The sequence below is a fragment of the Ranitomeya variabilis genome, chromosome 6 (assembly GCF_051348905.1).
Source record: "Ranitomeya variabilis isolate aRanVar5 chromosome 6, aRanVar5.hap1, whole genome shotgun sequence".
Taxonomy (NCBI): domain Eukaryota; kingdom Metazoa; phylum Chordata; class Amphibia; order Anura; family Dendrobatidae; genus Ranitomeya; species Ranitomeya variabilis.
Window position 1 is genome coordinate 169,555,906 of NC_135237.1, and position 576,716 is coordinate 170,132,621.

A 576,716-nucleotide genomic window follows, 5' to 3' on the forward strand; every position below is an offset into this window, starting at 1 on the left:
GACTGGACCAGTAGAGTTATTTCGGAGGTTCACTCTTCCGCGTTGGCAGGTCATCCTGGAATTTTTGGCACCAGGGATCTGGTGTCTAGGTCCTTCTGGTGGCCTTCCTTGTCTCGAGATGTACGTATTTTTGTGCAGTCTTGTGATGTTTGTGCTCGGGCTAAGCCCTGCTGTTCCCGGGCCAGCGGGTTGTTGTTGCCCTTGCCTATTCCTAAGAGGCCTTGGACGCACATCTCTATGGACTTTATTTCTGACCTTCCTGTTTCTCGTAGGATGTCCGTCATCTGGGTGGTGTGTGACCGTTTTTCCAAGATGGTTCACTTGGTACCTTTGCCCAAATTGCCCTCCTCCTCTGAGCTGGTCCCTCTATTTTTTCAGAATGTTGTGCGTTTGCATGGTATTCCTGAGAATATAGTTTCTGACAGGGGTACTCAGTTTGTGTCTAGATTTTGGCGGGCGTTCTGTGCCAGGATGGGCATCGACTTGTCGTTTTCGTCTGCATTCCATCCTCAGACTAATGGCCAGACTGAGCGTACTAATCAGACCTTGGAGACTTACTTGAGGTGTTTTGTGTCCGCTGATCAGGACGATTGGCTTGATTTTTTGCCATTGGCAGAGTTTGCCCTTAACAATCGGGCCAGTTCTGCCACTTTGGTTTCTCCATTTTTTTGTAATTCAGGGTTTCACCCTCGCTTTTCGTCCGGTCAATTGGAGTCTTCGGATTGTCCTGGAGTAGATGCTGTGGTTGATAGAATGCATCAGATTTGGGGACAGGTTGTGGACAATCTGAAGTTGTCCCAGGAGAAGACTCAACAGTTCACTAATCGTCATCGGCGTGTCGGTCCTCGTCTTTGTGTTGGGGACCTGGTTTGGTTGTCTTCTCGATTTGTTCCTATGAAGGTCTCGTCTCCTAAGTTTAAGCCTCGGTTTATCGGCCCTTATAGGATTCTGGAGGTTCTCAATCCTGTGTCCTTTCGTTTGGACCTCCCAGCATCTTTTACTATTCATAATGTTTTTCATCGGTCATTATTGCGGAGGTATGAGGTGCCGGTTGTTCCGTCTGCTGATCCTCCTGCTCCTGTGCTGGTTGAGGGTGAGTTGGAGTATGTGGTAGAAAAGATCTTGGACTCCCGTGTTTCCAGACGGAAACTTCAGTATCTGGTTAAGTGGAAAGGCTATGGTCAGGAGGATAATTCTTGGGTGACAGCATCTGATGTTCATGCTCCTGATTTGGTTCGTGCATTCCATAGTGCTCATCCAGATCGCCCTGGTGGTTCTGGTGAGGGTTCGGTGCCCCCTCCTTAAGGGGGGGGTACTGTTGTGAATTCTGTTTGTGGGCTCCCCCGGTGGTGTTTTATGGTATTGCCACTTATTTGCCTTCTTCTATCCTTGATCACCTGTTGACACCCATTAGGGGAGTTTCCTATTTAAGGCTGCTTGGCTGCTGGTCCGATGCCGGCCAACAATGTATCAGTAGCATTCTGTTGCATTCTCCTGCCTCAAGTTCCAGTTCAGCTAAGTTGAATTTTGTTCCTAGTTAATGTTATTTTTTGTCCAGCTATCTGCAATGTGACTCTCTGCAGCTGGAAGCTCTCGTGGACTGAAATTGCCACTCCAGTGGCATGAGTTGTCACTGGAGTTTTAAAGTAATTTCAGGATGGTGTTTTTGAGTAGTGTTTTGAAGTTGACCGTGAAGTAACTCTTTCCTGTATTTCTGCTATCTAGTAAGCGGACCTCACTGTGCTAAATCTGCTGTTCATCCTACGTATGTCTTTTCCTCTTGACTCACCGTCAATATTTGTGGGGGCCTGCTATCTCCTTTTGGGGTTCATCTCTGGAGGTAAGGCAGGTCTGTATATTCCTCTGATAGGGGTAGTTAGATCTCCGGCTGGCGCGTGGTGTCTAGGGCATCGTAGGAAACACTCCCCGGCTACTTCCAGTGTTGTGTCAGGTTCAGGTCACGGTCACTTTAGTTTCCATCACCCGAGAGCTAGTCCGTTTGTTATTTTTGATTTCCCTGCCATTGGGAAAATCATAACAGCTTTCATGTTGTTTACGCCAAATTCTGACCCTACCATCCGAATGTCGCAGCAGAAATCGAGACTCATCAGACCAAGCAACGTTTTTCCAATCTTCTACTGTCCAATTTCGATGAGCTTGTACAAATTGTAGCCTCAGTTTCCTGTTCTTAGCTGAAAGGAGTGGTACCCGGTGTGGTCTTCTGCTGCTGTAGCCCATCTGCCTCAAAGTTCGACGCACTGTGCGTTCAGAGATGCTCTTAGGCCTACCTTGGTTGTAACGGGTGGCGATTTGAGTCACTGTTGCCTTTCTATCAGCTCGAACCAGTCTGCCCATTCTCCTCTGACCTCTGGCATCAACAAGGCATTTCCGCCCACAGAACTGCCGCTCACTGGATTTTTTTTCTTTTTCGGACCATTCTCTGTAAACCCTAGAGATGGTTGTGCGTGAAAATCCCAGTAGATCAGCAGTTTCTGAAATACTCAGACCAGCCCTTCTGGCACCAACAACCATGCCACGTTCAAAGGCACTCAAATCACCTTTCTTCCCCATACTGATGCTCGGTTTGAACTGCAGGAGATTGTCTTGACCATGTCTACATGCCTAAATGCACTGAGTTGCCGCCATGTGATTGGCTGATTAGAAATTAAGTGTTAACAAGAAGTTGGACAGGTGTACCTAATAAAGTGGCCAGTGAGTGTATATTGTGCTGTGTATAGCTCAAGCGATTGGACGATCGCAGCTTTAAGTCCTCTAAGAGGACTATTCAATACAGTAAAAAGTGATTTAAAAAAAGTTTTAAAAAATATGTAAGATAAAACAATAAAAAATACACGTTTGGTTTTGTAAAAGTCTGATCTATCAAAATATAAAATAAATTAATCCAATCCGTAAAAGGCATAACGAGAAAAAAAAATAAAATGCCAGATTTATGTTTTTTGGACCGCCACAACCTTGCAATAAAATGCAATAAGTGGCAATCAAAACATTGTATCTACCCCAAAATGGTATCGCTAAAATGTCAGCTCAAGGCTCAAAAAATAAGCCCTTTCCCAGCCCCAGATTCTGAAAAATGAAAATGTGTCAGAAAATGGCGACATAAGCAATCTTTTTGTTTTTACAATTTGCCAAGTTCTGTTTTCATGACTTAAAAAAACCTTATACATGTTTTGAATCTGCATGCTCATACAGACATGGGGAATCACATTGCCAGGTCAGTATTGCTATATAGTGAACATGGTAAATAAAAAAAAAAACTATTGTGAAATTGCACTTTTGTTTGCAATTTCAAGGCACTTGGATTTGTCCCCCTTTTACAGTGCATCACATGATAAAATGTATGGTGTCAAAAGTACAACTCATCGCACAAACAACAAGGCTTCATATGGCTATGAGGATGGAAAAAAAAAAAAAAGTTATAGCTTTTGGAATAAGAGGAGGAACAAACAAAAGTGCAAAAAACTGAAAATTGCAAGGTCATGAAGGGGCTCTAAGCACAAATCCCAGTTTGTAACCCTGTAAAACAGTCCTACACCATAATACAATTAGACTAAGGCCACGTTCACACGTTCAGTATTTGGTCAGTATTTTACATCAGTATATATAAACCAAAACCAGGAGTGGGTGAAAAATGAAAAAGTGGTGCACGAGTTTCTATTATACACTGTGTGCAGAATTATTAGGCAAGTTGAATTTTGATCACATGATACTTTTTATACATGTTGTCCTACTCAAGCTGTTCAGGCTTGAGAGCCAACTACCAATTAAGTAAATCAGGTGATGTGCATCTCTGTAATGAGGAGGGGTGTTGTCTAATGACATCAAAACCCTATATAAGGTGTGCTTAATTATTAGGCAACTTCCTTTCCTTTGGCAAAATGGGTCAGAAGTGAGATTTGACGGGCTCTGAAAAGTCAAAAATTGTGAGATGTCTTGCAGAGGGATGCAGCAGTCCTGAAATTGCCAAACTTTTGAAGCGTGATCACCGAACAATCAAGCGTTTCATGGCAAATAGCCAACAGGGTCGCAAGAAGCGTGTTGGGCAAAAAACGTGCAAAATAACTGCCCATGAATTGAGGAAAATCAAGCGTGAAGCTGCCAAGATGCCATATGCCACCAGTTTTGTCATATTTCAGAGCTGAAACGTTACTGAAGTAACAAAAAGCACAAGGTGTGCGATACTCAGGGACATGGCCAAGGTAAGAAAGGCTGAAAAACGACCACATTTGAACAAGAAACATAAGATAAAACGTCAAGACTGGGCCAAGAAATATCTTAAGACTGATTTTTCAAAGGTTTTATGGATTGATGAAATGAGAGTGACTCTTGATGGGTGAGATGGATGGGCCAGAGGCTGGATCAGTAAAGGGCAGAGAGCTCCACTTCGACTCAGACGCCAGCAAGGTGGAGGTGGGGTACTGGTATGGGCTGGTATCATCAAAGATGAACTTGTGGGACCTTTTCGGGTTGAGGATGGAGTGAAGCTCAACTCCCAGACCTACTGCCAGTTTCTGGAAGACAACTTCTTCATGCAGAGGTACAGATTGGTATTGTTCAAGAAAAACATGATTTTCATGCAGGACAATGCTCCATCACATGCCTCCAACTACTCCACAGCGTGGCTGGCCAGTAAAGGTCTCAAAGAAGAAAAAATAATGACATGGCCCCCTTGTTCACCTGATCTGAACCCCATAGAGAACCTGTGGTCCCTCATAAAATGTGAGATCTACAGGGAGGGAAAACAGTACACCTCTCGGAACAGTGTCTGGGAGGCTGTGGTGGCTGCTGCACGCAATGTTGATCGTAAACAGATCAAGCCACTGACAGAATCTATGGATGGTAGGCTGTTGAGTGTCATCATAAAGAAAGGTGGCTATATTGGTCACTCATTTTTTGGGTTGTGTTTTTGCATGTCAGAAATATTTCTACATTTTGTGCAGTTATATTGGTTTACCTGGTGAAAATAAGCAAGTGAGATGGGAATATATTTGTTTTTTATTAAGTTGCCTAATAATTCTGCACAGTAATAGTTACCTGCACAAACAGATATCCTCCTAAGATAGCCAAATCTAAAAAAAAGCCACTCCAACTTCTAAAAATATTAAGCTTTGATATTTTTTAGTCTTTTGGGTTGATTGAGAACATAGTTGTTGATCAATAATAAAAATAATCCTCTAAAATACAACTTGCCTAATAATTCTGCACACAGTGTATATCTCCTGATTATTTCACTCCTGATTAAATATTTCTTTAATAATATTAAACACCTCGGAGCTTGTTTAGGGGTTTGAATTGTTAAAATGCTTTAAGTTTCAGCTTTGCAACCATACTCTCCCCGGAACCCAAAGGCGTTTCCTGGACGCTGCTCGGCGGGTCATGGGAATAACGCTGCCAGATCGCCAGTTGGCATCATTTATGATCCGAACTACAAACTTCTGATCTTCTTTGAATCTCCGACTTTCATTCTGGACTAAAATGTCTGTGGTGTACCGTTCTAATACTATATTACTGTCCACGTCTCATTTGCATGATTGTCTATGGTTTCTTCTATCCCTATCAATGAAAGTAGAGTAGAGGATGAAAGATGCACTAATTGTTCCAGCCTGATCCTCATTTATGTATCTGTCACTACCTTCTATTAGTTTTCATGAAGATGTAATCCAATTCTGAGTAATATGATCGGTGCTCTTTTTTAGAGCCATACAAAGCACTTGTTAAAATATTTTAAAGAGTAACTAAACTTTTTTAAAACTAGTATACAAGTAAAGACAAAAAAGTATCTTTTTATAGGACACATGCAGCTTTCTTTACTTTTCATCCACTTCTTTTCCACCCCCATCCAACGAACTGAGAACGGATGACTCTCTTTGAATATGGGTTAAACTTTGTCTGCAGAAGTTAGTACAGGAATAGATCAGGATACATGGTACAGCCCGTCAGAGGCGTAGCTAGGGTTTCAGCTTAGGGGGATCGAAAAATCTGAGTGGGCCCCTAACCAGGTAATCCTGACTACTAGGGTTGAGCGAAACGGATCGAACAATTTCAAAAGTCGCCAACTTTTGGCAAAGTCGGGTTTTGTGAAATCCGACCCGATCCCAGCGTGGGATCGGCCACGCGGTCGGCGACCTTCGCGCCAAAGTCGCGTTTCGTATGACGCTTTCAGCGCCTTTTCTCAGCCAATGAAGTTGGACGCAGAGTGTGGGCAGCGTGATGACATAGGTCTCGGTCCCCACCATCTTAGAGAAGGGCATGGCAGTGATTGGCTTGCTTTCTGCGGCGTCACAGGGGCTATAAAGGGGCGTGCACGCCGACCGCCATCTTACTGCTGCCGATCTGAGCATAGGGAGAGGTTGCTGCCGCTTCGTCAGAAGAAGGGATATAGTTAGGGAGGGTACATTAACCCCCAAACCGCTTGTGCTGTAGCGATTTCCACTGTCCAACACCACCTTTTCTTTGCAGGGACAGTGGAGGCTAGATTTTTCTTCATCAGCTCTGTAGCTTATTGGGCTGCCCTAGAAGGCTCCCTGATAGCTGCGTTGCTGTGTGTACGCCGCTGTGCAAACCAACTGCTTTTTTCAAAGCACAAATCCTGCTGCTCCTTCCTTTCTGCACAGCTATCTTGTTTGTTTGTCCACACTTTTTGTGTGCAGCAGTCCCTTTTATTGCTGCCTGCCATACTTTTCTGAGATTATTGTTGGGAGATAGTAATTGTAGTAAAAATTTTTTATTTTTTTTATATATATATCTTCAAGCCACATTCTGCCCCTGAAACTGTGTAGTGTAAAACAGTGGGCCTGTATTTTTCTGCACTGTCCCACACCTAAAAAGGGAGATTAATATTGCCAATCAGTGCATCTGCGCCAGTCCTGTGTGTGGTATCTCTATCAGTCATTTTGTGCCACAGAAACTATACTGTCATACATTGGGCCTGATGTATTCACTTGTCTCCCATATAAAAAAAATACAAATAAAGGGAGAATAATATTGCCAAATCTGTGCATCTGTGCCAGTCGTGTCTGTGGTTTCTCTGTCAGTCATTTTGTGCCACAGAAACTATACTGTGATATAGTGGGCCTGATTTAATCACTAGTCTCCCATATAAAAAAAAAATAATAAAGGGAGATTAATATTGGCAAATCTGTGCATCTGTGCCACTCCTGTCTGTGGTATCTCTGTCAGTCAGTCATTTTCAGCCACAGAAACTATACTGTAATACAGTGGGCCTGATTTATTCACTAGTCTCCCATATAAAAAAAAGGGAGAATAATATTGCCAAATCTGTGCATCTGTGCCAGTCGTGTCTGTGGTTTCTCTGTCAGTCATTTTGTGCCACAGAAACTATACTGTCATACAGTGGGCCTGATTTATTGACTAGTCTCCCATATAAAAAAAGGGGAGATTAATATTGCCAAATCTGTGCATCTGCGCCAGTCCTGTCTGTGGTATCTGTGTCAGTCATTTTGTGCCACAGAAACTATACTGTCATACATTGGGCCTGATTTATTCACTTGTCTCCCATATAAAAAAATAGAATTATTCTTACCGTTAATTCGGTTTCTAGGAACCTTCCACGACGGCATATGGAGGTTGTCTCTTTGCCCTAATGGGGAACAGGAAACACAGAGGTTAAAAGGACCTCCCACCTCCCACTTGCCAGTGACTTACAACTGAGACCATTGCACTGGTTTACCTTTAAAATCCCAGAACTAATCCAGGAATATATATCGGGTGGGAAATTAGTGCCGTCGTGGAAGGTTCCTAGAAACCGAATTAACGGTAAGAATAATTCTATTTTCTCTAGTCACCTTCCACGACGGCATATGGAGGAATACCAACTAATTTTGGCACTAGGGAGGGACAACGGCCTGGAGTACTTTGCGGCCGAAGGCTAAGTCCTTGTTGGACAATACATCTAGTCTGTAATGTTTAGAGAAGGTATGGAGTGAAGACCACGTTGCTGCCCTGCAAATCTGCTCCGGAGATGCGCCTGCTCTTTCTGCCCAGGAAACCGAAGTGGATCTTGTTGAATGGGCTTTGATACCTACTGGAGGTAACTTGTTTTGAGCGAGATAGGCTTCCGTAATAGCCTTCTTGATCCATGTAGCGATGGTACTTTTGGCTACTTTTTTCCCTTTGTTTTGTCCTGAGAGATGGACAAACAGGTTATGATCAATTCGGAATGTACTGGTGTGGTCCAAGTATTGTAAAAGAATACGTCGAACATCCAAGGTGTTGAATCTTCTTTCTTCCGAGTTTGTTGGATTGTGGCAAAAGGTTGGTAGAAAAATCTCTTGAGAACGGTGGAAGTCAGAGATAACCTTCGGAAGAAAGGACGGATCAAGACGAAGCACAATTGAATCATCTCTTACCAGGAGATAAGGTTCTCGTGTAGACAAGGCCTGTAATTCACCAATCCTTCTGGCTGAAGTAATGGCAACCAAGAACACGGCTTTATAGGCTAGGTTTTGTGGAGAACAAGATGATAGTGGTTCAAAGGGTGGACCTGTCAGACCCTGCAGAACTATATTGAGATCCCATGGGGGAACTATGACCTGTTTTCTAGGATTCATTCTAGTAGCCGATGTCATGAACCTTTTAATCCAGCGATGACTCGCTAAATCTTGATCAAAGACCGAGCTAAGTGCAGAGACCTGGACCTTGAGGGTACTGGGTCTGAGACCTATTTCCAAGCCTTTTTGCAAAAAGTCCAATATGATGGGTATATTAGGCTTGAGGGGGTCTGGAAGGTTAGGCAGACAGAATGAAGAAAACTTTTTCCAGATCTTGTTGTAGATGGCGTTGGTCACCGGTTTTCTCGATTTTTGTAGGGTAGCTATGACAGGAATTGATAGCCCTTTAGCTCTTAAAACCTGGGTTTCAGCAACCACGCCGCCAAGCTTCACTTCTGAGGGTCTGGGTGGAGAATGGGACCCTGAGAAAGAAGATCGTGTTTTATCGGCAACATTACTGGTCCATCCACTTGTAGTTGGGTAATTAGGTTGAACCAACTCCTTTTGGGCCACAATGGAGCTATCAGGATAGTTGGAGTCCTTTCTAGGCGTATCTTCCGTAGAACCTTGGCAAGGATGGGGATTGGCGGAAAAGCATAAGCTAGATGAAACGGCCAATCTTGGGTTAAGGCATCCAACCCCCTGGGATTGCCTCTCGGGTTCAGGGAAAAAAAGGTTTCGACCTTTGCGTTCTGGTGAGAGGCAAAGAGGTCGACGTCTGGATGACCCCATCTGTGAACTAGCATGCTGAATGTTTGAGGATCCAGGCTCCATTCGCCAGGATGGATTTCCTGGCGGCTTAGGTAGTCTGCCTGAATATTTGTAGTTCCCTTGAGGTGGATTGCCATCAGGGATAGTAATTGCTTTTCGGCCCAAGAAAAGATTCGAGCGGAGATTTTTATTAGACTGAGGGTTCTTGTACTGCCCTGGTGCCTGATATGGGCCACCGTGGTCATGTTGTCCGAGTATATCTGTACATGATGACCCGAAATCTGATGCCTTGCCGCTAGTAGAGTCTCTTCCACGGCCTTGAGCTCCCTGAAATTTGATGATTTCTCGGAAATCGATTGGCTCCACTGGCCCTGATAGGGGACATGGTTCACTATGGCTCCCCAGCCTCTCTTGCTGGCATCTGTTTTGATGGTGGTTAGAGGAGACTGAATCCAGCATACTCCTTTCAGAAGGTTCCTGGGCTTCATCCACCATGTTAAAGAGGCTTTCACTCTGCCCGGAGTGTGGATCCTCTTGGCAAGAGTGCCAGGTCGACCATCCCAATTGTGTAGAATGTGGGCTTGCAGAGTCCTTGAGTGAGCTTGAGCCCAAGCCACCGACTGTATGCAGGCTGTCATGGAACCCAACAGCGACATTCCCTCTCGCAGAGTAGGGGGATCTCATTTCTTTGAACTTCCTGATTTTTGTTAGTAGGGGAAGCCTGTGATCGTCCGGGAGGAAGGACATTTGTCTTGCCGAGTCCAGCATTACTCCCAGAAATCTCCTGGTTTTTGCGGGTTGAAGCTGAGATTTTTGTAGGTTCGGAATCCAACCTAGGGATCTCAGAATGTCTAGGGTGGTAGAGACATGTGCTATCAGGGTTATCTCGGTGGAAGCAACTATCAGAAGATCGTCCAGATAGGGCACTATACAGACACCTTGCTTTCGGATAAATGACACTACTTCGGCCATCACCTTGGAGAACACCCTCGGTGCTGATGAAATGCCGAAGGGAAGGACTCCAAACTGATAGTGCTCCACCCGATGATTCCCCTGTATCGCAAACCTGAGATATTTTCTGTGTCTCGGGTGAATAGGGATGTGGAAATACGCATCCTTGAGATCGATGGTAGCCATAAAAGAGTGATGTTCTATCAGAGGAATCGCAGATCTTACGGACTCCATCTTGAACTTGCGATATTTCACGTGCTGGTTCAGACCCTTTAAGTTTATAATAATCCGGACGTCTCCTGAAGGTTTGGGAACCAGGAAGAGTCGGGAGTAGTGTCCCTTTCCCCACTCTGATTGTGGGACTGGGGAAATTACATTTGATCTGATAAGGTCTTTGAGACCTAAGGACAATAGACTGCGATCCCTTGATGATGGAAGGGAAGTGACTTTTAGACCCTGAGGTGGGGGAGAAATTAACTCTATTAACAGGCCGTCTCTGATGACATTGAGAACCCAGTGGGAGCTGGTAATATCCTCCCACTGAACCACATATTTCGAGAGTCTTCCCCCCACCGGGTCGGAGTCATTGTTTGTCCTGCTGGGATTGTTGCTGCTGCTGCTGTTGCGGGACAAAGATATTCTTTCCCCTACCCTTTGCATAGCTCCACCTGCCGGTTTTTCCTTTGCCTCTTGCTTGAGAGGACTGAGGTTGTGGGCCACGAAAAAAACGTTTCCTAGGCTGTTTTTGCTCAGGGAGCGCCTTCTTTTTGTCGGTGGCTTTATCGAGAATATCGTCTAGGGCAGGACCAAAGACGTAGTCTCCTTTGAAGGGTATGGTGCAGAGCTTAGACTTAGAGGTGATATCCCCACTCCAGAGCTTAAGCCAGAGGGCTCTTCTGGCAGAGTTGGAAAGTACGAGGGATCTGGCGGCGACTCTTACAGATTCCAGAGAAGCGTCCGCCAAATACCCTGTAGCTTTATGCAAAATGGGTAGGGAATCCAATATCTCGCCTCTTGAGGTACCTTGAGATATGTGATTCTCTAATTTTTCAAGCCAGCAGGAGAGAGCTCTTGCCACACAGGTGGAGGCGACGTTAGCCTTAAGGACAGCTGCAGAAGTTTCCCATGATTTTCTGAGGAGACTTTCGATCTTCCTATCCATGGGATCCTTCAATTGAGAAGAATCCTCAAAGGGGAGTGCAGTTCTCTTGGCGACTCTAGCCACTTGCACATCGACCTTGGGAATATCTAATTTAAGGTCATCCTCAAGCAGAAATCTGTGCTTCATTTCTGAAGGGGTACTGAGACGCTTCTCAGGTAGTTCCCATTCCTGATTAATCATACTGATGATATTGGCATGAACTGGGAAGCCCACTCTCTTCTCCGATGAAAGACCACCGAACATCTGATCCTGTATGGACTGCGGTACAGGTTCCTCTTCTAGTCCCATGGTATTACGGACAGCAGAGACTAGATCCTCAATATAGTCTGAGGAAAAGAGGTATTTCCTGACCTCAGCTTTAGGAGATACTGGATCCTCCCAGCCAACAGATGAGGCATGAGAGAGGTCCGAATCAGAGTCAGATTCCACAACCTGAATTTTCCTCTTTTTAGCCGGGGAATGAGGTTGTGGCTGCGGAGATGGAGGTGGGGGTGGAGGTGTAAAGGCTGCCAGAGAAGATTGTACCTCCTGTTTTACTAATGAGCGAATCTCATCCAATAGTGATGGCTGCTCAGCTCTTATTATCTTGTCTGTACATGACTGACAGAGTTTCTTGTCCCAGTTAGGAGGACATTTAGAGGAACAGATAGGGCACTTCTTTCTATAGGCACCTTTAGGGGCAGGTTTTTCTCCCTGAAATATATAAAGGGAGAGAGGGGTGAGGACTTCTAACCCCTGCTACACTCCTCCCGGATCCCATCCCTGCGAACACTTACAGAGGCAGGGGTGGCGCTGGGCTCCGCAGATACGGGGCATGAAGAACCTTCCATACTGAAGGAGATAGCCTTACCTCAGTGGTGGTTCAGCAGGCTTTTATGGACGCCGTCCAAGCACCTGCTCCAGCGATTAATCCCCCTCCCCCTCCGAAATCCAGGTGAGGGAGCTGTGCGGTCCGACACGCCGGCCGGCGAAACCCGGAAGTACCGGCTTCTCAATGCATGAAGAAACCGGAAGTGACGCGCGAGAGCCGCTGACGTCACTTCCGGAACGCCGAGCCGACCATGGAGGAGGAGGACGCCGGGCAGCTCCAGGAGGAGCCCGGTCAGGGAACCCCGGCCTGCTTTGCCCTCGTGGGGGCGCGGGAAGGCCGGGAGGGGGTCCCGAGGACCTGCAAGCAGGACGACGGGAGCAGCATGAGGAGGAGGCCAGAGGCGACCATCTGCTGCCCGGCTAAACAGGCAGCGCCTGCAAGGTACCGTAGCCACCGGCCACTACAGCACATGAGGAAACCTCTCCCTGTCCCATGGGGAACAGGAAAGACACTGGCAAGTGGGAGGTGGGAGGTCCTTTTAACCTCTGTGTTTCCTGTTCCCCATTAGGGCAAAGAGACAACCTCCATATGCCGTCGTGGAAGGTGACTAGAGAAAATAAAAATAAAGGGAGAATAATATTGCCAAATCTGTGCATCTGTGCCTGTCGTGTCTGTGGTTTCTCTGTCAGTCATTTTGTGCCACAGAAACCATACTGTGATCTAGTGGGCCTGATTTAATCACTAGTCTCCCATATAAAAAAAAAATAATAAAGGGAGATTAATATTGGCAAATCTGTGCATCTGTGCCACTCCTGTCTGTGGTATCTCTGTCAGTCATTTTTAGCCACAGAAACTATACTGTAATACAGTGGGCCTGATTTATTCACTAGTCTACCATATAAAAAAAAGGGAGAATAATATTGCCAAATCTGTGCATCTGTGCCAGTCATGTCCGTGTTTTCTCTGTCAGTCATTTTGTGCCACAGAAACTATACTGTCATACTGTGGGCCTGATTTATTGACTAGTCTCCCATATAAAAAAGGGGAGATTAATATTGCCAAATCTGTGCATCTGCGCCAGTCCTGTCTGTGGTATCTGTGTCAGTCATTTTCAGCCACAGAAACTATACTGTCATACATTGGGCCTGATTTATTGACTAGTCTCCCATATAAAAAAAAAGGGGAGATTAATATTGCCAAATCTGTGCATCTGCGCCAGTCCTGTCTGTGGTATCTCTGTCAGTCATTTTTAGCCACAGAAACTATACTGTCATACAGTGGGCCTGATTTAGCACTCACCCACACATGAAAAGGTACATTTCTATTCACAACAAGTTAACATACACCTTCTACCTTGTTTTTCTGTACCATATAACGGTTGTTAGTTTGGTTACATTTTCCCAAAAATGAGGAAGGCTGGTGGAAGAGGTCGTGGCCGTGGGCGATCATTGCCATCCGGTAATGCTGATGGTGGTGGTGATGGTGCTGGTGGAGCATCGGGTGGTAGAGGGAAAATAAAAATAGCACCTAAGTCTCAAGTTGTTGAGCCAGCGTCATCGTCCGGCTACACAAGGCCTCGAACGGTACCTTTTCTGGGAGTTGGAAAACCGCTGTTAAAGCCAGAGCAGCAGGAAAAAGTTTTGGCTTTCCTTGCTGACTCTGCCTCTAGCTCTTTCGCCTCCTCTTCGGATAGTTCAAAATTGAAAAGTAGCCAGTCGTCGGTGGATGCTCCCGGTCAGGAACAAGTTGATTTCTTGTGTCCTTCCCTCAAAACAACAGTGAAGGATGCGTCAGGTGACACAACAGTTTACTCCATGGAGCTCTTTACACATACCGTGCCTGGGTTAGAAAGGAAAATAGTTAACAGCCCACTAGAAGATGATTCGGACACGGAGTGCACTGATGCACAGCCACAGCTAGATTGTCATGCTGTTCCATCGACTCACATCACTACATTGCCCTCCCAGTGTACTGAGCCAGAAACTGACCCTGATGAGACGATGATGCCCATTCCCGAACGTTATAGCACCTTACACGGTGACACAGAGATAGCTGAACATGAGATTGAAGAGGTGATAGATGACCCAGTTGTTGACCCAGATTGGCAGCCATTGGGGGAAGAGGGTGCCGCTGGCAGTAGCTCAAAAGCGGAGGAGGAGGATCGGCAGCAGCCATCTACATCACATTTGCATTCATCTGGCAGGCCCGTCTCTGGCCAAAAAAGTTTGGCAAAACCAAAACCATTTTTCTGACAGCGTGGCAATCCGGTTAAAGTAGCACAGTGTGCAATGCCTGAAAAGGTATTCAATAGTAGGAAGAGTGCAGTATGGCAATTTTTTAACCAAGATCTGAATGATCAGTGCAAAGTGATCTGTAAGAAATGCTCAAGGACATTTAGCAGAGGTCAGAATGTCAAAAGTTTAAATACAACTTGCATGCGTCGACATTTAACCACCATGCACTTGCAAGCCTGGAGTAGCTACCAAACGTCCCATAACGTTGTTGCACCTGCTCACAATTAAGCTAGTCAGCAACGCTACATTCCTTCCCTCACTGTAAGCCCACCGGTTAGAACAACAACATCAGCAAATGTGTCGCTAGGGAAAAGCAGTCAGGGAATCACAAGTTTATTGGTAGGAAACACAGCATGTAGGCCTACATCGAGAATACCATCACCACCCCTCTCTCAATCCGCCATGTCCACCACCACCGCAAGTCCCACCATATGCACCTCGTCAGTCCAGCTCACCCTCCAAGAGACTCTCATTAGGAAAAGAAAGTACTCACCCTCTCATCCACGTACACAGGGTTTGAACGCCCACATTGCTAGACTTATATCGATAGAGATGATGCCCTACCGCTTGGTTGAAAGCGAAGCTTTCAAAGCCTTGATGGCCTACGCAGTACCACGCTATGAGCTACCCAGTCGACACTTCTTTGCGAGAAAAGCCATCCCAACCCTCCACCAGCATGTCAAAGACCGCATTCTCCATGCACTGAGGTAATCAGTCAGTAGAAAGGTGCACCTCACAACTGATGCATGGACCAGTAGGCATGGTCAGGGACGTTACGTGTCCATCACGGCACACTGGGTTAATGTGGTGGATGCAGGGTCCACAGGGGACAGCCATAGTGGGACAGTTCTGCCTAGCCCACGGTCTAGGAAACAGTTGGCAGTAGGCGTTCGACACCCCTCCTCCTCCTCCTCCTCCAGAAGCAAAACCTCGACCAGTCGCCCTACCACTCCATCCGCAGCTGCCAGTGTTGCACACGAGGTGTCCCATTATGGAACAGCTAGTGGTAAGCGTCAGCAGACTGTGTTGGAAATGAAGTGTTTGGGTGACAACAGACACACCGCGGAAGTTCTGTCTGAGTTCTTGCAGCAAGAAACTCAGTCATGGCTGGGCAGTATACATCTTGAGGCACGCAAGGTAGTCAGTGATAACGGAAGGAATTTTATAGCTGCCATAGCCCTTTCAGAACTGAAACACATATCTTGCCTGGCTCACACCTTGAACCTGGTGGTGCAGTGCTTCCTGAAAAGTTATCTGGGGTTACCAGACCTGCTCCTGAAGGTGCGAAGACTTTGCTCGCACATCCGCCGGTCGCCCGTTCACTCCAGCCATATGCAGAACCATCAGCGATCGTTGAAGCTTCCCCAGCACAGCCTAATAATTGACGTTGCAACAAGGTGGAACTCTACACTGCACATGCTTCAGAGGCTGTGCGAACAGAGGCGTGCTGTCATGTATTTGTGGGAGGATACACATACACGGGCAGGCAGTTGGATGGCAGACATGGAGTTGTCTGCTGTGCAGTGGTCGAAGCTCCAAGACCTCTGTCAAGTCCTTCAGTCTTTTGAGGAATGCACACGGCTGGTCAGTGCGGACGACGCCATCATAAGCATGAGCATTCCACTAATGCGTTTGCTGATGCAAAGTTTGACGCACATTAAGGAGCAGGTGTCTGCAGCCGAGGAGGAGGGAAGCCTTGATGACAGTCAGCCATTGTCTGCTCAGGGAAGTCTCGGGGATGAGGTTGCGGACGAAGAGGAGGAGGAGGAAGATGGGGATGATTATTTATGGGAGGAAGCTTCTCAGGGGGGAATAGAAAGTGTTGGTGGTGCAAGGTCAGGTACAGGTTTTTTGCGGGAGACAAGTGATGGGGATTTGCCAGAAAGTGCTCCTCAACCCAGCACAAGCATTGATTTGACACCTGGAACATTGGCCCACATGGCTGATTATGCCTTGCGTATCCTAAAAAGGGACCCCCGCATTATCAAAATGATGACCGATGACGATTACTGGTTGGCCTGCCTCCTGGATCCACGCTATAAAGGGAAATTGCAAAATATCATGCCACATGAGAACCTTGAGCAAATATTGGCTACCAAACAAGCAACTCTTGTAGACAGTTTGGTTCAGGCATTCCCAGCACATGGTGGCGGTGATGGTTCACACACGAGCTGCAGGGGGCAACATGCAAGAGGTGTTAGAGGGGCACAAATCAGAAGTGGCATTGGACAGATGGGTTTTATGACCAGGTTGTGGAGTGATTTCGCAATGACCGCAGACACGACAGGTACTGCAGCATCAATTCAAAGTGACAGGAGACAACATTTGTCCAGTATGGTTTCCAACTATTTTTGCTCCCTCACACGTCATTCCCATTTGATTACTGGGCATCCAAAATAGACACCTGGCCTGAATTGGCAGAATATGCATTACAGGAGCTCGCTTGCCCAGCTGCTAGTGTGCTATCAGAAAGAATCTTCAGTGCTGCAGGTTCAATACTGACAGAAAAAAGGACTCGTCTGGCTACCCAAAATGTTGATGATCTAACCTTCATTAAAATGAACCAATCATGGATTTCTAATTATTTTGCCCCACCTTCCCCTGCTGACACCTAGCTTTCCTGTAAAAAATATCTTGCTTTTGGACTTGTCTTAATGACTGCTCCAATTTCTCCATTTGCAGCTGCTGTATGTCCAGCATGGGCCATTTTTACACCTCTCTAAATGGGCTAACCCCCCCACGGGGCCGTGGGCACCACTTGGCGCAAGCACCCGTGCGAGTGCCGTTTGGCTGAACAGGTGGGTGTGCCCACTTTTGGGCGACGGCACTGGCACAGGGTCCCTCATAGTACAATGAAGTGTCTCTGGAGGTGGTGGTGCACACCCAACGTCAGACACACCGTCGTAACATAAGGGGCCCTGGGCCAGTACCGCCGCCCACGAGAGAGTGTTCCCCCTCAGCTCAAACAGTGCTCTACCACTTGCAAAATTACCTCTCACTGCTCCACCACTGTTTAGTCTGTGCTGTTAAATCCTTCAATGGCACTGCCAATACCAATTTCTTGACATGATTGATGCTAGTTAAAATATTCAGGGGCCCTGTCCTACATTTACACCAGTTAATACTTTGCGCCAACTACCACTGTCTGCAAGTCAGCAGAAGAGCCCACCCCTGTACCTAGGTATGCCACCAGTTTGTTTGTTAAATTTTTTTTTGCCAGACATTAACCTCACTTTATTATTTTGGCCTACTAACTGTGTCAGACACTCCTTACAGTTGTCCTCCACTGAACAAAGCTAGGCCGCCTGCGTACTCCTGTAACCGATTTTTAACTGCATTTTGCCTATTCCTTTTTTGGCCCTACTAACTGTGTCTGCCCCTCGGTGCAATCGTCCTCCGCTGACCACACCAATGCTGGCTGTGTACCCCTGTAGCCTAATTTAAACTGCATAGAGGCTGCTTTTTTATTTTAGGCCTAGGAAGTCTGTCTGCGGTCCCTCCTTGCAATTGTCCTCCGCTGACCACACCAATGCTTAGATTTTAATATCCTACATAGTTTGATGTCGTCAGCAAAGACTGGCACTTTACTCTCAATCCCATCCACAAGGTCATTAATAAAAAGGTTAAAAACAAAATCGGTCCTAGCATAGATCCCTGCGATACCGCACTGCTGACTATAATCCCATTTAGAGAACGAACCATTTGTGACATCTCTTTGTTTCCTTACTCATCTGCATATAGTTTCCCCCAGTCCTTGCTTCTGTAGCTTCAGTATAAAGCTGTTATGTAGAACAGTTTCAAAGGCCTTTGCAAAGTCCAGATAAATCACATCAGCGACATTACCAACATCCAGATTTGCACTCACCTCCTCATAGAAACCCAACATGTTAGCTAGGCACAACTTATTCTTCACAAATCCATGCTGGATATTATTATCTACAATATACTGTAATTCTGCAGGTCATCTCTTGTAATGCCCTCAAAAATTTTGCATACTACTAATGTCAGGCTTACCGGACAGTAGTTGCCTGGATCCACCTTCTTACATTTCTTACGGTATATCAGTACCACGTGAGCCATCCTCCAATCCTGTGGCACAACCCCTGTTACAAGAGAGTTTAAGAATATGAGATACAGTGGTCTGTCAATTATTGAGCTCAATTCCCTCAGTACCCGTCCATGAATGCCATCTGAGCCAGGGGATTTGTCAATGTTTACAAACACCCTACGCAAGAAAACTGTCACCATTCCCATGTTATTTAGGTGTATCCATATAAATGGCCCACACAAAAAAGTTTGCCTCATCACTGAACATAATGTTCTGTGTAAACTGAGGGTCCTGTTCCAATTTTTGTTTTGCCCATTCTGCAAATTCAGCATGCCGATTTGGGTCATCCTCGTTGAGATGCTGGAAGAGGACCCTCAGTTTACACAGAACATTATGTTCAGTGATGAGGCAAACTTTTTTGTGTGGGCCATTTATATGGATACACCTAAATAACATGGGTAAGGTGTCTTGCATTGAAATCTGGTGCAATGACTCGGGTACTGCGTTCACCAGACATCAACACAATTTCTATCAGCTCCTCACATGTTAACCTCTGCGACATGTCAATGGCTGTAAACAAAGAGAAACTTGTAAATAACTCATGAAAGATTAAATAAACCCAAGCACACCATTGTTTTTCTTGTGAAATTCTCAATAAGTTTGATGTGTCACATGACCCTCTTCCCATTGGAAAAAATAAAGTTGTATCCAAAATAGCTAACTTCAAAATGGCTGCCATGGTCACCACCTATCTTGAAAAGTTTTCCCCCTCCCATATATTAATGTGCCACAAACAGGAAGTTGATATCACCAACCATTCCCATTGTATTTAGGTGTATCCATATATATTTTGGCTCCATTACTCCTCACTCTCCTGCACTATCCCCAAACCCTAGCACCCTCTAACCAAGTAATAATCTCTCCTTCCCTCCTGCCTCCCCACCTGACCTCCTCCTCTGACTTGTTCCTCAACCTCAGATCTCTCCTAATAAAAAACAAAACAAGCCGCTCACTCTCCTCCCACCTGCTTTGTCTCTCTCAGCTTCTCACTGCTGACGACATATCTCACAATCCTGGACCACCACTTCTCATACCTCCCATTATTACCCCCTTCTATCGCTCCCATCATAAACACCCAAAATCTTGCCCACCTCAAATCCGTGCCCTTCACGCCCACCACCCTGCTCCCTCTCTCTGGATCACTCTGGAATGCCTGCTCCGTCTGCAATAAACTCCACGTGATTCACAACCTCTTTACCTCTCGTAATCTCTCTTTCCTGGGCCTCACAGAAACATAGCTGACACCCTCTGACACAGCCTCCCCTGCAGCGCTATGTTACGGTGGCCTCCACTTCACCCACACTCCTCACCCTGGCAACAGACATAGTAAATATAAGAATACTGACTGAACAACCATATAGTCTGAACTGGTGCATAACCAAAAAAGTCATATAGCAAATAGATCAATGGCTGCACTCAAAATTTACTGTGCTAAGGCAAGGAAATGTGTAATACATGAAATGTGAATAGCATAATGGCTTGTGAAATTTATGAAAAAATACATGAGATTCTTAACACAAGATTTGGCCAAAAGTTGTGAGCCCATCCACCAAACGTCAAGGTAATCTCAAAACGGATGGGTACCTGAGCTGACTGCCTAGTGTGAACACTTACCTATGGCTAATAACATGGTAAAGCCTGCTTTTATAGGAAGTTCAGAACCAACTGTGTTTGGATGTAATTAAAATCACAGCATGGTGAAGGGCGGGGTGTTCAAGTCAGAAAAAATAGTACATAGTAAATATAAGAATACTGACTGAACAACCATATAGTCTGAACTGGTGCATAACCAAAAAAGTCATATAGCAAAATTTTGAGTGCAGCCATTGATCTATTTTTTTCATAAATTTCACAAGCCATTATACTATTCACATTTCATGTATTACACATTTCCTTGCCTTAGCACAGTAAATTTTTAGTGCAGCCATTGATCTATTTGCTATATGACTTTTTTGGTTACGCACCAGTTCAGACTATATGGTTGTTCAGTCAGTATTCTTATATTTACTATGTACTATTTTTTCTGACTTGAACGCCCCGCCCTTCACTATGCTGTGATTTCAATTACCTCCAAACACAGTTGGTTCTGAGCTTCCTATAAAAGCAGGCTTTACCATGTTATTAGCCATAGGTAAGTGTTCACACTAGGCAGTCAGCTCAGGTACCCATCCGTTTTGAGATTACCTTGACGTTTGGTGGATGGGCTCACAACTTTTGGCCAAATCTTGTGCTAAGAATCTCATGTGTTTTTTCATAAATTTCACAAGCCATTATGCTATTCACATTTCATGTATTACACATTTCCTTGCCTTAGCACAGTAAATTTTGAGTGCAGCCATTCATCTATTTGCTATATGACTTTTTTGGTTATGCACCAGTTCAGACTATATGGTTGTTCAGTCAGTATTCTTATATTTACTATGTACTATTTTTTCTGACTTGAACGCCCCGCCCTTCACCATGCTGTGATTTTAATTACATCCAAACACAGTTGGTTCTGAGCTTCCTATAAAAGCAGGCTTTACCATGTTATTAGCCATAGGTAAGTGTTCACACTAGGCAGACAGCTCAGGTACCCATCCGTTTTGAGATTACCTTGACGTTTGGTGGATGGGCTCACAACTTTTGGCCAAATCTTGTGCTAAGAATCTCATGTGTTTTTTCATAAATTTCACAAGCCATTATGCTATTCACATTTCATGTATTACACATTTCCTTGCCTTAGCACAGTAAATTTTGAGTGCAGCCATTGATCTATTTGCTGGCAACAGACATGGTGGAGGAGTGGGCCTTCTCCTTTCTTCCAACTGTACCTTTAACCCAATTCCACCTCTACCCTCCCTTATCCTCCCCTCTTTTGAAGTCCACTCTGTCCGCATCTACTCTCCCTCCAGCCTCCAAATGGCCATCATATACCGACATCCGGGCCCGACCAGTGCCTTTATTGACCAATTCTCCACCTGGCTTCTTCACTTTCTCTCTGCTGACAGTCCCGCCATCATCATGAGTGACTTCAACATCCCCATTGACACCCACCAGTCAACAGCCTACAAACTCCTGTCCCTTACTTCATCTTTTGGACTTAATCAGTGGTCCTCCTCAGCAACCCACACAGATGGACACACATTAGACCTGGTCTTCACCCGTTTCTGCTTCCTATCTAACTTCACGACCTCCCCTCTCCCTCTATCTGACCACCATCTACTCACTTTCTCATCACTGTCCTCCACACCTGTCACCCATGTCCAAGAACATGCGCATCCCCACAGAAACCTCACACATCTAGACCCTCGCACACTCTGACTCTATTCAGCCACTGTCCTCCATAGCTTTACTACACGACACAGACACTGCCACTAGTTTCTACAATGCCACTCTGGCATCGGCCATCGAATCGGTTGCCCCTGACATGCATAGCAGAGTGCGACGAATCAATAGACAACCCTGCACAATAACATCACTAAAAAGCTTTGGCAAGCATCCAGAATTGCAGAAGGCATTGAAAGAAAACACATTTGCATTCTGCTAAACAGGCCTACTTTACATCCCTTGTATATTCCCTATCCCACAACCCCAAACAGTTGTTCAACACCTTTAACTCCATCCTCTGCCCACCACTGCCCCCTCCAACTCCCCTAATTTCTGCCGAGGACTTTGCCACGCACTTAAAAAATAAGATAGACCAAACAAGGCAAGTCTTTGTTGTCCGACCACCAGAACCCCTTTGTATGCCAGACCAATGCCCTAACCCCATAACTTCTTTCTCCAAAATCAATGAAGGACAGCTTGCTCATCTTCTCTCCAAATGACACCTCATCACTTGTGCACTTGACCCCATCCCATCCCACCTCATCCCCAACCTTACCACTACACTTAACCCATCCCTAACCCATCTCTTCAATCTATCACTAACTTCTGGTACCCTCCCCTCTGCTTTCAAACATGCCACGATCACACCTATCCTCAAAAAGCCATCCCTTGACCCGAGCACTATGCCCAGCTATCACCCCATATATTTGCTCCCATTTGCTTCCAAACTCCTTGAGCAGCACGTCCACGCTGAACTTTTCTCTCACCTTGCATCTAACTCTCTCTTCGACAACCTACAATCTGGCTTCCGTCCCCACCATTCCACTGAGACTGCCCTGACCAAACTTACGAACGATTTACTTACAGCCAAAGCTAACAGACAATTCTCTATACTCCTCCTTCGAGACCTGTCCTCTGCCTTCGACACAGTAGACCACTGCCTCCTACTATAGATCCTCTCTTCCTTTGGTGTCAAAGACCTTGCCGTATCCTGGATCTCCTCATACCTTACCAACCGCACATTTAGCATTTCCTACTCCCATACTACCTTTTCATCTCACCCCCTCTCTGTTGGTGTCCCTCAAGGCTCTGTTCTAGGACCTCTTCTCTATCTATACCCTTGGCCTGGGACAACTCATAGCGGCCTATGGCTTCCAGTACAATCTCTATGCTGATGACTCTCAGATCTATCTCTCTGGCCCAGATGTCACCTCTCTGCTCTCCAGAATCCAAGAGTATCTATCAGCCATATCCTCCTTCTTCTCCTCTCTCTTCCTCAAACTCAATGCAGACAAATCTGAACTAATTATCTTTCCTCCATCTTGCACACCTTCCCTACCTGATCTATCTTTCACAATAAATGAATTCACACTTTCTCCTGTCCTGGTAATCTGCTGCCTTGGAGTAACCCTTGACTCTGCCCAGTCCTTTAAACTGCACATCCAAGCTTTCGCCACTGCTGTCACCTCCAGCTCAAAAATATTTCCAGAATCCGTCCTTTCCTCAACCCTCACTCTACCAAAATGCTTGTGAATGCCCTTACCATCTCCCACCTCGACTGCTGCAACTTCCTTCTCTGTGGTCTACCTTATAACACTCTAAACACCTCTCCAGTCTGTTCTTAACTCTGCTGCCCAACTAATTAATCTCTCTCCTCGCTACACTCCTGCTTCCCCTCTTTGCAAATCCCTTCACTTGCTCCCAACTTCCCAGCGTATTCAGTTTAAACTACTAACACTGACCTACAAAGCCATCCATAACCTTTCTCCACCGTATATTTCTGAACTAATCTCTCAATATCTTCCCTCACGTAATCTCCGGTCCTTCCAAGACCTCCTTCTCTCCTCCACACTTATTTGCTCCTCACCCAATTGTCTCCAAGACTTCTCCTGAATATCCCCCATTTGGATCTTTCAAACGGAACCTGAAAACCCATCTCTTCCAAGAAGCTTACAACCTGTAATGACCAGATGCCCTCCTGTTGCTTCAACGCTCTCCGGCGCAGGCGTACTCCTCTGTCCTGTTGAGGGCAGAGCAAAGTACTGCCGTGCGCAGGTTCCAGGAAAGGTCAGAGAGGCCCAGTGTCTGCGTGCTGCAGTACTTTACTCTGCCCTCAACAGATGCCGGGGAGCGATGAAGAAGGGCGTCGTCGCAAGAAGATGGGAGGCGCTGGACCTCTGGACCTGCGACACCCATCGGACCGGACGGCACAGGACCGCCCCACCGGGTGAGTTTAATATAACTTATTTTTCCTCACTTGCAGGTTGGACCGGGGACTTATCTACACCATTATAAAATGCTGTAGATAAGCCCTGAAAGGCAGTGGCAGCATCTTATAATGGCAAAATCTGCTGACAGGTTCCCTTTAATTAGAAGGAAATATATTTCTATTGTTTTGTGCTGTAAATGTGGAATGTGTCCTGTACTGAGGTTTGCTCTATAGTCTGAAAAAATATGGTAATTCTCTTCTGGAAAAAAGTCCAGCACCAATGAGTAGACCACTGTTATTTAATACAAACCGTGGTCATGTTATCTTAATCCTATGGTTAAAGGGAACCTATCAGCAGGATGGTGCACAGTAACCTACACACAGTGGCAGGTCGGTGCCATTATACTGATTAAAATGATACCTTGGTTGATAAAATCCGTCTTGTGGTTGTTTTTTAATCTTTATTTTCAGTTTTGAGCTAGGCTGGTTTCCCACTTGCGCTGCGCAGAGCTGAGGAGGGCTGGGTAGTTCCTCCGTTAAGCCCCGCCCACTGCCGCACCTCTTCCATTCAGCTCCGCCCATGTCGGCATGTGTCCTGCATACCTATCTTTAACCCATTATCTACCAATGTCCTTTTTTTGGGACGCCTAATCTTTTGCTTCTAGCAACTAAGATTTTATAATTTTTATAATTAGGTCCAATTTTTTGTGTTGTGTTTGTAAAATGAATGTTTTCAAAATAGGAAATCATGTAATTGTCATTTTTAATTGAATATTGGGACGCCCTTTTCTGAAAAATCCGTAAAATGAAAATTTCTAATTTGACAAGTAATGGGTTAACATTGGGTACGAAGGCCACGCGAATGTATGCGGAAGCCTCTGCATGCGTCGTTTTGATGCTGCGCCAACCGCAACAAAATGCAAAATGTTGCGTTTGGCACAGTTCGGGGCAGCATCAAAATGACGCATGCGGAGGCATACGCATACATTCGCATGGCCTGCATACCCAATAGTAAAGATAGGTACATAGGATGCATGCTGACGTAGGCGGAGCTGATTGGAAGAGGTGCGACAGTGGGCGGGGCTTAATGGAGGATCTATGCAGTCCACTGCAGCTCTGCCCAACGCAAGTGGGAAACCAGCCTTAATGATATGCTCGTTCTCTGGGCAGCCTGTGGGGGGGTCGTCATGTGGCGCTCTGCTTAGGTATTCATAATGAAGACTGCTGACAGGTCACTAATTTTTTTATTTCTGCTCATGTGACAGAACAGAACACCAGAATCAAGGGAAGAACATGTAAACAAAATCTAATATTGTTTTTGTTTTAATATTTAACCCCTTAAGATCCGAGCCAATTTATACGTTAATAACTGAGCCAATTTTTTAAAATGTGAACAGTGTCACTTTATGAGGTAAAAACTCTGGAACGCTAATTTGGAGACTGTCTTCTCATGAAATATTGTACCTCATGATAATGGTAAATAAATTTTGATATGAGTTGTGTTTACTTGTGAAAATATCAGAAATTTAGTGAACTATGTCACAATTTTCAAATTTTTCCCACAAAATTGTGCTTTTAGCCCCAATTTTTATTTTAATGAGGATAACAGGGGAGAATGAAACTCAAAATTTGTTGTTCAAATTCTCCTGAGCGCGCCAATACCCCATATGTGGTCGAACACTACTTTTGAGGCACAGGGCAAAGCTCAGAAGGGAAGACGCACTATTGGAGTTCAGATTTTGCTAGATTGGTTTGTGGGTGCCCTATCACATTAGCAGAATTCCTGAGGTGCTAGAACAGCAGAAACCCCCCATAAGTGACATCATTTTACAAACTACACCTCTCAATGAATTCATCTAAGGTTGCAGTGAGCATGTTGACACCACATGTGCCTCATGGAAATTAATACCATTGGGCTGTGAAGAAAGAATAATTACATTTTACCACTAAAATGTAATTTTAGTTCAAAAGTTTTAACTTTTATTAGGGCTAATGGAAAAAATGGACTTCACAGTTTGCTGTGAAATTTCTTCTGATTTGGCCAATACCATTCTTGTAATTGGGAACTACTTTTGGAGGCACAGTGCGAAGCTCAGAAGGGAAGGAGCGTCATATTATAGTGCAAATTTTACTGTTATGGTTTGTGGGTGACGTGACCCACTGAGGTGCCAGAACAGCAGAACCTCCATAAGTGACCCCATTTTACAGAGTACACCTCTCAATTAATTAATTTAATGATGCATGATCATATTGACACAGAATTTTATACTATTAGGCAGTGAAGAAAAAATAATTACATAAATCTGCGCTGAACCTTACTGTGATCTTTGGGAGGCAGAATGAACAAATCAGTAGTAAGTCAGAAATGGGTTTTATTTATTTTTTTGTTGTATAACTTGTAGACAATTTTTTTTACAAAAACTAGTTTTTTCATTAATTAAATATCTGATAATTGGGCCAAAAAAAATAAAAAATAAATATATATATATAGTATCTCCTAACTCATTAGAAGGATCATCTTTATTCTCATTTGCACAAGGAAAGACTAGAAGCAATGGGATGAAACTGAATGGGAGGAGACACAGATTAGATATTAGAATAAACTTTCCGACAGTTAGGGTGATCAATGAGTGGAACAGACTGCCACGAGAGGTGGTGAGTTCTACTTCCATGGAAGTTTTCAAACAGAGGCTGGACAGACATCTGTCTGGGATGATTTAGCGAATCCTGCTTTGAGCAGGGGCTTGGATCAGATGACCCAGGATGTTCCTTCCAACTCTACCATTCTATGAATACTAAATTTCCCTATCAAAAAATTGGAGAACTCTGTTTTTTTAAAATATTGATACAATAATCTTTATTACATATAATAACAATTAACCCCTTAATGACCAGGTTATTACGAGTTCACAGTCACCAAACATGTTTAGGTTCTTTTTTATTTAAGTGGTGAAACAAAAATCCAAAATGTGCTTTAAAAAAATGGCGACATTTTCTGAGACCTGTAGCATCTCCATTTTTTGTCATCTGGAGCTGGGTGAGGGCTTATTTTTTTGTGCCGAGCTGATGTTTTTAGTAATACATTTTGGTGTAGATGTGATGCTTTTATCGCTCCTTATTGCATTTTATTGCAATGTAAAGGTGACCAAGAAAACAAAATTCTGGCGTTTTAAATGTTTTTCGCATTACGTCGTTTACCGATCGGGTCAATTTTTTTTTATATTGATAGATCGGGTGATTCTGAAGGTGGCGATACCAAATATGTGTATTTATATATATATATATTTGTAAAAAACCTTTTTGTTTAGTCTCCATGGACTAGAAGCTGCAGTACTTTGATTGCCTCTGCTACACACAGGCCATGATCAGATCGCCAGTATGTAGCAGAAATGCTCACTTGCTATGAGCTTTGTCCACGGGGCGGCGTTCATAGCAATCTGGCAATGACAACCATAAAGGTCTGCTGGAGAACTCTGATTGTCTCAATTTAAAAAAAATATTCAGCAGGAATCTTGCCTTCTCCTAGGTGGTGGGTAAGTGAAGTAAAAGCAATAGTAATAGTTATACTCATACAGCAATATATAGACACATCTAGTAGACCGCTATTAAAGTGCTACCATTTAATAGTGCAGCATTCATGCCTGTGGTCCTTTTTGCAATGAAATAAAAAATGTTTTCTATTTTATTTGCATATTAAAACAAATTATGTGTTTGCATTTCCTGTAGAAACCCTCCATTGGCCTAAAAAGGAACTGTCTCGAAAATCTGTTCTGAATGTGGAAAAAGTATGCAATCTAGAGAATTCAAAAAACACCCAAGGGCGGTCTATGAGTGTCCTGCGAGACACATTTACCACTGGAACCAGCAGTTACAACGTTCTGCTTCAGAGCAAAGAGGGAAAGAAGCAACAACCTCAAAAAGAATCATTTGGGGCACAAAGCAAAAAACGAAGGAAAGGAGGTAAACTTTCCAGTACATTACGCAGCAAAGAGCACCAGAAAACCCGCACTTCCTCCCAGAACAACTCTTGGATGTACGTCAGACGGAACATGTCAAGTTTTAACTCTAAAGGAAGAGCGACCCCTGCTAAGTATCCACAAAGCATCTCTGTGGCGGGAAACAGCATAGGATTCTCACTTAGGCCTAAAATCAAGACCAGGAGAAGACATTACTTTTCCAGCCCAACAAGTGGAAAGGAGCCTGAGATCTCAAAGCCAAAGGAAGACGTCTCTGGGAAGAAAATCTGTATTTTAAATGCAATAAAGCCATTAAATATTGAAAAAGAGAAAAATAAGTTTTTTAAGTCTGCATTTATAAACAATCCTCAGTTTGAATATGCCAATCCTGCACTGCCAAACGTCTTAGTGAAGCACAGCCATGCCTCCGACAAGTTTCTTAAACAGGTATTAAAACTCTTCAATGGTTTTTTTTAAACTTTTTTACTTGTTTTTGTTTTTATTTTTTTCTCCGCTTCTTTCCAGAGCCATAACTTTGTTATTTTTCTGTCAATATGGCCATGTGGGTGCTTGTTGTTTGCGTGACAACACCAATTATTTTACCATATAATGTACTGGAAAATAGAAAAAATCCAAGTGCTGTGAAATTGCAAAAAAAGTGCAATTCCACAATAGTTTTTTTATTTTTTTACCATGTTCACTAAATGCTAAAACTGACCTGCCATTATAAATCTCCAGGTCATTAAGAGTTTGCAGATACCAAACATGTCTAGGTTCTTTTTTATTTAAGTGTTGAAAAAAAATCCATGATTTGTTAAAACAAAAACCCATAGAGTCTCAATTTTTCGAGATCTGGGGCTGGGTGAGGGTTTATTTTTTGCGTGCCAAGTTGATGTTTTTATTAATACTATTTTGAGGTAGCCACTGATTCTGGTCTTTTGAATTTTTTTTTCTTTACACTGTTTACCGATCGCATTAATTCTTTTTATATTTTGATAGATCGGGTGTTTTATTGTTTTATTTTCAATGGGGCAAAAGGGGGGAGATGTGAACTTTTGTGTATTTTAATTTTTTTTATATTTTTAGAAACATTTATTTTCTACCTTTTACTTGCTTCAATAGTCTCCTTAGGAGACTTCAAGCTGCAATCTTCTGACAGTTTGTGCTACACATAGCAGGGCTTCAGCAGAAATGCTCATCTGCCTTCTCCTATCTCAGTAAAGGGAAAGTTTTCACTGAATACAGATTTTACCTCAGAATTGGGAATTTTGATAATGACCGATCAATTCTGACTGAGAAAGAAGCAAATCTCTATATATTACAAAGTTGCCTTATTTCAAGTGTACTATTAAATTATGAAATAAAAAATCAAAACTGTTACTTTTTAAAGACGATTTGTAATCAAGAACATATCCTTAAATGTTCACATTTATGATTTACGAAATTTCTATTTCCCAAAAGTATTCCTCATGAAAGAACTTTGTAAAGAAGTCTGCATTGATCCCTGGAAACATACAGCTCTGGCAAAAAGAGACCACTGCAAGTTTTCAGTTTGTCTGATTTTTCTCTTTATAGGTATATTTTTGAGTAAAATGTAAATTGTTCTTTTATTCTAAAAACTTCTGACAACATGTCTCCAAAGTTCCAAGCAATAAATTTTGTATTTATTTTCTGAACATGAAAACTGGTCAAAATAACAAAAAAATGCATTGCCTGCAGACCTCAAATAATGCAAAAAAAAAAAACAAGTTAATAATCAATAAGAAACAACAATACTAATGTTTTAACTCAGGAAAAGTTCAGAAATTAATACTTTATGGAATAAACCATGATTTTTAATCACAGCTTTCGTGCGTCTTGGCATGCTTTCCACCAGTCTTTCACACTACTTTTGGGTGACCTTATGCCACTCCTGGTACAAAAATTTAAGCAGTTCTTTGATGGCTTGTGACTACCCATCTTCCTCTTGATTACATTCCAGAGGTTTTCAATGGGGTTCAGGTCTGGAGATTGGGCTGGCCACGACAGGGATTTGATGTGGTGGTCCTTCATCCACACCTTGATTGACCTAGCTGTGTGGCATGGCGCATTGTCCTGCTGGAAAAACCAGTCCTCAGAGTTGGGGAACATTGCCTGAGCAGAAGGAATCAACTGCTTTTCCAGGATAACCTTGTATGCGGCTTGATTCATATGTCCTTCGCAAAGAACAACCTGCCCAGTTCCAGCCTTGCTGACGCATCCCCAGATCATCACCGATCTTCCACCAAATTTCACAGAGGGTGCAAGACACGGTGGCTTGTACGCCTCTCCAGGTCTCCGTCTAACCATTAGACGACCAGGTGTTGATCTGGGGATGCTTTTTATACGTTTTATACGTCAGCAATGAATACAATTTACAAGACTAAAGACAGTTTCCTATGGTAATAATTACAGTGTATCAGTAAAAAAATCTATAAACTCAAACAGGGGAGTCTCATCAGAAATAAGAAAATGACTAGTGCCTGTTTTTGATCATGTGGAAAGTTGATCTATGTAAAAAAAAAAATGAAACGTCATCTAAACAGTCCTGTTGAGTAACATTGGACTGAGTGCTCAGTTTTTTATAAGGACAATCAGTCTGAAAATACAGTTGTGTAAGCATAACCTTAAAGAGAGCAGCTGAGTATGGAGTCTTACAGGCTGTCTGTAGATGCGTTTCTGGCTATGTATTTGTCCGTAGTGATGTTGGGAGGCTTGTTAAATGGTTCCTTTTGTTTTTAAAGAGAGCTAATTGATATACCATTCAACAAATAACTGGTGTAGTAACAGTAATACATACAGGACTATTGCTTTTCCATGGATTGGGTGGTAGCTAAACACTCAGAAGGATTGTGCATGGTTAATTTAAGGCCAAAAAAAAAAATAAGTTCCTTTGCCCTTCCTTTGTTGTCTTTTGTAGGCTGTTAATATCATGCAGAAAGCACTTGAGAAATATGGCAACTATGAAAAATTTGAGCAGGCCACTGGAGGATGTCTTCTTCCAAAGAGTCGAATATGGCATCAAGTTAGAAAATACATGGAAAAAGAAGGATGCCTGGGTGAGGTGAGTGATTATCACACTTATTCATTCCAGAACAATTTGTTTCCTCAACATCTAGTGCACTCACTTTTATAAGTAGCTCTGTTGCAAGACACATGTAAAGTTGGAGAAGATGGCGTAACACCCCACTGAAGATCCCTGTTGCTTTATTGTGTGCAAATTATATTTTATTGCATGTTATATCCTCCTAAGGTTGCAGTTACTGTTAGTTGGGGGTGACAGGGTTAAAAGTAGGGCCAGACCATAGTTGGGGACTAGAGTGTGAGTTCCTGGTTTTAAGAGGCAGTTGAAAGTTCAGAGAGAGCTGGAGAGTAAATAGAATGCTCTAGGAGAGTTCTATCATCACTCGGGGTGTATGTGTAGAAGTAACAGACTGGCAAGGGAGCAAGTCATTCAGCAAACCAGTGGTGCCAGTTTTACTCAAAGCAGGCAAGATTGGCACCTAAGCAGGAAGATTTTAAGAAAGTCTCTGTGTTAGCCAGATCTTAAGATCAGCAGTGAAAGAATACGAGGTCAGGATGGGGCACGTCTGTAAGTTGGTAGCTAATGAGAGCTCCCTTACACCTTTCACAAGAGTCCAGCTAGGGTACAGTGGACACAGCGTAACACATCAACCTGTGTGTCCCTGTATGGGGAAGATGGAGGCCCTCAGCGTAACTTGTAATGCATCTGTAACGTCTCCCACAAGTAATGTGCATTACCACGAAGATTGCGCCTCTGTATTGTGCAGAAGAGAAAGTCAAGCCCTTGTATATATGTTTTAACTTCATTAAACAAAAAGTTATTTTTGAAAACCTAATTTAAACAATACTTAAGGGCGCTGCATGCAAAGTCTCCCAGATAAACCTACTGCAGCAAATACCTGGACTCAACTACCAAAAATTGTCCAATAATAAACCCAAAAGAGGGTCTCAATCAACAGTATATATATATGTATTTGCGCTAAAGGTTCATGTAGCTCTTAACATGAAAAAGATTAACCCAGAAGTTACCACAAAATTATAATATCAGTCCTCATACATATCATTACCTTCCTAAAGATCAATCCTGCAGTCCTTATAGAATGCTGCAATCCATCCACAGGTCCTTGTAGGTGGCTGAATCCAGATGTCCAAAAGTATATATTCCCGTGAGAGATAATTTTATATCCGCGGTGATTCTGAAACTAGGGAGAAGGGGTATCAACCTGTCCCGGCCGGTGACAGGTACCCCTTTGTCCTTTGTCCTATGAGTAATTCCCGGCGCTTTCCTGGTGGCACACGCTTCCGCATACAATTGCCAGCGAGGTGCAGTGAAGCTGCAGGACCTCGCGTGACGTCACAAACACGTGATACCTCACGTGATCGGCTTGCAAGGCTGTACAGAGCGCACCTTGGACCACAATTCATCCAACGCGTTTCGGGGTCATCAGACTCCTTCCTCAGGGATGGTCCGGTGCGCGATAGAAGGTGCTTATATATCGTTACTAATAGAAGCGCTGTGCTCACTAATTAAAGGCAAAAAGTTCAATCTCACTCAAGAGAGGAAAGCAGATGGATATTCGAACTGAACACGCTAATCCTGAATGGTCTTAATAGTGAGATTGAACTTTTTGGATGAACGCGTTGGATGAATTGTGGTCCAAGGTGCGCTCTGTACAGCCTTGCAAGCCGATCACGTGAGGTATCACGTGTTTGTGACGTCACGCGAGGTCCTGCAGCTTCACTGCACCTCGCCGGCAATTGTATGCGGAAGCGTGTGCCACCAGGAAAGCGCCGAGAATTACTCATAGGACAAAGGGGTACCTGTCACCGGCCAGGACAGGTTGATACCCCTTCTCCCTAGTTTCAGAATCACCGCGGATATAAAATTATTTCTCACGGGAATATATACTTTTGGACATCTGGATTCAGCCACCTACAAGGACCTGTGGATGGATTGCAGCATTCTATGAGGACTGCAGGATTGATCTTTAGGAAGGTAATGATATGTATGAGGACTGATATTATAATTTTGTGGTAACTTCTGGGTTAATCTTTTTCATGTTAAGAGCTACATGAACCTTTAGCGCAAATACATATATATATATATTATTTTTGAAAACCTGTTTGTTTTCTTCATTGTGAAGTTAAAGGGGTAAGGTGCCGCACAAATGGTGCCAGAACTAAACCTGAAGGTGTCTGCAACAGAAACACAACCGCATGCACACACCCAGGGACCCCTCTGGAAGATGTTTTGGGGCGCGGAAACAGATGTCAGCCGAATTTCCCCTTACATATTCACCTTGGAGTGAGTTTTGATGGATCACTGTATTTTTGCATCTCCTGGAACAATAGCTTTACTTCTCAGTGAGCAGGCGTCCCTTGCATGAATATCCCATCTCTAAACTCATCTACCTTTTTATGCAAACAATCACCTGCTCCATAAAAGCAACACATGTTCCATTTTTATCCAAGTAAAGTATGTCTGACAATAATTGTAATTTTGAGGTAGTGAAAACACGGCACTCATACAAAATAGGATGGGAGGTGCTCAAGTAGGGCGTCCAGCCCGAAACAGTCCAAAAATAGAAAAGAACTTGGCACTCAAATGGTATTGTGGCTTGAAAAGACTTTTCAAGCCACATACCATTTGAGTGCCAAGTTCTTTTTTATTTTTGAAAAATTGTAATTTTGCTATTACAAGTCCCTAAAATGACCATATTGATCTATATGTTTCAGATTGTTGTGCACCTTACAGATGATTTGCTTTCTCGGGCTTCTATGACTGTCGTAAATGGTCGACCAACACTGACTATCAACATGTCCACTGCAAGAGAGCAATGGCTGGAGGGGATGCTTAAACATGAAATAGGTAAAAGATTTCCTAGGTTTATATTATATATTAGCACATCATAAATCAGTGTGTAATATAACAACTTACAACACTTTGACCATTGCCTTCATTTTGAGCAGGTAAAATATCCATGGAATCTGTGTTCTTTCACGTATTTGTTTACTTTGGGTTGTCTAGTTCCCTACCATAATTAAAAAATGTACAAATTTTTAAATAAAAAGTGAACAAATAGAAAACATAGATCCCAATTTGGTATAACTAAAAGGGGGTATCTGGGACTTTAAAAAATGCTTGTAGTTGCTAACAGAGGCAGCTAGTGGCATTGGTTATCGACTGCTCCTGCCAGAGATTTAGCTGCTCCCTGTCAACAAAGCAGCAGTTTCTCTTCCTGTTAACAGGGCGGGACTACGTGCATCATGCTAAGTGACAGCCGGCTTCCCCAGTTAGGCAGTGGAGAGCCGTCTGTTAAACAGCATTGCATCAGTAGTCCCACCCTGTCAACAGGAAGAGAAACTGCTGCTCTGTTGTTAGGGTTTAGCTGAAACTCTGGCAGGAGTGGTTGATGGCCAGCACTGGGTACAACATATATATACATAGATACACATTTGAAACTAGAAGTTTACAAACACTATATAAAAAGACATCTGCATGTTTTTCTCAATATCAGACATGAAATCAGAATAAACCTTTCCCGTTTTAGGTCAATTAGGATTACCATAATTATTAATATTTGCCTAAGGCCAGAATAATGAGAGAGAGAATGTTTTAACCCCCTTAACGCTTTTTAACGGCGCTGAGACATAAGTGTATAGCGCCCCTCAGTGTCGGAATTTCTCCGGGTTTCGGCTACCGGGGGTAGCTGAGAACCCAGAGAACATGATTCGGGTCAGATTTTACCAACCCCAGTGTTGCGACGCCGTTATTAACGGAATAACGGCAACAGCAAAAAAAGTCTGAATTCCCATTTAATTTCTCTCTTTTTTGATGTAATCGCCCCCGGTACCTCCAGTGTCCCTGAATCCTCCTGCATTCCCCGATCCTGTCCCCGGCTGCCAGCATCTTCTTCCGGGAAGACATTGGCAGGTGCATGCGCAATGCGCCCACCGAGATCTGCCAAACGGCACCCAGAAACAATAGGAAATTTTTCCTATTGGTTCATTTTGATCACTGTGATAGACCCTAACAAAGTGATCAAAATAAAAAACAAATAGTAAATCAAACCCCACTTTATCACCCCCTTAGCTAGGTAAAAATAAGACAATAAGAAATGTATTTATTTCCATTTTTCCATTAGAGTTAGAGTTGGGCTAAATTTAGGGTTGGTCTAAAGTTAGGGTTGGGCTAAAGGTAGAGTTAAGGTTGGGCTAGGGTTAGGGTTGGGGCTAGGTTTAGGATTGGGCTAAAGTTAGGGTCGGGCTAGGGTTAGGGTTGGGCTAAAGTTAGGGTTGTGGTTATGTTTGAGATTATGATTAGGGCTTGGATTAGGTTTATGGATGTGTTAGGGCTAGGTTTGCGGTTAGTATTATGGATAGGGTTGGGATTTGGGGTGTGTTGGGGTTAGGGTTGTGGTTAGAGTTATGGATAGGGCTGGGATTAGGGTTAGGGGTGTGTTGAGGTTAGGGTTGGAGCTAGAATTGGGGGGTTCCACTCTTTAGGTACATCAGGGGGTCTCCAAACATGGTTCCACTATTGATTCCATCCAATTTTGCGTTCAAAAATTCAAATGGTGCTCCCTCCCTTCTGAGCCCTGCCATGTGCCCAAACAGTGGCTTTCCCCCATACAGAGTATTGGCGTACTCAGGTGAAATTGCACAACAAATTTTGTGGTCCAAAAGTTAATTTTTTTGTGAAAAAAAGTAAAATGTTCATCTTTCCTTCCACATTGCTTTAGCTATCGTGAAGCACCTGAAGGGTTAATAAACTTCTTGAATGTGGTTTTGCACACCTTGAAGGGTGCAGTTCATAGAATGGTGGTACTATATTACCCCGCAAAGTAAATTTTGTTGGAAAAATGAGAAATCGTTGGTCAACTTTTAACCCTTATAACTTCCTAACAAAAAAAAATTATGTTTCCAAAATTGTGCTGATGTAAAGTTGACATGTGGAAAATGTTATTAACTATTTTGTGTGACACCACTCTCTGATTTAATTGCAAAATATTCAACATTTTTGCCAAATTTCCATTTTTTTTTCATAAATAAACGCAAGCTATATCGAATAAATTTTACCACTAACCTGAAGTACAATATGTCACGAAAAAACAGTCTCAGAATCACCGGGATCCATTGAAGCATTCCCGAATTATGACCTCACAAAGTGACAGTGGTCAGAATTGTAAAAATTGGCCTGGTCAGGAAGGTGAAAACAGGTTTCAGGGTGAAGGGGTTAAAAGTTATATGGAGATCTATTAAAAGTGGATAAAAATTGGAGACATCCTTTTTACTTCAGTTTGCCATCTGTGTTTCACCTGGCTTTAACTGATACATTGTCAAAAATCAATGTATTAATGAGGTTTTATGAAATACGGATGTAAAAATAGAGACAGATGTATGAATTGAGCCTTAGGGTCCATTTCACAGACCAAACGACGGAAACATATGGTCACGGATTGGTAAACTTTTACCAATCGGCGGTTGTTTAATAGCCTGTGTACACAGACAGACCAACGTAAATGATGCACACTAAGCAATCTGTACTAGATTACACACACACTGCCACTGTGTCATTGTTTCCGGCTGTGTGAGTCCTGTTTACACAGGACAATGCACTGCCAAGAGCGATGATCTTTAACTTGAGCAAAAGATATTTTCACCCCATAAACGAATGTTTTGCTTGTTCTTTGGGTGATCGGCAGCCTGTTAACAACACTTGTTTATTATCTTGCCATGTAAACAACACTCGTTCACAGTTCTTTCAGTGTAGTAGAACTACCCCTTCTCAATCTGAATGTTTTTCCCCATAAGAATAAAGACACTTATACTCGCCTCCCCTGCCAGCGTTGTTCCAGCACATATAAGTGATCAAGAGGAAGTGAGAGGCCAGCCGCTGCTCACACTCCCTCTTGATTACTTAAACATGTGAAGCAGGGACAATGACGCCAGTACTGATTGGGTTCAGGGCTCATGAGATGCAATAAGCTCACGTGAGCCATGGAAATGCAGGTTCCGACACCGCTGGAATGGTAGCGGCAGGGGAGGCGAGTATGACAGTTTTTATTTTAACATAGCCATTAAGATTGATAATGGGTTGTCCTAGTAATGGACAGACACAAGGACAACTTGACTGATACAGCACAGGCCTGATAAAGCCCACATACAAGTGATATAGTCGTTGCCTTGTTTTATATAAACCATGTTTTGGATCAAAATAAAAATATGGTTTGATGGTGAGTGCCGCTGTTTTTTTCTTGCATATTTGAAAATTGAACAATCATACTTGAAGCTTATCTGGAAAATATAAATTTTTTTGCAGTGTGTAGTTTTATCCTCATTAGTGGACCAGAAGATACAGTACACCATCATAGAAAGTCTCTAGTCTAATGTTTCAGCTGAATATAAAGGGGCCGATTAATTAAGACTGACATTGTGCCCACCAGTCTCAGTGAAATGGCTCGAAGTGCAATGCGCCAAATTCATTAAGAGGCGCATAATAAATGAGGCGCATCTGTTAAATGGCATTTGCTACTGCCAGAAATGTAGACCAATAAGGAGTAAAGGGCTGTAACTTTTTATGAACTTGAAGGACATGCATCTCCATGCTCAATCCATGTCCCACCCATGCTATATTGATATAGCACGCCAATCCTAGCATGGAAATGCCAAATGTCACAGTAATTTTGCACAACTTAAGAATTGCTCAAAAATATTGTGACATATTAAGTTTTATGCCAGAATTCTGACACACAACTTAGTGAATTGGGACCAAAGTGTTACAAATATTCGGTAAAAGTAATTTAGAAAAACTGTTAAGATGTTGGGTGTTAGTTTCGTTCTCATTACTGGCACATACCTCAGTGATAACAGCACGCACATGCAGTTTGTGTGTTTGGAATTTTTTGTTATGCCAATCATTTAATAAAAACCGTACATTGTCTAAATGCAGGAACTCATTATTTTCGTGGAATGAACAATAATCAACAACCCTGGAATACCAGCACTGGACGAAAAAAATATGGACTTAAACCAATCAATCCGACAGAAGAAGGTCTTGCAAGCATTCACAGTGTCTTGTTTCGCAAAGACCCCTTTTTGTGGAGAGCTGCCCTCCTATACTATACGGTTTACCAAGCCAGCCATATGTCCTTCAGCGAACTGTTCCAAGATGTTGGCCGGTTTGTTAAGGACCCAAACACAAGATGGGACTACTGTGTGCGAGCAAAGAGGGGATGTACCGATACATCCCAGCCAGGTAATTACAAAGTCTACATTTCACACATACAAGTAGTAGTTCAGAAAGAGGGTCCTTCATCACTGAAAGATTTGACACTGCTAATAATAACGTTAACACTCACAAATGAGACAGATGTAATAACTTCTTGAAACAAATAAATACAAATGAATGGCCGTCCATCTCTGGGCGCTAAATAAACCATTAAAATGAGCTGCTGGTTAATTTGTTGCTTTTTTTGTGCAAAATTGTAGATATTAGACGCTAAATCAGATTTTTTGTTTAAATTATTCATGCATTTTCATATTTACTCACGTCGTGCTCTAGATATGGTGCGTTTTCAGGCACCTTGTATCGTTTTTCTCTCATAGATCTACATCTGTTAATGTGTCCTGCGTTTTCTTATAGCATTTCTTATATAACAACTACGCTGTGTTAGGGTTGGCGGAATGCACCGAATATATTTATTAGATGGGATAGGTGCGTTCGCAACCCGGGATCCACCATACAGGAAAGAACCCGCTGCTAAGTAAGGCGGCGAAGCAAAATAGAATAAACGAACTCTGTTACTTCACAGAGCCCGTAGTAAAGAGAACGCTGTGCCCTGTTTAGCTCACAGGGGACACAGCTACTGTGTAGAGCCGACAGTGGTCATGCAGTCCAACCAACATGCAGCTCCTCTCCGGTGGAGCCGGAGTTCTATCGGCTATTAGCTAGCCCTGAATTCACACATAAACTCCTCGCCGGAGGTGCCAGCATTCTAGGGGCTTATTTCAGCCAGGTCCCTGATCACACACACGACCACACTGGCGCTGAGCTCGTACATATTTGACACTAGCGCATGGCCGTGCGGTTATGAGAACCTTATATAGCTGCAGCACCTACAGGACCTTCCAAGAAGGACCAATGGAAGTTGCTGCAGTACCTGAGCATGTGACCCTTGATCTCCACTGAGAGATCTTACCCTGGGCATGCTCAGTGTGTGCAAAGCAGGACTTAGTCCCAGAAAAGCCTGCTCGCCGCAGATCAGTGCAGGGTACAATAGCTGAGCCTGGAGAGGCAGCAGTAACCCTTTGCACAATATCAGATTCAGTGAGACGCTGGGACCGACGTCTCCGCTGAGCAGGCTCCACTGCGGCCGATGCAGAATGGGAGACCGCAGCAGACACGGCTCGAGATTCCCCCTGTGCAGCAGTGGGAACTTGACTCCTAGCATAGGGCCCCCCCCTCCTTGAGCCTCGCTACGCTCAAAAGCTGCAATGAGCAGCAGAGCCCGAATGTGCTCCACAGGTTCCCAGGTTCTATCTTCTGGACCGTGGCCCTTCCAGTCCACCAGATAAAATTTCTTGCCACGTACCACCTTGCACCCCACAATAGCATTCACCTCAAACTCATCCGAGGATGAACCCAATGTCCCGGCAGATGACTCAGAAAACCGGGACAAATGAACGGGCTTTAAGAGGGAAACGTGAAAAGTGTCGGTGATACCAAGGCGAGGAGGAATAGCCAAACGGTAGACCACAGGGTTGACCTGTTCCAGAACCTTGAAAGGGCCACTGTAGCGAGGCGCAAACTTAGTGGACTCAACTCGCAGCCTGATGTTACGGGCGGAGAGCCACACTAAGTCACCAGGAGCAAAGGTCGGAGCGGGGTGCCGGTGTGTATCAGCAGAAACCCTCATTCTCTCCTTGGAGGCCCGGATGGCATCCTGTGTGCGGTCCCAGATGTCACGTGTTTCCACCGCCCAGTCTGCCACCCTAGAATCGGTGGATGACACGGGCATGGGCACAGGGACACGCGGATGCTGGCCGTAATTAAGGAGAAAAGGAGTCTGCCCAGTGGAATTGGCTACGGCGTTGTTCAAGGCAAATTCCGCCCAAGGTAGCAAAGATGCCCAATCATCCTGCCTAGCAGAGACAAGATGTCGCAAGTATGTCACCAGAGTCTGGTTGGTACTCTCTACCAACCCATTCGTCTCGGGATGCTATTGTAATAATTATAGGGGATAATTCAGGAGACTCTTTGCGTGGAACAAGACAACAGGACACAGTTTTATAAGTGGTAAAGTTTATATTATCACACGGTGATTCAAACAGGTGCAGAGAGAAACTCAAGTCCACAACACTTGGTGCAAATAATAAACGCAGCTTAGCAGTCAATAGGAAACTTCAGAGGTAGATGCAAACAAACAGAAAGTCTATGAAGCACAGTTATTCTTGAGGAAACTTGACACGAATAGATCCTTGACTTAGTCCAGAAAACAGATAGATATGCTATAAGGCAGTTCAAATCATATCTTAGCTCAACCAGGGAGGCCTGGTTAATAGTCTTTAGGTTTTGCAGAGCAGCAAACAGCTTACATGTCCAACAAATGCAGATGGAAGTAACACGAGCAGCAGATGAAGGAGGATTACTGAACACTGGTGTATGCAGCAGGAACTCAGAGCAGAGTGGCAGGATCTCCAACACGGGTTCGCAGGAGCAGGTGCAAGGCCAGGGAGTAATCAGGAGCTGGATGCAAAGCAGCCATGTTGGAAAAGGGCAGTAATGCACAAAAGGTAAAAAATGTTCAGAGTCCTGACAGGTATGCAGAGGAAAGATACAACTCTATGCTGAGTAAACGGCAGAGCTCTCTCCAAAACCGAGACGCGAACTGGGGACCCAGGTCGCTGACAATTTTATCAGGCATTCCATGTAATCGGAAAATGTGCTTTATGAATAACGCCGCCAAGGCCCGTGCAGAAGGTAACCGTGGAAGCGGCACCAAGTGCACCATCTTAGAGAAATGATCGGTGACAACCCAGATAACGGTGCAGCTACGCGACTTGGGTAAGCCCACCACAAAGTCCATCCTGACCATTTCCCAAGGCCTGTCTGCCACCGGTAGGGGGTAAAGCAACCCAGCAGGCCGTTGCCGAGGAGACCGATTCTGGGCGCAGGAAACGCACGCCCGAATATAGTGCCCAACATCACGGGCCATATGCGGCCACCAGTACGTTCTCGCCAAAAGCTCGGATGTCCTTTTGGTCCCAAAATGCCCACCCACTCTGGACGAGTGAGCCCAAGAGAGAACCTCCGGACGCAAATTCGCTGGCACGAAAGTCTTGCCCGGGGGCACAGACTCTAGCGAAACCGGAGCTACAGTTCTCAGGCTCTCAGAAGGGACAATAAGCCGAGGCTCCTCCTCCTCCTCCTCAGATGACACTAGAGCGGGAGAGCGCGTCGGCGCGAATGTTCTTCTCCCCAGAGAGAAATTGAAGAGTAAAATGAAACCGGGAGAAAAACAGGCACCATCTAGCCTGGCGAGAATTCAGCCGCTGGGCCGTCTGTAGATATACCAAGTTTTTGTGGTCAGTGAAAACCTGGAAGGGAAAGCGAGCTCCCTCCAAGAGATGTCTCCACTCTGAGAAAGCCAACTTCATGGCTAGCAACTCCCTGTCCCCGATGGAATAATTCCTCTCCGCCGGTGTTAAGGTCTTGGAGAAGAAGAAGCATGGATGCTTCCGACCTTGAGCATCCTTTTGGAAAAGGACTGCTCCAGCACCAACGGATGAGGAATCCACTTCCATGATAAATGGCTTATCTACATCGGGGTGATACTACAGACTGTCCATGAGGTCCTTGGTATCCTGATCCTGGTTCAGCAGGAAATTCTCATGGACAACATCTGCCTATCTTCAGGAGCTTATCCAGACATTGTAGGGAAAGTATACAAACACGTGGGGTTACACACACAACCTAGTCACATTGTGGAATGCTGTGATAAAATTCATGCACATTGGCTCTCACTGCTATTTAAATGTATTACTTTGCATTTTGGGGTAATATGGAATCCATCCCATAATTGGTTGATTTTTGGTTTCCAAAGACTGCCGATAGCTCATTTTGTTCAATGAATACCCCAACATATATCACTTACAATTTATAACTTAAATCCATTCATTGAGATCTGATGTGTGATTTAAGTGTCCCCTTAATTTTTTGGAGAAATGCATATGATTTTTAGAGGAATCTTCAGATCACTTGATTGATGAATCACATGACTTGTAATAGTAATAAAGCAGATTCCAAAGCACAATAAATTAAAAAAATACACCAAAGTCTGATGAAAAAACATGCATCTTTTAAGTAAAAAAAAAGGCTGCCAAAAAGTGTGTGAGGGTAGCCTAAGTCACCTCAGGAAGTCCGGTTGGTAATGTTAAACTGGGTAAGCACTAGATTTCTTTACTTTTCACATCAAGGCAGAAATTTAATTGAAGTTATTTCTGTCTGTTCCAAACATAAGATGATTAACCAATTCATTTCAAATTACGGTTTTACTACAGCAAAAAAAAAAGTAAGAAAAAGATAGCTTGACTTCAGTGCCAATAACTAGAGATGATCGAACATGCTGGGATAAGGTGTTATCCAAGCATGCTTATGTGCAAACCGATGTTCGAGTCCCCGAGGAGGCATGTGTTGCAGCTGTAGAACATGTAGCCGCGGGGACTCGAACATATTATGAGTACGCCAAAGTCACTCAGTTAGCACTCGGATAACACCTTATTTGAGCACGTTCGCTAATCACTACCAATAACCATATGCTTCCAATGAAGTGGTTTATTTGCAAGCGATTTCTTGGCTAATATAGAAAAATTGGCTCAATTTGTATAGTTTTCTGTTATCGTGTTGGTATATTACCTAGAAAATGATTGGACTGTTATTTTATTTTCACACATACAGTATATTCATTTATTCTGTAGTTATTGAGAACAGTATTAAGTTGTGAATACTCACAGTGCTTTTTCTCCTAATTCCCAGGTTGCTTCAATAAAGACCAGGTATATCTTGATGGAATTCTACGAATTCTTAGGCATAGAGAGACCATAGATTTTCACCTTCTCACAGCTATGGGAAAGGTACATTTTTATATGCACTAAACTTACTGTTAAGGTGTATCTGACAAGCTTTGTTGAATATTTCAAACAGAAATCAGCGCAACCCAAAACTTATAACTCAGCACGTACCTCAGATCAGAATGGAAAAAAGAATCAATCTTCCAATTTTGATAACATGAACAAAAACTAAAAAAAATCTAGCTAAAAAATATTTTGTAAAAATGCCATTTTTTTCAGATATAGGTAATATGAAACATGTAGGAGCCTAAAATGAAGGTAATTAACACCATATCATGTAGAAAGCTTAATTTATTGGCGTACTGACTTTTTTCACATCTTCAATTCTTTGTAAGGTTTCCTATGAAGATATAGAGCGCTTCAAAGACCTTGCTGTTCTTCAAAATGCAAGAGTTCCTCAGTTCCTCCAAGACAGAGGTCGATACATGGAATATCTGGAGAAAATCATGCAGGTGAATGATCTAACAGATGAAGAGCTGAGAATGCTGATTGGTTAAATCAACAATCTGGGATCAGGCAGAAAGCAGGACACAGTGCAATATCTATATTTTGCCAGAACTTTAATAAAATGCACAACGAAAATGCTGAGCTTGACATTTCATTTTATTGCTTTACGGTTTTTGTAATCTTTGTATTAAAGAGTTTTATTTGTGACTTGACATAAATGCCTTAAAGCAAAGTTACGTCTTACAGTAAAATAAATATATATTATTTGCATTGTAGTAATGTATCATTGTGTTAAGTATTGCTAAGTTAAAGTCTACCTTACTTATGGTGGTAACTATTTAGCAAATATAAAGTTAGTATAATGCGCCGTGTCTTACAGTGCATCAGCTAATGACAGTCTGCTTTTTATGAAAAATCATTGTTGTAAATTATCCGATAACGTGTGATACCCTGCATGGGGACTACAAGAGACTTTACTTCTCCCAACTGCCCTGGTCTATGTTTGGATTGCTTCAGGCTGTAATGCAAATTACCACTATTTTTAGTCCAAGCACTACAGACATATAAGATATATATCGAAAATTGAATAATAGGAATATGCTTCCAATATTTGGGGGTACATATAGAAAATATGGGCAATTCCTTCTCAACTCCATAAACAAATGTCAATGTTGATGTCCAGAATGGCATCTTATGAACCTTATATTTTTAGACAACCAATTGTGGTTTCAACTGTAAATTTATGAGAACACAGTGCAATATAGCCAAAATATTGGGGATAGTAACATTTGGGTTTATTCATACATAAAATATTATTAAAGACCAGGCTCTTTACTGCTCTGAGACAGGGACAATTACTTTTCAAATGTAAAAATATTGGAAATATTTTTTAGCAAGCTCCACCATCTGTTTAAATTCTAAGGAAGTTGAAGACAAAGTCAACACCTTGAACTCTTTCATCTTCTTCAAACTCTTCCAAATATTTTTTTGCAGTGGAGAAGGGAATATTATCCTGATGACAGTGGCCACAGCCATTAAAGGTGTTTACCAAGAAGATGATAAAATGGCACTGTGACAAATTTCTAGCTGCAGGCTGTCCTAGTCACGTGTCAGGATGGGTTGCAGTCTGAAGAAACGCAGCTCCTGAGACCTGTCTCTCAAATGACAGAGGAGCTGTATCGTAAGCACTACAGTTGAGAGACTTACTTTTTTAGGATCGAGTCGGTTTTCGCGAAACCCGACTGTCAAAAGTCGGGTCAGGTGAAATCGGCCGATTATTTCGAAAAATCGGGGATCCAACTGAAACACGAAACCCAATGCAAGTCAATGGGGAAGCAAAGTCGGCAGTGAGTGGAGGACAGGAAAACACCTACAGTGCCCATTTTAATGCCAAAAACATCAATTCTTGTTACTTAAGCTTGTCAATCTTAATTTACCTTATAATAATAGTAGGCATTGAAAATTGGGGGTCATTTGGCTAAAGTTGTGGGGGGGGTAGGGCTGGCTCGTTTTTTGTGGGCCCAGGAAACGCGGACTACGTCACGGCGGTGGAGCAGGGAGAGGTAAGTATTTCAACTTTGCAAGTGCTGTGATCCTGAGCAAGCAGGGGGGCACACTGATTCGCATTGGCACTGGCACAGGGCCCCTCAAAGTACGGCGGTGTGTTTGATGGCGGGGGCGCCTCTAACCGGCAGAGACACTTTTGCGTACTATGAGGGGCCCTGTGCCAGTGACGTCGCCAACGAGTATGCCCCACCTGATGAAGGAACCTGCACTTTCATCTGCACCTTCCTCTTTGTTCCCGTGTAAGGTGGTATAGAATGCGGGAAAGGGAACCAGACTTTCAGCAGGGTAAGAAACTGGCTGTGTAGAGTGCAAGGGGAATGTAGAGGTCTGGGTCAATGTACCAGCAGACTCATCTAGCAGTGGCTGGGCAATGGGCAGGATGAGGAGGAAACACAGATATAGGCCCAAAGAATAAAGTAGGCTAAATGCAGTTCAAAATTGGTAACAGGACTAACCAGGCAGCATTGCTTTGTTCAGTGGAGGACAAACGTAATGAGAGGCTGACTGTTGTGAACTCTGTTCTCGAGCTCCCTCCTGTGGTCAGGAATGGTATTTCTGTGAGTTCTGTCCGTGGGTTCCCTCTGGTGGCTGAAAGTGGAGCTGCTGGTCTGGAGGTGGCTTCCTCAGCTGCATCGTTTAAGACTGGGCTGGTTCCTCTATTTAACTCTGCTCAGATCGTTACCTGATGCCAGTTGTCAATGTATCTGTACTGGTTCAGATCTCACTTGGATCTCCTGATGACCTGTCTACTTCAGCAGAAGCTAAGTCCCTGTTAAGCTCATTTGTTGTTCATTTGTGTGCTGAATATATTTCTGAGTACCTGCTAAGTTTTGTCCAGCTGGCTATCATGATATTGTCTCGCTAGCTGGAAGCTCTGGGTTGCAGAGTGGCACCTACCGCGCCGTGAGTCGGTGCGGGGGGTTTCTTGCTCACTCTGCGTGGCTTTTTGTAGTTTTTTGTGCTGACCGCAAAGATCCCTTTATCTATCTTCTGTCTATTTAGTAAGTCGGGCCTCCTTTGCTGAAACCTGTCTCATTCCTGTGTTTGTGCCTTCCTCTTAACTCACAGTCAATATATGTGGGGGGCTGCTCTTTTCCTTTGGGGAATTTCTCTGAGGCAAGGTGAGGCTATATTTCTCTTTAGGTGTAGTTACCTCTCAGGCTGTGTAGAGTCGTCTAGGCAGAGTCAGGTACGATCCACGGCTAATTCTAGTGTGTGTGATAATAGATTAGGGCTGCGGTCAGCAGAGCTCCCACTTCCCAGAGCTCGCTCTATTTTGCAGTTTTGACTATCAGGTCATTCCCGGTGCTCCTAACCACCAGGTCCAGCCATAACAGTACAACTGGCCCAAAAGTGTTAATGCATCTCAATAGAGGGATAAGAGAAGTTCTGAGACCATTTTTTTTTCTCTGCAGTGTGTTTAGTCTTTTTTTTCCCCTAAACCTCTGCGTGGTTCAGGACTCAGGTGTAGATATGGACATTCAAGGTCTGTCCTCTTGTGTGGATAATCTCACTGTAAGGGTACAAGGCATTCAGGATTATATAGTTCAGAATCCTATGTTAGAGCCTAGAATCCCAATTCCTGATTTGTTTTCTGGGGATAGATCTAAGTTCCTGAATTTCAAGAATAATTGTAAACTATTTCTTGCCCTGAAACCTCGCTCCTCTGGTGACCCTAGTCAGCAAGTAAAAATCATTATTTCCTTGTTGCGTGGTGACCCTCAAGACTGGGCATTCTCTCTTGCGCCAGGAGATCCTGCATTGCTTAACGTAGATGTGTTTTTTCTGGCGCTTGGATTGCTCTATGATGAACCAAATTCTGTGGATCAGGAAGAGAAAATCTTGCTGGCTCTATGTCAGGGTCAGGATGATGCTGAAATGTATTGTCAGAAGTTTAGAAAGTGGTCTGTGCTTACTCAATGGAATGAGTGTGCTCTGGCAGCGATTTTCAGAAAGGGTCTTTCTGAGGGCCTTAAGGATGTTATGGTGGGGTTCCCCACGCCTGCTGGTCTGAATGAATCAATGTCCTTGGCTATTCAGATCGATCGGCGTTTGCGGGAGCGGAAAGTTGTGCACCATGTGGCGGTGTCCTCTGAGCAGAGGCCTGAGCCTATGCAATGTGATAGGACTTTGACCAGAACTGAACGGCAAGAGTACAGACATCTGAATGGGATGTGTTTTTACTGTGGTGACTCCACTCATGCTATCTCTGATTGTCCTAAGCGCACTAAGCGGTCCGCTAGGTCTGTCACCATTGGTACTATACAGCCTAAATTTATTTTGTCCGTTACTTTCATTTGCTCTTTGTCATCCTACTCTGTTATGGCGTTTGTGGATTCAGGCGCAGCCCTGAATTTGATGGACTTAGAGTATGCCAGGCGCTGTGGTTTTTTCTTGGAGCCCTTGCAGCATCCTATTCCATTAAGGGGAATTGATGCTACGCCTTTGGCCAAGAATAAGCCTCAGTACTGGACCCAGTTGACCATGTGCATGGCTCCTGCACATCGGGAAGATATTCGCTTTTTGGTGTTGCATAATTTGCATGATGTGGTCGTGTTGGGTTTGCCATGGCTACAGGTCCATAATCCAGTATTGGACTGGAAATCTATGTCTGTGTCCAGTTGGGGTTGTCAAGGGGCCCATGGTGATGTTCCAGCATTGTCAATTTCTTCTTCCACTCCTTCTGAAGTACCTGAGTTTTTGTTGGATTACCAGGATGTATTTGATGAGCCCAAGCCCAGTGCCCTGCCTCCTCATAGGGATTGTGATTGTGCAATTAATTTGATTCCTGGTAGTAAGTTTCCTAAAGGCCGACTTTTCAATTTATCTGTGCCAGAACACGCCGCTATGCGGAGCTATATAAAGGAGTCCTTGGAGAAAGGGCATATTCGCCCGTCGTCGTCACCGTTGGGAGCAGGGTTCTTTTTTGTGGCCAAGAAGGATGGTTCTCTGAGACCTTGTATAGATTACCGCCTTCTTAATAAAATCACGGTCAAATTTCAGTACCCTTTGCCTCTATTGTCTGATTTGTTTGCTCGGATTAAGGGGGCTAGTTGGTTTACCAAGATAGATCTTCGAGGAGCGTATAATCTTGTGCGTATTAAGCGGGGCGATGAATGGAAAACCGCATTTAATACGCCCGAGGGCCATTTTGAGTATCTGGTGATGCCATTCGGGCTTTCTAATGCGCCATCTGTATTCCAGTCCTTTATGCATGACATCTTCCGAAAGTATCTGGCTAGATTCATGATAGTATATTTGGATGATATTTTGGTCTTTTCGGATGATTGGGAGTCTCATGTGAAGCAGGTCAGAATGGTGTTCCAAGTCCTTCGTGCTAATTCCTTGTTTGTGAAGGGGTCTAAGTGTCTCTTCGGAGTTCAGAAGGTTTCCTTTTTCGGCTTCATTTTTTCCCCTTCTACTATCGAGATGGATCCAGTTAAAGTCCAGGCCATTTATGATTGGACTCAGCCTACATCTGTAAAGAGCCTTCAGAAATTCCTGGGCTTTGTGAATTTTTACCGTCGCTTTATTGCTAATTTTTCTAGTGTTGTCAAACCACTGACTGATATGACCAAGAAAGGTGCGGATGTGGTGAATTGGTCCCTCTGCGGCCGTTGAGGCGTTTCAGGAGCTGAAACGTCGTTTTTCTTCGGCTCCTGTGTTGTGTCAGCCAGATGTTTCGCTCCCTTTTCAGGACGAGGTTGATGCTTCTGAGATTGGAGCAGGGGCTGTTTTGTCTCAGAGAAGTTCTGATGGCTCTGTGATGAAGCCATGTGCTTTCTTTTCTAGAAAGTTTTCGCCTGCTGAGCGTAATTATGATGTTGGCAATCGGGAGTTGTTGGCCATGAAGTGGGCATTCGAGGAGTGGCGACATTGGCTTGAGGGCACCAAGCATCGCGTGGTGGTCTTGACGGATCACAAGAATTTGACTTATCTCGAGTCTGCCAAGCGGTTGAACCCTAGACAGGCTCGATGGTCACTGTTTTTCTCCCGTTTCGATTTCGTGATTTCATACCTTCCGGGTTCTAAGAATGTGAAGGCTGATGCCCTTTCAAGGAGTTTTGTGCCTGATTCTCCGGGAGTTTCTGAGCCGGCTGGTATTCTCAAAGAGGGGGTGATTTTGTCTGCCATCTCCCCTGATTTGCGGCGGGTTCTGCAGGAGTTTCAGGCGGATAGACCTGACCGCTGTCCTGCAGAGAGACTGTTTGTCCCTGATAGATGGACTAGTAGGGTTATCTCGGAGGTTCATTGTTCGGTGTTGGCTGGTCATCCTGGAATTTTTGGTACCAGAGATTTGGTGGCTAGGTCCTTTTGGTGGCCTTCCTTGTCCCGGGATGTGCCTGCTTTTGTGCAGTCCTGTGGGACTTGTGCTCGGGCGAAGCCCTGCTGTTCTTGTGCCAGTGGGTTACTTTTACCCTTGACGATCCCGAAGAGGCCCTGGACGCATGTTTCCATGGATTTTATTTCAGATCTCCCTGTCTCTCGAAGGATGTCGGTCATCTGGGTGGTTTGTGATCGCTTCTCTAAGATGGTCCATTTGGTACCCTTGCCTAAGTTGCCTTCATCCTCTGATTTGGTTCCGTTGTTTTTCCAGCATGTGGTTCGTTTGCATGGCATTCTGGAGAACATTGTGTCGGACAGAGGTTCCCAGTTTGTTTCGAGGTTTTGGCGGTCCTTTTGTGCTAAGATGGGCACTGATTTGTCTTTTTCTTCTGCTTTCCATCCTCAGACAAATGGCCAAACTGAGCGAACCAATCAGACTTTGGAGACCTATGTGAGATGCTTTGTTTCTGCTGATCAGGATGATTGGGTGACCTTCTTGCCATTGGCTGAGTTCGCCCTTAATAATCGGGCCAGTTCGGCTACTTTGGTTTCACCTTTTTATTGTAATTCTGGTTTCCATCCTCGTTTCTCTTCAGGGCAGGTTGAGCCTTCGGACTGTCCTGGTGTGGATTCTGTGGTGGACAGGTTGCAGCAAATTTGGACTCATGTAGTGGACAATTTGACATTGTCACAGGAGAAGGCTCAACGTTTCGCTAACCGCCGTCGCCGTGTTGGTCCTCGACTTCGTGTTGGGGATCTGGTTTGGCTGTCATCTCGTTATGTTCCTATGAAGGTTTCTTCTCCTAAGTTTAAGCCTCGTTTTATTGGGCCTTATAAGATTTCTGAAATCCTCAATCCTGTGTCATTTCGTTTGGACCTTCCAGCTTCTTTTGCCATCCATAATGTGTTCCATAGGTCGTTGTTGCAGAGATATGTGGCGCCTATGGTTCCTTCCGTTGACCCTCCTGCTCCAGTGTTGGTCGAGGGAGAATTGGAGTATGTGGTGGAGAAGATTTTAGATTCTCGTATCTCGAGACGGAAACTTCAGTATCTGGTCAAATGGAAGGGCTATGGTCAGGAAGATAATTCCTGGGTTCTTGCCTCCGATGTCCATGCTGCCGATTTGGTTCGTGCCTTTCATTTGGCTCGTCCTAATCGTCCTGAGGGTTCTGGTGAGGGTTCGGTGACCCCTCCTCAAGGGGGGGTACTGTTGTGAACTCTGTTCTCGAGCTCCCTCCTGTGGTCAGGAATGGTATTTCTGTGAGTTCTGTCCGTGGGTTCCCTCTGGTGGCTGAAAGTGGAGCTGCTGGTCTGGAGGTGGCTTCCTCAGCTGCATCGTTTAAGACTGGGCTGGTTCCTCTATTTAACTCTGCTCAGATCGTTACCTGATGCCAGTTGTCAATGTATCTGTACTGGTTCAGATCTCACTTGGATCTCCTGATGACCTGTCTACTTCAGCAGAAGCTAAGTCCCTGTTAAGCTCATTTGTTGTTCATTTGTGTGCTGAATATATTTCTGAGTACCTGCTAAGTTTTGTCCAGCTGGCTATCATGATATTGTCTCGCTAGCTGGAAGCTCTGGGTTGCAGAGTGGCACCTACCGCGCCGTGAGTCGGCGCGGGGGGTTTCTTGCTCACTCTGCGTGGCTTTTTGTAGTTTTTATCTTTCTTCTGTCTATTTAGTAAGTCGGGCCTCCTTTGCTGAAACCTGTCTCATTCCTGTGTTTGTGCCTTCCTCTTAACTCACAGTCAATATATGTGGGGGGGCTGTTCTTTTCCTTTGGGGAATTTCTCTGAGGCAAGGTGAGGCTATATTTCTCTTTAGGTGTAGTTACCCCTCAGGCTGTGTAAAGTCGTCTAGGCAGAGTCAGGTACGATCCACGGCTAATTCTAGTGTGTGTGATAATAGATTAGGGCTGCGGTCAGCAGAGCTCCCACTTCCCAGAGCTCGCTCTATTTTGCAGTTTTGACTATCAGGTCATTCCCGGTGCTCCTAACCACCAGGTCCAGCCATAACAGCTGACACAGTCAGTAGGCCCAAATAATAAAGTGGGCCAAATGAAGTTCAAAATTGGTAACAGGAGTTAACAGGCGGCACTGCTTTGTTCAGTGGAAGAGAAAAGCAAGGAGCGGCAGACACCGTTAGTAGGGCCCAACCAAGCAAGTAGGCCAAATGCAGTTTAATATCTGATCTAGGCCGAAAGCCTGAAGATTGAAGCTCAGCTTTGTTCAGTGGAGAACACCAAGGAGCGGCAGACAACGTTAGTAGGGCCCAACCAAACTAGTAGGCCAAATGCAGTTTAAAATTTCCTATAGGCCGAAAACCTGAAGATTGAAGCTCAGCTTTGTTCAGTGGAGGAGAACACCAAGGAGCGGCAGACAACGTTAGTAGGGCCCAACCAAACTAGTAGGCCAAATGCAGTTTAAAATTTCCTATAGGCCGAAAACCTGAAGATTGAAGCTCAGCTTTGTTCAGTGGAGGAGAAAAGCAAGGTGCGACAGACACCGTTAGTAGGGCCCAACCAAACAAGTAGGCCAAATGCAGTTTAAAATTTCCTATAGGCCGAAAGCCTGAAGATTGAAGCTCAGCTTTGTTCAGTGGAGGACAGCTGTATTGAGTGGCGCAGACAGACACAGGTAGTAGGCCTAAAATAGAAAAGTAGGCTCAATGCAGTTTAAAATAGGTTACAGGGGTACACAGGCATTGGTTTGGTCAGTGGAGGACGATTGCAAGGAGTGGCATAGACTTACTAGGCCTAAAATAAAAAAGTAGGCTCTATGCAGTTTAAAATGGGTTACAGGGGTACACAGGCAGCATTGGTTTGGTCAGCGGAGGACGATTGCGAGGAGTGGTGCAGACTTACTAGGCCTAAAATAAAAAAGTAGGCTCAATGCAGTTCTAAACTGGTAACAGGAGTAAACTGGCGGCACTGCTTTGTTCAGTGGAGGACAACTGGAAGAAGTGGCTGACACAGTAAGGTAAGCCAAAATAGTAAAGTGGGCTAAATGTCTGCAAAAAAAATGTTCCTAAATAAACAGGTGGCAAAGCTAGGTACAGGGGTGGGTTCCTCTGCTGAGTAGCAGACTGGTAGTTTGCGCACAGTATTCACAGGTCTAAATGGAGGGCAGGGCCCCTGTATATTTTTACTATCATCTATCATTTCAACAAATTTGTATTGGCAGTGCCATTGAAGGATTTAACAGCACAGACTAAACAGTGGTGGAGCAGTGAGAGGTAAGTTTTGCAAGTGGTAGTGCACTGTTTGAGCTGGGGGGGGGGACACTCGTGGGCGGCGGTACTGGCCTAGGGCCCCTCATATTACGACGGTGTGTCTGACGTTGGGTGTGCACCACCACCGCCAGAGACACTTCATTGTACTATGAGGGACCCTGTGCCAGTGCTGTCGCCAAAAGTGGGCACACCCACCTGCCCAGGCAAACGGCACTCGCACAGGTGCTTGCGCCAAGTCGTGACCACGGCCCCGTGGGGGGAGTCAGCCCATTTAGGGAGGTGTAAAAATGGCCTATGGCAGACATTCAGCAGCTGCAAATGGAGGAATTGGAGCAGTCAGGTAGAGGAGTCCAAAAGCAAGACCTTTTTACAGGAAAGCTACGTGTAAGCAGGGGAAGGTGGGGCAAAATAATTAGAAATCCATGATTGGTTCATTTTAATGAAGGTTAGATCATCAACATTTTGGGTAGCCAGACGAGTCCTTTTCTCGGTCAGTATTGAACCAGCAGCACTGAAGATTCTTTCTGATAGCACACTAGCAGCTGGGCAAGCGAGCTCCTGTAATGCATATTCTGCCAATTCAGGCCAGGTGTCTATTTTAGATGCCCAGTAATCAAAGGGGAATGATGTGTGAGGGAGAACATCGATAAGGGAGGAAAAATAGTTCGTAACCATACTGGACAAATGTCTCCTGTCACTTTGAATTGATGCAGCAGTACCTGTCGTGTCTGCGGTCATTGCGAAATCACTCCACAACCTGGTCATAAAACCCCTCTGTCCAACGCCACTTCTGATTTGTGCACCTCTAACACCTCTGCCATGTTGCCCCCTGCAGCTCGTGTGAGAACCATCACCGCCGCTGTGTGCTGGGAATGCCTGAACCAAACGGTCTACAAGAGTTGCTTGCTTGGTAGCCAATATTTGTTCACGGTTCTCATGTGGCATGATATTTTGCAATTTCCCTTTATAGTGTGGATCCAGGAGGCAGGCCAACCAGTAATCGTCATCGGTCATCATTTTGACAATGCGGGGGTCCCTTTTTAGGATACGCAAGGCATAATCAGCCATGTGGGCCAATGTTCCAGGTGTCAAATCACTGCTTGTGCTGGGTTGAGGAGCACTTTCTGGCAAATCAACATCATTTGTCTCCCGCAAAAACCTTGTACCTGACCTTGCAACGCCACCAGTTTCTAATGCCCCCTGAGAAGCTTCCTCCTCCCATAAATATTCATCCCCATCATCCTCCTCCTCCTCCTCCTCTTCGTCCGCCACCTCGTCCAGGAGAGTTCCCTGAGCAGACAATGGCGGACTGTCATCAAGGCTTCCCTCATCCTCGGCTGCAGACGCCTGCTCCTTAATGTGCGTCAAACTTTGCATCAGCAGACGCATTAGTGGCATGCTCATGCTTATGATGGCGTCGTCTGCACTTACCAGTAGTGTGCATTCCTCAAAACACTGAAGGACTTGACAGAGGTCTTGTAGCTTCAACCACTGCACACCTGACAACTCCATGTCTGCCATCCAACTGCCTGCCCGTGTATGTGTATCCTCCCACAAATACATTACAGCACGCCTCTGTTCGCACAGCCTCTGAAGCATGTGCAGTGTGGAGTTCCACCTTGTTGCAACGTCGATTATTAGGCGGTGCTGGGGAATCTTCAACAATCGCTGATGGTTCTGCATACGGCTGGAGTGTACGGGCGACCGGCGGATGTGCGAGCAAAGTCTTCGCACCTTCAGGAGCAGGGCTGGTAACCCCGGATAACTTTTCAGGAAGCACTGCACCACCAGGTTCAAGGTATGTGTTTCAGTTCTGAAAGGGCTATGGCAGCCATAAAATTCCTTCCGTTATCACTGACTACCTTGCCTGCCTCAAGATGTACACTGCCCAGCCATGACTGAGTTTCTTGCTGCAAGAACTCGAGCAGAACTTCCGCGGTGTGTCTGTTGTCGCCCAAACACTTCATTTCCAACACAGCCTGCTGACGCTTACCACTAGCTGTTCCAGAATAGGACACCACATGTGCAACACTGTCAGCTGCGGATGGAGTGGTCGTGCGACTGCGCTCTGTGGACGAGCTTTCGCTTCTGCTGGAGGAGGAGGGGTGCGAACGCCTACAGCCAACTGTTTCCTAGACCGTGGGCTAGGCAGAACTGTCCCACTATGGCTGTCCCCTGTGGACCCTGCTTCCACTACATTAACCCAGTGTGCCGTGATGGACACGTAACGTCCTAATGTCCCTGACCATGCCTACTGGTCCATGAATCTGTTGTGAGGTGCACCTTTCTACTGACTGATTGCCTGAGTGCATGGACAATGCGGTCTTTGACATGCTGAAGGGCTGGGATGGCTTTTCTCGCAAAGAAGTGTCGACTGGGTAGGTCATAGCGTGGTACTGCGTAGGCCATCAGGGCTTTGAAAGCTTCGCTTTCAACCAACCGGTAGGGCAACATCTCTAACGAGATTAGTCTAGCAATGTGGGCGTTCAAACCCTGTGTATGCGCATGAGAGGATGAGTACTTCCTTTTCCTAACGAGAGTCTCTTGTAGGGTGAGCTGGACTGGAGAGTTGCATATGGTGGAACTAGCGGGGGTGGTGGTGGACATGGCAGATTGAGAGGGTTGGTGAGGGTATTCTTGCTGTTGGCCTACATACAGTGTTTCCTACCAACAACCTGGTGATTCCCTGACTGCTTTGGCCTTGCGACGATACCTCTACATTTGCTGCAAGTGGTGTCCTAAACGGTGGGCTTACAGTGAGGGAAGCAATGTAGCGTTGCTGACTAGCTTCATTCTGAGCGGGTGCACCTACGTTACGGGACATTTGGTAGTTAGTCCAGGCTTGCAAGTGCACGCTGGTTAAATGTCTACGCATGCACGTTGTACTTAAATTTTTGGCATTCTGCCCTCTGCTAAAGGTCATTGAGCATTTCTTACAGATAACTTTGCACTGATCATTCAGATCTTGGTTAAAAAATTGCCAGACTGCACTCTTCCTACTATCGAATACCTTTTCAGGCATTGCACGCTGTGCTACTTTCACCGGATGGCCACGCTGTCCTAAAACGGTTTTTGGTTTTGACACACGGTTTTGGCCAGATACAGGCCTGCCAGATGAAAGCTGTTGCGATGTTGATGCCTGCTGCGGCTCATACTCCTCCGCTTCAGAGCTACTGCCAGCGGCACCCTGTTCCCCCAATGGCTGCCAATCGGGGTCAACAACTGGGTCATCTATCACCTCCTGTTCAATGTCCTGTGCACCTTCCTCTGTGTCACCGTGTAAGGTGCTATAGCGTTCGGGAAGGGGCACCATAGTCTCATCAGGGTCAGATTCTGGCTCAGTACACTGCGAGGGCAATGTTGTGATCTGAGTCAATGGAACAGCATAATAATCTAGCTGTGGCTGTGCATCTGTGCACTCCATGTCCGATTCATCTTGTAATGGCCTGTTAACAATTTCCCTTTCTAACCCAGGCACGGTATGTGTAAAGAGCTCCATGGAGTAACCTGTTGTGTCCCTGACGCATCCTTCACTTTTGTTCTGGGTGAAGGACACAAGGAAGCGACTTGTTCCTGACCAGGAGCATCCACTGACGACTCGCTTCTTTTAAATTTTGAACTTTCCGAAGAGGAGGCGAAAGAGCTAGAGGCTGAGTCAGCAAGGAAAGCCAAAACTTTTTCCTGCTGCTCCGGCTTTAAAAGCGGTTTTCTTACTCCCAGAAAAGGGAGCGTTCGAGGCCTTGTGTAGCCAGACGATGACGCTGGCTCAACAACTCGAGCCTTAGGTGCTATTTTGCTTTTCCCACTTTTTATGCATGGGACACTGCTGCAAAATTCAGGCCCACTGTATTACACTACACGGTATAAGTGGCAGAAAGTGGCTGGCAGATATACGCCAAACAGAACTGACGCAGATGCACTTGGTGGCAATATAAATCTCCCTTTTTATGTGTGGGACACTGCTGCAAAATTCAGGCCCACTGTATTACACTACACGGTATAAGTGGCAGAAAGTGGCTGGCAGATATACGACTAACAGAACAGAAGCAGATGCACTTAGTGGCAATATAAATGTCCCTTTTTATGTGTGGGACACTGCAGCAAGAAAAAAAAAACTGGCCCACTGTATTACACTACACAGTATAAGTGGCAGAAAGTGGCTGGCAGATATACGCCAAACAGAACTGACACAGATGCACTTGGTGGCAATATAAATCTCCCTTTTTATGTGTGGGACACTGCTGCAAAATTCAGGCCCACTGTATTACACTACACGGTATAAGTGGCAGAAAGTGGCTGGCAGATATACGACTAACAGAACAGAAGCAGATGCACTTAGTGGCAATATAAATGTCCCTTTTTATGTGTGGGACACTGCAGCAAAAAAACCCAAAAAAACTGGCCCACTGTATTACACTACACAGTATAAGTGGCAGAAAGTGGCTGGCAGATATACGCCAAACAGAACTGACGCAGATGCACTTGGTGGCAATATAAATCTCCCTTTTTATGTGTGGGACACTGCTGCAAAATTCAGGCCCACTGTATTACACTACACGGTATAAGTGGCAGAAAGTGGCTGGCAGATATACAACTAACAGAACGGAAGCAGATGCACTTAGTGGCAATATAAATGTCCCTTTTTATGTGTGGGACACTGCAGCAAAAAAACCCCAAAAAACTGGCCCACTGTATTACACTACACAGTATAAGTGGCAGAAAGTGGCTGGCAGATATACGCCAAACAGAACTGACGCAGATGCACTTGGTGGCAATATAAATCTCCCTTTTTATGTGTGGGACACTGCTGCAAAATTCAGGCCCACCGTATTACACTACACAGTATAAGTGGCAGAAAGTGGCTGGAAATATATATATATATATATATATATATGGGACTGTACTACAATAACAACCTCCCTACAATGATCTCAGGACAAGTATGACAGCCAGCAATAAAAAGGACTGCTGCACACAAAAGTGTGGACAAATAAACAATAGAACTGTGCAGAAAGGAGCAACAGGACTTTTGCTTTTAAAAAAAGCAGTTGGTTTGGGGGCGTGGCCTGGATCCTGCACATGTAGGAAGCAGATCCTGAGTGCTCCTGAGGAAAGTCCTCAAAATCAACTCCAATCTGGCTCATCTCGTGCCATCTACGGAAAAAACTCCTTGTATCCTGTCAGGCTACTTATGAGGCATCATCTGGGCCTCTCATTTTGAAATTTTATCCATTTTTGACAGTTTTCTACCACCGGGACAGTCAGGTCCTCCTTGGGCCCACTGCAAGGTCTTCACAGGCCTGCACAGGCAGCAACAATACATCTGGCCCTGAAAAAGGCAGAATCTGCGACTGGGATTCCAGTCAGAAGGAACCTACAACTCTGAAGAGCAGCGCACAGCCTTCCCTGGAAAAGCCTGCTGTTAAAAGGAGCCACCGGAGAATTCACAGGGCCGTCGGTTTAAGGCCCCAAGGGACTTATTGTCCATCCCCTTACCCTCACCAACGCTGAACTACTGCCACAAGGGAGGGACAGGATCCTTTCATTGGGGGTAAGCCTACAAACAAACAAACATCAGGACCCCCTCCGGGAACGACCTGCGCCCTCCAGAAGACCGACCGACTGAGCCTGTGGGGACCCCTGCTCAGGTACCAGCGCGGCCGGCGGATGTAGCGACACAGCGGTAACCTGGCGGCGAGCAACGCTCCTCACCGCTCTCAAAAGGAGCGACAGAAGGCCCCCCTCCACCGTTCTCCCGTGTCGCCGTCATCCGGGGGATCCCCGGCCGGAGGCTCCACCGGAAGTTAAGGCGGCGGTGAAAAGAATTCGCCCGGCGGGCCGCAGATCAAAGCGCGCCAGCATGCTGGATCTTTATACCGCGACGCTGCAGCCCTGCTCTCCGTAAGGAGAGTGAAGATCTCTCACAGCGCACCGGCACACTCAAGGTCCCACAGGACACCAGCCGGACAGCGGAGCCAGCAAACATAAGTGAGCGGTAGTGTATAACCGCCGCGCGGCGGCCATATAAACAAAACGCGCCAGCACCATTTGCGCGCCACTGCAGAGCCACAGCAGCGCCGCTGCAACACCACAGAAACTCCTTTCTCCCCCCCACTCTCCCTGATAGCAGCAGGAGGGGAACCCCGCTGGTCACATCCAAAACTGATACCTGGGAGACACAATCTCCGGTGACCCTTCTGTGACAAGCTCCACATAGGGGCCCAGTACTGTGCTCTACTGTTTTTGCATACAGGGCACGCTCCTGGCAGCGTCGTATATGGTGTTCCTCTTATTCCCCCACTCTGCTCACTTTGGTAAACTGCCTTAATTCCTACTGCAGGGATTCGGGGATATAAATAAAGCCCCCTCTGGTTAAGAGGTAGCAGCTGCAACAAAACATATCCCATTGGGGAATTGAAACCAACACTTCTCAAGGGTTAACGCATGTATTATTGTAAATGATATTTACTGTCTGGGGTCTCTAAAGCCACGCAGTATTATAACTATTATATATTCTCTTACATCTATATTTCTCTAAGCCCATCTCCAGCTGGGGATCGGGGACCAAAGCACGCATTTGGGTAACTCTGCATTCCAGTTCCCTGTTTTGGGGCTCTGGGACCACCTAGGTGGTTAATTCTCATAGCTCACAGAGTCTTTCAAACACTGTGGTATTCTCCGATTCGCTTGCATATATACCTGTATACCAAATCTTCCTCCCATAATGACCACCCAAAAGAAGTAAAACAATAACCTTCAATCATCATTACCTCAAAGGTCTAACAAATCCAGTTTTACTAAGTATAACCCAGAGAAGGATAAGGTTAACAAACTAAGCCCATTGGGCCTGGGTCTGAGATCCCCCCGAGATAGAGAAGGAATGGATAATCCCCCCAAATATGTCTCCTCTAACCCACCCAAAAAAAGCCTGGAGTTTGAGGACCTCCCTGATACATCCCGTCTCTCTGAAAATATGGATCTATCCATTTCAAATAAGAGAAAAGGTCCAGGTACATGGGGGAACAAATTCCTTACTTCCCCAGACACGTCAGATGCAGAGTATGACGATGCTTTGACTAACCTAGGCCCATCCAGATCCCGCACTAAAACTGATAAACCCTCTCCTTCCTCTGATAAAAACAGGCCCTCAGAACCATTTGAGCAAATGCAAAAAAGCATGAAATCCTTCCTACACAACTTATCATCCAAGTTAAAAGATGACATAAAAGAAACCATTAACTCCAATTTTGAAAAACATACAACGTTGTTTCAAAATGCCATTGATAAGATAAACAACAAAATAGAAAAGCAGGAGGTCAGATTGACTAAAGTTGAAAGCTCCACAAAAAACTTATCCGCCTCAACGCATTAACCTAATTATCCCTGTGTGGCCTATTAATAAAAAACAACAACATAATCACGTTCCTCCATCATGTTCTCATACACTTTATGCAGTTAATAGCCTCTGTGTCTGTACTGTTACATACTTAGGCAGTTAACTGGTTCATGCAGCTTTACATGAACACCCGAGCCTTACACTATGGCTGGTCCAAATAACTAAAGCAATTGTTACCATCCACCTCTTGTGTCTCCCCTTTTCCTCATAGTTTGTAAGCTTGCGAGCAGCAGGGCCCTCATTCCTCCTGGTATCTGTTTTGAACTGTGATTTCTGTTATGCTGTAATGTCTGTTGTCTGTATAAGTCCCCTCTATAAGTTGTAAAGCGCTGCGGAATATGTTGGCGCTATATAAATAAAATTATTATTATTATTATTATTATGACATCAACTGTGAACTAAAAAGGCTTAAACTCAAAATGGCGGATATCGAGGACCGCAATAGGAGGAATAACCTCAAAATCAGAGGCATTCCCGAAAGTGTCACTAACAATAAACTGATGGACTACGCTAAATCACTATTCAAAAAAGCGGTTCCCTCCCCTAGTGACCTAGACCTCACAATCGACAGAATACACCGATTACCTAAGCCTTCCAACATCCCCCCAGATTCCCCAAGGGATACTATCCTCCGTATCCATTTCTTCCACGTGAAGGAATTGATTCTGAGTTATATGAAAGAAAATAAAAAATTCCCAGACCCCTACTCAAATATTAAATTGTTCGCAGATCTCTCTAAAGAAACAATTGAGGTGAGGATGGATTTTAAACTGATCACCTCCGCCCTCAGAGATCGAGAAATCCCATCCAAATGGGGATTCCCCCTAAAACTAATAATTCTTTATAGAGGCAAAACCGTCCCCATTCTTACCAAGGAGGAGGGCCAGGAATTCATTGCCTCCCTGCGTGACTCCCCCGGCCAAGGCCGCCCCCCCCCTCTTCGTCCAGCCAGGGAAAGACCTGATTAATATAATCTCTATGCAAGGTCTTAAGGTACCTTCACACGAAACGATATCGCTAGCGATCCGTGACGTTGCAGCGTCCTGGCTAGCGATATCGTTTCGTTTGACACGCAGCAGCGATCAGGATCCTGCTGTGATGTCGCTGGTCGCTGAATAAAGTCCAGAACTTTATTTGGTCGTCCGATCGCCGTGTATCGTTGCGTTTGAAAGCAAAAGCAACGATACCAGCGATATTTTACACTGGTAACCAGGGTAAACATCGGGTTGCTAAGCGCAGGGCCGCGCTTAGTAACCCGATGTTTACCCTGGTTACCAGCGTAAAAGTAAAAAAAACAAACAGTACATACTCACCTGCGCGTCTCCCAGCGTCTGCTTCCTGACACTTACTGAGCACCGGCCCTAAAGTGAAAGTGAAAGCACAGCGGTGACGTCACCGCTCTGCTGTTAGGGCCGGAGCTCAGTCAGTGTCAGGAAGCAGACGCTGGGGGACGCGCAGGTGAGCATGTACTGTTTGTTTTTTTTACTTTTACGCTGGTAACCAGGGTAAACATCAGGTTACTAAGCGCGGCCCTGCGCTTAGCAACCCGGTGTTTACCCTGGTTACCCGGGGACCTCGGCATCGTTGGTCGCTGGAGAGCGGTCTGTGTGACAGCTCTCCAGCGATCAAACAGCGACGCTGCAGCGATCGGCATCGTTGTCGCTATCGCTGCAGCGTCGCTTCGTGTGAAGGTACCTTTAGTTCTAAGTGTTTAGGCCCTATGCCTTAATATATTAATACTGCATTAATGACTTTAAGAAATGTTATGTATAACTGAATTTGTCTCCATGTTCGAGCCTTTCAGGATTTTCGTTTATCCACTGGAGGATTTCAAGTCCGGAGCTCTCCTCACGAACTTTCCCCCTCAGAAAGAAAGAGAGAGAGAGAGCCTTCCTATAAGGCCACTACCAAGGATTTTAACGTTGGTAGTATTCATTGTTTTGTTGTAAAAACATTTTTGTGTTATATTGTTACACCGAATCTTCTGTGTTCGGTCATCTGTTTAACTAACTGCATTAGTAGTACCTTGACTATAAACCAAGGAAAAACTAGTTTCTTCCTTCTTCTTCATTCCTAGCTACACTCTGCCTAACTCAAATATTTAGCTGAGATCCGTGACCCTTTCTGTTGTTTCCTCCTCCGGTTGACCGTGAATATGAGTCTTAAATGCGTGACCTACAACGTTAGAGGGCTGAATAGCCCTCAAAAAAGGTTCACCATAAAAAAGGAGCTAAAAAAATTACACTTGGAGGTGGTATACCTCCAAGAGACCAAGTTCAAAAACAATGACCACCCCAGTTTTGCCATAAATAATTTCCCACATGTCTTTGAGTCCTCAAACCCTAGGAAAAAAGCAGGAGTTTTGACCATGATTGGAAGTGGGGTCTCATTTGAATTCTTAGAAGAGACCAAAGACCCAGAGGGCCACTACCACATACTATCTTGTAAAGTAAATAACCAGGTATTTACCATTGTGAATGTATATGCCCCAAACAAAAATCACCTAAGGTTCATGGGCAGACTAGCCAAAAAAATTTCACTGATCAAAAAGGGGGTCCTGCTCATTATGGGTGATTTTAATATAGTCCCAGATGGGCACATGGACTCATCTGAAAAAAATAGACATAGGGCCGCTACCCTAAATAAATGGCTGTCTGACAACGAAATATTTGATGTTTTCAGGTGCCTCAACTCAAGCTCAATCGAATACACTCATTTCTCCGATGTCCACCAGACGGCCTCGAGAATAGATCTAATCTTAACTGACGTCTTCTCTATTTCCAGGTTCAACACGGCAACTATACTCCCCAGGACGGTCTCGGACCACTCCCCAGTTACATGTGAGCTTGTTTTTGTTGCAGGGACCAGGAGCCAGTTTCTGTGGAAATGCAAATCCTCAATTTTGTCCAACCCAGTCCATCAAAACAAAATCAAATCTGACATCAAAAATTTCTTTATAGAAAATAACCTTGACAACGTTAACCCCTTCACTTTATGGAATGCTCATAAAGCAGTCCTTAGGGGGATTTTAATGCAGATATCCTCCAGAGATAAAAAATCAAACGTAGCCAAAATCAAGGATATCCAGAATTTGATAAAAATCAAAGAAGACTCCCAACTAAAAAAATCTCCCCCCTCTCCCAAAATTCAATCAGAACTCATAGAATTAAGACAAAAACTAAGAGCGGAGATTCTTTCCCATTTTGAATCCGCAATCAAATCTTCTAGATTCAAAAATTACGCTTTCCTCAATAAACCGGTGAGTTTCATGATGAACAGGTTAAAAAGAAAGAGAATCAGTAACAGGATCGATAAGATTCTATCCTCAGGAAATAATTACCTCTCACACCCACAAAAAATAGTGGAGGAATTTGGCAAATTCTATTCTACTCTATACAATATTAAACAAAATAAAACATCGGAGATACCGATTAAGGAAAATTCTGAGGCCTTCTTTGCCTGTCTCAAACTCCCAAAACTAACACAAGAAGACATTGTAACTCTCACGGCCCCTTTTTCACAGGAAGAGATTCTAAGCACTATCAAAAATCTGAAACTAAATAAAGCCCCAGGCCCCGACGGTTTCACTAACGACTATTTTAAAACCTTTGGCGAATTGCTTTCACCCCACCTTTCACGTATATTTAACAAGGCATTTGAAGAAGGTACATTCCCCAAAGAAATGTTAGAGGCCACAATTGTTGTAATTCCCAAGCCAAAGGGGGACCTAAGTCATATAGCAAATTATAGGCCCATCTCCCTGATTAATACCGACATTAAGGTATATTCAAAAATCCTTGCAAATAGACTCAATAACATCCTCCCCAGGATAATTAATCGGGACCAGATAAGGTTTGTTAAGTCTAGGCAGGCCACCGACGGTACCAGAAAACTCATCAATATATTAAAAAAAATCAACTCGGGGAGAATCCCATCGGTAATAGTGTCACTCGACGCAGAAAAGGCTTTCGACCGCCTTAACTGGGGGTATCTTAAGTTGGTTCTGGAAAATTTTGGTTTCAATCCTCGGTGTCTGTCTGGAATACTTGCCTTATATTCAAGCCCATCTGCAAAGATATACGCCAACAACCACTTGACTTCCACATTTAACATCTCAAATGGCACGAGACAAGGGTGCCCCCTTTCTCCCCTCCTATTTGCTCTGGCCATGGAGCCTTTGGCTCAACTGATTAGGGAAGATACCAAAATATCAGGCATCGAATTTTCAAACACTACGTGCAAAGTAGGTCTGTTCGCAGACAATATCATCCTCTCCCTATCAAACCCAACAAGATCCATCATTAGACTAAACGAAATCCTTGATTCATTCTCTAAAGTATCCTACTTTAAGGTCAATGGGAAAAAATCCCAAATAATGTCGTTTTACCTAAACAAATCTCAAATCAATGAAATAAAAAAACTCTCACTATGGGAATGGGCAGATAACAGCTTTTCCTACCTGGGGATAATAATCACCAGGAGGCTGGACTCACTGGTTCCTGTCAACCTGGAAGCAATTAACGGCAAACTAGCACTGGAATTCAATATCCACAGTGGAAAGGAGCTGTCCTGGTGGGGTAGAGTCCTTGTTGTCAAAACATTTATACTCCCCAAAACAGCCTACATTCTAAGATCACTTCCCATCTCGGTTCTTCCAAGTCAACTTAATTCATTACAACAGAGTATCAACCGTTTCATTTGGGGAGATAAAAGGGCAAGAGTTCCTACCAGAATCCTTCTCAAAAATAAATCTAGAGGTGGCATTGGTATTCCAAACATTACCGCATACTATAATGCCAACCTCATTAAACAATCTGTCCACTGGTGGTCGGGGGGGGGGGGAAACTACCCATTTGGGTGGACCTGGAAACATCATTAAACTCCAACAAACCACCAAAAAAATCATTCTCGATAAGCTCATGAACACGAAAAAATATCCCTCTATAACTCACCCTATTCTCTCTTCAACATGTCTAGCCTGGAACAAACTCTCAAAACCTAAAAGAGGCTCACAAAGAATTCTCTCCTTAGCCAATATTTCAATAGAACTCATAGCCTCGTTATTTAACCAAATCAATTAACTCTCTGTGGGCTGACTCGGGAATCAAGTTCCTTAAAGATATTCATGATGGGAGAAATTTTGTGCCCTTCTCATTAAAAACCAAATTCAAAATCCCTTCCCAATCTTTTACGGAATTCCAAATTATCAAAGACTTCACTCTCTCCTTTCTAGAGAAGAAACCATACTTCTCCGTTGCAGCAATAAATCTACTTTCCAACATAGGGTATCCTATTTTTTGGAGCCACAAATATATTTATGATTGCCTTAACAACGACACTGACATGACAAAAACTCCATTTATGATTAGATGGGAAAAAGATTTCCACACCAGCTTTCAGATAGAGGATTGGGAGGAGGCGATTTCCAGTACGTATGGAGCAACAATCTCCATGTCCCTAAAAGAATCCTTCTTCAAAATCATGTCCAGATGGTACCTCTCGCCGGACAGAGTTCACCACATCGATGCACAACAATCCCCAAACTGCTGGAGGAAGTGCGGTCACAAGGGTCATTTGCTCCATGTGTTTTGGAGTTGCCCTAGTATCACCTCCCTATGGGAAAAAATAGAGGATTTGGTCTCTAGGATCATTGGAAAAGAACTCAAACTCTCTCCCCAACTAGCCCTTCTTTCACTAGAGATCACCAAAATCCAAACCAATCTCAGACCGATAGTCATTCATCTTTTCCTCACTACTAAAAATCTGATAGCTTCCAAGTGGAAGTCAGAGGAAGTTCCGTCTTTACAAGACATTATTGACTCCCTCATGCTCCACAAGACTTACGAGGCCAAGTTTGCAAATGTTGACGGCAATCTGAGGAGATACGATATGAAACGGTCGCGCTGGAATGAGCTCTTCCCTTAAAATTCAGGCCCCACTCTAAAATTTACCACTTTCTTGTCTATCATGTTAAGGTACTACGAATATATATTCCTTTTAATGTATAGTTTTGTGTTCTGCGTCATATTGTTTTATGACAGTACTAGTTGTTTATTTAGCGACCTTCCTTAAAGCATTACTTAGGCTATTGTCATAGATCACTACGTTATGTTGCTTAATTTAACCTATTATGCTACACTACTCGACTACTTGATTGATTGCCTGTCTCCCCTATTGCTAAAGGGGTTTATTTTTCCCTACCCTCATATCCCACCCTTCCTTTCCATCCCTTCCTAGCTTATCCTTCCTTGTTAAAAGTTAAAATTCCCAATAAAAATTATTTGAAAAAAAAAAAAGCAGTTGGTTTGCACAGCGGCATACAAACAGCAATGCAGCTATCAGGGAGCCTTATAAGCTACAGAGCTGATGCACAGAAATCTAGCCTCCATTGTCCCTGCAAAGAAAAGGTGGTGTTGGACAGTGGAAATCGCTACAGCACAAGCGGTTTGGGGGTTAAAATTTCCTCCCTAACAATATCCCTGCTTCTGACGAAGCTGCAGCAACCTCTCCCTATGCTCAGATCGTCAGAAGTAAGATGGCGGTCGGCGTGCATGCCCCTTTATAGCCCCTGTGACGCCGCAGAAAGCAAGCCAATCACTGTCATGCCCTTCTCTAAGATGGTGGGGACCGAGACCTATGTCATCACGCTGCCCACACTCTGTGTCCACCTTCATTGGCTGAGAAATGGCGCTGAAAGCGTCATACGAAACGCGACTTTGGCGCGAAGATCACCGACAGCATGGCCGATCCCACGCTGGGATCGGGCCGGGTTTCACGAAACCCGACTTTGCCGAAAGTCGGCGATTTTTGAAAATGTCCGATCCGTTTCGCTCAACCCTAGTAAGCACACATACCAGAGCAGCCAAAGCAGTGTATGATAGGAGAAGAAATAAATCTCACTGAATGACTAAGCACGGAGAGCAGAAGTTGGAGAACAAATCCTTCATGCTCAATCAGCAAAATGTATTTCTTCTTATTTCAAAGCCCCACTACCTTCAGCTCATGGAGGTATGTGTGCTTACGATAGTGCTCTTTTGTCAGTTGAGAGACAGGTCTAGAGCTGTGTTTCTTTGGACTGCAACCCTTCGTGACACGTGACTAAGATGGGCAGCAGTTTATATTACATCATGCAGGCTCACATTCTTCGAGAACCCATTTAAGTTGCTGGGGTGTTTTTGGTGTGAAACAATGTTTAAGTACAGATGCTTCTAACAAAATTAGAATATCATTGTCACGCCTTAAGCGGCGATAAAGGGGCAGGACGGCGTACTGGGACCCGCACCTGACCCTGCCACAATAATGGGGCCCTGGCTTTCCCTTATCTCAGGGGTACCTATGATGGTTAGGAGGCCTGAGCCGCCAGCGTATCGCTGTCTCCTGAGTTGACCCTATCAGGGGCCCCCTCTCCCCCCAAAGGAGGTGGACTGCACCAGTGTAAGTATAACAAACCACAGGGTACACAGACAAGGTAACTAAAATTCTCAAACTCACCAAATGCTCACACAACCATAGAGGAAACACAGAGAAGGGAAAAGAAGGAATAAACTAGGACGGAAAACAGGTTTTACATGCAACCAAAACAGCAGACACCAATCTCTGTAAATAAACCTCCAACTCCAACAATATGCTCCAACCTCCAAGCCAGGCAGTAGAACTGATCACTGACAATAGTTGAAGTCAGGACTGGGTCTATATAGAGGATCAGATTACAAGATTCACTTCAGCTGAGAGACCCAGCTCTCAGCAACACAGCAATAAGGTTAACTCCTGCACTGCTGGCACAAAGCAGCCAGGTCAGAATACAGGTGAAGAGCTTCTGTTCACTGTGTGCGAACGAGGCCCAGAGCGCTGCGGTTCTCTGGAACCTCTCTGTCGCGGAAGCCCCGTGACAATCATCAAAAAGTTAATTTATTTCAGTTCTTCAATACAAAAAGTGAAACTCATATATTACGGTATATAGAGTCATTACAAACAGAGTGATCTATTTCAAGTATTTATTCCTGTTAATGTTGATCATTATGGCTTACAGCCAATGAAAACCCCAAAGCCATTATCTCAGTAAATTAGAATAATAAACAAAAAACACCTGCAAAGGCTTCCTAAGTGTTTAAAAAGGTCCCTTAGTCTGTTTCAGTAGGCTTCACAATCATGGGGAAGACTGCTGATTTGACAGATGTCCAGAAGGCAGTCACTGACACACTCCACAAGAAGGGTAAGACACAAAAGGTCATTGCTAAAGAAGCTGGCTGTTCACAGAGTGCTGTATCCAAGCATATTAATAGAAAGTTGAGTGGAAGGAAAAAGTGTGGTAGAAAAAGGTGCACAAGCAACCAGGATAACCGCAGGCCTAAAAGGATTGTTAAGAAAAGGCCATTCAAAAATTTGGAGGAGATTCCCAAGGAGTGGACTGCTGCTGGAGTCATTGCTTCAAGAGCCACCACACACAGACGTATCCAGGACATGAGCTACAAGTGTCACATTCCTTGTGTCAAGTCTCTCATGACCAATAGACAACGCCAGAAGAGTCTTACCTGGGCCAAGGAGACAAAGAACTGGACTGTTGCTCAGTGGTCCAAGGTGTTGTTTTCAGATGAAAGTAAATTTTGCATTTCATTCGGAAATCAAGGTGACAGTCTGGAGGAAGAGGGGAGAGGCACACAATCCAAGCTGCTTGAGGTCTAGTGTGAAGTTTCCACAATCAGTGATGGTTTGGGGAGCCATGTCATCTGCTGGTGTAGGTCCACTGTGTTTTAGCAAGACCAAAGTCAGTGCAGCCATCTACCAGGAAATTTTAGAGCACTTCATGCTTCCCTCTGCGGACAAGCTTTTTTGAGATGGAAATGTCATTCTTTAGCAGGACTTGGCACCTGTCCACACTGCCAAAAGTACCAATACCTGGTTTAAAACAACAGTATCACTGTGCTTGATAGGCCAGCAAACTCGCCTGACCTTAACCCCATAGAAAATCTATGGAGTATTGTCAAGAGGAAGATGAGAGACACCAGACCCAACAATGCAGACGAGCCAAAAGCTGCTATCAAAGCAACCTGGGCTTCCATAACACCTCAGCAGTGCCACAGGCTGATCGCCTCCATGCCACACTGCATTCATGCAGTAATTGATGCAAAAGGGGTCCCGACCAAGTAATGCGTGCATTTACTGAAAATACATTTCAGTAGGCCAACATTTCAGATTTTAAAAAAAATTTTCAAGCTGGTGTTATAAAGTATTCTAATTTACTGAGATAACGACTTTTGGGTTTTCATTGGCTGTAAGCCAAAATCATCAACATTAACAGAAATAAACATGTGAAATAGATCACTCTGTTTGTAAATGACTCTATATGAGTTTCACTTTTTGTATTGAAGAACTGAAATAAATCAACTTTTGATGATATTCTAATTTTGTGAGAAGCAACTGTAGGTACCATACCTAAAATTTATAACCACAAAAATGAAGGGCCTCAAGCTTTCCCAGCAGAACAATGTCCTGAGCATCATACTGCTTCGACTTAGGGTACTGTCACACAGTGGCACTTTTGTCACTACGACGGTACGATCCGTGACGTTCCAGCGATATCCATACGATGTCGCTGTGTCTGACACGCAGCAGCGATCAGGGACCCTGCTGAGAATCGTACGTCGTAGCAGATCGTTTGGAACTTTCTTTCGTCGCTGGATCTCCCGCTGTCATCGTTGGATCGGTGTGTGTGACACCGATCCAACGATGCATTCGCTTGTAACCAGGGTAAACATCGGGTTACTAAGCGCAGGGCCGCGCTTAGTAACCCGATGTTTACCCTGGTTACCATCGTAAAAGTAAAAACAAACAAACCGTACATACTCACATTCCGGTGTCCGTCAGGTCCCTTGCAGTCTGTATCCCGCACTGACTGACTGCCGGCCGGAAAGTAAGAGAAGAGCACAGCGGTGACGTCACCGCTGTGATCTGCTTTCACTTTACGGCGGCACTCAGTCAGAGCGGGAAGCAGACGGCAAGGGACCTGACGGACACCGGAATGTGAGTATGTACTGTTTGTTTTTTTTTACTTTTACGATGGTATCCAGGGTAAACATCGGGTTACTAAGCGCGGCCCTGCGCTTAGTAACCCGATGTTTACCCTGGTTACCCGGGGCCTTCGGCATCGTTGGTCGCTGGAGAGCGGTCTGTGTGACAGCTCTCCAGCGACCACACAACGACTTTCCAACGATCACGGCCAGGTCGTATCGCTGGTCGTGATCGTTGGAAAGTTGCAGAGTGTGACAGTACCCTAACTTGCTTTTTCCCGTAGTGAATCTTATGCCAGAAAAAACGCACAAGACATGACATTTTGGAAATGATCTGAGGAACTAAGTCTACGTTCACATTAGCGTTCAGCGCCGCAGCGTCGCCGCATGCGTCATGCGCCCCTATATTTAACATGGGGGCGCATGGACATGCGTTGTGCTGCGTTTTGCGACGCATGGCCGCAAGCGTTGGGCGCAGAGAACGCAACAAGTTGCATTTTTTTTGCGTCCAACTTTCGGCAAAAAAGGACGCATGCGTCGCAAAACGCAGCGTTTTAGCGTGCGTTTTGTTGCGTTTTTGTTTGCGTTGTGCGTTGCGTCGCCGACGCAGCGGCGCACAACGCAAATGTGAACGTAGCCTAATCTAGCACTCACAAGTTGGATCTTGTTGAAGTTGCTCAATTCTTTACAGTTGCCTATTTTTCATGTTTCCAACACATTAACTTAAGACTTCACTATTTTATGATTACTGGATGCATTTTTCTCTGTACACATCTGTGTTAGTGGGTCAAGGGTGTAAAAAGATCCAGACAATGTGAACAAAGCCTAAACCAGTTTGTTGTTTTTGTTCCTTTTAATCAACTAGTGCTAATATTGTAGTGCTTCCTATAGATAACAAAAAGCTGAGCAGCTTTGCAGTAGGCCACAATTTGTGCTGAAGCCAGTAATACTTGTTGTACAGGTTATGCTGCAGTCATAAAAATAAATCAGTAGCTAAAGGAGAACGCAGCAAGGTTTTTCTAGCTTGCAGCATAAGCACACTTAAGGTACCTTCACACTGAACAACTTAACAACGATAACGATAGCGATCCGTGACGTTGCAGCGTCCTGGATAGCGATATCGTTGTGTTTGACACGCAGCAGAGATCAGGATCCTGCTGTGACATCGTTGGTCGGAGCTAGAAGGCCAGCACCTTATTTCGTCGCTGGATCACCCGCTGACATCGCTGGATCAGTGTGTGTGACACCGATCCAACGATGTGTTCACTTGTAACCAGGGTAAATATCGGGTTACTAAGCGCAGGGCCGCGCTTAGTAACCCGATATTTACCCTGGTTACCATTGTAAAAGTAAAAAAAAAACCACTACATACTCACCTTCTGATGTCTGTCACTTCCCCCGCCGGGGGACGCGACAGACACCAGAATGTAAGTATGTAGTGTTTGTTTTTTTTTACATTTACACTGGTAACCAGGGTAAACATCGGGTTACTAAGCGTGGCCCTGCGCTTAGTAACCCGATGTTTACTCTGGTTACCTGGGGACTTCGGCATCGTTGGTCACTGGAGAGCTGTCTGTGTGACAGCTCTCCAGCGACCACACAGCGATGAAACAGCGACGCTGCAGCGATCGGCATCGTTGTCTATATCACTGCAGCGTCGCTTAATGTGACGGTACCTTTATTTGTTAGCAATGAAACAGGCAAAGCTTTAGGGGTTGTCCCACAATCAAAACTAATCACCTATTCTTGGGCCCCTACCTGACCATGAGAACTGGCGTCTTGTGTCATTCATATACATGGATCTGGACAGCACTACACCATTTCAAATTTGTGGGACTGATGAAGACAATCGTGCAGCAACATGGTATGAACTATAGATTGAATATTATTTAGAAATCAAATTAACAAAAAAATAAAAAAAGTGTGCATGGCCTTTATAACTGGGCATTTATTTTAACCCATTCAGGTTTAGTGTATTTTGGAGCTACAGGACCAAATGCAGTTTCGCCTTTTTACAGCTATAACGTTATTTGTTGGAATGTCAGTGTCAGTCTTGCTAACTTTTTCGTAAAGATTATTTATACAGTTTTTTTTTTTTCAATTTTTAGGCATAACATGGATTTGTCATCAGATTTCACAATACAGATTATACGTTATTAAATAGATTTGTTAAAACTGATAAGGATGTTTAGTCTCTACCCACCTGTTCTGATTGACAGTTCCTCAGTGTTTCTCCTCCCTGTTGATCACACACTGCTCAGGACAAGATGCAGCTGTCAGTCAGGCTGGGTGGGCAGAGACTGAATTCACTAGCTATTTCGTCATATAGTTGGACTAAAATTATCATATTAATATCAAGACAATGCAGTTATTTTGATCTGGATTTTCAAAGTAAATCTAATTGTCCTATCAGGTCTAATTCATCTATTTAATAATAAATACATATTATTGTTAAATCGGGTGACAGATTAACTTTTCAAAGTTACAAAGCTAGTAACCACTTTCTTACATTTTAAAACATTTTCCTAATAGTCATATAGTGCTACCTAAAATCTATATAATTGTCTAAGGGGTAATTCCGTCTGTCTGTCTGTCCCGGATATTCATTGGTCGCGGCCTCTGTCTGTCATGAAAATCCAAGTCGCTGATTGGTCGTGGAAAAACGCCCACGAACATTGCCACAACCAATCAGCGACGGCCATAGTCTGGCAGCGAAATGGCCACTGCTTTACTGCCCTGCAGTCAGCGCTGAGCGCTCACGTAGGGTTAATGCCAGCGTTAACGGACCGTGGTGTAACGCACTCCGTTAACGCAGCTATTAACCCTGTGTGACCAACTTTTTACTATTGATGCTGAGCATGCATGCCAAGACGCATGAAAGCTGTGATTAAAAATCATGGTTATTCCACAAAATATTGATTTCTGAACTCTTCCTGAGTTAAAACATTAGTATTGTTGTTTCTAAATGATTATGAACTTGTTTTCTTTGCATTATTTGAGGTCTGAAAGCACTGTTTTTTTATTTGGACCATTTCTCCTTTTCAGAAAAAAAAACAACTAAATTTATTGCTTGGAAATTCGGAAACATGTCAGAAGTTTATAGACTAAAAGAACACTTTACATTTTACTCAAAAATATACCTATAGAGAAAACTCGCACAAACAGAGCATTTTGCAGTGATCTCTTAATTTTTGCCAGAGCTGTATGTATAGAGCTCATATGTATAATGGCACTTATGGTAATATTAGTATTGTGCTTTTTAGTTAATGATCAGTATTGCAGTATTTGGTCACCATGTGGTGGTAATATGTAGTCTGGTTATGGTGTGGCTGTATTTGTCCCTTGTATGTGGTATTATTCGGTCACTTTGTTGTCCTAATACAGTGAAAAGGAAAAGGGTAACAATGCTTTGAACTTTTGACTGTCAGGTTCCATATCTCACCATTCACTACTGCTTTGATCGTGAGACTACCATCACTTTATAGACAATCATCTTGGCTATCTCATACATAAATTTGACTTGCAACTATTTAGCATATGATTCGTTATGCAGATTCTTGTCATGTCACTGCACTGTTACTGTTTTGCTCCTGGTGGTGGAAAAATATTTTTCTTCCTGAATACTACAAACACAATCTGTTCTCTCATTCTCTAATAGCTTAGTGTGTTATTAGGTTGATTCCCAAGTGAAAAGTGATTGGTTTAAATTGAGGAGTAGCCATGAAGAAGATTTCCCAAGAAAAGAGAAACAGCATTATCCAGCTCATCGATATAGGTCTCTTGACCAAGAAAACTGCCAAACTGCATCATGTGATTACCATGACAGTTGGAAGAATATGAAATAAAGTTCGTCCATTCAAAATATCAAAGTCAACAAATCAGTTCATCATAAGGTCTATCAGTTCTGGTGCGACAAACACGGCAGTGGAGGTGGATCATATGCTTCCTAATAGTGAGATCACAGACATCGATGCAAGCACCATGCCACGCACATTACACAAGTGTGGAATAGTGGCCTGAAAAAAGGTGAAGAAGCCTCAACTTCAATATTGTCAGAAAAAGCGTTGATTCGAGTTTGCAAACAAGTACGAAAAGTGAACATTTAAAGATTTGAAACGGGTGATTTGAAGTGATGACACGAAAGTCAATAGACTAGTCTATGATAACTGCAAATGCGTCTGAAAGAAACAAGGGAAAAAGGGTGTAATGTGCTGCTGCAGTACAGTATAGTGCAACCTCCACCAGGGAAGGCTGGTGAGGGAAGAGAGGTTACACACACAGCATAGCAACACTGAGCAGCAGCACAGGTGTCAAAGGTAACGAAAAAGTAGTCAGACAAGCCGAATTAAAAACTGTCAGGAGTCAAAGTACCAAAGGAAAAAGAAAAGCATGTAGTCAGGGACAAGCAAGAAGTCAGAGCCTACTGGGAACGTGGTAACCAAAACGTGAGACATAAGACGAGACATAAGACGAAGTGAGACATAAGATAAGCCAGAGTCGAAGAAAGTCGGGGAGCGTGGTATCAGAGATGGAAAAAAAGGGGCGGAGGCCAGAGATTCGGTCGAGTCATACACAAGTACAGGCAGTCAGAGGCATAAGGATCACTAAGGTAAACAGGTCAGCGGCTCTAGCCAGGAAGCATGAACTATAGCTGACACTGGCCCCCAGGCTGCAGAGGACTGAAATAACCCAGCCAGCTTCAAAAGGAGGCAGAGGGGATTAACTCCCCCATGACCAGTCCAGAGAGAAGACAGCTGAAAACAAACTCAGGACTGGATCATGACAGTGGGGCTAACAGATTGAGAGATTCAAGGAACTGTCAAGTTCAGTAGAGGAAAACTGTTGATATTGGGCTGTTTCACAACCAAAGGCATTGAGTACTTGACCAGGATGATGGTTAGGCCTCTTTCACATGAACTCTCTTCGACAACCTACAATCTGGCTTCTGACCCCACCTTTCCACTGAGACTGCCCTGACCAAACTTACTAACGACTTACTTACAGCCAAAGCTAACAGACAATTCTCTATACTCCTCCTTCGAGACCTGTCCTCTGCCTTCGACACAGTTGACCACTGCCTCCTACTACAGATCCACTTTTCCTTTGGTGTCAAAGATCTTGCCCTATCCGGGATCTCATCATACCTCACCAACTGCACATTTAACGTTTCCTACTCCCATACTACCTTTTCATCTCACTCCCTCTCTGCTGGTGTCCCTCAAGGCTGTCGTAGGACCCCTTCTCTTCTCAATCTATACCCTTGGCCTGGGACCACTCATAAAGTCCTATGGCTTCCAGTACCATCTATATGCTGATGACACTCATATCTACCTCTCTGGCCCAGATGTCACCTCTTTGCTCTCCAGAATCCCAGAGTGTCTATCAGCCATATCCTCCTTCTTCTCCTCTCGCCTCCTCAAACTCAATGTGGACAAAACCGAACTAATTATCTTTCCTCCATCTCGCACACCTTCCCTACCTGATCTATCCATCACAATAAATGAATTCACACTTTCCCCCGTCCCAGTAATCCGAACCCTTGACTCTGCCCTGTCCTTTAAACTGCACATCCAAGCTCTCGCCACCTCCTGTCGCCTCCAGCTCAAAAATATTTTCAGAATCCGTCCTTTCCTCAACCCTCACTCTACCAAAATGCTTGTGCATGCCCTTATCATCTCCCACCTTGACTTCTGCAACATCCTCCTTTGTGGCCTACCTTCTAACACTCTCGCACCCCTCCAGTCCATCCTTAACTCTGCTGCCCGACTAATTAATCTCTCTCCTCGCTACCACTGCTGCTTCCCCTCTTTGCAAATCCCTTCACTGGCTCCCAATTTCCAAGCGTATCCAGTTTAAACTACTAACACTGACCTACAAAGCCATCCATAACCTTTCTCCTCCATATATTTCTGAACTTAGCTCTAAATATTTTCCCTCACGTAATCTCCGGTCCTCCCAAGACCTCCTTCTCTCCTTCACGCTTATTCGCTTCTCACCCAATTGCCTCCAAGACATCTCCCGAATATCCCCCATCATCTGGAATTCTGTGCCCCAAAATGTCCGGTTATCCACCCCATTTGGATCCTTCAAACGGAACCTGAAAACCCACCTCTTCAAAGAAGCTTACAATCTGCAATGACCACACGACCTCCTCAATACCACTGGAGCTACTGCAACCCCCGACCTACTGTCTCCTTCCCCACAATCCTGTACGATGTAAGCCCGCAAGGGCAGGGTCCTCTTCCCTCTGTAATTGTTAATTTTTTTTACTGTAAGTGATATTTGCATTTTGATGTAACCCCATCTAGTGTACAGCACCATGGAATTACTGGTGCGATATAAATAATAATAATAACAATAATGAACACATTTCTCATCCATATATCATCTGTTATTAAAATAGGAATGCATTAGTAATTTGTTATTCGATCAGCGTTTGCATCATTATCTGCAATTATTACTATTAATTTCAGATTTGCGTTTGCACAACAAAAAGAAAATTGCAATGAATAAAAACACAGATGTAAAAAGTGACCAAATACAGCAGTACTGATGCATTCCAACTAATTATCGTATTGTGTGTCACATAATACGCTGGAGTGAAAGAGATCCTATAAAAGTGATCATTTTTTACATTAATTCCATTAGTCTGTTTCTCCAAAAGGCAAATGAAATGTCCAAATGGAAGTGTGAACGCATCTTAACGGCAATCTCATAAAATTTGCATTTCACTGTCCAAGAATAAACTGCTACTTATGGACTGGGCAGAGGTCTCCTGACCTGAACTCAACAGTATCATATTTGACTACTGACTATGAGGACATTGAGTTCAGGTCGGGAGGCCCCTGACCAACCCATTGTGGTCTGTACTTGAACTGTGAAGCATGGCTATGTGAAACCATCTTAATTCTCACTATGCAAGTGTCAGATTCTCCACCCATAACCCAATAAATTAAAACCAATGCACCAAACGGCACAACTAATTTGAAGAAATGTCTCTTCTATAACCCAACCATACATTTTCACGCCCTACCATCAGTTGCTCATTGGTCTCTTAGCTGAGTTCTAGTAGTCAGCCATGAAAAATGATGTTCTTCTGTTTAAAATCTATACAGTATAATACACAGCATCTACATGGCTTATGGGCAATAGAATATAAAATCCCGCAGTTCTGCATTTTCCCCACTTTGCTTGTAATAGCAAATCTGAGCACGGCAAGCTGAGTCACAGGACGTGAAGCTGGAATGATTGTAGTGTGGAATTTGCAACCGTTGAAAAGTAAAACAATGTTAGCATTGAGAGGAATAGTGAAAAAGGGGCTGAAAGGAAAAAGACACATCATTAAGGAATTTAGCACTTTTTTGACCCAACACCATCAAAAATAGGGAAAGGAGTGTTCATTCCTGTGATCCAGCCGAATGAAAAGTCTAAAAGCAGATGCACAACAATTGCCAACGCTGTAATTAGCTGCAGAGTACAACTAATTCATTCATTTATTAATTAATAAATCCCGGAAGAACAGATCAGACACACAGAAGTGCTATTCTAATATTCCCATTATTATTATACAGTCTTCGAGAGAGGTCACAGCTTCTAAACAGTACTCCAATAGTACAGGCTTGGCAGTCACTAGATGCAGAAAGCTGGGAGGCGTCCAGCCTCAGAGCCAAACATACATGGCTGTGATCATAGTCAGTGCCCGATGCATGCTGCCCATGGATAAGGCAGCACGAATCAGCTGTCAGGTTCTCATTAACTCCCTCGACAATCAGCTGTCCTGGACCCCATACACATTGGAGAGTCAGCTGAAACTATCAAAATTGGTGGGTTCAGCTAACATTACCCTAATATGTTTGAGGGACTTTAGCACTAACCCCCCAAAAAGGTTAAAGATAGAAAAGCCCTTTAATTAAATGTATTGTGAGATTCAGAATAAGACAAATGATGTGGATTGTGGGAAGTAGCCCAAATATCTCCAACCCTTTAGAAGATTCTATATATAAAGCGCATATGTTAAACTCTGGCCCACAGGGTGAGTATATTTGGCCCGCGACACCAGGTGGGTCAGCTGAGTATATTTAGCCTGAAACTCCGGGCACTATGTGTGGCCATTATATTTTATGGAGCACAATATGGGACCATTATACTGTATGGAGCACTATGTGGGATCATTATAGTATGGATCACTATGTGGGGTCATTATACTGTATAGAGCATGATGTGGGGCCATTATGCTGTATCAAGCACTATGTGTGGCAATTATACTGTATGGAGAACTGTCTGTGGCCATTATACCGTATGGAGCACTATATGTGGCCATTATACTGTATGAAGCACTATATGTGGCCATTATACTGTATGGAACACTATGTGGCCATTACACTGTATGAAGCACTATATGTGGCCATTACACTGTATGAAACACTATGCGGGCCATCATGGAGCACTATATATGGCCATTATACTGTATGGAATATTATGTGGAGCCATTATACTGTATGGAGCACTATGTGTGGCCATTATACTGTATGGAGCACAATATGAGGCCATTATACTGTACGAAGCACTATGTAGGATTATACTGTATGGAGCACTATGTGGGGTCATTGTACTGTATAGAGCACGATGTGCGGCCATTATACTGTATGGAGCACTATGTGTGGCAATTATACTGTATGGAGCACTAGATGATGCCATTATACTGTATGGAGCACTATATGTGGCCATTAAACTGTATGAAGCACTATATGTGGCCATTATGCTGTATGGAACACTATGTGGGGAGATTATACTGTATGGAGCACTATGTGGAGCCACTATACTGTATGGAAGGAAATGCAGTTCACCATAATACTGCTTGGAGCACTATGTGGGACCCATTATACTGTATGGAGGGCTATGTGGGGATTATAGTTGGAGAATCATACTGTGATAGGGTCACCATTCTTTGTCTGATTGAGGAGAGGGGGGTACAGTAGGGTCATCACACCGTGTGTGTGGCTCGGTACCATGAATTCACTACTGGGAAATTCACAATGGGGGTATCACTGTGTGTTTGGGGGCACTATTGTTTGCATCAGACTTTATCTATATTAAAGGTTTTTCATATCCTTTATTATTAAATATTTAAAATAGGCCATATGCTTTTACTGCTCTTACATATTACTTAGTACAATATTTTATTCTAAGATCTATTAATTAAAATGCACTTTGTTTGTGGGACAACTCCTTTAAGTTTGTTTTCATATGAAAAAGCTCATTGTTAGATTTGATAAGGAAAAAACTTCCTGAATTGTAGACATTTTTTAAATAAATATCAAGGTTGGCTAATGACTTTGTCCAAGCTTTTAATTTTGGCCCTCTGAGTATTTGCGTTTGATATCTCTGGGGTGAATGCCAACAGAAGGATCCCACCATGTACCAGAATGACAAGGCACACTTTTAGATGCTAACAATGTGGCTGTTCTGAGAGCTATTGTGATTAGACGGTGACCTGAAATCTTATCTTTTAGCTGGAAACATAGAAATCTAAAATCACAAGACGGTCAGTTTGTCAGCAGCACTAGATTACAGAGAGGTAACCGTGTATTACTAGTCGTATGATGTTATACAATGGAACAAGAACCAAGCGGTCTATAGAGAACTGGGCAGGGCTGCTATTCCCGGGTGTATCCTCGGGAGTGCTTGGTCTGGGACCACTGCAGACAATAGCAGGATGCGGTTGTCGTTCAGCTGATTAGTGGCTCTGCCCTCTAGTTCCTCCCTGAAGCGTATGTAAGAATCTGAGGAATACACAGGTGATCACCCTGCAGTGTGTACAATCATTTATAGCCGCGTGTCCCACACTCCCAACAGATCATGTAGTCAGCATTCCCTTAGTATTGTACAGGTGATAGAACATGGGCCAATATCTGATGCCTTAATAATAATTCCAACACTCGTGCAATACTGAGACCCAGAGAACATGGTGTGTTGGGGCTGTGAGGACTGGAGTTTGGGAAAACGGATTCTTAGAGATTCCTCATAAGCAGAGACCACAGCATATGTAGTAAAAAAAAAACGGGTGGGTTGAGCCTAAGGGGAAAAACAGCCATTTAATGTGGAAGGGCCGCGTTCATGTGAAAGCGGATGAGACTCCCAGCACTAGTTTGGTGCAAGCACCATCACCACAGCAGACCTAATGTATGGGCAGAAATCAATGACAGGCACATGTGGCTCAGTGGTTAGCACTGCAGTGCTGGGGTCCTGGGTTCAAATCCCACCCTGGACAACATCTGCAAGGAGTTTGTATGTTCTCCCCGTGTTTGAGTGGGTTTCCTCTGGGTTCTCCAGTTTCCTCCCACATTCCAAAGACATACTGATAGGGATTTAAATTGGGAGCCCCATCGGGGACAGCGATGATGATGATGTATGTAAAGCGCTGTGGAAGTAATGGCGCTAGATCAGCAAAGCAGAAGAAAGCTGAAGTGTAGCCGCAATTTATGCTGAAGATCTTGGCGCATCATAGTCCACAGCTACAGACATCATCACTGTGTCCACAGCTACAGACATCATCACTGTGTCCACAGCTACAGACATCATCACTGTGTCCACAGCTACAGACATCATCACTGTGTCCACAGCTACAGACATCATCAGTGTGTCCACAGCTACAGACATCATCACTGTGTCCACAGCTACAGACATCATCACTGTGTCCACAGCTACAGACATCATCACTGTGTCCACAGCTACAGACATCATCACGGTGTCCACAGCTACAGACATCATCACTGTGTCCACAGCTACAGACATCATCACAGTGTCCACAGCTACAGACATCATCACTGTGTCCACAGCTACAGACATCATCACTGTGTCCACAGCTACAGCCATCATCACTGTGTCCACAGCTACAGACATCATCACTAGTGTGTCCACAGCTACAGACATCATCACTAGTGTCCACAGCTACAGACATCATCACTAGTGTGTCCACAGCTAGACATCATCACTAGTGTGTCCACAGCTACAGACATCATCACTAGTGTGTCCACAGCTACAGACATCATCACTAGTGTGTCCACAGCTACAGACATCATCACTAGTGTGTCCACAGCTACAGACATCATCACTAGTGTGTCCACAGCTACAGACATCACTAGTGTGTCCACAGCTACAGACATCATCACTAGTGTGTCCACAGCTACAGACATCATCACTAGTGTGTCCACAGCTACAGACATCATCACTAGTGTGTCCACAGCTACAGACATCACTAGTGTGTCCACAGCTACAGACATCATCACTAGTGTGTCCACAGCTACAGACATCACTAGTGTGTCCACAGCTACAGACATCATCACTAGTGTGTCCACAGCTACAGACATCATCACTAGTGTCCACAGCTACAGACATCATCACTAGTGTGTCCACAGCTAGACATCATCACTAGTGTGTCCACAGCTACAGACATCATCACTAGTGTGTCCACAGCTACAGACATCATCACTAGTGTGTCCACAGCTACAGACATCATCACTAGTGTGTCCACAGCTACAGACATCATCACTAGTGTGTCCACAGCTACAGACATCACTAGTGTGTCCACAGCTACAGACATCATCACTAGTGTGTCCACAGCTACAGACATCATCACTAGTGTGTCCACAGCTACAGACATCATCACTAGTGTGTCCACAGCTACAGACATCACTAGTGTGTCCACAGCTACAGACATCATCACTAGTGTGTCCACAGCTACAGACATCACTAGTGTGTCCACAGCTACAGATATCATCACTGTGTCCACAGCTACAGACATCATCACTGTGCCCACAGCTACAGACATCATCACTGTGTCCACAGCTACAGACATCATCACTGTGTCCACAGCTACAGACATCATCACTGTGTCCACAGCTACAGACATCATCACGGTGTCCACAGCTACAGACATCATCAGTGTCCACAGCTACAGACATCATCACTGTGTCCACAGCTACAGACATCATCACTGTGCCCAAATCCACACCGGCATAGCTGACAGCCGGGCTGAGATCTGGGGTCGGCATGAGACCCCCGGATTGTGAGGATCACTTTCTTGCCCTCATCTGCAGATGTAGATTATTTAGATCTACCACAGAAGTCAGTACAATAACGCCTCAGACAGAAGTGTGCGCATCCTGCACAGAGAGTCCATGGGGGTGACATGCCGCGTGCGGCGTGCGCCCCCCTCAGCAGTGCATGTATACAGGGCAGGCGGGCGGTCCTGGGCGTCTACACCCGCCTGCTCCGCGCCCGCCTCGCTCCCTATCTACTCTTCCCCACAGCCGTTCACACATTTCCCATAATCCCCCGCAGTGTGAGCTCCACACGCAACTGCGCTCCAGCCTCCCGCCCAGCGCACCACGTGACTGCAGCACTGCAAGCGGAAGTCACAGCAACATTCCTAACCAATCGGAACTCCCCTAACCTAACCCATGTCACGTGACCGTCAGGGGCGGCGCGGCGGGCGAAATTCGAAATTTTGAACCGTTTGCGTAAACTGCTAGCGAGTGAGAGAAGCGAGTGACACAGACACCGGCGCTGCCCCGTCCGCACACTCCCGCCTCAGACATGGACCCGTTCACTGAGGTGAGTAGTACGAGCGCGCTGTGCTGCCGCGTCCTGTGTGTACAAGGCTCTCATGTATTAGCGGGCTGTACGCTCCCTCATTGCCGCAGAGCCCTGGTCATTACTGCGGTCACATGCGGTATTTCCGGGCCTAGCCGATTGTTGTCTTTACTGCGCTCTGTTATTTCTCAGAATGCTGGTCTTTGTTCTGCTGTCACACTACAAGTCTCAGCATTCCCTGGCAGCCATAGGCTGTAGCTCGTTGTGTGCTCACCATTCACTATACTGTGAGACTGGAGGGCGGCAGGTCTCATAGTCCTCTCCGGTGATAGCCTGAGCCTTACCTGCAGGTTGTCGCCTCTGCCACTTGTTATTGACCGTCTGCAGCGGTGACGCCAGACTACTGCACACATGAGCGCTGCAAGCAGTCACTAGGTCCTGGAGTGATGTAGTGGAGAGCACTGACCCTGCTGTGCACAGGTCCTCTGCGGACACCATGTAGTCCTGTACTAAAAGGCTTTTCTGTTTTTTTGAAAACAAGCTTTTCCCCAGCTGTGTGTTGTTAAAGGGACCTGTCGCCAGCAAATATATAAAAACTTTTTTTTTTCCTTTTGGCTTGCTTCAACAGTCTCCATGGGAGACTAGAAGTTGCCATAACCCGATCGGCTCTGCTACATACAGGCGATGATCAGATCTCCTGTATGTAGCAGATTTGCTGACTTGCTATGAGCACTGACCACTGGGCAGCGCTCATAGCTATCCGGCTATGACAACCACAGCAACAACAGTCTCCTGCTGACCTCGGGTTGTCATACCAACCCATCGGCGACCTACGGTCATGTGACACAGGCGCCGATGGGAGGAGGTAATGATGCGCTTTCTGCGCGTGCATGTTAAAGGCCACGGTTAATTCACGATTCCACCTCCGCCCGTTCCGGGCACATGACAGCTGATCAGATCAGCTGTCATGTGCCGAAAAAGGTGCAAGCTCATCGCCAGAGCCCGCACCAAACCGGGGGAGGCGTCCAATGATAGACTCTGCCCGTCGTTGGACATTAAGGGGTTAACCTGCAGATATGAACCTGCCCGGCGCCTGCACTTAGCCTAGTGCTGCAGGGAGAAAATAAACTTTATTTCTCCTGGCAGCGTTTGGTGTCAGTCATGAGGGTGGCGCCAGTCCAGTTACCACTTTGAGAATAGAGAGCAGCAACTGTAACCGGACCCTATCCCGGACTGACAATGGCTCTGCATTGGGGCTGTCAGTCAGGGTCAGCGTGCGGCTGCATTCTCAGAGCGGTGACTAAGCAGGCGCAGCCCCCGTGACTGACACCCAGGGCTGTGGAGTCGGTAAGCCAGACCTCCGACTCCACAGCCCTGCTGACACCGAATGCTGCCAGGGGGAATAAAGATAATTTTCTGCCTACAGCGTTCGGCTACGTGCAGGCACCGAGCAGGTTAATAACGTTTTTGTTGGTGACTGGTTCCTTTTATTAAAAAACAACTGCTTTAGTCACCCCATTCCTAGCCTCCAGTTCAGCATTTTGTCTTCACTGCTCCCAATGTCGGGTACTGTCGGTGGTCTGATGTCACGCTGCCGGAAATCAGCTCTGCGCCTCTCAGCGGCTCATGCTGTTAACTTGGGCTGAGCTCAGTTATTGATGTTAGTGTTGGAGACAATAACAGACACTGGAAGTAGCCGCTAAGACTCGGAGGTAGAGAGGGTGAGCAAAGCCATGTTTTTTTGTTTTTTTTTAAGCAGCACTCCAATCAAAGTTTTTATCTTAATATGTTGCAATCATCATATTATATAGCACTGTGTACTTACAATTGCTCATTTTGCTTTTCTCTGCTCTATGTAGAAACTCTCTTGTCCCTGCATTTATCATTCCTCTCCAACTCCTGACCCAGCTGCTCTCCTCCACCCCTAACCAGGGACTTTTGCAGTTACTTATGTCTCATGGGCAAGGATATTTGACTTTCTGTTCAGCTAGTCAGGTTTTAATCACTTGATGTCATAGAGCTAATGGAAAAGAGAAGAATTATCTGGGTCGAAGGGCAAAATGAGCAATTGTAAGTACACAGTGCTATATAATATGATTGCAGTGTATTAAGACAATAAAAGCTTTGATGAGTACTTGTTTAAAGGGAACCTGTCACCTGAATTTGGCGGGACCAGTTTTGGGTCATATGGGCGGGGTTTTCGGGTGTTTGATTCACCCTTTCCTTACCAGCTGGCTGCATGTGCATGCTGGCCGCAATATTGGATTGAAGTTCATTCTCTGGAGTACACGCCTGCGCAAGGCAATATTGCCTTGCGCAGGCGTGTACTCCAGAGGACAGAGAATGAACTTCAATCCAATATTGCGGCCAGCATGCACATGCAGCCAGCTGGTAAGGAAAGGGTGAATCAAACACCCGAAAACCCCGCCCATATGACCCAAATCCGGTCCCGCCAAATTCAGGTGACAGGTTCCCTTTAAATAAACCATCAGGGGACAGGTTTTCCGAAACTAGTAAACCTATTTAACTATTTCCAAACTACCCATAGATTATAAACATCCGGGCGGACCTTCATAAGGCTATGTGCACACGTTCAGGATTTCTTGCAGAAAATTCCTGAGAAAAACCTGAAATTTTCTGCAAGAAATCTGCATGCGTTTTTACCGCGTTTTTGGTGCGGTTTTTTTCGGACATTTTCCAATGCATTTTGTAGTGGGAAATCCGCAAAAAAAACGCAAAATTAATGAACATGCTGCATTTTTTACCGCGATGCCTTTTTTTTCGCAGAAAAAAAACGCATCATGTCCGCAAAAATTGCAGAATTCATTCTAAATGATGGGATGCATATTGTATGCTGTTTTTTGCGGTTTTATAGCTTTTTTTATCCCGAAAAAAACGCGAAAAATCAGCAACGTGTGCACACAGCCTAATACTCTGCACTGCCATTCTGAAACGTCCTAGCATAATGGAGCAGGGAACAGTCTATGGGACACAGCCAACTCCCCATTTATAAGGCCTCATTCACATGTGCATGTTACATCTGTAAAGGTGGAACTTGATGGAAGTAAAGTCTTGTTTCAAACTATGTAACGTGCTCATTATAATTTACATTCACATGTCCATTTTTCTTTTCAGCAGTAGGGATGAAAATTACTAATGCAAGTCTATGGCTTCATGAAAAAAAACGAGCACAGGGATGCACTTCTGAGCCGGCTGTCAGAAAAAGTCCCACTAAAATATAACATTTATTTGAATCAAATATTAAAATAGTCAAAAAGTAGACAAAGAAAAGATGATCAAATATAATAATAATACTAAAATTTAACTGTGGCGTACTCTCTCACCCTATTGATGCCCTAAGAATTGTCCCTTCCTGTCTGCGGAGGGTGGAACCCCAGTTTGGACACAATCTGTCATCCTCGCTCCCCATCAGCTGGCCCTAATGTTCACTGTTGTAATATTTTTAAAATTTGATTCAGATAAATGTTATATTTTAGCGGTATTTTTTCTGATGAGCTGTATTTTTTTACCCCGTCACTTGGTAATCTGAGCCAGCTGTTGGTCAGTGCCAGGACGTGGTTACAGCCACTGCTGACTTTGTCCTAAGTGCTGACTGAAGTCAGGAGGAATAAAGTTAATTTGTTCCTGGCAGTGGGGCTTTCAGTGCGTCACCCATATGGCTTTAGAACATTGCTAACCTACAGATTCACCTGATATCTGCAGGTTAGTAGAGTTGTGTTTTTTTTGTTTTTTTTTACATGGCAGGTTCCCTTTAAAGGAACTCTGAGCACAGAATGACTGTTCAAACCAAGTACAGGCGCTCGGTGCACCTTTACACCTGCTTGTTTTACCTCTATCTCCACCCCCCTCTTTGACAGCTCTGGCTATAGAGTCAGAGAAGGGCACAGATGCAAGGCCATGCATTTGCGTACCTTCTGTACTTGGTTTGAACAGTTATTCGGTGCTGACAGTCCATTTAACTCTTCCGACCCCAGAGCACCGGTCACTACTGAACATGTAATGAGCAGGGAATGTTTAGCTTGCAAAAAGGAAGGTTAAGAGGAGACTTAGAGGAGATGTAATAGCTGTCTACAAATATCTGAAGGGCTGTCACAGTGTAGAGGGATCATCCTTATTCTCATTTGTACATGGAAACACGAGAAGCAATGAAATGAAACTGAAAGGGAGAAGATACAGATTAGATATTAGAAAAAACTTTTTGACAATGAGGGTGATCACTGAGTGGAATAGGCTGCGACAATAGGTGGTGAGTTCTCCTTCAATGGACGTCTTCAAACAGAGACTGGACAGACATCTGTCTGAGATGTTTTGTGAATCCAGCATTGAGCAGGGGGTTGGACACGATGACCCTGGAGGTCCTTCCAACGCTAACTTTATGATTCTATGTACATAAAGTGCAGCACAGGTTCATCTCAACTGCTGAGATCTTTAGATGAGGAACAGAACAAACATTTATAGGACATTTCATAACTTTCCCAAATTATGAAAACACAGGACGTCTTGCATTGTACTACTGTACCCAATGTATTATATATTTTCGGAGTCGGTCCATTTTATACCAACTTCTACTCCACCAAAATGGACACAGAATTCACAACTCCGACTCCACTGCCCTGCGGATAACACATCTGAGCATGCTCACTCATCACTATTGGTCATCTTTCAGCTTTCTTTCATAAGCTATCAAAATAAGTGGGTATTCAATGAGTATTACACTGCCATGCTGCAGCGCTGGCTCTCCGCTACTGCCTGGTATCTGCTGTTTGTATGCAGCACTGATGTGAAATTGACCGCAGCGGCTCAGCCCATGTAGATGGCAAGAGACGCTAACTGGCTGCGGTGCTGTTGACGCAACATCAGTGCTGCAGACGGTAACTGACACCGAGAGCAGCAGGGGCAAGCGGGTGCTGGACCCGGGGAGGGTAAGTAATAGTTTGTTTTATGTGGCAGCCTATAAGAGTTTTCTGAAAGGGGACAACCCCCTTTTAATAGAGATATACTTTTCCTTTTTATTTTATCCCTTAATTTAGTTTTGAATATAATTGTAAACACCCTCAATTTTTTTATTGAACAAATTAAAGGATTGTCCAAATACTAATAAGCATATTAGTGGGCCAATAATACGGTACAATAAGAAAGTGACCTAGCGGGCCCTCGCTGTTCTGCCACTGGCGTCCTCTGCCTGTCTCTTGGCAGCTTATGGATAGGGGAGATTTCAGGTGACCAATGCAGTCAGCCAATGACCAAAAAAAGCTGGTTTTGTAAAAATGATAAAATGCTGTCTATAGATGGCTCCAGTGTTCTCTATATAGCCTACAAGTTTGTGGTTGATATCCAGTAGACATGATAACCCAGTTAGTCAGTGCCAATAGTCAATAAAGAAGGGTATAAATAGAAACCCAAAAGTTAGTTGCCAGCATTACATTTGTTGGTGTATTGGTCACCTGTCTGCTCACATATGACCGCACATGCTGTAAATATCACACATTTCTGGAAATCAATGGGTATATAACGTGACAATCAGCTTCTCCCCAGCCTAGAATAGCTGATAACTGGGGAATAATAGTTTTAATCAGTGAAGCAAATGGAAGGAAGATGAGGTTTAGTTTGTTTAATACCTGAATTGACATTACCAGTTATCATTTGTATCTGTGTGGCATATAGTGATATGCTCACTATCTTATAGAGATGCTCCGTATTGTCGTGTGTATTGACAGGCATATATCAGAGTAGTGCAGCCCCTTAATAATAATCTTTGTTTTTATATAGCGCTAACATTCCGCAGCGCTTTACAGTTTGCACACATTATCATCGTTGTCCCCGCCGGGGCTCACAATCTTCCCCTTGTGCGCTTGTTAGAGATATCTTGAGACAGGCAGTATATTAATGTGTCGGCCCCCTGTGCTGTAGTAAAGTGCTTTCTGCCAGTAACCTTTTTTTCTATGTCAGATTTTTACATGAGATATGTGATTGTTTAATGGTCAGGCACGTTCCTCTTACATTTTTGCCTTTAGGTTTATGTTGCATGACTGATGCTTCTTTTTAAAATCTGTCCAAGACATCTGGTGACGCCGTGTAACGTTCTCTCATCTGTTTTTTCCATAATTGGAAGGAGGTATTTTTCGCTGCAGAAAACATGTGGTCGCTTATGGGCAAGGTTCCAGCAAATACTTATGGAAAAATGCTCAGTACAACGGCTTCACTTTAGCAAGCTGCAGCATGAGGGCGTGATGGAATCAGCCAAAAGTTGTCGGCTAGGACAATTGAAATGTAGATAGCACTGCATTAATGTCACTATTGGCCTGTTCAAATGAAAATGGGTGCGGCGGCTCCTGACATTTTTCTGCAATGACTAAACTTTTTTTTTTTAAATTACTTGGGATGGTTCTGAATTCTTGATCTAAGCAGAGCATTGTAATGCAGACTGTTGATCTTGACAGCTTGTTGCAAATTATGAGTTCATGCAGGTTTACAGAGAATACAGAGCTGCCGCTGCAACTGCGCACCCCCAACCCTGACTGACAGCAGTGTAAAGCCAGTATCAGTCAGGTCCGGAGGTGCGTGGTTACAGGGGCAGCTCTGTATACTCATAGCGGTGAGTGAACTAGCACCGCACCTGTGACTGATTACTGAATGCTGGCGGGGAGAATAAATAATTTTTTCCCTGCTGCACTTGGCTGCGTGCAGGCCCTGGGCAGCATCATAACACTGTTATCCTGCAGGTTAAGCACATATCTACACGTTAACAGCATTATTTCTGGTGACAGGTTCCCTTTAATGTAAGAAGATGGACATACTGCCCACAATCACCTTTGAAGACACGAGTACTGTTATGATTTATAATGTGAATTGTGATGTGTTATTAGTGATGGTGTTGTGTTTTGCTCGGCAGTTGGTAGAGTGAGAGTTAATTGGGACTAGCCTAGAGTGGGAAGTGTGCAATTGCAGGGACAGAGACAGTTTCCTGTCCGGAAGTTGGATAGGACCCTGTGTGTGCCAGGAGCAGACCTACAGTCTGACTAGTCAGCAGAGCCGCATGACGTGAGTGTCCCTGACGTGAGTGAAGACCGACACAGTGGATAGTGAGATGCGAAGTAAAGGAAGGAAAAGTGACCAAAAGACAGTGATGCATTGGAGACGGGTCCTGGGACAGGATGCCTAGCAGTACAGCCCTGAATTTTTAACTCGGGAGAGGTGACAGGCCAATACAGAACAGAGACCGTGAGATGAAGAGTGCCCCGGCAGGAGTTCCAAGGCGTCAGCTACTTGAGAAGCTAAAGTACCAGCCATACTGGCAAACTAGTTCCCTTAAAGGGGTTGTCTACTAATAGGACAACCCCTTCTTTAAACTAAATGTTTGGCCCAGATAAAATAACAACACATACTCTCCTCCTGTGCCGGTGATGTTCTCGTGGTGTCGGCATTTGTGCTCCCTGGGGCTGTGATGCGGTGTTGTGACACCTGCGCCCAGTCAGTGCTGGCGTAACTGTCTCCACCTTCGTATGAAGAGCACATCAAAAGGAAGTCAGGGCCGCAACTCATCCCGCACTTCCTCTTCATGTTCAGTTTGTCCAAAGGCTGGGACAGTGAAGCCAGCGCTGATTAAGCGCCAGGCATCATGTGTCATTCCACCTCATCACAGCCCTTGGACTGCGACTACGGACACTGTTGGAACAGAGCCTGCACGGGAGGCGAGTATAGGCTTTTTTATTATTTTATCAGGGCTGAAAACTTAGTTTAAAAACGGGTTGTCCTAGTAGTGGACAACCCCTTTAAGGGGAAGAGGACTCTCACTAACTAGACTGTAGTAGTGTGCTGGGTTGTGGTGAAAACCGAGAAACGTGAGGCAGAAAGAAGTAAGCTTGGAAGAAGTAGAGAGACTGTGTGAAGATGTTCTGTATGGTATAGGAAATATTTATGAAGTTATGCACCTGCTACCTATTGTACATAGTTCCCTCCAAGTTACTGTTAAAGGGGTTGTTCACTATTAGGACAACCCCTTCTTAAACTAAAAGTAACAAGAAAAAATGGAGTTCTATACGAAATATTGAATAAAAACCAATATTTTATTACAACATAGTAAAAAGACAATATTACAAAAAATGTAAAGAAAAAAGGGGAGACCCTAGTACAAGAACATCCACGTCACAGACACATAAATTTGTATATCACCATGGTATAAGTGTCTAAAAGAGTATTTGTATTAGCACACAATGGTAGAACATAATTCTAGTTCTCATATGGACCAGTGTCCTCCATGCAAAATACGCAGGAACACCATTTGTAATGCATATTAAATAAACAGTTTCTTACCCATGGTAAAATAAAGTGACCAGTGCCTGGGACTCTGGAGACCCCCAGAGTCCCAGGGGGTCTCCAGAGTCCCAGGCACTGGTCACTTTATTTTACCATGGGTAAGAAACTGTTTATTTAATATGCATTACAAATGGTGTTCCTGCGTATTTTGCATGGAGGACACTGGTCCATATGAGAACTAGAATTATGTTCTACCATTGTGTGCTAATACAAATACTCTTTTAGACACTTATACCATGGTGATATACAAATTTATGTGTCTGTGACGTGGATGTTCTTGTACTAGGGTCTCCCCTTTTTTCTTTACATTTTTTGTAATATTGTCTTTTTACTATGTTGTAATAAAATATTGGTTTTTATTCAATATTTCGTATAGAACTCCATTTTTTCTTGTTACTTATGAATATCCGGAGTATACGGTACTGTCCTTATATACACATGGGTAGACCTCGACAGCTTTCTACAACTACACACGGTGTGTGTGTGGGATCCATGTTATTTCTGTAGGTGTTTTTTCCCTTCTTAAACTAAATATTCGGCTCCAATAAAATAAACAAACCTATACTCTCCTCCCATGGTGGCACTGTTCCAGTGCTGTCTACACTCACGATGTGTGATGCGGCGCAATGACACGTGATGCCCGGCACCCAATCAGCGCTGACTTCACTGTCCCCGCCTTCATACGAACTGAACATGAAGCGTAAGTCCAGGCTGCAGCTAATCTCGGATTTCCTGCCTCTTGTCGAAATGACCATGAGGAGGGACAGTGACTTCAGTGCTGATTGGGCGCCGGGCATCACTGCCCCAGGACCGTGAGTGCCCCTGGGACAGAGCTGGCATGGTTGGTGATTATAGGTTTATTTACTTTATTGGGGCTGAACTTTTAGTTTCAGAAGGAGTTGTCCTAGTAGTGGACAAGCAATTTAAGTAAAATACTGTTCTTCAGTGGTGATCTCCATTTAAACATCTGATCCTGGCCAGATAAAGTCACCAGCATCATGTGACCTGCCAGGGCATAGTCTGTGCTCTCAGCCAGGACCTCCATGTCGCTCTCTAAGCTCTGCCGTATACAACAATATTGTAACCCTGTCTACCTGTGAGGGCATGTGCCCACAATCCGCAATAGCAGCGGTTTGGTCACAGCTCACCTGTGCTGGGTCCAAACCGCTGCGTTCTAGGTTAAAAGCACAGTGAACAGGATTTATAGAACTCTCATGGCCATTTTGCTTCTATTCTACGGTGTATAAACTCCCCTGCGGTGCGGGTTACGAGCCGCAGCATGTCAATTATCTGCAGTGGAGACACTAGTCTCTGCTGCGTCGTCTCACCCATAGCCATTCATTACATGCATTAAATCCGCATAGTTCAATGAACACATGCAGATTTACCTGAGAGATTAGAACGCAGCATTTTGGATGCAGCGAAAATGTTGTGTCCAAAACGCTGCTATTTCCTGATCGTGGACACATAGCCTTATATTGAAGCTGAGAGGAACCTGCAGATGTCGGGTATAATCACACACAGCTCTGCAGGGAGATCAGGAGAGCAGAGAGCGGCCATTACACATCACACTGGTAACCATTACACTTCACACTGTTATCTCCTCCTTCATGTAAAATAAGCAGTAAGGCTGGTTTCATACTAGCGTTCAGCAGGGCTGCAGATGGCAGCCTTCTGCCTACGTCTGCATGCGTCCTGTGTACCCTATCTTTAACATTGGGTACGCAGGCCATGCGGATGTGGATGCCTCCGCATGCGTCATTTTGATGCTGCGCCAACCGCAACAAAATGCAACATGTTACGGTTGATGCAGTTCAGTGCAGCGTCAAAATGACACATCCGGAGGCATCCACATCCGCACGGCCTGCGTACCCAATGTTAAGGATGGGGTATGCAGGACGCATGCAGGCGTAGGAAGAGGTGCGGCAGTGGGCGGGGCTTAACGGAAGAATGCTGCCATCCGCAGCCCTGCCGAACGCTAGTGTGAAACTAGCCTAAGGCAGTGTCTGTTTTAAAGGCAGTCTGCACAGAATAACTGTTCCTACCAAGCCCGGGCACTTGAGGCATCACAGCGGGACACATTTTTAAGTGCACCTTCCTACTTGCTTGTTTTCCTTCTATCTCCACCCCCCTATTTGATAGCTCTAACTTTAAAGAGGCAGAGCTAGACAGAAAATAAGTAGATGAAACGATGCATGTTTGGCTACTCCCAAGTACAGGATTACCGTACTTTATACCTTTGAACGGTAATTTTGTCCCTTTTTAAACGATTGTGCATTGCTAATTAAGTTTTTATCCTTTTATTTAGAACATCATTTCCTGATTTTTTATTTTTTTTATATAATTCCTGGAAAACTTTCATTTAAAAGAAAAGCCAAGCATCAAGAAAGAGGAAAATATATTACAATCCTCTACTCTAGGTAGTGACTTATCCTCACTTGACAGCCTCTTTAGGATGTTGAATCAATGTTTATAGGTCAGCTTGCTATTTTTTTTTTCTTTTCTTCATTCATAGTAATATTCTTATTATGTTTCTTATGTATCAATAGAAATTGCTTGAAAGGACGAGAGCCCGAAGAGAGAATCTGCAGAAGAAAATGGCAGACAGACCAACAGCTGGTGCCCGGCCAGTGGCTCTATCCAAAAGACCAAGAGAGCCCCTTACTGAGACAAATCATCAGCCTCCTACAGCGGCTGAAGAAGGTAAAAAAAATGCTATTATTTGTTGAAAAATGTTAGACGCTGCTTAAAATATTTTATATGCCCAAAGTGGGATTTATCAAGACTAAACCTTTAGTCTGTATACTGAGGTGCGCCTAATTTATATAAAAAAAAAAACAAAAAAAAAACTGTACACCTCGTAATAAGTTTGGCCCTTGTTTTGGGCATTGATATATTCCCCGCACACTGTTGGTAATGGTTCAGATTCCTCTAACAGCTTTAAAGCAATGGTTTTTTATGAATCATTTACACAGTTTGAAAATTTAAAAATGTGTCTTCAAAAAATTATCTACTGACACCTTGACATATGATGTACTGGTAATTGTTTGGTCCCCATGTACAGAGCAGGCTCAGGAGCTGAACCCACATCATATCTGTCAGATGTTGGCTGTGATAATTAACCCCTTCCTGACATGCGCCGTACTAGTACTGCTTTGCGTTCCCGCAAACCGCAGTACTAGTACGGCGCTGCTATTTGAGAATGGCTGCTGTTTCTGACAGCAGACCAGCCTGGCACGTCACCACGTAAAATAGCAATCACCACCCTGTACGCCATCTTTACCTCAGATTTGGCGTGCAGAGCGGTGGTCTTAGCCCCTTAGTCACCTGAGCAAAGGATTCCATTGGTGGCCAATGCGATTGTCCCTGCGATCTCCTGTGCTGATCTCCTGCGATCTGTGCTGTGTGCTGTGATCTGCCTGCTGTGTGACTCCTGTGATCACAGCAGCAGAAGCAGCACCTCCCCCACCCCTTTCCCATCCCTGTTCCCGTACCTCCCTCTCCCCTTTCCCATCCCTGTTCCAGTACCTCCCTCTCCTCCCTCCAATTGATTTTTTGCGCACTTTTTCAGCGCTTTTTTTCCTGTGCGCGTCGTCCCGCGCAGAGCATTCGTGCTCTTCCTGTGTCCGCAGCGCTTTGATCAGTGTCGCTGCTGATCAGCGACTGCACCACGGGAATTTTTCTTTTTTAGCTAGTTAGTGTAGCGGACTTCGCAATCTAAGCGACGTCCAAGTTTTTTTTAGAAGAAAATAATAGTAGTTAGTACAGCATAGTTTTAGACATAGCAAGGTAGCGTAGCCGGTGTCACATCGTTAGTGACGACCGATCTTCTTTTAGAGAAGAAAAAAAAATTGTACAGCGTAGTTTTAGTGGTAGCGTGTTAGTACAGCCGGCGTCACAGCGTTAGTGATGACCGATCTTGTTTCAGAAAAAAAAAAAGTACAAAGTAGTTTTATAGGTAGGGAGGTAGCTTTTTTTTTCTCTTGCATAAAAAGTGCATTAGGGGAGCGTACGTCAAATTATTGGTGACGTCCGGTTTTCTTTTGTAAAAAAGAATTTGTGTCGGATAAATTTATAGGGAGGGCATTAGTGTAGTGAATGTCTTGAGTTGTGTTTTTTTTTTTTTTTTTTTTTTATACAAACGTTTTTTTAAATCTGATTTTTCTTTACATTTTGCTTCTACATTTTACCTCTCTATTTCTTTTTTTCTCTGTTTTGTTATAATAAAGAGTACCCTATACACAAGCCCCACACATTACACATGTGAAAAAGCACCACTTACATACACAACCCCCAGGGTTTGGGGAAAAAAAATGGCCCATTCGTCAACAAGGCGCTATTTACCATAGGAGGCTTACGGCATCCTTGCGTCCGACACTGATTCAGCCAGTGAGGAAGATCCCACATTCCTCTATTCCTTATGCTCCTCGTCTGGTGAGGAAGGACCCCCAACAAGGCGCCCTAGGACCCATGCAGCTCCTGCAGCATTCGATCCCGTATGGATTGCACCCCCCGAAAATTTTCAGCCCGTCATTCCGGATTTCAGCAGCAGCTCAGGAATCCATTTTGACACCACTGGCCTCACTGAAATTGACTTCTTCAAATTCATTTTCAGTGAGGAAATAATAAATCTTATGGTGGCCCAGACGAACCTGTATGCCCAGCAATTTTTCACCCAAAATCCCACGTCATCATACGCCAGATGGACCCCTGTAAATGCAGCAGAGGTGATGACATTTTGGGGAATTGTGCTGCTTATGGGCATAATAAAAAAAAAAAAAAAAAAAAAGAGATTCGTCCGTACTGGAGTACTGATATTCTCTACAGTACACCAGTATTCCACATGGCCATGAAAAGGACACGATTTGAAGGGATCCAAAGATTTTTGCATTATAGTGATAATGCGCAGTGTCCTCCCCGAGACGATCCTAACTTTGATCGTCTATATAAAATTCGGCCAGTGGTTGACCACTTCAGCAGAAAATTTGCTGAGGCGTACATACCCCAGAGGGACATCGCTATTGATGAATCTCTCGTTCATTTCAAAGGGAGGCTAAAATTCCAACAATACCTGCCCACTAAGAGGTCCAGGTACGGAATAAAGCTGTACAAACTGTGCGAGAGTACCTCAGGGTACACCCACAGATTTAGGGTCTACGAGGGGAAGGACACCCAAATTAACCCCCTGAATGCAACCCCATCCTGGGGGTGAGTGGGAAAATTGTGTGGGAATTGCTGCACCCACAGCTGGATAAGGGTTATCACCTCTACATTGATAACTTTTACCCCAGCATCCACTCTTCAAGGCCCTCTCTGCCAGAGGTACAGCTGTATGTGGCACCGTGCAAAAAAATCAGCGAGGCCTCCCTAAGCCGCTAATTGGGCAAATCCTGAGAAAAGGGGAAAGCAGAGCCCAATGCAGCGACAACATGCTGGTGGTCAAGTATAAGGACAAAAGGGATGTCCTTATCCTGACCACCATACACTGTGACAACAGCACCCTTGTCACTGTTCGTGGGACCACAACACAAGTCTGAAAGCCAGATTGTATCTTGGATTACAATCGGTACATGGGGGGTGTGGATCTTTCAGATCAGGTCCTCCAAACATACAGTGCCATGCGAAAAGCCAAAGTATGGTATAAAAAAATTGGCCGTGCACATTGTACAGATGGCACTGTACAATGCTTTTGTGCTGTCCCGATCTGCAGGCAATACGGGGACCTTCCTTCAGTTTCAGGAGGAAGCCATCAAGGCCCTAATGTTTGGCACTCGGGGAGGTGAGGGCCTCAGTACTTCTGAATCTGACAGTGCCCGTATTGTCCCAGGTCAACGTTTCCCAGGACAGGTTCCCCAAGCAGCGACAACTTACCATTGTGAAACCTGCCCTGAGAAACCTGGCCTTTGCATTAAGGATTGTTTCAAAGCGTACCACATGTCTACAAATTAATAAAATTAGTTTACCCTTTTGACACAACACATCTATAATCTGATGTACCGAGCACATCTTGCACATACTACCACATTATGAATTCATACACCAAAAGCATTATAGTTATTGCTATAAAACTATGCCTTTAGATAAATTCCTTCAGCGGTGTAGTTTCCAAAATGGGGTTAATTGTGGAGGATTTCCACTGTTAACACACATCAGGGGCTCTGCAAATGCAACATGACGCCCGCAGACCATTCCATCAAAGTCTGCAATCCAAAACGGCACTCCCTCCATTCTGAGCCCTGCCGTGCACACAAACAGTGTTTTTCCCCAACATATGGGGTTTTGGCGTATTCAGGAGAAAAATGTGCAACAACTTCAGTGGTTTATTTTCTCCCGTTACCTTTGTGAAAATAAAAAAAATTGGGGCTAAAAGATCATTTTTGTGGAAAAAATGTGATTTTTTTTTTTTTTTTTTTTTCACGGTTCTACGTTATAAACTTCTGTGAAGCACCTGGGGGTTCAAAGTGCTCACCACACAACTACATAAGTTCATTAAAGGGTTTTGTTTCCAAAATGGGGTCACTTGTGGGGGTTTTCCAATGTTTAGGCGCATCAGGGGCTCTTCAAATGCAACATGGCGTCCACTCTCAATTCCAGCCAATTTTACGTTCAAAAAGTCAAAATGCGCTCCTTCCCTTCCGAGCCCTGCTGTGCGCCCAAACAGTGGTTTTCCCTTCCCCCATGACGGCACACCTGAGAGAGAGGGGATCCGCCCAGTCAGGACAGGAAACCCTACTGAAAATAAAAGGGTGGTACCTCTCTGTCGCTTCAGTTGGGTTTCCTGTCCTGACAGGGACCCTTGTGCTGAACACGGCGGTGATTCCACTTACCCAGGTCCCGTCCCGGCGTGGAAGAACAGGCAGCGCCTGTGCGTCGGAGTTCGGGTCCTGGATGCGCCGTCCGCAGGTCCTCCGAGTCGCTGCGTCCGAGCGGGCGTTTGCGCAGCATGGTTGGAGGACCGGGTTCCTTCCATGGCTGCCACGCCGCCCTCCCCTCTCTGCCGGCATCCAGGTGCGGCGGCCGCCGCTTCCGGGTCGCTCGTCTGACGTCACGCGCAAGGCACGCTGGAAATGGGCGTGCCCGTGTGACGTCAGGGGCGGGCGCCGGATCCAAGATGGCGGCGCCCATGAAGAAACGCCGGCCGGTGGAAGGGGACTCCGGCGGCATGGCAGAGAAGGGGAGGGGCCACTATTGGGCACCGGAGGAGGAGGGGAGTGCAGTGGTCCCCCCATAAAAGGGTGCTGGACCACAGAAGACGCGCTCATGTCCAAAACTTCACCATGGAAGTGGGACAACAAGAGCAGCAGCAGCAGCCGCCTTCACAGCAGGAGCGCTCACCAGATGCCTTGCCGAGCCACCAGCATACCAGGAGCCAGCCGCTCAAGTGGTAGGAACAGCGGTCGTTCTGTCCGGCAAGATTCGTCGGCGTCCAGGAGGAACGCTTCACGTGCATCTGTCCAGCCTCCAAAATCGGTACCCTTGATTGTCGTTGGTGGTGAGTGATCTACGTGAATGTAACCCTTATGGTAACAGGGTCCATTTTTTTCTGTTTTGATCACTAGGGGTCCAGGAAAGCTAGCGGTAAAACAAAGAACCGAGAATGTGCCCTTTGTAAAGACCCGCTTGCAGTTCAGTGGCAGAAGGATCTCTGTGCTAACTGCATTAGTAAAACTATACAAGAAGAGACCCCTAATTTCGCCACTAGCCTTAAAGCCATAATACAGGCTGAAATAAAAGACTCCTTGAAATTGGCCCTTAACGAACCGAGAAGGAGAAGCCGTAAGGCGTCTAGAGAGTCAGATGCCTCTCAGAGACATGGGAGTCATAAAACATCCCGATCTCCCTCTACCTCCTCGGCCTCTGTCCAGTCTTCAGATTCCTCCTCGGACAGTGATTCAGGAGGTCGTCCATGTTTTCCAACTGAGGACGTAGACAAATTAGTTAAAGCAGTTAGATCTGCAATGGGTCTTAAAGAGGAGAAGACACCTAGGTCACTAGAAGATGTCATGTTTGGTGGCTTAGAAGAAAGGAGGAAACGCACGTTTCCGGTTAATGCGAAAATAAAAGCATTAATTGAGAAAGAGTGGAAAAAACCTGAAAAAATGGGTTCTTTGCCCTCTTCATCCAAAAGGAGATATCCCTTTGAGGATAAAGACTCTGAACCCTGGGAAAAGATCCCAAAAATTGACGGAGCAGTAGCCAAATGTTTAAAAAGATCATCCCTTCCATTAGAAGACTCGGGTGTTCTTAAAGACCCGCTTGATAAAAAAGCAGATGGTTTTCTGAGACATATCTGGGAAGCCTCAGCGGGGGGCCTGAAGCTAGCAATTGCTTTAACATGTACGGCCCGTGCTCTAATGGTCTGGCTACAGCAGATAGAGGATCAGCTAAAGGACAAAGTACCCAGAACCGACATCCTTGCAAATATATCTTTAGTGCAAGGAGCAGCAGCCTTTTTAGCAGACTCTTCTGCGGATTCCGCAAGACTAACGGCCAGAGCAGCGGGCTTGTCTAATGCGGCAAGAAGAGCCCTTTGGCTCAAATGTTCTCCGGGGGATTTGCCATCTAAACACAAGCTGTGCTCCATTCCATGTGACGGCCAACTTCTCTTTGGGAAAAAACTTGAAGAGATCCTGGAATATGCAGGAGATAAAAAAGTTTTTCCCAATATCCCTAAAGATTCCAAAAAAAACCTTTTTTTCGGAGGAGAAGATATAATAGAGGTCGCCCCCCAGGGGAGAGAAAAAACTGGGACTTTAAGGATAAGAGAGGATCGGGCTATATGTTTAAAGGGCCCTCTACATCGGCAAAAAAATCCCCCCCCAATGACATTACGCCAGAAGTGGGAGGAAGACTCTCCCTCTTCTTTCCGGCCTGGGTAAATATCTCCCCCAATACCTGGGTCATAAATATTATCAAAGACGGCCTAAAAATAAAATTCATCTGTCCACCCAGACGAAACTTTATAATAACTCCCCGAAGAAAGTCCCAGCAGGAACGATCTGCCCTAGAAACCGAGGTCTTGGGACTTATCCACAAAATGGTTCTTCAGGAGGTCCCGGTTCAGGAGGAAGGAGACGGGTTTTACTCCCCCCCTTTTCTTAATCCAAAAACCGGATGGTTCTTGGAGAACTATTATAAATCTAAGGAAGCTCAACCAATCTATAGAGAACTACTCTTTCAAGATGGAGTCTATAAACACGACCATAAAACTTTTCTTCCAACACTGCTTCATGGCAGTAATAGACTTGAAAGATGCATATTACCATATACCAATACATCAGGAATATCAGAAATACTTGAGAGTAGCTCTCTATATTCAGAATCAGGTAAAGCATTATTAATACACAGCCCTTCCGTTCGGCCTGTCTACAGCCCCCAGGGTTTTCACCAAAGTAATGGTGGAAGTAATGTCATACCTCCGGTCCCGGGATGTAGTCATTGTCCCATACCTGGACGACTTCCTTTTAATAGGGAGGTCAGAGTCCCACTGCACTCATCAAGTATCAGTGGTAACATCAACTCTAATGGAGCTGGGTTGGTTAATAAATATCCCCAAGTCAAGACTGCTGCCAGTAAAATTACAGTCCTTCCTGGGGTTAATACTGGACTCCGAACGTCAGCTCTGCCTCCTTCCAGAAAACAAAGTAGACAAGATAATAAACCTGGCCAGTACAGCAATACGTCAGCCAACAATGACTCTGAGAAAAGCGATGTCCCTACTAGGCAACATCGTGTATTCCGGCGGTAGGATGGGCACAATTCCACCTAAGACAGCTACAGTGGGAAGTTCTCTCAGCTCAAAGACTGTTAAGAGGGCATTTAGAAGGAAATCTATGTCTCTCCCTGGGCGTAAGGGATTCCCTAGTTTGGTGGACGGTGAAAGACCACCTGACAATGGGGGTCCGGTGGCAAAATTCGGTCAAAGACATCATCACGACCGCCGCAAGCGGTACAGGTTGGGGGGCTCACCTGAGGTCTCTCTGTACAAGGAACCTGGTCCATACGAGAAAAAAACTATGGGTCAAACGAAAAAGAGCTATGGGCAGTGGACAAATACCTAAGACATTTTCTTCCTTTTACTCCGGGGTCGCCATACTCGAATCCTGACGGACAATCGAGCAGTGGTGGCGTATGTCAATCATCAGGGGGGAGGAAAGATTGGTGTGCACTAGGGTTAAGGTAGGGCGAGGTGCTGGTGTAGAGGACTGGAGTGTCCCAAACACTAAGATTAAATTTAATACACCGCGCACACTAAGGGTATCATATGAAAAAAATTTGAATTTATTGAAGTGCTTTTTAGATTTACTATTCAACAGTGCAAAATTGCGACCAGAAGTCAAACTGACAACGTTTCGACTCTTCCCGAGTCTTTGTCAAGTGGTCGCTTAGCAAGGTGAATAGTGGTGTAGCACGAAAAAGTATCCTTGTAGCATATAGAAAATCTTGCATAATATTTAATTTATAATAGATGGATAGCCCTGCTTAGTGGTACTGTAGATACAATCTGTCAAAGCCGGTAAGGGTACTATATGGTATAGTAGTGGCCCAGAATAAATTGCGACAGTCCTTTTGTGCCACAGGATGGAACCTTGCGCTGCTGTTAATGTGGGACTATTGTAGGATTTCTCTGGCAATACAGGTAAATAGGTAGCATTAGCTACAATGAGGCTACAGATGGAAGACCTCTTATACTGCACCTAGTAAGAGACTCCACCTGAGAGTACTCTGGCCGTAGCAGGGACAGGATTGTCCAGTTAGCAAGGGGGCTGGAGGTAGGGGGCCTCTGGTGGCGCTTGTGGTATCAGCGGCGCTCCTGCGCCTGCTCACACAGCAAGGCGCAGGAGCGCCGCTGATACCACAAGCGCCACCAGAGGCCCCCTACCTCCAGCCCCCTTGCTAACTGGACAATCCTGTCCCTGCTACGGCCAGAGTACTCTCAGGTGGAGTCTCTTACTAGGTGCAGTATAAGAGGTCTTCCATCTGTAGCCTCATTGTAGCTAATGCTACCTATTTACCTGTATTGCCAGAGAAATCCTACAATAGTCCCACATTAACAGCAGCGCAAGGTTCCATCCTGTGGCACAATAGGACTATCGCAATTTATTCTGGGCCACTACTATACCATATAGTACCCTTACCGGCTTTGACAGATTGTATCTACAGTACCACTAAGCAGGGCTATCCATCTATTATAAATTAAATATTATGCAAGATTTTCTATATGCTACAAGGATACTTTTTCGTGCTACACCACTATTCACCTTGCTAAGCGACCACTTGACAAAGACTCGGGAAGAGTCGAAACGTTGTCAGTTTGACTTCTGGTCGCAATTTTGCACTGTTGAATAGTAAATCTAAAAAGCACTTCAATAAATTCAAATTTTTTTCATATGATACCCTTAGAGTGTGCGGTGTATTAAATTTAATCATCAGGGGGGGACGAGATCCAAAGGCCTCATGAATGCATCAAATCTACTCTTTCAACTAGCAGAACAACACCTGTCATCTGTCGGCGTTGCACATCAAAGGCATAGAAAACACTCAAGCGGACTTCCTGAGTCGCAGAGGCTTAAGGCAGGGGGAATGGTCCTTAAACCCCCAGATATTTCAACAAATAGTCCAAGCCTGGGGCACACCAGAAATAGACTTGTTTGCCAACTCTCACAACAGAAAAGTCAAAGTTCTGCTCCTTGAATCCAAGAGAACATCCCTTCACAGTAGATGCCCTACTGATACCCTGGAAGTTCTCTCTGGCCTACGCATTCCCCCCGATAGTAATGATTCCAGCTGTGATCCGGAAGATCAGAGAGGATCAGGCAAAAATCATCTTCATAGCTCCATTTTGGCCAAGGAGACCATGGTTCTCCCTTCTAAGGCAGATGTCGGTAACAGACCCATGGATTCTGCCAGAGGTTCCGGACCTGCTAACCCAGGGCCCAGTGACCCACTCTCAGGTGAAGGGCTTCCATCTCGCAGCCTGGAATTTGAGTGGGCGTTACGAAGTCGCCAAGGATTCTCACCAGGGTTAATCTCCACCCTGTTGAAAAGCAGAAAACCCATAACCTCTAGGATCTATGGTAGGACATGGAAAAAATTTCTTAACTTCCTGGGTGAACCATTGGGGGAGGTGGCTCCAGTAAGTCCTATCCTAGAAATTCTGCAAGCAGGATTACATCTTGGGTTAGCAACCAGCACCCTTAAAGTTCAGGTTTCAGCCTTGGGGGCCCTATATAACTGTAATCTTGCCTCAAATAGATGGGTTTCACGATTCATAAAATCTTGTAGTAGATCTCGGCCGGTCGTTATCCCAAAAATCCCTCCTTGGGATCTAAATTTAGTCTTAAAAGCCCTAACTAAACAGCCTTTTGAGCCCTTGCAGGAGTTATTACCTTAGTTACTTACCCTTAAAACAGTTTTACTAGTAGCCTTAACATCGGCACGTAGGGTAAGTGATTTACAGGCCCTGTCAATATGCCCTCCTTATACTCAGGTTTTTGATGACAGGATTGTTCTAAGACCAGACCCGGCTTATCTCCCCAAGGTGGTTCAAAAGTTCCATAGGAGTCAAGAGATTACTTTACCATCATTCTGTAGTAATCCTAAAAATCCAGGGGAACAAAAGTTCCACATGTTAGATGTGAGAAGATCTATGTTACAATACATATCTATGACTAGTCAGTGGAGGAAAGACCAAATCCTATTCGTAGCCTTTCAGGGTAGCAAAAGAGGGTGTGGGGTAGCTAAAAGTACTATTGCTAGATGGATTAGGGAGGCCATTAGTTTATCCTACTCTGCGGGTGGCACTCCGGTTCCTGAAGGCATCAAGGCTCACTCCACCAGAGCCGTGGCTACCTCCTGGGCAGAAAAGGCTGAGGTATCAATTGATCAAATTTGCAAGGCCGCTACCTGGTCCTCACCCTCAACTTTTTTCAAGCACTACCGGCTAGATCTTTCTTCCTCTGCTGACCTAACCTTTGGTAGAAGGGTGCTACAAGCGGTGGTCCCTCCCTAAGGTTTCATTCTACAAAAGTCTCTCAGGTGTGCCGTCATGGGGGAAGAGAAAACACCAAGGTTACTTCCTGGTAGCCGTTTTTTCCGGAACCCATGACGGCACCCGTATATTCCCCCCCTTTATCACCCTTTCAGTGTGCACTATTGTTTTGGGTGTGTAGTTAATATAATGTGGTGTTGGATTGCCATGTGTACTAAGCAGGGGGTCCTCTCATGCTCTGAAAACCAACTGAAGCGACAGAGAGGTACCGCCCTTTTATTTTCAGTAGGGTTTCTTGTCCTGACTGGGCGGATCCCCTCTCTCAGGTGTGCCGTCATGGGTTCCGGAAAAAACGGCTACCCGTAAGTAACCTTGGTGTTTTCCCCCACATATGGGGTATCGGCGTATTCAGGAGAAATTGCTCACCAACTTTAGTGGATCATTTTCTCCTTTTACCCTTGCGAAAATAAACAAATTGTTGCCAAATGATCATTTTTGTGACTAAAAAGTTAAATGTTCTTTTTTCCTTCCACATTACTTCAGCTCCTGTGAAGCACCCGAAGGGTTAATAAACTTCTTGAAAAATATTTAGAATTGAGTCCTCAGTGGTTGATACCTTTTAATGGCTAACAGAAAAGATGGTAACAAATTGCAAGCTTTCGAGACTACACAGTTCTCTTCATCAGGCAAAGACTAAAAGAAATTCTGAAGAATCACATTTATGCACAACATAGCACACAAAAAATAGGAAAAAAACATGGATAAGATAGGTGACATGAATTACCATGAGTGATAAACAGTTATGTCCATAAATATTGGGCCAGTTCTTAGATAAGGAATGTTTTATTGTCCTCTGATTGGGGTTGGTTCTGTTGTGATGACCCCACATGGTCTGAGGGGCAAGTTCCTTAGTTGATGTAAAAAGACATAAATCCATGCGACACATTCATTCCTGCAGTGAGACTGTCAAAGGTCGTCATCAGTTTATATTCCCAGACTCTTCTGTCTCTCTTAGATTTGAAGCTACCTTTTAACACAAGTAATTTCATGTTCATAATGTTATGATTTGGGAGACAAAAATTTATTGCCACAGGTAGATCCATTCTTTTTTCTGTTGTGTGGCGGTGAGAATTCATTCTTGTTCTAAGCTTTTGCCCTGTCTCCCCCACATACAGACCCCCAGTTGGACATTTAGTACAAATAATTAAGTACACCACATTAGAAGTGTCGCAGCTGAAAGTACCTGGTATCTTGTAGTCCTGATGTGAATTGGGTATCTTTATCTTGTCCGTGGTCATTATAAATGGACAGGTTTTACATTTTTTCTGGTTGGAAAGAAAAGGTTCCTGCAGCTGTTGGAGAGGACAGGGATCTCTTGACAATGATGCTTCTTAGATTTGGGGGCTGCCTAAAACACAGTAGTGGGGGTCTGGAAAAATGGATTGTAAGTGGGCATCTTTTTGTAATAAAGGTTATAATTTCCGTGCAGCTCCCCTTAGCACCTCCAGATTTGGATTGTAGGTAACTACTAGAGGTACCCGGTTATTTTCTTCTTTAGCTTTGTAATGTAGCAGGTGATTCCTTGATATTCTGGTGGCTCTTGTAATCTGGTTTTCAATTGTTCTTGGATGGTAGCCCTGATTCAAAAAGGTCTTTCTGAGGCGACCAAGGTGTTCATCCCTATCCATGGGGTTGGAACATATACGATTGTATCTGATGGCTTGGCTGTAGACAATGGAGTTTTTTGTGTTTTGGATGTAAACTGTCCCATTTAAGGTATGTTGGACGGTCAATTGGCTTCTGATACAGGGATGTCTCTATTTTATTGTTCTGCAGCTTTATGATGGTGTCCAAAAAGTTAATTTCAGTACAGGAGTAGTTGAGTGTCAAGTTGATGGTTGGATGAAATTGATTTAACTGTTCATGGAACGTCTTTTGCTGTGGCTCAGACTCCGTCCAGATGATTAAAATGTCATCAATGTAGCGGTAGTATGCCAGAGGCTTGAGGAAAATAAACTTTTTTAATGTGGTTTTGAGTACCTTGAGGGGTGCAATTTTTGGAATGGTGTCTCTTTTGGGTATTTTCTGTTATATAGACCCCTCAAAGTGACTTCAAGTGTGAGGTGGTCCCTAAAAAAAATAAAAAATGGTTTCCTAAATTTTATTGAAAAAATGAAAAATCGCAGGTCAGCTTTTAACCCTTATAACTTCCTGACCAAAAAATATTTTGGTTCAAAAATTGTGCTGATGTATAGTACACATGTGGCAAATGTTATTTATGAACTAATTTTTGTGACATATCTCTCTGATTTAAGGGCATAAAAATTCAAAGTTCAAAAATTGCTAAATTTTAAAAATTTTCACCAAATTTCCATTTTTTTCACAAATAACCATAAGTAATATCGAATAAATTTTACCACTATTATAAAGTACAATATGTCACGAGAAAACAATCTCTCAAAATCACTAGGATCCGTTGAAGCGCTTCAGAGTTATGACCTCATAAAGTGACAGTGGTCAGAATTGAAAAAAATGGCCTGGTCAGAAAGTTGAAAACAGGCTTTGGGGTGAAGGGGTTAATAAGGAAATTAAAAAAGCATATTTAGTACTAAACCTCCTGTGAAAGTCCAATCTATCAAAGTATAAAATTAACCCATATGGTAAACGCCATAAAGAGAAAAAATAAAGTGCTAGAATTCCATGTATTTATAATCTTGTATGAAAAAGTTTTTGCGTTTGTCGTTATTTTCTGAGACCGATAGCATCTCCATTACTCGGGATCTAGAGCTGTGTGAGGGCTTATTTTTTTGTGCTCTGAGCTGATTTATTTATTTATTTTAATATATATTTTTAAACTTTTTTTCTTTCACTTTTTACTGTATTTAATAGTCCCCTTAGGAGACTTGAAGCTGCGGTTGTCCGTGCTATACATAGCAGGGCTTCAGAGATTGACAGCGGGATTTAACTGGTTAACCGTTGCGGGTGGAGCATCGATCCACCCATGACTGTTAAAGACTTCCCGACCGCCCACTGTAGATAATTTCGGCGCTTGCAGGGCTTTGTGCAGCGCCTAGGTTTATCGGTGGTCTCGCAGCTCTTAGGACCCCCAGGGTCCTTCAAGCGTTGCACTCCGGTGCAGAGCGGTAGTTCTGACAAGTGACATCAAGGCCTGATTGGATCAGGTCCCAATGATGTTAACCCTTTGCTATCTTCCAGATGCCGCGATCGCGGCATTTACAAGATAGTGAGCGAGAGAACACTGCTTCACTCACCTCTCCGACATCCCCCGTGGTGAGATGTGATCAAATCACTGTGGAGCTGAGCCTTGTCATGGCAGACGGAAGTCGTCACATAATGACCTCCAGGTCTGCCAGCTATGGCGGTCTGTTAAGGTACCGTCACACTAAGCGACGCTGCAGCGATACAGACAACGATGCCGATCGCTGCAGCGTCGCTGTTTGGTCGCTGGAGAGCTGTCACACAGACCGCTCTCCAGCGACCAACGATGCCGAGGTCCCTGGGTAACCAGGGTAAACATCGGGTTGCTAAGCGCAGGGCCGCGCTTAGTAACCCGATGTTTACCCTGGTTACCAGTGTAAAATGTAAAAAAAACAAACACATACTCATCTTCGCGTCCCCCGCCATCCGCCTCCTGCACTGACTGAGCGCCGGCCCTAACAGCAGAGCGGTGACATCACCGCTGTGCTGTGCTTTCACTAACGGCCGGCTCTCACAGTCAGTGCAGGAAGCGGACAGCGAGGGACGTGTGACAGACATCAGAGGGTGAGTATGTACTGTTTGTTTTTTTACATTTTACACTGGTAACCAGGGTAAACATCGGGTTACTAAGCGCGGCCCTGCGCTTAGTAACCCGATATTTACCCTGGTTACCATTGTAAAACATCGCTGGTATCGTTGCTTTTGCTGTCAAACACAACGATATACGGCGATCTGACGACCAAATAAAGTTCTGAACTTTAATCAACGACCAGCGATATCACAGCAGGATCCTGATCGCTGCTGCGTGTCAAACACAACGATATCGCTATCCAGGACGCTGCAACGTCACGGATTGCTAGCGATATCGTTTAGTGTGACGGTACCTTTAGACTCAGGCTACAATGCACGAGACCAGTGATTAGAAAAACAGAAATTGGAGCCACATAAAAGGACTAGGTAAAGTGGGAAAAAAAGTGAAAAAATGTTTTAAAACTATAAAAAAAAAAAAATCACAAAATATATTAAACCAATAAATATGTATATTTATGTAAAAACAAAAAGTACACATTTGGCATTTCTGCATCCGGAATGACCCGACCTATAAAACTGTCCCACTAGTTAACTCCTTTTGTGCATGCCGTAAAAAAAAATTATTAAATAATGAAGCAAAAAACTTTCATCATGCCACTGAACACAAAAAGTGGAATAAAACTCGATCAAAAAGTCAAATTGAAATAAAAATGGTACCGATAAAAACATCATCTTGTCCAGTAAGAAATACAAGCCGCCATACATGTAAAAAATAAAAAAAAAAGTTAGAGCTCTCAGAATAAAGTGATGCAAAAACAATTATTTTTTTCTATAAAAGTTTTAATTTGTGTAACAGTGGCAAAACAAGAAAAATATAAATTTGGTATCGCTGTAATCATACTGACCTGAAGAATAAAGCTGCCTTATCAATTTTATCACACGCGGAACTGTAATAATATTATTAATAATAAAAAAGAAAACGCAAAAAAAACTCCTGAATTGCTGGTGGTTTTGTTTACTCTGCATCCCAAAAATCTGAATACAAAGCGATCAAAAAATGTCACGTGCCCAAAAATGTTACCAATAAAAATGTCAACTTGTCCTGCAAAAAACAAGCAGCCACATAACTGTCAGCTATAATTTTTTCATATTTCTGCTATCTAAACATGGCAATGTTTTTTTGTAAAAAAAAAAAAAAAAAAAGTCTTTTAGTGCGTGACAGCAGCCAAACATAAAAACCTGATATAAGTCTGGTATCGCTGTAATCGCATCGGAGAATAAAGTCGTCTAATCACTTATACTGCACGAGGAATGGCGTAAACAATAAATACAACCAATTCTTCACCTGCTGTTGATTTGTTCATTCTGCCTCACAAATATCACAGTAATGCTCGTCTCGCATGTATCCTGCTCTCTGTGCTGAGCCCTTACACCGGGGTTTCCATGTAAATCTCTGAAATACGTGATTCAGACAGAACCCCTGGCGGAAGATTGAGGCACTGTGGATGCCGTCTGACCTGTGATCCGGCGGTTTTACGTCTTTTTAGGTGAGTATATAAAAGTGCGGTTCGCCACAGTTTTGTGCACCTCTGAAAAGGACAACTCTGAACACGGGTCAGTCGGAGTCCAGAGTAACTCTGCTGCCTCATAATAGTGAATGGGTCCCCCTGGGGTTTCATCTGATTCGCGTCACTCAGAGATTTCAATGGAAACCCCAAAGTAAGTGCTCAGTGCATAGCGCAGGATAAATGTGATCCATAATGTTATGTAAAATGTTCCCATAAAAGCTTCCACTCAATCCACCAAAAAAGCCCCCACTCAGATCTGGCAATGGAAATATAGGGGCTTCCATGTTAGTTGTAGTACAAAGGCTCCCCCCCACCAAAAAAAAAAAAAAAGAAATCCAAAGATTTCTGCATTCCCAAATCGCCCCGCCTTCCTTCTAAGCCCCACGCCCCACAGTATGCCTAAACCACATGTTTGGCATTTCTGTAGCGATAAGAGCCCTCCTAATTTACAGGTGCACGTCTCCAGAAGCATGAGCTGGGCATAATGTGCTGGTCACTACAATGGCAGTTTGCAATTTTCACTCAGCAACATCTACTGCTGCTTCTTTCTTGAAAACACTTATGGAGTCAAAATCATCATTACACCTGTAGATAAATTTGCAGAGGGGTGTAATTTCCAAAATGGGGTCATTTGAGAGTGAATTCTGCTCTTCTGGCACTTGGGGGCTCTGTATATAGAATTTGCAAACTAGTTTACATTAATTTGTTCTCCCAAAAGTCAAATGGCTCTCCGTCTCGCTGTGTGTCTAAGGAGTGTTGTACAGCCACATATGGGGCATTGCTGAGTTCAGCAGAAATCCTGTGACACATTTTTGCACCATTTCAACCCATTTCCCAGTGTGAAAATGTAAAATATGGGACTAAACAAAACATTTTTTGTGGTAAAAATGTAATTATTTTTTCTTCACTGCCCAATGGTATAAAATTCTGTGACAAACCCGTGGTGTCAATATGATCACTGCACCCCTAGATGAATTCATTGAGAGGTGTTGATTGTAAAATGGGGTCACATATAGGGGATTCCTGCTGTTCTGAAACCCTAGGGGCTCTGGCAATGGGTCATAGCACCCTCAAACCAGTGCAGCAAAATCTGCACTGTAATATGGCGCTCCTTCCCTTTTGAGCTTTGCACTGTGCCTGAAAAGTGGTTGTCGACCACTTATGGGATATTGATGTATTCAGGAGGAATTGCATAACAAATTGTACTGTTCGTTTTCTCCTATTATCCCTTTTGAAAATTGCAAACTTGTGGTCAAAACAACATTTTAATGGGAAAAAAATAGTATTATTTAATTTACTCAGCCCAATGTTATAAAAGTTTGTGAGAGGTGTATTTTACAAAATGGCATCATTTGTGGGGGTTTCTGCTATTTTGGTATGTCAGGAACTCTGCAAATGTGACATGATATCCGCAACCTATTCCAGACAAAATAGCACTGATTCCTTTCTGAGCTAAGCTAAAAACATTTTTGTGGGAAAAATGATTTTATTTTCATGGATCAACATTTTAAAGTTCAGTGAAGCCCCTGAGGGTTCAAGGTGCTCACCACACATTTAGATAAATTCTTTGAGGGGTCTAGATTCAAAAATGGGGTCATTTGTTGGAGTTTCCACTGTTTAGGCCTCAGGGGCTCTGCAAACGCAACATGGCGTCTGGTATTGATTCCAGCCAATTTTGTATTACAAAAGTCAAATGGCACTCCTTCTCTCCCGAATTTCGCCATGCACCTAAACAGTAGTTTTCCTCCACATATGTGGTATTTGGGTACTAGGGAGAAATTGCACAACACATTTTGGGGTCCATTTTTTTTTCTTGCTACCCTTGTGAAAAAAAAATTGAGGCTTAAATAGCATTTGTGTGGGAAAGTTAAATGTGAATTTTTTTTTCCTTCCACATTCTATTAATTCCTGTGAAGCACCTGAAGGGTTAAGAAGTCATTTCAAATGTGATGTAGTCCCTAAAGAAAAAAATGGGTTTGTTAACTTTATGGAAAAATGTGAGATTGCTGATCAACTTTTAACCCTTCTAACTTTGTAACAAAAAAAATTATGGTATGTTTCAAAAATTGTGCTGATGTAATGTAGACATGTGGTAAATGTTATTTATTAACTACTAGATGGTGGCCCGATTCTAACGCATTGGGTTTACTAGAATATGCATGTCCACGTAGTATATTGCGCCCAGCCACGGAGAATATTGCGCCCAGCCACGGAGAATATTGCGCCCAGCCACGGAGAATATTGCGCCCAGCCACGGAGTATATTGCGCCCAGCCACGGAGTATATTGCGCCCAGCGGCATAACGCGGTCCGTTAACGCTGCCATTAACCCTGTGTGAGCGCTGACTGGAGGGGATTATGGAGCGGGCACTGACTGTGGATAGGAAGGAGCGGCCATTTTGGCACCGGACTGTGCCCGTCGCTGATTGGTCGCAGCAAAACAGCCGCGACCAATCAGTGAGTTGGATTTCCGTGACAGACAGAGGCCACGACCAATGAATATCCGTGACAGACAGACAGACGGAAGTACCCCTTAGATAATTATATATTAGATTTTGTGTGACAAAATTGAATTTAAGGGCATAAAAAAATAAAGTTTGAAAACTTTAATAAAGTTATCACTCCTAGAATACTTTTGACACCATTGGGCAGAAAAGTATTCACATCAAAGTTTGAAAACTGAAATTTTCGCCAAATTTCTGATACTTTTCAGAAGTAAGCGCAAGTTAAAGGAAGCAAATTTTACCACTATCAACATGTCACAAAAAAAAAATATTCTCGGAGTCAGTGGGATCAGTGGCAGTGGTCAAAAATGAAAAAAATTGGCCTGGTCACGAAGGTGAAAATGAACTATAGCGCAAAAGGGTTAAAGGGCCACTGTCACCCCCCTCCAGCCGTTATAAACTAAAAGAGCCACCTTGTGCATCAGTAATGCTGCATTCTAACAAGGTGTCTCTTTTAGTTTTTGGTTCAAGTATTCCCAAAATAAAGCGTTTTGAAACGTATCCAAAATACCTGTCTTTAGCCAGGGAGGCGGGTCCTCACTCCCCAGCTTGAACCGCTACTCTGCCGTCACTCAAATCTTCAGGGGCTTTCGGTGCCGCCCCCATCGCGCTGTTTTCGCTTCAAAACCGGCGCCTGCGCTGTGTTTAAGCTCTGGCCGTCTGACGTCCCAGCCAGGCTTGCAGACTGCGCCTGTGCGGGCATTGCGGCCACCCACTTTTGGATTCCCAGCCCCGCAGTGTGTTTATGCATTATGCACAGTGCGGGGCTAGGATTCCTGGGCATGCGCACTGCGTGTGTCAGCCTGTCACCCAGGTCCCCCGCCTTACAGCGTCTGTATACTGTGTTCAGCTGATCGTGCCTCATACAGTATACAGTACGGTGTACAGTATACAGACGCTGTAAGGCGGGGGACCTGGGGGAGCGTCTGACACACGCAGTGCGCATGCCCAGGAATCCTAGCCCCGCACTGTGCATAATGCATAACACACTGTGGGGCTGGGATTCCCAAAGTGGGTGGCCGCAATGCCCGCACAGGCGCAGTCTGCAAGCCTGGCTGGGACGTCAGACGGACAGAGCTTAAACACAGCGCAGGCGCCGGTTTTGAAGCGAAAACAGCGCGATGGGGGCGGCACCGAAAGCCCCTGAAGATTTGAGTGACGGCAGAGTAGCGGTTCAAGCTGGGGAGTGAGGACCCGCCTCCCTGGCTAAAGACAGGTATTTTGGATAAGTTTCAAAACGCTTTATTTTGGGAATACTTGAACCAAAAACTAAAAGAGCCACCTTGTTAGAATGCAGCATTACTGCTGCACAAGGTGGCTCTTTTAGTTTATAACGGCTGGAGGGGGGTGACAGTGGCCCTTTAAAGGCATAAAACAGCTGATTAAATTAGCTGTCATGTGGGGGGAAAATGCAGGCTCAGCTCCGAAGCCCACATCAGTCAGGTACACTACATAGCGTAAATATACGTCACATGTTGTGAAGGGGTTAAAGTGAATCTGTCCTATTGAAAATATGTGCATGTTTTCTGTGACTTATTTTCGTGCTACTGTTTTTAAGCTCTGAGTTTGCTATAATTAAAACAACTGTGTTGCTGTAAATTACAGGTTGCAATGTGACACTATAGGAAATTACATTCAATGTTGCAATATTGTCAACTATTTATACGTCGTGAACACATTTCGCATTGTATCCTTAGGCCAGAGTCACACTAGCGTATAGCATCTGATGTGAGATGCTAATGACCCTTGGCTCCTGCTCTGCTGCAAGCTGGAGCCGTGGGTCCGTGCTCTGTGCGCCGATCCTCTCGCATGACAGCATCGGAGCACAGTTGTGGAGGAGGCAAAGTAATTTCTCCATCTCCTCTGCTGTTGGTGTATATCACACTGCACTCTGGTGATATCTGAGTGCAGTAAGATGTCTCACTTGCACCCATAGAAGACTTTTATGGGTTTGAGTGAGCCTAGTCTCGCTGCCAATCGCAGCATGCCGTCATTGTTTTCTCATGCCGAATCGGCATGAAAAAATAATCGCAGTTCTGAGCTGCACCATAGTGTTTTATCGCATAGCACTTGGCCATGTTATACGGTAGTGTCTCAAACCTTAGCTTTAAAACTTGAATTTTATTTGTTGAATTCCCTGGTGATTGTAATGCATGAGTCCAATGGGCGGTCCTAGTCACTGACCGTTTTCCTGTATGACTATTCATGGAAAGATGGCTGCTAATCACTGGTAGGACCGCCTACTGGACACGAATGGAAACATGGATTGTAACTAACCCTTTAACACAGTGATGTATGTGGTACATTATCATTATTGCTGTGGAGAGTACTGAGGAGGAAGAGGAGCTGATCTCCCTCCACACCTGGTAGATGGTAGAGCGAACGTGTGTTGTGCCATACATCCTTTTCAGGCACATACGCCTACTGGAGGAAGACGCCCAGATGGCCAAAAATCATGCACATCAGAGCGTATGTTTGCTCAGTGGGAAAGCACCCTAACAGGAGCGGCTTGCTCTGATCGCTACTGTTAACCATTTAAATGCTGCTGTAAATCTGACACAAGGGTGGGAGGCGGGCCGACATTACCTATTAAATATTGGGGTCAGTCAAGCATGTTCATTTAAAGTACTACCCGTGAAAAGACTCAAAGCTAGATGCAAGGGAAATAAACTGCACATTCTAATGATTACAAGGTATTTCTCTGTCCCCAGTGACGGCACCACGGAGAGAGGGGGATCCGCCCATCAAGGACAGAAAACCTACAGATAAAAAAGGCGGTACCTCTCTCCCACATCAGTTGGTTTCCTGTACTTGATAAAGAACCTGCAGTCGTTGCAAAATAACATACCTAGATCATCGTGGGATACCGGGGCCAGTCAAACCGATCCAGGTGTAGCGCCCCCACTGCCGCAGGGCCGAGGGGTACCCGGTACCGGGCCTCTGAGTCTCTGCTCTGGGGTTGTCACGGTGGCTAGACCCGGTCCGTGACCCTGCTGAGGGGCGTACAAATAATAGGGTGTGGATGATGGTGGTGGTGCGGTGCAGTAAATAACGAGGACACCAGGTTGCAGTCTCTTTACCGAAGGCTTCAGGTGTCCAATCCAGGGCACTGTTAACCGGGCTGTCTGAGACCGGCCGGTCCGAAGGCACATCAGGAGTCCCCTTTAACAGGTGGGAATCAGCGTCTACCTTCTAGCGCCTGTGTGTTGTAGTCCTTCCCTGCTGAGCACCCCGGGATAGTCCTCACAACTTATTCTGTCTGTCTCTGATCTTCGTTCTCTCCGTCCCCCAGATGATATGGCTGGGACGCACCCGTATGACGGGGTAGGCCTGGAGTTCTTCCGGGACTCTAGAGTCGCCCCTCTCCCACAGCTGCCTCCGTTGTCTGCTTAGGTGTTTCTGTGAGACAGCCAACCTATAATTGGCTGCCCTGCCGTGGTTTGAAGTAATACTTAAAGTCTCTTACTTTCTCGGCGTTCCGGCCACCGACTGTTTGCGCCTCAGAAGGATGTTGCCTCGGTCTTACAGCACAACTCCTTCTGGTCCTATTGCCTCTTTGCTGTATTCCTGCTTTTCTCACTCAGCACAATAAACCTCGCTTCTTGTCCTTTCTTAGGAATCTGTCAGGATCCCATCCCTGACAGGTCCTCTCTCTAGCTCTTCCCAGCTACTTCTCCCTGTCTTCCTGTCCAACCCCCAGTTTTACCAGAGTGTGAGGAGTGGCCTACTAGATAGAACCACTCCCCCTGGTGGCCGGAGTGTGAAGTGTAATGTGAGTGTTACCTGATCAGGTGAACTCCTTTAGTGCAATCAGACGTAACATCACTCCCCTTAGCGGCAGAGCGACGTTACTGCAACGACCAGGACTCTGGGGCGCTGCACAGGCAGCGGGGGTTCCCTGCCTCTGCTTGCGTAGCAACCTGAGGCGCCACCGCTGGGGTCAGTGAGCCTCTAGGGTGCGTGGGGAAAAGCAGCAGAGAAGAGGATCGTGCAAGCTGCCTCTCCCGGAAATTTCCATGGCCTGGCGGGCCGCATGGCAAAACACGCCGCCTTTGGGGTCCCTCCAAAATGTGGGGGGGGAGGCAGTAACAAAGCCGCAGCCTGCCTCCCCCGGAATGAAGTCTTGCCGGCTCTGGGATTCCTGGGGGTTCCGGGAACCAGGACGCCCATGTGGAGAAGCGCAGCCCTTTGATGGGGCGTCGCCACCGCAAAGCATGGCTGGGTATCCAGTAATTGTGCATGCGGGGGCATGACCGGGTAACCGGTCAGCACGCATGCGCAGGGGCATTACTGGGTAATCTAGTCTCAGCGGCTATTTATGGGGGACGGTGCACTGGCTTGGCGCTTCTGATAGAGCTTGGTCAGTGTTCCCCACAGACCATGAGTGACCTGGAGCAACCAGAGTTGAAGGCTTCACAGACCAGATCACCACCTCAGCAGCAGCAGAAACGGCGGCCACAGGTGAAAGGGAAACAGGCTTCCCACCACCAGCAACTTGACATCACCGGAAGCGGGCGCTCAGGATTCCAACACAGCAAAGGTTCCAGTATGGCGTCCAGCATGAAGGAGAATCCTTCCATGGATGCAGTTCATCCCCAACCGGTACCCTTATTTTCTGCCAGGTGGTGAGTGATCTTCGTGAAAGTTCGCTTGTTAACAGGGCCCCTATTGTTCTTTTTTTTTTTTTTTGAGGAAGAGTTCAGGGAAATCTAACCCAGGATCTGTGCGCTCTGTAGGGAAGATTTGCCCGATACGTGGGAAAAGAGACTCTGCAGCTCCTGTATACAACAGACGGTCGGTGAATGGATTCCCGGATTCGTAACAGAGCTTAGATCATTAATTAAATCTCAAGTGGAGGACACCTTTAGGTCCCTTCAGGAGGGGATAAAGCGAAGGAAGACCAGGCATAGGCCCCCTGAACCCAAGTCTAGTAGTGCGGGTAGTGAAGTAGTGTTCAGACACCTCTAATTCATCGTCATCTTCCTCTGGGGGTCGCAGCTGCTTTCCGTTAGAGGAGACAGATAGCCTTGTCAAGGCGGTTAGGAACACTATGGGGTTAGCTGATCCTTGCCCCCAAAAAACAGTTCAAGATATTTTGTTCGGGGGCCTGGAACCGAAGAAAAGAGCCTTCCCGCTTAATGGAAAAATCCAGGCCTTGTCCCTCTTTCTCTCAACCTGGGAGAAGATAACCAACAGTTCCTGGATACTGGACTTGATAAAATCAGGCCTAAAGCTCAATTTCCACACCCCCCTCAACCATCCTTTCTAATAACGCCTCAGAGATCCTCAGAGGAGGAAAAACTGGCTTTAGAAAAAGAGATTATAGGACTGTTGGGGAAGAGAGTTCTTCAGGAGGTTCCTCTCCAAGAAAGAGAAGGATTTTACTCCCTTTTTTCCTCAGGAGGAAACCAGGACGGTTCCTTCAGGACAACTATAAATTAAATTTAAAGAGACTGAACAAATACCTAAGAGTGCAGTTATTCAAAATGAGACAATAAAGACGTCAGTAAAAATGCTGTTCCCACTCTGTTTTATGACTGTGCTAGACCTAAAGGACTTATATTATCACGTCCCCATTCACACAAACTATCAAAACTTCATCAGAGTGGCAGTCCCAGTCAGGGGGGAGTAATAAAGCATTATCAATTTGCATCTCTTCCTTTTGGACTGGTCATAGCACCTCAAGTATTCACCAAACTAGTGGCAGAGGTAATGGCTCATTTAAGAGAGCAGGACACCCTAATCGTTCCATATCTAGACGACCTCCTGATAATTGCAGCTCCCCCCAACATTGCAAAACCCAGTTGGAGAAGGTGATGTGTTCCTTAACCAACTTAGGCTGGTTTTTGAATCTACCAAAGTCCAAATTAGTACCAAGCCAGGTACAGGAATATCTGGGCGTCATACTAGATTCGATCAATCAGGAGTGTCGTCTACCCTTAGAAGAAAGTCCATGGATGGTTGGATTGGTATCTCAAGTGAGGGTTCCCCCCTACTCCCCTATATCTTTGCGGTAGGCAATGTCCCTCCTGGGGTCCATGACGACGTGCATCCCGGCCGTTCAGTGTACTCAGATACACACCAGGGAATTGCAATGGGAGGTTTTGTAAGCGGAAATTTCTCTATCCTCAAAAACAGCACTCTCGCTGGAATGGTGAATAATTTGACCCGGTGTGTCCCGTGTGTGGTTCCAGTCTCCAAAGTTGTAACTATGGACGCAAGCCCCAGGGGTTGGGGGGCTCATCTGGGCAACCTCATAGCACAGGGGGTCTGGACAGAAGACCTAAGAACAGCATCTTCCAATATGAAATAACTACTGGCGGTGCACTTCTAGAATTCCTGAGCACCCTTCACTCACATCCTGTCAGGGTATTTTCAGACAACCAAGTCATGGTAGCATACTTAAATCACCAGGGGGGTACCCGATCCCAGTCTCTCATGGAAGTAATGAGATCCATCTTTCAACTAGCCGAGGACAACCTGGGGTCACTGAGGGCTCTTCACATAAAGGGGGTGGACAATTACAGAGCAAATTTCCTGAGTCTGTCTTGTCTGAGACCGGGGGAGTGGGAATTAAGCCAGGCAGTGTTCCATCAGATCACAGAAAGATGGGGGGCACAGGACATATATCTGTTTGCAAATAATCTGAACCAGAAGGTAAATACCTTCTGCTCCATAACTCCCTAGGAGAACCCTGTCATGCTGGATGCATTCCTGATTCCATGGAACTATCGATTAGCATACGCCTTTTCCCCCAATCACACTAATCCCGGCAGTTCTGAGAAAACTACAGGAAGACAGATCGTGTAGTCTTAATAGCACCCTTCTGGCCAAAGAGGATTTGGTTTTCATGGGGGGGGGGAGGATGTCCATCTCCGACCATTGGGTACTCCCGGATCTACCAGAACTCCTCTACCAGGGACCAGTAGCACACCCACATGTATCAAGTTTACATATGACAGCCTTGAATTTCAAAGGGGGCTATTAAGGGATAAAGGGTTTTCACCAAGCCTAGTCCCAACCTTACTACAAAGCAGGAAACTGATAACCACCAAACAGTACTGTAAAATCTGGAAAAAATTCCTCTCAGCGTCAGGCTCTAAAGTAGATGAGGGTGTTCCACTTAGAGCCATATTAGAATTCCTGCAGAAGGGGTTGGAACAAGGCCTGGCTACAAGTACCCTAAAGGTTCAGGTCGCTGCCTTAGGGGCTCTGTTCAATTATGGTTTAGCCGGGAATCAATGGATTTCCATATTCATTAAAGCAGCAGAAAGGCCTAGACCTCTTCCCTTCCGGAGTACTCCACAGTGGGATTTAAATTTAGTCCTTACGGCCCCAACTAAGCCTTCCTTCGAACCCCTGGCAGAAGCTCCCTTGAGAATCCTGTCCCTCAAAACATCTCTGCTTGCAGGGTCAGTGTCATCCAGGCATTGTCCCCTTTCACACAGATCTTGGATGATGGGGTAGTTCTCAAAATGGACCCAGCCTACCTTCCAAAAAGTAGCTTCTCATTTCCACAGATCACAAGAGATTTCCCTTCCGTCCTTTTGCCCCAACCCCAAAAATAAGGAACAAAAAATCTTACACATGTTAGATGTCTGAAGATGCCTGATCCGTTACCTAGAGGCCACTAGAGAGTGTAGGAAGGATAGATCTTTGTATGTTTTCAGGGTTCTTGGAAGGGGAAAAGAGCTTCTAAAAGCACATTAGCAAAATGGAGCAGAGACGCCATCAACCTGTCCTATACTTCACTTGGGGTGTCCGCTCCAGAGAAAAGAAGAGCTCATTCAACGAGGGCAGTAGCAGCCTCCTTGGCGGAAAGAGCCAGTGCTTCGATTGATCAGATATGTAGAGCTGCTAGTTGGTCTTCCCTCTACATTTTTTAACCACTACCGGCTGGACCTGGCGTCTTCTTCAGACCTTACCTTTGGGAAAAGGGTTTTGGAAGCGGTAGATTTACAGTCTTTGCAATTCTCTCCGTGGTGCAGTCATGGGGGACAGAGAAAAATGTACTTACTTACCGATAACGGTAGGTTATGGGTGTGCACACTTAGTTTAAATTACGCTATTACTTAAGAAATAGTCACGTGGTAGAAGAAATACCGTTATCGGTAAGTAACTTTTTTTTTTTTTTTTTTAACTTTAAATACAATCAAGATAATCTAGACAGAATGGACCATTTAATTTAAAAAGACTTAATATCACAAAAAAACTAAATAGCCATTCACCATCCCCATAAGCTGCATATAAATATGTATCAGCCAGTATAACCAAATAAAAAATTAATGTTAACATATTAATTAGGATAACCAATAATCAAACAAAGATGTGAAGCATAGATAATTTGTCCAAATAACTTGAATGATAAGGTACAAAAATGACTAAATTTGATGGGGGGGACACAAAAAGCAAATATGGCATCTAAAAATGAAAGGTGGTTCCTCTAATGAGGCCACAGATGGTTGTAGGGTACTGTTCTCCCTCCCTGGCTTTCTGGGACATTTTTTTTTGTCCTTTTTGACTTTCAGATGCCTCTTGTACTTTCTGTATTTTCAAACATCATATGTGGTGGTTTATTCACCATTTTATTACGGTACCTCCTAAATCACTTGGGTGACAGCTTTTGTTTGATTATTGGTTACTCTAATTCTGTATTAACACCATTTTCAGTTTTGTTATGTTGACTGATATTTATGTGGATTATGTACATTCCCAGTCAGCGTTTTGTTCACATGACAGGTTTTCTGTAAGCTGTCAACCTGCAGATATGGGGTTAATCTGCATGTTAATAGTGTTGCAGAGGGGCAGGAGCTGGGACCCCATTGGCAGTGAAGTGATTATTGCTGCTAACATCACCTATTTACAAGGTCTCATTGTTATGCTGCTATGACGTGTCTAGGAACCTGGGGATCTTATTTATTTAGCATTTGTGGTGACAGATCAATATTTAATTAAGATTAGCAATGTCACTTTATTGTCCTATACCCCTGGCTATTAAATTAATGTATGATCCCTTTCATAGGTTTTTCCCAGGCTCTCATTATGTCTCCCTAATATATGTTCCGTCATTTTTTTTTAGATACAGTGAAAGAAATAATTATTTGATCCCTTGCTGATTTTGTAAGTTTGCCCACTGTCAAAGACATGAACAGTCTATAATAAAAAGGGTAGGTAATGTAATTTTCTGGATTTTATGTTTGATATTCTCTCAATATTAAAATGAACATGCACTTAAAATTATAGACTTTTCATGTCTTTATCAGTGGGCAAACTTACAAAATCAGCAAGGGATCAAATACTTATTTCCCCACTGTATATTTTTATGTTGCATAAATCTTTTCTGAGCCTGGAATTCTTTACTGTATCCTGGGTTGTGGTTATGTCTGGTGAGGTGTTCTGCCTTTACTTAGGATTTTTGGACTATGATTCTATATATTTAGAAAGGAATAGGGAATACAGACTTGGGAGTGTTCCTCTAAATGCTGACTTGGGCAGGGCAGACAGGTTGTAGCTACATCACATGGGATACACAGACTGCTGTACACTTCAGAGGTCAGCAGATCGTCACTGATCTATCACTGCTTGCTATTAGATATGAGAAAAAGCCTTGTGATGAAACTCAGTCTCTGCAAAGCTGGGGGCATCACGGGAAATGTAGTCCTCATTACGGAAAGCAGGTCAGAGGTAGGAAATAACTTTGCTGACACCAAAGAAATGGTACATCAACTAAAACTGGTATACAGAAAGCATAAATAAAAGCAACATTTTTCTTCATTGATGGCCTATACTGTGCAAAATGGGAATAACACATTAAAGTGCTGATTCTTGTTTCTTTCTGAAGTGTTTATAATAAAGAAAATGTTTTTCTCTTGTCAGCTAAACCAAGCTCCAAGCCATCACCGTCGAAAAGACGCTGTTCTGATAATGTTGATATACAAAAATCAGAGGTAGAAAACAAAGAGCCTGAAATCCCAGAGAAATTGAGTCCTCCAGAGAATCCCTCACTGGCACAAGCAAGATCTGCGCCTCTGTCTCCTCCAAGTTCTGCTCTTCTGAAGATAGAAGAGCCAAGCATTGACCCTGCGGACCATGACAATGTGTCTTCTGTGAAATCCCGTATGCAAAAGTTGGCACAGCAGAGGCGACATTGGGATTTTAATGGTAAATCACAGAAATCATTTAAAGAATTGTTTAATTCATGAGATGAGTCACAAATGAGGAAATCTTCATGCTTATATTTTGCTCTACAGGTAGTCCTCCAGAATCACCAAACCTCAATCCAGTAAAAGAAAGTATCCCGTCCCCTCCAAAGCCACAGACTCATGCTGCCAATCTGGACACTCCTTCAACCCGACGAGGTCGTTTTGCCAACCTTGCTGCAACAATTGGTTCCTGGGAAGATGATCTAAGTCATGTCAGTGTTAAAGCAAACAATACACAAGAAAAGCCTGGTACTGCTTGTTTATCAAAAGTGTCCACTGCCAGTGTAGCATCTGCCAGCATCAGTAGTGGCAGTGTGAGGCAGGAAGCTGGGTCTGTGAATAAAGCCTCAGTCTCCAGCACCGGGGTACGTAGTGCACTGTTACTGTTTGATTACTAATAACGAATTACATAAATGTACTTGTTTGTATTATGTCTATTGCTATTCTAGCACAGAGTATGAGATTTATAATGCAAACCTTTACTAATTTTAATTGTAATATTTTAATTCACTTTATTATTCAGTTGTATTATTCCTTGATTTATAGGAGAATAAACTTGGTGAGGCAAAATCCACAAGCTCCACTGCATTTTACACAAACAAGACAGAAAAATCCAAGTCATTGGAGGATAAACCAGCGAGCATTGCTCCTTCCAAGCTGACGGAGAAATATTTACCCCCTGCTCAGAACGGAAAAACATTGTCTACCAAAATATCTACCCCACAGAAAAGTGAGAGACCGGCCTCAAAGGTATTTTCAATTCAGCAGACAGTCCAGAAAGAAGAGATCAGTAGAGCAACATCTGCACCACCAAAAGATAAGATTGCTACACCAGGTACGCATCGGAAATGGAATGGAAAAGTCTGCTTACATGAATAATATAGGATGACATATTTTTGCATGAGTGACAGCATGAGCAACTTTATGGCAACTGGGCACCCACATTCTTTAAAGGGAATCTGTCACCCCCAAAATCGCAGGTGAGGTAAGCCCACCAGCATCATGGGCTTATCTACAGCATTCTGTAATGCTATAGATAAGCCCCTGATGTATCCTAAAAGATGAGAAAAAGACGTTAGATTATACTCACCCAGCGGTGGTCCCGCTGCTGGTCCGGGTCCGGCGCCTCCCATCTTCATCAGATGACGTCCTCTTCTGGTCTTCACGCTGCGGCTCCTGCGCAGGCGTACTTTGTCTGTCCTGTTGAGGGCAGAGCAAAGTACTGCAGTGCACAGGCGCCGGGAAAGGTCAGAGAGGCCCAGCACTTTCCCTCCGGAACTACAGTGATTCTCCTCCACTATTTTAATTGATAGACTATAATAACATCCCTGCTAGAGGGCATGTGACCGCTACAACAAATCACTGGGCTCCGTGATCTTGTGCGTGCGTTGTACATTGGCATGACTATTTAGCCTAGTGATTGCCTGAAGCTGTCACACACATTCTAGGTCTGACCACATCCCTGCAGCCTGTCAGCAAGCACTGAGGATGAGTTGAAGGGGTAGTCTGGTCTTTTACTAAAAGTCAGCAGTTATTTTGTGCTTGCAGACTTCTGAAACCTCACAAAGAAGGAAAGGTATCCAGCAGCAGATCCATCGGTGAAAAACTATTTAAAAACAAAAAGCGTTTCAATCCGACTGGTTCTTAATCATAGTTCAGAGTGTGAGGAACACTCTGAACTATGGTTAAGAACCAGTCGGTTTGAAACGTGTAAGGCCATGAGTTTCCCGGGTTACTTGCTTTTTTGTAAATTAATGGTTTTATGCCATAATTTTAACCATGTTATATATTAAAGATTTTTGTTTTTAAATAATTTTCACCAATGGATCTGCTGCTGGGTACCTTTCCTTTGATATTGCTTGTTTGCTGCTAAAACAAACTTTTTTCTGTGCACAGGCATTTGGATTCTACTGCGGTGAGCTAGATTTTTTTTTCCACTAAGTTTTTTGTTTTTCTGAAACCTCACAGTATGTGCACGTCACGCTTTCAGGATTCTTTTGTGTCAGCGGCGAGTGCGGGTGTTAACTTGACCGCACGCATGCACTATGCATATTTCCAGCTGCATTCCAACTAGACATGAAAGACGATCCCGACTCGAGATCTCCCTGACGCAATCTTCCAAATCCTGCAGTTGCTGTTGACCCACAACTTTTCATGAGTTAAATAACCAGAGACTGTACTGGCACCGTCCCTGGCAGTTGCTGCAGGGGCTCGCCTGTCAGTTAAGCTGTGCTCTCATGGTGATCACGTGAACACAGCTCTTGTGCCAAACATGTAAGGCAACTGCTTGGAAGATAGGACTTCAGAGTTTGTCCAATGTTGAATTGGTTAAACGGAACCTGACATCTGATTTTCCTTATAAAGGATGTCTACCACCCTGTTGTACAGCTTTTTTAATCTATTTCTAAGAAGCTCTGTATAATACTGTGGCAGTGCAGCATGCTAAAATATATACCTACCTACATGGGAGCAAAAAGAGAGGAAAAAATCCAAAAAGATAACTTTATGTCTTTATATAAAATTGCTTTATTAAAGTGCAAATATCAGGAGGCAATGGTGACAACATAGTCACCCAAATAATGACTTAAAAACAAGTAACAAATGAAGACACCCGGAGAGGGCAGCTGCTGACCCAAAGCAAATAGATGTTTAGTATCACCGTGTACATTTAAGGGTCAATTATTACCAACAGGGTTAAATGACCAATGGCTCAAAGGCCCATATACAAAATAACCCACAGCCATAGAATAATATCACAATATAACGTATCGGTTAGTGTAACATTAATATGAACATAGAACAAGGCTTTAATAGGGCACAAAGGTAACAGATAAGTACATCACCCTGGAGGTCTTGTGTCAGGCAGCTGTAGAGTCCCGGTGTCCGCCCCGACGAGCGTTTCGGAACCCTTCGTCAGGGGGCGCATAGTCACCGGTAAAACATGTGCTGTATAAGTAGGCCAGATACCGGAAGTAAACATCAGCCATGACCCGGAAACGGCCGTACATATCCTAGCGACCGCTAATACGGCTAAGGGAAATGCCGTCCTCCAGGTCATGTGGGCCGGTACACGTGGGGCCCCACGTGACCCGCCCACAATAAACACTAGATCGGCATTCACCAGCCACATAGCAGGCGGGCGCATGCGCAACATACCTACCAGGTGGCAGCTGTGATCATACAGCTCACAGTCGCCTGATGCTGGCAGAATCAGAGATGACTTTGGACTCAATGCTTGATTATAAAAAGGAAGCTACAACCATAACCAAGTTGGCTTGCTTGTGTGTTTTGTTTTTTGACTTTTTTTTTTTCATTAAAAAAACAACAACCTGCAACTCTCCTAAAAGAATGTATTTGTTAATCTTCCTGCCTAAAGTGAGTTCTGTTGCTTGCATTATACCACCAGTTTAATATGTTAAATTACCACCGTGCTAAACTAAACCCACATGCTCATCATCTGTCGCTTAGAACATAACAAGTAGTTCCCACTGTGTTACAGGTGGGCCTGGAATTAAATCATTCCTGGAGCGTTTTGGAGAGAAGTGTCAAGAACGTAGTCCTGCACCGACAAATCTTGCCCTAAAGTCTGTAGTGTTGACGCCGAATACAAGGAGTATCCAAGAAAGGCTGCTGAAGCAAAATGATGTCTCCAGTACTGCTAGCCTAACACAGCAGCAGAAGCAGGTGTTTATCTTCTACCACAATCGTTTGTCACAGATGCCATTGTGTTTGCTACAAACTTGTACTTTTACTAGCTTGACACTTTATTATTATTTTGTGCTGTTATTTCAAAAGGAACGTGAGCGAGAACTTGCAGCTCTTCGTAGCAGGTTTGATAAAGGCAGAGTGTGGAATGCAGACAAGGAAGATACGACTAAAACAAAACCGCAGGAGCCGCAACTGGTAATTTCTTATGTCATAATTTACCAACACATGTTTATCATGGAGAAATGATGGAGACAAGTAAACGGTGACACTTTTTTGTGCTATTTAAATGAAATGAGACAACTTTGCAGTACCAAACTCAATCACCTGTACACTATACAATTATAATAATTAGGCAATTTTTATTATTTAAATTATTGACCAGTTACAGGGCTGTCAGTCAAACAAAAAGTTTAATAAACCTGAACATTTAAGAACGTAAAAGTGAGCTTTTGTCTCTTAGAATATCTGTGTGCATAATTATTAGGAAACATTTTTTGTGTGCAAAATTATTATGCAACTAAATAAAAAATGTTTTCCCATTTCAAGAAATGTTTTTTTGGTAGTGAGAATAATAACCAAACTACCCAAAATTTACAAAGATACATTTCAAGAAATATTTTGGTGACCACTATAGCCACCCTAGATTTCAATAAGCCTTCGACCATGGAGTCTGTCAGTTTCTTAATCTGTTGACGAACACTTTTTTGGATAGCGCCTACCACCGCCTCCCAGACAGTGCTTAGTGAGGTGTACAGTTTTTCTTCGCTGCAAATCTCCTGTGAAGAAGGCCCACAAGTTCTCAGTAGGGTTTAGGTAAGGGGCTTTTCATCTGTAAGCGATGGAGCATTATTCTGCATAAAAATCATGGGATTCTTAAAAGATGTATACAAATTTTTCTGTACCTCTGCTGGAAGAAAATGTGTTGTAAAAGCTGGCAACAGATTTGGGAATTGATTTTCAGTTTATCTTGAACCTGAAAAGGTCCATGTTGCTCTTCTTTAAAGACGCTCTCCTGCCATCAAAGTGTTTATCCTCTTAATATATTGCAATCATCACATTATATAGCACTGTGTACCTACAATTGCTCATTTTACCATTCTACCCAGTTATTTCTTGTATTTTCCATTAGTTTATGACATCACTTGATTAAAAACGGACTAGCTTGAATCCTTCTAATTTTTATGTAGAAACAGTCTATTTTTCCTGCACCAGTCACTGCAAAAGTCCCTGGCAGGGGGAGGAGGGAATAGCTGGGTCTGGAGGTGAACAGAGGAATGATTTATGTGGGTAGAAGAGACTTCATGTTTCTACACTGAGCAGAGAAAATAGAAGAATTAGCTGGGTAGAAGGGCAAAATGAGCAATTGTATGTAGACAGTGCTATATAATATGATTGCAATATATTAAAGGGAAGGTGCCACCAGTTTTTTTGTAGTTTGTTTTTTTGTGAAATTAAGCTTAAAATAGTAAATAAAATGTATTAATGCAATGTTTGCACTGTTTGCAAACATTTATATATGAAAAATATTATATATTTTCTTACAAATATATATATTGACCACTAGGGGGAGCATTTTCCGTTTTAGACCTCAAGCAGCTATAGTAAGACTTACCAGCTTTACTGTTAGCTGGAAAATTGGGGCAGTAACTGCTGACATCACCATTTCCCTCCCCTTTTGGGTGGTCTAATATCCCTGGGGCAGAATGAAGAGCAGCATCACAGGGCAGAGCCATTTTCTGTGTGACTGCCCTGTGATCTGCTATCACCAGCAGTTACTGCATCAGAAACACAGCTACAGAGTTTTTACAAAAGAGCAGAACACAGTGGGCTCAGCAGCATGGTGGACTGGAGGAAAAGTGAAGACATGTGGTGTGTATGGAGCAGCATTATCTGAGCAGAGCTGTCTGACTCATCCCTCAGTAAGATAAGAAGGAGCTCCAGGTCTGCAGTGAATGGCCAGGCAATGTGGAGGGAGGGGAGAGATACATTGGTATGTATGGCTGAGAAAGACTGATGAGTGAGACACATATTGAGCATTCTATGCTATATTGTGTGCATGCTATGTCTCCTGTTTTGCGACTAACACTCTTGCCATCCCCCCTTCCCCCACCTTAATCCCTGTCCTGTCAGCTCTCCTGCTCTCTCACCAGGTGTCAGCTCCCTCTCTGCAGGCTGTGAATGCAGCTTACCAGAGATCTCCGGGACTGTGTGTGAGTGGGGAGGCGGAGACAGAGCAGGAGAAGCACACAGGGCAGCATGTTAGGAGCAGAGGATGTCTGCCCAGGACGTGCTTCTCTCCTGTGATAGAGTAAGTGGAGCTCAGCAGATAGCACTGGGCTATAATAAAATGGAGGCCAGTCACACCTACAGCAGTGAATTGTGCAGCCCACAGAGGCGTGCCCAGCTCACTGCTAATGTTGCTGCAATGTTATAGATGGGGTCAGCGCCGGTTTATTATCTCCTATGTCCATTGGGTGCCGTAAAATGACACTGTTAGTGTCGTGAACTGCTGTGAAACCAAGATGTCAGCCCCCAGTGCCTTCTTTAAACTCATATAACACACGAAATCTGTTTCACATGCATTTAAAACTTGGTTATAGCAGCATGTTATGCTAAATTAAAGTGATTTATTAATGATCTACAAACGCGGTACCTTCCCTTTAAGATCATAAACCCTTTGGGAGGAGTGCTTCTTTAATAATACCGGCCCATAACAGTACCTCACCTCCACCTTGCTGGGAACGGAGTTGAAGTGGAGATACAGCCATGGGTCCTTCCATCTGGTCTGACAAGTCACTCTCATCTCATCAGTCCATAAAACCTTTGACTAATCTGTCTTCAAATACTGCTTGGCCCAATCTTACTTTTCACCTTCTGTGTCTTGTTCAGTGGTCGTCAGGTATCATGTTTGATTCTTCTCAAATCTGTGGAAGTTAATGTGCATCTTTTTTTTTTTTTTCCCTCAACTTGTTTTTTGTTGGCCTGTTGACTATTTGCAACCAAACTTTTGATAGTTCTGTGATCGCAACCCAAAATCTTAGTAATTTCAAAGAGTGCTCCATCCTTCTGTGAGAATTTTTAATATGTTTTTGACCTTTCAGATTAAGTTAAATCTTTTTTTGCCTGCGGATACCAAGCTGACTTATAATTCTGCACATCTTGATAAAGGGTATTGTTGTAGCCTTAGGCCTCACCCTCCCTCACTACACAAATGCACATCAATTTATTTCTAAAATCTGTTAATAAATAATATGGGGAAAATACTCACTTGCCTAAGAATTGTGCACACGGTGTATTGGCAAGTCTATGCTGGTGTGAGGCTTTAGACGGATCAAATATTGAAGATGCCAACAAAATTCAAGCTAGGAAAATCCCTTCATTTCCTTTTTCGAATAGGATGCGCATAGGTTGGGAATACTGAGGAAGCAGGTTATGCATTTGTTGCTAATGAAAACCCAAACTACTGAACTCTTACTATACACGAGTGACTTGTGTTCCTTCAGTGTTATCTTTATATAAAGATCAATGTGTTTTGTTACCAAATTGGAAATATTGGAACGTTTCTTAATTTATTACTTTTGTATCTCTTTATACATTGTATATAGAAATCCGAAAATATTGTTTTCGTTTATACCATCTTTATTGTTGGAAATGCAGGTTCATCCTTTAACCTCTAACAAACCACCCAAGCCAGATGTCATTTCCCATCTTGTAGTTGAAAGGTTCCCCGTTACACCAGAGAAAAGTGATACAGGTAATAATGCACGACTGGGTGGTTGACTTGTAAGGCCGACTATCTCCAGCAGAAGGAATATAAATACAACCCCTTTTTTTGCTTTGCTATTGCTATACCGTTCATTTATTCTTTGAACTGTGCTCAATTTTCGTCAGGACTTGGGTAGCTCCACTGTTCTCTAATTAATAAAGTAAGATGAAACAGCTATTGACCACATCCCCACTCAGAAGTGTAGATTTACATCCTAAAATTCAGTACTCCATGCAGGGAGGCTTAAATTTACGATGTTGGTATCAATGTCTGACTGTGCGGCATAGCCTTCTGCTGTGGTTGCTTCCCTGACTTAGCAAATAATTGACCTCTCCAAGTAATATTTCTGAGCCCATTTCTTTAGACCTGTGTGTTGTTTCATTCCTCCATTATTGCGACTAGAAACATTTGAACGCCTTGACAAGGAGGTGGTACCATTTGGTTCGTCAGAGGTGTGTCCCACACAGTCTGGTATTGGCAGCACCGATTCACCCGGGAGCACATTGATAACATGTTGGTTATACCTGTTCTCAATTTTTCATAACTTTCTGAGAGGAAAAATAGGGACAGAACAATAGAAAGCGCCAAGAGGAGGTGCTCCATAATGATTACATAATGAAACCGCCAAGCTGGTGTTATGAAGTATTCTAATTTACTGAGATAATGACTTTTGGGTTGTGATTGGCTGTAAGCTGTAATCCTCAACATTAACAGAAATATACACTTGAAATAGATCACTCTGTTTGTAATGACTCTATATAATATAGGAGTTTCACTTTTTGTATTGAAGAACTGAAGTAACTTTTTGTTGATCTAATTTCGTGAGAAGCACCTGTGTGTGTATATATAAATAATTATTTGCCTAAAACACAAAGGAAATGTGTCATCTTTAACTTTAGGCCTTTTAGACATCATTTTATCCTTCAGCTTGATTAACTGTTCACAATAAGGGTAAGTTCACACAGGACTTTTTTGCTGCGTTTTTTTGCTGCGTTTTTTTAATGCTAATTTTCAGCTGCTTATAGATGCGTTTTTTGGTGCTTTTTGGGGTAAGTTCACACAGGACTTTTTTGCTGCGTATTTTTGCTGCGTTTTTTTATGCTAATTTTCAGCTGCTTGTTTTTTCATGTGTTTTTTGGGGGGGAAAACTTTTTTGGGAAACATTAATGCTCATCCTCCCATACCAAGACATGGCTATCACCTCACTACCAGAAACTCCCTCACAATAGATCACAATCAGGACACCTCACAATGGCTCTTCACACCTCACTACCAGAAACTCCCTCACAATACATCACAATCAGGACACCTCACAATGGCTCACAATAGCTCTTCACACCTCACTACCAGAAACTCCCTCACAATAGGTCACAATCAGGACACCTCACAATGGCTCACAATGGCTCTTCACACCTCACTACCAGAAACTCCCTCACAATAGGTCACAATCCAGACACCTCACAATGGCTCTCCACACCTCACTACCAGAAACTCCCTCACAATAGATCACAATCAGGACACCTCACAATGGCTCTTCACACCTCACTACCAGAAACTCCCTCACAATAGGTCACAATCAGGACACCTCACAATGGCTCTCCACACCTCACTACCAGAAACTCCCTCACAATAGATCACAATCAGGACACCTCACAATGGCTCTTCACACCTCACTACCAGAAACTCCCTCACAATAGGTCACAATCAGGACACCTCACAATGGCTCTCCACACCTCACTACCAGAAACTCCCTCACAATAGGTCACAATCAGGACACCTCACAATGGCTCACTGTCACTATGGACACCTCACTAACCACACCCCTAAGCTCTTGACTGTGAGATCACTTCCTGCTGGCCATGATTTTTTCTGCACAAAAAACGCAGCCAATAATGCTACATGTGTTTTTGCTGCGTTTATGCAGCGTTTTTTCCATCACCCATTCAAGTCAATGGGTGAAAAACGCTGCAAAAACGCAGCAAAAACGCTGAAAGAAGTGACATGCCCTATGTCCAAAAAACGCAGCAAAGCGGAAAATACTGATCAAACAAAAACCCAAAGTGTGTGCATGAGATTTCTGAAATCTCATAGGCTTTGCTGGTACTGTAAAAAGCATCTAAAAATTAGCATAAAAAAGCGCAGCAAAAATACGCAGCAAAAAAGTCCTGTGTGAACTTACCCTAACAGTAATTTTGACCAGGGGTGCCCAAACTTTTGCATGCAATTTCAGTGGATTACAGCACTACTCTCAGTCCTAAACAATATTCATGTTCAACTACTTCATTCAAAAAAGGGAAACTGTACCCCCCATTCTCATGATTGCGGAGGATCCATGTGGTGTGCATAGGTGGTAATTTGTAATTCAGGAAGAGTGAAGTAAAACTTGTCCATTGATTGTGTTTTAATTTATTGTAAAATCCCTTAGGTGCAGTGCAATATAAAATGGCTGATCGTCTTCACAGCCCTGGGAAAACCATACAACAATCCTCTGTATCTATAGAGAAGTCTAAACCACACGTGGATGCCAAAGTTGGTGGAAAGAAAGGTTAGTTTTCCTAACTTAATGCTTTGTTAGCACCGTATGAAAGAATAGCAGTAGTATAGCACAGATTATGATTCTACCAACATTTATCAATGAAGTATGTACTGCCCAGTAATTCAACTCCTCTCATGCCATCCATCTTGACGTATAAAGTCCTTTTTTGTGTAGAGGGGGTGCCGTAAGCTATTGTTGGACTTAGGCTAGGTTCTAATTAGGTTCTGTGCGCAGTGCATCATCTGCATGCGCAAACGCATGCTTACGCCTCCGCATCATCTTACGCATGACACACAAAAAAAGCTGCGTGTGCATGCATTTAAATGCGTTTTGGCATACGTTTGCGGTTTTTATGCACATGGTGGAGGTGATGACATTATTTCCTGGACATGCGTAGACTGAATTACGCATGTGTATCGAACGCATGCGTACACATGTTTTTGTGTACCAATGCGTTCCCATAGACAGTAATGCGTCTTTTTGACAAAATCATGCGCATGATTGCACAATATTTGACGCCTCAAAAAAATGTAACATGTTGCGTTCACCAGACACCGCTGCACACCGCGAAGCGATGCATGCGTGCGCATCCACATGCAAACGCATGTTCCTGCGTACACAATGTTAAAGATATGGACGCATGCAGGATCATACGCTGTGCACAGAAGCGCTAATGTGAACCTGGCCTTAAATACAGAGATTATTAAGAAGGTATCTTCTAGCTTTTTCAGCCATCTTCCCACAAAACTTATGCTAAGTGGGAGCCATTAAACTGGACCACCTGTTATATCATTTAGCCCCTGTAGATATGCAAGCCATTACACCAGTGTGAATAGAGCATATTTTGCACAAATACACATTTCCTGCAAGTGACACAACATAGAAAATAAACCACTAATAGTTTTCAGCATTGCTAAGTGATGTGCTGAGAAAATGCAAAATGACAGAAATGGCCCAATACATTTTCAACACTAGAAATATTTCCTTACCTATAAACCTTAATCTTAGGGAGATTCTTGAATAGTAACATGATTGTTGAAATCCTTTAAAATCTTGCTAGAGAAAAGCTACATTTAAGATTAGATTAGTTTGTAGTGTAGTGACCGGTGAAGCTACTATAGATGATGGCGCTTGTGTTATAGAAGTGTATAAAGCCTGTGCATGGAGATGACTATAGCTAGGAGCTATACCATTCCATAGTGACGGCAAGATCAATCTTCATCTTTTAATTTGGTTGCTTAGATTATTTGTTTTCTCTTCCTAACAGTTGAAGTGACGAATGAAGTTGAAATGAGTGTAGATGGAGATATTGATGAGCTAAACAGTTCAGAAGTGATCACCAGCATATTTAGTGATGCTTTGGAAGATGTGAATGATGAAACCTTTGAAGAAAGTTCATCAAAACAAATGGAAAAAGCCTGTGATGATGGGGAAAGTGATGGAGAAAGAGATGACGGGGAAGATGCTTTTAACATTTCTTCTATGTCTTTGCTCGCTCCTTTAGCAGAGACAGTTGGCGTTGGAAGTCCAGAAGTATGTCTAAGTAGCATTTAACTATTCCTCCTGATGTTTTACTAATGAACTGTCTGCAATTCACCAACTTTGTTTATTATATAGGCCTTACTCTCAAAATCCAGCATGGCAGCAGACAGTAGTAAAATCTGTGACAGCCCAAAATCGGTGACTTTCCAAACTTCAGCCAGTGAGGACGCTGCAGAATTCCAGGAGAGTGTTCTGGGTGAAGAGGATAACCCAAATCTTCTATATAGGTACTTCTTTATATATACACTGTGTGTATGTAATATACATGTGTTTATATATTAAAGGAAAAAAGAACATTTAATGCCCTGTGCAAAATGCAAATATCTGGCCTGTCTAACTATTGTTTCCATTCAGCATTGACGCATACAGATCACAAAGATTCAAGGAGTCTGATCGTCCTCCAGTAGTGCAAAAAATTGTCCGTAAAGAAGATGTGTCTTCTCGCGTCGAGGACAAGAGGAATGCATCTCCACGGCCTCTTAACATCAAGCAAAAAATGAAGGTATTGTTACTGGCGTTTTAATTTCCTTTTCTGGCTAGTAATCCGTGAAAAAACATGATGAACTTCATTCTTTATGAATTCTGGAAAAGGCGGAGGCCTGATACAAGAGCATTTCATGTGAGCACGGTATATGCAGCAGCCTTGTCGTTGTTAGTTTTGCAATAAGATTCCACAAAAAAGAAAAAAAAAATGCTTTTGTTTTCACCAAATTATAAAAATGCCCAAGTTCACATTCCAAAAGTGCACCCATCACTTGTTTAGTCTGCATGGGTGTTGGTGTTCTGGGTGGCTTATTTCTTGTTACCAGTCTAGGTGACGGTATTGTGCTGGCATAGAAACATATATTGGGGATGGCCAGAATAGACCACACCCAACGCACGTTTCGCTAAGGAATGCTTCATCCATCCACCCCTGGATGAAGCTTTCCTTAGCGAAACGTGCGTTGGGTGTGGTTGGGTCCCTGGCTGGTGGCACCTACTAGGTAAATATGTCCCTCCTGGTATTTGCTAATGGATGTATGTTATGCTTTCCGATATATTGACTGATGCCTTTTACATACTTTTATACTATATAGTATACCACTTGGTACTACATCACATTTGTGAATATTTATTAACTGTTACTATTGTAGGATTCGCACTTTTGCACTTTTTTGTCAGTCACCATATCGGTAGCTATACTCTGGTTGAATGCTATTACTATCTGCCTTAATATCATATTGGGAGGTGGTTGTTCTATGTTAGCCACTTAGTTTCCAGCCATCCCTGCCAGCTGTGTCTGTTCTCTGTGGTGTCTCATTTTTTATGTATTTGGTTTTACCTGTTCCTTAAATAAAGTTGATATTATAATTATTAGTGCCGTTTAGCATTTTCTTTTGGTGTGTATAATTACTACTGCTTGGCTTAATTAAATCTGCTATTTATAGGTGTTTTTTCCTCAAGAATACTTGTAAGATGTTGGTCTTGATGTGAACAGGTACCCCCTTGGGATGTTCCTAATTATATTATACAATTTTGGGGATTTTTTTTTTTAAACAAAATAGAGAGTTTGTGCTACATAATTTTGGACACGCAGATGAACTTCTCCACTTGTATTATTAAATGTAGATGCTGAGTAATGAGATCAGCCTGCAGCAAACTGTGATTCATCAGGCCAGCCAGGCTCTGAATTGCTGCATAGATGAAGAACATGGAAAAGGATCCCAAACTGAAGCAGAAGCTGAGCGTTTACTGCTGGTATCAAGTAAGTAGTGATTCCCCAAAATGCCATGAATTCATCTATCAATATCCTTCAGGGGGCCACTGTACGCTGAGTGCAGCGCCTTTTTATCATGGCTGCAGCGATTGGTAGTGAAGCTGGAATATCCAGCCAATCACTGCCTTCCTTTCACAGTCAGCACTTGCTCAGTTGTCTGATAGTCGCTATGTGTAATTAATTACCAACTTTCCATATAGCTATGGTTCCAACATACAACATTTGTGTTCAATATCGATCCAATCAATATTGTATGTTGAGGGACCTCTCTTTTCATTATTGTAAACAAGCATTTTGCAATTTTGTTTTGGGGTTTCTATAAATGTATAGAAAAAATGCATAGTGACATGTATGTACGAAAAATGTATCCTCTAAACACTTTTTTATTGTTAAAATGTATCCCTAAATGAAAGCACAATGTAGAGAATACACCAATATAGCTAAGAGAACTGGTTGGAAGTTTGTGTACTAGGCTATCCCTACATGAATTCCTGACCTAACAGTGGCTTTAAGGGAGTTATCTTTTCATATAAACAGTGATTGAAGTCTAATTTTTTTTACACATGTAAGCTAGAGCGGCATGTGTATATATAGCTGGGGCCCAAAATAATAATTAGTGTAAATCATTAACTGTAGGAAGGGTTAACTGGGGATAAGGCAGGAACAGTTTCCTAGTTAGTTCAGAGGGACTAGGGAGCCTGCACACCTCGGGTGGGCTTTGAGCCCGAGCTTTCAAGCTGCCCCAAAATGTTTAAGCGAAGGACACAGCCATCGGTTCGGTGGACAGACGTGCAGCTGAACCAGCACAGGGTACACCAGTGGTGAAGCAGAAGTAGCAGAGGGTCCACAGCAGTACGAGTACGTAGGTCAATCAACATGTGGCAGATCATCGCATGGGCTGACGCCCTCAGATCCGGGGTGACACTGACAAGGAACTCTCAAGCGCAGTGAGTCTGGACAGGGAGGACGCTACGTTACCACAAGAGACGGTACGACCCGGACACGTACTGAAGGATCAAGGGAACAGGGTAGGGAAAGTGGAAAATGGGAGTCGTAAGGAACCCTATGCAAATGCTGTGTCTGTTAAGGATGCGCTGTGCAAAGAAGGAAGTAAAGTTTTACTTTTCAAGTTGCAACTGAACTGTGTCTGTACGCCAACGACCTGAGGGGACCTTGGCCAATAGAGAAAAGACCCTGACAGTGCAAAGGATAGAGAGGCAAGTACATTGACCATGGGACATAATCTGCATGTGACGGGAGACCAGGGCAAGCAAGACTTGCTAATCTCAGCCACGACTATGGCCCTGGCTCTCCCTCACATATATCTCAGAAAAGCTGCTACATGGTTTGAAGAATAGGAGATGTTGAAGCTAGTTCTGAGGGTCAGATGGGCTTCCAGTTGGTAATCTTTCTGGTTGTCTCTTCCCAGCCTGGGGTGGTTGGATTCCATTAAACATTAGATGGCATGTGTCACAAAGGCAGACCACCTAATGTTTTTAGTTTTATTGTGTATAGTAGGTGTCTCTTAAATTTTGAATCTGTGCTGCCATCTGTCGGTCCTATAGAAAATGAATCGAGAGACAGTGGTTCTCTGACCTGCCCATGCCATACTATTCAAGCCTGCCCTTAGAAAGGAGAAACAGAGATCAGAACCGCTATTTGCTCCCTGCCAGACATTTATCTCATAGGACAGATTATAGATGTCTTTCTCCGAAAAAAATTCTTAATTACTATATTCCCCCACGTAAAATGAAAACTGTGTGTGTACCTTCCGGAGCTGCCATTGTTCAAAAGACATCAGCTCCGGAGCTTGTAAGTCCTTTAGGTCGCATGAGCCCTGCAGCTAATCAGTGGCTACTAATGCCTGCTTCACCCTCACTTCCTTCAGATGTCACTGACATCCACAAGTTGTGAGAGCAGTAGTACTTCTAACTTCTTCTTCTTTATTTCAGTTTCATCCAAAAGGAAAGAGTGAAGCAGTTCATTAGCAACCACTTATCGGCTGCAGGGTTGACTTGACAGAACATAATGCAAGCTGCAGGAGACTCTGCACTGGAGGGGAGTAAAAGCTCTCTTCGGCTTTCCAAAAAAAAAAAATTGCCAAAGTGAATCATGACTGTTTTGAGGCTTTTGAAACACTGCCACAAATGGAAACTTAGGCCCCTTTCACACATCAGGCACAATCTGGCGAATTAAAAAAAAAAAAAACGGATCCGGTGCTAAAGTGGAGGCGTGATGCTTTAACCCCTTTCCGACGTCAGGCGTAAGGCTATGTGCACACGTTGCGGTTTTTACTGCGGAACCGCAGCGATTTTGATGCTGCGGGTCCGCAGCAATTTCCATTGCATTTACAGTTACATGTAAACCTATGGAAACCGCAATCCTCTGTGCACATGCTGCGGGAAAAACCGCGCAGAAACGCAGCGGTTTACATTCCGCAGCATGTCACTAATTTTGTGCAGAATCGCGGCGATTCTGCACACGTAGGAACGCATTGATCTGCTTACTTCCCGCATGGGGCTGTGCCCACGATGCGGGAAGTAAGCGGATAATGTGCAGATGGTACCTGGGGTGGAGGAGAGGAGACTCTCCTCCAGGCCCTGGGAACCATATTTGTGTAAAAAAAAAAAAAAAAGAATTAAAATAAAAAATGATATACTCACCTCTCAGCGCTGCACGCGGCCGTCCGTTCGCAGGGTTGCTGTGCGAGCAGGACCTGCGATGACGTCGCGGTCACATGACCGTGACGTCACGAAGGTCCTTCTCGCACAGCATCTTTGGAACCGGACCGCCGCGTGCAGCGCCGAGGAGATCGGGACGTCAGAGGGTGAGTATATAACCATTTTTTTAATTATTTTTAACATTACTATTGATGCTGCATATGCAGCATCAATAGTATAGGAGCAAACCAGCAGCGGAAACCGCAAGACAAACCGCGATAAATCTGCAGGGATAACCGCAGCGGTTTTGCCCTGCAGATTTATCAAATCCGCTGCGGGAGAACCCGCAGAGGACCCTCCCTACGTGTGCACATAGCCTAGTAGTACACCGATGTCCCTCCCTTTGATGTGCCATCAGGCCGGAAATCCGCCCACCGGTGCCCCCCGTCACATGATCATGGGTCACCGGTTCGTTGGCATGACAACCAGAGATCTCCTGGAGACCTCTGTTTGTCACTGCCTGCCTGCTGAGAGCGCCACCCGGTGGTCTGTGTTCATAGCAAGTGAGTAATTCTGCTATATAGAGGCGATCTGATCATTGCGTCTATGTAGCAGAGCTGATCGAGTTGTGGCAGCTTCTAGTCTCCCATGGAGACTATTGAAGCATGCCAAACGTAAAGAAAAAAAAAGTTTATAAAAAAAGAAAAATAAAGGTTCAAATCACTCTCCTTTTGCCCCATTCAAAATAAAACAACAAAAAAATACACGTTTGTTATCACCCGATCTATCAATTAGAAAAGGATTAACCTCTTCGCTAAACGGCGTAGCGAGAAAAAAACTCAATGTCAGAAATACTTTTTTTTTGGTCGCCACAACATTGCATTAAAATGCAATAACGGGTGATCAAAAGATTGTATCTGCACCAATATGGTATAATTAAAAATGTCAGCTCGGCGTGCAAAAAATAAGCCCTTACCCAACCCCAGATCACAAAAAATAGAAACGCTACCGATATCGGAAAATTGCGCAATTGTTGTTTTTTTTTTTTTTGTTTTTTTTTTACAAGGCTTGGAATTTTTTTTTCACCACTTGGGTAAAGAACCTAGACATGTTTGGTGTCTATGAACGCATAATGACCTGAAGGATCATAATGGCAGATCAGTTTTAGCAGTTAGGCTATGTGCACACGTTCAGGATTTTTCACGTTTTTTTCAGCGGTTTTCCACTGCAAAAAGCTTAAAAAACACATTAAGCATCACATAATTTTTAATGCATTCTGCAGTTTTTGTGCACATGCTGCATTTTTTTTTTCCGCCCAAAAAAAAAACGCAGCATGTTCATTAATTTTGCAGATTTTTCGCGGTTTTGCCGCTGTATTATTGCATTGGGAAGCTCTGCGGAAAAAAAAGCGAAAAAATCCTCAAAAAAAAGACGCAAGTGGATTTCCTGCGCAGGGAGTCTGATTTTGCTTAGGAAAATTCTACAGACATTCCTGAACGTGTGCACATTGGCTTTTTACTAGGTTCACTAAGGCTAACAAAACACAAGTGTGGATTGCACTTTTTTTGCAGTTTCACCGCAATTGGAACTTTTTTTCCCATTTTCTAGTACACGACATGGTAAAACCAATGGTGTCGTTCAAAAGTACAACTCGTCCCGCAAAAAACAAGTCCTAACATATTGACTGATTGAATAATAAAAAAGTTATGGCTCTGGGAGGAAGGGGAGCAAAACCGAAAATGCCTCCTGTCATGAAGGGGTTAAGCCATGTTCCCATTTAGTGTAAACTGCAAGTTTTTTTTTCTCCTGTGTAGAATATCTGCATTTAGGCTATGTGCACACGTCCGTAAATGCCGCGGAAATTTCCGTGGCAATTCTGCAACTCCTGCCGCAGGAAAAACGCATGCAGAATTGGCTGCTAGCGTTTTAATTAGCTTGCAGAATTCTAGTGTTTTCCAAGCGATCTGTAGCATCGCTTGGAAAACTGATTGACACGTTGGTCACACTTGTCAAACAGTGTTTGACAAGCGGGACCAACTTTTTACTCTTGATGCTGCCTATGCAGCATCAATAGTAAAAAGATAGAACGTTAAAAAGTAATAAAAAATCGTGATATTCTCACCTTCCAGCGTCCTCGGCAACCTTCCCGCTCCTTGTGATGCTCCCGTTCCCAATAATGCCTAGCGGCAATGACCCCCAGATGACGTAGCGGTCTCAGTAAGCGGATCAAAGCATTCCTATGTGTGCGGAATCCACGCGACTCCGCACAAAGAATGAACATGCTGCGTTTTTTTCCGGAATGCGATTCCTCCGTGGAAAAAAACGCCAACATGTGCACAAAAATGCAGAATGCATTCTAATAATAGGATGCTTAATGTATGTTTTTTTCCGCAGTTTTATCTCGTTTTTATAGCGGGGAAAAAAACGCAAAAATTCCTCACCGTGTTCACATAGCCTAAAGGTACCTTCACACTAAGCGACTTTGCAGCGAGAACGACGACGATCCATGACGTTGCAGCGTCCTGGATAGCGATCTCGTTGTGTTTGACACGCAGCAGCGATCTGGATCCCGCTGTGATATCGCTGGTCGGAGCTAGAAGTCCAGAACTTTATTTTGTCGCTGATCACCCGCTGTCATCGCTGGATCGGCGTGTGTGACGCCGAGCCAGCAATGTGTTCACTTGTAACCAGGGTAAATATCGGGTTACTAAGCGCAGGGCCGCGCTTAGTAACCCGATATTTACCCTGGTTACCATTGTAAAAGATAATAATAATAATAGTAATAATTTTTATTTATATAGCGCCAACATATTCCGCAGCGCTTTACAACTTATAGAGGGGACTTGTACAGACAATAGACATTACAGCATAACAGAAATCACAGTTCAAAATAGATACCAGGAGGAATGAGGGCCCTGCTCGCAAGCTTACAAACTATGAGGAAAAGGGGAGACACGAGAGGTGGATGGTAACAATTGCTTTAGTTATTTGGACCAGCCATAGTGTAAGGCTCGGGTGTTCATGTAAATCTGCATGAACCAGTTAACTGCCTAAGTATGTAGCAGTACAGACACAGTGTGCTATTAACTGCATAAAGTGTATGAGAACACGATGCAAGGAACCTGATTTTCTCCTACGTATCATTGGGGGACACAGGACGAATGGGTGTTATGCTGCTGCCACCAGGAGGACACTAAGTTAAACACACACAAAAGATTAACTCCTCCCCTGCAGTATACACCCACAGGCTGGACAATCCAGAGCCAGTTCTTACTTAGTGTCTCAGGAGGCACTTGGGTCCTCAGGACCCCACCAATTTTTGTTTTTAACGGAAGGGAGCGACAGGCAAATTTTCAGCTCTGATCTCTCCCGCACCAACAACGGGCAAGTACATGGAGCGTCCCTCCTGTATCCTTTCCCGCGACGATGGATGCCAGCCCTGGCTCACTTTCCAGTGTGGCGACGGTTCGCTAGCGTTCCGATCTCCCTCCCTCCCTGTCAGGCGACCACGGGGACTAATCATCCACCTAAGTTTCCTGGAGCCAGGGCACAGCCGGACAGAATGCCATGGCGTCCGTGCAGCCGCCCACTGCATCACCACTGAACATAGCGGATGTTGCACGGCGGCAGAAGCTCTCCACCCTCTCCCTACTAAGGTGAAGGTGGATGGAGCATCGGCCCCATCGCACAAGGTAAGTGCGGGGGCCGACCAGCTGACAGGGGACCGCCCGTTCAGGGATCCATTATCCTCTTTCTAATGCGGCGCTGCAGCCGCGGGGCACGGGCAATCCGGCGCTCTGTTAGGACGGTGACACAGTTTACCGTCCCTGGTCCGGATTCCAACACGGACAATCAGACTCCCTCCCTCATACAGCAGGATGGTGGTGGCAATGGCAGCGTTCCGACGCGCATAGCAGGGAATCCACCGCCCGCCCACGACACGCCCCCCTCCCTCTCTCTCTCTCTCTCTCTCTGGGCGCTTCTCGTTCCCGAGAAGCGCTCTTCTCACATCTCGGCGGCCATCTTGGACCAGGAAGTGCGCTGGCGGCTCTGCAGCACCACAGCGCACAGGACTTCAGGATCTCCCTGCCAAGCACCGCAGAACTTGGTGAGACGCACTCAGTAGGATTGTCTCTTCCCCTGCCAGTACGCTCACTTTATGGCAAAGATGTCACAGTCTAGGCAAAAACGGACTGGAAAGACCCACTCTGTTATTTTTGCTGTGTGCACCTCCTGCAAGGTATCTCTGCCCCGAGGTCACACTACCCCGCTGTGCTCCGCCTGCGAAATGTCTGCGGCACAGGATACTCCGGCCTCTGACCCGGAATGTAGTGAGCCTAGTACCCCCGCATGGGCGTCCTCCCTTGCTCGATCTGTGGCATCCTTGGAAAGGACGATACAGTCCCTCCGTGACCCGTCCCTTACCCAGGGCGCTTCCACGGATGATGTAACGCGGCCTAAAAACCCCTCTCGGCCTAGAGGCCGTACCGTTTCCAGAAGCCCTCTCTCATCTAGAAAGAAGTCCAGGGTAATATCTCCGGTCCGTGATCAGCCCTCCGGCTCAGAGAGCGAAGTCTCTCGTCACTCATCCCCAGCTCATAGCAGGGAATCCTTTCTGGACGACGCATCCAGCGTGTCCTGTTCCCTAGAGTATCGTCACGACCAAGAGACCCTAGATTCTCTCATAGACTCGGTAAGTCAGACGCTACAGTTAGAGGAGGAAACCCCGTCCAAGGCGGTTCATCCCGTGTCATTCGGGCGAACCACAAAGGCTCATAGATTTTTTCCTACGCATCCTCAATTTAAGGACATTGTCGATCTCCACAGGGTCCGTCCGGATAAACGCTTCTCAGGTCAGAAGGCTATGCAATTGAAGTATCCGTTTGCTCAGGACCTTGCTAAGGAGTGGTCTCAGTCACCCTCCGTGGACCCGCCAGTGTCGCGGCTAGCCACCAAGGCGGTTCTATCCTCCTCCGAGGGCGCGTCCATCAAGCATCCCACTGATAGACAAATTGACCAGATGGCTCGCTCGGCTTTTGAAGCTTCCTCGGCTTCTCTCTTCCCTTCTTTTGCCGCCACATGGGTTGCAAAAACCATGACCCATTGGGCCGAGTCTTTAGCCTCTACAGCTCTACACGCCGACTTACCCCCCGAGGTTTCACACCTGGCCACTCAGATTGCCAGAGCGGGGGACTTTGTAGTTTCCGCATCCTTAGACGCGGCCAATTGTGCCTCACAGGCAGCGGCCAATGCTGTCACGATCCGCAGATCCCTTTGGCTCAGGGACTGGAAAGCGGACTCAGGATCCAAAAAATCTCTCACGTCCCTTCCATACCAGGGCGAACGCCTTTTTGGGGACAAACTAGATAAAATTATCGCAGACTCCACAGGGGGAAAGAGCAAATTCCTTCCCCAGCAACGGACCTTTCGCCCCTTTCGCAACCAACAGGGCCGAGGCCGTTATTTCCGTTTCGGCTCCAATTGGTCCAATTCTCCCTCCGCGCCACCCGGCGCCGGGAGAGGTCAGCGCAAGGACAGAACCTCCCAGCCATCTTACAAACCTTCTCCCTCTTGGAGAGGCAGACCCAGACAACAGGGGTCCAGGGGGCCCAGACCTAACAGGTCTCCACCTCAATGACTCTTGGCAGACGCCAAAGGACACCGACAGAGTTGGCGGCCGCCTACTCTTCTTTCGGGACGCGTGGCTCTCGGTAGTTCCCGACCGATGGGTCCGCGAACTGGTATCCTTCGGTTACAAGATAGAGTTTGTCTCTCTTCCCCCATCTCGTTTCTTCCAGTCCCCTCCTCCCAGAGCAAGGGTCCGTCAGTATTTTCAGGCCATAAGATCGCTATGGGAAGACGGGGTCATCATCCCGGTACCTCAGAACGAGAGGTACCAAGGTTTCTATTCCAATCTTTTCATTGTACCAAAGAAGGACGGCTCAGTACGTCCAATATTGGACCTCAAGCTCCTCAACAAGTACGTCCGTGTACGTCAATTCCGTATGGAGTCCCTCCGCTCGGTAATTGCCTCTCTGGAAGAGGGCGAGTTCCTTGCATCTCTAGATGTTCAAGACGCTTACTTGCACATTCCCATCCTACCGTCTCATCAGCACTTCCTCCGCTTCGCGGTCCAGGGGCACCATTTTCAGTTTGTCGCCCTACCTTTCGGGCTGGCCACTGCTCCTCGGGTGTTCACCAAGGTCATGGCAGCTGCCGTGGCCATTCTACATGCTCGAGGCATAGTGGTGTTGCCCTACTTGGACGACATCCTCATAAAAGGCCCCTCTTTCCGGTCCTGTTCAGAAGCGGTAGACGTCACTATAAATACCTTTTTGCGCCTGGGCTGGAAAATCAATTTCAAAAAATCTTCCCCAGTCCCGGCCCAAACCATATCCTACCTGGGAATGATCTTAGACTCCTCTCAGGGTCTAGTACTTTTGCCTCCGGAAAAGGTATCCACTCTTCAGAGAGAAGTCCGGAAGCTTACTCAACCTCGCTCTCACTCCCTACGCTTCTCCATGAGGGTACTCGGCAGGATGGTGGCGGCAATGGAGGCAGTGCCCTTTGCGGTTTTTCACCTCCGTCCCTTACAACACGCCATTCTGGCAGTATGGGACAGGAATCCCGCCTCGCCCGACCGCCGTCTCCTTCTCTCTCGCCCAATCAGACAGTCCCTCAGGTGGTGGACCAAGAGGTCCTCCCTGACTCGGGGGAAGTCTTTCCTTCCGGTGCACTGGCTGGTTGTCACAACGGACGCCAGTCTCTTCGGCTGGGGTGCAGTGTTCCAGCGCCACTCGACTCAGGGTCGCTGGTCTCCGCAGGAGTCCCAGCTGCCCATCAATATCCTAGAGATTCGGGCAATCAGACTGGCTCTCCATCATTTTCAGCCGTTCCTCTCCGGCCGTGCGGTCAGAGTCCAGTCCAACAACGCCACTGCGGTAGCCTACATCAACCGCCAAGGGGGCACTCGCAGCAAGGCGGCCATGATCGAGGTGACGCTAATTCTCCGCTGGGCCGAGACACATCATTCCATACTCTCAGCAGTTTTTATCCCAGGCGTGGAAAACTGGGAAGCGGACTTTCTCAGTCGCCACAGCCTCGATCCCGGAGAGTGGTCTCTCCATCCCGCAATCTTTCACCAGATATGCTCTCGATGGGGGACCCCGGACGTGGACCTAATGGCATCTCGCCTCAATTGCCAGGTTCCCGTCTTCATGGCCAGGTCTCACGACCCCTCAACCTTCGGAGCCGACGCTCTCGTCCTCTCATGGCAGGGTTTCAGACTCCCATACATCTTTCCCCCAATTCCTCTTCTGACAAAGGTGATCAGGAAGATCAAGGCAGAACGGATCCCAGTACTTCTCATCGCTCCGGACTGGCCGCGCAGGACATGGTATGCCGAGATGGTTCAACTGGTCTCAGACGTACCTTGGAGGCTGCCGAGTCGCGCAGACCTCCTGTCTCAAGGGCCCATTTACCACCCGAACTCAGAGGCCCTGTGTTTAACGGTGTGGCCGTTGAGTCCTGGGTACTGAGGCAGAAGGGGTTGCCCCAGACGGTGATATCTACCATGCTCCGCGCACGCAAGCCTTCTTCTATGCGCATCTACCACCGCGCCTGGAAGGTATACTTCGCCTGGTGCAGGAAGCGGGGACGTTTCCCCCTCCGTTTTTCTATCCCTCACATTTTGGAATTCCTCCAATCAGGCGTAGACTTGGGTCTTGCTCTCAGCTCTCTTAAGGGCCAAATTTCTGCTCTCTCGGTTCTTTTTCAGAGAAAGATTGCAAACAGATTGCAGGTCAGGACCTTCATCCAGGGTGTTTCTCATATGGCTCCGCCTTACAAGATGCCCTTGGAACCATGGGACCTGAACCTAGTTCTCTGTGCTCTTCAAGAGCCCCCCTTTGAGCCCTTGCATGAAGTGTCTTTGCTGTTCTTGTCTTGGAAGATTGCCTTCCTCGTGGCTGTCACGTCTATTAGACGTGTCTCTGAGCTGGCAGCTCTGTCGTGCCGACCTCCTTTCCTCGTGTTCCACCAGGACAAGGTGGTTCTGCGGACATGTCCGACTTTTCTTCCGAAGGTCGTTTCCTCCTTCCATCTTAATGAGGAGATTGTCCTTCCCTCACTGTGCCCTGCTCCTTCCCACCGCACGGAAAGGGCGCTCCACACTCTGGACTTAGTGAGGGGTCTTAGACGTTACGTCTCCAGAACTGCGTCTCTCCGTAGGTCAGACGCCTTGTTCGTTCTTCCGATGGGGCCACGGAAGGGACTACCTGCTTCCAAGGCCTCCATTGCCAAGTGGATTCGTTCCGCCATCCAAGAGTCCTACCGTGTCAAGGGTCACGCCGCACCTCCGGGGATCAAGGCTCATTCTACCCGGTCAGTCGGCGCGTCCTGGGCCATCCGGCACCAGGCATCGGCAGCGCAGGTCTGCAAGGCTGCTACATGGTCCAGCCTGCATACATTCACGAAGCACTACCATGTGCACTCTCAGGCCTCGGCAGACGCGTCCGTCGGTAGGCGAATCCTACAAGCGGCAGTGTCTCATCTGTAGCTCGTAGGCACGCACAGCATTTATAACTTCTTGTTGCCCACCCAGGGACTGCTTTGGGACGTCCCATTCGTCCTGTGTCCCCCAATGATACGTAGGAGAAAAGGAGATTTTTGTGTACTCACCGTAAAATCTTTTTCTCCGAGTCATCATTGGGGGACACAGCACCCTCCCTGTTAGCCTAGTTGGCTCAATTGTTCTTTTCAGTCTGTGTTTTGACTATGACATGTTTTCTGTTTGTTAACTGGCTTACTCCTACTGCTTTGTTACCGAACTGGCTCTGGATTGTCCAGCCTGTGGGTGTATACTGCAGGGGAGGAGTTAATCTTTTGTGTGTGTTTAACTTAGTGTCCTCCTGGTGGCAGCAGCATAACACCCATTCGTCCTGTGTCCCCCAATGATGACTCTGAGAAAAAGATTTTACGGTGAGTACACAAAAATCTCCTTATGTGTTTTGTTGTTTTTTTCTATTTTTAATAGGCCACACAGGGATAGTTAGGTTAATGCGTTGAGGCGGTAGGCCAGTCTGAACAACTGCGTTTTTAGGGCACGCTTAAAACTGTGGGGATTGGGGATTAATCGTATTAACCTAGGTAGTGCATTCCAAAGAATCGGCGCAGCACGTGTAAAGTCTTGGAGACGGGAGTGGGAGGTTCTGATTATTGAGGATGCTAACCTGAGGTCATTAGCGGAGCGGAGGGCACGGGTAGGGTGGTAGACTGAGACCAAAGAGGAGATGTAGGGTGGTGCTGAGCCATGGAGTGCTTTGTGGATGAGGGTAGTAGTTTTGTACTGGATTCTGGAGTGGATGGGTAGCCAGTGTAATGACTGGCACAAGGTAGAGGCATCGGTGTAATGGTTGGTGAGGAATATGATCCTGGCAGCAGCATTCAGGACAGATTGGAGCGGGGAGAGTTTGGTAAGAGGGAGGCCGATTAGTAGAGAGTTACAATAGTCCAGACGGGAATGAATAAGAGAAACAGTAAGAGTTTTGTTAAACAGAGTTTTGTTAAAAACAAAACAGTACATACTCACATTCTGATGTCTGTCACGTCCCACGGTGTCCACAGGGTTACGCGCTGCTGCCGAGAGCTTCCTGCACTGACTGTGTCAGTGCCGGCCGTAAAGCAGAGCTCAGCGGTGACGTCACCGCTGTGCTCTGCTTTACTGCCGGCGCTGACACATTCAGTGCAGGAAGCTCTCGGCAGCAGCGCGTAACCCTGTGGACACCGTGGGACGTGACAGACATCAGAATGTGAGTATGTACTGTTTTTTGTTTTTTTTTTTTTTACTTTTACAATGGTAACCAGGGTAAATATCGGGTTACTAAGCGCGGCCCTGCACTTAGTAACCCGATGTTTACCCTGGTTACCCGGGTGCTGCAGGGGGACTTCGGCATCGTTGAAGACCGTTTCAACGATGCCGAAGTCGTTCCCCTGATCGTTGGTCGCTGGAGAGAGCTGTCTGTGTGACAGCTCCCCAGCGACCACACAACGACTTACCAACGATCACGGCCAGGTCGTATCGCTGGTCGTGATCGTTGGTAAATCGTTTAGTGTGAAGGTACCTTTAAAGTGAATCTCAACAGGTTTTTGCTCCGTAATCTGAAGACATCAGGAGATAGAGGCTAAAACCCAGAATTCAGGGATGTGTCACTTGTCAAAGTGCCTGACGTTGTTTACTAACTGTGAAGGATTTATCGCTAACAGATTAACATTGCTGGACTAGTCTGATAACTAAGCAACTCGTGGTCTATGGACTTTGCACTGTATATGCAGAGTTTGCTCTGGGTATCATTAGCTTCCTCAGCTCTGCTTCTTTCTAAATCTAAAAGCTCTGATTGTGTGAGAACGGCTGCACCCAGTAATATACCGTATGTACTCGAGTATAAGCCGAGATTTTCAGCACACTTTTTTGGGCTGAAAGTAACCCTCTCGGCTTATACTCGAGTCATACCCAGGGGTCGGGAGGGGGAGTGGAGCTGTGTAATAATACTCACCTGCTCCTGGCGCGGTTCCTGCACGTCTTTTCCCCGGCGCCGGCTGCTTGTTCCTGTAGTGAGCGGTCACATGGTACCGCTCATTACAGTAATGAATATGGACCCCACTCCCATAGGGGTGGAGCCGCATATTCATTACTGTAATGAGCGGTAACATGTGACCGCTCACTACAGCAAGAAGCTGCCGGGGAACAGACGTGCAGCGACGGCGCCAGGAGCAGGTGAGTATAACGCAGTGCGCGATATTCACCTGCCCCCGTTCCACCGTCGGCGCCGCTGTGTGCCGCCCTCTGCCTGAACGTCGGTGCAGAGGACAGGGACAGGACAGGGACGACACAGCGGCGGGCGGTGGAACCGCGGAGCAGGTGAATATAGCAAGTGCCGGGGGCCTGAGAGGTGAGTATGTGATTTTTTTTATTTTTTTTTAAATCACGGCATATGGGGCAAATGTCTTATGGGGCGATGTGCAGCGTTATATGGGGGCAAATATCTGTATGGAGCATCTTATGGGGCCATGTGCAGCATTACATGGGGCAAATAATCTGTATGGAGCCATGTGCAGCGTTATATGGGACAAATATTTGTATGGAGCATCTTATGGGGCCATGTGCAGCATTATATGGGACAAATATCTGTATGGGGCCATGTGCAGCATTTTATGGGGCAAATGTCTGTATGGAGCATCTTATGGGGCCATGTGCAGCATTATATGGGGCAAATGTCTGTATGGAGCATCCTATGGGGTCATCATCAACATTTGTGCAGCATTATATGGGGCATATTTTAATATGGAGCATTTTATGGAGCCCATCATAAACTGTATGGAGCATTATATGGGGCGTAGTTTGTATGGAGCATCTTATGGGGCCCATCATGAACTGTATGGGGCTCCTGATTCAATATGGATATTAAAAAACACTTAAACTACTGATGTCTCAATTAATTTTACTTTTATTGGTATGTATTTTTATTTTTGAAATTTACCAGTAGCTGCTGCATTTTCCACCCTAGGCTTATACTCGAGTCATTAAGTTTTCCCAGTTTTTTTGTGGCAAAATTAGGGGGGTCGGCTTATACTCGGGTCAGCTTATACTCGGGTCGGCTTATAGTCGAGTATATACGGTAAGTGATACATCGTTGGATTCAACTTCTCTTTGCCTACATCATGCTGCTATCAGAGGAGGTAGCAAAAGCTTGCCGACAGATACATTCCCATTTACAGCTCAAGCAAAGTGTGATTTGATGAGAACTCATGGTCACTGTATGTTTAGACGCTGTGGAACAGGTTTTTTTTTTTTTTTTTGAGTATGTTTTTTCCCCTAAAGCCTTCAGTAGGGAGCCTGTAAAAATGCAATGGAAAAAATGCTTTAAATTTGCATAAAAATGGGAAAAGCTGGAAAAAAAAATTACAACAAATATGTAATCATTATTATTGCACAACTCTAAGGACTGGGGGAAAAATGCTGTTGCATCTGGTAACATGGCCTTGGAGCAAGAACATTAGTGTATGCAGAGGAGATGCAGCTCCTGAACATGTGCTTCTAGGCTTCAATACCCTGATGCATTTGTCTAGGTTACAAATCAAGTACAGCTCTTTCACATTTATTTTTATTTCTTGTCTCGTACAATGTTGAAGTATTTAATAACTAGTCCATTTTATTTTGTGCATTGTGTTATAGTTGCAGAAATGGTTTGTGTATTGCATTATTTTTTTTACATAAAGCACAAAAAAAGTTCCATTGAATGTGCCTGTGACTCTTATGTATGTTATCAAATTGGTTCTTTCTTTTTTTTTTTTTTTTCCATACTGTATAGCTGAAAAAAGAGCCGCAATGCTTGCGGAGATAAATAAACTGAAGAGCGAAGGACCTCAGAAGAAACCCAATTCCCATGGCAATTCTAACACTCCATCCAGAGGCTTTATATCGATTTCTGAAATATTCCTGCCTCTTAAAGCAGATTTTGTCTGCAGCACCTCTCAAAGACCAGGCAAGTACCGTATACATATACTCTTCTGTTTTTGCATCTGCAAGACAAAAAAAAAAAAAGTCTTCTGTTTTATTGTTGCCTTGTAGTCTTGAATAGCCAAGACTGATCCAGAAAATTAAATCAGAATAGGACATACACTGAGGTTTTTTTTTTTGGTTTGTCTCATGGATGAGTTTAAAAAAAAAAAAAAAAAAAAAAAGGCTGACTAGATCTTTTAACTGGTATGTGTGATAAAAGGGACCAATCAGACATTTTTTTTTGTCCGTATTTCAAAACTGACCATCCACAGAGAGGAAAAACTATCTTGTGAGTAAGCCCTTACATTTGTCTGTGTATGAAAAGTGACTTTATTTTCAATAATTAAAAAAGAAATATAGTATCTGATTGTGGGTTGTTAACTATTATTTGCCAGTAGATGGCAGTGTTGGATGCTGCAATAAACAGTGTAACTACTGAGAAAATAGCTGTCTTTCAGAAAACACAATTCTTATGCTTTTGTGTCTTATTTATTGCTAAAAGCAAGTCATTGTTCACTTTTTGGAGAAGATGACAATATAATGTAATTTTTTTTTACGTACAGATTAATTTCCTGATGGTTAATGCGCAGTTTACCATCTAATGTTTAAAATGTGACAGATTCATCACAGGTGTAGCTCCCAGTCCTGCTGAGGACCCTGTGTACTAATTCATGTAGGCACCAGTAGGTGTGCAGCTTGCAGTGAGAGCAGGCGTGCCTGCATATGTGTGTACAGAATAATGTGCGGAGGTGCCTGGGTGACAACTGTCCGCCCTTCAAATGCCCGTAACTTCCTGTCTGCTCCACTGCAGCTCCTCCCTCTAACGACAAACTATTCTTTTAACCCTTCAAATGCTGCACACTAATGGGAAAGGTACATTCATAAGCTTTTGTGTTCCTTAAACGAACCTGTGAACAGGTTTGGCCGATACGGCCACCGCCTTTCAGGGCTTATCTACAACATTCTATAATGCTGTATATAAGATCCGACCTGCAAGAGAAAAAGAAGTTTTATTTTACTCTCCTGCAGGGAGATCCGGTCCGATGGGTGTCGCAGGTCCAGGTCCGGCGCCTCCCATCTTCTTGCGATGCTGCCCTCCTGTTGCTTCATCTCTCCCCGGCATCGCGCTCCTGCGCAGGTGTACTTATCTGCCCTGTTGAGGAACAGAGTAAAGTCCTGCAGTGTGCAGGTGCCGGGAAAGGTCAGAGAGGCCCAGCGCCTGCGCACTGCAGTACTTTGCTCTGCCCTCAAGGCAGAGAAGTATGCCTGTGCAGGAGCGCCGATGCCAGGGAGCCATGAAGCAAGCAGGAGAGCAGCGATCATAAGAAGATGGGAGGCGCCAGACCTGCTGCACCCATCGTACCGGACCACCCTGCAGGTGAGTGTAATAAAACGTATTTTTCTTCTCTTGCAGGTCGGATCAGGGGGCTTATCTATAGCATATAGAATATATAGAATACTGTAGATAAGCCCTGAAAGGTGATGGCCGTATCTCATATCGGCCAAGCCTGGTGACAGGTTCCATTTAAAACCCCAGTATTCTAAAAGACCAGTCTCAAAATTGGGGAAATAGCAAAGAATCTGGCACTAAACATCCTACTCAGCCCCAGTGTCCTGCTACTTATGGATGTGTTTTTTCACCAGAAAATTGTGATGTTGGATGCAACACCAAAACACAAAAGCAAAACTTTACCAAAAAGAATCAGAATGGGGGCACTCCCCATCCCTTGAAAGATCCTTTGTTTCACAAAGGTTAAAACCTAGATGCTGAAGAGTTTTTTTTATTTTTTTGGGATACATGGACGACAGCCGTTACCCATTCCAGGAAACTTTATAGTGCAGGAAGGCACAAAACGGCAGTCGTCCACCATATGTCCAAGAAACTCTCCTGCATCTATATTTTTACCTTTGGGAAATAAAGGATCCGGTATGCATGGCCTCCTCATCCCGATCCTGGTATGCACGGCTCCTCATCCCGATCCTGGTATGCGGCTCCTCATCCCAATCCTGGTATGCATGGCAGTAGAATTTCTAAACATTTGATATGTTTTAAAGAACTGAAAATGCTCATTTGTGGAATTTGCAGCATTAGGAGGTCACATTCACTGAACAAAAATGCTATTTAACACCTCACCACACCATGAGTTTATCTCCTTTTATGCCCATAGCAGCCAATGACTCAGAGGTATTCTTTGCAGCATGAGATGGGGCATTGTCAGCATGAAGATGATTTTGCTCCTGAAGGCACGTTTCTGCTTTTTATACCATGGAAGAAAGTTGTCAGTCAGAAGCTATATACTTTGCAGAGGTCATTTTCACACCTTCAGAAACCTTAAAGGACTCTACCAGCTGTTTCCCCATGATTCCTGCCCAAAACATGACTCCTCCACCTCCTTGCTGACGTCACAGCCTTGTTGGGACATGGTGGCAATCCACCAACCATCCACTACTCCATCCATTTGGGCCATCCAGGGTTCCTCGACACTCATCAGTAAACTAGACTGTTTGAAAATTAGTCTTCATGTATGTCTGGGCCCACTGCAACCGTTTCTGCTTGTGAACATTGTTTAGGGGTGGCCAAATAGTAGGTTTATGCACCACAGCAAGCCTTTGAAGGATCCTACACCTTGAGGTTCGAGGGACTCCAGAGGCACCAGCAGCTTCAAATAACTGTTTGCTGCTTTGTAATGGTATTTTGGCAGCTGCTCTCTTAATCCAATGAATTTGTCTGGCAGAAACCTTCCTCATTATGCCTTTATCTGCATGAACTCTGTCTGTGCTCTGTTTCAGTCACAAATCTCTTCACAGTATGATGATCACTCTCTTACGTTTTCGTGAAATATCTAATATTTTCATACCTTGTCCAAGGCATTGCACTATTTAACGCTTTTCAGCAGCAGAGAGATCCTTTTTATTTCCCATATTGCTTGAAACCTGTGGCCTGCATAATAATGTGGAACATCATTTCTAAGTAGTTTTCCTTTAATTAGAATCACCTGGAAAACTAATTATCACATGTGTTTAAGAATGATTTCAGTGATCCATTGAGCCCTGAGACATAATAGCATCCACGAGTTTATTTGAAAAACAAAACAATTAAATCTTTATGATACTTAAATCCAATTTGCATATTAATTTGGAACAAGGTGTATGTATGTATGTGTGTATATGTATATATAATTTGTGCTCAAACGTTTACATACTACGGCAGAATTTTGGCTTTCTTGGCCTTTTTTCAGGGAATATGAATGATAACACCAAAACCTTTTCTCTGCTCATGGTTATTGGTTGTGTGAAGCCATTTATTGTCAAACTACTGTGTTTTCTCTGTTTAACCCCTTCCCGACCCATGACGCCTATGTGGCGTCATGGAATGATCGCGTCCCTGCAGATCGGGTGAAAGGGTTAACTCCTATTTTACCCGATCTGCAGGGAGAGGGGGAGTTGTACTTCAGCCCAGGGGGGGTGGCTTTGCCCCCACGTGGCTACGATCGCTCTGATTGGCTGATGAAAGTGCAACAGCCAACCAGAGCAATTTGCAATATTTCACCTATGAAAATGGTGAAATATTGCAATCCAGCCATGGCCGATGCTGCAATAGCATCTGCCATGGCTGGAAATCATGTTCTGCCCCCCCCCCCCCCCCGATCTCCTCCCCAGTCCTCCGTTCTGTCCGGTACCCCCCCCTGTCCGCTCCCCCGTGCTCCTGTCCGCTCCCCCGTGCTCCTGTCCGCTCCCCCGTGCTCCTGTCCGCTCCCCCGTGCTCCTGTCCGCTCCCCCGTGCTCCTGTCCGGGGTTACAGTTGTGGTTAGGGTTGGGATTAGGGTTGGGATTAGGGTTAGGATTAGGGTTGGAATTAGGGTTACGGGTGTGTTGGGGTTAGGGTTGTGGTTAGGGGTGTGTTGGGGTTAGGGTTGTGATTAGGGTTATGGCTACAGTTGGGATTAGGATTAGGGGTGTGTTGGGGTTAGTGTTGAAGTTAGAATTCAGGGGTTTCCACTGTTTAGGCACATCAGGGGTCTCCAAACGCAACATGGCGCCACCATTGATTCCAGCCAATCTTGCATTCAAAAAGTCAAATGGTGCTCCCTCCCTTCTAAGCCCCGACGTGCGCCCAAACAGTGGTGTACCCCCACATTTGAGGTACCAGCGTACTCAGGACAAACTGGGCAACAACTGTTGGGGTCCAATTTCTCCTGTTACCCTTGCAAAAATAAAAAAGTACTTGCTAAAACATAATTTTTGAGGAAAGAACAATTATTTTTTATTTTCACGGCTCTGCGTTATTAACTTCTGTGAAGCACTTGGGGGTTGAAAGTGCTCACCACACATCTAGATAAGTTCCTTTGGGGGTCTAGTTTCCAAAATGGGGTCACTTGTGGGGTGTTTCTACTATTTAGGCACATCAGGGGCTCTGCAAATGCAACGTGATGCCCGCAGATCATTCCATCAAAGTCTGCATTTCAAATGTCACTACTTCCCTTCCGAGCCCTGACGTGCGCCCAAACAGTGGTTTTCCCCCACATATGGGGTACCAGCACACTCACAACAAACTGGGCAACAAATATTGGGGCCCAATTTCTCCTGTTACCCTTGTTAAAATCAAAAATTGCTTGCTAAAACATCTTTTTTGAGGAAAGAAAAATGATTTTTTATTTTCACGGCTCTGCGTTGTAAACTTCTGTGAAGCACTTGGGGGTTGAACGTGCTCATCACACATCTAAATAAGTTCCTTGGGGGGTCTAGTTTCCAAAATGGGGTCACTTGTGGGGTGTTTCTACTGCTTAGGCACATCAGGGGCTTTGCAAATGCAATGTGACGCCCGCAGACCATTCCATCAAAGTCTGCATTTCAAATGTCACTACTTCCCTTCCGAGCCCTGGCGTGTGCCCAAACAGTGGTTTACCCCCACATATGGGGTATCAGCGTACTCAGGACAAACTGGACAACAACTTTTGGGGTCAAATTTCTCCTGTTACCCTTGCAAAAATAAAAAATTCTGGGCTAAAAAAATATTTTTGAGGAAAGGAAACACATTTATTATTTTCACGGCTCTGCGTTATAAACTTCTGTGAAGCACTTGGGGGTTCAAAGTGCTCACCACACATCTAGATAAGTTCCCTTGGGGGTCTAGTTTCCAAAATGGAGTCACTTGTGGGGAGTTCCTACTGTTTAGGCACATCAGGGGCTCTGCAAACGCAACCTGACGCCCGCAGAGCATTCCATCAAAGTCTGCATTTCAAAACGTCACTACTTCCCTTCCAAACCCCGACGTGTGCCAAAACAGTGGTTTACCCCCACATATGGGGTATCAGCGAACTCAGGACAAACTGGACAACATTTGGGGTCCAATTTCTCCTATTACCCTTGGGAAAATAAAAAATTCTGGGCTAAAAAATCATTTTTGAGAAAAGAAAAATTATTTTTTATTTTCATGGCTCTGCGTTATAAACTTCTGTGAAGCACTTGGGGGTTCAAAGTGCTCACCACACATCTAGATTAGTTCCTTGGGAGGTCTAGTTTCCAAAATGGGGTCACTTGTGCGGGAGCTCCAATGTTCAGGCACACAGGGGCTCTCCAAACGCGACATGGTGTCCGCTAATGATTGGAGCTAATTTTCCATTCAAAAAGCCAAATGGCGTGCCTTCCCTTCCGAGCCCTGCGGTGCGCCCAAACAGTGGTTTACCCCCACATATGGGGTATCATCGTACTCAGGACAAACTGGACAACAACATTTGGGGTCCAATTTCTCCTATTACCCTTGGGAAAATAAAAAATTCTGGGCTAAAAATCATTTTTGAGGAAAGAAGAATTATTTTTTTATTTTGACGGCTCTGCGTTATAAACTTCTGTGAAGCACCTGGGGGTTATAAGTGCTCACTATGCATCTAGATAAGTTCCTTGGGGGGTCTAGTTTCCAAAATGGGGTCACTTGTAGGGGAGCTCCAATGTTTAGGCACACAGGAGCTCTCCAAACGCGACATGGTGTCCGCTAACGATTGGAGCTAATTTTCCATTCAAAAAGTCAAATGGCACGCCTCCCCTTCCGAGCCTTGCCGTGCACCCAAACAGTGGTTTACCCCCACATATGAGGTATCGGCGTACTCAGGAGAAATTGCCCAACAAATTTTAGGATCCATTTTATCCTGTTGCCCATGTGAAAATGAAAGAATTGAGGCTAAAAGAAATTTTGTGTGAAAAAAAAAGTACTTTTTCATTTTTGCGGATCAATTTGTGAAGCACCTGAGGGTTTAAAGTGCTCACTATGCCTCTAGATAAGTTCCTTGGGGGGTCTAGTTTCCAAAATGGGGTCACTTGTGAAGGCGCTCCAATGTTTAGGCACACGGGGGCTCTCCAAACGCGACATGGTGTCCGCTAAAGAGTGGAGCCAATTTTTCATTGAAAAAGTCAAATGGCGCTCCTTCCCTTCCGAGCCCTGCCGTGCGCCCAAACAGTGGTTTACCCCCACATATGAGGTATCAGCGTACTCAGGACAAATTGGACAACAACGTCCGTGGTCCAGTTTCTCCTTTTACCCTTGGGAAAATAAAAAATTGTTGCTAAAAGTTCATTTTTGTGACTAAAAAGTTAAATGTTCATTTTTTCCTTCCATGTTGCTTCTGCTGCTGTGAAACACCTGAAGGGTTAATAAACTTCTTGAATGTGGTTTTGAGCACCTTGAGGGGTGCAGTTTTTAGAATGGTGTCACTTTTGGGTATTTTCAGCCATATAGAACCCTCAAACTGACTTCAAATGTGAGGTGGTCCCTAAAAAAAATGGTTTTGTAAATTTTGTTGTAAAAATGAGAAATCACTGGTCAAATTTTAACCCTTATAACTTCCTAGCAAAAAAAAAAATTTGTTTCCAATATTGTGCTGATGTAAAGTAGACATGTGGGAAATGTTATTTATTAACTATTTTGTGTCACATAACTCTCTGGTTTAACAGAATAAAAATTCAAAATGTGAAAATTGCGTAATTTTCAAAATTTTTGCCAAATTTCCGTTTTTTTCACAAATAAACTCAGAAATTATCGACCTAAATTTACCACTAACATGAAGCCCAATATGTCTCGAAAAAACAATCTCAGAATCGCTAGGATCCATTGAAGCGTTCCTGAGTTATTACCTCATAAAGGGACACTGGTCAGAATTGCAAAAAACGGCAAGGTCATGAAGGGGCTAAAGGGAATCTGTCACCACTTTTTTGGGATATCAGGTAAAAATATTCAATTCAGTGTCCCGTATGCATTATACCAGTACTTTTGATACCCCTTGACTCCCCACCTATGACCCATAAATACCGTTTTTATTCCTCCCGCGGTGTAAGTAAATATCCTTGGTTCGATGGGCTGGGATTATTGTCCAGCTCTCCCCCCTCCTGCCTTGCTGTACGCATTCATTTCGGGGAATTTCTGCATTCGCGTATAGTTTTGGCGCGTGCGCAGTATCCTTTGCCAATGATTTTTGGCTTTGCCCACAATTGGGCAAAGGATACTGTGCATGCGCTAGAGGCCATTTGAATTCACACGCACCAAAACTATACGCGATCTGTGATATTCACAGAAAAGAAGGCGTAGCGCAAGCCGAGAAGGGGTGGAGACGGACAATAAGCCCCACCCATCGAACTGGACCAAGGATATTTACTTACACCGCGGGAGGAATAAAAACGGTATTTATGGATCATAGGTGGGGAGTCAATGGGCATCAAAAGTTCTGGTATAATGCAAAGGGGACACTGAATTGAATTATATTTTGACCTAATACCGTATATACTCGAGTATAAGCCAAGAATTTCAGCCCATTTTTTTTAGGCTGAAATTGCCCCTCTCGGCTTATATTGAACATCAGGGGACGGGGAAGACACAGCGGCGGCCGTCGGTGGAACGCGGACCGGTGAATATAGCAAGTGCCGGGGGCCTGAGAGGTGACTGTATTTTTTTTTTTTTTTTTTTATCGCAGCAACAGCATATGGGGCAAATGTCTGTTTGGAGCATCTTATGGGGGCAAATATCTGTATGGGGCAAATATCTGTATGGGGCCATGTGCAGCATTATATGTTACTTAGTAACATAGTTATTAAGGTTGAAGGAAGACTTTAAGTCCATCTAGTTCAACCCATAGCCTAACCTAACATGCCCTAACATGTTGATCCAGAGGAAGGCAAAAAAAAACCATGTGGCAAAGAGTAAGCTCCACATTGGGGAAAAAATTCCTTCCCGACTCCACATACGGCAATCAGACTAGTTCCCTGGTTCAACGCCCTATCAAGGAATCTAGTGTATATACCCTGTAACATTATACTTTTCCAGAAAGGTATCCAGTCCCCTCTTAAATTTAAGTAACGAATCACTCATTACAACATCATTCGGCAGAGAGTTCCATAGTCTGACTGCTCTTACAGTAAAGAACCCGTGTCTATTGTTATGCTTAAACCTTTTTTCCTCCAGACGTAGAGGATGCCGCCTTGTCCCTGTCTCAGGTCTTTGATTAAAAAGATCATCAGAAAGGTCTTTGTACTGTCCCCGCATATATTTATACATTAAAATAAGATCACCCTTAGTCTTCGTTTTTCCAAACTAAACAGCCCCAAGTGTAATAACCTATCTTGGTATTGCAGACCCCCCAGTCCTGTAATAACCTTGGTCGCTCTTCTCTGCACCCGCTCCAGTTCAGCTATGTCTTTCTTATACACCGGAGACCAGAACTGTACACAGTATTCTAAGTGTGGTCGAACTAGTGACTTGTATAGAGGTAAAATTATGTTCTCCTCATGAGCATCTATGCCTCTTTTACTGCATCCCATTATTTTATTTGCCTTTGTAGCAGCTGCCTGACACTGGCCACTGAATATGAGTTTGTCGTCCACCCATACACCCAGGTCTTTTTCATTGACGGTTTTGCCCAGAGTTTTAGAATTAAGCCCATAGTTATACATCTTATTACTTCTACCCAAGTGCATGGCCTTACATTTATCCCCATTAAAGCTCATTTGCCATTTATCAGCCCAAGCTTCTAGTTTACATAAATCATCCTGTAATATAAAATTGTCCTCCCCTGTATTGATTACCCTGCAGAGTTTAGTGTCATCTGCAAATATTGAAATTCTACTCTGAATGCCCCCTACAAGGTCATTAATAAATATGTTAAAAAGAAGAGGGCCCAATACTGACCCCTGTGGTACCCCACTGCTAACCACGACCCAGTCCGAGTGTGCTCCATTAATAACCACCCTTTGTTTCCTATCCTTGAGCCAGCTCTCAACCCACTTGCACATATTTTCCCCTATCCCCATTATTCTCATTTTATGTATCAGCCTTTTATGTGGCACCGTATCAAAAGCTTTTGAAAAGTCCATATACACTACATCTACTGGGTTCCCTTGGTCCAGTCCGGAACTTACCTCTTCATAGAAGCTGGTCAAATTAGTCTGACATGAACGGTCCCTAGTAAACCCGTGCTGATACTGGGTCATGAGGTTATTCCTCTTCAGATACTCCAGTATAGCATCCCTTAGAATGCCCTCCAGGATTTTACCCACAGTAGAGGTTAAGCTTACTGGCCTATAATTTACAAGTTCAGTTTTTGTCCCCTTTTTGAATATTGGCACCACATTTGCTATACCCCAGTCCTGTGGTACAGACCCTGTTATTATGGAGTCTTTAAAGATTAAAAATAATGGTCTATCAATGACTGTACTTAATTCCTGCAGTACTCGGTGGGGGTATCCCATCCGGGCCCGGAGATTTTGCAATTTTAGTGATTTTTAGATGCCGCCGTACTTCCTGCTGGGTTAAGCAGGTGACACTTAATGGGGAATTTTTGTTATCACTGATTATATTGTCTGCCATGGGATTTTCTTGTGTAAATACTGATGAAAAAAAAGTCATTTAGCATATTGGCTTTTTCCTCATCCTCATCCACCATTTCACCCAGACTATTTTTAAGGGGGCCAACACTATCATTTTTTAGTTTCTTACTATTTATGTAGTTAAAGAATATTTTGGGATTATTTTTACTCTCTCTGGCAATGAGTCTCTCTGTCTCAATCTTCGCTGCCTTGATTTGCTTTTTACAGAGTTTATTTAATTTTTTGTATTTATTTAATTCCTCATCACTACCTACTTCCTTAAATTCTCTAAATGCTTTCTTTTTGTCCCTTATTGCACCCCTTACAGCTCTATTTAGCCATATTGGTTTCCTCCTATTTCTAGTATGTTTATTCCCATACGGTATATACTGTGCACAGGTCCTATCCAGGATGCTAATAAACGTCTCCCATTTTCTTTGTGTATTTTTATGTCTCAGGATATTGTCCCAGTTAATTGCACCAAGATCCTCTCTCATCCGTTGGAAATTTGCCCTCCTGAAGTTTATTAAAGGATACATGGGGCAAATATCTGTATGGAGCATCTTATGGGGCCTTGTGCAGCATTATTTGGGGCAAATATCTCTATGGAGCATCTTATGGGGCCACAATCAGCATTTGTGGAGCATTATACGGAGCAAATGTGTCTATGGAGCATCTTATGGGGCCCATCATAATCTTTATTGAGCATTATATGGGGCGTATTTTGTATGGAGCATCTTATGGACCCATCATGAACTGTATGGAGCATTATATGGGGCTCCTGATTCAATATGGATATTAAAAAAACACTTAACCTACTGATGTCTCAATTAATTTTACTTTTATTAGTATCTATTTTTATTTTTGAAATTTACCGGTAGCTGCTGCATTTTCCACCCTTGGCTTATACTCGAGTCATTAAGTTTTCCCATTTTTTTGTGGCAAAATTAGGAGGGTCGGCTTATACTCTGGTCGGCTTATACTCTAGTATATACGGTATCCCAGAAAAGTGGTGACAGATTCCCTTTAAATCATAATGATGACCCTGATCAAAAGTTCACATACCCTGGTGATTTTGGTGTGATAACACGCACAGAAGTTGACACAGATGGGTTTGAATGGCTACTAAAGGTAACATTCCCACCTGTGACAAATGCCAGGAAAATTGTTTCGGGATGCGAAGAAAAACCCCACAAATAACATCACCTGAAATACAGGACTCTCTGAAAACCAGCGGTGTGGCTGTTTCAAGATCCAGAATAAGTAGGCACTTGAAGAAAAATGGGTCTCTATTTTTCTCTCTCTGTTTCTCTCTCTCTCTCTCTCTCTCTCTCTTCAATGGCAGGACTAAGTACATGTTAGCATTGTCAAAGCATATGGTAAAAATAGGGGGATAGGAGGTGGGGTAGGGAGGCATATAGAGGTCCAGGATATATCAGGCTCCTTTTAGAGGATAGAGGACATGTCTATGGTGGGGTATAGGAGTCCATGGCATATCAGTCTCTCTCTTTCTCTCTTCTCTTTCTCTCTCTCTTTGTCTATTTCTCTTTTTCTCTCTCTCATAAAAACAACAATATTTAACTGCATTTATAATGCCAATTTCCGCAAATTACTTTCATACTCCTTTTAGGCTGAGTGATGTGATGGGTTATATAAGGATTTAGGGAATGCAGAGAGGACCCTGAATAATGTGATATTTTTAGCTGCAATGTTACAAAACTGGTGACAGGTTCCGTTTATATTGCTCAGCTAATGTCATTGCCCACCTTTTATTGATAAAATGCATGGGATCTGTGGGATCTGCCATAAAGAGACTGATGCATTCTGCTTACCTGACTTGTCAGTTTTAGTAAATTCTGGTATTCATGGTATAAATAAAGCTGGTTCTCCGACATCTTTCCTTAGACGTCTGCCGTTTCCTGTCCTTTCACAGTGAGGGGAACATCTAACTGTAAATGTATTCATACACTACAGAAGGCACAATGAGTTCTAAGAAAAGATTCTCCGGCATTGTATGGCGAATGTATAGATTTACTGAAGCTGAAATGTCTGATCATTGGGGCCTTTTAAGATGTTTGCCATAAATTTATAGCAATACCTACTTGAAACTGTATTCTAATCTAATCAGTTGCCCTTTCGTAACTTTCTTCAGACTAAATTAAGCTGTACATTTTTTCTTTTCTCAGAGTCTGCAAACTATTACTTCTTCATAATTCTCAGATCTGGTGCAGAAAACATGGTGGCTACCCCACTTACAAGTATTTCCAGTTCAATGAAAGGAGACGCTTTGTCCTTTCCAACTATATTTACTCTGTAAGTAATCATTATTTTTCTGCAAATAAGTTCCTGGATTTCCGAAGACCTTTTGTGTAAATGAAATCCTCATGTCCAGAATGTCAGAATTGTACCGTCTATTGGGATAAGTCTTTGGTTTATACCTCCAGTAGAGTTACTGATTGTAAATAATTTATTTTTTCAGTGAAGATGTGTCCAACGACTTTGAGGTCTGCATAGATGTCTACAGCTTGGTAAGTTAGTAGTTTAGAGCGTATGTTTGTAGTGACTGCATGCTGTATATGTAATAATTTTACATTGCATATTTTAGGCTCAACAAAAAGAATTTCCCACATCTGATAAGAGGAAAAAGGCTGTGAAGTCAAAGGTAACTAATTAGGTTTTCTACACCATGCATTTTACATCAGATCATTTATAAAATATAAATTGATATCAGCTTCTTGCAGATTTTGCAGATCTGCAATGCTGCTGACATGTCTTTAATGGGGTTGTCCATTACTGGGACACCCCCTTCTCAATCACTGTTTCCACCCAGTACTAACCTCCAGTGCTGCCGCTGTTTAAGTGATGTTGGCACTGGTTCTCTTGGGCATCGCGTGACATTGTCACACGATCCCTGCTGCCAGTCAGCGCTGGGTTCACTCTCTGAATTACATATGTTCGGAGGTAATGATTTTCCTTGGAGACCCAGTGCAGACAATGATCACGTATTGGGGGTTCAGGTATTGTGTTCTCAGGACAGCTTTGTTCAATTAGACCAACTTCAGCAACTGCACAGTTGTCTGGTAGCTTGCTACAATGTAATTCAGATTAAAGGTTGTATAGCTCAGAGCTCTGCATAGACAGGGTACAATTGGATCCACTTCTCGGCATCTAACAAAGTAGTTGTCCCTACATGTAAACGGGAGGGTGATCTTGCACTGACAGCAAATATCTTAAAAATGTGAAAGGGGTTCTTCCAGACTTTTATATTGATGGCCTAGCCTTAAGGTACCTTCACACTCAGCAACTTTACAACGAGAACGACAACGATCCGTGACGTTGCAGCGTCCTGGATAGCGATCTCGTTGTGTTTGACACGCAGCAGCAATCTGGATCCTGCTGTGATATCGCTGGTCGGAGCTAGAAGTCCAGAACTTTATTTGGTCGTCAGTCGGCGTGTATCGTCATGTTTGACAGCAAAAGCAACGATGTCAGCAATGTTTTACATGGAGCTAACGACCTGTGGGAACGATAAGTGAGTCACCGTTACGTCACAAGATCGCTCCTGCATCGTTGTGGAGCTGCTGTGTTTGACGTCTCTACAGCGACCTAAACAGCGACGCTCCAGCTATCTGCTCGTTGTCTATATCGCTGCAGCATCGCTGAGTGTGACGGTACTTTTAGGGTAGGTGATCAATATCTGATTAGTGCAGGTACATTAAAGAAGGTAATTAGCCGTTTGTTTTTTTTTGTTGTGAACTTTAACCTTTTGGTATTGAATGCTGCTTTTTTTGCCCAGGCTCTTCACAGAACACTGCGTCTTTCTGCTTCTGTAATACAAAAGCTTATGTGTTTGGTATGATTTTCCCTGGCTCCGACGCCTGCTTTTAGTGTGACAGTACTCTATATTGCACAGGGCAGACAGTGTGTTAAGTAAAATTTAGACCATCAGTGAGGAGATTGTAAGTGGCATAATTTTTATCCTGGACTTTTTCTCTATTCTTTTTGTCAAATCATTGGTGTCCTATTAGCCTTTTTTTGTACTTTCTCCCAGACAATAACTGCTGACTGGACAAGGAATAACAATTGTTCCTTTGTTCTATTACTAGGGTAGAATAAGTAATGGTTTCTGGTTCTTGGTTGCCTTGTATGTATTTAAATCGATGGTGTATCCTTAAAGACCATATGATCTATGAGGATCTGACTCCTGGGAAATCCAATGATCTGTATTGTTTATTGCACCACATACAAAGTAAAAAAATATACAGAAAAGGACATATGTGACCAAGCTGCCCAATGTATGGTACACTGAGGACCATGTCATAAAAATGCTACTGTATACAAAGATTCTAATAAATTCAAATATATATACACACGCTAGAACTGGGGCATGTATGGAGTACCGAACACATGTATTTTCCACGTTGAAAGGGCATGTTATGGTGTATTTCTGAGGTGTGGTTATATCCAATATTACTGAATATAAATGTACAATGAGGCCTTTTGATTGGAGAATTAGTCACTGCACGCTTCGGGGTAAAGCCAACTACTCAATGGTATAAAGTGAGCACCCTCTTTATTTTGTTAGAATCTCACAACCTTCTTTTTTGATCTCAGGTTTTTGTTCACATTTAAAAAATTCTGTATGTATTTGTCATTTGTTATTTTAGGCAATTACTCCAAAGAGACTTTTGACTTCAATTACCGTAAGTAAAACATTTTTATGTATAGAGGAGAAGTATCTTAAAACCCCAAATAGTTTGCCTTAAATTTGAGGTTTTTTTATCTATGCCTGTTATTCCTTTAATGGGAATCTGTCCCAAGTTTTTGCTCTTGAATCTGAGAGCTGCATTATGTAGAGACACAGACCCTGATTCCAACAATATTTCACTTACTGGACTGTTGGGTGCAGTTTTGATAGATCCCTGCTTACTCTGCTGTAGATGTAGCAGTGGTCAGAATGCTGAGCTGGGTAAGCTGTGTATAAGCTGCCAATCATTGCTGGGGGCTGGGATACATAGATTAGCTGGTCTGGATTGCATAGCCTTCTGGTGATCATCTCTAAATTGGTGCTGTTGACAAATGCAACTTATCCTGTAAACATATCATACAGCTACATCGAAGAAAGAAAAAAAACTACAAAAAGTAATTACTGTATATACTCGTGTATAAGCCGAGATTTTCAGCACATTTGTTTGTGTGCTGAAAACGCCCTCCCTCGACTTATACACGAGTCATTGTCCCAGGGGGTTGGCGGGGGAGCGGCAGGAGCTGGCAGCTGTCACATCATATTCACACACTCCTCATGCGATCGCTGCAAGTCCTCCCTGCATCACTCTGTTGTTCCGGCGAGGCAGCTTCTTCCTGTGTTTAGCGATCACATGGTACCGCTCATTAAAGTAATGAATATGGACGCATCTCCACTCCCATAGGCGTGGAGCGCATATTCCTTACTTTATTGAGCGGTATCACTGACTGCTGAACACAGGAAGAAGCTGCCAGTCCCGGGACAACAGAGAGATGTAGGGACATGCAGCAACAGCGTGAGCAGGGCGAGGACGACAGGAGGTAGCGAGTGGAGCCATGCATACAACGGGGGGAGGACGGAGGAGCCATGCATACAACGGGGGGAGGACGGAGGAGCCATGCACACAACGGGGGGAGGACGGAGGAGCCATGCACACAACGGGGGGAGGACGGAGGAGCCATGCACACAACGGGGGGAGGACGGAGGAGCCATGCATACAACGGGGGGAGGACGGAGGAGCCATGCACACAACGGGGGGAGGACGGAGGAGCCATGCATACAACGGGGGGAGGACGGAGGAGCCATGCACACAACGGGGGGAGGACGGAGGAGCCATGCACACAACGGGGGGAGGACGGAGGAGCCATGCATACAACGGGGGGAGGACGGAGGAGCCATGCATACAACGGGGGGAGGACGGAGGAGCCATGCATACAACGGGGGGAGGACGGAGGAGCCATGCACACAACGGGGGGAGGACGGAGGAGCCATGCACACAACGGGGGGAGGACGGAGGAGCCATGCACACAACGGGGGGAGGACGGAGGAGCCATGCACACAACAGGGGGAGGACGGAGGAGCCATGCATACAACAGGGGGGAGGACAGAGGAGCCATGCACACAGCAGGGGGAGCCACACATACCAGGACATGGATGAGGGAACAATGTATACCCAGCTTATACTCGAGTCAATAAGCTTACTCAGTTTTCTGTGGCAAAGCTAGGTGCCTCGACTTATATTCGGGTCGGCTAATACGCGAGTATATACGGTATGTCTCCTGGAACGTGGCAATGAAAAACCATAAAATGCTGTGTGGGCATTAAGGCCAGATTAGTCCTGGTCCTTTTAAAGGATGTCTCCACCTTTCTTTGGGTCATTTTTTTTTTCTTTTAAATGCATGCAACTGGGCCTAAAATCATTTTTGCATTTGGCGTTTATTGCTGGCTGCAGAATGGGTAACATGGGTTGGCCACATTATTTTTAACAGATGTGTTGGGGAGATGATTTTGTGGCACTTACTATTATATCGGTATTACAGGTTCTCCTGCTCTTTACTTTCTTATTGCGGCTTTGATCACAGACTGCACAGCTCTCCGGGCAGAGTGCAGATGAAAGCCGCCTGATTAGTACATCATTGCACTGCGCAGGCACAGGATTTCTGTGGTGCTATAAAGCACAGCTTCTTGAGATGCAAGTCAAGCTGTCTGTCCATGTAGCCTGCAAAACCACATAACAATAGAAACAATAAACTATTACCAACACATTTTAGCGATCCATCTGAAAACTACAGCAGCTCACATGACCACACTGTTTTTTTGAAGAGACGTATGTAGTCTCGAAAGCTTGCAATTTGTTACCATCTTTTCAGTTAGCCATTAAAAGGTATCAACCACTGAAGACTCTCAATTCTAAACATTTTTCTATCTACTGGCTAACACGGTACCAAGATGTATTTCTTTCCTGTATCACACTGTTTTTGACACTTGTGGATGTTCTTTCTCTGGAAGGTTCCCTTGAAGAAGAAGAAGAAGAAGAAAAAAAAAAAAAAAGTTTAGTTCATTATCGTACTAAATGCCACCGAAAGAAGAGAAATGATTAGCATGTTGTTATTTTCAGTTTGTTTGGCATTTCCTACTGTTTAGGAAAACATGTATTAATTGTGTAATGCTTATTCTCATTATATACGTAAGGGTGGATTATTTCCAAAGCTAATTTTTTTTTTTTTTTTTTTGTAGAAGAGCAACATTCATACACCGGGTAAGCTAGTTTCAGAAAATCTTCTGTGGATACCATTTAATTATAAACAATATACTATTGCTTGGCAAATTAATAACTACCAACTTTCTCTTCACAGCCTTGGCTAGCCCAGGAGGCCCAAATGCTGTCCGCACCAGTAACTTTGTTCTTGTTGGGACTCATAAGCTTTCTTTAGCTTCTGTAGGAAGCAACAAGTTTCTTTTAGACAAGGTAAATCCAAATGTAGTATAAATGACTAGAATTTCTGGCTGCAGCTTACTATAGTTAATGGGAATCTGTATTCAGGCAGTTTTCTGAAGTGTTCTATATACCTGCTGTAATGTTGGAAGGTGTATTCACTGTACCCGTGTACTACACCTATATAGAATTGAGCACATTGTCAACAATAGTTCTTTATTATTATTATTTTGGACTAATCATTTTAAAGCTATTTCTAAGTGTTTTTAATTATGTGCTTCTTTTACTTTACATTCTTATAAAGCTTTTTTTTTTTTTTTTTTTTTTTAAATACTCGTTGTTTTTTTTACTCCAGCCTTTATTGGGAGGCCTATAGAGAAATATAAAAAAACACCTTCACCACACTGCATTGAAAAAGATATGAGGAACCCAAAAGATTGAAAATGCTTCAACAAAATCAGATTGTAGTGTATTCCTTGTTGCAAAAATTGGCCACCCTTTTGGTTTTTGACAATGAACATATAACACTTGAGCAAACCGAGAAGATTTAGAAATTCTCTCCACAGCCACAATTTTATATGTACCCTGCACAATACTGCTGGCCACTATTGGAAGCAATCACTTAGTAACACCTATCTGTACATTAAGGCTATGTACCCATGTTGCAGAATAGAAGCAGATTTTTCCTCATCAAAACCGCACACCATTGCCAATGAAGACGCATGCGGATTTTGATGCGTTTTTCTAAGCGTTTTTGAGCACAAATAAAGTTGTGACCAAAAAAAAGGCTCCTGTTTACAAAACCGCAGCAAATGCGCTTGAAATCCGCAAACCTTTTTAATATTTGCGTATTTCAAGCGTTCCAATACAAGTCTATGGCAATGGAATCGCGGCGATTCCGCAAAATAATGAACATGCTGCGTATTTTACCGCGATGCGATTCTGCTGCGGAAAAATACGCAGCATGGTCACAGCAATTGCGGAATGCAATTAAAATAATGGGATGCGTTTTGTTAGCGTTTTTAAGCGTTTCCACAGTGGAAAAACACGGCGGAAACGCTTAAATGCAATGTGGGCACACAGCCTAATAGTTTAGCTGTGCTCCACCAATCCATTTCTGAACAGTCTCTGTAGAAACGCTAAGCCAGCAATGAATGCTGGGAAGTTTGAGCGGCAGAGGCCTCAGAATTCTAAATGATGAGGTTACAATGCAACATCTAACTTTGCATGGAAGATTCATAATCTAATAAACAGATAACATTATGTACAATATACTAAATGTAATCTAGTATTAGCATATTCAGTTAAAACTAAACTAAAATAGTTTGTCTAGTTTACAAAAATTAATCATACAATTAGCCATGCTTTTGGGACTTAATAGGTGCACAAAGAGGGCAGCTGTGGGCCGAATAAAAACCACAGCGTTTTCACCTTTTGGGCAACCTATTGATTGTGAGAGTGCTAATGGAGTAACCGAGGAAGCTTTTCTTACGTCCAAGTGCTGTAAAGCTTTGGCATGTGTGGAGTTAAACGACTGTCAGCACAGAATGACTGTTCAAACGAAGTACATGTGCTTGGTGCTTCACAGTGGGGCCAACCATTTATATACAACTTTCCACCTGCTTGTATTCCCTCAACATTGATTGCAGATGATGCACAATAGCTTATATTTCTAAAGTTTTGAAAAAATTTGTATTTTAGGCTTGTATGACCTCACATTTTCGATCATATCTTGGGCTAGAATTTGATAGAGATGAGGCACCATTTTGTTCAGAATTGTACAGGCTTTAATTTGATATCAAGAAACAGTTTTGTGACAAATTTTGAGGAGTCAAATTCTACACTTTGATGTGTGATTTCTGAAATTGTGTTAAAAATTTAGACAAAATGTATGTTACTTGTGTTCTTGGGTTACATTTGTCCGGGATTCAAGTTGCAATTTCCGTAGGATCATATTTCGAAGTGTAATTTTCTAATTGCAATCTCATCCTAATCATATATGTTTAAAACTAAATTAAAAGAATCAATATTTTAACACCTTTTTAAATATACATGTAACACTTTTATTAGGTCACTAGACATGTCCTTTTTCAAGTTTTTAAAAACAAACGTACAATAGTTAAATCATCAAGCAATAAAATAAAACTATATGAGCTAGTCTTGAACAATTAATAGTAAGTCTTTACACTGAGATCTTATCATCAATTTGTCCCTTCTACTGGGTGACATGTAATCTTGTCCACCATCTCTTTCTAACAATGGCCGTTTCATAGGTCTCTTTTTCCACTTGGCAAGAACCAGCTTCTTGTGGACATGAGTTTTCTTAGGGTACTGTCACACTAAACGATTTACCAACAATCACGACCAGCGATATGACCTGGCCGTGATCGTTGGTAAGTCGTTGTGTGGTCGCTGGGGAGCTGTCACACAGACAGCTCTCCAGCGACCAACGATGCCGACGTCCCCAGGTAACCAGGGTAAACATTGGGTTACTAAGCGCAGGGCCGCGCTTAGTAACCCGATGTTTACCGTGGTTACCAGCGTAAAAGTAAAAAAAAAAAAAACAGTACATACTCACATTCCGGTGTCTGTCCCCCGGCGCTGTGCTTCTCTCCACTGTGTCTGTGCCAGCCGGAAAGCACAGCGGTGACGTCACCGCTGTGCTCGCTTTCCGGCCGGCCGGCCGGCGCTCACAGTGCAGAGAAGCAGAACGCCGGGGGACAGACACCGGAATGTGAGTATGTACTGTTTGGTTTTTTTTACTTTTACTCTGGTAACCACGGTAAACATCGGGTTACTAAGCGCGGCCCTGCGCTTAGTAACCCGATGTTTACCCTGGTTACAAGCGAACGCATCGCTGGATCGCTGTCACACACAACGATCCAGCGATGACAGCGGGAGATCCAGCGACGAAATAAAGTTCCAAACGATCTGCTACGACGTACGATTCTCAGCAGGATCCCTGATCGCTGCTGCGTGTCAGACACAGCGACATCGTATGGATATCGCTGGAACGTCACGGATCGTACCGTCGTAGCGATCAAAGTGCCAATGTGTGACAGTACCCTAACTTTCACCTTCATAGACAGTCTTTCTTTGCAGGTATAATTCGTCTCACTTCTTCACTATTGTAAAAATCTTTCACTGTATCCACTATAGATTTAACTAATGATTTGCCTGGTTTAAGATCAGGACAAGTAATGAAATGCTGTTCATATAATTTATTTTTAAAAAATTATGATCCCTATGAGTTCCCAATTTGAATTTTGGACAGATATGGCTACCAGAGCCCGCACCAAACAGTGGGAGTCCAACATCGGCGTACTAATACTCCCGATGTCGGAAAGGGGTTAATCAATAGATCTTGCAATAATAATTTCCACAATTGGATATGTTATCTGGTCTGACCTTACAGGAACATGTTCTGATCATACCACAGCTCCGGGTTAGTGGGGGCCACGAGAGTATGCAGACAGTACAGATACGATCCCGTGGTGTAATGTCTGTATACTCTTTTGTGTTCCACCTGCCCAGGAGCTGTGGTATGATCGGACCATGTTCCTGTACGGTCAGACACAGACATTACACAGTATAATTGTTGCCTCAGCCTGGGTACAAATATTTGTAGCACTGGTCGGAGAACCCATGGTTGTTGGAGATTTTGAAGTAGATTTTGGTTCTTGTTTGGCATACTATACCTACATCAAGTTTACCTCCTGGAATCTATTCTTACAGTCTTTTATACTATAATAGCTTTTTTTTTTCTTTCTCATGTAGGTTCCGTTTTTGTCTCCTTTAGAAGGTCACATTTGTCTAAGACTTAAATGCCAAGTAAATTCTTTTGTGGAAGAAAAGGGCTTCTTGGTGAGTGTTCTCCGCACCACAGCGTTACACATGTGAAGTGCATCGCAATATTCTTATAATTCATATGAAGTAGTAATTAATATTTTTATGAAAATTATTTAAGTTTTAATACATGCAGATTGGTGATTACATTGTAGATTGGTGAGGGTTTAACCATTGGGACCACTTTGCAAAAGTTAGGAGACCTCTACTTCAACTTTTAATCAGTGAGACGTACATGATTGTGTTTAGATACTAGCCAGTATTTAACACAAATCTGCTCAGTACCATTTCACTTGTAGCCATGTTCCAATACGCCATGCTCTGATATTTACAGAAATTACATTCTGCACAGAGAGATAATGCATTTTAATATTGAAATTGGGGTAAAGTTCTTATTTGCTTACCATTAGCCAAAACAAATACCAGCAGCTTGTTACAGGTTTCATATGGCACCTAATCTTTTATAATGAAAGTAACCGATCTTCCATGTTATTCAGAAAGCTCCAACAGAAATCTGTTGCATTAGTAGTGTTCATTGTTAATAAAGAGCAAATCTATTCTACGAATGATTTAGGGTTACTGATAGAAAACACATGGTCCTGCCTCAGAGAGGACTGCCTGCTATTATTATTCTTTATCACACATAGGATTTAACCCCTTAACGACCGCCGATACGCCTTTTAACGGCGGCCGCTAAGGGTACTTAAAGGTAAGGTACCGCGTTTGTAGATCATTAATAAATCACTGTAATGTAGCATAACATGCTGCTATAACCAAGTTTTAAATGCATGTGAAACAGATTTCGTGTGTTATATGTGTTTAAGGAAGGAACTGGGGGCTGACATCTTGGTTTTGCAGCAGTAGCAGGGCACTAACAGTGTCATTTTACAGCACCCCATGGACAAAGGAGATAATAGACCCCAAAGAACATGATCGGGGTCGGTTTGCACCGACCCCTGCTTTGCGATCGCCGGTAATTAACAGTTTACCGGCGACCGCAAAAAAAAAAAAAAGCGATCAGTTATTTCTCTGTCCTCTGATGTGACCGCACATCAGAGGACAGAGAAATAGGGGGATTCGGGGACCCTAACATACTCACCCGGTGTCCCTGGGTCCTCCTGTGTCTCCTCTTGCCGGCCGGCTTCTTCGTCGGGAAAGAAAATGGCGGGCGCATGCGCAGTGCGCCCGCCATCTGCTGCCATCTGCCGGCCGGCAGGAGAAGACGAGTTGGGGCTAAAATTAGGGTTAGGGTTAGAGTTAGGGTTAGGGTTAGAGTTAGGGTTAGAGTTAGGGTTAGAGTTAGGGTTAGGGTTGGGGCTAAATTTAGGGTTAGGGTTAGGCTACTTTCACACTAGCGTTTTTTGGCTTCCGTCGCAATGCGTCGTTGGAGAAAAAACGCATCCTGCAAAAGTGCTTGCAGGATGCGTTTTTTCTCCATTGGCTTGCATTAGCGACGGATTGCCACATGTCGCATCCGTCGTGCGACGGATGCGTCGTGCTTTGGCGGACCGTCGACACAAAAAAAAATACATGTAACTTTTTTGTGCGACGTGTCCGCCATTTTCGACCGCGCATGCGTGGCCGGAACTCCGCCCCCGCCTCCCCGCACCTCACAATGGGGCAGCGGATGCGTTGAAAAAACAGCATCCGCTGCACCCGTTGTGCGGCGCTTACAACGCTAGCGTCGGTACGTCGGCCCGACACACTGCGATGGGCCGAGTACGACGCTAGTGTGAAAGTAGCCTTAGGCTTCTTTCACACTTGCGTCGGTACGGGGCGGTCGCAATGCGTCGGCCCGACGTACCGACGCACGTTGTGAAAATTGTGCACAACGTGGGCAGCGGATGCAGTTTTTCAACGCATCCGCTGCCCAGTCTATGTCCTGGGGAGGAGGGGGCAGAGTTACGGCCACGCATGCGCGGAAATGGCGGATGCGACGTACAAAAAAAAGTTACATTGAACTTTTTTTGTGACGACGGGGGCTAAAGTTATGGTTAGGGTTGGGGCTAAAGTTAGGGTTAGAGTTGGGATTAGGGTTTGGATTAGGGTTAGGGTTGGGATTAGGTTTAGGGGTGTGTTGGATTTAGGGTTTTGATTAGGGTTATGGTTAGGGTTGAGATTAGGGCTGTTTTGGGGTTAGGGTTGTGATTATCGTTAGGGTTGTGATTAGGATTATGGATCGGGTTGAGATTAGGGTTAGGGGTGTGTTGGAGTTAGGGTTGGAGTTATAATTTGGGGGTTTCCACTGTTTAGGTACATCGGGGGGTCTCCAAACACGACAGCCAATTTTGCGCTAAAAAAGTCAAATGGTACTCCCTCCCTTCTGAGCTCTGCCGTGCGCCCAAACAGTGGTTTACCCCCACATATGGGGCATCAGCGTACTCGGGATAAATTGGACAACAACTTTTGGGGTCCAATTTCTCCTGTTACCCTTGTGAAAATAAAAACTTGGGGGCTAAAAATCTTTTTTGTTGGAAAAAAAAATATTTTTTTATTTTCACTACTCTGCATTATAAACTTCTGTGAAGCACTTGAGCTTTCAAAGTTCTCACCACATATCTAGATAAGTTCCTTAGGGGGTCTAGTTTCCAAAATTTGGTCACTTGTGGGGGTTTCTACTGTTTAGGTACATCAGGGGCTCTGCAAACGCAACATAACACCCACAGACAATTCTATCAAAGTCTGAATTCCAAAATGGCGCTCCTTCTCTTCCGAGCTCTGCCGTGTGCCAAAACAGTGGTTTACCCCCACATATGGGGTACCAGAATACTCAGGACAAATTGGAGAACAAATATTGGCATCCAATTTCTCTTGTTACCTTTGTGAAAATAAAAATTTGGAGGCTAAAAAAATCTTTTTTGTGGGAAAAAAAATATTTTTTATTTTCACTACTCTGCATTATAAACTTCTGTGAAGCACTTGGGCATTGAAAGTTCTCACCACATATCTAGATAAGTTCCTTGGGGGGTCTATTTTCCAAAATGGGGTCACTTGTTGGGGGTTTCTACTGTTTAGGTACATTAGGGGTCTGCAAACGCAACATAACGCCCGCAGACAATTCTATCAAAGTCTGCATTCCAAAATGGCGCTCCTTCCCTTCCGAGCTCTGCCGTGCGCCCAAACAGTGGTTTACCCCCACATATGGGGTACCAGCATACTCAGGACAAATTGGACAACAACTTTTGGGGTCCAATTTCTCTTGTTACCCTTGTGAAAATAAAAACTTGGGGGCTAAAAAATCTTTATTGTTAAAAAATATATATTTTTTATTTTCACGACTCTGCATTATAAACTTCTGTGATGCACTTGGGCATTCAAAGTTCTCACTACACATCTAGATAAGTTCCATGGGGGGTCTAGTTTCCAAAATGGGGTCACTTTTGGGGGGGTTTCTACTGTTTAGGCACATCAGGGGCTCTCCAAACGCGACATGGCGTCTGATCTCAATTCCAGTCAATTTTGCATTGAAAAGTCAAATGGCGCTCCTTTGCTTCCGAGCTCAGCCATGCGCCCAAACAGTGGTTTACCCCCACATATGGGGTGTCGGCGTACTCAAGACAAATTGTACAACAACTTCTGGGGTCCATTTTCTCCTGTTACCCTTGGTAAAATAAAAATTTGGAGGCAAAAAGATCATTTTTGTAGAAAAAATGCGATTTTTTTATTTTTTATTTTCACGGCTCTACGTTATAAACTTCTGTGAAGCACCTGGGGGTTTAAAGTGCTCACCACACATCTAGATAAGTTCCTTAAGGGGTCTAGTTTCCAAAATGGTGTCATATGTGGGGGGTCTCCACTGTTTAGGCACATCAGCGGCTCTCCAAACGTGACATGGCGTCCGATCTCAATTCCAGCCAATTCTACATTGAAAAAGTAAAACGACACTCCTACTCTTCCAAGCTCTGCGGTGCGCCCAAACTGTAGTTTACCCCCATATATGGGGTATCGACGTACTCAGGAGAAATTGCACAACAACTTTTGTGGTCTAATTTCTCCTGTTACCCTTGTGAAAATAAAAATTTGGGGGCAAAAAGATCATTTTTGTAGAAAAAATTAGATTTTTTTATTTTCACGGCTCTACGTTATAAACTTCTGTGAAGCACTTTGGGGGTTCAAAGTGCTCACCACACATCTAGATAAGTTCCTTAAGGGGTCTAGTTTCGAAATTGGTATCACTTGTGGGGGGTTTCCACTGTTTAGGCACATCAGGGACTCTCCAAACGTGACATGGCATCCGATCTCAATTCCAGCCAATTCTGCATTGAAAAAGTCAAACGGTGCTCCTTCACTTCCAAGCTCTGCGGTGCGCCCAAACAGTGGTTTACCTCCACATATGGGGTATCGACGTACTCAGGAGAAATTGCACAACAACTTTTGTGGTCTAATTTCTCCTGTTACCCTTGTGAAAATAAGAATTTGTGGGCGAAAAAATCATTTTTGTGAAAACAAATGCGATTTTTTTATTTTCACGGCTCTACGTTATAAACTTCTGTGAAGCACTTGGGGGTTCAAAGTGCTCACCACACATCTAGATAAGTTCCTTGGGGGGTCTAGTTTCCAAAATGGTGTCACTTGTGGGGGGTTTCCACTGTTTAGGCACATTAGGGGCTCTCCAAACGCGACATGGCGTCCGATCTCAATTCCAGCCAATTCTGCATTGAAACAGTCAAACGGTGCTCCTTCACTTCCAAGCTCTGCGGTGCGCCCAAACAGTGGTTTACCTCCACATATGGGGTATCGGCGTACTCAGGAAAAATTGCACAACAAAATTTGTGGTTAAATTTCTGTTTTTACACTTGTGAAAATTTAAAAAAAAATGGTTCTGAAGTAAAATGTTTGCAAAAAAAAGTTAAATGTTCATTTTTTTCTTCCACATTGTTTTAGTTCCTGTGAAGTACGTAAAGGGTTAATAAACTTCTTGAATGTGGTTTTGAGCAGCTTGAGGGGTGCAGTTTTTAGAATGGTGTCACACTTGGTTATTTTCTATCATATAGACCCCTCAAAATCACTTCAAAGGTGATGTGGTCCCTAAAAAAAACATGGTGTTGTAAAAATGAGAAATTGCTGGTCAACTTTTAACCCTTATAACTCCCTAACAAAAAAAAAATTGTTTCCAAAATTGTGCTGATGTAAAGTAGACATGTGAGAAATGTTATTTATTAACTATTTTTTGTGACATATCTCTCTGATTTAAGGGCATAAAAATACAAAGTTTGAAAATTGCAAAATTTTAAAAATTTTCGCCATATTTCCATTTTTTTCATAAATAATTGCAAGTAATATCGAAGAAATGTTACCACTAACTTGAAGTACAACATGTCACGAAAAAACAATCTCAGAATCAGCGGGATCCGATAAAGCGTTCCAGAGTTATAACCTCTTAAAGTGACAGTGGTCAGAATTGTAAAAATTGGCTCGGTCATTAAGTACCAAATTGGCTCTGTCACTAAGGGGTTAAAAAGATCCACATACTGTCTGTGTATTTGGGAAAGGAAAGTAGTACTTTGCTATCATGAAAACAAGAGTGACTTTCATAAAGGAAACCTAGTAGGCTGGATATAATGATAATTTTTCCTTTTTTCTAGACTATGTTTGAAGATGTAAGTGGCTTTGGGGCTTGGCATCGCCGCTGGTGTGTACTGTCTGGTTACTGCATTTCATACTGGACATACCCAGATGATGAAAAAAGAAAGGTTGGTTTTTGCAATATCACTTCTTTTCTGTGTGTCCATGTAGCATCGGGTGTGTATCTCAGCTGCCAGATTCCCACCTTGGCTTTTCCATTTTTGTCAATATCTATGTGGGCAGAAACCAACAAGCAAATGCTGTCTAGCACCCCAATATGTACATTATTGGTGTGTCCGTGCCCCCACAATGGGGCCATTCCCATGAGACTAGGTGAAATATCAAAGAAATAAAATATGGGAAAGGAAAAGTAACCCTTTAGCTAAAGTTCCTGCTCTAAAACCACATCTCTTGAGTTTAATGTACGTACATACCTGATGAAAAAAAATTAGGCTGTATGATGATGTTTTTATTTCATGATTCGCTTAAGACTCATTTCTTTAGTATTATGGTAATAAAACATCTAAGTTTAAGGACGGTTATCCAACTGAAAAAAATATATAATGGAAAGTAGCCATATATACTCGAGTACAAGCCGACCAGAGTATAAGCTGAGACCCCTAATTTTGCCACAAAAAACTGGGAAATCTTAATGACTCGAGTATAAGCCTAGGGTGGGAAATGCAGCAGCTGCTGGTAAATTTCAAAATTAAAAATAGATATCAATAAAAGTAAAATTAATTGAGACATCAGTAGGTTAAATGTTTTTGAATATCCATATTGAATCAGGAGCCCCATATAATGCTCCATTCAGTTAATGATGGGCCCCATAAGATGCTCCATACAAAATACGCCCCATATAATGCTCCATACAAAATACACCCCATGTAATGCTCCATAAAGTTTATGATGGGCCCCATAAGATGCTCCATACAAAAATATGCCCAATATAATGCTGCATAAAGGTTGATTATGGCCCCATAAGATGCTCGATAGAAACATTTGCCCCATACAGTGCTGCATAACGTTTGATTATGGCCCCATAAGGTGCTCCATAAAAACATTTGCCCCATATGCTGCTGCTGCGATTTACAAAAACAAAACTCACCTCTTGTCCTGAGCAGGTGGGGACACCGGCACTTGCGATATTCACCTGTGCCCGTTCCACCGCCGCTCCGTCTTCCGGCTCTCTGCAGTGACTGTTCAGGCAGAGGGTGGCGTGCACACTAAACACGTCATCGCGATCTCTGACCTGAACGTCACAGCCAGAGGACGCAGAAGACGGAACGGCGCGCAGCGGTGGAACGGGGACAGGTGAATATCGCAATGCTCACCCTCTCCCGTCATACTCGCCCTCCTGGCGTGGTATGCACATCCCTGCTTCTCTGATGCAATGGTTTCTCCGGCGCCGGCAGCTTGTTCCTATGTTCAGTGGTCACTGGTACCGCTCATTAAAGTAATGAATATGCGCTCCACGCCTATGGGAGTGAAGTTGCATCCATATTTATTGCTTTAATGAGTGGTACCATGTGACCGCAGAACACAGGAAGAGCTGCCGGAGACCATTGGAGAAGCAGGGACCGTGCCTGGAGCAGGTGAGTATGATGTGACAGAGAGACGGACTGGGGGAGAGGGGAGACAGACCGGTGGGGGTGACTAGAGTATAAGCCGAGAGGGGCACTTTCAGCCTAAAAAATAAATGGGCTGAAAATCTCGGCTTATAGTCGAGTATATACGGTAAGTATTTGATGCACTGACGATTTTGCAAGTTTTCCCACCTACAAAGAAAGGGGAGTTCTGAAATTTTTATCTTAGGTACACTTCAACTGTGAGAGACAGAATCTAGAAATAAATACCAGAAAATCACACATGACCTGATCTGCTTCATCCAATAGGAATTCAGGTTTATACAGTTTGGAGTTGGAAAATCTGCAGAAAAATGATGTTCTGGTTAAAATAATTGTTTAGTAATTGTGCACACAGTGTACACTGGTTCTTATGTTCATTTTATGCTTTCATTGCTTCATAGAATCCTATTGGAAGAATAAATCTCGCAAACTGTACAAGCAAAAAAATCGAGCCAGCTAATCGCGAGTTCTGCGCAAGGCCCAATACGTTTGAACTAATAACAGTCCGTCCGCAAAGAGAAGGCGACCGAGAAACGCTGGTCAGCCAATGCAGAGACACGCTCTGTGTCACAAAGTAAGTGCCCCCATTCCTCCCATACCTGGTAGTGGATATATGCATCACTTAGTGGAAGCTGTGTTCTCAAGATGGCTAATGTGCCTCCTCCCTGCAGCATGATGAGGGATCATAATTGGCCTTCCCCTATACATACATGGTCATTTTGGGGTGAGCTTGTTCTTTTTCTCAACTATCAATGTTTATTACTGAAATGTTTTCATTGTATTTTGGTCTTTGAGAACTAACCAGTGTAAACCCAATTGAGTCTAGGTATTCATAGTGCTATATGCCTACATAGGGGTTTTTACAGCTTTTTTTTCTTCAGGCAGTAAAGTAACTGCTTTTTTATGTTTTTGCTCCCTTTTTTACGAGTTTTTATTTTTTTTGGTGCAGATTGTGAGTCATTTATTTATAGTAAGTTTAGTAAAGTTTTCATAAAAATGCATGGTTGCGTTTGTTGCATGTGTTTTCACTTTCTCATTGTTTTCTATAGTGAAAAAAAATGCTAAAAGAATTGACATGATGCAGTTTCAAAAAACGCATCAATTTTCCAATTCCGTTAGAGAGAAAAAAAGCAATCGTGTGCAAGAGATTTCTTAAATTCCATAGCTTGTGCTGGTATTCTAAAAAGCAGCTTTTAATTTACATTAAAAAACACAGCAGCAAAATTGCTGAAAAAAACTGTAAACCTAGCCTAATAGTCTACTTTCTCTATAGCATGTGCTATCTATTTGGTAGGCAATATATTTACCTTCTATTTGAGTTTTTGTGACATGTGGTTAAACTGTTGAGATGGTCGAAGTTGTCATCTGGTGCCTGATGAAAAAAAAACAACCAACATACGTGTTGTGGCCACTTATTCCTAAGGGGTTAAAGATAACTTATGTACATGGCAATTCTTTAAAGAGAACCTGTCTGCAGGCAATTGGAATCTAATATAAAGACATTGCTGTAATGTGGATTAAATGTATACTGTTTGTGCAGAAATCTGCTTTGTAGTCCCATTATAATCGCCATTTAAAGTGATATATTAATTAATTTCAAATGCATAGGGTCTTCTTTCCCTGCCCCTCCATCTGCCTCCGCTTTCTGAATGATGGGTCACTGCTTTTTCAGTTACCTGCCTCTTCTGAAATCTCCTTATTGCCATGGGAACTCAATCTGTATAAGTGCCCCCCATGCAATGACTCCCCTCCATCCAAGGCAATGTCAGCATGTTATTTCACATAGAGGAGGCAGGTCACTGAGAAAGCAGTCACCTGTCATATGAAAAACTGGAGAGTCAGGGAATACGCATATGGTGGAAAAAACCCAGTGAACAGTCCAGCCTCGGTGCACTTTAACCTACGGTAATTAGAAAATGTCAAATGGTGAGTAAAGAACAGCGTGGATTTCAACAAAGCTGTCACATTATGGGTCATCACATCCATGTCTCTACAAATTCATGCCGAGTTGTCGTTAATATTTATTTCTGCCACGGATCACTCTACAAGTGAAGTGTGCTCGTGTAATAGAATTTGCCTACTGCTTGGACAAACAACCAGTGAAGGCCAGTTTCAAATGGAAGTCATGCAATCACATTTTAGCAATTTGTATTGCACCTGCTGATTGCATCTAGTGGAGCAGTGGTTATTTACTTGTTTGGGCTTTGCCATTCATACCACGCTTTGTATATACTGCTGCATGGGGTCTATTGAAACTTTAGCTTATGATTAGTGTTGAGCGATACTTTCCGATATCGGAAAGTATCGGTATCGGAAAGTATCGGCCGATACCGTCACAGTATCGGAATCCAATCCGATACCGATACCCGATCCCAATGCAAGTCAATGGGACGAAAATATCGGAATTAAAATAAACCCTTTCTTTCCTTGTAGGTTAATTCTACATGAAGGAAAACAACTAAGAATAATGTAGGATGTTTTGGGGGAGGTGGCGGAGACATTAAAGGCACAGGGGTTTATCCCAATCAAATAGAATAGCAGTATTTTTAATTTTTTTATGACGTTCGGCGTTAGAAAGAATTTGACTATGTTAATTTTTTATTTATTTTGTCAGATATTGATGTTTCACTACTTCCACGCCCTTCACCCTATTTTTTACTTCTCCCACACTTTCTTCTTCATTATCCTCATCATCAGCTTCTGTGACATCAACTTCTTCACCTTATTCATCTTCTTCTTTTCTACGTATATATATATATTTTTTTTTTACATTGTTCATATTCTTTTTATTTAACTATTATCTTTTTTATATTCAACTTCTTCATCATATTCTTATTTGTGACAGGCATTCCCGTAGTTGTTATCTATAAAAGTTTGAAGATTACACCTTCCGTTCTGCCTGTCACAAAACAGTTACATTTGTCCGCGTTCAGTTTGGCCTGCAGCATCAGGCTTTATCCAGGGGCACCACGAGGAGGAACGGACTCACCCCCATACACTGCTTAGTCTTCTTCTGCTTATAATTTAGATAATATCTTTTGCTCTGATATTTAGTCTTATGCTTAATGTTCTTCTGCTCTTTGTTCTGCAGCCTCTTGTTCTTCTGCTTCTCGGTCTTCCAGGTTGTCGTCGTCATCTCCAGGGTCGTCGTCATCGGGGTCGTCGTCATCGGGGTCGTCGTCATCGGGGTCGTCTTCAGGGTCATCGTCTCCAGGGTCGTCGTCATCTCGGTGGTTGTCGTCTGGTGTCGTCATCATCTTAGGGGTGGTCTTCCGGGTCATCGTCTTTCGGGTCTTGAACTTGGAAATGTAGCAGAAGGTACAAGAAGGCTGAGAAAATGCCGAGAAACAGCTGATGGAACTGGAACTCGGATGGCTACCCGAAGGTCCAAGAGCCAATGGAACTACCGAGGACCAGCTGACGTTACTGGAACCCGGTTACTAAGCAGGAGGTACCCGTGCCTGAAAGCACTACCAAGGACCACCTGACGTTGGTGGAACTCGGATACCCAGAGGGAGGCACCTAAGCCAAAGGCTCTGCCCGGAACCAGCTGACGGTACTGGAACCAGGATGGGGAGCAGAAGGTACAAGAGCAAAAGACACTGCCGAGAACCAGCTGACGGTACTGGAACCCGGATGGGTAGCCGAAGGTCCAAGAGCCAATGGAACTACCGAGGACCAGCTGACGTTACTGGAACCCGGTTACTAAGCAGGAGGTACCCGTGCCTGAAAGCACTACCAAGGACCACCTGACGTTGGTGGAACTCGGATACCCAGAGGGAGGCACCTAAGCCAAAGGCTCTGCCCGGAACCAGCTGACGGTACTGGAACCAGGATGGGGAGCAGAAGGTACAAGAGCAAAAGACACTGCCGAGAACCAGCTGACGGTACTGGAACCCGGATGGGGACCTATTCAAGCTTGTCTTCCTAGGGCCCCAACTGGCGGTGTGTTAGAGCCCAGGGACAGCAGGAGGAGGAGCAGGGGGAGGGGAGTGTAGGCCGAAGCCTGCACAGGCGGCAGCTTTGGGTGTGTTGTGTCTGCGTGGCTTTTGCAGGACACGTTGCCGGCTACACAGCAGGGGAACAGCTGGCGGTGTTGGACCCCACTGACACATTGGCGAGGTGTTTGGCTCTGTGCAGCCAGCACTTCCGGACAGCAACTAGCGTTGTTGGAGCCCGGGCTCTGCAGGTGGAGCAGAGTGTAGGCCGAAGCCTAATTGAACCGATTTCAAAAGTCACCTTTAACCCCCCCTCAGGGGTTACAAAGTAGAAGAGCCACAGCTTATGCAGCAGCAGTGCTGCGCAAGTCAAAGGTTGCTCTTGTAATTTTTCTCCTTGCACACGCTGAATGGAACACGTATAACATTTAGCCCTTTATACAGTCAAACTGTGTAATGGAGGCGAGAGTTCCCTTTGTAATGAGACGCAGCACAGGTGTCAAGAATCCCACCTTGGTGCTGGGTGCAGCCTCCCGAGCGTTGTTATTTGCTGTACAGGAGTCTGCGCTGTCGTGTTATCCCCTGGCCTAGCGCCGTTAGCGCTGCCCATCTTCTGGCATCATGTAATGTCGGCCGGTGCGGTTCGCGATGCCCATGAATCCCAGCCCCGCAGTGTCTTAACATTGTTAAAACACTGCGGGGCTGGGATTCAGGGCCTGGCGCAGCACATATGTTCGCCTCTCACACTCTGGTCCTTACACCCGCTTCAGACTGTGCGGCGTCATCTGATCCCTTATCGCATGCCACGGCCATGAAGCCGCACAGTCCGAAGAAGGCGGAAGGAGAGGAGGGACAGGCGAACTGATGCACTGATCCTGCCCATGAATCACACCCTCGCAGTCCCAATAAATAAGACACCGAGGGGTGTTGTGTGGGTCAGGGCGGCCGCAGAGGCGCAGCCAGCCAAACAATGATGCCAGAAGACGGGCAGCGCTACCAAGGGGGTTGCAGCGTGTCATTACAAAGGAAAGTCACACCACCGGGACGGTTAAATGGTCACACAGAGGACACATTTCAGACGTGTTTTCAGTTCCACATGTGCGAGGAGAATACGTTTCTGAGCCACCTTGCACACATGCAGCATTACCGCTGTACAAGGTGGCTGGATAACGTAAAAACGCCTGGGGGAGGGGGGACAGGTTCCCTTCAATTTCAGTTCTTGTGTCTGCGTGGCTTTTGCAGGACACGTTGCCGGCTGCACAGCAGGGGAACAGCTGGCGGTGCTGGACCCCACTGACACATTGGCTGGTGTTTTTCTCTGTGCAGCTAGCACATCTGGGCCCCAACTGGCGGTGTGTTAGAGCCCAGGGACAGCAGGAGGAGGAGCAGGGGGAGGGGAGTGTAGGCCGAAGCCTGCACAGGCGGCAGCTTTGGGTGTGTTGTGTCTGCGTGGCTTTTGCAGGACACGTTGCCGGCTACACAGCAGGGGAACAGCTGGCGGTGCTGGACCCCACTGACACATTGGCGAGGTGTTTGGCTCTGTGCAGCCAGCACTTCCGGACAGCAACTAGCGTTGTTGGAGCCCGGGCTCTGCAGGTGGAGCAGAGTGTAGGCCGAAGCCTAATTGAACCGATTTCAAAAGTCACCTTTAACCCCCCCTCAGGGGTTACAAAGTAGAAGAGCCACAGCTTATGCAGCAGCAGTGCTGCGCAAGTCAAAGGTTGCTCTTGTAATTTTTCTCCTTGCACACGCTGAATGGAACACGTATAACATTTAGCCCTTTATACAGTCAAACTGTGTAATGGAGGCGAGAGTTCCCTTTGTAATGAGATGCAGCACAGGTGTCAAGAATCCCACCTTGGTGCTGGGTGCAGCCTCCCGAGCGTTGTTATTTGCTGTACAGGAGTCTGCGCTGTCGTGTTATCCCCTGGCCTAGCGCCGTTAGCGCTGCCCATCTTCTGGCATCATGTAATGTCGGCCGGTGCGGTTCGCGATGCCCATGAATCCCAGCCCCGCAGTGTCTTAACATTGTTAAAACACTGCGGGGCTGGGATTCAGGGCCTGGCGCAGCACATATGTTCGCCTCTCACACTCGGGTCCTTACACCCGCTTCAGACTGTGCGGCGTCATCTGATCCCTTATCGCATGCCACGGCCATGAAGCCGCACAGTCCGAAGAAGGCGGAAGGAGAGGAGGGACAGGCGAACTGATGCACTGATCCTGCCCATGAATCACACCCTCGCAGTCCCAATAAATAAGACACCGAGGGGCGTTGTGTGGGTCAGGGCGGCCGCAGAGGCGCAGCCAGCCAAACAATGATGCCAGAAGACGGGCAGCGCTACCAAGGGGGTTGCAGCGTGTCATTACAAAGGAAAGTCACACCACCGGGACGGTTAAATGGTCACACAGAGGACACATTTCAGACGTGTTTTCAGTTCCACATGTGCGAGGAGAATACGTTTCTGAGCCACCTTGCACACATGCAGCATTACCGCTGTACAAGGTGGCTGGATAACGTAAAAACGCCTGGGGGAGGGGGGACAGGTTCCCTTCAATTTCAGTTCTTGTGTCTGCGTGGCTTTTGCAGGACACGTTGCCGGCTGCACAGCAGGGGAACAGCTGGCGGTGCTGGACCCCACTGACACATTGGCTGGTGTTTTTCTCTGTGCAGCTAGCACATCTGGGCCCCAACTGGCGGTGTGTTAGAGCCCAGGGACAGCAGGAGGAGGAGCAGGAGGAGGAGGAGCAGGGGGAGGGGAGTGTAGGCCGAAGCCTGCACAGGCGGCAGCTTTGGGTGTGTTGTGTCTGCGTGGCTTTTGCAGGACACGTTGCCGGCTACACAGCAGGGGAACAGCTGGCGGTGCTGGACCCCACTGACACATTGGCGAGGTGTTTGGCTCTGTGCAGCCAGCACTTCCGGACAGCAACTAGCGTTGTTGGAGCCCGGGCTCTGCAGGTGGAGCAGAGTGTAGGCCGAAGCCTAATTGAACCGATTTCAAAAGTCACCTTTAACCCCCCCTCAGGGGTTACAAAGTAGAAGAGCCACAGCTTATGCAGCAGCAGTGCTGCGCAAGTCAAAGGTTGCTCTTGTAATTTTTCTCCTTGCACACGCTGAATGGAACACGTATAACATTTAGCCCTTTATACAGTCAAACTGTGTAATGGAGGCGAGAGTTCCCTTTGTAATGAGACGCAGCACAGGTGTCAAGAATCCCACCTTGGTGCTGGGTGCAGCCTCCCGAGCGTTGTTATTTGCTGTACAGGAGTCTGCGCTGTCGTGTTATCCCCTGGCCTAGCGCCGTTAGCGCTGCCCATCTTCTGGCATCATGTAATGTCGGCCGGTGCGGTTCGCGATGACCATGAATCCCAGCCCCGCAGTGTCTTAACATTGTTAAAACACTGCGGGGCTGGGATTCAGGGCCTGGCGCAGCACATATGTTCGCCTCTCACACTCGGGTCCTTACACCCGCTTCAGACTGTGCGGCGTCATCTGATCCCTTATCGCATGCCACGGCCATGAAGCCGCACAGTCCGAAGAAGGCGGAAGGAGAGGAGGGACAGGCGAACTGATGCACTGATCCTGCCCATCAATCACACCCTCGCAGTCCCATTAAATAAGACAACGAGGGCTGTTGTGTGGGTCAGGGCGGCCGCAGAGGCGCAGCCAGCCAAACAATGATGCCAGAAGACGGGCAGCGTTACCAAGGAGCTTGTTGCGTGTGTCAATACAAAGTCAAATCACACCTGAGGGACGTTTTAATGGTCACAGAGGACACATTTTAGACGTGTTCACTTCAACATGGGCAAGGAGAATAAGTTTCTGAGCCACCTTGAACACATGCAGCATTACTGCTGTTCAAGGTAGCTGTAAAACATAGAAACACCTGGGGGAGGGGGGACAGGTTCCCTTCAATTTCAGTTCTTGTGTCTGCGTGGCGGTCGCAGGACACGTTGCCGGCTACACAGCAGGGGAACAGCTGGCGGTGCTGAACCCCACTGACACATTGGCTGGTGTTTTTCTCTGTGCAGCTAGCACATCTGGGCAAAAACTGGCGGTGTTAGAGCCCAGGGTCAGCAGGAGGAGCAGGGGGAGCGGAGTGTAGGCCGAAGCCTGCACTCGAGCAAGTTGAAAGGAAACCTTTAAACCCCCCCCCCCCCCCAGGCGTTTGTAGCTGAAAGAGCCATTGTGTACAGCACTAATGCTGGAAAAGGTAAACTTAGCTCTTTTAATTATGGTCCTTGTACATGCGGAACCTAACATTTATGAAATGTGTCTCCTCACAGCGTTAAACCGTCCGGTAGGTGGAACTTTGCTTTGTCGTGTGACGCAGCACAGCCATCATTTTTACCCCCTTGGCGCCGTGCGCCGCCTCCTCAGCGTTGTTTGAATCTGTCCCGGAGCCTGCGCTGTTAGGTTAGCCCTTGGCCATGCACACATGTTGCGCTGCCCGTCTTCTGACCTCATTTGGTGTCAGGCTGGCTGCGCCTGTGCGGGTGCGCTGGCCGAGATCCCGCCTCGCAGTGTCGTCTAATGTAATCCCACCGCGGGCCTGTGATCCGTGCCCGTGCGCAGTGCATATCCTCTCCTCTCACTCCCCTCCCTACGGCTTTTTCAGACTGTGCGGTGTCACGGCCGTGGCATGCTATTAGGGACCAGCTGACATCGCACAGTCTGAAGAAGCCGTAGGGAGGGGAGTGAGAGGAGAGGATATGCACTGCGCACGGGCACGGATCACAGGCCCGCGGTGGGATTACATTAGACGACACTGCGAGGCGGGATCTCGGCCAGCGCACCCGCACAGGCGCAGCCAGCCTGACACCAAATGAGGTCAGAAGACGGGCAGCGCAACATGTGTGCATGGCCAAGGGCTAACCTAACAGCGCAGGCTCCGGGACAGATTCAAACAACGCTGAGGAGGGGGCGCACGGCGCCAAGGGGGTAAAAATGATGGCTGTGCTGCGTCACACGACAAAGGAAAGTTCCACCTACCGGACGGTTTAACGCTGTGTGGGGACACATTTCATAAGTGTTTGGTTCAGCATGTGCAAGGAGCATCACGAAAAGAGGCACTTTTTCCCTTTGCATCATTACTGCTGCACAAGGTGGCTCCTTCAGTAACAAACGCCTGGGGGGGGGGGGGTCAGGTTCCCTTACATTTAACTTGTTGTGCCTGCGTGGCGGTCGCAGTACACGTTGCCGTATACACAGCAGGGGAACAGCTGGCGGTGCTGAACCCCACTAACACATTGGCGAGGTGTTTGGCTCTGTGCGTACAGCACTTCTGGACGGCAACTAGCGGTGTTGGAGCCCAGGGACAGGTGGAGGAGGAGGAGGTTGGAGGAGGTTGGAGGGATTGCCACACACACAGCAGGGGAACAGCTGACGTTACTGAACCCCAATAACAGAGGAGGGACTGTTGACTGTGCGTACAGCACTTCTGGACGGCAACTGGCGGTGTTGGAGCCCAGGGACAGGTGGAGGAGGAGGAGGTTGGAGGAGGTTGGAGGAGGTAGGAGTGATTGCCACACACACAGCAGGGGAACAGCTGACGTTACTGAACCCCAATAACAGAGGAGGGACTGTTGACTGTGCGTACAGCACTTCTGGACGGCAACTGGCGGTGTTGGAGCCCAGGGACAGGTGGAGGAGGAGGAGGTTGGAGGAGGTAGGAGGGATTGCCACACACACAGCAGGGGAACAGCTGACGTTACTGAACCCCAATAACAGAGGAGGGACTGTTGACTGTGCGTACAGCACTTCTGGACGGCAACTGGCGGTGTTGGAGCCCAGGGACAGGTGGAGGAGGTTGGAGGAGGTAGGAGGGATTGCCACACACACAGCAGGGGAACAGCTGACGTTACTGAACCCCAATAACAGAGGAGGGACTGTTGACTGTGCGTACAGCACTTCTGGACGGCAACTGGCGGTGTTGGAGCCCAGGGACAGGTGGAGGAGGAGGAGGTTGGAGGAGGTTGGAGGGATTGCCACACACACAGCAGGGGAACAGCTGACGTTACTGAACCCCAATAACAGAGGAGGGACTGTTGACTGTGCGTACAGCACTTCTGGACGGCAACTGGCGGTGTTGGAGCCCAGGGACAGGTGGAGGAGGAGGAGGTTGGAGGAGGTTGGAGGAGGTAGGAGGGATTGCCACACACACAGCAGGGGAACAGCTGACGTTACTGAACCCCAATAACAGAGGAGGGACTGTTGACTGTGCGTACAGCACTTCTGGACGGCAACTGGCGGTGTTGGAGCCCAGGGACAGGTGGAGGAGGAGGAGGTTGGAGGAGGTAGGAGGGATTGCCACACACACAGCAGGGGAACAGCTGACGTTACTGAACCCCAATAACAGAGGAGGGACTGTTGACTGTGCGTACAGCACTTCTGGACGGCAACTGGCGGTGTTGGAGCCCAGGGACAGGTGGAGGAGGAGGAGGTTGGAGGAGGTAGGAGGGATTGCCACACACACAGCAGGGGAACAGCTGACGTTACTGAACCCCAATAACAGAGGAGGGACTGTTGACTGTGCGTACAGCACTTCTGGACGGCAACTGGCGGTATTGGAGCCCAGGGACAGGTGGAGGAGGAGGAGGTAGGAGGGATTGCCACACACACAGCAGGGGAACAGCTGACGTTACTGAACCCCAATAACAGAGGAGGGACTGTTGACTGTGCGTACAGCACTTCTGGACGGCAACTGGCGGTGTTGGAGCCCAGGGACAGGTGGAGGAGGAGGAGGTTGGAGGAGGTAGGAGGGATTGCCACACACACAGCAGGGGAACAGCTGACGTTACTGAACCCCAATAACAGAGGAGCGACTGTTGACTGTGCGTACAGCACTTCTGGACGGCAACTAGCGGTGTTGGAGCCCAGGGGCAGGTGGAAAAGCAGAGGAACACAATGTAGGCCGAAGCCTGAGAAAGTCGAAAGGGAACCTTTAACCCCCCCCCCCCAAGGCGTTTGTAGCTGAAAGAGCCAGCTTGTGCAGCACAAAAGATGCAAAAGGAAAAGGTGGCTCTTTTCATCATGCTCCTTGCAAACACAGAACTAAACACTTTTAAAATGTGTCCCCTGAAGCCGTGAAACCGTCCCGGAGGTGGGACTTTCCTTCGTAATATGACGCAGCACAGCCATCATTACTACCCCCCCGCCGCCGTGCCCCGGCTCCTCAGCGTTGTTTGATTCCGTCCCGGAGCCTGCGCTGTTATGTTATCCCGTGGCCAGGCACACTTAGCGCTGCCCATCTTCTGACATCATTTGGTGTCAGGCTGGCTGCGCCTGTGCGGCCGCGCTGGCCGAGAGCCCGCCTCGCAGTGTCTTCTGATGTAATCCCACTGGGGGCCTGGGATCCATGGCCATGCGCAGTGCATATCCTCGCCTCTCACTCCCCTCCCTACGGCTTCTTTTTCAGACTGTGCGGTGTCACGGCCGTGGCATGCTATTAGGGACCAGCTGACACCGAACAGTCTGAAGAAGCCATAGGGAGATGAGTGAGAGGTGGAGGTTCAGATATGCACTGCGCATGTCCATAGATCCCAGGCCCCCAGTGGGATTAAATCAGAAGACACTGCGAGGCGGGCTCTCGGCCAGCGTGGCCGCACAGGCGCAGCCAGCCTGACACCAAATGATGCCAGAAGACGGGCAGCGCTAAGTGTGCCTGGCCACGGGATAACATAACAGCGCAGGCTCCGGGACGGAATCAAACAACGCTGAGGAGCCGGGGCGCGGCGCCGGGGGGGTAGGAATGACGGCTGTGCTGCGTCATATTACGAAGGAAAGTCCCACCTCCGGGACGGTTTTACGGTATCAGTGGACACATTTTATAAGTGTTAAGTTCTGCGTGTGCAAGGAGCAAAACCAAAATAGCTACCTTTTTCCTTGTGCAGCATTACTGCTGCACAAGGTGGCTCTTTCAGTAACAAACGCCTTGGGGGGGGGGGGGGGGGACAGATTCCCTTACATTTCAGTTGTTGTGTCAGCGTGGCGGTCGCATGACACATTGCCGGCTACACAGCTGGGGATCAGCTGACGTTACTGAAACCCAATAACACTGGGTCGTATGTTTTGACTGTGCAGACGGCACATCTGAGCCTCAACTGGCGGTGTTGGAGCCCAGGAATTTAAGTTCAGGTGGTAGAAAGATGAACACAACAGGAGACCTGGATAACGTATACAGTGACCTAATTATTTAATCAGGAGGAGGAGTGGCAAATTCCTGCGAAATCCAGGCCTTGTTCATTTTCAGGAAAGTAAGCCGGTCAACGTTATCGGAGGATAGTCGCATGCGACGGTCAGTTAGTACACCACCTGCAGCACTAAAGACACGTTCCGATAATACACTGGCCGCAGGGCAAGACAGCACCTCCAATGCATACTGGCTTAGCTCTGGCCATGTATCCAGCTTTGAGACCCAAAACTTGAAAGGGGAAGAGCCGTCTGGGAGTACAGCAAGAGGGCAAGACATGTAGTCTGTCACCATCTGACGGAACCGTTGCCTCCTGCTGACTGGAGCCGTCTGTGATGGTGTAGACTTTTGTGGCGGGCACAGAAAACTGTGCCACAGTTCGGCCATACTGGTCTTGCCTTGGGCAGAGGCACTGCTTCTGCTCCCTCTTTGTGCAGAGCCTCCACCACTGCCTGGACGCACTGAGCTGCTTTGGAATGCACTAGCAGCACTTCTCTCAGTTGGAATGGAGAAGATGATGGAACTGACCAGTGTGTCTTGGTACTCCCGCATTTTTCGCTCCCGGTTCAACGGTGTGATGAGGCTTTCTACGTTGTCCCGGTAGCGAGGATCGAGGAGGGTGAACACCCAATAATCAGACATGTTGAGAATGTGGTCGATGCGGCGGTCGTTTCTCAGGCACTGCAGCATGTAATCCACCATGTGCTGCAGACTGCCAACTGCCCAAGAAACGCTGTCCCCAGCTGGAGGCGTGATCTCTGCCCGCTCGTCATCACCCCACCCTCGCTGTACACACTGAGTACTGGACAATTCGGGAACTCCCTCCTCTGGACGGATGTCTTCCTCCTCCATTGACTCCTCCTCATCCTCCTCACAAACTGTCCCCTGCCTACGCGTTTGTGAGGAACCACGTGGCGCTGACTGTCCAGAAGATGATGGAAGTGGTGAATCCTCATCCTCCACCTCTTCCACAACATCATCCCTTAGCGCTTGCAGTGATTTTTCAAGCAGGCAGATAAGGGGGACAGTCATGCTGACTAGTGCATCATCTGCACTCGCCATCCGCGTGGAATAATCAAAGGGACGCAAAACCTGGCAGACATCCTTCATAGTGGCCCACTCTGTGGTTGTGAAGTCTGTACGGCGCTGACTGCGACTTTTTTGCGCCTGATACAGCTGGTACTCCATTACAGCTTGCTGCTGCTCACACAACCGCTCCAACATATATAACGTGGAATTCCACCTGGTAGGTAGGTCACATATGATGCGATGTTCCGGCAGGCGGTGTCGGCGCTGCAGAGCCGCAATGCGCGCTTTTGCCGTGCTGGAATGCCGCAAGTGAGCACACTCTAGGCGGACCTTGTGCAGCAGTGCATCAAGATCCGGATAGTCCCTCAAAAAACTCTGCACGACCAAATTGAGCACATGTGCCAGACATGGGATGTGAGTGAGGTTGCCGAGGCCCAGGGCTGCCACCAGATTTCGGCCATTATCACACACTACCATGCCTGGCTGGAGATTCGCTGGCTCAAACCACACATCGCTCTCCTGCTTGATGGCATTCCAGAGCTCCTGCGCTGTGTGGCTACGATTCCCCAAAAAAATTAATTTCAAGACGGCCTGTTGACGTTTGGCCACGGCTGTGCTCATGTCGGTCGTAACAGGTACACGTTCATCACGGGTCCATGTGGAGGTGGACTGTGACGGCTCCTGCAGCGATGATTCTGAGGAACTGGTGTAAGAGGAGGAGTCAATGCGTACAGAATGGATTCCTGCAATCCTTGGAGTGGGCAGGACACGTCCTGCGCCACTCGCACGGTCTGTACCCGGCTCAACGACATTAACCCAATGGGCAGTGAGGGAAAGGTATCGCCCCTGTCCATGTTGACTGGTCCACGCATCGGTGGTGAGGTGGACCTTGCTACTGACGGCGTTCAGTAGCGCGTGTTTTATGTGTCCCTCCACATGCTTGTGCAGGGCAGGGACGGCTTGCCTGCTGAAGTAAAAGCGGCTGGGCACACTGTACTGTGGGACTGCCAATGACATCAAGTCACGGAAGCTGTCAGTCTCCACCAGCCTGAATGACAGCATTTCCAGTGACAGAAGTTTGGCAATGCCTGCAGTCAGAGCCTGTGCTCGTGGGTGGTTTGACGAGAAAGGCCGCCTTTTCTCCCATGCCTGTACTACCGATGGCTGTAGACTGGGCTGGGAGTGTGTGGTTGACTGGGAAAGTGGTGCTGCGGGTGGAATGACAGCGGGTCTCTGGACAACAGGGCCAGAGGTTCTTCCACGGCGATCCTGGGAGGAAGCCGAACCAGCTGCGTGTGAGCTAGAGGAAGAGGCAACACGAGCTGAAGAGGTGGTAGCTGCCGCTGTTGGTTGGCCTAGCTCTTCAGTGTGTTTGTCTAACTCCGCCGGGTGCCTGTTGCGCACATGTTTCCACATGTTGGAGGTATTGAGGTTGGCGACTTTTTGACCTCTTTTGATTTTTTGATGACACACCTTGCATCTGACATAGCAAATGTCATCTGCAACTGTGTCAAAAAAGGACCAGGCACTGCAAGTCTTGGGAGCCCCCCTTTTGACTTTTGGAAGAGACATGCTCCTTACGGGTGCCAAAGCGGAGGCTGCAGGATCCGCAGTCTTCCCCCTCCCTCTCCCTCTTTGGGCCGTACGGGGAATCTCTTCCTCAGAGCTGCTCCCACCACCTTCCTGTCCCTGACGCCAAGATGGGTCAAGGACCTCATCATCTACACTACCCTCTGCCCCCAACTGCTCCTCCTGGGTAGTCTCAGCAGCAGAGCACGCACCAGTAAGTGGCACCTGAGTGTCATCATCAGCTGATGCGGCCTGCGAGGTGGTGACCGGAGCCACTGGCCCACCCGCCTCTTCAGAGGAAGACAGAAAAAGCTGTTGGGCATCACTGCACCCTGCCTCTTCTTCCATTTCTCCAATGCTGCTTGGCTGGCCCCCTGTTTCCAAGCCAAGAGATGATTCAGAGAACAGAAGTAGAGACTGCTCCTGTCCTGGGATCTCTGTCTGCCTGGGCAATTTTGCAGGTGGTGAAGAGACAGATGGCTGCTCTCCAGTGCTCTGTGTCTGAGAGGATGTGGCACTAATGGAAGTTGATGCATTAGCTGCCATCCATCCCACAACGGCTTCAATTTGGTCTTCACGCAGCAGCGGTGTACGGCGCTCGGCGACAAAGCTGCGCATGAACGACTGTTCCCTTGTGAAAGTGGGTGCTGATGACTCACCGGTGCCCGCAGCAGGCACAGAATCCCCACGTCCCCTCCCTGCTCCACGCCCACGCCCACGTGCCTTACTCACTGCCTTCTTCATCTTGGTTGACTGATAAAGATAAGCAGAAAAGTACTAACGGCTTTGTGTGCTTATTCCTGAGCAACTCCTCCTAACAGGTATAAGACACACTAATTTTCTAAAGTGTGGACTAGACTTGAATATGAGCTAATGTGGCCTACACAAATGTAAAGTGGTGTAACTGGTGTGTTTGGTGAACTTTATTATTTATTTATTTTTTTTGGGCTGAACTGACAACGGATAGAGCTGCAATCACACGGAGACCGTGCAGACAGCCGTAAACGGCGCTGCAAGGCCCAAAAACCCTCCTCTACTTTATCCTATGTAGTGTTTTTCCACAAATTAGCTGGAGACGGGTGGAAAGACACTAATAGGATTTTTTAAAATAAATTAGCAGCAGACTACACTACTTTGAAAAAAAAGAAAATTGATTTGGCGGTATGACGCAGTGAAAAACCCTGAGCTGCAGACAACCAGGCTACGGCTGCTCACAGACTACAGGGCGAGCTGCAGTCACACGGAGACCGTGCAGACAGCCGTAAACGGCGCTGCAAGGCCCAAAAACCCTCCTCTACTTTATCCTATGTAGTGTTTTTCCACAAATTAGCTGGAGACGGGTGGAAAGACACTAATAGGATTTTTTAAAATAAATTAGCAGCAGACTACACTACTTTGAAAAAAAAGAAAATTGATTTGGCGGTATGACGCAGTGAAAAACCCTGAGCTGGAGACAACCAGGCTATAGCTGCTCACAGATTACAGGGCGAGCTGTAGTCACACGGAGACCGTGCAGACAGCCGTAAACGGCGCTGCAAGGCCCAAAAACCCTCCTCTACTTTATCCTATGTAGTGTTTTTCCACAAATTAGCTGGAGACGGGTGGAAAGACACTAATAGGAATTTTTGGAAAAAATGTGCAGCAGCCTGCACTACTTCAAAAAAAAAAAGAAAAAAGGACAGTATGAGGCAATGAACCACCCTCCCTGAACTGAATACAACCAGCTATGGATGGCCTATGTGGCTGCACTCAGACTAGAGAGTGGGCTGCACTCACACACACACACACAGAGAGACCTTGCAGATCGCTGTGAAAACAGCGCTACAAGGCAAAAGGAAGGTGAATAGTAGGTGAACACAGCGGTTGCTAAATTAGCCTTTGGAAAGCACAAAGAAGCAAATCGCTATCTCTAAACTGTCCCTCAGTCAGCAAACAGCGTCCTGTCACTAACTGAATTCACAGCAGAGTGATCGCAAAATGGCGCCAGCGACTTTTAAACTGCATCATGACATCATTTCAGCAGCCAATCACAGCCTTGCCAGTAGTTTCATGCCCTCCATGCTAAACAGGATGTGCCCACACTTGGAATCTTTCTCATTGGCTGAATTTCTGAATTTTGAATCATTGAACTTCCGATTCCGGTATCCGATACGCGCCAAGTATCGGAATCCCGGTATCGGAATTCCGATACCGCTAGTATCGGCCGATACCCGATACTTGCGGTATCGGAATGCTCAACACTACTTATGATGCAACAAGCTTTGCCAGGGCATATGCAAACGTGAATATATAAAAATGAAGTCGGAACAGATGTAGGTGTCTGCTGTAGTTAATTTATGTCTTTTCTCTCTCTGCAGAAGCTGGCTATCTGCTGACACAAAGGATGAACGGAATTTTTGGATGCAAAAATTAAACCAAGTCCTTTTGGATCTGCGCATGTGGCAGCCAGATGCTTGTTATAGGCCAGCTGTCAAGGTCTAAGAATGGATGTTTGCTGACCATGCCATACATTGTACAGCATAGTCCTGTCCCTGTGTTCTACTTTACTGCAGGCGTACAATACATAGATGTATGGATGACGTCAGTAGTTGCACATTTCCTTCAAACTCAGAGGTTTTATTTATATTTTAATCAATAGTCTAATTCTGTTTGTACCACTTATTGGTAGGAAAGTCGAGAGCAGAATGTGGTTAAACAATGTGAGCCAACAAAGCTTATGTTCTTACATTTTGTTTTTAGTCTTTTATTGGGTTTGTCACAGGAATGTGCCTTTTGGGAGCGCTTTAACTTTCTGCTATATTATGTGCAATATAAAACCCAGTGTTGGAACCTTGATGAGCACAGTTTTTAATATAAATATTTGCTTTCAATATTGTGAAACGTCTGCCTCTTTATAAAAGTGGGTCACACCACACGGAGCTGTTCTATTTCACCCTTTTGAACTCTCGCTGTGGTCAGTGATTTCACTTTATATTTCTTCAGATGGAAACATGTCTTAGGTTTTTTGTGTTTTTTTTTTTATATATAGAAAACATGGTACATATGTCCATAAGTCGTCTATCTAATCATAACCAAGCTGATTTTTTTGTGTGTGTTTTTGCTAATCCATTGTATACATTTTTGTCACCAATAGAGCTTGTGCTCATCCAGCCAAACTTGATCACAATTGGTAAATTGTATGCCAGGGAGCAAGAGGAACAAATAAGATCCATGGTGTTTTACTGTGGTGGTTTAATAAAGCTGCTATAATGCCAGCTCATGTACAGAACTAGTTACTACTTTGTACTTCTATAGGGTAATATGTGTTGAGGAAAACATTGTTTGATTAGATAATAATTAATATACTGGGATCAGTTCCATATTGTAGTCGTAAAGGGACAATATTGAAATCTAGTAGAAATGTGACCTTCCGGAGACTTCATGACGAGCAGTAATAGAAAATACAGTTTCACACATCCTTCAGCTAATTAGCTCCAACACTAGGAGTCATGCGGAGTTTGGTAAGGTTGGGTTTCCGGGGGCTGCTAACCACCAATATCAACACTGTTCGTGAATTAGAAGCGAGGTTTACCATAAACAAGAACTGTTGCTTTTATTAGATTCATATGATCAGGAGCCAAGAGGCTGTATGTGATCAAAAGTTTACAATTTTAGCTTTACATTAAAAACGTATTGAACCTCTAAGTTTTCTGTCACTTTCTTGGTGAGTGATGGGTATTCATATTTTGATCACTATTTTGTGTTTGTGTACTATTGAAATTTTGCGGTCTTGCTAGATTCATACCATTTATAGAATCCTGCTTTGTATTCACACACAGATGAACACTAACTGCTTTGTCTCATTCCCTTTACCCACATACACATTTCAATGTATTGTCTCTTTGTGCTGATCTGTCTCACTTTATTGTGTGTGCCTTTTATCTTAAAATGTAAAAAGATGTATGTGGAGTCTGTCATTGCAAAATAAAATTTGTATATAAGTATTAAACAAGTTTACGTGTATTACTCTTTTGTTAACATCAGGGCTGTGGAGTTGGTAAGCCAAACCTCCGACTCCTCAATTTCCATGGCACTGACTACGACTCCGACTCCCTCATCCTTGGCTCATGTTTAAGTTTGTGACAAATTTACTGTAGTAAAATGGTAACATCAGGCTTTTCATCATTATGATACAATAATCAAGCCATTTAGATAGAACATAAAATATACACTGCTCAAAAAATAAGGGAACACTCAAATAACACATCCTAGATCTGAATAAATGAAATATTCTCATTGAATACTTTGTATTATTTATTTCCGTACAAAGTTGAATGTGCTGACAACAAAAGCACACAAAAATCATCAATGGAAATCAAAATTAATATCCCATGGAGGTCTGAATTTGGAATTATACTCAAAATCAAAGTGGAAAATCAAAGTACATGATGAATAGATAAATGTGTGCACAACTAATAAGGGTGCCAGAGTAGGCTCCCACACCGTTCGCATATAACAAGAAACTCTGCACTCACTTAAGTGATCAAACGATAATTTAATGTCCACAGTCGCAGTAAACAAAACGTTTCGGTCTTACATCAGACCTTCTTCAGTTACTACAAATGGATTACAAAATTAGAAAACAAATAAACAAAATAAAGTATGTACAATAAGAATATGCAAAAGCATGGTCAAATGGAAGAACAATCGGAAGTATGACAAATGCAGATAACATAGTAGCTCAGACCAGAAACATGATCACAGGCACAGGAAAAATAGGGACCATTGAAGTGAGGCCAGAGAATGGTGGAGAAAAAAACTGGAACTAGGACATACCCGATTAAAGTGTGTCTATTACGTCAGGTGGACCAATAGATTCAGTTAAAGATAGCTACATCTATAATAGAAAACAATATAATTCTAATGAGGGCGTATGGAAGCGCATTGTAATATAATGTCTGTTAGCAAATACCAAATGACTTTCCGTCATGGGGGGAAAAAAAGGAGTGGAGATGGTAGAGCCTGGAAGAAGACGTATATGATTAAAAATCAGGCCATCGGTCAAAAACAAGAACACTGATATAAAAATTGGAGGCGTGAAGCGGACTAGTGACTACCCTGTACGCATATAGGATCAAGTGCGTCGTGTCTTAGTGGCGTGTGCGGACGCGGTGTCCACCGCTGGTCCTGTGAGTGAGCGCTAGTCAGGTGGATACATGAATGATAGGTCGTACTCCCTATTAAGATCTTTAGGGAATAGTGTTAAGTGTGTGTATCCAAAAAGCCTCCCGTCGTTTTAGCTGTTTAATACGGTTCCCATCCCTCCTGGTTGTGGTACTTGTTCCAGAATCTGGAACTTTAAGTTGGGCTATTTTATGCCCGAGGTGATGAAGTGGTGGGGAATGGGGAGTAGCATGTTCTTACACCGAATTTTACTTTTGTGCTTGGAGATACGATCCTTAACAGATCGTCTAGTTTCCTCCACATACAGTAGTCCACAAGGACACTTGATAATATATACGACAAAGGAGGTGTCACAGGTGAAGAAACCCCAAAATTTTATGTTTTCAGTATAAGAATGGTAGATATGCTCACCTTTCTGTACGTTACTGCACTGTGTGCAGTTCAGGCATGGAAATGTGCCAATTTTTGGGCATTGTAAAAAACGTTGTCTTTTAATAGATTTATCGGGTCCAATGTCTGCCCTGATAAAAGTATCTCTGAGGATAGGCCCTCCTAAAACACGGTAAAAAAGGTTTGGTAAACTCGGGGATATCGGGGTGTGCCTAGTGGAGAAGTGGCCAATGTTTATGGATGGTTTTATGGAGTATATACGCGAATGGGTGATATGAATGAACAAAAGCAATTCTATCCGTTTTTGTGTGAACAGAAGTAGATTTTGATGATTTAGACTTGTTGAGAATGGACTGGGGGTAGCCTCTCTCTAAATTTAGAATTCATTTCCTCAAATCGGACCCCACGGATATTGTCATCTGAAACAATGCAATTAACATGCTGAAATTGTGATTTGGGAATAGAGGATTTTCTCTTCGCCACGACAGCACCCACATGAGAGAGGGGATCCGCCCCTAGGAACAGGAAATCCTACGGAGAGATAAAAGGGGCGGTCCCCCTCACTCCCACTGTTGATTTCCTGTTCCTACGGGAATCCACGGAGAGAAGAGGATGCCGCTTGCGCAGTTTACCTTGAGGACGGCAAGGGCTCCAGAGCTGGAAGCAGCGTCGGGGGTCCTAATTCAGCTTCCCCCCTCTGCTGGCAGACGCCGTGAGGCCCAGGACGGAGGGGACGTCTGGCTCACAGGAATCCATCCTGGATGGTCTGCGGGAGCAAGCGCTCGGGTAAGAGTGTCGCCGCACCGTCTTCAGTGGGTGCACAGGCAGCGCGGGGCTCCAGTATATTTTCCCCCGGAACCGGGTTCAACAGGAAGAAGATTGCAGCCCCCATGGTTAAAGGATGCCGGCGCTGATACTCCGGCGTCCAAATATGGAATCTCCACAGCATCCTGCGATGTCTTCATTAGAAGTCACCGCAATTACACCAGGCAGCCGTACCAGCAGCGGACGCTCCAGACAGAGTGGCTCTTCCAGGAAAAGCACCAAGGGGAAAAGATCGGACCGATCTATTCCTCAGCCTGTGCCTCCGTCTCCTCCTCGTCAGCTGGTACCTTAGCAAACAGCTTCACTGGGGTGAGTGTGTATCTACCCTATTAAGCTGATTATTGTCCCCTCTTCTGTACACCCTAGGTAAAAAACTGAAAAATCGAAACACAAACTGCGTTATGTTCTCAGCCCCTCCCGGATAGTTACAAAATGAGACAGTGTAATTTGTGCATTGATTCCACTTTACGGGAAGAGGCCTCAGTAAGATCTGAGGACATTAGGAAAATGATTAGGGATGAATTACGAGTCCTACGTAGTTCGGAGAGTATTCCTCATACTAAAGATAGGAGTAAATACAATTCCCCTAAATCTGACCAGTCTTCTGATATGGACAATAGAGATTCAGACGTTTCCCAAGAATACATTTCCTCAGGGGGAACAAGATACATGCTTTCCCACAGATGGCATTGACAACCATGTGAAATCTGTATGTAACACCATGGGCATCGAAGATACGAAGGACCCCAAGACGCCACAAGACATAATGTTTGCTGGCCTATCAGAAAGGAAAAGACCCTCTTTTCCAGTAATAGGAGCAATTAAAAATTTTGTCAAAAAAGAATGGGAAAGCCAGGGGCAAAGGGGATTACCACCATCATCAAAAAGGCGTTAACCCTTTAATAATGAAGAATTTTCCACATGGTCAAAAGCCCCAAAAGTAGATGCAGCGGTAGCATCCACGTCCAAAAAAGCCTTGCTACCTGTAGAGGATTCAGGTTCATTTCAAGACCCACTGGACCGTAAGGCTGACTCTCTCTTAAAAAGAGCATGGGAATCATGTACAGGAGCTTTTAGACCGGCTATATCAGCTACATGCACTGCCAGGTCCATGTTAGTCTGGTTAAACGACCTGGAGGAGGGGCTAAAAAGCGGTCTCTAGAGATAAATTAATCTCCTATACCCTTGATCAGAGGTGCTACAGCCTTTTTGGCGGATTCATCTGCTGACTCCATACGGTTGGCAGCCAAATCAGCAGGCCTGACGAATGCAGCACGTCGGGCTCTTTGTCTTAAGGGCTGGAAAGGAGATCCCCAAACAAAGTCTAAATTATGTGGCCTTCCGTGTCAGGGTGAGTACCTGTTTGGTACTAAACTAGACGAAATCCTAACCAAAGCGGGTGAAAGGAAAAAGGGGTTCCCTAATAGTTATATTTCATCCTATAGGAGAGCATTCCGGAAGCCCATATTTAATAAGAGGAAGGATTTCAAAAACCAGGATCGCTGGGCCAATAGAGACACCAAACAGGTGCATTTTTTGGGAAGCGCCCTTTTAAAACTGAAGACAAACCCCGTTAGAGCAGATCTACCTGTGGGAGGTAGATTGTCTTTTTTTCTCGAGTCAATGGCGAGCAATAACCTCCAACATTTGGGCAAATAGTCTCATAACTTCTGGCCTAAAATTAAAATTTGCCCGAGTCCCTCCGGACTCATTTTTATTGACTTCCTTAAAGTCTCAATCACAACAGGAGGCTTTAGAGCGGGAAATAATAAATCTTCTATCCAAAGGAGTATTGGTGGAAGTTCCATTTCATCAGGAGGAAAGGGGATTCTATTCCCCTTTGTTTTTTATTCCAAAACCGGATGGATGATTCAGACCCATTATAAACCTTAAGAAGTTAAACATCTTTTTAGAAAATCAAACCTTCAAAATGAAGTCTATCCGATCCACCATAAAACTTCTGTTTCCCCATTGTCTTATGGCGGTACTTGACCTAAAAGATGCGTATTACCATCTACCAATCTTTGTCGAACATCAACAATATCTCCGTGTGGCGATTATGATGGAAGGGCGAATACGGCATTTTCAGTATACAGCAATGCCCTTTGGGCTGTCAATAGCCCCAAGAGTCTTCACAAAACTAATGTCAGAAGTAATGTCATATTTAAGATTAAAAGACACCCTCATAGTACCGTACTTAGATGACCTGTTAGTAGTGGGAAATTCTCCTTCACAATGTCAACAACGTTTGTTTAATATGATTTCATCCCTGCAAGAATTGGGGTGGTTGATAAATTGGGAAAAATCTAGATTGTATCCAACAACTCGCCAAACATTTTTAGGTCTTATATTAGACTCCGTAAGCCAGAGATGTTTTCTTCCAGAATCTAAACAATTAACAATTAGGAATAAAGTACAGTCAGTGATTAATAACCCTCTAATTTCCCTAAGAGAAGGCATGTCCCTTCTTGGTTCCCTTACGTCATGCATTCCGGCTGTCCCATGGGCTCAGTTTCATTCTAGGCGTTTACAGTATACAATTTTACACGAGGAAGAAAGATTACAGGGTCATTTAGGGGGTTAAATTTCCCTTTCAGCAGAAGTAATCCAATCCCTGACCTGGTGGCTAGAACCAAATCACTTGGTTAGTGGGGTCCCCTGGGTAGTAAAACCCTCAAACACAATATTTACCGATGCTAGTCCTAGTGTTTGAGGAGCACATTTAGGAAATCGGATAGTCCAAGGTCTATGGTCTGTTTCAGAGTCAGACGACTCATCTAATAAGAGAGCTAAAAGCTATCTATCGTGCCTTATGTAAATTTCTTCCGCAGCTACACGGAACACATACCAGAATTTTGTCAGACAACATGACATCAGTGGCATATATAAATCATCAAGGAGGAACAAGATCAGGAACTCTCATGTCTATAGCAGACGACATCCTAACTATAGCCGAGGAACATCTTCTGTCCCTATCGGCACTGCATGTCAGAGGAGTGGACAATTCAAAAGCAGACTTCCTCAGCCGTCATACCCTCCACCAAGGGGAGTGGGTTCTCAATCATCATATATTAATAATAATAATAATAATTTGTATATTATATAGCGCCAACATATTCCGCAGCGCTTTACAACTTATAGAGGGGACTTGTACAGACAATAGACATTACAGCATAACAGAAATCACAGTTCAAAACAGATACCAGGAGGAATGAGGGCCCTGCTCGCAAGCTTACAAACTATGAGGAAAAGGGGGGACACGAGAGGTGGATGGTAACAATTGCTTTAATTATTTGGACCAGCCATAGTGTAAGGCTCGGGTGTTCATGTAAAGCTGCATGAACCAGTTAACTGCCTAAGTATGAGGCAGTACAGACACAGTGCTATTAACTGCATAAAGTGTATGAGAACATGATGCGAGGAACCTGATTGTTTTGTTTTTTTGTTTTTTTTTAATGGGCCACACAGGGATGGTTAGGTTAATGCATTGAGGCGGTAGGCCAGTCTGGACAAATGAGTTTTTAGGGCACGCTTAAAACTGTGGGGATTGGGGATTAATCGTATTAACCTAGGTAATGCATTCCAAAGAATCGGCGCAGCACGTGTAAAGTCTTGGAGACGGGAGTGGGAGATTCTGATTATTGAGGATGCTAACCTGAGGTCATTAGCGGAGCGGAGGGCACGGGTAGGGTGGTAGACTGAGACCGGAGAGGAGATGTAGGGTGGTGCTGAGCCATGGAGTGCTTTGTGGATGAGGGTAGTAGTTTTGCACTGGATTCTGGAGTGGATGGGTAGCCAATGTAATGACTGGCACATGGTAGAGGCATCGGTGTAACGTTTGGTGAGGAATATGATTCTGGCAGCAGCATTCAGGACAGATTGGAGAGGGGAGAGTTTGGTAAGAGGGAGGCCGATTAGTAGAGAGTTACAATAGTCCAGACGAGAATGAATAAGTGAAACAGTAAGTGTTTTTGCAGAGTCGAAAGTAAGAAAAGGGCGAATTCTAGAAATGTTTTTGAGATGCAGATAAGAGCGAGCCAGTGATCGGATGTGGGGGGTGAATGAAAGCTCGGAATCAAGGATGAGCCCAAGGCAGCGGGCATGTTGCTTTGGAGTAATGGTGGAACCGCACACGGAGATGGCAATGTCAGGCAAAGGTAGGTTAGTAGAGGGAGAGAACACGAGGAGTTCAGTTATTATTATATATTCACAATGATAACCAAGAAATGGGGTATACCCGAAATAGATCTCTTCTCTACAAGAAACAGACAAGTAAAAAGATTCGCTTCACTATGCCTAACCAACAATCCCAATATCCTCAATTCCCTCCAAGTTCCATGGACATTCCAAAAAGCTTATGCCTTCCCTCCATTGATTCTTCTTCCAACCGTGATCAGGAAGATAAGGCAGGACAAAGCGAATGTGATTCTAATTGCTCTCTTTTGGCCAAAGAGACCATGGTTTTCCTGGCTCAATGCCATGTCAATCTCAGATCCATGGATTCTTCTAGAGGTCCAGGATCTTCTCCTCCATGGCCCCTTCAACCACCTTAATGTGAAGGGCCTACGGTTGACAGCGTGGAATTTGAGAGGCAGCTGCTAAGACTAAGAGGCTTTTCCAAGAAAGTGATTGATACTCTTCTACTAAGTAGAAAAAAATCCACCACATCTATATATGTAAGAGTGTGGAAAAAATTTCTAAGCCTCTACCCATCAGCCTTATCAAACGAAATTCCTATCTCTATTATTTTAGAATTTCTCCAGAGAGGGCGTGATTTAGGCCTGTCAGTTAGTACTTTAAAAGTACAGGTTTTTGCCCTAGGTGCCTTGTATAGTCATAACAATGCGGGTGACAAGTGGGTAGCCAGATTTATCTCAGCCTGCCAGAGGTCAGAATCAGTTCAAATCCCCCACTTACCTCCTTGGGACGTTAATTTAGTCCTCAAAGCTTTGACAGGTCACCCATTTGAGCCACTACACTCAGCTCACATTAAACACGTCTCCCTTAAGACTGCTCTTTTTGTCGCTTTAGTATCGGCGAGAAGGGTAAGTGACATACAGGCATTATCAATAGATCCTCCTTTTCTGTCAGTATTTCCAGATAGAATTGTCCTGAAAACAGACCCTTCCTACTTACCTAAAGTATGCACTAAATTTCATAGATCTCAAGAAATTCTTCTTCCTTCCTTCTATGATAACCCTACAAATCAGGAAGAAGAAAGGTACCATACATTAGATGTGAGAAGGGCTGTAATAACTTATCTAGATAGAACTAGCGCCTGGTGGAAGAGCAGGGCTCTCTTTGTTTCCTTCCAGGGTTATAAAAAAGGATCTGGAATAACAAAAGGCACATTATCCCGGTGGACTCGGGAGGCAATATGCCTGGCCTATTCGTCTAAAGGGGAGAATCCACCTGAGACCGTTAAAGCACATTCCACCCGGGCGATAGCATCATCCTGGGCTGAACGAGCGGAGGTGCCAATAGAACTAATATGTAAGGCCGCAACCTGGTCTTCTCTTACTACCTTCTATAATCACTATTGATTGGATCTATCTACCTCATCTGACTTGTCTTTCGGTAGATCAGTTCTTAACACGGTGATCCCTCCCAAATGGCTATCTCTGATAGTGTCTCATGTGGGTGCTGTCGTGGCGAAGAGAAAACACCGGATTACTTACCGGTAATACTCTTTTATAGAGCCATGACAGCACCCCTTCACTTCCCTCCCTAATAAGTTATATTTGATATAATCACTGTTAAGGGTGTATGGTTCTTATAGTTAGTCACATTTAAGTTAACTAATGATAAATAACGTTACTGAATTGCCTACTAAAACTGGTGAGCGGTTCCTCGCAATCTCTGTAACCCAACTGTGGGAGCGAGGGGGACCGCCCCTTTTATCTCTCCGTAGGGTTTCCTGTTCCTAGGGGCGGATCCCCTCTCTCATGTGGGTGCTGTCGTGGCTCTATAAAAGAGTATTACCGGTAAGTAATCCGGTGTTTCATGGGAATTGGGTGAAAACTATCAAAATGTAGTGGACTATTACGATCTGTAACCTTTGTATATAGGTCTGTGGATAGTGTCCCATATGAGTTTTTGATGACCATGGTGTCTAAAAAGTTTATTCTGGAATTATCATGAGAGGTAGTAAAGCTCAGTCCCGGCCATGATTGATTTAAGAGATTGTGGAAAGCAGATAAGGACTCAAACGAGCCCCCCCCCCCCCCCCCTCATATGCAGAATACATAATCAATGTAACGTTTCCATACTATGACGTTATTGAGAAAAAGAGGACAGGTATAAATTATGGATTTTTTTAAATCTGCCATGTAGCAATTAGCATAGGGGGCGCTACTTTTGAGCCCATTGCTGTGCCACGGGTCTGAAGAAAGAAATCACCCTGAAACATTTCTGCCCCTCCTATAAATATAAGACTTGATCTTGATATGGACCTTCAACGGTTTTTTCATACACTCAGATTGAAGGTACATTTTTCTAAACCATCTGAGAATCCATCCCTCAGTACAGAACCACCACCTGATATCAATCCTTTATCAGCCATGAGTCTTGGTTTAAGACCTAAAAACCTTTACAGACCACCACATGGTTCTCATGCTCTGGAAACCTTCAAAAGCATTATACAAAATTCTAAGACCTTAGGTCTGATATGGACAAGGATACATTTTTTTTATCCCCTAATCTCTCAGCAGTAGACCATCAGGCATTGAAATCGTTACAAGATGATGATAAACTTATCAAACCGGCGGATAAAGGGGGAGCAATAGTTGTAATGGATCACTCTTATTATATCTTTTAAGCACGTAGGCAACTTAATGATAACACCATCTACCGAAAGCTACATCATGATCCCACCAATAATGTTAGAACACTCATTGCTGATATTTTGGGTACGGTAAATACAAGGGTCAGGGTATCCTTAATAAAAAGACTTTTGAGTTTCTCACTGAACACAATCCAGTAACCCCAATCTTTTATACCCTGACCAAAATTCATAAAAATTTACAACATCCACCGGGGAGGCCCTTATTGGCCTCATTAGAGTCCATTTTATCGCCTATTTCTGTTTATCTTGAGAAGATTCTTACTCTTATCAAGAAGACCAAATCGTTCCTTCTCTATATCGGAGATTTACAGGTAATCAACACTATTGGCCAAATTTCCAAGGATTGCCTATTGGTCACTTTAGACGTTAAAGACCTATACACCTCGATTCCTCATGAACATGGCACATTATCAGTCAAGCGACTGTTGGAGTCCTCTGGCATGGACACCAAACAGGTCGATATGTGTGTGGAGCTCCTCTCATTAGTACTCACCAAAAATTATTTTCTGTTTCAAGATGATTTCTTCTTTCAGACCCGTGGCACAGCAATGGGCTCAAGCGTAGCGCCCCCCCCCCCCCCCCCCCCCCGGCTACATGGAAGATTTTGAAGAATCCATTATTTATACATGTCCTTTTTTTCTCAACGTGTGTAAATGTTATATTGATGATGTGTTCTGCATCTGGGGGGGCTCGTTTGAGTCCTTATCTGTTTTCCACAATCTCTTAAATCATTCATGGCCGGTACTGAGCTTTACTATCTCATGATAAATCCATAATAAACTTTTTAGACACCATGGTCATCAAAAACTCAGATGGGACACTATCCACAGACCTACAGTACAGACCAAAAGTTTGGACACATCTTCTCATTTAAAGATTTTTCTGTATTTTCATGACTATGAAAATTTTACATTCACACTGAAGGCATCACAACTATGAATTAACACATGTGGAATTATATACTTAGCAAAAAAGTGTGAAACAACTGAAATTATGTCTTATATTCTAGGTTCTTCAAAGTAGCCACCTTTTGCTTTGATGACTGCTTTGCACACTCTTGGCATTCTCTTGATGAGCTTCTAGAGGTAGTCACCGGGAATGTTTTTCACTTCACAGGTGTGCCCTGTCAGGTTTAATAAGTGGGATTTCTTGCCTTATAAATGGCGTTGGGACCATCAGTTGTGTTGTGCAGAAGTCTGGTGGATACACAGCTGATAGTCCTACTGAATAGACTGTTAGAATTTGTATTATGGCAAGAAAAAAGCAGCTAAGTAAAGAAAAATGAGTGGCCATCATTACTTTATGAAATGCAGGTCAGTCAGTCCGAAAACTTTGAAAGTGTCCCCAAGTGCAGTGGCAAAAACCATCAAGAGCTACAACGAAACTGGCTCACATGAGGACCGCCCCAGGAAAGGAAGAGCGTCACCTCTGCTCCAGAGAATAAGTTTTTCCGAGTTACCAGCCTCAGAAACCGCAGGTTAACAGCAGCTCAGATTAGAGACCAGGTCAATGCCACACAGAGTTCTAGCAGCAGAAACATCTCTACAACAACTGTTAAGAGGAGACTTTGTGCAGCAGGCCTTCATGGTAAAATAGCTGCTAGGAAACCACTGCTAAGGACAGGCAACAAGCAGAAGAGACTTTTTTGGGCTAAAGAACACAAGGAATGGACATTAGACCAGTGGAAATCTGTGCTTTGTTCTGATGAGTCCAAATTTGAGGTCTTTGGTTCCAACCACCATGTCTTTGTGCGAAGCAGAAAAGGTGAACGGATGGACTCTACATGCCTGGTTCCCACCGTGAAGCATGGAGGAGGAGGAGGTGTGATGGTGTGGGGGTGCTTTGCTGGTGACACTGTTGGGGATTTATTCAAAATTGAAGGCATACTGAACCAGCATGGCTACCACAGCATCTTGCAGCGGCATACTATTCCATCCGGTTTGCGTTTAGTTGGACCATCATTTATTTTTCAACAGGACAATGACCCCAAACACACCATCAGGCTGTGTAAGGGCTATTTGACCAAGAAGGACAGTAATGGGGTGCTACACCAGATGACCTGGCCTTCACAGTCACCAGACCTGAACCCAATCGAGATGATTTGGGGTGAGTGTGCAGTGTGTTATGCATTATGCACAGTGAGGGGCTGGGATTCACAAGCTGGGTGGCCGCACAGGCGCAGTCTGCGAGACTGCATCTGAGGTCAGACGGGCAGCGTTCACTGCGCCTTCCCCAGGCAGAACAAAACAGCGCAGGCGCCGGATTTCATTTGAAAACAGCGCGGAGGGGGCGGCGCCCGGCGCCGAAGAAGCCTTGAGTGATGGCAGTGTGGTGTGTGCAGCAGGGGGGTTAAGACCTGCCTCCAGGGCTAAAGACAGGTATTTTTGCGAAATTATAAAACGCACCAATAACTAAAAGAGCCACCTTGTCAGAATGCAGCATTACTGCTGCACAAGGTGGCTCTTTTAGTTTATAACGGCTGGAGGGGGTGACAGAGTCCCTTTAACTGTTCCCTTTATTTTTTTGAGTAGTGTATTTATTGGAACACAACTTTAGAACAAAAAAAGTTTGCATATTTACAATTTATTATACACTATGCAGTAAGTGGGAAAAAACTGTTTTCAATAAAAGTGTACTGAATTTGTGCAGTCTATGAATTTGTTCTGAGAAATAGTATTGCCTCCAACATATCCTCCTTCATAGATGAGCTCAATTCTGACCTAATTATTAGGCTAGAGAACAACCTTTCTACACTAACTTGTGTTGGTGGCAAAGCAGTAACCACATGGGCAACATCTCTAACAATTTCAGGGTATAAAGGAATTGCCTCGTGCATAGTCAGTTTTGATGAATGATTGAACTCTTCTACTTCTATGAGAGCAAGTGAAAATTTTTGCTGAAATATGGTCAATCTGTTTTCAATGGGAGTGAAATCTTTTTCCCTGCGGCAACGCTTTCCCTACTCCATGTCCAAATACTTTTCTAAATCAATCTCCTCATTTAATGAGGATGAAGAAACGGCAGCAGTAGCACTGGCAGGACTCGAGTCTTCTTGCTCTTGGCCGTCCTGTAGCCCACTCATGCTAACTGCTACCTCAATCAGAGCTTCTTTTCCTTTAGTAAGCTGTTGATCATCCAGCAATATATGATGACTTGAGTCCACATAAACAGCTGCCAGAAGAATTTTATTCTCTAATAGCAGTGTCTCAGTTTCATTGAAGCAGCAGTGCCTTCTGTGATTAAACCTCCTCTTTGGGACAGGCAAAACAACAAGTTCTTCCACTCCTTTATAAAAATGCCAGTAGTTAAATCCTCAGCTTGTAACTTTTTACTCACTGTAAATGGGTGATGAAGTAATTTCATAAATTCAGCCACTTGTGTCAATTGACTTTCATATAGTGTTACCTGAGGGCTGGCCATATCTACAAGTAAGGGTTTCAGCTCAAGCAATCGCTCAATCATTAAATAGATGCTGCCCCACCGAGTGGCTTGATCCACAATTGCCCCTTTTCCAGCACGTCTCTTCAAGATGGAATCAATTTTAGGGGTTCTGGCAGCAATAGCCAATTTCCTCACTTAGCTAGTCAGAGTTCCAGCATGTCTCTCTTTCAGACTATCTCTTATTGCCAGCTGCAGCGTGTGCACAACACAGCGCATGTGATGAATAGGAAAGAGGTGTGAAGCAACTTCAACAAAATCATCTAATTGTAAAGAATCATTTTGCTGTTTTTCAGTAGTAATATCTGTTTGTTCCTCCGTTATGGAAACAGGACTGTGGCCTTCCATCTCCAACATACGGAATGTAAAATGTTCTTCTAGCTGCTGTTTACCTTCATTGTTCTCATTCATCAGTTTAATTGTACTTATCATGTTTGAAGCATTATCAATTACAATAGCAAGAACCTGTTCTTTTTTTTAGTTCATAATCTTGCAGAACTTTTTCCACTATGGTCTGGAGAAACTGGCTGCTGTGCTGAGATTTAGTATCTTTTACTGCCAGCATCTCAGTAACAATTTTTTTTGTCACAAACCAATCGAACGTTTATAGCAAAATAGTTCACTCTGTGACGTGTGCAGGCATCCATTTTAAGAAACACAAAGCATCTCTTGAGTCTTTTTAAGGTCTTCCTTTTGGTTAAGAGCTTCTTCAATCACCTATTTTCTAATACTTTCTCTTTCCAGAGAAACACCAAGTTTGTTGGCCATTTCACCATTAACAGCTGTAAAAGTTGGTTGTGCAAATAATGGTACACTGTCTTTCACAAGAAGCTGGATGAGCTGTCTTTTAAACACATGTCATTGTTACAGTAACTTTGTCACTTACAAAATATCTTGTAACTGATGTTTGAGACTCTTTCCTCCTCCTTTGCCTGGCGGGAAGTGCTGGTCTCTGGTTTCTTGGTGCTGCTGTGATCTTTTTCAATCATAGCTTTGTAAATTTCTGGGTGGCAGCGTTCTAAATGTCTTTTTAGATTGGAAGCTCTTGAAGGAGCATTTTTACCACTGCCTGAGTATGCACTGATTTTGGCATCACAGCATTTGTTTTCATCTGGGTCACTTATACACTGACACACAAAATGTTTTTTTATCTTGAGTCACTGTGAAATGCTCAAATACAGCTGACTTCATAAAATGCTTCTTAGACATTTTGTAATTATGTAAATTCGCTTTCAAAATAATTTAGTCCTGTAAAAAAGGTATCATATTTTCTGGTGTATAAGACGACTGGGCGTATAAGATGACCCCCAACTTTTCCATATAAAATATGGAGTTTGGGATATACTCACCGTATAAGACAGGGGTCATCTTATACACCCAGTCATCTTATACGGCGTGTGCGGTGCGGATGGTTCCCAGGGTCTGGAGGAGAGGAGACTCTCCTTCAGGCCCTGGGATCCATATTCATGTAAAAGAAAAAAAAATGCTTTATACTTACCCTCCGATGGCTCCCGGCTCTCAGCGGCGCAAGTGGCGGCCTCCGTTCCTAAGGATGCATTGAGCCAAGGACCTTCGATGATGTCGCAGTCATGCGACCGGTCACACGACCGCGACGTCATCGAAGGTCCTTCGCTCAATGCATCCTTAGGAGCAGAGGCCATCGGAGGCTAAGTATATCCCATATTTTTTATTTTTATTCTTTTTTTTTTTTACATGAATATGGATCCCAGGGCATGAAGGAGAGTCTCCTCTCCTTCAGACCCTGGTAACCATACAGAACCGCTCCCTGCACACGCCATACCCAGCGTATAAGGCGACCCCCGACTTTTGAGATGATTTTCAGGGGTTAAAAAGTCGTCTTATACGCCGGAAAATACGGTATATTGTAATTCTTGCAAGAATAGGGAATCATGCACTGTATAACTTAGTATAGAAATAAAACAATCTTTGCATAACTCAATAGGACAGATAAGTATGAAGTTTGTAAAATATGTTGTTAGATAGCTTTACTCTGAACTTTCAATGTCAGGATTGTCTCAAGGTACAGCTCACTAAATTCTTCACATATTTCTTCAGTCTATGAAGAGGGGAGGAGGGAGGGAGCATGTTTGTGCTGAATCATATTCTAGAACACACACACACAAAAATATATGTCCTCCTCAATCTTGTTACTGTATTTCCGAATTTGAGATGTTAGAAAACAGTTTTTCCCCTTATATTCTATGTATTGTGTATATAAGTCATCAGAGCAGCTAGTTTCTCCAAACATGAGCTAAGAGGAAAAACAAACTAAAACCTCAAGCATACAGAGACAAAATATACTGGACTATTGATTTATGCACAGTTTATTGAAAGTTTAGATATGCTTTAACCTCTTTACCCCCAAGGGTGGTTTGCAAGTTAATGACCGGGCCAATTTTTACAATTCTGACCACTGTCCCTTTATGAGGTTATAACTCTGGAACGCTTCAACGGATCCTGGTGATTCTGACAGTTTTCTCGTGACATATTGTACTTCATGATAGTGGTAAAATTTCTTTGATATTACCTGCATTTATTTGTGAAAAAAATGGAAATTTAGCGAAAATTTTGAAAATTTCGCAATTTTCCAACTTTTTTTTTTTGTTAGGGAGTTATAAGGGTTAAAAGTTGACCAGCAATTTCTCATTTTTACAACCACATTTTTTTTTAGGGACCACATCTCATTTTGAGGGGTCTATATGATAGTAAATAACCAAGTGTGACACCATTCTAAAAACTGCACCCCTCAAGGTGCTCAAAACCACATTCAAGAAGTTTATTAACCCTTCAGGTGTTTCACAGGAATTTTTGGAATGTTTAAATAAAAATGAACATTTAACTTTTTTTCACAAAAAATTTACTTCAGCTCCAATTTGTTTTATTTTACCAAGGGTAACAGGAGAAAATGAACCCCAAAAGTTGTACAATTTGTCCTGAGTACGCCGATACCCCATATGTGGGGGTAAACCACTGTTTGGGCACATGGCAGAGCTCGGAAGCGAAGGAGCGCCATTTGACTTTTCAATGCAAAATTGACTGGAATTGAGATGAGACGCCATGTTGCGTTTGGAGAGCCCCTGATGTGCCTAAACATTGAAACCCCCCACAAGTGACACCATATTGGAAAGTAGACCCCCTAAGGAACTTATCTAGATGTGTGGTGAGCACTTTGACCAATTAAGTGATTCACAGGAGTTTATAATGCAGAGCTGTAAAAATAAAAAAATCATATTTTTTCACAAAAATGATCTTTTCGCCCCCAATGTTTTATTTTCTCAAGGGTAAGAGAAGAAATTGGACTCCAAAAGTTGTTGTACAATTTGTCCTGAGTACGCTGATACCCATATGTGGGGGTAAACCACTGTTTGTGCGCATGGGAGAGCTCGGAAGGGAAGGCGTGCCGTTTGACTTTTCAATGCAAAATTGACAGGAATTGAGATGGGACGCCATGTTGCGTTTGGAGAGCCACTGATGTGCCTAAACATTGAAACCCCCCACAAGTGACCCCATTTTGGAAAGTAGACCCCCCTAAGGAACTCATCTAGATGTGTTGTGAGAGCTTTGAACCCCCAAGTGTTTCACTACAGATCATAACGCAGATCTGTGAAAATACAAATTCTTTTTTTTCCACAAAAATTATTTGTTAGCCCCCAGTTTTGTATTTTTTCAAGGGTTACCCAACAGTTGAAATTAGACCCCAAAAGTTGTTGTCCAATTTGTCCTGAGTACGCTGATACCCCATATGTGGGGGGAAACCACCGTTTGAGCGCATGGCAGAGCTCGGAGGGGAAGGAGCGTCATTTGGAATGCAGACTTAGATGGATTGGTCTGCAGGCGTCACATTGCGTTTGCAGAGCCCCTAATGTACCTAAACAATAGAAACCCCCCACAAGTGACCCCATATTGGAAACTAGACCCCCCAAGGAACTTATCTAGATGTGTTGTGGGAACTTTGAACCCCCAAGTGTTTCACTACAGTTTATAACGCAAAGCCGTGAAAATAAAAAATCTTTTTTTTCACTAAAATTATTTTTTAGCCCCCAGTTTTGTATTTTCCCAAGGGTAACAGGAGAAATTGGACCCCAAAAGTTGTTGTCCAATGTGTCCTGAGTACGCTGATACCCCATATGTTGGGGTAAACCCCTGTTTGGGCGCACGGGAGAGCTCGGAAGGGAAGGAGCAATGTTTAAACTTTTTCAACGCAGAATTGGCTGGAATTGAGATCGGACACCATGTTGCGTTTGGAGAGCCCCTGATGTGCCTAAACAGTGGAAACCCCCCAATTATAACTGAAACCCTAATCCAAACACATCCCTTACCCTAATCCCAATGGTAACCCTAACCACACCCCTAACCCTGACACACCCCTAACTCTAATCCCAACCCTATTCCCAACCGTAAATGTAATCCTAACCCTAACTGTAGCCCCAACCCTAGCCCTAACCCTAGCCCTAACCCTAATGGGAAAATGGAACTAAATACATTTTTTTAATTTTTTAATTTTTCGCTAACTAAGGGGGTGATGAAGGGGGGTTTGATTTACTTTTATAGCGTTTTTTTTAACGGATTTTTATGATTGTCAGCCGTCACACACTGAAAGATGCTTTTTATTGCAAAAAATATTTTTTGCGTTACCACATTTTGAGAGCTATGATTTTTCCATATTTTGGTCCACAGAGTCATATGAGGTCTTGTTTTTTGCGGGACGAGTTGATATTTTTATTGATAACATTTTCGGGCACGTGACATTTTTTGATCGCTTTTTATTCCGATTTTTGTGAGGCAGAATGACCAAAAACCAGCTATTCATGAATTTCTTTTGGGGGAGGCGTTTATACCATTCCGCATTTGGTAAAATGGATAAAGCAGTTTTATTCTTCGGGTCAGTACGATTACAGCGATACCTCATTTATATCATTTTTTATGTTTTGGCGCTTTTATACGATAAAAACTATTTTATAGAAAAAATAATTATTTTTGCATTGCTTTATTCTGAGGACTATTACTTTTTTATTTTTTCTTTGATGACGCTGTCTGGCAGCTCGTTTTTTGTGGGACAAGATGGCGTTTTCAGCGGTACCATGGTTATTTATATCCGTCTTTTTGATCGCGTGTTATTCCACTTTTTGTTTGGTGGTATGATAATAAAGCGTTGATTTTTGCCTCGTTTTTTTTTTTTACAGTGTTCACTGAAGGGGATAACTAGTGGGACAGTTTTATAGGTTGGGTCGCTACGGACGCGGCGATACTAAATATGTGTACTTTTATTGTTTTTTTTTTATTTAGATAAAGGAATGTATTTATAGGAACAATATATATTTTTTTTTTTATTTTTTTTTTTTTACACATGTGAATATTTTTTTTTACACTATAACATTGCCCCAGGGGGGCATCATGTTATAGTGTAAGACCGCTGATCTGACACTTTGCTGTGCACTGTGTCAGATCGGCGATCTGACGTGCACAGCTCCAGGCTTCCCGGCGCCTGCTCTGAGCAGGCGCTGTGAAGCCACCTCCCTGCAGGACCCGGATGCCGCGGCCATTTTGGATCCAGGCCTGCTGCAGGGAGGAGGAGGTAAGAGACCCTCGGAGCAACGCGATCACATCGCGTTGCTCCAGGGGTCTCAGGGAATCACGCAGGGAGCCCCCTCCCTGCGTGATGCTTCCCTATACCGCCGGAACACTGCGATCATGTTTGATCGCAGTGTGTCGGGGGTTAATGTGCCGGGGGCGGTCCGTGACCGCTCCTGGCACATAGTGCCGGATGTCAGCTGCGATAGTCAGCTGACACCCGGCCGCGATCGGCTGTTCTCCCCCCGTGAGCGCGGCCGATTGCTATGACGTACTATCCCGTCGAGGGTCAGATAGGCCCAGGTCACCTCGACGGGATAGTATGTCTAAGGTCAGAGAGGGGTTAAGAAATACTTGTCTTAATCCGGCTTTCCTGTTCACTCCAGAAGTTATGAGATGAATGCAAATATTCCTTCCATATGTGTTTGTTATTTTTTCCCCTTATCTGTAGAGGAGGAGCTTTACTACTTATGAACATAAACTGCAACACAGATTCATCTCAGCTAAAAATCTAGACCTTTGATCAGGAATAGGATAGACATTTATTGGACATTTCATAACTTTCCCAAATTCTTATCAAAAAAATATTCCCCACAAACTGCATTGAACTACTGTACCCAATTTATTATATATTTTAGAAGTCTGAGTCGGTCCATTTTATACTGACTGACTCCACCAAAATGGGCTCCGACTCCGACTCAACAGGCCTGGTTAACATTTAATGATGAAAAATGTTATATATGAACTACAAATGAGAACAAATGATAAAGCAGTGTATGTTCTGTATTATAAAATTTACCATTTGTGTAGTCGTGGGAAATACACATGACTATCAGAACTATGTTATCCGTGAAATCAGAATATCAGCTTGCTGAGGAGTAGGAGACGTTAATGAGGCAGACACAGACCCACTACTTCTGCAAGTTTGACAACTACTGTTTTACAAGCTTTTCTCACAAGCTCAATCAATGTTGATATTCTTTATTGGGGCATATGGCTGTCATACCAAGAGACATCCCCCGTTCTCCATTAAACTGAAGACTAACAAACCATGGCTCTCATGCACTTTAGCTGTCCAAGTGTAATACTTAGTTGACTGACCACCATGTTATACTACATGTGTCCTCAGTGGAGAGGCAATTAACAAGCTTGGAGTCAGTTCTGCTGGGCTCGTATAGTAGGGAAAGGTAAAGACTTCACTTTCCAAAATGTAAGCGAACAGGAAAAGCTCTGCAGGTAGCCAAAAAGAGCTCAGGGATTGCAAAACTGCCACAGAAAACCTACTGTCTAACAGTGGGCCTGATTTCTTCACAATTCTCCCAGAAAAAAAAAAAGTAAAAGTGGGAGATTAAGATTGGCAAATCTGTATTAGTGCCAGTCCTGTGTGTGGCATCTTTTTTTTTTTTCTGCCACAGAAAACCTACTGTATACCAGTGGGCCTGATTTCTTCACAATTCTCCCAGAAAAAAAAAAGTAAAAGTGGGAGATTAAGATTGGCAAATCTGCATTAGTGCCAGTCCTGTGTGTGGCATCTTTTTTTTTTTTTCTGCCACAGAAAACCTACTGTATACCAGTGGGCCTGATTTCTTCACAATTCTCCCAGAAAAAAAAAAGTAAAAGTGGGAGATTAAGATTGGCAAATCTGCATTAGTGCCAGTCCTGTGTGTGGCATCTTTTTTTTTTTTTTTCTGCCACAGAAAACCTACTGTATACCAGTGGGCCTGATTTCTTCACAATTCTCCTAGAAAAAAAAAAGTAAAAGTGGGAGATTAAGATTGGCAAATCTGCATTAGTGCCAGTCCTGTGTGTGGCATCTTTTTTTGTATTTTCTGCCACAGAAAACCTACTGTATAACAGTGGGCCTGATTTCTTCACAATTCTCCCAGAAAAAAAAAGTAAAAGTGGGAGATTAAGATTGGCAAATCTGCATTAGTGCCAGTCCTGTGTGTGGCATCTTTTTTTTTTTTTCTGCCACAGAAAACCTACTGTATAACAGTGGGCCTGATTTCTTCAAAATTCTCCCAGAAAAAAAAATAAAAGTGGGAGATTAAGATTGGCAAATCTGCATTAGTGCCAGTCCTGTGTGTGGCATCTTTTTTTTTTTTCTGCCTCAGAAAACCTACTGTATACCAGTGGGCCTGATTTCTTCACAATTCTCCCAGAAAAAAAAAAGTAAAAGTGGGAGATTAAGATTGGCAAATCTGCATTAGTGCCAGTCCTGTGTGTGGCATCTTTTTTTGTATTTTCTGCCACAGAAAACCTACTGTATAACAGTGGGCCTGATTTCTTCACAATTCTCCCAGAAAAAAAAAGTAAAAGTGGGAGATTAAGATTGGCAAATCTGCATTAGTGCCAGTCCTGTGTTTGGCATCTGTCTTTGTTTTTCTGCCACAGAAAACCTACTGTATAACAGTGGGCCAGATTAAATCACTTGTCTCACATATCCCCCCAAAAAATTAAAATAAAGGGAGAATAATCCTGCCAAACCTGTGCATCTGTGCGAGTGCTGTCTGTGGTATCTGTCAGTCATTTTGTGCCACAGGAACTAGACCGTGATATAGTGGGCCTGATTCAATCCCTTGTCTCCCATATCAAAAAAAAGAGGGACATTTCTATTGCCAGTGTTTTTATCTGCGTCACTCCTGTTAGTGCCATATCTGCCAGCCTCTTTCTGCCAATCAAACAGTGTAGTGTAATACAGTGGGCCTGATTTTTCACTGCATTCTCCCACACATAAAGAGGGACATTTCTATTGCAAGTGTTTTTATCTGCGTCACTCCTGTTAGTGCCATATCTGCCAGCCTCTTTCTGCCAATCAAACAGTGTAGTGTAATACAGTGGGCCTGATTTTTCACTGCATTCTCCCACACAAAAAAAGGGACATTTCTATTGCCAGTGTGTGCATCTGCATCAGTCCTGTCAGTGTCATATCTGCCAGCCTCTTTCTGACAATCAAACTGTCTAGTGTAATACAGTGGGCCTGATTTTTCCCTGCATTACATTCACAACAAGTTCACGCACACCTTGTACCTGGTTTTACAGGACCACATAATGGATGTTAGTTTGGTAACATTTTTCCAAGAATGAGGAAGTCTGGTGGAAGAGGTCGTGGCCGTGGGCGTTCATTGCCAGCTGGTAATGATGGTAGTGGTGGTGGTTGTGGAGCATCAGGTGGTTGTGGGAAAAGCAATATAGCCCCTAAGTCTCGAGTTGTTGAGCCAGCGTCATCGTCTGGCTACACAAGACCTCGAAGGCTCCCTTTTCTGGGAGTAGGAAAACCGCTTTTGAAGCCGGAGCAGCAGGAACAAGTATTGGCTTTCATTGCTGACTCTGCCTCTAGCTCTTTCACCTCCTCCTCGCAAAGTCCCAAATGTCAGAGCAGTGCATCGTCAGTGGATGCTCCCGGTCAGGAACAAGTCGCTTCCTTGTGTCCTTCACCCAGAACAACAGTGAAGGATGCGTCAGGCGACACAACAGGTTACTCCATGGAGCTCTTTACACATACCGTGCCTGGGTTAGAAAGGGAAATTAACAGGCCATGCCCATTACAAGATGAATCGGACATGGAGTGCACAGATGCACAGCCACAGCCAGATTATTATGCTGTTCCTTTGACTCAGATCAGAACATTGCCCTCGCAGTGTACTGATCCAGAATCTGACCCCGATGAGACTATGGAGCCCCGTCACGAACGCTATAGCACCGGCTTACACGGTGACCCAGAGGAAGGTGCACAGGACATAGAAGAGGAGGTCATAGATGACCCAGTTATTGACCCCGATTGGCAGCCATTGGGGGAACAGGGTGCAGGCAGCAGTAGCTCTGAAGCGGAGGAGGAGGAGCCGCAGCAGGCATCAACATCGCAACAGGTTCCATCTGGCAGGCCCGTATCTGGCCAAAAACGTGTTGCAAAACCAAAACCAGTGTGCAATGCCTGAAAAGGTATCCAATAGTAGGAAGAGTGCAGTCTGGCATTTTTTTAACCAAGATCCCAATGATCAGTGCAAAGTCATCTGTAAGAAATGCTCAAGGACCTTCAGCAGAGGTCAGAATGTTAAAAATCTAAATACAAGTTGCATGCGTAGACATTTAACCACCATGCACTTGCAAGCCTGGACAAACTACCAAACGTCCCTTAACGTTGTAGCACCCTCTCACAATGAAGCTAGTCAGCAACGCGACATCCCTTCCCTCACTGTAAGCCAACCGTTTACCACACCACCTGCAGGTAATGTGGCGGTTTCGTTGCAAGGCCAAAGCAGTCATGGAATCACCAGGTTCGTGGTAGCAAAAACTGTATGTAGGGCAACAGCAAGAATACCATCACAAACCCTCTCTGTCACCCATGTCCACCGGCACCCCCGCTAGTTCCACCCTATGCAGCTCTCCAGTCCAGCTCACCCTACATGAGACTCTCGTTAGGAAAAGGAAATACTCATCCTCGCATCCGTGTACACAGGGTTTGAATGCCCACATTGCTAGACTAATCTCGTTAGAGATGATGCCCTACCGGTTAGTTGAAAGCGAAGCTTTCAAAGCCCTGATGGACTACGCTGTACCACGCTACGAGCTACCCAGTCAACACTTTTTTTCCAGAAAAGCCATCCCAGCCCTCCACCAGCATGTAAAAGACCGCATTGTCCATGTGCTCAGGCAATCTGTCAGTAGAAAGGTGCACCTGACAACAGATGCATGGACCAGTAGGCATGGCCAGGGGCGTTACGTCTCCATCACGGCACACTGGGTTAATGTGGTGGATGCAGGGTCCAGAGGGGACAGTAATATTGGGACAGTTCTGCCTAGCCCACAGTCTAGGAAACAGTTGGCTGTAGGCGTTCGTCACCCCTCCTCCTCCTCATCCTCCAGCAGAAGCGAGAGCTCGTCCACAGACCGCAGTCGCACGACCACTCCATCCGCAGTTGCCACTGTAGCACACGAGGTGTCCAATTATGGAACAGCTAGTGGCAAGCGTCAGCAGGCTGTATTGGCAATGAAGTGTTTGGGCGACAACAGACACACAGCGGAAGTTCTGTCCAAGTTCTTGCAGCAAGAAACTCAGTCATGGCTGGGCACTGTACATCTTGAGGCAGGCAAGGTAGTGAGTGATAACGGAAGGAATTTCATGGCTGCCATAGCCCTTTCACAACTGAAACACATTCCTTGCCTGGCTCACACCTTAAACCTGGTGGTGCAGTGCTTCCTGAAAAGTTATCCGGGGTTACCCGACCTGCTGCTGAAAGTGCGCAGACTTTGCTCTCACATCCGCCGTTCGCCCGTACACTCCAGCCGTATGCAGAACCATCAGCGGTCTTTGAACCTTCCCCAGCATCGCCTAATCATCGACGTTGCAACAAGGTGGAACTCCACACTGCACATGCTTCATAGACTGTGCGAACAGAGGCGTGCTGTTATGTATTTGTGGGAGGATACACATACACGGGCAGGCAGTTGGATGGCAGACATGGAGTTGTCAGCTGTGCAGTGGTCGAAGCTCCAAGACCTGTGTCAAGTCCTTCAGTGTTTTGAGGAATGCACACGGCTGGTTAGTGCAGACTAAGCCGTAATAAGCATGAGCATCCCCCTAATGCATCTGCTGATGCAAAGTTTGACGCACATAAAGGAACAGGCGTCTGCAGCCGAGGACGAGGGAAGCCTTGATGACAGTCAGCCATTGTCTGCTCAGGGAAGTCTACAGGACGAGGTGGCGGGCGAAGAGGAGGAGGATGATGGGGATGAGTATTTTTGGGATGAAGAAGCTTCTCAGAGGGAAATAGAAACTGCTGGCGGTGCAAGGCCGGGTTCAGGGTTTTTGAGGGAGACAAGTGACGTTGATTTGCCAGAAAGTGCTCCTCAACCCAGCATATGCACTGAGATGACAACTGGAACATTGGCCCACATGGCGGATTATGCCTTGCGTATCCTCAAAAGGGACCCACGCATTATAAAAATGATGACCGATGACGATTACTGGTTGGCCTGCCTCCTTGATCCTCGCTATAAAGGCAAATTGTAAAAAAATCATGCCACATGAGAACCTCGAACAGATATTGGCAACCAAACAAGCTACTCTTGTAGACCGTTTGATTCAGGCATTCCCAGCACACAGCGCCGGTGATGGTTCTCACATGAGATGCAGGGGGCAACAGGGCAGAGGTGTTAGAGGTGCACAAATCAGAAGTGGCGTAGGACAGAGGGGTTTTCTGACCAGGTTTTGGAGTGATTTCGCAATGACCGCAGACACGACAGGTACAGCAGCATCCATTCAAAGTGACAGGAGACAACATTTGTCCATTATGGTTACTAACTATTTTTCCTCCATTACCGATGTTCTCCCTCAACCGTCATTCCCCTTTGATTACTGGGCATCCAAAATAGACACCTGGCCTGAATTGGCAGAATATGCATTACAGGAGCTCGCTTGCCCAGCTGCTAGTGTGCTATCAGAAAGAGTATTCAGTGCTGCTGGTTCAATCCTGACCGAAAAAAGGACTCATCTGGCTACCCAAAATGTTGATGATCTATCCTTCATTAAAATGAACCACTCATGGATTTCAAATTATTTTGCCCCACCTTTCCCGGCTGACACCTAGCTTTCATGTAAAAAGGTCTTGCTTTGGGACTGGTGTTACTGACTGTTCCAATCTCTTAATTTGCAGCTGCTGTTTGTCCAGCATACGACATGTTTACACCTCCCTAAATGGCCTAACTCCCCCCACGGGGCCGTGGTCTCGCCACTTGTCGCAAGCACCCGTCAGAGTGCCGTTTGTCTGAAGAGGTGGGTGTGCCCACTTTTGGTCTACGGCACTGGCACTGGGTCCCTCATAGTACAATGACATGTCTCTAGCGGTGGTGGCGCGCACCCAACGTCAGACACAGTTGTAACATGAGGGGCCCTGGGCTTGTACCGCCGGCCAGGAGAGAGTGTCCCCCAGTAAGGTCAAACAGTGCTCTACCACTGGCAAAATTATCTGTCGCTGCTCCACCACTGTTTAGTCTATGCGCTGAAATCCTTCAATGCCTGGCACAGACAATAACAATTTGTTGACATGTATGATGCTAGTTAAAATAGTCAGGGGCCCTGTCCTACATTTACACCAGTAAATACTTTGAGCCCAATTACAATGTCTGAAAGTCAGCATAGAAGCACACCCCTGTACCTAAGTATGCCACCCTTTTTTTTTTTTTGTTTTGTTTTTGTTTTTTTTGGGATACATTAACATCAATTTAGGTTTTGGGACTCGGAGTACTTACTGTGTCAGACACTCCTTCCATTTGTCCCCCGCTGACCACACCAATGCTGCCTGTGTACCCCTGCCACCTAATGGAAGCTGCATAGAGCCTATTTTATTATTTTAGGCCTAGGAAGTCTGTCTGCGGTCCCTCCTTCCAATTGTCCTCCACTGACCACACCAATGCTGCCTGTGTACCCCTGCCACCTAATGGAAGCTGCATAGAGCCTATTTTATTATTTTAGGCCTAGGAAGTCTGTCTGCGGTCCCTCCTTCCAATTGTCCTCCGCTGACCACACCAATGCTGGATGTGTACCCCTGCCACCTAATGGAAGCTGCATAGAGCCTATTTTATTATTTTAGGCCTAGGAAGTCTGTCTGCGGTCCCTCCTTCCAATTGTCCTCCACTGACCACACCAATGCTGCCTGTGTACCCCTGCCACCTAATGGAAGCTGCATAGAGCCTATTTTATTATTTTAGGCCTAGGAAGTCTGTCTGCGGTCCCTCCTTCAAATTGTCCTCCACTGACCACACCAATGCTGCCTGTGTACCCCTGCCACCTAATGGAAGCTGCATGGAGCCTATTTTATTATTTTAGGCCTAGGACGTCTGTCTGCGGTCCCTCCTTCCAACTGTCCTCCACTGACCACACCAATGCTGCCTGTGTACCCCTGCCACCTAATGGAAGCTGCATAGAGCCTATTTTATTATTTTAGGCCTAGGAAGTCTGTCTGCGGTCCCTCCTTCAAATTGTCCTCCACTGACCACACCAATGCTGCCTGTGTACCCCTGTAACTAATTTAAAAATGCATAGAGCCAACTTTTTTAGTTAACACATACTACCTTTGTCTGTCTGCGGCGCCACTCAATCACGCTGTCCTCCACTGAAAAAGCTGAACTTCAACCTTCAGGCTCTAATTAAGTAGTTGTTTATATAAGACAGCAGTTGCTCTACTACTTTGGTTGGGGCCTAGTAACGGTGTCTGTCGCTCCTTGGTGTTCTCCTCCAGGTTTCCTTGTCTGAGGTTCAACCTTCAGGCTCTCATTAGGTATTTTTGAATGTCACTCTGCAGTTGCCCTACTACTTTGGTTGGGGCCTAGTAATGGTGTCTGCCGCTCCTTGGTGTTCTCCTCCACTGAACAAAGCAGTGCCGCCTGTTTACTCCTGTTACCAATTTTGAACTTCATTTGGCCCACTTTATTACTTGGGCCTACTAACTGTGTCAGCCTCTCATTACAGTTGTCCTCCACTGAACAAAGCAATGCCGCCTGGTTAGTCCTGTTACCAATTTTGAACTGCATTTAGCCTACTTTATTATTTGGCCCTATATCTGTGTTTCCTCCTCATCCTGCCCATTGCCCAGCCACTGCTAGATGAGTCTGCTGGTACATTGACCCAGACCACTACATTCCCCTTGCACTCTACACAGCCAGAATCTGACCCTGCTGAAAGTAAGGTTCCCCTTCCCGCATGCTATACCACCTTACACAGGGACAAAGAGGAAGGTGCAGATGAAAGTGCAGGTTCCTTCATCAGGTGGGGGGGGCATACTCGTTGGCGACGCAACTGGCACAGGGCCCCTCAGAGTACGCAAAAGTGTCGCTGCCGGTGGGAGGCGCCCCAGCCGTGCAAACACACCGCTGTACTTTGAGGGGCCCTGTGCCAGTGCCAATGCCAACTAGTGGGCCCCCCCTGCTTGCTCAGGATCTCAGCACTTGCAAACTTGACATACTTACCTCTCACTGCTCCACCGCCGTGACATAGTCCACGTTTCCTGGGCCCACTAAAAACTTGAACCAGCCCTACCCCCCACAACTTTAGCCAAATGACCCCCAATTTCCAATGCCTATCTATTATTATAAAGTAAATTAAGATTTACAAGCTTCAGTAACAAGAATGGATGTTTTTGCCATTAAAATGGGCACTGTAGGTGTTTTCCTGGCCTCCACTCACTGCCGACTATGCTTCCCCATTGACTTGCATTAGTTTTCATGTTTCGGTCGATCCCCGACTTTTCGCGATAATCGGCCGACTTCACTCGACTCGACTTTTGACAAAGTCGGGTTTCGCAAAACCCGACTCGACCCCAAAAAAGTAAAAGTCGCTCAACCCTAGTGACAGGTACTCTTTTAGACCCCATAAAAATGAGATTAAAGTAATCTCTCTGGAATTGGCTGACCATTTATTGTGTATGGAGACTTAGGTATTTTTTTCCCCATTATGGAAAATATCCAATGATTAATCACTTACTGTTGGCAGGCTAATATTCTGTTATACATATCCCATGTTCTGCAAAACTTGACAGATTTGTTAAGGAAACGGGGTTTTAAAAAAAATAATTTAAAGACTTATATTTACTGGTGATGGCTATTTTTTTCATCTATTGTATTTCAATTAAAGTCCTAAATGACCTATGATGATGATTTGCATTATTATACATTTTTATAGCGCCATTTATTCCATGGCGCTTTACATGTGAAAAAGGGGCAAATATAGACAAATACATTAAACATGAGCAAAAAACAAGGCACACAGGTACATATGGAGGGAGGACCCTGCCCGCGAGGGCTCACAGTCTGCAGGGGATGGGTGAGGACATACTAGGAGAGGTTAGAGCTTGTTGTGCGGCTGTTCAGTAGGTTGAGGATCACTGCAGGCTGTAGGCTTGTTGGAAGAGGTGAGTCTTCAGGTTCTTTTTGAAGGTTTCTATGGTAGGCGAGAGTCTGATGTGTTTGGGGTAGAGAGTTCCAGAGTATGGGGGAAGCACGGGAGAAGTCTTGGATGTGGTTATGAGAAGAAGAGATGAGCGGGGAGTAGAGAAGGAGATCTTGAGAGGATCAGAGGTTGCATGTAGGTAAGTACCGGGAAACCATGTCACAGATGTATGGAGGAGACAGGTTGTGGATGGCTTTGTATGTCATTGTAATGGTTTTGGACTGGAGTCTCTGGGCGATAGGAAGCCAGTGAAGGGCTTGGCAGAGAGCAGAGGCTGGGGAATAGCAGGGAGACAGGTAGATTAGTTGGGCAGCAGAGTGTAGGATGGATTAGAGTGGTGCCACAGTGCTAGAGGGGAGGCCAGAGAGTAGGAGGTTGCATTATCACCTACATTTTCATCATGATTTCAAACCGTCATCGCTGTGATTGGACAGTGGCTGTAGATAGAGTTGAGCGACTTTTACTTTTTTAGGATCAAGTCGGGTTTCGCGAAACCCGACTTTCTCAAAAGTCGGGTCGGGTGAAATCGGCCGATTATTGCGAAAAGTCGGGGGCCAACCGAAACACGAAACCCAATGCAAGTCAATGGGGAATCAAAGTCGGCAGTAAGTGGAGGACAGGAAAACACCTACAGTGCCCATTTTAATGCCAAAAACATCAATTCTTCTTACTTAAGCTTGTCAATCTTAATTTACCTTATAATAATAGTTAAGCACTGAAAATTGGGGGTCATTTGGCTAAAGTTGTGGAGGGGTAGGGCTGGCACTAGTTTTTCGTAGGCCCAGGAAACCCGGACTACGTCACGGTGGTGGAGCAGGGAGAGGTAAGTATTTAAACTTTGCAAGTGCTGTGATCCTGAGCAAGCAGGGGGGGCCCACTCATTCGCATTGGCACTGGCACAGGGCCCATCTAAGTACGGCGGTGTGTTTGACGGCGGGGGTGCCTCCCAACGGCAGAGACACTTTTGCATACTATGAGGGGCCCTGTGCCAGTGACGTCGCCAACGAGTATGCCCCCCCACCTGATGAAGGAACCTGCACTTTCATCTGCACCTTCCTCTTTGTCCCCATGTAAGGTGGAATAGTATGCGGGAAGGGGAACCTGACTTTCAGCAGGGTCAGATTCTGGCTGTGTAGTGCAAGGGGAATGTAGTGGTCTGGGTCAATGTACCAGCAGACTCATCTAGCAGTGGCTGGGCAATGGGCAGGATGACGAGGAAACACAGATATATGCCCAAATAATAAAGTAGGCTAAATGCAGTTCAAAACTGGGAACAGGACTAAACAGGCGGCATAGCTTTGTTCAGCGGAGGACAACTGTAATGAGAGGCTGACAATTAGTAGGCCCAATAAAGTAAGTAGGCTAAATGCTGTTCAAAACTGGTAACAGGAGTACACAGGCGGCATAGCTTTGTTCAGCGGAGGACAATTGTAAGTAGTGGCGCAGACAGACACACGTAGTAGGCCTAAAATAAAAAAGTAGTCTCAATGCAGTTCAAATTTGGTAACAGGAGTACACAGGCGGCATAGCTTTGTTCAGCGGAGGACGATTGTAAGGAGTGGTGCAGACAGACACAGGCAGTAGGCCTAAAATAAAAATGTAGGCTCAATGCAGTTCACAATTGGTTACAGGAGTACACAGGCGGCATAGCTTTGTTCAGCAGAGGACAATTGTAAGGAGTGGCGCAGACAGACACAGGTAGTAGGCCTTAAATAAAAAAGTAGGCTCAATTCAGTTCAAATTTGGTTACTGGAGTACACAGACGGCATAGCTTTGTTCAGCGGAGGACAATTGTAAGGAGTGGCGCAGACAGACACAGGTAGTAGGTCTAAAATAAAAAAGGCTCAATGCACTTCAAAATTGGTTACAGGACTAAACAGGCGGCATTGCTTTGTTCAGTGGAGGAAAACTGTAATGAGTGGCAGACACAGTTAGTAGGCCCAAACAAGTAGGCCAAATGCTGTTTAATATTCGAAACAGGAGTAAAGTGGCGGCTCAGCTATGTTCAGTGGAGGAGAAAAGCAAGGAGCGGCAGACACCGTTAGTAGGCCCAAACAAACAAGTAGGCCAAATGCAGTTTAATATTCGAAACAGGAGTAAAGTGGCGGCTCAACTTTGTTCAGTGGAGGAGAACAACAAGCAGCGGCAGACACCGTTAGTAGGCCCAACCAAACAAGTAGGCCAAATGTAGTTTAATATTCGAAACAGGAGTAAAGTGGCGGCTCAGCTTTGTTCTGTGGAGGAGAAAAGCAAGGAGCGGCAGACACCATTAGTAGGCCCAACCAAACAAGTAGGCCAAATGCAGTTTAATATTCGAAACAGGAGTAAAGTGGCGGCTCAGCTTTGTTCAGTGGAGGAGAAAAGCAAGGAGCGGCAGACACCATTAGTAGGCCCAACCAAACAAGTAGGCCAAATGCAGTTTAATATTCGAAACAGGAGTAAACTGGCGGCTCAGCTTTGTTCAGTGGAGGAGAACAACAAGCAGCCGCAGACACCGTTAGTAGGCCCAAATAATAAAGACAGTGGTAATAGGCGCAAAGTATTAAATGGAGGCCAGGGCCCCTGTGTATTTTAACTTTCATCTATCATTTCAACAAATTTGTATTGGCAGTGCCATTGAAGGATTTAACAGCACAAACTACACAGTTGTGGAGCAGGGAGAGGTAAGTATTGCAAGTGGTAGAGCACTGTTCGAGCTGGGGGGAACACTCTCTTGTGGGCTGCGGTACTGGCACAGGGCCCCTCATATTACGACGGTGTGTCTGACGGTTGTGCACCACCACCGTCAGAGACACTTCTTTGTACTATGAGGGACCCTGTGCCAGTGCCATCGCCCAAGAGTGGGCACACCCACCTGTCCAGGAAAACGGCACTCGCACGGCTGCTTGCGCCAAGTGGTGACCACGGCCCTGTGGGGGGAGTCAGCCCATTTAGGGAGGTATATAAATGGCCTATGGTGGACATTCAGCAGCTGCAAATGGAGGAATTGGAGCAGTCAGTAAGAGGAGGCCAAAAGCAAGAAATTGTTCAGGCAAGTTACGTGTCAGCAGGGGAAGGTGGGGCAAAATAATTTGAAATCCATGATTGGTTCATTTTAATGAAGGTTAGATCATCGACATTTTGGGTAGCCAGACGAGTCCTTTTTTCGGTCAGTATTGAACCAGCAGCACTGAAGACTCTTTCTGATAGCACACTAGCAGCAGGGCAAGCGAGCTCCTGTAATGCATATTCAGCCAATTCAGGCCAGGTGTCTATTTTATATGCCCAGTAATCAAAGGGGAATGACCTGTGAAGGAGAACATCGATAAGGGAGGAAAAATAGTTCGTAACCATACTGGACAAATGCAGTCTCCTGTCGCTTTGAATTGATGCAGCAGTACCTGTCGTGTCTGCGGTCATTGCGAAATCACTCCACAACCTGGTCATAAAACCCCTCTGTCCAACGCCACTTCTGATTTGTGCACCTCTAACGCCTCTGCCATGTTGCCCCCTACAGCTTGTGTGAGAACCATCACCGCCGCTGTGTGCTGGGAATGCCTGAACCAAACGGTCTACAAGAGTTGCTTGTTTGGTTGCCAATATCTGTTCGAGGTTCTCATGTGGCATGATATTTTGCAATTTGCCTTTATAGCGAGGATCAAGGAGGCAGGCCAACCAGTAATCGTCATCGGTCATCATTTTTATAATGCGTGGGTCCCTTTTTAGGATACGCAAGGCATTCTCAGCCATGTGGGCCAACGTTCCAGGTGTCAATTCACTGCTTGTGCTGGGTTGAGGAGCACTGTCTTGCAAATCAACACCACTTGTCTCCCGCAAAAACCCTGTACCTGACCTTGCAACGCCACCAGTTTCTATTGCCCCCTGAGAAGCATCCTCCTCCCATAAATATTCATCCCCATCATCCTCCTCCTCTTTGTCCACCACCTCCTCCAGGAGAGTTCCCTGAGCAGACAACGGCTGACTGTCATCAAGGCTTCCCTCCTCCTCGGCTGCAGACGCCTGCTCCTTAATGTGCGTCAAACTTTGCATCAGCAGACGCATAAGTGGGATGCTCATGCTTATGATGGCGTCGTCTGCACTTACCAGCCTTGTGCATTCCTCAAAACACTGAAGGACTTGACAGAGGTCTTGTAGCTTCGACCACTGCACAGCTGACAACTTCATGTCTGCCATCCAACTACCTGCCCGTGTATGTGTATCCTCCCACAAATAAATTACAGCACGCCTCTGTTCGCAAAGCCTCTGAAGCATGTGCAGTGTGGAGATCCACCTTGTTGCAACGTCGATTATTAGGCGGTGCTGGGGAAGATTCAGCGATCGCTGATGGTTCAGCATACGGCTGCAGTGTACGGGTGACCGGCAGATGTGCGAGCAAAGTCTTCGCACCTTCAGGAGCAGGGCTGGTAACCCCGGATAATTTTTCAGGAAGCACTGTACCACCAGGTTCAAAGTGTGAGCCAGGCAAGGTATGTGTTTCAGTTGTGAAAGGGCTATGGCAGCCATAAAATTCCTTCCGTTATCACTGACTACCTTGCCTGCCTCAAGATGTACACTGCCCAGCCATGACTGAGTTTCTTGCTGCAAGTACTCGGCCAGAACTTACGCGGTGTGTCTGTTGTCGCCCAAACACTTCATTTCCAACACAGCCTGCTGACGCTCACCAGTAGCTGTTCCATAATGGGACACCTCGTGTGCAACACTGGCAGCTGCGGATGGAGTGGTCATACGACTGCGCTCTCTGGACGAGCTTTCACTTCTGGTGGAGGAGGAGGAGGAGGAGGGGTGGCGAACGCCTACAGCCAACTGTTTCCTAGACCGTGGGCTAGGCAGAACTATCCCACTATGGCTGTCCCCTGTGGACCCTGCATCCACCACATTAACCCAGTGTACCGTGATGGACACGTAACATCCCTGGCTATGCCTGCTGCTCCATGCATCTGTTGTGATGTGCACCTTTCTACTGACTGATCGCCTCAGTGCTTGGACAATGCGGTCTTTGACATGCTGGTGGAGGGCTGGGATGGCTTTTCTCACAAAGAAGTGTCGACTGGGTAGGTCATAGCGTGGTACTGCGTAGGCCATCAGGGCTTTGAAAGCTTCGCTTTCAACCAACCGGTAGGGCATCATCTCTAACGAGATTAGTCTAGCAATGTGGGCGTTCAAACCCTGTGTATGTGGATGAGAGGATGAGTAGTTTCTTTTCCTAACGAGAGTCTCTTGTAGGGTGAGCTGGACTGGAGAGGTGCATATGGTGGAACTAGCGGTGGTGGTGGTGGTGGACATGGCGGATTGTGAGAGGGTTGGTGATGCTATTCTTGATGTTGACCTACATACAGTGTTTCCTACCAAAAACCTTGCGATTCCCTGACTGCTTTGGCCTTGCGACGATACCTCCACATTTGCTGCTGGTGGTGTTCTAACTGGTGGGCTTACAGTGAGGGAAGCAATGTAGCGTTGCTGACTACCTTTATTCTGAGCAGGTGCACCAACGGTACGGGACCTTTGGTAGATATTCCAGGCTTGCAAGTGCATGCTGGTTAAATGTCTATGCATGCATGTTGTATTTAAATTTAGGGGATTCTTCCCTCTGCTAAAGGTCTTTGAGCATTTCTTACAGATAACTTTGCACTGATCATTCGGATCTTGGTTAAAAAATTGCCATACTCCACTCTTCCTACTATGCAATACCTTTTCAGGCATTGCACGCTCTGCTACTTTCACCGGATGGCCACACTGTCCTAAAATGGTTTTTTGGGTTGACAAACGTTTTTGGCCTGAGACGGGCCTGCCAGATGAAAGCTGTTGTGATGTTGATTGTTGCTGCGGATCATCCTCCTCCACTTCTGAGCTACTGTCAGTGGCACCCTCTTCCCCCAATGGCTGCCAATCTGCGTCAACAACTGGGTCATCAATCACCTTCTCTTCAATGTCATGTGCACCTTTCTCTGTGTCACCGTGTAAGGTTCTATAGCATTCGGGACGGGGCACCATTGTCTCATCAGGGTCAGTTTCTGGCTCAGTACACTGCGAGGGCAATGTAGTGATCTGAGTCAATGGAACAGCATAATAATCTAGCTGTGGCTGTGCATCAGTGCACTCCATGTCCGATTCATCTTGTAATGGGCTGTTAACAATTTCCCTTTCTAACCCAGGCACGGTATGTGTACAGAGCTCCATGGAATAACCTGTTGTGTCGCCTGACGCATCCTTCACTGTTGGTTTGGGTGAAGAACACAAGGAAGCGACTTGTTCCTGACCGGGAACTGACGACTCACTGCTTTTAAATTTGGAACTTTCTGAAGAGGAGGCAAAAGAGCTAGAGGCCAAAACTTTTTCCTGCTGCTCCGGCTTTAAAAGCTGTTTTCCTACTCCCAGATAAGGGAGCCTTCGAGGCCTTGTGTAGCCAGACGATGACACTGGCTTAACACCTCCAGCCTTAGCTGCTATTTTGCTTTTCCCACTACCACCAGATGCTCCACCACCACCACCACTACCATCAGTATCAGCTGGCAACGACCGCCCACGGCCTCTTCCACCAGACTTCCTCATTTTTGGGAAAATCTAACCAAAATAACAACCGTTATATGGTACTGTAAAACAAGGTAGAAGGTGTATATAAACTTGTTGAGAATTTAATTCTCCCTTTTTTTGGGGGGGAGACTGCACCACAACTCAGGCCCAGTGTATAACACAACACAATGTAAGTGGCAACAAGTGGCTGGCTGATACACCACAAACTAAGAGGACTGAGGTATATCCACTTTGTGAGAATTTCAATCTCACTTTTTTTTTGGGACACAGAACCCAAACTCAGGCCCAGTGTATTTTACAACGCAATGTGAGTGGCAGCAAGTGGCTGGCTGATACACCACAAACTGAAGACTGAGATATATCCACTTTGTGAGAATTTCAATCTCACTTTTTTTGGGGGGAGACAGCACCTCAACTCGCCCAGTGTATAAAACAACGCAATGTAAGTGGCAGCAAGTGGCTGGAAGATATCTCAAAAATCCAAGGACTGTAGTACAATTTCAATCTCCCTACAATGATCTCATTACAAGTATGGCAGCAATAAAAAGGACTGCTGCACACAAAAGTGTGGACAAATAAACAAGATAACTGCAGAAAGGAGCAACAGGATTTTTGCTTTTAAAAAAGCAGTTGGTTTGTACAGCAGCGGTGCAAACAGCAATGCAGCTATCAGGGAGCCTTATAAGGCAGCCTAATAAGCTACAGAGCTGATGCACAAAGATATAGCCTCCACTGTCCCTGCAAAACAAAGGTGGTGTTGGACAGTGGAAATCGCTACAGCACAAGCGGTTTTGGGGTTAATCTTCCCTCCCTAACTATATCCCTGCTTCTGACGAAGCTGCAGCAACCTCTCCCTATGCTGAGATCGGCAGAAGTAAGATGGTGGTCGGCGTGCACGCCCCTTTATAGCCCCTGTGACGCCGCAGAAAGCAAGCCAATCACTGTCATGCCCTTCTCTAAGATGGTGGGGCCCGAGACCTACAGTATGTCATCACGCTGCCCACACTCTGCGTCCTCCTTCATTGGCTGAAAAATGGCGCTGAAAGCGTCATACGAAACGCGACTTTGGCGCGAAGATCGCTGATCTCATGGCCGATCCCACAGTGGGTTTCGACTTTGCCGAAAGTCGGCGATTTTTGAATTTGTCAGATCCGTTTCGCTCAACCCTAGCTGTAGATAACATCGGCTGAAGTCCTTGTCCGTTTCGCTCAACCCTAGCTGTAGATAACATCGGCTGGAGTCCTTGTCCTCCTGCAGAATACATTTGTAGCTAATCATGCGCCTCACTGATAGTATTGCATCATTGAGGACCGCTGATGGAGTAGTTGGCCAAAGAAACATGATACAGCAGATGAATTTATGTGCTTCCCATTTAAATGAACCCCTTCCCGACATTTGAAGTATATATACGTCATGGAAGGGAAGGACTTCCAAACCAATAAAGTATATATACTGTACGTCATGCTATTTTATGCGATCATTGTGACTAATCACACAGTGATCGCAAGGTGCCTGCTGATCCTGACAGCAGGGCACTGGGACTCATAGCCACGGGAGGTGGGACCGCTCCCCCCTCCCGCAACTTAGATCGCTGTGCTTGGCTGTTCAAATCTGAACAGCCAGTCACCAGTATTTTTATATATATTTTTTTCTTCTAAATAAAAAAAAGTTTACAACACACACCTGAATAAAATTTGGTACACACACATCGCATGCGTGAAAAAATGTCCCGCTCGTCCCAATCATGATATTCAGCAAAGGAGGCATACCCCTTCCTTGCTTCTGATACTGATAGCGAGGGAGAGGATCCCAACTTCCTTTATTTCTCCAACAATGACTTCTCTTCCTCAAGTGAAACCAAACCGCCACCCAGACACCCCAGGACAGAAAATGAACCTGTGCCCCAGTTACTGACCCCCATATGGACCTCACCTCCCAAACATTATGAGCCACAGATTCCTGATTTTGTGGAGCAATCAGGAATCCAATTTGACACCACAGGCTTCACAGAAATTCACTTTTTCAAAGTCTTTTTTTTCCTCTGAGGATATTGTAAATCTTTTGGTGTCCCAGACAAATTTGTACTTGCAACAATTTTTATCCCAAAATCCCACTTGATCATTTGCCAACTGGACCCCTGTAGATGCAGTAGAAATGACGTTTTGGGGCCTTGTTCTTCACATGGGCATAGTGAAGAAGCCAGAGATTTGGCAATATTGGAGTGTTGACATTTTGTGTAACACCACTGTTCCACATGGCATGCCCCAGACATGCTTTGAGGCCATCCACAAGTTTTTGCATTACAGTAATAAAGCACAATGTTCTCCCTGAGATGACCCCAACTTTGAACGGCTTTTCAAAGTTTGGCCGGTCATTGATCACCTCAGCAACAAGTTTGCTGAGGTGTATGGTCCCCAAAGGGACATCTCCGTAGATGAGTTCCTAATACATTTCAAGGGGAGGCTCAAATTCTGGCAATACCTGCCCAATAAGAAGGCGAGGTACAGAGTTAAGCCCAACAAACTGTGTGAGAGAACCTCAATTTACACCCCCAGGTTTAGGGTTTAAGAACACCTGGATTCAATCACCTGAATGCCCTCTGTCCTGGGAGTGAGAAAATTGTGTGGGATTTGGTGCACTCACTGCTGGATCGAGGTAATCACCTCTATGTAGATAACTTTTATATCAGCAACCCACTCTTCAAGTCCCTCTCCATGCGAACTACTGCAGCATGCGGTACTATCAGAGTCTCCCTAGGATGCTGATTGGGCAGCTGTTCAGAAAGGGTGAGAGCGGAGCCCAATGTAGCGATAACATGCTAGTGGTCAAGTGCAAGGACAAGAGGGATGTCCTTTTCTTGACCACCATACATGATGATAGCAGCTCCCCTACCACTGAACGAGGTTCCTCTACACAGGTCAGAAATCTCGACTGGGGTACAGCAAGAACATGGGGGGATTTGATCTCTCTGATCAAGCTGTACAGTGCCATCAGAAAAGCAAATGTGTGGTACAACAGGCTGACTGTGCACATCGTACAGATAGCAATGTAGAACTCTTTCATGCAATCGCAATGTGCAGGTCAGACCCGGGACATTCCTTCAGTTCCAGGAGGTAGTAATCAATGCCATAATATTTGGCAGTCAGGAAAGAGCGGGCCACAGTACTTACGGAACTGAAGGTACCCGTGTTGTATCAGGGCAACAGTTCCTCAGGCTGCCGTCACACTAGCAGTATTTGGTCAGTATTTTACATCAGTATTTGTAAGCCAAAACCAAGAGTGGGTGATAAATGCAGAAGTGGTGCATATATTTCTATTATACTTTTCCTCTAATTGTTCCACTCCTGGTTTTGGCTTACAAATACTGATGTAAAATACTGACCAAATACTTCTAGTGTGACGGCAGCCTCATACTGCAAAGAGAGGTTGGTTGCAAAAAATGTGCAAAGCGTGTTACAGAAGGGGGATACGAAAGGACCCCATTTATCAGTGTGACAAACCTGAAAGACTGTTTTAGAGTCTACCACTCATCCATGGACTAATAAATTTATTTCTGACTTGCACAACTCACATATGCCAACCTGATGCACTTTGCACTACTTGCGTATGCCAACTTGATGCACTCTACACTATTCACGTATGCCACCACTTAAAAAAATTCACATGGTAGGTAAACACTAGATCCAACATACAATTCCAATATAGGATCACTAGTGGGGGGGTTCTACTGTTTAGGCACATCAGGGCTTTCCAAACGCAACATGATGTCTGCAGACAATTTCATCAAATTCTGCGTTCCAAACATCACTCCTTCCTTTCTGAGCCCTGCCGTGTGTCCAAACAGTAGTTGTTTTTTTTTCACATAAGGGGTATCGGCATACTCAGGAGAAATTGCACAGCAAATGTTGGGGTCCATTTCTCCTGTTACCCTTGTTAAACTAAACTAAAAAAAATGGGGCTAAAAACCATCTTTGTGGAAAAAATGTTTTTTTTTTTCACGGCTCAGCTTTATAAATTTCTGTGAAGTACCTGGTGGTCCAAGGTGCTCACCACTCATTTGCATAAATTCCTTGGGGGGGGGCAGTTTAAGAAATAGGGTCACTTGGGGTTTCCAATGTTTAGGCACATATGGGGCTCTCCAAACACATAATGGCATCCGCTCTTGATTCCCTACCAATTTTGCGTTCAAAAAGTTAAATGGGTGGTCCTACCCTTCCGAGCCCTGCCATGCGCCCAAATAGTAGTTTTACCTCACATATGGGGCATCAGTGTACAACAATATTTGGGGTCCATTTTCTCCTGTTATCCTTGTGAGAAAAAAAAAAGGAGTCTAAAGTTAAAAAATTTTGTGAAAAAAAAAGTTTAATGTTAATTTCTTCCTTCCACATTGCTTCATTTTCTGTGAAGCACCTGAAAAGTTAATGAACTTCTTTAATGTGGTTTTGAGCACCTTGAGGGTGCAGTTTTTAGAATGGTGTCACTTTTGGGTATTTTCTGTCTTATAGACCCCACAAAGTCTCTTTAAATGTGATGTGGTTCTTATTAAAAGAAGAAAAAATGGTTTTGTAAATTTTGTTGGAAAAATGAGAGATTATTCATCAACTTTTAACCCTTCTAGTTTCCTAACAAAAAAATGTTTCAGATGTAAGTTGTGGGAAATCTTAGTTAATAAATATTTTGTGCGACATAACTCTGATTTAAGGGCATAAAAAATAATTTTTTAAATTGCAAAATCTTTGCCAAATTTCCTATTTTATGACCATTAAAAGCAAGTCATATCGAACAAATTTTACCACTATTGTGAAGTACAATATGTCACGAGAAAACAGTCTCAAAATCACTAGGATCCGTTGAAGTGTTCCAGAGTTATTACCTCATAAAGTGACAGACTAGGAAGCAAACAAAAGCGCAATAGGGTTTTATCCGAGAAAATAAAGAATATATAAATAAGGTTATGCTAACCTGGAATAATTGTGTCTCACAAATACCTATTCTGCAGCACAACAATTTTTAGCGTGAAAGGAGTTCTGAAAGTGCTCTGATCTCAAAATCTTTTGTCTATCTGGGATTACATGAAGAGATGGAAGGATTTGCATAATCAATCATAACAAAAGATATATCAAGGGTTACAAACCAATATCATATGAAATCCCTATACAAAAATACTTTATTGATTAACCCCTTTACCCCCAAGGGAGGTTTGCACGTTAATGAACCGGCCAATTTTTACAATTCTGACCACTGTTCCTTTAAGAGGTTATAACTCTGGAACGTTTCAACGGATCTTGATGATTCTGACACTGTTTTCTCAAGACATATTGTACTTCATGATAGTTGTAAAATTTCTTTGATATTACCTGCGTTTATTTGTGAACAAAACGTAAATTTGGCGAAAATTTAGAAAATTTCGCAATTTTCCAAATTTGAATTTTTATGCCCTTAAATCGCAGAGATATATTACACAAAATACTTAATAAGTAACATTTCAAACATGTCTACTTTACATCACCACAATTTTGGAAACAATTTTTTTTTTTTTTGTTATGGAGTTACAAGGGTTAAAAGTTGACCAGCAATTTCTCATTTTTACAACACCATTTTTTTTTAGGGACCACATCACATTTGAAGTCACTTTGAGGAGTCTATATGATAGAAAATACCCAAGTGTAACACCATTCTAAAAACTGCACCCCTCAAGGTGCTCAAAACCACATTCAAGAAGTTTATTAACCCTTCAGGTGTTTCACAGGAATTTTTGGAATGTTTAACAAAAAAATGAACATTTAACTTTTCTTCAGAAAAAATTTACTTCAGGTCCAATTTGTTTTATTTTGCCAAGGGTAAAAGGAGAAAATGGACCTCAAATGTTATGCAATTTGTCCTGCGTACGCTGATACCCCATATGTGGGGGTAAACCACTGCTTGGGCGCATGACAGAGCTCGGAAGGGAAGGAGCGCCATTTGACTTTTCAATGCAAAATTGACTAGAATTGAGATAGGACGCCATGTCGCGTTTGGAGAGCCCCTGATGTGCCTAAACATTGAAACCCCCCACAAGTGACACCATTTTGGAAAGTAGACCCCCAAAGGAACTTAGCTAGATGTGTGGTGAGCACTTTGACCCACCAAGTGCTTCACAGAAGTTTATAATGTAGAGCCGTAAAAATAAAAAATCATATTTTTTCACAAAAATGATCTTTTTGCCCCCAATTGTTTACTTTCCCAAGGGTAACAGAAGAAATTGGACCCCAAAAGTTGTGCAATTTGTCCTGAGTATGCTGATACCCCATATGTGGGGGTAAACCACTGTTTGGGCACATGGCAGAGCTCGGAAGGGAAGGAGGACTGTTTGACTTTTCAATGCAAAATTGGCTGGAATTGAGATCGGATGCCATGTCGCGTTTAGAGAGCCCCTGATGTGCCTAAACAGTGGAAACCCCCCAATTCTAACTGAAACCCTAATCCAAACACACCTCTAACCCTAATCCCAACCCTAACCATAACCCTAACCACATCCCTAACCCAAACACGCCCCTAACCCTAATTCCAACCATACCCCTAACCCCAACACACCCCTAACCCTAATCCCAACCCTAACCATACTCCTAACTCCAACACACCTCTAACCCTTATCCCAACCATAACCCTAACCACACCCCTAACCCCGACACACCACTAACCCTAATCCCAACTGTAAATGTAATCCAAACCCTATCCCTAACTTTAGCCCCATCCCTAACTTTAGCCCCAACCATAAAACTAACTTTAGCCCTCAACCCTAACCCTAACTTTAGCCCCAACCCTAACCCTAACCCTAGCCCCAATCCTATCCCCAACCCTAACTTTAGCCCCAACCCTAACTCTAACTTTAGCTCCAACCCTAACCCTGATGGGAAAATGGAGGAAATAATTACATTTTTTTGTTTTATTATTTTTCTCTAACTAAGGGGTGAATGAAGCGGGGTTTGATTTACTATTTATAGCGGGGTTTATAGCGTTTTTTTATGATTGGCAGCTGTCACACTAAAAGACGGTTTTTATTGCAAAAAATTGTTTTTGTGTCTCCACATTTTGAGAGCTATAATTTTTCCATATTTTGGTTCACAGAGTCATGTGAGGTCTTGTTTTTTGCGGAACGAGTTGATGTTTTTATTGGTAACATTTTCGGGCACGTGACATTTTTTGATCACTTTTTATTCCGATTTTTGTGAGGCAGAATGACCAAAAACCAGCAATTCATTAAATTCTTCTGGGGGGGCGGCATTTATACCGTTCCACGTTTGGTAAAATTGATAAGGCAGTTTTATTTTTCGGGTCAGTACGATTACAGCGATACCTCATTTATATTTTTTTATGTTTTTTCGCTTTTATACGATAAAAACTATTTTATATAAAAAATAATTATTTTTGCATCGCTTTATTCTGAGGACTATACCTTTTGTATTTTTTTGCTGATGACGCTGTCTGGCAGCTCGTTTTTTGTGGGACAAGATGATGTTTTCAGCGGTACCATTTTTTTAATATCCCTCCTTTTCATTGCGTGTTATTCCATATTTTGATCAGCGGTGTTGTTTTTTGCCTTTATTTTTTTTTTACGGTGTTCACTGAAAGGGTTAACTAGTGGGACAGTTTTTTTTATTATTTAAAGAAATGTATTTATTGGAACAATATACAGGTATATATTTTTTTCTTTATTTAGGATTATTATTTTCTTTTTTTTTTACACATGTAAATATTTTTTTTAAACTTTTTTATTTTGTCCCAGTGGGGACATGACTATATAGTGTCAGATCTCTGATCTGACACTGCAGTGCACTGTGTCAGATCAGCGATCTGACAGGCACTGCAGGGAGGCTTGCTTGCGCCTGCACTGAGCAGGCGCTTGCAAGCCACCTATTATACAACCAAAAAGCTACTTGAAATAATTAAAGGAGAATCATATAAAATTTTAAATATTTTATTTAACACCAATAGAGCAATACACAAGTGGCTTGCAAGCCACCTCCCTGCAGGACCCAGAAGGAGCCCCATGGCCATTTTGGATCCCAGGCCTGTAGGGAGGAGGATGGAGGAGACGCTTGGAGCAACGCCATCACATTGCGTTGTTCCGAGGGTCTCAAGGAAGCATGCAGGGAGCCGCCTCCCTGCGCGATGCTACCCTATGCCGCCGGAACACTGCGATCATGTTTGATCCCAGTGTTCCGGGGGTTAATGTGCCAGGAGCGGTCCGTCAGCTGTGCCGGATGTCAGCTGCGATTGTCTGCTGACACCCGGCCCAGATCGGCCGCGCTCCCCCGTGACCGCAGCTGATCGGTGATGACGTACTATCCCGTCAGTGATCATACGGGCCCATACCACCTCAACGAGATAGTACGTCATATGTCAGAAAGGGGTTAAAAGGACCATAATAGGGTCCACACCAAAAAGTGATCAAATACCAAACAGAAAAGTGCTCAAAAAAGTCCAATACTTGTTGGGGTGATCTATGAGTCCCTAAGTGTGTTGCTTATGCTGCGGAGGTTGGCACCCTAGGGGAAAGCGTATTGGCGCCCACGTTCCACGATGACTGACCCTAGGGGCCCTATTGTACCCTGCAGCCACTAGGGAATCCCTCTAACCAGATTCTGGAGGGACCCCTAACAATAGACATAGACAGAACTATGCTAAGGAGACTCCAGACTCCCAACTCTTAAAAACAAAACTGAACACATACCTGTAGGGCAGACAGTGGTATCAGGGTGAATAATCCGTATATAATCTGATGAACAAGCCTTTTCCAGACCAACCTATTGGTGTTGGTGGGGATCAAATCCACCACACCAATATACCATATGATACATTATCCCCCGCAATGGTTTATTCGTGTCTCTTAATATTTAACAGTTCATAGTCTGGCATAGTATTTCGATAGCCTCATATGTACACAGGGGGAGAGCATTCAATCCACTTCCCTCCTGTGTGCCAGCCCCTCACATGTGGTGTTTTGAATGCGGGCTGCTTTCCAGGAACACGCATAGAGGCTGTAGACAACTGCATGTCCTGGGTAAAAGCCGCCATCCAGCCCGAGACGTCTGGCAGCATGGAGGAGCTTGTGAAGCATCACATCCAGGTACAGAAGCAACACCAGCTCGCCAGTCAAAAGGAGAAATTGCTGTAACAGGAGACGAATAAGCTTTTAGCACATCAGCTTCATCAGCAGCAGGAGGCGCTAACACGGCAAATGGAGCACCTCGCAGCAGTGGTTCATGTGAGGCCGGCAGTCGCCTCTCCATCCCCAGGTGATGACTACTATGTCTGGAAAACAATAAGACGAGTCATGCAGAAAATGACCCTGGTGGATAATGTGGAAGCCTTTTTGACTGTTTTCGAGAGGGTGGCTGAACAGGAGAAACTTCCGCCAAAGCAGTGGACGTAGGTGTTGGCACAATATCTGTCGGGGGAACCTCAAAAGGCATATTATGACTTACCTTTCCACAATGCCAAAGAACAAGCCAAATTAAAAACTGAAATCCTGGCATGCCTGGGTGTAACAATGTCTGTGAGAGCTCAGCGAGTCCACCGCTGGACGTATGCTGGCGACAAACCCCCTCAATCACAAATGTTCGATTTGTTGCACCTGGTCCAAAAGTGGCTTCAGCCAGAGACTTCTGCTCCTGCCCAGATGGTCGAGCGTGTGGTGATGGACAGGTTCATCCACTTCCTTCCCAGGCAAATACAGACTTGGGTTGCCCAGGGTGACCATCGGAATGCGGACAACCTGGTTGGCGTGGTTAAGATATACCAGGTTATTGAGAAATCCCTCAGGAAACCAGAAGTCACTACATCCCCGTACTGGGATACCCAAAGGGGGGCGGGCTCACCATGGTGGGTGGCTAGACTCACAAATGGGGAGCATCCCAGTGCTGCTGAGTGGTCCCCTAAGGCTCTTATGAAGGATGTGGTCTGTTGGCAGTGTCACAATCCTGGACACGTAGCCGCCTGATGTCATATGTCCCCAGAACCATGGACTGCAGCCTAGGCAGGCGCTCCTCCTATTATACCTATCCGGCCTGCAGGGTGGACTGTCAACCCAGCAAGGGCCACAGTCGTGTACTGTGTCGGTCAATAGGGTAATGGTTCTTGGACTTTTGGACTCTGGTAGTCTGGTAACCCTAATCAGTGCTACGCTGCCCCACCAGTTAATCCCTAACAAGTTTGGGGGCGTCTGCAGGCTAATGACCTGGTGGAGCTCTTCAATAAGGCCTTGAAGGCCATGCTCAAGAGGGTCTTTGAGAAAGACAGTCGAGACTGGGACTATCTGCTTCCATTTCTGCTATTTTTCTATCAGAGAAGTCCCTCAAGCCTCCACTGGCTTCTCACCATTCGAGCGCCTGTACGGTCGACATCTGCGAGGGCTCCTGAACATCGCAAGGAAACCTGGGAAGCCAAGGTCATATCGCACTGTAGTGTCAGTGAGCATGTCGCCCAGTTGCAGGAGAGGATTGCGCACGTGATGCCTATCGTAAAGAAGCATCTTCTCCAGGTACAGGAGGCACAGGCGAGGGTATACAACCAATCAGCGAAGCTAAGCAATTCTAGCCCAGGGACCGCATGCTAGTGCTTATCCCCATGGTGGAAAGCAAGTTCTTGGCCAAGTGGCAAGGCCCATACGAGGTCATGTAAAAACTCGGTAACGTGAATTACAATGTACGCCAGCCGATCGCAGGAAGCCACACCAGGTGTACCATGGGAACTTGCTCAAACCATCATGAGAAATTGCTGGAAGCTCCTTGCCTGGGGGCCTGTCCTGAAGCCAAGGTAGAGGAGATCACTATTGCTGAGACACTAACGCTGGCCCAGAAGCATCAGTGTCGAGAACTGCTTCAGCAGAACCGTGATCTGTTCTCGGAGTTGCCAGGGCCTACAAAGGTCATTGAACACGAAGTGTCAACAGAGTCGCATGTAAGGGTGAACCTCAAGCCTTATAGAATCCCCAAAGCACACTGGGAGATAATCTCAAAGGAGGCAAAGAGAATGCTGGACTTCGGGGTGATAGAGGGGTCAAAAAGTGGATGATTGAGTCCCATCGCCCTTGTGCCAAAGCCTGTTGGCAAGTAGCGGTTTTGTAATGACTACCACAGGCTCAATAAGATGTCCAGTTTTTATGCGTATCCAATGCCCCGCTTGGACTAACTCACTGAGAAACTGAGGTCCGCAAGGTACATCACAAGCCTCAACCTAACGAAGGGGTACTGGCAGATCCCCATGTCCCAGAGCACCAAGGAGAAGACAGCCTTCTCGATGTCAGATGGGTGTTTTCAGTACACCAGAATGCCCTTAGGACTGCAGGGGGCCCCAGCCACTTTCCACAGGATGATGGATCGAATCTTGGCTCCACATAAGAAATATGCTGCAGCCTACTTGGATGACATTGTCATCTTCCGCCCTGACTGGAGTACTCATCTGCCAAAGTGTAGTGTGAACATAAACATGGATATTTTGAGTCCATATTGAAACATACAGAATGCATTCAGACCATGACAGAGCAGCAATGCTGGTCATACATTTACAGACAGACAATAGTCACACAATCTTGAGAACAGTTTACTTATTGTCTGAAAGCTTTTACCTCACAAATAGTTCTATGTTTCTCTATGTTTGTTATTTGTTATTGTAAAACATGGAGGTTTATTTAACCTCTGTCTGTTGTGGACTTATCTAATTGAGAGCTTTTCATTTGTGTGGGTTTATTGCCCATCGTCTGATGTTTGCCTGGTATCTCTGATTCATCTTATCCAGAAAGCTGGCCACTAGAGGTCGATGCTGGAATCAGAGTTACACATAGTGTAAATCACTACATAAGGCCAGAGAAACAACACTAAAACAGAAGCAGAAAGTTGGGTACCTGTACTTATATGTGTACAGTGTTGTCATACCTGCATAAGTGGGGATGCCAGTGCAGTGTTGTGAATTTCCCAGGGGTTCTCTGTCTTGGTGTTGCTTCTCTGATATTCCAGACAGATGATGTTTAAAAGCTCCTTGGTGATGAAGTGAGTATATGTGCTTAATCTTTATATGTACTTAATCATTATATGTATTTAATCTTTTTATGTACTTAACCTTTGTATGTTAAAATATACAAAAGTGTACGCAATCACACTATTCCTTTAATTTTCTTTGAAAGAAAATTGAGTTATATCGCAAGTAGTAGCCTTCTTTAAAGCCGTATCCAAACCTTAGTGTTAAAAACTTGGCAATACACAAAGGTACTGGCAATCCTCGATGCATTGAGGAAAGCTGGATTCACCATAAGTCAAAGAAGTGTGCCATAGGAAAGGAAGAAGGCCAGTTACTTAGGCTACATAGTCGGGAGAGGCGAAATCAAGCCTCAGTTAAATAAAATAGAGGCAATTTAGAAGTGGCCAGAAATGCTCTCCCAGAAGCAAGTGAGGGTGTTTCTTGGGATTGTAGGGTATTACCGGCGATTTATCCCAAATTTCGCCGTAATTGCTGCACTGTTAATGGATCTCCTTATGGGCACCAAGTCGATGATGGTGAAATGGACTCCTGACACAGAGATGGCATTTCAAGAAATTAAGCAGGGTCCGTGCAAGCATCCGGTTCTGGTCGCACCAGACTTTAGCAAATAGTTTGTGGTCCAGACTGATGCTTCAGCAGTCGGGTTAGGAACCATACTGTCTCAGGAAATAAATGGAGAAGAGCATCCCATCCTGCATCTGAGCCGGAAACTGTCTTCTTGCGAGAAGAACTACGCAATTGTTAAGATTGGAGTGCTTAGCCATAAAGTGGGCCATGGACACACTGAAGTATTACCTTCTAGGCCATAGGTTAAAGCTAGTGTTGAACCATGCTCCTCTGAGATGGTTAAAAGAGAAGAATGGTAAGAACACCCGGGTGACTAGGTGGTTCTTAGCCCTTCAAAACTTCAGTTTCCATGTAGAGCATAGGCCAGGGAAGTTACATGGTAACATGAATGCTCTCTCCCGAATTCCCTCTATAGTGTCTGAAGGTGCCAAAACTCCCGGCTTTGGGTAGAGGTGGGGAATATGTGACAGGGTCACTGGCACAGTGTATGAGGGGAGATATGTGTCACTGCTCATATTGGCATCAGTGATGTGAAACCAGGATATTTTTCATCCGGCACACTACTTGTCGAGAGGGTTAATTTAAATTTGTATACATGGGCTGGTTTTATGTGGGCACTCATGGAGTGAGTGGGAAGGTGCTCACCATATCTCCACCTGCAGAGCTGACTTTGGCATGTGCATTGACAGGACCTGTGATGATGTCACAGTCAGGTGATCATATGGTCTGACTTAAAAAGCTGGCCTTGAGAGTCAGTGGGGGTTGTGTCTTGGGAGAGGAGGAACTCCCACAGGGCTCTAGGAGGAGCTAAAGATGTTGTGTGCTACCTGAGGTTGAATCCTGCAGGGAAAGGACTCTTTTGGACTGTATCTCTGTTTTTTTTTACCATTACGAAAGAAAGGCTCTGCTTATGTAGCGGAACCCTGCTAAGGTTTTATGCTGTCCATAATAAAACCAGCAGGTGATCTATTACCAAAACCTTTCCTATGTTTACTTTGTGAAGCAGCTGAGTGTGTCAACCCCTCACAATGTATGTATGTATATATATATGTGTATATATATATATATATATATATATATATATATATATATATATATATACACTACCGTTCAAAAATTTGGGGTCACTTAGAAATTTCCTTATTTTTGAAAGAAAAACAATTTTTTTCCAATGAAGCTAACATTAAATGATTCAGAAATACACTCTATACATTGTTAATGTGGTAAGTGACTATTCTAACTGCAAATGTCTGGTTTGTAATGCAATATCTTCATAGGTGTATAGAGGTCCATTTCCAACAACCATCACCCCAGTGTTCTTATGGTACTTTGTGCTTGCTAACTGTGTAAGAAGGCTAATGGATGGTTAGAATACCCTTGAAAACCCTTGTGCAAGTATGTTAGCACAGCTGAAAACAGTTTGGCTAATGAGAGAACCTATAAACCTGACCTTCCTTTGAGCTAGTTGAGAATCTGGAGCATTACATTTGTTGGTTCCATTAAACTCTCAAAATGGCCAGAAAATAAGAACTTTCATGTGAAACTCGACAGTCTATTCTTGTTCTTAGAAATGAAGGCTATTCCATGCGAGAAATTGCCAAGAAACTGAAGATTTCCTACAACGGTGTGAACTACTCCCTTCAGAGGAGAGCACAAACAGGCTCTAACCAGAGTAGAAAGAGAAGTGGGAGGCCCCGCTGGACAACTGAGCAACAAGACAAGTACATTAGAGTCTTGTTGTTTGAGAAATCGACGCCTCACAGGACATCAACTGGCTGCTTCATTAAATAGTACATGCAAAACGCCAGTGTCAACGTCTATAGTGAAGAGGCGACTCCGGGTGGCAAAGAAAATGCCATATCTGAGACTGGCTAATAAAAGGAAAAGATTAATATGGGCAAAAGAACACAGACTTTGGACAGAGGAAGATTGGAAAAAAAGTGTTATGGACAGACAAATCCAAGTTTGAGGTGTTTGGATCACACAGAAGAACATTTGTGAGACGCAGAATAACTGAAAAGATGCTGGAAGAGTGTCTGACAACATCTGTCAAGCATGGTGGAGGTAATGTGAAGGTCTGGGGTTGCTTTGGTGCTGGTAAAGTGGGAGATTTGTACAAGGTAAAAGGGATATTGAATAAGGAAGGCTATCAATCCATTTTGCAACGCCATGCCATACCCTGTGGACAGCACTTGATTGGAGCCAATTTCATCCTACAACAGGACAATGACCCAAAGCACACCTCCAAATTATGCAAGATCTATTTAGGGAAGAATCAGGCAGCTGGTATTCTATCTGTAGTGGAGTGGCCAGCGCAGTCACCAGATCTCAACCCCATTGAGCTGTTGTGGGAGCAGCTTGACCGTATGGTACGCAAAAAGTGCCCATCAAGCCAAACCAACTTGTGGGAGGGGTTTCTGGAAGCATGGGGTGAAATTTCTCCAGATTACCTCAGCAAAGCAAATTAACTGCTAGGATGCCAAAGGTCTGCAATGCTGCAATGCTGGAAAACACAAAATTGTCTGGGTGACCCTAAACGTTTGAATGTTAGGGTGTATATATATATATATATATATATATATATATATATATATATATATATATATATATACACACATATATACACTGCTGAAAAAAATAAAGGGAACACTAAAGTCCCACATTCTAGATGTCACTGAATGAAATATTCCAGTTGTAAATCTTTATTTCTTACATAGTGGAATGTGTTGAGAACAATAAAACCTCAAAATTATCAACGTAAATCACAACTAATATCCTACGGAGGTCTGGAGTTGGAATGATGTTCAAAATCAAAGTGGAAAATGAAGTTACAGGCTGATCCAACTTCAGTGAAAATGCCTCAAGACAAGGTAATGATGCTCAGTAGTGTGTGTGGCCTCCACATGCCTGTATGACCTCACTACAATGCCTGGGCGTGCTCCTGATGAGGCAGCAGATGGTCTCCTGAGGGATCTCCTCCCAGACCTGGACTAAAGCATCCTCCAACTCCTGCACAGTCTGTGGTGCAATGTGACGTTGGTGGATAGTGCGAGACATGATGTCTCAGATGTGTTCAATCGGATTCAGGTCTGGGGAATGGGTGGGCCATTCCATAGCTTCAATGCCTTCATCTTGCAGGAACTGCTGACACACTCCAGCCACATGAGGTCTGGCATTGTCCTGTATTAGGAGGAATCCAGGGTCAACTGCACCTGCATATGGTCTCACAAGGGGTCTGAGGATCTCATCTCGGTACCTAATGGCAGTCAGGCTACCTCTGGGGAGCACATGGAGGGCTGTGCGGCCCTCCAAAGAAATGCCACCCCACACTATTACTGACCCATTGCCAAACCGGTCATGCTAAAGGATGTTGAGGCAGCAGATCACTCTCCACAGCGTCTCCAGACTCTGTCACGTCTGTCACATGTGCTCAGTGTGAACCTGCTTTCATTTGTGAAGAGCACAGGGTGTCAGTGGCGAATTTGCCAATCCTGGTGTTCTGTGGCAAATGCCAAGTGTCCTGCACGGTGTTGGGCTGTGAGCACAACCCCCATCTGTGGACGTCGGGCACTCAGACCATCCTCATGGAGTCGGTTTCTAACCGTTTGTGCGGACACATGCAGATTTGTGGCCTGCTGGAGGTCATTTTGCACAGCTCTGGCAGTGCTCCTCCTTGCACAAAGGCTGAGGTAGTGGTCCTGCTGCTGGGTTGTTGCCCTCCTACGGCCCTCTCCACATCTCCTGGTGTACTGGCCTGTCACCTGGTAGCACCCCCAGCCTCTGGACACTACGCTGACAGACACCGCAAACCTTCTTGCCACAGCTCATATTGATGTGCCATCCTGGATGAGCTGCACTACTTGAGCCACTTGTGTGGGTTGTAGAGTCCGTCTCATGCTACCACGAGTGTGAAAGCCTAACCAGCACTCAAAAGTGACCAAAACATAAGCCAGAAAGCATTGGTACTGAGAGGTGCTACTGGTTTGTGGTCCCCCACCTGCAAACCACTCCTTTATTGAATGTGTCTTGATAATTGCCAATAATTTCCAACTGTTGTCTATTCCATTTGCACAACAGCATGTGAAATTGATTGTCAAACAGTGTTGCTTCCTAAGTGGACAGTTTGATTTCACAGAAGTTTGATTTGCTTGGAGTTATATACTGTTGTTTAAGTGTTCACTTTATTTTTTGAGCAGTGTATATACACATAAATACGACATCATTGGTTTTAGCATGTCTGGTACTCGAAAATGGGGAAAAAATTCCAAGTGCGGTGAAATTGCAAACAAAGTGCAATCCCAAACTTGTTTTTTGTTTGGCTTTTTTGCTAGATTCACTAAATGCTAAAACTGACCTGCCATTATGATTCTCCAGGTCATTATGAGTTCATAGACACCAAACATGTCTAGGTTCTTTTTTATCTAAGTGGTGAAAAAAATTCCAAAGTTTGCCAAAAAAAAAAAAAATTGTGCAATTTTCCGATACCCGTAGTGTCTCCATTTTTCTTTATCTGGGGTTGGGTGAGGGCTTATATTTTGTGCACTGAGCTAACGTTTTGAATGATGTCACTTTTGTGCAGATACGTTCTTTTAATCGCCCGTAATTGCATTTTAATGCAATGTCGCCTCGACCAAAAAAAGTAATTCTGGCATTTTGATTTTTTTCTCGCTATGACGCTTAGCGATCAGGTTAAACCTTTTTCTTATTGCTAGATCGGGCAATTCTTAACGCGGCGATACCAAATATGTTTATGTTTGATTTTATTTTTATTGTTTTATTTTGAATAAGGTGAAAGGGGGGTAATTTGAACTTTTATTTTTTTCATATTTTGAAACACTTTTTTTACAACTCGATTGTCTCTGCTACATAGAGGTGATGCTCAGATCACCTCTATGTAGTAGAATTACAGCATTGCTATGAGCGCCGACCACAGGGTAGCACTCACAGCAATCTGACATCAACAACCATAGAGGTCTCAAGGAGACCTCTGGTTGTCATGCCGATGCGCCGCTGACCCCCGATCACGTGACGGGGTCAGCGGTGCCCATATTTCCGGCCTGATGGCCAGAAGCACTTGTTAAATGCCGCTGTCAGAGTTTGACAGCGGCATTTAACTAGTTAATCACGATCTGCCCACGCCTATTGCGGGCACATGTCAGCTGTTGAAAACAGCTGACATGTCGCAGCTTTGAGCTGGGCTCACCGCCGGAGCCCACCTCAAAGTGGGGCTTCTGACGTCGGACGTACTATCCCGTCCAACGTCAGAAAGGGGTTAAATATGAGTGTCTGAGCAAAGGGTCTGAATACTTATGACCATGTGATATTTCAGTTTTTCTTTTTTATTAAATTTGCAAAAATGTCTACATTTCTGTTTTTTTCAGTCAAGATGGGGTGCAGAGTGTACACTAATGTGAAAAAAATGAACTTTTTTGAATTTACCAAATGACTGCAATGAAACAAAGAGTGAAAAATTTAAATGGGTCTCTGAATACTTTCCGTACCCACTGTATATATAGGTAGTAGTCATATGCGGTACATACTTTTGTTATCTATGGAATTTCCTTCTTATATAGGTTTTCTGTTTTCTTCTCCTTTGAAAGATAAACTTGTCATTCTAGCCTAGAATCTTTCATCTTTGGAACAAACTGAGGTTTGCCACATAGTTGACTGCATTTGCCTCCATATTTTAAACCAAAAGCCCTTCATTACAGTGCAGTTTATTTTTACACTTAAAAACTAGTGCAATAAAGTTTGAGATGTGTTTCTTAGAACATACAAAAAAAGATTAATAAAAGTGACAGTGGAAAAAATGCAAATTGTAACTTTTCAAACGTGTGTTGCGTGAGCTGTATAAAAAATTGAATCAAAATACTCACTACCTCACTAGATAAGTGAGAGTAAAATTATATAAAAAAAGTCATTTATGAGGGTTTTCTGTTCTTCTTGAACCTCATCTGCTCTGCACATTTGACAATTTACTTCAAATAGAGCCAAAATTGTGCTCCAATATTCAAGTAATGATCCTTTATTTCCGAGCCCCGCCATTTGTTCAAAAATAACTTTTTGTCTACATTTTGGGTATCTCCATGCTCTGAAAGAAGTGGGTAACAAATTGTGTAGTCCACTTTTTTGTGTTGCCTCATGTAAAGTGAAAAATTTTGGGGTTAAAGCAACATTTTCGTTAAAAAAATTGAAATTGTTCATTATGATGACGTAAAACTCTGTGTGGTACTTGTTGGTTCAAAATTGTCACTATACCCCTGGATAAAATCCTTGAGGGGTGTAGTTTCCAAAATGAGGTTGCTTGTGTGGGTTTCTACTGTTTAAGCAGCTTAGAGGCCGTGCAAATGCGACATTGAGCCTGCAATCTATTTCAGAGAAATTTGTGTTGCAAAATTCAAATAGTGCTCCTTACATTTGGAGACATGACGTTTGCCCGAACAGAGGTTTATATTCACATGTATGGTATCATCGCGCTCAGAAGAAAGTGGGTAACAAATTATGGGGTTCATTGTCCCTTTGTAACAGTGAAAAATTTGGGGCTAAAGCAACATTTTAGAGAAATTATTTTAATTCCACTTTGCATTAATTCCTGTGCATCACCTAAAGGGTTAACACTAGTGATGAGTAGATATGGGAGAACCTGTGGATGTTCGGGTCCTGCAGGTTCAGCCAAATATATATATATATACATATATAAAAAAAATTTGGTTGGGTACCGGAACAGTACCCAAACTCGAACCTGAACATCCGTTGTTTCCACTATGTCATCTGCGTGACAGCACTGGAAACACAGACTCTGATCGGTGGTAAGATGTTACATAGATTGCAGTGTGTGAGCCAACAGGTCTGACCGATGGTAAAAAGGTTACTTCCAATCACAGGCCTCGGCTGATGAGACTAAAAGACAAAAAATAATAAAACACCATATTCCCCACCTGTCCAATGATAATCCATTAATCCATTGAACATATGTAAGACGCTGTAAAGAGAGAAAAAAAATCAAAACACCAGAATTGCATTTTTTCAGTCACCACACCTCCCTAAAACAATTCAATAAAAGCAGATCAAAGTGTCATATGTATCAGTAAAACTGTCAGCTCATGACTCAAAAAACAAGCCCTTACAAGCTCAATCATAAAAATAATAAACTCGCCACGGGTCAGAAAATGGTGACAACAAATAAGATTTATTTATTTTTTTTGCAAACTTGTACATTTTTTTACCACTTAAATAAAAAACAATCTATGCAAGTTTGGTATTGTGGTAATTGTACTTATCTGGAAAATCATGTTGTCATATAATTTCTACAATGGGTACCATAAATATAAAACTCAAAAAACTGTGGTGAAATTGCATTGTCACCATTTCATCCCATTTAACATTTAAACCTGTTTTTAAATACATTTTATGTTAAAATAAATGGTGTAATGAAAAACTACAACTTTGCCCACAAAAAACGAGCACACATGTAGCTAGGTCAATGGAATAATAAGAAAAGCTATGGCCCTTAGGAAGAAGGGGAGGATAAAATAAAAGTGCAAAAACTAAAAATTGGCAGGAGAGGCAAGGGGTTGAGATATCTCAGGGCACAAAGGAGTTTACATCAAAATGGTGTAAAATACTCCAAAAATTGAGTGCACACCATCTATTACAAATTCATGAAGCTGAATACTAATAATTTCCATAATGTAAAACTTTCTTAGTTTTATGAATCTGGTGTGTGATTAGGACCAGATTAGAAAATCATGTCTGCTTTCAGACTCATATTGACCACTCTTTGCCATCAGTGAGCGCCAGCTGTGTATACAGCTGACATCCATTTACTATGGCCAGGCTAGGATGTAACGCAAATCTCTACCACTTTCCCACTTACATTCTGCGGTCAACATGGTTGTGGCAACTAATCTGTGTTCCCTCTATTGCCTCACTGGCACCACCTTGACACATTGTCAGGATGCAATTTACAAACCCGTATATTCATCAGGAATAAGGAGCATCGCAAAAAAAATATCAAAAACAACCACTGTTAGAGTGAAGAATCATTATGCTACCATTATGCGTTTGCTTTAGCTGCTATTTTTGCTTTATCATTTTGAGACACAAAGTATTTTTTTACAATGTTCTCAGGGCATCGCAATAAATCTGTATTGTCAGTAATTGGAAACACATAATCCTATTATCAGTGTCCGCCTTGATCTCCAAATCTTTTTAAAATTTCTTGGTTGAAAGGATTCTGTTTTCCAAAAATCTCTGGCTGTTTTTGTAATGTCTCCTCCCATATTAGATCTGCTCCAACAGCTGATGCAATCTAGAACAAAATGGAGAAGATAGAATATTATAGGGTAGGCATACGTATCACATTCATACTATAAAATTTGGGTTGCTGAATCCACACTGAAATTCTGCACATATTCAGTCTTGGCCGAAATTGTTGCCACCCTTGAAATTGTTACAGAAAATGAAGTATTTCTACCAGAGAATTATTGCAATTACACATATTTTGTTATACATGTGTTTATTTCCTTTTGTGTGTATTGGAACAACACAAAAAAACAAAGAAAAAAATACAAATTGGACATAATTTCACACACAACCACAAACATGGGCCAGACAAAATTGTTGGCACACTCAACTTAATATTTTGTTGTACACACTTTGAAATAAATATTTGCAATCAATCACTTCCTATAACTATCAACAAGCTTCTTAGACCTCTGAACTGGAATTTTGGACCACTCTTTTCTCTTGCAAACTGCTACTGGTCTCTCATACTTGAAGAGTGCCTTCTCCCAACAGGAATTTTAATATGTCTCCACAGGTGTTTAATGGAATTTAGATCGGACTAATTGCTGGCCACTTCAAAACTCTCCAGTGCTTTGTTTCCATCCATTTCTGGGTGCTTCTTGAAGTATGTTTGGGGTCATTTTCCTCCTGGAAGACCCATGACCTCAGACACAGACCCAGCTTACTGACACTAAGCACTACATTGTGACCCCAAATCCTTTGGTAATCTTCAGATGCATGATGCTTTGCACACAGTCAAGGCACCCAGTGCTATAAGCAGCAGAACAACCCCCAAACATCTTTGAACCTTCATCATACTTGGCTGCAGGTACTGTGCTCTTTTCTTTGTAGGCCTCATTCTGCTTTCGGCAAACAGTAGAATGATGTGCTTTATCAAAAAGCTCTCTCTTGGTCTCGTCTTTCCACAAGACACTTTCCCAGAAGGATTTTGGCTTACTCACGTACATATTGGCAAACTGCAGTCTAGCTTTTTTATGTCTCTGTGTCACCAGTGGGGTCCTCCTGGGTCTCGTGCCATAGCGTTTCATTTCATTCAAATGTCGACGGATCATTCAGTCAGACACTGATGCACCCTGAGCCTGCAGGACAGCTTCAATTTCATTGTAACTTGATTGGGCTCCTTATCCACCATGCAGTCTATTCTGCATGACAACCTTTCATCAATTTTCTCCTGCCATCCACGTCCATAAGGATTAGCTACAGGGCCATGGGTTATAAACTTCTTGATTGTGTTGCACACCATGGACTGGTTCTCAAATCTTCAGACAGTTCTCTTTCTGTTCTCGATGCATAGTGTGGCATACACAAACACACAATGCAAACTCAACTTCTCCCCTTTTTATCTGGTTTCAGGTGTGATTTTCATATTGCCCACACCTTTTACTGGCCACAGGTGAGTTTGAGCGAGTATCACATGTTTGAAGCAAAGCTGTTTACCCATAATTTTGGAGATGTGCCAACAACTTTGTTGAGCCCATTTCTGGGGTTTTAGGTGAAATTATGTCCAATTTACCTTTTCTCTTCTGTTTTTTTTATATGTATTGTTACAATTAAACAAAAAGGACATAAACGTATAGCAAAACATTTGTTATTGCAATAATTTTCTGGGAGAAATACTTCATTTCCTGGAACAATTTCAAGGGTGCCAACACTTTCGGCTATGGCTATAGTACTTTTTTTTTGGTCACCTGAGAATCTGTAGATCAAATTCTGTTATATAATTTCTTGAGTTCACCGAAGGAGACTATCATTATACCAAATAACTGCATATCCATTTTTTAACTGTCTATAAAAGCTGCAGTTATTACAAACGTGATACATACAGTTGGTCACCCCTGGCCAAAATTACAGTGCTTGTGAACAGTTAAGTCAAAAATGAAATGACCTCTAAAAAATCCAAAGTTAAAGATGAAACATTTCCTTTGTATTTTAGACAAAAAAAATGTTCTAATCTTTTACATTTTAAAAATTACAAAGAGTAAAATGGGCTGATGCAAACGTTTGGGCACCATGCATAGTTAGTACCCTAGTAGCACTGCATTTTGAAAGTGACAGCTTTTAAACGCTTTTTGTAGACAGCCAAGATTCTTTCAATTCTTGCTGGTGGATTTTCATCCATTCAACCTTGGAAAATTCTTCCAGTTCTGTGAGATTCCTGGGTAGGCACTGCTATTTTTAGGTCTAGCCACAGATTTTCAATGATGCTCAGATCAAGGGACTGTGAAGGCCATTGTTAAACCTTCAGCTTGCGCCTTTTGAGGTAGTCTATTGTGGATTTTGAAGTGTGTTTAGGATCATTATCAATTTGTAGAAGCTATCCTCTTCTTAACTTCAGCTTTTTTACTGATGGCATTAGGTTAGTAAGAAGAATTTGTTGAAATTTCATTGAATCCATTCTTCGTTCTACCTGGAAATGTTCCCCATGCCATTGGCTACACACAACATCAAAGCATGATTGATCCACCCCCATGATTAATAGTTGGTGAGATGTTCTTTTCCTGATATTCTTCCATTTTCTCGCCAAACATACCTTTAATCATTATGGCCAATGAGTTTTATTTTAACCTTAACAGTCTGCAGGAATTGTTTCCAAAATGCACCAGGATTGTTTAGATGTTCTTTTGCATACTTCTGATGCTGAATTTTATGGTGAGGTCGTAGGAAAGGTTTTCTTCTGATGACTCTTCCATGAAGGCCATATTTATGCAGGTGTATCTGAAGAACAATGTAACAACTCCAGAGTCTTCTATGTCTTTCTGAATGTTTTTTGCAGTCAGGTGGGAGTTCGGATTTGCCTCTCTAGCTTTCCTATATAAGCAGCTTTCACTGAAATTTTGCTTGGTCTTTCAGATTCTTATCTTGACCTCCACTGTTCCTGTTATTTGCCATTTCCTAATTTCATTTTGAATTGATGAAAGGGCAACTTGAAAACGCTTTGCTATCTTCTTTATAGCCTTCTCCTGCTTTGTGAGCCTTCATCATTTTCATTTTCAGAGTGCGAGGCAGCTGCTTAGAAGTACCCTTGGCTGCTAGTTTTTTGGCGCAAGGTTAGAGGAGGCTAACAAACAGGCAATCCCTGCATGTGTTGCCATTGTCGAAAAACCGCGAGACATGCAGCTGCGGCAACTTGAACATAGTATTCGAGCATGCCAAAAGATACTCTATTAGCACACGAGCGTGCTCGGATAACACCTTATCTAAGCAAGCTCGCTCATCACTAGTTATATGGCCATTTTAAAAAAATTCAAAACAAGACAGTTGAGAATCTTCCCAGGGGTCAAAGTCTCAACAAATTCAACCCAAGGTCAGACCATGCAATACTCCGCTTTTTTGCAATTAATATAAGGGCTAAAACTAAAACACTAAGGACCTATGTTAGCATGTTAAAAGTTCAAGTTTATAACAGTACAATAATAAAAAGACTGAAGCTTTTTCTTTTTAAAAAGAACACAGCAGCAAAGCTAAAGTTTGCAAAAAAAAGTTGCATTTGAACAAACAAAGATTTCGGGAACAATGTCCTATGGGAAAAAAAAAGTGGAGATGTTTGGCAACAATGTTCTGCAACATGTTTGGCAAAAACCAAAGACAGCATATTAGCATAAATACCTCATACCAACTCTCAAGCATGTTGGTGGATGTGGTGATTTTGGCTTGTTTTGTAGCCACAAGACCTGAACAATTTGTAGTCATTGAGTTGACCATGATTTACTCTTTATAGCAAAGTGTTCTAAAGCCAAATGCGAGACCACCTATTCAAAAGCTAAAGTTTGGCCAAAACTGGGTCTTGTAACAGGACAATGAGCCCAAGCACACCAGCATGGCTGAAAAAGAAAAGGTGTTGAAAAGTCTACACTACAATGATTTTAAGAGACGTATAAAAGAGTAATTAATCCAGAATTATGTCAGAGACAGTCATACAGAAAATGATTACCCTACTTCAAATTATTGTGCTTAACCGCTTTTTGACCTATGACATATAGGTACTTCATACGTCACCTCCCTCTCTTTGGTGTGAGCACTGGCGCTGAGCCCGCATCTTTTCAGGTTTTCAGGCACATGTCAGCTGATCTGATCAGCTGTCATGTGCCCCTAACTGCTGTGACTGGAATAGCAATCCACCTGCAGCTGTTAACATGTTAAATGCCACTGTAAATCTCTGACAAAGGCAGTTAACATGGCCGCATTGGAAACACCACGCAAACCCCGCCCTGTCACATGATCGTGGGTTGCCATGGGTTGGCATGACAAGCAGAGGTCTGCAGGAAATCCCCATGCTTGTTGTGAAGAAACCAGATTGTATCTTAATTTCCCAGACAATTTTGCAAACCAAAAGAACTGGCTTTTTATCTGTATATTGGCTTGTGAATTTAAGTGTTTATGTCTGGTGGGTCAAGAAGACAGACTTACCAACTGATATACTATCTAACATACTGTGTAAGGGTACTGTCACACTCTGCAACTTTCCAACGATCACGACCAGCGATACGACCTGGCCGTGAACGTTGGAAAGTCGTTGTGTGGTCGCTGGAGAGCTGTCACACAGACCGCTCTCCAGCGACCAACGATGCCGAAGGCCCCTGGTAACCAGGGTAAACATCGGGTTACTAAGCGCAGGGCCGCGCTTAGTAACCCGATGTTTACCCTGGTTACCATCGTAAAAGTAAAAAAAAAAAAACAGTACATACTCACATTCCGGTGTCCGTCAGGTCCCTTGCAGTCTGCTTCCCGCTCTGACTGAGTGCCGCCGTAAAGTGAAAGCAGATCACAGCGGTGACGTCACCGCTGTGCTCTGCTCTTACATTCCGGCCGGCAGTCAGTCAGAGCGGGAAGCAGACGGCTAGGGACCTGACGGACACCGGAATGTGAGTATGTATGGTTTGTTTTTTTTTACTTTTACGATGGTAACCAGGGTAAACATCGGGTTACTAAGCGCGGCCCTGCACTTAGTAACCCATCGTTGGATCGGTGTCACACACACCGATCCAACGATGACAGCGGGAGATCCAGCAACGAAAGAAAGTTCCAAACGATCTGCTACGACGTACGATTCTCAGCAGGGTCCCTGATCGCTGCTGCGTGTCAGACACAGCGATATCGTATGGATATCACTGGAATGTCACGGATCGTACCGTCGTAGCGACAAAAGTGCCACTGTGAGACAGTACCCTAAGTCTGTAATAGTGACTGTACATAGAGTGTGTTAAGCTTTGTTTATTGATGTGTGCTGATATGCTAATAGTGCTACCTTGATCCCATCACCATTGTTTACCTTATCTTGAAGTTGGACTGAAGGACCCTGGGTAATTCTAAAAATGGCTTACATGCCTTGGGTATAAAAAGACTCAGAGATCACATCCTGGGAGATTGAAGTAACACAGAGCTATCAGCCAGACATTCTGCAAACCACCCGACAAGAGAAAGGACTGCAGCCAATTCATCATGGCACCATCACGAGGGACACTGATCTATGATTCTATAGGAAACAACCCAGGGGTTTTCAGCTCTGCTTGGAAGGACACAGATCTGATCCAGTGACCATCTCTGAACCATGGATATGTTTGGAGAAAGCCAGGTTTGGGACCCGCTGGACACCTGGTTCCATGGAGATGGTCAGATAAACCAGGTGGTGACTCTCGTGTCAACTGGCTTTGGACCTTGTATGGACTCTATGGGCAGTTCTTGGTCATCTCCCTATGCTTGTCGTTACCCCTTCTCTGTGCGTGCATCCACAGATGGAGTAGCGACCCTGGGAGCTCTGACATAACATCTACCATTATCTCGGTGAGTCAGCGGAAGGGTGAGGCCCTGTAATGTGCACCATCTTGGGGTAATTGGTGGGCTTGTTCTGTTTGCTATTGTGTGTTGTGGTTCAATAAAGTATTGCCACACTGTTTTACCTTAACCCTGTGTTGTCTGTGTAGTGTATTGCCCACTGGGAGATAGAGCGGGTGTTCAATGGTATGAGCCGTGGTCCATGCAGTCTTGCTAAAGACAGCCGGGCCAGCAGACGAGAGCACCCACTGACCCCGTTTCTCCACACTTGTCATTGCCGATCTGCTATGAGCGCTGCCCAGTGGCTGGCGTTCATAGTGGATGAGCATTCAAGTCTCCTAAGGAAACCATTGAACAAGTGAAAAGTAATTAAAAAATGTAAACAAATACAAAAGTTCAAATCACCTCACTTTTTCCCCTTTCAAAAATAAACAATAAAAAAGCAAAAATACACATATTTGGTATTGCTGCATTCAGAAACACCTGATCAACCAAAATCTAAAAAGAATTAATCCGATTGGTAAATAAGAGGAAAAATGAAAACGCCATAATTACGTTTTTTTGGTTGCGGCAATATTACAGTAAAATGCAATGACAGGCGATCAAAACATTGTATCTACCAAAACAAAAGCTATCAATAAAAGCATCAGCTTAGCTTGCAAAAAATAAGCCTTCACCTGACCCCAGATCCCAAAAAATGGAGATGCTACAGGTCTTGGAAAATGTTGCCATTTTTTTTTTTTACAAACTTTGGATTTTTTGAGAATCATAATGGCAGGTCAGTTTTAGCATTTAGTGAACATGGTAAGAAACACTTAAAAAACAATTGTAGAATTACTCTTTTTCAGGGCACTATATGGTTAAATAAAAAATGTTGTTCAAAAGTACAACTCGTCCCGCAAAAAACAAGCCCTCACATGGCCATATTGTCGGAAAAGTAAAGTTATGACTCCAGGAAAAAGTGGAGCAAAAAACAAAAGAAGAAAATTCCAAGTTAGTGAAGGGGTTGTTTTTTATGTATCTATTGAGTCACGGAAAATACTCAAATCTTCACACACTGCTTCTGCATTTTGGCTTAGCATTTGGTAAGTGATGACAGTGTAATTTGTCTTGTTGTTTATCTGAGGTTGTATTTACCTAGTTTTAATAATTTCTAAGGACTGAATTTTTTTTAAATCATTTTGTTCTGATACGCAAAAACATAGAATTCAAAGAGGGTGTACTTAGTTATTATGACTGTATATCTGTGAGATAACCTATAACAAGTACTGATTGTAATGACAATAAGAGGAATTCTGTTAGATGCAACAGTCCTTTATTTGGTGGGGGGAGGGAGTGAGGGGGCTCCAATGCAGATTGTGGGCATGGTATGGATTTTTTATACTGGGTGGGTGGGATTTAAAGGAACACTACACCTAGAATTTAATGATTAACTTAAGAAGGGAATGTAGTTGACCACAGTTTTAGTCTGCAGAATTTAATGGATGATCCTAAAACATGCTGTCTTATAGAAATCCTGCTGAAAACATATCTCTTGCTGATCAGTCTCATTTTCAGCTCATGGGTGACTGAAGTTCCACTACCACACTACCACAGACACAGCACATCAGGGAGGTTTCTGCTATAGCCAGTTATTTTCCAATCACACACAGGACAGTGAGCAAGAGGAAAAGCGGGCCATGACTGAGATCATAATACACAGAGGGAAAAAGAAAATCCAGGGCCAAAGAAGAGGAGATTAAAGGGAATCTGAAAGTTGGCTCAACCCTCCTAGGTCTTCTATATTGGCAAGCAGGCCATAGAAAGTCAAATAAAATGATACCTTGATATCCGCAATCCGATATCTTATTCCAGAAAGAAACCTTTTTTCTTATTATGAAAATGAACTGTTAAGATCTATGAGCCGGACACAGATCTCCATAAGAATCAGCCTCCAGACCTTATTTCAAATGAAAGTGGGAATTACCAGTGTGATGTGTGATGACTGACAATCTGTTCTCCTGATCTCACTGCACAATTGTGTGCGACTCCATAGAGTAGAGAAGACATGAATGTGATTAAATACACGTCTTTAGCTTTTGCGCAGATGTGTTTGTAATGAGACAAAGTTCAGCTCTGCTGTACTGTTATTTAAAGTCACACACAACTTTCTAGTGAGATCAATAGAACAGACTGTTAGTCATTACATGTCTCACACTGGTAATGCACCTTCTCATTTAAAATAAGCTTCGGAGGCAGATTTTCATGGAGATCTGTTTTCAGCCCAAACATATTAGCAGCTCAATTAAATATTAAAAAATATCTGGATTTCTCTGGAATAAGACATCGGATTGCAGATATCAAGGTATGATTTTATTCACCATTCTATATCCTGCGTGCCCATATTGGAGGGTTCATCTTAGGCTGGTGTCCCACTTGCAACTGCAATGCGAGAAACTCTCACAAGTCTCCCACCTCAATACCTGGCACTGCCGCCCGCACTCGGGACTAGAGTGTGCTGCTGGATGTATTGCTATGCGGCTGAACGCTCCGGTCCGAACCGCCGGTGACAGTGCCAGGTTTTGAGGCGAGAGACTCGCATTGCAGTTGCAAGTGGGACACCGGCCTTACTGACAGATTCCATGGAAAGACAACAAGACAGCTGATATATGCTTAAATCAAAAACTGTGATCCATGTCACAGTATTGTGTCACTAGGAAATTTTCAATTAGGCCGTGTCCCTATGCTCCCATCAATATCAAAGATGCAGAGAAGCCAGATGTTAACACAAATGAATATCCATCAAAAATATTCTTTATTATACCATAGTAAACAAATTAAACACAATAATTAAAAACAAATGCCTCTTGTGTGATGAACGCTTTCTGATACACACCCTGTTATATAATAATTATTATGCAAGATTGCACTGGTGCATACGAGTATAGACCAATAAATTTGTAATGTACACAAAACCCTTTGCAATAAAGAAAGTTGTAATACTTTAATAACAATCCCAAGGGGTATATTAGTATCAGGGCATAGCCTACGAAAAATGTATGTTGTCACAAGGTAAATTTAATTACAAGTTTCATGGACATATTTATATAGAGACATACCCTAGGTCAGCCTCTGCTGTTATGAGGGGGACACCCCCAGAGGAAGTGTGGACAAAACGCACATTGGGGCTGAAGGACGCAGGACAGACCTTTATTTATCACTATAAGTTGTACAGCACGGACAGGTGTGTCTGTACCTACCCTTGTTTCATGTGGAGTTGCACTGCACTTGCATTACTACACCAGACAGGCATACATCATTTGGGGCTCCTTGCTTCTAGTTTCATCACAATTTTCTTGATTATCCTTCTCATTTAAGTTACATTCAGATAGATTTTGGTTTTACTATATGTAGCCCCTTATGCACTGGCACTTTTGAATGTCCTATGGCTGTTTTTTTTTTACAGAAGATGATTTAATTATTTTTGTTGTGCATTTTCTTTGTTTTAGAGTTCCTTTTAGAATCTTTGTGTCCTACTGTAGAAAGAGTTGAGGGGAGAGGCTCCTTCTGCAGCCAGTGTCTGTTAGCTAGATGGAGGATGGTAATGGGGAGCAAAAAAATGCTTGAACTCTTTGGATATATACAGAAGATTTATTTCATGCAAGGATATATGCACGCGTTGAGTATTTGCAGCAATTTTTTCTGCATCAAAAACCAGAGTTTTAGCAGAAAAAACGCTGCATAAAATACATACTTTTTAAACACATTTTTAGGCCGGGGTCACACTAGAGAGGAATACAGACGTATGAGAGGCGCAAAAAAACCGCATTGTACACGGACCAATGTTTCTCTATGGGGCAGCTGCTATCTGGGGTATATTTCTCGGCCGTATTTTACGGGCTGAGAAAATCGCAGTATGCTGTTACTGTCAGTGAATTCCTCCAAACATATGCCAATGAAAGTCTATGGGGGCGAGAAAAATACGGATTACACACGGACCATGCATGTGACTTGCAAGAAATACGCACCGGTGTTCTATAGCAAAGCCGGCAATTCAGTGCGGTGTACAGTAGAATCACACAGACAGGTTAGAATAGAATAGATAAAATAATTATCTACACATAGTATAGCTATATATATATATATATATATATATATATATATATATATATATATATATACACTCACTGGCCACTTTATTAGGTACACCTGTCCAACTTCTTGTTAACACTTAATTTCTAATCAGCCAATCACATGGCGGCAACTCAGTGCATTTAGGCATGTAGACATGGTCAAGACAATCTCCTGCAGTTCAAACCGAGCATCAGTATGGGGAAGAAAGGTGATTTGAGTGCCTTTGAACGTGGCATGGTTGTTGGTGCCAGAAGGGCTGGTCTGAGTATTTCAGAAACTGCTGATCTACTGGGATTTTCACGCACAACCATCTCTAGGGTTTACAGAGAATGGTCCGAAAAAGAAAAAAAATCCAGTGAGCGGCAGTTCTGTGGGCGGAAATGCCTTGTTGATGCCAGAGGTCAGAGGAGAATGGGCAGACTGGTTCGAGCTGATAGAAAGGCAACAGTGACTCAAATCACCCGTTACAAAGCCACCCGTTACAACCAAGGTAGGCCTAAGAGCATCTCTGAACGCACAGGGCGTCGAACTTTGAGGCAGATGGGCTACAGCAGCAGAAGACCACACCGGGTACCACTCCTTTCAGCTAAGAACAGGAAACTGAGGCTACAATTTGTACAAGCTCATCGAAATTGGACAGTAGAAGATTGGAAAAACGTTGCTTGGTCTGATGAGTCTCGATTTCTGCTGCGACATTCGGATGGTAGGGTCAGAATTTGGCGTAAACAACATGAAAGCATGGATCCATCCTGCCTTGTATGGAGCATCTTTGGGATGTGCAGCCGACAAATCTGCGGCAACTGTGTGATGCCATCATGTCAATATGGACCAAAATCTCTGAGGAATGCTTCCAGCACCTTGTTGAATCTATGCCACGAAGAATTGAGGCAGTTCTGAAGGCAAAAGGGGGTCCAACCCGTTACTAGCATGGTGTACCTAATAAAGTGGCCGGTGAGTGTATATAGATATATATATTTACATTTAATACAGAGCTAGATAGCAGAAAAGCCGGTAATTCATTTGCCGGCTTTTGCTGTCTCCTTTTCAAACCCGACAGGATATGAGACATGGTTTACATACAGTAAACCATTTCATATCCTTTATATTTTTACATATTCCTCACGACTAATGTTAGTAGTGTCTGTGTGCAAAATTTGGGAGCTCTATGTGTTAAAATAAAGGGTTAAATCACGGAAAAAACTGGCATGGGCTCCCACGCAATTTTTTCCGCCAGAGTGGTAAAGCCAGTGACTGAGGGCAGATGTTAATAGCCTAGAGAGGGACCATGGTTATTGCGCCCCCCCCCCCCCCCCCGCTTCCCGGCTAAAAATATCTGCCTCCAGCTACCCCAGAAAAGGCACATCTGTAAGATGCGCCTATTCTGGCACTTAGCCTCTCTCTTCCCAATCCCGTGTAGTGGTGGGATATGGAGTAATAAAGGGTTAAATAAGGAGCAGTGGGATAAGGAGATAGCAAAAGCCGGCAATTGAATTACCGTTTTTTCTGCTATCTAGCTCTGAATTAGCTCTGTGTCTCACTGACATATATATATATATATATATATATATATATATATATATATATATATACTGTATATACTGTATATATATATATATATATATATATATATATACTGTATATATGTTTTCATGAATATTTGATCCCATGGATCCATTCTATGTCCATTTTGCAAGCCGGCGAGAAAATCTCACCATATGGATGCCATACGGATGACACACGGATAATTTTTTGAGAAAAAAATCGCATCCTTGGAACTTTTCTGCGTATTACACCTGTAAAAAACGGACTGTATTTCCCTACGCTAGGTGTGACGCCAGCCTTATATGTATTTTTTCTCATGCATTCAAATGGGCTAAAAACGCTGAAAGAACTGATATGCTGTTGATTTGAGAAAGCGCTTTGACGGTTCAAATCTGCAAGGAAAAAAATAAACAGCATGTGCATGAGAAATCTCATTCATTTTGCTAGTAATGTAAAGCGCTGTGTTTTTTACTATTGAAAAATGGGCAGAAAAAAGTGACAAAAAAGCAGCGTGTAAACAAGCCCTTATTCTCTCAGGTTGAAATTTAGCATTTCTCTAAATGAAATGACGCATAATATCTGCCATCACAGCTGTTCCATGGCTTCTACACATATAGTTATATGAAAAAGTTTGGGCACCGCTATTAATCTTAAGCTTCATGCTTTATAAAAATTGTTTTTTTTGCATCAGCTATTTCAGTTTCATATATCTAATAACTGTTGGACACAGTAATGTTTCTGCCTTGAAATGAGGTTTATTGTACTAACAGAAAATGTGCAATCTGCATTCAAACAAAATTTGACAGGTGCATAAGTATGGGCACCCTTATCATTTTCTTGTTTTAAATACTCCTACCTACTTTTTACTGACTTACTAAAGCACTTTTTTTGGTTTTGTAACCTCATTGAGCTTTGAGCTTCATAGCCAGGTGTATGCAATCATGAGAAAAGCTACTTAAAGTGGCCACTTGCAAGTTGTTCTCCTGTTTGAATCTCCTCTGAAGAGTGACCTCATGGGCTCCTCAAAACAACTGTCAAATGATCTGAAAACAAAGATTATTCAACATAGTTGTTCAGGGGAAGGATACAAAAAGCTGTCTCAGAGATTTAACCTGTCAATTTCCACTGTGAGGAACATAGTAAGGAAATGGAAGAACACAGGTACAGTTCTTGTTAAGACCTGAAGTGGCAGGCCAAGAAAAACATCAGAAAGGCAGAGAAGAAGAATGGTGAGATCAGTCAAGGACAATCCTCAGACCACCTCCAGAGAGCTCCAGCATCAACTTGCTTCAGATGGTGTCACTGTGCATCGGTCAACTATACAACGCACTTTGCACAAGGAGAAGCTGTATGGGAGAGTGATGCAAAAGCAGCCGTTTCTGCAAGCACGCCACAAACAGTCGGCTGAGGTATGCAAAAGCACATTTGGAGAAGCCAATTTCTTTTTGGAAGAAGGTACTGTGGACTGATGAAACCAAGATTGAGTTGTTTGGTCATACAAAAAGGCGTTATGCATGGCGGCAAAAAAACACAGCATTCCAATAAAAACACTTGCTACCCACAGTAAAATTTGGTGGAGGTTCCATCATGCTTTGGGGCTGTGTGGCCAATGCCAGCACCGGGAATCTTGTTAAAGTTAAGGAACGCATGGATTCCTCTCAGTATCAGCAGATTCTTGACAATAATGTTCATGAATCAGTGACAAAGTTGAAGTTAGGCAGGGGATGGATCTTTCAGCAAGACAATGATCCAAAACACCGCTCCAAATCTACTCAGGCATTCATGCAGAGGAACAATTACACTGTTCTGGAATGGCCATCCCAGTCCCCAGACCTGAATATCATTGAACATCTGTGGGATCATTTGAAGAGGGCTGTCCATGCTCGGCGACCATCAAACTTAACTGAACAGGAATTGTTTTGTAAAGAGGAATGGTCAAAAATACCTTCATCCAGGATCCAGGAACTCATTAAAAGCTACAGGAAGCGACTAGAGGCTGTTATTTTTGCAAAAGGAGGATCTACTAAATATTAATGTCACTTTTCTGGTGAGGTGCCCATACTTATGCACCTGTCAAATTTTGTTTAAATGCAGATTGCACATTTTCTGTTAGTACAATAAACCTCATTTCAAGGCAGAAACATTACTGTGTCCAACAGTTATTAGATATATGAAACTGAAATAGCTGTTGCAAAAAAAACAATTTTTATAAAACATTAAGCTTAAGATTAATAGGGGTGCCCAAACTTTTTCATATAACTGTACTTGTGATGAATTGGAAATGTGTCAAATATACTCTATAAGTTAAAGGGGTGATCCGATGATTATCATTTTCTTTCTAAAATGAGCACTTTTGTAATTGGATTTATTATAAAATAGCATGCATTTATTTCTCCCTATTCTCCTAATCCCTAAATTTACTTCACTCCCTGTGATGTTTTGTTTGAGAGGCTGCACTCTTCAGCGTCTATCATCCCACCTGGAACAGGTGGTCATCATGGAGCAGCGCTGCAGTCACTTACGACAGCTTATTTTAATGCCGCCCTCTGAAAATGTCCTGGATCCATGGCGCTGATAGCTGTGTCAGAGGTTAGCGAAGGGCCGGCACTCTGCTTCTGTCCTCACCACTGCAGCTTTAAACTGTGAAACAAGACGTCATCAAGGGGTAGAGATTGAAAAAAGGTGAGTGACAAGAGTGCCACCCCACAGGTTCTGTCACCGTCCTCAAAGAAATGGTTATCAAGGGGTGATGTTGGTGTCACTTACACTGCTTCTATCAGCATCCCCTGATGATGATTTGTTTGGGGGTGGTGATAGAAGCTGTGGGAGAGGTGAACAAAGTGCCGATACTCTGCTTCTGTCCTCAACGCCGCAGCTTTTAACTGTGAAACAAGACCTCATCAAGGGGCAGAGATTGAAAAAAGGTGAGTGACAGAAGTGCCACCCCACAGCTTCTATCCCCACCCTGAAAGAAATCGTTATCAGGGGGCAATGCTGGTGTCACTCACCCTGCTTTTATCAGCATCCCTTGATGATGATTTGTTTGAGGGTGGTGAGAGAAGCTATGGGTTGGCACAAATGTCACTCACCCTGCTTCTGTCTCCTCTCCCTCAAAACGTATTGTTTTACAGTTAGAGGCTGCAGCGATGGGGACAGAAGCAGTGTGCCAGCACTGCACTCACCTCTCCCACAGCTTCTATTAACACCATGGATTCAGGACATCTTCAGAGGACGATGATGAAAAAGCTATAGTAAGTGACTGCTGAGCCGCCCCTGATGACGTCCTGTTCCGGGAGGGGTGATAGATGCTGCGGAGAACTAAGTGCAGCCTCAACCTCCTGATTACACCTCGTTTGTGACTCCTCATAAACAAAATGTCACAAGAAGTGATGTAAAAATAAATACCTTTAAGTTTTAGTTGTATTGGGAGAGGTATAGGGTATATTATAATAAAGCTATTACAAAAGCGGTTAGGGTGTAAAATAGATATTTAGAAAGGACATTTTAGGTATTTCACCACCCTTTTAAGAAGGGGAATTTTTTAGTTTCACATTTTATTGTTGTTTTAGTGTTTTTTTAATACAATGTATTGCACTTACACGTTAACAACTCTTTGAAATGATTAACATTTACCATTTTATTGAGCTATAGATTGGAACTGAAATTGCAGCAAATAGCTACCATTTCACAGAAAATGATGTTAGAAAGAACAAGTGGTCTATGAAAAATATTGAAATAGCAGAAGTTACTCAATCAATAGAAGCACTAATTAGAAATATGAATGAGAAATTACAGGCTAAACAGATATCGACTAGACTGTTACTGAAAGTAAACAACACTAACATTTCTCTGATGCATAAATACGTACACCCGAGAATAACATTATTTCTTGTCGAAGAATAAGTGGATATTTGATTATGTTATAACCATTCTGGTGCAGTTTAAAAATTATTACAATCAAACTTTATATTCCCTTGCATAATAAGAAACATGACAGCTTTCTACCAGAAAAGAGCATCACTACTGTCCATTTACTGTGTCGGTTATTGCCTTCACCCAAAATACCAAAGTCATGCCATAGCCAAACAAATCATTCTTTCGGGAAGACAGTAACTAGTGTTTTATAGTTTTTTCCTTTCTTATTACCTACAGAGCATCTCAGACCTCTGTAATGCCATGACTACACATTCATTTTTTAATCAGACATGTATTTATGTATAATCCCATAATTTCCACTACCTGATTAGGATGAAATCCATCTACTGGTTCCAACAGATCCCACGGGTTTCCTCCCAACTGTTCCCATTTTGCACTCACTGATGAAAAAAATAATTGTTACAGGGTGTTAAGATATTACAAAAATGAAGGAAAGAAACAGGTTTACAATTTCTTAAAAAAAGTTCTTAGGCAAAGCTTTTATTCCTTATGCTATCAGAAAAACTGATGACTCCTTCATTGCGTTAATTGGCAGGATCTTGGAGGGAAAACCAGTCTTATAAAATTATTATTAATATTATTATTACTATTTATATAGCACCATTGATTCCATGGTGCTGTACATGAGAAGGGGTTAAGGCCCCGTCACACATAGCGAGATCGCTAGCGAGATCGCTAGCGAGATCGCTGCTGAGTCACAAGTTTTGTGACGCAACAGCGACCTCAGTAGCGATCTCGCTATGTGTGACACGTACCAGCGACCCGGCCCCTGCTGCGAGATCGCTGGTCGTGTCGGAATGGCCTGGACCTTTTTTTGGTCATTGAGGTCCCGCTGACATCGCTGAATCGGTGTGTGTGACACCAATCCAGCGATGTCTTCACTGGTAACCAGGGTAAACATCGGGTTACTAAGCGCAGGGCCGCGCTTAGTAACCCGATGTTTACCCTGGTTACCAGCGTAAATGTAAAAAAAAAAAAAAACAGTACATACTCACCATCTGATGTCCGTCAGGTCCCTTGCCGTCTGCTTCCCACACTGACTGAGCGCCGCAAAGTGAAAGTGAAAGTACAGCACAGCGGTGTAGTCACCTGCTCTGCTCTGCTCTCACTGTACGGCGGCACTCAGTCAGAGCAGGAAGCAGACGGCAAGGGACCTGACGGACATCAGATGGTGAGTATGTACTGTTTGTTTTTTTTGGTAACCAGGGTAAACATCGGGTTACTAAGCGCGGCCCTGCGCTTAGTAACCCGATGTTTACCCTGGTTACCCGGGTGCTGCAGGGGGACTTCGGCATCATTGAAGACAGTTTCAACGATGCCGAAGTCGTTCCCCTGATCGTTGGTCGCTGGAGAGAGCTGTCTGTGTGACAGCTCCCCAGCGACCACACAGCGACTTACCAACGATCACGGCCAGGTCGTATCGCTGGTCGTGATCGTTGGTAAATCGCTATGTGTGACGGGGCCTTTACATACAAGTTACAGATATCACTTACAGTAAACAAACTAACAATGACAGACTGATACAGAGGGGAGAGGACCCTACCCTTGCGGGCTTACATTCTACATCAAATAATGGCCTATCCTAAGGATAGGTCATGTATGGCAAATTTACAGGGGAAACCCATTTAAAGAAGATCTCCATGCAAATTACACAATGTCAGCATACAAAGCTGCAGGGCAAAGCATAATGAGAGAACAAGAACCTAAAGACTCCACTACACAATAACTTGAAGTATAAAGTGTATGGAGACCTCCCTGTCCTGTGATGTAGAGGGACGGATCAGGTGTGTTGCATTACAATTACCTTTTCTTTTCTCAGGGAGATAATAATAATAATAATAATTTTTATTTATATAGTGCCAACATATTCCGCAGCATTTTACAATTAAGCGGGGACATGTACAGACAATAAATTCAATACAAGTTAAGACAATTTAAACAGTGACATTAGGAGTGAGGTCCCTGCTCGCAAGCTTACAATCTACAAGGAAATGGGGGGGACACAATAGGTGAAAAGTGCTTATTATTTCAGGTCTGGCAATTATAATAAATAGGGATTTTCATATAAAGCTGCATGATCCGGTCATCAGCCCGTGAGTTTAAGTGCAATAGTCAAGTATCAAGTGTAGTTATCGTGTGCATGGAGGGTATGGAGACAGATGAATAGTAGGGTGCAGATTCAGAATAATATTTGGAAGGAGGGAACAGGGCAAAGTTAGTTTACTGAGTAGTTGATGTGGTAGGCTTGTTTGAAGAGATGGGTTTTCAAGGCATGCTTGAATAGGTTGGGGATAGGTATCAGCCTGATTGTCTGGGGAAGTGCAATCCAGAGAGCTGGCGCAGCACAAGAGAAGTCTTGGAGACTGAGGTGCGAGGTTCGGATTATGGGGGATGTTAGTCTTAGGTCATTTGTAGAACGGAGGGCACGTGTAGGGCGATAGACAGAGATGAGAGAGGAGATATAAGGCAGTGCAGAACTGTGGAGAGCTTTGTGGGTGAGAGAGATGAGTTATACTGGACCATGTAGCGAATGGGTAGCCAGTGTAATGACTGGCACAAGAAGCAGCTGGTGAAGCAGCTGGACAAAAATATGAGCCTGGCTGCCGCATTCAAGGTGGATTGGAGAGGAGAAAGTTTGGTAAGAGGGAGACCTATCAGGAGAGAGTTGCAGTAGTCCAGACGAGAATGAATAAGAGCGACAGTAAGAGTCTTAGCAGTTTCAAAGGTGAGAAAAGGTTGGATTCTGGAGATGTTTTTAAGATGCAGGTGACAACAGTGAGTGAGTGATCGGATATAGGGAGTAAAGGAAAGTTCGGTGTCGAATATGACCCGAAGACAGCGGGCATGCTGCTTGGGAGTTATGGTTGAACTCTCCAGGGTTATTTCGATGTTAGGTAGAGTGAGGTTAGTAGAGGGGAGTAGCACAAGAAGTTCAGTTTTGGAGAGGTTTAGTTTCAGATAGAGTGAGGACATGATGTTAGAGACAGCAGACAGACAATCCTTGGTACTTTGAATTAGGGAAGGGGTGATGTCAGGGGAAGAAGTGTATAATTGGGTTTCATCAGCATAGACATAGAGGAGGGAGCCTAGGACTGAGCCCTGCGGAACTCCGATAGTAAGGGGACGAGGAGAGGAAGAGGAGCCGGCAAAAGCCACAGTGAAGGAGCAGTAGGAGGAGAACCAGGAGAGGACTGTGTCCTTGAGGCCTATAGAGTGGAGCATAGTGAGGAAGAGCTGGTGATCCACAGTGTCAAATGCGGCAGAGAGATCCGGGAGAATCAGCAGGGAGCAATGACCTTTGGATTTAGCTGTTATTAGATCATTAGAGACTTTAATGAGGGCAGTTTCAGTGGAGTGTAAAGAGTGGAAACCAGATTGTAAGGGGTCGAGAAGAGAGTTATCCGAGAGATAACGGATAAGACGGGAGTGGACCAGGCATTCGAGGAGTTTAGTGACGAAGGAAAGGTTAGAGACAGGTCTGTAGTTAGCAGTGCAGTTCTGGTCCAGGGATGGCTTTTTAAGTAAAGGGGTTATGATGGCATGTTTAAATGAGGAGGGAAAGATACCTGAAGAAAGAGAGAGGTTAAATATTTTAGTCAGGTGTGCGGTGACCACTGGTGAGAGAGACTGCAGGAGATGTGAAGGAATGGGGTCAATGTTGCAGGTTGTAGGCTGAGAAGAAGCAAGGAAACTTCTTCTTCTGAAACAGGCTCAAAGATGTCTAGTGAGCTTGAGGTGCGGCAGGGAAGGGGATCCAGGCACTGAGGAGATTGGGCTGAGATATCCTGAAGGATGTGGTTGATTTTTTCTAGGAAATAAGTGGCCAGATCCTCACCACTGAGGTTGGTGATGGAAGTCTGTACTTTAGGTTTCAGGAGGGAGTTTAAGGTTTCAAAAAGTCATTTTGGGTTGTTGGATAGTGAGGTGATGAGGGTGGTGAAGTATGATTGTTTGGCCAGATGAAGGGCAGAGTTATAGGTTTTGAGCATGAACTTATAGTGGATGAAGTCTTCTGCTAAGAGAGATTTTCTCCACTGCCGCTCTGCACATCTTGAACAGCACTGAAGAAAGCGTGTTTGCATTGTGTGCCAGGGCTGCCATTGTCTGTGTCGGGTCTTTCTGCATGTAGAAGGTGCTGCTTCATCTAGGGCATTCTTCAGTATATTATTGAAGTGTGACAGTGCTAAGTTTGGACAGGAGAGGGAGGAGATGGAGGCTAAAGAAGTTTGGAGATTGTCCATAAGCTGCTGGATATTAATGGGATGTGTATTCCGATAAGTGTGGCAAGTGGGGATGTCCCGGATGAGGAGACAATTCTTGACAGAGAAGGAAAGAAGATTGTGGTCCGAAAGCGGGAGAGGAGAGTTAGTAAAGTCGTGCAGCGAGGCAGGACAGGAGAAAACCAGGTCCAGAGTATTCCCGTCCTCATGCGCAAGAGAATTAGTAAACTGTGAAAGGCCGAATTAAGAAGTTAGAAAAAGAAGATGAGAGGAAGATTGGGAGAGGGGATCATTGATGGGGATGTTAAAGTCTCCCATGATGAGGGTGGGGATGTCCCAGGATAGAAAGAGAGTAAGCCAGGTGGTAAAGTGGTCTAGAAACTGGTGGGAGGAGCCTGGAGGACGATAAACAACCACCACTCGCAAGGAGAAGGGCTTAAAGAGTCTGACGGTGTGGTCTTCAAAGGAAGGAAATGTAAGTGAGGGAACTGGGGGGATGACCTGGAAAGCACATTGTGATGAAAGTATCAAACCAACACCTACACCCTGTCTGTTCTCAGGTCTGGCGGTATGTGAAAATTTCAACCCACCAAATGAGAGAGCGGCAATGGCGGTGGTGTCTAAGTGCTGGATCCAGGTTTCTTAATAGCCAGAAGGTTAAGGGAATTAGATAGAAAAAAATCGTGAATGTAAGTTAGTTTGTTACACACAGACCGCGCATTCCAGAGAGCACATTGGAAAGCAATAGGAGAAGGCATACACTGAATGTTAATAAGATTAGCAGGGTTTCTATATGCAGCTGGAGGAGAGTAATGTATGCTGGTGAAGGGAGGCCCAGGGTTGGGGGAGATGTCGCCTGCAACTTGTAAAAGGAGAAAAAACAGAAAGAGCAGGTGGTGGGATGATTTGTATGAACGTTTTGAGTGCTGCATGGAGGTATTGGATGGTGTGGAGTGGGTAAGAAATGTCAGCAGAGCTTCAGAGTTATACATGGGAGAGGGGAGAAGGGATGGGTGGGTATGGAGAAAGTGCACAGAATGTGTTAAAGGGCGGGCGAGTTGTGAGAAAGCAGAAGTAAAAGCAAATAAGCAGCAGATTGATATGATCAATGCATAATGTAGTAGGACTGACCAAGCAGCATGTTTGTACAAAAACGTATGCACCTTCCCTGTCTCCTGCCCTGTCCAACTGCCATTGTCTAACTGCCAAGCTCTTTATCCTGTTGCACTTAATATCTGTTGCATGCGTGACCCCGCACGCGTGCTATCCCAGCCAGAGCTAAATATATATGAAATGAAATGTCTGCTAGCATCAGGCACCAAATGGCCACAATCAGTAATTAATCAATTAGCACAAACCCAGAGCAGGCATTACTATGCAGGGTAAACAACCAATGCTGAACAAGGCCATAAAACAGTGGAAAAAAAACAAAATAGCTTTAAACACTTTAAAGCAGAAACTAAAAAGAGAGAAAAAAAAACCCACCACAGGAGTGATGGGTTAAATACCATGAAAAAATCTTGCTAGTTATGATTCAGTTCACACTTGTCAGTCAGCACACAAACGGATGATGGGTTAAATACCTGTGTGATACGCTGAGTTATCTAGCAGTGCCTTGTGCAAGATATGTTAATATGCTGATTGCTGAAGTATTAACATTTTCCTTCACTGGAACTAAAAGGTCTAGGTCAACCCCTGAAAAAGCCCATAGCATTATCCCTCCTCTGCCAAACTGTACAGTTGGCACATAATGCTGTCAGCAGGTAATGTTCTCCTATTATTCACCAAACCCAGACTCATCCATCAGATAGCCAGAGACATCACTCCACAGAACACAGATCCGCTGCATGAGAGTCCCGTGGCATTGTGCTTTACACCACCCTATTTGCTATTGGCATTGTGCTTGGTCATGTACAAACCACAGTGATTCTAATTAATCGGGCACGTCTGATATCCAGCCTGAGCTGTTGACAGAAATGTATGGCAGCTAGGGGCTCTTGCACATTTTTGGAGTAAGGGTATGTGTCCACTTTCAGGATGGCATGCGGTTTGGACGGAGCGGCAAACTTGCTCCGCCCCAAAGCTCCGCCCCCTTCTGGAGACGCGATGATGCCAGATGTGTTCATTGCACACATCCGGCATCATCGCACCCCACACATAGGGCCCTGTGATTTACCTTGCGACGGCGCAGCATCGCCGCAAGGTACACGGACATGCTGCGATCTAAAAAGACGCGCCGCATGTCCGTTATCGCAGGGCCGCCGGGTGCGTGTTACCACGCATAGTGGAGACCGGATTTGATAAAATCCCCTCCACTATGCTGTAACATCTGGACGCTGCGGATTTAACGCTGCGGCTCCATGCAGCATTCAATCCGCTGCTATTCTGGATGTAAAACGGCACATGGACACATACCCTTAGTCTCACTACATTAGTAGCGGTCTAGCGGAACTTATGTTGAATTTAATCGGCGGACTCATAAGCACCCTGTCCCGCCCATTTGACACCCATATTGGCATAGCTGATCAGGACTGTCATATACACGCCAAAAGTCTCAATATTTTTGCACAACTGCCTCATTACACAAAAATATTGATACATATTAAGGTGCTTACAATAGATTTCTGCTGCAATGAAATGAAACATCCCCATAGATTTATATGGTCAAATTTGATCCTTGATGTGGATTAAAAGATGAAGATCTTTCTGTGTTTTTTTTTCCCTGTCTGAAAAAACACAGGACATGTGAACAACTCCATAGATTCTAATGGGTACATGTTCTAGCCGCGAAAAAGTGATGTCTAAAAAGACCTTAACAGTTCTGTACATAAAATTTGTAATAGTCGGAGCCTTCAGAGATTACTTTCTAGCTTATTTCTAATGAACAGATACTACTACACTATGCACAAGCGGTGGAATGGGTTGCAGGAAATAAGATCTATTTCTAAAGAGATTGATGTAAGTCATTATTTTGATTAAAGATATTTATGCGTATAAACCCAGCAAGCATAAATTACTGTAAATGATTGTAAAACAATGCTTATAGCACTTCAAAGTGATATAAGAGGACAAGAATACATTCCGGCTCTGTGAAACATTTATATTCCGGTTCTGTATCATTAAGTCAGACTGGATGCAGACACTTATAGACAACTGGTGAGGATGTAGAATGAGGAAAAGCATTAACAGCTAAACTTTATTCTCCTGCATATAAGCACATCATATAACCATGGTGTTTAATGCAAACGTTGAAGCATTATGTGTAATAATACACAAGCTCTTTTGTACAAGTTATGCCTCCTGGCAAAGGGACACAGTGTGGGTGGAATGAAATATTATTGCACCCATCTGAAATATTTCTACACCAGTGAACTGGAACGTTATATTCTACAAACAGGAGATGGTAATAGATCTCTTGTACCCCTGAGTAAAAGGGAATCTGTCAGAAGGTTTTTGCTATGTAATCTGAGGGCAGAATGATGTAGAGGGAGAGTCCCTGATTCCAATGATGTATCACTTACTGGGATGTGCATTGTTGTTTCAATGAAATCAGTGATTTATCAACAGGAGATTATCACTTTGGACTAGTCGTCTTGTGCCATTTAGCCTACCGCCCCATTACTAATTAGCAGCTTTCTGCCTATGCACAGCGTATTGTGAGTCAGTGAGGGGAATCATATGTGAGGATCAATATGTATCCCCCAGAATGTGCATAGAAGCATATTTAACCCACTGGAGTGCATTGCAGTCACAGATATATGTTGTTGCCCTACTTGATGTTCGCCATTCGAGAGGTACCACAGACTTCCACGGGATTTTCACCTTTTGAGCTACTGTATGCTAGGGGTCTGTTGGATGTAGTCATAGAGACGTGGGAGCAGGAACCTATGCCACCTAAAAGCGTAATAGAACACGTGGCCAATATGCAGGACCGGATCGCAGCGGTCATGCCTATCGCAAAGGAGCATTTGGGGGATGCTCAGGCAGTGCAGGGCCAAGTATATAACAAAAAGGCTCCTTTAAAGCAGGAGATCGGATTTTTGTTTTGGTGACCACTACCGAAAGCAAGCTTATGGCCAAGTGGCAAGGGCCATATGAAGTTCGGGAAAAAGTGGGGGAAGTAAACTACTGAGTTTACCAGCCCAGGAAAAGAAAACCCGAACAATTGTATCACGTCAATCTGTTGGAAGCATGGACGGACCAGGAGTGTATGCTTATGGATGCGACTCCAGAAGTGTCATCTGGGGACCCTCCGATAGCAGCCCGGAGAGAGGCCGAGAGATAGGTAAAAATAGGTGACACTCTCTCGAAACAGCAGCATTAGTACAAGAGGCTATGGATGTATTCTCGGAACTCCCCGGTCGTACCTCTGTCATCCAGCATGACATTGTCACCGAGCCTCACGCAAGGGTACAAATGAAAACATACCATGTGCCCGAGGCCCGGAGACAAGCCATCGCAAGTGAGGAAAAACAAATGCTCCAGCTGGGAGTAATTGAGGAGTCCCAGAGTGAGTAGGCTAGTCCCATAATACTGATCCCGAAGCCGGACAGATCATTACAGTTCTGTAATGAGTTCCGTTATTTGAACGAGGTGTCAATATTCGATCTTTATCCAATGCCCCGGGTGGACGAGTTGATCAAGCGACTGGGTCAGGCCCAGTACTTTACCACGCTCGACTGGACCAAGGGATATTGGCAGGTGCCTCTTACGGAGTTGGCAAAAGAAATGATCGCCCTCATAACACTGGAAAGTCTGTACCACTATGTCATCTTACCCTTTGGACTATATGGGGCACCAGCCACGTTCCAGAGGCTGATGGGCATAGTGCTAGAACCCCATCTGACATATGCATCAGCGTACTTGGATGATATCATCATCTTTAGTATTGACTGGCATACCCTCTTGTCCCGTGTAAAAGTGGCAGTAGATTCTCTCAGAGAAGCGGGCTTGACAGCGAATCCCAAGAAATTGCGATAGTGCTTGAGGAAGCCTGGTACTTAGGGTACATGATTGGCCGTGGGGTTATCAAACTCCAAATAAATAAAATCGAGGCCATTCAGAACTGGTCCCTACCTGTTACCACCAAACAGGTGAGAGCGTTTCTTGGAATCTCCGGGTGTTACCGAAGGTTTATACCTAATTTCTCTGGGAGAACAACACCCCTAGCCGATCTAAAGGGAAAGAAATTGGCCATGGTCCGGTGGAACCCTCAAGCAGGAGAAGCATGCCAGTCTATGAGCTGGTGCTGTGCGGACAGCTCATCCTCACCAGCCCCAACTTCAAGAGAAAGTTCATAGTGCAGACGGATGCCTCTAATGTGGGCCTAGGAGCGGTCCTGTCAAAGGATTTGAAAGGAGAGGAACATCCGGTCACCTACCTAAGTAGGAAACTCACCCCGGCCGAGAAAAATTATAGCGTAGTGGAGAAGGAGTGCCTCGTGTTGTGAACTCCGTTTTCAGGCTCCCTCTTGTGGTCACAGATGGTATTGTGTGACTTTGGTTTTTTGGCTCCCCCTGGTGGTTTGGTTTATTATCCTGCGGGTCTGCTGGATCAGCTGCCTCGTTATTCACCAGGGAGGCTCCTATTTAGCTCTGCTTCACTTCCACTTGTTGCCGGCTGTCAATGTATTCAGTGCTATTCTGATTACTCCTGATTATCTTGTTTTCTGCCTCTTCAGGATAAGCTAAGTTCTGTTTGAATATCTTTTGCTCATCTGCCTGCAATATGATTTCTGTGTATGATGAGTCTAGTCCAGCTTGCTAATATGTGATTTCTTTTTGCTGGTAAGCTCTGGGGTACGGAGTTGCTTCCCCCGCACCGTTAGTTGGTGCGGGGGCTCGAGCAATCTCTGCGTGGATATTTTGAATAGGATTTTTAGGTAACGTTCCACGGCTGCCTATAGTTGTTTGCGGATAGGATCAGGTTGCGGTCAATCTAGTTACCACTTCCCCAGAGCTAGTAGTCTGTTCAGTTACTTAGCTAGTCCGACCTGCGATCCTTGCCACTAGGATCATAACAGCCTCGCCATTAAGTGGGCCTTGGAGTCGCTATGCTATTATTTGCTCGGTCGACTGTTTCGCTTGGTGACAGATCATTCACCCTTGGTCTGGATGAGAAATGCCAAGGAGAGGAATGGGTCACCAGATGGTTTCTCTTTCTGCAAAATTACAATTTCACCATAGAACATCATGCATGGAAGGCACAAGGGAATGCGGGTGCCCTGTCCCGGGCACCCTGTATTGTGACTAGTGTTCAACCCCACACGTTTGAACAGAGGGGAAGGGGGGATATGTGAGGCAGTGAGGGGGATCATATGCGAGGATTGATATGTATCCCCCAGAATGTGCATAGAAGCATATTAAACCCACTGAAGTGCATTGCAGTCACAGATATAGCTGTGGCTGCAGTACAAATTAAAAGTAAGTGTGGACCTGGTAAAGTTATTTGGCCAAGGCAATGTTTAGGAAAACCCGTTAAACGAACTACAGGATGGTAGTGGGGCAGTTCGCTTCCTCCAGACCGGGTCTTACAAGTGGCCCATGGCCACAGATTCCATTTAAACCCTGCAGCAAAGGTTTGGGTGTGTCAGTCTTGGTTTGCAAACTTGCAGAGCAGGTGGCCCTGCAAAGCTTAGCCTGTGTGAGGTAACACGGAGCCAAGCAGAGCCAAAAGGCCTGGCACCCCTCAAGAGTAGCATGGTGGTGCAGTCACCCACGGCAACCGGTCTTGGATACAGACAGTCTTGATGCCCCAGTTGCGATCCGGAGAATTCTGTGTGTTGTTTCTTTTGTGAGTTTTTGGACATTAAAAGACATTTGCTTTGAACTTTCCTGTGGTCCCAGCCTATCTGTCATACTGCACCAACCCCGCTGCACTACAGTGCACATAAAACTGCCAATCAGCGGTGGGGGCAGGGTAATACAGAGCTCCTCATTCAGAGAACTGCTCAATCTACAGCAGAGAAGACAGTGATTTTATCAAAATGACACCATGCAAACCAGTATGTGACACATCGCTGGAATTAGGATCTCTGCCCCTACATCATGCTGTTCTCAGATTACATAGGAGAAATCTGGTAATAGATTCCCGTTAATACCTGAGCAGTTTAGAAAAACCCAAATATCTGAAATATAGTATAGTTTCAAGGCTAGGTTCACATTGCGATAACAGCAGCCCGTTCAACACATGCGTTAACGGGCTGTTGTTAACGCAAGTGCCGATTTGTCATCGTGCTAGCGCAGATAGAGCTAGCAGATGCTCTATCAGCGCTAGTAGTGACGGACCCGTAAATGCTGCAGCCCGCGTCCCAGGGTCTGTCACTCAATGAAGGCACATCGTTACGGCACATCGTTACATCGGCACGGCGATGCGTTCGCCATAGGACTTAATGGCGGCATTAACGGACTGCGTTACACCGCGTTATGCCACGGTGTAACGTAGTCTGTCTAACGGATGCCAAAGACGCAATGTGAACCCAGCCTTACTTGTTATGGTAGTAGAGATTACTAGTGGTGGAGGGGATGCTTTAAAAACATGGTTTGCTATTTAGCTTGATCTAGGTCCACATTGGTTGTTCTCTCGAATGCCAGGTTGAAGTGCTCAGAATAGGTGCACTAGGGACAATGGCAAATAAAGCCACAGAGATTGCACTAAGTGTGCGATACTGATGATATGAGTATAGGTGTTCTTCAACATACACCATTTGTCTGACTGTGATTTTCTGCTGCAAGAGATTAGGAATATCCCAGTTTACACCTAGAAACTCTGATAAGATTACTTTTAGCTGGGAGGTTGATGAAGTGATATCTAGTCTCAACAACCCTCTGTGAGCTAAATACCTCAGCTGGGAAAGAAATCTCTCCCCTGTCTTTATCGTTTGCCCCTCTCCACTACAGCAATGATCGCACAGAACTTGTAGGCGTTTTGCCCCTTGCTCAAGCTTCCCCCTGGAACAAGGCTTCTTATCTTGATGGAGCACATTCTTATTTTACTCATGAATTAGTAATAGTATTGGTCAGTTCAGTCAATTAATATTACATTCCGCACAATTTACCTTTTTGATAAAGGTTTTCATAGTAGCTAAGTTGAAAGTTACTGAACTTTTCAGTGGTTGTTATATCCTGGAGAACTCGGGATAGCTGTTCAGCTCTCTAGAACACAAAGTAAAAGAACATCCTCCTTTATGTAGTCAGTACTAAAATAATGAAAGTTACATGGTTTTAAATTATAAACACTATAATACAGATCAGGTAGAAATCTCTGAAAATTTGATTGTTGATGCAGAAACAATGGGCAAATTCCCAAATATGTAGCCATGTGATGTCTTGGTATAAAACAACAGAGGCGGAAATCCTCCCACAAAGACCTTTATTTTAATCCTATTTTTCACATATGGAGGAAATACAGCTTTGTAATAGGACATTTGCCCTAAATCTAATTGAAGGGAAGCAAATTTTTACAACTTGCCTATCTGTAGTTGCAAGTGTCGCTTACATGAGTATCACTCCAGTTTCACTGTTTTGCCTTGTACTTTTTGGTCTTTGGCTTGTGTGTTGTTTTCGTGCAAGAAAATATAATCCATGCTAACTCTGATCTATGGGTGTTATCATCAAACAGGCACCCAATTACTACTCTATGATGTCATATTATTGACTATTTTGTACGATATTTTGTGAGGTCAGATAAAAGTTGGTGGGGGCCCAGATCACCTGACACTATCTCCGCCACACAGCAGAGGTGGTCTCACTCCACTGAAGTCAGAATTATGGAGATCTGTTGTGACACATGCAGATTATGTAGTGTATTTTTGTCATTGATTTCACTACATATATGCATTGTTAAATCATTAGTGAGAATCCATGACATAAATCAACATGCTGAAGATGTAAAATCAGCACATCAGGACAGTTTCTGGATTTTTTTCAACTCATTAATGTTACTGATATTGTAATATATTGCAAATTTTCAGCATCCACATAGAAAATCTGAGGTTTATCCGCCCTCTGTGGACATACCCTTAGAAAGCCACATACACTGACGAGGAAAGGGTAGTAATGTTTTGAACTTTTGACTTTCAGGCTCCAAATCTCACCATCCGCTACTGCTTTGAATGCGAGACTACCATCACTTTATAGACAATTAGCTATCTCATACATAAATTTGACTTGCAACTATTTGGCATATGATTAGTTATGCAGATTCTTGTCATGTCACTGCATTGTTACTGTTTTGCTCTTAAAAATCTAGATTTACATTTTTATCATTTTGTAAGTATTTTGTAAATCTACCTTTGGGTTTCCACACTGCCTGAATCCTTCTGGGCATGTTCTCAATCAGATTCAAGAGTGTGTCGACCGAAATCTGAACCCAGGTGTTTTCTGCACATTCCAAAAGTTGGTGCATACTGGTCGATTCACTTGGGTATGTATACAGTTTTTTCTTCACCTCTATCCACAAATGTTCGATTGGGTTGAGGTCTGGAGACTGTGGGCCCAATCCAGCACCTCTACTTCATTGTCATTGAACCATTTCTTCACCAATCTTGATGTATGCTTCCGGTCGTTGTCCTGCTGGACCAAGATTTCATCCTTTTCATACCAATAGTACTCGAGTGTACGAAGTAACTCATCTTGTAGGATACTCACATGTAGCTCAGCATTGAGACCACCATTGATCCTGGCAAAATATTTAATGCCTTTGGCAGTGAAACAACCCCATATAATCAGGCTTGCTCCACCGAATTTCATAATTCCTTCAATTTCTCAGTCCGTTAGCCCTTTTTCCCTTGTTTCTTCAAGACTTGCACCCAACAGAGCCTAGTTTATTGACTTTTGTCTCATAGTTCCAAATTACCCATTTCCAACCTTTTACTGTCCACTTTTCATACTTTTGGCAAACTGGAGCTGATTCTTCTTATAACGATATTGAAGTCAAAGTGTCTTCCCCTTTTTTGAGCCACTATTCCAGCCTTGTGTAATGTGCGTTGCACGGTGCTTGCAGATCTGTGATCTCACTATTATGAAGAATACCAGCCACCTCCACTGCTGGATTTTTTCAATCCAGAATTGATACACCTTGTGATGTGCCGATTCTGATAAATTGCCTGGACGTAGACCTCTTGACTTTTGAATGTGTGGACTCCATTTAATATTCTTCCAACTGTCATGGCGCTCACATTATGCAGTTTGGTATTTTCTTGTCAGAGAGACTGCTATCATTGAGCTGGATGATGCTGTTTCTCTTTTCTTGGGAAATCTTCTTCATGGCTTCTCCTTGATTTGAACCAGTGACCTTTCGCTTGAGAATCAACCTAGTAACACAGTTAGAACAGGTTGCATTTTGTAGTATACAGAAAGAAAAATATTTTTCCACCACCAGGAGCAAAACAATGCAGCGAATAGATTCAAGTCGAATTTATGTATGAGATAGATGATTGTCTATAAAATGATGGTAGTTTCACGTTTGAAGCAGTAGTGGATGGTGACATATGGATTCTAAAAGTCAAAAGTTCAAAACATTGTTACCCTTTGGTTCGTCAGTGTACATACCTGAACACCTCTTTACTGCTTCTTGAGTAAATAATAATTGCACGTGAAAGGGATGGTCTTGGAGTATAAATGGTCAGGCCGCAGAGCACATGCAACTTCTCTATAATCTGTCTTTTAACTTGTACCTGAATTTTTGTGTTCGCTGATGGTTTCTGTACGGAACTGCAGCAGCAAACTTGACCAGTAGTGTTGAGCATTCCGATACCGCAAGTATCGGGTATCGGCCGATACTTGCTGGTATCGGAATTCCGATACCGAGATCCGATACTTTTGTGGTATTGGGAATCGGTATCGGGATTAATATCAATGTGTAAAATAAAGAATTAAAATAAAAAATAGGGATATACTCACCTCTCCGGCGGCTCCTGGACTTTACCGCCGTAACCGGGAGCCGTTGTACCTAAGAATGCGCGCTTGAAGGGCCTTAGATGAGGTCACTGCGCTCTGATTGGTCCGTAGCGGTCGCGTGACCGCTACGCGACCAATCACAAAGCAGTGACGTCACCTAAGGTCTTTCAAGCGCTTGAAATACCTTAGAAGACGTCACTGCTTTGTGATTGGTCGCGTAGCGGTCACGCGATCGCTACGCGACCAATCAGAAGCTGCGGACGTCTTCTAAGGTATTTCAAGCGCTTGAAAGACCTTAGGTGATGTCACTGCTTTGTGATTGGTCACGTAGCGGTCACGCGACCGCTACGGACCAATCAGAGCGCAGTGACCTCATCTAAGGCCCTTCAAGCGCACATTCTTAGGTACAACGGCTCCCGGTTACAAGTCCAGGCTGCATCGGAGGGTGAGTATATCCCTATTTTTTATTTTAATTCTTTCTTTTACACATTGATATGGATCCCAGGGCCTGAAGGAGAGTTTCCTCTCCTTCAGACCCTGGGAACCATACAGGATACCGTCCAATACTTGGTGTCCCATTGACTTGTATTGGTATCGGGTATCGGTATCGGATTAGATCCGATACTTTGCCGGTATCGGCCGATACTTTCCGATACCGATACTTTCAAGTATCGGACGGTATCGCTCAACACTATTGACCAGACAACTTCAACAGGATCAGGTCAAATTAGAAAAGTGCTACCTTTAAAATTTGTATCCTTTTAATATATTGCAATCATCATATTATATAGCACTGTGAAATTCCAATTGCTCATTTTGCCTTTCTACCGAGTCAATTCTTCTCTTTTCCATTAAGTCTATTACATCATGTAATTAAAAACTAACTAGTTGAATGCTTCTAAGCTCTATGTAGAAACAGGAGATCAATTTTTTTCTGCCACAGTCCCAAATCATTGCAACAATTCCTGGCAGGGGGGAGGAAGGAACAGCTAGGTCAGGAGATGAAGAGGGACAAGATTTTTGCAGGGAAAAGAGACTTCCTGTTTCTACATAGACCAGAGAAAAGCAATTGTAAGTACACAGTGCTATATAATATGAGGATTGCAATATATTAGGAGGATAAAAACATGGATGGGAGTGATTTTAAGGTGGTATGCGCAAGATGGTCATTCTACCTAACTCCACTCCCCCCATGCAAATGCATGGTTATCTTGACTTAGTACGCATATTTTCTGATTGGTGGGTAGGCTGTTGCAAGACACATGTGCAAGCCGCTTTTTACCAATAAAGGGATCGGCCAGATGTGACAAGATAACTTTTAGATTGCTGGGGATCTGAGCACAGGTACCTACATCGATCCTCAATATGGGGCATTACAGTGCCTTGCGAAAGTATTCGGCTCCCTGGAACTTTTCAACCTTTTCCCACATATCATGCTTCAAACATAAAGATACCAAATATAAATTTTTGGTGATGAATCAACAACAAGTGGACGACCACAATTGTGAAGTTGAACAAAATTTATTGGTTATTTTAAATTTTTGTGGAAATTCAAAAACTGAAAAGTGGGGCGTGCAATATTATTCGGCCCCTTTACTTACAGTGCAGCAAACTCACTCCAGAAGTTCATTGTGGATCTCTGAATGATCCAATGTTGTCCTAAATGCCTGATGATGATAAATATAATCCACCTGTGTGTAATCAAGTCTCCATATAAATGCACCTGCTCTGTGATAGTCTCTGGGTTCTGTTTGAAGCACAGAGAGCATCATGAAGACCAAGGAACATAACAGGCAGGTCCGTGATACTGTTGTGGAGAAGTTTAAAGCTGGATTTGGATACAAACTTTAAACATCCCAAGGAGCACTGTGCAAGTGATCATATTGAAATGGAAGGAGTATCATACCACTGCAAATCTACCAAGACCCGGCTGTCCCTCTAAACTTTCATCTCAAAAAAGGAGAAGACTGATCAGAGATGCAGCCAAGAGGCCCATGATCACTCTGGATGAACTGCAGAGTTCTACAGCTGAGGTGGGATAGTCTGTCCATAGGACAACAATCAATCGTACACTGCACAATTCTCGCCTTTATGGAAAGTGTGGCAAGAAGAAAGCCATTTCTCAAAGATATCCATAAAAAGTGTCACTTAAAGTTTGCAACAAGCCACTTGGGAGACACACCAAACATGTGGAAGAAGGTGCTCTGGTCAGATGAAACCAAAATCAAACTTTTTGTCAACAATGCCAAACAATATGTTTGGTGTAAAGGCAACACAGCTCATCGCCACGGTCAAACATGGTGGTGGCAACATCATGGTTTGGGCCTGCTTTTCTTCAGCATGGACAGGAAAGATGGTTAAAATTGATGGGAAGATGGATGGAGCCAAATACAGGATCATTCTTGAAGAAAACCTGTTGGAGTCTGCAAAAGACCTGAGACTGGGACGGAGATTTGTCTTCCAACAAGACAATGATACCAAACATAAAGCAAAATCTACAATGGAATGGTTCAGAAATAAACGTATCCAGGTGTTAGAATGGCCAAGTCAAAGTCCAGACCTCAGTCCAATCGAGAATTTGTGGAAAGAGAAGAAAACTGCTGTTCAAAAACGATCTCCATCAAACCTCACTGAGCTTGAACTGTTTGCCAAGGAAGAATGGGCAAGAATTTCAGTCTCTTGATGTACAAAACTGATAGAGACATACTCCAAGCGACTTGCAGCTGTAATCGCAGCAAAAGGTGGGGCAAGAAAGTATTACGTTAAAGGGGCCAAATAATATTGCACGCCCCACTTTTCAGTTTTTGATTTTTCACAAAAATTTAAAATAACCAATAAATTTTGTTCAACTTCACAATTGTGTTACACTTGTTGTTGGTCTTCACAAAAAATTTACATTTGGTATCTTTATGTTTGAAGCATATGTGGGAAAAGGTTGAAAACTTCCAGGGAGCCGAATACGTTCGCAAGGCACTGTATGTCATTAAAGGGGTTGTACATTCAGAGCAGGGGCACACATAGAAATCATGGGGCCCCATAGAAGATATGCTATTTGCCCCCCTTCAAATAAAAAAAACAACTAATATTTGGCGGGGTCACAGAAGAGCATATCTCACAACTTTGCAGCCCTTACTAAGTAATTTTTCTCCTATTGAAGTCCCTTAGTGTTCCCAAACACTTAATATCCCTTCATGGCCTCCATAAAGTATGATGCCAATAAAAGTGCTCTCCCTCAAACAAAGTGTCACCCCCACAGTGAATTCCTCACTGTACTCTTCAAGCGCACAGTATAATGATCCTACAGTACCCTCCATCCCCTGCAAAGTATAATGCTCCCACATTGTCTCTAGCACAGTAGGATGGCCCAGACACAGTCCTTCCACACCGTACGAGGCTCACCCACAGTCTTCCACACAATAGGATGGCCCCATACAGCCTTCTACACAGTATTATGAACCCCACACAACCTGCCACAATGTATAATGGCCTCCAAATAATATAATGGCCCATATACGCTTCCAAATAGCCCTTTAAATAGTATTATGGCCCCCACATCGCTCTCCAAATTGTATTATGGCCCTCACATAGCCCTCCAAATAGTATAATGGCCCCTGCATTGACCTCCAAATAGTATAAGGCCCCCACACATCCCTCCAAAAAGTACAATGACCCCCACAATGTACTCACTGATTAAAATAAATTCTCACCTCTTCTCCCTCTGGTTCCCTCCATCGTTTCATTCTCTGCAGTGTGTGGTCTGAAGCCATGCAAAACTCGGCAAAGCAGGCATGATGTAGAGATGTCATCAAGACCACTGGACTGAGAATTCAGATGAACAGGGAGAATGATGGAGGAGTGGCTGACTGCTTCTGCTTCCATCATTGCTTTCAACTGTTTCGGCATTCAGGACACTGACACAGTTGAAAGTATGATGCCCTGCGGAGGGGGGGGGGGGGGCATATCTGCCGCGTGGTCTGCTGCTTTTAGTGATATAGAGGATAGTCAAAGGATAGGTCATCAATATTAAATCAGAGTCCAACACTCGTCCCCTCACCATTCAGCTGTTATTTTCTCTGGTGGCGCCTGGCTATAAATACATGGAACAGAGCTACAAAGCGCAACTAGATTCAATGTATAGCAGCCATTATCAATATTCTCTGACTAGACACCCCCTTTTGAATACCAAAAATAAATAAAAGACTAATTTGCATACTCTGACTCAAGTAGTGTATAATGGTCAAAACCATGAGTCTATTTATTTTATCACAACCAGAAATAAATGCTATACTTTGTATAAAGCATGAATCCTACCTCCGTGGTTAGGTTTCGAAGAGTTTCATTCTTGTTCATCCAACCTTCACATGGATTAGTCTATAATTAGAGCAAATAATATAAAATTCAGTGTAAAGAATGAAATTATTCTCTAAATGCACTCAGGTGAGAAGGGAAGAAAAATAAATCAATGAGACATGAAAAATAGATGCAGTGGATGTCAATGCAGTTCATTTTCATGGAGTGAAAGACGCAAAGACTGTCATAAATTAGGAGCCATCGCAGATTTTCAAACACAATGAACCTTTCTACAGAGTGATCCCAAATCGATCTAACAAGGAAAAATCAGCTTCTGTTATAACTGCAGTACGAAAAGTGCTATAAAGAGTTCTATATTGGAAAAGTTTAAGAATGCATTTTCATAAGGATTTTATCATTTTGTCGGGGACAGCAATGACAATGTGTTCAAACTGTAAAGCGCTGCAGAATATGTTAGCGCTATATAAAAATGAAGATTATTATTATATTATTATTATTATGTGACTTGCTTTGTACCTTAACACAGCTCAGGAACCCATAGAATTGTTCATATGTGATATCTTTATTTAATTGACCTGTTAAAGATAAAACACAAGTTTAAGCTGATATTTCACTGCATTCATGCTGTACACACAAAATCTATCTTTCCAAGACAATGGATATTCCCAAGGTGCCACATGCGAGACCATGACTATTGTGGAGGGCTGAATCAAAAAGACAAACTTAATTCACTAATAATGTTATTGTTTTTTGTTCATTTTTATCGCTTAAGTATGTTGACTCGCTGCTACTGCTAACACATGTTTCGGTGAGATCAGGAGTTATATATCTAGCTTGACTCCATTTAGGTTATTCTACTTCTATCTTCTTTCTTTCTAACATGGAATCTGTGTATGTTTTCAGATAAGGCTTCCATTTTTTACAGTCACACTTCCATTTTTTACAATCAGGGTACCGTCACACATTGAAATTTTCATCGCTGCGACGGCACGATCCGTGACGTCGCAGCGATCGTATGATCATCGCTCCAGCGTCGTAGACTGCGGTCACACGTTGCAATCACAGCGCTGGAGCGATGCCGAAGTCCCCGGGTAACCAGGGTAAACATCGGGTAACTAAGCGCAGGGCCGCGCTTAGTAACCCGATGTTTACCCTGGTTACAAGCGTAAACATAAAAAAACAAACCGTACATACTCACCCGTCGGTGTCCTTCAGGTCCCTTGCCGTCTGCTTCCTGCTCTGAGTGCAGCCGTACAGTGAGAGCAGAGCGCAGCACCGCTGTGATCTGCTCTCACTTTCCGGCCGGCACTCAGAGCAGGAAGCAGACGGCAAGGGACCTGAAGGACACCGACGGGTGAGTATGTACGGTTTGTTTTTTTACGTTTACGCTTGTAACCAGGGTAAACATCGGGTTACTAAGCGCGGCCCTGCGCTTAGTTACCCGATGTTTACCCTGGTTACAAGCGAAGACATCGCTGGATCGCTGTCACACACAACGATCCAGCGATGTCAGCGGGTGATCAAGCGACGAAAGAAAGTTCCAAACGATCTGCTACGACGTACGATTCTCAGCAGGATCCCTGATCGCTGCTGCGTGTCACACACTGCGATATCGTAACGATATCGCTAGAACGTCACGAATCGTAACGTCGTAGCGATGGAAATTTCAATGTGTGACGGTACCCTCAGTCACAATTAGTAAAAATGTTGAAATGATGGATCCTGTGCAGATTGTAAAAAACTGATGCACTGGATCCGGTTTTTGTTACGGGTCAGTTGAGGCAGTTGTTGCTAGAATTAAGGCTATGTGCACACGTTGCGTATGCGTCTTCGCTGCATTTTTTCGCTGTGAAAACGCATGCACAACACAACCCATGTTAAAAATAATTAAAAAAAATTAAAAAATCGTGATATTCTCACCTTCCGGGGTCCCCCGCAGCGTTCCCGCTGGTCACGATGCTCCCGGCAGCTCCCGCTCCCAGTGATGCCTTGCGAGACAATGACCTGTGGTGACGTAGGGGTCTCTTGAGACCGCTACGTCATCGGGTTATTGTCGCAAGACATCACTGGGAACGGGAGCTGCTAGGAGCATCGTGACCAACGGGAACGCTGCGGGGTACGCCAGAAGGTGAGAATATCATGATTTTTTATTTTTTTAATTGTTTTTAACATTATATCTTTTTACTATTGATGCTGCATAGGCAGCATCAATAGTAAAAAGAGAGAGAGAGAGAGAGAATTTCCCTGACTGGAAAATCTTCCAGACATGCTCTGCTTCAAAAGACGGCATCCGTCGCTGGATTCCGTCTTTTAACTGCGTCCATAGGCTTCCATTATAGCCATCAACGGATAGTGCAGGATCCATCACTGGGCGATTTTCCAACGTACACAAAAAACATTTCTATTTGCGTTGTCTTTGCCCGACAGAGAGAGATTTTATGACGGATCCAGCGCACGACGGATGAAACCGAAGGCCATCTATCACAATCTGTCGCTAATACAAGTCTATGAGAAAAAAACGGATCCAGCAGAAACATTTGTTGGATCCGTTTTTTTCACAAAACGACGGATTTTGACGGAAACAAAAAGACGGAAGTGTGAAGAAGGCCTAAGGAGTCTCAGGAATTTCTTTGTCTACCTGAACTTAGAGATAACATAGGAAAGAAAGAAGTAAAGGTACCTTCACACGAAGCGACGCTGCAGCGATAGCGACAACGATGTCGATCGCTGCAGCGTCGCTGTTTGGTCGCTGGAGAGCTGTCACACAGACCGCTCTCCAGCGATCAACGATGCCGAGGTCCCCTGGTAACCAGGGTAAACATCGGGTAACTAAGCGCAGGGCCGCGCTTAGTAACCCGATGTTTACCCTGGTTACCAGCGTAAAATGTAAAAAAAACAAACAGCACATACTTACATTCACGTCCCCCTGCGTCCACTTCCTGACTGACTGAGCGCCGTACAGTGAGAGCAGAGCGGTGACGTCACCGCTGTGCTGCTTTCACTTTCACTTTGCGGTGCTGAGTCAGAGGAGGAAGCAGACTGCAGGGGACGCAATGTGAGTATGTGCTGTTTGTTTTTTTTACATTTTACGCTAGTAACCAGGGTAAACATCGGGTTACTAAGCGCGGCCCCGCGCTTAGTTACCCGATGTTTACCCTGGTTACCAGTGTAAAACATCGCTGGTATCGTTGCTTTTGGTGTCAAACACAACGATACACAGCGATCGGACGACCAAATAAAGTTCTGGACTTTATTCAGCGACCAGCGACATCACAGCAGGATCCTGATCGCTGCTGCGTGTCAAACTAAACGATATCGCTAGCGAGGACGCTGCAACGTCACGGATCGCTAGCGATATCGTTATAATGTCGTTTCGTGTGAAGGTACCTTAAGGTACCGTCACACTAAACGATATCGCTAGCGATCCGTGACGTTGCAGCGTCCTCGCTAGCGATATCGTTTAGTTTGACACGCAGCAGCGATCAGGATCCTGCTGTGATGTCACTGGTCGCTGAATAAAGTCCAGAACTTTATTTGGTCGTCCGATCGCTGTGTATCGTTGTGTTTGACACCAAAAGCAACGATACCAGCGATGTTTTACACTGGTAACCAGGGTAAACATCGGGTTACTAAGCGCAGGGCCGCGCTTAGTAACCCGATGTTTACCCTGGTTACCAGCGTAAAAGTAAAAAAAACAAACAGTACATACTCACCTGCGCGTCTCCCAGCGTCTGCTTCCTGACACTGACTGAGCTCCGGCCCTGAAGTGAAAGTGAAAGCACAGCGGTGACGTCACCGCTGTGCTGTTAGGGCCGGAGCTCAGTCAGTGTCAGGAAGCAGAGGCTGGGGGACGCGCAGGTGAGCATGTACTGTTTGTTTTTTTACTTTTACGCTGGTAACCAGGGTAAACATCGGGTTACTAAGCACGGCCCTGCGCTTAGCAACCCGATGTTTACCCTGGTTACCCAGGGACCTCGGCATCGTTGGTCGCTGGAGAGCGGTCTGTGTGACAGCTCTCCAGCGATCAAACAGCGACGCTGCAGCGATCAGCATCGTTGTCGCTATCGCTGCAGCGTCGCTAAATGTGACGGTACCTTTAGAGCCACACTTGGGGTGTATAGATGATATTATCTTTAGCCAATTAGATGTATTTATGCTAATGTCAGCGCATATGTAGAGATAAGCTGAGACAATTCTATTGCTACAATGTATGTCCAGTGAAAACCTACAGTATATAAACGTTGACCAATGATGTAATAGAGTTCTGCTTAGATACATAAGTGTATGTCTGCATGACTCTCTCCTGTACGTACTTGGATTTTACTGTTTAATTTGACACAACGTCTCAGAACGTCCCACATTATGTGGTGACGACATTACGATAGGGCTTACTGTAACATGTATTTTTATCAGTAGCAGCTAATCAAAACCATATAATTTACTGCTTTTCATAAAGCTTATAAATCATTCTGCTCCTGTTATTCAGCCCCTTTTCCTTGATCAACAGCTCCCAACACAATATGATGCACCCAGAGTCATACCACAGTTTGATGTCCCACACAATCCATGAAACATTATGTCTCCAAAAAGCCCCCTCATGCAGTATGATGTCCTAACAAAGCCCGCCGCACAGTATGACATCCACACAAGCCCCTAACAAAGTATGTTGTCCCCCCAAAGCACCCCTACACAATATCACCCCTATCAGACACACAGGTTTAGTGGTGGAAGCTGATGGATCCGTGTTCCATCAATGTATTCACCAGTATCTGAATCCTGAAGATACACATATCTGTGGAACGTCACTGCTTCCAGCTCTTTGGCTGTCTTGGTCTGTGAGTTGGACAGGAACAGCCAAGGGGACGAATGTGGCCCATAGCCTACACTTTGCCCAGGGCCAACATGGACATCCCACAGTCACATAGCAAAATTCATAATAGGTCTCATCTCACCACAGGCTTCATGGTCTACCTTCATGGCAGGTATGTCATTGATCTCTTCAGAGTAGGCATATGAAAAAGAGCACATGGAGTAAAGATTACCTAATGGATGGTATCTATCATGTAAGGTGTTCCAGAGGAATCGTCCGTCTGCTAGTGAAACTAAAATCACATGACTTCCTTTAGGTAAATTCATATCCAGATACTTGAGTTCCTTCAAGACATTAGTCCTCATTTCCTTAGGGGTGGTCATGCTTTTCAGTGTATCTACAGAACTAGAGAACAAATGAAAGAGAGAATTTTCCTTTTGTTACTGAAAAAAATGATATCCTCTTATTGTGCTCTCTCTAAAGCAGTGTAAAAATTAACATTTTAAAATGTGCATTTTTGAAACTATGTTTGCCGTTCCAATGTATCCAAAATTGAAATCATAAGCAACTTTGCACTATATAGGAAAAGTTCAGCAAACTATGCTTTATTATACAGTAACATTTTTTTTACTTATGTATGCCACCTAAATAGGGTCCAAAAAGACAATGTTTTGGCATTGGTCTTTATATCTCTGGAAGATTTCAGCATACCTCCTAGCACACAGCTTAAGACTGCATTCACACATCGGTCATGTGCTGTTTATATTTTCTCGGCCAGCACACTGACCCTCAGAGTTTCGTTACATCTATATGTACAATCTGTGAGATTCAGAGTATGTCTTATTCTCATCTTTCTTCCAGATTAGACTTGCCAATTAATGTTTATAGAGATCTATTAAACTTGGATGAAAAACGGAAGACATACTGTACTTTTTACTACAGTGTTTCATCGGTTTTTTTCACTGATCTATTGCTAAGAGTTAACAGATTAATGAAAAGTTCAGAGATTCTTTACCTGCTTCAGTTTTTAAAAGCGAATAAGGAAAAATGATCCATTTCTTATGGATGTAAAAATAGACAAGGATATGTGAATGTAGCCTAGTTGTACATATCATGGAATGAAAAGAGGCTTATCTGTTTCAATATGTAAGGTTATTAGTAGTTGACTGTGCTTTGTATATTACACTGTCAGAGTACAGTTTACTTCCATTAGATAAAAAGATTTGTTCACTTTATGAGATTTACTGTAACAATTTCTGTGCAGTATTATTTATGAAGATCAATTAAGGATTGTAAAATGTAAGAATGCAAAGTTATATCTTATTGCTTTAAAATTTTTCAAGATGAACTGGTCTCACAATGAAAGAGTGGCTGCAGAACGGAATAATACAATTTTTGTTTTAATTTCGCCTTTGCATTGTGGAGAAATTTTCAGTTACTGTTGTGTCCATTCTAGTAAGGACAGTGTGGCTCGTATTATGCATTGAAGTTTAGTACTATAGTGTTTGGTTTGCTGTGTTATAACACCATCTAGTGGTGGTAAATTTATAATCTGGGCCTTAGTCACAATTAGAGTGTTGCATTGTGGGATTGCACCAAGGTATCATGGGAGAGGGAAACTCCATTTTTTCTCTGTGTACCTCCCGGGACACACGTATTTATCTGCTGTGTTGGAACTACCTCACTTTGTTGCCATCCTGGTAAAGTTTATCTGGTAAGATTGTTATCCCTGTTCTTGCAATGTAGTGTTGTACAGAATGCGATTAACTGTATAGCAGCCAGTACATAAGAAATGTGATTATCAGAGACTTATTGTATGTAGTTATATACACAAGTTGCATCATACTGTATACTTTCTTTGTTAGTTGTAAAGTGTCAGCTGTGCTATTATTTGGCCCAATACTTATTTGTGTCATTTGTATTCTTAGGGTATGTGCACACGTTGCGTCCTGGTGTGCGGATTTTTCCGCACTGATTTTGATAAATCCGCAGGGCAAAAACACTGCGTTTTTCCTGCAGATTTATCGCGGTTTTACCACGGATTTACTGTGGTTTTTGTGCGGATTCTGCTGCGGTTTTACACCTGCGGTTTTTTAATATGGAGCAGGTGTCAAACCGCTGCGGATTCCGCACAAAGAATTGACATGCTGCAGAAAAAAACCCGCAGCGATTCCGCGCATTTTTTTCCGCAGCATGTGCACAGCGGTTTTTGTTTTCCATAGGTTAACATTGTACTGTACACCGCAGCAAAAACCGCAATGTGTGCACATACCCTTATAGTTTTACCGCGTGCATTCACGCACATGTTTACCAATAAACAAGTTAGACTACAGAGAACAGTCTGCTTATTTGGAAGACAGAAGTGGTTTATGCTATATGTTGGATCACACACCGTATCAACATGTATGAAGACAGAACAGTTACATTATTTGATACTTAACCCCTTCACCCCCAAGGGTGGTTTGCACGTTAATGACCAGGCCAATTTTTACAATTCTGACCACTGTCCCTTTATGAGGTTATAACTCTGGAACGCTTCAACGGATCTTGGCGATTCTGACATTGTTTTCTCGTGACATATTGTACTTCATGATAGTGGTAAAATTTCTTCGATATAACTTGCGTTTATTTGTTAAAAAAAGGGATATTTGGCGAAAATTTTGAAAATTTCGCAATTTTCCAACTTTGAATTTTTATGCCCTTAAATCACAGACATATGTCACGCAAAATACTTAATAAGTAACATTTCCCACATGTAGTAGACATGTGGGAAATGTTACTTATTAAGTATTTTGCGTGACATCAGCACAATTTTGGAACCAAACGTTTTTTTTGTTATTGAGTTATAAGGGTTAAAAATTGACCAGCAATTTCTCATTTTTACAACACCATTTTTTTTCAGGGACCACATCTCATTTGAAGTCATTTTGAGGGGTCTATATGACAGAAAATACCCAAGTGTGACACCATTCTAAAAACTGCACCCCTCAAGGTGCTCAAAACCACATTCAAGAAATTTATTAACCCTTCAGGTGTTTCACAGGAATTTTTGGAATGTTTGAAAAAAAGTTAAATGTTCATTTTTATTTACACAAAATTTATTTCAGCTCCAATTTGTTTTATTTTACCAAGGGTAACAGGAGAAAATGGACCCCAAAAGTTGTACAATTTGTCCTGAGTACGCTAATACCCCATATGTGGGGGTAAACCACTGTTTGGGCGCATGGCAGAGCTCGGAAGGAAAGGAGCGCCAATTGACAATGCAAAATTGACTGGAATTGACATGGGACGCCATGTTGCGTTTGGAGAGCCCCTGATGTGCCTAAACATTGAAACCCCCCACAACTGACACCATTTTGGAAAGTAGACCCCCTAAGGAACTTATCTAGATGTGTGGTGAGCACTTTGACCCAACAAGTGCTTCACAGAAGTTTATAATGCAGAGCTGTAAAAATAACAAATCATATTTTTTCACAAAAATGATCTTTTCGCCCCCATTTTTTTATTTTCCCAAGGGTAAGAGAAGAAATTAGACCACAAAAGTGGTTGTGCAATTTGTCCTGAGTACAACGATACCCCATATGTGGGTGTAAACCATTGTTTGGGCGCAGGGCAGAGCTCGGAAGGGAAGGAGCGCCATTTGACTTTTCAATGCAAAATTGCCTGGAATTGAGATGGGACGCCATGTTGCGTTTGGAGAGCCCCTGATGGGCCGAAACATTAAAACCCCCCACAAGTGACACCATTTTGGAAAGTAGACCCCCTAAGGAACTTATCTAGATGTGTTTTGAGAGCTTTGAACCCCCAAGTGTTTCACTACAGTTTATAACGCAGAGCCGTGAAAATAAAAATTCCTCTTTTTTTTCACAGAAATGATTTTTTAGCCCCCAGCTTTGTATTTTTACAAGGGTAACATAATAAATTGGACCCCAAAAGTTGTTGTCGTCCAATTTGTTCTGAGTACGCTGATACCCCATATGTGGGGGGGAAGCACTGTTTGGGCGCATGACAGAGCTCGGAAGGGAAGGAGCGCCATTTGGAATGCAGACTTAAATGGATTGGTCTGCAGGCGTCACGTTGCATTTGCAGAGCCCCTGATGTACCCAAACAGTAGAAACCCCCACAAGTGACCCCAAATTGGAAACTAGACCTCCCAAGGAACTTATCTAGATGTGTTGTGAAAACATTGAACCCCCAAGTGTTTCACTACAGTTTACAACGCAGAGCCGTGAAAATAAAAAATCCTTTTTTTCCCACAAAACTTATTTTTTAGCCCCCAGTTTTGTATTTTCCCAAGGGTAACAGGAGAAATTGGACCCCAAAATATGTTTTCCAATTTGTCCTGAGTACGCTGATACCCCATATGTTGGGGTAAACACCTGTTTGGGCACACGGGAGAGCTCTGAAGGGAAGGAGCACTGTTTTACTTTTTCAACGCAGAATTGTCTGGAATTGAGATCGGATGCCATGTCCCGTTTGGAGAGCCCCTGATGTGCCTAAACAGTGGAACCCCCCCAATTATAACTGAAACCCTAATCCAAACACACCCCTTACCCTAATCCAAATGGTAACCCTAACTACACCCCTAACCCTGACACACCCCTAACCCTAATCCCAACCCTATTCCCAACCGTAAATGTAATCCAAACCCTAACCCTAACTTTAGCCCCAACCCTAACTGTAGCCTTAACCCTAGCCCTAACCCTAGCCCTAACCCTAGCAATAACCCTATCCCTAACCCTAGCCCTAACCCTAGCAATAACCCTATCCCTAACCCTAGCCCTAACCCTAGCCCTAACCCTAGCAATAACCCTAACCCTAGCCCTAGCCCTAACCCTAGCAATAACCCTAGCCCTAACCCTAGCCCTAACCCTAGCAATAACCCTAGCCCTAACCCTAGCCCTAACCCTAACCCTAGCAATAACCCTAGCCCTAACCCTAGCCCTAACCCTAACCCTAGCCCTAACCCTAATGGGAAAATGGAAATAAATACATTTTTTTTATTTTTTTATTTTTCCCTAACTAAGGGGGTGATGAAGGGGGGTTTGATTTACTTTTATAGCGGGTTATTTAGCGGATTTTTATGATTGGCAGCCGTCACACACTGAAAGACGCTTTTTATTGCAAAAAATATTTTTTGCGTTACCACATTTTGAAAGCTATAATTTTTCCATATTTGAGTCCACAGAGTCATGTGAGGTCTTGTTTTTTGCGGGACAAGTTTACGTTTTTATTGGTAACATTTTCGGGCACATGACATTTTTTGATCGCTTTTTATTCCGATTTTTGTGAGGCAGAATGATCAAAAACCAGCTATTCATGAATTTCTTTTGGGGGAGGCGTTTATACCGTTCCGCGTTTGGTAAAATTGATGAAGCAGTTTTATTCGTCGGGTCAGTACGATTACAGCGATACCTCATTTATATCATTTTTTTATGTTTTGGCGCTTTTATACGATAAAAGCTATTTTATAGAAAAAATAATTATTTTGGTATCGCTTTATTCTCAGGACTATAACTTTTTTATTTTTTTGCTGATGATGCTGTGTGGTGGCTCGTTTTTTGCGGGACAAGATGAAGTTTTCAGCGGTACCATGTTTATTTATATCTGTCTTTTTGATCGCGTGTTATTCCACTTTTTGTTCGGCGGTATGGTAATAAAGCGTTGTTTTTTGCCTCGTTTTTTTTTTCTCACGGTGTTTACTGAAGGGGTTAACTAGTGGGACAGTTTTATAGGTTGGGTCGTTACGGATGCGGCGATACTAAATATGTGTACTTTTATTGGTTTTTTTTTTAAATTTAGATAAAGAAATGTATTTATGGGAATAATATTTTTTTTTTCTTTATTTAGGAATTTATTTTTTATTTATTTTTTTACACATGTGGAAAAAATTTTTTTTTAACTTTTTTACTTTGTCCCAGGGGGGGGACATTACAGATCGGTGATCTGACAGTGTGCACAGCACTCTGTCAGATCGGCGATCTGCTATGCAGGGCTGCAGGCTTACCAGCGCCTGCTCTGAGCAGGCACTCGGTAAGCCACCTCCCTCCCTGCAGGACCCGGATGCCGCGGCCATCTTGGATCCGGGACCTGCGGCGAGGAGGGAGGTAGGAGACCCTCGGAGCAACGCGATCACATCGCATTGCTGCGGGGGTCTCAGGGAAGCCCGCAGGGAGCCCCCTCCCTGCGCGATGCTTCCCTATACCGCCGGTACACCGCGATCATGTTTGATCGCGGTGTGCCGGGGGTTAATGTGCCGGGGGCGGTCCGTGACCGCTCCTGGCACATAGTGCCGGATGTCAGCTGCGATATGCAGCTGACACCCGGCCGCGATCGGCCGCGCTCCCCCCGTGAGCGCGGCCGATCGCTTATGACGTACTATCCCGTCGGTGGTCATACGGGCCCACCCCACCTCGACGGGATAGTACGTCAGATGTCAGAAAGGGGTTAATGACTTAACTTTTGTTCACTACTTTTTGTCTGTACTTCTTCACCTTGTATGAATTGATCAATCATAAGCAGGCGGCAACACAGCAGAAAAAGAAAACGCCCCACCTTAGCTCAGGTTTTTCAGTGTGTGAGATGTAATGATTCAGCTCTGATTTCCTGATCTAATTTTATACACTATTAAAAAGTCAAACATACTGACCCCTCACAGGGTCAAGAAGTGTTATCAACACAATTTTTAGTAGAAAACATATACACATTTATTTATTTCAATACAAATAACACAACATTAAAAACAGATGGTGCCTCATACCAAGCAAAAAAACAGAAGGCAAGGCATATAAGTAGAACTCTAATGACAACAGGTTTAGTGACCCAGATAAATTTTCAAAAAATTATTATTGTAGAGGTATATGCTAAAAAATTATTTTCCATAATAACTGACACGATGCAAATTTCTTATTGAAGATTAGGCAATAACATTATTAAAAAAGCCTTTGTTAGATATATATGTCTAGGAGGAAGGAAAAAATTCCGGACAGACAATATCACCATAGCATGTCTTAAGGGCAAGAAATAAACCATATGAGAGACCTCCATTAATCAATCAAGCCACCATAATTGTCCTTTAGCCTCACATGAATAATAAACTGCAAAAATAACCAGAGCAGAACCAATCTCCGCAGTGTTTCATAAGAATATAATTAACCCATAACACTTGTTATGCACTGTGAGCGCCGGCCAGCCGGAAAGCGAGCACAGCGGTGACGTCACCGCTGTGCTTTCCGGCTGGCACAGACACAGTGGAGAGAAGCAGAACGCCGGGGGACAGACACCGGAATGTGAGTATGTACTGTTTGTTTTTTTTTACTTTTACGCTGGTAACCACGGTAAACATCGAGTTACTAAGCGCGGCCCTGCGCTTAGTAACCCGATGTTTACCCTGGTTACCCGGGGCCTTCGGCATCGTTGGTCGCTGGAGAGCTGACTGTGTGACAGCTCCCCAGCGACCACACAATGACTTACCAACGATCACGGCCAGGTCATATCGCTGGTCGTGATCGTTGGTAAATCGTTATGTGAGACGGTACCCTTACTGTGTGTGTGTAAACAACTTACTTTTGTTTCAGATGCTAGGGTCATCTGAAGGCAATTGTCTATGCTGTGAAGATAGGAGATGTGCAGCATCTGAAACAATGGATACTGGAAGCCTGTGCTAGCATTTCTTTTGTGGTGTTGCTATCAGTGTGTCAAGAGTGGGAGAAGAGGGTTGCATTTACAATCCAACACAATGGGCAGCACTTTGAACACATTTTATAAGTGGTCATAAACTTGTAAACTACTCATTAAAGAATAAAGTTACATTAAAATCAAGCATGCCATTGTTTTTCTTCTGAAATTCTCAATAAGTTTGATGTGTCACATAACCCTCTTCCCATTGGAAAAAATAAAGTTTATCCAAAATGGCCGACTTCAAAATGGTCACCACTCATCTTGAAAAGTTTTCCCCCTCCAATATACTAATGTGCCACAAACAGGAAGTTGATATCATCAACCATTCCCATTTTATTTAGGTGTATCCATATAAAGGGCCCACCCTGTAGTATATACCCTCAGTGAAATCTGCCCGATAACACCCAATTGAACTTAACATCTCCACAAGTGGGCCATTTTCTGTTTTTTTGCACTTTCGTATCTTTCCTTCCCTTTTTCCCAGAGCTATAATGTTGTTATTTTTCTGTTCTTCAGGAAAAATATGTGTCACTAGTACTCTTAATGGCGTCAGTGATATGAAACCCAAAGTAATTTCCCACCAGCACATTAAGTGTTGTGAGGATTTAGTTAAATTGCGTAATTAGATGGTTTTTATGTAGACATCCATATAGTGGGTGGGAGGGTGTCCACCTTATCTCCACCTGCAGGGCCGGCACCGAGGTGTGCTGACAGGACCTGTGTGATGTCAAAGTCATGTATTCAGTCACATGGGGGAAGAGTCACATGGTCTGGAGCTTAAATGGCTTAGCTCAAGAGGCAGTCTTTGTTCAGCATGACTGGAGAGAGGACTCTCCAGTGCTTTGTGTCCTGAGGAGGAAAGACTGAACCTGTTTTGCTCTGTTGCTCCAGAGCAGGCTGGAACCCGCAAATGTATGGACTCTGTTACAGTGTTTTGTTTTCGTTGTTGTTTTCCTGTTTTTGCTGTGTTTACTTTCCCCTTCTTGTTGGTTTATGCTGCAATATAATAAACCAACTGAAGATTTAAAGAGACAGTGTTCCAGTTTTCTACTTCCGTGTACTGCCAAGTGAGTTGAACTACCACAACATAGACATATGAGGGCTTGTTTTGTGAGATACAAGATGTACTTTTGAATGACAGTATTTATTTTACCACATAATGTACTGGAAAATGGGAAATATTTTCCAAGTGCGGTGCATTTATGGAAAACAAAACCCACAATACTGACATTGTTTTTTGAGAATTGTTTTATTGTGTACATTTTGTGGTAAAAATGACTACACAATATGATTCTGCTCATCAGCATGGTTACGGTGATACTAAACAAGTGAAGTTTTTTTATTGTTTTGGTGGAGAAAAAAAAATCTGAAGTTTTTGGAGGTTTTGTGTTGTCATTTTCTGAGACCTATAACACTTTCATTTTTTGGGATATGGAGCTGTGTGATGGTTTATTTTTTTTGCAGGGCGAGACAACATTTTTATTGATACCATTTTGGAACAGGTATGACATTTTGATGCAGAAAAGAAAACGATCCAGCTCCCGGTATGTTGTAATTAAAATCAATGGTTTATTCTTTTCATTTACAAGAAATTATTCAGAAATATTCAGTAGAAAAAATTGAAAAATAAGGGCAACTTGGGAGGAAAAACATGTGATCATCAGAGGCGTTTCGAACAGAGCATGTTCTTAGACTTGATTCACACCAAGTCTAAGAACATGCTCTGCTCGAAACGTGTCTGATGGAGAGGGGGCGGTGTAGGGGGATATAATGGAGAAGGGCAGTGTGAGGGCCTGATATTATGGAGAGAGGCAGTGTGGGGAAGTATTTTGGAGAGAGGCAGTGTGGGGGAAATATTATGTGGAGGGCCATGTGGGGGGACACTACAGAGATGGGCAATGTAGGGGAATATTATGGAGAAGGGCAGTGTGAGGGGATATTTTGCACAGAAAGCACAGTCAGGGGGAATTCTTTGTTCAGGGGCACACCATGAGAAATATTCTTATTTATGGGGAAGTATAATGATACTTTTATTTTTAAGGGTGCTGTGTTGGGAAGTACTATTGAAGATGGAGAAGAGGGAAGTCTAAATCTTATCGTGGCATTTGTATTACATGGAGACAAAAAGGATGGGTACAATGTCAATCAGAGAAGATGTCACTCCTAAGGTATCTGGCTGTAAATGTTTATTTGTGATACTAACTGTGTCTCATCAGTGCTGTAGTTCCCGTATGGTTCACAGTCTGATGATGGCTGGTAACAACAAATCGCAGTATCTCCTTACCATTGGTAAGGACATACTGGGAGTTGCACATTTACATGGTACAAGTGTATATAGGGCTGTCCTGAAATTGCAATTGATTATGGTACTAAGCTTGGTGATGTATGCCTGTACTGACGGTGGTTCTGGTGCTGCTTTCATGTACTGACAGTGGTTCTGATCATGTAGAAATCGGTAACATTCTGCATATTAAACTGAAAAAAAAATCAAAACTTAGTTTTTAGATTATGAGGAAGATTTGGTTCATTTTCTGTTCCAAAAGCACAGTTTAAGTTTGGGTGTATTCACACTAGAATTTTTGGAGCAGAAACTCTCCAAATACTTTTCATATACTTAAAATTTGGTTCTGCTGGTGTATTCATATAAATATCCCTTTACATTTTTTGTGGCCCTTTGGATTGGTTCAGTATGACAATGTCACCCTTAGACCAAAAAATGTTGTGCACCCATGGTGTAGGATAATATATTGATCCTAGGACAAAACAATGTCACCTGTGAGTCAACAATTTATTGGGCTTTGCTTATATTCCATACAAATGACTGTGTACCAGTTATAGGAAATAAGGGAAACTATATGATATCTAAAATTATTGGATCTATAATGGGGTAATAATTATAATCGATGATGTGTGAAATTTTAATCAGATTTTTACTATTGGAAATTTAAATTGGGATGTACAGGATTGAAAAAAAATCATGGCTGCTTTCTTCCACAAATAGGGCCATACCTGCCAATGAGTTCCATACTGCACACCACTTATGAGAGTGACACTGTTTTTAGAAGATAGCAGCCATGTTTTTTTCTAATTGTAAACCTCTTTAAGCTTGATTTGACACATTTGTGTTTTGCATTTCAAGTAAAGCTTGCGAAGCACAGACTGCTCGCATTACTCCTGACTTGAATTAAACAGTCCCATAGGCATATATTCGGGTCAGGAGACAATGACCGGACCATGCATGGTCCATACTTTGCATAGCGGAGGGGTGTAGGAGCTGCCTGCATCTACATACACTGGTGCGTAAATTGAACCAAACTAGCACATGCTGTCATTTTTCCACATGAACCTGAAGTCTGTATGGAAAATCACCCATGTGCACTAGCATATAAGGGAACATTGGGTCCATTCTCAATGTCAAAAATAAGTTTTTCTGAATGTACCCTTACCCAGATGATACTGAAAACATATTTCTGAGTAGGTTTAATATAATGCTTTGTGCTTTAGCTTTTTCTTTTTTTTTATTATACAATCTAGTATAGAATCTAACAGTTCTCAATTATTTTCACTGACTCACATCTCCAGCCTGCAGGATAAAATCATTTATATACAGTGTATATACATATAATAATAATTGATTTATCTTTTTTTCATTGATACTTACGGATTGCAGACGTCATTACCAATCATGGCATAGAAAACGATTGCAGGTTTATCCAATTGCTGATTTCGGGCCATACTGAAATGTAAAATGAATAATCAGTATAAAGCCTAGAGAGTATTAATTGGGAAATACATAAGTAGCGCAACTAAAGGAATATATTGAGTCATGCAGTTTGTGCAACTCAATTGCTTTTGATAAATGTCCTTTTCTATGGTAAGGCTAAATTTCATGCACCAACTGGAATTTTACTTTGAAGTAAGCCTCATGGAAGAATTAAAAGAAATCTGTCAGCATATATTTGCACTGTAATTTGAGAGCAGTAGAAGAGCATGAAGTAGGGGCAGATACCATGGTTCCATTGATGGGTCACTTACTGGGCTACTTGTTAGAGTTTCAATAAAATCAGTGTTTTATCAGCAGATTATCATTAGAGGACTAGTTGTCTTGTGCCGTGTAGTCCTCCTGCTCTGTATAACTCCGCCCCCACCAATAATTGGCAACTTTCTGCCTATGCATAGTGTACACAGAAAACTGGCAATCAGTGGTGTAGGCGGGGTTATACAGAGCTCAAAAGCTATATCTGCAGCAGAGAGAACTGTGATTTTATCAAAATTCACCAAGTCAATCAAAAAGTGACACACCACTGGAATTTTGGATTACATAGCAAAAACCTGCTGACATATTCCCTTTAGTCCAAATGTGAAGTACATCTCATTCCAAAGTCACACATACAATATAAGGAAATGGTCCGTCTTTTACTTGTATAGTAAGCTACACTCACTGGCCACTTTATTAGGTACACCTGTCCAACTTTTTGTTAACACTTAATTTCTAATCAGCCAATCACATGGCGGCAACTCAGTGCATTTAGGCATGTAGACATGGTCAAGACAATCTCCTGCAGTTCAAACCGAGCATCAGTATGGGGAAGAAAGGTGATTTGAGTGCCTTTGAACGTGGCATGGTTGTTGGTGCCAGAAGGGCTGGTCTGAGTATTTCAGAAACTGCTGATCTACTGGGATTTTCACGCACAACCATCTCTAGGGTTTACAGAGAATGGTCCGAAAAAGAAAAAAAATCCAGTGAGCGGCAGTTCTGTGGGCGGAAATGCCTTGTTGATGCCAGAGGTCAGAGGAGAATGGGCAGACTGGTTCGAGCTGATAGAAAGGCAACAGTGACTCAAATCGCCACCCGTTACAACCAAGGTAGGCCTAAGAGCATCTCTGAACGCACAGTGCGTCGAACTTTGAGGCAGATGGGCTACAGCAGCAGAAGACCACACCGGGTACCACTCCTTTCAGCTAAGAACAGGAAACTGAGGCTACAATTTGTACAAGCTCATCGAAATTGGACAGTAGAAGATTGGAAAAACGTTGCTTGGTCTGATGAGTCTCGATTTCTGCTGCGACATTCGGATGGTAGGGTCAGAATTTGGCGTAAACAACATGAAAGCATGGATCCATCCTGCCTTGTATGGAGCATCTTTGGGATGTGCAGCCGACAAATCTGCGGCAACTGTGTGATGCCATCATGTCGATATGGACCAAAATCTCTGAGGAATGCTTCCAGCACCTTGTTGAATCTATGCCACGAAGAATTGAGGCAGTGAGGCAAAAGGGGGTCCAACCCGTTACTAGCATGGTGTACCTAATAAAGTGGCCGGTGAGTGTATATGCCACAGTTTTCCCTACAGATCTCCTGTTATTAAGTTATGCATTAATTGGAGATCCACATTCTCCCACAATATTTATGGCTATTTACCAATACAACACTCGGCATTACCTTGTCAAGTATGAGTGTAAATTGCTAGATGATCCTCCTGTCAAGACATGAAGAAGGACAAGCTGAGGAAAAGTGGACCCACTGACGAACACTTGGATAGGAACTACAGTAACTACATGAACAACTGAAAATCTTTTTTTAAGTTAATTGCTTCACTGATAATTGTGAAAACTTTTTCTCCATTCTTATCATTAGCAGATGACAGGCTCATTCACACCACTGCTGCATTGTAAGGGGTGAATGCAGTACTTAATTGTATATGTTGGCGCTATATAAATAAAAATTATTATTATTATTATTTCACAATGGTTTGCCACGATCAGCAGCCACAATGCTAAAGAAGCAGATTTACCTGCCAAGGTCTGGAAAAAAATTAGCAGAGCTTTAGTCAAATTTTCTTAACAATATGTGCTTGGTATATGATCTTTCTCATTTCCAGTATATATCCACCACTAAGAATTCCTTTGCATTTGTAACTAAACCCCGATATGCATTTTCTCATTGGACACATTACACACCATTCCTAGCTATGTTCTGGTAATCTCGGTGGTTGCAGCGGTTCCAGTCTCTTAACCGTAGATATAAAGACTGTGTCCATCCCCTAAAGAAAAGAAACACAATATCACTTGGAAAAACATGGAGAAAGAGAGATATTTTTGTTACAGAAGATATATTCTTATTTACGGATTGCTCAGTAAAGAATGATGATCACTGTAACTTCCTTGTGCTTTGTAATGGCATATCTGAAGTTTCCTATGTACCCTAGATACTCAAGCAGGCATACAGTAATTTGCTGTGTCAAATGTTAGCAGACATCTGCAACTTCAGAACTTTATTTTGGAGATTACAAAAAATTAAGTGATGCCTCCTTGATGCTTCAGGCAGAGTCATAGAGCTTTAGAAGAGCTATATACACTGTTTCCTTATAGTCCAAGCATGGTTAAGGTCCCTTGAAGATGCTTCCAAGAAATTGATTAATAAGTGCAATTACTGTATGTTTGACTTTGTAAACAGTAGAATCTTGATATATTTTTTCTAAGGTCATTTAGAAAATGCCCTAAAGTGGAGCACTCTAGAATTAGAGCTACTTTATAACTAAAGTTAATGAAGTTCCTAGAGTAAATATAATTTATTGGTCACTGTCTTACCCGATTGTTGAATTCTGAAATCCTGTGTACATAGAAAACTGAGGCCAGTCAAGTTCATTGGAAATAGCAAGCGCCAAATTGGAAAATGAGTTCTAAAAATCAAAAGGACGATGTTTAACGCAAACAACATATATTTGTTTTTATGTATCCAATTATATCAATACCTGGAAACAGTTTTTAGGTAATCCAGGTCCTCACACCACAAGGACTTGGAGTACCTATAGGGTCTGTAAAGTTTCAGTGCAGCTCCTGGGGTTAAGTTAGCCTCTCTTCCACAATGGTTTCGGGACAGGAGAGAGTTTTCTGCCCCTTGTTGTGTCAGGGACATGTTTGAGAGGTCCTATGCTACATTCAAGGACAGAGAAAGGGGCAGGACTATTAAACTGAGCCAGATAGTTAGCCCCCTGTATACACATCACTGATACCGAGAGGAAGGAAGCTCTCTCACATGTCAGAACCAATGTGGACTGGTAATGGATCCTGGGACTGGCGTTGAAATCTAGACATTGTGGCAGATTTCATAATTCAAGTATATTGTTCTCCACAGACACACAAGTTTTTCTCTCAAAGGACAAGAATTAATTCTTGTAAAACTCTTGAATAACAGTCCAATAGTCCAATCGTTCTCTATAAATGTGCATAAATTCAGATTTCCATAACACAACTGTATCGTTGTATGGTCCTCAGAAATTAGTGCTGTAGTCTTGCAGAACTAGGGGGTCAAATCCAACCAATGATAACTTTTAAATGTTTTTGTGGGTCTCTTCCCATACTTCGAAAATATGCTGATTACTGGCTCTTTAAACATTTATGCAAGCTAGCAATATATTGTCCCTGCTAGGGGGGCAATCTCACTCTTATGGGGTGTGGTAGAGCCACTCACTCGGCTGCACACAGAGGTAGACACGGGTACACTGCAGCTTTAAAAACTTCCTTTGGTTTATTATAGGCAGCATAAACCAAGGGGAGGGTAGTAAAGAAAATAAAGCCCACTGGGCAAAACAGGAAAATGAGAAATGGTGGCAGAACAAACACAGTCCTTCTATGAGTGGAGTCCCTCCCGCTCATGGCTGACAGAACACACACGGTTCAGGTACTCTAGTCCATGGAGCACTCTCCTGCAGTGCTCCTTCTCCAGGCCCACACACTGAATGTTCTTTCCTTCAGTCATTTAAGCTGAGACCATGTGACTCCTCAACCATGTGACTGATCACATGAGTGTGACCTCATCAAGGTCCTGTCAGCACACAGTGGTGCTAGCTCTGCAGGGGGAGGTATAGGGGACACTCTCCCACCCGCTCTATGAATGTCCCCCTAAAAACCAGCCCATAACATAACTTAATCCTCACAACACTTACTGTGCTGGAGGAAATACAACTCTGGATTTTATAACACTGATGCCATTAGGCGTAGTGAAACATATCTCCCCTCCATTACATTACCAGTGACTCTGTCACAGGGGGCTTGTTGGGTCAAGGTAATGCACTCTTAAGAGGGCTTAGTTTTATTCTTGCTGTGAGGCCCATTTATGACAAAATACATTACTTGACTTGTTTTAAACATATCATATAAATGCCATGAAGTACTAAATTGCACAATAAAAAAGGCTGAAAAAATGTGAACGATTATGTGGGTGTTGAATATCATGGTTTGCTGATCCTAAATGTCTTCTCCTTTTTAGACTGTGCTTGGGACTGTACTATTAAATAAAATACCGTTTAATGCTAAATATTTGGGGAACTGTAGTATTTTTCTCCCATCGTGCAAGTTTGTTTTAAAGCAGATAAAGTAAAAGAGAACAAAGACAAAAGATTAATTCACCAAAGGCCGGTCGATATCCACAGGCGAGCCAAGCAGTCATGTAATGGATTATAGGTGAGCGTCGGAGAATAGATGCACTGAATTTCTCATGCACACATGGTGCTTTGGATAAACACAAATATATCAATCTTCCCAGAGGAAAACAAGAATGAAAAAGGAGACGGCTCCTCTGGTATTGTTATTTTTAGATGATGAGATATTTTTGTGGAGAGTATTAACAGAAAATGCGGCAAAAGAGTGTGTATAAAATGTGATTTTCCTTCCCGAGACACATGCTACCGTCGGGATGAGCTTTGGTAAAACAATGTATAGAGGAATGTTGTGTGCAGAACGTTAGAAGAGATGAACACAGATGTGGTGGGCGTCCCAAAAAGGCCACTTCTTCTCTGACAATTTTGATACATGAGGACAATTACGTGTGTATACAGCATGTAGTATTCATCTATTCATTGTAAGAGATGGAGCATAGATACATACAAACCTTAGACAGAGTCATAGGTGTCAACCACTCTGGGGGTATGTGAAAGTGGGCAGCCGCAGAGTCTCCTAATATTATTATACCCTTTGAATCAGTACCTGCAAAATACATTCAACGTCAATACAAAACAGTTTGCACCGAGTAGTACTCCATGTCAGAGAAAGCAACTACCTCTGACAAAGTAATAATTTATATATTTTCAGCTAACTCTTCTGTACAGCATGACTGGGCACAGTATTGTATTCTATACATTTTGGACAGGTTTGGCATTGGGATTTTTCAACCTGGCTATCCTGACCTGTTTGGTAAAATTATAGCCAGATCATGAAGCCACCTGATGGTTATTCCACTCTGGTGCCCTGCTGTTATCTTGAGAACTTACTTTAATGGCTTCTCCTTTTGGCAGCTGCAAGAATCGATGAAAATAATGCCCCCTTTACACTTTACACAGCTTTCGGCTGTCACTCTCCCATCTGAGAGTGCAACTGACACATATCTCTGGCAGCGGCTTATCCCAGACAGAACAAAAGGATCAGCAGTCCAAAATGGACATGTAGGATCCTTATCTTCCCCAATCATCTGTCAGGGGCAACTATTGATACTGATGGGTTCAGGTGATGTTAGACTTACATTAGACTGTATGTGACATCTTTCCTCTGTGCTAGAGTATCCTCTGTTAACAACAGTCTTTGATGGGGCCAGATCTATTACCCTACATCTATAGAGTCCCAGGACTAACAGCTGCTCTAAAACTTTCCCTCGCTGTTTAGTGGCCCGATGGAGCAACTCCTCATTAACTGCAAAGTACAGGAACCTGGTGTCAGCCCTTGGCTCTTGGGAAACCCCATTTATCACAGACACATTTTCAAATGCCCCTTTTAGGGTAAGTTCCTGCATTTGAGCAGTCCCAAAATTTCCCCCAGAAACCCCCAGTTCAAGAACCTTGGCCTCTGCATTACATGATTAGTTGTGCTGTGATTAAGCACTTATTGGGGCTATTAATGAGCTCTGCATGGATGCATTAACTGAACACGTTGAGGAATATTAATTGAGCACCATTAACTAAGAATAAAATTGCAGCAGTTCTTGCACATTCAGAACCATTGGCATGTAGGTTTAGGCACATTACAATGCGGGAAGTCTGGAAAATGAAAAGCAATTTGACCATTACATGCAGAAATATTTGGGTATCACATCTATGGCATATGTAGCTATTTAAGTGTGATAGAGAAATCTACACGGAGGAAATATCAGAATCGCACTGCTTTTAGCTTTTATGGAATAGCAGTGACAATCTACAGGACACCACTTAATAGAGTCTAATGGAAGTACTATGGTCTGGCTTTACATTATAAGTCATTACGTCTGCCCCTATGAATGTTTGCTTTATAACAACCTTTCTATTTCCTGCATGTAGCTGAACTACTGGACACCTTGGAACAAACAAAACTACTCTTCAAAGATGTTTGCTGCATAAATAAATAAATATATATATATATATATATATATATATATATATATATATGCTACTTTATTTATACCACATACATAGTCTCTTACATAGTAGAGTGTTCTTTTTTTCTGCCTGATTTTAAAGAACATACAATAATCTGTTGGCAAATTACACTAGCTGGGGAAACAATATGCCCCTATCCTAGAGGGGTACACGTGGCACTGAAATTTTGTATACATGCTATTAAATAGACACATCAAATATATAAAAATGTAACACAACCTGCACAGAATTTTTTCTCATATGGGATTCCATCTTCTGGGTCAAATCCCTTTAAAATGAAGACATAAAACATCTTATTATTTTATTTGACTAATAGAAATAACAATATGGTCAGCGTAAGGTGACAGTGACCAACTATTGCTTTATGTTAGTATGTCATCATCATCACTATTTTGATCATTAGTATCCATTAAAGTCCGGAGGATTGATTGACAGGACTATGCCCATTGGTCGAGTCAGTAGTCTCTGATCTCTGACTACTGGACAGGAAGCTCACGGATCTCTTACCTCAGTGGATCCCCGGCACAGCTTTTGATTTTCTGTACTGGTGCAACACCATCATTGCTGTGTGACACACATGACATTGCACTAGACCTTCTAATCAAAAGCCATGCCAGATATTACAGAAGGTAAGAAAGTTCACAAGCCTCCTGTGCATCAGCCAGAGACTACTGACCTGGCCAAAGGATCAGAGTCTCGCGAATTATTCTGCCCAACTTTAGTATTCATTTTTCCAGTTTACCGCTTCCAATGGATCATGATATTCAGTCATGATGTAAAGTTCAGGACCAATGTCATCAAGTAGCAGGTAGACTGGTCAATCATTAGGGACCCAAAATATACGACACTTAGTGCCATACTATTGCATTTGTGACTTTTTCCCGCTGGTGTTTATTGCTTTTCGCTTGCTTTTCCTTTGCACCATATTCTTCTTTCAATTTGTGCTTTTTTGAAGTCTATGTTATATGTGTTCCCCTGTTTGTTTGTTTTTTACGGTTGTCATTGTTGGATAGTTTTCTGTTTTATAGATGTTTTAGCTATTTAGTCAATTGAAATTTTTTAAAAAGTCATCCCATTTTTGTGCTAAAAGTACTCCATTCCCTTCCTGGAGTGATTTTATGTATGCCTGAAATTTTTGCAAAAAAGTTGTGACATTTTAGTGGAAATGAGCCACTACAGATAATGTAGGCCAGGCTTTGTAATCTTTCTAACAAAAGGAGGTAATAATAGTCAACAATTTTTTAATACACAGCTCAATACCATATTAACAGTATAAAAAGATGACCACACTGTATTATTAATAAGTTTTATGTATAACAGAATGGAGTGAATGGTGTAAGCTCCTAAGGTTCCACTTAGAGGTGGGTTTGGCCTTCACTATGTATAGGCAAGGCCTACACTAGTTATGGGACAGCAGGTGTTAGACAAGTGGCGCGACCAAAAACATTTGTGCAAATTGTCTGCAAATTACTGCTAGGGGAAAATGTTAGAGCTGCGATTCAGCTGTAAAACAAAACAACAACCGAAACATTGACAACTTGTATCAGCAAAGCTCATGGTCCCAAAGCAGTTGTGGTGGTTCATAGGTAACAATATGACCGCAGTGATCGTCATTTGATGCAATGTTGCAGTGCAATTCTTATTAGAATATATTTGAAAGGTAAGAAAAGGAAAATATTAAAACTATTCAGATAAAATTGAAAGAACTGTATAAAAATCATGTTTTAATAACTGTCACAGCAAAAGGTTGATAAGAAATGTATAATCTAATACAGTATGTGGCCAGATAATTTAAAATGTATAGGAGGATAGATGCTTTAAGGTGCCCATACGCCTCAATGTGCATTTACACCAACCAAATGTGTCCATTAAAAGACCACGTATCAGCTTGTATATAGCCAGTCGTTAGTGGACATAGTTAATAAGATATTTCTGTGTGCACAGAATCTCATCATTATGGATAACATATCCCTTATTAACCTAAGGCCATGTGCTGCCGAGAATGAAGATTTAGTGCTGGCATGAATGATCCAACAACCAACAAAAGAGCACTTTATTAGTCGGGTGGTTACCAACATGTCTACACAAGCTGATGGTGAACAAGCGTTGTAACAAATGCTCGTTCCTGATTATCATCTAGCTTTAGATAGGTGTTAGGCCGGAGACACACTGGTGCGAGATACGGCCGAGTCTCGCTGGTTAAAAGCAAGCTGTGGCACCTGCACTCCGGAGCTGAGCGTGCAGCTCCATGTATTGCTATGGAGCCGCACGCTCCGCTCCAGAGTGCAGGTGCCACAGCTTGCTTTTAACCAGCGAGACTCGGCCGTATCTCGCACCAGTGTGTCTCCGGCCTTAGACAAATGCTCAGAGAAGATCAAAGTGAATCGATCCACAGCAGCGTGTATCAGGGACTGGCTGTATGATCTCAGCCATGTTGACGAATCAGAGCAAAAAGATACTCTAAGGGTATGTGCACACGTTCAGGATTTCTTGCAGAAATTTCCTGAAGAAAACCGGAAATTTTCTGCAAGAAATCCGCATTTTTTTTTTTGCGTTTTTTTTCCGTTTTTTTCGCGTTTTTTTAGCATTCTGCAAGCGTAATTAGCTTGCAGAATGCTAAAGTTTTCCAAGCATTTTCTGTAGCATCGCTTGGAAAACTGACTGACAAGTTGGTCACACTTGTCAAACATAGTGTTTGACAAGTGTGACCAACTTTTTACTATAGATGCAGCTTATGCAGCATCTATAGTAAAAGATAGAATGTTTAAAAATAATAAAAAAAATAAAAAAATGCTTATACTCACCCAGACATCTCATCAGCGGCATCCGTTCGTCTTCCTATAGCTGGTGTGTGCGCGCAGGACCTTCCGTGACGTCACGGTCACGTGAGCGGTCACATGACCGCTCACGACCAATCACAGGACAGTGACGTCATCGGCGAGGTCCTTCGCCGCACATCAGCTACAGGAACCGAACGGCAGCGTGCAGTGGAGGCGGGAACACTGCGCGGGACATCGAGGGTGAGTATAGGCCTATTTTTTATTTTATTTCTTATTTTTTGACCACTTATATGGTGCCCAGTGCGTGGAGGAGAGTCTCCTCTCCTCCACCCTGGGTACCAACCGCACATAATCTGCTTACTTCCCGCATGGTGTGCACAGCCCCGTGCGGGAAGTAAGCAGATCAATGGACCCCTAGGTGTGCGGAATCCCTGCAATTCCGCATTTTTAATGAACATGTTGCTTTTTTTTCCGCTATGCGATTTTTTCGCGGAAAAAATCGCAACATTTGCACAAAAAATGCGGAATACCTTGTAAATAATAGGAGGCATAGGTTAGCGTTTTTTTTGCGTTTTTATCACGTTTTTATAGTGAAAAAACACGAAAAAAACGCTAAAAATCCTGAACGTGTGCACATGGCCTAAAAGCCGCTGTGGACTGAGCCGTGCTGGAAACTAGTCAGACGCGTGCAAAGGTTCTCCCTAGCCGAGGTATATTTTAGAGACCCCAAACATTGTGCACAGAGGTCCTGCGTGTGCACATGTGTTTGCTTGAATTACTGTCACTCTTGGTCTGCTGTATTTTGCAGCAAGTTGGGACCCGCTGATGTCATGAAGAATGAGCCAGATGCTATCAAAATAAACACTTGTTTACTTGGAACTACAGTGGGGCAAAAAAGTATTTAGTCATTCAGCAATAGTGCAAGTTCCACCACTTAAAAAGATGAGAGGCGTCTGTAATTTACATCATAGGTAGACCTCAACTATGGGAGACAAACTGAGAAAAAAAAATCCAGAAAATCACATTGTCTGTTTTTTTATCATTTTATTTGCATATTATGATGGAAAATAAGTATTTGGTCAGAAACAAAATTTCATCTCAATACTTTGTAATATATCCTTTGTTGGCAATGACAGAGGTCAAACGTTTTCTGTAAGTCTTCACAAGGTTGCCACACACTGTTGTTGGTATGTTGGCCCATTCCTCCATGCAGATCTCCTCTAGAGCAGTGATGTTTTTGGCTTTTCGCTTGGCAACACGGACTTTCAACTCCCTCCAAAGGTTTTCTATAGGGTTGAGATCTGGAGACTGGCTAGGCCACTCCAGGACCTTGAAATGCTTCTTACGAAGCCACTCCTTCGTTGCCCTGGCGGTGTGCTTTGGATCATTGTCATGTTGAAAGACCCAGCCACGTTTCATCTTCAATGCCCTTGCTGATGGAAGGAGGTTTGCACTCAAAATCTCACGATACATGGCCCCATTCATTCTTTCATGTACCCGGATCAGTCGTCCTGGCCCCTTTGCAGAGAAACAGCCCCAAAGCATGATGTTTCCACCACCATGCTTTACAGTAGGTATGGTGTTTGATGGATGCAACTCAGTATTCTTTTTCCTCCAAACACGACAGGTTGTGTTTCTACCAAACAGTTCCAGTTTGGTTTCATCAGACCTTAGGACATTCTCCCAAAACTCCTCTGGATCATCCAAATGCTCTCTTGCAAACTTCAGACGGGCCCGGACATGTACTGGCTTAAGCAGTGGGACACGTCTGGCACTGCAGGATCTGAGTCCATGGTGGCGTAGTGTGTTACTTATGGTAGGCCTTGTCACATTGGTCCCAGCTCTCTGCAGTTCATTCACTAGGTCCCCCCGCGTGGTTCTGGGATTTTTGCTCACCGTTCTTGTGATCATTCTGACCCCACGGGGTGGGATTTTGCGTGGAGCCCCAGATCGAGGGAGATTATCAGTGGTCTTGAATGTCTTCCATTTTCTAATTATTGCTCCCACTGTTGATTTCTTCACTCCAAGCTGGTTGGCTATTGCAGATTCAGTCTTCCCAGCCTGGTGCAGGGCTACAATTTTGTTTCTGGTGTCCTTTGACAGCTCTTTGGTCTTCACCATAGTGGAGTTTGGAGTCAGACTGTTTGAGGGTGTGCACAGGTGTCTTTTTATACTGATAACAAGTTTAAACAGGTGCCATTGCTACAGGTAATGAGTGGAGGAAAGAGGAGACTCTTAAAGAAGAAGTTACAGGTCTGTGAGAGCAAGAAATCTTCATTGTTTGTTTCTGACCAAATACTTATTTTCCACCATAATATGCAAATAAAATGATAAAAAAACAGACAATGTGATTTTCTGGATTTTTTTTTCTCAGTTTGTCTCCCATAGTTGAGGTCTGCCTATGATGTAAATTACAGACGCCTCTCATCTTTTTAAGTGGTGGAACTTGCACTATTGCTGAATGACTAAATACTTTTTTGCCCCACTGTATGTACAATTGATAGTAGGTAGAACAAATTCTTCATCTGCATTACATGACAGAGGCACAAACATTTTGGTTGTGGCAGCTGTACATAACTTGTGAAAAACATTACTGAAGAACAACAGGTGTAGTGGGGACCTCCATATTCCCAATTCCCAATGGATCAATGTGTTTCGCTCAGACACTGAACCCAATACTGCATTCTGTGGACTGTATAAGAGAGCTCTTCCTGTTTCTACACCTTACGTACGTGTCCCAGTCTGGCTGATCCCATATTCTTTCACTAGGATCTCCAGATCTGAAAAACCCTAAGACTCATGCATAAAAGTCTCTTCCACTAGGTGCTCCAATTTGCCTGCTAGACATCTGCCACCATAGTTACTTGAAAATGAAGGATTGTACTACCTCTGTAATTTGTCTCATCTGGCACACACCATATGTAACGCACTGCTGACAGTTTCTTCAGTCTCTGAAGCTGAACTTGTTCCTAGTGCCTACTTACTTTTCTGTAAACCATTGGAGGGCCTCAGGGCTGGCGTTAGGGGCAGGCAGACAAGGCAGTTGCCTAGAGCCACCACTACCCCAAGGGCCCCCAGCCAGTGGCATGCCACTAATAGCAGTAGACTATGTGGCCACCGTGGGGCTCATGAGCTAGGGGGCCTTGTGCCTGCTCCTCCCCCCCGCATTCCTCATTCAACTGTATCGACATCATAGATGCCGATACAGTTGAAAGCAATGATGGAGGAGAAAGCATCTTGTGATGCACCCGCTCCCATCATCCCCCTCTACTTCAGATGTGTGTGATGATGTCATTGAACACCATGCTGTGCCAGGCAGTGGAACTGCTGAGGTGAGGAGATGCACTGCAGCAAGGAATAAGGAGAAGTATTTATTTATAGTGCTGCATTACATTGTTTGGGGACTGCATTACATTGTATGGGGGCTGCATTACATTGTATAGGGGCTGTATTACATGGTATGGGGCTGCATTACATTGTGTGAGGGCTGCATTACATTGTATGGGGGATAGCTGTTTTACATTGTATGGGGCTGGCTGCATTACTTTGTATGGGGGCTGACTGTATTACATTGTATGGGGGCTGCCTTATATTTTATGGGGCTGCATTTTACTCCTGTGTGGGGCTGCACTGTACTATATGGAGGACTATGGTGTGCATTGTATTGTATGGAGCACTATGGGGTGTGTATTATAATGTATGGAGTACTATGGGGTGTGTATTATACTGTATGGATCAGTATAGAGTGTGCATTATACTGTAAGGATAAATATGGGGTGTGCATTATACTGTATGTAGCACTTTTGGGTGTGCATTATTCTGTATGGAGCACTATGGGGTGTGCATTATACTGTATGGAGTACTATGGGGTGGTGCATTACACTGTATGGAGAACTATTGGGTGTGCATTATACTGTATGGAGGACTATGGGGTGTGCATTATACTGTATGGAGTACTATGGGATATGAATTATACTGTATGGAGTATTATGGGGTGTGTATTATACTGTATGGAGCACTATGGAGTGTGCATTATACTGTATTGAGTACTATGGGGAGTGCGTTACACTGTATGGAAGACTATGGGGAGTGTATTATACATGTATGCAGGACTATGGGAAGTGTATTATACTATATGGAGAACTATGGGGAGTGAGTTATACTATATGGATGACTATGGGATGCATTATACTATAAAAAAGGCTATGGGGTGCATTATACTCTGTGGAGGACTATGGGGTTTATTACACTAAACAAGCAAAATGCTGCCTATTTATTGAGTGTTTGGATTGTTTATGCTGGTACAGAAATAATTGTTTTCTGTAGCCAGGCTCGGACTGGCACATAGGGTAACAGGGAAATCCCCCGGAGGGCCCCTATGCAGATCTGGGCCCCCACTCCCACTGTATGGGCAGTACTTGGCATAATTCACTTGATTCACTCTATACAGAAAAAAGCAGCATCTCATCATTCATTAACCAAACTACCTGGTTTATTATTATATGGAGATATAGGTAAATTTGTGAACAAGGGTAGTGCAATAATATTTGTAAGCAGGTGAAAAGTGGGCCCCCCAAAGTCAATATTACTGGTAGGCCCTTAGCACCCCAGTCCGACACTGTCTGTAGCATATTGCCCAGTGAAAACTGTAGATATGCTGCTGATAACATGATACTGTATGGGGACAGATTGATCTAATAGTGATTGTTCTCTGCCCATTATTCTTTCTCAGCCAGTGTAAAGAGGCCGGGAAACAAGCTTCGAATGATTTCAATATCCTTGATCATGCTCGTTTAGTGGCCTGAATTCAGCGCATGTGAATACAACTGAAATGTTTCTGTGTGGTGGTTCAATGTGTTAGCATTTGATGCCCCACTTTTAACTTTTGCCCAGGGCCCCACTTTGTCTAAAGCCATCCCTGGCTGGCCTAACAGTTAACCCTGTCCACCATAAACATAAGAAAACTGCAGTCTCTCCCTCTCTCTTGCTTTCTCTCTCCCTCCGGACTCCGAACTCCCGAACTGTAAAATGGACATCCAGGAGAAGTCTGTGTTTGGATTTCAGCATCGGACACTAGGTGTCCAGTATGAACCTGGAACTTTACAGTCAGTGTTCGCTTATCTCTATTCTCTGCCTATACATTCACATAGACAGAGATCTGTCACTGAAGGACAGTGGGTGGTGAGAAGACGCCAGGGAACCGCCTGTCCAACTAGTCAGCAGCACTTCTTATTCCCGGTGGCTTTTAAAGTGTGTTTCTCTCTGAAAGGTTGGAGTGTTTCAGAATTGAACATACCCGGCTGATCTCACAGAGCCAGTGCCTGACACAAGCTGCCCGTGGATTAGACATCATGTATAAAACTGTCAGGTTTAATTTAATCGGCTGTCAGACTCCTCTGATAGAAGCATAGTTAGTGAGAGAACAAAATGTTCCAATCTAAATTACACAAACATCATCTATTAGGGGAGGTCACCTTCATCAACATAAGATGGTCGACTGGTCCTGCCAAAATTCGTGGACTCTACTAACTTTAATCTAGTGTGCTTGTAGGCATTATTTAAGACTAATCATCAAGTGAAGCTATGATGCTATAGATTTCAATACAAATCTAAAAACTAATGCTTGAATCTGGTTGTAGTATACAGGGCACACTCAAATGTATTTTTTTAAAGTCTTGCTTAATGTAGTGCTAGAACAGCAAGCCTGCAAGGTCAGTATTTCCTCATTGCATTCATTAGGGTGCTAGAAGATATCCACCTGATTAATTTATAAGCATATTGATTGTATGTAAAGCATTCTCTGAATAATTATCTTTCATGCATAATATTATAATACTGTTATATATACGTGTATTGAACTCACCCATATTCCATTGCAGTTTGAATCTTGTAGAGAATCCCAGTCTTTTGGGCTAAATGAAATAATAAAAATATATCTATAAATCATTCTTTTCAACTAATTTTTCCTTTTTGTTACTTATGTGAAACATTACAGTTACTGACAAGAGCACTCTTTCTTTCCTTGTTACTATTAAACAAATTCATCGAATAGCACCAAATTATAAGTAACATTTAATTAAACTGCGCAATGGCGCCCCGCACTCATTGGCGGCTGTCCCTCCCTCACCCTAAATGCCCCTATCAATATATATAGGGTGCAAAGGTTTTCAGTAAAGTACCATATGTAATCAGGTCAACGTGACACCCTATCTCTGATATACCATATGGTACGTGAAATATATCAGAGAGAGAAAAACAGACAATTCAGAAAAGAGATTCAAGGGTACAGGCAGATATTGCACATAATCCCTGATATCAAAAAGGGGAGTATTTTTGGTATCAAACAAAATGAAAATTAAATAATACCACAATGCTTTAGAAAGAGGTGGGGGTTGCACCTGCCTTCTAAATCCTCTGTTGGACACAGACTTCTGGTTTGCGGCGGACGGTCATCACTCTCTCATGCTGATCTTTGCATCTATATTAAGATAAGTCCCTCTTTGATATAGGGCTATACCAGTATGTTCTCCTGAGGAACCAAACAATGGGGAACGCATCAAAATAATACATGAAGGATTTAATTGCTATTGGTATACTTAGCATGGGGCACATGAAACCTTATTAACCTGGTGTTTGTTTGGGGATATGTGCAATAGAAATCTGGTCACAAGGGAGAATTGGTCACTATAGAAATGTAACCCCATTTAGGGTGTGTATTTCTGAAGCATTGTCTATGTACCAGGTTAAATGCATAGTGGGGATATGTGCAATACAGATGTGGAATCCAGCCACTATTTAAGGCAAACCCCTGAATGCAGAAAAAAGCTGGATGAGACCTCACAATGCTTCGAGACCTCACAATGAAATATTCTTTTGAAAATGTCACTGTTTGTAATGGGGTTGCTCAAAAGCCGGGGGCTGACACCAGGTTCTCTCATTTTGGTGTGACTAGAAAGCTACTGTATCGGGTGGAGAAATTGTGGAACATCTGTTAGTTCCGATATCACACCAGCAGATGGTTCTAGATAGGGCCCATGGACATATACTGGGTGGTCACCTAGGGGTACAAAAAACCCAGGAGAGAATACTGCAGAGATTCTATTGGCCAGGTTGTTACCGTGAGATTCTAGATTATTGTAGGTCTTGCCCCACATGCCAGATAACTGCCCCTGTGTCTCACTTCAGAAGTCCCTTAGTGCCATTGCCAGTGATAGAAATTCCCTTTGAGAGAATGGCTATGGACCTGGTGGGTCCTCTTGTTAAGTCGTCACGCGGCCACCAATACATCTTGGTTGTGATGGATTATGCGACCCGATACCCCAAAGCAGTGCCACTGAGGAACTCGTTAGCTTAGAGTATCGCCTGGGAGCTGGTACAGATCTTTGCCAGGACTGCTTTACCCAAGGAAATCTTGACGGATCAGGGAATGCTGTTTATCAGCAAGGTAATGCAAGACCTGTGTAGGGTCCTCCAGATCGCTCAGCTATGAACCTCCGTGTATCATTCGCAGACCAATGGCCTGGTAGAGCGCTTCAGCAAGACCTGGAAGGCCATGCTCAAGAGGGTCATTGAGAAGGATGGTCGAGACTGGGACTATCTGCTCCCATTCTTGCTTCTCTCCATTAGAGAAGTTCCACCGGCCTCCACGGGGTATTCGCTGTTTCAGCTTCTGTACGGCCGACATCCATGAGTGCTCCTGGAAATCGCCAAAGAAACCTGAGAAGCCGAGGTCACACCACACCGAAGCATTATAGAGCATGTCACCCAGCTGCAGGAGAGGATGGCTCACATAATGCCTATTGTGAAGGAACATCTGCTCCAGGCGCAGGAGGCCCAAGCCAGGGTGTACAACCGATCAGCCAGGCTGAGGCAATTCCAGCCTGGAGACCGCTTGCTAGTACTCACAACGATGGAGAGCAAGTTCCTGGCCAAGTGGCAAGGCCCATATGAGGTCGTGGAGAAACTTGAGGACATGAATTATAAGGTACACCAGCCCGGTCGCAGGAAGCAGTACCAGGTGTAACAAATGAACCTGCTCAAACCTTGGTGGGACCATGAACTGCTGGAAGCTCCTTGTCTGGGTGCCCATCCTGAAGCCAAGGTCAAGGCGGTCGTGATTGCGGAGATGTTAACGTCGGCCCAGAAGCAGCAATGTCGAGAGCTGCTACAGCAGAACCGTGATATATTCTCGGACTTTGCAAGAGCGCACACAGGTCGTTGAACACGACATTTTAACGGAACCACATTTACGGGTGATCCTAAAATCCTACAGAATCCCCAAAGCATGCCGTGAGTTAATCTCACAAGAGGTGAAGAGGATGCTGGATCTTGGGGTAATAGAGGAATCAAAAAGTGGCTGGTCCAGTCCCATGATCCTTGTACCAAAGCCCAGTGGTGAGTGGTGGTTTTGCAATGACAACAGCAAGCTCAATGAGGTGTCCAGTGTTGACGCATACCCGATGCCCCGCGTGGATGAACTGATCAAGCGACTGGGACCTGCGAGGTATATCACCACCCTCGACCTAACAAAGGGGTACTGGCAGATTCTGATGTCGCAGAGCGCCAAAGAGAAGACGGCTTTCTCGACGCTGGATGGCTGCTATATTACACCAGGATGCCATTCAGTCTGCAGGAGGTCCCCGCTACCTTCCACAGGGTGATGGATCGGGTCTTAGCACCAAATAGGAAGTATGCCGCCGCTTACTTGGATGACATCGTCATCTTTAGCCATGACTCGAGCTTGCATTTCCTAAAAGTACAGGCGGTCATAGATGCCTTGAGGAAAACAGGGTTTATGATAAACCCGAAGAAATGTGCCATCAGGATAGAGGAGGCCAGGTGTTTGGGCTACATTGTCAGGTAAGAAGTATTTAAGCCCCAATGGAATAAGATAGAGCCAATTCAGGAATGGCCTCAACCACTGTCCAAGAAGCAAATGAGGGCATTTCTTGGGATTGTGGGTTATTACCAGCGGTTTATCCCGAACTTCGCCACAATTGCCGCACTGTTAACATACTTCCTCGGCAAACCAGGTCGTCTGTGGTAAAATGGGCTCCTGACACAGAGAAGGTGTTTCAGGAACTCAAGCGGGCTCTGTGTAGGCATCCGGTCCTAGTAGCACCAAACTTTAAGAAGGAGTTCATGTTACAGACCGATGCTTCAGAGGCTGGATTAGGAGTGGTACTCTCACAAGAAATAAATGGAGAAGAGCACCCCGTCCTGTATCTGAGTCGCAAACTCTCTTCTTGGGAGAATTATGCAATTGTGGAGAAGGAGTACTTGGCCATAAAGTGGGCCGTGGACACACTAAAGTACTGCCTTCTGGGCTGTAGATTCAAATTGGTGTCAAACCATGCCCCGCTGAGATGGTTGAATGAGAAAAAGGGTAAGAACGCCAGGGTGACTAGGTGGTTTTTAGCTCTTCAGGACTTCTCGTTTCAGGTCGAACACAGGCCAAGGAAGTTACATGGTAATGCAGATGCCCTTTCTCTAATTCCCTGTCAGGTGTCTGATGGTGCCCAAACCCTCAGCCCTGGGCAGAGGAGGGGAATATGTGACAGAGTCACTGGCTTTGTGGAGGAAGGGAGGAACGTGTCACTGTGCATGCAGCGGTCAGTGATGTGATACCGGAATGTTTGTGTTTCTAGCACACAAGGTGCTGAGAGGCTGGTTCAGAGTTTAATGGGCCGGTTTTATGTGAGCACCCACAGTGCGGGTGGGAGGGTGCTTACCGTACCCCTTTTCCCTGCAGGACCTGCAGGTGTATGAGGACCTGCATTGAGGTCATGATCATGTGACCAGTACATGTGATATACCTGGACTTGTGGTTCAGTCTGGGTGGTGTTTTGGGAGAGGAAGCACTCCCATGTAGCTCCAAGGAGGAGCTGAGGACAGTGTGTGGTGTCTGCAGGTTGAAACCTGCAGAGAAAGGACTCTGTTAAACTTTGTTTGTTTTGTTTTACCTTTTTGCCAGAAAGGCTTTGTTTGGTTTTATGAACCTGCAAAGGTTTATGCTGTCTAAAATAAACCAGCAGGTGAATTTCAACTAGGACTGTTCCTGTGTCTTCCTTTGTCAAGCACCGGAGCGAGTCAACCCCTCACAAAAGTATGGGTTTCAAACAATAGGGACACAAAATAATATTTATTTTTTAGAATTTTCTCAATTTCTTCTTCACACCAATGAAGTATCAAGTTTAATATCACCATATTTGTATTGACATGGAGAATCAAGGTGCCAGTTAATTTTACTGCACAATTAACTCGGTAAAAAGAAACCCCCAAAAAGCAATGAAGAAATTATATGCTTTTCATAATTTTACCACACTTGGAATTTTGCTCCTGCTTTACAGTACATTATATAATAGAATGAATTGTTATTCTAAACTACAACTTGTCCAGAAAAACAAAACCCTCAAAAGGCTATAGGGCATGACCGGACACAGATGATTTAGGTGAAGCTAAGTGAGTAACTACCTTGATGTTGTTGTGCCATGTTCACAACTAGAAGCACTTGTATATGGTTGAGCAAAGCGCTGAAACGGAGCCTTACTAAGACGGTGCGTTGAAGATCCAAAATTAAAAAACACTATCTTCTGAATACACCTGATGAAGGAGTCGTCTCGCTTCTGAAACGCGTGGTGGTTTCACATGCATTTTGTCTAAATAACATTTAGACAATCCTCAACTCTGGTATTCATATTCAACCGTTGAAACCAGTCACACTGGGCAGCCGCGCCAGTTCAAATTGTGTTTTTTCACTTTGGGTCTTCTATGAGGAGTTAAATTCACCAACTATAGTGGTGGAAGTGCTGAGAAATGGAGAGATGTTTGGCAGTGTCTTTGTACTGCATAACATTTGGTCACAAGTGTTTTTTTATTATTACTAACCAAAAAGTAGTTCTTCTTGGACCTTTGTAAGTTTGTTCACTGGGATAATGAGGTCATTTGTCGATTTTATAAAAAGGGACTTTTTTTTCTTCATCATCGTGATACACTTGAAAATTATTGCCTTGCTTCTGAAAAGCAGTCTGAATGTTGGTTCATTGCTTATAAAGAAAGGAGTGAAATAGGTATTTCATGTCTATTATTCCAGAAAAATGATTCATGCTGTTCATAAGTTCTCAGGAAAAGGACAAAATGTGCTGAGATAAAGCTAGTTCTTGGACTTCAGTGCCAGCACTGCGGATGTGTAGTTATTATATAAAGCCATGTTGTATCAGTAGCTGAACATAGTGCAGAATGAGGGCACAAACTTACCCCATATACATGACAAGTTCTGAAATTTTGATGTTACTATTTATTTAGCTTTCTATTTTGCAACATATGGGTCACATGCATTGCTTAGTTAAATACAAGCAAATGTAATGCCCCTTAGAGTGATAGCAAATTTTACAGATTGCTGTAATGGAGTAATAGTAATTCCTTAGCAAATATTTAAGCAAGATATTTTAAACAGCACACAAGGGATCTGCAAACGCGACATGGCTTTCGCTATCTATCCTAGCTAATTTTGCGTTCCAAAAGTCAAATGGTGCTCCTTCCCTTCCAAGCCCTGCAATGGCCCAAACAATAGTTTTCCACCATACATGAAGTATTGGTGTACTCAGGGGAAATCGCACAACAAATTGTATGGTCCATTTTCTCCTGACACCCTTGTGCACGTGCAAAATTTGGGCTAAAGCAACGTTTTGGTGGGAAATAGTGAAGCATCTGAAGCAAAAATAAAATTATTTCATGAAGTTTTGAATACTTTGAGGGGTGCAGTCTTTAAAATGGTGTCCTTTTTTGTATTTTCTGTAATATAGGACCCTCAAACTCACTTCAAATGTGATGTGGTCCCTAAAAAAATGTTTGTAAATTTTGATGAAAAAATTAGAAATTGCTGATAAACCTTTAACCTTTGTAACCCCCAAAATTACTGTATGTTAAAAAAATATTGCTGATATAAAGTAGACATGAGGCAAATGTTATTTATTAACTATTTTTAAGGGTTATACGGTAACTATCTGATTTAAGGGCATAAAATAAAAATTTTGAAAATTTTCACCAAAATGCTGATATTTTCACAAATAAATGCAAAAACAATTAACCTAAATTTACCACTAATGTGAAGTACAGCATGTCATAAAAACAATCTTAGAATAACTTGGATATGTTGAAGCATTCCAGAGTTATTACCTCATAAAATGACACTGGTCAGAATTGTAAAATTTAAAGTGGTGTTTGAGAATCAGGCCCAAATTGTATAGAGCAGATGTTGATTATAAACACTGCCTCTCCTTTCCATCCAATAGGAGTGCTGAAAATCAGCCATGCACTGCGCTTGGAAATCTTCGACGTTCCCATTAATAAAGACGGGAGTAGTACTGTGCAATGATTGATCTCCACCCTACTCAACCTGGGCTCTTCAGAGCCCTCCTTCTCAAGGTACATGTGGGACCTACAGCAATCAGAAAGTTATCCTCTTTTCCTGGGATCAGAGATAACCTTTGAACTTGAGAATACCTCTTTAATGGGTGTCTGAGGAGTGTTCTGCTATGCTGAATGCACTTGGACACCTTAATCAACAAGATCTGCTACTCGGAGCTAACTTTACAATTGTGTTTCAGATGTATGCGATGGGCCACAAGTCTGGAGATGCTACAGGCCATGGTAAAATGTTTAGATTATTAAGGTAGCTCACAGCAGCATGGGTAACATGCGGCCTGGAGTAGTATGTTTAGGCCACACAGGATGCTCACAATGACATGAGCAACATGAGACCTGGTGTTGTCATGTTGATCCTTCATAGTGCTGCCCATGTGGTCTCCAGATACATCTTTGGCTATCAGTGCCTCCAAGACAAAAGTGGAACTAATCACTGAAGTGTTTAGACCTCCATTGCAACGTCCATTGCCATCTTGCTTTGCACCATGATAGCCTTTGAAAGCAGTGACATGAGGTCACTAAATCACCTGCAGCTGGACTAATGGCTCATAGCTCATAGTTCAATGTTGTATAAATGCCTTCTATCATTGCATCCAAATCATTAGCGGAACTCATCGCTGAAGAGTTTAGACCTCCATTTCAACCTTCATTGCCATGTTGCTTTGCACCATGATAGCCTTTGAAAGCAGTGACGTGAGGTCAATAAATCATCTGTAGCTGGACTAATGGCTCCTAGCTGAATGTCATGAAAATTCCTTCTTTTGGCTTGTGTAGACACTGTTTGATGTCTAAAGGCTGGAATGTGCCATCCAATTTCCCTTGCACTACAAAATGAATAAATCGTGAAACCAGTGGTATGTTCATTTCTCCAAAGTGTCCTAGGAACCATTTTTCAAAAGACAATGTCAGGGTACATATTTCTCAAACTACTCTAAGCAGTCTTGTGCTACCATGGTCTTGAACATCTCTGAATTTGACTTATCTCCCATCAAACACATCAGGGATGTCATTGTTTGGTAAAGAGAGCTGCCAGAAGTGGATCTTGATGATTTGTGTGCATGAGTACATTCAAAATAGCAGAACATTCCTAAGAGAACCATTAATAACCTACCTAATTAATAACATGCCAAGGATGTGTAAGTGTGTGTATTTTTGTGCATGGAGCTCGTACTTGGCACTGAATAAATCAAGATGTTTGGAAATGTTGTTACCATTTTTTCCGTCATTGCATATCAGTAACATATCTATAAAGCCTGTGATTTCCATAAATTCATGACTTTTCCAATACGATTATATAACTCTGATTAACATCTTCTGCTACACCAGTAAAATTACGTGTTCTACATTTGTTCTAAATTTTATATACTATAAGAAGTCAGTATTTTTTCCAGCTTTGCCAACGTTGTACTACTGGAGTGGGATGAATCACAGGCATAAACTAAGTATGCATAAACCAAAATATGTAGAGAGACCAAACAATGTGCTGTGGTACCTGCACTTTCTACTGGTGAATGTCACGGTAACCAATGCATCCATCCAGTTCTATCAACCATATTGTCCTTACTGAAAATAGAGACTATCTATTGAAAATAAAGAGATGAAGACACGGCTGTCTATAAGAAAATGGATTAGTTAATGGTCTAACACTGCTTGCCTATTTCTCACGATAAGCAGAGTCGCAAACAATACATTGTACTGTCAGTAATGAAGATAAACTCACCTTCGCCCAGGATAAATAGAGTTGTTTATGTCATTACAATCTTTTCCTCTCCAGTGATATCCTCGCAATGACTGCAGACAGAAATGAACCATCTTATCAGTAAAACATTGGTATCAAGTTTCCCATACAACTAAGATGCTAATCACACAATGTTAGGCCAAATAGGCATGGTTTTTTTAATAGGAAAAGTAAAGCCCCCATACATTTTACATGGCTGTTGACCAAATGATGATTCAGCTGATTACTCGGCCAGCAGCTATGTTGGCCAGCTCTCCCAAACGCAGTGGCCAGGCACCCTTATATTTTCAGTAAGAGAGCCGCTGCCAGACATAACTGGTGGTGGCTTAATTCAAGAGAAGAAACAGATCAGAAGCAAAAAATTGTACATGTTGAAACCTAAACTCCCCGAAAAATCAATTATCCGGTGCTCACAAACATACTAGATTGTTGACTGAACCCATTGTTGTTGGTGGGTTCGGACGATGCTAGTCTAATGTGTCTGAGGGGCTTAAGTTGCTGCTAGGCACCTCTGGCAGGGTCCTTTTTGCAATGGGGACAAAAGATTTATCACTGAAATTGAACATGCCCAATCCTTTTTTTCCTAACATATTCTGTATTGGAATTATTGGAAAGGCCCCAAGCAACTCTTTCTCAGATTATTAGACAAGCAGCTATCAGTGTGTACATTTTGTGCTGATGGCACCAAGCAGCAGGGCCGCCATCAGGGCATTACTGCCCTTACTGGCGTATGGGGCCCAATGAGCAGAGGGGGCCTGTCACTGTCATATGCCGGAACAAAGCTGCGTGCCTCAGCCGAATCATAGGTGAGGACATCGCTGGATCTCAGCCAGGTAGGGAAAAACTTTTTTTCTTTTGTAAAGCCGCGGTATGGGGCAAATTATATCGGTATGGGGGTGCATTATACTACTATGGGGGGAGGAAAAGGGGATGCATTATACTATGGGGTGCATTATACTATGTGGCTGCTGCATTATACTGCTATGGGGCTGCTGCATTATACTATGGGGTGCATTATACTATGGGGCTTCTGCATTATACAGTGGGGTGCATTATACTTCTATTGGGCTGCTGCATTATACTATGGGGTCCATTATACTATGGTGCTGCTGCATTATACTCTGGGGTGCATTGTACTTCTATGGGTGCATTATACTATGGGGTTGCTGCATTATACTATGGGTGCATTATACTCCTATGGGTGCATTGTACTATGGGGTGCATTACAGAGTTATGGGGATGCTGCATTATACTATAGGTGCATTAGACTATGGGACTGCATTATACTCTTATGGTGCTGCATTAAACTCCTATGGGGCAGCATTATACTCTTATGGGTATAATGTACTATATAATGGGTACTATAGGGTGCATTATACTTTAATGTGGGTGTATTATACTTCTATGTGGGTGCATTATACTACACTGCTTAAAAAAATAAAGGGAACACTTAAACAACAGAATGCAACTCCAAGTAAATCAAACTTCTGTGAAATCAAACTGTCCACTTAGGAAGCAACACTGTTTAACAATCAATTTCACATGCTGTTGTGCAAATTGAATAGACAACAGATGGAAATTATTGGCAATTATCAAGACATGCTCAATAAAGGAGTGGTTCTGCAGGTGGGGACCACAGACCACATCTCAGTACCAATGCTTTCTGGCTGATGTTTTGGTCACTTTTGAATGTTGGTTGTGCTTTCACACTCGTGGTAGCATGAGACGGACTCTACAAACCACACAAGTGGCTCAGGTAGTGCAGCTCATCCAGGATGGCACATCAATGAGAGCTGTGGCAAGAAGGTTTGCTGTGTCTGTCAGCGTAGTGTTCAGAGACTGGAGGCGCTACCAGGAGACAGGGCAGTACACCAAGAGATGTGGAGGGGGCCCTAGGAGGGCAACAACCCAGCAGCAGGACCGCTACCTCAGCCTTTGTGCAAGGAGGAACAGGAGGAGCACTGTCAGAGCTGTGAAAAATGACCTCCAGCAGGCCACAAATGTGCATGTGTCTGCACAAACGGTTAGAAATCGACTCCATGAGGACGGTCTGAGTGCCCGACGTCCGTAGATGGGGGTTGTGCTCACAGACCAACACACCGTGCAGGACGCTTGGCACTTGCCACAGAACACCAGGATTGGCAAATTTGCCACTGGCGCTCTGTGCTCTTCACAGATGAAAGCAGGTTCACACTGAGCACATGTGACAGATGTGACAGAGTCTGGAGAGGCCATGGAGAGCGATCTGCTCTCTGCAACATCCTTCAGCATGACCGGTTTGGCAGTGGGTCAGTAATGGTGTGGGGTGGCATTTCTTTGGAGGGCCGCACAGCCCTCCATGTGCTCGCCAGAGGTGCCCCCTGATGAAGGTGCCAACCGAAACGCGCGTTGGGGCGGTCGGGTAGAGTCTCTGGGCCACTGTGATCACCCTCATCTGCAGGTAATGGGTATATTACTTTCTATTACATTCTATACTTGTTTATTGCAGCGTGATTACTGACAAGCTGGGGGCAGGACTATTATGTCCTTATTTTGTTATACCCCTTTGCGGTCCTTGCTGTAACATACTATATGCCCGTTTTATGTTTTCCTGCTATCTATAACACAAGGATATAAATATATGGGGTGTAATTGAATTTCAGATTTCATGGCAAATATGTGATTATTCCCTTGGTCCCATGTAGTTCTCTGCCGACCTCAGAGCGTTTCTTTCCTTTTTTAACCCTTTTGTATTTTCAATACTGTTGTCATAATCCCTGCACCATGTAATTTCCAATAAAATTTACAGTTTTCTATACATTTTGGACTGCTTTTTTCCGTGGGGCTTTTGGCCTCTGCCTTCTTATGTTTCAGCGACGTTTGTCCTTATTTAGTCCATAGACACATTGGTTTATTATTTTTATTTCTATTCTGATCAGCATTATTATTAGTTTAGCCAATGTTTTTCATTAGTTATTGCTCGCCAGAGGTAGCCTGACTGCCATTAGGTACCGAGATGAGATCTTCAGATCTCTTGTGAGACCATATGCTGGTGCGGTTGGCCCTGGATTGCTCCTAATGCAGGAAAATGCCAAACCTCATGTGGCTGGAGTGTGTCAGCAGTTCCTGCTAGATGAAGGCATTGAAGCTATGGACTGGACCGCCCGCTCCCCAGACCTGAATCCGATTGCACACATCTGGGACATCATGTCTCGCACCATCCACAAACATCACGTTGCACCACAGACTGTCCAGGAGTTGGTGGATGCTTTAGTCCAGGTCTGGGAGGAGATCCCTCAGGAGACCATCTGCCACCTCATCAGGAGCATGCCCAGGCATTGTAGCGAGGTCTTACAGGCACGTGGAGGCCACACACACTAATAAGCATCATTTCCTTGTCTTGAGGCATTTCCACTGAAGTTGGATCAGTCTGTAACTTCATTTTCCACATTGATTTTGAGCATCATTCCAACTCCTATTAGTTGTGATGTACATTGATTTATTTTAGGTTTTATTGTTCTCAATACATTCCACTATGTAATGAATAAAGATTTAAAACTGGAATATTTCATTCAGTGATATCTAGGATGTGGGATTTTAGTGTTCCCTTTATTTTTTGAGCAGTGTATATATAACTATGGGGTACATTATACTATTATGGGGGTGCATTATACAGCTATATAGACTATGGGGTACAGTTTACTATTATGGATGACTGTGGGGGCAATATGGAGAGACATGGGGGAAGTTTGGAGAGACAAAAGGCAGAATGGGAGGACAGGAGAGGTCCAGAATACGGGATATTATTACTGTAGGGGCTAATTAAAAGATATTATTTTTGAGGATACTGTTTTCAGTGTGGGGGAAGCGATATCCTGTTATTGTGCAGGGAGACACGGTCACTTTTTTCTTCATCTGGCGTAGTGTAGAGGATGGGGAAAAATTGGGGAATGTGCTCTAGATAACTGTGTTAGTTTCTGCAGAGACGAGTCCTGGCTGGAAGAAGTGATAGCAGTGTGTGCTGGATGAAGATGAAAAGGGAAGATGAAGGACTTCAACTAGTGACGTCACCAGTGAGTCAGTGTGTTACCTGTTATGATCTGGTGACCTTGGAGCCGCATGAAACTTTCTCTGGAGACGGTGGAACCTGTACTGACCGCAATCCTGAACTAACACCGCAACTAGAAGTAGCCATGGGGTGTGCCTAACACTCCCTAGACACCTCAACACAGCCGGAGGACTAAATACCCCTATAGATGGAAATGGGAATGCTATCTTGCCTCAGAGCAGACCCCCAAAGGATAGGCAGCCCCCCACAAATAATGACTGTGAGTAGGAGAAGAATAGACACACGCAGGTAGAAAACAGGATTTAGCAGAAGAGGCCACTCTAGCTAAATAGGAAAGGATAGGACAGATAACTAGGCGGTCAGTATTAAAACCCTTCCAAAAATATCCACAGCAGATAATACAAAAAGTTCCACAATCTAACTAAAGACATGGAATGTATATCTGCCACTCCAGAGAATCCAGCAAGACTGAGAAAATACTGACACAATCTAAGCTGGACAAGAAAACACAAAGAATAGCACTGAATTGTGAAGCACACAACATGTGTGCCACAGGGAAAAAGAACCAGACACTTATCTTTGCTGATTTGGCAGAAAGGCAGGAGGAACCAGGCAGAGGTCCTACACCTCCCAACAACAATTGACAACTGGCAATCTGAATCCTGCACGACTAAATACCCCAGTCAGATATGCAATCAGCAGATACACCTGACCAGGGCTGCAACTCAGGGGCAACTGCATTACCACCTACAACCACCGGAGGGAGCCCAAAAGCAGAATTCACAACAGTACCCCCCCCTTGAGGAGGGGTCACCGAACCCTCACCAGAGCCCCCAGGCCGATCAGGACGAGCCAGATGAAAAGCATGAACCAAATCAGCAGCATGGACATCAGAAGCAAAAACCCAAGAATTATCCTCCTGGCCATAACCCTTCCATTTGACAAGGTACTGAAGCCTCCGCCTCGAAAAACGAGAATCCAAAATCTTCTCAACCACATACTCCAACCCCCCATCAACCAACACAGGGGCCGGAGGATCAACAGAGGGAACAATGGGCACCACATATTTCCGCAAGATCTATGGAAGACATTATGGATAGCAAAAGAGGCCGGAAGCGCCAATCGAAAAGACACCGGATTAATAATCTCAGAAATCCTATAAGGATCAATAAACCGAGGCTTAAACTTAGGGGAAGAGACCTTCATAGGAACATGACGGGAAGACGACCAAACCAAATCCCCAACCCGAAGCCGGGAAATAACACACCGACGACGGTTAGCAAAACGTTGAGCCTCCTCCTGAGACAACACCAAATTGTCCACCTCATGAGCCCAAATCTGCTGCAACCTGTCAACCACAGAATCCACACCAGGACAGTCAGAGGGCTCAACCTGCCCAGAAGAAAAACGAGGATGAAAACCAAAATTACAAAAAAAAGCGAAACCAAAGTAGCCGAACTAGCCCGATTATTAAGGGCAAACTCGGCCAATGGCAAAAAGGCCACCCAATCATCCTGATCGGCAGACACAAAGCATCTCAAATAAGTCTCCAAAGTCTGATTAGTTCGCTCGGTCTGGCCATTTGTCTGAGGATGGAATGCAGAAGAAAAAGACAAATCAATGCCCAGCCTAGCACAAAAGGCCCACCAAAACCGAGAAACAAACTGGGAACCTCTGTCGGACACAATATTCTCCGGAATACCATGCAAACGAACCACATGCTGAAAAAACAACAGAACCAACTCTGAAGTGGAAGGCAATTTAGGCAAAGGCACCAAAGGAACCATCTTAGAAAACCGGTCACAAACAACCCAGATAACCGACATCCTCTGGGAAACCGGAAGATCAGAAATAAAATCCATAAAAATATGCATCCAGGGCCTCTCAGGGACCGGCAATGGCAAAAGTAACCCACTAGCACGGGAACAACAAGGCTTGACCCACGCACAAGTCCCACAGAACTGCACAAAAGAACGCACATCACGTGACAACGAAGGCCACCAAAAGGACCTACCAACCAAATCTCTGGTACCAAAAATACCAGGATGACCAGCCAACACAGAACAGTGAACCTCAGAAATCACTCTACTAGTCCATCTGTCAGGAACAAACAATTTCCCCACAGGACAGCGGTCAGGTCTATCAGCCTGAAATTCCTGAAGAACCCGCCGTAAATCAGGGGAAATGGCAGAAAGGACCACCCCTTCTTTCAGAATGCCGACCGGTTCAAGGGCCTCAGGAGAATCAGGCAAAAAACTCCTAGAAAGGGCATCAGCCTTAATATTCTTAGAACCCGGAAGATACGAAACCACGAAATCAAAACGGGAAAAAAACAAGGACCATCGAGCCTGTCTAGGACTCAGCCGTTTGGCAGACTCGAGGTAAATCAAATTCTTATGATCGGTCAGGACCACAATACGGTGCTTAGCTCCCTCAAGCCAATGTCGCCACTCCTCAAACGCCCACTTCATAGCCAACAACTCCCGATTGCCGACATCATAATTGCATTCAGCAGGCGAAAACTTGCAGGAGAAGGCACACGGTTTCATCAAAGAACCAACAGAATCCCTCTGAGACAAAATGGCCCCTGCCCCAATCTCAGAAGCATCAATCTCAACCTGAAACGGAAGAGAAACATCTGGTTGGCGCAACACCGGAGCAGAAGTAAATCGGCGTTTAAGCTCCTGAAAGGCAGAGACAGCCGCAGAGGACCAATTTGCCACATCAGCGCCTTTTTTCGTCAAATCAGTCAAGGGTTTAACCACGCTGGAGAAGTTAGCAATGAAACGGCGATAAAAATTTGCAAAACCCCAAAATTTCTGAAGGCTCTTCACGGATGTGGGTTGAATCCAATCATGAATGGCCTGAACCTTAACCGGATCCATCGCCATAGATGAGGGAGAAAAAATAAAGCCCAAAAAAGAAACCTTCTGCACCCCAAAGAGACACTTAGACCCCTTCACAAACAAAGCATTGTCACGAAGGATCTGAAATACCATCCTGACCTGTTCCACATGAGACTTCCAATCATCGGAAAAAATCAAAATATCGTCCAAATATACAATCAAGAATTTGTCAATATAAGTCCGGAAGATATCATGCATGAAGGATTGAAAAACAGATGGAGCGTTAGTGAGCCCGAACGGCATCACAAGGTATTCAAAATGGCCTTCGGGCGTATTAAACACAGTTTTCCATTCATCACCCTGCTTAATACGAACAAGATTATATGCCCCCCGAACGTCAATCTTAGTAAACCAACTAGCCCCCTTAATCCTAGCAAACAAATCGGAAAGCAAAGGTAAAGGGTATTGAAACTTGACCGTGATCTTATTAAAGAGGCGATAATCAATATAAGGTCTCAAGGAGCCATCCTTCTTAGCAACAAAAAAAAAACCTGCTCCTAACGGTGAAGAAGATGGCCGAATATGCCCTTTCTCCAAAGACTCCTTCACATATCTCCGCATGGCGGTATGTTCAGGCACAGACAGGTTGAAAAGTCGACCCTTAGGAAACTTACTGCCTGGAATCAAGTCAATAGCACAATCACAGTCCCTGTGCGGTGGAAGGGAACTGGACTTGGGCTCATCGAATACATCCTGAAAATCAGACAAAAACTCTGGAATTTCAGAAGAGGAAGGAGAGGAGATTGACATCAAAGGAACATCATTATGAACCCCCTGACAACCCCAACTAGTCACAGACATAGATTTCCAATCCAATACAGGATTATGTACCTGCAACCACGGGAAACCCAGCACGATAACATCATGCAAATTATGCAACACCAGAAATCGACAATCTTCCTGATGGGCTGGCGTCATGTGCATGGTCACCTGTGTCCAAAACTGAGGCTTATTTTTAGCCAAAGGTGTAGCATCAATCCCCCTTAAAGGAATAGGGTTCTGCAAAGGTTGCAAGGGAAAACCAAAACGCCTGGCAAACTCAAAATCCATTAAGTTCAAGGCGGCGCCTGAATCCACAAACGCCATGACAGAGAATGATGACAATGAGCAAATCAAGGACACCGATAACAGAAATTTAGCTGTACAGTACTGATGGTAGCGATCCTCTTTGTCCGCTTAGGGCAGACTGAAATGACATGAGAAGCGTCGCCACAGTAATAACACAACCCATTCTGATGTCTGAATCCTTGTCGTTCCGTTCTAGACAAAATCCTATCACACTGCATTGGCTCAGGAATTGGCTCTGAGGATGACGCCACAGCGCGCACAGTTCTATGCTCCCGCAAGCGCCTATCAATCTGAATGGCCAGAGACATAGAATCACTCAGACCGGAAGGCGTGGGAAACCCCACCATAACATCTTTAACGGATTCAGAAAGACCCTTTCTGAAAATTGCCGCTAAAGCATCATCATTCCATTTAGTCAACACAGACCATTTTCTAAATTTCTGACAAAACAATTCTGCCGCCTCTTGACCCTGAGACAGGGCCAACAAGGTTTTCTCCGCTTGATCCACAGAATTAGGTTCATCGTATAATAAACCTAAAGCCTGAAAAAAGGAATCTACATTAAGCAAAGCCGGATTCCCAGATTCCAGGGAAAATGCCCAATCCTGTGGATCACCACGCAGCAGGGAGATGACAATTTTAACCTGCTGAATGGAATCATCGGAGGATCGTGGTCTCAAAGCAAAAAACAATTTACAATTATTTTTAAACCCCAAAAATTTGGACCTATCACCAAAAAACAAATCAGGAGTAGGAATCTTCGGTTCTAAAGCTGGAGTCTGAACAATATAATCAGAAATACCCTGTACCCTAGCAGCAAGCTGGTCTACACGAGAAGCTAATTCCTGAACTACCATGCTGGCACAAGACTCCTCAGCCACCCATAAATAAAGAGGGAAAAAAAGACAAAACAGACTGCAGAAAAAAAAATGGCTCAACACTTTTCTTCCCTTCTTCTGAGATGCATTTAACTCATTATGGGCCAGTTGTACTGTTATGATCTGGTGACCTTGGAGCCGCATGAAACTTTCTCTGGAGACGGTGGAACCTGTACTGACCGCAATCCTGAACTAACACCGCAACTAGAAGTAGCCATGGGGTGTGCCTAACACTCCCTAGACACCTCAACACAGCCGGAGGACTAAATACCCCTATAGATGGAAATGGGAATGCTATCTTGCCTCAGAGCAGACCCCCAAAGGATAGGCAGCCCCCCACAAATAATGACTGTGAGTAGGAGAAGAATAGACACACGCAGGTAGAAAACAGGATTTAGCAGAAGAGGCCACTCTAGCTAAATAGGAAAGGATAGGACAGATAACTAGGCGGTCAGTATTAAAACCCTTCCAAAAACATCCACAGCAGATAATACAAAAAGTTCCACAATCTAACTAAAGACATGGAATGTATATCTGCCACTCCAGAAAATCCAGCAAGACTGAGAAAATACTGACACAATCTAAGCTGGACAAGAAAACACAAAGAATAGCACTGAATTGTGGAGCACACAACATGTGTGCCACAGGGAAAAAGAACCAGACACTTATCTTTGCTGATTTGGCAGAAAGGCAGGAGGAACCAGGCAGAGGTCCTACACCTCCCAACAACAATTGACAACTGGCAAGGACTAATGAATCCTGCACGCCTAAATACCCCAGTCAGATCTGCAATCAGCAGATACACCTGACCAGGGCTGCAACTCAGGGGCAACTGCATTACCACCTACAACCACCGGAGGGAGCCCAAAAGCAGAATTCACAACAGTTACCTGTACACTGACAGTATACACTGTATACTATATACAGAGCTCCTGTGTATAATGCCACTGGTGATCACTGCATTACCTGTACACTGACACTATTTACTGCGCTCCTGTGTATAGTATCACCAGTGATCACTGTATTACCTGTACACTGACACTATACACTTTATACTATATACAGATCTACTGTGTATAATGTCACTAGTGATCACTGTATTACCTGTACAATATACACTATATACAAAGCTCCTGTGTATAGTGTCACCAGTGATCACTGTATTACCTGTACACTGACACTGTATACGAAGTACAGATCTTCTGTGTATAATGGCACTTATGGTAATATTAGTGTTGTGTTTTTTTAATTAATGATCAGTATTACAGTATTTGGTTACTATGTTGTGGTAATATGTGATCTGGTCATGGTGTGGGGGTATTTGTTCCTTGTATGTAGTATTTTTTGGTCACCATGTGGTGGTAATATGTGGTCTGGTCATGGTGTGGTGGTTTTTGTTACTTGTATATGGTATTATTTGATCACTATATGGTGGTAATATGTGATCTGGTCATGGTGTGGCAGTTTTTGTTACTTGTATGTGGTATTATTTGATCACTATACAGTCGTGCTCAAAAATTTAATTACCCCTACAGAATATTTGCTTTATTGGACTTTTTTCAGAGAATATGAATGATAACACCAAAACTTTTTCTCCACTCATGGTTAGTGGTTGGGTGAAGCCATGTATTGTCAAACTACTGTGTTTTCTCTTTTTAAATCATAATGACAACCCAAAACATCCAAATGACCATGATCAAAAGTTTACATACCCCTTTTCTTAATACCGTATTTTGCCCCCTCCAACATCAATGACATCTTGAAATCTTTTGTGGTAGTTGTGGATGAGGCTCTTTATTTTCTCAGATAGTAAAGCTACACACTCTTCTTGGCAGAAAGCTTCAAGTTCCTTTAAATTCGTGGGCTGTCTAGCATGAACAGCGTGCTTGAGATCTCCCCAGAGTAGATCAATGATATTGAAGTCAGGAGACTGAGATGTCCACTGCAGAACCTTCACTTTGTTCTGCTGTAGCCAATGACAGATCGACTTGTCCTTGTGTTCTGGATCATTGTCATGTTGGAACATCCAAGTACGTCCCACGTGCAACATCCGGGCTGGTGATTGCAAATTTTCCTCCAGTATTTGCTGATAACATGCTGCATTAATCTTTCCTTCAACTTTGACCAAGTTTCCTGTGCTTTTGTAGCTCACACATCCGCTAAACATCAGCGATCTACCTCCATGCTTTACAGTAGGAATGGTGTTCCTTTCATCATAGGCCTTGTTGACCTCTCTCCAAATGTAACGTTTATGGTTGTAGCCAAAAAGTTCAAATTTTGGTCTCATCACTCCAAATTACCTTGTTCCAGAAGTTTTGAGGCTTATCTCTGTGCTGTTTTGCATATTGTAGGCATTTGCTCAGTAATGGCTTTCTTCTGGCAACTCGACCATGCAGCCCATTTTTCTTCAAGTGCCTCTTTATTGTGCATCTTAAAACAGCTACACCACTAGTTTTTAGAGAGTCCAATATTTCAGCTGATGTTATTTGTGGGTTTTTCTTTGCATCCCAGACATTTTTCCTGGCAGTTTTGGACGACATTTTTGTTGGTCTACCTGACCGTGGTTTTGTTTTTACAGAGCCGCTAATTTTCCATTTGTTAATCACAATTTGAACGCTGCTTAATGGCATTATCAATTCATTGGATATCCTTTTGTATCCATTTCTTGTTTTATACAGCTGAACTACCCTTTCCCATAGATCCGTTAACAATTCTTTTGCTTTTCCCATGACTCACAATCCAGAAATATCAGTGGCTGGATGAAAGATGCAGGAGTCTGTCTGGATCCCAGAAATCCACTCAGCTTTTATGCACACACACTCTTTAACTGATTAAGAAAACAGGTCACAAGTGTGGATGTTACCTTTAGTAGCCATTCAAACCCATTTGTGTCAACTTCTGTGCATGTTATTAGGCCAAAATCACCAGGGTATGTAAACTTTTGATAAGGGTCATGTGGATGTTTTGGGTTATCATCATGATTTAAAAAGAGAAAACACATTAGTTTGACAATGAATGGCTTCACCCAACCACTAACCATGAGTGGAGAAAAAGTTTTGGTGTTATCATTCATATTCTCTGAAAAAAGGCCAATAAAGCAAAAATTCAGCTGGAGTATGTAAACTTTTGAGTACAACTGTATGGTGATAACATGTGGTCTGGTCATGATGTGGCGGTATTTGTTGCTTGTTTGTGATATTATTGGTCATTTTAAAAATTGAAAAATAAATAAAGATATACCTAAATTGTATTGGATATTTTAAGAAATGTTTGGTTAGTTACAGTAGAGTAGAGCCCGGCCAAAAGAGTCTACCTTGTCATGGTGGCAGATTAAAAAATCTTTTGGCTAAAACAAATGCTGATGGCTATATATGTGGTGATGGGAACTGTAAATGTGTGATTGGTGAGGATGTGGTGCAGAAGTGGACTTTTGCCAAGAGAGGGCGGTGGGACTGTGGATGGTTCAAGGGAGGAGGCGGGGCTGGGGTGGAGCCTGGGCGGACTCTCAAGGGGGCCCCAAAATTCCTAGTGGCAGCCCTGCCAAGCAGGCAACTGCTGGGAATCTAAACGGATCTAAATGCTTTGTTATACTATTACCCACATCACTTCTACTTATAAGGGAAGGGATACAGACAACAGGTACACATTTAGTGATAACTGTAATAAAAAAAATTACTATCATTGCCCGCAATGTATACAGTAAAGTCCTAAGCTTTTACTATGCTCCCAATATCTATGTAGGGGATATGCACCTCTGTACCTAAACACACAACCCCAATAGATTTATCATGAACCTAATGTTAGAGCTACACTTTAAACATATGTAAATTAAACAAAAATTAAAGAATTGAAAAGGTTATATGGGATTTTTCTAAAGTTACAATGTATTAAGGAATGTTGTAAAGTAAAGAAACAGTTAATCCCGCCATGCACATTAGATGGTTTGGCCGGCTCTCATATACAGAAATACTGGTTTGTCAAGCAGTCCCGCGTTCTCCATGAAAGAGTTGCTGTCACACATGTCTGGTGTTGGCTTATCTCCGGGAAAACAAAAGAATTGGCAGTTTAACTCCACTGGGAATCAATTGTCTGGGGCCGCCATACAAATTAGGCTGTCTGCCAAACCTGTCATTGTCAGCCGGTTTGGAAGACATTAGTCTAATGTATAAGGGGGCTTTACTTACCCTTCAAATATCTTGTTACTCCAACAACACTCTGGTGACCCTTGCTGGTCCTGGAAATGATGATGTCCTGTCCATCTGACACATGACACTGCAGCCAATCAAACGTCCAAGTTGTTATATTTGCATGTGTGGTATTTGACCACTGAAGCCAATGATTGGCTGCAGTAACCACGTGACCGATGGGTGGGATGTCACCACTTCTGGTACTAGCAGGATCCACTTAGAGTGCTTCAGGATTGATGAGGAATTCAACATCAAAGTAATGGCTATTTCTTCATTTTCTAACATTTTCTGCTCTTTTGCAGCATTTATTGCTCCTTTAGTGACACACAATATTGTCAGTTACTTACAGGAAATACACTAAAGTTATCTTTGTCATAGTCTTCTGCTGGTTCTGACCTAGAAAATTATGTTAATCATTAGCAGGTGCAGAGTGGTCTAATGATACATGTAGGCATGGTACAAATGACTTAGCACTTACTTTGACGTTTTGCTTCAACAGCATGTCTTTAATACATAACTTAGAAATCCAAGTTGAAATAATTTAAGGAAATATTATGATTAATAACTCCAAAGGAAAAGGCAATAACATATGTACCTTATGTGATGACAAATGTTTTCATTGTGTATTAGGTAAGTAAAAAATATTAAGGGACACTTTGGAATAATAAACTGAATTATTGAAGTCAGCACTAGACAGCTGCTGCAAATGCAAATATTATGGAATACATTAATATAGCTAGGTGCTCTTGATAGTTTTACTATTTATAAATAGCTGATAAGGGCCCATTTAGACAAGCCTATAGGTGGGAGGAATGCTCCTTTAATGATTATCAGCCTTTCTAAGGACGTCGGCAAAAACCCGACAAACGTCTGATGTACCTGTTTGTTAGGTGAAATGATTTTTAAGCAAGGTTAAAAATCATCGTTTTCTGCAGCATGACATATAAACATGTGCTGCCGAGGACATATTTTATGTGTCTAGAACAATTGTACTAACCATTGTTCTGTGTGCGGCTGGCCAGACTAAATAAAGAGGCCGCTAAATGACCGCCAATCAGCTTGCATGAGACCAATGAGCAGTTGTCTAATGGCCATATCGGACAGTCTAAATAGGCCCTAAGATTGTAAATGGAATACTGTGTCATCACTGTTTATTTTTGCTTTCCCGCGGGCCAGCACAGCATAGATTTTCTTCACTCTGATTTGCTTGGGTCATATACCTACCAAACTCAGAGAATCAAACCTACAGGTAAGAGGGTAGCACAAAGATTACATGGTCAAACATACTACACTGCCCGACCGCACACATAGACCCTTTACAGCCCGTGCACAGGGTTGAGTTTTCACACAGACCAAAAGTCAGGGTGGGAAAAATCACAGCATGCACTACTTTAGTCCATTTTACAGACCAAAATAACTCATGCAATATAAAAGCAACTTTGGCATCCATTCAGCATGCGGACGAGCACACAGAGCTGCGCAGGAAGCCAATTACGCTCACAATTTGCTGTTGCGACTGGCCCAATTTTCAATACGGCTGTCTGAACCTGGCCTAATAAGTTTTTATGTAATGTATTAGGAATAACAGCATGACATAAATTAGATATCTGCCTTCAGAAACTAAACTGCCTTATCTGAATTAGTTTTTTAATTACATTTTTCCATGAAGACATGCAGAGTAGGAAAAAGAAAAAGGTACATTAGGTAGTAAGGAAATATAAAGTGCATATTATAATTATCTTCAGTACTCTGATGACAAGATTGTCTGCACAGGCATCAAAGTGGATGGAGTACATTTCACACATTTTAAACAATCACAATTCTGTTCAAGCTCTTGGCTGCGCAATGAATTGCTGATGTTCTGTGCATTAGCGTGGAAGTAAGACATGCCGTATGTGAAACTCTTCCAAGCTCAGGAGCTAATTGTTAATGTTAATACTTACGAATCTATTGTTTTGCAAATCGTTCTGAACAGCGGAAGTGAACAAATCTTCAAGAGGACACCAGATAAAATTTCATAGTTCTGCTGTAAAAATGTGCAAAATCAATAGATGTTACAAATATGGAATCGTGTTAGAGATGGGCAAATTTATTTCAATTGAATTCCACTTGAATTTTACAAATATGCATATTGTCCAAAACACTGATTGATTTTTTTTGTAATACGTTCGGCATGAATTCAGCAACATAGCTGCCGTCTGGTCCCAATTTTGTTGAACCATAGAAGGCTGGCAAAAGGCTTAAAAAAATCAAATACCTCACTACTCACCTCTCCGGACACCTCGCCTGCTCGCTCTCCTTCTGTATGGTTTTTCAAACTTTTTCTTTTTAAGCACTGAAATCCTCTTCACACTAGGTTTGGAAAAGTCTCTGCACATGTGCATGACCTCTCATGATGTGCGCCCGCGACCTTACGATCCACACTCTAGTCTGAGACTTAAGGATGTGAGTAGGCCTCCAAATTCATGTGCATGTGCGTCATAAGATTGTGACATTGTAGCTGGAAGTCCCAGAATAGTGTGAAGAGGCCCAGGATTTATGCACACAATAGTAGTAAGATGAGGTGCAAAGGACTCTATGAGCAGACAGTGAGCAGCTGGGGTGGCTGAAAAGGTAAGTAATGAGAGGAGTATTAACTGTTTTTTTTGTACATGCTACATTTATTATACTGTGGAATCTATTCAATTCGTGGAGAATAAATCTGCAAATGTTATCAAAAGGAGGAAGCTAAAAAGCAGCTGACAGACTCTTCAAATTCAACATACTCTATCCTTTTCACTCCTACATCTACTGAGCCAATGTCTGAAAAAACACCCAATGCACATTGGATGATCGACTATTCAGAAATCAGCAGGTATGAATAACCCTAGGATAATGTGTATGACTGTCAAAGATCACAGGCGGGAAGGGGTTCAAGCTGAACCACCCTTCTGTTACCTTTTTGTCACAAACAGCACTCTGATGCCCTCTATCATGACAGTTACACAACTGGCCGATGATTAACGAAGGAGGTTGTGGCTGTCTCAACTAATAGGCCAGTTATTGGAGAACTAACAGTGAGCGTATGGTAAATACACCTCAGATTTCAACGCATGGAATATGTACACTGCTCAAAAAAATAAAGGGAACACTAAAATCCCACATCGTAGATATCACAGAATGAAATATTCCAGTTGTAAATCTTTATTCATTACATAGTGGAATGTGTTGAGAACAATAAAACCTAAAAATGATCAACGTAAATTGTTGGCATATGCAACAGATTAGGACTTATTATAAGTGAAAGGAGGACTTTATACTAACCAGACAGCAGATGGTGATAGTGTGTAAAGTTATATACTTGCTGCAATGTGGGGAGGGAAGCTCTCAATTGTTGGTTGTTTTTCTGATTATTCTTTCTTCTTCTTGAATGTGTTATGCCTCAGTGCACGGATTGTGTGACACTGAATTGTATCTCATGTTTATCCAGTATGAAGTAAATACTGTTTACTCAAGATATCTTGCTGATTGAAGCTCTCGTAACTACAGCGTGACTGCAAGAAGACGCACTCTGCAACAGGTTATGGGCCCAGGCACCCCAGACACTACAGATCTGCACTAGAAGCCCAGGCACAGGATTCTCGTTTATTCAGATAATGGAGCACACAGATAAGCTCTGTAAACAAGGAAATAAATACAGAGTGACAGAGGAATTCATGATCCCAGGAGCTGGACATACAGGAGAATATCTTCAGAACAACTCTCTAAACAAGTAAGACTATATAAAGATGATGAGTAACACAGAACTGAAATTTACAGTAGCTAAACTGAATAGTGAAAATTATCAGTTATGGAAATTCAAAGTAGAGATGTTGTTATCTAAGGATGATCTAGGGGAAGTAATTGTTACAGCAAGACCAGATCAAGATAATCAGACATGGGATAATAAGAATAGACAAGCTAAAGCCACCATTAGCTTATTAGTGTATGATGCTCAATTAATACATATAAGGAATGAAGAAACAGCTAAGGGAATGTGGGAAGCATTAAGAAAACTGTATGAAAGACCTAGCTTGAATCACAAGTTATTTTTATTAAGAAAGCTGTACAGTATGAGATTGAGTGCAAATGACGATATGCAGAAGCACATATTCTCAATGATGGAAGTGATATCACAGCTAAGATCTATTGGTGAAGATGTTAAAGAAAGTCATGTAGCAGCTATATTGTTGTGCAGTTTACCAGATTCGTATACAGCCTTGATAAATGCCCTTGAGACGAGACCAGAAACTGACATTACATAAGATTTTGTGAAAACAAGACTAATAGATGAATATGAGAGAAGAAAAGAACAAAGAAATGATTCTTCTACTGAAAAGGACAGTGAAAACGCTCTTAAAGCTACAGAATTCAAAAAACCCTATAATAAAGAGACAAGAGAATGCTTCAGATGTAAGAAAAAAGGTCATATAAAGACTGTACCATATGGAAAGCAGAACAACAAAAATTACAACATAAACAGCATACGCAGAAAGTAAAAAACACAATTTCCGATTCATGTGAGAATAATTGGAATGGCACATTTAAAGTAACGAGTCATATGACAAGTGACAAGAATTTCTTTACTGATCTTGATTTACATAAGAAAGAAGCCATTTATCTTGCAGATGGAAGCAAAATAACAGCAGAAGGTATCGGACAAGGTATGCTAAATTGTTCAAACGAGTTCGGACAAGATTCAAAGATAGTTGTACAGGATGTGTTGTATGTTCCAAAATTGGAAGGCGGATTATTATCTGTGAAACGTTTAAGGGTACCGTCACACAGTGCCATTTTCATCGCTACGACGGCACGATTCGTGACGTTCTAGCGATATCGTTACGATATCGTTGTGTCTGACACGCTACTGCGATCCGGATCCCCGCTGAGAATCGTACGTCGTAGCAGATCGTTTGAAACTTTCTTTCGTCGTCTAGTGTCCCGCTGTGGCGGCATGATTGCATCGTGTGACACAGGTTGTATACGATGTGCGCACAGTAACCAACGGCTTCTACATCGCAAATACGTCATGAAATTATCGCTCCAGCGCCGTGTATTGCAACGTGCAGTCTACGACGCTGGAGCGATAATCATACGACGCTGCAACGTCACGAATCGTGCCGTCGTAGTGATGAAAATGGCACTGTGTGACGGTACCCTAACAGCAAAAGGACTTACAGTGAAATTCAAAGACAATGAGTGTGCAATTATTGCAGGAAACAAGGTGATAACCAAAGTCAAGGCAGATGAACAATTATATCATTTTGACACACCAAAGGAACAGATGAAGGTATGTACACATGATCACAAAAACTGTATTCACATGTGGCATAGATGTCTAGGACATAGACACCCTGACAGTATAAGGGAACTACAGAGAAAAGAATTGACAAAAGACTTAAAGATATCAGATTGCTCAATTACCATAAGATGTGAATGTTGTATAAAATCCAAAGCCACAAGGATATCTATTCCAAAAGAAAGTGAGATGAAAAGCGAAAGACCACTTGATTTGGTGCATACTGACGTATGTGGACCCATGAAAGTGACCACATCAGGAGGCAATGGATACATGTTGACTTTTATAGACGATTACTCAAGATACACAGTCACATACAACAAAAGTGACGTTTTTGATAAACTTGTAGACTATGTAACAAGATCAAGCAACAAATTTCAAAGGAAACTAATTGTCATCAGAAGTGATAATGGAGGTGAATTTACAGGTCACAGAATAGAAGACTACTTAAGACAAAATGGAATAGAACACCAGAAAATGGTTCCATACACACCTGAACAAAATGGAGTAGCAGAAAGAAAAAACAGAACTCTAACAGAAATGATAAGATGTATGCTGACGGATTCCAAACTACCAGAGAAATATTGGGGTGAGGCAGCAATGACAGCTACATATCTACAGAACCGACTTTTTTCAAGAAAACTGACAAAAACTCCATATGAACTGTGGCAAGGTATGAAACCAAGTGTCAATCATTTAAAAGTTTTTGGATGTAAAGTTTTTATATTCATTCCAACAGAAAAACGTTCCAAACTTCAAAACAGATCCATGGAAGGAATATTTGTTGGATATAGTGAAAATTGCAAAGGATACAGAATCCTAGATCCCAAAACAGACAGAGTTATGGTGAGTAACAGTGTGACATTCATTGAAGATTTAAATGAAGACATTATGATTTCAGTTGAAACAAAAAATGAGAAAACCAATAGTGACACAACTGAAGAAATATCTGATGAGAAAGAAGCAGAAATGAATGAAGAACAAAATACTGAAAGTGAAGAATCACAACTACAAACAGACACAGAACCAAGATGTTCAATGAGAGAGAACAAAGGAAAACCACCAAAACGTCTCTCATACAAGACAAGCACAAGAAAAATCTATGAGCCTACCTCTTGGGAAGACATATCTAATCTTCTTGTAGAAGAAGCTAATAAATGGATAGAAGCAACAGAAACAGAAATTAAATCCACGCAAGACTCAAATACATGGACACTAACAGATTTACCAGAAGGAAGAAAAACCATAGGATGTAAATGGATTTTAAAAGTTAAATACCAAACAGATGGCACAGCTGAAAGATACCGAGCAAGACTCGTAGCTAAAGGGTATTCTCAAAAATATGGAGAAGACTATGATGAGACATTTGCTCCAGTTGTCAAACACACTACAATTAGAACTTTACTTACAGTTGCAGCAATGAAACAGATGCAACTGAGACATCTGGATGTAAAGACAGCTTTTCTGAACGGAGATTTAACAGAAGACATTTATATGGAACAACCCCCAGGATTCAAAGATGAAAGAAATCCAAACAAAGTTTGTAAACTACAGAAAAGCATATATGGTTTAAAGCAAGCAGCTAAAGCGTGGAATGACAAAATCACGGAAGTACTTACAAATGAAAAATTTCAAAGAAGCAAAGCTGATCCATGCTTATACACAAAAAGGCTGAGTAATAGATGGATTTATACACTCATATATGTAGACGACATTTTGATTTGTTTTGAACAAGAAAGGGATAACGAAAACATGCTAAAAATCCTGACCTGAAGCAACATTTCGAAATAAAAGACTTGGGAAATGTAAAACAATATCTAGGAATACAGGTAGAAAGAGAAGAAGACGGAAGTTTCCTACTGAATCAAAATCGCATGATTCAAGACATAACAGAAAAATTTGGATTAAAGGATGCAAAGACAGTAAAGTCTCCAATGGAAACGAATTATCTCAAAGAGATGAACAGTGAAAAAAATATGCTACCAAATAATGAAGAAAACAGAACAGCAATAGGAAAACTACTGTATCTAGCGACCGTTACAAGACCAGACATCGCAGCAGCAGTAGGAATCCTGAGTAGAAAGGTATCAAAACCAAATAAAGCTGATTGGAATGCCGTGAAGAGAGTAATGTGTTATTTGAAAGGAACTAGCAATGTTAAGCTGAAATTACCCACAAGTGATGATTGCATTTTAACAGGATATGTTGATGCAGATTGGGCTGGAGATCCAACTGACAGAAGATCTACCAGTGGACATATTTTTTTTCTCTCAGGTGGACCAATAAGTTGGACAATTAAGAAACAGTCAATTGTGACACTATCTTCAACAGAAGCAGAATATGTTGCCGCAGCACATGCGAGTCAAGAAGTACTATGGTTAAGACAATTGTTGACAGAATTAGGACAACCACAGTTGGCACCAACAAAACTGAAAGAGGACAATCAAGGATGTCTTGTTCTTGCTCAGATGGAAAGAGTCAATCCAAGAACCAAGCATATTGATGTGAAATATCATTTCTTGAGAGATCATCAGGAACAAGGAGTCTTGAAGTTAGAGTACTGTCCTACTGAAGAAATGACAGCAGACATCCTCACGAAGGTGTTGAATGCTGATAAACATCAGAGACTAATAAAAAAGTTGGGTTTGATTGAATAAGTCCTTACTGTTGAGAAAGGGTGTTGGCATATGCAACAGATTAGGACTTATTATAAGTGAAAGGAGGACTTTATACTAACCAGACAGCAGATGGCGATAGTGTGTAAAGTTATATACTTGCTGTAATGTGGGGAGGGAAGCTCTCAATTGTTGGTTGTTTTTCTTAGTTCCTGATTATTCTTTCTTCTTCTGGAATGTGTTATGCCTCAGTGCACGGATTGTGTGACACTGAATTGTATCTCATGTTTATCCAGTATGAAGTAAATACTGTTTACTCAAGATATCTTGCTGATTGAAGCTCTCGTAACTAGTGTTGAGCATTCCGATACCGCAAGTATCGGGTATCAGCCGATACTTGCGGGTATCGGAATTCCGATACCGAGATCCGATACTTTTGTGGTATCGGGTATCGGTATCAAAACAACATTAATGTGTAAAATAAAGAATTAAAATAAAAAATATTGCTATACTCACCTCTCCGACGCAGCCTGGACCTCACCGAGGGAACCAGCAGCGTTCTTTGCTTAAAATGCGCGCTTTTCCTTCCTTCCGTGACGTCACGGCTTCTGATTGGTCGCGTGCCGCCCATGTGGCCGCGACGCGACCAATCACAGCAAGCCGTGACGTAATTTTAAAATACTGAATGCCTAGAAGGACCTGAAAATTACGTCACGACTTGCTGTGATTGGTCGCGTCGCGGCCACATGGGCGGCACGCAACCAATCACAAGCCGTGACGTCACGGAAGGAAGGAAAAGCGCGCATTTTAAGCAAAGAACGCTGCCGGTTCCCTCGGTGAGGTCCAGGCTGCGTCGGAGAGGTGAGTATAGCAATATTTTTTATTTTAATTCTTTATTTTACACATTAATATGGTTCCCAGGGCCTGAAGGAGAGTTTCCTCTCCTTCAGACCCTGGGAACCATCAGGGATACCGTCCGATACTTGAGTCCCATTGACTTGTATTGGTATCGGGTATCGGTATCGGATTAGATCCGATACTTTGCCGGTATCGGCCGATACTTTCCGATACCGATACTTTCAAGTATCGGACGGTATCGCTCAACACTACTCGTAACTACAGCGTGACTGCAAGAAGACGCACTCTGCAACATAAATCACAACTAATATCCCACGGAGGTCTGGAGTTGTAATGAAGCTCAAAATCAAAGTGGAAAATGAAGTTACAGGCTGATTGAATTTCAGTGGAACTGCCTCAAGACAAGGAAATGATGCTCAGTAGTGTGTGTGGCCTCCTCGTGGCTGTATGACCTCCCTACAATGCCTGGGCATGCTCCTGATGAGGCGGTGGATAGTCTCCTGAGGGATCTCCTCCCAGACCTGGACTAAAGCATCCGCCAACTCCTGGACAGTCTGTGGTGCAATGTGACGTTGGTGGATGGTGCGAGACATGATGTCCCAGATGTGTTCAATCAGATTCAGGTCTGGGAAATGGGCGGGCCAGTCCACAGCTTCAATGCCTTCATCTTACAGGAACTGCTAATGCAGCGCCCCAGAGTTCTGGTCGTTGCAGTACTGTGGCTTCGCCGCTAAGGGGAGCCATGGTACGTTCGATGGCACCGAAGGAGTTCCTCCAATCAGGTATCACAGACACCAATATGTTTCACGGCTGGGCCTCCGGGGGGAGCTAAGGGTGCTATTCATTAGGCCACTCCCCACCATAGTGGGTAAACTGGGGGTCAGGCAGGAAGTTAGAGAGAACGCTGACGGGATTGAACGGAGCAACACCCTGTGGCAGGGGGTGTTGTGAAGGGAGAGACTGTAGGGTCTCTGCCAGGGGTGGGATCCTGGCAGAGGCTTGGCATTGAAAGAACGTAACGGGTCCGCGCAGGCTCCTGGAAGCGGCGGGACTTAAGAAAGGACTAGAAGCGAGACAGATTGTGCTGAGTGAGAAACGAGATCAAGCAGAAGGAGAATACCAGCAGGGGTTTTGTTGAAAGAGGCAGCACCCTGCTGAGGCGCAATACCGGTGGCCGGAACGCCGAGGGAGTGGATTAGAATACAGCTTCAAGCCATACTCCAAACAGCGGCAGGACAGTCGGTCTCAGGCGGGCTGTCTACCACATATCACCTATGAAGTCTTGGGGGGCAATTGCGGGAGAGGGGCGACTCTAGGGTCCCGGAAGAACTCCAGGCCTACCTGACAAACGGGTGCCATTCCAACCTGAATACAGGGAAGGGGTGGATTGCAGAGGAACATCAAATCGAGTTGTGAGGGAACTTAAGAAACAGACACAACCGTTGTGGGGTTACTTTCCGTAAGCACAGCAGGGAAGGACTACAACACATAGCGCTAGAAGGAAGGCACAGATTTCCACCTGAGAGGAGAACTCTGGAGGTGCCATTGGACCGGCCGGACTTGCGTAGCCTGGTGAACCGTGTTCTGGACTGAGGACTCATAGATCTCCAGTAAAGAGGTAAAGAGACTGCAACCTGGTGTCCTCGTTATTTACCGCGACTTACACCCCACAACTGCACCGCTCCACCGCTATCATTACTACCACCTATTACACCGGACGTCCCCCACTGACGGACAGGGCCACGGACCGGGTCTAGCCACCGTGACAACCCCGAGACTGAGACCCAGAGGCCCGGCTCCGGGTATCCCCTCGGCCCTGCGGCGGTGTGGGGGCGCTCCGCAAACTTGGCGTCACGAACAGGATCTACTTAAGCCTGAGGAATCAGGTCATGTGTGCCTAGAGACTGTGATTTACTGTGCTTGGACTGTACTTTATTGTAAGATTGTGCTGCGCCATTAGCCGCCAAAAGTTCCCGCCAAAAGGCGCCGCCATTGCTACACCCAAGGGGAAGGAGGGCGTGTTATGGGCGGAGACTCCCAGTGTGGCGCGAGAAATGGCTACCGCCCCCTGCACTTCTGGCTGCAGAGGAATGACCTGCCCCAAAGCAGAAGAGAAACACCCCTTGATATGCAACGGCGGGAAGCGGGTGACGGAGAAGCCCGACCTCAGAGAAATGGCGGAGTTAGGTGCATGCACTGCCAGCGACTATCAGGTGGCGATGATGAACGGCGAGTGCCTGAGCGAGGAAGAAGCAGTTCCGGCCTGCCCTTCTTCACCGGAGATGGACCGGAAGCCTGCGGACCCGACAGCGGAGTTACGTCCACCAATCCCGACCTCGGAGTTAGAGGAGGAGGAACCACAGCCAGCGGAGCCGAGTCCGAGCATCCCATTGGAGGAGCCCCGGTCCGGGCTGCAGCAGACTCCAGCGTCCTCGTTAACGGACCGGAGCGACACCGATGGAACCATATTAGCCACAGGTATGGCCGACGTCCCTGCTCCCCTCCGCGAGCCCGCTTCCATGACCCACCTCTATCGCAGTAGGGAGCGACTTATCTCGGCAGGGCTAATGGTGCTATCCCCCGATGACCTGGGGAGGATGGTGCCACCGCTGTCGACTGGAGTGGGGGAGCCTGTGGATGTGAGCTTAGATGGAGTAGTTCTTCGGTGGGACACCCCCTGGTTTAGAGCAGATGGATCCCGGGAGAACGGGTCCACTCTTGCGGTGCTTACATGGGAACAATATAGACAGTGCTTGATTCTGCAGTGGAAAGGACGGAAAGGAGCTGAGTCGATGGGCCCATCGAAAGTACAACAACCCCCCCCGGCATGGGATGACAGAGACGTGACAAGGCGGGGCACTGTGTTGGCCTACCATGCAAGAAGAGGTTGGGGCCTCATACACGAGTCAGGATTGGATACTGACGTTTTTGTTGCGCACTGTAACGTGAGGGCTCCCTGCTGTGGCCAACGTGGAGAACCATTGCAAAAGGGGGATTCAGTGACCTACAGCCGCCACCAGAACCCGCTCGGGTGGTATGCACGGAATGTTCGGCGGTGTATGTCTGGAGCCGCGACCCTTACCGCCTCGGACCTGGTCCCAGGAGCACCCGATCTTGTCACCATTGCAACGGTGCGCCTGGTTGCGGCCACCGAGTTGGCCAGTCGAGTTCATCTTCATGTTCGAACCGCGGACGCTGGCACCACGGTGGCTGGGGGGCAGGAGCCCGAGCCGCCTGAAGAAGAATAAACCTCGATACCATGAAAATGTAAATAGTTACTATTTGTTCTTTTGAGTTGCTGCTAAACCCGCCCAGGGTTAATGGATCCCTCTGTTAACCCGGGATCCTCTTTGTTTGTTTTCCTTTTCTGAAGTTGTTGCACAAAAGTTACACAAACTGCAGAAATCATGGACTGTGCATGATTCGAACTTCCTTTGTAAATAGTTTGCACCTTCTTAAAGGTGCACCCTACTGGTTTTAGCCAAAGACACTTTGCGAAGATATTTGCCCTATTTGTTTGAGCCAAAGACACTTTGTGAAGATACCTTTCCTACCGGTTCTAGTTAAAGACACTTTGCGAAGATACCATGCCGGAACCTTTGCATGGGCCGGTAGGCTGAGAAGACGAGCTACCTTAGAAAGACTTGGTCTCCTCTTAAAGGGGATGTGAGAAACTGAACTTGAGAGAGATACTGTTGCAGAACAGTAATGCCATAATGATGCTTTGAAAAGAAATGTAACTGTTTTACATGCTAAGTTATATGTGTTGAAATTGTTGAAATGTCTAAATAATGTTTTGCAGAAAGAAAAGATGCAGAGAGCCCGTAGGGGTAGAGATAGAGGTCTGCATAGTTGAAAGTAAGCGAAGTAATAATGAAGGTGAGGATAGAAGGTAAACCCCGCGTCCCCATTGAAAGTTACTTTGCTACTAAGGACAGAGAGTGAACCCGTAGGGGTTAGAGAGTGAGTCCTTAAAGGAGCCGAGTAGAGCTGGCTCAGAGTTCTTTAAACGAAAGGAATGTTATGTCTATACCATGTATAGTAGAGAAAGGCAGTAGGCCCTGGCTGAACGGGGCGGTCCTGTAAAAGAAAGGAGAGGCAGTAGGTCTGGTGCCATAGGGACAGGCGGTCCTGCAGGTTCAAAGTAGGAGAATGTGAAGTTACCTTACCCTGTAATGTGATTATAGGAAGGCCTTTGGTAAACTAAGAGTGTATGTTTCTTAAAGGCAATGTTAATTTATTGTTCCAGAATTTGCACTAAGTAGAATACCCGGTTGGGTAACAGGAGTTATGCATAGCCTGTAATTTATAATGTTGACCATGTTTGTAACGTTAAAAGTGTCCTCACCTCCCATAAAGGGAAGCCTGTTCAAGTATACTTATTGTTTTACACTCAACAAAATTGTATGTCTGTTTACTAATCTGTATTGTTGTTTTTCTTCCCAGTCCCGGAGTACTGTGTTTAACCAGGGGGGAGTGCAGCGCCCCAGAGTTCTGGTCGTTGCAGTACTGTGGCTTCGCCGCTAAGGGGAGCCATGGTACGTTCGATGGCACCGAAGGAGTTCCTCCAATCAGGTATCACAGACACCAATATGTTTCACGGCTGGGCCTCCGGGGGGAGCTAAGGGTGCTATTCATTAGGCCACTCCCCACCATAGTGGGTAAACTGGGGGTCAGGCAGGAAGTTAGAGAGAACGCTGACGGGATTGAACGGAGCAACACCCTGTGGCAGGGGGTGTTGTGAAGGGAGAGACTGTAGGGTCTCTGCCAGGGGTGGGATCCTGGCAGAGGCTTGGCATTGAAAGAACGTAACGGGTCCGCGCAGGCTCCTGGAAGCGGCGGGACTTAAGAAAGGACTAGAAGCGAGACAGATTGTGCTGAGTGAGAAACGAGATCAAGCAGAAGGAGAATACCAGCAGGGGTTTTGTTGAAAGAGGCAGCACCCTGCTGAGGCGCAATACCGGTGGCCGGAACGCCGAGGGAGTGGATTAGAATACAGCTTCAAGCCATACTCCAAACAGCGGCAGGACAGTCGGTCTCAGGCGGGCTGTCTACCACATATCACCTATGAAGTCTTGGGGGGCAATTGCGGGAGAGGGGCGACTCTAGGGTCCCGGAAGAACTCCAGGCCTACCTGACAAACGGGTGCCATTCCAACCTGAATACAGGGAAGGGGTGGATTGCAGAGGAACATCAAATCGAGTTGTGAGGGAACTTAAGAAACAGACACAACCGTTGTGGGGTTACTTTCCATAAGCACAGCAGGGAAGGACTACAACACATAGCGCTAGAAGGAAGGCACAGATTTCCACCTGAGAGGAGAACTCTGGAGGTGCCATTGGACCGGCCGGACTTGCGTAGCCTGGTGAACCGTGTTCTGGACTGAGGACTCAGAGATCTCCAGTAAAGAGGTAAAGAGACTGCAACCTGGTGTCCTCGTTATTTACCGCGACTTACACCCCACAACTGCACCGCTCCACCGCTATCATTACTACCACCTATTACACCGGACGTCCCCCACTGACGGACAGGGCCACGGACCGGGTCTAGCCACCGTGACAACCCCGAGACTGAGACCCAGAGGCCCGGCTCCGGGTATCCCCTCGGCCCTGCGGCGGTGTGGGGGCGCTCCGCACTAACACACTCCAGCCACATGAGGTCTGGAATTTTCCTGCATTAGGAGGAACCCAGGGCCAACCGCACCAGCATATGGTCTCACAAGGGGTCTGAGGATCTCATCATGATACCTAATGGCAGTCAGGCTACCCCTGTCGAGCACATGGAGGGCTGTGCGGCCTTCCAAAGAAATGCCACCCCATATCATTACTGACCCAAAGCCAAATCGGTCATGCTGAAGGATGTTGCAGGCAGCAGATCGCTCTCCATGGCGTCTCCAGACTCTGTCACATCTGTCACATGTGCTCAGTGTGAACCTGCTTTCATCTGTGAAGAGCACAGGGCACCAGTGGTGAATTTGCCAATACTGGGTGTTCTGTGGCAAATGTCAAGCATCCTGCATGGTGTTGGGCTGTGAGCAAAACCCCCATCTGTGGACGTCGGGCACTCAGACCATCTGGCATCAGGGCTCTGGCAGTGCTCCTCCTGTTCCTCCTTACACAAAGGCTGAGGTAGCGGTCCTGCTGCTGGGTTGCTGCCCTCCTATGGCCCCTTCCACGTCTCCTAGTGTAGTGGCCTGTCTCCTGGTAGCGCCTCCAGCCTCTGGACACTACCCTGACAAACACAGCAAACCTTCTTGCCATAGTTCGTATTGATGTGCTATCCTGGATGAGCTGCACTACCTGAGCCACTTGTGTGGGTTGTAAAGTCCGTCTCATGCTACCATGAGTGTGAAAACACAACCAACATTCAAAATTGACCAAAACATCTGCCAGAAAGCATTGATACAGAGATGTGGTCTGTGGTCCCCACCTGAAGAACCACTCCTTTATTGAGCATGTCTTGATAATTGCCAATAATTTCCATCTGTTGTCTATTCAATTTGCACAACAGCATGTGAAATTGATTGTCAAACAGTGTTGCTTCCTAAGTGGACAGTTTGATTTCACAGAAGTTTGATTTACTTGGAGTTGCATTCTGTTGTTTAAGTGTTCCCTTTATTTTTTTTTTAGCTGTGTATATACCTCAGTATGGTCACTGCCAACTCCACAATGACCCAAGAAAGATTATTAGCTGCCACCACCAATCGTTTTACAGGCCGATTGGACACCCACTACAGGTAGCGTATGGCTTTTAGTAGTGCGGTTTACAGAATAAACGGACAATGAACTATTACATTTTATATTTAATCCAGAAAGATAGGCAGTGTTAATATGTTAATATAAAAATACAAAAGATTTTACAAAGTGGACAAAACAATACAGCATATAATGTAATAAAATAACATAAAATAAAAGGATAAACAAAAGAAAATAATTAAACCTGCAATGGCACAGATTTATGAAGAGAAGCTCTCCTAGTGAAAATGTCCGAAAACGTGGATAGATCCTACACGGTGATGTATCTTCTTGGTATTGGACAAATATCATAATTTGCCATGTCTTTTTATCAAAACCTAGGTTACATCCACACATCTCCCCTTGATGACCTCATGTGGGTCAGATTGTTTGATGTGGCTCCAGTTTCAGAAAATTAAGAGATTCCCAACATTCACAATATCTTTTCTCCTAAGGATCACAGGCGATCAATATAGATGTCAGATTTTTTATTGTGACTTTACCTTTTCACAGATAGGAAACATGGTATGGCTGTTGTCAGTTATCGGGCCACTATTAATTTGGGGCTGATAGGCATGTCTCACAGTTATTTAAAAAATATGCATGTTCTTCACCTCTTAGTCCTGAAGTTGAAAATGTATTTTCCATCAATATCAGCTTGATACAAACCCCAATATTCCTATCTGGAAGTCACCAAGTTTGGAATACCCTCAGCAAAAACCCTTTAAACCCTGGAAATTTCTATTTCCCACAATAGATATCCTGTTTTAATTACCTGTACACTATAGGGAGTGCTCTGCTTGAAAAGGAACTTGATTTTTAGCTCTTCCTATCTTAATTAGTTTCAAACAGATTGAATTCCTATTTTATTAATTACAAGACAATCCATTTTAGCAAGCTGTATTATGGGATTACTGATATAATGCATTGACCGGCATTCTGAAAATAATATGTATACAATGACAAGGAGGTAACAGAGACAGGTATTCAGCAAGACAAGTAATTATACACCATATCACCAGTGTAATTTATACCGTCTGTTCAGATATTTCATGTAACTGGAGAAGTTCCTAGTTAATTATATCTCCTGCTTCAATTGCCTGTAATCATAGAACTAAATTATTTTCTTACCAGCTTACCATATAGTTAGACTTTCTCACTATCTTTTCAGCTTGTTTGATTGTTCTTTTTAGTCCCATCTGAAAAAGAAAGAATACAAAATGTATTTTTGCACAAAAAAAATAGTAATTGGGTTCTTCTGATCAGTGATGCTTATGTTTAAAGGGAATGTCTGGTATACAGTGGGGCAAAAAAGTATTTAGTCAGTCAGCAATAGTGCAAGTTCCACCACTTAAAAAGATGAGAGGCGTCTGTAATTTACATCACAGGTAGACCTCAACTATGGGAGACAAACTGAGAAAAAAAAAATCCAGAAAATCACATTTTCTGTTTTTTTATCATTTTATTTGCATATTATGGTGGAAAATAAGTATTTGGTCAGAAAAAAACAATCAAGATTTCTGGCTCTCACAGACCTGTAACTTCTTCTTTAAGAGTCTCCTCTTTCCTCCACTCATTACCTGTAGTAATGGCACCTGTTTAAACTTGTTATCAGTATAAAAAGACACCTGTGCACACCCTCAAACAGTCTGACTCCAAACTCCACTATGGTGAAGACCAAAGAGCTGTCAAAGGACACCAGAAACAAAATTGTAGCCCTGCACCAGGCTGGGAAGACTGAATCTGCAATAGCCAACCAGCTTGGGGTGAAGAAATCAACAGTGGGAGCAATAATTAGAAAATGGAAGACATTCAAGACCACTGATAATCTCCCTCGATCTGGGGCTCCAAGCAAAATCTCACCCCGTGGGGTCAGTATGATCACAAGAACGGTGAGCAAAAATCCCAGAACCACGCGGGGGGACCTAGTGAATGAACTGCAGAGAGCTGGGACCAATGTAACAAGGCCTACCATAAGTAACACACTACGCCACCATGGACTCAGATCCTGCAGTGCCAGACGTGTCCCACTGCTTAAGCCAGGTCATGTCCGGGCCCGTCTGAAGTTTGCTAGAGAGCATTTGGATGATCCAGAGGAGTTTTGGGAGAATGTCCTATGGTCTGATGAAACCAAACTGGAACTGTTTGGTAGAAACACAACTTGTCGTGTTTGGAGGAAAAAGAATACTGAGTTGCATCCATCCAAAACCATACCTACTGTAAAGCATGGTGGTGGAAACATCATGCTTTGGGGCTGTTTCTCTGCAAAGGGGCCAGGACGACTGATCCGGGTACATGAAAGAATGAATGGGGCCATGTATCGTGAGATTTTGAGTGCAAACCTCCTTCCATCAGCAAGGGCATTGAAGATGAAACGTGGCTGGGTCTTTCAACATGACAATGATCCAAAGCACACCGCCAGGGCAACGAAAGAGTGGCTTTGTAAGAAGCATTTCAAGGTCCTGGAGTGGCCTAGCCAGTCTCCAGATCTCAACCCTATAGAAAACCTTTGGAGGGAGTTGAAAGTCCGTGTTGCCAAGCGAAAAGCCAAAAACATCACTGCTCTAGAGGAGATCTGCATGGAGGAATGGGCCAACATACCAACAACAGTGTGTGGCAACCTTGTGAAGACTTACAGAAAACGTTTGACCTCTGTCATTGCCAACAAAGGATATATTACAAAGTATTGAGATGAAATTTTGTTTCTGACCAAATACTTATTTTCCACCATAATATGCAAATAAAATGATAAAAAAACAGACAATGTGATTTTCTGGATTTTTTTTTCTCAGTTTGTCTCCCATAGTTGAGGTCTACCTATGATGTAAATTACAGACGCCTCTCATCTTTTTAAGTGGTGGAACTTGCACTATTGCTGACTGACTAAATACTTTTTTGCCCCACTGTATTTCATTTTTGGCTTTTTGGCTTTATTGATTAGATGTAAAGATTTTCAGCCAACAGTTATCAACCAGACACCTTTTTAGCAAGCATTCTCAGAGCTGTTGAGCATGCATATGTTCTGAATTCAAAGCGGTGACTATGCCGAATCTAGAAACCTCTGTCAGTTGCTTATTTCCACTGAGGATAAAATGAACTGTGTGTCTTAAATTCCAACTGCTTAAAAATTTTTCTCCCAACATCTTATGCTGGCTTTATGCACTAAATGGGTAGTAGATAATTCCAAAAACTAATTCAGTCTCACAGAAGTGATGATTAAACTTTCCCTAAAAATAACAGGGCAAATGCATACTGAGACTTACTGATTCCTTATCGGTGTATATGGTGTGTCTATCTTGCTTTATAGGCCTTCAGCTGTTCATGGAAAACTGTTATCTGATATTTTAATCCTCACATCTGATGACCCTGTCCCAGTCTACACTTCACAGCCAACAAATGGGATTCAAAAATACAAAGTCCCCGAGTAATTAAAAGGATTGTCCCAATACCAGCTTACATTTTAATCAATAGATCTTGGAATAAAAATAAGTTACACAATTGGAAGTGTTTTAAAAAATGTTCCTGTGCTGGGGTAATCTTATAAATGTTCCACTGCTATGTGCTGTGTAATGGTCTGATCATACCACAGGTCATGGCCATGGGAGGATGCAAAAGAGAGTATACAGTTGGAGCGCCCCCAGACGCAGGGCCGCGGGGTACTCAGTACCGGGCCTCTCAGTCTCGGTCCTGGGGTTGTCACGGCGGCTAGACCCGGTCCGTGACCCTGCTAAGGGGCGTCCAATGAAAGGTGTGATGAGGGTGCATGTTGCAGGTCGCGATGAATAACGAGGACACAGGGTTCCAGTCTCTTTACCTCTTTACTGAAGGCTTCGGGATCCGCAATCCAGAGTACTGCTAAGTTCTAACAGGGCTGGCTGAGACCGGCCGGTCCGAAGGCACATCCAGAGTTTCCTTTGCAGGTGGAAATCAGTGCCTACCTTCTAGCGCCTGTGTGTTGTAGTACCTCCCTGCTGAGCACCACGGGATAGTCCTCACAACTGTTGTGTCTGTTTCTGATGTTCTTCCACACAACTCGTATCTGTTCTGATGTTCTTCTCCGTCCCCCAGGTGATATGGCTAGGACGCACCCGTATAACGGGTAGGCCTGGAGTTCTTCCGGGACCCTAGCTTCGCCCCTCTCCCACAATTGCCCCCTATGTCAGCTTAGGTGATTTAGGTGAGACAGCCAACCTATAATCAACTGTCCTGCCGCTGTTTGAAGTACTGCTTGGAGCCCAATACTTCCGCGGCGTTCCGGCCACCGGCTACGCGCCTCAGTAGGATGTTGTCACGATCTTAAGGCACGACTCCTACTGGTTTATCTCCTTTGTGCTGTGATCTCGTTTCTCACTTCTCCACAATAAACCTCGCTTCGTTTCCTTTCTTAGGATGCCACCGCAACAGGTGCAGGCGCGGCTCCGTAACGTTCTGTTCTCTTTGCTAGGCCACTGTCAGGATCCCACCCCTGACAGAGACCCCCCTGAATCTTCCCCTGCAACACCCTCTGCCACAGGATGTTGCCTGGATCCAACCCAGTCAGCTTCTGGCTAACTTCCTATCCAGCCCCCAGTTTTACCAGATTGTGAGGAGTGGCCTAATGCATAGAACCCTTTGCTCCCCCTGGTGGCCAGAGTGTGAAGTGTAATGTGTGACTGTGATACCTGGTCAGGTGAACTCCTTTAGTGCCATCAGACGTACCATCACTCCCCTTTAGTGGCGGAGCGTCAGTACTGCAACGACGAGACAGCACAGCATGGGATCACAGCCAATTCTTTCTATGAGGTAAAACATTTCCCTTTCTGTTTTATCACATGAACCAATTTATCTGCCACATCTCCAGAACTCTGAGTTCATCATCATAAATCAAGTCAGTGACATATGAGCTCGGTGACAGCTGTAGCTCCTACTCCACTGACTTAGAATCGTAGAATGTTAGAGTTGGAAGGGACCTAAAGGGCCATTGTGTCCAACCCCCTGCTCAATGCAGGATTAACTAAACCATCTCAGACAGATGTCTGTCCAGCCTCTGTTTGAAGACTTCTATTGAAGGAGAACCCACCACCTCTTGTGGCAGCACGTTCCACTCCTTGATCTCCCTTATGGTCAAAAAGTTTTTTCTAATATCTAATATGCAAATTGCCTCTTCAGAGAGAAAGAGTACTTAAACTCTATAGCGCCACCTGTTGGAAGTAGCGATCCTACAAGTCACAAACAACCCTTTAACGAGTCATGCAATATGACTTAGGATAAAAGCCAAATCAGTATCTCAATTCGCAGACACGGTGTTTCGGGCTGTTGGCCCTCATCAGTGCGAAGCACAGTCCCGAAACACCATGTCTGCGAATTGAGATACTGATTTGGCTTTTATCCTAAGTTATATTGCATGACTCGTTAAAGGGTTGATTGTGACTTGTAGGATTTCTACTTCCAGAGGAGCATTGCACAGCAAATAAGCCTCCTTACCTTGACAAGCCAGAGCTGGTATGTCACTCTCCACAAGGAGAAACCTTACCTTCTAATATCTAATCTGTATCTTCTCCCTTTCAGTTTCATTCCATTGCTTCTCCTGTTTCCATGTGCAAATGAGAGTAAGGATGATCCCTCTACTCTGTGACAGCCCTTCAGATATTTGTAGACAGCTATTAAATGGAATCTGTCATCACATTTGACCTATCTAAACTATTAATATGGACATACAGGTTATAGAATGCTGAAAATCTGTCCTACATGTGTGTCTCATATCAGCTGTGTTGTTTCTGAGAAATCCTCATTTATCACTTTATATAAGTGACCTCTTACAGGCTGTGGGGCGCATGATGCCTGGAGATAATTCACGTCACTTATATAAAGTGATAAAAGATGAATTCTCAGCAACAACATAGCTGATATAAAGCACACAGGTAGGACAGTTTTCAGCAGTTTATAGCCTATATGTCCATAATAATAGTTTAGTTAGGTCAAATGTGGTGACAGATTCCTTTTAAGTCCCCTGTTATCTTTGCTTTTTGCAAGATAAACATTCCCGGATCCTTTAATCGTTCCTCGTAATCGAAACACATATGTTGCAGTCCACTCACCATCCTGGTCAGGGCCGGCATTAGCGGCAGGCAGACCAGGCAGCTGCCTAGGACCCCCGCTCCCTCAGGGGCCCCATCCAGTCGCCTGCTGCCAGTGCCAACTCCCCCTGCCAGCCCCGGCTGCTCCCCCACCACTGCTGCCGCATTGAACTATACCGGCATCATACACACCGGTACAGTTCAAAGCAATGATAGAGGAGAGAACATCAGCTGCCGCTTCCTCTCCCATCATTTCCCTCTGTCACTGACACTGCGGGTGTGCGATGACATCACTTCATCGCGTACCCGCTGTGTGCCGGGCAGACTGCAGCTGCTGAGACCGGAGCCGAGCCTGGAGCACCAAGAGCAGCACGGGCACGAGGAGAAGTGAGGATTGTGTGTTTTTTTAATATATCAATGAGTGATTACTGGACTGTGGGGCCATTCTTGGGGGGGTCAGCTACATTATATTCTATGGGGGAGGGCTGTATTATATTCTATGGGGGGCTGTATTAGATTCTACGGGGGAGGGCTGTACTATATTCTATGGGGACTGTATTAGATTCTATGGGGATAGGGCTGTGTTAGATTCTATGGGGGAGGGCTGTATTAGATTCTGTGGGGGGGCTGTATTAGATTCTATGGGGGAGGGCTGTATTAGATTCTATGGGGAAGGGCTGTATTATATTCTATGGGGGAGGGCTGTATTAGATTCTATGGGGGCTGTATTAGATTCTATGGGGGAGGGCTGTATTAGATTCTATGGGGGTTGTATTAGATTCTATGGGGGAGGGCTGTATTATATTCTATGGGGGCAGTATTAGATTCTATAGGGGCTGTATTAGATTCTATGGGGGGAGGGCTGTATCAATTTCTATGGGGGGCTGTATTAGATTCTATGGGGGAGGGCTGTATTAGAATCTATGGGGAGGGCTGTATTACATTCTATGGGGGGCTGTGTTACATTCTATGGGGGGGCTACATTATATTCTATGTATTAAATTTGTTCTGTGTATTAAATTTATTATATTCTGAGGGGTGATTGCATCAAACTCTATGAGGGGGCTACATTGTATTTTATGGGGGGCTGCATTATATTCTTTGGGGGCTAGATTATATTGTATGGTGACTTCATTATTCTCTATGAGGGGGCTACATTAAATTCTATGGGGGGCTGCATTATACTATATGAGGAGGGCTTCATTGTTTTCTATGGAGGGGCTACATTATATGCTATGGGGGGCTGCATTATATTCTATAGGGGGCTGCATTATACTCTGAGGGGGCTACCATATATTCTATGGAGGGGCTGCATTATACTATATGAGGGGGCTGCATTATATTCTATGGGGTGGCTGCATTATACTCTGTGGACTGGCTGCATTATACTATATGTGGGCTGCATTATACTGTATCGAGAACTATAGATTGTAAGCCCTCGTGGGCAGGATCCTCTCTCCTTATGTACTAGTCGTGACTTGTATTGATTAACATTATTGTACTTGTCTTTTATTATGTATACCCCTCCTCACATGTAAAGTGCTATGGAATAATTGGCGCTATAATAATAAATAATAATAATAATAATACATTATACTCTATGAAGAACTATGGGGTGCATTATACTATGGGAAGTGAATTGTACTACATGGATGACTATGGTGGTGCATTATACTATATGGAGCACTATGAGGAGTGTATTATACTGTATGGAGGACTGAGGAGTGTATTTTAATATATGGAGGACTATGAGAAGTGTATTATACTATATGGAGGACTATGAAGAGTGTATTACATTATATGGAGGACTATGGGGAGTATATAATACTATGTGGAGCACTATGAGGAGTGTATTATACTATGTGGAGGACTGAGTGTATTTTAATATATGGAGGACTGTTATGATCCCAATGGCAGAGGATCTCTGATATACCGGCAAGATAGCAAAATATAAATACTGCTCTAGGGAGGTGGAAACTGGGCTAACCGCATACCTGATCCTGACACAAACAACTAAAAGTAGCCGGTGAACGTGCCTACGTTGGTTCTAGACGTCTCGAGCCAGCCGGAGAACTGACTACCCCTAGAGAGGAAAAATAAGACCTCGCTTGCCTCCAGAGAAATTGAACCCCAAAGATATAGAAAGCCCCCAACAAATAATAATGGTGAGGCAAGAGGAAAACACAAACGTAGAGATGAACTAGATTCAGCAAAGTGAGGCCCAATAGTCTAGATAGCAGAAAATAGATAGTGGACTATGCGGTTAGCAGAAAACCTTACAAAACATCCACGCTGAACATTCAAGAACCCCCACACCGACTGACGGTGTGGAGGGAGAATATCAGCCCCCTAGAGCTTCCAGCGAGTCAAAAATCAAATGTAAAGCAAGCTGGACAAAAACACTGAATAATGCAAATGATCCAAATTGTAAAAAACAGACTTAGCTTTTCTTGCATGAGGCAGACTGAAAGGAATCCGGAGGAGACCAAATAGGTCTGGATACAACGATGCCAGGCAAGAGACTGAGTCCAGAGGAGACTCAAATAGGAAACACCCACTGCTTAACGACACAGCTGGAGCTCAGGCCTGCAACAAGACATACCTAACACAATACCGTTAGTGACCACCAGAGGGAGCCCAGAAACACAGTTCACAACAGAGGACTATGAGGAGAGTATTATACTATATGGAGGACTGAGGAGTGTATTTTAATATGGAGGACTGTGGGGAGTGTATTATACTATATGGAGGACTATGGGGAGTGTATTATACTATATGGAGGACTTTACTATATGGAGGACTGAGTGTATTTTAATATATGGAGGACTATGAGGAGAGTATTATACTATATGGAGGACTGAGGAGTGTATTTTAATATGGAGGACTGTAGGGAGTGTATTATACTATATGGAGGACTATGGAGAGTGTATTATACTATATGGAGGACTATGGGACACATTATATTATATGGAGGACTATGGGGTGTGCATTTTACAATATGGAGGACTGTGGTGCACATTATAATATATGGAGGACTATGCAATGTTTTATATTAAACAAGAAAAATGCTGCATATTCATTGAGTGATTGGATTGATTATGCAGGAACAAAAATCATTGTTCTCAGCAGCACATTGCCCTGTGCAAACTGTAGCTATGCTGCTGATAACATAATACTGTATGGGGACAGATTGATCTATTAGTGATTGTTCTGTTCCCATCATTCTTTCTCAGTTCGTGTAAAGAGGCCGGGAAACAAGCGAACAACTTCAATATTGTCCATCACGTTCATTTAGTGGCCTGAACTCAGCGCATGTAAATCCAACAGAAATGCTTCTGTGTGATGTGCAATATGTAATCATTTGGGGCCCCATTTTGAACTTTTGCCTAGAGCCCCACTTTGCCCAAAACTGGCCCTGATCCTGGTAGGTCTTCTCTGAACTTGCTCCAGTTTTTAAATGTCTTTTTTAAAATGTGGTGCCCAGAGTTGTGCACAGTATTCCAGATGAGGTCTAACCAAGGAGGAGTAGAGTGGGATAATTACTTCACATAATCTAGACTCTATGCTCCTCTTAATACATCCCAAAACTGTTTGCCTTTTTTACTGCTGCATCACACTGTTGACTCACGAGATTTATGATGAGCTCAGACGAGTGGAGACACAGCAGAAAAACTGCTCCTGTGACAAAACATGCAGGTAATGTATTATTACTTCACATAAACTAAAAGCTATGAGCCACTGCATCTGTATAATCACTTATTCTTCCTCCCCTGACAAAGAATTGTGGTATGTTCCAATATTGTTCATGCATGTTCATTCACAGAGATCACACAGTACATAGCAGGAGCACATTTATAAGATTATCTAAGCACAGGTACATTTTTAACACATCCAATTGTGAAACTTAGCATCATTCCAAGACCTATTGATTAAAATGCACTTTGTCTATGGGAAAACACCTTTTAAACAGACATAATTTACACCAGTCTAAATGAAGGGAGTGCTGAAACAAGATGAGATTCTTAATGAATTTGGTGCATCTTACAAGTGCTGGAGCCCTGCTATGTGTAGAAATGCCTGGTTTATCAAACTATAAAAAAAAAATTAATCCAACTGGTAAACAGCGTAATGAGAAAAAAAATCAAAACGCCAGAATTACAGTTTCATGGTCGCCGCAATTAAATGCAATAACAGAAGATCTAATCATTGTATCTACCTCCAAATGGTATCAATAAAAACGTCAGCTCGGTGCACAAAAAAATAAACCCTTCCTAATCTCAGAAAATGGCAGCATTTTTTATTTTTTTGCAAACTGTAGATTTTTTTTCAACACTTAAATAAAAAAGAACCTATACATGTTTGCTATCTGTGAACCTGTAATGAACTGGAGAATCATAATGGCACACTCAGAGAAACAGGAAAGAGTGACACTCAGTAATCAGTTGAAAAAGTTCTTCTTTAATTTGGTAGATCAACACATGGATGCAGGGGAGCGGCTGTTGTCATGGACGATGGCCGTTTTGCGTCGTTCAGATGCTTCAACGGGTCCAAGAATCATAATGGCAGGTCAATTTTAGCATTTAGTGAACATGGTAACAAAAACACCCAAAAAACAACTGTGGAATTGCACTTTTTTGCAATTTCACTGCACTTTGAATTTTTTTCTTGTTTTCCAGTACACATTATGTAAAACCAATGGTATCATTCAAAAGTACAACTCGTCCCGCAAAGAACAAGCTTTCACACGGCCATATTGACTGACAAATAAAAAAAGTTATGACTCTGGGAAGAAGGAAATGCAAAAGCAGGAAACCCCAAGGTTGTGAAGAAGTTAAGGGTATATGCCCACAATGTTTTGTAAGGCAGGCACACTCCGTAACCAGCCTGAAAAGTGCTAAAGAAAATGTAAAAGAATAAATATATATGCACTTCAATGTCAATATCACTTGCTGTGTATATGTTCAGACCTTTTGGGTTTCTTTTAAGCATTTCTCATTTGTAAAGACCCAAAGCAGTTAAAAGAAGTGACGTGACTATTTTTCAAGTGGCTTCTGAATGGAAGCTGCTCACAATTTTATTTTGAAGCATCTTTTGCTTGCATAACACACCATTGTCTAAAAGACATTGTGTATAAAAACCCTAAGGGTATGTTCCCACAGTCAGTAAACACAGCAGGTTGGACGCTGCTTACATCCGCAGTGTCCAACCCCCAGCGGCCAAATGTTACAGCATAGTGGATGGGATTTCAAGAAATACCATGTCCACAGACGCCATCAGCTTACCCGCGGAGACAGACATGCGGCACGTCTTTCCAGACAGCAGCGTGTCAATTTATCTTGCGGAGATGCTCTGTCTCCATAAGATAAATCTCATCCGTGCAATGTATTGGACGCTGTGATTCCGCACGGTTCAGTGATGATCACATGCAGAATCTCCTGCGTTCAACGTTTGGATGGAGTGGACATGTGATGCGTCCAAAACGCTGCCGATTACTGACTGTGGGGACGTAGCCTAGGTTCCCATTGCGTTAGGGCAATCCGTTTAGCGCTAAGCGCTAGCGGATTGCGCTAACGCAATGTCTCTTAAGGAGTTGCGTTAAACGTCCCCACTAGCGCAGATCTGCGAGAGCGGGAAACGGACCTCGGGCGCACCGCGGACGCTGCAAGCAGCGTCCGAGGCGCGCTACAAAAGAACGGCACATCGCTAGCGCGTGCCGAAAATGACACGCGCTAGCAATGCGCTTTAACATTGCCGGCAATGGGAGCGCTAACGGACGCGTTGCACGGCGTTAATTTCGCCGTGCAACGCTGTCCGTTAGCGCTCACACTAAAACGCAATGGGAACCTAGAACACTTTCTTTAAAATCAAAACAGAATTTGAATGACTAATGGAAATGTCAATGTCTCCCAGGGGATTTCTTTGGGAAAATTACAATATTAAGATAATAAACACCATCTATATCCCAAGCCTGCACATTGCTCCAGTATGTATCTCTGTGATGAGCCTACATACCTGATTCCAAGCTGGCATGATAACAAATTTCTAGACATCCACATTTCACAGTTACTAAGTTGTGTTTTTCCAGCCTGCATTTTTTCATGCAAAAAGAATTGGGCCTTGTGTCCAAATATGCCAACTGTGTTAGACATTAATGCGGGTCATATAAAAGAACATCTCAAATAAGCATCTCAGTAGTTTTGTGTCATTTCGCTGGTTTTCTATATACCTTTAGAAGTAAAATATAAGACAATTTCCTGAATATATTCTTGACTTTATACTGACTGCCACCTGAAAAGTGCTTGAAACAAATGTTAAGGACTTGATAGTCACAAAGTAACATTTTTGGTTAATTGCATTTTTAGACACCGACACATGAGTAACTCTCTGTGACAAAGTTCAGAGTGTGAAAACTTTAAAAGTTTCTCTGAGGTTTAATATGGAAAATGTATTTTAACCCCATAACCCCCAGGCCATTTTCCGCTTTTGTGTTATCGTTTTTTGTTCCCCTCCTTCCCAGTTCCATAACTTTGTTATTTTTAGGTCAATGTGGCCATGTGAAAGCTTGTTTTTTGTGGGACAAGTTGTACTTTTGAACGACATCATTGGTTTTAACATATCGTGTACTGGAAAACGGGAAACAAATTCCAAGTGAGGTAAAATTGCAAAAAAAAGTGCAAAAAAAGTGCAATCTCACAGTTGGTTTTTGTTTTGCTTTTTCAGCATGCTCACTAAATGCTAAAACTGACCTTCCATCATGATTCTCCAGGTCATTACGAGTTCATGGACACCAAACATGTTTAGGTTCTTTTTTATTTCAGTGGTGAAAAAAATCCAAAATTTGCTTAAAAAAAGGCTCATTTTCCAAGACCCGTAGTGTCTCCATTTTTTGTCATCTGGGGCTTAGTGAGGGCTTATTTTTTGTGCACTGAGCTGACGTTTTTATTAATACCATTTTGGTGTAGATATGATATTTTGATTGCCCATTATTGCCATGCAGCGGTGACCACAAAAACGTAATTCTGGTGTTTTGAATTTTTTCTCGTAGTGCAGTTTAGTGATCAGGTTAATTCATTTTTTATAGTGATAGATTGGGTGATTCTGAACACGGCGATACCAAATATGTGTATATTTGATTTTTTTATTGTTTCATTTTGACTGGGGCGAAAGGGGGTGATTTGAACTTCTATTTTTTTAATTTTTAAAAACTTTTTTTTTACTTTTTGCATGCTTTAATAGTCTCCATGGGAGACTAGAAGCTGAAGTACTTTGATCGCCTCAGCTACACAGGCTATGATCAGATTGCCTGTGTGTAGCAGAAATGTTCACTTGCTATGAGTGCCAACCATGGGGCGGTGCTCATAGCAATGTGGCAATGACAACCATAAAGGTCTGCTGCAAACCTCTGGTTGTCATGCCGACCCAATGGTGACCCACGAATTTGTGAAGGGGCCACCAATGGGTGGGATTAGTGACGCGCTTCCTGTAAGCGTGAGTAAAAGGTGCTGTCAGAGATTGACAGCTGCATTTAACTAGTTAACAGCCGAGGGTGGATCGTGATTCCACATGCGGCTGTTGTGGGCACATGTCAGCTGTATAGATCAACTGTCATGTGCCCAGATAGGTGCAGGCTCAGTGCCGGAGCCCACACCAAACAGGGGGAGTATGACATGTGTGTACTATTATGCCACATGTCGGAAAGGGGTTAAAATGAACTTGCAGCCAAATGTTTAGTTTTAAAAATGAATAACATCCAATCACCATAAGCTATTTTCGAATCACTACTATCAAAGTTCTGTACATAAAGAAAAGACCATTTGTGCTGTTCAGCTAATCGTCTGAAAAGGCTTTCAGCCATTTCAGGGACCTTTGCCTAATGTTGTATAGCTTATTTCATTCATTATAAATTATAGATATGATGGTTACAGTGTTGTACTTGTAACATGTTAAAATTCATCACTGCATCATCCTACCTTTACTTACTGCGTGCAGTCAGTCAAGATTGGAGAAAAGGTAAGTGAGTAACACTACCTGCCATTGCTTGTTCAGAGATCCGTTCCCATTAGTGATGAGCGAACGTGCTCGCCACTACTCGGTACTCACCCGAGTATCACTATGCTCGGTGTACTCGGCGAACACCGAGTATTTCCGGGATTATTCGGCAGGAGCTCGGGTCTCCTTCTTTAAATTTTGGTGCTTTTGAGAGTGCCAATCAGCATGCAGGGATTGTCTGCCATGCACTGTAATACCTCAGCCATCTTTGCTGTGGTATTACAGTGATTGTCTGGCCACACAGCATCATCAGGTCTATAAGAGACCAGACTCAGCTAGTGTAGGGAGAACTGCTGCTGAGATAGGGTCAGATTCATTCTTTTAATAGATAGTGTGGGTCTGCTAGTGTTCAGTCCATAAATCCTGATAAACCAACAGTCCTTTTTAGGGCTAATTCTGGGGTACATAGATTGCAGCGCTAGGTAGGCAGGGGAGTCTATGTGCACATATCCACATCAGTGCTAGGTCTGCAGGCACTGGATGTGTGTACACAGATCTCACTGCATACATATAAAGGCTCCATTACTGTCTGCTGCTGTGTATTTTATATATACCTAGCTGCAGTTATCCGTGGCCATTTTTTTTTGCAGCTTATACCTGCTCATTTTATTAGAAAGCAATCCATAGCCCTCTTTTTTCTACATTTATTTGCTTGGTCACGCTGCAGACTACAGCCAGGTCATTGCAATACAAGAGCGTGACAATCTAACAATTTCAAAAACATTTTTTGTACCAGGCATCAGATGGGAGTGCGCAGAAAAATCTGGCCTTTTTTGGTGTTATATAATTTTTTGTAGCATCTTACAACATTTTTGGACACCATTTTGCTGCCCCAAAAATCTGCATCTGGCCCAAAAATATTTAGCTACAGTTCTTATATTTATCACTGTGATTTGTACGCCACACACATCGCATTTCATTGCGCTAAATATCTTACAATTTTAGTACTCCAATTTTTTTTTTAGTGTCATAGCCAACTTATAGACACAATTTTGGTGGATCCAAAAATGCAAGGCCACATTTTGATCAGTCTGTTATCTCTGGCTGACACCTGGTGTATCTGTGGTATCAAAATCCATGCTTTGCAGGCATGTGTTGCATTGTTTTGTCTGCTAGCCTTGGTCTACTCAGTATTTAGTGTTTTCAAAAATTAGGAAAAATAAAATTATACAGTTTGTTATCTCCGTCAGATGCCTGATGTATCTATGGTGTCAAAATCTTCGCTTTGCAGGCATACGTTGCATTGTTTTGTCTGCTAGCCTTCGGCTAATCATTATTTAGTGTTTTTTTTTTTAATTCTTAAAAAACAGGCCACACATTTAAACGGTCTGTTATCTCCGTCAGACACCTTGTGTATCAGTGGTGTCAAAATCTTCGCTTTGCAGGCATACGTTGCATTGTTTTGTCAGCTAGCCTTCTGCCAACTCAGTATTTAGTGTTTTCAAAAATAAAAAAAAAATTTAAAAAATGTGTACAGTCTGTTATCTCTGTCAGACGCCTGGTGTATCTGTGGTGTCCAAATCTTCGCTTTGCAGGCATAGGTTTTATTTTTTGTCTGCTAGCCTTGGTCTACTCATTTTGTGGCTAAAAAAATATTTTTTTTTAAAAAAAAGACAACATATTTTAAGTGCCTGTTATCTCCGTCAGATGCTCGGTGTATCTGTAGTCTCAAAATACTTGCTCTTCAGGCATACTGATCACATGTAAGTTTTCTCTAAATTAATCCATTTGTATTGAGCTTTTAAAATATTTCAGTAGTCCATTTAACATGGACAAGGCAAGGGGGCAAGGGACAGGGAAGTGGACTTGATGCTGACAGTGCATGCAGAGGACGAGGCCGTGGCCAAGCTGAAAGTGGGCCACAACAAACACTCACATCTTCTCGCTCGACCTTCCTGTTCCAGTTTCTAGGGGACTGCAGCACACCACTATTGAAGCCAGAGCAGTGTGAAACAGTTGTTGGTTGGAGAGCAGATAATGCTTCCAGTCACTTAGCCACCACCACCACCACCACGTCTTCCACACGGTCAAGTCTGAGTAGCAGTCAGACAACTGATCCCACACTTGGACACTCCAAAGAGCTGTTCAGTTGTCCATTTCAAGATTCCGGACTCTCGGCCGGTGAACTTGAAGTGTGGCCAGATGAGAGCAAATGTAGCAATACCCAAAGATTCGATCAGCCACGGTCACAAGAAGGCGATGGTGGGAAAGTGTCACAAGAGGTGGACGATGATGAGACACAATTGCCAGAATGTCAGGAGGAGGAGCAGGGTGCGGATGTGGAAGACGAGGTGGTGGATGACAAAGTGACTGACCCAACCTGGCAGGAGGATATGCAGAGCGAGGACAGCAGCACACATGGGAAAGGAGACATATCACCCCAACAGGCAGGAAGAAGCAGTGCGGTGGCCACAGACAGAAGGTGTGCATCCGTTCCCTATAGCACCAACGTGACAGAAGTTGCCATTCCAACTGTTAGATCTTCCCAAGCCTGGTTATTTTTTAAAGATTCTGCCGATAACCCCAAGCAGGCCGTTTGCAGCACCTGCCATGCCCGCATCAGCAGGGGTAGGAAAACTACCAGCCTGACCATCACCAGCATGATTAGGCACATGGCAGCAAAGCACCCGACTTTGTGGGCCGAACCCCAGGCTCCATGAACACTGTCTGCAGGTGACAAAACTTCTTCTTCCACTGTTTTGCGTAGAAGCCAATCCCCAGTTCACCGTGCATGTGAAGATGCCTCATGCCCTGCACCTGTTATTGCCCACAGTCAACCAGCAGTATCATCAAGCCCATCAAAGTCCTTGTCCCAGCGCAGCCTTCAATTGTCTATACCCCAGTCATTGGAATGCATGCGGAAATAACCAGCCAACGCCCCACAGGCCACAGTGCTAAATTCTAACATTTCTCTTCTGCTTGCGCTCCAAATGTTGCCTTTTAGGCTCGTTGAGACAGAAGCTTTCTGCAACCTGATGGCAGTGGCCATCTCAAGGTACTTGGTTCTCAGTCACCACTATTTCTCTTGGTGTGCCGTACCAGCATTACACCAGCGCGTGTTCCACAACATTACCCATGCCCTCAACAATGCTGTTACTGAGAAAGTCCACCTAACCACGGGCATGTGGACAAGTGCTTGTGGGCAGGGATGGTACATCTCACTGACGGCACACTGGGTTAACATAGTGCAAGCCGGGACACAGTCGGACCTTGGGATGGAACACATGCTCCCCATGCCCCATGGATTTTTTTTTAAAAATTTTATTTAAGAAATTTTTCATAACAAAAATCAAGGTTAGTGGTCCACAACGGCCAATCACAAGGTAAACATTGAAAAATTGTATTACACAGTTGATCCAGAAAATAACAAGTGCAACGGTATAGCAAAGAAGAAAAACAACTAGATCAGCATCTTGTAAAACGGCCCGGGGACAAACCATAGAACTGTATAAACAAGGGGGAGAACAGTTTTCAGGAATTAAAGTCCAGATGCTTATAGTAGCGTCTCCAAAAGACCGAAACCGAGTCCTCTGGGAACCTGTAAAAGTGAGTCAGTAGGACACAAAAGATAGTTAAAGGCAGAGAGAAAGCAGGCGAGAAGACATACAAGTAGACATTGAACTGTAACTGAATTAGAATAATTACTTTTAGTTGAGTTGAGGTCGGGCTCCGCACTTCGGCTCTAGTGGTAAACCAGGGTCTCCGCAACAGAGGCAGGCTCGGGAGATGGGTGACCAATAGATAGGTGTATGGGAAAATCATGGGAGGGGGTGGTAGTTTTTAACCCAAGGCTGCCAAGTGAATAGAAATTTCCCATGTGTGCGGGAATCCCAGCTTGACAGTTCCTCCATTCTATAAATATCTTGTACTTTGTTTATCCACTCATTCAAAGTGGGGGGGGACATTGTCTCAAATGAGGTGAAACCAGGGAGGGAGTAAATCATGTTTTTTGGGTTTAAACACATTCATAGGGAGCGAAAGCAAAACTTCCTGAGGTGTTAGATCCTGTGTAATCAATCCTAAACGGCGGAGATATTTGTTAATATCTGACCAGTATTTAGAGATAATAGGACACAGCCAAGAAATATGAGCAAAGGAGCCTACCGATTTTGAACACCTCCAACAGAGAGGAGAGGAAGTTAATGTGGAATAATCTTTCAGGGGTTCTATACCAACGTGAGAGGATTTTAAAGGAATTTTCTTGTAGCAAGATACATCTTGAGAAGCCGTGGGAGTTACTCAGAATTTGGTTTGTTTCTTGGGGAGATAAAGACAAATTTAATTCCGATTCCCATGAAGATAAGTACGTAGAGCGGCTTGAACAGGGTGGGTGGATTGATGAGATTAGCGTTCATTTTAGAGAGGAGTTTGGGAGGAGGGGATCTGAGGCCTACTAGAAATTCTAGCCAAAGCCAATCAGAGTTATGCTTTAGTCCTGACTTAAATTTGGAAATAATAAAATTTACATGGTGCTTTTGTAAGGGGTCGCGGGGTCGTTTCTTGGCTTCCCTTGGCCAAGCATCTATGCAGGGGATTTGGTTAGAAAGGAGGAGTGAAATTGGTAAGTTAGGTAAGGAATCCCACAGAGCAAAAGCATCAACATAATTGGTGTCAATAAGCCAAGGGATGATTTTCAATGGGATATTATCTAAGAAAAAGCAATGAGGTACTTTATTAGGAACCAGAGGGCGCCGAATAGCTAGGGTGTTGTAAGTTATTACATCGAGTGAGTGAGTGGGGGGAGCACAGGAGGACCAGAGAAAGATCTCTGCCTTATTTCCCATAATTTTAATTTCGAGATTAGAGGTTTTAAGATCTGGATTAGTCTTAACTAAACATAACCATCTAGCGAGATGAATTGGGTGGTAGTAAGTCTTGAAGTTGGGAAGGCCGAATCCACCTTTGTTTTTTGGTAAAGAAAGGATTTTATGGGGGAGTCTGGCTCTTTTAGATCTCCATACATAATTTGCAACTAATTTATTAGCGGAAGTAAAGAAAGAATTAGGGAGAGGAATGGGGACCATGTTCATTACATAAAATTTTTTTGAAAGAATATAGGATTTAATAACATTAATCCTGCCTATTCAGGAGAGATAAGGTAGATCATAGGATCTGAGCAAAGCTTGTATCTTGGCCAATAAAGGGAGAAAGCTAAATTTGTAGAGTGCAGTGGGATCTGCAGACAGATAAATCCCTAGGAACTTTAATTTCTCAGGAGGCCAATTAAAAGGAGTAGTTTGTTTGAGAATCGTGGCCTCTGTCTCTGGTACTGAGATATTCAGAACTTCAGATGTGCTCATATTGATTTTAAAGTTAGAGACAATACCAAACTCATTAAATAAGTCTAAGAGGTTAGAGAAAGCTGTTTTGGGATTCGAGATCAAGAGTAAAAGATCGTCAGCAAAAGCAGCTGTCTTTAATTCATACTGGCCCACCATTAAGCCTCTAATATCGGGGTTCTGTCTAATTTTCTGAATCAAAGTCTCCATCACTAACACGAAAAGGGAAGGGGAGATAGGGCAGCCCTGTCTAGTGCCGTTTCTAATAATGAAGGAATTCGAAAATAACCCATTTACTCTGACCTTAGCAGTTGGAATCATATAGAGGGTCATAATAGCCTCTATAAACAGAGGGGGAAACTCAAACTTTTGAAAGGTGCAAATCAAATAGTGCCTTCTCGGCAACTGTTGATAGAATGGTAAGAGGGATGCCTGAGCGCCTAGCATGAGAAATAGCCAGGAGGGTTTTAATAGAGTTATCCTTGCCCTCCCTTCCCTTAACGAAGCCAACTTGGTCAGGATGGATTAGTGTTTCTAAAAGTTTAAGTCCTCTTTTTCTCAGAAGAGGCAATTTGCATATTATATTTCCCAGAGGAGCATTGCACGGCGAATAAGCCTCCTTACCTTGACAAGCCAGAGATGGTATGTCACTCTCCATACTTAGAAATGTTACCCCTTAGACTCTAAAACACTATTAATTCTGGCGGCTAGGATCTTTGCCCATAACTTTAGGTCAGTATTGAGCAAAGAGATAGGCCTATAATTACTACAAAGGCTGCCATCCCTGCCCTCCTTGGGAATAACAGTTATAAACGCCTCTAGGGTTTGACTAGGTGGAGCCTTCCCTTCCAGAAATGAGTTGAAAAGGTCAATTAGGTGGTAGAGAAGAATATCTGAAAACTTCTTGTAGTAACCCACAGGGAAACCATTTGGGCCTGGAGATTTGTTGTTTGGAATGGTTTGGAGGGTATTGTAATAATTATAGGGGATAACTCAGGAGACTCTTTGCGTGGAACAAGACAACTACAGGACACAGTTTTATAAGTGGTAAAGTTTATATTATCACACGGTGATTCAAACAGGTGCAGAGAGAAACTCAAGTCCACAACACTTGGTGCAAATATCAAATGCAGCTCAGCACTCTATAGGAAACTTCAGAGGAAAATGCAATCACGCAGAAAGTCTATGAAGCACAATTATTCTTGAGGATACTTGACATGAATAAGTCCTTGCTTAGTCCAAAACACAGATAGATATGCTTATAAGGCAGTTCAAATCATATCTTAGCTCAACCAGGGAGGTCTGGGTAATAGTCTCAGGTTCTAGCAGATCAGCAACAGCTTACATGTCCAGCAAATGCAGATGGAAGTAAACACGAGCAGCAGATGAAGGAGGATTACTGGAACTGGTGTATGCAGCAGGAACTCAGAGCAGAGTAGCAGGATAACCCCACAGGTTCACAGGAGCAGGTATATAGCCAGGGAGTCACCAGAGGTCAGGAGCTGGATGCAAGGCAGAATACTCTATCACAGACTGAAGGCTGGGGTGGAGTTTTATAGCAGGAAGACACAGTGCACACGAGACCAAAGACGCCATCTTGGAAAAGGGCAGTAATGCACAAAAAGGTAATAGAAAATGTTCCGAGTCCTGATAGGTATCTTTAATTTCTTGGAGAGTAATTTTAGAAAGAAGAGCTAAGTGGTCATTGGGTAGGACTTTAGGGAGGAAGAGGGGGGCCTAAAAACTATGAATCCTATCCGCAGCAGCAGGACACTCTCTCATAGGTTCAGGTGTGTCTAAGTTATAAAGTGATTCGTAATATTGTCTAAAAGCTTCAGCAATCTCTTCGGATCTAGCCACCCTCCCATCAGCCTTGGTATAAATATGTTTTATAAATGTTCTCTCTTTTTGATTTTTGAGCAATTGGGAAGTAAGCTTACTGCATTTGTTCCCATGCATATAAAATCTACAGTATGTCTGCAATGTAAAAACACTTTTGCAGATTTGGCGTTTAGCAAATCTTTCAGTTTGCTGCAGAGAGAGGCGAGGTCCTGACAAGAATGCCGAGAATCTGATTTTTTTAAGGAGACGCTCTGCAATACTGATTTGATGTAGAAGCAACATGATCTCCTTGTCTCTTTGTTTCTTAGAGTAGGAAGCATTAGAAATCAGTTCCCTTCTGACGACTGCTTTATGCGCCTCCCAAATATTAGGAGTAAGTTGGTTCTCAGTGATATTTTCAGCAAAATACTGCAAGAGGATAGTTTTTAGTTTTACAATATTATTTGGGATATCTAGGAGAGATTTGTTTAATCTTCAAGACAAGGCAGGGTGGGGTAGTGAGTTAATAATAAGATCAATAGAAATAGGTGCATGGTCAGAGATAGTGATAACTCCTATTTTGGCGTCTTTTATTGATTGTAAGGCCTGAGCTTGAACTAGGAGAAAGTCAATTCGGTGGTATGAGGAATGGGGAGGGGAGAAGAATGTGTAGACTTTTGTGGTAGGATGAAGAAAGCGCCAAGCGTCTATGAGTTGGAGAGCATCTAGTTTATTCAAGAGTTTGCGTCTTAATACATGTGAGATGGGAGAGGTACCGCTAGAGGCGTCTATATCAGGCTGGAGTGTTAGGTTGAAATCTCCCCCCACAATCAGAAACCCTTCTTTAAAGAGTTGTAGAGTATCTAATGTTTTTATGATCCATTGCACTTGGTGTATGTTGGGGGCGTATAGGTTCGCAAAGGTGACCATAGTGTTAGCAAGCCATCCTTTGACGAAAATATATAGGCCCTCGTGGTCACTTAAACTATCTTTTAATGAGAATGGGAGACCTTTTCTAAGTGCTATACTCACTCCTTTAGAGGAAGAAGAGCTGCAGCTGTTAAACCAGATGGGGTAGAAAGAATATGATGCATTGGGGACTCTGCCGACTTTAAAATGGGTTTCCTGAAAGAAGACAATTTGCAAATTCTGTTTTTATAAGAGGGTAAGAATTTGGCTACGTTTAGCTGGAGAGTTTAGTCCCTTGACGTTAAATGAAGCCACAGTGACAGAGCCCGGACCAACCTGACTACTCGTAGTTAGCATATTTTGTGAAGAATTCTGAAAACCTGAAAAAGGAAGAGAACAAAATAAACAATAAACTTTTTACAAACATTAGCTCGCGTAACGCAGGGGGGTATAAGAACCCAAACATAGGCGAGGTAGTCCAAGTTGCAAACTAGAGTGTGAGAGAAGGAAAAAGAAAAAAGAAAAGAAAAAGGAAAGAGGATTTAAATTGCAGACGTAGTGCACACAGTAGGAAGACAATTTACTCATAAAACTTTAGTAGACAAATGAAAAGCAGAAAAAGAGTTTATAGTGTTGCTAAATCAAGGTGGGTGTTTCTTGGGATCCTGTTTCTTGATTTTAGGAGAAGCATGTTTCTTCTTCAGAGACCAATCTTGCGATCTAGTTAGTGGAGGAAGGCTCCAGTTGGTGTCAATCGGAAACTTGTCGGCCTACTATGTTAATAGCAAGACCGAAGGGATACAGCCATTTATAGTTCAGATTTTTAGCTCTTAAAGCTGAGAGAAGGGGTCTGAGAATCCTTCTCTTTGCAAGAGTAGATGGAGCCAAGTCCTCAAAGAGTTGAAGTTGCGAATTGTCATACAAGATTTTGTCCTGTTCTCTAGCGCTTGCTAAGATGGCAGCTGTATCCACATAGCTGAGGAGGCCACAGATAACATCCCTTAAAAAATCTACCTCTTTTGATAATTTAGGCGATTCTGATTTTAGCGGAGACGACTCGGATAGCGACTCCATGATGGAAGATGTAGCTCCTATCTCCAGAGCTTTTATGAAAAAATTAATGGCCAAAATATGAAACCCATCCTGGATGAGTTAGCGGGTATGCGCTCGGATCTCCAACAATTGGGTCACAGAGTCGAAGCTTTAGAATCTGCCAATACAGATACTGTCGACGCTTTAAACTGCCTCAATGAGCAAATCCTTAAAAAACATCACCTTAATGCAGCTTTTCTAGCAGCAGAGGACCAGGAGAACTGGAGCAGAAGAAAAAACATCCATATAAGAGGCATCCCTGAGTCCTTCGCACATGAAGTTCTGGAAAAGGTAACCAGAGAAATTTTTGCCAACCTCATCAGCCAAGACAGAGCTGCCACAATCACTATCGAGAGAGTACATCGATCTCTAAGACCTAAACCAAGGCAAGATGAACCCCCAGGGATCTTCTTTCAGAGGTTTGAGAGGAATCTGATTTTTTCTGTAGATATTTGTCTAGATCCCCTTGCGTATTTTTTTCTATTCGTCTGCAATGGCTTTGTTCGCTGTTTTTTCACGTTCTTTTTGTGATTTGACCATTATGAGGTACTGTTAACGTGAGAGGCTTTATTTACAACTTGGACATATGAAGATTTAGTTAAGTACGCATTATAATGGAATTTTAAAGCGTAGTACCTAGCATGTGTGCTAGGTGTCGATCCAGCTTCAGGAGATCTCCGGGTAAGTCCTCCGCTCCGTTTGGGTCCTCTTCGGGTGCGATGTTCCTGGGTGCCACGCCGTGCTCACTTTCTGGCAGGTCCTCCGGTCTTCCAGCCTCTGCCCGCCGGCGATTTACAGGGGGAACCGCTTCACCGCTCCGGGCCGCGTCAGGTGAGGTTTTCGGCAGCTACTTGGTGATCCCGGCTGTCGCACAGGTGGAGGCGCTTTACTGTGCGGTGAAGGATCGCAGCCCAGGCAGCCTCCAGTCCCGTTGCAGGAGGGGGCACACCGGTTCCAGTAATCACTGTACACAGTGGAGAGCAGCAGGCAGATGAGGTCTATATGGAGGTTGAAGATATGGCCGGATATAAGGGCAGCTGAGTCAGGCCTAGTGGTAGGCCCAGACCATGCAGCCTGGTTAAATTTTGCCAGATGGCTGAGAAAAAAAAGTCTGATTCAGGCAATCTTGGTCTCAAAAGACTTCTAGCACTGTGTATAAGCGATATCCATCGCAAGAATGGAGGAAAAATGATTTTTTTTTGGTCAATTGCAGTTGATTTAAGAAGATGTCCTCTCAGAGCTCACAGGCAGCACTTCCTACTCCATTCCTGTCTAGGCCACGCCCCCATAAATACATTTTTAAAAATGTACCCCACATGGGGAAATGTTTGTCAGCCCATGCACTTAATGTATGGGCATTACAAGTCTAGGAGACACGCTCCTTAACATTGGGCCTAGTTTATAATAATGCCTTCCTCCACATATCATCATTCTCCACCACTAGAACACCATGGTGAATGTGTTGTATGCTGCTACAGCCATTCAATTTTTGGGAAAGGGTGTCTATGATCCCCATAAATAATTTTTTTTAAATGTGCCCCCCATGGGGAAATGTTTTTCAACCCATGCACTTAGTATATGGGCATTACAAGTCTAGGAGACACGCTCCTTCACATTGGGACTAGTTTTTAATGAGGCCTTCCTCTACATATCATCAATCTCCGCCCCTAGAACACCATGGTGAATGTGTTGTATGCTACTACAGACATTCAATTTTTGGGCAAGGGTGTCTATGATCCCCATAAATAATTTTTTAAAAATTTACCCCCCATGGGGAAATGTTTGTCAGCCCATGCACATAGTGTTTGGGCATTACAAGTCTAGGAGACACGCTCCTTTACATTGGGCCTAGTTTTTAATGAGTCCTTTCTCCACGTCTCATCAACCACCGCTAGTAATCACTGATGAGTGAACGTGCTCGCCACTACTCGGTACTTGCCCGAGTATCACTGTGCACGGTGTAATTGGCGAGCACCGAGCATTTCCGGAATTATTAGGCAGGAGCTTGTGTCTCCGCCCTGCAATTTTGTCGCTTTTTACTGCGCCAATGAACATGCAAGGGTTGTCTGCCATGCACTGCAATACCACAGTGATTGGCTGGCTGCACAGTGGCATCAGGTTGATAAGAGACCTGATGCCGCCCTGCTCGGCGCATTCTGCTCCAGACTCAGATAGTGTAGGGACAGCTACCGCTGAGATAGGGTCAGATTTGTTCTTTTATTAGTTGCTGTGGGTCTACTAGTGTTCAATCCACAAATCCTGATAAACCAACAGTACTTTTTAGGGCTATTTCGGGGGTATATAGATCATTGTGCTAGGTAGGCAGGGGAGTCTATGTGCACATATCCACATCACTGCAAGGCATGCAGGCACTGTATGTGAGTATATAGATCTCCCTGCATACATCAAAAGGCTCCATTACTGTCTGCTGCTGCGTATTTTATATATACCTAGCTGCAGGTATCCGTGGCCAGGATTTTTATACCTGCTAATTTTAGTACAAAGCAATCCAGATCCCCATTTTTTTCAACATTTATGTGCTTGGTCACACTGCAGACTACAGCCAGGTAATTTTAATACAAGAGCGTTAAAATCTAACAATTTAAAATGGTTCTTTTTGTCCCAGGCATCAGATGTGAGTGCGCATAAAACTCTGGCCTTTTTTTGGGTGCTATAGTTTTTTTTGGAGTGTCTTACAACATTTTGGGACAACAGGTTGGTGACCAAAAGATCTTTAGCTGGCAAAAAAATATTTAGCTACAGTTCTTATATTTAGCACTGTGATTTGTACGCCACACGCATAATATCATTGCGCTAAATATTGTACAATTTTAGTACTCCAAATTTTTTATTTTAGTGTCATAGCCTACTTATTGACACAATTTTGGTGGTCCCAAAAAAATCAAGGTCACATTTTGATCAGTCTTTTATCTCCGTCAGACGCACGGTGTATCTGTGGTGTCCAAATCCTCACTTTGCAGGCATACATTGCATTTTTTGGTCTGCTACCTTTGCTGTATACAGAATTGTGTGGTTTAAATTTGTTTGCAAATTACAGGTCACATATTGAAAGACTGTTATCTCAGTCAGACGCCTGGTCTATCTGTGGTCTCCAAATATTTGCTTTTCAGGCATACATTCCAGTTTTTGGTCTGCTACCCTTAGTGTATACAGTATTTTGATGTTTTTAAAATTGTTAAAAATTATAGGGCACATATTGAAACAGTCTGTTATCTCCGTCCGACACCCGTTCTATGTGTGGTCTAAAAATAGTTGTTTTTCATGCATACATTCCAATTTTTGGTTTGTCTAATACCATAGGTCTATACACTATTTTGGTAAAAAAAAAAAAAAAAAAAAATATTACAGTGTGGTAGTTCCGTGACACGCCTCATCTATCTGTGGGCTACAAAGTGTGCTTTTGATGTTTCCATTCTCCTTTTTTTGCGGTGTGTTATCCTAGCTCTAAACACTATTTAGCAGTAAAAAATAAATATACAGGCCACATATTGAAGAGTCTGGTATCTCAGTCAAACGCCAGATGTATCTGTGGCCTACAAATTGTGGCACTTCAGAGTTACATTCCACATGTATTTGATGTCTTTGACCTGATTTCTATACAATATTTTTGGGGCCAAAATAAAAACACAGGCCACATATTTTACAATGTGGTAGCTCTGTGACACGCCTCATGTATCTTTGGTCTACAAAGTGTGCTTTTCAGGCTTCCATTCACCTTTTTTTGCTGTGTGTTACACTACCTCTAAACAGTAAACACTATTTTGGGCTGAATTTTTTTCATTTTGAGGAAGTGCTTGTCAGCCCATACACTAAGCATTTCAAGTCTAGGAGACCCGCTCCTTTAAATTGTGACTTTTTTTTAATGAGGCCTTCCTCCACATCTCATCATCCACCGCCACTAGAATGAACGTGTTCTATGCTGCTACAGCCTGTCAATTTTTTGGCAAGGGTGTCTATGAATTGTTTAAAAAATGTAACGCCCATGGGGAAATATTTGTCAGCCCATATACTTAGTGTATGGGCATTACGAGTTTCGGAGACCCGCTCCTTTGTAATGGGAATTTTTTTTTATGAGGCCCTGCTCCATGTTTCTTCCAAGGGGGATTGGGGTGCATGCAAATTTGGGTCAAGGAGGCCCTTGCATTCAATGCATAAGGAAACTGTATGACAGGACCAACTGAAGATTGTGAAGTGGGTTTTGCTGTGGCCATCCAGTACCTGGGTTCAAAGGCTTATTAGGGTGCAAATGACTTGATAGCAGGACAGGCTTTGCATTCAATGCAACATTTTTTCAGGAAGCCTTCCTGTACCTCTCATGAAAGGGGTATTGGGGTGCGTTGTAATTCTTGGCAGACCAGCCACTCACTGCATAGGCAATAACAGCATAGGAGACCCAATGTTTAATAATGGCCCTTTAAGAATATTAATGCCGCCTGATTTTGCCTTATATACAAGTTATTAGCCTGGAAAGGATGTACCTTAATTAGTGTTGAGCATTCTGATACCGCAAGTATCGGGTATCGGCCGATACTTGCGGGTATCGGAATTCCGATACCGAGATCCGATACTTTTGTGGTATCGGGTATCGGTATCGAAACAACATTAATGTGTAAAATAAAGAATTAAAATAAAAAATATTGCTATACTCACCTCTCCGACGCAGCCTGGACCTCACCGAGGGAACCGGCAGCGTTGTTTGCTTAAAATGCGCGCTTTTACTTCCTTCCGTGACGTCACGGCTTGTGATTGGTCGCGTGCCGCCCATGTGGCCGCGACGCGACCAATCACAGCAAGCCGTGACGTAATTTTCAGGTCCTCAATGCCTAATTCTAGGCATTCATGATTTTAAAATTACGTTCCGGCTTGTGATTGGTCGCGTCGCGGTCACATGGGCGACGCGACCAATCACAAGCCGTGACGTCACGGGAGGCAGGAGACGCGCGCATTTTTAAAATTACGTCACGGCTTGTGATTGGTTGCTTGCCGCCCATGTGACCGCGACGCGACCAATCACAGCAAGCCGTGACGTAATTTCAGGTCCTGATGCCTATTTCTGCATTCAGGACCTGAAATTACGTCACGGCTTGCTGTGATTGGTCGCGTCGCGGTCACATGGGCGGCACGCAACCAATCACAAGCCGTGACGTAATTTTAAAAATGCGCGCATCTCCTGCCTCCCGTGACGTCACGGCTTGTGATTGGTCGCGTCGCCCATGTGACCGCGACGCGACCAATCACAAGCCGGAACGTAATTTTAAAATCATGAATGCCTAGAATTAGGCATTGAGGACCTGAAAATTACGTCACGGCTTGCTGTGATTGGTCGCGTCGCGGCCACATGGGCAGCACGCGACCAATCACAAGCCGTGACATCACGGAAGGAAGTAAACGTGCACATTTTAAGCAAACAACGCTGCCGGTTCCCTCGGTGAGGTCCAGGCTGCGTCGGAGAGGTGAGTATAGCAATATTTTTTATTTTAATTCTTTATTTTACACATTAATATGGATCCCAGGGCCTGAAGGAGAGTTTCCTCTCCTTCAGACCCTGGGAACCATCAGGGATACCGTCCGATACTTGAGTCCCATTGACTTGTATTGGTATCGGGTATCGGTATCGGATTAGATCCGATACTTTGCCGGTATCGGCCGATACTTTCCGATACCGATACTTTCAAGTATCGGACGGTATCGCTCAACACTAACCTTAATATATTTCCCAGCAAAATCCATTTTGGTTACGTTTTTGTATGTTTATATGTTTGTGGGTGCACCTGTAAAAATGGCGTGAAACTCTGACAACATTGCTTACAGCTGTGACCTAGGTGTCAGAAATGCTTCCAGGGGTGATCCCCATGATGTTCCTGTGTCATTCGAGCTGTGTTTCCATCATTTTCTAACGATTTTAGACCTTAAAAGGACCCCCAGGGGATCGCAGTAAAAATACTCGGGTTTCCCATAGACTTACATTGGGCTCGTTGCTCAGATCGAGTACCCAAGTATTCCAATTTGCTCGACCCGAGCAATGAGCACCCAGGCATTTTAGTGCTCGCTCATCACTAGTTCCCACATTCCTCAGACACATCTCACCTATGTACATCAGTGGCAGAATAGTAACAGGAGACCTAAGCCTTCAGTGTCTGTGTGTGTATGCATTGTCTGCTAGCAAGTCTATAAGCGTCCGCCATCTTAGCTAATGTGGAGCGCCATGGGGATACTCAGTACCGGGCCAGTTCTTAAAGGGATGTGTCATGGCAGCAGTGACACAATCCATGGCCCTGGGCGTCTAATAAAAGAGTGATGAGGAAAAGGGGAATAAAGTTTATGGGAAAAGGGGAATTGTTCGTGACGCCACCTATGGTATTCGGCAAATGGAGATATTAGCCGACGCTGTTTGAAGAGACCATTGGGGCTGATGGCGATGCAGCAGTGTTGTTACAGCTCTCCACAGGTAGAGCTACACCCCAGGGCAGTGATGGTGTTAAAGATGATGATGGTGGTTGTAGTGCAGGGCAGGTGATGCAGTAATAATTCAGAGGACACAGCAGAGTACAGTTTCCACATGTTTACTTACAGTTCTTAGTTGTAGTCCCCAGCCAGGAGGCTGTGTCTTCCGGATCTGTGGTCCAACCAGCTCTCAAGTAAATTGGATGCACCTTCCAGAACCTCCTTTCTATGTTCCTTTCCTGGCTGTTTCGCTGTTCTGGCTCTCACCCTTCTGCCCTGCGCTTTCACCCACAGTGTCCCAATCCAGCAGCCTCAGATCTTGTCGGGCGACACTCTCTGTTGGTCCCCTGAATCCTATGTGGCTACCTTTTCAGAAAATGTGTTGGATGTGGCTGCAGCACATGCAGATGCTGCAGCCACCAGCTGGCTAGCTGAGTCTTGTAGTCCTCCACTAGTCTTGGGGGCCGGTTCCCCACTGGAACCTTGTCCCTCCACCAGGCGATGGTCAGCGTGAATGTGGGCCCCACGGGTGGATTGCTCACTACCCGTGCCCCTTGGACCCCTTCTTTCCTTCTGGAGCTTCTCTCTTCAACCTTTTCTCTCTCTGGCTCCCTCTGACAGGGAGCTTCTTTCTGCATGTCTTACTTGATTCAGTTCCTCTCACCATCTCTCTGTCCTGTCTCTCAGGAGCTGCAGACTCGCACGTCTGCTCAGCTCCACTTCTCTTACATTCTGACTCACATTCCTTCCAAATTAGCTCCTCCCCTAACTACTGGTTCCACCCACACCCTCTACCTAGTTACCCTCTCCACACTGGGATGAGGCCATCCTCCCTTAGGGTGCACCCAGATGCCCTGAATGTTGGATGCAGGTGTGAAGTTCTGGAAAGTGTGCCCTCTTTACCCGAGAGCAGAGTCCCACACCTCTGGATTAAGTGCAGTACCTCTGTGGCGACCAGACCTCAGGGGCACCACAAATGCATGTCCAAAAATAGCTCCAAAGATCCCTCTGTGAGGTGCATCATGTTCCTGACACCACAGATGCACCAGGAGCAGTATCCACGCTTATTGCAGAGCCTGGTATACATCTCAAATGTGTAACCAAGCTGACATCAAATGTCAGAGAGAACTTTGAGGCAACTAGATATGAGTTCCGTGACAATCTAGATGATTTATGGAGCAGAGTTGATAATTATTTAGCAGCTCTACCCCACTCTAACAGTGACTCAGCAGATTTAACGGCTACATTGAATCGTTTATCTGCAGCGGATGATTGCTACCAGAGGCTGTTTGCAAAGTACATCACATTCCTGAGTACCTCAGACATGGATGGTACTACAGCAGAGCTAGCTGAAATTGAGAGTCTACTCAACAAAAAGACAGAACTAGTGTGAGATGCCCAAGATATGGCTGAACTCCGCATCGTACATCTCCAAGAGGTTAGGTCACATTGTTTGAAGTCAGCAAAAATCAGATTGCGAACTTCCAGTTCATGTCACTCTAGGACAGTGATGGCGAACCTATGACACGCGTGTCAGTGCTGACACGCGTAGTCATTTTCAGTGACACGCCGGCCGCCGGCCGCGGCCCCATAGAAATTGCTTCTTTCCCAGGGTCTGAAGGAGAGGAAACTCTCCTTCAGGCCCTGGGAACCATATTAATATGTAAAATAAAGAATTAAAATAAAAAATATTGCTATACTCACCTGTCCGACGCAGCCTGGACGTCCGCGAGGGAACCGGCAGCGTTGTTTGCTTAAAAATCGCGGTTTTCCTTCCTTCCTTGAAGTCCCGGCTTGTGATTGGTTGCGTGCCGCCCATGTGACCGAGACGCGACCAATCACAGCAAGCCGTGACGTAATTTTAGGTCCTTCAGGATTTTAAAATTACGTTCCGGCGTTGTGATTGGTTGCGTCGCCCATGTGACCGCACGCAACCAATCACAACGCCGGAACGTAATTTTAAAATCCTGAAGGACCTAAAATTACGTCACGGCTTGCTGTGATTGGTCGCGTCTCGGTCACATGGGCGGCACGCAACCAATCACAAGCCGGGACTTCAAGTAAGGAAGGAAAACCGCGAATTTTAAGCAAACAACGCTGCCGGTTCCCTCGCGGACGTCCAGGCTGCGTCGGACAGGTGAGTATAGCAATATTTTTTATTTTAATTCTTTATTTTACACACATTAATGTTGTTTCGATACCGATACCCGATACCACAAAAGTATCGGATCTCGGTATCGGAATTCCGATACAGCAAATATCGGCCGATACCCGATACTTGCGGTATCGGAATACTAAACAATGGCATCCGATCCGATTTTTTATCGGATCGGATGCCATGCAGGAGGGTCTGTGGGTCCAAACAACAGAGCTCCGGTGCAGAGCGTCTAGGCCTGGGACTTCCGGTAGGCCAGGCGCAGCTCCCGGAAGTCCCAGGCCTCTGCGTCGGATCTGTGTTGTTTGGGCGACATTGCGCTGCTCCTTGCTGCGCCGACCAGAAGTCCCAGGCTGCACTTCTGAGGCCTGAGGAGATAGCTGTCTGGAGGCCCTGTGATAGCTGTCTGGAGGCCCTGTGATAGCTGTCTGGACTCAGGCCCTGTGATTGCTGTCTGGACTCAGGCCCTGTGATTGCTGTCTGGACTCAGGCCCTGTGATTGCTGTCTGGACTCAGGCCCTGTGATAGCTGTCTGGACTCAGGCCCTGTGATAGCTGTCTGGACTCAGGCCCTGTGATTGCTGTCTGGACTCAGGCCCTGTGATAGCTGTCTGGACTCAGGCCCTGTGATAGCTGTCTGGACTCAGGCCCTGTGATTGCTGTCTGGACTCAGGCCCTGTGATAGCTGTCTGGACTCAGGCCCTGTGATAGCTGTCTGGACTCAGGCCCTGTGATAGCTGTCTGGACTCAGGCCCTGTGATAGCTGTCTGGACTCAGGCCCTGTGATAGCTGTCTGGACTCAGGCCCTGTGATAGCTGTCTGGACTCAGGCCCTGTGATAGCTGTCTGGACTCAGGCCCTGTGATAGCTGTCTGGACTCAGGCCCTGTGATTGCTGTCTGGACTCAGGCCCTGTGATTGCTGTCTGGACTCAGGCCCTGTGATTGCTGTCTGGACTCAGGCCCTGTGATTGCTGTCTGGACTCAGGCCCTGTGATTGCTGTCTGGACTCAGGCCCTGTGATTGCTGTCTGGACTCAGGCCCTGTGATTGCTGTCTGGACTCAGGCCCTGTGATTGCTGTCTGGAGGCCCTGTGACTACTACAGCAACCATCATCCAGTGAACTGTGGGGTGTCATTGGCCATTACTGAGATAAGTGAGAGGGAGGCATCAGTGATGGCGAACCTGTGGCAGTCCAGCTGTTGCAAAACTACAATTCCCATCATGGCTGGCCATTCAAAGCAAAGGCTTTGGCTGTAAAGACATGATGGGAATTGTAGTTTTGCAACAGCTGGAGTGCCACAGGTTCGCCATCACTGGAAGAATTCCCCCTCCCCCTCACTTATCTTAGTTCACGGCACCCCACACAAGTTAAATAATAGCAAGACCAACAAAAGAAACCAACTGACAGATGAACAAAGAAGTCACTAAGCAGGTAAGTTAATTCTAATTATACATATTTGTTATTTAAACTATACATGTCGCAAAATTATGTTTTTTTATCAAGGTGACACACCACCCAAGTTATGCTCGGTTTTTTGGCGAATTTTGACACACCGAGCTCAAAAGGTTGCCCATCACTGCTCTAGGAAGTCAACATTCACTGACAAGCTACTGAAAATCGGTGCGACTCCAGAGGAAGCTAGAGATAGAAGCTTGTTTGCTAGGAAAAAAGAAGAGATAGAAGTCCAAGGATAAGGCAAGAGGCAGAAGTAGAAGCCCAAAGAAATTAGACGAAAGCCCAATTAAAAAGGCAGGAAGCAGAAGTAGAAGCCCAAAGAAATTAGATGGAAGCCCAAGTAAAAAGGAAGGAAGCAGAAGTAGAAGCCCAAAGAAATTAGATAGAAGCCGAATTAAAAAACCTGGAAGCAGAGTTGAAAGCCCAAATAAAAATACTCCAAGCAGAAGAGAAGAAGCAGCAGCACTCGCTAAACTTAAAGTCCTTGAACAAGCACTAGGTCAAGATGCTGATATAGACTGCCTCCTTCCAGGAGAAGTGGAAGACCTTGCTGTTCACACTACTGTCTACGTACTAAGACATTTACAATCTGTATCAGTGCTACCTCTATTCTCCCATATGGATACACCTGCAAGGCAAGGGATGTCACCGCCTACTACTGGCATGGCAACATTCAGAACTAACCAATAATTTAGACCACAGCCAGCAGACCATCTAGAGACTAAACCGCAGCTTAACCCTCATGCCTCATCATTTTGTCTTGATACATCGCAGTCATATAAGCTAGAGAACTTAGATTCCCCAGGGATACCACAAATTAATCCTGCAACTATGACCGGGAGATCGGACATGTCTGACTTTACCAGATACTTAATTTGCAGGGCGTTATTCAACATCCGTTTCTCAAAGTCTGATGATGGTACCAAGAACTATAGAGTCAAACAACCTGCTAAAGGAAATAAAGTTGACAAAATTTGACCGACATCTTTCAGGACTGAGCTACCTTGACACTGCTGATGATGTGAATCCAGTAGTGTCCAAGTTTGCAAACAGCTTGCAGGAAAAATGGGCAGACCATGGCTCAAGGTGCAAAAGACAACATATTGTGTCATTTCCTCTCTTTTTGCATTTTTCCAGGTTCATCAGTAATCAAGCTCGGAAGAAGAATGATCGCAACTTCAACTTCACCAGCTTCTTCATCATCATCATCATCATCATCATCATCATCATCTACAAGGTATGATAACATCTCTACTAACTGTAAAGAGTTGAGGGGCACACAGAGTATCCATGAGAAAGACTGACATTCAACTTACTACACCCCCCTTCACTAAAACAAATGCTGTTGCTCCTAAAGTTATGAACAGCAACTGTATGTGCTCTATCCACAAAAGTCCTCACTCACTTAAGGAATTTCGTGGACTTTGCAGGAGTGTAGAGATACTCTCAAGATGCTTGGGATATGTTATAAGTGTTGCGCCTCCTCAGACCACATTGATAAGGACTGTAAGGCTGTAATTAAGTACAATTAATGCAGTAGTGACAAACATGTTAAGTCAATGCGAGTGACACTACCTGCCATTGCTTGTACAGAGATTGGTGCTCCCATCCCTCAGACACATCTCACCTATGTATATCCATGGCAGAATACCATTACTTTCTATATTTTTATTTCAGGTAGTCCTTAGGTGACACATCGCTTTATACATAGCCAATTCTTCACTGCATCACACAAGATGTACAAAAGAAAAAGAGGGCCTAACGAATTGCATACTATGGACCTAGCTAATAGCATACTATACTACCACGAGAAGTGTAACTACAGTGAGTGCAAGGGTTGTAGTTGCACATAGGGCCTTGGAGCTTTGGGGGCCTAAAGGAACCCTTTTGATAATATGAGAAAACCACTTCTGCTAACCCCTTTCTGGCATTGGGCCTACTATTCCATCTATATGACCTGGGACTTAATTCCCATGGACGGAATAGTACATCATAGGCGATCAGCTGCGCTTACGGGGGGAACGCGGCTGATCGCGGCCGGGTGTCAGCTGATTCTCACAGCTGACACCCAGCACTAAGTTTCAGGAGTGTTCACGGACCGCTCCTGGCACTTTATCCACCAGAACACTGTGATCAAACATGATCACAGCATGATGCAGCCGGCAGTGGGGCTGACAGCCCCTCTGCCTTTGGATTGGAGATCCCGCTGCATGACGTGGGGTCCCGATCATTGTGACGGAGACCTAATGTCATCATGATGACATCAGGGTCTCCAGACCTGAGAGACTTATCTTGCGCAGTGATGACCAGGAAGTCTCTCAGGCCAGTGTAATAGAAACTGCAGCGCAGACAGCTTCTATACTATAGCATGCAGATGTGCATGCTATCGAAGCGATCAGCCTGCAAAAAATGATTGTCCCATAGTGGGACAAAGTGTAAAAGTAAGAATGAATTAAAAAAAAAAAATTAATAATTGTAACTCATTTAAAAGAATAATAAATAATAATTAAAAAATCTATATTTATTCCATCAATAAATAAATATTTGAATAAAAAAAAATTCTAAACAATAAAAGTACATATATTTAGTATCGCCGTGTCCATAAGGACCCAACCTATAAAACTGTCCCACTAGCTAACCCCTTTAGTGAATACCATTAAAAAATAAATAAAATAAACAAGGGAAGAAAACAATCCTTTATCATCATACCGCCAAACAAAAATTGGAATAACACGTGACCAAAAAGACGGATACAAATAAACGTGGCAACGCTGAAAATGCCAAATGTCACGCAAAAAAGAAGCCGCCATCACTGGAAAAATAAAAAAGTTATAGCTCTCAGAATAAAGCGATGCAAAAATAATTATTTTTTATATAAAATATTTTTTATTGTCTAAAAGCGCCAAAACATAAAAAAATGATATAAATGAGGCATCGCTGTCATCGTACTGACCCCAAAAATAAAACTGCTTTATCAATTTTACCACATGCAGAATGGTATAGACGCCCCCCCGAAAGAAATTCATGAATTGCTGGTTTTTGTTCATTCTGCTTCACAAAAATCGGAATAAAAAGCGATCAAAAAATGTCATGTGCCCGAAAATGGTACCAATAAAACATCAACTCGTCCCGCATAAAACAAAACCTCACATGACTCTGTGGGCCAAAATATTTAAAAATTATAGCTCTCAAAATGTGGTGATGCAAAAACTATTTTTTGCAAGAAAAAGCATCTGTCATGGTTAGGACATGGTTAATGTCCTATTATCTCAGTGTTAATTTTGCTGGCCTCCCTTTCGATCTGGGAGGGGTATTTATACTCACTCCAGACTAGGATTCGTAGTCAGCTATACTTTCTGTTCTAATCTGTGTGCCTGACTCCTGGAGTGTGTTCCCGGTTTGCAATTGTTTTCCTTGCTCTCCGTGCATTACTCTGTTTGTTTGTTCTTCTGGATTTCTGACCTCTGGCTTCACTTCTGACAATCCCCTGTCTCACCCCTTTGGTACTTCGTGATCTTCTGGCTCCGGTCTTAGCTTGTTTGACTACTCTCTTGTGTTTATCCCGTCTCTGCACCTCTGGCATCTGGCTCCGCCCCTGACCACCTCCCACTCTGTTGCATGGTTCAGATCCTGCTTGTAACCTGGTTAGTCGCCCGTCGTTTTGCTCAGCTCCCTTGCTGCTATGTGCAGTGTTTCCCACAGCGGTATTACCCGGGAGTCGTGACAGCGTCTTTTAGTGTGTGACAGCTGCCAAACATAAAAACCCGCTATAGAAACCTGCTATAAATAGTAAATCAAACTCCCCTTTATCACCCCCTTATTTAGAGAAAAATAATAAAATGAAAAAAGTATTTATTTCTACTTTCCCATTAGGGTTAGGGTTAGGGCTAAAGTTAGGGTTATGGTTGGGGCTAAAGTTAGGGTTAGGGTTGGGGCTAAAGCTATGGTTAGGGTTGGGGCTAAAGTTAGGGTTAAGGTTGGGGCTAAAGTTAGGATTATGGTTATGGCTGGGATGAGGGTTAGGGTTGAGATTAGGGTTAGGTTTGTGCTTTGGGTTATGGTTAGGGTTGGGATTAGGGTTACGGGTGTGTTGGGGTTAGGGTTGGAGTTAGAATTGGTGGGTTTCCACTGTTTAGGCACATCAGGGGCTCTCGAAACACAACATGGCGTCCGATCTCAATTCCAGCCAATTTTGCATTGAAAAAGTCAAACTGCACTACTTCGCTTCCGAGCTCTGCCATGCGCCCAAACTGTAGTCCCCTCCCCATGTACTCAGGACAAATTGTACAATAACTTTTGGGGTCCAATTTCTCCTGTTACCCTTGGGAAAATAAACAAAATTGAATCTGAAGTAATTTTTTCATGAAAAAAAATTAAATGTTCATTTTTTTAAACATTCTAAAAATTCCAGTGAAGCACCAGAAGGGTTAGTAAACATCTTGAATGTAGTTTGGCGCACCTTGAGGGGTGCAGTTTTTAGAATGGTGTCACTTTGGGGTATTTTCTATCATATAGACCCCTCAAAATGACTTCAAATGTGACGTGGTCCCTAAAAAAATTGTGTTGTAAAAATGAGAAATCGCTGGTCAACTTTTAACCCTTATAACTCCCTAACAAAAAAAAATTTGGTTCCAAAATTGTGGTAATGTAAAGTAGACATGTGGGAAATGTTACTTATTAAGTATTTTGTGTGACATATCTGTATGATTTAAGGGCATGAAAATTCAAAGTTGGAAAATTGTGAAATTTTTTACATTTTTGCCAAATTTCCATTTTTTTCACTAATAAACTCAAGTCATATCAAAGAAATTTTACCACTACCATGAAGTACAATATGTCACGAGAAAACAGTGTCAGAGTCACTGGGATCCTTTGAAGCATTCCAGAGTTATAACCTCATAAATGGACAGTGGTCAGAATTGTAAAAATTGGCCTGGTCATTAACAAGTAAATCACCCTTGGGAGTAAAGGAGTTAAAGAGCCATGATAGTTAGGGGCTCTTTAAAGTGTGAAAGTGGGAAAGTTTCTCCTTGTACAGAGTGCCAAGTCTATGTTAGGAGGCTTATAGGCCATGCAATGTGCCTCTGGAAATATGCAAATACTGAATCCTCTTCAGAGAGGAATAGGACTTGAACTCTAGCACCAATTATTAGATGTAGCAATCCTAAAGTCCATATAGACCCTTTAATGAGCCTTCCATTTCACTTACGATAAAGTAAAACTAGAAACTCCATATGTAGACACGTGTTATTCTGAAGAGGGGCACACAATCCAATCTTGAGGTCTAGTGTGAAGTTTCCACAATCAGTGATGGCTTGGGGAGCCATGTCATCTGCTGGTGTAGGTCTTGTGTGTTTTATCAAAACCAAAGTCAGCACAGCCATAATTTTAGAGCACTTCATGCTTCTCTCTGCCGACAAGCTTTTTGGATTTGGAAATGTCATTCTCCAGCACGACTTGGCACTTGTCCACACTGCCAAAAGTACCAATACCTGGTTTACAAACAACAGTATCACTGTGCTTGATTGACCAGCAAACTCACCTGACCTTAACCTCATAGAGAATCTATGAGGTATTGTCAAGAGGAAGATGAGAGACACCAGACCCAACAATGCAGACGAGCCGAAGGCAGCTATCAAAGCCAACTAAGCTTCCATAACACCTCAGTAGTGTCACAGGCTGATCACCAGTAGTGTTTGATACAAAAGGAGCCCTGACCAAGTATTGAGTACATTTACTGAACATAAATTTCAGTAGGCCAACATTTCGGATTTTAAAATAATTTTTCAAGCTGGTGTTATAAAGTATTCTAATTTACTGAGATAATTACGTTTGGGTTTTCATTGGCTGTAAGTAGGGATGGGCGAATGCGAACCGTAAAGTCACAAGGTCCCGTGCATGGGTTTCCATGGGAAACCCGTGTTACAGTTCGGGTCCAGGGCAGCTGTAAATGAAAACATAAAATTAATAATAAATATTATAAATATTATACATACCTGTCCAGCGACGCATCCTCCTGTCCCGCTGTCTCCTGGCCGCATCTGCATTCGGGGCCGCTCATTGCCTTCCGGCGGCATTCCCTGCACTCAGCAGTCTTCAGCTTTTTATGGCAGTGTTGGAAAACCCCTTTAAGTCATTTTTAGCAACGCAAAACTTTACTATATGCTACATGCACCCTTCCTATACTGTCCTCATGTCCTGGGTGCCTTAGTCAGGTAACATACCTCACATATTAGTAACCAGGAAATTGTCGGCACATGTGATAAGTGAGCTCTCACGCTGCTAATAGCAGTTTAATGAAGGCCTCAGGGTTCTGAGAAAATATCCTTCACCACATTCCTCTACTGTTTTTGTAGGTTTAGTGCTTTCTTACCACAGGCTTCTCATACAGATGACAGTTGGGCTGGAGTGGTTCGCTTTTACACAGCTTTACTGCATAGCATATTACATCTGCTTTCAGACTAAGAGTTAACCTTAGGACAAATAGAGGAAAAACATATGTAAATGCAAATCAGTAATCATATAATAATAGTATTAACCCTTACAATCACATATTAACATAGGAAGTTATGTAGTCAGAAGCCTCAGCCCAGAACAAGTGGCACAAAAAGTACGGTAATTCCCATCTACTCTTTAGCCTACAATAGAGGACACAGTAATGCCACTGCAATCAGCCATTAAATGGTCACTAAATAGACAAAAGTCATACGACAGAGTACTGCCCCAAATGTGACAATTGTCACACTATCAGGAGTATTTTGCCCAAATATGTAGCTGCTTTGCTGATTGAGGTAAATATGCACCTTAAAAACTAAATTTCTAAGGTTGGGGCACTGGTTCAATCAAGGTTTTTATCCTCTTAATATATTGCAATCATCATATTATATAGCACTGTGTACTTACAATTGCTCATTTTGTCCTTTCTACCCTTTTAATTCTTCTCTTTTCCATTAGGTCTATGATTAGTGTTGAGCATTCCGATACCTCAAGTATCGGGTATCGGCCGATACTTGCGGTATCGGAATTCCGATACCGAGATCCGATACTTTTGTGGTATCGGGAATCGGTATCGGATCCATATTACTATGTAAAATAAAGAGTTAAAATAAAAAATATTGATATACTCACCTCTCCGGAGGCCCCTGGACATCACCGCTGGTAACCGGCAGCCTTCTTTGCTTAAAATGAGCACGTTTAGGGCCTTCCATGACGTCATGGCTTCTGATTGGTCGCGTGCCGCTCATGTGACCGCCACGCGACCAATCACAAGCCGTGACGTCATTCTCAGGCCCTAAACTCCTCATTCTAGGAATGAGCGGCACGCGACCAATCAGAAGCCGTGACATCATGGAAGGCCCTAAACGCGCTCATTTTAAGCAAAGAAGGCTGCCGGTTACCAGCGGTGATGTCCAGGGGCCTCCGGAGAGGTGAGTATATCAATATTTTTTATTTTAATTCTTTATTTTACACAGTAATATGGATCCCAGGGCCTGAAGGAGAGTTTCCTCTCCTTCAGACCCTGGGAACCATCAGGATACCTTCCGATACTTGGTGTCCCATTGACTTGTATTGGTATCGGGTATCGGTATCGGCGATATCCGATACTTTTCGGGTATCGGCCGATACTATCCGATACCGATACTTTCAAGTATCGGACGGTATCGCTCAACACTATCTATGATATCACGTGATCAATACCTGACTAGCTAAATCCTTCTAAGCTCTATGTAGAAATAGGAGGTCAATTTTCACTGCATGAGTCATAAGATACTGCAAAAGTCCGTGGCAGGGGGAGGAAGGAGCAGCTGGGTCATGAGTTTAAGAGGGGAATGTTAAATGCAGGGACAAAAGACTTCCTGTTTCTACATAGAGCAGATAAATTAAAATAATGTACTGGGTAGAAAGGCAAAATGAGCAATTGTAAGTACACAAGGCTATATACCAGGGGTCGGGAACCTATGGCTCGCGAGCCAGATATGGCTCTTTTGATGGCCGTATCTGGCTCGCAGACAGGGCTCCTACCTGTCTATGGGAAGGATCAGTGGCGTAGGAAGGGGGGTGCGGGGGGGGGTGGTCCGCCCCGGGCGGCACAATGCGGGGGGCGGCACAATGCGGCGGTGAGTCAGTGGCGTATCTAGGGGGGCGCAGCCGGCAGGGGGGCGCAGTCGGGCCGCCTAAAGCGGCGGTCCGCAGTGTCTCCCCCGGCGGCTGCATTCTGTCACCCCCCGCACTGGGAGTCAGCTGTTCTCTGTGCCGACTGTCAAGCTGACAGCCGGCACAGAGAAGCTGCGGCGCGCCGGCTCCCAGTGTTCAATTGTACTCGTATCTGTGATGCGAGTACAATTGAAGCTCTGACTGCCGGGTCAGAGCGACGCCAGCAGCGTGATCAGGTCATGTGATCACGCTGCTGACGTCACTCACCTGCGCGGCAGAGCAGGAGCTGCAGATCGACCAGGAGACACAGAGCGGTGGAAAGTGCTCCAGTGGAGCTGAAGACACCGAAGGTGCAGGGGGGGATTTACTGTGAGTGGGGATGGGGGGCATATAATATTGTGGGGGGATTTACTGTGAGTGGGGATGGGGGGCATATAATATTGTGGGGGGATTTACTGTGAGTGGGGATGGGGGCATATATTGTGGGGGGGATGGGGGCATATATTGTGGGGGGGATTTCATGTGAGTGGGGATAGTGGGATATATTATTGGATTGGGGATATTTAATATGAGTGGAGATGGGGGGATTTATTGTGGGGGGAAATTTAATGTGAGTGGAGATGGGGTATTTATTGTGTGTGGGGGGAGATTTGTCATGGGGATGGGGGGATTTAATGTGTGGGGGAGATCTGAGGACACAAAATGAAGAGCAAAGGGGGAGATGGGGGGCATATATGAGGAAACAGTATGGGGGATGGGTGCAGACAGCTTGGGGTCAAACGGGGGAATGTATGCGGACACAGTATGAGTAGCGATGTGAAAAACGTATGTGGACAGAGTACGGGGAGTGAGGGTGTTGGGATGTGTGCATGCGTAGCATGGGGGACAGTGTAAGGGCACAGCCAGGAGGGGACAGTATACAAAGGAGGGGGAGTGTGATGAGAGAGTACAGTATAAATACTGGGCCCTATAGGGGGGACACAGTGTGAGAGGTCAGTGTGAAGAGGGGTCCGGTATAGAAAGGGGAGGTCAGTGTGAAGAGCATGTACCATAAGACAGACAGTGTGGGGGTCATATTTTATGCAGACAATATAGTGAGGGGAAATTTTTTATTCAGGAGCATTATAATGACACTTGTATCTTTAAGGGCGTCATGTGGAGATTTTCTGCAAAAGAGCGGAGAAGATGGAAGTCTGCAGAGACAGCTGTGGATGAGAAAACTCAACATGGGGAGAACGGCTCCAGAGGAGACGTCATCTATCAGGTACCTGGATGTAAATGTTATTTGTGATACTAACTCTCATGTTTTTATTTATGTTAGGAGCATTAAAGGGGATGTCCAGGTTTGTGATGCGTCTGCAGTCATTCTTTGTGACTGCAGACTTCTGACTTCTCACAGTGCGCCCTGCACACTGTCAGGATTCTCTGGTGCTGGCGATTTACATACATGCGGTCACGTGCTGACTAGACATGTGTGGCCTCACTCTATGAAAATGAACTGAGTGAGGCCGGGCACGTCTAGTCGGAATGTGGTCAGAAGTATACAAATCACATGCTTGTGCTGACATGACTGTCCACCGGCAAGGGAGAATCCTAAAAGTGTGCAGTGCATGCGTTGTGAGAATTCAGAAGCGTGCGATGTCAGGATTCAGCTCCGCAGGTTCCAGTCGTCGACACATGGAAACTTCACTCATATGCGATTTTCATACTCATGGTCCTGTGACAACGAGCTTCTCTTCTGCTTCTCTCAGTTTTTCACTGAACATTGGGAGCTTAAGGGAGAGGAGCTCGTCGGTACATGACTAAGTGTGAAAATCGCATACGTTCTGGGGGGGGGCGCCAAACTCGGGAACAGCCCCGGGCGGCAAAAGCTCTAGCTACGCCCCTGGGAAGGATGCATGCACCGCGCTCCATCAGGCCGCGGTGCACGCTGATATTGGTAGTTCTTTGATGGCCTGATAAGCATTGGCGGCAGTGGTGAGCGGCAGGGAGCATGGACTACATTTCCCATAACTCCCTGCATAGCCGCGCCGTCTGCAAGCACGTACGGCTCTCGCAGAATTATATTTCAAAATATGTGGCGTTTACGGCTCTCTTAGCCAAAAAGGTTCCTGACCCCTGCTATATACTATGATGATTGCAATATATTAAGAGGATAAAAACTTTGATGGGAGGAGTGCTTATTTAAAGTTATTAATTGCTACGAACATTCTGCAATCTTGTATTTCAGAGCAGAAAATTTAAAGCCCCATTTCTCGTTTTTTTTTATTTATCCCCCAGAGTGATTTAACGTAAGCTCCCTGCCTGTAGTGGAATATTTACCAGCCATCTGTCATCTATTATTGGCACCGCACCAGAAGTTTGTAACCTGGTTGGATTCCTCCAGTGTTTGCTGGGCGAGACGGAAGTCACAACTCAGTGTAGGTCTATGAGAGCCATAATGAGGTTATAATGAGGCAATCATAGACTTACATTTAGAGCTTGTGACAGCCACCTCTAACTTCCAGTAAGTCAGAAGCTGCAGTCACAAGATGGCAGACTGGGACCGGGGTGGGTTTGGGGCAGCTGAAGATGGCGACTGGTAAGTATAATACTAGGGGCACGAGGCATGCATTAGAAGTGATGCCACTCCAACAGTGAAATAAAATACGACGCTGAACTGATGGTGTAAGAAAACTGATTAATATTAGTTACACCCTCAACAACAGACTGAATCATAGAAACCCTCTCTATTTTGGGTTGATCCATTTTTTTCTTTAATTCAGGCCTGGTAGAATTTTTCCTGATAGTTTGAAGTGGTGTTTCTGAGACTGGGAACTGCAGCTGCCTCCAAAATAAGGATCCTCCAGTCCTTGTCCTACAGAATGAATGGAAACGAAGCCAAGACATTTGAATTCCTCCCAGGATTCGGACATCTGCGCCAACAGGGCCATACACTATAATGGTGCCGACAGAGTGAACGTGCGCTCTGCCATTCATCATTTTCGGGCATTTATGCCTACTAGAGTGGGACACCCAGGCACAGTCTACTATGTCTGAGTCTCCGCCTCCAGTAGGTGTACATGCTCGAAAATGTATATATAGCAGAGCGCAGGTTCACTCTGTCTGCACCATTATAGTCTATGGTTCCATCAACACATACGTCTGAATCACGTTTTGTGGGGGGTTTACACAAGCTGTTACAGAGCTGAAATGCTGTCATATGCATGAGGTCTATTCAAAATTAGCACAGGATGGCTACTAATATACTGCAAGTGATGGGGCTTACAATTTGATTAGATCAGCTCCGAAGATATCAGCTATCAGGGAACAGATTCCTCGTATACCTCCTTCCTCTGTGAATTATAAAAAACAGGTATATTTTGGCTTGAAAATTAAAGTCTTAAAGTCTTAATGAACTATAGGTTATGACCAAAACATTGCTCACCAGGCAAGTAAGAACACAGGCGCTCCATTGCCTCCCGTGCTGAACTGTTGTGTATTTGTGCAAGTTGTTCCACCATGGACACGATGAGCACGCACCCTAGTAGAAGACAAAGAGACACGTATTTAATGTATCTTGGATATCTTTAAAATAGTTAGGTATTTGGCTTTTTCTGTACTAACTTTTCTTACAGATCACATTGTAACATAAATTCTTTGCGTTATATACTAATGTGTGTGATATTTATTGAATTGTGTGTCATATACTAATTCTCATACAAATACACTTGCAGATGAGTTTATCACTCAGATGATATCAGTGAAAAGATTTCATGCACGCTATGAGTGTTATATACTGATGTATGTTATGTACTGATGTATGTTATACACGGATGTGTGTGTTATATACTGATATGTTTTATATACTAATGTGTGTTATATAATGATGTGTGTGTTATATACTGATATGTGTTATATACTGATGTGTGTTATATAATAATGTGTGTTATATAATGATGTGTGTGTTATATACTGATATGTGTTATAGAGCTCTGGCAAAAATTTAAAGACCACTGCAAAATGTTCAGTTTGTCTGATTTTTCTCTTTATAGGTATATTTTTGAGTAAAATGTAAATTGTTCTTTTAGTCTACAAACTTCTGACAACATGTCTCTGAATTTCCAAGCAATAAATGTTGTTTGTTTGTTTTTTCTAAAAAGGAGAAATGGTCAAAATAAAAAAAAACCCAGTGCTTTCAGACCTCAAATAATTATTTATGTGTTATATACTAATGTGTATTATATACCGCTGTGTGTATGTGTTATATTCTGGTGTTTGTCATATACTGTGTCTTATATTATATAATAATGCGTATGTGTAGCAAAATGTTATCCCTATGAGATTATGTATTTTTGAAAATAACATTCATGTCTAGGTAAGGAAAGTAATGTTCTCAAAAGGAGATTTTAAGGCTAATTTATGAAAACTGTTTTAAATTTCGACACCTTCGAATTCGACTAGATGTAGATAAATCATCACCATTGCTTATGGTGAAAGATAAATATAGACACGTTTATTTCAGCACCTCTTGGTTGACTTAAAGGCTCATTCACTTTGCTTGAGGCCGGTTTCACACGTCAGTGGCTCCGTTACGTGTGGTGACAGTTTCCTCACGTACCAAGACACTGACACACGTAGACACATTAAAATGATTGTGTCTCTGCAGATGTCAGTGTGTTTTCTCGGACCGTGTGTCCGTGTGCAAAACACGGAGACATGTCAGTGTTCGTGGGAGCGCACGGATCACACGGACCCATTAAAGTCAATGGGTGCGTGTAAACACGTACGGCACACGGATGCCATCCGTGTGCTGTCCGTGTGCCGTCCATGTGCGTTTTTTAATTCATAGGGTTAAAATGGAGAAACAAATTTCAAAAAACGTACACAGACACACGGAAAGCACACTGACAGCACACGGACAGCACACTGACAGCACACGGACGAGAAAAACGGACACACGGACAGCACACGGATGACACACGGATGGCCTACGTGCACACACGGACACACGGACACGGATATCTCCGGGAACATTTCTTCACATACCGGAAAAATCTGGCCTTGTGAGACTGGCCTGATGTGCAGCTTTAAACAACATGTTGCTGGCAGTGTTCATTTAATAGCCTGTTTCCATGAGGCACCTCGCTTCAACTGTGCACTGAACAATCTGTAAGGCACACCCTTCGTTGGACGAGGCACAAAAAATGTCCAAAAGCCTTGATAAATGTGTCTGCACATATAAATACACTGGAGGACATGTACTAAGACCTATACTGGTTTTAGTGCAGCGTAAGCTTGTACATACAGTAATGTAACTTTTTTTTTCAAAGGTACAGGCAAGTAAAAAAAAATGTTTTTTATGTTTTCTGTCCATCACCAGGAAGTCAGATATGCCTCAGCCAAGGCCTGAAGTAGATTTGTTCCATAACTAACACTTCTTTCTTATGGTAATTTTGCCACAATATTGCACTAAGCCACACACACTTTGATTTAAAGGGAACCTGTCACCCCGTTTTTTCCATATGAGATAAAAATACTGTTAAATAGGGCCTGAGCTGTGCATTACAATAGTGTATTTTGTGGACCCCGATTCTGTTGGCATATGCAACAGATTAGGACTTATTATAAGTGAAAGGAGGACTTTACACTAACCAGACAGCAGATGGCGATAGTGTGTAAAGTTATATACTTGCTGTAATGTGGGGAGGGAGGCTCTCAGTGTTGGTTGTTTTCTTACTTCCTGATTATTCTTTCTTCTTCTTGAATGTGTTATGTGTCAGTGCACGGATTATGTGACACTGAATTGTATCTCATGTTTATCCAGTATGAAGTAAATACTGTTTACTCAAGATATCTTGCTGATTGAAGCTCTCCTAACTACAGCGGTGACTGCAAGAAGACGCACTCTGCAACAGGTTATGGGCCCAGGCACCCCAGACACTACAGGTCTGTACTACAAGCCCTGGCAGAAGGATCCTGGTTTATAACCCCAGATAACAACGGAGCACACAGATAAGCTCTGTAAACAGAAGGAAATCCAGATACAGAGTGACAGAGGAATTCATGATTCCAGGAGCTGGACATACAGGAGAATATCTTCAGTACAACTCTCTAAACAAGTAAGACTATATAAAGATGATGAGTAACACAGAACTGAAATTTACAGTAGCTAAACTGAATAGTGAAAATTATCAGTTATGGAAATTCAAAGTAGAGATGTTGTTATCTAAGGATGATCTATGGGAAGTAATTGTTACAGCAAGAACAGATCATGATAATCAGACATGGGATAATAAGAATAGACAAGCTAAAGCCACCATTAGCTTATTAGTGGATGATGCTCAATTAATACATATAAGAAATGAAGAAACAGCTAAGGGAATGTGGGAAGCATTAAGAAAACTGTATGAAAGACCTAGCTTGAATCACAAGTTATTTTTATTAAGAAAGCTGTACAGTATGAGATTGAGTGCAAATGACGATATGCAGAAGCACATATTCTCAATGATGGAAGTGATATCACAGTTAAGATCTATTGGTGAAGATGTTAAAGAAAGTCATGTAGCAGCTATATTGTTGTGCAGTTTACCAGATTCGTATACAGCCTTGATAAATGCCCTTGAGACCAGACCAGAAACTGACATTACATTAGATTTTGTGAAAACAAGACTAATAGATGAATATCAGAGAAGAAAAGAACAAAGAAATGATTCTTCTACTGAAAAGGACAGTGAAAACGCTCTTAAAGCTACAGAATTCAAAAAACCCTATAATAAAGAGACAAGAGAATGCTTCAGATGTAAGAAAAAAGGTCATTTAAAGAAAGACTGTACCATATGGAAAGCAGAACAACAAAAATTACAATATAAACAGCATACACAGAAAGTAAGAAACACAATTTCCGATTCATGTGAGAATAATTGGAATGGCACATTTAAAGTAACAGACAAGAAATCATCACTTGGTTGGTTTATTGATTCAGGAGCAACGAGTCATATGACAAGTGACAAGAATTTCTTTACTTATCTTGATTTAGATAAGAAAGAAGCCATTTATCTTGCAGATGGAAGCAAAATAACCGCAGAAGGTATCGGACAAGGTATGCTAAATTGTTCAAACGAGTTCGGACAAGATTCAAACATACTTGTACAAGATGTGTTGTATGTTCCAAAATTGGAAGGCGGATTATTATCTGTGAAACGTTTAACAGCAAAAGGACTTAGGGTACCGTCACACAGTGCAATTTTGATCGCTACAACGGCACGATTCGTGACGTTCCAGCGATGCATTTACGATATCGCTGTGTCTGACACGCTACTGCGATCCGGATCCCCGCTGAGAATCGTACGTCATAGCAGATCGTTTGAAACTTTCTTTCGTCGTCTAGTGTCCCGCTGTGGCGGCATGATTGCATTGTGTGACACAGGTTGTATACGATGTGCGCACAGTAACCAACGGCTTCTACATCGCAAATACGTCATGAAATTATCGCTCCAGCGCCGTGTATTGCAACGTGTGACCGCAGTATACGACGCTGGAGCGATACTTATACGACGCTGCAACGTCACGAATCGTGCCGTCGAAGCGATGAAAATGGCACTGTGTGACGGTACCCTTACAGTGAAATTAAAAGACAATGAGTGTGCAATTATTGCAGGAAACAAGGTGATAACCAAAGTCAAGGCAGATGAACAATTATATCATTTTGACACACCGAAGGAACAGATGAAGGTATGTACACATGATCACAAAAACTGTATTCACATGTGGCATAGACGTCTAGGACATAGACACCCTGACAGTATAAGGGAACTACAGAGAAAAGAATTGACAAAAGATTTAAAGATATCAGATTGCTCAATTACTTTAAGATGTGAATGTTGTATAAAATCCAAAGCCACAAGGATATCTATTCCAAAAGAAAGTGAGATGAAAAGCGAAAGACCACTTGATTTGGTGCATACGGACATATGTGGACCCATGAAAGTGACCACATCAGGAGGCAATAGATACATGTTGACTTTTATAGACGATTACTCAAGATACACAGTCACATACTTAATTAAAAACAAAAGTGAAGTTTTTGATAAACTTGTAGACTATGTAACAAGATCAAGTAACAAATTTCAAAGGAAGCCAATTGTCATCTGAAGTGATAATGGAGGTGAATTTACAGGTCACAGAATAGAAGACTACTTAAGACAAAATGGAATAAAACACCAGAAAACGGTTCCATACACACCTGAACAAAATGGAGTAGCAGAAAGAAAAAACAGAACTCTAACAGAAATGATAAGATGTATGCTGACGGATTCCAAACTACCAGAGAAATATTGGGGTGAGGCAGCAATGACAGCTACATATCTACAGAACCGACTTTTTTCCAGAAAACTGACGAAAACTCCATATGAACTGTGGCAAGGTATGAAACCAAGTGTCAATCATTTAAAAGTTTTTGGATGTAAAGTTTTTATATTCATTCCAACAGAAAAACGTTCCAAACTTCAAAACAGATCCATGGAAGGAATATTTGTTGGATATAGTGAAAATTGCAAAGGATACAGAATCCTAGATCCCAAAACAGACAGAGTTACGGTGAGTAACAGTGTGACATTCATTGAAGATTTAAATGAAGACATTATGATTTCAGTTGAAACAAAAAATGAGAAAACCAACAGTGACACAACTGAAGAAATATCTGATGAGAAAGAAGCAGAAATTAATGAAGAACAAAATACTGAAAGTGAAGAATCACAACTACAAGCAAACACAGAACCAAGACGTTCAATGAGAGAGAACAAAGGAAAACCACCAAAACGTCTCTCATACAAGACAAGCACAAGAAAAATCTATGAGCCTACCTCTTGGGAAGACATATCTAACCTTCCTGTAGAAGAAGCTAATAAATGGATAGAAGCAACAGAAACAGAAATTAAATCCATGCATGACTCAAATACATGGACACTAACAGATTTACCAGAAGGAAGAAAAACCATAGGATGTAAATGGATTTTTAAAGTTAAATACCAAACAGATGGCACAGCTGAAAGATACCAAGCAAGACTCGTAGCTAAAGGGTATTCTCAAAAATATGGAGAAGACTATGATGAGACATTTGCTCCAGTTGTCAAACACACTACAATAAGAACTTTACTTACAGTTGCAGCAATGAAACAGATGCAACTGAGACATCTGGATGTAAAAACAGCTTTTCTGAATGGAGATTTAACAGAAGACATTTATATGGAACAACCTCCAGGATCCAAAGATGAAAGAAATCCAAACAAAGTTTGTAAACTACAGAAAAGCATATATGGTTTAAAGCAAGCAGCTAAAGCGTGGAATGACAAAATCACGGAAGTACTTACAAATGAAAAATTTCAAAGAAGCAAAGCTGATCCATGCTTATACACAAAAAGGCTGAGTAATAGATGGATTTATATACTCATATATGTAGACGACATTTTGATTTGTTTTAAACAAGAAAGGGACGAAAACATTCTAAAAATCCTGAAGCAACATTTTGAAATCAAAGACTTGGGAAATGTAAAACAATATCTAGGAATACAGGTAGAAAGAGAAGAAGACGGAAGTTTCCTACTGAATCAAAATCACATGATTCAAGACATGACAGAAAAATTTGGATTAAAGGATGCAAAAACAGTAAAGTCTCCAATGGAAACTAATTATCTCAAAGAGATGAACAGTGAAAAAAATATGCTACCAAATAATGAAGAATACAGAACAGCAATAGGAAAACTACTGTATCTAGCGACCGTTACAAGACCAGACATCGCAGCAGCAGTAGGAATCCTGAGTAGAAAGGTATCAAAACCAAATAAAGCTGATTGGAATGCCGTGAAGAGAGTAATGCGTTATTTGAAAGGAACTAGCAATGTTAAGCTGAAATTACCCACAAGTGATGATTGCATTTTAACAGGATATGTTGATGCAGATTGGGCTGGAGATCCAACTGACAGAAGATCTACCAGTGGACATATTTTTTTCCTCTCAGGTGGACCAATAAGTTTGACAAGCAAGAAACAGTCAATTGTGACACTATCTTCAACAGAAGCAGAATATGTTGCCGCAGCACATGCGAGTCAAGAAGTACTGTGGTTAAGACAATTGTTGACAGAATTAGGACAACCACAGTTGGCACCAACAAAACTGAAAGAGGACAATCAAGGATGTCTTGTTCTTGCTCAGATGGAAAGAGTCAATCCAAGAACCAAGCATATTGATGTGAAATATAATTTCTTGAGAGATCATCAGGAACAAGGAGTCTTGAAGTTAGAGTACTGTCCTACTGAAGAAATGGCAGCAGACATCCTCACGAAGGCGTTGAATGCTGATAAACATCAGATACTAATAAAAAAGTTGGGTTTGATTGAATAAGTCCTTACTGTTGAGAAAGGGTGTTGGCCTATGCAACAGATTAGGACTTATTATAAGTGAAAGGAGGACTTTACACTAACCAGACAGCAGATGGCGATAGTGTGTAAAGTTATATACTTGCTGTAATGTGGGGAGGGAAGCTCTCAGTTGTTGGTTGTTTTCTTACTTCCTGATTATTCTTTCTTCTTCTTGAATGTGTTATGTGTCAGTGCACGGATTATGTGACACTGAATTGAATCTCATGTTTATCCAGTATGAAGTAAATAGTGTTGAGCATTCCGATACCGCAAGTATCGGGTATCGGCCGATACTTGCGGGTATCGGAATTCCGATACCGAGATCCGATACTTTTGTGGTATCGGGTATCGGTATCGAAACAACATTAATGTGTAAAATAAAGAATTAAAATAAAAAATATTGCTATACTCACCTCTCTGACGCAGCCTGCACCTTACCGAGGGAACCGGCAGCGTTGTTTGCTTAAAATTCGCGCTTTAACTTCCTTACGCGAAGTCCCGGCTTGTGATTGGTTGCGCGCCGCCCATGTGACCGCGACGCAACCAATCACAGCAAGCCGTGACGTAATTTCAGGTCCTTCAGGATTTTAAAATTACGTTCCGGCGTTGTGATTGGTCGCGTCGCAGTCACATGGGCGACGCGACCAATCACAAGCCGTGACGTCACGGGAGGCTGGACACGCGCGCATTTTAAAATGCGCGCGTCTCCTGCCTCCCGTGACGTCACGGCTTGTGATTGGTCGCGTCGCCCATGTGACTGCGACGCGACCAATCACAACGCCGGAACGTAATTTTAAAATCCTGAAGGACCTGAAATTACGTCACGGCTTGCTGTGATTGGTTGCGTCGCGGTCACATGGGCGACGCGACCAATCACAAGCCGTGACGTCACGGGAGGCAGGAGACGCGCGCATTTTAAAATGCGCGCGTGTCCAGCCTCCCGTGATGTCACGGCTTGTGATTGGTCGCGTCGCCCATGTGACTGCGACGCGACCAATCACAACGCCGGAACGTAATTTTAAAATCCTGAAGGACCTGAAATTACGTCACGGCTTGCTGTGATTGGTTGCGTCGCGGTCACATGGGCGGCGCGCGACCAATCACAAGCCGGGACTTCGCCTAAGGAAGTTAAAGCGCGAATTTTAAGCAAACAACGCTGCCGGTTCCCTCGGTAAGGTGCAGGCTGCGTCGGAGAGGTGAGTATAGCAATATTTTTTATTTTAATTCTTTATTTTACACATTAATATGGTTCCCAGGGCCTGAAGGAGAGTTTCCTCTCCTTCAGACCCTGGGAACCATCAGGAATACCGTCCGATACATGAGTCCCATTGACTTGTATTGGTATCGGGTATCGGTATCGGATTAGATCCGATACTTTGCCGGTATCGGCCGATACTTTCCGATACCGATACTTTCAAGTATCGGACGGTATCGCTCAACACTAGAAGTAAATACTGGTTACTCAAGATATCTTGCTGATTGAAGCTCTCCTAACTACAGCGGTGACTGCAAGAAGACGCACTCTGCAACATATTCCCCACCTATGCTGCCGAAATACGTTACCAAAGTAGTCATTTTCGCCTGCAATCAGGCTGGTCTGGTCAGATGGGCGTGGTGTCTTCCCCCAGATCTTGCTCAGTTTTCCGTTGGTGGCGTAGTGGTGTGCGCATGCCCAAGTCCAGAATCCACTGCACAGGGGAGGGAAAAGAGCGCGATCTGCGCTATTCCCCTGGTGATCGGTGGGGGCGGCCATCTTCCTGTGGCCGCGCGTGCGCAGATCGAGCGCTCTGCTGCCCGGGGCTTCAGGAAAATGGCCGCGGGATGCCGCGCGTGCGCAGATGGAGATCGCGGCGGCCATTTTCCTGAAGCAGAGATGCGAACTCTGCTTCAGGAAAAGGCCACCGCGATCTCCATCTGCGCACGCGTGGCATCCCACGGCCATTTTCCTGAAGCCCCGGGCAGCAGAGCGCTCGATCTGCACACGCGCGGCCACAGGAAGATGGCCGCCCCCACCGATCACCAGGGGAATAGCGCAGATCGCGCTCTTTTCCCTCCCCTGTGCAGTGGATTCTGGACTTGGGCATGCGCACACCACTACGCCACCAACGGAAAACTAAGCAAGATCTGGGGGAAGACACCACGCCCATCTGACCAGACCAGCCTGATTGACAGGCGAAAATGACTACTTTGGTAACGTATTTCGGCAGCATAGGTGGGGAATCGGGGTCCACAAAATACACTATTGTAGTGCACAGCTCAGGCCCTATTTAACAGTATTTTTATCTCATACGGAAAAAACGGGGTGACAGGTTCCCTTTAAGCGGCATACAAATGGTAGCTTTTAGGGTCAATGGTGATTTTTTATTTTTACAAACTGCAGCATGTGCTGTTTTTTTTTTCGTTAAAAACATTGAAAAAAACTAAAAATTCATGGTGTTCTTTACAAACAAAAAAGAGGAAAAAAGTGTGTGTCAAGGAGGCAGCTGGCGATATACGGTAACATTTAAAACCACTGTACAATAAGATCATTAACATAAAATGCAGTAGTTCCACATTTTTAAAGCTCAACTGTGGTTGTATCCTGAGGAAGAAGTTTGATGACTTCGAAACACGTAGATCATAAAACTGTATAGCTTCATTCCTCGTTTGTCCTGGATCTTTCCTGTGGACTTCCTCCAGTAGCGCAGAGGAAACACTAAATGCTCCATCTCAGTTTGTTTTTTAACCCATGGATCTGCAGCAGCTGATCATATATTGTTATGTACTACACAACTTTACCTGGTAAGCAAGCATTTCTTATCACTATATCATCTGCTACCAGATAAGGCCCTATTGCACTTTTTTGCTCCCTAGCTCCTGGTTAATTGACTCAACTTTAAGTGATGCAGACAAAACCCTAATTTGGTCGTCTACAATGGGTGGCTTACTTAATACTGTGATGCTGGAAGCCAATCACAAATTCATGATGAGATGGTACTTGACTCTTACCAGAGTAGCTAAAGACATTCCCATCTACTCCTCAGTGTTTCAGACGTTCTCAATCTACAGGAGACATGTCTCATATTTGGTAGCTCTGCACACAGACTAAAGGTACCTTCACATGAAGCGACGCTGCAGCGATAGCGACAACGATGCCGATCGCTGCAGCGTCGCTGTTTGATCGCTGGGGAGCTGTCACACAGACCGCTCTCCAGCGACCAACAATGCCGAGGTCCCCGGGTAACCAGGGTAAACATCGGGTTGCTAAGCGCAGGGCCGCACTTAGTAACCCGATGTTTACCCTGGTTACCAGCGTAAAAGTAAAAAAAACAAACAGTACATGCTCACCTGCGCGTCCCCCAGCGTCTGCTTCCTGACACTGACTGAGCTCCGGCTCTAACAGCACAGCGGTGACGTCACCACTGTGCTTTCACTTTCACTTTAGGGCCGGCGCTCAGTAAGTGTCAGGAAGCAGACGCTGGGGGACGCGCAGGTGAGTATGTACTGTTTGTTTTTTTTACTTTTACGCTGGTAACCAGGGTAAACATCGGGTTACTAAGCGCGGCCCTGCGCTTGGTAACCCGATGTTTACCCTGGTTACCAGTGTAAAACATCGCTGGTATCGTTGCTTTTGCTTTCAAACACAACGATACACGGCGATCGGACGACCAAATAAAGTTCTGGACTTTATTCAGCGACCAGCGACATCACAGCAGGATCCTGATCGCTGCTGCGTGTCAAACTAAACGATATCGCTAGCGAGGATGCTGCAACGTCACGGATCGCTAGCGATATCGTTACAAAGTCGTTTCGTGTGAAGGTACCTTAAGTATTAAGGTGTATGTTCTTATTTTCTCAGTCACAGGTCATAGGTTAAAGAAAAAACTGGATGGCAGGAAATTCCGTGCATTAAGAAGATTGACCAAGTCTATTATATCTGAATAATTATTTTATGTGTTCCAATGACTACAAGACTGTCATTCAACTGCTGAGTTCAATAGGAAAGAATGCATTGTCACAAAGTTGGGTAAAATTCGTTTAATTAGTGTACTGTATCTAGAAGTTGAGCATACACAAATCGTGTCTTCACTGCAGGGTGTTGAAGATCCAACTTGATCCTGCTTAACAGAAGGTGGAGTAGCTTTGAAAGTGGACCATACATTTACAAAAAGCCATGGACCATACAATCTACATTCACAGGTCAAAGTATTTCCTTGTGATGGATGGCCATGATTGTTGTCACTCCCATATGCTGTACACTTGGCTCCCATGTGACCTTAAAGACAGGTCTCCACTCACATATCACAATAGAATGACAATTAGGTAAGTGCAGCGCCCCAGAGTCCTGGTCGTTGCAGTACTGTGGCTCCGCCACTATGGGGAGCTATGGTGCGTCTGATGGCACTGAAGGGGTTCATCTGATCAGGTATCACAGACACCAATACATTTCACAGCTGGGCCTCCGGGGGGAGCTAAGGGTGCTATTCATTAGGCCACTCCCCACCATAGTGGGTAAACTGGGGGTCAGGCAGGAAGTGAGATCAGAAAGCTGACTGGGTTGGAACCAGGCAACACCTTGTGGCAGAGGGTGTTGTAGGGGAAGATACAGTAGGGTCTCTGTCAGGGGTGGGATCCTGACTGAGGCTTGGCAACAAGAAAGAACGTAACGGGACCGTGCCTGCTCCGGGTAGCAGCGGTACCCAAGAAAGGATTAGAAGCGAGATAGATTGTGCTGAGTGAGAAACGAGATCACGCAAAGGAGAAATACCAGTAGGAGTCGTGCTGTAAGACCGAAGCAACATCCTACTGAGGCGCACTACCGGTGGCCGGAACGCTGAGGGAGTATCATAACATTCAGCTTCAAGCAATACTCCAAACAGCGGCAGGACAGTCAGTTTAAGGCGGGCTGTCTAACCTAAATCACCTATGCAGTCTTGGGGGGCAATTTGTGGAGAGGGGCGACTCTAGGGTCCCGGAAGAGCTCCGAGCCTACCCGTCAAACGGGTGCCGTCCCAACCAGAACATCAGGGAGGGAGGGAGGATTAGCAGAACATCATCTAATCGAGTTGTGAGGGAACTTAAGAAACAGACACAACAGTTGTGGGGGACTTTCCGTAAGCACAGCAGGGAAGGACCACAACACACAGCGCTAGTTGGAAGGCACCGATTTCCACCTGTGAAGAGAACTCTGGAGGTGCCATTGGACCGGCCGGACTTGCGCAGCCTGGTGAACCGTGTTCCGGACTGAGGACTCAGAGATCTTCAGTAAAGAGGTAAAGAGACTGCAACCTGGTGTCCTCGTTATTTACTGCACTGCACCACTACAGCGTCACCACCACACACCTGTTATTCACTGAGCGCCCCACGGCAGGGTCACGGACCGGGGCCTAGCCGCCGTGACAACCCCAAAGCAGAGACTCAGAGGCCCGGTACCGGGTACCCCTCGGCCCTGCGGCGGTGGGGGCGCTACATAAGCATACCCCACAGCCAGTTCACACATCCACACCACATTTTTTGCTGCCACAACCCAATGTTTTACGAGGCCAGTGGGATACTTTCACTGAGTAATACAATAGCACTCATGTCTCCTCGCTTTCTCAAGCCCCTAACAGGTGCACTTCTTGGCATCCACTGGGTAACACAACCAAGCTATACTTTCCCTCTTCAGGGTTGTGGGTACGTTTAGAGAAGCAAGGAACAAACTTATTAATAATTATTATTAATGTTAGCTTTAATGTACAAAAACAGTACACTGCTTACAATGTAGAAAAAATTTGTAATAGCAAAAAAAAAAAAATACACAAATGCAAACAGTATAAAATGAAAAGGGAAAATTAAAGAAACTTCTTATGATTAGATTGATGACAACTTCTTTGTGGAGAAAAACAATGCAGAAATTAGGACAGATCTAAAATTCAACTTGTTTCTCCTGTTTCTTACCCTGAGTTTCCTATATGAGATATTATAAAGGGTCTCATCCACACCCATCACGCCTCCTCCTGTTCAAGTGAGAGGAGGATGGTTAAATAATATGCACGAGATGTGGGAGAAAAGAAGTAATATTAATGCATGTCATATTTTCTCACAGGAACCCCCTATTGGAATAATATAATCAACCATTTTTCTGAGCAAACTTCCACCTTCTTAGATACACCAAACACGACTATAATACATCCATAATTCAGGTTGTTATCCCATATCTGTGATTTCCCAAGGCCGAGAAACCTGGCTTTTGAACTCATAGAAGTGATGATGTCCCAAGAACACAGATATATCCATGGATGGTATTATGCTATGTGCACACGTCGCGGATTTTGATGCGGATCCGCAACGCTTTTGGACTCGCGGAATTGCATCAAATTCGCAGTGTAGTGCACAACTAATGTTAGCCAATGTGAAATTGAGAATCGTTGTGCACATGCTGCAGAAAAAAACGCGCGGATTTGCAGCATTTTATTTTCTGCAGCATGTCAATTCTTCTTGCGGATCTGCAGCGTTTCTGCACCCATTGACTTCCATTGTGTCAGGCCAATCCGCAGCAAAACCGCAGGTTTAAAAAAGATCTGCGGATTTGCTGCAGATGTGCCTGCGAGAAACGCTGCAGATTGGGAGGGGGAAGTGTGTGTGGTCGGAGTGTGGGTGGAGACTGTGTGTGTGCGGAGAAGATGTACGTGTCTGTGTGTGTCTGTGTGTGTGTGGGTGTGCAGGGGTCTGTGGAGCTGTGTGTGTCTGTGTGTGTGTGTGTGTGTGTGTGCAGCTGTGTGTAGGCAGGCATCGTTCGATGGGACTACTAGTCCCATCCGGCTGTGCCTGCTACAGTGACAGCTAACAGGATGATGGCACAGTAGTAGTCCCATCATCTGGCTACTGTGTAAAAAACAAAACACATGCACACATTTACACATACAGTACATACAACATACAACATACAGTATATACTCACCATACACCTAGTCCCCGAAGCCCTCGATCGCCTGTAAAAAAAATTAAAAATAAAAAACAATAGTATACTCCCTGATCCGATGTAATCCATTTAATAAGGAGTGTCCCATAATGATCTACCATGGAGAGCTGTCACATTGGCAGATGCAACCGCTCTCCAGGGGCTCCAGTGATAGAGTGACAGGAGGTAATCCTCCGCACTGTATCCCTCCTCCATGATTTCAGTATAGTTCATACTGTCACTTGTGGCACCGCTGTGTGGGAAAATTCTCATGCAGCGTTGACATAAAGTGAGAGCCTGAACTCAGGTATCCACTTCAGTGATGCACTGCAGGAGCCATTGTCTCCTGTCAGTGTGTCACTGGAGGCCTATAGAGCTGTCACATCTCCTGATGTAACAGCTCTATAGGGAGATCATCGTGGGACAGTCATTATTAAATGGACTGTGTCGGACCAGGGAGTATTTGTGCTGGTTTTTTCTTTTTTCTTTTTTTGCAGGAGATCGAGGGCATCGCATAGGATTGGCACAACAATAAAGATGGTACAACTTTGTAGTGTTTTATTTCATTAAAATACTTTATTCTGGCTGTGTGTTTATTTAACCTATTAACAACTATAGGATTAGTAATGGATAGGTGTCTTATTGACGTCTCTACATTACTAAGCCGGCTTGATGTCACTTTACAATTCAAAGGTGACATTAACCCCCTATTACCCCATATGCCACCACTACAGGGAAGTGGGAAGAGAGAGGTTAAGGGCCGGAATTGGCGCATCTTACAGATGCGCCATTTCTGGGGCGGCTGTGAGCTGGTGTTTGTAGCCAGGGTGGGACAATATCTATCGTCCCTTCCTAGGCTTTGAATATCAGCCCGCAGCTGTCTGTTTAGCCTTTTCTGGCTATTAATTATAGGGGACCCCATGTCATTTTTTTGAGGGGGTCCCCCTATTTTAATAGCCAGCAAATTCTAAATATACAGCTGCCAGGGACCTGTAGAAGCGCTGGAATAGCGCGAAACGGCTGTTGTCGATCCCTGCTCACTTCCTCCATGTCCGCACTCCCCCGAGCCGTGAACACGATGTCATGGATTTCTTGTCTTCAATAAAGGACTGAACCACCCGTCACCTGGTGAGTGCTGCCGCATTTTTTCTGTTTTATTCATGCTGAATTGTCTTTTTTCATGCGAGCACCTCCAGTGACTGAAGTTTTACCAAAACACACCCACAATTGACTGTGTGTCATCTGCTCCTAGTTTAGAGGCTGTGCAGCGCCACACATTTTTTTCTGATTTCTGATATCTATAGATAGATATATCTATAGATAGATCTATAGATAAATGGATAGATAATAGATAATAGATAGATCTATAGATAGATAGATAGATCTATAGATAGATAGATGTATCTATCTACAGGTCTATCTATAGATATATCTATCTATCTATAGATCTATCTATCTATTATCTATCTATAATCTATCTATCTATCTATCTTTCTGTGTGTGTAAACATTATTCTTCAATGGAGTATGTAAATGAAGAGGTTGGACAAGAAATGACATCACAATTTTTTTTTTTGTTCAATCTTTATTTAGCTTTCAAAAACGCATGAAAATCCGCATTAAAAAAACAAATGAAAATCTGCATCAAAAACGCATCAAATCCGCATGGATTTTTACCTGCGTTTTCAGCAAAGAATCTGTGCAGAAAATTCCACAGGCAAATCTGTATTGTGTGCACATACTCTTAATATCAAATTATTGCAGATATGGTATGGAAATATTGCATTTCCATTGTCATGTGATGTCTCTGGCATGGGATAGAGATGTCAAGTCTGCCTTTGGGTCAACTATCTTTGCTTTTGATGTAGCACCTATTTGCTAACGAAGAAGTATACATTAAAAGATTGCTTCTCCAGAAACTGTCAGGTACTCGATAATTAATTTACCTACACCAATGAGATCCTGACAGATGTTTTATAATATTGAACATGTTTAGTTAATCCATAACAATTGTGTAAACCAGATATGTAGGAGAACATCAGCGGAGTTCCAAGGTGCTGACCAATGATGAAAGTATAAAATACAGTACCCAGCACTGATATTAATGGAGAAATAATAATAATAATGCATGGAGACATTCCCATAAAAACTCGAGTTGCGTAAACTTGCTCTTTCTCCTAAAATTCTGAAATTCTAAATAATGTAGGAGAATGCAATGTTTTATTCATTATAATATTTAGCGCTTAGGTATTTTTGTCACAATTAAACTTTCACAAAATCAACAGCATGTGAAAAATACTCTGAATCAGCATTTATTCCTAACGCCATTTTCTGTAATAGTCTTTTAGGATATGGACATAGTGGGCACATCTTGTCATCTGCAAGACAAGCAAGCAATCTCCAAATCTGTGCAGAATGTTCTCGGCTGAAATGTTGCCAGGCAAATGAATCCACTGAACTGTGCAAAGTGCACAATTCACACATAGACTTTTTTTTAAGGTGAAGTCAATTTCCATTAAGCTTTTTATAGTGTAAAGATGTTTAGAAAATACTTAGACTGCGAGTCTGGAAGAGACATGACTTATTATGTACATTTTACATGCATAGTCTATCAAATAAACGTTGCCTTTATTGAATATGAATCACGTTTTGGATGTGTCTCTCCCAAAATGCATCTAAAAATAAATATTATTTTCTTCATAAAAAACTGATCCATATCTGCTACTATGCTACAGCGGAAAAAATAAAGAAATGTAGCTCAGGACCATGTACATAATAATGTCATTAGTGTCGGATGGGATGCCTAGAAAAATTCATACTGGAGGTCCATTGTACAGTTGCTGACTCATGTGTCATTGCATACTGGGAGATGTAGTTCTCCATGGAGGGGAATAACAGGAATTAAAAAAGGAATTATCTTGTAGCAGAGGGAGAATACACAATGTTTTTTCAGTGGTAGCCTACAGCCTGGCAACTATTGTTTTGCTTCCTCAAGTTGTGATCCTGCCACCCCGATATTCTTCAAGGAGCAGGAGGTGGGTGAGTGGGGGTATACAGTGGGTACTATTATTAAGTATTCAAACCCCTTTAAATTGTTCTCTCTTTTTTTCACTGCAGCCATTTGGTAAATTCAAAAAAGTTCATTTTTTTCTCATTAATGTACAGTCTGCACCCCATCTTGACTGAAAAAAACAGAAATGTAGAATTTTTTGCAAATTTATTAAAAAAGAAAAACTGAAATATCACATGTTCATAAGTATTCAGACCCTTTGCTCAGACACTCATATCTAAGTCACATGCTGTCCATTTCCTTGTGATCCTTCTTGAGATGGTTCTACTCCTTCATTGGAGTCCAGCTGTGTTAAATTAAACTGATAGGACTTGATTTGGAAAGCCACACACCTGTCCATATAAGACTTCACAGCTCACAGTGCATGTCAGACCAAATGAGAATCATGAGATCAAAGGAACTGGTCAAGGAGCTCAGAGACAGAATTGTGGTGGCAAGTCACAGATCTGGCCAAGGTTACAAAATAATTTCTGCAGTACTCAAGGTTCCTAAGAGCACAGTGGCCTCCATAATCCTTAAATTGAAGATGCTTGGGACCACCAGAAGTCTTCCTAGACCTGGCCATCCAGCCAAAGTGAGCAATCGTGGGAGAAGAGCCTTGGTGAGAGAGGTGAAGAATAACCCCAAGATCACTGGGGCTGAGATCCAGAGATGCAGTAGGGAGATGGGAGACAGTTCCACAAAGTCAACTATCACTGCAGCCCTCCACCAGTCGGGCCTTTATGACAGAGTGGCCCGACGGGACCTCTCCTCAGTGCAAGACATATGAAAGCCTGCATAGAGTTTGCTAAAAAACACATGAAGCACTCCCAGACTATGAGAAACAAAATTCTCTGGTCGTCTGATCATGATAGAACTTTTTGGTGATAATTCTAAGCGGTATGTGTGGAGAAAACCAGGCACTGCTCATCACTGCCCAATACAATCCCAACAGTGAAACATGTTTTTCAGCTGCAGGGACAGGATGACTGGTTGCAATTGAAGGAAACATGAATGCGGCCAAGTACAGAGATATCCTGGATGAAAACCTCTTCTACAGTGCTCTGGACCTCAGACTTGGCCGAAGGTTCACCGTCCAACAAGACAATGACCCTAAGCACACAGCTAAAATAACAAAGGAGTGGCAACAGAACAACTCTATGACCATTCTTGACTGGCCAAGCTAGAGCCTTGACCTAAAGTCAATTGAGCATCTCTGAAAAAACATGAAAATGGCTGTCCACCAACGTTCACCATCCAACCTGACGGAACTGGAGAGGATCTGCAAGGAAAAATGGCAGAGGATCCCCAAATCCAGGTGTGAAAAATTTGTTGCATTATTCCCAAGAAGACTCTTTTTTTTATTAAATGTTTTACAGTATTTTTAATAGCATTTGTAGAACTATTGTTGTCTTAGTTTATTTTTCATTTTCATCATTCTTTTAATCCTTTTATGTACACCACCGTGGGAGGTGTGAAAGATGTAAATCTGGTATCGCACCAACCCGAAGAATAAAGTCATCTAATCACTTATACCGCACAAAAAACTATGTAAAAAATAAATTAAATTAATTCTTGACCTGCTGTTCATTTTTTAATTCAGCTCACATTTATGCTACACTCTATACGTGATCCAGACGGAACCCCCGGCAGAAGATTCCCTATAATGAGGCAGATGGAGGCACTGTGGACACCATCTGAACTGTGATCCAGTGGTGTACATCTTTTTAAGTTTGTGTAAAAATGCAGTCAGCCACAGTTTTGTTCGCCTCTGAAAAGAAGGACACTGCTGAACAGAGGTCAGACAAAGTCCAGAATAACACTGCTGCCTCATTATACTGAATGGATCCCTCGTGGGAGTCCTCTAAATCATGTCACTCCGAAGTTTAGATGAAGATCCAGATGTAAGGGCCCAGCATCGCGCAATGAATAAATGTGATCCAAATTGTTATGTAAAATCTTTCCAGTAAAAGCTTCAACTAATTAAAAAAAAAAGCAAGTTACCACTCACATCTCTGGACCGCATGCACCGAGTACTGATGTCATTGCGACCCCCTGTCAGTGTTGGCGTCGGTGACGTCAGACGCTGACAGGGGGATGATGTAACAGAAATACAACAGCCTTTCATGTTACTGGTAACACAAAAGGTCTGGAAAATCTAAATGGCTTCCATCAAATGAAATCCAGCGAATTCTGCACTCCCACTCCACTGTTTAGGCACAACTATTCAAGCCAACTTTGTGTTACAAAAGTCAAATTCCGCTCCTTCCCTTTCGAGCCCTGACATGTGCCCAAACAGATTTCCACCACATATGGGGTACCATCATACTCAGGAGAAATGGCACAGTAAATTTTGAGGTCCATTTTCTCCTGAAAAATGTGGAGCTAAAGCACCATTTTTGTGGGTAATATTTTCATTTTTTCCTTCCACATTGCTTTAATTCCTGTGAATCACCTGAAGGGCTGATTAACTTCTTGAATGTGGTTTTGAGAACTTTGAGGGGTTAAGTTTTTAAAATGGTGTCTTTTTGGGGTATTTTCTATCACATAGGCCCCCCCAAAGTCACTTCAAATGTGAAGTGGTCTCTAAAAAAATGGTTTTGTAAATTTTGTTGGAAAAATGTACTGATAAACTTTTAACCCTTCTAATTTCCTAACAAAATAATATGTTTCAAAAATGGTGGTTATATAAAGTAGACATGTGGGAAATGTTATTTATTAACTATTTTGTGTGATATAACTTTCTGGTTTAAAGGCATAAAAATTAAAAGTTTGAAAATTGAGAATTTTTTTTAACTGTTGCCTCATTTCAGATATTTTCACAAATAAATGCATAAATGCAAAAAATATGCACCTAAATATACTATTACCGTAAAGTACAATGTGTCACAAAAAAAAACAATCTGAGAATCACTGGGATCCATTAAAGTGTTCCAGAGTTATGACCTCGTAAAGTGACTCTGGTCAGATGTGTAAAATTTGGCCTTGTCAGGAAAGAGAAAACAGGCTTCTGGGTGATGGGGTTAAACAAGGAATCTAGATAAAATGGTCAATGTATGAAAAATTATTAAAGTGGAATATGAAGATAATAGAATATTTAATGAAAGCAAATATGTATTATGTGTGATATCACCAAGCAGCAGCTTTTTAGTGTGGCCCTATATACAATTACTTTAAGAAATTCACAAATAAATTGTGAGCTGTATATGTAAAGTAAATTTCAATCAGGTAGGCCGGTTTCACACTAGCATTTCAGTGCGCAGCGTAGGGCTGCGTACTTCTTTCCTTAAGATCCGCATGCGTCTTGCGTACCTATATTTAACATTGTGTACGCAGGGTGAAACCGGCCTAACTGAACCACAGAGATGTTTTACATTGAACCAATAAGGTCATACACTATTATTATTATTTATTATTATAGCACCATTTATTCCATAGCGTTTTACATATGAGGCACTATATTCACTTATCTGCTTTTACTAATGTCCCCCATTCTTTAATACTTCTACCTTTCTTCAACTACAATCAGAAAATGAACTTTAGTTTAAGTCATCAGATCAAAAGTGATCAGTTTTTGCTCATATTTTATTCTCACTGCTCTCCTGAACATTTGTTGTTTTTTTTTAAATCTACCATATGCTTCCAGAGATATGGATAATTATGCAAAGCAGCCTAAATACTCACCTGGGAAACATCTGGGAAACACCCCTTGATATAGACCTTAAATATTAGCACTAAATAAAAAGGTCCATTTTAGTAATGAGGGAACGTGCTATCCGAGCATGCTCAGGTGCTAACCTAGTGACTTCAGTGTGCACAAATAATATTTTGGAGCCCCCATGCCTGCATGTCTCGCAGCTGTTCGAATACATAACAAACAGACAATCCCTTCATGTGTTGAGGCTGACTAACAGCCATGAGACATGCAACTGCGGGGACTTGAACATATTATTCGAGCACGCTGAAGTCACTCGGTTAGCACACGAGCATGATAACACCTTATCCGGGCACGTTCTCACATCACTAGTCCAGATCTATGGAACCATATGGTGAATTTAAAAGAAATGGACTACTGATGTGAGCAGCAGGAATAAATTAAGAGCAATAACTGGCCACTTTTTGACTCATGACAGGTCAAATTTTTCTTTGATATGTTCAACATTTACATTATTACTTGCAAAACACAAAAAATAATCTGCAGCTTTTTGGCTTTGTGTAAGCAAACTCCCTGATTGTCAATCGTTCAGTGATAATGGCATTCTCTATAGAGTGCTTTCATTCAGAATACAAAAAGTTTTCTAAAATTGCACACCACCATTGTCATCTTCTTACATGTATCTGTGATAATCATTTTGACGAGACTTGCAGTTTACAAAAATCAACATTTATGTAAAAGCATGGTATTTAGGTGGTTTTAGGGCATGAAGTAGTTGATTCTGTTCTCAAAGGCACCACTATTGCTCAGGCAGCGCCATATGTAAATCTGTGTTCATGAATGTTGTATTTGTTATGAAATTCTCATAATTTGCACAATATACCTGAATAATTCTACTGTCTAACCCCCAACCTCCAAGTCTCCTTCCCCATAATCCTGCAGAATGTAAGCCCGCAAGGGCAGGGTCCTCGCCCCTCTGTATCAGTCTGTAATTGTCAGTTTGTTTACTGTTAGTGATATCTGTAACTTGTATGTAACCCCTTCTCATGTACAGCACCATGGAATCAATGGTGCTATATAAATAAATAATAATAATAATAAATAATATTCCAGTCTGCAACATACCAGATGTGTTACAGATTTTACTCAAAAATCACATGCAATATTGTTATAATCATGAATGTTGTAGCTTTTCTAAGTTACGGTACTCATTTCTACAAAGTTTGCATAAATCAACAATACAAGAAAATATAATAAACTTTTTACTATGTAGTAAAAACTGGTGAACAAAAAAAGCTCAAGAGGGTCTTATCCAATGTTCAAGTACAGTAAGGTGAATGAGCTGCTCACGTGGTTCGGTTATGTAATCCACAACAATTGATGGGACTCCGCGGGTTAGGAAACCAGCGAGGTGCCAGGGAGGAGTAAGTGGATTCTCTTCACTGCTGGTAAAAATCCAAGTGACAGGATTGTTAGTGATGCGGTTTATTCTCAATATGTTTCAAAGTCATCTGACTTCTCATCAGGAAAAAACCAGAAGTTTGTACTTTTCCTGATGTAGAAGTCGGATAACTTGAAAACTCATCTACTATATAATTGTCTAATGTTTATAAAACAGACAAAAAATGGAGTACACGTCCGAAAATAGTTACATAATACTTTATTCAGTTACAAAAATAACAACAACCATGTGACAGATTGCTTTTTTAAAAATTACAAAAAGATTTCAGACAAGGATAGGTAGCACAGACCAAAAAACAGTGCAGCCCATAACTGATGCCATATACAAAAAATCACGTGCATAGTGCAATAAATAATGCAGGCACTGAGCCGGGGGTCGCGTGGGACCGTATAGGAAAGTGCAATTAGCCCTGTGCACAGGCTCGTACGCTCACTAAACATACAATCATTCCCATCCCCGAACTCTTACCCAAATGCTGGCATCAGAACTGGACCACACCGTTGCCCCAACGCGCGTTTCGCGTCGGCTTCGTCAGGGGGCGGTGCTGCTAAATATCCGGCGCTACTATTTATAGGTCGCCCAATACAAAATATTAGATCCACCTGTAACAGCGCATGTTCGGATCTCACCACGCCAGGAACTGCATCGCAAGCGGAATCCAAAATGGCGCTGCGGTCCACAGCTCCGTCGCCATGACGTCACTGCACCGCAAGCATCACTACACGGCGCCGCCCACAATGCCCCGGGACTCAGGTAACAGTGAACATGCGTACAATGGATCGGACTGATAAAGGACTCCATATGAGAAGACGAGGCTAACGATCCACCGTACTCCAAAAGAAAAACACAATAGGAAGAAAAAAAGTGAATAACTAATAAGGGGCATCTACAATGTCCCAAATGAAAACACCCCGCTATTATTAAAACAAACACTGCACAAAAAACAAAGGGGGGAAGAATAAGCATATTAAGGTCATATAGACACCAATTGAATGTGCACATAAATATCATGAACAAGGGTTAAAAACTAACATTTGTGACTACAAGGGTAGAGATATTACCACAAATTTAACAACTAATGCCATAATATATGGCGTGACAAAAGATTATTACAAAATAGTGATGAGAAAGACCGTTTTTTCATTATTCCACAGGTATTCAAGCCTTGGTGTGCCAAAAAGAAGAACGACGTTTGGAGCAGGGGCCGATCAGTTCACTCCGTGCCCAATAGACCACATATGTCTTATCCAATGGAGGGACCGAATCAAGAGCGCCATGAAGACGTATAAGGTAACTATACATAAATAGTAAAAAAAGCAGAAATAGCACAATTAAAAACATATATAAGGACACACAGCAACACACAATTAATAAAAACAAAAATAAAGGAACACCCGGAGTTGAGTCTATAAAATGGAACTAAAACTCAGATGTTCATTAAGGCCTGCGGGGGCAATAGTGTTTAATACCGCAATCCAGCGGCATTCTCTCTGGGCCAACTTCTGTTTTGCGTCACCCCCTCTAATGCCCACCTGAATCCTATCTATACCCCAAGCTTTTAAGTCTTTAGGGTTACATTTGTGGTATTTTCGAAAATGTTTCGGTATGGGTTTCAAGCTGTTAACATCTTCAACATCTCGTGCTGCTTTTATGTCTCTAACGTGTTCGCGTATGCGAACACGCAGCTCCCTTGACGTCAATCCAATGTAGACAAGCTTACAAGTACAGGTAGCATAATATACAACATATATGCAATATATGTAAAGCACTATTGTAAAGCAATATATGTAAAGCATCAGGTGCAAAGAAATCGCACTCCGCGCCGTTCAGACTTCACAACCACTGAGTGGACCACTATGAAGGACGTCTGCCAGGTTTTGCGTTCCTTCGATGATTCCACGCGGATGGCGAGTGCAGATGATGCACTAGTCAGCATGACTGTCCCCCTTATCTGCCTGCTTCAACAAACACTGCAAGCGCTAAGGGATGATGTTGTGGAAGAGGTGGAGGATGAGGAGTCACCAATTCCATCAGCTTCTTGACAGTCAGCGCTACGTGGCTCCTCACGCCTAGGCAGGGGACACTTTGTGAGGAGGATGAGGATGAGGCAATGGAGGAGGAAGACATTGGTCCAGAGGAGGGAGTTACACAATTCTCCAGTAGTCAGTGTGTAGAGTGAGGGTGGGGTGATGCAGAGCAGGCAGAGGTCACGCCTCAAGCAGGGGACAGCGTTTCTTGGCCAGTTGGCAGTCTGCAGCACATGGCTGATTACATGCTGCAGTGCCTGAGAAACGACCGCCGCATCGCCCACATTCTCAACACAGCTGATTATTGGGTGTACACCCTCCTAGATACTCGCTACCGGGACAACTTACAAAGCCTCATAACACCGTTGAACCAGGAGCATAAAATGCGGGAGTACCAAGACACACTGGTGAATTCCATCATCTTCTCCAGTCCAACTGAGAGCAGTGCTGCTAGTGCTTTACAAAGCAGCTCAGTGCGTCGAGGCAGTAAGGCCCAACTTTGGCACAGTTTTGTGTGCCCGCCACACAGCCACACATGTCTACGCCATCACAGACGGCTCCAGTCAGCAGGAGGCAACGTTTCCGTCAGATGGTGACAGACTACATGTCTTGCCCTCTTACTGTAATCCCAGACAGCTCTTCGCCCTTCAAATTTTGGGTCTCTAAGCTGGATACATGGCCAGAGCTAAGCCAGTATGCATTGGAGGTGCTGGCTTGCCCTGCTGCTAGTGTATTATCGGAACGCGTCTTTAGTGCCGCAGGTGGTGTACTAACAGACCGTCGCATGCGACTATCCTCCGATAACGTTGACCGGCTTACTTTTCTGAAAATGAATAAGGCCTGGATCTCGCAGGAATTTGCCACTCCTCTTCCAGATTAAATAATTGGTTGGCTACAGTATCCAGGTCTCCTGTTGCGTTCATGTTTCTACCACCTGAACTGTAATCCCTGGGCTCCAACACCGCCAGTTGATGCTCAGAAGTGCCGTCTGCACAGTCAACACTTGCTGCCGTGTTATTGGGGTTCAGTAACGTCAGCTGATCCCCAGCTGTGTAGCCGGCAATGTGTCCTGCGACCGCCACGCTGACACAACAACTGAAATGTAAGGGAACCTGTCCCTCCCCCCAGGCGTTTGTTACTGAAAGAGCCACCTTGTGCAGCAGTAATGCTGCACAAGGAAAAGGTAGCTCTTTTAGTTTTGCTCCTTGCACACGCTGAACTTAACACTTATAAAATGTGTCCCCTGATACCGTAAGACCGTCCCGGAGGTGGGACTTTCCTTTGTAATGAGATGCAGCACAGCCATCATCCCTACCCCCTTGGCACCGTGCGCCGTCTCCGCAGTCAGTGCCAGTACTCCCCTCCAGTCTGCCCTCACACAGTGTTAATGGCAGTGGTAACGGACCGCGTTATGCCGCGGTGTAATGCACTCCGTTACCGCTGCTATTAACCCTGTGTGACCAACTTTTTACTATTCATGCTGCCTATCTGCCTATGCAGCATGAATAGTAAAATGATCTAATGTTAAAAATAATAAAAAAAATAAAAAATCCTGCTCGCGACGCTCCGGTAACCGGTCCATGCTGCGATCTCGCGAGATGATGACGTAGCGGTCTCGCGAGACCGCTACGTCATCATCTTGCAAGACCACAATGCACTCTTGAGACCGGAGCGCACGAGCAGCATCGGTAACCGCTTCGCTCCGGAAGGTGAGTATATAACTATTTTTTATTTTATTTCTTTTTTTTAACAGGGATATCATGCCCACATTGCTATATACTGCATGGGCTGGGCAATATACTACGTGAGCTGGGCAATATACTACGTGGCTGGGCAATATACTGCGTGGGCTGGGCAATATACTACATGGGCTGTGCTATAAACTACGTGGCTGGGCAATATACTACATGGGCTGTGCTATATACTACGGAGCTGGGCAATATACTACGTGACTATACAACGTGGGCTGCGCAATATACTACGTGGCTGGGCAATATACTACGTGGCTGGGCAATATACTACGTGGCTTTGCAATATACTACGTGGACTGCGCAATATACAACGTGGGCTGCGCAATATACAATGTGGGCTGCGCAATATACAACGTGGGCTGCGCAATATACAACATGGGCTGCGCAATATACTACGTGGGCTGCGCAATGTACTACGTGGGCTGCGCAATATACTACGTGGGCTGCGCAATGTAATGCGTGGGCTGCGCAATGTACTGCGTGGGCTCCTCAATGTACTGCGTGGGCTGCGCAATGTACTGCGTGGGCTGCGCAATGTACTGCGTGGGCTGCGCAATGTACTGCGTGGGCTGCGCAATGTACTGCGTGGGCTGCGCAATGTACTGCGTGGGCTGCGCAATGTACTGCGTGGGCTGGGCTATACACTACGCATACATATTCTAGAATACCCGATGCGTTAGAATCGGGCCACCATCTAGTATATATATATATATGTCATTGAGACACATATATATATATATATATATATATATATATATATATATATATATGTATTTAATTCCGCGCGATATAGCAGAAAAGCCGGTAATTCAATTGCCGGCTTTTAACTTCTCCTTCACAAACCCGACAGGATATGAGACATGGTTTACATACAGTAAACCATCTCATTTCCCTTTTTTTTTGCATATTCCACACTACTAATGTTAGTAGTGTGTATGTTCGAAATTTGGGCGCTGTAGCTTGTAAAATAAAGGGTTAAATCAAGGAAAAAATTAGCGTGGGCTCCCGCACAATTTTCTCTGCCAGAGTGGTAAAGCCAGTGACCGAGGGCAGATATTAATAGCCTAGAGAGGGTCCATGGTTATTGGCCCCCCCTGGCTAAAAACATCTGCCCCCAGCCACCCCAGAAAAGGCACATCTGTAAGATGCGCCTATTCTGGCACTTGGCCAGTCTCTTCACACTCCCGTGTAGTGGTGGGATATGGGGTAATGAAGGGTTAATGTCACCTTGCTATTGTAAGGTGACATTAAGCCAGATTAATAATGGAGAGGCGTCAATTATGACACCTATCCATTATTAATACAATAGTACGAAATGGTTAAGAAAACATACGCACATTATTACAAAGTCCTTTAATTAAATAAAGACACAGGGTGTTGTAATAGTATATTAGACTCTTAATCCACCTGAAGACCCTTGTCACCTGAAACAAAGTTAAAAAAAAACAAACAACAATATTCCATATCGATTCCATATCTGCCCTCAGTCACTGGCTTTACCACTCTGGCGGAGAAAATTGCGAGGGAGCCCACACCAATTTTTTCCGCGATTTAACCCTTTATTTTACAAGCTACAGCGCCAAATTTTGCACATACACACTACTAACAGTAGTGTGGAATATGCAAAAAAAAAAGGGATATGAGATGGTTTACTGTATGTAAACCATGTCTCATATCCTGTCGGGTTTGTGAAGGAGAAAGAAAAAGCCGGCAATTGAATTACCGGCTTTTCTATAGAACACGCTGCGTATTTCTCGCAAGTCACACTGCTGGTCCGTGTGTAATCCGTATTTTTCTCGCCCCCATAGACTTTCATTTGAGTATTTTTTGCGCAATACGCTGACAAACGCAGCATGCTGCGATTTTCTACGGCTGTACAATACCGTATATTACGGATGCGTAATATACGGCTGATAGGAGCAGCCCCATAGAGATTCATTGGGCCGTGTGTAATGCGTATTTTACGGACATATTTTCTGTGCTCATACGTCCGTAAAACTCGCTAGTGTGACGCCGGCCTAACACTTATAAAATGTGTCCCCTGATACCGTAAAACCGTCCGTGGGACTTTCCTTCGTAATGAGACGCAGCACGGCCGTCATTCCTACCCCCTTGGCGCCGTGCGCCGCCTCCTTAGCGTTGTTTTAATCTGTCCCATAGCCTGCGCTGTTTTGTTCAACCTTGGCCTTGCGCAGTTTGCGCTGCCCGTCTTCTGACATCATTTGGTGTCAGGCGGACTGGGCCTGTGCGGCCGAGCTGCACGAGATCCTGCCTCGCAGTCTCTTCTGATTTAATCATACTGCGGGCCTGGGATCCATGGGCATGCGCAGTGCATATCCATAGAAATATGCGTCCAGGGCCTCTCAGGGACTGGCAAAGGCAAAAGCAAAGCACGGGAACAACAAGGCTTGGCCCGCGCACAAGTCCCACAGGACTGCACAAAAGAACGAACATCACGTGACAAAGAAGGCCACCAAAAGGACCTACCAACCAAATCTCTGGTACCAAAAATACCAGGATGGCAAGCCAACACAGAACAATGAACCTCAGAAATCACTCTACTAGTCCATCTATCAGGAACAAACAGTTTCCCCACTGGACAGCGGTCAGGTTTGTCAGCCTGAAATTCCTGAAGAACCTGTTGTAAATCAGGAGAAATGGCAGAAAGGACCACCCCTTCTTTCAGAATGCCGACCGGTTCAAGGACCTCAGGAGAATCAGGCAAAAAACTCCTAGAGAGGGCATCAGCCTTAATATTCTTAGAACCCGGAAGATACGAGACCACAAAATCAAAACGGGAAAAAAACGAGGACCGTCGAGCCTGTCTAGGATTCAGCCGTCTGGCTACTCGAGGTAAATCAGATTTTTATGATCTGTCAAGACCACAATACGGTGCTTAGCTCCCTCAAGCCAATGTCGCCACTCCTCAAACGCCCACTTCATAGCCAACAACTCTTGATTGCCGACATCATAATTGCGTTCAGCAGGCGAAAACTTACGGGAAAAGAAGGCACACGGTTTCATCAAGGAACCAACAGGATCCCTCTGAGACAAAACGGCCGCTGCCCCAATCTCAGAAGCGTCAACCTCAACCTGAAACGGAAGAGAAACATCCAGTTGACGCAACACCGGGGCAGAAGTAAATCGGCGTTTAATCTCCTGAAAGGCAGAGACAGCCGCAGAGGACCAATTCGTCACATCAGCACCTTTCTTCGTCAAATCGGTCAAGGGTTTAACCACACTGGAGAAGTTAGCAATGAAACGGCGATAAAAATTAGCAAAGCCCAAAAATTTCTGAAGGCTCTTCACGGATGTGGGTTGAATCCAATCATGAATGGCCTGAACCTTAACCGGATCTATCTCTATAGCTGAGGGAGAAAAAATGAAGCCCAAAAAAGAAACCTTCTGCACTCCAAAGAGACACTTAGACCCCTTCACAAACAAAGCATTATCACGAAGGATCTGAAATACCATCCTGACCTGTTCCACATGAGACTCCCAATCATAGGAAAAAATTAAAATATCCTCCAAATATACAATCATGAATTTATCAAGATAAGTCCGGAAGATATCGTGCATGGAGGACTGAAAAACAGATGGAGCATTAGAGAGCCCGAATGGCATCACAAGGTATTCAAAATGGCCTTCGGGCTGTTGTGTATCCGCTTTTTGGACTCCCCTGGTGGTTGCTGGTGGTACTGGTGACTTGTTTGCACTTTGCTGCTTCTGTTCACCTGCTTCCATCAGCGTTTGGGAGTTTCCTATTTAGCCTTGCTCTCCAGTCATTTCCTTGCCGGTCATCATTGTAACCAGAGCCTTCGGTTGCATGTTCCTGCTACTAGTCTGTTGATCAGCTAAGTGGACTTTGTCCTTTTGTTTTGTATCTTTAGTCCAGTTTGCAGTTTTTGTAATTCTCTGTAGCTGGAAGCTCTTGCGGGCTGAAATTGCCACTCCTGTGTCATGAGTTGACACAGGAGTCTTAAAGTAATTTCAGGATGGTTTTTTGAAAGGGTTTTCAGTTGACCGTGAAGTCCTCTTTTGTATCCTTCTGCTATCTAGTAAGTGGACCTCTCTTTGCTAAATCTACTTTCATACTGTGTATGTCTTTTCCTCTTATTTCACCGTTATTACATGTGGGGGGCTGCTATCATCTTTTGGGGTATTTCCCTAGAGGTAAGCCAGGTCTGTTTCTTCCTCTACCAGGCTTAGTTAGTCCTCCGGCTGGCGTGTGGCATTTAGGAAGCCGTAGGTATGCTCCCTGGCTACTATTAGTTGTGTGGCAGATTTAGCTCACGGTCAACTCGAGTTTCCATCACCCGAGAGCTCGTTTGTTATTTATATGTTTCTTACGTTCCCTTGCCATTGGGAACCATGACAGTATGACCGGCCATGTGTTAAACTTATTGGCAGAAGAAAGGAGAGAAAAAGGAAGTCTGTAAATTTTTTTTTTTTTTCTCTTTTTCCCTATGCTTGCTCCATAGTTGGATCAGTTGTATTTCAGCTCTAATTACTGCCTTTGCCTTTCTCTCCTTATAATCCTTGAATGGCTCTGAGCTCACCTGTTTAAAGATGGATCCTCAGAGTTTGGCTGCAGGTTTAAATAATCTTGCTACGAAGGTTCAAAATTTACAAGATTTTGTTATGCATACTCCTATTTCTGAACCTAAAATCCCTACACCAGAGGTGTTTTCCGGAGATAGATTTCGGTTTCTGAATTTCAAATATAATTGTAAATTATTCCTTTCTCTCAGACCTCACTCCTCAGGAGATCCTGTCCAGCAGGTTAAGATTGTAATTTCTTTGCTGCGAGGTGATGCTCAAAATTGGGCATTTTCATTGGCACCAGGGGATCCTGCGTTGCTCAATGTGGATGCGTTTTTCCTGGCTTTAGGGTTGCTTTATGAGGAACCTAATTTGGAGATTCAAGCTGAAAAAGCTTTGATAGCCCTATCTCAAGGGCAAGATGAAGCTGAGATATACTGCCAAAAATTTCGTAAATGGTCTGTGCTTACTCAGTGGAATGAGTGCGCCTTAGCGGCAAATTTCAGAGAGGGCCTTTCTGATGCCGTTAAAGATGTTATGGTCGGGTTCCCTGCGCCTACAGGTCTGAATGAGTCCATGACAATGGCAATTCAGATTGATCGGCGTTTGCGGGAGCGCAAACCCGTGCACCATTTGGCGGTATCTTCTGAAGAGATGCCAGAGAAAATGCAATGTGACAGAATTATGTCCAGAAGCGAGCGGCAGAATTATAGGCGTAAAAATGGGTTATGCTTCTATTGTGGTGATTCTGCTCATGTTATATCGGCATGCTCTAAACGTACTAGGAAGGTTGACAAGTCTATTTCAATTGGCACTTTACAGTCCAAATTTATTTTGTCTGTAACCTTGATTTGTTCATTATCAGTTATTACCGTGGATGCCTATGTGGACTCTGGCGCCGCTCTGAGTCTTATGGACTGGTCCTTTGCCAGGCGCTGTGGGTTTGATTTAGAGCCTCTGGAAGTCCCTATACCTCTGAAGGGTATTGATTCTACACCTTTGGCTTGTAATAAACCACAGTTCTGGACGCAAGTGACTATGCGTATGACTCCAGACCATCAGGAGGTGATTCGCTTCCTTGTGTTGTACAATTTACATGATGTTTTGGTGCTTGGATTACCATGGTTACAGTCTCATAACCCAGTCCTTGACTGGAAAGCTATGTCTGTGTTAAGCTGGGGATGTCGGGGGGCTCATGGGGACACTCCTATGGTGCCCATTTCGTCATCTATTCCATCTGAGATTCCGGCATTTTTGTCTGATTATCGTGATATTTTTGAAGAGCCTAAGATTGGTTCACTCCCTCCTCACAGGGATTGTGATTGCGCCATAGATCTGATTCCTGGCAGTAAATTTCCAAAGGGTCGTTTGTTTAACCTATCTGTACCTGAACATGCTGCTATGCGCGAGTATATTAAGGAGTCCCTGGAAAAGGGACATATTCGTCCTTCTTCATCACCTTTAGGAGCCGGTTTTTTCTTTGTCTCTAAAAAGGATGGCTCTCTGAGGCCTTGTATTGATTATCGACTCCTGAATAAAATTACAGTCAAATATCAGTATCCGTTGCCTTTGCTGACTGATTTGTTTGCTCGCATAAGGGGGGCTAAGTGGTTCTCTAAGATTAATCTTCGTGGGGCGTATAATTTGGTGCGGATTAAGCAGGGGGATGAGTGGAAAACCGCATTTAATACGCCTGAGGGCCATTTTGAGTATTTGGTAATGCCTTTCGGCCTTTCTAATGCACCTTCTGTCTTTCAGTCCTGAATGCATGATATTTTCCGTGAATATTTGGATAAATTTATGATAGTGTACTTGGATGATATTTTGATTTTTTTCTGATGACTGGGAGTCTCATGTTCAGCAGGTCAGGAGGGTTTTTCAGGTTTTGCGGGAGAATTCTTTGTGTGTAAAGGGTTCAAAGTGTGTTTTTGGGGTTCAAAAAATTTCCTTTTTGGGGTACATTTTTTCCCCTTCTTCTATTGAGATGGACCCTGTCAAGGTTCGGGCTATTTACGACTGGACGCAGCCTACTTCTCTGAAGAGTCTCCAGAAATTCTTGGGCTTTGCTAATTTTTATCGTCGATTTATAGCTGGTTTTTCTGGCGTTGCTAAACCTCTGACGGATTTGACTAAAAAGGGTGCTGATGTTGCCAATTGGTCCCCTGCTGCCGTGGAGGCCTTTCGGGAGCTTAAGCGCCGCTTTTTGTCTGCCCCTGTGTTGCGCCAGCCTGATGTTTCCCTTCCCTTTCAGGTTGAGGTCGATGCTTCCGAGATTGGAGCGGGGGCGGTTTTGTCGCAGAAAAGTCCCGACTGCTCAGTGATGAGACCTTGTGCGTTCTTTTCGCGAAAATTTTCGGCCGCCGAGCGAAACTATGATGTTGGTAATCGGGAGCTTTTGGCCATGAAGTGGGCATTTGAGGAGTGGCATCATTGGCTTGAGGGTGCCAAACATCAGGTGGTAGTTTTGACTGATCACAAGAATTTAATTTATTTGGAGTCTGCCAGGCGCCTGAATCCTAGACAGGCACGTTGGTCGTTGTTCTTTTCCCGGTTTAATTTTGTGGTCTCGTACTTACCGGGTTCTAGGAATGTGAAGGCAGATGCTCTTTCTAGGAGTTTTGAGCCTGACTCTCCTGGGAATTCTGAACCTGCTGGTGTCCTTAAGGATGGAGTGGTTTTGTCTGCTGTCTCTCCTGATTTGCGACGTGGTTTGCAAGAATTTCAGGCGGATAGACCTGATCGTTGTACGTCTGGTAGACTGTTTGTTCCTGACGAGTGGACCACTAGAGTCATCTCGGAAGATTTGGTGGCTAGATCCTTCTGGTGGCCTTCCCTGTCTCGAGATGTGCGTGTTTTTGTGCAGTCTTGCGATGTGTGTGCTCGGGCCAAGCCTTGTTGTTCTAGGGCTAGTGGGTTGTTGTTGCCCTTGCCTATTCCGAAGAGGCCTTGGACGCACATCTCTATGGACTTTATCTCGGACCTCCCTGTTTCTCAGAAGATGTCTGTCATCTGGGTGGTGTGTGACCGTTTTTCTAAAATGGTTCATTTGGTGCCATTGCCTAAGTTGCCTTCCTCATCTGAGTTGGTCCCTCTGTTTTTTCAAAATGTGGTTCGCCTGCATGGTATTCCGGAAAACATCGTTTCTGACAGGGGTACCCAGTTCGTGTCTAGATTTTGGCGGGCAGTCTGTGCCAGGTTGGGCATTGATTTGTCTTTTTCGTCTGCATTCCATCCTCAGACCAATGGCCAGACGGAACGAACTAATCAAACTTTGGAGACTTATTTGAGGTGTTTTGTGTCTGCGGATCAGGATGATTGGGTTGCCTTTCTGCCGTTGGCGGAGTTTGCTCTTAATAATCGGGCTAGTTCTGCCACTTTGGTTTCTCCTTTCTTTTGCAATTCAGGGTTTCATCCGCGTTTTTCATCTGGTCAGGTTGAATCTTCGGATTGTCCTGGAGTGGATGCGGTAGTGGATCGGTTGCATCAGATTTGGGGACAAGTGGTGGATAATTTGGAATTGTCCCAGGAGAGGACTCAGCAGTTTGCTAACCGCCGTCGTCGTGTTGGCCCCCATCTTCGTGTTGGGGACTTGGTGTGGTTGTCTTCCCGTTTTGTCCCTATGAGGGTTTCTTCTCCTAAATTTAAGCCTCGGTTCATCGGTCCTTATAGGATTTTGGAGATTCTTAACCCTGTCTCCTTTCGTTTGGACCTCCCGGCATCTTTCGCTATCCATAATGTGTTCCATCGGTCCCTGTTGCGGAGATATGAGGTACCGGTGGTTCCTTCTACTGAACCTCCTGCTCCTGTGCTGGTGGAGGGTGAATTGGAGTACGTGGTAGAAAAGATCTTGGACTCCCGTATTTCCAGACGGAGACTTCAATATCTTGTTAAATGGAAGGGCTATGGTCAGGAAGATAATTCTTGGGTAACTGCCTCTGATGTTCATGCCTCGGATTTGGTTCGTGCCTTTCATAGGGCTCATCCAGATCGCCCTGGCGGTTCTTGTGAGGGTTCGGTGCCCCCTCCTTAAGGGGAGGGTACTGTTGTGTATCCGCTTTTTGGGCTCCCTTGGTGGTTGCTGGTGGTACTGGTGACTTGTTTGCACTTTGCTGCTTCTGTTCACCTGCTTCCATCAGCGTTTGGGAGTTTCCTATTTAGCCTTGCTCTCCAGTCATTTCCTTGCCGGTCATCATTGTAACCAGAGCCTTCGGTTGCATGTTCCTGCTACTAGTCTGCTGATCAGCTAAGTGGACTTTGTCCTTTTGTTTTGTATCTTTAGTCCAGTTTGCAGTTTTTGTAATTCTCTGTAGCTGGAAGCTCTTGCGGGCTGAAATTGCCACTCCTGTGTCATGAGTTGACACAGGAGTCTTAAAGTAATTTCAGGATGGTTTTTTGAAAGGGTTTTCAGTTGACCGTGAAGTCCTCTTTTGTATCCTTCTGCTATCTAGTAAGTGGACCTCTCTTTGCTAAATCTACTTTCATACTGTGTATGTCTTTTCCTCTTATTTCACCGTTATTACATGTGGGGGGCTGCTATCATCTTTTGGGGTATTTCCCTAGAGGTAAGCCAGGTCTGTTTCTTCCTCTACCAGGCTTAGTTAGTCCTCCGGCTGGCGCGTGGCATTTAGGAAGCCGTAGGTATGCTCCCTGGCTACTATTAGTTGTGTGGTAGATTTAGCTCACGGTCAACTCGAGTTTCCATCACCCGAGAGCTCGTTCGTTATTTATATGTTTCTTACGTTCCCTTGCCATTGGGAACCATGACATCGGGCATATTAAACGCAGTTTTCCATTCATCACCCTGCTTAATACGAACAAGATTATATGCCCCCCGAAGGTCAATCTTCGTAAACCAACTAGCCCCCTTAATCCTAGCAAACAAATCGGAAAGCAGAGGTAAAGGGTATTGAAACTTGACCGTGATCTTATTCAAGAGGCGATAATCAATACAGGGTCTCAAGGAGCCATCCTTCTTAGCAACAAAAAAAAATCCCGCTCCCAACGGTGAAGAAGATGGCCGAATATGCCCTTTCTCCAAAGACTCCTTAACATAACTCCGCATGGCGGTATGTTCAGGCACAGACAGGTTGAAAAGTCGGCCCTTAGGAAACTTACAGCCTGGAATCAAGTCAATCGCACAATCACAGTCCCTATGCGGTGGAAGGGCACTGGACTTGGGCTCATCGAATACATCCTGAAAATCAGACAAAAACTCTGGAATTTCAGAAGAGGAAGAAGAGGAGATTGACATCAAAGGAACATTATTATGAACCCCCTGACATCCCCAACTAGTCACAGACATAGACTTCCAATCCAACACAGGATTATGTACCTGCAACCATGGAAAACCCAGCACGATAGCATCATGCAAATTATGCAACACCAGAAATCGACAATCTTCCTGATGGGCTGGCGCCATGCACATGGTCACCTGTGTCCAGAACTGGGGCTTATTTTTAGCCAAAGGAGTAGCATCAATGCCCCTTAAAGGAATAGGGTTCTGCAAAGACTGCAAGGGAAAACCACAATGCCTGGCAAACTCAAAGTCCATTAAGTTCAAGGCGGCGCCTGAATCCACAAACGCCATGACAGAAAATGATGACAATGTGCAGATCAAGGACACAGATAACAGAAATTTAGGTTGTACAGTACTGATGGTAAATGAACTAGCTATCCTCTTTGTACGCTTAGGGCAGACTGAAATGACATGAGAAGCATCGCCACCAGGGGTGGGATTCAGCCGGTACGACCCGGTACGGGGCAGCCGTTTACTAAAATTTCTATCTGCCAGCGTTCCGGTAATTGAAAATGCCCCCCACCACCCCCGTCGCCGCTTATGCCTCCTGCTCCCTGTCTCATACTCACCTCACCTGCTCCAGCGGTGCCGACTGGTCTGCTCTCAGCGACTGCACGACTGCAGCTCGCCCTGTGTGAGCGGTCACATGGTGCCGCCTCATTAAGGTGATGAATATTCATGAATATTCATCATCTTAAATGACCGTTACCACCTGACTGCGGCGCTCACACAGGACGAGGAGGACGGTGCAGTGCTGCGCAGGGACAGAGCGAGGTGGAGGATTCCGTTCCTCTGCTACGCGGTGTGTGAGCCTGTGAGGTGACTCAGGTGAGTATGAATCATTCCAGCCAGGGAGGACGGGGGAGCCGGCGGGGAGGAGGAGGTCCGCGGTGGACGGCCAGGACGGGGAGCCATGCCCATGAATGATACAAGATGGGACTGGGAGCATCGGGGAGCCGGCAATGAGCCACGCATGGGGGGGGCGGTGGGATGAATCATGAATCATTCCAGGCAGCCAGGGAGGATGAAGGGAGCCGGCGGCGAGCATGTAGGAGGTCCGCGGTGGACGGGGAGCCATGATACAAGATGGGACTGGGGAGCCGGCGATGAGCCACGCATACGGGGGGGAGATGAGCCACGCATACGCCGGGGGGGGGGGAGATGAGCCAGTGCGTGGCTCATCCCCCCCCTGTATGCATGGCTCATCTCCCCCTCCTGTATGCATAGGTGGGTCAGGCACTGGCTCATCTCCCATCCCCCCCCCTGTATGCGTGGCCCACGCATACGGGGGGGGGGGAGATGGGAGATGAGCCAGTGCCTGAGCCACCCATGCATACAGGGAGGGGGAGATGAGCCACGCATACAGGGGGGATGGGAGATGAGCCAGTGCCTGAGCCACCCATGCATACAGGGAGGGGGAAATGAGCCACGCATACGGGGGGGGGATGAGTTACCTATGCATATAGGGAGGGGGAGATGAGCCATGCATACATGATGGGAGGGGGGGCCATTATACAGTATGCATGGAGCATCATATGTGGCCTTTATACAGTATGGAGCATCATGTGTGGCCATTGTACAGTATGGAGCATCATGTGTGGCCATTATACAGTATGGAGCATAATGTGTGGCCGTTATACAGTATGGAGCATCATGTGTGGCCGTTATACAGTATGGAGCATCATGTGTGGCCGTTATACAGTGTGGAGCATCATGTGTGGCCGTTATACAGTATGGTCCGCCCCTGCCCCATTGTCGGCCATGGCTGTGTGCTGCTGGGGTGTGACTGTGCGGCCGGGCAGGGGTCCGAACGTCGATATGGCTGTATCTGTGCTGGGGGGGGGTCATTAGGGGTGGTGCCGGGTGTAGCTGCTGCTGCACTGGGGTGTGATTGTGCAGCCTAGGGGGTGGGGGGCGATCATCGGGAGGGGTGCCAGCTGCTGCGCTGGGGGGGGGTGATTGTGCGGCCCGGGGGGGGGGCGATCCAATCGGCAGTGGGGGCCAACTGCTGCGCTGGGGTCATGACTGTGGCCTCGGGGGTACGAACGATGACAGTGCATGTGCTGCCGTTGTTGGTGAATATGCGGGGGGCCAGCTGCTGGGGTCGGTGAATGGGGGGGGGATGCAGAACAGTGGCAGAGGTTGCAGAAGATGATGGGTTAGGATGGGGGAAGGTGGAGGATCCTGGAAAGTGGAGCTGTGTATACGGGGAAATGTGTATGTATATAGGAGGGAGAAGCTGATGTGTATGTATATGACACGATCGTGTTCATATAGACATCACAGTGCCCCTAACACTTTCTCTCTTATTTTTAGCTACCAGCTGAAGCTGCTGGCTAGAAACACAGTGGATGCCACGTTGACATCATGGAAGACTCCTCAAGGTTTGTTTGGTCCTTGAATAATGTATAGAGAAATGCAGAGCTGTAGTACACAACCCGTATAACACCCCTCTCCCATATACAGTATCAGCGCCCTGTTCTTTGGTGCTAGCATTCTTAGAATTATAAAATTGTAGAGTTGGAAGGGACCTCAAGGGCCATCGGGTCCAACCCCCTGCGAATGCAGGTTTACCTAAGGGCAGGCACACACGGACGATTTTGCTGCGATTATACGGTGCGTATAATCACAGCAAAGCGGCTGTCAAACCTGCCCTGCGAGCGGGTCTGAGAGTGCTGGAGCGCATACCTGCACTCCTGTTCAAAGCCCGGAGTCGACCGCAAGTGTCCTGAACGGGACTCAAAGAGGCAGCATCGCGCTGCCTCTCTGAGTCCCGTTTAGGACACCTGCCCTAAATCATCCCAACTATATGTTTATCCAGCTTCCGCTTGACGACTCCCATTGATGGAGAGCTCACCACCTCTCATGGCAGCCTGTTCCACTCTCTAACTACCCCCACTGTCAGAAAGTGTCTCCTAATGTCTAATCTGTATCTCCTTCCTGTTAGTGTCATCCTATTGCTTCTTGTACTTCCTTGTGCTAATGAGAATAGGACTGATCCCTCTGCACTGTGACTACCTGTCAGATATCTGTAGACCGCTATTAAGTCTCCTCTCATTCTCTTTTACAAACTAAACATTCCTAGTTCTTGTAGCCGCTCCTCATAGGACGTGGTTTGCAGACCTTCTACCATCTTGGTTGCTCTTCTCTGGACTTGCTCCAGTATATTGATGTATTTCTTAAATTGAGGCTCCCAGAACTGTACACAGTATACAGGTGAGGTCTGACCAGGGCAAAGCATAGCGGGATAATCACCTCCCCTGATCTAGATTCAATAGTTGTCTTGATACATCCCAGAATGTTGTTTATTTTTAGTGACCAACTGTAAAGCTACTGGCTCCAAACACAGTGGACGCCACATTGACTTTATAGAAGACGCCTCAAGGTTTGACCAAACCTTTTGAATCATTTACACACAAAATGAAGAGACAATCTACACTTTTGTCTTTTTTCCACACTGGAAACAAGAAGGGAAGAATTGATGAAGTGAACATTAATGCTAGTACTTCAAATGCCAATAAAGCATCTGAAACTTGTGGCAATATTGTTCATGGTACCAATGTTAACATTGGCCAGAACACTGATTCATGTGGTGCCAACGCTTTACATGAACTGGACAGTGATGTACAAGATGATAATGTAAGAAGGAACATGGGAAATGTAGTAGCTGAATCGGATGTCATAAGTGAGATTAGCAGTGATGTACATGGTGTTGCTGACGTTCTATGTGATCATTCTGATGATGACACTGCTTCAGCTATACATGATAGCAGCATCGTGGATGGTCAGAGTTCAGTTTCTGATGCTTCATTAGAGACCCAGCCGCTTAGTGTTCCATGTTGGTCACAAAAACAAATTGACTACTTCACAAACTTGCATCCATGGGTCAAACTAAAGGATGGAAAACTGGGGTGTACTGTGTGCAGTAAAGTTGGAAGCTCATTAGGAGCTGAAAGGGCCAAATCATGTCATCTTTCTGAGGAGTGGAAGACTTTTTCAGTGAAGCCATGTGGAACCCTGAAAAAAAACCAGCAATCCTCTTTTCGCAAAAAAATTAGAGAACATGCAATGTCCAAAGCTCATAATAAAGCAGAGGAAATTGTTAATGCCGCTAAAAATGATGCACTAGTAAAGGCACTTGACCGGGTCCATGAGAAGGCATTGGCTTCCACTGTAAATGTTTTTCATGTTGTTTATAGCCTAGCGCTGCATAATCGGCCTATGTCTGACATACAAGGACACGTTGAACTGTTGCAAACCATTGGTGTGGACCTTGGAGTAGGCCTTCATTCTAGGAAGACTGCTATAACAATAATCCAGCATATATCCTCCGAAATGAGGAAGTCTTTGTTTTCGAAAATAATTAGTTTCAGGTCTAAATTTTCCATTGTAACTGATGAATCGTCAACTGTGTCACAGAAAAGTGTGCTTGTGATCTACATCCGTTGTGAGCTTCCCGATGCTCCAGAGCCTGTTAACATCTTTGTAGATTTAAAGGAGCTTGAATGTACTAGTGCTGACTCAATAACCAATGCCCTGTTTGCCTGCTTGAAGGAGAATGGCTTTGACCAGCAGTATATGCAAGAAAATTTAATTGGATTTTGCTCTGATGGGGCTAGTGCCATGTTGGGGAGTAAGTCTGGTGTGGCTTCCAAAATTCAAAAAGCATTCCCAAATGTAGTCATATGGCACTGCTTAAGCCACAGAATACAGCTTGCACTTGATGATGCTGTTAAAACTGTTTCTCAAGTTAATCACTTTAAAATGTTTCTGGAAAAAATCTACAGCATCTACCATGTTTCTAACAAACAATATTCTCAGCTCCACAATATTGCAGCAGATTTAGAATTGGAGATTATTAAGATAGGTCGAATTCTAGGACCTCGGTGGGTGGCATGTAGTGTCCGTGCTGCCAACGCAGTGTGGAGAGCATATCCAGCTTTGTACCAGCATTTTTCCAGCTCTAAGTCTCTCATCGGAATGGCAAAAAAGATGGCTAACATTTCTTTTTTAAAAGATCTAGCTTTAATGATTGATATTCTAGATGAACTAGCACTTTTATCACTTGCTTTACAAGAAAGGGAGGTATCTGTAGTGAAAGCTGACCGACTTCTCTGCAGGTGCATTAGGGCACTTCAAAACTTAAAAGATTGTCCCGGAAAGTATGAGGTACAGGCTGGTACTATTATCCAAACCGAGCCATTTAAAAGTATTCCTTTTGAATCCAGTGAGAAAAATACTGCCCTTCCAAGAGCGCTCTTAATTCAGTGTGTCATAGACAATATGCAAAGCCGCTTGTTTTCCACTGCAAATAGTCGACTAATGGACAGTGACACACGTGAACACAATGCGGACCACTACAAACATTTACTGTCCCTATTCTCTTTGCTTGAGCCTGAATCGTGGCCAGCTGATGTTACATTGTCACCGTGGCGAGAAGGGGAACACAAATTAGAACAATTAAGTCAGCTAGTCAAATATCAGATTCCAATAAACGATTTCCGTGACTTTGTTGATAACCGATATCTTTCAAATCGCTCTATGCCGCCTTCCATTCAGCAGGCCAAAAAAATAGTTCGAGTCATCGCTGTTAGTAGTGCAGAGGCAGAAAGAGGGTTCAGTATTATGAACAATATAGCTACACATGAGAGAAGCGCACTCACTGTATCTAATATATCGCATCTGATGACTGTGAAGATACTTGGGAAACCTGTGACGGATTGGGAGCCGCTTAAATATGTCAAATCCTGGTTACGGAAGAAACACCATACTGCCACAGACCAGAGAGTGCGAAAAGCCCCCAAAATTCAGCATGATGATCATTCAACAGCTATATGGTCATTGCTGTAATTCTGATAGCACTTCAGTTGAGTCAAAGGGATACCTCCCTGGATTCTCCATTGAGTACTATAACCTAGATTAGAGGACTTATAGTGAGTGGCAGGTTCCCTTTAGAGGGCATTGTTTTTGTTAATATTGTTAATATTGCGATCCGTGGGCTGTAAAGTTCGATTTACCTTGTTGTAAGGTTTATATTGTATACTGTTTATTATAAAACTTTTAAATACTTTTATAAAAGAAAATTAAACTTTTTTATATTATATTACAGTATTAAACTTTTCTTTGGTTAGAATCCTTGAATACTGTTTTTGCTTTCAAGTGAGTACTACATAGTTTACTGTTTCATACTTCTACTTTAGTAATTTAACTAAGGATGTTGTGGACTGATCAGCTAAAGCACCTTGTACACGGACAATTGTCCTGTGCAGTACATTTGCTTTAGTCGTTTGTTTCTTTGAATGACTTTAATACCGTATGTCACAACGTATTCTTGTCATTAAGGGAGACAAACTGCTTCCAAAAATATGAATCGTGCCACTGGGCGTGGCTTATTAGTATGGGCGGGGTTATTGAAAATGGGCGTGGCCAAAATTCAGGCCGCCGCGACTTAGAGGACCTGTTGTTAAAAATTTGAATCCCACCCCTGATCGCCACAATAAAAACACAACCTATTCTGACGTCTGAATCCTTGTCGTTCCATTCTAGACAGAATCCTATCACACTGCATTGGCTCAGGCATCTGCTCTGAGGATAACGCCACAGCGCACACAGTTCTGCGCTCCCGCAAGCGCCGATCAATCTGAATGGCCAGAGACATAGAATCACTCGGACCGAAAGGCGTGGGAAACCCCATCATAACATCTTTAACGGATTCAGAAAGACCCTTTCTGAAAATTGCCGCCAAAGCATCATCATTCCATTTAGTCAACACAGACCATTTTTTAAATTTCTGACAATACAATTCTGCTACTTCTTGACCCTGAGACAGGGACAACAAGGTCTTCTCCGCTTGATCCACAGAATTTGGTTCATCATATAATAATCCTAAAGCCTGAAAAAAGGCGTCTACATTAAGCAAGGCCGGATTCCCAGATTCCAGGGAAAATGCCCAATCCTGAGGATCGCCACGCAGCAGGGAGATGACAATTTTAACCTGCTGAATGGAATCACCAGAGGATCGAGGTATCAGAGCAAAAAACAGTTTACAGTTGTTTTTAAAACTCAAAAATTTGGACCTGTCCCCAAAAAACAAATCAGGAGTAGGAATCTTAGGCTCTAAAACTGGAGTCTGAACAATATAATCAGAAATACCCTGTACCCTAGCAGCAAGCTGGTCTACACAAGAAGCTAATCCCTGAACATCCATGCTAGCAGAAGACTCCTCAGTCACCCAGAGAAAAAGAGGGAAGAAAAGACAAAGCAGGCTACAGAAAAAAAAATGGCTCAACACCTTTCTTCCCTTCTTCTGAGATGCATTTAACTCATTGTTGGCCAGTTGTGCTGTTATGATCCGGTGACCTTGGAGCAGCATGAGACTTTCTCAGGAGTAGGTGGAATCTATACTGACTGCAAACCCTAAACTGACACAGCAACTAGAAGTAGCTGTGGGGTGTACCTAACACATCCTAGACACCTCGACACAGCCGGAGGACTAAATACCCCTATAGATGGAAATGGGAATTCTATCTTGCCTCAGAGCAGAACCCCAAAGGATAGGCAGCCCCCCACAAATATTGACTGTGAGTATTAGAGGAAAGAGACACGCAGGCAGAAATCAGGATTTAGCAAAAGAGGCCAAGCTAGCTAAATAGGAAAGGATAGGACAGAATACTAAGCGGTCAGTATTAAAACCCTAAAAATATCCACAACAGATAATACAAAAATTCCACCATCTAACTAAAGACATGGAATGTATATCTGCATCTCCTGAGAATCCAACTTGACTGAAAAAATCCAAACACAGTCTAAGCTGGACAAGAAAAAACAATAAATAGCACTGAATTGTAAAGCACACAGCATGTGTGCTGTAGAAACAAAACCAGACACTTATCTTTGCTGATTTGGAAGCAGGGCAGGAGGAACCAGACAGAGATGCAAAACCTCCAAGAACAATGGACAACTGGCAAGGGCTAATGAATCCTGCACACCTAAATACCCCAGTCAGAGCTGCAATCAGCAGGGACACCTGCCCAGGATTGTAACCCAGGGACAACTGTATTACCACCAACAACCACCAGAGGGAACCCAAGAGCAGAATTCACAACACAACGTGTCCTGCAAACGCCACGCAGACACAACAGACACTAAGCTGCCTCCAGTGCAGGCTTCGGCCTACACTCTGCTCCTCCTGCTGTCCCTGGGCTCTAACACCGCCAGTTGGTGCTCGGAAGTGCTGGCTGCACAGAGAAAAACACTCGCCACTGTGTCAGTGGGGTTCACTAACGCCAACTGTTCCCCTGCTGTGTAGCCAGCAACGTGTCCTGCATACGCCACGCAGACACAACAGACAGTAAGCTGCCTCCAGTGCAGGCTTCGGCCTACACTCTGCTCATCCTTGATTCCCTGGGCTCTAACACTGCCAGTTGGTGCTCGGAAGTGCTGGCTGCACAGAGAAAAACACTCGCCACTGTGTCAGACAAAACAGACACTAAGCTGCCTCCAGTGCAGGCTTCGGCCTACACTCTGCTCCTCTGCTCCTCCTTGATTCCCTGGGCTCTAACACCGCCAGTTCGTGCTCAGAAATGCTGGCTGCACAGAGAAAAACACTCGCCACTGTGTCAGTGGGGATCAGTAACGCCAGCTGTTCCCCTGCTGTGTAGCCAGCAACGTGCCCTGCAAATGCCACGCAGACACAACAGACACTAAGCTGCCTCCAGTGCAGGCTTCGGCCTACACTCTGCTCCTCCTGCTGTCCCTGGGCTCTAACACCGCCAGTTGGTGCTCGGAAGTGCTGGCTGCACAGAGAAAAACACTCGCCACTGTGTCAGTGGGGTTCAGTAACGTCAGCTGTTCCCCTGCTGTGTAGCCGGCAACGTGTCCTGCAAACGCCACGCAGACACAACAGACACTAAGCTGCCTCCAGTGCAGGCTTCGGCCTACACTATGCTCCTCCTGCTGTACCTGGGCTCTAACACCGCCAGTTGGTGCTCAGAAGTGCTGGCTGCACAGAGAAAAACACTCGCCACTGTGTCAGCGGGGTTCAGTAACGCCAGCTGTTCCCCTGCTGTGTAGCCGGCAACGTGTCCTGCAAACGCCACGCAGACACAACAGACACTAAGCTGCCTCCAGTGCAGGCTTCAGTCTACACTCTGCTCCCCCTGCTGACCCTTGGCTCCAACACCGCTAGTTGGGGCTCTAGGAAGACAATCTTGAATAGGTCCCCCTGGTTCCAGTACCGTCAGCTCGTTCCGGGCAGAGCCTTTGGCTTAGGTGCCTCCTTCTGGGTATCCGAGTTCCACCAACGTCAGGTGGTCCTTGGTAGTGCTTTCTGGCACGGGTACCTCCTGCTTAGTAACCGGGTTCCAGTAACGTCAGCTGGTCCTTGGTAGTTCCATTGGCTCTTGGACCTTCGGGTAGCCATCCGAGTTCCAGTTCCATCAGCTGGTTCTCGGCATTTTCTCAGCCTTCTTGTATCTTCTGCTACTTTTCCAAGGTCAAGACCCTAAAGACGACGACCCGGAAGACCGAGAAGCAGAAGAACAAGAGGCTGCAGAAGAAAGAGCAGAAGAACATTAAGCATAAGACTAAACATCAGAGCAAAAGATATTATCTAAATTATAAGCAGAAGAAGACTAAGCAGTGTATGGGGGTGAGTCCGTTCCTCCTCGTGGTGCCCCTGGAAAAAGCCTGCTGCTGCAGGCCTAACTGAACGCGGACAAATCCTGTTGTTACTCTTTTGTGACAGGCAGAACATAAGGTGTAATCTTCAAACTTTTATAGATAACAACTACAGGAATGCCTGTCACAAATATGAATATGATGATGAAGTAGAATATGAAGAAGAAGAATAGTTTAATAAAAAGAATATGAAGAATGTAACAAAAAAAAAATAGGTAGAAGATGAAGAAGAAGATGAATAAGGTGAAGAAGAAGTTGATGTCAAAGATGCTACTGCTGAGGATGATGAAGAAGAAAGTGGGAGTAGTAAAAAAGAAGGTGAAGGGCATGGAAGTAGCGAAACATCAATATCTGACAAAATAAAAAAAATCTTAACATAGTCAATATCTTTGTAACTCCGAACATCTTAAAAAAAAATTAAAATTCCTGCTATTCTATTTGATTGGGCTAAACCTATATGCCTTTAATGTCTCCACCACCTCCCCCAATACATCCTACATTATTCTTAGTTGTTTTCCTTCATGTAGAATGAACCTACAAGGAAAGAAAGGGTTTATTTTAATTCTGATATTTTGGTCCCATTGACTTGCATTGGTATCGGGTATCGGTATCGGCGATATCCGATATTTTTTGAATATCGGCCGATCCAATCCAATACCGATACTTTCCGATATCGGAAGGTATTGCTCAACACTAATCATCATTGCTCGCAATGACGATGATGGGCGGGGGAGGTGGAGCGGCGCAGGGCGGTTACGGGGGGCCTGACACCATCGGCGGTATGCCACTGTGTGTGTGATGGTTTTTTCATCCAAGGGAGTGGGCTAACTCACAATTTTGCCATGAATAAAGATTGGGATCTATGCAGGGCCGGACTGTTACTAAAATTCAGCCCTGGCATTTGAAGCTACACAGGCCCACTTGTCACATGGTGACTGAATAATATCTTTGTACACTTGTAGGTTACAAGAAGTGAGGGGAGTGTAACACGACTATATAACATATAATCACAGCTGTATCCAGCATTACAGCTCAGTCCTAATTACTGCTTTTAGTTGCAGTACCAAGAAAAGCCGCTACTTTACCTACATAACTGGATCTCGTAGATAATGAAGGGATTGAGACGACCAAAGGTTATGGAACCTCATTCTGATGCTCCATAAACTTTGCCTACAGCCACTTTTGGTTCAGCTGCGCAGCACGATACCTGGTGACTCTGAAGAGCAGTGACATCAGTAACGTCACCGTTCTTCAGATATTCCGGGTCTTGCACTGAGCTCGGCGACTGTGAAGAGCGGTATTGTTACTACTGTCACCGCTCTTCAGTGTCTCGGCAGGTCTGGGCTAGTAGTGGGGGTGTCTGATAGACACCTCTCCATTACTTACACCAGGGATTGATAGCAGCTGACATTACGCAGCTGACATCAACCCTAAAAATCATTACACATACCAGAATTAAATGCTCTGGCGGCTGGAAAAAGCAGTAGAGTTAGCGCTATTCCCAGGCGCCAGGTGCTAACTACAACTGTCATCATCCTTGCCTGGTCTCCCTGCGAAGCTTTTCTGTTGTATTTACATGCGCTGATCTCAGGCCGCTAAACGAGTATGATTGACTATACTGAAGTCGTTCGTTTGTTTCCCAGCCTCTTTACACCAACTGAGAAAGAATGAAGGGAACATAACAATCACAATTAGATCAATCTGTCCCCATACAGGATCATGTTATCAGTAGCACATCTACAGTTTACACCGGCGATGTGATGCTGAGAACAATGATTTCTGTTCCCACATAAACAATCCAATCACTCGAATAGGCAGCATTTTGCTTGTTTAGTATAATACACCCCATAGTCCTCCATATATTGTAATGTGTACTTCAGTCCTCCATATAGTATAATACACTCCTCAGTCCTCCATATAGTATAATGCACCCCTCATAGTGCTCCATATATTAAAATACACTGCTCAGTCCTCCATATAGTACAATACACTCCTCATAGTGCTCCACATAGTGTAATGCACCGACATAGTCATCTATGTAGTACAATTCACTTCCCATAGTATAATGCACCCCATAGTTCTTCATATAGAAGAATGTATTCCCCATAGTCCTCGATACAGTATAATGCAGCCCACATACATATAGTATAATGCTGCCACCCCAGAGTATAATGCAGCCACCACAGAATATTTTGTAGCTCCCTGAGTATAATGTAACCCCCCAGAGAATATAATGCAGCCCCCTCATAGAGTATAGTGCAGCCCCTGCATATATAATATATGGTAGCTCCCTCATAGAGCATAATGCAGCCCCCACATACAATATAATGTAGCCCCTCCATAGAATACAATGCAGCCCTCCTCATATAGTATAATGCAGCTCCCCATATAATATAAAGTACCCCCCTCATAGAGCATGATGCAATCACCCCTCATAGAATATAATAAATTTAATATATAGAATACATTTAATACATAGAATATAATACAGCCTACCTCCCCATAGAATATATTGAAGCTCCTTAAAAGAGTATGATGCAATCCTCCCTCATAGAATATAATACAGTCCCCCATAGAATATAAAGTAGCCCCCCGGAGAATATAATACAGCCCCCCATAGAATGTAATACAGCCCCCCATAGAATGTAATACAGCACCCCATAGAATGTAATACAGCCCCCATAGAATGTAATGCAGCCCCCATAGAACATAATAAAGCACAGCCCCCATAGAATGTTATATAGCCCCCCATAGAATTTCATACAGCCCCCCATAGAATGTCATAGAGCACAGCACCCCATAGAGTGTAATACAGCCCCCATAGAACATAATACATCACAGCACCCCATAGAATGTAATACAGCCCCCATAGAACATAATACAGCACAGCCCCATAGAATGTAGTACAGCCCCCCATAGAATGTCATACAGCCCCCCATAGAATATAATACAGCCCCCCATAGAACATAATCCAGCACAGCGCCCCATAGAATGTCATACAGCCCACTATAGGATATAATACAGCACAGCACTCCATAGAATGTAATACAGCACAGCACTCCATAAAATGTCATACAGCCCCCCCGAGAATGGCTTCACAGTCCAGCACTCACTGATAGAATTAAAAAAAAACACACACAATCCTCACTTCTCCTCGTGCCCCACGCTGCTCCCGGCTCCGGTCCAGTGGCTGCAATCTGCCCGGCACATAGCAGGTACGCGATGATATGATGTCATCGCACACCCGCAGTGTCAGAGGCAGAGGGGAATGATGGGAGAGGGAGCGTCATCTGATGCTCTCTCCTCCATCATTGCACTGAACTGTACCGGCGTCATGGATACCGGTATAGTTGAATGCGGAGGCGGCACTGGCGGGGGGGTGAGGCGGCAGCGGCACTGGCAGAGCATGCAGGGATCGAGCGGCCCACTACAGGCACCGGCCCTTCTGGCATTGCCAGAAGTGCCCGATGCTCAGTCCGGCCATGGATCTATACATCCTCGAAGAGCAACTTCTCTCAATGGTCCAGGAGCAATTTGGTAAGGAACAATGCTTTTTCCAACATGATGGAGACCATGTCACAAGGAAAAAGTAATTACTATGTGGCTTTGTGAACAACACATTAAAAGTTTGAGTCAATGGCCATGAAATTCTCGGATCTCAATCCCAAAGAAAACAAATGATCAATCCTCATAAAAAGGGAGGACAAATAAAAACACAGAAATTGTGCTAATTTCCAAGCACTGATTAATCAAGAATGAGTTGTCATCAGACAGGATTTGGCCCAGAAGCTGATATCCAGCATGCCTGGGAAAATTACAGAAGTCTTGAAAAATAAGGGTCAACACTGTAAATATTGAGTCTTTGCATTAACTTGATATATTTGTCAATTAAAGATTCAAAACTTATGAAATTCTTCTAATTGCACTTCATTAACCATAGGAACAACTCACTAAAAGATCTAAAAACGCTGGAACAGCAAACTTTGTGAAAACCAAAATTTGTGTCGGTCTCAAAATGTTTGGCCACAACTGCATATAAATCATGACAACCATCACCCTACACATTGAGTGATATCATGAATTGAACTATTGCCTGAGGCCGTATCAAATATCTACTCTTTTTGTTGAAAAATATTTTTCCAGTCACTGTCAAATTACAGTATGACCCTTTATTCAGCACATATTAATACGTCACATTTTATTTTAATTGTCAGAACTTTCCACATTCTGATTGAAGTGAAACCATTCCAATAAAATAAGTCATACAAATCTTCTTTGTAAAATACTGTTAATACTGTTATTATTCTGATAAGGATATCTATTAAAGTCAGAGACCATAGATTTTCCATAGCTGCATCCATTAATAATGGCTGTATACAGGAGAATTGAGTATTCATTGTATCTTTTTTCTTTTCTTTACTTTGACCTTAAATGCATGAATAAGTAGAAAGCATGGTGAAAGAGGCAGTCATGGAAATAGAATAGTTATGCTAGGGATACTTAGGGATTTCTGATGGTAAATAGAGGCTCACTGTATGGGGTTATCTTATTGTGGCCACAATACAAAGTGTAAGGCGGTGAATGACTCATGCAGTGGAAAGCACAGTGGAGCTCTTGCAAACAAACACTGTCAGAGAGGTGACCAGAAATTACAGGGATGGGAACAGGAAGAAGCCAACTAGGAACTAACAAAAGAATGTCTGTTGCCAGGTGGGAAGAGAATGTGAGATGCACAAGGACATGTGACATACTGTGCCGCAGTTAGAAAATGTAAAAATCCCCTGAGGCCAGGGAGGAGTCATCATCTGGACCTTTGTCAGGGCAGACGTGAAGTGCTAGCTGAATTGGCTTACAACCACATCAAAGAAAAGTGGGAATGGCAAGACGAGATCCTTTACGCAAAATCAAAAAGCCCAGATTAACCCCTTAAGCCCTGAGGGTGGTTTGCACGTTAATGACCGGGCCAATTTTTACAATTCTGACCACTGTCCATTTATGAGGTTATAACTCTGGAAAGCTTCAACAGATCTTAGCGATTCTGACAAAGTTTTCTCTTAACATATTGTACTTCATGATAGTGGTAAAATTTCTTCAATATAACTTGCGTTTATTTGTGAAAAAAACGGAAATTTGGCAAAAATTTTGAAAATTTTGCAACTTTGAATTTTTATGCCCTTAAATCACAGAGATATGTCACGCAAAATACTTAATAAGTAACATTTCCCACATGTCTACTTTACATCAGCACAATTTTGGAACCAAAATTTTTTTTTGTTAGGGAGTTATAAGGGTTAAATTTGACCAGAAATTTCTCATTTATACAACACCATTTTTTTTTAGGGACCACATCTCATTTGAAGTCATTTTGAGGGCTCTATATGATAGCAAATACCCAAGTGTGACACCATTCTAAAAACTGCACCCCTCAAGGTGCTCAAAACCACATTCAAGAAGTTTATTAACCCTTCAGGTGTTTCACAGGAATTTTTGGAATGTTTAAATAAAAATGAACATTTAACTTTTTTTCACACAAAATTTATTTCAGCTCCAATTTGTTTTATTTTACCAAGGGTAACAGGAGAAAATGGACCCAAAAGTTGTTGTACAATTTGTCCTGAGTACGCTGATACCCCATATGTGGGGTAAACCACTGTTTGGGCGCATGGCAGAGCTCAGAAGGAAAGGAGCGCCATTTTACTTTTCAATGCAAAATTGACTGGAATTGAGATGGGACGCCATGTTGCGTTTGGAGAGCCCCTGATGTGCCTAAACATTGAAACCCCCCACAAGTGACACCATTTTGGAAAGTAGACCCCTTAAGGAACTTATCTAGATGTGTGGTGAGCACGTTGACCCAACAAGTGCTTCACAGAAGTTTATAATGCAGAGCCGTAAAAATAAAAAATCATATATTTTCACAAAAATGATCTTTTCACCCCCAATTTTTTATTTTCCCAAGGGTAGGAGAAGAAATTAGACCACAAAAGTTGTTGTGCAATTTGTCCTGAGTACGACGATACCCCATATGTGGGGGTAAACCACTGTTTGGGCGCATAGCAGAGCTCAGAAGGAAAGGAGCACCATTTTACTTTTCAATGCAAAATTGACTGGAATTAAGATGGGATGACATGTTGCGTTTGGAGAGCCCCTGATGTGCCTAAACATTGAAACCCCCCACAAGTGACACCATTTTGGAAAGTAAACCCCTTAAGGAACTTATCTAGATGTGTGGTGAGCACTTTGATCCAACAAGTGCTTCACAGAAGTTTATAATGCAGAGCCGTAAAAATAAAAAATCATATTTTTTCACAAAAATGATTTTTCGCCCCCAATGTTTTATTTTCCCAAGGGTAACAGAAGAAATTGAACCGCAAAAGTTGTTGTGCAATTTGTCCTGAGTTCGCTGATACCCCATATGTGGGGGTAAACGACTGTTTGGGCGCATGGCAGAGCTCGGCAGGGAAGGAGCGCCGTTTGACTTTTCAATGCAAAATTGACTGGAATTGAGATGGGACACCATGTCGCGTTTGGAGAGCCCCTGATGTGCCTAAACATTAAAACCCCCCACAAGTGACACCATTTTGGAAAGTAGACCCCCTAAGGAACTTATCTAGATGTGTTTTGAGAGCTTTGAACCTCCAAGTGTTTCACTACAGTTTATAACGCAGAGCCGTGAAAATAAAAATTCTTTTTTTTTTCACAAAAATGATTTTTTTAGCCCCCAGTTTTGTATTTTTACAAGGGTAACAGGATAAATTGGACCCCAATAGTTGTTGTCCAATTTGTCCTGAGTATGCTGATACCCCGTATGTGGGGAGGAACCACTGTTTGGGCGCATGGCAGAGCTCGGCAGGGAAGGAGCGCCATTTGGCATGCAGACTTAGATGGATTGGTCTGCAGGAGTCACGTTGCATTTGCAGAGCCCCTTATGTATCCAAACAGTAGAAACCCCCAAGAAGTGACCCCATATTGGAAACTAGACTTCTCAAGGAACTTATCTAGATGTGTTGTGAGAACTTTGAACCCCCAAGTGTTTCACTACAGTTTGTAACGCAGAGCCGTGAAAATAAAAAAAAAATTTTTTTCCACAAAAATTATTTATTAGCCCCCAGTTTTGTATTTTCCCAAGGGTAACAGGAGAAAATGGACCCCAAAAGTTGTTGTCCAATTTGTCCTGAGTATGCTGATACCCCGTATGTGGGAGGGAACCACTGTTTGGGCGCATGGCAGAGCTCGGAAGGGAAGGAGCGCCATTTGGAATGCAGACTTAGATGGATTGGTCTGCAGGCGTCACGTTGCATTTGCAGAGCCCCTGATGTACCCAACAGTAGAAACCCCCAAAAGTGACCCCATATTGGAAACTAGACCTCCCAAGGAACTTATCTAGATGTGTTGTGAGAACTTTGAACCCCCAAGTGTTTCACTACAGTTTACAGCGCAGAGCCGTGAAAATAAAAAAATCTTTTTTTCCCACAAAATGATTTTTAGCCCCCCAAATTTTTATTTTCTCAAGGATAACAAGAGAACTTGGACCCCAAAAGTTGTTGTCCAATATGTCCTGAGTACGCTGATACCCCATATGTTGGGGTAAACCCCTGTTTTTTGGGTGCACGGGAGAGCTTGGAAGGGAAGGAGCACTGTTTTTCTTTTTCAACGCAGAATTGGCTGGAATTGAGATCGGACGCCATGTCGCTTTTGGAGAGCCCCTGATGTGCCTGAACAGTGGAAACTCCCCAATTCTACCTGAAACCCTAATCCAAACACACCCCTAACCCTAATCCCAATGGTAATTCTAACCACACCCTTAACCCTGACACACCCCTAACTCTAATCCCAACCCTAATCCCAACTGTAAATGTAATCCTAACCCTAACTTTAGCCCCAACCCTAATCCTAACTTTAGCCCCAACCCTAACCCTAACTTTAGCCCCAACCCTAACTTTAGCTCCAACCCTAGCCCCTAACCCTAACCCTAGCCTTAACCCTATCCCTAACCCTAGCCCTAACCCTAGCCCTAACCCTAGACCTAACCCTAGCCCTAACCCTAGCCCTAACCCTAACCCTAATGGGAAAATGGAAATAAATACATTTTTTTAATTTTATTATTTTTCCCTAACTAAAGGGGTGATGAAGGGGGTTTTGATTTACTTTTATAGCGTTTTTTATATCGGATTTTTATGATTGGCAGCTGTCAGACACTAAAAGACGCTTTTTTATAGCAAAAAAGTTTTTGCGTCTCCACATTTTGAGAGCTATAATTTTTCCATATTTTAGTCCACAGAGTCATGTGAGGTCTTGTTTTTTGCGGGACGAGTTGACGTTTTTATTGGTAACATTTTCAGACACGTGACAGTTTTTGATCACTTTTTATTCCGATTTTTGTGAGGCAGAATGACCAAAAACCAGCTATTCATGAATTTCTTTTAGGGGAGGCGTTTATACCGTTCCACGTTTGGTAAAATGGATAAAGTAGTTTTATTCGTCGGGTCAGTACGATTACAGCGATATCTCATTTATTGTTTTTTATGTTTTTGCGCTTTTATACGATAAAAGCTATTTTATAGAAAAAATTATTATATTGGCATCGCTTTATTCTGAGGACTATAACTTTTTGACTTTTTTGCTTATGATGCTGTATGGCAGCTCGTTTTTTGCGGGACAAGATGACGTTTTCAGCGGTACCATGGTTATTTATATCCGTCTTTTTGGTCGCGTGTTATTCCACTTTTTTCGTCAGTATGATAATAAAGCGTTTTTTTGCCTCGTTTTTTTTTCTTACGGTGTTCACTGAAGGGGTTAACTAGTGGGACAGTTTTATAGGTTGGGTCGTTACGGACGCGGCGATACTAAATATGTGTATTTTTATTGTTTTTTTTTTATTTAGATAAAGAAATGTATTTATGGGAATAATATATATTTTTTTTCTTTATTTAGGATTTTTTTTTTTTTACTTTTTTACTTTGTCCCGGGGGGGACATCACAGATCGCTGATCTGACAGTTTGCACAGCAGTCTGTCAGATCGGCGATCTGACTTAGAGCGCTGCAGGCTTACCAGAGCCTGGTCTGCACCCGGAAGTATTCCCTGCAGGACCCGGATGCAGCCCCACGGCCATTTTGGATCCGGGGCCTGCAGGGATAGGAGGTAAGAGACCGTCGCAGCAATGCGATCACATCGCGTTGCTCCGGGGGTCTCAGGGAAGCACGCAGGGAGCCCCCTCCCTGCGCGATGCTTCCTTATACCGCCGGAACACTGTGATCATGTTTGATCGCAGTGCTGGGGGCGGTCCGTGACCACTCCTGGCACATATAGTGCCGGATGTCAGCTGTGATAGTCAGCTGACACCCGGCCGCGATCGGCCGTGCTCCCCCCGTGAGCGCTGCCGATCACGCTGGACGTACTATCCCGTCACTGGGAATTAAGCCCCAGGTCACCTTGACAGGATAGTACGTCCAATGCGATTAAGGGGTTAATGAAATGGAGAACCGCTCAGGTGATGCGGTAGGACAAGAACCTCGACTACAAGCAGAGTGCCTACTTAAGGAATGGATGTTCATGTGAGCACTACAAGCCACCCCATCCTTGGCAGGACCTGCCTCTAACAATCGTCGGTGGAGCAGAGCTCTGCCCGCAATTGTCAACCTGTAAAATGCCTCTTTCAAACTCTGACAGTGGCATTACCAGTGAGATGGCATGGGGGATCGTCTTTATAAGCCCAAATCGGCACGCCCCATGGGGTTGCTATGACAGCAGGGGGTCTATGGCTGGGCTTCAAAGGAGACCCTGAGTTTTACTATATGTAGCAATGCTGTGGCATTGTGGTATATAGCACAAGCAATCAGACGATCGCAGCTTTAAATCCACTAAGGGGGCTAACAAGAAAAGTAAAAAAAAAAAAGATTTAAAAATATGGAAAAAAATTCCCAAAATCATAAAATTTCAAATCAATGTCCCTATTAAAAATAAAGATAATAAAAAACACACATGTGGCATTTCTGCATTCACAAAAGTCTTATCTATCAAAATATAAAATGAATTAACTTGATTGGTAGATGCCGCCGTAAGAGCGATCAAAACATCATATCTACCTAAAATGGTATCATTAAAAACATTGCCTCGCTGTCACACAGCTTCATCGACCGAAAAATGTAAACATTACGATTCTCAGAAAATAGTGAGACAAAACCCCTCAATTTATTTTTCAAACTTTTGATTTTTTTTCTAAAATAATAAAAAAAACTGTATATGTTTAGTATCACAGTAATTGTATTGATAAGCAGAATCATATGGTGTGATCATTTTTACCACAAAATGTTCATCGTTGAAACAATTCTTTAAAAACAATGTCAAAATTGCATTTTTTCACAATTTTTCCCAACTTGTAATTTTTTTCCCATTTTCCAAAACTACATGGTAAAATGAAAGGAGTCATTCAAAACTACAACTTGTCCGGCAAAAAAACAAACCCTTATATGTCTATGTGGAAAGAAAAATAAAAAAGTTATGGCTCTGGGAAGAAGGTGAGGAAAAATGCAAAATTCGAAAATGCAAAAAGGGAAACTGGCCACATTGTGACTGGTTTAATAATGCCTCAAAATACAAAGTGTTTCTAGGCTCACATGCCCCTTTTATCAAGCATAACAGCGAAGCTGTCAGCAGTCAGCTTCTGCTGAGCGCGTAGTAAAGTGGGATTCAGGCACTTGCTTTGCTCCACACTGAATGACCACTGCTCTGAGCCTGTAACTTTGAAGACTATCAGAAATCTCACGGTGATCATGTACAAGGACAGAAGATTATTCTGATCTTTTATACTGTCCCATTTGTCAGCATTAATATCTAAGGCCAGGTTCATATTTGCATCTGTGTGTGCAGTGTGCGATCCGCATCGATCCGCATGCGTACATATTTTTAACATGGTGTATGCAGGGACATGCATTCGCTTGTGGATGCGTACGCATGTGTCGTTTTGAGGTGTGTGGTGGGGTCCGGCGAATACACCCATGTTGCATTTTTTGAGGAATGATGATTGCATAAAAAAAACGAATTACTGTCTATGGGAACGCATTGAAACGCAAGGTCATGCGTATGCCTGCGTTCAATACACATGCGTAATTCTGACTAATTTTGTCTGGGAAATTATATAACCACCTGAAAATTGCCAGCTGTATAAAAGGGGGCCTGGATACAGGAAGTCCATTACTCTCAAGACTCTTGATGCGGGCCCAGGACATTGGATAAAGGAAGAAGACTCTGAATGCAGCCACAGTACATTGGATGAAGGCAGAAGACTCTGGATGTAAGTATAGAAGCTTTGAAAATGTCTGTCTGTCTCTCACTGCATTCTGTACTCATGTTTTTTTTTTCTGTTGCTTCTAGACTGTTTGTTGCTGCCATCCCGGTACTGCTGTCTTGGTCCTTGTGCTGCTGTTTTGATCCCAGTGCTGCTGTCTTGGTCCCAGTGCTGATGTCTTGGTACCAGTGCTGCCGTCTATGTAAGTATAGAAGCTTTGAAAGTGTTTTTCTGTCTTTGCACTCTGTACAGATTTTTTTCTCCATTCCTTTTAGATTAGTGCTGCTGTACTGGTCCTGGTCTTGTTGTCTTGGTCCCGATGCTGCTGTCTTGTCCCAGTGGTGCTGTCTTGGTCCCAGTGCTGCCATCTATGTAAGTATAGAAGCTTTGAAAATGTCTTTCTGTCTTTGCACTGTGTCGAGATTTTATTTTTCCATTCCTTTTAGATTAGGTGCTGCTGTCTTGGTCCCGATGCTGATGTCTTGGTCCCAGTGCTGCTGTCTTGGTCCCAGTGCTGCTATCTTGGTCCCGCTGCTGCTGTCTTGGTCCCGCTGCTACTGTTCTGTTTACGGTGCTGCTGTTCTGTTCCTGGTGCTGCTGTCCTGGTCCCGCTGCTGCTGTCTTGGTCCCAGTGCTGCAGTGTTGGTCCCAGTGCTGCCGTCTATGTAAGTATAGAAGCTTGGAAAATGTCTTTCTGTCTTTGCACTCTGTACTGTGTACAGATTTTGTTTTTCCATTCCTTGTAGATTAGGTGCTGCTGTCCTGCTCCCAGTGCTGCTGTCCTGGTGCTGATCTTCAGTCCGTCCTGGTGCTGTGCTGCGGTTCCTTTTGTGTGGTGCCTGCCTGCTGTGTGGTTGGACTACTGCCTGTAATGTAAGCATATGAGTCCCTTGTGTGTGTGTGTTCTAAAACAAGTTTATTTTTTCTTTTCTCTAGTGTTTCACTTGACTGCTGCCTGCGCTTCCAAGATGTCCTCCAGTGAGGCTTCAAAGACTGGACATGACACAGATTATGTAATCACATGTGATATACTAATTGGTATTATCCACCACCACCACCACCACTGGACATTATGACATTTCCAAGAATACCCAGCTTCACCATGCAGTCAAGTGCAGCAGCTCCGCCATCCACATCCACCACCACACAGCCAAGTGCAGCAGCCCAGCCGTCCTGTTCCACCATCAAGCCGAGTGCAGCAGCCCACACTTCTACTACACCAACGCAGCACCAGGAACAAAACCAAAGTCCCAGAGGAGAAAAACTGGGGAAAAAAAATTACACACCCCCTCAACCCTCACATCCTAATGTTTCTTTGTTTTCTAGTCTGTCCATACCTTCCCTTGGTTCTTTCCCTTCCAATGTGTCAATCCCTTCCAACTTGTTTTCCATTCCTAATGTGTCCTCTTCCCCAATGTGTTGGACCCAATGCTCCAATTGTCTTCCACTTCCCCTTTAACAACTTCCCCAACCACTCCTAACCTACCATCACAGCCCGAAATTAAATAATCAGTAAATAATTTTTAACTTTTTTTTATATTTTTATTTTTGTTAGTAAAAATTGTTTTGTTTCACAATACCGGTCTCACTATGTTTTCTTTATCTCTTTATTTAACCATGTGTGTCTTGTTGAGTGAAGTATGAACGGGTGTAACAGTTAAGGTGTTTATTATGCAAGTTACATTCAAGGTGTTAATATTAGAGTCAGAAAACATTACAGGTACATAACACTACAGGTAGATAACATTACAGGTACATTTTATTTACAGGTTAAACTATTTCAACGTGCCATGCCACACGTCCAATATAAGAAACAAAATAGGCTGCAAATGTATCCCTCATTTGAGCAACTTCTACTGTAGTCGTCAGAGGGTGACGTTGGTAATCCAGCAATGTGGTATTAACAGTTTCCTCAAGTTCAAAGTGGGGTCACTCTTTCGACAGGATGTAGTTATGCAGAACAACACATGCTTTCACAACCTCATCAATTGTCTGTATTTTTAGATTGATGGCTGTTCCCAAAATGCACCATTTAGATGCCAGCAAACCAAAGGCACACTCCAAAGTTCTTCGTGCCCTTGTCAGTCGGTAGTTGAAAATCCTTTTTGTGTGACTCAAGTCCCTACTTGAGTACGGTTTGATTAGGTTGGCACACATTTGAAAGGCCTCATCACAAACAATAACAAACAGTATAGGTGGTCCTTCAGTGTTAGGAAGAGGTAGTGGTGGTGGAAAATTCAAATCATTCCCATACAATCGTTGTCCCATGTCAGAGTTTTTGAAAGTCTGTGAATCATTTACTCGTCCAAATGAGCCAACGTCAACTGCGTCAAATCGACAATCTGCATCTGCAATCACCATGAGAACAATTGAAAAGTATTTTTTTATAATTGGCACACTCGGATCCACTTCCTGCAGGTTTCAGAATCCGAATATGTTTGTGTTGGCCTAATGCATATTGATTTGTATGTATTGCAACAACTATTGTTTGTTTATTATGATGTGATTTATATATCTGCATGCATATTGTTCACATGTCAACAAAGTTAAAAAAAAAGGGTCCTCATTTACAGACAGGATGTTCCTCCTCCCCTTCCCTGTGAGCACATTCTTGTGTGTGCAGCTGAAGCTGAAGGTCACAGCAGATCTCTCTCTCTCAGAAACCAGATTGATCCTGTTCTCATGTTGTAAGCTGGATGTTCTTAATTCTTAATAAATGAACATTCTCTGTTGCTCGTTGTGGACATCACGCTGATTAACCCGCTGTTAACAGGTTATGGGCCCAGGAGTCAAAGCAATCCCAAACCTCCAGAGCACAGAGATAGAAAGACAACAGCAAACTGAGAAGAAGTAAAATGGCCACCAGCAGCAACGCAACAAAGTTTACAGTGCCAAGCCTGAATAACCAGAACTACCAGTCCTGGAAATTCAAGGTGAAGATGATGCTGATAAGAGAAGGTACGTGGAAATACACTCAGGACCCTAAGCCTGACCCAGTACCACAGGAATGGCTAGAAATGGATCAGAAAGCACAGAGCACCATATCACTCAGTATAGAGGATGATCAGATTGTGCATGTGTGTAAGTGTGAATCTGCAAAGGAAATGTGGGAGCAGTTGCAGAAAGTACATGAGAGAATAAATTTAAGCAATAAACTCTATCTAATGAGAAAGCTGTATCAGTCTAAGCTACACAATGACCAGGACATGCAGGACTACATTAGAAATACTCTGGAGACCGTAGAGCTCCTGCATGGCATTGGGGAAGATATGAAGGACTTCTATGTGGCAGCACTATTACTTAGTGGTCTCCCAGAAAGCTATGACACGCTTGTAACTGCACTAGATGCACGCCCAGAAAATGAGCTGACATTGGAGTACGTCAGAGGAAAGCTTGCAGATGAATATAAGAGAAAGGCAGAAAATGTGAGAGCAAGATATGTAACAAGGAAACTGCTTTACAAACACATGATGTGCCCACCAGCAGAAACCACCCTAAAGAGACACGTGAATGTTTTGTATGCAAGAAGCGAGGTCATTTAAAAGCTGAATGCAGAGTCTGGAAAGCTAAAATGCATCAGCTGAAAAAGCAAAACAGTCAACAGAGAGTTAAGAGTGCTGTATCTGGAAACAATGATTCAGCAAATACTGAAGCTGCATTCACATCAGTCAATGCATTTAAATCATAGCATGCGTGGTGTATAGATTCTGGTGCAACCAGTCACATGACCAATGACAGAGACTTCTTTACTAAGCTTAACCAAAATAAGTCAGAGAAAGTGATAATGGCGAACGGTCAGTGCATGAACTCAGAAGGCATAGGAGACGGTTATATTGATTGTAACATCTCTGCAACACAAAGTAGAAGGATCCATGTAAAATTTGTACTATATGTGCCTAGTCTTGAAAGTAATCTATTATCTGTGAAAAAGCTCACAAAACAAGGTAATGAAGTTACATTTAAGGAAGATAGCTGCATCATCTCAAAAGAGGGTCACACATTAGCAAAAGGAAAAATCAGAGATGAACTGTATCAGCTGAAATGTAAAGAGTGTGTATGCACAGCTAAGCAAGAACTGCACAAGAACTGTATTCATGTATGGCACAGGCGACTTGCGCATAGAGACCCAGAAGCAATAAGAAAGTTATTTCAAGAACAATTAGCTGACAATATTACAATTGATTCATGTAATGAGACAATGAAGTGTTCCAGCTGTATCAAAGGGAAAATGTCCAGAAAGGCCTTTCCTAAGAAAAGTACTACAAGAACAGAACAACCACTAGATTTAGTACACACGGATGTCTGTCGTCCAATGCGTACTCAGACCCCTGGAAAGAAGAGATATTTTCTTACATTTATTGATGACAATTCAAGATATACAGTTGTCTATCTACTTCATAGCAAAAATGAAGTTCCAGAGAAACTTGGAATATATCTAGCTGAAGTACACAACAAGTTTGGAAGAATGCCAAAAACTTTACGTGCAGATAATGGAACTGAGTATACAAGTAATGAAACATAGAGCATTTTAAAGAAAAATGGAATCATATTTCAAACTACTGTACGATACAACCCTGAGCAAAATGGTGTAGCAGAAAGAAGGAACCGGACACTCTGTGAAAGCGCAAGGAGTATGTTATTTGATGCAAATTTGCTTACAGTATATTGGGGCGAAGCTATTATGACGGCTTGTTATCTTCAGAACAGACTACCAAGTAAAGCGACAGAGAAAACTCCATTTGAGCAATGGAATGGTACAAAACCAAAACTACAACACATAAGGATTTTCGGAAGTAAAGCATTTGCACATGTTCCCAAAGAAAAACAAACTAAGTGGGAATCTCATGCCAAGGAAGGCATCCTGGTAGGCTACAGTGAAACCCAGAAAGGTTATAGAATTTTACACCCAGAGACAAACAAGGTCACAATAAGTAAAGATGTAGTGTTTGATGAAAACTTCGTGTCACCCAAGTTTTATGACATTATGCCAGTAGTCCAGATGAAGCAACAACAACAATCTCAATCACAATTACAAGACAACGAAGAAAAGAATGTAGAAGTCTGGCTGGACTCTTCAACCACTGAAGGAACAACAAAAGGCCTAAGTGAACCTGAAATTAGACTGTCGTCAAGATCAAACAAAGGAATACCAGCTAAATGTTTATCCTACGTTGTGAAGACACTGCCTGAATTGAGAACCACTATGGGACTGATAGAATAAGTAGTTGTTGAGTGGGGGTGTTGGCCTAATGCATATTGATTTGTATGTATTGCAACAACTATTGTTTGTTTAATATGATGTGATTTATATATCTGCATGCATATTGTTCACATGTCAACAAAGTTAAAAAAAAAAAAAGGGGTCCTCATTTACAGACAGGATGTTCCTCCTCCCCTTCCCTGTGAGCACATTCTTGTGTGTGCAGCTGAAGCTGAAGGTCACAGCAGATCTCTCTCTCTCAGAAACCAGATTGATCCTGTTCTCATGTTGTAAGCTGGATGTTCTTAATTCTTAATAAATGAACATTCTCTGTTGCTCGTTGTGGACATCACACTGATTAACCCGCTGCTAACAGTTTGCCATCCACAGCCCCCACACAGTTAGGAAAATTACAAACTTCATTGAATGTTGCTGCATTTTTCAGCCACAGTTCAGCTGTGGGTTGGGGAAGGAATTCTGCAAGCAGAACGTCACACAATGCACGGCAGTCTTCTCCAACAATCTCAGAAAGGGTGGACAGTCCAATCCGAAACTGAAAATGTAGAGATCTTAAGGTCTCTCCGGTAGCCATGAATCTGCAGAACAGGCAAAAGAACAAATAAATCATGGCTTTTCTAACAATAATAGTAACTATAGGTGTTCGTTGTCCAAAATTACGTACCTTAGGGTCACCAACAGACATTCCTCAGCAGGAATTGCTCTACGTAGTTGGGTGTCCTGCTTGCTGATGGATCCTCGGACACATTGCAGCAAGTCATCGAAGCTCTGTTTCGACATCCTGGTGTAGTAAAAAAACTTCTCCTGGTTTTCATGAAGCTCTGTGTACAATGAGTGGTAGGCTCCACGGCTCTGTCGGAGTTCAACAATGGGGTGTTGCCAATAGCAACGACGACGTCTTCTCCATCTTCCTCTTCTCCATTCTTCATCTTCTCCATTCTTCCTTACAAGCCACAGCGAGAGCAAAAGCCAATTTCAATGATAAATCCAGATTCAGATTGAAGCTCTCCATGCTAATCATCTTGCAGTAGCATCCAGCATCCAAAGAAGCGGATTTCAACTGTGCAGTGTCTCTATATACAGAAAACCCAAAAGCCACGCCCATTGGGAAATAATGTATGCATGCGCATAAACAACGCAAACACATGCAAAAACGCATACAAACGCATGCAATCGTAGCTTTTTTTTACGTCATGTCTAAGAGCATGCAGATATAAAACGCTGTGTACACATGCGTTTGCATGCATTTTAGCATGCGTTTGTGCATGAAGACGATACGCTGCAGATACATTCGCAAATGTGAATTTAGCCTAATCCAGATAGGTAGCATGTACTAATGTGCACTCATAGTGCTGAGTACAGGTACAGTGGGCCCTGATAGCCCCAGTTGGCTTTTACTGTTAATCCTGACCATGCCACCCCAAAATAAAGCACTGTTTGTAACTATAGGGATTGCTGCAACCCACAGATGATTACCCATTGGCACAACATGTCCCAGCAGTTTAGTGCTTTGGGATATTTTTTATTTTAAGGAACACATAATATGCTCCTAGTTGGTCAAAGTTTGAGCTGTATCTAGTGTAGATTCCTGTTCTTGCAGCTACCTAGAACCAGATCACTATAAACCCTGAGGACTTTGACTAATCAAGTGAAGAAATGCCTTCTGAAAATAGGGGCAGTTGTAGCGCCCCCACTACCGCAGGGCCGAGGGGTACCCGGTACCGGGCCTCTGAGTCTCTGCTCTGGGGTTGTCACGGTGGCTAGGCCCGGTCCATGACCCTGCTGAGGGGCGTACAGTAATAGATGTGATGGATGATGGTGGTGGTGAGGCTGTAGTGGTGCGGTGCAGTAAATAACGAGGACACCAGGTTGCAGTCTCTTTACCTCTTTACTGAAGATCTCTGGGTCCTCAGTCCAGAATCCGGATAACCAGGCTGCGCAAGTCCGGCCGGTCCAATGGCACCTCCAGAGTTCTCTTCACAGGTGGAAATCTGTGCCTTCCCCCTAGCGCTAGGTGTTGCGGTCCTTCCCTGCTGTGCTTACGGAAAGTCCCCACAACTGTTGTGTCCATTTCTTAAGTTCCCTCACAACTCGATTAGGTGATGTTCTGCTAATCTTCCGTCCCTCCCTGATGTTACGGTTAGGACGGCACCCGTTTGACGGGTAGGCTCGGAGCTCTTCCGGGACCCTAGAGTCGCCCCTCTCCACAAGTTGCCCCCCAAGACTGCATAGGTGATTTAGGTGAGACAGCCCTCCTTAGACTGACTGTCCTGCCGTTGGTTTGGAGTATTGCTTGAAGCTAGATATTGTAATACTCCCTCGGCGTTCCGGCCGCCGGTTGTGCGCCTCAGTAGGATGTTGCCTCGGTCTTACAGCACGACCCCTACTGGTATTCTCCTTGTTGCTTTGATCTCGTTTCTCACTCAGCACAATCTATCTCGCTTCCAATCCCTCCTTGGGCACCGCCGCTATACTGAGCAGGCACGGTCCCGTTACGTTCGCTCAAATTGCCAAGCCTCTGTCAGGATCCCACCCCTGACAGGGACCCTACCGAATCTTCTCCCGCAACACCCTCTGCCACAAGGTGTTGCCTGGTTCCAACCCAGTCAGCTTTCTTTCTAACTTCCTGCCTGACCCCCAGTTTTACCAGTGTGTAGGGAGTGGCCTAATGAATAGAACCCTTAGCTCCCCCTGGAGGCCCGGCGGTGAAATGTATTGGTGTCTGTGATACCTGATCAGATGAACTCCTTCAGTGCCATTAGACGTACCATAGCTCCCCTTAGTGGCGGAGCCACAGTACTGCAACGTCCAGGACTCTGGGGCGCTGCACATGATAAGGAAATAATAGGGCAAGGCAAGCTTTAGGAGGGAGCTAATTCGCTGCTGTTAAAAGGATTTTCTGGTTTTAGAAAACCCTTGTCCCCATGCACCTTTGAAAAACAAACATACTGTGCTTTATTGTCTTTGGGTCTAGCTTTGAGAATTTGCCTCTACTACAACTGTGATGTGATTGTCTTCAGCGCTGACTTCACATTGTCTGCTCTACAGCTTATCAGTGAGCTCAGTGGTTCTGAGCAGATTGTGCTGTCTTCTTGCTGAGCTCAATGATTGGCTGCAGCGCTGTCAACATGACATCAGTGCTGCCTACAATAGCAGACACTGGGTACAGTGGAGGAGACCCAGCACTGGATACAAGGAGCGTGAGTAAAGAGCAGTTGGAGGGCGAGATCTGGTTCCAACACCAAGCAGTGCTTACCCACGTGGAGAAATGGCATATTCTGTCTTTATGCTGATGTCTTCCAGGCTCCGGGACGTACTGTGCCTGGAAGAAATCCCTGCCTCTTGTCATTATTATAATACTACCCTCCTTCCATCAGCATCAGTTATGGCTCCGGAATCCTATGCGTGTGCTCTGCATGCTCTCAGAAATACATACCTCATCCTCCCTTCACTCCGGCACTGTGTTCAGAGATCTTCTTCTTGATGAGGAATTTGCTGAACTTAGACATACCTTGAAATTCTATTAGCTCACTAACTGCACTTTTAGAGTCTCACATTCCTATAATACCTCCTTATCCTACCTGCTCTCTGTTGTGTTCCTCAAGACTATGTTCTAAGATCCCTACTCTCCTCCATCTATACCTTTGGCCTAGGATAAATTATAAAGACCCATGACTTCCAGTAACACCTATAGGCTAATGACACTAAAGCATACCTCTCTAGCCCAGATGTCATCTTTCTGCTGATCAGGATCCCAGAGTGTCTATCAGTCATATCCTCCTTCTCATCATGCTTTCTAAAACTCAATGTGGACAAAACCAAAGTCATCATCTTTCTCTTACAATCCCTCTAGTTGATATAGCTATCACAATAAGTGACATCATGCTTTCCCTTGTAATACAAGTGCACTGCCTCCAAGGTTTTTACTGGCTTGGTTGGGCATCAGGCAAATCCCCGGTGAGCCCTTGCAGTGGACCCAATAGAGAAGGGAAGAAGAAGAGAAGAAGATAGGGAGTAAAAAAAAGTTATCATTTTTTTAGGGTCACAGGCCCTTTAAAAGCGCTCGCAGAGTTTGTGCGAGGCGTGCGCACATTACCTGAACCACCTGATGAACACTAACTAATGTGCACCTGTTGTCACCACCGTATGACGTCAGTGTCATGAGCCACATGCGACGAGGGTACACAAGTCAGCCGCCGGCCTCTGCTAGGTGGGCGGCCATCTTAATATGAGCACATCGGACCTGCTGAGTGCCAAAAGCACAGGCAGGTAAGAGGAATCTTTTTTTTTGTGCATGAGGCCAGGACAAGGGACCAGGATGGATATATGGGGGGACCACAATGGCTATATGGGGTAGTCAGGAGAACTCACCAGGATGGCTATATGGGGGGGCAGGAAGAGGGACCAGGATGGATATAAGGGGGGCCAGACAGGGGACCAGGATGGATAAATGGGGTGGCAGAACAAGGGGCCAGGATAGATATATGGGGGTGGGGCATTACACGGGACCAGGATGGATATATGGGGTGAGCATGACAAGGGGCACAGATGGTTATAGGGGGGCAGAACAAGGGGCCAGGATGGATATATGGGGGTGGCAGGACAAGGGGCCAGGATAGATATATGGGGGAAGCAGGACAAGGGGCCAGGATGGATGTATGGGGGGCAGAACAAGGGGCGAGGATGGATATATGGGGGGGCAGGACCAGGGGCCAGGATGGATGTATGGGGGGCAGAACAAGGGGCCAGGATGGATATATCAGGGGGTGCCAGGTAAAGGGACCAGAATGGATATAAGAAGGGGCCAGGATGGATATATGGGTGGTGCCAGGATGGATATGTGGGGGAGCCAGGATGATCAGTATTGTAGTATTTGATCACTATGTGGTGGTAATTTGTGGTCTGGTCATGGTGTGTCGGTACTTATCCCCTGTATGTGGTATTATTCAGTCACTATTTGGTGGTAATTTGTGGCCTGGTCACAGTGTGGTGGTATTTGTCCCTTGTATGTGGTATTATTCGGTCACTATGTGATGGAATATGTAGTCTAGTTATGGTGTGACAGTATTTCTCATTGTATGTGGTATTATTTGGTCACTATATGCTGGTAATATGTGGTATTATACTGTCACTAGAATTTGAGATTAAATACTTGGAACACAGTGGCAGAGATGCACTTACAGGGGTTCTCCTATGAAAAAAAAATTACCTCTCCACAGGATAAGTGATGACTTATTGATTGGTGGGGGTCTGACTGCTGGGACCCACTTGACAGAATGTGGAACTTTTATCCCCATTAGACTGGAGTGGCATGTTCAACTTGACCACTGAACCATTCTTTCCCTCAGTGGCTGCGAGCGCTGAACTTGTTTTTTTCTGGAAGCCCCAAAGAGAATGAATGGAGCTGGGGTCAGACGTCGGAACTGCTGCTGCATTTTAAAATGTCCTATCAGGGATAAAACTTTTCAATTCTTCTGATCGGTGCAGTTTTTAATGGTCGGACCTAAGTGACCACCTATCCTGTAGAGCCCATGGATTGGTGAATACTTGTTTTAACAAAATAACCCCTTTAGTGTTAACTACCATAATTGTACATCACAGTTATGGTGGTATATATGCAGGAGCTGGGTGCAACATTAGTCCGCCTCCACGTGGTGCACCCTGGGTAATGCTAAAGGCAGGGCCATATTTGCCACTAGGCACTTGAGGGCACGTGCCTAGGGCGGGGACAATGCAGGGGGCGGCACCTGAGCAAGGTTTTTTTTTTTTTTATAAGTCCTGGGTCACCTCCCGACCGACCGCCTCAGGAGGGGGATGTAGGAGGACGGTAAGCCACGCCATTCAAGATGGGAGCGGGGGGGTGGAGAGATGAGCCATGCATACAAGGGGGGAATATGAGCCATGCATACAGGAGGGGGGGTGAATATGAGCCATGCATACAGGGGGGGGGAAATATGAGCCATGCATACGGGGGGGGAAATATGAGCCATGCATACAGGGGGGGAATATGAGCCATGCATACAAGGGGGAGGGAAATATGAGCCATGCATACAGGGGGGAATATGAGCCATGCATACAGGGGGGGAATATGAGCCATGCATACAGAGGGGGGTATGAGCCATGCATGCAGGGGGGGTGAAATATGAGCCATGCATACAGGGAGGGGAATATGAGCCATGCATACAGGAGGGGGAAATATGAGCCATGCATACAGGGGGGGGAGTATGAGCCATGCACTCAGGGGGGGAATATGAGCCATGCATACAAGGGGGGGAATATGAGCCATGGATACAGGAGGAGTAATATGAGCCATGCATACAGGGGGGATATGAGCCATGCATACAGGGGGGGACATGAGCAATGCATACAGGAGGGAATATGAGCCATGCATACCGGAGGGGGAATATGAGCCATGCATACAGGGGGGAATATGAGCCATGCATAAAGGAGGGGGAATATGAGCCATGCATACAGGGGGGAATATGAGCCATGCATATATTGGGGGGAATATGAGCCATGCATTCAGGGGGGGATATGAGCCATGCATACATGAGGGGGAATATGAGCCATGTATACAGGAGGGGGGTGAATATGAGCCATGCATACAGGGGGGAAATATGAGCCATGCATACAGGGGGGGGGGAAATATGAGCCATGCATACAGGGGGGGAATATGAGCCATGCATACAGGGGGGGAAATATGAGCCATGCATACAGGAGGGGGAATATGAGCCATGCATACAGGGGGGGGGAATATGAGCCATGCATACAGGGGGGGTGAAATATGAGCCATGCATACAGGGGGAGGGAATATGAGCCATGCATACAGGGGGGGAATATGAGCCATGCATACAGGAGGGGGAATATGAGCCATGCATACAGGGGGGGAATATGAGCCATGCATACAGGGGGGGGATATGAGCCATGCATGCAGGAGGGCGAATATGAGCCATGCATTCAGGGGGGGGAATATGAGCCATGCATACAGGACGGGGAATATGAGCCATGCATACAGGGGGGGAATATGAGCCACGCATACAGGGGGGGAATATGAGCCATGCATACAGGAGGGGGAATATGAGCCATGCATACATGAGGGGGGGATATGAGCCATGCATACAGGGGGGAATATGAGCCATGCATACAGGAGGGGGGGAATATGAGCCATGCATACAGGGGGGGAATATGAGCCATGCATACAGGAGGGGGGTCATTATACAGTATTGAGCATCATGTGGGATCATTATACAGTATGGAGAACTGTGTATGGCCATTATACAGTATTGAGCATCATGTGTGGCCGTTATACAGTATTGAGCATCATGTGTGGCCATTATACAGTATGGAGCATCATGTGTGGCCATTATACAGTATGGAGCACTGTGGCCTTATTTTTTTTTGTTTATAATTAATGTATATAAAACAGTGTGATCAGTAGTGCTAAATGGCTGTGGTTGGGACGTGTATATGGGTGTGACTAGTTGTGAAATAGGTGTGGTCAGAGGCGTGGCCTAAAATTTGCCGCGGCGCACTACGCGCGCTGCAAACTTTATACCTCCTTCCCTTCTTGAAAAGTTGGGAGGTATGGTACCGCATTTGCCAGATCACGGCAAGTGCCGCAAATCCCATAGGGAATTAATGAGGCTGAACGCAGTGTTGCCGTAAGTAATCCGTTATGCAGCAGATGCAGAAAAACTGCCGGATCTGCTGCAAAAGGCAACTTTCACATCAGCGATTCTTGCCAAAGTCACTGCCGATAGTGTCATACTCACCAAAGGGGAGGCAGCACTAAAAGTGCCTAGGGCAGCAGAAACTCTAAATACAGCCCTGGCTAAAGGACTAACAATCTTGACGACCAAACAATCAAATTACATCTAGATTTCTTGGTCAATATATTTTACATCATTTCGACTATGATTTCTGTTCCTTTGTGCCTTTTCAATCACTGTTTACTGTTCGTTATTCATTCTTATATGATGTTAAAATATATGTTTATGCGATTAAATAAATAATATGCAGGAGCCGCCTGTGTTTTACAGTCGATGCTCCACTATATCGGGGATAATGGCTTACAGATAGTTGCATATAGCTGTAGGGTGGGCGTCTAGGTTCTATTCCCCTGTGGGCCCCAGTCACCCCAGTCTGACCCTGGCTGCCTCGACTCTGCTCTGTCCCTTAAACTACACATCCAATCCCTTACTACCTCCTGCTAACTCTAATGCAGCGCCCCAGAGTCCTGGTCGTTGCAGTACTGTGGCTCCGCCACTAAGGGGAGCCATGGTGCGTTCGATGGCACTGAAGGAGTTCCTCCAATCAGGTATCACAGACACCAATATGTTTCACAGCTGGGCCTCCGGGGGGAGCTAAGGGTGCTATTCATTAGGCCACTCCCCACCATAGTGGGTAAACTGGGGGTCAGGCAGGAAGTTAGTAGAGAAAGCTGACTGGATTGAACGAAGCAACACCTAGTGAGAGAGGGTGTTGTGGAGGAAGAGACAGTAGGGTCTCTGCCAGGGGTGGGATCCTGGCAGAGGCTTGGCATTGAAAGAACGTAACGGGACCGTGCCTGCTCAGGATAGCGGCGGTGCCCTAAGAAAGGATTAGAAGCGAGATAGATTGTGCTGAGTGAGAAACGAGATCAAGCAGAAGGAGAATACCAGCAGGGGTTTTGTTGAAAGAGGCAGCTCCTTGCTGAGGCGCATTACCGGTGGCCGGAACGCCGAGGGAGTGGAATAAGATACAGCTTTAAGCCATACTCCAAACAGCGGCAGGACAGTCAGTCTCAGGCGGGCTGTCTACCACATATCACCTATGAAGTCTTGGGGGGCAATTGCGGGAGAGGGGCGTCTCTAGGGTCCCGGAAGAACTCCAGGCCTACCTGACAAACGGGTGCCGTTCTTACTGTAACATCAGGAAGGGACGGAAGATTAGCAGAAGATCAGTTAATCGAGTTGTGAGGGAACTTAAGAAACAGACACAACAGTTGTGGGGTACTTTCCGTAAGCACAGCAGGGAAGGACTACAACACAAAGCGCTAAGAAGGAAGGCACTGATTTCCACCTGTGAGGAGAACTCTGGAAGTGCCATTGGACCGGCCGGACTTGCGCAGCCTGGTGGACCGGATTCTGGACTGAGGACCGAGAGATCTCCAGTAAAGAGGTAAAGAGACTGCAACCTGGTGTCCTCGTTATTTACCGCGACCTGCACCCCACAACTGCACCGCTATACCACCGTTAACAGTACCTATTTGCAACGGACGTCCCCCACTGACAGACAGGGCCACGGACCGGGTCTAGCCACCGTGACAACCCCAGGACTGAGATCCCAGAGGCCCGGCTCCGGGTACCCCTCGGCCCTGCGGCGGTGTGGGGGCGCTCCAAATCTTGGCGTCACGAACAGGATCTACTTAAGCCTGAAGAATCAGGTCATGTGTGCCTTGGAACTGTGATTTATCGTGCTTGGACTGTGCTTTATTACAAGGACTGTGTGTTGCCACTTGCCGCCAGAAGTTCCCGCCAAAACCGCCGCCATTACAGCGCTAAGGAGAGCGCAGGAGAAGAAGAAGGGCGTGGAAGTGGGCGTGAACAAGCTGAAGAGCGCGAAAGACAATGGCCGCCCAGTCTAAATATCTCGGCCCCTTGAGGACATGTCTGTCAGCAGCCGAGATCCGCCTCCTGATCCTTAATGGTGGGCAGAGACAACGAAAACGAAACCGCCCACGAAGAAGAGAGCGGGAAAAGGACCGGGAAGAAGAAGCGAGCAACATGGAGGACGCCATGGCCAGCCACCCGGAGCCGGAGCGTGGGGTCGGAGCCGAGGACTCCCCCAGCTACCCGGAGAGGCACCGCAGCCAGACCTCCACAGTTGACGCTGACCTCCTGCAGACCGGAGCGGACGAGCTGATCCACCAACCCCGGCAGATGCAGCTGAGCACTGAGGCCGGGTGGAAGAAGACCATCATCGGGAGCCTCGCCAGACGTCTGTCGGCAGCCTCGTCTGGTCCGGAGCAAGAAAGAAGTTCCAGCGCTCCGAAGCCAGAAAGCAAGGCCCTGCCGGAAAGCGAGGTGCTGCAAGCAGAGATGACAACGTCGCAGCACAAGGCCCTGCAACCAGCGTTCCAGACCCCAGCGCAGACGGAGCAGACCGGCACCGGAGGGACCGCATCTGAAGCAGGTATGAAGGACGACCCTGCCCTGATGACTGACACCACTCCCGTGACTGCTGGTGCCACAGCTGCTGACTCCGTTCCAGTGACTGATCTTGCAGCATCCGCTGCCTCTGCTGCCGCAAATGCCCCTACTCAAGCTGCGCAGACCTCCATCGCTGTGCATGACCTAACCGTATATGAGAGACGGATTAACGGCGTTTGTCCAGCACTGGGTGCAACCCTGGACTTCACCCTTCCCGGGCCAAGAGGGGTTAAGTGCCAGGTGCAGCCCTGGAAGCCGTCCAACTAAGCCTCGGAAACCTGAAACTGTAAATAGTTAACTGTTTGTCCTTTAAGTTGCTGCTAAACCCGTCCAGGGTAAACTTTAAGAAAGGTGACCCCTTTGTTGACCCGGGGTCACTATTGTTGTTTTCTTGAAGTTTTGCACAAAGTTACACAAACTGCGAAATCATGGACTGTGCATGATTTGAACTTTCTTGTAAATAGTTTGCACCTTCTTAAAGGCGCTTCCTACTGGTTTTGTTTAAAGACATTTTGCGAAGAAACCATTCCGGAGCCTTTGCATGGACTGGTAGGCTGAGAAGAAGAGCTACCTCAGAAAGACTTGATCTCCTCTTAAAGGGGAGGTTAGAATTGAACTTGAAAGTGATACTGTTTTAGAACAGTAATGTTAAGATAATGCTTTGAAGGAAATGTAGCTGTTTTTCATGGAAAAGTTATGTGTGTTTAATTTGTTTAAAATGTGAAACCTAGATAATGTTCTTTGAAGAGAAAGATGCAGAAAGCCCGTAGGGGTAGATGTAGAGTTCCGTTTAACTGAAAGTAAAGAAGTAATAACGAAGGTGAGGATAGAAGGTAAACCCTGCGTCCCCATAGAAAGTTAGTTCGTTACTAAGGACAGAAAGTAGACCCGTAGGGGTTAGTGAGTGAGTCCTTATAGGAGCCAAGCAGAGTGGGCTCCATGCTCTCAAATTGAAAGGAATGTTATGTCTATACTATGTATAGTAGAGAAAGGCAGTAGGCCCTGGCTGAACGGGGCGGTCCTGTAAAAGAAAGGAGAGGCAGTAGGTCTGGTGCCATAGGGACAGGCGGTCCTGCAGGTTCAAAGTAGGAGAATGTGAAGTTACCTTGCCCTGTAATGTGATTATAGGAAGGCCTTTGGTAAACTAAGAGTGTATGTTTCCTAAAGGCAATGTTAATTTATTGTTCCAGCATTTGCACTTAGTAGAATACCCGGTTGGGTAATGAGAGTTAATTGTAGCCTGTTGCTATGATATTTGATTATGTTTTGTAACGTTAAAGTGTCCTCACCTCCCATAAAGGGAAGCCTGTTCAAGTATGCTTATTGTTTTGCACTCAACAAATTTGTATGTCTTTTTGCTAACCTGTATTGTTGTTTTCTTCCCAGTCCCGGAGTACTGTGTTTAACCAGGGGGGAGTGCAGCGCCCCAGAGTCCTGGTCGTTGCAGTACTGTGGCTCCGCCACTAAGGGGAGCCATGGTGCGTTCGATGGCACTGAAGGAGTTCCTCCAATCAGGTATCACAGACACCAATATGTTTCACAGCTGGGCCTCCGGGGGGAGCTAAGGGTGCTATTCATTAGGCCACTCCCCACCATAGTGGGTAAACTGGGGGTCAGGCAGGAAGTTAGTAGAGAAAGCTGACTGGATTGAACGAAGCAACACCTAGTGAGAGAGGGTGTTGTGGAGGAAGAGACAGTAGGGTCTCTGCCAGGGGTGGGATCCTGGCAGAGGCTTGGCATTGAAAGAACGTAACGGGACCGTGCCTGCTCAGAATAGCGGCGGTGCCCTAAGAAAGGATTAGAAGCGAGATAGATTGTGCTGAGTGAGAAACGAGATCAAGCAGAAGGAGAATACCAGCAGTGGTTTTGTTGAAAGAGGCAGCTCCTTGCTGAGGCGCATTACCAGTGGCCGGAACGCCGAGGGAGTGGAATAAGATACAGCTTTAAGCCATACTCCAAACAGCGGCAGGACAGTCAGTCTCAGGCGGGCTGTCTACCACATATCACCTATGAAGTCTTGGGGGGCAATTGCGGGAGAGGGGCGTCTCTAGGGTCCCGGAAGAACTCCAGGCCTACCTGACAAACGGGTGCCGTTCTTACTGTAACATCAGGAAGGGACGGAAGATTAGCAGAAGATCAGTTAATCGAGTTGTGAGGGAACTTAAGAAACAGACACAACAGTTGTGGGGTACTTTCCGTAAGCACAGCAGGGAAGGACTACAACACAAAGCGCTAAGAAGGAAGGCACTGATTTCCACCTGTGAGGAGAACTCTGGAAGTGCCATTGGACCGGCCGGACTTGCGCAGCCTGGTGGACCGGATTCTGGACTGAGGACCGAGAGATCTCCAGTAAAGAGGTAAAGAGACTGCAACCTGGTGTCCTCGTTATTTACCGCGACCTGCACCCCACAACTGCACCGCTATACCACCGTTAACAGTACCTATTTGCAACGGACGTCCCCCACTGAAAGACAGGGCCACGGACCGGGTCTAGCCACCGTGACAACCCCAGGACTGAGATCCCACAGGCCCGGCTCCGGGTACCCCTCGGCCCTGCGGCGGTGTGGGGGCGCTCCACTAACTCAAAAATATTTCCCGAATTTGTCCTTTCATCAACACCATATAATACCTACAAAGGATGACTGCATTTTGGTACAATAAAAATAGACTTAATTCAAAAGATAAAATCACAGTTGTATAGAGATAAATACATCATGGTCCAAAGAAGATATAGAATGATAATATTTACAAATGAAGTAATCTATACAACATAAATAATGCACTTAGCAATGACAAAATATGTCATCATACACCGTGTACCCTCATGTATAATGAAGGTAGGTAAGGCATTCCAAAAAAAGGATAATGTAACCATCAAATGTGAAAATAAATGCTGATAAGTAAATATAAAATTTAATTAGATAAGACCTTCAAGAAATATTGATATGGAAGAAAAATATTTCCTAAAGGGATAGTAACAGAGTAAACAAAGCGCAAGACATTATCAATACCTCATAATGAATAGATGATACATAATGGATGCTACCTACAAATTCATTGGCATACAAGAAAAATGTAGATTTCTCTGGAATAAGATATTAGATTGCAGATATTAAGGTATCAGTTTATTCGGCTCCCTATGACCTGCGTACCCATATAGACAGCTTAGGAGGGTTGATCCTGCTGACAGATTCCCTTTACCCCCTGGCCCATTTACCAAAAGTCTTTTATACTTTTACACAAAAACTTTTTATAAACTCATAAAAATATAGCTATCCTTTAACAAGCACAATTACTGCTTCCATCCAGGTGATAGTGTGTGAAATGCAGAGCCCTAAGAGTTTCAAAATGATCGCTCTTTACCCTCCATTCCCATTAACTATTACAAACTGATGTGCCTCTATGTATTTCCTAAAATCAGTGACGATTTCCCGTGTCCAGACCTAAGTTGTTCTAAGCACACCAAGTTTTCTGATGTTCAATCTTAGCTTTATATAGCTAGGGATAGTGTCACAAAGCATCTTGAATATATATAAAAATATTTTAATTACATGAGAAACACTCTCCTTTTTTGCCTATTGAATAATGAAATGAACATTTACACAGTAGCCAGAATATGTTATGCGATCAAGGTAAAACTGTACTTACCTATGCAAGAAACTTCTTGTTCGGATCCCAGCACTGGATTTATTGCTGCTTTTTCTTGATCTAATAAAGAACGTGATTTGCTGCTTTCTATGAAAAGCACCAGGATCAGCAGGAAAAGCATGGATGTAACTAGACTTAGTCCCCTCATCTTCTAGAGCTCTGACAGCACAAGCACAGTTCTGTTACTGATCTGGTCAGATGACTAACAGAAGGAAGTCCCCATGCAAAAAAAAAACCACAGCAAACTGGTAATATGCTAGTTATTCAGCTCCGGGTCACCAGCAAATATATATAATGATAATGAAGCATATTGTAGCAGAACAGGAAATGCTACTAAGGCTCATTTTATAAGAAAACAACACTAACTGCACAGTTCTTAGAAAGACTGAACGTATGCAAGAAAACAACAGCCGGACCTACTCTACTTCCTCCTGTCACTGTCATGTTATCTGTGTCACATGTTGAGAAAGTGTGTACACAATGTACCAAGAAGGGAAATTGCATAGTAAGGGGACAAGTAAAACAGCATGTGATGCTGTCACTGGGAATTCCGGGCAGTGAAGCCCTCAATCCAGATACAGCGCTGTAATTCTCTTCCTAAACTGAGAAAACACAGTGATGAATGTTTCAGTATGACCTGCATTCATAAATATGTAAGACAAAGAATTGTGAGTTTCTTCATGCCATATTCAGAAATTGACAAAAAGAGTATTTATGAGATATGATACCCACCAAGCCATAAACAATTTCTAAACTTAGTTTAACCCCTTAGTCACAAAGCCAATTTTGTACTTAACCCCTTTACCCCCAAGGGTGGTTTGCACGTTAATCATCGGGACAATTTTTACAATTCTGACCACTGTCCCTTTATGAGGTTATAACTCTGGAACGCTTCAACGGATCTTGGCGATTCTGACATTGTTTTCTCGTGACATATTGTACTTCATGATAGTGGTAAAATTTCTTCGATATAACTTGCGTTTATTTGTGAAAAAAAATGGAAATTTGGCAAAAATTTAGAAAATTTCACAATTTTCCAACTTTGAATTTTTATGCCCTTAAATCACAGAGATATGTCACACAAAATAATTAATAGGTAACATTTCCCACATGTCTACTTTACATCAGCACAATTTAGGAACCAAAATTTTTTTTTGTTAGGGAGTTATAAGGGTTAAAAGTTGACCAGCAATTTCTCATTTTTACAACACCATTCTTCTTTAGGGACCACATCTCATTTGAAGTCATTTTGTGGGGTCTATATGATAGAAAATACCCAAGTGTGACACCATTCTAATAACTGCACCCCTCGAGGTGCTCAAAACCACATTCAAGAAGTTTATTAACCCTTCAGGTGTTTCACAGAAATTTTTGGAATGTTTAAATAAAAATTAACATTTAACTTTTTTTACAAAAAATTTATTCAGCTCCAATTTGTTTTATTTTACCAAGGGTAACAGGAGAAAATGGACCCCAAAAGTTGTTGTACAAGTTGTGCTGAGTACGCTGATACCCCATATGTGGGGGTAAACCACTGTTTGGGCGCATAGCAGAGCTCGGAAGGGAAGGAGCACCATTTGACTTTTCAATGCAAAATTGACTGGAATTAAGATGGGATGCCATGTTGCATTTGGAAAGCCCCTGATGTGCCTAAACATTGAAACCCCCCACAAGTGACACCATTTTGGAAAGTAGACCCCTTAAGGAACTTATCTAGATGTGTGGTGAGCACTTTGACCCAACAAGTGCTTCACAGAAGTTTATAATGCAGAGCCATAAAAATAAAAAATCATATTTTTTCACAAAAATGATTTTTCGCCCCCAATTTTTTATTTTCCCAAGGGTAAGAGAAGAAATTGGACCCCAAAACTTGTTGCGCAATTTGTCCTGAGTACGCTGATACCCGATACGTGGGGGTAAACGACTGTTTGGGCGCATGGCAGAGCTCGGAAGGAAGGGGCGCCATTTGACTTTTCTTTGCACAATTGACTGGAATTGAGATGGGACACCATGTTGCGTTTGGAGAGCCCCTGATGTTGCCTAAACATTAAACCCCCCCACAAGTGACACCATTTTGGAAAGTAGACCCCCTAAGGAACTTATCTAGATGTGTTTTGAGAGCTTTGATCCCCCAAGTGTTTCACTACAGTTTATAACGCAGAGCCGTGAAAATAAAAATTCTTTTTTTTTCACAAAAATGATTTTTTAGCCCCCAGTTTTGTATTTTCACAAGGGTAACAGGATAAATTGGACCCCAAAAGTTGTTGTCCAATTTGCCCTGAGTACGTTGATACCCCATATGTGGGGGGAACCACTGTTTGGGCGCATGGCAGAGCTCGGGAGGGAAGGAGCGCCATTTGGAATGCAGACTTAGATGGATTGGTCTGCAGGCGTCACGTTGCATTTGCAGAGCCCCTGATGTACCCAACAATAGAAACCCCCAAAAGTGACCCCATATTGGAAACTAGACCTCCCAAGGAACTTATCTAGATGTGTTGTGAGAACTTTAAACCCCCAAGTGTTTCACTACAGTTTACAACGCAGAGCCGTGAAAATAAAAAATCTTTTTTTCCCACAAAAATGATTTTTAGCCCCCCAAATTTATATTTTTCCAAGGGTAACAAGATAACTTGGACTCCAAAAGTTGTTGTCCAATTTGTCCCGAGTACGCTGATGCCCCATTTGTTGGGGTAAACACCTGTTTGGACGCACGGGAAAGCTCGGAAGGGAAGGAGCACTGTTTTACTTTTTCAATGCAGAATTGGCTGGAATTGAGATCGGACGCCATGTCGCATTTGGAGAGCCCCTGATGTGCCTAAACAGTGGAAACTCCCCAATTCTAACTGAAACCCTAATCCAAACACACCCCTAACCCTAATCCCAATGGTAACCCTAACCATACCCCTAACCCTGACACACCCCTAACTCTAATCCCAACCCTAATCCCAACCGTAAATGTAATCCAAACCCTAACCCTAACTTTAGCCCCAACCCTAACCCTAACTTTAGCCCCAACCCTAACCCTAACTTTAGCTCCAACCCTAGCCCCAACCCTAACCCTAGCCCTAACCCTAGCCCTAACCATAACTCTAGCCCTAGCCCTAACCCTAACCCTAGCCCTAACCCTAACCCTAACCCTAGCCCTAACCCTAACCCTAGCCCTAACCCTAACCCTAGCCCTAACCCTAACTAAGGGGGTGATGAAGGGGGGTTTGATTTACTTTTATAGCATTTTTTATAGCGGATTTTTATGATTGGCAGCCGTCACACACTAAAAGACGCTTTTTATAGCAAAAAAGTTTTTGCGTCTCCACATTTTGAGACCTATAATTTTTCCATATTTTGGTCCACAGAGTCATGTGAGGTCTTGTTTTTTGCGGGACAAGTTGACGATTTTATTGGTAACATTGTCGGACACATGACAGTTTTTGATCGCTTTTTATTCTGATTTTTGTGAGGCAGAATGACAAAAAAACAGCTATTCATGAATTTCTTTTGGGGGAGGCGTTTATACCGTTCCACGTTTGGTAAAATTGATAAAGCAGTTTTATTCTTCGGTTCAGTACGATTACAGTGATACCTCATTTATATCTTTTTTTATGTTTTGGCGCTTTTATACGATAAAAACTATTTTATAGAATAAATAATTATTTTGGCATCGCTTTATTCTGAGGACTATAACTTTTTTATTTTTTCTTTGATGATGCTGTATGGCAGCTCGTTTTTTGCGGAACAAGATGACGTTTTCAGTGGTACCATGGTTATTTATATCCGTCTTTTTGATCGCGTGTTATTCCACTTTTTGTTCGGTGGTATGATAATTAAGCGTTGTTTTTTGCCTCGTTTTTTTTTTTTCCTACGGTGTTCACTGAAGGGCGTAACTAGTGGGACAGTTTTATAGGTTGGGTCGTTACGGACGCGGCGATACTAAATATGTGTACTTTTATTGTTTGTTTTTTTTATTTAGATAAAGAAATGTATTTATGGGAATAATATATATATTTTTTTTCTTTATTTAGGAATTTTTTTTTAATTTTTTTTTACACATGTGGAATTTTTTTTTTTACATTTTTACTTTGTCCCAGGGGGGACATCACTGATCACTGATCTGACAGTTTGCACAGCACTCTGTCAGATCGGCGATCTGACTTACAGTGCTGCAGACTTACCAAGCGCTTGCTCTGAGCAGGCACTCGGTAAGCCACCTCCCTCCCTGCAGGACCCGGATGCCGTGGCCATTTTGAATCCGGGGACTGCAGGGAGAGGAGGTAAGAGACCCTCGGAGCAACGCGATCACATCGTGTTGCTCCGGGGGTCTCAGGGAAGCACGCAGGGAGCCCCCTCCATGCGTGATGCTTCCCTGTACCGCCGGCACACAGCGATCATGTTTGATCGCGGTGTGCCAGGGGCTAATGTGCCGGGGGCGGTCCGTGACCGCTCCTGGCACATAGTGCCGGTTGGCAGCTGCGATAGTCAGCTGACACCGGCCGCGATCGGCCGCGCTCCTCCCGTGAGCGCGGCCGATCGCGCTGGACGTACTATCCCATCGGTGGTCATACGGGCCCACCCCACCTCAACAGGATAGTGCGTCCAATGTCAGAAAGGGGTTAATGACCAGACCAATTTCTACAATTCTGACCACTGCCTATTTATGAGGTCATAACTCTGGAACACTTTAACGGATCCCACTGATTCTGAGATAGTTTTTTCGTGACATATTATACTTCATGATATCGGTAAAATTTCTTTGATCTGACTTGCGTTTATTTCTGAAAAAAAACGGAAGTATGGCGAAAATTTTGAAAATTTAGCAATATACCAAAAAGTTACATCATTCTAAAAACTATACCCCTCAAGGTGCTCAAAACCACATTCAAGAAGTTAATTAACGCTTTACGTGCTTCACAGGAACTGAATGTGGAAGGAAAAAATGAACTTTTTTCACAAACATTTTATTTCAGAACCAGTTTTTTATTTTCTCAAATGTAAAAAGAGAAAATTAACCACAAAATGTGTTGTGCAATTTCCCCTGAATACGCCGATACCCCATATGTGGGGGTAAACCACTGTTTGGGCGCACGGCAGAGCTTGGAAGGAAAAGAGCACAGTTTGACTTTTTCACTGCAGAATTGGCTGAAACTGAGATCAGATGCCATGTTGCGTTTGGAGAGCCCCTGATGTACCTAAACAGTGGAAACCCCCCACAAGTGACATTATTTTGGAAACTAGACCCCCTAAGGAACTTAACTACATGTGTGGTGAGTGCTTTGAACCCCCCAAGTGCTTCACAGAAGTTTATAACGTAGAGCCGTGAAAATAAAAAATCATATTTTTTCCACAAAAATGAATTTTCACCCCAAAATTTTTATTTTCCCAAGGGTAACCGGAGAAATTAGACCACCAAAGTTGCTGTGCAATTTGTACTGAATATGCTGATACCCCATATGTAGGGGTAAACCACTGTTTGAGCGCATGGCAGAGCTCGGAAGGGAAGGAGTGCTGTTTGACAATTTCAATGCAGAATTGGCTGGAAATGAGATCGGACACCATGTCGCATTTGGAGAGACCCTGATGTGCCTATACAGTAGATACCCCCACAAGTGGCACCATTTTGGAAACTAGACCCCCCAAGCAACTTATCTAGATGTGTGGTGAGCACTTTGAACCCCCAAGTGCTTCACAGAAGTTTATAACGTAGAACCGTGAAAATAAAAAAATCATTCTTTTTCCACAAAAATGATCTTTTTGCCCAAAAATTTTTATTTTCCCAAGGGTATCAGGAGAAATTAGACTCCAAAAGTTGTTGTGAAATTTGTCCTTAATACGCTGATACCCCACATGTGGAAGGGAAGGAGCACCGTTTTGGAATGCAAACTTTGATGGAATGGTCTGCGGGCATCATGTTGCATTTGCAGAGCCCCTGATGTGTCTAACAGTAGAAACCCCCCACAAGTGACCCCATTTTGGAAACTAGACCCCCAATGAACTTATCTAGATGTGTTGTGAGAACTTTGAACACCCAAGTGTTTCACTAAAGTTTATAACGCAGAGCCGTGAAAATAAAAAATATTTTATTTTCCATAAAAATTATTTTTTTACTACCCCATTTGTGGAAGAAAACTACTGTTTGGGCATATGTCGGGGCTCAGAAGGGAAGTAGTGATGTTTTGGAATGCAGACTTTGATGGAATTGTCTGCGGGCTTCACGTTGCGTTTGCAGAGCCCCTGATGTGCCTAAACAGTAGAAACCCCCCACAAATGACCCCATTTTGGAAACTAGGCCTCCCAAGGACCACATAAACAACAAAAACTTGCTGTCTAATTTGTCCTCAATATGCTGGTAGCCCATATGTAGGACTAAGCCACTGTTTGGGCGCACAGTAGAGCTCAGAACGGAAGGAGCACTGTTTGACTTTTTCAAGGCAGAATTGGCTGGAATTGAGATTGGACATCCTGTCGTGTTTGGAGAGCCCCTGATGTGCCTAAACAGTGGAAACCTCCCAATTCTAACTCCATCCCTAACCCTAACACACCCCTAACCCTAATTCCAACCCTAACCATAACCCTAACCACACCCCTAACCCCAACATACCCCTAACCCTAAACCCAACCTTAACCACACCCCTAACCCCAACAAACCCCTAACCTCCACACACCCACAACCTTAACCACAAACCTAACATTGACACACCCCTAACCCTAATCACAACCCTAACCCTAATCACAACTGTAAACGTAATCCAAACCCTAACCCCATCTCTAGCCCCAACCCTAACCCTAACTTTAGCCCCTACCCTAACCCTAACCCTAACTTTAGCCCCAACCCTAACCCTAGCTGTAGCCCAACTCACTTTAACCCAAGTCTAACCCTAATGGAAAAATTGAAATAAATATATATATTTTTATTTCATTATTGTTCCCTAGCTAAGGGAGTGATAAAGGGGGGGGGTTATTTACTATTTTTTTATTTTGATCACTGTGATAGGCTCTATCACAGTGATCAAAATGAACCAATAGGAAAAAATCTCCTATTGTTTCCGGGTGCCGGCCGACAGATCTCGGCGGGCGCGTTGCGCATGCGCAAACTATTTTCTTACCGGAAGAAGATACTGGTGGCCGTAGGGGAAAGCAGGAGGACACAGGGATACATGGAAAAAAAAAACATGGATAAGACAGGTGGCATGAAGCAGAATTACCATGAGTGATAAACAGTTATGTCCATAAATGTTGGGCCAGTTCTTAAAGTTCTTTATGGACATAACTGTTTATCACTCATGGTAATTCTGCTTCATGCCACCTGTCTTATCCATGTTTTTTTTTTTTTTCTGTGCTATGTTCTGCATAAATATGTGATTCTTCAGAATTTGTATTAGTCTATGCCTGATGAAGAGATCTGTGTAGTCTCGAAAGCTTGCAATTTGTTACCATCTTTTCAGTTAGCCATTAAAAGGTATCAACCACTGAGGACTCTCAATTCTAAACATTTTTCTAAACAACGACCAATCAGTTTTGCTGCATTTGGCTGAATCTGAGCACACAGTATGTCTCTGAATACCTCAGAATTCATTCGGCTGCTTCTGCCTGTGTCACATCATCAATAAACACTAGTGACCCAGTGCCACTGGCAGCCATGCATGCCCAAGCCATCACACTGCCTCCGCCGTGTTTTACAGATGATGTGATATGCTTTGGATCATTAGCTGTACCACGCCTTCGCCATACTTTTCTCTTTCCATCATTCTGGTAGAGGTTGATCTTGGTTTCATCTGTCCAAAGAATGTTCTTCCAGAACTGTGCTGGCTTTTTTAGATTTTTTTTTAGCAAAGTCCAGTCTAGCCTTTTTATTCCTGATGCTTATGAGTGGCTTGCACCGTGCAGTGAACCCTCTGTATTTACTTTCAAAATTCTCTTTATGGTAGATTTGGATATTGATACGCTTACCTCCTGGAGAGTGCTGTTCACTTAGCTGGCTGTTGTGAAGAGGTTTCTCTTCACCATGGAGATTATTCTGCGATCATCCACCACTGTTGTCTTCCGTGGGTGCCCAGGTCTTTTTGCATTGATGAGTTCACCAGTGCTTTCTTTCTTTCTCAGGATGTACCAAACTGTAGATTTTGCCACTCCTAGTATTGTAGCAATTTCTCAGATGTTTTTTTTCTGTTTTCGCAGCTTAAGGATGGCCTGTTTCACCTGCATGTAGAGCTCCTTTGACCGCATGTTTACTTCACAGCAAAACCTTCCAAATGCAAGCACCACACCTCAAATCAACTCCAGGCCTTTTATCTGCTTAATTGAGAATGACATAACAAAGGGATTGCCCACACGTGTCTATGAAATAGCCTTGGAGTCAATTGTCCAATTACTTTTGGTCCCTTTAAAAGCAGGGTGGCATCTGAATTGTTTTGTTTAAAATTCATTGTGGTAATTTCTATAACCAAAATTAGAAAAATGTTGTCTCTGTCCAAATATATATGGACCTAACTGTATATATATACTGTGTATATACAATGTCTTGCGAAAGTATTCGGCCCCCTGGAACTTTTCAACCTTTCCCCACATATCATACTTCAAACAAAGATACCAAATGTAAAATTTGGTGAAGAATCAACAACAAGTGGAACAAAATTGTGAAGTTGAACAAAATGTATTGGTTATTTTAATTTTTTGTGGAAATTCAAAAACTGAAAAGTGGGGCGTGAAATATTATTCAGCCCCTTTACTTTCAGTGCAGCAAACTCACTCCAGAAGTTCATTGTGGATCTCTGAATGATCCAATGTTGTACTAAATGCCTAATGACGATTAATATAATGCACCTGTGTGTAATCAAGTCTCCGTATAAATGCACCTTCTCTGTGATAGTCTCAGGGTTCTGTTTGAAGCACAGAGAGCATCATGAAGACCAAGGAACACAACAGGCAGGTCCATGATACTGTTGTGGAGTAGTTTAAAGCTGGATTTAGATAAAAAATGATTTCCAAAACTTTAAACATCCCAAGGAGCACTGTGCAAGCGATCATATTGAAATGGAAGGAGTATCATACCACTGCAAATCTACCAAGACCCGGCCATCCCTCTAAACTTTCATCTCAAATAAGGAGATGACTGATCAGAGATGTAGCCAAGAGGCCCATGATCACTCTGGATGAACTGCAGAGATCTACAGCTGAGGTGGGACAGCCTGTCCATAGGACAACAATCAGTCGTACACTGCACAAATCTGGCCTTCATGGAAGAGTGGCAAGAAGAAAGCCATTTCTCAAGGATATCCATAAAAAGTGTCTCTTAAAGTTTGCAGCAAGCCACCTGGGAGACACACCAAACATGAGGAAGAAGGTGCTCTGGTCAGATGAAACCAAAATCGAACTTTTTGGCAACAATGCCAAGCGATATGTTTGGCGTAAAGGCAACACAGCTCATCACCCTGAACACACCATCCCCACTGTCAAACATGGTGGTGGCAGCATCATGGTTTGGACCTGCTTTTCTTCAGCAGGGACAGGGAAGATGGTTAAAATTGATGGGAAGATGGATGGAGCCAAATACAGGACCATTCTTGAAGAAAACCTGTTGGAGTCTGCAAAAGACCTGAGACTGGGATGGGATTTGTCTTCCAACAAGACAATGATACCAAACATAAAGCAAAATCTACAATGAAATGGTTCAAAAATAAATGTATCCAGTGTTTGAATGGCCAAGTCAAAGTCTAGACCTCAATCCAATCAAGAATCTGTGGAAAGAGCTGAAAACTGCTGTTCACAAACGATCTCCATCAAACCTCACTGAGCTCGAGCTGTTTGCCAAGGAGGAATGGGCAAGAATTTCAGTCTCTAGATGTACAAAGCTGATAGAGACATACCCCAAGCGACATGCAGCTGTAATCGCAGCAAAAGTGACGCAGCAAAGTATTAAGTTAAAAGGGCTGAATAATATTGCATGCCCCACTTTTCAGTTTTTGAATTTCCACAAAAATGTAAAACAACCAATAAATTTCGTTCAACTTCACAATTGTGTTCCACTTGTTGTTGATTCTTCACCAAAAATTTACATTTGGTATCTTTATGTTTGAACCATGATATGTGGGAAAAGGTTGAAAAGTTCAAGGGGGCCGAATACTTTCGCAAGGCACTGTAGACTGTATATATGTGTAGCACCCCAGGAGTTCGGGTACCACAGTAGTGCTGTCTTCCTCACGGGGAGGATAGTGCTATGTCCAGAGACAAGTGAGGTTTCCTTTGGTAGGTTTACACTCACAACACATTCCACTTCCAGGCCTGGAGGGGGAGCTCCAAGCCCTGTTTTAGGGCAGCTTCCCTCAATAAAGATCCTGGTTTGGAGGCGGAGAAAGCTCAGTTGGTAGCAGAAGTCTGTGTGCGAGGACAGAAAGGAGTGGAGCACACAGGAAAGAGAGAGCTCCAGGAGGCCATGAGCAGGCCTCTGAGGAGTATCAGCGCAAGAATCCGGGTACCGGGAGCCCGAGGCTTTAGTGGATTATAAAACACAGAGCAGAACTGGAGAGTATTGTTCTACAAGGACTTTGCCCATAATTACCTGTGGCATAGCAGCACCTAAGAGCCTGGAGTCACCGAGAACAGACCCCAGTTCACATGGCCCGAGCTGCCTGCCATACAGGTACCTGTCCTAGGACTACAGAATGATTAAAGACCTTGTTGAGACACTTAATGGCAGCAGGGACTTAGAGACAGAAAGCGCAGAGTGGTAGGCTCCCACCTGACTTACCCAGGGGAATTTGCTTGTCTCTGGACTGCCCGGACTTCTCTGCTTGCCCTGTGGTCTGGTGCCCTGGACTGTGGATGCTGAGGTCTTCAGTAAAGGTAAAGAGACTGCAACCTTGTGTCCTCGTTCTTCTCTGCGCCTCTCACCATACCACCATCTACACACTGGGAAGCCCTGGGGATATACTTCACCTGTGGGAAGGTATACCAGCTAGCTGCCATAACATCACCCCAGCAGACCCCTTAAAGCAGCGTCGGTCACCCTGACCGAATACCACAGGTGGCGTCAAGAACATAAACTCTATCCCTTTAAAGACCTTTCCCCTTTTACATTGGCGCCCTGGGCCATGGACCAGGTCGCAGCCACAGTGACACCCCCCTATGAACCACAGGACCCGGTACCGAGTACCCCTAGCCCGCGGGGCGACTCATATGTTTTCATGAATATTTGAGCCCATGGATCCATTATATGTCCATTTTGGAAGCCGGCGAGAAAATCTCGCCATAGGGATGTCATACGGATGTCACACGGATGCTTACATGAGATAAAATCACATCCTTGCACTGCACATGGATGACATATGGATCACCGTTCAGGGAACATTTCTGCAATTGTCGTTCGTGTAAAATGGAGCGATTTTTTATAAGTTGTGTGTGACTCCAGCCTAAAGGAGATCCCCAAACATTAAACATAATGGTATTTTACTTACTGATCAGAAGGGGTCTGATTGTCAGGACCTTGCAAAAGAACATGGGCAGCAGCCTTTTTTCCCCTTCACAGCAGCACTGCCATCTATCTGCAGTGTAGGAAAGTGCAACACAGCCCTATGTATGTGAACGGAGCAGCTCCCTGTACAACAGTGCCACTTTGACAGTAAAAATGATGAAGGAGAATTGACCCCATAACTGTGCGTATTTACACCATTGTATAATAATTGGGAATATCCCTTTAAAAAAAGTAATATCTGCAGATTATATCACCTTTTTTTCCGTACCGTTTGATTTTTTTTTCAATTTTTGCAATTTTTCCACCAATCTCTCCCATTAGAAAACAATGTACAGTCTGAGTTATGTCAATGCTGCAGTTTTTTACTTGGAACCAGAGGTGACTCCAGGTCACCAATAAGCTGCAACCTTAGAAGGAAGCTGCAACCTTAGAAGGAAGATAGACTTTTCAATAACTGTCCAATAATATGGAAAATCTGATGGTTCAGAACCTGCCCGGTCCCTTTTAGGCTGCATTTATTTATATCTTCAGTTTTAAAGCTGAAGTCTTAAACAGGTAAAGTTTTACTTTTATTCTACTTCCACATATGTAGCAAATATTTTATATGTTCCTGCCTGAAATTGGCTGGGCAAGGAGTTCGGCAAGCTGGAAAGCCCCCAAGGCAAATGTTAGGATTTGTTTCAGCCTTGTGGTATTGTGATTTGGGGTAGTGTGGTGCCACCTGCAGGTCATTTTTCCATACTGCAGTTTTATGAAAATTAATGTTTAAAATGTATTTTGTGATAATATCGTGGATGTGTGGTTGTTTTGCTATTTTCTTGCTGAAGGGGGAAAGTTTACCTTTCAAATGGTGTATCATTCGTGTGTGTGGGTGCAGTATGAACGGAGATACAAAGTAATCACCGAAAAAGAGTGTTTTGAAATAATATGGAAGGATAAAAGTGCCAAAACATAAAAAAGATATAAATGAGGTATCACTGTCATCGTGCTGACCAGAAGAAAAAATCTGCCTTATCAATTTTACCACATGCGGAACAATATAAATGTCCCACCCAAAAAGAAATTCATGAATTGCTGTTTTTCGTTTGTTCTGACTCCCAAAAATTGTAATAAGCGATCACAAAATGTCATGTGCATGAAAATTGTACTAATAAAATATCAACTCGTCCCACAAAAAACAAGAGCTCACATGACTCTGTGGGCCAAAATATGGAAAAATTATAGCTCTCAAAATGCGGTGATGCAAAAACTATTTTTTGCAATAAAAAGCAACTTTTAGCGTGTGACAGCTGCCAAACATAAAAACCTTAAACAAAGACAGGAGGGGCGCACTCTATATTTAATCTCAAATGGTGCTCAGAGAAAAAAAATTCAGTATAAAATATATGTATAATCTCTGGCACTCAAAAAATACAACTTTCTTTGCTTTGAATTAACGGATTTATTCACTACCGGTCATATTAAACAGACAATCTCCAACGTTTCGGCTTTTTTAGCCTTTTTCAAGGTGGTCTGTGATCTGACCAAATCTGAAAACAACTAAGGGGAATCAGCCAATCCTTAATAAAGGATTGGCTGATTCCCTTTAGTTGTTTTCAGATTTGGTCAGATCACAGACCACCTTGAAAAAGGCTAAAAAAGCCGAAACGTTGGAGATTGTCTGTTTAATATGACCGGTAGTGAATAAATCCGTTAATTCAAAGCAAAGAAAGTTGTATTTTTTGAGTGCCAGAGATTACACATATATTTTAAACATAAAAACCTGATATAAAAACCCGCTATAAATAGTAAATCAAACCCCCATTTATCACTCCCTTAGTTAGGGAAAAATAATTTTAAAAAAGTATTTCCATTTTCCCATTAGGGTTAGGGTTAGGGCTAAAGTTAGGGTTAGGGTTGGAGCTAAAGTTAGGGTTAGGGTTGGAGCTTAAGTTAGGGTTAGGTTTAGGGTTGGGTATAAAGTTAGGGTTAGGGTTGGGGCTAAAGTTAGGGTTAGGGTTTGGCTAAAGCTAGGGTTAGGGTTGGGGCTAAAGTTAGGGTTAGGGTTTGGATTAAGTTTAGGGTTAGGAGCATGTTTATGGTTGGGATTAGGGTTAGGGGTGTGTCAGGGTTAGGGGTGTGGTTAGGGTTATGGTTAAGGTTGGGATTAGGGTTAGAGGTGTGTTGGCTTAGGGTTGTGGTTAGGGTTGTGATTAGGGTTAGGGGTGTGTTCAGGTTAGGGGTGTGGTTAGGGTTATTGTTAGGGTAAGGATTAGGGTTAGGGGTGTGTTGGGGTTAGAGTTGGAGTTAGAATTGGGGGTTCCACTGTTTAGACACATCAGAGGCTCTTCAAACGCAACATGGCGTCCGATCTCAATTCCAGCCAATTCTGCGTTGAAAAGGTCAAACAGTGCTCCTTCCCTTCCGAGCTTTGCCGTGCGCCCAGACAGTGGTTTACCCCCACATATGGGGTATAAGCATACTCAGGACAAATTGCACAACAGCTTTTGCAGTCCAATTTCTCCTGTTACCCTTGTGAAAATAAAAATTTGGGGGCTAAAAAAATCATTTTTGTGGGAAAAAAATGTTTTTTTCTTTTTAGGGCTCTGCATTACAAACTTTAGTGAAACACTTGTTGGATTAAATTTCTCGCAACACATCTAGATAACTTCCTTTGGGGGTGTAGTTTCCAAAATGATGTCACTTGTGGGGGGTTTCTCCTGTTTAGGCACATCAGTGGCTCTGCAAACGCAACATGATGCCCACAGACCATTCCATCAAAGTCTGTATTCCAAAACGTCACTATTTCCCTTCCGAGCCCCGACATGTGCCCAAACAGTAGTTTTCTCCCACATATGGAGTATCCGCATACTAAGGACAAATTGCACAACAACTTTTGGGGTCCAATTTCTCCTGTTACACTTGTGGAAATTCTAAATTGGGGCTACAAAAATCATTTTTGTGGCAAAAAAAGATTTTTTATTTTCACGGCGCTGCGTTATAAACTTTAGTGAAACACTTGGGGGTTCAAAATTCTCACAACACATCTAGATAAGTTCCTTGGCGGGTCTAGTTTCCAATATGGGGTCACTTGTGGTGGGTTTCTAATTTTTAGGTACATCAGGGGCTCTGAAAACGCAACGTGACGCCCGCAGACCATTCCATCAAAGTCTGCATTCCAAAATGGTGCTCCTTCCCTTCTGACCTCTGCCATGCACTCAAATGGTGGTCCTCCCCCACATGTGGGGCATCAGTATACTCAAGACAAATTGCATAATAAAGTTTGTGGTCCAATTTCTCCAGATACCCTTGGGAAAATAAAAATTTGCGGGTTAAAAAATAATTTTTGTGAAAAAAAATATGATTTTTTTTATTTTTACAGCTCTACATTATAAACTTCTGTGAAGCACTTGGGGGTTTAAAGTGCTCACCACACATCTAGATAAGTTCCTTAGGTGGTCTAATTTCCAAAATGGTGTCAACTGTGGGGGTTTCCACTGTTTAGACACATCAGGGCCTCTCCAAACGCGACATGGAATCCGATCTCAATTCCAGCCAATTCTGCGTTGAAAAAGTCAAACGGTGCTCCTTCCCTTCCAAGCTCTGCCATGCGCCAAAACAGTGGTTTACCCCAGATATCGGGAATCAGCGTACTCAGGACAAATTGCACAACAGTTTTTGGGGTCCAATTTCTCCTTTTACCCTTGGTAAAATAAAACAAATTGGATTTTAAGTAAATTTTTTGTGAAAAAAAGTTAAATGTTCATTTTTTTAAAACATTAAAAAAATTCATGTGAAGCACCTGAAGGGTTAATAAACTTCTTGAACATGGTTTTGAGCACCTTGAAGTGTGCAGTTTTTAGAATGTTGTCACTTTTGGGTATTTTCTATCATATAGACCCTTTAAAGTGACTTTAAATGTGATGTGGTCCTTAAAAAAAATGGTGATGTAAAAATGAGAAATCGCTGGTCAAATTTTAACCCTTATAACTCCCTAACAAAAAAAAGTTTGGTTCTGAAATTGTGCTGATGTAAAGTAGACATGTGGGAAATGTTTTTTTATTAAGTATTTTGTGTGACATATCTGTGTGATTTAAGGGCATGAAAATTCAAAGTTGGAAAATTGCAAAATTTTCTAACTTTTTGCCAAATTTCTGGGTTTTTTTTTTACAAATAAATGCAAGTCATATCCAAGAAATCTTACCACTATCATGAAGTACAATATGTCACGAGAAAACTATGTCAGAATCACCGGGATCCGTTGAAGCGTTACAGAGTTATAACCTTAGAAAGGGACAGTGGTCAGAATTGTAAAAATTGGCCTGGTCATTAACATGCAAACCACCCTTGGGGGTGAAGGGGTTAAAGGAGTTGAACAAAAATGTATTATGAAACATTAAGAAATTGCAACCATTTCCCTACATAGCCTCATTTCAGTAGTTCAAAAGTAATTGGACAAATTAACTTTACCATAAATAAAATGTTAATTTTTAATACTTTGTAGAGAATTCTTTGCAGGCAATGACTTCCTAACGTCTGGAAGCCTTGGACGTCACCAAAAGCTGGGATTCCTATTTTCTGATTCTTTGGCAGGCCGTTCCTGAGGCTGACTTCATTTGTTGTTTGTATGTGGGTCTTGCTGCCTTAAGTTTTCTCTTACATAAAACCTGTCAGCAGGATTTAGCCTATATAGTAAAGTCATGACATAATGGCATGTGATGCTGATTAAGCTGATACCTGAGGTTAAGGAATCCGATAAGCCAATTCATGATTGTTGTTTAATCGGCCTCTAAAGTTTTCTTCTAATGATTTATCAGTGCATTGGAGTGGGCCTAAGGGGTATTGTCTTCTATTTCCTCTACCCTAAACACCTGCCTCTTGTGTTTCTTTACCCTTACCCAAGGTTCGGTTCTACATTATTTTCAGTGGGGTTCGGGTTCTAGTTCACATTCGGGTGCAGTTCTGAAAAAACTTTGGAATTAAGTTCTGGTCGGGTACCAGAACCCGAACTTCCATCCATGCTCACAACTGTTTGCATCAGTTCATATAAAGAACATGCCAGTGCAGCGCCCCAGAGTCCTGGTTGTTGCAGTAATGTCGTTCTTCCACCAGGGGGAGTGATATTACGTCTGATGGCAATAAAGGAGATCTTCCTACCAGGTATCACAAACCATATACCACACTTCACACTCCAGACCACCAGGGGGAGCCTTGCTCCTATCTACTAGGGCACTCCTCACAGAAGGGTAAAACTGGTGGGCTGGATAGAAAGTTAGGGAGAAGCTGACTGGGCTTTGCCCAGGCAACACCTGTCAGGCAGACAGGAGGAATAGAAGGAACATCACAGCTTAGTAGGCCACATGACTATCTATAATCTCAATACACTTGTGGATCCAATGTGCGCAATGTCCTCATACATTGTTATTGTCTGTCATTGCAGTGGAAGATGTTATGAGATGCTGGCCCAGCATCTGCGACCAATACAGGCGGGAACTTCAGCAGCGGGCCAGAAGTGAGGATGCAGCACCAACCAAGCGGAAATACATATATTTTGACCGCCTGTCATTTCTGGCTCCCATTATGGATCTCACACCGTAAGTACATACATCACACCACATTACACATATGCTTTTTAGGGTCATATGTCTAAATTTGTATTTTTAAAATAAAATTTCCTAACAGAACTCAGTCCAACCTCACTGAGAGGGAGACAGGGTCAGATTCTAAAGCCATTATTGATCCTGTCGGGGAAGGTGAAGAGGTGGCTGGCCCATCTTCTCAGCCTTCCAGCTGCATCACCCAAGCTCCACCTGAACCAGCACCAATAGCTGCAACAGGACCTGGACAAGCAGCTGCACCAGCATCCGTCAGCTTTGAAGAACCAGGCAACAGCAGCAGCCCTACTGTTCCTCTGGAAGCGTCCCCCCCAGCCTGCTGTCATATCTCGCCGTGGGCAACGAAGGCAAGAGACCCCTGCCTCTGATACCAGGAGGCATGTTGACACGGGGGTTCTCAATTACCTGTCCAGGGCTGCCCAGGATGAGGGTGAGAAGACATATTTCCGCCGTCTGGCCTGGTACTTCCATCCCCTACCCCCTGAATTGAGGCTACATGTGCGAGGATCAATACAGATCCTCATTGATGCATGTACACCCCCAATACCCCATATGAGGTCTTTGAGTTCTTGGAGAGGTGGCAGCTGTCACCCTGTAACCTGGTCAGAGTTCACCCAAACCCAGAACTGCATGGGCAGCATGGATCTGACGCACCTCTGTTATGACCCCAATGGCAGAGGGTCTCAGAAATAATTACTAAGTCTGCAAACACAAAAAACCAGCTCATAGGGCAGTGGTAACTGAGCTGACCATATATATAATCCTAGCACCACAAATAGCAGCAGCCGGGGAACGTGCCTACGTTGGTTCTAGACGTCTCGCGCCAGCCGGAGAACTAACTAACCCTAGAAGGGAAAAGAAAGACCTTTCTTGCCTCCAGAGAAAAGACCCCAAAAGTTGGATACAAGCCCCCAACAAATAATAACGGTGAGGTAAGAGGAAAAGACAAACGTAAGAATGAGCTAGGTATTTAGCAAAGAGAGGCCCACTAGCTAATAGCAGAATATAGTAAGATGACTTATATGGTCAGCAAAAACCCTATCAAAATATCCACGCTGGATATTCAAGAACCCCCGAACCGTCTAACGGCCCGGGGGGAGAACACCAGCCCCCTAGAGCTTCCAGCAAAGTCAGGAATCACATTTAGTACAAGCTGGACAAAAATAAGAGCAAAGCAGATAACCAAAAAACAAAGAAGCAGGACTTAGCTTAATTTTGCACGAACCCGGACCAGCAGACAGGAGCAAACAGAAAGGATCTGATTACAACGATGCCAGGCACTGGACTAAGGATCCAGGAAGTTTATATAGCAACACCCCTGGACTAACGACCCAGGTGGGTGCCAAACTGAGGAAAGACAATCCCAGAGTCATATCACTAGTAACCACAAGAGGGAGCCAAAAAGTCTAATTCACAACACACCTCCTCCACGAGTGCCTACACCTCAACCCATTCCCCCCCAAAACCAACCTTGGCCACAACAGGCCCAAATGGCATCCTATAACCAACCTGCCCAATATGGCCACTTGTACAGACCCAGTGTTGGAGGCTGGTCCCAACCTGGCTTTGGATGACATGGCCATATTGGGGGGTATGAGTCACGTTGGTTCCAGAATCCCCAGGAGTCTCATCTCCATTTTCCCTATGGTCACTTTTCTGCTCACCAATCTGGCCCTGGCCACAACATACATCATGGCCAAGATTATGCACCCACACAGGGTGAAGGCCAAGTTTTACACCAAAACCAGCAAGAAAGAGAGGTTGGACTCCCGCCATCACCTCCACCAATGTTCCAAAATCTATAATGTTTTTTGTTATGTGATTTTGCTCTTGCAAATTAATGTGCAAGTTTTATTGCTATCTTTTACAACGTTTGAAAAAAGGGTATAGCCAAAGTTCTATGGCCACAAAAGCCATATGACTTAAATATGGTTTTGCTAAAAACAAGTTATGTTTTGGCTTGATAAAAAATTTTGAAATGCCAATTTTTGTCTCTTCTTATAATAATTAATACAAGATACCAAATGACAAACAAAAACATCTAGTACATAAATCAAATGAACACACACAACAACTTAAATGAAAAAAGTAGATTTATATACAGTACACAAACATTTTAAACTCACAACATAGATACAGCATGCTCTTGCCAGGGAGTAGCACCCTGAGGTGTCACAAAATAATTAGTGAAAACATCACGTACTTTCAGTCCGGAAAGCGGACGACACTGAGGGATCACATGTGGTCTAGGCCTACCCACATTGCCCAAAACACCTTCAGCACCATCAGATGATGAGCATTCATGAAGTCAGGTGAAGTTATGTAGGACCACAAATGCTTTAATGACCTCATTTACTCAGCTGAATGGCTGACTGAAGAACCCGCCATATGGCACAAAGAATGCCAAGGGCGCACTCCACAACACACCGTGCGCATATTAGGTGCAAGTTAAAGATCCTAATCCGGTGGTCCAGGTTTCAACAGGGATATGGCCTCATTACATGCCTGGTTAACTAAAAGGCCTCATCTGCAACAAGGACATAAGGCACAGAATCTTGATTGGAGCCTGGAAGCTGACGAGGGGGTGGTAGGTCCAACTGTTGCATCCGCCGACCCATAATGGAAGAATTGATGACTCTATAGTCTCCAGTTCTCCCATAGGCCCCAATGTCTATAATTATAAACCTGTAGTGACTGTTAACCAGAGCCAACAACACTACAGAAAAATATTGTTTATAATTATAGAATTGGGACTCTGAGTTTGTCGGCTTACGCACACGGATGTGCTTCCCATCAAGGGCTCCAATACTATTGGGAAATTGGCAGTCCTCCTCAAATCCACAGGCAATCCGCAACCAGTCTTCCATCTTGGGCTCAGGCATGACCACTTGATGAAGTCGGGACCAAATTACTGAACAGGTAGACCAGTCTATGCCTGAAATTGTAGACCTCCCAATCAAAAATTCATGATGGAGTGCTGCATATGATAGACCAGTTGTCAGGAAGCTAAAAAAAACAAACCCAAAAACATTAAAACTGTTTCAAGGTTTTAAACAATTCATATAGAGCACAAGTACTGTGTGGAATTAACAAGCCAGGCTATCACTACCTTAACCCCTTTATCCCCAAGGGTGATTTGCACGTTAATGACCGGGCCAATTTTTACAATTCTGACCACTGTCCCTTTATGAGGTTATAACTCTGGAATGCTTCAGCGGATCCTGATGATTCTGACATTGTTTTCTCATGACATATTGTACTTCATGATAGTGGTAAAATTTCTGTGATATTACCTGCGTTTATTTGTGAAAAAAATGGAAATTTGGCGAAAATGTAGAAAATTTCGCAATTTCCAACTTTGAATTTTTATACAATTAAATCACAGAGATATGTCACATAAAATACTTAATAAGTAACATTTCCCACATGTCTACTTTACATCAGCACAATTTTGGAACAAAATTTTTTTTTTGTTAGGGAGTTATAAGGGTTAAAAGTTGACCAGCAATTTCTCATTTTTACAACACCATTTTTTTTTAGGGACCACATCTCATTTGACTCACCTTCAAAGTCATTTTGAAGGTTCTATATGATGCAAAATACACAAGTGTGACACCATTCTAAAAACTGCACCCCTCAAGGTGCTCAAAACCACATTCAAGAAGTTTATTAACCCTTCAGGTGTTTCACAGAAATTTTTGGAATGTTTAAATTAAAAAAATTAACTTTTTTACACAAAAAATTTACTTCAGATCCAATTTGTTTTATTTTACCAAGGGTAACAGGAGAAAATGGACCCCAAAAGTTGTTGTACAATTTGTACTAAGTACGCCGATACCCAATATGTAGGGGTAAACCACTGTTTGGGCGCATGGCAGAGCTTGGAAGGGAAGGAGCGCCATTTGACTTTTCAATGCAAAATTGACTGGAATTGAGATGGGACGCCATTTGCGTTTGGAGAGCCCCTGACGTGCCTAAACATTGAAACCCCCCACAAGTGACACCATTTTGGAAAGTGGACCCCCTAAGGAACTTATCTAGATGTGTGGTGAGCACTTTGACCCATTAATGATTCACAGAAGTTTACAATGCAGGGCCGTAAAAATAAAAAATCATATTTTTTCACAAAAATGATCTTTTCGCCCCCAATTTTTTATTTTCCCAAGGGTAAGAGAAGAAATTGGACTCCAAAACTTGTTGTACAATTTGTCCTGAGTACGCTGATACCCCATATGTTGGGGTAAACCACTGTTTGGGCGCAAGGGAGAGCTTGTAAGGGAAGGAGCGCCATTTGACTTTTCAATGCAAAATTGACTGGAATTGAGATGGGACGCCATGTTGCCTTTGGAGAGCCACTGATGTGCCTAAACATTGAAACCCCCCACAAATGACACCATTTTGGAAATTAGACCCCCTAAGGAACTCATCTAGATGTGTTGTGAAAGCTTTGAACCCCAAAGTGTTTCACTACAGTTTATAACGCAGAGCCGTGAAAATAAAACTTATTTTTTCCCCACAAAAATTATTTTTTAGCCCCCAGTTTTGTATTTTCCCAAGGGTAACAGGAGAAATTGGACCCCAAACGTTGTTGTCCAATTTGTCCTGAGTACGCTGATACCCGATATGTGGGGGGGAACCACCGTTTGGGTGCATGGGAGAGCTCGGAAGGGAAGGAGCGCCATTTGGAATGCAGACTTAGATGGATTGGTCTGCAGGCGTCATGTTGCATTTGCAGAGCCCCTGATGTAACTAAACAGTAGAAACCCCCACAAGTGACCCCATATTGGAAACTAGACCCCCCATGGAACTTATCTAGATGTGTTGTGAGAACTTTGAACCCCCAAGTGTTTCACTAAAGTTTATAACGCAGAGCCGTGAAAATAAAAATCCTTTTTTTTACACAAAAATTATTTTTTAGCCCCCAGTTTTGTATTTTCCCAAGGGTAATAGGAGAAATTGGACCCCAAAAGTTGTTGTCCAATGTGTCCTGCGTACGATGATACCCCATATGTTGGGGTAAACCCCTATTTGTGCGCACGGGAGAGCTCGGAAGGGAAGGAGCACTGTTTTACTTTTTCAATGCAGAATTGGCTGGAATTGAGATCGGACGCAATGTCACATTTGGAGAGACCCTGATGTGCCTAAACAGTGGAAACCCCCAATTCTAACTGAAACCCTAATCCAAACACACCCCAAACCCTAATCTCAACTGTAACCCTAATCACACCCCTAACCCTAATCCCAACCCTATTCCCAACCGTAAATGTAATCCAAACCCTAACCCTAACTTTAGCCCCAACCCTAACTTTAGCCCCAACCCTAATTTTAGCCCCAACCCTAGCCCTAACCCTAGCCCTAACCCTAACCCTAGCCCTAGCCCTAACCCTAGCCCTAACCCTATCCCTAACCCTAGCCCTAACTGTAACCCTAACCCTAACCCTAACCCTATCCCTAACCCTATCCCTAACCCTAACCCTAGCCCTAACCCTAACCCTAACCCTAATGGGAACATTGAAATAAATAAATTTTTTTAATTTTTTTAATTTTTAGTAACTAAGGGGGTGATGAAGGGGGATTTGATTTACTATTTATAGCGCATTTTCTAGCGGATTTTTGATTGACAGCCGTCACACACTAAAAGACGCTTTTTATTGCAAAAAATGTTTTTTGCGTTACCACCTTTTGAGAGCTATAATTTTTCCATATTTTGGTCCACAGAGTCATGTGAGGTCTTGTTTTTTGCGGGACGAGTTGACGTTTTTATTGGTAACATTTTCGGACATGTGACATTTTTTGATCGCTTTTTATTCTGATTTTTGTGAGGCAGAATGACCAAAAACCAGCTAGTTATGAATTTCTTTTTGGGGGGACGTTTATACCGTTCTGCGTTTGGTAAAATGGATAAAGCAGTTTTATTCTTCGGGTCAGTACGATTACAGCGATACCTCATTTATATCATTTTTTATGTTTTGGCGCTTTTATACAATAAAAACTATTTTATAGAAAAAATAATTATTTTTGCATCGCTTTATTCTGAGGACTATAACTTTTTAATTTTTTCGCTGATGATGCTGTATGGCGGCTTGTTTTTTGCAGGACAAGATGACGTTTTCAGCGGTACCATGGTTATTTATTTCCATCTTTTTGATCACATGTTATTCCACTTTTTGTTCGGCGGTATTATAATAAAGCGTTGTTTTTTACCTCGCGTTTTTTTTTTTTTTACGGTGTTCACTGAAGGGGTTTACTAGTGGGACAGTTTTATAGGTCGGGTCGTTACGGATGCAGCGATACTAAATATGTGTACTTTTATTTTTTTTTATGTAGCTAAAGGAATGTATCTATTGGAACAATTTTGTTTTTATTATTATTATTTATTTTACACATGTGATTTATTTTTTTTTACATTTTTACTTTGCCCCGGGGGGGGGGGGGGGGGGGGCATCACAGTAAAGTGACAGATCGCCGATCTGAAACTTTGCTGTGCACTGTGTCAGATCGGCTATCTGACGTGCACTACAGGGAGGCTTCCCGGCGCCTGCTCTGAGCAGGCGCTGTGACGTCACCTCCCTGCAGGACCCGGATGCAGCCCCGTGGCCATTTTGGATCCGGGGACTGCAGGGAGGAGACGCTCGGTACAAGGTGAGCACATCGCCTTGTACCGATCGTCTCAGGGAATGCTTCCCTGTACCGCCGGTACACTGCGATCATGATTGATCGCAGTGTGCCGGGGGTTAATGTGTCCGTGACCGCTCCTGCGCGGCTGATCGCGCAGGACGTACTATTCCGTCCTTGGGAATTAGGGCCCACCCCACATGGACGGAATAGTATGTCCAATGGCAGAAAGGGGTTAAGAAATTGACACTGGCTATGTGATATTCACATTAATAACATATTCTTATTACTAACTAAAAGTAGAGATTTGAGATATATTAACAATGAAATAACAGAAGCTGTTAAGCAGAACTAGATAAGACATTTCTAGTTATCTAGTTCATCATCAACATAGAGCAGGGCCAGACTGGGACTAAAATTCAGCCCTGGCATTTGAAGTCACACAGGCCCACTTGTCGCATGGTGACTGTATAATATCTTTGTACACTTGTAGGCTACAAGAAGTGAGGGGAGTGTAACACGACTATATAACATATAATTACAGCTGTATCCAGCATTACAGCTCAGTCCCCATAGAATGTAATACAGCACAGCCCCCATAGACTATAATACAGCACAGCCCCCATAGACTATAATACAGCACAGCCCCCATAGAATGTAATACAGCACAGCCCCCATAGAATGTAATACAGCACAGCCCCCATAGAATGTAACACAGCACAGCCCCCATAGAATGTAATACAGCACAGCCCCCATAGAATGTAATACAGCACAGCCCCCATAGAATGTAATGCAGCCAGCCCCATAGAATGTAATACAGCACAGCCCCCATAGAATGTAATACAGCACAGCCCCCATAGAATGTAATACAGCACAGCCCCCATAGAATGTAATGCAGCCAGCCCCATAGAATGTAATACAGAACAGCCCCATAGAATTTAATGCAGCTAGCCCCATAGAATGTAATACAGAACAGCCCCATAGAATGTAATACAGCACAGCCCCCATAGAATGTAATACAGCACAGCCCCCATAGAATGTAATGCAGCCAGCCCCATAGAATGTAATACAGCACAGCCCCCATAGAATGTAATACAGCACAGCCCCCATAGAATGTAATACAGCACAGCCCCCATAGAATGTAATGCAGCCAGCCCCATAGAATGTAATACAGAACAGCCCCATAGAATTTAATGCAGCACAGTCCTCATAGAATGTAATGCAGCACAGCCCCCATAGAATGTAATGCAGCCAGCCCCATAGAATGTAATGCAGCACAGCCCCCATAGAATGTAATGCAGCCAGCCCCATAGAATTAAATGCAGCACAGCCCCATAGAATGTAATACAGCACAGCCCCATAGAATATAATGCAGCACAGCCCCATACAATATAATGCAGCACAGCCACCATACAATGTAATGCAGCCAGCCCCATAGAATATAATGCAGCACAGGCCCATAGAATGGAATGCAGCCAGCCCCATAGAATATAATGCAGCACAGGCCCATGGAATGGAATGCAGCCAGCCCCATAGAATATAATGCAGCACAGGCCCATGGAATGGAATGCAGCCAGCCCCCATAGAATGTAATGCAGGCAGACACCATACAATATAATGCAGCACAGCCCCCATAGAATGTAATACAGCACAGCCCCCATAGAATGTAATACAGCACAGCCCCCATAGAATGTAATGCAGCCAGCTCCATAGAATGTAATACAGCACAGCCCCCATAGAATGTAATACAGCACAGCCCCCATAGAATGTAATACAGCACAGCCCCCATAGAATGTAATGCAGCCAGCCCCATAGAATGTAATACAGAACAGCCCCATAGAATTTAATGCAGCACAGGCCCATGGAATGGAATGCAGCCAGCCCCCATAGAATGTAATGCTGGCAGACACCATACAATATAATGCAGCACAGCCCCCATAGAATGTAATGCAGGCAGGCAGCCCCCATAGAATGTAATGCAGGCAGGCAGCCCCCATAGAATGTAATGCAGGCAGGCAGCCCCCCATAGAATGTAATGCAGGCAGGCAGCCCCCATAGAATGTAATGCAGGCAGGCAGCCCCCATAGAATGTAATGCAGGCAGGCAGCCCCCATAGAATGTAATGCAGGCAGGCAGCCCCCATAGAAAGTAATGCAGGCAGGCAGCCCCCATAGAAAGTAATGCAGGCAGGCAGCCCCCATAGAATGTAATGCAGGCAGGCAGCCCCCATAGAATGTAATGCAGGCAGGCAGCCCCCATAGAATGTAATGCAGGCAGGCAGCCCCCCATAGAATGTAATGCAGGCAGGCAGCCCCCCATAGAATGTAATGCAGGCAGGCAGCCCCCCATAGAATGTAATGCAGGCAGGCAGCCCCCCATAGAATGTAATGCAGGCAGGCAGCCCCCATAGAATGTAATGCAGGCAGGCAGCCCCCATAGAATGTAATGCAGGCAGGCAGCCCCCATAGAATGTAATGCAGGCAGGCAGCCCCCATAGAAAGTAATGCAGGCAGGCAGCCCCCATAGAATGTAATGCAGGCAGGCAGCCCCCATAGAAAGTAATGCAGGCAGGCAGCCCCCATAGAAAGTAATGCAGGCAGGCAGCCCCCCCCAATAGCTCCACAATCCAGTCATCACTCATTGATAAAAAAAAACAAAACACTCTACTCACCTCTCTCCTCGTGTCCTGCGCTGCTCTGGCTCTGGTCTCAGCAGTCGCAGTCTGCCCGCCCGGTCACACAGCAGGTGCGCGATGATATGACGTCATCGCGCACCCGCAGTGTCAGCGGCAGGCAGAGTGGGGAATGATGGGAGAGGGAGCGTCAGCAGACGCTCTCTCCTCCATCATTGCATTCAACTGTACCGGCGTCTATGACGCCGGTATAGTTGAATGCGGGGCCGGGAGTGTGCCGCGACAGCGTGGGGAGTGTGCCAACAGCGGCACATTCGAGCGGCCCACTACTGCCATCGGCCCTTCTGGCATTTGCCAGAACTGCCCTATGGCCAGTCCGGCCCTGACATAGAGTATGAGGAGGAGGAATACATACTGTAACGTAAGGAGAAGACGCTCCTCAGCAGATATACATTTACGCATCCTGGTGTCCAGAAAGGTCATCCCAGGGTGCCCTGTCTCCAACAAAAAATCAAAGGTGGCAAGGCTCATGCGACAATATTGATAAAACTTGTCAGGATGTGTCCGCAGAGATGCATAGAGACGGTGGAAATGGCCTTTAGTGAGGCGTTGCCTCAAAAGCGGATGGACCCACATTCGTCTCCTCCTCCTCGGATCCACAGCTGGCCAAAGTGGCGTGACAAAACCCAGTTGCATAGAACACGCTCAGTTGGGGTGAACCTAAGTCTATCTGACATGTTGCCAACAAACCACCAATACACCAACCCAAGCACAGCAACAAAATGGCCAGATTGGAGGCTGCCATCTGTTGTAGAAGCAATAAATAGGGTTGCTGATGATGATTTAACTTATTTTCAGGCCTCAAAACTGTTAAATGTCCATTTTGGAAGGTTGCGAGAAAAAAAACGCTATACGGATGACATACGGAGGATTACATGAGCAAAATACGCAGCCACACCTTGCCAACAAATGACATACGGATCACTGTTCAGGGAACATTTCTGCATATTATGACTGTAAAAAACGGATCGTATTTTTATACGTTAGGTGTGACCCCAGCAAATTGCTGCAGCTATAGTGTTAATCTGCAGATAAATAGCATTTACATCATGTCTGGCAGGCTTACTAGAGCAGCAGCTACAGAGAGAAAATGCAGTTTTCTCCTGACGAAGCTGTGCTGAGCAGCGATACGCGTGGGGCTTCCCCCAAACTCCTCTAGTCCCGGGACTAATCTCCCCTTGACGCTTTGACTGCTGCCGCTACATGCTGGGCTGCCCAATACGGTGATATTACCACTCTTGGTCGCCTTTTAGTTCTACCTTCTGGCTCTGATTTCCCTCCGTACTACTTTCCATTATAATGGAATGCTTTCGCTAGCTTCTTTGCAATCTCTATGGGGCTTATTGGAGCTTTCTTGGGAACATCAGCACTTACACTTATATAGGCATATATATATATCTTCCTTTAAGTCTGGGGATGCCCAGAATTTATCTGGAGTTTTTTTTTTGCCTTGCTTATTTGCATGTCATCAGCAAATGATTGTGTTTATGTGTAATGTCATTTCAGGCACTTATAGTGCCATTGTGACTTTTTTGTATATATTATAATGTCATGGGACTAGTGGTGATGTGGTTTGTTCTTTTAATAGGGTTTTATTGTGGATTTTTGTCAATTAATAAATGTAAATGTACCTATTATACATATACAATTTTTCTGTGATTTGGGTGTGCGCTTTATATGCATGGTTCCTTTTCTCTTTTTTGATGCAGCAACAAAATGGCCAGATTGGAGGCTGCCGTCTGTTGTAGAGGCAATAAATAGGGTTGCTGATGATGATTTAACTTATTTTCAGGCCTCAAAACTGTTAAATGTCCATTTTGGAAGATTGCAAGAAAAAAACGCTATACGGATGACATGCGGAGGATTACATGAGCAAAATACGCAGCCACACCTTGCCAACAAATGACATACGGATCACTGTTCAGGGAACATTTCTGCGTATTCCGACTGTAAAAAACAGATTGTATTTTTATACGTTAGGTGTGACCCCTGGCATATTGCTGCAGCTATAGTGTTAATCTGCAGCTAAATAGCATTTACATCATGTCTGGCAGGCTTACTAGAGCAGCAGCTGCTGGGAGAAAATGCAGTTTTAGGCTATGTACACACGTTCAGGATTTTTTGCGTTGTTCTGGGAAAAAAACGCAGGACGTTCATTAATTTTGTGGATTTTTTTGCGTTTTTGCCGCTATTTATTGCATTGGAAAGCTCCGGAAAAAGACGTGAAAAAACACGAAAAAAACGCATATGGATTTCCTGCAGAAAAAGTCCGGTTTTGTTCAGGAAAATTCTGCACACTTTCCTGAACGTGTGCATATAGCCTTATTCTTCCTGCAGGCACTCACTTCCAGTCATTGGCACAGTGCAGGAAGATGTTTCAGTCACCACTTCTTATGCAGCGAGAGCGCTGTAATCCCTCCCTGGCATATTGATTGACAGCCTGTTTTGCAGCATCTGTGTGCAGTGTTTGTGTAGAGCAGGCTGTTAAACAATGTGCCAAGGAGTGATTACAGCTAGGGTTGACTGAAACGGATCGGACAAATTCAAAAATCGCCGACTTTCGGCAGTGGATCCTAGTGTGGGATCTGCGCGCCAGTCGCGTTTCATATGACGCTTTCAGCGCCATTTTTCAGCCAATGAAGGAGGACGCAGAGTGTGGGCAGCGTGATGACATAGGTCTCGGTCCCCACCATCTTAGGCCGGTTTCACACGTCAGTGGCTCCGGTACTTGAGGTGACAGTTTCCTCACGTACCGGAGCCACTGACACACGTAGACACATTAAAATCAATGCATCTGTGCAGATGTCATTGAGTTTTTGCGGACCGTGTCTCCGTGTGCCAAACACGGAGACATGTCAGTGTTCGTGGGAGCGCACGTATTACACGGACCCATTAAAGTCAATGGGTCCATGTAAAACACGTACCTCACACGGACGTTCTCCGTGTGGCGTGCAGGAGACAGCGCTACAGTAAGCGCTGTCCCCCCACATGGTGCTGAAGCCGCGATTCATATCTTCTGTGCAGCAGCGTTTGCTGCATAGAAGATATGAATAATAGTGTTTAAAAGAAAGATCTATCTGTCCGCCGCCCTCCCACCCCCTGTGCACCCCCCCGCTGTTCTGAAAATACTCACCCGCTTCCCTTGTTGGCTGTCGCTGCTTCCTGTCCTGGCCGCACCTCCTACTGTATGCGGTCACGTGGGGCCGCCGATTACAGTCATGAATATGCGGCTCCACCTCCCATAGGGGTGGAGCCGCATATTCATTACTGTAAATGAGCGGCCCCACGACAGGACAGGAAGCAGCGACAGCCAACGAGGGAAGCGGGTGAGTATTTTCAGAACAGCGGGGGGGGGGGCGGCGGACAGATAGATCTTTCTTTTAAACACTATTATTCATATCTTCTATGCAGCAAACGCTGCTGCACAGAAGATATGAACCGCGGCTTCAGCACGATGCAGGGGACAGCGCTAAACTTTAGCGCTGTCTCCTGCACGCTCCGTGTGGTACCCAGTCGGCACACGGGCGGCACACATGTGCCGCACGTATGGCCTATGTGAGCTCACGGGCACACGGACACGGATAACTCCGGTACCGATTTTTTCCGGTACCGGAATTATCTGGACGTGTGAGACTGCCCTTAGAGAAGGGCATGACAGTGATTGGCTTGCTTTCTGTGGCGTCACAGGGGCTATAAAGGGGCATGCACGCCGACCACTATCTTACTTCTGCCGATCTTAGCATAGGGAGAGGTTGCTGCAGCTTCATCAGAAGCAGGGATATTGTTTGGGAGGGAAGATTAACCCCCAAACTGCTTGTGCTGTTGCGATTTCCACTGTCCAGCACCATCTTTTTTTTGCAGGGACAGTGGAGGCTATATTTATGTGCATCAGCTCTGTATCTTATTAGGCTGCCTTATAAGGCTCCCTGATAGCTGCATTGCTGTTTGCATGCTGCTGTGCAAACCAACTGCTTTTTTAAAAGCAAAAATCCTGTTGCTCCTTTCTGCACAGTTATCTTGTTTATTTGTCCACACTTTTGTGTGCAGCAGTCCATTTTATTGTTGCCATACTTGTCCTGAGATCATTGTAGGGAGATTTAAATTGTACTACAGTCCTTGTATTTTTTCATATATCTTCCAGCCACTTTCTGTCACTTACATTGTGTTGTTTCATACACTGTGCCTGAGTTTTGGTTCAGTCTCCAAAAAAAAAGAGTGAGATTCAAATTCTCACAAAGTGGATATACTTCAGTCCTGTTAGTTTGTCGTATATCAGCCACCCACTTTCTGCCACTTACATTAAGTTGTTTTATACACTGGGCCTGAGTTTTGGTTCAGTCTCCAAAAAAAAAAGGGAGATTCAAATTCTCACAAAGTGGATATACTTCAGTCCTGCTAGTTTGTCGTATATCAGCCAGCCACTTTCTTCCACTTACATTGCGTTGTTTTATACACTGGCCCTGAGTTTTGGTTCAGTCTCCAAAAAAAAAAGTGAGATTCAAATTCTCACAAAGTGGATATACTTCAGTCCTGTTAGTTTGTCGTATATCAGCCACCCACTTTCTGCCACTTACATTGTGTTGTTTTATACACTGGGCCTGAGTTTTGGTTCAGTCTCCAGAAAAAAAAAGTAAGATTCAAATTCTCACAAAGTGGATATACTTCAGTCCTGTTAGTTTGTCGTATATCAGCCAGCCACTTTCTGCCACTTACATTGTGTTGTTTTATACACTGGGCCTGAGTTTTGGTTCAGTCTCCAGAAAAAAAAAGTAAGATTCAAATTCTCACAAAGTGGATATACTTCAGTCCTGTTAGTTTGTCGTATATCAGCCAGCAACTTTCTGCCACTTACATTGCATTGTTTTATACTCTGGGCCTGAGTTTTGGTTCAGTCTCCAAAAAAAAAGTGAGATTCAAATTCTCACAAAGTGGATATACTGCAGTCCTGTTAGTTTGTCGTATATCAGCCAGCCACTTTCTGCCACTTACATTGTGTTGTTTTATACACTGGACCTGAGTTTTGGTTCAGTCTCCAAAAAAAAAGTGAGATTCAAATTCTCACAAAGTGGATATGGAGCGCCCCCAGACGCAAGGCCATGGGGTACTCGGTACCGGGCCTCTCTGTCTCGGTCCTGGGGTTGTCACAGTGGCTAGACCCGGTCCGTGACCATGCTAAGGGGCATCCAATGAAAGGTGTGATGATGGTGCGTGGTGCAAGTCGCGATGAATAACGAGTACACAGGGTTGCAGTCTCTTTACCTCTTTACTGAAGGCTTCAGGATCCACAATCCAGAGCACTGCTAACAGGGCAGGCTGAGACCGGCCGGTCCGAAGGCACATCCAGAGTTCCCTTTGCAGGTGGAAATCAGTGCCTACCTTCTAGCGCCTGTGTGTTGTAGTACCTCCCTGCTGAGCACCACGTTATAGTCCTCGCAACTGTTGTGTCTGTTTCTGATGTTCTTTCTCACAACTTGTATCTGTTCTGATGTTCTTTCTCCATCCCCCAGATGATATGGCTAGGACGCACCCGTATGACGGGTAGGCCTGGAGTTATTCTGGGACCCTAGAGACGCTCCTCTCCCACAATTGCCTCCTATGTCTGCTTAGGTGATTTAGGTGAGACAGCCAACCTATAATTAACTGTCCTGCCGCTGTTTGAAGTAATGCTTGGAGCCCAATACTTCCTCGGCGTTCCGGCCACCGGCTACGCGCCTCAGTAGGATGTTGCCACGATCTTAAGTCACGACCCCTACTGGCTCTATTCTCCTTTGTGCTGTGATCTCGTTTCTCACTTCTCCACAATAAACCTCGCTTCGTGTCCTTTCTTAGGATGCCACTGCAATGGGTGCAGGCGCGGCTCCATAACATTCTGTCCTTTTCGCTAGGCCACTGTCAGGATCCCACCCCTGACAGGGACCCCCCTGAATCTTCCCCGCAACACCCTCTGCCACAGGATGTTGCCTGGATCAAACCCAGTCAGCTTCTCTCTAACTTCCTATCCAACCCCCAGTTTTACCAGATTGTGAGGAGTGGCCTAATACATAGAACCCTTTGCTCACCCTGGAGGCCAGAGTGTGAAGTGTAATGTGTGACTGTGATACCTGGTCAGGTGCACTCCTTTAGTGCCATTAGACGTACCATCACTCCCCTTAGTGGCAGAGCGTCAGTACAGCAACGACCAGGACTCTGGGGCGCTGCAGATATACTTCAGTCCTGTTAGTTTGTCGTATGTCAGCCAGCCACTTTCTGCCACTTACATTGTGTTGTTTTATACACTGGGCCTGAGTTTTGGTTCAGTCTCCAAAAAAAAGTGAGATTCAAATTCTCACAAAGTGGATATACTTCAGTCCTGTTAGTTTGTCGTATATCAGCCAGCCACTTTCTGCCACTTACATTGTGTTGTTTTATGCACAGGGCCTGCGTTTTGGTTCAGTCTCCCACAAAAAAAGGGAGATTTAAATTCTCATCAAGTTTATATACACCTTCTACCTTGTTTTACAGTACCATATAACGGTTGTTATTTTGGTTACATTTTCCAAAAAATGAGGAAGTCTGGTGGAAGAGCCCGTGGGCGGTGGTTGCCAGCTGGTACTGATGGTGGTGATGGTGGTGATGGTGCATCTGTTGGTAGTAGCAAAAGCACAATAGCACCTAAGGCTGGAGGTGTTGAGCCAGCGTCATCGTCTGGCTACACAAGGCCTCAAAGGCTCCCTTATCTGGGAGTAGGAAAACAGCTTTTAAAGCCAGAGCAGCAGGAAAAAGTGTTGGCTTTCCTTGCTGACTCAGCCTCTAGCTCTTTCGCCTCCTCTTCAGAAAGTTCCAAATATAAAAGCAGCGAGTCGTCAGTTGATGCTCCCGGTCAGGAACAAGACGTTTCCTTCTGTCCTTCACCCAAACCAAAAGTTAAGGATGCTTCAGGCGACACTACAGGTTACTCTATGGAGTTCTTTACACATACCGTGCCTGGGTTAGAAAGGGAAATTGTTAACTGCCCATTACAAGATGAATCGGACATGGAGTGCACTGATGCACAGCCACAGCTAGATTATTATGCTGTTCCATTGACTCAGATCACTACATTGCCCTCGCAGTGTACTGAGCCAGAATCTGACCCTGATGAGACTATGGTGCCCCATCCCGAACGCTATAGCACCTTACACAGTGACACAGAGGAAGGTGCACATGACTTTGAAGAGGAGGTGATAGATGACCCAGTTGTTGACCCAGATTGGCAGCCATTGGGGGATGAGGGTGCTGCTGCCAGTAGCTCAGAAGCGGAGGAGGATGATCCGCAGCAGCCATCTACATCGCAACAGCTGTCATCTGGCAGGCCCGTATCAGGCCAAAAACGTTTGTCAAAAACAAAAACAGTTTTAGGACAGCATGGCCATCCAGTGAAAGTAGCACAGTGTGTAATCCCTGAAAAGGTATTCCATAGTAGGAAGAGTGTAGTGTGGCAATTTTTTAACCAAGATCCGAATGATCAGTCAAAAGTTATCCGTAAGAAATGCTCAAAGACCTTTAGCAGAGGGAAGAATCTTCAAAATTTAAATACAACGTGCATGCTTAGACATTTAACCAGCATGCACTTGCAAGCCTGGACTAACTACCAAATGTCCCATACCGTTGGTGCACCTGCTCAGAATGAAGGTAGTCAGCAATGCTACATTGCTTCCCTCACTGTAAGCCCACCGGTTAGGACACCACCAGCAGCAAATGTGGAGGTACCGTCGCAAGGCCAAAGCAGTCAGGGAATCACAAGGTTATTGGTAGGAAACACTGTATGTAGGCCAACAGCAAGAATACCATCACCAACCCTCTCTCAGTCTGCCATGTCCACCACCACCCCCGCTAGTTCCACCATATGCAGCTCTCCAGTCCAGCTCACCCTACAAGAGACTCTCGTTAGGAAAAGAAAGTACTCATCCTCTCATCCGTATACACAGGGTTTGAACGCCCACATTGCTATACTAATCTTGTTAGAGATGATGCCCTACCGGTTGGTTGAAAGTGAAGCTTTCAAAGACCTGATGGCCTACACAGTACCACGCTATGACCTACCCAGTCGGCACTTCTTTGTGAGAAAAGCCATCCCAGCCCTCCACCAGCATGTCAAAGACCGCATTGTTCATGCACTGAGGCAATCAGTCAGTGGAAAGGTGCACCTCACAACAGATGCATGGACCAGTAGGCATGGCCAGGGACGTTACGTGTCCATCACGGCGCACTGGGTTAATGTGGTGGATGCAGGGTCCACAGGGGACAGCCATAGTGGATAGTTCTGCCTAACCCACGGTCTAGGAAACAGTTGACTGTAGGCGTTCGCCACCCCTCCTCCTCCTCCTCCTCCTCCTCCAGAAGCGAAAGCTCGTCTACAGAGCGCAGTCGCACGACCACTCCATCCGCAGCTGCCAGTGTTGCACACGAGGTGTTCCATTATCGAACAGCTAGTGGTAAGCGTCAGCAGGCTGTGTTGGAAATGAAGTGTTTGGGTGACAACAGACACTCCGCGGAAGTACTGGCTGAGTACTTGCAGCAACAAACTCAGTCATGGCTGGGCAGTGTACATCTTGAGGCAGGCAAGGTAGTCAGTGATAACGGAAGGAATTTTATGGCTGCCACAGCCCTTTCAGAACTGAAACACATACCTTGCCTGGCTCACACCTTGAACCTGGTGGTGCAGTGCTTCCTCAAAAATTATCCGGAGTTACCAGCCCTGCTTCTGAAGGTGCGAAGACTTTGCTCGCACATCCGCCGGTTGCCCGTACACTCCAGCCGTATGCAGAACCATCAGCGATCGCTGAATCTTCCCCAGCACCGCCTAATAATCGACGTTGCAACAAGGTGGAACTCCACACTGCACATGGTTCAGAGGCTGTGCGAACAGAGGCGTGCTGTAATTAATTTGTGGGAGGATACACATACACGGGCAGGCACTTAGATGGCAGACATGGAGTTATCTGGTGTTCAGTGGTCGAAGCTACAAGACCTCTATCAAATCCTTCAGTGTTTTGAGGAATACACACGGCTGGTAAGTGCAGACGACGCCATCATAAGCATGAGCATCCCACTAATGCGTCTGCTGATGCAAAGTTTGACGCACATTAAGGAGCAGGCGTCTGCAGCCGAGGAGGAGGGAAGCCTTGATGACAGTCAGCCATTGTCTGCTCAGGGAACTCTCCTGGACGAGGTGGTGGATGAAGAGGAGGAGGAGGAGGATGATGGGGATGAATATATATGGGAGGAGGATGCTTCTCAGGGGGCAATAGAAACTGGTGGCGTTGCAAGGTCAGGTACAGGGTTTTTGCGGGACACAAGTGATGTTGATTTGCAAGAAAGTGCTCCTCAACCCAGCAAGAGCAGTGAATTGACACCTGGAACATTGGCCCACATGGCTGAGTATGCTGTGCGTATCCTAAAAAGGGACCCCCGCATTATGAAAATGATGACTGATGACGATTACTGGTTGGCCTGCCTCCTGGATCCACGCTATAAAGGAAATTTACAAAATATCATGCCACATGAGAACCTTGAGCAAATATTGGCTACCAAACAAGCAACTCTTGTAGACCGTTTGGTTCAGGCATTCCCAGCACACAGCGGCGGTGATGGTTCTCACACGAGCCGTAGGGGGCAACATGGCAGAGGTGTTAGAGGTGCACAAATCCGAAGTGGCGTTGGACAGAGGGGTTTTATGACCAGGTTGTGCAGTGATTTCGCAATGACCGCTGACATGACAGGTACTGCTGCATCGATTCAAAGTGACAGGAGACAGCATTTGTCCAGTATGGTTACGAACTACTTTTCCTCCCTTATCGATGTTCTCCCTCACAGGTCATTCCCCTTTGATTACTGGGCATCTAAAATAGACACCTGGCCTGAATTGGCAGAATATGCATTACAGGAGCTCGCTTGCCCTGCTGCTAGTGTGCTATCAGAAAGAGTCTTCAGTGCTGCTGGTTCATTACTGACCGAAAAAAGGACACGTCTGGCTACCCAAAATGTTGATGATCTAACCTTCATTAAAATGAACCAATCATGAATTTCAAATTATTTTGCCCCACCTTCCCCTGCTGACAGATAGCTTGCCTGAAAAATGTCTTGCTTTTGGCCTCCTCTTACTGACTTCTCCAATTCCTCCATTTGCAGCTGGCACCATAGGCCATTTTTATACCTCCCTAAATGGACTGACTCCCCCCACAGGGCTGTGGTCACCACCTGGTGCAAGCACCCGTGCGAGTGCTGCTTGCCTGGACTGGTGGGTGGGCCCACTCTTGGGCGACGGCACTGGCACAGGGTCCCTCATAGTACAATGAAGTGTCTCTGACGGTGGTGGTGCACAACCAACGTCAGACACACCGTCGTAATATGAGGGGCCCTGTGCCAGTACCGCCGCCCATGAGAGAGTGTTCCCCCCAGCTCGAACAGTGCTCTACCACTTGCAATACTCACGTCTCCCTGCTCCACCACTGTGTAGTCTGTGCTGTTAAATCCTTCAATGGCACTGCCAATACAAATTTGTTGAAATGATAGATGATAGTTAAAATATACAGGGGCCCTGGCCTCCATTTAGACTAGTTAATACTTTGTGCCTACTACCACTGTCTGCTACTCAGCAGAGGAGCCCACCCCTGTACCTAGCTATGCCACCTGCTTATTTATGAACAATTTTTTGGCAGACATTTAGCCCACTTTATTATTTGGGCCTACTAACTGTGTCTGCCACTCATTACAGTTTTCCTCCACTGGACAAAGCAATGCCGCCTGTTTAGTCCTGTTACCACATTTGAACTGCATTTAGCTTACTTTATTATTTGGGCCTACTAACTGTGTCTGCCACTCATTACAGTTTTCCTCCACTGAACAAAGCAATGCCGCCTGTTTAGTCCTGATAGCACATTTGAACTGCATTTAGCCCACTTTATTATTTGGGCCTACTAACTGTGTTTCCTCCTCATCCTGCCCATTGCCCAGCCATTGCTAGATGAGTCTGCTGGTACATTGACTCAGACCACTACATTCCCTTTGCAACCTATACAGCCAGAATCTGACCCTGCTGAAAGTCAGGTTCCCCTTCCCACATACTATACCACCTCACACGGGGACAAAGAGGAAGGTGCAGATGAAAGTACAGGTTCCTTCATCAGGTGGGGGGCATACTCGTTGCCGATGTCACTGGCACAGGGCCCCTCATAGTACGCAAAAGTGTCTCTGCCAGTGGGAGGCGCCACCCGCCGTCAAACAAACCACCGTACTATGAGGGGCCCTGTGCCAGTGTCGTCGCCAACGAGTATGCCCCCCCACCTGATGAAGGAACCTGCACTTTCATCTGCACCTTCCTACGAACAAGTGGGCCCCCCTGCTTGCTCAGGATCACAGCACTTGCAAAGTTGAAATACTTACCTCTCCCTGCCCCACCGCCGTGACGTATTCCGCGTTTCCTGGGCCCACGAAAATCTTGAGCCAGCCCTACCCCCCACAACTTTAGCCAAATGACCCCCAGTTTTCAATGACTAACTATTATTATAAAGTAAATTAAGATTGACAAGCTTAAGTAATAAGAATTGATGCTTTTGGCATTAAAATGGGCACTGTAGGTGTTTTCCTGTCCTCCACTCACTGCCGACTTTGATTCCCCATTGACTTGCATTGGGTTTCGTGTTACAGTCGGCCCCCGACTTTTCGCAATAAGCGGCCGATTTCACCCGACCCGACTTTTGACAAAGTCGGGTCTCGCGAAACCCGACTCGATCCGAAAAAAGTAAAAGTCGCTCAACTCTAATTACAGCATGATTACTGTATAGTGAGCAGTGATTGTAACTGCTCACTGCATCAAATCAATGACTGGAAGTGAGAGGCTGCAAGGAGAATTAAAATGTTAATTTTACCCTGTAGCTCCAGTAAGGCTGCCGTCACACTAGCAGTATTTGGTCAGTATTTTACATCAGTATTTGTAAGCCAAAACCAGGAGTGGGTGATAAATACAGAAGTGGTGCATATGTTTCTATTATACTTTTCCTCTAATTGTTCCACTCCTGGTTTTGGCTTACAAATACTGATGTAAAATACTGACGAAATACTGCTATTGTGACGGCAGCCTAAGACAGCGAGACATGATTACCCCTTTATCTGCGGATAAGTAGCATTTCTGGATTATTTGCAAGTTTTCCCACCTACAAAGAATGGAGAGGTCTGTAACTTTTTTCGTAGGTACACTTCAACTGTGAGACAGACACAGAATCTAAAAAAACCCAGAAAATCACATTGTATGATTATTACATAACTAGATTGTGGCCCGATTCTAATGCATCGGGTATTCTAGAATATGCATGTCCCCGTAGTATATGGACAATGATGATTCCAGAATTCGCGGCAGACTGTGCCCGTTGCTGATTGGTCGAGGCAACCTTTATGACATCATCGTCGCCATGGCAACCATTATGACATCTACGGCGATACTGTGCCCGTCGCTGATTGGTCGAGGCCCAGGTGGCCTCGACCAATCAGAGACGCGGGATTTCCAGGACAGACAGAAAAACCCTTAGACAATTATATATATAGATTAATTTACATTTTATTGCATGAAACAAGTTTTTGATACAATAGAAAAACAGAACCTAATCTTTAGTACAGAAACCTTTATTTGCAATTACAGAGGTCAGACGTTTCCTGTAGTTCTTGACCAAGTTTGCACACACTGCAGCAGGGATTTTGGCCTACTCCTCCATACAGATCTTATCCAGATCTTTTAGATTTTGGGGCTGTCGCTGGGCAACATTGAGCTTCGGCTCCCTCAGACTATTTTCTATTGGGTTCAGGTCTGGAGACTGGCTAGACCAGAGGTCCCCAACCGCCGGTCCGCGGACCAGGACCGGGCCGTTGGGGTTTTTCAGCCGGTCCGCGGCGCCGCTGACAGCTAGCTTCATTTCTCTAATCAGCGGTGCCGGTGACCGCTGACAGAGGAAGAGGCTGCGGCACCGAAGACCAGCTGTCCGGGGGAAGGAGCGGGACGCCGGGAGCAGGTAAGTATTACATATTCACCTGTCCTCGTTCCACACGCCGGGCGTCGCGCCATCTTCCCGGCGTCTCTCCGCTCTGACTGTGCAGGTCAGAGGGCGCGATGACGCATATAGTGTGCGCGCCGCCCTCTGCCTGATCAGTCAGTGCGGAGAGACGCCGGGACCGGACGCTGGGGAGCTGCAAGCAAGACAGGTGAGTATGTGTTGTTTTTTTTTTTTTTATTGCAGCAGCAGCAGCAATGGCACAGATTTATGTGGAGTATCTATGGGGCAACGGTGCAGAGCACTATATATAAGGCACAGCTTTATGTGGAGCATCTATGGGGCAACGGTGCAGAGCACTATATATAAGGCACAGCTTTATGTGGAGCATCTATGGGGCAACGGTGCAGAGCATTATATATAAGGCACAGCTTTATGTGGAGCATCTATGGGGCAACGGTGCAGAGCATTATATATAAGGCACAGCTTTATGTGGAGCATCTATGGGGCAACGGTGCAGAGCACTATATATAAGGCACAGCTTTATGTGGAGCATCTATGGGGCAACGGTGCAGAGCACTATATATAAGGCACAGCTTTATGTGGAGCATCTATGGGGCAACGGTGCAGAGCATTATATATAAGGCACAGCTTTATGTGGAGCATCTATGGGGCAACGGTGCAGAGCACTATATATAAGGCACAGCTTTATAGGTTTGAATCAGTTTGAATCACATTCTCATTATAAATGTCATAATTATATGATAAGTATGCACTAAGCTCCATCCCTCCATAACCCCACCCCCATATGACCAAAGCCCCGCCTCTGCCCCACCGGGCCATGGAAAACTGGTCTTGCTTAAAGCCGGTCCCTGGTGCAAAAAAGGTTGGGGACCTCTGGGCTAGACCATTCAAAAACCTTGAAATGCTTCTTACAGAGCCACTCCCTAGTTGCCCTGCCTGTGAGTTTCAGGTCATTGTCATGCTGGAAGACACAGCCACGACCCATCTTCAATGTTATTACTGAGGGAAAACGGTTGTTGTCCAAAACCTCGAGATACATGACCCCATGCATCCTCCCTTCAATACGGTTCAGTTGTCCTGCCCCCTGTTCAGAAAAGCACTCTCAAAGTATGATGTTTCCCCCACTATGCTTCACAGTTGGGACGGTGTTCTTGAGGTGGTACTCATCCTTCTTCTTCCTCCAAACACGACGACTGGAGATATTATCAAAAGTTCTATTTTGGTATCAACTGACCACATGACCTTCTCCCATGATTTCTCTGGATCATCCAGAGGGTCATTGGCGAACTTCAAATGGGCCTGGATATGTGGTTTAGAGTTTTACTAATTGTAATGTTTGAGACTGTGGTCTCATCTCTCATCATTCATTAAACTCTCTTCAGGTCAATGACCAGGTAAAGCATAATTCACACCATAGTTATCCATAAAGTACAGTTGTGCTCAAAAGTAAAATATACTTGGGGTCATGTATCTCGAGGTTTTGGACAACAACCGTTTTCCCTCAGTAATAACATTGAAGATGGGTCGTGGCTGTGACTTCCAGCATGAAAATGACCCGAAACACACAGGCAGGGCAACTAAGGAGTGGCTCTGTAGGGCCGGAAGCTGTACATGGGTCGTACTTGGAAGTTCCAACATGACAACGATCCAAAACACAAGGCCAAGTTGACCTGTCATTAGCTACAGCAGAACAAAGCGAAGCTTCTGTAGTGGCCATCTCAGTCTCCTGACCTCAATATCATTGAGCCACTCTGGGGAATTAACAAGAACTGGAGGTTATTTGCCAAGAAGAGTGGGCAGCTTTACTATCTGAGAAAATAAAGAACCTCATCCAAAACTACCACAAAAGACTTCAAGCTGTCATTGATGTTAGAGGGGGCAATACAAGGTGTTAAGAAATGGGGTATGTGAGCTTTTGATCAGGGTCATTTGGATGTTTTGGGTTGTCATTTTATGATTTAAAAAGAGAAAACACAGTAGTTTGACAATAAATGGCTTCACCCAACCACTTCTAATGAGTGGAGAAAAAGTTTTGGTGTTATCATTCATATTCTCTGAAAAAAAGACCAAGAAAGCAAAAATTCTGTGAGGGTATGAAAACTTTTGAGCACATCTGTATGTTTTCAAATACTCTTTACCAATAATCCAAGAAGATATTTATTATTGTGTGTCCTATTTTATTATAACTTTATGTGGTTGATGTCTCATTTTTTCTTCTCTATTATTCTTCAGTTAATTCTCCTCTGTGTGTGAAAAACTTTTGCTATCCATTTGGATATTTTGCTTGCTATAACATCTGAAAGTTGAATTTCTTCCAAATGTGATAAGTCCTTGAATATCCACATGAATATCGTACTTGGAGTAGCATCTTAAATGTCTGGCATTTCAACAAGACACAATTATGTATGATACAAACATTACAAATGATGAATCATTCCATAGACATTTATTTTGATTCATAAATACGGTACATATTTTATTTATGCAATCTTGTTTTAGTCCAACTGTCACTTATTGTATTTTCTCTGTCATTATTCTGATGTATGATGTTTGACTTTCTTTTGTTGACTTCAGTTATACTATGCACTTTATTTACATTTGATGTAAAAAAATCTTTTGTTTGCATCATTAGCACTGTGCACTTTATCTTCTATGCATATCATTGTTCAATATATACTGTATATATGCTGACTATAAATTAATATTGTCCTATTAGGAGATAAAATTTAGTGTGTTTCGTATATAATTATATGTTTATCACAGTTTCATGTCATCTTTTCACATTTTTGCAGTTTCATAGTGGTTTAGTTGCCTTTACATACATACTAATACACTATCACCAGCACTACAGTACTTGATATACACAGTGTACAATTATGGTCTGTAGATTGAAGGCCCGCATGCACCCCAGAGCACGGACTGCTCCTTCTACCTGCTCTTGACCCTTTGCCCCTGCATGATATAGGGTTTGGCGCCGGCCACCCCATGTCATCATGCTCTAGTTCTGCAGGAGAATGGGCGGTATTTGGCCTCAGTCGCTTTGGCATGCATGCGCTAAATCAACCATCGCTATTGGCCATTACTGGACCATGTGGCCAGAATGGCCTTCTTTATACTGGACAAATAGTATACACAACCATTCCCCCTGAGGAAGCCATGATACGCAAAACGCACGTTGGGCATCTGGGATGCAATGCAAGCAGGAGCTATTCAATGAGTAATTACTTTTTACTGATTTCACCTTGATCACAAGAATCTTTTTCCCTGGTGTAGACTTCTTGTAATGATTGCAGATGTCAGTCATGGTTTCTAAGTAAAGATCTTGCTATCATCTTTACTGTTGCCTAATATATAGGCAGCATTTTGGCTCTAGCCTCCTATCTTATATGTATCTATAATATAGATATACATTCCCTATCTTTATCTGCGACCAAACTACAAGGTATAAAATTACTTTTCCTGTGATATTATTCATCTTATTGTACCCTGACCTTATCCGTGTCCTATCATTCCAGGTATCTTTTTACTGATTCCTATTTATACCAATCATTGTTACTGTAAATATAGTTGAATGTGAATGTGTAACTTTTTTCCCCATTAGACTTGAGCGGCATGTTCAACTCGACCACTGATCCATTAATTTCCTAAATGGCTGCCAGTTGCAGCGCTTTGCTTTTTTTCGTAGCCCCAAAGAGGATTAATGGAGCTGTGGTCAGGTATCATACCTGTCACTTCATTTTAAAAGGGAGATAAAAGTTCCCCATTCTTCTGATTGGTGAGGTTCCCAGTGGTCAGAGTCAACTGATTAATAGGTTATCATCTACCCTTTATATTGTGTAGATTGGTGATAAATTGTTTTCACCAAAGAACCCCATTAATACAAACTACCGAATTTGTACATCCTAGTTACGGTGGCGCACAGTAGATGTGCAACAGCCACCTGTATTTTACAGACAAAGCTCCACTATAACGGGTATTTGCCTATAGCTGTAGTATAGGCCCCTCGAGCTAATTTCCCCTGTGGGCCTCAGACAGCCCAGTCCGATACTGGGCGGAAAGGAGATAAAGCGTTAGCTCACAAAATGGATGGGTGTATTTAAAGGGTCTACTTGGACATATTATAGCATAGTTGGCAACGGGAGGCTTAGTATTGGGACAGGATTTGCTAATAGAGAGATAGGAGAGAGTATACTATAGTAAGAATGTAAAAAAATGCAAGAAGAAGGCTTTTGAAAGATGAAAGAAAGACAAAACATTTATATCCTTGCATCCATTGGCACAACTAAAGTCCGATGGTGCCCAATTCAAAATTTGGACCTGCCCCCCTGCATGTTTGTCAGAAAAATGGATCCTTGTAGTGTTCGAAATCCTATAAAGACATATGTGTTTCTCCCACCCCCATTATATAGTAATTTTCTGCATCCTGGTCCCCTTCCAGGTATATACAGTGGCATGTAAAAGTTTGGGCACCCCTGGTCAAAATTACTGTTGTTGTGAACAATTAATCAAGTTGAAAATTAAATAGTCTCGAAAAGGCCTAAAGTTAAAGATGACACATTTCCTTTGTACTGTATGTAATGCAAAAAAATAAATATATATATTTTAATCTTTTACATTTTAAAGATTACAAAATGGAAAGGGGGCACCTACCGTTGTCCCCTGCCTGCCTCTGATTGGCCAGCGGCACGTATTGCGGGTCTATGTGCTGCAATACACTTGAGCTGAATGTGTGTCTTCTGATGCACATCCAGCTGAAATAGCTGCTGGTGTTGGTGGGCCACCCTCCTGCATGGGCATTGGGCAGTGTTGGGTTTGCACCCTCTGCAAACGTGATTGTGATTCCCCTGCTTGCACCCCTCACATATCATGTTACTCTTCACATTCGCTTATACTATTTATTAGCATTCTCACTTTGCACATCTATGTACACTTTTCTCTTATTTCACCTACACTTTATTTCTCATATTTACACATACAGCAAACACTGCAATTTTTCTGAACACTTAGGCTGCCGTCACACTAGCAGTGTTTGGTCAGTATTTTACATCAGTATTTGTAAGCCAAAACCAGGATTGGGTGATAAATACAGAAGTGGTGCATATGTTTCTATTATACTTTTCCTCTAACTGTTCCACTCCTGGTTTTGGCTTACAAATACTGAGGTAAAATACTGACCAAATACTGATTGTGTGACGGCAGCCTTATAGTTATTGTCGTGTATACATTTTTTAGTTTTTTTTCTCTTCATTGGGACATTTCTGGGATTACTCTCTCATTCCCATTGGATATGGAGCATTCTCTTCTTACCTGCACAGTTTTGGATGTATATCAATACAATATCACAGCCCCTTGGAGTTCTTTCATCTCACCAATACTGAATGCACAGCTTCTGGACACTGGTAGCCATATACCATATGGTTCCCACGTTTGTAAGTTACATACAGAATTTGTACCATAATTGCTATTTTGATGCTATTTTTAATGTATATACTTTGTTTGTAGGATGTCACTTTACAAGTCCTTATATGGATTAAAGAGAGTGTAGTCTCTACTGTGCATAATTAGATTGATTTTACTTGCACTTTTGCACCATTTATAGTTATTCAGTCCCCCCATTGATATACCCTTATAATATATTCAGTCCCCCCATTGATATACCCTTATAATATATTCAGTCCCCCCATTGATATACCCTTATAATACTTTCTTGGTCACCCTTACACTTTTAATTTTATCATAATTATACTATATATAATATCCTGTTGTTAACATAAACCATTGGTCATGACCACGTGCGGCAATGCCTTCCACTATAACGCACAAGCCGTATCTTAGCGTCTATGAATGCTCTCTTTCCCCACATCATTTCCAGCTATGCTGAATGATCTTCCTGCAAGATGGCAGTGTGGTATACACACATGATGCGAGTGTACCTCAAGAGGACGTGTCGGCTCAACCTATAATCTTGTTATGCTACTTCCGGTGATGCTGTGTGTTTTCCCCATAGAGCATTTTACACCAATACACACCTTAGTACAGTGGTAGATCTTTATTTAATTTGTCTCTTTTTACTGAAGTCGCTTCCAGGGTAACGACTAGTGTTGAGCATTCCGATACTGCAAATATCGGGTATCGGCCGATATTCGCTGTATCGGAATTCCGATACCGAGTTCCGATATTTTTGGTATATCGGAAATCGGAATCGGGATCCATATTCATGTAAAAAATAAAGAATAAAAATAAAAAATATGGATATACTCACCCACCGATGGCCCCTGGCTCTCAGCGGTGCAACCGGCAGCCTCCGTTCCTAAGAATGCAGTGAGTGTAGGACCTGCGATGACGTTGCGGTCTTGTGATTGGTCATGTGACCGCTCATGTGACCGTGACGTCATCGAAGGTCCTTCACTCATTGCATTCTTAGGAACGGAGGCTGCCGGTTGCACCGCTGAGAGCCAGGGGCCGTCTGAGGGTGAGTATATCCATATTTTTTATTTTTATTCTTTATTTTTTACATGAATATGGATCCCAGGGCCTGAAGGAGAGTTTCCTCTCCTTCAGACCCTGGGAACCATCCAGGATCGCTCCCTATTACGTTCCGATATTTGTGTCCCATTGACTTGTATTGGTATCGGGTATCGGTATCGACGATATCCGAAATTTTTTGGATATCGGCCGATCCAATCCGATACCGATACTTTCAAATATCGGAAGGTATCGCTCAACACACTAGTCACGACTGTTTCACTATCGGCGGTGTGGTCCACATTGACACACATCGCAACCCAGAATAGCCTTCAACTTACCTTTACCTACTCCTCCATAACTAACCTGTATTTGGAGCGCCCGCCAGGGTAGCGGGGTACTTGGTACTGGGCCAGTCTTAAAGGGGATGTCACAGTGGCTGCATCCCGGTCCGTGGCCCTGGGCATCCAATTAAAGGGAAAGGTATTTAAGGGGATTTGTAATGTCTATGTTCATGACGTCACCTGTGGTGTTTGGTCAGTAGGGACCGACGCTGTTTAAATGGGTCCTCTGGGGTGATGTTGTTGCAGCAAGATAGTAACGCTTCCCATAGGTGAAGCAGGGTCCCCAGGGCTTCCCAGGTGTATGGCAAGATGGTGTAAGCCGATAAATACACAAAGAACGAGGACACAGGTTTGCAATTCTTTACCTGGTTTACTGATGGTAGTAGTAGTCCTCAGTGCAGGGTACCAAGTACAGGGTAGTTGTGGTCCGGCCAGCTTGGAGGCAATAAGAGATCCCTTTACCAGGTGAGGCCCGTAAGCCTTTCCTGCTAGCGCCGTTTAGTTAATTGGGTCCCTGCTGCTTGAAGCTCAGTGCAAGTCCCCTCTCTCCTGCCCTAAGACAGATATCTGTATGATAGGCAGTTTGAGCCTGTTTATTGGATCTCTTAGATGACCCAGCTCTCACAGTCACTGCTTCACCTCAGACTTGTTATGGGCAATTGACATATAGTGCTTTGCCCTCCGGTTCTGTCGCGCGTCCTGGAGAGCAACACGACCTCGGGCTCCCGGTACCCGGCTTCTGTGTCTGACTCTGAGGGTGTCCTTCCGCTGTTCCCCCCCTGAGCCCTCTCCTCCTCTATGCTTCTTTCCTCTAAACTTCCCTGTTGTGAATTAGACTTTTTGGCTCCCTCTTGTGGTTACTAGTGATATGACTCTGGGATTGTCTTTCCTCAGTTTGGCACCCACCTGGGTCGTTAGTCCAGGGGTGTTGCTATATAAACTTCCTGGATCCTTAGTCCAGTGCCTGGCATCGTTGTAATCAGATCCTTCCTGTCTGCTGTTCCTGGTTCGTGCAAAATTAAGCTAAGTCCTTCTTCTTTGTTTTTTGGTTATTTGCTTGGCTCTTATTTTTGTCCAGCTTGTACTAAATGTGATTCCTGACTTTGCCGGAAGCTCTAGGGGGCTGGTGTTCTCCCCCCGGGCCGTTAGACGGTTCGGGGGTTCTTGAATATCCAGCGTGGATATTTTGATAGGGTTTTTGCTGACCATATAAGTCATCTTACTATATTCTGCTATTAGCTAGTGGGCCTCTCTTTGCTAAATACCTAGCTCATTCTTACGTTTGTCTTTTCCTCTTACCTCACCGTTATTATTTGTTGGGGGCTTGTATCCAACTTTTGGGGTCTTTTCTCTGGAGGCAAGAAAGGTCTTTCTTTTCCCTTCTAGGGTTAGTTAGTTCTCCGGCTGGCGCGAGACGTCTAGAACCAACGTAGGCACGTTCCCCGGCTGCTGCTATTTGTGGTGCTAGGATTAGATATATGGTCAGCTCAGTTACCACTGCCCTATGAGCTGTTTTTTTGTGTTTGCAGACTTAGTAATTATTTCTGAGACCCTCTGCCATTGGGGTCATAACACTTCCCCACAATTCAACTCTCCTTCTGCTTCTCTTTCCAGGGGTAGCAGCTCCCTCGTGGCTGATTGGCCCCCACATCTGCTCCAGATGTCCTTCAGCTACTGGAGACCAACTGTCTCCCTCCACTGTCTCTCTCTGACTCCCTGAGACTGACTGGCTCCTCCTCCAGACCAGGATGCATAAAGTGTAAGGGAGCTCCCCTGAATCCGGGTCCTGAGCTCCCCCTCCGGGCCTAGATTCAGATTGTGTTGAATGCGAGTGCCTTACCTGATAGATAGGATCCCCTTTGCCTCCAAGCGTGATATCACCCTCCTGAAGGGAAGGCAACATCACTGCAGCAGCCGGTTACGTGGGGGTGCTGCACATTTGTGTGTACCCATTCTTACATGTAAATGTTATTATTAGTTGTAACTGAATACTGATTGATTAATCCTGATTGTTAAATATATGTGATGTTTTGAGCATTTAATAAAACTAAATGTTGCTGGCGTAACGTGTGGGGTTTATTGCCTCTCCCTCTCTAATAGCATCAAAAGGTCATATGATTACATTTGATCTGGTATTATATTGCTTATCTGAATATGTTTTACTAGATGGTAGCCCGATTCTAACGCATCGGGAATTCTAGAATATGTATGCAGTTTATTTATGAAGATTTTCGAATAATACATTGAATACACAGGATTCCGCCTGTCGCTGATTGTTCACGGCCAGCCACGTAGTATATAGCACAGCCATGTAGTATATAACAGCCCACGTAGTAAATAGCACAGCCACATAGTACATAGCACAGCCACGTAGTACATAGCAAAGCCACGTAGTACATTGCACAGCCACGTAGTATATAGCACAGCCACACAGTATATAGCACAGCCCACGGAGTGTATAACAGCCCACATAGCATATAACACAGCCACGTAGTTTATAACAGCCCACGTAGCATATAACACAGCTCACGTAGTATATAACAGCCCATGCACGCAGTATATAACACAGCCCACATAGTGTATAACACAGCCCACGTAGTGTATAACACAGCCCACGTAATGTTTAACACAGCCCATGTAGTGTTTAACACAGCCCACGTAGTGTTTAACACAGCCCACGTAGTATATAGCACAGCCCACATAGTATATAGCACAGCCATGTAGTATATTGCACAGCCACGTAGTATATAACAGAGCCCACGTAGTATATAGCACAGCCACATAGTATATTGCACAGCCACGTAGTATATTGCACAGCCATGTAGTATATTGCACAGCCCACGTAGTGTATTGCACAGCCCATGTAGTGTATTGCACAGCCCACGTAGTATATTGCACATCCCACGTAGTATATTGCACAGCCACGTAGTATATAGCACAGCTCACGTAGTATATTACACAGCCCACATAGTTTATTGCACAGCCCACGCAGTATATTGCACAGCCCATGTAGTATATTGCACAGCCCACGTAGTATATAGCACAGCCACGCAGTATATAGCACAGCCATGTAGTATATTGCACAGCCCACATAGTATATAGCACAGCCACGCAGTATATTGCACAGCCAACGTAGTATATTGCACAGCCCACGTAGTATATAGCACAGCCATGCAGTATATAGCACAGCCACGTAGTATATTGCACAGCCGACGTAGTATATAACACAGCCCACGTAGTATATAGCAATGTGGGCACCATATCCCTGTTAAAAAAAGAATTAAAATAAAAAACTAGTTATATACTCACACTCTGTCGTCTCCCCGGATCCAGGCGAGGCATTTACCACACGTCATCATCTCGCGAGATCGCAATGCATGGAGCGGTCACCGGAGCGTCGCAAGTTGCGGGAAAGGCCTGTTCTGGATCCGGGGGGAGTATATAACTATTTTTTATTTTTTTAATTATTTTTAACATTACATCTTTTTACTATTGATGCTGCATAGGCAGCATCAATAGTAAAAAGTTGGTCACACAGGGTTAATAGCAGCGTAAACGGACTGCGTTACACCGTGGCATAGCGCGGTCCGTTAACGCTGCCATTAACCCTGTGTGAGCGCTGACTGGAGGGGAGTATGGCACGGGCACTGACGGCTGGGGAGTAGGGAGGGACTAATTCTCGGCCGGACTGTGCTCGTCAGCGACTTGGGATTTCCAGGACAGACAGACAGACTAGATTGTGGCCCGATTCTAACGCATCGGGTATTCTAGAATATGCATGTCCCCGTAGTATATGGACAATGATGATTCCAGAATTTGCGGCAGACTGTGCCCGTTGCTGATTGGTCAAGGCAACCTTTATGACATCTACGTCGATACTGTGCCCGTCGCTGATTGGTCGAGGCCCAGGCGGCCTCGACCAATCAGAGACGCAGGATTTCCAGGACAGACAGAAAAACCCTTAGACAATTATATATATAGATATCTGTGAAACTTATGCTGTATTACAGCTGTAATTAATAATTTTATACCTATAGCGCCAACATATTCCGCAGCACTTTACATTTTAGAGGGGACTTGTACAGACAATAGACATTACAGCATAACAATAAACACATAGATCAAAACAGATGCCAAGAGGAATGAGGGCCCTGCTCACAAGCTTACAACTGAAATACTCTTGTTACTCACTTCAATTTCCTCATCTGCATATTACTCCAATTTTTAGTTCTCTATTCTTTTTTCTTTGGCTGTCTTTTATATCGCCTGCCTACATTACTACATTTGTTCAAAGGGAGTAAGATTGGATCTCCACATATAATTTATATTGTGGAAATTCTGAGCCCTAGCATTAACAATTTTTTGTTTTTGCTTTTTTAATTGTTTTTAATGTGTAGTTTATTCGCTATGATTTCCTAAGAAGGTTTTCTAATCTTCATTATTTAGGTTCTTTCTGTTTTATTATTTGGATACTAGTGCTTTCCAACACCAATTTCTTCCTTTTTTCTAAAACGCATATCTAAGGCTATTGATGGATTTCTGGAAATGAGCAGGGTGGAAATGAATCAATGGCTAAGTATGTCTCCTGAATTGAACCCAATCAAACACCTACTGGGAATTCTGAACAGACAAGTTAAGCATCACTCTCCATCCACATAATGGCTCTAAAAAAAGTTGTTCTTGAAGAATGGAAAAAGATAGATGTTGCAATATGCCACCAACTTGTTCATTCTATGCTTAGAAGAGTTGGTGCTGTCCTTAAAAATCATGGAGATCATACAAAATACTAGATGTAGTAGTTTTTGATGTGCTATGTATTCATTTTTGCATCAAGTGATTTGAATAAAACTGAAGATTTTGAAATGAAAGTTATATTATTAACTTTACTTTCATGTAATGAGTTAAAATGTTGTATGATCTCAATCTTGTCAAAATTTTGAATATAGCAATAGAGAACCTTAGTTGTTTGACATCTTGGGCTGGGTTCACATATATCCTTTGCATAAGGCTCCCTTTTTTGGGGGAGCTTGATGCAACTTAGCTGGATCACAACTGATGCAGAAATGCAACAGTTGAGATAAGGCTTTGTCCCTAAATACTCTGAGGCACTAGTCTGGTTGGTACCAATTCCCACGATATATGAAATGTGTTGATTTGGCCTCTGGACCAGCACCTACAACTGATGTGCGAGATCAGTGGAAATTATGCCATTGCAAACAATGGGATAAATTCCCCAATTAGCCTAAATCTGGCGTTTTAGATAAACATCGGATTAAGATGATGAAGCTTGCCAAGTATAAGGCAATCCAGCCTTAGGCTTAGTTCACAACTGTGTTTTTTAATTTAATTTATGTTTTCTCAGAAAAAAAGTGCAGTTTAACAACAATATACAGGCCCAAGTTCATCAAAGTGTTTTTGCCACATATCTGGTGTGAAACACTTTGAAAAATGTAGTGCAGCGGTATCCACGCTGCGTAGTGATGAGGCAGTGACCCAGGAAAGTTCAAAGCATAATGTGTTTAATATCCAAACTCACACAGGGCACAGCACACGGTATCCTCCAGATCACAGCCGAGAAACAAGATAGTCCATAAGTGCGTCCGGTTGCCGAGGGCGACTGCACGACCGTATCACACTGCGGAGTGCCAGGAGTTCGCTCTGCTTGGATCTGTGTTCCTTCACACAGGTTGAGCTTTTGCAGAGCCGTCTGCTCTGCTTGCTGCAAACTCCACACTAACACACAACCCTCTGATGCAGGGGATTCTACAAAAGAACCTGTGGCCATTGGCCACATGGAAAACCCAGAACCGGGGAGGAAACTGACTGCTTCACTGCCATCCTGTAGTCTGTTTCAAAAATGAAAGCCCAGAACAGGTTTTCTTGTATCTGCCCTGGACACATAGCATGCCCAAGACCAACATTCACTTTTATTTTGCATTGCAATCACAGCTTTGCCTATGACTGCAATGCACTCCCACAGCCTCCATATGCTTCTTTGCACATCCTGGGGGACACATAGCGGTCACTGCCTCACAAAAGTCATAGACTTTTTTGCAACCTGTAGTTGCATAAATATATTGTGACTTTGCAATTTTTGCACCAGTCTCAGCAATATCTGCTAAATTGGGCAGAACATGGGTGGGTCATGGCATGACAAAGACTGTCCAACCAATTCTTCAAAAGTTATTCTACTTTAGTAGTGTAACTTACGCAAGAGATGTACTCTAGTTCCTGACTGGAGTAACATTTCTGGAGAGGCGCATGAAGACACACCCCATTGGTAAGATGTGCCTAATTCAACAAGTGGTGTGCACCTCATATCGAGTTAAGTGCATCTTATGCCTGCACACCCATCATTAAGACTGGCGAGTAATTGTGAATCGAGCCATTAGTCTGTATTCGCTATCCACAACTTGAACTCTAGCTTACTCATGTTGCCAGTTGTAAGGCGACCAGGGTGATAGCCGTGGCAACAGGATTTAGCGTTCCCTCACCCTGGTGTCTTACAGATAAAATATAAAGTTCCTTTAGCTGCACATGCAGCATAGCACTTCTGATTTCCGCCTCTCTGGCTTCAGGGTTTCAAGTTCCAAAAATCACTGCGGAGTCACAGTCATTTGCAAACATTTCAACTTTACTGGAAACACAGACGCATGTCATTTCAGCAGCACAGTTCATATAAGGTTTCATATCTTGCTCTCTTCCTGGCTTCCTAGCGAACTTCAATACTCTTGTGACCTCTCCTTCCATTCTCTCATTAATCCCAGCTGCATCTGTGGACACTTCTTTTCCCGTCTGTCCTTTCTGCGTCACCAGGTCCTTGTAATCCCTTTGTCCGGCTTCCATAGGAAAAGGTGTCGGGAACACTATTATAGCTGCTCCTGTCCTGGTCATAGCCCCGGATCTTTCCTGGAGATAGTTCCACTAAGCTGGTGCTCCTCCACTTTGTCGAGAGGCCTAAGGCCCCTCTTCTCCATAGCAGCTCTATCTTCACACATCTCGTCCTGGGCAGGATGCCCAGGCTTTCTGCCTCCAATCAGGAAGTGCTTCTCCTATATCCCAGCTCTGTGCTGCTCTGCTCTGTAGCGCCTCCCAACTGCTTAACCCCTGTGCTGCCTGTATCTCACTAACCTTTTCTATTTTATTACCTTGCTCTAATGTGCTCCCCTGAAGCTAACCCCACTATTATCCTATACTAACCTCTATCCTATCTTATCCCTAATCCTAGACATATTGAATACACCACATTACAATGCATGACACACATTAATGAACAATGAGGGGAAAGCACATTACATTAGCATCACAGTATAAACATTACATGTGCATAGCAACCAAAGGAGGGAAGGCACGTGACATACTGAGTCACCCCCTTACACCAGTGACACAGGTGCATGTAGGAGAAGTGAAGAAGAAGCATTTTGCCATTTGAACATAGGGAAACATTGCATCTTGTTCATTTCTTTCCTTTCCATATATTTGTATTATTCTATTCTTTCTATTATTGTGTGGCTATTTCCAATTACTGCATAAAGACTAAATGATGTTGCCTAATGTTTGGTACTGATTTATTATTAAGTGAATTCTATTACGAGCAAATTCATTGCTCAGTTAATTAGATTCCAATTAACCGGGCTGCATTAGAAACTGTTTTTCAAATATTTACAAGCGTCTGGCAGTTCCGTTAAATTTAAATGCACATTGTTTAGTGCATGAGGCTGTATTATTGGCAATCATTTATCAGGATTATAACACTGGCAAGGAAATATATTACGTTTATGTGCAATGCCAATTAACATGAAGAAAAAAGAACTATGAGGCAAACAAATAAATAACGCTTGACAGAACTCAATAGGGACCAAACTTTTGGAAGGGAAAAGTACAAATTGTCCTATTCGAAAGACTCTAAATGTTCCTTTTTACTTTTTTACTTCAATCTAGTCGCATACATTATAATAAAAAATACATGTTTTCCTTTATGCCATGTTAGCAATAGACATGGTGCCATAGTTGTCATATTTTATGGATTTATCTGCTGTTGAAATGAAATAGTAAATATGTTTTCATTCACAAGGGCTGGACCACAGGTATATTTTTTTTGTTGCTCAAGCCTACTAGGAAAAGTTGTCCATGCTATGTATTGAACAAAAAGTTTCCTGAATAGATGACATGGCTTTTTTCTGTTTATTTTTTTACTGAAAAAAATCACCATGCCTACAGTGAAGCATGCCCGTGGCTAGATGAAGCTCTGGGGCTAATTTCCTTATCTGGCACCAGAGAAATTACCAGGAAATCCAAAAAGAAAATGTAATGCCTTTTGCAAGGAAGGTGTGGCTCTCGACCTTCCAACAAGACAATGTTTGCAAGCATATCTTCAAATCCATCAAGGCTTGATTTCTGAAGATGTCCTGGAAGACTCTAGAGTTGTCTTTACAGTCGCCTAACTTGAATCCTATAGAAATTCTTTGATGTGCTTTGCAGCATGTAAACCCAAGAATATTAGTGCACTTGAGGCTGGTGCTCATGAGGAATGGACTAAGATGCCTTAGAAATGCTGCCAGATGCTGGTTTCTGACTGTATATCATGCTTTCAACAGTTCATAATAAGTCAAAAGGCACCACTAAATATTAAAGACTCTTGTCATGGAGATGTTGATTAATTCTGCGACTTCAGTAGTCATTAAAATTAACTTTTTTTGTTTTATTTGGAGAAAGCACTTATTGTATTAGTTGTACTGAGTTATTTAATCCCTTTTTTTGGTGGCTATTTTTCATTTTTTCTCACTTTCATGTTTTTCCTTTCCTTCTTCTAAGAACCGAAATGTTAAAAATTTTTTTTATCAACATAGCTTTATTAGGACTTGTTTTTTTGCCGGGCGACTTGTGGTTATGAATGACACCATTAATTTTACCATATTATGTATTGGAAAACTGGGAAAAAATAACAAGTGTGGTAAAATTGCAAAAAAAAGTGCAGGTCTGAAATTATGTAAATACTTTTTTTTGCATGGTGAGCATAATGCCTTTATTGATATAATTTTGTAGTTGATAACATCTTGTTTGTTATTACGTTTTTTTTGCAAAGTTGCATCAACAAAAAACACAATTCTGGCATTTCAGCTTTTCTTTCTTGTTACGGTATCTACCCATCAGATTAGTTAATAAATTAATGAATGTGGTAATACCAAATATGTTTTTTTTTGCTTATATTTAATCGGCAAAAATTATGAGACCACCACATCAAAACCCTGTCATGGGCAGCCCAATCTCCAGACGTGAGCCCCATTGAAAACCTCTGGAATCTAATCAAGAGGATGATAGATAGTCAGAAACCATCAAACAAAGAAGAACTGCATAAAATTTTGCGTCGGAAGCAGTGTGAAAGACTGGAGGAAGGTATGCCAAGACACATGAAAGCTGTGATTAAAAATCATGGTTATTCCACAAAATATTGACTTCTGAACTCTTCATGAGTAGTGTTGAGCGATACCGTCCGATACTTGAAAGTATCGGTATCGGAAAGTATCGGCCGATACTGGCAAAGTATCAGATCTAATCCGATACCGATACCCGATACCAATACAAGTCAATGAGACTCAAGTATCGGACGGTATCCCTGATGGTTCCCAGGGTCTGAAGGAGAGGAAACTCTCCTTCAGGCCCTGGGATCCATATTAATGTGTAAAATAAAGAATTAAAATAAAAAATATTGCTATACTCACCTCTCCGACGCAGCCTGGACCTCACCGAGGGAACCGGCAGCGTTCTTTGCTTAAAATGCGCACGTTTACTTCCTTCCGTGACGTCACGGCTTGTGATTGGTCGCGTGCCGCCCATGTGGCCGCAACGCGACCAATCACAGCAAGCCGTGACGTAATTTTCAGGTCCTGAATGCCTAATTCTAGGCATTCAGGATTTTAAAATTACGTTCCGGCTTGTGATTGGTCGCGTCGCGGTCACATGGGCGACGCGACCAATCATAAGCCGTGACGTCACGGGAGGCAGGAAACGCGTGCATTTTAAAATTACGTCACGGCTTGTGATTGGTTGCGTGCCGCCCATGTGACCGCGACGCGACCAATCACAGCAAGCCGTGACGTAATTTCAGGTCCTGAATGCAGAATTCAGGTGACTGTGCCACCTCCCTCTTTATCATCTTGATTGAGCATCTTTCCCCCGTATTACCTCCAACTCTGTCACCTCCCCCTGTATCAACCCTGATTGACTGTGTCCTTTCCCCCTGTATCACGCCTGGTTGCACCACCTCCTTCTGTATCACTCTGGCTGCACCACCTTCTTCTGTATGACCCCGACTGCCACACCTCCCCCTCTATGACCCTGACTGCGCCACCTCCCCTTGTATCACCCTGACTGCATCACCTCCCTCTGTATCACTCCTGACTCAACCCCTCTCCCCTTTATCACCCCTGATGACTAAAACTTTTCTTTCCCTACTATTAACAAAATGAGGCCCTTCATAAAAAGTTATAGGTGGCAGAGAGATTTCTGTAAAAAGTGTATGGGGGATATGAGGGAAAACTCTTTCGATATTACTCCAATGTCATATACTGTATAAGTGATCTAGGACCCCCACAACTAGAAGAGGGAGCATTCACATAATGTATTTTCTGCAGAAATCAAAAAGCAAAAAACAGCGGAAATATCCACACAGACATTGTGCAGATATTGCTGCATTTGCTAATATGTAATGTCGCACCTATACCACTGACCTGATTCTTTGTATTGCAAAGGAGGAAATCGGTGGTGAATATGTCAAATCTGCATCCATCAATTCCCGCCGAGGATTTTCTCAGAGTATAGATGAGATTTCATAAAACCCCATCCACTACACTGGTGCTATAACACATTGGCATAGTGGTTAATAAACACCAGGAAACATTTATCATTGAGTTTGAGCCAAAATGTGGGCACCAACCTATGCTATATCATTAAGATGTGTACTACTTTATGTTATGCCCTGATATTAGTGTGTTATATCACACAGTTGGTGTTCTTGTATTTATTTCTATGCAGCTACATAGTGGTCTCCAAGAACGATTTTCTCTGGTGGGCCCAAGGTTCTCCAGTCCGATGCTGGAGACAATACAACATTGATAGCAACAAGAGTAGATGGAATTATTACGGAGTGTCAAGATGGTAAACAAAGATAATGACTACTGGCAGGTAAAACCAGGACACATATATTATTGTTATTATTTATTTATTTATTTATATAGCACCATTAATTCCATGGTGCTGTACATGAGAAGCGGTTACATACAAAGTTATAGATATCGTTTACAGTAAACAAATTTACGATGACAGACTGGTATAGAGGGGAGAGGACCCTGTCCTTGCAGACTTACATTCTACGGGATAATGGGGAAGAGGCAGAAGGTCAGGGGTGCAGCAGCTCCGGGGGTGGTGAGGAGGCAGCTCGGGTGGTGGTCAGTGGGCAAAATGGTTATTGCAGGCTGTAAGCTTTCCTAAAGAGATGGGTTTTCAGGTTCTGTCTGAAGGATCCGAGGGTGGTGGATAATCGGACGTGTTGAGGCATGGAATTCCATGGGGAAGAGGGATAATCAGGAGAAATCTTAGAGGTGGTTGTGTGAGATGTGAATAAGTGTGGAGGAGAGTAGGAGGTCTTGTGAGTAGGGTTGAGCGAAACGGGTCGGCAATTTTCAGAAGTCGCCGACTTTTGGCAAAGTCGGGTTTCATGAAACCCGACCCGACCCCTGTGTGGGGTCGGCCATGAAGTCGGCGATCTTCTGAATCTGGAATCGGAATTCCGATACCGATTCCCGATATGTTTAAGATATTGGGAATTGGTATCGGAATTCAGATTTAAGTGTAAAATAAAGAATTAAAATAAAAAATATCGCTATACTTACCCTCTGACGGGCCCTGGTACTAACCGGGAACCTTCCTTCCTTAGAATCAGCCTTCCAGGACCCTGCGGTGACATCACGGTGACGTCGCGGCTTGTGATTGGTCGCGCGGCCGCCCATGTGACCGCTCGCGCGACCAAACACAAGCCACGACGTAACCGTGACATCACCGAAGGTCCTGGAAGGGCTGATTCTTAGGAAGGAAGGCTGCCGGAACGAAGCCGAGGGTGAGTATATTCCTATTAGTTATATACTCACCCTCGGACACGCCCTGCTTCTTTCCGGCAGCCTTCCTTCCTAAGAATCAGCCCTTCCAGGACCTTCGGTGACGTCACGGTGACGTCGCGGCTTGTGATTGGTCGCGCGAGTGGTCACATGGGCGGCCGCGCGACCAATCACAAGCCGCGACGTCACCGTGATGTCACCGCAGGGTCCTGGAAGGCTGATTCTAAGGAAGGAAGGTTCCCGGTTAGTACCAGGGCCCGTCAGAGCGTAAGAATAGCGATATTTTTTATTTTAATTCTTTATTTTACACTTAAATATGGATCCCAGGGCCTGAAGGAGAGTTTCCGCTCCTTCAGACCCTGGGAACCATTGGAAACCCAATGCACTGCATTGGGTTTCGAGTTTCGGCCGACCCCGACTTTTTTATAGGATCGGCCGATTTCACTCGACCCGACTTTTGAAAAAGTCGGGTTTCGTGAAACCCGACCCGATCCTATAAAAGTAAAGGTCGCTCAACCCTACTTGTGAGGATCGAAAATTACGTGAGGGAAGATATTGAGAGGTTAGTTCAGAGATATAGGGAGGAGACAGGTTGTGGATGGCTTTGTAGGTCAGTGTTAGTAGTTTGAATTGGATTCGTTGGGGAATTGGGAGCCAGTGGAGGGTTTTGCAGAGGGGAGAAACAGGGGAGTAGCGAAGAGAGAGGTGGATTAGTCGGGCAGCAGAGTTGAGGACAGACTGGAGTGGTGCAAGAGAGGTAGCGGGGAGGCCACAGAGGAGGGTGTTGCAGTAATCGAGGCGGGAGATGATAAGAGCATGCACAATAGTTTTAGTAGATTGAGGGCTGAGGAAGGCAAATTCTGGAAATATTTTTGAGTTGGAGGAGACAGGAGGTGGCAAGAGTTTGGACGTGCGGTAGGACAGGGCAGAATCGAGAGTTACTCAAAGGCAGCGGATTTCAGGTGAGGCAAAGAGCGTGATGCCGTTTACCATAATAGATAGGTCGGGTAGGGGAGGTACGTGAGATGGCGGAAACATGATGAGTTCGGTTTTGTCTACACTGAGTTTTAGGAAGTGAGAGGTGAAGAAGGAGGATATGGCTGATAGACACTCTGGGATTCTGGACAGCAGAAAGGTGACATCTGAGCCAGAGAGGTAGATCTGAGTGTCATCCGCATACAAGTGGTACTGGAAACCATGGGACTTTATGAGTTGTCCTAGGCCAAGGGTATAGATGGAAAAAAGAAGGGGCCCCAGGACAGAGCCTTGGGGGACTCCAGCAGAGAGAGGGCGGGATGAGGAGGTAGTGTGGGAGTGGGAAACGCTAAATGTGCGGTCGGAAAGGTATGAAGCAATCCAGGACAGGGCTAGGTCGTTGATGCCAAGGGAAGAAAAAATCTGTAGCAGTAGACAGTGGTTGACTGTGTCGAAGGCAGAGGACAGGTCAAGAAGGAATAGGATGGAGAACTGTCTGTTAGCTTTAGTTGTGAGTAAGTTATTAGTAATTTTGGTCAGGGCAGTTTCAGTGGAGTGGTGGGGGCGGAAGCCAGATTGGAGGTTGTCAAGGAGTTTGGAAGCAAATGGGAGCAGTGATATGGGGCGATAGCCGGGGATATCAGTTGGGTCAATGTTAGTTTTTTTGCGGATGGGTGTGATGGTGGCATGTTTGAAGGCAGAGGTGAAGGTACCAGAAGATAGCGATAGGTTGAAGAGATGGGTTAGGGCTGGAATGAGCATGTTAGTGAGGTTGGGGAGCAAGTGGGAAGGGATGGGGTTGCGTGCACAGGTGGTGAGGTGTGATTTGGAAAGGAGATGAGTAAGCTCTCCTTCAGTGATGTTGGAGAGGGAGGACACATTTGAGATGGACATCGATGAAGTGAAAGTTGTAAAGGACTTCAACCTACTCGTACATGGTCTGGTTTATTCTGTAGTAACAAATGGATGCAAAACCTGGACGATAAAAAAAGAAGATGGAAGAAAAATCAACACTTTCGAAATGTGGTGTGGGAGAAGAAATATTATCAATACAATGGATGGCAAGAAGAACATACAAATTAGTTTTGGAGCAAATCAAGCCAATGCCAGACATGTCACTCAAAGCAAGGATTATCAAGCTACGACTTTGCTACTTTGGACTCATCATATAAAGAAAGCAACCACTAGGAAAAGACATCATGATTGGAAGCATAGAACGAGCAAAGCGAAGAGGAAGACCAGCAACCCGATGGAGTATACAATCAAGATAATGGTGAAGTCCCTGGTGGACCTATCTAGGCTTGCACAAGTTTGATCTTCCTACAGATTGTTCATTCAAAACCTATAATAAGCAAAATAAACATAAATCCTGCTGTAACTAAGTACCGTATATACTCGAGTATAAGCCGACCCGAGTATAAGCCGACCCCCCTAATTTTGCCACAAAAAACTGGGAAAACTTATTGACTCGAGTATAAGCCTAGGGTGGAAAATGCAGCAGCTACCGGTGAATTTCAAAAATAAAAATAGATGCTCCATACCGTTCATTATGGCCCCATAGCTGTGCCATATAGTGCTCTGCACCGTTCATAATTGCCCCATAGCTGTGCCATACAGTGCTCTGCACCGTTCATTATTGCCCCATAGCTGTGCCATATAGTGCTCTGCACCATTATTGTCCCATAGCTGTGCCATATAGTGCTCTGCACCATTATTGCCCCATAGCTGTGCCATATAGTGCTCTGCACCATTCATTATTGCCCCATAGCTGTGCCATATAGTGCTCTGCACCATTATTGTCCGATAGCTGTGCCATATAGTGCTCTGCACCATTATTGCCCCATAGCTGTGCCATATAGTGCTCTGCACCATTATTGCCCCATAGCTGTGCCATACAGTGCTCTGCACCATTATTTCCCCATAGCTGTGCCATACAGTGCTTTGCACCATTATTGCCCCATAGCTGTGCCATACAGTGCTCTGCACCATTATTGCCCCATAGCTGTGCCATACAGTGCTCTGCACCATTATTGCCCCATAGCTGTGCCATATAGTGCTCTGCACCGTCCATTATTGCCCCATAGCTGTGCCATATAGTGCTCTGCACCATTATTGCCCCATAGCTGTGCCATATAGTGCTCTGCACCATTATTGCCCCATGGCTGTGCCATATAGTGCTCTGCACCGTCCATTATTACCCCATAGCTGTGCCATACAGCGCTCTGCACCATTATTGCCCCATAGCTGTGCCATACAGCGCTCTGCACCATTATTGCCCCATAGCTGTGCCATACAGTGCTCTGCACCATTATTGCCCCATAGCTGTGCCATACAGTGCTCTGCACCATTATTGCCCCATAGCTGTGCCATACAGTGCTCTGCACCATTATTGCCCCATAGCTGTGCCATATAGTGCTCTGCACCGTCCATTATTGCCCCATAGCTGTGCTGCTGCTGCTGCTGCAATAAAAATAATAAAACACATACTCACCTGTCTTGCTTGCAGCTCCTCAGCGTCCCGTCCCGGCGTCTCTCCGCACTGACTGATCAGGCAGAGGGCAGCGCGCACACTATATGCGTCATCGCGCCCTCTGACCTGAACAGTCAGTGCGGAGAGACGCCGGGAAGATGGAGACAGCGCCCGGCGTGTGGAACGAGAACAGGTGAATATGTAATACTTACCTGCTCCCGGCGCCCCGCTCCTTCTCCCGGACAGCTGGTCTTCGGTGCCGCAGCCTCTTCCTCTGTCAGCGGTCACCGGCACCGCTGATTAGAGAAATGAATTATGCGGCTCCGCCCCTATGGGAGGTGGAGCAGCCTATTCATTTCTCTAATGAGCGGTCCCACGTGACCGCTGAACAGGGGAAGAGCTGCTGCACCCGGAGACCGTGGGACGGGCAGGGGGAGCGTCAGGATCGCCGGGACTAGGTAAGTATGCCTCAGCGCCCTCTCCCCCTCACCCGCCGACCGTGACTCGAGTATAAGCCGAGGGGGCACTTTCAGCCCAAAAATTTGGGCTGAAAATCTCGGCTTATACTCGAGTATATACGGTAAGTAAAAGGCAAAAGTACATTTAAATAACACAGGGTTCTTAGTACCACTCTTTTTGATCAAAAATAGCATAAATGCCAACCCACCGTCAAAAAGGTGAACCTGATTGGAATGGTCCTACGCTGTCTAGTATTAAAAACCTTACCATTTGTCAGAGTTGACCTCAGTGTGTGAATAAGGGCAGACAAAGGACAGGGTCCTGACCCAAGAACACCAGCCTAGGGAAGCTTTTAAATGTAATTTGAAGCTCAAAGGAGGGAGGCCACACCATGGCTTGCACAAAATGCAAAAATACAAAGAAAAAACACAAAAATTGAGCTTGGTTTAAGTTGGTATACATGCAGCACATAAACACATGTTCACATTGGCCATAAAGCATACAAAACCTACAAGATTGTTCATCCATCAAGTCACCATAGCTCGAAAGAGAGCCAAAGGCCGTTAAATAATAAATAACCACATTTGTAATTTTCTTTATTTGAGAATTCCCTACCATCTCCCTATACAACTAATCCTTAGATGTGCTTTTTTTCTTTAGTTCCAATGATGTTTCATACCTATTCAGTGCAGTTCAATATGGGCTCCATTTGTTGCCCTACACACATACAAACGATAGTGTAGTTCTTGCCACACACGGGTAAGGACGGCTGGTGTAACAGAGTGAATAACATCTGTGATTCTTTGTTTTAAGTGATTAATGTTGTTGATGCATTCAATGTACAAATGTTGCTTCACATAACCCCAAAAGTAAAAGTCTAAGGCTACTTTCAGACATAGCGCATTTTTGAGCGCTATTTTGCGGGCGCTTTTCAAAAATGCGCAATGTCATTTTCGTCTGCCAGCAAAGTGAATGAGAAATTCACTTTGCCGTTCAGACACACCGCAAAAAAACGCGGCGCTTTTGTCTGCAAACACGCCGGCGTAAAAAGAATTGACATGTCAATTCTTTACGCAGCGGCGTGTCTGCGTATCCCCATAGGGCCCCATCTTACCATCCACACACAGCGCCTTTGTCCTGGGTGTCGGCGTCTTTGTACGGAGGGGTTGACACCCAGGACCGGACGTGACATCGGACAGGAAGAGGGAAGCCCCCGCCCCCCAGAGAAGCAGCATGGAGTCCAACAGAATGAGCATAAACGTGGGGCTGCTGATCGATTTGGTATGTGTGTGTGTGTGTGCGCGCGCGCGTGTGTGTGTGTGTGTGTGTGTGTGTGTGTGTGTGTGTGTGTGTCCCCATGCGACGCTAGTGCCACCATTGTGCTAAGTCGCCGTATGGGACTACTACTCCCATCCGGTATTAGGATGGGAGAGTTGTCCCTGTGTCCGGCGACTTAGCACAATTGTAAAGTTACACAAAACACCTACACACAATACACATACATGACACACAGTACATACAACACATAACATAGAGTATATACTCACCAACAGCACACTTGTAGGCGAAGCCCTCGATCCTCCAGGAAAAAATCCAAAAATAATAAACCAAATTCATACTCCCTGTCCGCAGAATCCATAAAACGAGTGTCCCACGCCGATCGGCTGCTCTCCGGCGATACACTGCCAGGAGCGAAGCTCCTAGCAGTGTATCGCGTACTGTCCCGGAGTTCAATGACTCCGGCGTCTCGGTTAACAGCAGTACAGCTGCGTTGAACTTTCCCACGCAGCACTGCCGTTAAGCGAGAGTGCCGGGGTCAATGACCGCCAGTAAACTCGCTCGCGCATGCGCAGTGACACACCGACAGGAACTATGGCAGCCGTGGAGAGCAGACATATCTCTGGATGTGTCTGTTCTCCATGGAAAATCTTGATACGTGGCACTTAAATATGTGGCAATTAAATACGTGACACGTGGCACTTATACGTGATACATGTCACTTAAATACGTGGCACTGAAATACGTGATACGTGGCACTTTGATACGTGGCACGTGTCACTTAAATACGTGGCACGTGGCACTGAAATATGTGGCACGTGGCACTTTGATACGTGGCACGTGGCACTTTGATACGTGGCACGTGGCACTGAAATACGTGATACGTGGCACTGAAATACGTGGCAGGTGGCACTGAAATACGTGATACGTGGCACTTAAATACGTGGCACGTGGCACTGAAATACGTGGCACGTGGCACTGAAATACGTGGCACTGAAATACGTGGCACTGAAATATGTGGCACTTAAATACGTGGCACTTAAATACGTGGCACTTAGGGAACCTGTCAGGCAAATCTACCCCCCTATCCTAACACTATACCTGTCCCTCCAGTGTGTATTGTATTCTGAGTCATAAAGACAGGAAATGACCTCAATGACTCTTTTTTTTCCCCCCTTTTTTTTTTTTTCAAACAAACTTTATTTTCAGTACACAATGCTGAAAAAACGCAGCTGCAAAAAACGCAGCAAAAAACGCAGTGTGTGAAAGCAGCTGCGTTTTTTGCCTGCGTAAAAAAACGCAGGTAAAGCAGCAGCAAAATACGCGCGCGTAAAAATACGCAGCAAATATGCTGTGTGTGAAAGTAGCCTAAGGGCGTCAGATCTGGGGATCGTGGTGGCCATGGCTTGACAGAACCCCTGCCTATCCACCGCCGGGGGAATCTTTTATCCAGAAACTCACGAACAATGGTAGTGTAGTGCGGAGGAGCGCTGCCCTGTTGAAAGATGATACCTTCTGGGAATTGTGGCACTGCATACAATTCCAACATGTCAAAATATGTGTTTGCGCCATGAAAAAAGATGGGCCTATCACGGGGTTTCTCCACTAAACTGCCAGTTTCCTTCAACTGCATATCCCTATTTCTATGTGGTGGCGCTTCGTTATAAACACGCCGATATTCACATAGCACTTTGGTGACAGATTTGAATTTAGCAAGCCACAGAACACACTGAACTTTCCTCTGTACCGTCCACATCTCGACTGGCATGGAAAACCACACAGCTGGCATAAGCTTGTGGTTGCACGATGTTACAGACCTGGTAGTGTATTAATCAGAGTTCAGTTTATCAGGGGTTAATCTGACTGGGGGCTCAGCAACAGCTTAAATGAGTTTGGGTTGTTTGATTGGTTCTTGTTATCTCTCCTCATGAACAGGTCTGATATGATTGGGCCACAGAAAGGGCGCCAAAATGTAAACTATAAATAGATCCTGTGACTGGTCAAAAGTGCACCATGACTTTATGGACACACTGTAGTTCCAGCACAGGAGCTCCATGGGCTGCGTAGAGACAGAAAGTCGTGATGTCACAGCTCCAATCAACAACTGGACCACTGCAGCCTGTAATGGGCTGCAGAACTCAGGTGACTTTGAGCAGTGCGTCATCACAAAACATTCGATGTGCTGCTTGATCATCTAACCGCTGCAGCAAATTACAGGCCTCAGCGGCCCGGCAGCTGCTGGCGTGATGACACTGAATCCTGTTTCAATGCAGATAATGGAGCCGCCTGCACCATAGCCAGGTGGGTGGCAGTAGGTAACGATGACTGAGTTCATTATTTTTTACATATGCCCTCTTCTGGGAAAAATGTTATTTTGCCCAGACAATCCCTTTAAGGGGGATAATATTAATCAGATAATGTGATGCAGTGCTTATTCATCATTTGCTTTGTCTCTTCAGCAACATTTCTTATTGTTCTTGAAACAAAGCTCCCTATTCCTCAAGCATGTAATGTTTAGCTGTGACAGATTTCGTTGATTGGATTAAAATGGCTACGTTATAAACGTTTTCAGGTTTATTTGCATTGTATTCCCATATCTCAAAATGTTGATAAGATTCCTGTTCATTCTTCTGTGTCATTCATTTGAAATTAGAAATTTGAAACAGTACTGTATCTATTTAATCTTACAGGGGTTTTACATAGAAGACTTTTAAAGTAATGGAAATTGGACAAGATATTGCTGTGTTTAATGCAGTTAGTGAACCATTCGTGAGACTAATCATAAGTTCTACAATCTGCATCCTAGCATTCAGGCTTCTTGAAATGTTATTTTTTCCCTTATTTTTCAGAAAATTGCTTTGTTCTTTAGGTTGGCTATTTTTATTCACTAAATTGAATACTTAACATTTTCTAGTAGACAGCCTAAATAAGAAAAGTAACCTTTAAAATACCATGTGACAATCACATTGACATATGAAAATTACAGTTTAGAACAAGCTCACTTGATTTGACCTGAGGTTTCCTACCTGTAAAAAAGCGTTCATATATAGATATGAGAAATCTGCATTTGTGGGGGCCTATGAGCTAGGACCTCTACTAATTGGTAGAAACAAGAGGTCACCAAAGCTCTTGAAAGTACTTTCAGCTTTTATCTGATGACCATCTAGCTAATGTTGACAGGATGGTAATCGACCAGTAGGACCAATGCAACTTAATATTAGCTGAAGCTATAGACTTGCAGAGTATGAAGAAATTAAAGGGCCCACAGCTGTCAAAACGCAACTCCTGGCCTGAGCACTATGGTTCCTGGGAATCTGACCAGTAGCCGGAAAAAAGGCAATCATGGACTGTAAATGGACTATCAGCCTGAGGTTCTCAACCCCTGATATACTTACAGCATACAGTCATGGCTCAAAGTGTTGGCACCCTTGTAATTGTTACAGAAAATGAAGTATTTCTCCAAGAAAATTATTGCAGTTACATATGTTTTGCTATACACATCTTAATATCCTTTGTGTATATTGGAAGAATAAAAAAAAAACGAGAAAAAAAGACAAATTGGACATAATTTCACACAAACCCCAAAAATGGGCCAGACAAAATTGTTGTCATCGTCAACTTAAAATTTTGCTGCACACCCTTTGGATTAAACAATTGCAATCAATCGCTTCCTATAATCATCAACAAACTTCTTACACCTCCCAACTGGAATTTTGGACCACTCTTTTTCTGCAAACTTCTCCAGGTCTTTCATATTTGAAGGGTGTCTTCTCCCAATAACAATTTTAAGATCTCTCCACAGGTTTTCATTGGGATTTAGATTCGGACTCATTGCTGACCAGTTCAGAACTCTCTAGTGCTTTGTTTCCATCCATTTTTGGGTGCTTCTTGAAGCCTGTTTGGGGTCATTGTCCTGCTGGAAGACCCATAACCTAGGACACAAACCCAGCTTTCTGATACTGAGCACTACTTTGTGACCCAAAATCATTTGGTAATCTTTAGATTTCATGATGCCTTGCACACAGTCAAGGCACCCAGCGCCAGAGGCAGAAAAACAACACCAAAACATGTTTGAACCTCCACCATATTTGACTGTAGGTACTGTGTTCTTTTCTTTGTAGTACTCATTCTGTTTTCGGTGAGCAGAAGGATGATGTGCTTTACCAAATATCTCTATCTTGGTCCCATCTATCCACAAGACTCTTTTCCAGAAGGATTTTGGCTTACGTATATTTTAGCAAACTGCAGTCTAGCTTTTTTATGTCTCTGTCTTAGCAGTGGGGTCCTCCTGGGTCTCCTACCATATTGTTTCATTTAATTCAAATGTCGATGGATAGTTCACGCTGACACTGATGCACCGTGAGCCTGCAGTACAGCTTGAATTTCCTTGGAGCTTGATTGGGACTGCTTAGCCACTATCCAGATTATCCGGCGTTGCAACCTTTCATCAACTTTTCTTTGGTGTCCACATCCAGGGATATTAAGTACAGTGCCATGGGTTGCAAATTTCTTGATTATGTTGCTCACTATACTATACAACACGTCTGGAACCCGAGAGCGTCATAGGCTATGTTGTGAGGTGAAATTTTAACCCCGCACGTTCCAATACACCAAACAATTTTGCCCCTATCTACATAATTGGGAAAAACTGAAAGGAAAAGTGTTGGAGGCAAATTGACAGCTGCCAGAAGTGAACAAGGGGGACTTAAAGAATGAACACGATGGCGCCAAAGAGTATATACCGTACAGTTGTTAAGGTGGGGCCCCGACATGGGATACTCACCACACATGGGGATATGAACACACACACAAAATGCGCCACACACTACCACGTGCTTGAACACATATATTACCCCCAGCACACATTTCACCACACATACACCAACCTCGCCACATAAAAGTCGAAACACAAAAGTCGCCGCTCAAAACTCGCCACGGTCAAAACTCGCCACATGCAAAACTAGGCTCACGCAAAACTCGCCACACGTGCAAAACTCACCTCATGGAAAACTCGCCACACGCAAAACTTGCACACGCGGAAAAATTGCCACATACACAAAAGTTGCAACACATGCAAAAGTTGCCTCACACAAAACTTGCACATACTCAAAATGCACCACACATAAAACTCACCACGCGCAAAACTCGCCATGCGCAAAACTTGCTGCACACAACTTGCTACACTAACCTGTCACATGCAACTCGACACACAAAAAGTTGCTACACGCATGTCGCCACACAAAACTCATCTCACAAAAGTCACTACATGCATGTCCCCACACGCAACTAAACACACACAACTTGACACATGAAACTCGCCCTAAAACACACACAAGTCTGGTATTATCCTTCAAAAATAAAAATCTGATTAATAAGCAGACAAACTACAAGAGCAACAAATGTACCATATAGGAAATATGGCAGCTGTCAGTCACATGACCTGTCTATTATGTGTATGTGTGAGCTAATATATACTGCCAGGGGGGAGGTCTTCCTGTTGGCTGGAGATTTATCAGGCTGTAAAATTAGCTTACAAATACTGAGGTAAAAATACTGACCAAATAACATGTGAACGCGGTCTAATACAGGAGGAGATGACATACAGATATATACTATATACAGGGGAGATGACACACAGGTATATACTATATACAGGGGAGATGACACACACAAATATACTATATACAGGAGGAGATGACACACAGGTATATACTATATACAGGGGAGATGACACACAGATATATACTATATACAGGGGAGATGACACACACATATAAACTATATACAGGGGAGATGACACACAGGTATATACTATATACAGGAGGAGATGACATCCACATATATACTATATACAGGGGAGATGACAGACAGGTATATACTATATACATGAGGAGATGACACACTGGTATACACTATATACAGGGGAGATGACACACAGGTATATACTATATACAGGGTAGATGACACACAGATATATACTATAAACAGGAGAGATGATACACAGGTATATACTATATACAGGAGGTGATGACACACACATACATACTATATACAGGGGAGATGACACACAGGTATATACTATATACAGGAGGAGATGACATACAGGTATATACTATATACAGGAAGAGATGACCCACATATATACTATATACAGGGAAGATGACATACAGGTATATACTATATACAGGAGGAGATGGCGCACTGGTATATACTATATACAAGGGAGATGACATAGAGGTACATACTATATACAGGGGATATGACACACAGGTATATACTATATACAGGGGAGATGACACACAGGTATATACTATATACAGGAGGAAATGACACACAGGTATATACTATATACAGGAGATGACACACAGGTATACACTATATACAGGGGAGATGACACACACATATATACTATATACAGGGAGATGACACACAGGTATATACTATATACAGGAGGAGATGACATACAGGTATATGCTATATACAGGAGGAAATGACACACAGGTATATACTATATACAGGAGATGACACACAGGTATATACTATATACAGGGGAGATGACACACACATATATACTATATACAGCTGAGATGACACACAGGTATATACTATATACAGGAGGAGATGACACACAGGTATATACTATATACAGGAGGAAATGACACACAGGTATATACTATATACAGGAGATGACACACAGGTATATACTATATACAGGGGAGATGACACACACATATATACTATATACAGGGAGATGACACACAGGTATATACTATATACAGGAGGAGATGACATACAGGTATATACTATATACAGGAGGAGATGACACACACATATATACTATATACAGGGGAGATGATACACAGGTATATACTGTATAGAGGAGGAGATGACACACTGGTATATACTATATAAAGGGGAGATGGCACACAGGTATATACTATATACAGGGGAGATGGCACACAGGTATATACTATATACAGGGGAGATGGCACACTGGTATATACTATATACAGGGGAGATGGCACACTGGTATATACTATATAAAGGGGAGATGGCACACAGGTATATACTATATACAGGGGAGATGGCACACGGGTATATACTATATACAGGGGAGATGACACACGGGTATATACTATAGACAGGAGGAGATGACACACAGGTATATACTATATACAGGAGGAGATTATACACAGGTATATACTATATACAGGAGGAGATGACACACAGATATATACTATATACAGGAGGAGATGACACACGTATATACTATATACAGGAGGAGATGACACACAGGTATATACTATATACAGGAGGAGATGACACACAGATATATACTATATACAGGAGCAGATGACACACAGGTATATATTATATACAGGAGGAGATGACACACAGGTATATACTATATACAGGAGGAGATGACATAAAGGTACATACTATATACAGGAGGAGATGACACACACGTATATACTATATACAGGAGCAGATGACACACAGGTATATACTATATACAGGAGGAGATGACTTATAGGTATATACTATACACAGGAGATGACACACGTATATACTATATACAGGAGGAGATGACATACAAGCATATACTATATACAGGGGAGATGACACACAGGTATATACTTTATACAGGGGAGATGAAACACAGGTATATACTATATACAGGAGGAGATTATACACAGGTATATACTATATACAGGAGGAGATGACACACAGATATATACTATACACAGGAGGAGATGACACACGTATATGCTATATACAGGAGGAGATGACACACAGGTATATACTATATACAGGAGGAGATGACACACAGGTATATACTATATACAGGGGAGATGACACATGTATATACTATATACAGGAAGAGATGACACACAGGTATATACTATATACAGGAGCAGATGACACACAGGTATATACTATATACAGGAGGAGATGACACACAGGTATATACTATATACAGGGGAGATGACACACATATATACTATATACAGGAAGAGATGACACACAGATATATACTATATACATGAGCAGATGACACACAGGTATATATTATATACAGGAGGAGATGACACACAGGTATATACTATATACAGGAGGAGATGACATACAGGTATATACTATATACAGGAGGAGATGACTTACAGGTATATACTATATACAGGTGGAGATGACATACAGGCATATCTATATATATAATTGTCTAAGGGTTTTTCCGTCTGTCTGTCTGTCTGTCTTTCTGTCTGTCTGTCTGTCTGTCCTGGAAATCCCGCGTCTCTGATTGGTCGAGGCAGCCAGGCCTCGACCAATCGGAGACGGGCACAGCATGGCGACTATGATGTCATAATGGAAATCCCACGTCTCTGATTGGTCGAGGCCGCCAGGCCTCGACCAATCAGCGACGGGCACACCTCCCTCCCCACACCTCTTGGATCCCGGGATCACTTTCTCTTATTGATCTTTAACTACTGACGGTCCCCTACAGACTGGACTATTTGGCTAGGTGACTGATCATATACCCGTGTGTGCCTCCTTATTACTATGGCATATTACCCCATTGATATGAGCACTGTCTCATAATCAGGGTCATTAGACCCCTGTATTAGGCTACTTCTCCATCTTTATTGCCTTATCCTTTATGTCTTTTTTGTACCATTGTGCCGTTTGACTCATTGGGGTCTTGTATAAGTTTGTCTGGGGACGCCCAGACTCCCTGTGTATATTTCTTGTAATACATTACACTCTTATAGGGTCTAAAGTCACTTAGTGGTATATTACATACTGTTTATTACCTCTTTGTGTGTTACAACTGTACCGTCTGCTATTTAATATTTGCCCTGGGGTCAGGGGTGTGGTTGTTATATTTTAATGTGCTTTTATTGTAATGTTGTGGTTTCTGCTCTCAATAAATTTCTGTGTATTTTTTTGATCACCTTGGTCTATACCCTATTGGGTGTGCGTTCTTTTTACGTGGCTATACTTTCTTTTCTCCCATACGACGGGCACAGTATCGACGTAGATGTCATAATGGTTGCCATGGCGACGATGATGTCATAAAGGTTGCCTCGACCAATCAGCGACGGGCACAGTCTGCCGCGAATTCTGGAATCATCATTGTCCATATACTACGGGGACATGCATATTCTAGAATACCCGATGCGTTAGAATCGGGCCACAATCTAGTACTATATAAAAGAGGAGATGACACAGGTATTTAGAGGAGGAGATGACATACAGCAGGTGTATACTATATACAGGGGAGATGACATACATTTATATACTATATACAGGAGATGACATACAGGTATATACTATTTATAGGAGGAGATGACATACAGGTAAATAGTATATACAGAAGAGATGACATACAAGTATATACTGTATACAGGAGATGACACACAGATATATACTATATACATGAGCAGATGACACACAGGTATATATTATATACAGGAGGAGATGACACACAGGTATATACTATATACAGGAGGAGATGACATACAGGTATATACTATATACAGGAGGAGATGACTTACAGGTATATACTATATACAGGTGGAGATGACATACAGGCATATGCTATATAAAAGAGGAGATGACACAGGTATTTAGAGGAGGAGATGACATACAGCAGGTGTATACTATATACAGGGGAGATGACATACATTTATATACTATATACAGAAGATGACATACAGGTATATACTATTTATAGGAGGAGATGACATACAGGTAAATAGTATATACAGAAGAGATGACATACAAGTATATACTGTATACAGGAGATGACACATAGGTATATACAATATACAGGAGGAGATGACATACAGCAGGTATATACTATTTACAGGGGAGATGACATACAGGTATATACTATATACAGGAGATGACATACAGGTGTATACTATATATAAAGGAGATGACAAACATGTTTATACTGAGGGGAAAATGAGAGGTGTGAGGTGAAAATGAGGGGTGTGAGTGCAAAATGAGAGGAGTGAGGGAAAATAGTGGAGTGATCAGAAAATGACAGATGTGAGGTCGAAATGACAAGTGTTAGGGGGAATGAGAGGAGTGAGGGGGAAAATAAGAGGAGTGAGGGGGAAAATGAGAGGTGTAAGGGAGAAAATGAGAGATGTGAGGGGGAAAATGAGAGGCGTGATGGGAAAATAAGAGAAGTGAGGTGCTATAACTAATCACAGATATTTACTATGCCCAGGCAACGCCGGGCTCTCCAGCTAGTATAAGAATGAAAGGGTTCCCTTGTTAAAGCACAGGTGAAACGCATGTTGGGCACACACAGTGAGAGTAGGGTTTGTAGATCATGTCAGTCTTCCCAACCCTTTCCTTCTTTTATTTTTGTATAGCTGTTTTCGTAACAGTTCTTTACAATGTTTCACTTTTGAAATATTTATGGCACTGAACACTTGATAAGCATATATCACTTTATATTCTTTAGTATCAGGTCTATGTGAATTTTTGTGACTTTCATTGTTTTGCTATTTAAGCATAATATTTATTTGTCACTGCATTCATAACAGCAAAATGTATATAATTTTTATTGTCATCTATATATATAAAAGGCATCGTGATTATGCGCTAATCCCGCCCCCTGCACAGTAGCTTCGCCCCCACCACATTACCACACATAATCCCACCCCCCCACCAGATTACCACACATAATCCCGCCCCCCCACCACATTACCACACATAATCCCGCCTCCCACCACGTTACCACACATAATCCCACCCCCACCACATTACCACACATAATCCCGCCCCCACCATATTGCCACAAAAAATCCCGCCCCCCCACCACATTACCACACATAATCTGGCCCCCCCACCACATTACCACACATAATCCTACCCCCCACCACATTACCACACATAATCCCGCCTGTTGTGAATTCTGTTCTCGAATTCCCTCCTGTGGTCATGAATGGTACTTCGGCAAGTTCTGTCCATGGACTCCCTCTGGTGGCTGTGAGTGGAGCTGCTGGTTCTGAGATTCCTTCTCCAGCTGACCTCATTTAGTTCTAGGCTGGCTGTCCTATTTAACTCCACTCAGATCGTTACTTGATGCCAGCTGTCAATGTTCTAGTACTGGTTCAGTTCTCTCTTGGATCTTGCAGATGACCTGTCTACTCCAGCAAAAGCTAAGTCCCTGCTAGTTAAATTGTTTATCTCTGTTTTCTGTCCAGCTTGCTATCATGATTTTGCCAAGCTAGCTGGAAGCTCTGGGATGCAGAGTGGCACCTCCGCACCGTGAGTCGGTGCGGGGGTCTCTTTTGCACACTCTGCGTGGTTTTTATAGTTGCCTTTTCTATCCTCAGTCTGTTTAGTTAAGTCTGGTCTCCTTTGCTGAAACCTATTTCATTCCTGTGTTTGTGACTTCCATCTTAACTCACAGTTAATATTTGTGGGGGGCTGCCTGTTTTCTTTGGGGAATTTCTCTGAGGCAAGGTAGGCTTTATTTTCTATCTTTAGGGGTAGTTAGCTTTTAGGCTGTGAAGAGGCATCTAGGTAGAGTCAGGTACGCTCCACGGCTATTTCTAGTTGTGATAGGATTAGGGGTTGCGGTCAGCAGAGCTCCCACTTCCCAGAGCTGGTCCTGTATTACTAGTTTGCTCATCAGGTCATTCCTAGTGCTCCTAACCACCAGGTCACCATAACACCTGCCCCCCACCACATTACCACACATAATCGCGCCCCCCACCACATTACCACACATAATCCCGCCCCCCACCACATTACCACACATAATCCCACCCCCCACCACATTACCACACACAATCCCGCCCCCCACCACATTACCACACATAATCCTGCCCCCCACCACATTACCACACATAATCCCAACCCCCCACCACATTACCACACAATATCCAACCCCCCACCACATTACCACACATAATCCCGCCCCCCCACCACATTACCACACATAATCCCACCCCACCACATTACCACACATAATCCCACCCCCCACCACATTTCCACACATAATTACCACTTGAGGCTCCATCCCCCCCACATTACCACATGAGGCTTCGTACCCACACATTACCACACAAGGCTGTGTCCTCACACATTACCACACGAGGCTCCGTCCCCACACATTACAATACGAGGCTCCGTCCTCACACATTACCACACAAGGCTCCGTCCTCACACATTACCACACGAGGCTCCGTCCCCACACATTACCATACGAGGCTCGTCCCTCCACATTACCACACAAATCCAGTTTGCTTTTGATTTTACACTGTGAATAAAATGTATTAGTATTATTCTGATTTTTAATTATTATTATTGTTATTAACTTCATTTTAAGTTAATTTACCACCTGCGTAAGCGCTATTGAATGTTGTCATTATTTACTTTAGTTTAATCACTAGCAGCGTTAATTAGATAGCAATGAGCATGCCGAGCATTAGCTGGCTGGAAACAGCTAGTTATATTCATATGCAATAACCTATCAGTTGCATGTCCGTTGTGCAGTGTCAGACTGGCCCTCCGGAGAACCGGAGAATTTTCCAGAGGGCCCAGGCACTGACTCCTGCTGGAATACTGGCCAGCAATTGCCTAGGACCCCCACTGCTCCAGGGGCCCCCAGCCAGTGGGCACCTGCTATGTGGGCCCCCTGTATTGCCAGCTGAGCAGCAGTAGGTGACAGGAAGCAGAGGCCCCTGTCCCCGCTGCTAAAGGGAAATGAACATTGACTGCTTCCCACACCCCCAAAGGCGTGGAGAAGGGTGAATATTAATTTCACTTTAGCAGCGGGCAGTGTTTGCCGCAGTCTGCACATGATCGCTGTGTTACTTACAAATCCTGAGCCGCAGGCTGCACCAGCATCAGCCGAACATGTCAGCTGTTATCAGTGACGCCCGCACTGCTCTCTGACTAACTGTAGGAGGAGCCGCGAGCAAGATGTCCCCCCCAGTGTGACGTCACCACTACTCCCAGCTCCGGCGTTCAGAGCTACTCAGAGAGCAGTGCGGGTCCGGGCGTCACTAATAACAACTGACATGTCAGGCTGCTGCTGGTGCAGCCTGCGGCTCAGGATTTGTAAGTAACACAGCACTCCTGTCCTCATGACTTTTTTTTTTTTTTAATTCTTTTTATTAAATTTTTAAAATTAACAAGGCATATAAACAGTGTAATCAGACTTATCACATAACATTTACAAGAGCCCAAAAACCCTGACCCTCCCCAAACCCTCCCCAATTCTTCTTCTCTGTGTGCACTCAACATTTGAATTGTATTATGGAATTGGTGTCTGACCACTAGTGTTGAGCATTCCGATACCGCAAGTATCGGGTATCGGCCGATACTTGCGGGTATCGGAATTCCGATACCGAGATCCGATACTTTTGTGGTATCGGGTATCGGTATCGAAACAACATTAATGTGTAAAATTAAGAATTAAAATAAAAAATATTGCTATACTCACCTCTCCGACGCAGCCTGGACCTCACCGAGGGAACCGGCAGCGTTCTTTGATTAAAATGTGCGCTTTTACTTCCTTCCGTGACGTCACGGCTTGTGATTGGTCGCGTGCCGCCCATGTGGCCGCGACGCGACCAATCACAGCAAGCCATGACGTAATTTTCAGGTCCTCAATGCCTAATTCTAGGCATTCAGGAATTTAAAATTACGTTCCGGCTTGTGATTGGTCGCGTCGCGGTCACATGGGCGACGCGACCAATCACAAGCCGTGACGTCACGGGAGGCAGGAGACGTGCGCATTTTTAAAATTACGTCACGGCTTGTGATTGGTTGCGTGCCGCCCATGTGACCGCGACGCGACCAATCACAGAAAGCCGTGACGTATTTCAGGTCCTCAATGCAGAAATAGGCATCAGGACCTGAAATTACGTCACGGCTTGCTGTGATTGGTCGCGTCGCGGTCACATGGGCGGCACGCAACCAATCACAAGCCGTGACGTAATTTTAAAAATGCGCGCGTCTCCTGCCTCCCGTGACGTCACGGCTTGTGATTGGTCGCGTCGCCCATGTGACCGCGACGCGACCAATCACAAGCCGGAACGTAATTTTAAATTCCTGAATGCCTAGAATTAGGCATTGAGGACCTGAAAATTACGTCACGGCTTGCTGTGATTGGTCGCGTCGCGGCCACATGGGCGGCACGCGACCAATCACAAGCCGTGACGTCACGGAAGGAAGTAAAAGCGCGCATTTTAAGCAAAGAACGCTGCCGGTTCCCTCGGTGAGGTCCAGGCTGCGTCGGAGAGGTGAGTATAGCAATATTTTTTATTTTAATTCTTTATTTTACACATTAATATGGATCCCAGGGCCTGAAGGAGAGTTTCCTCTCCTTCAGACCCTGGGAACCATCAGGAATACCGTCCGATACTTGAGTCCCATTGACTTGTATTGGTATCGGGTATTGGTATCGGATTAGATCCGATACTTTGCCGGTATCGGCCGATACTTTCCGATACCGATACTTTCAAATATCGGACGGTATCGCTCAACACTAGTGACCACTTATCCGCTGCATTAGATACCACTGGGTATTTTCGAAATGAGCGTGTAATTTTTCCCTAACCCCCAGAGGAAGAGACGGAATAAAGAGAGACCAAGTAGTAAGAAATTTGTCGGACATCTTTTCCTTACTGGTTAAGGCTACGTTCACATTAGCATTGTGCGGCGCAGCGTCGGGCACAGCCGCGGCGATGCATGCGTCATGCGCCCCTATATTTAACATGGGGGGCGCATGGACATGCGTTGTCTTGCGTTTTGTGACGTATGCGTCATTTTGGCGCAACTATCAGGGAGCAGAGGACGCTGCATGATGCAGTTTTTTCTGCGGCAAAAATCATGCAATAAATGAACGCATGCGTCACAAAACGCTGCGTTGTGCATGTGTTTTGCATGCGTTGTGCATTGCGTCGCCGACGCTGCGCCGCACAACGCACATGTGAACATAGCCTAACGCGTCTAACCACTCCATTTTGAAGAGGAACATGATCTTGGCGTGTAAAAGAGATTGTTGTGGGACTGTTGGACTCAGCCAGTGTTGCAATATGCTTTTCCTGGTTGCCGAGGCCCAAATCATGAGTGTAGCTTTAATATGTTTAGGTAGTTTGTGGTGAGTTTCCTCCAAAATGTTAAAAATGGCCCACTGTGGTGTGAGCGGGAAGCTGAACCCACGCAAGCTCTGTAACTCGTCATGTATGGTACCCCACAGCTCCCGAATCCTTGCACAACTCCACAGATGATGATATATATCAGTATTGCGTGTTTTGCATTTGGAGCAAAAATAAAGAGTTGAAGGAGACATCCTAGACTGCAAATATGGGGTAATATAAGCCCTGTGTAGAATCAATAGAGCCATGTCTGTATAGCTACTATATGACAGGATTTTCCTTTGTGCTGTAGTAGCCTCAAGGAAGTCCCCAATCCCAAGGCCTGTAAAGTCTTTTGACCATTTTGCTAATCCCGTATCTCTCCCCTCCCATGACCATCTTTTATGTAAAAGAGAGTAAATGCAACTTGTAGATGCTGGCTGTGATCTTGAATTTCTGATAAAGCCGTCCAAGTTAAGGCCCCATCTCACATAGCGAGATCGCTAGCGAGATCGCTGCTGAGTCACAAGTTTTGTGACGCAACAGCGACCTCAGTAGCGATCTCGCTATGTGTGACACGTACCAGCGATCAGGCCCCTGCTGCGAGATCGCTGGTCGTGTCAGAATGGCCTGGACCTTTTTTTGGTCGTTGAGGTCCCGCTGACATCGCTGAATCGGTGTGTGTGACACCGATCCAGCGATGTCTTCACTGGTAACCAGGGTAAACATCGGGTTACTAAGCGCAGGGCCGCGCTTAGTAACCCGATGTTTACCCTGGTTACCAGCGTAAATGTAAAAAAAAAAAAACAGTACATACTCACCATCTGTTGCCCGTCAGGTCCCTTGGCGTCTGCTTCCTGCTCTGACTGAGCCGCCGTACACTGAGAGCACAGCAGTGACGTCACCGCTGCGCTCTGCTCTCACTGTACGGCGGCTCAGTCAGAGCAGGAAGCAGACGCCAAGGGACCTGACGGGCAACAGATGGTGAGTATGTACTGTTTTTTTTTTTTTACATTTACGCTGGTAACCAGGGTAAACATCGGGTTACTAAGCGCGGCCCTGCGCTTAGTAACCCGATGTTTACCCTGGTTACCCGGGTGCTGCAGGGGGACTTCGGCATCGTTGAAGACAGTTTCAACGATGCCGAAGTCGTTCCCCTGATCGTTGGTCGCTGGAGAGAGCTGTCTGTGTGACAGCTCCCCAGCGACCACACAGCGACCACACAGCGACGCTGCAGCGATCAGCATCGTTGTCTGTATCGCTGCCGCGTCGCTGTGTGAGACGGGGCCTTTACTCCTTCCCTCCCCTGCACCTCCAGTCGGCAGGCACTGGGAATATCCCAGCTCGTAATTTGCAAAGCCTTCTACAACGTCTCCATGTCTGTATCGTTTGTCACATTGTCGGGTGTTCCTGAAGTTAAGTCGGGAGCCCCTCCCCGCTGAAATGCAGCACTGCCGACAATGAGATATGTGGACAACTGGACATATTTTCTGCTCTAAACCAACCTTAGTGAAATGAGAAACTCCCCGTATCCAGTCCATGGTGTATCTAAAGTTGGCTGCTAAGTTATATCTTTCTATGTCGGGGAAGTTGATTCCACCCTCCGCCCTTCATGCCTGCAATTTTAATAGACCTATGTGTAGCGCCCCAGAGTCCTGGTCGTTGCAGTATTGTCACTCTTCCACCAGGGGGAGTGATGGTACGTCTGATGGCACTAAGGGAGTTCACCTGACCAGGTATCACAGTCACACACTACACTTCACACTCCGGCCACCAGGGGGAGCAAAAGGTCCTATCTATTAGGCCACTCCTCACACTCTGGTAAAACTGGGGGTTGGATAGGAAGTTAGAGAGAAGCTGTCTGGGTGCGACCCAGAAAAGAACTGTCAGGCAGACAGGGAGAAAAGCAGGAACATCTGAGCTGCAGACAGAGGTCCCTGTCAGGGGTGGGATCCTGGCAGAGACTTAGCAAGAGAAGGAATGTTACGGAGCTGCGCCTGCACCTGATTGCGGCAGCATCATAAGAAAGGACAAGAAGCGGAGTATATTGTGGAGAAGTGAGAAACGAGATCACAGCACAAGGAGATAATACCGGGAGGAGTTTTGCCCTAAGACCAGCAACATCCTTCTGAGGCGCGTAGCCGGTGGCCGGAACACCGAGGGAGTAATAGGCTCTACGCATTACTTCAAACAACGGCAGGACAGTTAATTCCAAGTTGGCCGCCCAACCTTTAACCTAATGAAGACAACGGAGGCAAATTGTGGGAGAGGGGCGTCTCTAGGGTCCCTATAAAATAGCTCCAGGCCTACCCTGTCATACGGGTCATCCTATCCATATCATCTGGGGGATGTAGAGAGAGAGAACATCAGAAACATACACAAGAGTTGTGAGGACTATCCCGTGGTGCTCAGCAGGGAGGTATGACAACACACAGGCGCTAGTAGGAAGGCTACTGATTTCCACCTGCAAAGGGAACTCTGGATGTGCCTTCGGACCGGCCGGATTCAGCCAGCCCTGTTACCAGTGCTCTGGATGGTGGACGCTGAAGTCTACAGTAAAAGGTAAAGAGACTGCAACCCTGTGTCCTCTTTATTTACTGTGACCTACACCATCATCATCTACCTTACTGGGAAGCCCTGGGGACATACTTCACCTGTGGGAAGGTACACCATCTAGCTGCCGTAACATCACCCCAGCGGACCCCTAGCAGCGTCGGTCACCTTGACCAAATACCACAGGTGGCGTCACGAACACTTGACAAACTTTCATCTACTCCTATAATTGGACACCCCTTAGCAAGGCCACGGACCGGGTCGGGCCACCGTGACATCCCCAGAACTGAGACAGAGTGACCCGGTACCGAGTACCCCACTGCCCTGCACCTGGGGGCAATCTATATGCGTGTCCTGCCCCCATCACCCCAGATAAACTTCCAAAAAGTTGTATTTAACAGACTGAGATCTGCCCGGGATAGTAAAAGAGGAAGAGTCTGAAAAGCATACAGCAATTTAGGAAACACTATCATTTTGATCAAGTGACATCGTCCTGAAAAGGATAATGTGAAATGTTTCCACGAGTGTAGGAGATGGATTATTGAAGATATTAATGGTCTATAATTGATTCTATATAGAATGGATGGATCTGCTGGGAGCCTTATTCCCAAATATTTAATAGACTCTTGGCTCCAATGAAATGGGAATAAAGGATCACGCAGTCTCCCAGTTCTGAAGAGTGTCAGGGCCTCAGATTTGTTATAATTGACCTTGAAGCCTGAGCATCTGCCAAAATTCTCCAAAACTTCCATTATGGCCGGGACTGCACGGGCTGGATTAGCAATGAATAAAAGAATATCGTCAGCAAAAGCTGAGATTTTTATTGCGGTGGCTCCTACCTTTACGCCTTCGAATGCCGTCTCAGTCTGCAACGTTCTTAGGAGTGGGTCTAGCGCTAAATTAAATAACGGGAGACAGAGGGCAACCCTGCCGTGTACCTCGTTGGATATCAAAAGGCCTAGACAGAGTGTTGTTTATGGACATCCTGGACACCGGGTATTTATAAATTGTTTTAACTGCATTACAGAACCAAGGGCCAAAATTTCTAAATGTTAGCAGATCATGCAAATAGTCCCAGGCCACCCTATCGAATGCCTTATCAGCATCCAGGCTGACCACAATGGTTTTCATATGTTTATGCACCCTACTGTAAGATATAGCTCCCAGTGCCGTTCTAATGTTATATGTAATAGATTTTCCATGTACAAATCCAGTTTGTTGGGGCGTAATCAGATTTGGAATTATTTTCTGGAGTCTATCGGCCAAGATTTTCGTAAAAATCTTAAAATCAGAATTGAGTAATGATATTGGTCTATAACCTTCCACTTGCATATGATCCCTACCCGGTTTTGGAAGAACAATGATAACAGCTTCGTTAAACCGATGTGGGAGGTGACCACATTTGACTATATTATTGTACAAATCACTAAGATGAGATGCTATGGGGGTTCCCAGAATTTTATAATGTTCATTGCTGAACCCATCTGGGCCAGGGGCCTTGGATAATTTAAGTTTGTTGATGACCTGCAGAATTTCCATGGGAGTAATTGGGGAATTAATGGCCCTCCTCTCGTCTTACGCGAGTGTTGGTGCTAATTGGCGGTTTAAACATTTCCCATTTTCCCCACCATCTTTTGGCTCTAATTTATACAATTCACCAAAAAATGTCCTCATTCCTTGTTAATATAGGGCCGTTACGTTGCTGTAATTTATGTATTCTCGCAGCCATCCTACACGGTCGCGTAAGGGATGCTAGCACCCTCCCTGGTTTGTTACCCCATTTAAAATATTTATGTTTTTGGTAATCTAAATTATGCATGGCTATCTCGTGTGCCAATGTTTCTGCTTCCTCTTTGGCATCTAAAAATTTCTGTTTTGTTAGTGATGTACTGTTTAATTTGAATTCTTTATATGCTTGGGTTAGTGATTTTTGTGTTTCTAATGTTCGTTTCATTAATTCTTTTCTTTTATTACTAACATAGGAAATAATCTGACCCCTTAACACGGCCTTAGAAGCCATCCAAAATAAGTGCGCATCATCACAATGACTTCGATTGTCATTCTTATAGACTTCCCACGAAAGTTGGAGATATTTTTTTAAATCGTCCGACTGATAGAGATGTGAGGGGAAACGCCATCTCTTCTCAAGGGGTATTGGGTTTGTTAAGCTTGAATTAAATGTTACTGGAGCATGATCTGATATACGAATATTTTGTATGTCTGTCTGCAGTATTAATGCTAATAAACAGATAAACGCACACAATGGGAGGAATGCCACATGGTACCATAAATAGCTACCAATGTAGTAAATGGAAGGCATTCACACCCAAATCATGGGACAAATCCGGACCCACCGAACAACACTATTAAAACCACAACCAAATTGGTGGTAAAAGTCCATGAATAGCACAAACTAATGCAAAATCAGAATATCTTTATTGATTAAAACCACATATACCAAAGTACAAAACAGGGGCATGACAGAAGTAGGTGGTGAAAAAGCACATCACAGATGAGGAACCACATATGCTGTGAACACATCACAAGCGCAAATGCGCAATGTAGCTAAAATATGGTGACCGCATATGCTAAGAACATATCACAAGCGCAAATGCGCAATATAGCTAAAGTATAGTGACCGCATGTCAGCGTTACCTACCCGGAGGTATGTGAACCAAGCACGTGTGGACCTCAGCCCTCCCCGACGCGCGTTTCGGAAGCGCTAGGCTTCCTTCCTCAGGGGGCATGCCCTACAGTGTGCCAATGCTGTATAAGAAGGGACAAGACCGGATGTCGTCGTGGATTCTAGGACGTTAAGGACACACCTCTATCCGGCGCTGACATCACCGCTGACGTGGATACACATGGGGCCCCATGTGATCACAACAACAGACGGCAAGTAGCAGCGAACCAGAGGCGGAACTATACAGCGTCATCGGACCGGTAGCCATGATTAATATGGGAAAAGTTGCCAGAACATTGCCGTAACCAGCAGCACTATATAACATACAGAATATGCCAAACGAATACATATATTTATAAAACAATAAAAGACAGAACTGACATGTAATTATCCACATAAATATACACAAAAGTGTACCAAGTAAACCTATCCACCATACAAATAGTACAATGCATATCACAGTTAGCCCTAATTAGAGAAATGGAGGATGAAGTACAATATACACATACATGGATAGATATCAGCCTTAAGAACAAATATTGCATATATACATGTAAGTAATACACAGAATAATGTACAATAGGACCAGATGTAACTGGGCAAATATGGTAACAGGCAAAATATAAAGGAGTAGAAGTGTCCATGATTCATCTTCATCTTCCTAGCTTGGCAAAACTCCATCGGCACCCAAGGGCAACAGACTAAACAAAAATCACTAAAATAAAGAAAAAACAACGTGAATGTAAGGTTAAAATAACAACTAGATGTGTATTTCCTGAAGGAACTACAGATAGTGCTTTGGAATGGTGCCCGGGCTGCCCCTGCAAGACTTTCACACTTGGGTGCCCCTCAGGCACTGGTTTGGTAGTTGTAGCCCCTCAGGGTTGAGGGCACTCTGGGTCCGATTTGGTGGGCCGGGTCACTCTGGGTCTGATTTGGTGGGCTGGGTCACTCTGGGTCCGATTTGGTGGGCCGGGTCACTCTGGGTCCGATTTGGTGGGCCGGGTCACTCTGGGTCCAATTTGGTGGGCCGGGTCACTCTGGGTCCGATTTGGTGGGCCGGGTCACTCTGGGTCCAATTTGGTGGGCCGGGTCACTCTGGGTCCGATTTGGTGGGCCGGGTCAGTCTGGGTCCGATTTGGTGGGCCGGGTCAGTCTGGGTCCGATTTGGTGGGCCGGGTCACTCTGGGTCCGATTTGGTGGCCCGGGTCACTCTGGGTCCGATTTGGTGGGCCGGGTCACTCTGGGTCCGATTTGGTGGGCCGGGTCACTCTGGGTTCGATTTGGTGGCCCGGGTCACTCTGGGTCCGATTTGGTGGCCCGGGTCACTCTGGGTCTGATTTGGTGGCCCGGGTCACTCTGGGTCCGATTTGGTGGCCCGGGTCATTCTGGGTCCGATTTGGTGGTTCTGGTCACTCTGGGTCCGATTTGGTGGCCCGGGTCACTCTGGGTCCGATTTGGTGGCCCGGGTCACTCTGGGTCCGATTTGGTGGGCCCGGTCACTCTGGGTCCGATTTGGTGGGCCGGGTCACTCTGGGTCCGATTTGGTGGGCCGGGTCACTCTGGGTCCGATTTGGTGGCCCGAGTCACTCTGGGTCCGATTTGGTGGCCCGGGTCACTCTGGGTCCGATTTGGTGGGCCGGGTCACTCTGGGTCCGATTTGGTGGGCCGGGTCACTCTGGGTCCGATTTGGTGGGCCGGGTCACTCTGGGTTCGATTTGGTGGCCCGGGTCACTCTGGGTCCGATTTGGTGGCCCGGGTCACTCTGGGTCCGATTTGGTGGCCCGGGTCACTCTGGGTCCGATTTGGTGGCCCGGGTCATTCTGGGTCCGATTTGGTGGTTCTGGTCACTCTGGGTCCGATTTGGTGGCCCGGGTCACTCTGGGTCCGATTTGGTGGCCCGGGTCACTCTGGGTCCGATTTGGTGGGCCCGGTCACTCTGGGTCCGATTTGGTGGGCCGGGTCCTTGGTGGCCCGAGTCACTCTGGGTTCGATTTGGTGGCCCGGGTCACTCTGGGTCCGATTTGGTGGGCCGAGTCACTCTGGGTCCGATTTGGTGGGCCGGGTCACTCTGACTGACAGCAGGATAAGGGAATGGCTGATAACAGAGAATAGACTGACAGCAGGACAAGGGAATGGCTGATAACAGAGAGAATAGACTGACAGCAGGACAGGGGAATGGCTGATAACAGAGAGGGGCTGATATTATCTGACTGACAAAACCTGTTTCCTAGTGGGCTCCTAGGCGTTGGCATAGTAACTGGATCTGACTGCGCATATCAATGAGCTAATCAGCCAGGTGGCAGTTATTTTTAGAAATTGCCTCAGAAACCAGGCTATTATACCCTATGAGGAAATTTCCCTATTGAAATGCATTGAGACAATGCTTTCCAATGAGGGGAAAACAATTTTCAAATGCAAATTGCGCCAAAACTACAAATCCGATCGACACGAAAAATACTTAGCACACCTCTCGTGGACGCTGGCTTCGAAATGACGCCTCACTGGAGACTGTGAGTGCAGCGGTATGGGCCGCATTAATTGCGGAAAAAAGCCTAATAATAATAACTAGATGGGTATTTCCTGAAGGAACTACAGATAGTGCTTTGGAATGGTGCCCGGGCTGCCCCTGCAAGACTTTCACACTTGGGTGCCCCTCAGGCAGTGCGATTTGGCGGGCGGCGCCACTCTGGGTCCGATTTGGCGGGCGGCGCCACTCTGGGTCTGATTTGGCGGGCGGCGCCACTCTGGGTCCGATTTGGCGGGCGGCGCCACTCTGGGTCCGATTTGGCGGGCGGCGCCACTCTGGGTCCGATTTGGCGGGTGGCGCCACTCCGGGTCCGATTTGGTGGGCTGCGCACCTCGGGATCCGATTTGGTGAGCGGGTCACTTTAAGAGTTGATATTATCTGGCAAAACTGTGTCTTGGTAGAGTTCATAGGCGTTGGCATAGTAACCGAGTCTGACTGCGCATATCAATGAGCTAATCAGCCAGGTGGCAATTGGCAGTTATTTTTAGAAATTGCCTCAGAAATCAGGCCCATTATAAACGTATGGGAAAATTTCCCTATTGAAATGCATTGAAACACTTTTTTCAAACGCAAATTGCGCCAAAACTACAAATCCGATCGACACGAAAAATACTTAGCACACCTCTTGGGGACGCTGGCTTTGAAATGACACCTCACTGGAGTCTGTGAGTGAAGCAGTTCGGGCCGCATTAACTGCGGACTGAATAATAATAAGAAGTTTACCACGATGGAATAACAGTATAGTGCTTTGTTCCAAAGCACTATAATAAGAAGTTTACCACGATGGAATAACAGTATAGTGCTTTGTTCCAAAGCACTATAATAAGAAGAAGTTTACCACGATGGAATAACAGTATAGTGCTTTGTTCCAAAGCACTATAATTAAAAACACAAGATGTGAATGTGCACCACCGCACAAATTAAACATCAGCAGGAGGACCCCAAAAAGGGAGCAAACGACAGACACTCGTTCAGACCATTGGGATGAATAGTGTTCAGAGCCCAAATCCATCTGGTCTCGAGTTGAGACAGACGCTTAGATAGACCCCCACCACGAATATTTATTTTCAGAGATTCAATACCACGCACCTTCAGGAGAGTGTCATCACAGTTGTGTAGCTCCTTAAAATGGCGTGGTATTGTTTTCAGGGTGGATGCGTCCGTGTGGGTAGATGCTGCAACTATCCCCAATATATGCTCACGAACCCTAACCTTAAGCTGGCGGGTGGTTAGCCCGACATAAATAAGGTTACATGGGCACGTAGCATAATAAATTACATACCTTGTGGTACATGTAATCCGCTGACGAATGTTAAAAGATTTTGTACCCTCAGCGTTAGTAAACGTGTCACATCGTACTATATTGGGACATGCAACACATCTGCCACACGGAACACACCCACCTCTAATAGGAAATCTATCCAGAAAAGTGGGAGTCACCACCTCAGGATAGTGGCTAGAGACCAAATGGTCTCGTAGATTTTTTGCTCTCCTGAAAGCTATCGATGGTACCGGGGGAATCAGTTTTTTAAGGACAGGATCAACCTTAAGGATTGGCCATGCCTGTTGTAGGATAGATCGAACCCTATCCGAACGGGAACTGAATGTGGTTACAACTCTTACAGTATCATCCGCCTTCCGCCTTGATACATTATTGTAAAGAAGATTATGGCGAGAGGCATATTTGGCCCGATGGTATGCCACCTTAACCATCCTATGGCTATAGCCACGTGTATAGAAGCGTTGCTTAAGTTCCTCAGCTCTGGACTCGAAGTCACCATCAGACGAGCATATTCTGCGAAGTTGAAGGAACTGACCCACTGGCACAGAACGAATCATGTGCTTAGGGTGACCCGAGGAGGAGAGTAGAAGTGTATTGGTCGCCGTCTCTTTCCTAAAAATGTCAGTTTGCAATAAGCCAGACATATCTCGTCTAATGGTGACATCCAAAAAATTCAAGGACTGGCTGTCAAATAAAAAAGTTAGATGCACATTAAGGTCATTGTTGTTCAGAGTATGGATCAATTGCTCAAGGTCGATGGAACTGCCCTGCCAAATGAAGAAGATGTCATCAATGTACCGTGTCCAAAAGGGGACACGGTCCATTAACCCCTGTTCATTTGACAGGAAGAGGTCCCTCTCCCACCAAAATTCAAAGTGGATGCCCACCTGAAAAGGTTCAGCAGTTTGAGGCCAATCTGGATAAATCCACGGATGACATGGTTAAAAAAATTCAAACTACCCAAAAGACTAAATATGGTAGAGACATGAAAGTCTACCAGTCTAAAAGTGTCTATTTATGGACCAGAGGGAAGAATTCTAATCTAAAGAGGAGTGGTTCTAATCTTTCTATTTCCTCTCTGAGTGGCCATTCAGATATGTCATCCATATCAGGATCGGCGGCTGAAAGTTCGGGGGCTGTGAGACTCCGTGACCACGCCTATCATCCGTATAAAAGAAAATCATTTTCTGGGGCACATAAAGATAATAAGGTGATTAACTTAACTCCGCATCTGTTATCTGCCACTGATCTTTCTCTATTAGGGAAGGGTTTGTCTTTTTCTCCCACCTCTGGTTTCGACTTATTTTCCACTATCAAGGACTTGCACATTTTTGCAAGGTCATTGCTGTTCAAGAGATATTTCAATACTAATAATTTACATTCTTTATTCCCGACAGAAGAGGAACAGGAGGCTCTAAAGATACTTGAGGAACTCGCCAGTGAACATATAGGTGAAGGAGGTAAGATTCCACCTTCTATTCGTCCACGGTCCACTAAGTTCCCTCCATTGTCATCTTGTTCCAGTATCGATTTGTTTGTCCGGGTGGTGATGGAGGACTTGTATAAAATTCCACATTTTCTTGTTAATGATAATTTGACACGGGAGGAGAGGTTAAGGCTAAATTATCTACAGGGACTACCTAATACAGTGATTAAACCTGCTGACAAAGGTGGTAATGTGGTTCTTTGGCCCTCCAATATGTATGAAAGGGAGGTGTATCGCCAATTAAATAATACAACTTGTTATAGACGGCTTACATATAACCCCCTTTCTGCATATTGTGGTCAATTAGATGTCATTCTTAAACGGGCCCTTTCTAACGGCATCATCACAAAAGAATTATCATCGGCTTTGGTAGTCCCTGAACCAACTGTTGCCACGTTGTACCTTCTCCCTAAGATACACAAGAATGCCTCTTCGCCACCTGGCAGACCTATCGTATCTGGTAGAGGGAACTTTCTGGACCATATTAACAAGTGGATTGACTACCATCTCCAACCCCTTGTGGTGAGCCTCCTGTCATGAATCCCCAATGGCTAGGGATAGCACAGGATAAGCAAGGTATAATAAATATCGGACGAGCTCTAGGGTGATGGAACCTGGGCTGACCGCTGCCCTACGCCTGACAAACGCAACTAGAGATAGCCAGGGAGCGTGCCTACGTTGGTTCTAGACGCCACGCACCAGCCTAAGAGCTAACTAGTACTGCAGAGAAAACAAAGACCTCACTTGCCTCCAGAGGAATTAACCCCAAAGATATAGTTGCCCCCCACATGTATTGACGGTGAAATGAGAGGAAGGCACACACATAGAGATGATGTATATAGCTTTAGCAAATAGAGGCCCGCTGAAAACTAGAAAGCAGAATGACACAAAAGGGGACTGAGCGGTCAGCAAAAAACCCTAATCAAAAAAACCATCCTGAGATTACAAGAACCCATGTGCCAACTCATGGCACATGGGGAGAACCTCAGTCCACTAGAGCAACCAGCTAACAAAGAGACATTCTAAGCAAGCTGGACAAAAAAACCAAACAACTGAAAATCAGCACTTAGCTTATCCTGAAAGATCTGGGAGCAGGTAGGCAGGAACCAAACAGAGCACATCTGAACACATTGATAGCCGGCAAGGGAAATGACAGAAAGGCCAGGTAAAATAGGAAACACCCAGCCTCTGATGGACAGATGGAAACCAAAGGCCGCAACCCACCAAAGTCACCCAGTACCAGCAGTAACCACCAGAGGGAGCCCACAAACAGAATCCACAACAGTACCCCCCCCTTGAGGAGGGGTCACCGAACCCTCACGAGAACCCCCAGGGCGATCAGGGTGAGCTCTATGGAAGGCGCGGACCAAATAAGTCGCATGAACATCGGAGGCGACCACCCAGGAATTGTCCTCCTGACCATAACCCTTCCACTTAACCAAATACTGGAGTCTGCGTCTGGAAACACGAGAATCCAAGATCTTTTCAACAACATACTCCAATTCTCCCTCCACCAGCACCGGAGCAGGAGGCTCGACCGAAGGAACAACAGGCACCTCATACCTCCGCAACAACGACCGATGGAACACATTATGAATAGCGAACGATGCTGGGAGATCCAACCGGAAAGATACAGGGTTAAGAATCTCCGAGATCCTATAAGGACCGATGAACCGAGGCTTGAACTTAGGAGAAGAGACCTTCATAGGGACAAAACGAGAAGACAACCACACCAAGTCCCCCACAAGAAGTCGGGGACCCACGCGGCGACGGCGATTAGCAAACTGCTGAGTCTTCTCCTGAGATAACTTCAAATTGTCCACCACCTGATTCCAAATGTGATGTAGCCTGTCCACCACCACGTCCACTCCAGGACAATCCGAAGACTCCACCTGACCAGAGGAAAAACGAGGATGAAACCCCGAATTACAAAAAAAAGGAGAGACCAACGTGGCCGAACTAGCCCGATTATTAAGAGCAAATTCGGCCAGTGGCAAAAAAGCAACCCAGTCATCCTGATCAGCAGAAACAAAACACCTCAAATAAGTTTCCAAGGTCTGATTAGTTCGCTCCGTCTGGCCATTCGTCTGAGGATGGAATGCAGACGAGAAAGACAAATCAATGCCCATCTTGGCACAAAACGTCCGCCAAAATCTAGACACAAACTGGGATCCCCTGTCAGAAACGATATTCTCCGGAATCCCATGCAAACGAACCATGTTCTGAAAAAACAAAGGAACCAACTCAGAGGAGGAGGGCAACTTAGGCAAGGGCACCAAATGAACCATCTTAGAAAAGCGGTCACACACAACCCAGATAACGGACATTTTCTGTGAAACCGGGAGATCAGAAATAAAATCCATGGAAATGTGCGTCCAAGGCCTCTTCGGGATGGGCAAGGATAACAACAACCCACTAGCCCGTGAACAGCAAGGCTTAGCTCGAGCACACACTTCACAAGACTGCACAAAGGTACGCACATCCCTAGACAAGGAAGGCCACCAAAAAGACCTGGCCACCAAGTCTCTTGTACCAAATATTCCAGGATGACCAGCCAACACAGAAGAATGGACCTCGGAGATGACTCTACTGGTCCAATCATCCGGAACAAACAGTCTTTCTGGTGGACATCGATCCGGTTTATCCACCTGAAACTCCTGCAATGCGCGTCGCAAGTCTGGGGAAACGGCGGACAATATTACCCCATCCCTAAGGATACCAGCAGGCCCAGTGTCTCCAGGAGAGTCAGGCACAAAACTCCTGGAAAGAGCATCTGCCTTCACATTCTTTGAACCTGGCAGGTATGAAACCACGAAATTGAAACGAGAAAAAAATAACGACCAACGAGCCTGTCTAGGATTCAAACGCCTGGCAGACTCAAGGTAAATGAGATTCTTGTGATCAGTCAAGACCACCACGCGATGTTTAGCACCCTCAAGCCAATAACGCCACTCCTCAAATGCCCACTTCATGGCCAAAAGCTCCCGATTACCCACATCATAATTGCGCTCGGCGGGCGAGAATTTTCTAGAGAAGAAAGCACATGGCTTCATCACCGAGCCATTAGAACTTCTCTGTGACAAAACCGCCCCCACTCCAATCTCGGAAGCATCAACCTCCACCTGGAAAGGAAGTGAAACATCTGGTTGACACAACACAGGAGCAGAAGAAAACCGGCGCTTAAGTTCCCGAAAGGCCTCCACGGCCGCAGGAGACCAATCAGCAACATCAGCACCCTTTTTAGTCAAATCAGTCAAAGGTTTAACAATACTGGAAAAATTAGCAATGAACCGACGATAAAAATTAGCAAACCCCAAGAACTTCTGAAGGCTCTTAACAGATGTAGGTTGTGTCCAGTCACAAATAGCCTGAACCTTAACGGGATCCATCTCAATAGTAGAAGGAGAAAAAATGTACCCCAAAAAAGAAATTTTCTGGACTCCGAAGAGACACTTTGAGCCCTTCACAAACAGAGAATTGGCCCTCAAAACCTGAAACACCTTCCTGACCTGTAGAACATGAGACTCCCAGTCATCAGAAAACACCAAAATATCATCCAAATACACAATCAAAAACTTATCCAGATATTCACGGAAAATATTGTGCATAAAGGACTGAAAGACTGACGGAGCATTGGAGAGTCCAAAAGGCATTACCAAATACTCAAAATGGCCCTCAGGCGTATTAAATGCGGTTTTCCACTCATCACCCTGTTTTATCCGCACCAGGTTATACGCACCACGAAGATCTATTTTAGTGAACCACCTAGCCCCCTTAATGCGAGCAAACAAATCAGTAAATAATGGCAATGGATACTGGTATTTGACTGTAATCTTATTCAGAAGGCGATAATCTATACAAGGCCTCAGGGAACCATCTTTTTTAGCCACGAAAAAAAAACCTGCTCCCAGAGGGGACGAAGATGGACGAATATGTCCCTTTTCCAAGGACTCCTTAATATAATTCCGCATAGCAGTATGCTCTGGCAGTGACAGATTAAATAAACGACCCTTAGGGAACTTACTGCCAGGAATCAATTCTATAGCACAGTCACACTCTCTATGGGGAGGGAGCGAATTGAGCTTAGGCTCCTCAAAAACATCCCTATAATCCGACAAAAACGCAGGGATCTCTGTCATGATCTCCATGGCCAGAGAACTAGCATAAGCCTCAATAGGAACAAGCTCTTGGAAGATGTAACTATACTGACCATGAACTAAACCTACCGCATCATCTAGAAGTAGCCAGGTAGCATGTCCTACTTTTTATCCCTATATGCCCAGCGCCGGCCGGAGAACTAAATAATGCTAGCAGAGGGAAATATAAGACCTGACTCACCTCTAGAGAAATGCCCAAAAAGGAGACAGAGGCCCCCCACATATATTGGCGGTGATATGAGATGAAACAACAAACGCAGCAGGAAAATAGTTTTAGCAAATTTGAGGTCCGCTTTCTAGATAGCAGAAGACAGAAAGCATACTTTCATGGTCAGTAGAAAACCCTAACAAAACACATCCAGAAATTACTTTAGGACTCTGGCATTAACTCATAATACCAGAGTGGCAATTCCTGATCAACAAGAGCTTTCCAGACACAGTAACGAAACTGCAGCTGTGAACTGGAACCAAAATACAAAAACAAAACATGGACGAATGTCCAACTTATCTAGTAGATGTCTGGGAGCAGGAACAAGCACAGAGAGGCTTCTGATAACATTGTTGACCGGCAAGCATCTAACAGAGAAGCCAGGTTATATAGCGACACCCAGATCTAATCAGAACAGGTGAACAGGGAAGATGATGTCACAAGTTCAATTCCACCAGTAGCCACCGGGGGAGCCCAGAATCCAAATTCACAACAGTACCCCCCCCTCAAGGAGGGGGCACCGAACCCTCACCAGAACCACCAGGGCGATCAGGATGGGCCCTATGAAAGGCACGAACCAGATCAGAGGCATGAACATCAGATGCAGTGACCCAAGAATTATCCTCCTGGCCGTATCCCTTCCACTTGACCAGATACTGGAGTCTCCGTCTGGAAACACGGGAGTCTAGGATTTTTTCCACAACGTACTCCAACTCACCCTCAACCAACACCGGAGCAGGAGGCTCAACGGAAGGCACAACCGGTGCCTCATACCTGCGCAATAACGACCGATGAAAAACGTTATGAATAGAAAAGGATGCAGGGAGGTCCAAACGGAAGGAAACAGGGTTAAGAATCTCCAATATTTTATACGGACCGATGAACCGAGGCTTAAACTTAGGAGATGAGACCCTCATAGGGACAAAACGAGAAGACAACCACACCAAATCTCCAACACAAAGCCGAGGACCAACACGACGGTGACGGTTGGCAAAAAGCTGAGTCTTCTCCTGGGACAACTTTAAATTGTCCATCACCTGCCCCCAGATATGATGCAATCTCTCCACCACCGCATCCACTCCAGGACAATCCGAGGATTCCATCTGACCGGAGGAAAATCGAGGGTGGAACCCCGAATTACAGAAAAACGGGGACACCAAAGTGGCAGAGCTGGCCCGATTATTGAGAGCGAACTCCGCCAATGGCAAAAAAGCAACCCAATCATCCTGGTCAGCAGACACAAAACACCTCAGATATGTCTCCAGGGTCTGATTAGTCCGCTCGGTCTGGCCATTAGTCTGAGGGTGAAAAGCAGACGAAAAAGACAAATCTATGCCCATCCTAGCACAGAATGCCCGCCAAAATCTAGACACAAATTGGGTTCCTCTGTCAGAAACGATATTCTCAGGAATACCATGCAAACGAACAACATTTTGAAAAAACAGGGGCACCAACTCGGAAGAAGAAGGCAATTTGGGCAGGGGAACCAAATGGACCATCTTAGAAAAACGGTCACACACCACCCAGATGACAGACATCTTCTGAGAAACAGGCAGATCTGAAATAAAATCCATCGAGATGTGTGTCCAAGGCCTCTTAGGAATAGGCAAGGGCAACAATAATCCACTAGCCCGAGAACAACAAGGCTTGGCCCGAGCACAAACGTCACAAGACTGCACAAAGCCTCGCACATCTCGTGACAGGGAAGGCCACCAGAAGGATCTTGCCACCAAATCCCTGGTACCAAAAATTCCAGGATGACCTGCCAATGCAGAAGAATGTACCTCAGAGATGACTCTACTGGTCCAATCATCAGGAACAAACAACCTATCAGGCGGACAACGATCCGGTCTATCCGCCTGAAACTCCTGCAAGGCCCGCCGCAGGTCTGGAGAAACGGCTGACAAGATAACTCCCTCCTTAAGAATACCTGTGGGGTCAGAGTTGCCGGGTGAATCAGGCTCAAAACTCCTAGAAAGGGCATCCGCCTTAACATTCTTAGAACCCGGTAGGTACGATACCACAAAATTAAACCGAGAGAAAAATAATGACCAGCGCGCCTGTCTAGGATTCAGGCGCCTGGCGGTCTCAAGATAGATCAAATTTTTGTGGTCAGTCAATACCACCACCTGATGTCTGGCCCCCTCGAGCCAATGGCGCCACTCCTCAAACGCCCACTTCATGGCCAAAAGCTCCCGATTCCCAACATCATAATTCCGCTCAGCGGGCGAAAATTTACGGGAAAAGAAGGCACAAGGCCTCATCACGGCGCAGTCAGAACTTTTCTGCGACAACACTGCCCCAGCCCCGATCTCAGAAGCGTCGACCTCAACCTGAAAAGGAAGAGTCACATCAGGCTGACGCAACACAGGGGCAGAAGAAAAACGGCGCTTAAGCTCCTGAAAGGCCTCCACAGCATCAGGGGACCAATTAGCAACATCAGCACCCTGTCTAGTCAAATCGGTCAATGGCTTAACGACATCCGAAAAACCAGAAATAAATCGACGATAAAAATTGGCAAAGCCCAAAAATTTCTGAAGACTTTTAAGAGAAGAGGGCTGCGTCCAATCACAAATAGCTTGAACCTTGACAGGATCCATCTCAATGGAAGAGGGAGAAAAAATATATCCCAAAAAGGAAATTCTCTGAACCCCAAAAACGCACTTAGAACCCTTGACACACAGAGAATTAGACCGCAAAACCTGAAAAACCCTCTTAACTTGCCGGACATGAGAGTCCCAATCATCCGAAAAAATCAGAATATCATCCAGATACACTATCATAAATTTATCCAAAAAATCGCGGAAAATATCATGCATAAAGGACTGGAAGACTGAAGGGGCATTAGAAAGACCAAAAGGCATCACCAAATACTCAAAGTGGCCCTCGGGCGTATTAAATGCGGTTTTCCACTCATCCCCCTGCCTGATCCGCACCAAATTATACGCCCCACGGAGATCAATCTTAGAGAACCACTTGGCCCCCTTTATGCGAGCAAACAAATCAGTCAGCAACGGCAATGGGTATTGATATTTAACCGTGATTTTATTCAAAAGCCGATAATCAATACATGGTCTCAAAGAGCCGTCTTTTTTTGACACAAAGAAAAAACCGGCTCCTAAGGGAGATGACGATGGACGAATATGTCCCTTTTCCAAGGACTCCTTTATATATTCTCGCATAGCAGTATGTTCAGGCACAGACAGATTAAATAAACGACCCTTTGGGTATTTACTACCCGGAATTAAATCTATAGCACAATCGCACTCACGGTGCGGAGGTAGTGAACCCAGCTTGGGTTCTTCAAAGACGTCACGATAATCAGACAGGAACTCAGGGATTTCAGAGGGAATAGATGATGAAATGGACACCAAAGGTACGTCCCCATGAGTCCCCTTACATCCCCAGCTCAACACAGACATAGCTCTCCAGTCAAGGACTGGGTTGTGAGACTGCAGCCATGGCAATCCCAGCACCAAATCATAATGTAGATTATACAGCACCAGAAAACGAATAGTCTCCTGGTGATCCGGATTAATACACATAGTCACTTGTGTCCAGTATTGTGGTTTATTATTAGCCAATGGGGTGGAGTCAATCCCCTTCAGAGGAATAAGAGTCTCCAAAGGCTCTAAATCATACCCACAACGATTGGCAAAGGACCAATCCATAAGACTCAAAGCGGCGCCAGAGTCGATATAGGCGTCCGTAGTAATAGATGACAAAGAGCAAATCAGGGTCACAGACAAAATAAATTTAGACTGTAAAGTGCCAATGGGAACGGATTTATCAAGCTTTTTAGTACGCTTAAAGCATGCTGATATAACATGAGTAGAATCCCCACAATAGAAACACAACCCATTTTTCCGTCTAAAATTCTGCCGCTCGCTTCTGGACAGAATTCTATCACACTGCATGTTTTCTGGCGTCTTCTCAGTGGACACCGCCAGATGGTGCACTGGTTTGCGCTCCCGCAGACGCCTATCGATCTGAATGGCCATTGTCATGGACTCATTCAGACTTGCAGGCACAGGGAACCCCACCATAACATCTTTAATGGCATCAGAAAGACCCTCTCTGAAAGTAGCCGCCAAGGCACACTCATTCCACTGAGTAAGCACAGACCATTTACGGAATTTTTGGCAGTAAATTTCAGCTTCATCTTGCCCCTGCGATAGGGACATCAAAGTTTTTTCTGCCTGAAGTTCCAAATGAGGTTCCTCATACAGCAAGCCCAAGGCCAGAAAAAACGCATCCACATTGCGCAACGCAGGATCCCCTGGTGCCAATGCAAAAGCCCAATCTTGAGGGTCGCCGCGGAGCAAGGAAATCACAATCCCAACCTGCTGTGCAGGGTCTCCAGCAGAACGAGATTTCAGGGACAAAAATAACTTACAATTATTTCTAAAATTCTGAAAGCTAGATCTATTCCCTGAGAAGAATTCCGGCAAAGGAATTCTCGGCTCTGATACCGGAGCATGAACAACAAAATCTTGCAAACTTTGTACTTTCGTGGCGAGATTATTCAAACCTGCAGTTACACTCTGTAGATCCATTATAGACAGGTGAACATAGAGCCATTCAAAGATTAGAAGGAGAGAGAAAAAAAAGAAAGACTGCAGCATAGACAGACTGGCAAGTGATCCAATTAAGAGCACACTAACTACTAGAGAAAAAAAAAAAAAAAAAAAAAAAAATTTTCAGCAGACTTCTTATTTCTCTCCTTTCTCAGCCAAGGATTTTAACCCTTTAGTGGGCCGGTCAAACTGTCATGATCTCCATGGCCAGAGAACTAGCATAAGCCTCAATAGGAACAAGCTCTTGGAAGATGTAACTATACTGACCATGAACTAAACCTACCGCATCATCTAGAAGTAGCCAGGTAGCATGTCCTACTTTTTATCCCTATATGCCCAGCGCCGGCCGGAGAACTAAATAATGCTAGCAGAGGGAAATATAAGACCTGACTCACCTCTAGAGAAATGCCCAAAAAGGAGACAGAGGCCCCCCACATATATTGGCGGTGATATGAGATGAAACAACAAACGCAGCAGGAAAATAGTTTTAGCAAATTTGAGGTCCGCTTTCTAGATAGCAGAAGACAGAAAGCATACTTTCATGGTCAGTAGAAAACCCTAACAAAACACATCCAGAAATTACTTTAGGACTCTGGCATTAACTCATAATACCAGAGTGGCAATTCCTGATTGATCAACAAGAGCTTTCCAGACACAGTAACGAAACTGCAGCTGTGAACTGGAACCAAAATACAAAAACAAAACATGGACGAATGTCCAACTTATCTAGTAGATGTCTGGGAGCAGGAACAAGCACAGAGAGGCTTCTGATAACATTGTTGACCGGCAAGCATCTAACAGAGAAGCCAGGTTATATAGCGACACCCAGATCTAATCAGAACAGGTGAACAGGGAAGATGATGTCACAAGTTCAATTCCACCAGTAGCCACCGGGGGAGCCCAGAATCCAAATTCACAACAGATCTCCGAAGGAGTAGATGAAGCGATAGAAATCGGAGGTGCATCATCATGAACCCCCTGACATCCCCAGCTTAGCACAGACATTGTTTTCCAGTCCAGGACAGGATTATGAGTTTGTAACCATGGCAGACCAAGCACTAGTACATCATGTAAATTATACAGTACAAGGAAGCGAATCACCTCCTGATGAACGGGAGTCATGCGCATGGTCACTTGTGTCCAATACTGCGGTTTATTCATAGCCAATGGTGTAGAATCAATTCCTTTCAGAGGAATAGGAACTTCCAGAGGCTCTAGACTAAAACCGCAGCGTTTAGCAAATGACCAATCCATAAGACTCAGGGCAGCGCCTGAATCCACATAGGCATCGATGGAAATGGAAGACAGTGAAAAAATCAGAGTCACAGACAAAATGAACTTAGACTGCAGAGTATCAATGGCAAAAGATTTATCAACCCTTTTTGTGCGTTTAGAGCATGCTGATATAACATGAGCTGAATCACCACAATAAAAACACAAACCATCTTTCCGCCTATAATTTTGCCGTTCACTTCTGGACTGAATTC

The 576,716-nt window shown here is 44.1% G+C and overlaps 3 protein-coding genes across 7 annotated transcripts in view; 2 read left to right on the forward strand and 1 right to left on the reverse strand.

Annotated features, from left to right (window-relative positions):
* MATCAP2 (microtubule associated tyrosine carboxypeptidase 2) overlaps nucleotides 1-43,935 on the forward strand; it is a 52,942-nt gene extending 9,007 nt beyond the window's left edge. Inside the window, exons 2-7 of the mRNA XM_077269243.1 lie at nucleotides 27,810-28,486; nucleotides 30,978-31,121; nucleotides 33,818-33,950; nucleotides 38,034-38,339; nucleotides 43,119-43,216; nucleotides 43,549-43,935. Coding sequence (XP_077125358.1) covers nucleotides 27,810-28,486; nucleotides 30,978-31,121; nucleotides 33,818-33,950; nucleotides 38,034-38,339; nucleotides 43,119-43,216; nucleotides 43,549-43,710 — 1,520 coding nt within the window. The 3' untranslated portion in view covers nucleotides 43,711-43,935. The remainder of the gene's footprint in view (nucleotides 1-27,809; nucleotides 28,487-30,977; nucleotides 31,122-33,817; nucleotides 33,951-38,033; nucleotides 38,340-43,118; nucleotides 43,217-43,548) is intronic.
* Nucleotides 43,936-82,444: 38,509 nt separating this feature from the next.
* On the forward strand, nucleotides 82,445-197,716 carry ANLN (anillin, actin binding protein). 2 transcript variants are annotated; one of them, XM_077269236.1, is made up of 24 exons: nucleotides 82,510-82,800; nucleotides 93,666-93,819; nucleotides 121,805-122,089; nucleotides 122,179-122,495; nucleotides 122,677-122,965; nucleotides 125,630-125,814; nucleotides 125,926-126,033; nucleotides 129,496-129,592; nucleotides 132,030-132,149; nucleotides 133,408-133,673; nucleotides 133,758-133,909; nucleotides 134,037-134,184; nucleotides 135,291-135,426; nucleotides 150,467-150,640; nucleotides 162,693-162,819; nucleotides 162,986-163,034; nucleotides 163,112-163,168; nucleotides 165,174-165,209; nucleotides 167,768-167,789; nucleotides 167,887-167,999; nucleotides 171,744-171,830; nucleotides 177,398-177,505; nucleotides 179,407-179,579; nucleotides 196,088-197,716. In XM_077269236.1, exons 1-24 carry the CDS (start codon nucleotides 82,783-82,785, stop codon nucleotides 196,209-196,211), a joined length of 3,345 nt encoding a protein of 1,114 aa, XP_077125351.1. In that variant the 5' UTR covers nucleotides 82,510-82,782; the 3' UTR covers nucleotides 196,212-197,716. The 2 variants fall into 2 exon arrangements, with proteins under 2 accessions (XP_077125353.1, XP_077125351.1); XM_077269238.1 differs by lacking the exons at nucleotides 165,174-165,209; nucleotides 167,768-167,789; nucleotides 167,887-167,999; ... (2 more) ...; nucleotides 179,407-179,579; nucleotides 196,088-197,716 and adding an exon at nucleotides 164,303-164,380 and having other exon boundaries at nucleotides 82,445-82,800.
* AOAH (acyloxyacyl hydrolase) lies at nucleotides 167,324-477,594 on the reverse strand. 4 transcript variants are annotated; one of them, XM_077269241.1, is made up of 21 exons: nucleotides 477,153-477,412; nucleotides 401,457-401,552; nucleotides 401,298-401,364; nucleotides 396,249-396,348; nucleotides 357,734-357,793; nucleotides 343,014-343,096; nucleotides 341,418-341,466; nucleotides 327,966-328,036; nucleotides 319,683-319,731; nucleotides 311,259-311,307; nucleotides 309,527-309,621; nucleotides 307,225-307,316; nucleotides 306,595-306,677; nucleotides 306,077-306,113; nucleotides 304,295-304,369; nucleotides 293,186-293,358; nucleotides 288,660-288,718; nucleotides 288,144-288,203; nucleotides 280,991-281,087; nucleotides 269,018-269,094; nucleotides 167,324-167,544 (listed from the first exon to the last, which is right to left on the reverse strand). In XM_077269241.1, exons 1-21 carry the CDS (start codon nucleotides 477,298-477,300, stop codon nucleotides 167,464-167,466), a joined length of 1,701 nt encoding a protein of 566 aa, XP_077125356.1. In that variant the 5' UTR covers nucleotides 477,301-477,412; the 3' UTR covers nucleotides 167,324-167,463. The 4 variants fall into 4 exon arrangements, with proteins under 4 accessions (XP_077125356.1, XP_077125354.1, XP_077125355.1 ...); XM_077269239.1 differs by lacking the exon at nucleotides 167,324-167,544 and adding an exon at nucleotides 252,215-253,355 and having other exon boundaries at nucleotides 477,153-477,594; XM_077269240.1 differs by lacking the exon at nucleotides 167,324-167,544 and adding an exon at nucleotides 253,080-253,355 and having other exon boundaries at nucleotides 343,014-343,093; nucleotides 477,153-477,410.
* Between the last annotated feature and the right edge of the window lie 99,122 nt (nucleotides 477,595-576,716).

Bases quoted from the DNA above. Each gene is read 5' to 3' on its own strand.
- ANLN (XM_077269236.1), top strand. The intron at 135,427-150,466 runs GTAAGTAGTGAT...CATACTGTATAG, and splicing joins GCGTTTACTGCTGGTATCAA to CTGAAAAAAGAGCCGCAATG. The intron at 168,000-171,743 runs GTAAATCCAAAT...TTTCTCATGTAG, and splicing joins ACAAGTTTCTTTTAGACAAG to GTTCCGTTTTTGTCTCCTTT.
- AOAH (XM_077269239.1), bottom strand. From the start codon at position 477,300: ATGAGGGGACTAAGTCTAGTTACATCCATGCTTTTCCTGCTGATCCTG. The intron at 319,732-327,965 runs GTGAGTTTATCT...TATTTCATTTAG, and splicing joins TCTATTTATCCTGGGCGAAG to CCCAAAAGACTGGGATTCTC. The intron at 293,359-304,294 runs GTAAGTATCAAT...TTTGTTCTCTAG, and splicing joins GGTAATGACGTCTGCAATCC to TTCTGTAGATACACTGAAAA.